General features: G+C 32.0%; 28 protein-coding genes, 7 long non-coding RNA genes and 2 other non-coding genes across 75 annotated transcripts in view; 12 read left to right on the top strand and 25 right to left on the bottom strand.

Annotated features, from left to right (window-relative positions):
• The first annotated feature begins 45195 nt into the window (after positions 1-45195).
• LOC126847492 (ets DNA-binding protein pokkuri-like) lies at positions 45196-59374 on the top strand. Its single transcript, XM_050587762.1, has 6 exons — positions 45196-45785; positions 57158-57513; positions 57600-58052; positions 58133-58363; positions 58435-58684; positions 58779-59374. The coding sequence occupies exons 2-6, from the start codon at positions 57177-57179 to the stop codon at positions 59113-59115; spliced, it is 1608 nt and encodes a 535-aa protein (XP_050443719.1). The 5' UTR covers positions 45196-45785; positions 57158-57176; the 3' UTR covers positions 59116-59374.
• A 2627-nt stretch (positions 59375-62001) lies between these two features.
• On the bottom strand, positions 62002-64045 carry LOC126847501 (phosphatidate cytidylyltransferase, mitochondrial). The gene has a single exon (XM_050587791.1). The coding sequence runs from the start codon at positions 63755-63757 to the stop codon at positions 62804-62806; it is 954 nt and encodes a 317-aa protein (XP_050443748.1). The 5' UTR covers positions 63758-64045; the 3' UTR covers positions 62002-62803.
• Positions 62510-310658, top strand: LOC126847497 (mitochondrial import inner membrane translocase subunit Tim17-B-like). Of its 4 annotated transcripts, none has more exons than XM_050587780.1 (3): positions 62510-62519; positions 309605-309766; positions 309941-310658. In XM_050587780.1, exons 2-3 carry the CDS (start codon positions 309620-309622, stop codon positions 310265-310267), a joined length of 474 nt encoding a protein of 157 aa, XP_050443737.1. In that variant the 5' UTR covers positions 62510-62519; positions 309605-309619; the 3' UTR covers positions 310268-310658. The 4 variants fall into 4 exon arrangements, with proteins under 4 accessions (XP_050443737.1, XP_050443734.1, XP_050443736.1 ...); XM_050587779.1 differs by lacking the exon at positions 62510-62519 and adding an exon at positions 307399-307565 and having other exon boundaries at positions 309593-309766; XM_050587778.1 differs by lacking the exon at positions 62510-62519 and adding an exon at positions 307401-307565.
• Positions 150098-152153, bottom strand: LOC126847513 (uncharacterized). The gene is made up of 6 exons (XR_007687079.1): positions 152109-152153; positions 151409-151438; positions 150932-150964; positions 150695-150718; positions 150463-150484; positions 150098-150246 (listed from the first exon to the last, which is right to left on the bottom strand). It is a non-coding gene; the product is annotated as an uncharacterized LOC126847513 (long non-coding RNA).
• On the bottom strand, positions 152830-154304 carry LOC126847515 (uncharacterized). Its single transcript, XR_007687081.1, has 3 exons — positions 154162-154304; positions 153847-153864; positions 152830-152873 (listed from the first exon to the last, which is right to left on the bottom strand). It is a non-coding gene; the product is annotated as an uncharacterized LOC126847515 (long non-coding RNA).
• On the bottom strand, positions 156239-159714 carry LOC126847493 (putative uncharacterized protein DDB_G0282133). 4 transcript variants are annotated; one of them, XM_050587763.1, is made up of 12 exons: positions 159620-159714; positions 159504-159532; positions 159176-159345; positions 159017-159107; positions 158891-158950; positions 158666-158746; positions 158359-158511; positions 157875-158090; positions 157309-157488; positions 157020-157163; positions 156692-156889; positions 156239-156475 (listed from the first exon to the last, which is right to left on the bottom strand). In XM_050587763.1, exons 1-12 carry the CDS (start codon positions 159670-159672, stop codon positions 156330-156332), a joined length of 1521 nt encoding a protein of 506 aa, XP_050443720.1. In that variant the 5' UTR covers positions 159673-159714; the 3' UTR covers positions 156239-156329. The 4 variants fall into 4 exon arrangements, with proteins under 4 accessions (XP_050443720.1, XP_050443721.1, XP_050443722.1 ...); XM_050587764.1 differs by having other exon boundaries at positions 156710-156889; XM_050587765.1 differs by having other exon boundaries at positions 156239-156472; positions 156710-156889.
• LOC126847505 (uncharacterized) lies at positions 160689-163694 on the bottom strand. Of its 2 annotated transcripts, none has more exons than XM_050587797.1 (9): positions 163528-163694; positions 163178-163201; positions 162581-162610; positions 162360-162443; positions 162189-162290; positions 161557-161616; positions 161294-161347; positions 161034-161117; positions 160689-160785 (listed from the first exon to the last, which is right to left on the bottom strand). In XM_050587797.1, exons 1-8 carry the CDS (start codon positions 163592-163594, stop codon positions 161035-161037), a joined length of 504 nt encoding a protein of 167 aa, XP_050443754.1. In that variant the 5' UTR covers positions 163595-163694; the 3' UTR covers positions 160689-160785; position 161034. The 2 variants fall into 2 exon arrangements, with proteins under 2 accessions (XP_050443754.1, XP_050443755.1); XM_050587798.1 differs by having other exon boundaries at positions 162189-162287.
• On the bottom strand, positions 164937-168191 carry LOC126847504 (uncharacterized). The gene is made up of 8 exons (XM_050587796.1): positions 167983-168191; positions 167664-167681; positions 166947-167051; positions 166659-166781; positions 165822-165878; positions 165559-165612; positions 165299-165382; positions 164937-165050 (listed from the first exon to the last, which is right to left on the bottom strand). The coding sequence occupies exons 1-7, from the start codon at positions 168047-168049 to the stop codon at positions 165300-165302; spliced, it is 507 nt and encodes a 168-aa protein (XP_050443753.1). The 5' UTR covers positions 168050-168191; the 3' UTR covers positions 164937-165050; position 165299.
• On the bottom strand, positions 173210-174578 carry LOC126847511 (uncharacterized). The gene is made up of 5 exons (XR_007687077.1): positions 174441-174578; positions 174178-174231; positions 174010-174066; positions 173611-173643; positions 173210-173457 (listed from the first exon to the last, which is right to left on the bottom strand). It is a non-coding gene; the product is annotated as an uncharacterized LOC126847511 (long non-coding RNA).
• Positions 176614-184874, bottom strand: LOC126847507 (prespore vesicle protein-like). Of its 9 annotated transcripts, XM_050587800.1 has the most exons (12): positions 184722-184874; positions 184593-184610; positions 183199-183234; positions 182372-182407; positions 181916-181951; positions 181555-181590; positions 179077-179112; positions 178250-178285; positions 177749-177784; positions 177273-177290; positions 177063-177086; positions 176720-176826 (listed from the first exon to the last, which is right to left on the bottom strand). In XM_050587800.1, the coding sequence occupies exons 1-11, from the start codon at positions 184786-184788 to the stop codon at positions 177070-177072; spliced, it is 372 nt and encodes a 123-aa protein (XP_050443757.1). In that variant the 5' UTR covers positions 184789-184874; the 3' UTR covers positions 176720-176826; positions 177063-177069. The 9 variants fall into 9 exon arrangements, with proteins under 9 accessions (XP_050443758.1, XP_050443766.1, XP_050443765.1 ...); XM_050587801.1 differs by lacking the exon at positions 182372-182407 and having other exon boundaries at positions 176614-176826; XM_050587802.1 differs by lacking the exon at positions 178250-178285.
• LOC126847514 (uncharacterized) lies at positions 200376-201681 on the bottom strand. The gene is made up of 5 exons (XR_007687080.1): positions 201635-201681; positions 201252-201296; positions 201084-201137; positions 200585-200629; positions 200376-200470 (listed from the first exon to the last, which is right to left on the bottom strand). It is a non-coding gene; the product is annotated as an uncharacterized LOC126847514 (long non-coding RNA).
• On the bottom strand, positions 202317-203958 carry LOC126847512 (uncharacterized). The gene is made up of 6 exons (XR_007687078.1): positions 203807-203958; positions 203668-203691; positions 203419-203436; positions 203121-203162; positions 202781-202813; positions 202317-202350 (listed from the first exon to the last, which is right to left on the bottom strand). It is a non-coding gene; the product is annotated as an uncharacterized LOC126847512 (long non-coding RNA).
• On the bottom strand, positions 212709-215600 carry LOC126847508 (uncharacterized). Of its 2 annotated transcripts, XM_050587810.1 has the most exons (11): positions 215405-215600; positions 215157-215189; positions 214992-215003; positions 214758-214775; positions 214653-214685; positions 214549-214566; positions 214350-214367; positions 213913-213945; positions 213801-213827; positions 213584-213610; positions 212709-212873 (listed from the first exon to the last, which is right to left on the bottom strand). In XM_050587810.1, the coding sequence occupies exons 1-10, from the start codon at positions 215532-215534 to the stop codon at positions 213597-213599; spliced, it is 336 nt and encodes a 111-aa protein (XP_050443767.1). In that variant the 5' UTR covers positions 215535-215600; the 3' UTR covers positions 212709-212873; positions 213584-213596. The 2 variants fall into 2 exon arrangements, with proteins under 2 accessions (XP_050443767.1, XP_050443768.1); XM_050587811.1 differs by lacking the exon at positions 214992-215003.
• Positions 224724-226632, bottom strand: LOC126847509 (uncharacterized). Its single transcript, XR_007687075.1, has 3 exons — positions 226583-226632; positions 225510-225597; positions 224724-224943 (listed from the first exon to the last, which is right to left on the bottom strand). It is a non-coding gene; the product is annotated as an uncharacterized LOC126847509 (long non-coding RNA).
• Positions 228809-230556, bottom strand: LOC126847510 (uncharacterized). The gene is made up of 4 exons (XR_007687076.1): positions 230485-230556; positions 230150-230243; positions 229450-229530; positions 228809-228952 (listed from the first exon to the last, which is right to left on the bottom strand). It is a non-coding gene; the product is annotated as an uncharacterized LOC126847510 (long non-coding RNA).
• LOC126847502 (transcription factor Atoh1-like) lies at positions 241686-253888 on the top strand. The gene is made up of 5 exons (XM_050587792.1): positions 241686-241875; positions 246430-246584; positions 249647-249941; positions 252681-252774; positions 253279-253888. The coding sequence occupies exons 2-5, from the start codon at positions 246470-246472 to the stop codon at positions 253423-253425; spliced, it is 651 nt and encodes a 216-aa protein (XP_050443749.1). The 5' UTR covers positions 241686-241875; positions 246430-246469; the 3' UTR covers positions 253426-253888.
• LOC126847496 (T-complex protein 11-like protein 1) lies at positions 258483-262244 on the top strand. 4 transcript variants are annotated; one of them, XM_050587772.1, is made up of 11 exons: positions 258483-258646; positions 259405-259531; positions 259657-259809; positions 259885-260005; positions 260091-260204; positions 260275-260394; positions 260488-260611; positions 260680-260813; positions 260919-261103; positions 261188-261354; positions 261442-262242. In XM_050587772.1, the coding sequence occupies exons 2-11, from the start codon at positions 259446-259448 to the stop codon at positions 261648-261650; spliced, it is 1413 nt and encodes a 470-aa protein (XP_050443729.1). In that variant the 5' UTR covers positions 258483-258646; positions 259405-259445; the 3' UTR covers positions 261651-262242. The 4 variants fall into 4 exon arrangements, with proteins under 4 accessions (XP_050443729.1, XP_050443730.1, XP_050443733.1 ...); XM_050587773.1 differs by lacking the exon at positions 258483-258646 and adding an exon at positions 258783-258906; XM_050587776.1 differs by lacking the exon at positions 258483-258646 and having other exon boundaries at positions 259437-259531; positions 261442-262244.
• LOC126847494 (probable dolichyl pyrophosphate Glc1Man9GlcNAc2 alpha-1,3-glucosyltransferase) lies at positions 263036-265665 on the top strand. Its single transcript, XM_050587768.1, has 8 exons — positions 263036-263315; positions 263394-263666; positions 263869-264058; positions 264131-264352; positions 264421-264526; positions 264766-264899; positions 265002-265141; positions 265196-265665. Exons 1-8 carry the CDS (start codon positions 263257-263259, stop codon positions 265566-265568), a joined length of 1497 nt encoding a protein of 498 aa, XP_050443725.1. The 5' UTR covers positions 263036-263256; the 3' UTR covers positions 265569-265665.
• On the top strand, positions 267355-275604 carry LOC126847499 (troponin T). 5 transcript variants are annotated; one of them, XM_050587784.1, is made up of 12 exons: positions 267355-267459; positions 269060-269116; positions 270643-270660; positions 271406-271432; positions 272175-272202; positions 272276-272620; positions 273195-273413; positions 273491-273583; positions 273657-273737; positions 274194-274272; positions 275147-275283; positions 275369-275604. In XM_050587784.1, the coding sequence occupies exons 2-12, from the start codon at positions 269091-269093 to the stop codon at positions 275468-275470; spliced, it is 1155 nt and encodes a 384-aa protein (XP_050443741.1). In that variant the 5' UTR covers positions 267355-267459; positions 269060-269090; the 3' UTR covers positions 275471-275604. The 5 variants fall into 5 exon arrangements, with proteins under 5 accessions (XP_050443741.1, XP_050443745.1, XP_050443740.1 ...); XM_050587783.1 differs by lacking the exon at positions 274194-274272 and adding an exon at positions 273840-273918 and having other exon boundaries at positions 267360-267459; XM_050587786.1 differs by lacking the exons at positions 271406-271432; positions 274194-274272 and adding an exon at positions 273840-273918 and having other exon boundaries at positions 267361-267459.
• On the bottom strand, positions 279558-293170 carry LOC126847485 (zinc finger protein 271-like). Of its 2 annotated transcripts, XM_050587744.1 has the most exons (4): positions 292952-293170; positions 292716-292845; positions 286154-286307; positions 279558-283393 (listed from the first exon to the last, which is right to left on the bottom strand). In XM_050587744.1, the coding sequence occupies exon 4, from the start codon at positions 283297-283299 to the stop codon at positions 279904-279906; it is 3396 nt and encodes a 1131-aa protein (XP_050443701.1). In that variant the 5' UTR covers positions 283300-283393; positions 286154-286307; positions 292716-292845; positions 292952-293170; the 3' UTR covers positions 279558-279903. The 2 variants fall into 2 exon arrangements, with proteins under 2 accessions (XP_050443701.1, XP_050443702.1); XM_050587745.1 differs by lacking the exons at positions 292716-292845; positions 292952-293170 and adding an exon at positions 286443-286541.
• On the bottom strand, positions 288950-290701 carry LOC126841119 (zinc finger protein 883-like). Its single transcript, XM_050577416.1, has one exon. The coding sequence runs from the start codon at positions 290699-290701 to the stop codon at positions 288950-288952; it is 1752 nt and encodes a 583-aa protein (XP_050433373.1).
• Positions 295662-299332, bottom strand: LOC126847488 (ATP-dependent RNA helicase DDX54). Its single transcript, XM_050587753.1, has 12 exons — positions 299209-299332; positions 298843-299024; positions 298554-298727; positions 298241-298449; positions 298030-298176; positions 297786-297954; positions 297505-297715; positions 297206-297435; positions 296892-297092; positions 296464-296777; positions 296087-296388; positions 295662-295943 (listed from the first exon to the last, which is right to left on the bottom strand). The coding sequence occupies exons 2-12, from the start codon at positions 299017-299019 to the stop codon at positions 295741-295743; spliced, it is 2337 nt and encodes a 778-aa protein (XP_050443710.1). The 5' UTR covers positions 299020-299024; positions 299209-299332; the 3' UTR covers positions 295662-295740.
• LOC126847495 (GPI mannosyltransferase 3) lies at positions 296595-306302 on the top strand. 3 transcript variants are annotated; one of them, XM_050587771.1, is made up of 2 exons: positions 296595-296794; positions 304720-306302. In XM_050587771.1, the coding sequence occupies exon 2, from the start codon at positions 304756-304758 to the stop codon at positions 306238-306240; it is 1485 nt and encodes a 494-aa protein (XP_050443728.1). In that variant the 5' UTR covers positions 296595-296794; positions 304720-304755; the 3' UTR covers positions 306241-306302. The 3 variants fall into 3 exon arrangements, with proteins under 3 accessions (XP_050443728.1, XP_050443726.1, XP_050443727.1); XM_050587769.1 differs by lacking the exon at positions 296595-296794 and adding an exon at positions 304344-304620; XM_050587770.1 differs by lacking the exon at positions 296595-296794 and adding an exon at positions 304344-304624.
• A 797-nt stretch (positions 310659-311455) lies between the features above and the next one.
• LOC126847503 (uncharacterized) lies at positions 311456-315163 on the top strand. Of its 2 annotated transcripts, none has more exons than XM_050587793.1 (4): positions 311456-311604; positions 313448-313621; positions 313725-313888; positions 314924-315163. In XM_050587793.1, exons 1-4 carry the CDS (start codon positions 311575-311577, stop codon positions 315075-315077), a joined length of 522 nt encoding a protein of 173 aa, XP_050443750.1. In that variant the 5' UTR covers positions 311456-311574; the 3' UTR covers positions 315078-315163. The 2 variants fall into 2 exon arrangements, with proteins under 2 accessions (XP_050443750.1, XP_050443752.1); XM_050587795.1 differs by having other exon boundaries at positions 311481-311604; positions 313367-313621.
• A 6389-nt stretch (positions 315164-321552) lies between these two features.
• LOC126847582 (5S ribosomal RNA) lies at positions 321553-321671 on the bottom strand. Its single transcript, XR_007687097.1, has one exon. It is a non-coding gene; the product is annotated as a 5S ribosomal RNA (ribosomal RNA).
• A 196-nt stretch (positions 321672-321867) lies between these two features.
• On the bottom strand, positions 321868-331957 carry LOC126847487 (unconventional myosin-Ia). Of its 3 annotated transcripts, none has more exons than XM_050587752.1 (22): positions 331814-331957; positions 329696-329848; positions 329432-329547; positions 329181-329371; positions 329066-329112; positions 328909-328972; positions 328799-328812; positions 328574-328658; positions 328393-328502; positions 328162-328309; positions 326189-326613; positions 325959-326119; positions 325732-325868; positions 325422-325611; positions 325005-325352; positions 324881-324938; positions 324670-324810; positions 324336-324578; positions 324123-324275; positions 323646-323896; positions 322552-322739; positions 321868-322487 (listed from the first exon to the last, which is right to left on the bottom strand). In XM_050587752.1, exons 2-21 carry the CDS (start codon positions 329804-329806, stop codon positions 322616-322618), a joined length of 3117 nt encoding a protein of 1038 aa, XP_050443709.1. In that variant the 5' UTR covers positions 329807-329848; positions 331814-331957; the 3' UTR covers positions 321868-322487; positions 322552-322615. The 3 variants fall into 3 exon arrangements, with proteins under 3 accessions (XP_050443709.1, XP_050443708.1, XP_050443707.1); XM_050587751.1 differs by lacking the exon at positions 331814-331957 and adding an exon at positions 330533-330784; XM_050587750.1 differs by lacking the exon at positions 331814-331957 and adding an exon at positions 329920-329938.
• Positions 331958-336226: 4269 nt separating this feature from the next.
• LOC126847491 (titin) lies at positions 336227-353402 on the top strand. 2 transcript variants are annotated; one of them, XM_050587761.1, is made up of 5 exons: positions 336227-336443; positions 350069-350134; positions 351538-351709; positions 351778-353078; positions 353167-353402. In XM_050587761.1, exons 3-5 carry the CDS (start codon positions 351550-351552, stop codon positions 353320-353322), a joined length of 1617 nt encoding a protein of 538 aa, XP_050443718.1. In that variant the 5' UTR covers positions 336227-336443; positions 350069-350134; positions 351538-351549; the 3' UTR covers positions 353323-353402. The 2 variants fall into 2 exon arrangements, with proteins under 2 accessions (XP_050443718.1, XP_050443717.1); XM_050587760.1 differs by lacking the exon at positions 336227-336443 and adding an exon at positions 343507-343802.
• A 5680-nt stretch (positions 353403-359082) lies between these two features.
• Positions 359083-359201, top strand: LOC126847571 (5S ribosomal RNA). Its single transcript, XR_007687087.1, has one exon. It is a non-coding gene; the product is annotated as a 5S ribosomal RNA (ribosomal RNA).
• A 6423-nt stretch (positions 359202-365624) lies between these two features.
• On the bottom strand, positions 365625-372462 carry LOC126847486 (uncharacterized). Of its 3 annotated transcripts, none has more exons than XM_050587746.1 (20): positions 372247-372462; positions 371176-371834; positions 370913-371106; positions 370748-370847; positions 370569-370673; positions 370341-370504; positions 370047-370269; positions 369882-369957; positions 369636-369810; positions 369302-369425; positions 368985-369158; positions 368031-368136; positions 367883-367968; positions 367498-367572; positions 367252-367406; positions 367062-367165; positions 366820-366986; positions 366570-366722; positions 366342-366490; positions 365625-366249 (listed from the first exon to the last, which is right to left on the bottom strand). In XM_050587746.1, exons 1-20 carry the CDS (start codon positions 372264-372266, stop codon positions 366064-366066), a joined length of 3195 nt encoding a protein of 1064 aa, XP_050443703.1. In that variant the 5' UTR covers positions 372267-372462; the 3' UTR covers positions 365625-366063. The 3 variants fall into 3 exon arrangements, with proteins under 3 accessions (XP_050443703.1, XP_050443704.1, XP_050443706.1); XM_050587747.1 differs by having other exon boundaries at positions 371176-371820; positions 372247-372461; XM_050587749.1 differs by lacking the exon at positions 367498-367572.
• Positions 372463-373692: 1230 nt separating this feature from the next.
• LOC126847500 (actin-5C) lies at positions 373693-377735 on the bottom strand. Of its 2 annotated transcripts, none has more exons than XM_050587789.1 (5): positions 377602-377735; positions 375492-375646; positions 375161-375400; positions 374537-374934; positions 373693-374454 (listed from the first exon to the last, which is right to left on the bottom strand). In XM_050587789.1, exons 2-5 carry the CDS (start codon positions 375615-375617, stop codon positions 374088-374090), a joined length of 1131 nt encoding a protein of 376 aa, XP_050443746.1. In that variant the 5' UTR covers positions 375618-375646; positions 377602-377735; the 3' UTR covers positions 373693-374087. The 2 variants fall into 2 exon arrangements, with proteins under 2 accessions (XP_050443746.1, XP_050443747.1); XM_050587790.1 differs by lacking the exon at positions 377602-377735 and adding an exon at positions 376678-376878.
• A 37923-nt stretch (positions 377736-415658) lies between these two features.
• LOC126847498 (uncharacterized) lies at positions 415659-426688 on the top strand. 2 transcript variants are annotated; one of them, XM_050587781.1, is made up of 9 exons: positions 415659-415916; positions 421134-421610; positions 423753-423836; positions 424126-424214; positions 424291-424476; positions 425132-425325; positions 425391-425527; positions 425618-425742; positions 426115-426688. In XM_050587781.1, exons 2-9 carry the CDS (start codon positions 421442-421444, stop codon positions 426289-426291), a joined length of 1161 nt encoding a protein of 386 aa, XP_050443738.1. In that variant the 5' UTR covers positions 415659-415916; positions 421134-421441; the 3' UTR covers positions 426292-426688. The 2 variants fall into 2 exon arrangements, with proteins under 2 accessions (XP_050443738.1, XP_050443739.1); XM_050587782.1 differs by lacking the exon at positions 415659-415916 and adding an exon at positions 419912-420043.
• A 1449-nt stretch (positions 426689-428137) lies between these two features.
• Positions 428138-444772, bottom strand: LOC126847490 (eukaryotic translation initiation factor 3 subunit D). The gene is made up of 12 exons (XM_050587759.1): positions 444762-444772; positions 431966-432125; positions 431857-431899; positions 431541-431778; positions 430893-431084; positions 430688-430820; positions 430458-430605; positions 430248-430378; positions 429961-430176; positions 429558-429893; positions 429010-429085; positions 428138-428406 (listed from the first exon to the last, which is right to left on the bottom strand). The coding sequence occupies exons 2-12, from the start codon at positions 432098-432100 to the stop codon at positions 428357-428359; spliced, it is 1698 nt and encodes a 565-aa protein (XP_050443716.1). The 5' UTR covers positions 432101-432125; positions 444762-444772; the 3' UTR covers positions 428138-428356.
• Positions 437685-439494, top strand: LOC126847506 (uncharacterized). The gene is made up of 4 exons (XM_050587799.1): positions 437685-438360; positions 438553-438633; positions 438917-439085; positions 439288-439494. Exons 1-4 carry the CDS (start codon positions 438271-438273, stop codon positions 439428-439430), a joined length of 483 nt encoding a protein of 160 aa, XP_050443756.1. The 5' UTR covers positions 437685-438270; the 3' UTR covers positions 439431-439494.
• Positions 444773-445754: 982 nt separating the features above from the next.
• Positions 445755-458510, bottom strand: LOC126847489 (glucose dehydrogenase [FAD, quinone]-like). 5 transcript variants are annotated; one of them, XR_007687073.1, is made up of 5 exons: positions 448246-448413; positions 447965-448174; positions 447665-447898; positions 446069-447584; positions 445755-445849 (listed from the first exon to the last, which is right to left on the bottom strand). XR_007687073.1 is itself a non-coding variant. In XM_050587758.1 (4 exons), exons 2-4 carry the CDS (start codon positions 448092-448094, stop codon positions 446197-446199), a joined length of 1752 nt encoding a protein of 583 aa, XP_050443715.1. In that variant the 5' UTR covers positions 448095-448174; positions 448333-448414; the 3' UTR covers positions 446054-446196. The 5 variants fall into 5 exon arrangements, 4 of the variants coding, with proteins under 4 accessions (XP_050443715.1, XP_050443711.1, XP_050443712.1 ...); XM_050587758.1 differs by lacking the exon at positions 445755-445849 and having other exon boundaries at positions 446054-447584; positions 448333-448414; XM_050587754.1 differs by lacking the exon at positions 445755-445849 and having other exon boundaries at positions 446054-447584.
• Positions 458511-480023: 21513 nt separating this feature from the next.
• LOC126841109 (suppressor of cytokine signaling 2-like) lies at positions 480024-502936 on the bottom strand. The gene is made up of 2 exons (XM_050577403.1): positions 502569-502936; positions 480024-482037 (listed from the first exon to the last, which is right to left on the bottom strand). Exon 2 carries the CDS (start codon positions 481971-481973, stop codon positions 481047-481049), a length of 927 nt encoding a protein of 308 aa, XP_050433360.1. The 5' UTR covers positions 481974-482037; positions 502569-502936; the 3' UTR covers positions 480024-481046.
• A 21530-nt stretch (positions 502937-524466) lies between these two features.
• On the bottom strand, positions 524467-526050 carry LOC126841376 (uncharacterized). The gene is made up of 4 exons (XM_050577823.1): positions 525860-526050; positions 525419-525454; positions 525144-525309; positions 524467-524656 (listed from the first exon to the last, which is right to left on the bottom strand). Exons 1-4 carry the CDS (start codon positions 525953-525955, stop codon positions 524535-524537), a joined length of 420 nt encoding a protein of 139 aa, XP_050433780.1. The 5' UTR covers positions 525956-526050; the 3' UTR covers positions 524467-524534.
• Positions 526051-527463: 1413 nt separating this feature from the next.
• LOC126841362 (uncharacterized) overlaps positions 527464-532122 on the bottom strand; it is a 7356-nt gene continuing 2697 nt past the window's right edge. The window contains exons 5-8 of the mRNA XM_050577800.1: positions 529489-529550; positions 528672-528758; positions 528325-528493; positions 527464-527647 (exon numbers count right to left, since the gene is read on the bottom strand). Of these exons, the coding sequence (XP_050433757.1) occupies positions 527544-527647; positions 528325-528493; positions 528672-528758; positions 529489-529550 (422 nt within the window). The 3' untranslated portion in view covers positions 527464-527543. The remainder of the gene's footprint in view (positions 527648-528324; positions 528494-528671; positions 528759-529488; positions 529551-532122) is intronic.

Below are 532122 nucleotides of genomic sequence, written 5' to 3'. Positions count from 1 at the left end.
TCCACACCTATAGAAACCATCAAATCTTCAGTAAGGATAAGCCTAGTAAGCGCTGAAGCGTTTGTTATTTACTCTACAGGTTACACGGCCAATATTGATTTCAAGTTATTGAAGTCGTTCGGCCAGCTTGGGACTTCTAAAAGTTATACACGCTTAAGAGAACTGGAAAATTCAGATCTTGAGAGTTATTCAAAAGTATTACGATGATATTTCTTAGTGTAAGACCTCCGGTTACATAATCTATGACGTTGTTGGCATTATATGAACATGTTCTAAAGGAATATATAATTGTAGATAAATGCAGAGGTCTACTGTTCCTGCTTTTCCTTATCCAAAAAAAAAAAAATACCTAAAATTGTTTTCCTCTAATGATTGGATATTTAATAGAGTGCTTTTTTACACTATTTAACTCTAGTTTTATCCTCAAAAATGATTGTCAATAATAATATGCGTTTGATACTTGTTATAAACGACAGTCATTCATATTTTTAATGAAAACAGTATTATAATTTTTTCTTAGGTTGACACTATTAATGTTGTTAAATATATATTTTTTTCTAAAAATGTATCTTAATGAATTTGTAAATATTGTGTGTTGTTAAAAAGTTCTTTAAATATGGCACGATAGGCTCTATATATTTTGTACGAATACAATTTGTTTCTAATCCGTAAAACATTGTGTCCACTTTAAAAAGTATAAGGCTCATATAATGATAAAAACTTGTTTTTTGTACATACAAAATGGCCTAAATATTTATCCGATTCTCATTCACTAGCCCTAACGTGGGATAAATGTGTGACTTGATTAAAAAGAAAAAATTAGGCCGTTTTAAATTAAAAACATTATTGTAATATCCTAATAATTTACAATTAAAATCACATTAAATCTGAAATTATAATCTAAAAAACAATGATAGTTTAATAATGTTAAAAACTTCGTTATTTATAATGTTTTAACTGTTTATGACCTAAACATGTTATTTTTAAAACATTTTTGATGATGTTTTTGGTATATTAATTATTATGTATACTCTGCCAATGGAGTTATAATATTATAAATTGTAAAACTAATAATAACTAGTTAAAATAATGAACGCCATAATAATTACCTAATGAACAGGAAATAATATTTGCGCATAAAACTATAAAAATTCTTTTTTAATAACATTAATTTGGCATGGCCAATTTTACTATTTTTTTTTCATTGCTACGTTACATGTACTCTAATGAACTTCCCAATAATATTAATACTTTTTTCCGCAAGTAACACAACACAATTATTATTGCACAATTACATCATCAACTCATTAAATAATAGTCTTGACTTGGTTTGCGGTTGAACGGTGAACGTAATACCTGATAAAAACTTATTCTTAACGCGTTTGAATACATATTTTTATAGAATTTATTTTTTGGTTATCAAGTGTAAGGGCTCTTGTCTATAATATTTTGTCGACAACATTTCTGATTGAAAATTGCCAAAAAATAGAAATTATACAATCAATGTGATCAAATCAAACAACAACGACAGTGAAGTCAAACACCAAAAAACATTCGACCTTGGGCTAAAATATTATGATTAAGTCTATACAAATGGGCGGAAATACAACTGCGCAAACTCCGTGAAATAAAACCGGCAAATCAAATCAAATGATTCGGCCGAATGCCGTTCAGTGTGAAAACGATTTCCCTCTTTCCTTGTGTACATCGACAGCCAAAAAAAAATGAACTGAAAATATTTCGGAGTTGAACGTTTGCCATTTCGATAACGACTTAAGTAGTCGAATTTAAATTTTACAGGAACAAAACTCAACCAGAAATTTAACTCGTTTTGTGTTTTCGCCTATTTAAGCATTTATTCAAACAGGATTTGCTGTGTCCATAATATTCTTGGCCGGTATAATTAGTCCACCTTTGACCATATTTCAGACAGCAGCAGCTTGTCTGAAACAATCGGAGGTCATCGCAAAAGATTTGTAGTTTTTCGACAATAAACAGGGTGACAAACTTAACTTAAGATACTTAGTTGTGACCTACCCCCCCCCGGATATGGTCTGTTAGGATTCTGGTAAGGATTCTGCCTTATTAATCGCCGCACACTTCTGGCTGTGAGTTGTGACTGCTGTCTTAGCCGTTTAAGCAGCGAACCGACCAAACGATCATATTATTTTAAGTATGACCGATTTCTCAGCTGTGCTGTTGTAACGTTGCGATCGTGGAAGTGATAAATTATGCACGTTGGTCACCGGTGAATGGTTTATTCTTCTGTTCCGCCGCCGATACATAATATCCATAAAAATCTTCCATCGTGACCGGTTTCGGAACCGACACAATAAGTTTAACCGATTATGTAAAAACTCGTTACATCGTGCAGCAGTAATAGCGCAAACTAGGGCGATTATGCAACGGATACACTCAGACATAATATATTTTTGCCTACTAACATAGTCGTAGTGCTATACAGCTGCTGCTGCTGCTGCTGCTGTTGCTTTGGTCCGGTAAAGTTTACCTTTTTTAGATAACATGTGGGATAACATTTTCCCTTGGAAAATAAACCCTCGAGGATTACCTGTCTTGTCTGCGGCGTGTTTTCTCGAAGCAATCCCTGTCTTGACGGACACTAATAATGTTGAGATGATGAACACCTGCTAGTTAATTTAATTTGTTATATTTTGTTTACGGTAAACCGAATTCCCTTTTTTGGACTACAGATCGACCTTTTTTTTTTTGGAATCCTAGGAATTTTTTTCATTTTTACTTCTGACCTTGTGAACTACCTTTGATAAACAATTTGTGATCTATTCATGCTGAATGTTAAATACAGCATAAATTCCAATCAATAAGTAAGTACACGATTTTAGCTCTTGAAGCTTAAAACCGACAGAATTTCATGAACTCAGCATATACATGAAACTGTCATTAGGCGTTTCCGGATGTTTTACTATTCCAAACGGGTTCACTTCACCTTGACTCCTATCCAACCGGGACAAACGGAAATAATGGTATAGTTTTCCTGGACGCCTGGACGAATCCAACAGCGTCGACGGGAAAACATCAGCTGACATTGATGTTTCTGGTAAATAACGAAGAAACACCACATCACGCCTTGTGTAATAATTTACTGTGATAGCGCCAGTTTGGAAACTGCAAAGGGGAAAGGCGAGCAATAAAATTGGGCCGTAGGTCGATAATAATTAGTATATAAATTAAAACACTATCGGTTTTAACAATAAATTACCAACGTCGCATTACTCATACCGTGTCCACTGAATGATTAACCTTTGGACAGGCGGCCCGGCAATATGACATTTATTATTTCCTCTAATGGCTGAACACCGAACGGGTCGTCGGTGTAAAAATATTATATTGATTTAAATCGAAAAATTATGCGTTTAAACTTAAGCTCGGGGCTTAAATCATTAAATTTGAATTTGTTTTAATCGTATTAATTATTATCTTCTCGACAAACTCAGAATCAACTTTCTATCTCTTGTGTAGTTTAAGAATAAATTGAAAATTAAGCGTTTACACACAGACTTTTTTCATATTCAAATCATAGTTATGAAATCCGACCTACCTGTAAGATAGCGATATTATATTAAAGCCAAGACAAATATCTATGTTTTCATTGTTAGAGTGTAGTATTTTATTTTATTTTTTCTATTCTCAAAATGCTTTTAAAATTATCAAATGTTATAATAATTTATGAAAATAAACATACACTCTAATGTAAACACAATAGGTATGTAATATTTACCCCACGATTAACCTTAAAACAGATAACAGTGTCCACAATCGTCAGGCAGATAGGTAAGCTAAAAAAAATGATTTAATAACACTGGGTGTTAATAAAGAAAAAAAAACGAGTTTGTTCTAACTTGAAAAGTATTACATTTTTTTATTATAATTACCTAACGTTATAGTTTCTAGATTACTTTATCTACTTAGCAAATTATTATTAACTCAAATATAGAGTATGCCTTTTTATCCCTTCAAATTATACCTCCAGATAAATCTTTGATTCGCCCAACCTTGTTAAGATCTACCGGTAAGGTATAAACACATTAGAACTGATAATAATGTAATTTGTTCAAGTTTATTTTTATGCGTTTATTGCCTGGACCGTCATATACGAGTTTTACGCTGAAACGCTATTTTAAATAATAAATGATAATGTTCCACGACGATAACATCATATTATCTAAAATGTGTACTTGTTATCAAATATCATCATCTTTCAAAACGGCCGACCGGCTTTACATTAGGAATAGTTGCTGTACATCAACTAGCAAATGCCTAACTTACAAAATAATGAATCACGATTACCGCATAATATAAAATACACTTCTGTCGGTATGTACATCTTTTTTGCTGGGAGATCATTGTACTTAGATAAATATAAGCGATACGACCAAGAAACATAGCCACGCCGTTTCTTAATAAATCCCAAGGACGGCTTTGCGGAAAGTGCCTACACATTTTTTAAAAATATATATTTTTATACCAAAAGGAAACTTTCTTGCGGTTATTTCAATAATATAAGCTTAAGTAAGAAAATATATAATACAGGATATTGTACTTTTATACTTATTACAGAGGTACGATCCGTTCCTGGTACGGTACAACAATCAAATGAACGAATATGATGTACAATTAATTATTTCACTAAGTTACATCTTAAGATTGTAGTGTCTGGTGTTGGCATTTCTGTTGTGTACTTACATACAAATGTCTGGTTTAGTAAGACTAGTAAAGACTGTGGTGTAGAATCAATGGGTTGCAGTGAAAATGATTGTATGTATTTTTTGTCTTATTTTAGGAACAAAGCTAACTGCGAGGAAAGTCAGATCTACAATAAAAATACTTAGGTTAGGATAAAATAAAAATAAGTATGCTATTTTCAACAGGGCTCTCATTGAACTTTTTTTAAGTACTGAGACAGCATTTATATTTGTTTAAAATAATGAAAAACTCTCATTTTTATAATTTTTTGTAAAAATTTAAGTTATCGACTTGGGAGTTATTTATAAACACTTGTCCTAAAAAGTAATATTATGATGTTACATCTTTATATATTATTTTTTACTCTATGGGTCGCACTTAGGTCGTGGTCCTTCTGTTTACTTCGCTATCGCACACGAGCATAATGTTAGTTGATCTCTTCATATTATTATTACTCTACAATATCAAGCATAATGCACGTTAGCCAATGTATAACCGTGTATACGCCTATAGTATATATTATTATTGTTATGTATTATGCATGTTGTATTCCGGTGCGGCTTCAAAGAAGAAAGCGAACGCGACTTTAAATAATACAATATTCAAATGTCGGTTGACCTGAATACGGACTGGCGAACATACTCGGTGTGTGCACGTATTATCAAATGATGAGAATACAATTATTATACTACGTAGCTATACCTATATATATATATTATATATGTACAAAATGTCTTGGCCGGAGATTGTGTGTGTCGGTCCGATTCCCTGACCACCGCTGTCGCAACGACCGCGGCGTTAAGTTCCTCGGCTTAAGTAGTGTTCCTACATAATATACACAGGACGTGTACAATGATAATACAATAATTTATAATAGGTACAAAACGTGAGAGGAACTGCCAGCAGCAAGTAGCAACACCGGCTCTCCGTGGGTTTCGCAATCTAGGCACAGATTAGAGCAATAATAATAATATGTATGTATGTATGTATGTATTTTTTTCCCACCGGGGTCACTGGAACACCATACACACAAGACGGAGGATCGAGAGAGAAAGTATATATTTTCTTACACTATTATGTACTGTATATTATTTTACTCGAATGAACGTTACTTCATCCGTTTGGCGTTATGGCACACTACTCTACAACACTACATCCTCACACCGTCCATCCGAGCCATAACGACCCAAACGACTACATAATAACAATAATAATAATACAGCTATGATACCTTCTCGGGGACGGACACAATGATAATATGTGTGTACGTCTAATCGGTTTGTAATCACAGTTATTATACAAAATAATATCAAACACTCGTCGGCTGTACATTGTGTAAAAACACTAAAAACGTGCAAAATCTATAGATACTCGTTTACGCGGTTAATGTTGGTCGATACACCTACACATAATACCTACTTCTTATACCGCTAATTATTATACCTAAGCTCGTGACGCATAGACCAACGAGATATTGCCAAATCTTAAGCACAAGAAAAACCGATTTGCAATAAGTACAGTATATTAAGTTGTATTTACTTGTAGCCAATCATAAACAACTTGAACGACTTTGTAAAACACTTCTTGCACGCGAACAAGTCCCTTCGATTGAAAAATTGTGCAAAAAATAAATAAATTTGAACTTGACTATTTTTTTATACTAAACAAAGACGGTTAAACGAGGTATTTATTATGAACAACAATGTAGCTCTGCAAAATTAGTTTTTATATCACAAATCGATGAACATTGAAAATTGAATTTCTTGTTTGAATTTTCTACAATAATATATTTTAATATTATTATCCCGTCTGATTTATTCTTTCTCAATAATAGCTATTCAATTTGTTAGTAAAGAAATTGAAATTGGTATGTAATTTTTATAAGAACCACGTTGAAGAATCGCCTTCAACTGTGATCTTAACATAAATTATTTTCAATTACACAAAACTATTCATTAACTACTTCTTTCTTGATTTTTCAAAACTCACGTAATTATGGTAATTTAAATGAAAAACCTATTTGATGTTGATAGCTTTAAAAGCTTGTTGTGGGTAGGAAAAATAGTGAGGTGAAGAGTTTCAAAATTTCATTTAATGATGTGTCTTTAGCTTTAAAGTTGTAAACCATTAAAACACATCTTTTTCACATTACATTTTCATACGTTTTGAATAAAAATTGCATTTTAAATAATTCTTCAAAATCAAACAAGTCTACAGGTACGTCGACCCTGACTGATTCGACAAACGTTTTTTTTTTTTTTTAATTTTTTAAATGACTGGTTTTAGAGGAGAAAAAAACTGAAGAAATGCCAAAACATGGTAGTGCGCGCCCATAACATAAAAATATTGTTACCACACGACAATCAATAATAATATTGTATTATGTCACAACGTTTAAAGGATACTTTCTTCAGGTCGGTTACGGGTCAATGTAAGGTGATCGTTGTAAAAATAGTATATTATTAATGTTATATATTGACTTGTTCATGAAAACGGTTTGCTAACGCGATAACGTGTCAGTACAACTCTGACAATAATAATAATAATAATATAGTTGGCCGGCTGTTGAAATTGTTGTTAAAAGGGCACTTGTCAAAAGTGACGGGATGAACGGTAAGCGGTTTTTAATTAAATGTTCCGGTTTTCTGATGCCCGTCGGAATGCGGTCTTGGCATTTTCCCCCCGTTGTAAATGCTTAATAAGACAACATACGGGTATTGTAAGGGTATTATTTGATTATAGGCTTTTTATTAATTCCCAATTGTCGTTTGCAGTGCCCAATTGCAGTGTGCAATTACCTACAAACGCATTGTCGTCGTTCAACCATATAATATAGTATAACAGCTAATCACAATCAAATCTTCTACCGTGTAATTTATTTTTTTCATAACGCTTTTTGTTTTTGCAAAACATATTTAGATGCTTACAATACAGCGCTAAAGACCCAAAACGAGTAATATAATATTATGTTGCCTTAAAAAATTTACACCTTAAACTTTGTTTTTGCGGTTTTATTAGTCCTTCTGTTCCAATGAGAAATCCCTAAAATTCCTTTAAATCCCTAGCTCGACCCTAAGTACATACTTCCCGGGAAATTGTTTTTTTTTCGCATGGACAATTTTAGTTTTTCATTAGACAAATTCTTACTTTTTTTTTTTTTTTTATTTATTTATTAAAGAGTATTTACAATCTATGCTGCAAGGCATAATAAGCAAATAGTTATATTGTTATATATATACAGAGAGAGGGAAAAAAAAATAAATTCTTACTTAGGGAAAATACTTGGAAAATGTTTACAATTTATAAAAAGATACTTTATAAAATACCTTGAAATGACCTTGTGTGGTTTCTGTGAAGTGTCACAATTCAGATTTTTCCACGTTAATCAAATGCAAAAATAAAATATTCCCGAGGAAGTACTTAGGGCTGATCTAGGGATGCGAAATTTTTGAAATTTCCTACTTTATTAGGCAATTAGTATGCAAAAATGTATTTTTAGACAGTGTCTAATACACCTACAGTGAAGACGAAAAGTGCAAAAAGATAGTATTAAGACATTTGGCATAACGATACACGTGTCGGACGTTGGCATGACGGTAAAATTAGTACAAGACTATACTTAACGTTTGAATTGAATCATTTATTTCTTCTTTGTGCGGCTATGGCGAGAAGAGAAAGGAGAGGTTTAATTATTGTGGAAGCGGAGCGGAAACTTAGATAATAACTGATTAATATTAGACGATTGGTCGTGAATAATATTATAAGATGTGTGTTAGGACTAGACGTTTGGAAATTATGAAAACGCAGGATCGATGAAAATCGCTATAATCTTAGCCAACAGGTATTTGCGACTGATTAACAGCTAATCAAATCAAATGGTATTAATCTTATCAAGTATATCAACACTCCAGTGGGCATTCGTTTGATTTAAGATTCTCGAGACACCTGTTGATTGTGGAAAATTGACCGTTAAACGATTAAAACAGGCTAATAGTGTATTAGGGTTAATAAATAAGAAAAATAACATAGAGCTTGTTAATTCTTTTGGAAAAATTCATACTGTACAATATAAAAAAACTTACTTCTTGTTGAGTTAACCCTCAAATTTAATGAATATTCGGTGTAGGGATAGGAAAAACGTCTTAAAATCTCAATAATTATTATTGCCAGTAACAATATGTTACTAGCTTGTAGGAAATTTTATAATAATTTGAATATTGTACGTTTGAAACGAGAACGTTTGTGGGGTACACGTTCGCATATTATTATTTCACAGATTTTAGCCTAATGTAATAAATACACATCAACGCCCTAACAGTTGCTTGAATGTTATTTTTACCCTCCGAAACGTTGTAACAAAAAATCATAGTCACTGTCAAGTGCGTCTCGAGGGATATAGCTTGCAGGGTAAAAATAATAATTATTCCATCTCGAAGCCAAAGATCCCCGGATATTTATTTTTTTTTCTTCTGGTCTGACCATCTCCAGCATGTAACTCGATATCGACTTTAACGCACCGTCATGGTCTACCGGCGCCGGTTGTTCTGTTCGAGGCTTTGACTACAACTGCAGACAAAACACAATGGGCGGCATACACCAATAATATTCACTGACCGCAGGCTATCTCGTTGTCGCCGGCAAACCCAAAAGGAAAAGGTTTCATGCCCATACAAAGTGAAAATAATACATAAAGCTGTAACATCATAATGTCCATTGCACTTCGGCAATGAAGTAATCAAGAAGGCGAGCGACAGTGTGACCACTTTAAATGAAAATGAATCTATATGTTGGTAAAGACAGTATCACTCCTTATCAACTACACAGATCAACAGATAAATTAGATTTGCATGTCATAATGCCTAAAATAATATTAGAAAGCCGATAAGTCATGACTGCAGTAATGAAACGAATTAAATATATGTATTAGAGAAATGTAAATCCGTCATTCTGGTCACACTGCTTCTCGCCTTTTTGCTTGCTTCGCAATACCTTACTTACTACGACCCCCTGTCTTAAGTCATTATTTTTGGACTTAAACCGACAAATTTCGCACCGACAAATTAAAAACAATAACAAAATCCCACATCATCATTATGAAATCAATACATAAACGCACAATGAACTTGAAATGGAGCGTCAAAATGTGGACTGTAACAAAAATCAATTAAGATAATGTTTACATAATGTATTACCATGTACGCTATTGTCAATGATAATAATTCTGTAACTTCAAGGGCGATGGCATGTTGTACGTTAATTCATCATAATAATATGCTCAGCTGGTGTTGTCCTAGGTCAGTATTATTCGCATGTGTATACCTTTGCCCTCCTCGCCAATATGTTGGTACTTGTGTAGAAATTTTTTACTCTAACTACTTTTTAACGTTGAGATAAAACACTATACTAGCAGATACTACCAAAAACGTTTACCGCACCTGCAGGCAACATAAATTATTTAATGTACCTATATTATTATAATTATTTTAACATTCCTAAGTCAACAGTAATAAAAAATATAATCAAAACTCGGTATGTGTCCAATTAGATGAATGATTTATAGGTATACAAGGCTAATTATACCATTTTTATGAAAACATGTATTAATAAACCGAACATATGGAAATCCACAATATTATTAGTACAAAACATTGTACTTCTTTAGCTTTACAGCGCTTTTTGGACTTTTTTTTTAATCGTAGATTGAAATTAGACAACAAGGTGTTTATTTATATTTTATAGTTTCACTCCATGTTGTTCAATGTATTGCTTTTGACCTTTCAACTAGGTATATATATTATAATAAAAATGAATGTGTTTATATTTATTTATATAACACTTATATTGGAGAGGGGAAATCGCCAACTCTTCGACGACAAAGACGTTTTTTGTCGGTAAATTGACGTTAAATTGAAGTAAATTGCCCAAAGACCCGACAGAGCTGCGCCGGGTCGACCTTATGATGTGCCTGGGGGAGAGGGCAATCCCACAGTCAACCGACAGCGGATATCGTTTGTGGCAATCCCCAGTGCCGGGCGTTGGCTTTTATATTGGACGTAACTAGCTTTGATTAGATATAAGACCGCCGGAGTTCCGGTAGGTGATTGCAAGCGATTGTGTGACACGAACTAAGCAGCCACACAGCCACACATTCCTCACCCCATAATAATTGTATACGGGCTTGGGGGATGATCACGACTTGGGGGATTGGTCGTCTGACCACAATGATTTACCACGGTTGTTGTCCATAATGGGTTTTCCTTAATAAAAGAAATTTGACTACATATTTTTGAGAAACTCGAATATGTTATAGCCCTTACTCTAGAACTACCTTCGGTCTAAATTGCAGACCTTAAACCCTACACCTAAAATAAACCGAAAAAGATTCCACCCCTTCTACGGAACAGAGTTTATGATGAAGTGAAATTTGTAATATAAACGCGTTTACGGGATTAAACACATAAATCTCGAGGTGTAGCTAGCAGCCGAGAGGTTCAATTATCTACTAACCAGAGATAATTGAAGATCCTCTTGGATTCGTGCCACTGCCGAGTTATATTTTGGCATTGGATCCAACACACACACACGTCTAACCGTATAGATTTTGGACGAGACTTATGCAGTGTTTATTGTTTTCGTCGACATCCGCGGCCAGATGTAACAACCGTCGAGATTCAGTTTATAAATCATAGGGATCCGACTCAACAGCTAGAAGGCTCAGAGTTTGTATGAGCAGCAATTGTGTGTAGCGAAAAAAACAAACATTATTCTCCACTGGCGTTTGTATTTTTTTTTCAGTAAAACAAAGCCAACCCAGTAGAGTATAGGCCGTATTGTCCTAATACAGTACCGTTCAGATAGAATTTCTGAATATAGTTAAGTGAAGCGCTATGTGACATGTAAACTAATTTAGATATTTTATTATGCTCGTGGTAAAATAATTAAGCACTGATTATAGAATCTTAATGAATGGACAATTTTACAATATTTAACACGGAAATTTGATTGCTTTACCATTTTTACCTAGAGTAGGACGATTTCACAATCGGAGTCACAAGTGCATTTGACAAGTTACACGTGTTTAAACTCATACTACTAGTCCAATTAGTGCAATGATTAGTTATTTTAAATTCTTATACCTGGGTTTAATATAAAATGAAATTTTTTTATTTTCATATTGCTTGTTAGACAACGTGATCTTAGTTTTTCGCAATTCCTTTTTTTTTTGTTTTTACTCTTTTCCCAACTTAGTATTTTTAATGATAGCGACTTTTGAAACTTAAACGGTAACGCATACATTTCATTAAGTTATATAAATTGACAACAATGTACTAAAAATACTGACTGGTCAATAACCAGTTTCGGGTAGCCATTGTTTCAAGTTTAGGGCAGTGGGAAAGGTGGAGTGTAGTATTATTTTTATCTGTAAACTCTTAAAACATTAATACTAGTTGTTCGCTACTGGTTATCAACCGGTCAAAATGTTCAGTGCATTATTCTCGATTTCAAAATAGAAAAACCAATGAATATCATGGACAAAACAATAACCGTTCACAAAATGGCAGCCTCCTACTAGTGGACATTTTCATAAGCAGCCGACCAGAGGCGTTTCACTCAATATGTATATTGAGTTCAGTGGCAGACATGGTCTAAACAATTATACAGGCATCATAATGTGAAAAAAAAACAAATGAATAATATTATTCACGGAACTATAAAGGTCACGTCGGTGATCCGTTGAAAAAAAAATAATAATAACGTTATCATATAATGATCGAATACAGTTTTTTTATTGCTATACGAATAATTTATTCCAATACAAACTTCATTTAGTTATAAAAGTGTTCGTGTAACAATTTTTGCCTTTTGGACGTTTGTCAACGAAATTCCCAATTAAACGCAGTAATTGAATAATACAAAATAAAATATATTCTTGCATTTGTTGTAACTGATATACCGTACGAGTTTCCGGTTTGGGTAGACTTCCAGGCAAAAAAAAAAAAAAGAAATAATATTGCTGGGAGTGTTTTGGTTTGAGAAAAATTGTTAAAAACGTCGGTCAGGTTCGAAAAAAGTTTAAAAAAATCCGTCACGTTTTCGTACAGCCGGTGAATTATTATGTTGTACAGTTGTACGTACAATTATTCTATCTATGTACTAGAGCTCAGAAATTTGATGGGAAAAATATAGATAAAGTTTCAAAACCAGCTAAAAGACATTTCCAAAACCTGTTTTGAGTGGCCATACTTTTCAGAATAGTGAATTTGCATTTTTTGCCATTTGCAATATACCATCGTTAATTACAATATTATGTTAGGTTTTTTTTTAAGGGTTTCCAAACAAAAAAAAACAGTAATAATTATTGTTCGGCGTACATGCCAACCCCGTTGATATTTTTCAAATTTAATGTCGAAACCAACCCCCGACCAACGTGGATGTTTTTACAATGCAGGTACCTGCCCAAGAGGAGGACATCCCATGGAGTATAATACAACACTGTGCAGGTGCATATTATTATTATTTTGCCATAAACGCACCTACCTTCGACGTTTGCGAGGGTCGTCTGATCGTGAGAAACGCGGTAACGCCTTCGGAAGACAATAATATTGTAGGAATTACAATATCTTATACAGTCACGCGATGGTGTTATTTTGGGGGTGAAAATCAGTCAAAATTTAACATTGGTTCGTTTTTTGATTTGGGCGTTTTTTGAAAAAATCAGAAATTCCGTTACGTTGGTTTCTTCGAAATATAATTGAAAATCTATTACTGATGCAAAAATGATCTAAAAATTTCTTTAATCCATAGCGTTTTTAAGTCGCCGTCGGTCAATGGTTACCAGATAACATAATATTACTACACCCTTTTTTTTTTATTTTTTACTTCTATACACTTGCAATATATTCTTACTTGAGGGGCATTTTCTTGAATTTGTTTTATTTTGTTAACGTGGATATGTTATTGGGCTGGATACAAGAAATTTCATGTCACCGTTTTCGCGTTACACTTTTACTTTTACCTGATAAGAGATAAGGGATCTAATAAATGATAAGAGACGAGTACAAGAAATAACATATTATTATTATCTATGATTCAATGTTTTACCGTGGAGCGGATAAAATAACTAAGAAAACATTAAATGCAGGCTGTTAGCAATTAGACGTGGTTAGATGTGTTGTGCTGTGTATAAACAACGAATATTATTATTATTATCACAAATCGTGATTTGGTTTCTCGCTCTGTCTGCGATAGTGTGATAGTATAGGTTGTTGTAATTCGTGAACCTGACCCATTGGGGATTCGACGCAATTAATCAACGAGTTGTGTGTATTGCCAATGAGGAGCCATAACAGCATATATTATAATACTGGCTATATTATTAAAACACTGCGAGTGCTGGCCTGTGCACGTGTGACACAACGCCCAGCGTTTGTCATAACACCATCGCGGTACCGGTTATCCGGTTTCGGCCGCACAGCTCCCAAGTATGAAAATATAATATTATATACTAGACCGGTTTGTGCGTTTGAAAACAATAAAAAAAAAAAATTTAATTTCGTTATTTATCGCCGTTTTCCCGGTAACCCGGGCCGGGGCCGGGAATCGTTAAAAAATGGCAAATAAAAAAAAATCACAAAGAATATTAATGACAAAACTACATATGTATTCGGTCTGTTTGAACGAAGCAGGAGCTATCCCACCCACTGGGCATACCGTAAACGGTTAAAATTCACAAATTCCCCGGTTAGGTTAGGTTCACCCCGCGGGTAGTGTATAATAGTGTTTGAACACAATGCGCAAAAAAATACTTCTAAAAAAATAAAACATATTATTCGTGATTTTTATTTTTATTATATGGTCATCCGAAAAATGGCGGTCCACCGGCAATAAACATATATAATATATTATACACTATATAGGTATATTATAGGTTACCCCGGTCGTTGTGGATCATATTATTATTATTGTTGTATCTTCGCGAGAAACGCGTTTGTTATGTTGCAAATATGTATTTTTATGAACTAACAAAAATTGTACACAATATAGCCGGCGATCGGTCGGGACCAACACTCGAGTCAGTTAATCTCAAAATATATTTTCCTGGGCTTTAAACTGTGTAGAATATCTTGGAAAATTCACATATAGTTGGTTCTCGTGGACAACCTACTTGTTGTGCTTTAACAAGTTATCCAAAGATTTGGTAGTGGTTTTTTTTTTTTATCAAGTTGAATTTACTTGAACCCCAATACTCTCAAACACTATTGTCGGAATGAGAATATATTTTGTAACATCAACAACTTATACAAATGATCTACTTCATTAACGCCGTGCACTTGTTGACTACCGAGACAGCCGAGTTGACAGCTGGGCGTTTAGGTTTTTGCGTTGTGCAATCGTTAAGTAGGTATACAGCTCATCGCATCTTCTGATTTCCTAACCTAAACAACAAGAACATTATGGTCATTTGTATTCATCGAGAACGTTCGTAAGATGTATTGAGAAAACAAAATCATCGACAGTAATTATGTGCTATTTAAAATTGTATTTTTAGCATTAGTGTGGCTGGTCGTCTGTCTGTAATAATTTCTTGACGCTGTTAACAAATACTCACATAAATAGTGTTTGTCTACAGATTTTTGAGGAAATTCTAATGTTGTAGACCCGCACTAGACTAGACCTACATATCTTCAATTTAATCACAGATTAGATCAAATAAAATAGTGCACTTTCAAATAACAATTTTCGCGATTGGTTTACACTTAATGCAGTAGGGACAAATTAGAATTATTGCTTACACTATCACAATGAGTAATTAGTACAGTGATAACACTGATAAGAAAAATTGATAACAAGTAATTGATCAACGATTGCTGATAACATTGCAGATGATTGAAAATAATATTTCTTTGACCTGAATCATAATATTAAAATTCGACTTTTATTTAAAAAACTAATATACCTAGCTGTGTTTTTTAATGGAAAAATATGTACACTTTCACATAATATACATAATACACTATTACAACGGTACAAACGACGGAGCCAACAGTTTTGATCTTTTAACTTGTGCCATTCGTCATGTCTTGTTGACAATATAAAAATCCACGAAGCACTAATTTCGAACACTGTGCCCATCGCACATAGTACCAATTAAATTCCATTAAAGCGAGCTATCTTTGTGTACTGTACCAATTAAGCTCGGACGTTTGATAATTGGAAAATTAAAATTTTTTTTTTTTTCTAAAGCGTCTCCGTTGTCAAAGTACATGGCGAATTCCGATCGAATTCAGTGCGTAGGTTAATTCTATAATGTGTAATAATAATGTGCAGTATCTATATCTTTGTGCACTCTCAACGAGCCCTGTCAAAAAAATTTAAACCTGGGTAAGAAGGACCTTTTGCTATTTTCACATTTAGTTTCCCAGTGAGATTAAAACTACCACTTATGTGTATTGATTTAGAATAATTTTCAGATAGAATTCGTCTAAGTATTCCCACTCCTCCTCCTTTATCCATCACAACTCTCTTATTTCAACTACTTCCTTGACCTAACTACAGCCAATCGTGCTCACATCAAATCATACAGGTTGTTAACTATGTTTGTCTTGAGTAAAAAAAAAAAAACTCTTGTTTTTCAATGTATGTACAACAACTTTATATTAAATGAAAACCAAAACTGGCTTCCTGATATCCATATAGGTTGCCAGGGACCACACAACATACTTCTCAATGATAGAGTACATAGTTATGCAAACCGATTAATAGTAACTATTTAAGTGGCTAAGTGTGGTCATACTATGCACTTTGTCATTAAACTTGCAATTCTTCTATTCTTCCAAGTGGTCAGGATTATTTAAGAAATTGTTTTTTCTTGGACGTCCCAGAAAATAATACAATGATGTTTGGTAACAATAAACGTTTGTTATCCGAACAAGAGAATAATAATATTATCCAGCGAAGCCTCATAAGATAAACTTTTATTTCTCATCGTTAATGATACGGTCGACTACGGGGAATCTAAACCAATAATGTCTCAGATTTCCTTATTTATTTCACGAGTGACTTGCCATTGTCAATCTCACGGGTATATCACACATACGACCATCCACCGACAAAGAATCAAATTTAACACCCATAAACGTTTATTTATTTTTTATTGTCACAAGAACGCAGCCGAGCCTCGGTACAGGTTAATCAATTTACAAAAAAAAAATATTATAATACTTCACAATACACGGTTTGGTTAATGTTATAACGATTGTAAGGCATAGCCAATGATAAATGTCCTGCCATTTGATAACCCCTACATCCAAATCGCAGGTGAGATGATTCATGTTAAACTGGATTTTTTTTTTTCAAGAAATGCTGGATCCCTTTTTCTAAAAAGAAATACTCCTTGGCGTATAAGGAAATAAATAAATCGTATTGGACGTGGGAATTATTTTAGTTTTCAAAAGATATTATTTATTTATTTTTGTAGCTTATTACAATAATAGGTAATTCGTTTAAAATGCTGTTTGTTATTTTTTATGCAATTAAAACCAGTAAACATGTACTTCTAATAATACTATACAAGTATACCATACGTATTAAAACAATTATCAGTATAATTAGTAGGGGCATAGTGGGGCGAGGGAAGTCACACAGATCTTTACGAATTTGTACAACTATAATAATAGAAATTAGTGATGGAAATCCGAAAATCCGCTATTTAAGCCACTTTTAAGTATAAGAACTAAATATTTTTACAGTATAAAGCTGTGTACCTGAGTAGAATATTCATATCACTTAATCATAGAGCTTGTTCAGACAAGTCACGCCTGAGCCCATCACGTCCAATCGTACATTTTATAATACTTACTCACATTAATTACTTCTGTCAATCTCTTGTAACAAATACTCTTGTTGACTGTCGATTCACTCACACTCATAACTTAATGAATATGACTGCCGTCCAAGACGTGTTTTTGATAAATTCTAAGCATTTTCGCAACCAGAGGGGAGGAAGGGGCTAAGAAAGTTCAGACCTTTCGAAAACTCAACCTTAAATGGTGGACTGCGCCCGATTGGTTGCCGGCCTTTTTTTTTTAGAGCCTGAACAAGTTTAAAAGGATTTGAACACAAAAATATGTACATTCTAATAGGGAAGGGGTGAACTTTCTTCATATTTGATACACCTTAGGTACCAATCGATGCGATTACGGTTTTGACACAGAGCTCTGCTGCTGTTGCCGTAACGAGGCCGGGGCCGGCTGGTAAGGTTCTTCCGTCATCCAGCGGTTAAATAATACTATTAAATGGGCTTTCGGCCGATTGACCCAAAGACAGAATATATATACATATATGTACAGGAAAACGCCTCGGTCGGTGTTGTTACGACAGAGGCCGGTGCGAAAAACCAACCGATCCGGTAAAAGGGGGTCATCGACGGCGGCGGCGGCTGTGGAGAAGGCAGTTTTGTGGATACAACAAACAACGCCCGGTGTCGTGGGTCTTATAATAGCTGCGCGAATGTCTGTAGAATACCTATAGAGTATTTTTTTTATAAGGAAACTTATCTAAGCAGGAAACGACGGCGGCTGCGGCGGTAATACGGTGGTATTATGTCACCGTCGTCAAGCTGTGTGGCTGTGTGCAGCAGAGTTTTGGGCAGAGGAGGCGGCGGCGGCGGCGGCGACCGGTTTGTGGGAGTCGGTATATAACATTATTATAGTTTTAATATCAAATATTATATTCATACTTACATATAATAAAATGTAGGTATTAGGTACAGAGGACCGGTTGCGTAACGGCCACGGTATTATATATGTACCTCTATAGCTGTGTTGGCGTCCTGTTCCAGTTCCCGGCCAATTCCGGCATACGGTAATTATCGTACAGCCGACGTTACAATATTATCGGGTATATCTTATTTCCTAATACATTCGCCAAGACTATGTGCTAAGTACTACCGGGCGACTGAGAAATGAATAGCTTGCCGCCTACCTTAAGTTGAAAATATCTTAATCATTTTTTCTAATCAAATTAAACTACAAGAAGAAATTCAATATCACTTCAATTATAAGTATTATTCATGCTATTCGATTCAAGACAGTTCCACAACTGATTTTAGTACAGCAAATATGTTATAACTAACATTCAACTAAAAACATCCCAATGATTTTCTTTAAAAACAACACAAATGTTGTTTAAAAAAAATATTTTATAGATAATAATTTATCTGTGCCTACTAGAGTGTGATTTTAAATCAGGATCTCCAACAAACTGGCACTAAAAGTCTTGAACATTTCTATAATAGTAAACAAACGACTAAATGTTGTTTAAAAAAATGACAATGTGTAAAACAACTGAAGACACTATAAAAATTCTAATTGTTTTTGTGTTTTATGCGTTTTGATACAAAACTAGTATTATTATCAATATGCCTGTCAGCTGTTATTTTCATACAGCAATGTGTCTAGTGTTGTGATGACTTTGATTACAATAATAATGATTAATCGTATATTATCAAAAATGCAAGTTAATTATTCTCATATTTCACACAAATATATATTTTTTATTTTAAACAATATTTGTTGTTTAAAAAGTCAATAAATCATGTAAAGTTAAGAACAAAATTAATTACATACGGTTATAGATTTTTGCAGAAAAAACAGTCTAAATCTTAAACACTAATCATCAAAACTGCGATTTTGAAGAAGGAAAAATTATTGTCTTTTAGAATTTAATTTTACAATCCAAAAGACGCTATTGACTTTAAAAAATATTATTATTTATTTAATTTATTTAATAAAACAAAATATTTAGCAACCACTCATTTTTTTAATAATCCTTATTAAATGATTTATACTTACCTGACTAAATGTATATCATGTAAAATATAAGTAACTGACTTACGGGATTAACGGGATAAAATATAATTTTCGATAACTTAAGAGTTTTAACGATTTCGAACTCTATTTTGTAATGGAAAAACGCATAAGGGCAACTACTAGGCTGGTAAAATTATACACACTTATCCATAACATAAAATTCTAAGCTAATGAATTATACATAGTCGCACTCATAACGGCAAACTAAAGGAAGCGAAAGTTTATTTCAGGTCAAAGTCTACAACGATAAAAAAATGATTGAAAGAATACCAATTTTCTTTTGTCTGTTTAAACCATAATATTAAAAACATGATAAAATATTGATTTTCAATGTTGTTTTTCTAATATTTAAAACTGAACAGAGCACTTGAGTCTGTAGTCAAACAAATTACCACAATAATTATTGTTTAGTAAGATTTTATAGATTTTTATAGTTATAATTAGACGTTGCAGTGAAATAATTACATTGAAATAAGATAATTAATTGAAACTTAACTTGAAAAAGTACATAGTAAAAAAGAAGGAACATCTCTATCAAAGTCAATAGCTATTGAACAGTAAAATTAAAGTCTACAGGACAATTTTTTTTTCCCCCAAAAACGCAGTCTTGTTTGTGTAAGATATTAAATATGACAACAATTTACTAGTATTTTTGTTAGCAATATATGACTAATCATTATTATTGTAAGTAGTTATCACAACACTAGACACATTGGTAGTAGCTGGAAAATAACAGCTGACATTCGTGTTGATAATAAATAGTAGTTTTGTGTTAAAAAAACCGATTCAGTCCGTGACTGAAGCTCTTTTTACACGAATTTTGCATTTTATATTTTGTATGTTTTCAATGTGGGTTCCGGTAATAGGACTAAAGTCGTTTTAACACGGGTCGATGCGCCTTGGAACGGCGATAAAGAACAATAATAGTATCACGGTTGGTCTTACTTTAACATTCGGTCGACCTAACTATTTATTTAGTTTTCCCGACTGTACAATTACCGTTCCCCTAGAAGGAATAGTCAATAGACATATTTTTTTCTAAACAAAATTTTGAGAATTTAGGTATGAAAATTAGACCTAGACAACGCGACGGCGGTTGTTGTGTAACCAGGTAAGTATTATTTTGTACATAGAAAAAAAAATGAATATAGTATTCGAAAAACCCGCCGGAAAACGCCAAAACTACACAGAGAGACGTTACATAAACGTTGTACGGATTCGGTAAAAAAATATAACAATCATTTATAATATTACCTACACAACAGCTACGGTTTTTTATTTTTGGAAAACTAGTTCATACACACTGGTCTTAGGTTCGTCGACTCGAAAACTTCTTTCTCCCGTGTGTAATGTGTATGTGTAATAACTAATAACGCACAATATGTATCTAACCAAACGGCTTGCTGACCTAGCCTAACCCGCGTCCAGGTACAGTGTAATATTCACTAGGTATGTGTTATGTTATAATATAATCCTGCCGGCGGTGTTGTTTAATAAATTAACCGCTTGTCTCGGACGACCCACATAGAATAAGTACACCGTCGTCTAAAGCTAAGGAATCGTTCAATTTCGAAACCTCCCACCCACATGTACAATTAATAAACGTCTTCTGTTTTGCCTGTAAAAAATACCTTTTAGAAATTTCTACTCCAGTCTCTCTTTCTCCCAAATTATATCCAATTCCCATTTGAATCGCTTCGTGCAATTAGGGCATGAGTGTATGACTTAAGTCCCATTGGAAACATATACATCTAAAATTCATGTAAAAATTACTTCAGTCACGGGCTAAAGGCGTTTTGGCACAAAACTCATATTATTAACAGTATGATTGGCAGCTGTTATTTCCATCTAGCAATGTGTGTAGTGTTGTAATAACTATTTACAAAATGTATACAAGGTGATCGTTTTATCGCGAACCACTCAATATCCCATTGGGTATAATTAATAACTTTATTTTTTTTTTTCATTGTGTATTTATATAATGTGGTCTCAATTTTTCACAAGTTGTTGTGGGAAACCACCAAGATTGGCAATGCTTGACAATTCCTTCCCAATTTTGTGTATTATATTAATTGTTTACGTTTAAAAGTACCAAGTCAGAGTTAAGTTTATAGAGACACTAGACGGTTAACGAGTAGGGTGTTTAAAAGTTTGTATTTAATGAAATACAAAGTAATTCCGGAGTTATTCAAAGATGGTTTTGGCTGCTGAGAAATCAGACTAGGTTGCACAGAATTATAATGTGAGTGGCCTATACACTATATTTTCAGTTTCTATATCTGACCAGTTTTCGACACTTCCGTCCTCGATGAACAGCTATTCATTACAATATGTTAACGACTACTTTAAATAGAAATTATTACCGAAAAAACCCATTGACAAAAACCCATTGTCTTTCTCTATCAGAATTCAGAACACTGCAAAAGTCGTTAAGACAGTATTGTTTGTCGTTTTAAGATTATGCAAAAATTTAGTTGACAATGCAAAATTGCATTTGCCAATTTATATTCTTTGTCAGAGGTTTCGTTGGCGGATATTGGTTTCCTTGTAAAATCATTGCTTATAGTCGGCTGCTCATCACAATGTCCACTAATGGGAGCCTGTCATATTGTCATAACAGTTATTGTCTTTTTCCATGATATTTATTTAATTTTCTATGATTTATCAAATATATGAAGGTGTTATCAACACTTAATAACCTAAATTCTGTAAAATTATAATATATATCATGGAAAAGTTAAATGACACTTTTACTTTCCATAAAATTGGTATACAAAATGGCTGCCTCGTACGTCGAGACATTTTTCAATCTCAGCACGACTTCCATATAGGTATTGAGTTCAGTTACTAAAACACTTTTTAATGATAATAATATTTTTTATAAAACCAAAGCCCTGCCGGATTAGTTTGCGGTTGTTGACGCGGACGATTGTCCATCGAAATAGATAGTTCTTAAATATTATTGTTTTCCCGTGTCCGTATCTTATCTGTAGTGCTCTTAGTGATACCTATAACGAGTATCGAAAACAAAGTAATAAATTCGCATGGAAAAAAAATGAATAACAATCATAACACCAACAGCGGCTAATACCTACTATGTTTTTCGATTGGTTTAGATTTGCCTATTACCTATTATACAACTCGAAAGATAATTGCCGTCCGGTTTTAATAAAATATTATTTGCAACGGCTAAAGAAAAACAAAAAAAAAACCTTAAGTCTGCCAGTATCAACTTGGGTCGAAAACAGTTTTAGCGTTCATAATTACTTATCTCGTGTACCTAACCGTGCATAAAATTGTATACTTAAGCGTGTCACTGTTAAGTCACTTGCGACATCTTCTTAAAAGTTATTTAGGGGCCGTTGAGATAAGAAGGCTGGTAAAATTTATCAACAAAAAAAAACACAAACGTTTTTAAACGGACGACCATTTATCCTAATATCATATTTTACTATATTATTATAATATATTATGTATAATCATGAAACCCGTAAATTCGTGTCGCTTATAAAATTATTCTATCGGTAGTAGACACGATAGTAGGTAGCTGTTACAAAATCCAAACCAGTTATTCAACTCGCTGAATTGCTTACAAGGAAATAGTCGTCAGCCACACCGGATCAATAAATATTTGAACTCACTTTAGACATATCATAGATGAAGTCTAAGTACAATAAAAAGAAAAACAAATATACTAGTTCCTAGCTCGAGCATTTTGAGAAAATCAGGCAGTCTTTTAGAAAATTTAACACAGAACCTTATAAAGGTATTAGGTATGAGAAAACCCCACCTTGGAAGCTCATTTGCCAAAATAACTAGTCATTTTCTCCACTCCCCTGAAAAACATTGAGTCCTGGATATGTTTTTTGTATTTTATAGTAGTACATATCTCTTATCACTTATCTTGTGCCTCTTATCAATAATACATAATCTATAATCTCTTATCTCTTACTTCTTATCATTTACATCTTATCACAAATATTTTAGCGTAACGGGAAATTGTGACATGAAACCTAACCTCGCCAACTATGTAATTGTAAATCAGAAATTTAGCGCCCTAGTCTGTATATAAAAAATATTTACCAATCTATTTGAAAACAACCCTTGAGCTGTTGACCTACATCAAATCAAACTGTAAACCGTGAGAAATAATCTCGGTACATAATAATATATGTATATAATAATTTGACTTGAAAAAAAAACAAATGTTATCGCTTGATTGTTAGCAATTCAATGCAAGTAAATGCATATGCACACGGTATATTATTTCTACCTCAGTTTCTTCGTAACGACGAAGAAATACATACTATATTGTTTTGAGAATCAAACAAAAAAAAAATGTATAATTCCATAAACAGATATTGAAACAATGACAGTTTTATCGTTTGTTCGATTCGTTTTGTTCTAACGTTGTCATAACGTTCGGCATAAGCAAATTAATAATATTGCCAATGTTAGCTAATCCACAGACATGATGATAATATCATGACCAAAATAATATTAATTGTAATGCGTTGTGTACATGTAATGCGTTGTGTACAGGTCGTAGTAAGATCTGAAATTTGCCAACAAACAAATATTTGAATGGGTGGGGGGGGGCATGGTCCCTAAACTTTAAGCTTCCATTATTAACACTATGACGGTAAAGAACTTAAAACAAGTTTTAATTGACTACTTGGCGATTAAACGTTAAATAAAGTTCCAGAAACCGCAACGAAAACTATACATTTTTAACAGTTTTACACTTACAAGTCTGTACATTTAAATGTTTCTCCGGTTTGAATAGACTGAAGACTTTTTTAACGATAAAACTCTATCCCGGAGGTTATTTTTTTTTTACTTTGTTTTGATACTTAAGTAATTATTATTGGGAACATAATTCGACATAGTTTAGTGACGACGAGAAACGTACAAAAGTGGGCAGAGGTTTGGTTTGTGCGCAGTGCCGTTCTCTCGTGAGACGGGCGCTGTTTTGCCACCGTTTATTATGAAAATTTAAATGCGTTTTTTTCAGTACCTAAATACAATTATTATTACATAGATTATGAGTAACTATGAGCACGCATGCACTAGCGGGCGATAATGTTAATTATTATTACCGTAGTTGGACACAATATGAAAAAAAATGATCAATTACTGTGGAATTTCGGAAATGAACTTATCGGCACATTATTTCAATCTAATCGCAACGGTAATGCAGCTATTACCCGTTGCAGAGCAATAACAAATGAAATACATACATAATAATTATTGTGTAAATAGTTTAGCCGTATGTCAGACTCACGATAGTACATATTTTCCACTGATAAATGCGGTTAATTAGTTTAATTGCCGAGAGGTCGGTAGAAATATTTTAATTTCGGTTTTTTTTTAAATTACTACTTCATTTCCGGTGTTATCGTCGCGTCCTCGTGAATCAGTCATTTTTTTTTTTTATCGATTAGCCGTTAACACGTCTTACTAGAGGCGACGATAATGTTAAATTCCAACAAAAACACTACTCGACAGCACAACAGTACGTGTATAGCAGGCCGGGTTGCTGATCGTTAACAATATGAACAATTATAAAACGACTCGAAAATGTCTAAGGAAACCAAAAAAATTTATTACACAAAATATCACATACTTTTTTAGCGAAAACACACAACAATAAACTATCATACTCGTTCAAAATTTTAAGTATACGCTATATTTTAGGAGCTAGGGAAGTTCAAATCCTTCTAAACTTGTCGAGGCTCAGCTGAAAAAAATGTCAGCAACCAATCAGGCACAGCCCAATGTAAGGTTATAATTTTTATTGAAACTCTAAGGGAGCTTAGAGCTTAGTTTAAAAATAACAGGCATGTTGAGATAGGGAAATAGTTGGTCATTTGGGTAAGCTAGATTAGATTTGGTATGTGGAAAGAAGATAAATGCAAAGATCAAGGATAGTCCTATTGCTTAGGGACAAGGTGAGAAAAATTTGGAAATGACACAAATATGGAACAGTTTGCATTTTTAACGATACAAAAGCAAACCAAGGCGATGCGAACTAAAACTTTTAGCTGCATCGGACGTGCAACGGTATGATAATAATAATTAAATCATTTAAATAAAAACTATTGGAATTGTACAAACTAAATGCATAATATGGGATCGGCGACGTCGACTGTCGATGGCGATTTCTTTGTTTAGTGTTTGAATCTATGCAGTTCTAAGAATAACCCGAGTATACGTGTCAATGACACTATATTAACAACATTATTTAAGCGACCGCCTTTTACGATGATGCAGATTTGGCAAGCTCTCTTTTTCTTTCCGATCAATTTTTTTTTTTTTTACATATCCTATAAATATTTACATTTCCCCAGTGACCGCTCCAATCTTCGATAATATTGTGGACACAAATGGAAACAAGAAACAGTGAATAGTTTTGCATGCCTGAGAAGCAAAATTACATAGGTATAAATTGTAGGATAGCTCAAGCTGTTAACAGTTGTCCAGTCATGGACAATACTCAAGGTTAAATTAGCTGAGGTGGTTAAGAATTATGCTGGACAGAAAAGGTGTCATGAAGAGGTGTATTGTAGGAAAGAATAAAGAAACAGACAGTACATGTCATAAGGAACCATACGTATACAGATAACGACCAACAATGGAAGGGCAAACCAGGGATGGTAACACCGAGACAGTCGTTACTGAAACAAATTGTGTTGAAAAGGAATCTTACAAGAAACTATAAAGGAAGTCCTGCTTCCCGGATATCTTGGACATGGTAGAAGTTCGACTAAGGTAATTGACAAATACGTTTGTCGTTAAATATGCGAAACTCGAATAAATGATTTGTGTTCTAGTAATTACCGTTAAGTACAATATTATTAGCTTAATTGCAATTCTCGGAATTCGATTTTCTATTTTACGACCACTGATTTATATAAACATTATTGTTGTTTCGACCAACTCATAAATATTTTGTTAAGCATATATTGTACATCATACTAAATCCTAACCGTTAACATTCTTCTTTGCCGCCTGTAAAAGTAATAAAATGCGGCCCACCGTGCTATCCAATCGGCCAAATCATACTGTTTTTACAAGCTCTTGCAACAGACAAAGAAAATTCCATAAGCGACCAAACTCTATTATAATATGCTTCTCTAATTCTTGATCACATCTCCACAGACCACAGCAAATTTGCTCTGTCCCAAAATTGTATTAATCAACAAGTCAGGCACAACAAGTACCATAAACACATAGTAAACGCACGTTCCTTTTTTATTTAGACACTCTCCTCGAGAAAATCAGTCTAAGTCTTTTCTAACCACGACTCTAACCTGACTTGTTTTTGCCATTTTGCCATTTTGCTCGTCATAGTAGTTAGGATCTGGTCTTTTTGATGGGGTAGAGGAAGAATCTATTAAGTCATTATTATTTATGTAATAATTATGAGTGTCTATACGGATGACTAATGTATTTTTTAGGCAAACTCGTGAAACAATTGACGCGTTGTAGTGAAAACAAATTGAATTATATCATAATATATACGAAAAACAATAAGAGTAACGTTACTACACCGATAAGCACCGATAGAGCATAATAGGTTCACATTAATCAATGGTAACCAAAGTGTGCACCCGGTCGTATTACATGAATAATGCGCAATCGACGGTTGTTTGAAGCTTAAAAATATTGTAAATAATTGGCCATTACCTAATTGTAAAAATAGTTACAATCTGGTTCTCGCAAATGAAAAAAAAAATTCAATAAAAAATATACTATTTTGTACTATTAATATATTACAGAAGGCTTTATAAAGTATCAGCTGGGCAATTTAATGAGCTATACCAATTAATTATATTACCACTTATTTAAAAATAAATCAACATATCATTTTATTTTAAATCATAACATAATTAATGTTGTTTTCACATTAACTAGTTAATTTTTTAATTACAAGTGGATAAAAAAAAACTCAAAACGAGTTATTTAATCAATTGTCGATCCCATTTGTACGGGAAGAATATAAAGTTTTATTTTTTTAATTATTGACCTAACCCAATATGAGTAATATTTTTTATCTGGTGTATTTTGAAAAACAGCGTATATACTTAACGACCGAAAGCAAGAGTGCAACATATATTATAGTAAATTATGAATGGTATCATAAAAAAAAAATGCATTAAACATTACTAAAGAAAACATATCAAGATGAAATTAATTAAATTGAACCTTTAAATAAAAACGGACCTAAATCGGTTATGGGTTAGACATCATTTTTAATTAAGGAGAGAAACAAAAGTGGACGGCCAAAAATATATGAAGAGTGAAAGTGTCAAACGTTCCAAGTGCTAAAGTATACAAATTGTACTTTATAATTTGATTTGTAATTTATTCATTACCGGAAACAATTTTGTAAATTTTTCAAGTAAAGAATAGTTATTTATAAAAAAAAACAATCATATTTATAACTCAAAAATATGTTAAAGTGGTTCCCGTAATGAATAAAATACATATCAAATTATAAAGTTCAATTTTTATACTTTGGCACTTGGAACGTTTGACAAATTCACTCTTCATATGTTTTACTCGGTGGTTTGACAATTTCTGTTGTTTTATTTTTAACCGCGTTAAAATAGTAATCAAATTTTATACATTTCTCCGAAACTCTTGTTGAATAATATTATGATGAACTGTGTCTTTTTTTATATTAACATAAGACTAAACAAGCCGAGGGTGTCGCATTTGTCTGTCAGTATTTAGAATGGACACAAAAAAAAACTAACTGTGCTGTGTCATACATCATAATTTATAATGCAAACGCTACATAGTAATTATATTATTGGCCATAAATATTAAACCTATGACGGAGGTGCTTGGAGTACTTGTACTTGATCAATTCATGGTCTTTGAACTTCGTGTTAAGAAGTTTCTGGCCCCGGTCCTCCCTCTTACAGCTGTTCTTTAAAATGTGATTAGCCTCTAGTAGTCCAGAGTCGACACATTTGCTTTAAGTACATTTTTTTCAAGTTAAATCCGTTACAACTAAGGCGGGCTAAAAGAGTAATTAAATACAGTTATGCTCATTGACGGATCGTCTATAGAACTAATGATGAAATTAAGACTTTGTACAATTGAAGGTAATTAAGTTTTATAATTAAAACACAGTCAACCCACGTTATTCAAACAACTTGCCTTACTGTTTCAAAGCTGTTATACTTTAAAGAAGGAACATTGCTAATAAAGTAGCAATACTTTCAATAGTTTTTAAGTCATCTCTATGAAATACTAGCAGAGCGATAAATTGGGGATATCTCTACAATTTTATCTTTCTACGCTTTCTTAGAAGACTATTCGTATCAATTCCATCAAAGGCGCCTGTCCAAATTTCACTGGATGTAAATTAAAAATCGACCAACCCCAAGACGTGTACAATATCATAACGAACGTCCACCTGTTGTAGACCGCATGTACTGCACACACTACACTTGCAGTTTTTGTATGTGATAATATGTGTCATCGTCGGCGGTTTTTGTCCTACTCCTCCCCCCCCCCCAAAATAAATGTTTCCGAGAAAACACATTGCCATATTATTTGTCACTGTGCGAAATCGGCAACCGTAAAATATAATATTGTGTGCATTGAGTAAGTATAATAGTACCTACACACAGAGAGTGGGTGCAAAATAAAAACGATAGGGATGGACGTGTGTGTAGAGGCGGAAAAAAGCGAGTCTTAGACACCTCCAACGCGTTATTATATATATATTTATACATATATTTATACTTAAAGATATGTACATACAGTTTATACGTCACGAACAAGGGACACACACAACAAACGGACGGGGGCGAGATTTTTTTCTTATTATTATTTTTTTAATCCACGCACAACAACAGCATCGTTCTCTTTTCATCCGATAAAAATCTTAAAAGCGATCCATTATTATTATTACTTTTTTTTTGTACCGGTCTCGTACGTTTTAATGTATAAAATATAATACAAATTTATATATATATACGGTACACGGTGCACGGGCATTCCATAACGGTTCCGAATACTGTACACTGTTGTGGGGCGAGGGCGATGGCGGATCCCGAGGATCGAAAATAGTGTCTACCGGGTAAAACACACACAATACATGCGGTACCTGGATCCCACCAATCTCACCCCACGACGGTGGTTTTGTTTTATTTTAAAATATTTATTTATTTTCAACTCCCCCACCCCCGCCCCCAGACGAACAACCGTGAAAATGATTATGGACAATCACATGATGATTACACAAAATTATCATCACTAGTTAATTTTTGGTCATCATAGATTAACATCTTAATCTTATCTCCAATAATAGCATTGACATACATTTATATTTAAATGTATATAAAAACATGTGTTTTATTTGACACATGTTTTCATGAAAATCTGAGAACTAATTTCATTTTTCATTCCTTCTGCAGCTAAAAAGTGTTTCGCAGCATTTTCCACGGATAGCAAGGTTAGCATTACATCTACGAACCTTATTTTTGTATTTTTTAAATTAATTTTATTCAAACACAAGAACATACCCTATTGTAAACGATCCAAGGGTGTTCTTACTTCATCAATTTAACCGTTGATCGAATAAGCGGTTTTAGAAAAAACAATAATCATATTTTATCAAAAACAACAACCGCAAAAAGGCTGTGTTGAAGGGCTCTTCGTACAATATGACAGAGAACGGTAGACCGACCTTAAGGCTGACAAAGAAAACCTGTAAATGGAATCCCTGAAAGAGGTAGGTTTTATATTATATATTAGGAGGTATATATGATACCCACAGCATTTATCAAAAATACAATAGGAGAGCCGTTCCATACGCCGCGTGAAATCGAATTCACTCTCATTAAAATATACAAGGGTGTATCGTGTGCAGTAGGTATATATAATATAACCTTCACATAATAAAATGACCAATTAAAAACAGCATGGCGCACACTATCCTACCTGTTGCATGGAGTCGGTGCAAGCCGCCTATATAATAGATAGAGGAAAGATAACGTTGCGGTAGCATCTCCAGGCCGGCGGCTACTGTGTTATTTTCACAAGAGTGAAACAACAATGTAAGACGAAACAAACACAAACGGAATTGTCGTGGAAAACACAGCTACGACGGTCTGAAAATTCAGTTCAATGTCATTCTGGCCAAGGAGAAATCTCAAAAGTCAAAAACGCAATCACGTGCTCTGCAAACCGACAACCGTATCGCCGTGCAATGTCAAGTGTCGAAAGCCACAACTTAACCCTCGTTCCAAAAAATCCGCAGTAAACCATGTCTCGTTAAACGTGGCAAGTACGTTTTCGGGTTTCCTCTATAACCGCTTTATCTGATTAGCGTGCGAGTTGCTAGTAACGAAATTCTAATCTTTTGACAAACACCAGATTGTTGCAGCAGCCATAAACCATGTTCCAACCGAGGCTCATCCTCGTGTATTTTTTAATTGGCGAAGTCAGCTGTAAATATCCTTCAAAAGGACTACAGTCTCCATAGTGCACTCCTTACACTCCCGAGTATAATATGTTACCCATTGCCTGGACCGGGAAACAATAGGGCCAAGGAATACTGTCATTGCTGCCATTCCTGGCTCCCCTGTGCTTAATTTCAACAATTTGATGGATACACCGCTGGGTGTATCCATCAAATTGTTGAAATTTATTATATTTTAAAAATAAAAAACTAACGACTCTGGCTCGCAACAGGTGTATCCATCTTAACTTATAATGTCGAAGCTCAACAAACTCTAAATTCGACAACTTACGTCATACTCACAAGTAGTAACAAATGGAGAGTAAAAACCAAAGTTCAATGCACGAGATCACTTGACAAGTTGTGGGTATCCAGCCAGCAATTAACAAACATACAGCTGCAAAGCTTATGTATTAATAATTTCTAATATTATCTTTTACGTTGAAATGTATACAGACTGTTAAATTATCTGGATAGTCAATGTGTGTTCAATGTGAATTTAAAGAACTAGGTTAAACGAGAAAAAAATATTAGACACATAAAAAATTATAATAAGTTGCTCTCCTCTTAAAAAGAATGTTCTAGAACCGACGCTTAAGTGTTGTGTTATTCATGTATTATGTTGAAAATATATTTACTCATAATCCTACTGACCTATTTTTTTATTGGTAAAGTATTTGAGTTACTGTAGCATTATGTAAATTTCAACTTGTCTCTCAATCAATCAAATTGATCTCTTATCAGTTATCCCTTATCACCAATCCGTTGTCACTTACCTGTTATCTTATCAGAATGATTGACCCTTTATCAGAGGTATACATATTAACCTAGATAGCAGGGAACCACCAGACTATAATTGAAAGAATATAGATAATTTCAGTTCTCTGATGTTTCTGGTCACACTGACCCAAAAAAAAATAATTGTACGTGATCGGCAAAATTAAAAATGTCTGACACTTATCAGTCCCGGCCTAAGTTTCCCATTTGGCTATTCTGTGTACATATTAACACAACTATGATTATTATATCGCAATGAAATATTGATGACATGATGTTATAAAATTTGTCTTAACTGCATAAAGCGGCCAGGCTTGATTTTCGAGTGTACTTTGATATGCTTAGTCGGCTATCTAACCTAGGTTAATATATTAACCTAATGACATGTTTTACCGTTTTCTTTTGCTCGACCAAATAGAGTCTAGGTTGCCAAAACGGGTATCACAGGATTTTTGATCGGCTCTTGTACTTTGGATGGGATTTTTCTTTTTTTTAAACTTGAAAAATAAATTCGAATGATCTGGGAACAGACGTTCGCCGGAATCCATCCGCGTTATGTGTGTATGCTAATATAACACATTATATTCTGATGTTAAAGCTAGGTTTATGTATGTATGCGTACGGCTATATATTACAAGGAAAGTGTGCGTGTAAGTCTCTGTGTAATGTGTGTGTACTATGTAAAAGTGTTTCAGTCTGTCTGCGATATTGTTGTTGTTTTTTTTTTTTTGCTGTACGGAAATGTGTCTCGGTTCATTTTTTTCTGCTGCACACACACATTCGACAAACAGACACCTGTATTATGATTGAAATTTTCCATTCGATTTCCGCACATTTAAACACACAAATAGGTATATGTATATTAATATCGTACGGCGCGTGTATTATATTAAATTATAATATTATACATCTGTGACCTACTCGTCGTCGTCGTCGTGTAAGGTATTGTTTTCTTCGGTATTGCGAACGTTACACGAGTGTTGACTAATTTTTCCAAAAAAAAACACAATAAAACCTCCAGAAACCATAGTGCGGTTCGTGTAAAAAAATCTCACGGACGTCCATGACTTTTTCCGAGCTATTCCGATTCCTACGGTAAATAAAAAAAAAAACTATACACACACATATATTATGTTATTAAACATATGTACGGACGATAATAGTAAATAAAAAGGTCACTAAACCCGTTTGTGGCGAAACCGTTGATGTACTAATTATTATTTGTTATTGTTGTTGTACACCAGAGTGTAAACCGACCGCATGTCATACTATAGTGTGTGTCAGGCGATGATGCCTTGGCGAATATCATTTGTACATGATCCGAGTATAGTTTTGTTTATCAATGTTTTTGAACCCGCCATGTGCCGATCGACATTGCCTCGACAAGTGAATTATGATAAATCTCTCAATTTGTCTGGCAGAATCACCCGACCGCCTAAGCAGTCTCGAAACTAGAATCTACTTTCTTGAGCCAACGAAACCGCCGTGACTACCACTATTAATTTTAATTGAAAACATATGAAAAGCTGGCACGATAAAAGGAATCAATAAGAGAAAATTAAAAAAAAAATACTTGTTGGGAATTCAACTGATAAGAGATAATATGATAGTGATAAGAATGTCGACGAAAAGAGATTATTACATAGAGTAAAATATAATATAAGGAGAGGCCATTGTTAATACTAGCATACACACTGATATGAATCAACTATAATTTAATGGCGGTAATCCTTGAAAACAATAAACTAGATGGCAGCATAGTCAAACATGATAAGAATAATTTAATATCTGATATTATCTACTGATTAGGTAAGACCATATTAAGCCGTAACAAATTAAACCATTAAAATCTGTATACAATAGTAAGTTATTAGTAATATGGTAACACTGTATCATATGGTCACCACCTGGATTATTAGCTAATAAAATACATTAATGTGATAAAACAACGATGACTGATAAGAAAACGATTACAATAAAGAATATAAATCGTTACCTTGTCGGCTCGTACAACAGTCTCGGAACGGCCATTATTCAAAAAATGCAAAATCCTTATTATCTATGTTTTTCAATGTACAATTAGACTTTTTGGATGGAAAGATGCAACAGGTATAAGTGACATGCACCCAAAAAGAATGTCGTTTAAGGTGTATAGAAAATGGTTAGGTTATGTTGACTGAAACGAACAAGTCCACGGTCTACTTGGTCAATCTTAATCACACTGATCGCTTCGATCCAATCGTGTTAGATCCTCTAGTTAAGTAGACTAATTTGATCTAATGGCATAACCCCAAGACTGCCGTTGCGTTTAACCGGTGTTTTTCTATAATATGAAAAGTATTCACTTGTTTGAAGTGAACTCGTTAAGGAAGACACTAGAGTCATGCATCACTTCACCGCAGACCTCGGATGTTTATCAATATTGTCTTTGAAGAAAATTGTATTGTTAATTTATCACTTGTACCACAGTGCTAAACTGTGCACTACTGGACGATGCTAATAATTGGTATGTTTAAATTACAAGGAAACCTTGTTGGGTTGGCGATGGTCGCTGTCCAATTTCATTGGCGAGCAAACATTTTGCCAAGTGTGACATTTATACAATGTTCGACGTCTCGAATTTGAAACACTTAATAACACCGACCTAAGGTGGCTTTGACTGATAGACAAGATTAAGACTTCACTTTCTTGCGTTAAATAACATTTTGAATGCTTATGAAAAGCATTTAGCTATACGCCATTAAACGAGCTGGATAGGTGTACCCGCTGTGGGTCGGTCACGATTTACCGGATTTACAAGAATGATTTCATACCCGAGGACTGCAGCTGTTACGGTTGATTTGACTAAAACTAATTATGTAACTCAGTGTTTTCCTCGTTTGGCATGTCGCGGATGTACTTCAACGTTATTACTGTATGTATACAAAGATTACTGTTTGGTTTCCTTAAATCGGCAAATTACACCTAATCATAATTGATTAGTATCGAACGGTATTAGGAGGTACCGGTGTTGGAAAAAACGCGCCTACCAAACAACACCAGTCTGTAATTACTATTTTCACTTGAAGGCAGACACGAGAACACGGTGTCTGATACGATAAATTAATTAAATCGATCATTTCGATCCATTCGAGTATTAAAAAAAAAAAAACTAACTTTCCTTATCTCGCTGTTTTCTAGCACTTGGGTTAAATTAACCTAACCTCGTCCTTTACACGCGGAGTGGGATCTCTCCTGTGTCCTTTCTATTCCACACACACACCTAAGCTACTCCTACTGTAGTCACACCTTCTTAAATTCTACCACTATCATTCAATTCTCTACTATAATATTCTCTAAGATGGGCACCACGATGTGTCTTAATATGTATTCAATGCTTAGTCTATCAGTGATAAGATTTCGCAACCGCTTGTCTAATATCGACCCAATCCTTTCATTTCAAAACTAAATTCCAATTGGAATCCTGTAAATCGGCCAATTTTACCAATGCCACCACCGGGTGACTTCTATTGTCACACCAGTCCACTCAGGTCTAGTTGATTTCGTCGGGGGTGTAATGGTAGTTACCACCCTGGAAACCACCCCCCGTTGATTTACCGGTCGTGTCAAAGTCAAAGTGTGCAAGTATTATCAGCATAACACCACTATAGGTGTATGATTTGCAGTCGTTAAACGGCCGATTCGAATGCGGCAATGCTCCTATAGAGAATATTTTATTATATTCTACTATACATGATATTCCATATGGTTTACCCACGGTATTACAGACATTGTATATTATATACACATTATCGTTTGCGAACATAGCGCCAGGAGGCCTTATCGTTTGGTCGTGATATCGAAACGGAAACCGACGTGACGCCAATATTATTATGTGCACTGTATTATTTTTTTCACATTGTTTGTACAATAGACTGCTGGTGTGAGTTGCACCGGTCGACTGCGGTGGCACAAGTATAATAAAAATATAATATGTACACTGAATAAAATAACACCGCAGTCGTAAATTATTCAAATTCCGAGTGGGTAAACGTAGTATAGTAAATAATAAAAATATACTTGAAAAAAAAACTACCTAAATAAATAACTACGTTGAAATTTCTCAAAAATCCCACATTTCCAAAAACGAGGGGGCGCTAAGGAATTTGTGCACCACATTTGCTCCTCCGGTGTGACCGCACGCGATTAACATTATAATGTGTAAAACGTACACGTGTATACAACAAGAAGTCGTTTTATTAAAATTCTTGTGAATTTTTTCCAAAAGAAATTAAATGGCGTTTTTATTTTCCGCATACTATCTACTCACAGGCATGGCCATGACGACGCTGTGTCGCTTCTTCCACCATCGTCTCAATCCGTTATTACAGGACAAAGAGGAAACCACCGCGCCAGGTGCGTCTGTAGCCGAGAAGAGGTTTAAGTCTGTCCGGACAACCGGTTCTGTGTGCCCGTATACAATATATATATATATATATATATATATATATATGTATAATATTCTATCCGGTTCGTCTTCACTGTCGTTTTCTGCAAAATCCGCCCCAAACAGAATCGTTCCACGCTGGCGGTGTTAACATAAAAAAAAAATGCATTAAAAAATACCTTAACCCGTGTAAACTATCCGTTTCGGCGTTTGCAACAAGCAATGTAACAGGCAAACCAATCGTTACGGTTAGATCAAGACATATCACACACCCTTAGTGCAATAGACTCCACAACTATCCTTGGTTTTTTTTTTAAGTTAAAAACACTATAACACTGCCACAATTCATTTAAAATATTTGCTTTTAAATGGGGTAAACTACCACAAAAAACAAAAATGTGGCTGTTTACCTCAATTTCTGATGTACGGTCGAGATTTAACAAGTAGCTTTAAATTAAAAACAACAAGCAACGGGTACATGTTTAATTAACTTTTACCATTAAGATTTGGATTATTATTTTTCAAGTGTAGTATGACTCTACAGCACACACTTAAGAACCTTCAAAGGTAGTTATCCAAAGCAGGCTATCGACCGGTGAACAATTTTCAGTGAATTTGTTTTAATTTAAGAAAGTTAATCAAATATATACGTTACCGTTTGAGATTTAAAAGTTATTCAGGGAAAAAAATGTATAAAAAATGTAAACATTGTCTAATATTGTAAAAGTAACATAATATCGAACTGTAAAGTGTTTAAACTATTTCTTAGCAATTATTTTAAAAAAAAATTAGCGTTTTACAGGATGATCTATTTAATCATCCTGTATTGTTATTATTATTATTACATGAACGCTCTACGTTCGTCCTACCTATGTGTGCATGTTACTTGTATACATTAAGCGGTATATTATTACATATTATTCGTTACCAAGTATAATAAATAATATTGTGTAAATTATTGTTGTGGCTGTCGTTGATGTGACGATTTAATATCGACAATACAATAGTAAGTACTGTAGATATTGAGCATGTATAATATTATTATACCAGACACGCCCGGAAGTAACGATAAACACAATAATAATAATAATAATATCACACATAATGTTGTCATGCATATGCTAATAATATGTACATACTATGGTAATAGCACAGAGACGAGCTAAAACGGTGTTGTCGAAAAATATTCTTATGTAAAACCCGGTCGGGTTAAGACACTGGCGGCTCGTCTCGGTCTAAATATGTAAGCAATTGATTCAAAAAGTATGAAAATTTAGGAGGGGAAATGTGTTTTTATGATAAACAACTTTAAAGCTCTGCAGTGGATGAAATATTGTGTCAGAGGAAAAGCTCTGAAAGTCTTCACTGCATTTCTACACGCCAAGACGATTCTAATCTACCTGTATATTATCTTATATTAAACCCAAGACAAATATATACATATCTTCTCACTATTAATGTGTAGCATTTTATATTTTTTTTCTCTATCCACAACAAGTTCTTAAAGTTATCAACATCAAATGTTTTTTTTTCAATTCAATTATCATACTCGATTTTTTAAAAATATTGAATGTAATATCAAAAATATTCCCATTTTTTCATTGCTAGCTCCGCCCCTGGAAATATTAATGTACTATAATAGTAATATAATATGTATTTTTCCGGTTATAAAGAATACACAACTACCGGTATACCTACACACAATCGGTGGAAACAAAATTCCTGGTTCATTACAAAATATTATCGCCGTGTAGGTGCTTTATACCTATTTCACTAGTATTATTCTTATTTATATTCTTATTGTTATATCTCATTATTATTTACAACAACGGTGCATTGTATATGTGTGTGTGTGTGCGTTATGTTATTCAAACCGATTTCGTGTGTCCAAGGCTAAGCGTTAATGACTTTCCACCTGTGCATAATGGTCGAAACCCAATACATTTTTAACGAGGTTCTAATAATGTATAGATAGATATATACCTATAATATTGTTATTATTATTGGATGATTTTTAATACGTTTGTTAATGTGTCAAACACGAGCAATGCGGTTTGTCAACAAAATGTAAGACGACTGCGTCGCTTCCGTATTGCATTATTATTATTATTATTATAGGTATGTATATTGTATACCTATTAAGTATTATCATTGTTACAAGCAACGATGGGCATAATTTATTATTATTATTATTACAGTGGAAACTTACTGGTTACCACGGGAAGAAGAGTGTTGCAGGAGACAAAGACGATAAAGATGAATAAAACATGTTTTGACAATTAAAGTGTCAAAATTTGTTCTCGAAATATTTGAACATAAGCTGTGACCTTATGTGAACTGTGAGCTATATATCTGTTTTCATAATATAGTCTGTGACCTTATGTTGACCAAAAAATAACTATATAAAAAATAACATAAATTTACTGGCGCCGCCTTGGTAGACCTTAGCTGTTGGGCAGTTAAAAATGCAATTAATCGTGTAACTTTCAAGTTCCTACTTGTTTTCCATTAGCAGCTTGTAACTTAGCCATATTATTTTTTTCCCTCTCGGTTATATACTAGCTACAAGCTTTGCTGTAAACATCAACCTAACCTTTTCAGATAGCGTCGGAGGAGTTCTACGACTATTGTCGACCTAAGCCTAGAAAAACATGTGTTAAACTGCCCAATATGAACACAGATTAGATAAAACCAGATGGCGGCGCACTTTGTCATTTACTGATAACTGAAACAAAAAGAATTTGTTCATCCAAATTTAGAATGGTTTTGTTTACATTTTCAGCAATGACATTGTTGCTTTAATAAAGGTGGTGCACCGTCTGGTCGTGACTAATTTATTTTGCACCCAAAAGATGTGGCAAACCGTAATCATGAACATCACAGAGCATAAAATTTCGATTAAAATTCCGGCTTACTCGTGGACACGAACTGGATTCAACGACCGAGGTCAACGTGTACAAAAAAAAAATATGACGTATTAAGTGCAGGTGCGCCATTTTGGTAATTATGGCGAGGGTTCGGACCGATTTGTCGAATGTCTCCACATAAATTATAACCATATTTACATACAGTATCGAACCGGATGTAAGTCTCCGTATTGCATCCCCAACGACTGCGGTTGTTAATTTTCTGCAAAGGGGGTCTTATCGTCGTTTGAATGTAAAAAATGTACACATTAAACAGATGCCCGAAGACGGTGCATACTATTGAGAGCCATTATATATGGTTACTAAATATTATTATAATCGCTTGTAATCGACTTGGCAGTCATGACAATATATACACCTAGTAGGAGATGGCGCTTCTCAGGAGGGAATCCTGCAAAGTGAACGGCGGCAAACGGATGACGTTAACGCGGCAAGACCGGCATGCAGATATTACCATGTTGAGTGTGAAGAGGTGAATGCGTTGGCGTATGGCAATCTGGGTAGGGCTTCCTATATATTTAATATTATTTTAATGTGTACAATGTGTGTACTACACCGATGGCTATATCCGGCAAACCCGATGTGACGTTATGTCGACTGCCCGTACACGTGTGTATTATATTCTACCGTGTATACCTGTAGTAATAGCCATCGCCAATAGCTGGTAGGTATAACCGCAGAGCCGGTTGGAGGGCAACACTTCACGGCGTAGCAATCCATCACGTACACCACCCGTAGTCTCCTAAAACGAGAGAATACAATATTATATATTATATTATCATTGTGACGATATAAGAAAAAAAAATTGTCAAGGACGACAGAGGGGTCAGTTTCCCTTAACCCCTCCCCCTACTCTTGAAGAAAACAATAATATTGATAAGGGTTAAAAACAATAAGCCTATTTTCCCCCTTTTGTGTGTGGTCATACTGGATCAAGTCCTAACTTCACTATCGTATACAAGCTAGTAAAATATGTTAGTTCATCTATTTATATCATTACTCTGTAGAATTATGTGAGTGCAAAATGTTTTTTTTATCGTTCGTGTCTTTATTAAATAAAAATTAAAAATTACAATTTCTTATCACACGAGTGCTGCCAACCTTGTTATCGTTATTGTGTTATCACAAACGTTTGTACAGGTCCGTGTAAGGACTTCATCATTGGCGGTCTAGATATATACTTATTTCCTAATTTTTAGACTAGAACGAAAGTATTAAGAGTTGTTTTAAATATTATATTCGTGTCTATTTTTAGAAAAAATTCCTTTTGCTCTTATCGAACCAGTGTAGCCAACCTTGTCGTATCAAGTACTGTGTTATCACATTTTAATAAAACAAACAATGATTATTATTATTAATAATTAGTAGGATTATTATGCCAGAGAGAATACCTAACCAAGAACTATAGACGGCAAGGAAAAAAGTCAAACCTAACCTAACAAGTGTATTTATAGAATTAATTGTACACATTACTGCCAACTGTTTAAGTCTTTTTTTTTTAATCAGGTTGTAATCAGTGGTTCCCCAAAGAATTTACACCGAGACGGACAATAGTAATAATAATAATATACCATAATAATTATTGGGTAAAGCCCCACCAAGTATAACGTACCGTACACCTACCGAAGCAGTTGTACGGTATTAGTAGTAGCAGCAATAGTAGTGGTAGTAGTAGTAGTAGTAGTAGTAGTACTTACCGCGTGGAAATATAGTAGCATAATAGTATGCAGTGTGGTAGGTATAATAATATATAGTGTGATATATATAAATATAAAATATTATAGATTGTGTTTTTAACGGGCAGACAACAACTGGCAGTGCCCAGGAAATCGTTTTGAAACCGAGAGAATCGTTAAACCGTGACAGAAAACCATGCTGGTCCAAGGACTCCGGCGCGTTTTGATGCGGATGAGGAAAGAAATTACTTCTTTCCTTACTTCCTTCATTCGATCGATGATCGATCGATCGAGCGGTTTCTTTTTTTGAGATTTTGTCTACCGACGATGCTACCGCATAGTTACATACATAGCGGATGTCCCTTCCCTAAAAAAAACAAACAAAAACACACACACTAGTACAATAAAAAAACGTACAAGTTTTTTTTTTAAATGTATTTGTAATTATTATATTTGTATGTAACGGCGATGACGAATAATAATAATAATATCTTAATCGATAGCCTATCACGTCCAGACGGACGTGTCTCGATAAACGATAATGGTGAAAGAAAAAAAAATAACCAATTAATTCATACTTAAGATAACGCCTAGAGTTGTTTTTCCGAAATGATTTCCAAACAACGCGCATAACAACAATATCAAAAACATTCATAAAGGATTCTGTTCTTGATTGGCTTAATTGGCTACAGTCAAGTTTATATCAGATAGTGAAATATCTAGGTGGTATCTCACTTAACCCTTATTATGGGCTAATTTTTTGAAGTGTAAAAAAATTAAAATAACAGTACTTTTCAGGTTAGCCATGAATAGTTGTACATCAAATTACAAATATAATATTTATTTTTTAAGATGCAATGCCGAGTTAAGGGTACAACAAGCAGAGACTGGGGTCGTCTTAGATCTGTGTAAACAATAGGGAAAAATGTATGTCGTTTGGTGAAATGTTTAATCCTTGAAGTCAGCCATACTTAGGCAACAACAACAATATTGTACAACTCAACAAAATACAATATTAACAATAATTATTCAAGTGAAGTAATCGACGCTTTCAGAAACAACAGCTGAGTGTTAATAGCTAACAGGTATTAAAGCAATATCCGTAATACTATTATAAACTATAAAGGTACAGCATGTATACAAGTACCGACCCTTCACTTGGACAGGTTACACGATTTTAATGTCGTTTGTTGAAAAGAAAAATAAGTTTTTTTATGGGGGGGGGGGGGCGCTAAATGTATAAAAAATTAAGTAATATTTTTGTGAGTCAAATTGGGCTAAACAAATGCCTAAAGAAAAGCTGAAAAAAAATGTATCGATTAGGCCAATTAAAAATGCCAAAATTAAATATGTTTTTCAAATGAATCAGATAATGGGATTTTTGACCTGGACCTTGAAAAATGTAAATAAAACTAAACGAGCGACAACTATGTTTAATTATTTATTTATTTATTTTTATTTTACAATTAATAGTTTCTAGCAACTTTTTTGTGTGCTACATAACAAGCTACCGACCGACCACATTTTTTCCCTGTTAACCTAACCTGACGGGCTAAAAAAATAAAGGGAAAACTTTCTTCGGATCGGAGGCATTTTTTTCTATTATAATTTCATTGGAATACCTATTCCACAGGAATTTTTTACACAAACTTCGCAGCGCTAATCTATGTAAGCTTTGCCATTTTATACGATAAACAAACGAGGAAATTAAAACACAGATAATATGAATAGTTATAAATATTATATGTATATTATACACACCGAGCAGTTTTAATTCCGGTCGCGCCAAAACCCATGTTTGTTTTATTTTTTAATCTGCATTTACACTGTTTCTATAAATATATATAGTATATATATGTATTTAATACAGATATTGTATATTATGCTATAACATATTTTAGGTATGGTGTAAAAAAACAACAGCTCTAGTACTATTACTAGTCGTGCGCCTACCGTTGGTGAAGCGATTAAAAAACATAAAAAAAAACCACACAGGTACAATGTTATGTTATGGAACACACAAATGTAAGTAAATAATAATCGAGGTGGAATAACAAAAAAATCTAGGCCATCGCGGTTAAGGCACACAATGGAGTTCCGTTTGTGCTTATGCACATATACTTACATACATACATATAATACATATAAGTACACCGACATATTATAATATTATTATACATAATATTATATATGATTATCTATTTAGAAAACCCAAAGAGCTTCACGAAAATGCACATGTGTTCGTAGGTTAAGCTGTAAGTAGTTTTATTATAATAGCGCTCTGTGTATTAGTACCTACTGTTAATATGGTTAACGACAATTGTACAATATTATTGCAACTATTCGTATAAATTTCGTTTTTTTTTAACAGCAAAAAAAAATATGGGCTTATAAACGCAAGTACTAAAAATATATTTAACACAGAAATTAACGACTTTCTATAACTCTGATTACCTACTTTCAAACACCTACTCACAAAGAATTGAGTACCTCTAACCAGCTGAGATACTAACTATTGAAATAATCTTATTGGTATAGTTGTAAACTGTATTTAAAAAAAAAAAATCAGAGATCAATTTGAGGCGTGCAAGGTAAAGTAGAGATAAATTAACTTGTTAACTTGGCCGGGCTCGACTGAGACTTGAATTTTATTATTAAGTTTTAATGGATTTATGAATAAGCATATAATAATAACTATATTCGCAGGTATTAGGTAAGAGTATAGGGACAAACGGGTAAAAAAATAATCAATCTTTTTTTTTCCTAATCAGTCAACAGCTGATAATTATCAGTCGACATGTTTCCACTGAAAGGTCACTAAAAAATATGTCAGACCGTTTCCGACCGATAGGAATCCGATCGATTATTTTTTAATTCTATTAAAAAAACAAATAATTGACATTATCACTGCGGTTCAATAATGTAGTCTCATTAGAGTCATTTGATTATTTATACAAAAAAAAAAATGTATAATCACTTTCAATTTTATTTTATTGCTGTGCCATAAACACGTTTGTGATGTGATCTTATACAATTACAAAATTAATAGTCTTATTGAAGTGATTTCGGTCACAACGTTGTTCTCAATAATTTCCAAACAAGTTATTGAGCAGTGTTCAACGAGACAACAGAACCGGGTCAAAATAAAAAAACCCAAATCAAATTTAGAACACTGTATATATAGCTGAAATAAAATTACAATTTTTTGTTGGTAAATAAGTATGACAAAGCGACAAAAAACCGCATGAATGAAAATATGTAATATAAGTTGACAAACGGAAAATTTATTGAAAATATTTTTACTATAGAAAGAAGGGTACGGGGGAAAACCCGGGAAAGCCACGAAAAACATGTTTATCTAATGCTAAAAAAAAATACTTGAAAACTTTGATGAAACGATCAATTTTTGTTTTCGGTTAAATTATAATAATTGGAAACAGATTCAACGAAAACGAATTGCATACAACAACCAAATGGCACTTTTTCAAATGTGACTTGTCAGTTTTGTTCCAAGTACCTGCTCTTTAAATATATTTTTTTTATTTTTAAGATTTTATGTTTTGAATATATTTCAACCCATAATATGGCGATATACCTTTTAAAGATTAAAATTGAAATAAATGTATAAAAAGTTTATGGACTGGTTTTATATTTTTTTGGAGATATCATTATAGTTATTGTTAAGAATTTACAGATTTTTGAGCCATATTACATATTTTGTTCTACCGATAACCATGTTATCAGCTAACATATCATCACTTATTTATAGTTGTTTATGTATACAAATTAAAATCTCGTGTATCCTAAGAGGTACACGTGAAAAAAATAATAAATAACTATATATATATATATATATTTTGTTTGTTTGTTCCAATAGGTGTTAATTATTTTATATGCCTATTTTTTAAACGTAGGCGCATATTTAACAGCTTATTCTCTATTCTCTCCATAGGTTTTCTATTGGTTCTTACATAATATTATTTTGTTATTAGCCGGTAATTCTTATCGCGTGGTCCGCGTGTAGCAGCCTCGTGTGTGTTGTTAAAATAATAATATTTCAACAGCGATTATCATTATTAGTATTATTGTTTTTTACCTACCGGTCGATTATAGTAGAAATTTAATTTAAAAAAACCGTACAGAGCCACATACGTCCTAGGCCACTGCTCCCACGGTTGTTCCGGCGGCGGCGGCCGCGGTACGGTAGTTACCGTGCGCACGGTACCGTGCCGCGGCCACACTGGGCGCACGACGGACGGGCGGGGTTGCGTATCACGCGACGCCCATACAATTTATCAGGCTCAGTACCATTTTGTTGCCGTCAGGTTGCCGGTAGAGCATGTAGTGCTGCTGTTCTTTCTCTCGTTTACCAACGTGTGATAATGACTGTAATATTATTATTATAGTAGCTGTTATTATAATAATATTATATTATATATACTTGAAATAATATTATAAATAATTTTTTTTTTCACATTTCACCACGACCGGATTTATTAATTACAATAATAACAAGTAACGACAAAAAAATATACTACCCATATACATGTTTGTTGTGCGATAAAACGAGGCTTATATTTTTTTTTTACTTGTTAATCGCCAATCGTCTTCTTCGTTATAATAATAATATAATATTATTATATTTCATCGGATCGTTCGCGAGTTGATAATATTAATTGTTTGTTTTTTTTGTTCGCCGCCGTCGATAGTATAGTTCGGTGTGTTTTTTTTTCTAATAAAAAAATATTACTCGGTGATTTTTTTTTTTTCTGTTAATAAATATAGTAATTGTATTTCCTTCGTCGTCGCCAAGTGCCGTTTCTCAAGTGTTCGAGACGTGTAAATGCATCTTCCGGACAACGGCACAGGGTCTTGACGAAAAGCCACCGCACGTTAAGTTTTAAGGTAAGACCATAATATATATTATACATACATCCATAATAGTAATAGGTATATAGGTACACGATATTATAACAACAGTTTCCGAACCGGCCCGGATAGTCCCGAAAAAAAAAAACGAAAAATGTTTTTTTATTTTTTTTTTTTACAATTTTTCCTTTAAAATTATTTACCACTACCGGTCGCCTCGGGTCTAGGTAGTCGACGATGGTAGCATTGCATAACCCAAACCGGGCATAACAGTTTTTGCCTTATATAACTGCTGCACAATGCATAACGGTGTGTGTGTGTGTGTGTGCACTGTGCACTACTGCACTACACAAGAAAAGAGGGTTTTTTTTTTGCTTTTTCGTTTGGACTAGGTTTTTGTTTTTCTTAAAAATGGTTTTTTTCTGGTGTACCTAACCTGACCGCTACTACCGTCGTTACGCCCCCGACAATAATAGTACCCTGTATATTGTATTGTATTTAAAATACTCGGAAGGGAGTCTGCGGCGGCGGCGACACCTTGCCCACTTGTGTGCCCGGAGCGCGACAGGTGTTCGTACACCCTCCCCCCGCGGCCACAGAGGGTGTCGCGTCCGGCGGCCGTTCGGTAGGGTCCACCTTACACAAATATGTGATAGACATATTTTAATTTTGTTCTACCGGCCAAAGAAATTGTGTAAAAATAAGACCGTTTTCCTTTTATTATTAGGTATATATTTTTACATAAATCGTAAGACGGTAGAAAAAAAAAGAAAAAAGGGTTGGCCGCACTGGTTATTGGTCACGCACGTCACACGAGTGTTGTTGAGGCGGCGGCGGCGGCGCTCGTATTTCCTGTTCCGCGATCATAACGATTGTGTCGTGAGTACATACATACTGTGGGCTGGCGGTGTGGCGGCCGGCGGGTAGCGGTGTCGGGCTCCCGAGACGGCGGCGGCGGCGAGATGCGTTCTTTTCCGCCACCGCCGCCGCCCTTTCCCGTCCGCTATTGTCCTACGGTTGACCTTGACTATACAACACACGGCGCGCCGTACACATGTACACGTACGACGGCGGCGGCCGACGACGCTCGACCGGATTCCGGACGGATTTCCACGTCGTCCGGCGGCGGCCCGTTGTTGTTTTACTTTAATACACACACAATATCGATATACCTAATATTATTTGGTTTTGGATTTTTTAGAAAATAAAAAAAAAAAATCGCTACTAGTTTGCCCTTTCGAATGGGTCAAGGTTTTTTTTTGCGTTCACTTCCCGCATTTTGATTTTCGACCGCGCGTACCGTCCGTGGGGCTTTATCGCACCCGCGTTTCCGCGCGTACAATATTAATATTGTTTATGCGTTTACCACGTTTATAAAAAGGCGGCGGCGGCAGTGTAAGGGAAGTGTAGTAGTCGCGGACAACAAAGAAGCCACAGTGTATGTGTGTGTTGGTTTTTTTTTTTTTTGGGAAGCTGCCGCCACCGCCGCTGCCACACCGCCGGTGGAATGTGGCGGGGGAGAAAAAGGAAACGGTCCCGTTCCCACGGTCGTCCGTCGTCGTCGTGCAGGCGTGTGTGTAATGTGCCCCTTGTCTGGCGGGCGCCCCGCACTGTCCGTGTTACGGGTGAGGGGCGGGACGCTGCGCACAGGGATTTTTTTTCTTTCTTTCCTTTTCTTCCATCTCGCCCCCCCCCCATCCTCCCGGCCACAACCCCCATTCGCGGTATAATATCTCTTCTTTGCCTCCGCCGCCGCCGCCACCGCACCCCTACGACATACGCGGAACACCTGCTCGCGTCTCGTACAAAAGGGACAACGACGACGAAGACGCCCCCACCGCGGCGGCGCTTCCCCACCCACCGCGCCGGGACGAATAAATCTTTGGGTCGCCACCGCATCCCACGATTATTATTGTATATGATGATAAAATACATTTTTTCTCTCCCCCATTCGCCGTATAGTGTTCGCCGGCCAACGTTCGTCGTACCACCGCGTCTTCGTCGTCCCGGGCCGCGTTGTTCGCCCCGAAGCGGTCGCATAATAATAATTATTTTATTAAGTTCCGAGTCTTACTACACGCAAAACACGTTAATAGGTAGGTACGTGCATTGTTATATTTTTCTTATTACAATAAACCGCTTCCGCCGTCGATATTTTAATGGTATACGCCGACCGCGCGATAACGATGCGCCAAAGGTCAAGTGTATGAATAACGCATGCGAATCGCCGACGGGCCCTTCCGGTTTTCCGACCCCCCCCCCACCCCGGGGGGAGGAGGGGGGCATTTACACGAAAACCGAAATGTACATAATATTATATTTATTATACTATATTATAATTCGTCGGTTCGGTTCGGCGTTAGACTAACCAGGAAGGCCCGAGACGGCCGGCCGCGGAAACCCGTTTAAGCCTTAAGGCGCGGTGGTGCCGAAGACCTGTTGCCGCGCCGGTGCTGGTGCGCGCGCGCTCTCCGTACAGCGGAAGTTCCTCATGGTTTACTCACACACACACACAACCGGACCACAGTGTGCTGTATAGTCTATATTATTATTATATTGTACACACACGACGAGGAGAAGGCCCGCAGGAGACAAAGAACCACCGCCGCAGCCGCCGCCGCCTCCTCTTTGTCCAAGGTTAACCGTTGCCGTCGCCGCCGTTTCTCTATTTAAGGGCACAATACACGATCAGTAAAATTTGAATAACAATAAATAATACAATTTTCGATTGGCAGCACTGACCGGGTTTGTGTGTTGTACAGTATAATATTTAAAATACCAATTTTTATCATTATCTATTATCAAGATTTTTTGATTTGTATCATTTTTGGCAGTAGCTTTTTGTGTCTCTTACTGTCATTATTTGGGTTATATTTTCATACTGGTTTTCCGAGTGTTCTACATTTTAATGTTGGTTAGGTTAGGGTTAGTCGAAGTTGTATTTTGTATACTTTTCGAGAATTATTAGCTCTGTTTGACTACTTAGGTCAGGTCATGTTCGATGTCCGAACCGACTTACAAAATGTTCTAAATTTGGTTTCTTAAACGTCTGTCGTACCTGTAAAAGAACCGTCCATAGAGTTTGATGTATTATTATTGCGGCAAAAGCGAGGTCGACCGTCTGTAGTAACTAGTAATGTAGCAGCAGAGCAGCAGTACAACATTAATAACAATAATAATAATATGTAATGCGTTATGCTTTAACTTCCTCGAACAAAATTTAACCGAGTAGTATATACGATAAAATGTACACATTATATATTATGCACAGGTCGCCTAAAGGAGGGCGAGCACACACACAAAAAAAAAAATTAACTTACCGTCGAGTCGAAAAAGGATAATGTATTAGCTTGGTGCCGGTTTCCTGTGTAACCGGAAGTAAGCGCGGTGTCTCTAGGATATTATTATTATCATTATCGTTTGCCAGTAGTATATCATGCATGTCTGTATAAATACTCTGGTAGTTGTTATTATTATACTTACTATACTTACTTTTGTCAGCCAACCACCGTCGTTTCTATTTTAGTATCGGCGGGCTCAAAAAAAAAAAAGAAAGAAAAAACCCGTCTCGGTAGTCCGTTTTTTTTTCAATCGACAAAAGCCAAAACCTGAGGTTATTAAACCCTATATAATTTTTTTATTTTGGAATAGAATATCCGTGTGTGTGTGTGTGTGTGTGTGTATTATCAGTAAAATGTTAAAAATAACTAAGTGCGACTTCTTCTAATTACTATATTATATTATACACCGGGGGTCCATAGTACGTGACCGGGAGACCGTCCCGAGGTAACCGGAGGTGTTGTTGTTTTCTTTTCTTTTTCTTCTTATAAACAAAAAATATGTATTTCTATGATACCAAAAAAAAAAAAACTAAACAATATTACCGGCCGCTTACGATTTTTTCATACAGACGTTGTGTATTGTATACATTTTTTTTTTGGGGGGATTTTTAGACTTCCCCCTCCAGTCGGTAACGTTGACTTTTGTCCATTGGCAAACGTTTTGTGTGTCTCTAAAAACATATAATATTTAGTGTATTTAAAATAATAGTTGAGTTTGCAAATGAGACGAGGACGATAACACAATTTTCAACTCTTCACTAATAATCGTACCGTTCTCTTAGAGAAGACTCGAGATATCATCTACGGTTTCTTGAAATGGTCTCTAAACAAATTATTCTTGTCCACCAGCTGTCGCACATGTTTGGGGAGAGCTTGGGATGTTTTGTTTACCTGAATTTGGTGGATCTTGTATGGTATTTTACATGTAATTACAATTAATTTTTTTACCTTTTTTCCGGCTCGCAAAGAACAGATTATTTACACTATTGTTACTGTCAATTATTGTCCACCTTTGATGGTGCAGCAGTTCGTGTGGACGTCAATCAAAAACACAATATATTCAACTGGTTTAGGCATAAATATTATGTCAATTTGTTGTTTGTTCTACTACGGTGTGTTTCCTTTTTTTTAGATTATAAATAAATTTGGCAGGAATTGTTGGAAATAAAAAAAATATACATTTACATAGGATTGCGCGTTATCAATTTGCATTTAGTCGCTTTTGATTTTTTTCATAAAAAAAATAAATCACTATATCACTATACCGTGTTTTTTTCCCAATGTAAACAAACGATTTTTTTTCTTGTTTTTTATTGTTATTGCACATGTTTTTTTTTGATGAGGAAAACGGTTTTTTTTTTGGAATACCACCGGATTGCATATATATATTATTATTAGGTATTATTATAAAATTAGATTTTTAATTTTCAATGTAACAATTAATAATAACGTGTGTCGAGTCGGCGTTTATTATTTTTTTTTTCATGCAAATCGTCGAAACCGTTTTTGTTTGTCTTTACACAAAAGTCATTATCGCCTCGTATTCGCTTTGTTCCAAGAAAACAACAACACAAGACTGTAGTTGGGTTTTTCTTCATTAATATTAATATAATATTAATATTACTATGCAATTCGCCATTGACTTGCAACTAACAAATAACCATAGCAATAATCAACATGCTGCGTTGGGAAAACCCTTTTCCGGAGAACTTACGGTTTTGGTCGATTGTTCGGTTCAAAGTATTTGAGAACTTTCCAGGTTTCCTAGCTATTTAATGTGTGTATACAATAAATAGAGGTAGTATTTGGAGAATTACAAGGCGGACACGAAGGTTGGTGTCGGGTTACAGCCCTTTCTTGAATGTATTTTTGAGTATGACACTTAAAAGGAGTGGTGGGTAAATAATGCTACAAACAAACTGTATTGTTTGTTTATTGTAGACTGTGTTGTGGTGGTAGGCGGAAAAAGGGACAGAGAGAAATGTGAGGGAATCTCGTGGTATTAATAATAATATGTATTATATTAGTTTTTTTTTTCCAACAAATAATAATAATAATGGTCCATTAATAAAGGAATGCGTCGAGAAAGAAGAAAAAAAACAACAATCTATCGATTGTGAGAAAATGTTATCGTTAAAATAATGTGTCGTTTTAATTGTGACCGTTTCGAGATAAATCATCATAATTTATTTTTTATCTGGTTTTTAGCCGTCATGACGTGTTGTACATGTTAATGGTGTGATTTTTGTCCCCGGACAAGATTATTAAATCATTTTCTGTCAAGTTTGCGGTATGTCGCAATCGTTTTATTACAGTTTAGACTAGGAGGAGGTTTGGTACATTTTTTAGTTTTGGCTCACACAATCGCATGTTTGTATTAATTGTATTAATTGTGTAATTTAGGCGAGGAGGTTAGGTTCAACTCTGTTAAGTCGAGTCGGGTTAGGTTAGGTTAGTTAAATCCCCAAGAGCTACTACATAACCAGACAGTGGTAGGTTCCACTGGCCTTCTTCATGGATAATAATAAAAAAATACCGGATAGGAGGTATGTTAAGGTGCTCCAGGGTTCAAGGTAATCGTCGTCGGCGGGAAGGCCCACTACCAAAAAAAAAAAAAAACCAAAAAGGTTAGGTTTTCCGCCGGATATCCTCTCGACCGCTTGTCGACGTTTTTTTTTTTTTGGCGGTAACCACTTGCAAGACCTACCTATCCCCTCGACAAGTGTTTTAATTTTCTTCCAATGTCCGCGATACGCCTTCTTAGGAGGAAATTACACACGCCGAAACCTTATCTCGTGCACCGGATGCGACCCACCGCCGCCGGTGTGTATTGAGGAGACCACATGACCTCGTCGTGGGTCGAAAACGCACAACGTGCAAATACCGGAAGTACCGGAACGGGCGACATCATTACAAGAAAACGTGCGTCATTAGCGCGGTTTTGTTTTTTTTTTTCATGGCAAAACCTACTTGCGGTCACGTTGATGGTATTGCGAAAAATTCATATATTTTCCGACTCCGTTTCAGGTTCCTGCGCAGTACCGTTCTCTCGTGAGACAATAGTTTAATAGCTGTATACACACACCGTCTTGAATTCCGGTAATAATTATATTTACCTTGTGCTGCTGCTGCTGCCAGGTGTTGCTAATATTTTTAGGCGTAGAACCGGTAAGACACGCCGGGAGGAGCCTCGGGGGCCACGACTTTCTATCCGCCGTTAACGGCCATTGTTTGCCCATTAATGACCGTGTTTTGTCACTATACCGATTGTTTCCAAATCCTCGGTTGTATACTTATGTATACTTGTATATTTTTACCTAACCCATAACACACGCGCATACCACTTAGGTGGTATTTTTCAACTGAAACACAGTAGTGTATTATATAATAATATTTATACTCCTGTGTGACAGCCAACAAATCCTGCAGAAAGCAAAATGCATCTACACCCTGTAGATGTACATTGACTTTAACCCTAATTTAACCCTATTAACCCTAATTTAACATCGTCAGACCTGACCTAACTCCAAGTGTAAACAAGTTGATAATGTTAGATAAGTTTAGATGGCGTTTGTATAAGAAATACTCGGATAGACGTCTGTTTTTATTTATAGTTTTGATGATTTTTTTTTGTAAGATATCTTAGGTTCTGTTGGATTTGCCGTGTACCTAGTTTATTTTTCTGAACATACCTATTCGCACGTACAGTTTAAATATGTATTTACAACTAAATGTGTTTTTGGTATGGTAATTTGTCGTAATGACTTCTTCTTTATTTCAAAATGGGTATATCGTGCATCCGGTGTACGACTTCCTTGTAGCATATTATGACTTCCTCGTTATACTTGTAACGTTGGCCACACAATAACCTAACACAGTCGTCATCGCCATAAAATTACCTACTACGTGTGCCTATAGTTTGGAGTTGAATATTTAAAAACATTATTTTTCGTTTAATCGGTATTGAATAAATATTGTATATTACATATTAGGAGGTTACGTTTGGGTAGGTTAGGTTTAGAACGGTAAAGTATTTTTAATTAGTAATTTTTATTGTTTAACGTTGATTATTTTGTTGTTCGACCGATTGACTTAATGTATGTAAAAATATGGATATGTTAAATTTTCTCAAGCCGTCGTCCACTTGAACGGAAACGAGAAAACACAATGGTAACCCGTGTAGTCTATTCTATCTGTACGATTTTGCATTAGTATTTGATTGGCTATGATTTTCTATTGGAATTCCTTCGATGTATTATTAATTTTAAGTTGATCTTTCAACAATAGCCGCCTGAAAAAATAACACTACAACACAGTATAATCCTTATCGACCAATACAGATCAATAAAACAATTTTACTTTCACAGAGATGTACACTTATAATAAACTAGATTGCTAACTAGTGATACGAATGCAAGTGGACGTCCGCCATTTTTGTGGCATTTAAGTGTGTGTTACAATGTATATATCTGTAATTCTGTGTTATCAATATTATAATAATGGCGAATAATGGCAACTTCAATTATCATCTCTAGGGCAATCTTGGCAATCTAGTTTATTCTCTGTGGTCTGATCATAGAGTAATAGAGATGACCTAAGTTATATAATACTAGCTTGTATGCGATAGCGTGAAGTAAACGGAAGGACTAAAACCAGTGTGGCCACCACACAAAAGAAAGAAACAAATCGTGTAACGAGGGAAATGTAATTTCGCCGTTCTGGTCGCACTGCAGCTCGTCCTTTCGCTTACTTCATAATATTGTTTTACTCATCGCCAACGCCCGCGTTTATTCGAATTGTGGACTAGTTTTTTAGATATTTATTTGGATATTTAGAGTAGTTGCTGCTGTTGTGATGACGACCGAAAGGGAAGTGTCCGAACAGCGTTGCCGGGTTAATAATAAATTCAAATCCAAACTAGGAGACATGTGCATCTTGTTTGTGTGTGTGTGTGTGTGTGTATCGTTTCCGTTTTGTTTTGTTTTGTGTGTATGTGTGTAGATCACCTTGTGACGAACACGACAACTAGTACTCGTTTGTTCCTGTATATAAATAATGTAATAATAATAATATGTTTTGTATATTATTGCGGCGAAGACTACTACTACTAGAACGGGCACGCCCGCCACGAGCGCGTTTACCTGTTTGCTTTTTTGCCGGTGTATATTATGTGTGTGTTTGTGCTTATAAGTCTTTTCCGCTTGTAGGAAAAAAAAAATAATAATAAAAAACTTCCTCGGAAAAATCTTTGTTCGTGTACACGTCACGAAGACGAGCCCCGAAGCAGCTTATGTCTACAAAAAAAAATTGTTTTTTTTTTTTTAAAACCGCATTTGCTCGGTTAGAATTTGTACAGGAAAAAAAAAACCTACCGCCGAACACTGTCCGGTTTTTTATGTTATTATTTATTTTTTGATACCGAATACATTATGACGCCTCTGTATAACTTATAATAATAATAATAATAATAATAATAATCTAAAACTGGAAGTGTTGTGTGGTGTAAACGAGAAGAAGAGCACGCGTTGACGGAGCGTTTCGTTTTTCATATATTATTATAACAATATAATTAATATTGTCGTCGTTTCACATAAACTAGTGGGATTTTTTTTTTAAACTAAAAAAAAAATCATAATTTCAATGTGTCAGCTTAAAGGGTCACCGACCTCTTGTCGTACGCTCAAACGAGCGCAGCTCTTATTATTATTATTATAATAATAATAATAATTACAAGGCGATATTTCCGTCTTAACTCGGCACCTAACCCATTCTGACTTATTCCTCGGCCGAAATAATTCAATACTATAATATAATAGTTTAGAAAAAACAAAACTTGCCATCAAAATTGACCAAATCTTGCTTGTACTTGCCACCACTTATTAAAGTCAGTTCAACACTACCACTTTCTTACAACTTTTTGACTACTCGTTCGGTGTTAGTACAAATTGTCATCCCTTTCCATCCTTCTTTGCAAATGGAATTCAGTTTTTGTTCATTTTGCCCTTGTAAGTTTATCTGGACTACCACAATACCATCTTCCACCAACGCCATATGTATATGAAACAGAAAAGCACTAACTCCGCTGACCGCGTCAACGGTTAACCGGTTACCAGGTTAGGTGTAACAACACTATGTTTACTAAATTTGACTAAATTATTCTTTATGCTTTGACATGTCGGGCCAAATTTGATGTATTATTTTCTCAATGTCGTCCTCGATGAACTTGAGAATTGTGTATTATAGTTACCTACTTTATTTTTAATTAATTAATAAATTACCGGACATTTTATTCGGTTTTTGACGGATTGCCCTCTGTAGTCTTGGTAAACATAATAATTATTGCGCTTCCGGTCTTAATTTCCATACAATCGACGCTTAGCTCGGATTTACTACGATAACATATAATTATCATTATTATATAATAGGTGTATGCATATCCAGCAGACTTGCGGATGCACAACACAGTACACACAATGGACCGATCAATGTAATTCGATATTATAATATTATAAAATATATGATCCGTTTTTTTATTTTTATTTGACCTTGCCACTGGATATGTTCGGTTACCTGTGTAATAAATATTGCTCGTTTGGCCGCGTTATCAGTTGTTGGTTAGCGTGCAATAACAGCTGATAACACCGATCTTTGAGCTGCTGGCCAAGATTTGAACTCGGGTCTCGTGTAATAATAAATAGTAATATAATAATGATACAATATGTTGACTACCGGGAACTTTGCGCGCGGAATCTCTGATTAAGCCGTTTACTTCCGCCGCCAAGCATACCTACAAGGTGAATCACAGGTGGCGCACGTCTTTGTGTGTTGACTCACAGCAGCAGCAGCTGTTCCCTGTTGGCGAATCACCCTGTGTTTTAAAATATAATATGTGTTTGTTGACAACATTAATTAATCATAGATATTCTTATTCTTATTACAAGAAATACACGACATTACTATAAAAAGACAACAACAACAACTATAGTAGTAAGTTTTGGCCGTACGACTTCCTGTTATCACTCCTCCTCTATCAGTGATAAGGAACTGTGATAACAGGAGGCCGGAGGTGTGATAACAGGAGCTCATGCGGCCTAAACGTGTAATGCTAACAATTATTATTTGAATACTGTGTCTCTGGTTCATTGTAAAAGTGAATTGTCTCATTGTAATTGAATTTTGAAATGGCGAGCTTTTTGTAAATTAACGTGTACAAAAACAAGTACAAGTACTCATTCAGTGTTTTCTATTTATTGGAGTTGTTTCTCGTGTTTTAAAACGAAAGATATGAATGACTAAATGTGACTCCATTGAGAAAAAATATGTATATATAATAAACAAATTTTGAATTACACCACTTTTACAATGATCGACGCAATTAATATATTGATGTCCCGTATAATATTATTGTTGTTTATTTGTCGACTGTTCAATCCGGAATATAATTCTGCTCAAACTAAATATATACTAGTATGCAATTTTTTTCTATTGTTTTTATTTGACGCTCCGTTTCAGAATTTTCTCGAATTTCCTGTTTTTTTGAAAATTAACGCGTCATAATATTTATTATATTCCCCGAAGGCGGACACACATTGATCGCTCATCGATGACCGTAGTATTTACCCCGCATTAACACTATGCCAATGACGACATTTAGTGTTACAATAATAATTATAATAGTATTAATAATCACTTTAGAAACATTTCTTAGAACGTGCGTTGCCCACGTGCTTGCCTACGCGAAATCCAACACTGCTCATTGTGTTTGTTTGAATGTGCTGCTAAAAAAAATACAAGTTGAAATTTAAAAAAAACAGAAAAATGGGCTTCTATTAGATAAGCATAACTATAGCGTTCAGGGTTTCCAAAACGACAAATAAAATGGATTGTTCTTGTAAAGGTACTTAATATATCCTAATATTAAAACCCCCTAGTTACAGCCCATAATTTAGGGTAAATACCAAAATCTAACTTAAGTATATTATCGTGAAGTCTTATGTCAGCTGTTGTCTATATATAATATACATAGTACTTGTTATTAACGTTTTGTTGTCGTTTTGTGTGTTGCAGCTGAAAACTTGAAGGCGTCATGAAACTGATGCCGTTTACTTCCGGTCAGAATTCAACGTTGGCCGCGCGGCCAACGGCCACCGGTGGTGTGACCAACGGCAGCGGTGGCGGCGGCGGCTATAGGGGCACCGCCGGCCCCGGCACCGTTCCCGGCACCGGAGCAGGACTCAACAACAACGTGGCGGCCGCCGCGTTCGTGTTCAACAGTGGCGCAGTGGCCGCAGCCGACCTGTTTTGGCGGTACCACCACCCGCACCACGGCGGTGCTTTCAACTTCCCACCTTCGCCTACCCTTTTACCACCTACGCCCTTCCCTTCGCCTATCGACTTCAAACACCATTTGCCGGCAAACCTGAGTGAGTATCAATCAATACTATTAGGTGGTCGGTCGTATAATAACATTGCATCAATATACTAAAACAAGTTTGTTTTCCGCGTACAGTTACCGACCCTAGAATCTGGAGCAAAGAGGACGTGGCCGCCTTCATACAATGGGCCGAGCTGGAGTTCGACTTGCCGCGCTTCGACACCGAACTGTTCCAGATGAACGGCAAAGCCCTCTGTTTGTTGACCAAACAAGACTTGGGCGAACGATGCCCCGGCGCCGGCGATCTACTGTACAACGTGTTGCAGTTGTTGCGGCGCGGTGGCGACCTGTGTGCCGTCGGCGGCGGCCCTGGCCACATGCCCAGCAGCCCCGTGGCCTCACACTTTCCGTTTAGCCCCACCTGGTGTCTACCGCCGCCGCCGTCGTCGCCGGCCGTCCTCAGCCCAGCGCCCTCCATCGACAGCCAGTCGGACAGTCCCAGGCACATGGACTTCCAGCAGCCACCCACCACCGTCGGCCATCACCTCACGCCCAGCGTATCGATATTCCCGACCAACGCTTCTGCCGGTGAGTGCAATCACCATTATTTACTATTTATCTCAGTTTATTAAACAATTTTTAAATTATAATATTATGTTCTCTTTTAGGATATTCAAACAATGGCGGCGGCACCAGCTCTGGCGGTAGCAATCAGTCGGACTCAGACCCGGAAGAGTCTTCGGCACTCAACGGTCAGCTCCACCCACCGCCACCGACTCCGACTACACCGTCTTCCTCTACTTCACCGCCACCGTATTCTCCGTCGACGCCCAAAATGTCCAACGGCGGCAACATATTCTTCCCGTCAGGCGATTCCAACTCTATCGAACCCAATACGAGTAAGTCTTTCTCACCTTGTTGTACCGTCTTGAGTTTCGTATACTAATTTCTGGTTTGCTCCCCCTATCAGATGGCCGTCTCCTATGGGATTTCCTACAACAGCTTTTGAACGATTCTCAACAACGTTTCACCAGCTTTATAGCTTGGAAGAACCAAGAGATGGGAGTGTTCAAAATCGTTGACCCGCCAGGTCTGGCCAAACTGTGGGGGATCCAGAAGAACCATTTGTCGATGAACTATGATAAAATGTCCAGAGCTCTGCGTTACTACTACAGAGTGAACATTCTGAGGAAAGTCCAAGGCGAAAGACATTGTTACCAGTAAGTTTTGTAACACCTAAACCCCCCAAAACCTATTTCTTGGGTTTTTTTAAATTAAATGAAATTATAATTGTGATTTTTTCCTAAACTACAGATTTCTTCGTAACCCGAGCGAACTGAAATGTATAAAAAACATATCATTACTGCGTCAGCAAATGGCGTCGTCACCTCAGACGCCTCCCACTCCAACCGCGGTCAAACCACAAGCGCCCGACGCGGCAGCAGAGGCGTCAGACGAAGAGTACAACTATCCGACCGACCTGAGCATGCCCTGCACCGGCCAGAGTCAGTGGCAAGAAGGACCCCAAGACTTGTCGACGGCCTCGACCAGTTCACCGATGCAGCTGCAGCTCAACATGTCTACCTCGGTATCGCCACAAGTATCAGCCGGCCTATCCCAAACCGCTATCAAACTCGAACAAGCCTCTTGAACGCTTTCCCAGCCCTGCCCGCCCACCGTACGCGTTGACATTGACGTCGGTGTCGAGTACAAGCTTCTTACTATAATATAATGAAGGAAATTTTTTTTAGAAAATGAAAAAGGTTTTAATTTTTTTTTATGTTACCAAGTTTTAAAATATAATATTATGAAATTCGTACACCAACCATGGACTGCCACAACGCCCGATTTGTATCAACGGGATTGTAATAATATTACGTTGTACACTCGGGATACAATCTATACAGGGTATTTTATATATATATATATATATATATATATATATATATATATATGTATATGTAAAAAAAAAAATACACGTAGTAACACCATTTTAAGTCGAAATGCGCCGACTGCAAATCCCCTAAGACTGTCGCACAACGAAAAAATACACAAAAAACGGAGCAACGATGTACGCATCTGAAAAATGTTATGTTACCAGTAGTATATTATATTATGTTTTTTTTTCCTAATTGACTGACATTGTTCGACAAATAAAAAAATAAGTTGACCGTTTTGTGCGAGAAACCCCGTCTGAGATGATGGATTTATTTTTTTTTTATATATTATAATATTAGTTGTAATATCGGGCCGATATTTTGAGATTTATATTTTTTACTATTTATAAGCAAATAGGTGATTGATTAAATATAAAAAAAAAAAAAATGTAAAAACGTCTTCCTCGATTTAGAAAATTAAAATAACGTTAAAAAAATTAAATTTGATAAAATAATAATAGTAATAATGCGTTGTTGTTGATTGTTGATTCGTGTACATAAATGCCTATTTAAATAAATTTATTATTATTATTATTATTATTATATATATATATTATATATTATAATTATTATATTATTAAAAATTTTTTTTTTAAATGTATAATTTAATCAAATACATACCTCGTACGTTTTATTTTACTTATAATTATATTGATTAAAAAAAAAAAGAAAGAAAGAAGAATAACTCGTTTATATCACGCTTTATTCGAAAATTTATCCGAATTTTATTCTACTGCTGTTTTGTCTTTCATATTTCCTTACGGACACTCGTTATGAATAAATTAAAAAAAATTGTTTAATGTGATACTCTTTTGTTTTGGTATTAAGAATAATATTATGTTTGTGATTGACAGCGTTTGCCGTCGAAGAGTTAATAATGTGTTTTACTTTCAATATATATATATATATATATATGTAATATTTATACATTACGTCTGTAACCGAAGCTTAAAATATTTCTGAAACTTTTTAGTCGACATTCCTATCGTAAAATTTTTATGTATATATAAAAAAAAAAGTGTTACAATATGTTTAAAACGCTTTTCATTTCTCTTAGTCTTACGATATTGTTTTTCGGTCATACGCGTCTCTATCATAACACGAAACGTTTGTCGGCAAAACGAAAGGCGAGCAATTCAATATTTTGTTTAATAATTTTTTTTTTCTTATTATTATTAATATTATTAGTTTCTTGTGTCTTGTATTTTATTTTTATTTTTTTGTGGTAGTACTATTAGATGTATATATATATATATATATATATATATGGTCTCAATACACGTTCAGGGTTTTAGAGAAAAAGATAACTTTTATATATTGTCATTATATATAATATATTTTATTTAGAGTTTATATCTACGCTTAGTTCACTTGTTGTAAACTCACGGGTAAAACTTTTAATACATTGTTTGTTTGATTGTTTATTATTATTATTATTTTTTTTTTTTATCAAAACTCGATAATTCGATGATTCGTTGTTTTGTAGAGGTTTAAAATAATGCTTATTGATCTCTAATTAATAAAAAAAATGTAAATGAAAGATGATGATAATAATAATAATAATATAAAAAAAGAATTTATAAAACCGGTAAAACGAATAGTATTTAAAAGTTAAGTTGTAATAAATAAATAAATATATATAATATTATTTTTATATTATATTGTATATTGTAAACAAATATAATATAGAGTTCATGACTTGATGTTTTTTTTTTTTTTTTTTGTTGAGTATATTTTAAGTAAATTAATAAATTAAGAGCTATTTTGTGTAAATAATTTATACATATTTTATATATTATACAGATATATTAATTAATTTTATAATATATATGATAATATGTATAAAATGTAATGAATTTTTATTTCTCGAGACGAAAATTACATTTAATATCCAGTTTTCAAGACGAAACATTATTTGAATGTATATTGTTTTTTTAAAATAAATTTGTGAAAAAGTAATTTAAACAACCGATTATTAGTCGTTGTCGTTTAACAACCACGACGTGATTTGCTCATACGTATGTAAAAAAACGGAACAAAAAAATCCCCCAATAATAGTAATTAGTCTATAATGTTTTTTTGATTGGTGTGTAGCTTCGATTGTTTTTAATTAACGGCCATTATTCGAGTCGGTTTATGATTATTGTCTCGTCTTCGGCTGGGTCAATTTAATTTAAATATCAAAAACGTCTAGTCCGACGTCTACCTGATACACGTGTACAACGATAGTGGCTGTTAATGTCGGCACAAACGTAGACCGACTCGACCTTTTGTCGTTGCTATCAAAAAGCATATTATAAACAGACAATTGTTGACAGATTCGAAACGACTTTTACGCTCGGATAATTAAATAATTATAGTTCCGTTCCAGCGACGTCGTTGAAGCTTATACCAGATAAATGATTGGTTAAGTGACGTAATATGATTACTTACAAATAACGTTTAGACTATCCACTTATATTTTGCCAATACGAAAACTTAATCCGTGTTTGAAGTATTCATAATGTTTATTGTTATTGATTTGTCTGTAATTGTTCAAATAACTGGAAAAAAAAACAGCTCTTTATAAACAATTATTATTTTTTATTACATTCAGTCGATGTTACACGTTGTCCTGTACGTTACAATCGTAGGAAGACCATCTTTGCTTAACTCAACTTATTTTAATTTTAGAGTACCAGGAAAAGCACTGGTTTAAAATTTTCATTAACAAAAAAAAAACCCCCCATTATAACAATGTACTAAAACCATTTTCACAAATTAAACAAATATTAATTTTTTCAATTTATTTTGAACAGTTTGTTTCGACACTCTGATCGATTGGTTAAAAAAAAAAACAACAAACAATTTGTGTTATTTAAATGGATAAATGACATAATATTATACTTTGACTAAAACTGTCACGAATCGATTAAAAAAAAAAAGTAAATTTAACAATACATAAATAAAAAATGTTTTCTAATAGATTGCTACATTCTAATATGACTAATGACTTTGACTAACAAATAATTAAAAGATACTAATTGTACAGTGAGCGTTATTGAGATACAATAACGCAAGTCTAGTGTTGTAAAGTATTTGAGTGACACTTAAAAAGTATTTGAATACAAGTATTTCGGTTCTTTTTTTTAGATATACTAAACACTTGTACTCAAATACTTAAATTCAAATACTTTACAACGCTACACTGTTTACACGACGACGACTATGTACATATTATTGTAATTGTCGGTAATGTTTTATATTTTTATAAGAATTGATTATAAATCATTAAAATAGTAACAGTAGATACATTAATAAAAATTATGCCACAATAATAATAATAATGAAAAAATTGTACTGTGAATGGGAAAAAACGTACCTAATATAAAATTTGTCGTAAATTGTGTAGGGGACGATAATTTACGGCACCATCGATATGAACATTTTTTTTAATTTTCTTAAGCTATAGATTATAGACTTCAACAGACCGGCCGTTAGTATTCCCTTTAGGCTCTGCGTGAGACTAGCATAAAATACAATTTTGTTGACGCTCTTACTTATAATTACATTGGTATCTTTTCTTACGGCTAAATCGTTTAACAAAAAGCACCTATTCTCTAACATATTTACATTGGTATTTAGTATAATATTTTTTACATTTTGCGGTAACCTTTCCAAGTGGTACATTTTGCTCTCCGTACTTTTGTCTTGGTGTCCGATCGCGTTCAACAATAGGACGTGACTCATCGATTGAATAATTGGCGAGTAGAGCGTCCTGAAGTTGTCCAACTGGGGCATGACGATATTTTGTACTTTGTTCTTATCCTCGCCGATGATCATGCGAAAGTCTCCGCTGTAGGACAGGCCAGCCACGGTCAGCCACAAGTCCATTTCGGGAAACTTCTCCGGCAACTGCAACAGCGCAACGTGAATGGCGCTCTCGAGGTTGTGATTGACCAGTTCGCTTAGACCTTCGTCGTACAATATCAACACGGGCTTATGCAGTCGGCCGGCAATGTAAATGGACTGCCAGAACAACATGTCTCGACGGAAGTCTTCTATGTCTATGACGCCGTACTTGAACTTCAGGTCTCCGACAGTGACTAGCGTGTTGAAATACACGTTGGAGCCGTATGACTTTTGGATGTGCGTGATCACGGACGGGCCGAGATGGCACAGCGACGAATAGTGGTCGGGATTGGCGGCAATGTTCTCTCGATGGAAGTTGTACGAGTCTTTGACAACGAATATCATGTCGACCATGGCCCGATCGTTGCGTCCGGCCTGTTGGAACACTCCAGACCCGTACGCGAAACAGTAGGCAAAATGTTTCGACGGGAACTTGGTGAGCACTTGTTTCAACTTGGCCAACATGACGCATGTAAAACACAAAAGGACGGTTCTAATTCGGTAAAAACAAATCGACACCACTTACCGGTACGGTTATTTTCGGCGCCGAGAGAACCATTACAACCGTGTAGTTGTACGGCATGAGATATGTTTATTAAAAACTACATCGGTATCATAATTGTGAACTGTGAAGTCGATTCACTAAAATGTTGTCCAGCGTGTCAAACACAATAATAATAATAATTTTGTTATTAAAATCCAGACGAGTTAACTGCAGTTGGTTCGAGGAAATTTTAAAATGTTCCTCGTAATCAGCTCTGTAACGTTGATAAGCGTTATCAACGTGTGTTATCAGTAAAGTACTTGTTGAACTTTTTTTTTTATTGATAATATGTTATCAAAATTATAATATTATTATCAACGTTCGTCACATATTTGTATTTATATCTATATATTATATACATATTATAATATATTATAACAAACCAATATATTTATGTATGTCTGTACATATTATTTTTTGTACAGACATACATAAAGAAGGTGGTAAAATAAAACAGTTAGGCAAGTAACAGAGAACAGAGTAGTCTGCCCAATTCCGTTTGTATGGAATAAGGTAAATCAGAAAAATAAGACACACCATTTTTATGATAAAAATAGCTCAATTTTTTATTTTTTTTAAGTCCCATAAAATGATTGTAAATAATTGTAAAACCTAAAACTTATTCTAAAATATTTTTTAAAAATCCAAACGCCCTATGTAATCAGAGCTTTAAAACAACAATATATTATTATTGATATAAAATAAACGTTAAATAAATCAAAGTTAGTGGAATACTTAGGCAACCGTCGGATCTTCTTCTTGATCGCCAATTTCCAGTTTTCTTAATCGATTATAACTGTCAGAATTTTCGAACGACTTCATTGCAACAATATCGACACCATTTAGCAAATCCTTAACATAATCTACTAACACTCGTGCACCTAATATGCTTTCTTTTATTGCATACCCGATGGATTTATCAAGTGTGGACAATTTATATGATTTAGCGATAATTGTAATATTCTCCATAGTCTCCATACAGTTTTCTCTATCTACGTTCATCGGAGTGTCGAAACGCATACCATCTAACGTCATCATTGCCAACAATGCCATTACAGTATTTAAGGACCCATCAATAACACTACTTTGAGAGAAGTCTTCAGGTGGAATATTTAAGAATCCCATTGCCTGACACAAGTGTTTGTCGTCGGTTATATTGAAATGTTCAGCAAACGAGTTCAAAGGTTCGATCATGTTGTCATTTTCACATGCTCAAGCACAAAGTCATCTAATGATGGGTTATTTTTATTTATGTGCTTGATTTTCAACAAGTATCTCATTATGAGTCGAATACCGATCACCTGCATCAAATGCACACATTTTTCCTGATAAGTAATTATCCATTTGATTCGTTCGCACAGAGGGTTGGTAAGGTCTTTCCCGAGTAGGTAATATTCTCTAAGTTTATCCGCTATTGGATTTAAGTCCAACTGAATACCAAATCGTTCCAAGTGTTTAATTTTCCTATAGCTGTACTCCGACAGACGGTCCAAGGGTAAATTATCCAAAGAATAATGTAAACAACAAACCTTACCAAGTCCTCTGGCAAATCTTTCGTCCAATTTGTAGTTATGCTGAATCTGTTTACTAATGCTTTGCTTGTTATTCTCTATACGTTTTATTACACATTCTTTTCCCGTTTCGACTAATTTTTCAACGTCGGATACTATTTTATTAGTACTTGGATAGCACACTTTGCAATTCTGTGTTTTTATAAAGTCTTTGAGCAATTGCACTGCGACGTAGTGAGTTTTTAACACGGTTTCCTTGGTTTCTTCTGAAAGGCCGGTTAGCTATAAGAAATCATATGGAAGTTCAGTGTAAAAACGAAATATCCACATTAATTCTGCAATGAGAGTGTGCTGGCTGTCTTCGAGCTTGTGATTCAATACAACGGTTAACATTTGACTGGCTTCGTTTATAAATGTAAGACTACATTGTTCTTTTCGGCAGCATTTAATGATTTTCGAGCTTTCTCGTTCGCCAAAAATGTGTCTGTTAACTGCATATGAACAACAGCACTTACCGCATAGCTACACCAAAGGTCTGTGTAAAATTGTTTCTTGCAGTCATCTAATTTATTTCCAAACCACTTAGTTTGAAAATGACCGCTATAAAGTCCTCGGTCCATATCATTAGCCCATTTGATAAATGTCTTTGTATTTTCGTCGGAATGCGAGAGTTCAATTAGAGCGTAAAAGACAAAAAGCATTACAAAGTTCTTCATCATGAAGAGCGCCACAGTAACTACACGGTTCGACATAGCGAAGAAAATGTTTTTGTTAAAAGTATATAAATTATGTTTTGTCTTGAACCAACAAAAAATAAACAACACAAAAAAAAAAAAAATATATAGAGTGATAGGTTTGTTGTGAATCATTCTTTTTTTCAGTAGACATTTCAATTAAAAAAGGTCGTTTGGGGATTGTCCATCAAGACTGTTACAACTAATTATTCCTTAATTTATTTTTCATATTTTAAAGATATTTATGTATGAATGTTTTTTAAATTATTATTACTATTATTTCTTGTAACTGCTAAAAGACGGCCTTTATTTCTTGTTTTTCTTTATTTTTATTTTTTATACGTAATATACATACATGAATAAAGTTTGAAAATAAATACTAAAAGAACATCTGCCGTGACCAAATTACAATAACAAGTTTTTCAGAAACCGTAAACAATTTTTTGAAAATGATATGTACCATAAAAAAATAAAATGTTGCTACACGAAGAAATCGGTTCTGCGGTTTAAAAGATATAACCATGAATAATTTTACTATTTAATTTTTATATTTTGTAAAAATATTTTGAATATTGTACGGTTTTATCATTGTACATTCATTTTTTGAAAAACTTTACATATGCTTGTTTACACAGAAACGTATTGAATAGTTGTGTTATTTATTTAAACAAGAGGTAAACATATGTTGATGTGATGTTTTGAACCAATGCACTAAATGAAAAATATACTCAAAAATAAAAACTACACCTTTAAATTCGACCTAGTTAAATTTTTTAAATATCTTAAGAATATATACACTTTTTATGCCTGCAATTAACAAATATAAAATAAACTCTCTAATAACAAAATAATTACTACACGAGCATTTATTAAGGCACATTTAACCAAAACTCGACATTAATCTAAAGTTTATAAACACATACGTATATTATATTCACAAAATTATGAAAGAATTAATTTGATATGAATTATTCGCTTCAACTTATAAAACACTACTTTTCAGGAGTATTTACATTAAATCATAATATTTTTTATACGGAGGTACTACATAAAAAAAGGTATGGAATAAGGTAGAGCTGAAAAATGAGACAAACCATTTTTAAAATAATAATGTTTTATTTATATATTTATTTAATTCCCATAAAATATTTGTAAATAATTGAAAAAAACTTATTTAATAATAAATTATAAAACCCAACGCCCTTTATAGCTTTAAAAACAAAAATACATTGTTTTTCACAAAAAAATGTTAACAAAATTAAAGTTAGTGTACATATCTTATTGGTCCTTAGTTTCCAAATCTCTTAAACGATTGTAACTCTTAGAAGATTCGACCAGATCGAACGACTTAATTACAGTAAAGTTAACATAACGTGTAATATATTTAACGAACTTAACATAAACTTCTGCACCGATCAGGCTTTCTTTTACCGAATCCCCCATGGTTTCATCACTGGTAGAAAAATAATATTTGTTTACGATAATATTCACATTCTCCAGAGTGGAAATACTGTCATTTTCATCTACGACCATCTTGGTGTCGAAACGAATACCATCTAAAGTCATCTTTGCCAACAATTTCATTAAAATACCCACGTTACCATCGATAACACTGCTTTCAGTGAATTCTTTAGCTGGATTTTTCAACAATTCCATTGCCGAACACAGGTGTTCGTCGTCAGTTATATCGAAATATTTAGCAAACGAGTTCAAATGTTCGATCATTTTGTCGTTGCTTAGTTTGAGATGATTAAGCACGAAGTCTTCTAATGTTTGTTTCTCCATTCGCTTGATGTTCAACAAATATCTCATTACAAGTCGAACAGCAATCACTTTCATTAAGTGCAAAAATTGTTTATGAAATTTAGTTATCGATTCGATTCGTACGTGTAAAGGGTTGATAAGGTCAGTCCCGAGTTCGTAATGTTTTCTGAGTTGTTCCTCTATTTGTTTCAAGTCCAACTGAATACCAAATTTTTCGAAGTTATTAATATTAACATTTTCGTATTCCAATAAACGGTTCAAGAGCAAACTATACATGGAATAATAATGTACCATATCCGGACAAAATCTTTTGTCTATTTGGCAGTTATATTCATTCTGATTATTAAAATTTTGCTTGTTTCGTTTCATTTGTATTAATAATCTTTCTACAATTACATATAAATCCCCAGATATTTGTCCTCCCGTTTTAACTAAGCTTACAACGTCTGTTACTTTTGTTTTAGCAGTTGGATGGAACAATTCGCATGAATTTAATTTGATAAACTCTTCGAGCAGTTGTACTACGACCTCGTGAGTTTTTAATATATTTTTAGTGTCTTTTCGAATCAATGGTTGAAAGAAACCACTTGCAAGTTCAGAATACACGAGGAAGATCCATATAATTTCTCTGACCCGCTGGCGGTCTTCGTGGTTGTCTTTGAATAAAACAGCTAATATGTGATCGGCTTCGCTAATAAATGTAATATTTACCATATCTCTGACTTTCAAAAAGTTTCGGCATACCGGGCTTTCCAAAAATGGTTTGGTTAAATGCATATGAACTGTAGCACTTACCACGGAGTTACACCATAGGTCTTTGTAAAATTTTTTCTTGTAATCGTCTAATTTGTTTTCAAACAACTTAGTTTTTAAAGGACCGCTATAAAGTCCTCGGTCGATATCTTCAGCCCACTCGATAAATTCTTTTGTCTCTTTGTCGGAATGAGAGAGTTCAATTAGAGTACAAAAGGCCAAAAACCATATAAAGTACTTCATCTTAAAGAGCGCCATAGTACCTACTCGGTTTGACATAGCGAAGGATATGTTTTTGTTAAGAGTATCTAAAACTCGTAAAACGATTTTTCGTGTTGAACCAACAAAAAATAAACAACACAAAAAAATATATCAATATTATTTGTTCAAAAAAAAAAAAAATAATGACATACAAATTGTCACGGAACATAATACAGGGTGGCCATATAATATAAGACATTCTTTTTTTTGGAAGACAAATATTTTTAGTTAATATATTCCAATTCATTGATGTTATTACTGTCGTCGAAATGATTAATATTTATGTTTCCTGTTACTATTAACTGATTCGAAATACTTTCAGACGCTAATACATTAATAACTTCTATTATTAATGATAATTGTACATATTTTCTTTGAGCTTACTTCTCAAAATGCTAATAACTTTATAAATGTCTGGTCTTAACTTGATATCGAGCAGTTGATGTTTCGTGATATTCATGATATACCTAATAAATGTCTTAAAAAACATAACTATAATGTTATATATTTGTATTTAGAACAATTGTAACGAATACAATGATCATTTTCTAACGTGTGTAGTTTCTTTAAACAGAGGCCTAAATTTGGGTTTCCAATTGATTGTTTATTAAGATTTATTTTATACTCTGAATTTTCGTTGTGTAAGCTAGTATATCATAAAAGCGGCGAGGTACACACATTTGGTTATATTTTGTTTTTAAGACTTATTTACCTTAAATTCTAACGGATAAAGATTTCTCGCGTTATAAACATATTGTGTGTAAAAACCCAAATATTTTAAAAACCTTTTAAATATTCTATGGTCTTATTATTGTATATTACATTTCTGAAAAATGTTATATTTGCTACAAAGATATGTATTGAAAACTCTTATTAAGTTGTATTATTTATTTACATAAGTAGAAACCATATTGTAATATGATGTTTTGTATCCTCGTCAAACAGTTATCTGTTAGTCGCATACCAATTGATTAAATAAAATATATACCCAAAAACAAATCAACACCTTTAAAATCGACTTACCAACTTATATTGTTTTAAATCTCTGTAACGCAATAATGTAGTAAAAAAAAAAAAAATTCAATTTGACATACTTTTTCATTTTGTATGTAAAAAAACAGTTATTTTTCATTGGTCCGTATCGAAGAACATATGAGTAATAGCTCACACAATAGCACTTCTTTAAATTGATACACAACCAAACAAATAATTTTACAAAATTTGAATATAACATGCAATAAAATAATGAAAATCAAATTGAAATCAATATACTTTGTCATTTAAAATATGTAGAGTTAACGTAGCTCTTATGTAAACTACACGGGTATTCATTAAGGCGCATCGTATAGGCAATTTGTCACCAAAACCAATTTGAACAAATTCAAAATTATTACTATCGAACTTCATCGTTGTTAACGATTCCATTAAAATATTCAAGTATCCATCAATAACACTGCTTTCAAAGAAGCCTTGAGATAAATTTTTCAACAAAAATCATGCAACTATCGGATTTCCTTATTCACTTGTTTCCAGTATTTTTAAGCGATTACAACTCTCAGAGTGAAAGCGTTAACAAGGGATTACAATTTAATTTAAAAAGGTCGTTTGGGGATTGTCCATCAAGACAACTAAATGTTGCATAAATCATTTTTCCAAATTTTAACATATTTATGTATAAATGGTTTTTAAAATTATTATCACTGCTATTTATTTAAACTACTAAAAGGCGGCCTTTATTTCTTGTTTATCTTTATTTTTATTTTTTATGCGTAATATACATGAATAAAGTTTGAAAATAAATACTAAAAGAACATCTGCCGTGACCATATTACAATAACACGTTCTTTGAAAATCATAAACAATTTTTTAACAGCTTATGCTGAGCCAAACAAATATTATGTTACTGCACGAAGAAATCTATTCGGCAGTTTAAAAGATATAACAAAAATTATTATTATATTATTGTTATTATTATTTTTATTATTATAATATATATATATATATATATGTACATATATTGTGTTTAGAACAATTTTAACGAGTACATAGATCATTTTCTAACCTGTACAGAACTCTTTAATTAGGGGCCCAAATTTAGGTTTCCAATTGATAGTGCATTTTTCACAAAAAATGTTAACAAAATTTAAGTTAGTGTAATACTTATACAACAACCATCGTATTTTTTCGGTCTTTAGTTTCCAAATCCCTTAAACATTTGTAACTCTCAGAAGATTCGACCAGAGCAAACGACTTGATTACAGCAAAGTTAACATAACGTGTAATTAATTTAACGTACTTAACCAACACTTCTGCATCGATTAGGCTTACTTTTACTAAATTCCCGATGGTTTCTTTACTTGTAGTAAAATAATATTTGATTGCTATAAGACTCACATTCTCCAAAGTACATATTATATTTATCTACGTCCATCTTGGAGTCGAAACGAATACCATCTAACGTCATCTTTGCCAACGATTTCATTAAAATATCCACGTTACCATCGATAACACTGCTTTCAGTGAATTCTTTAGCTGGATTTTTCAACAATTCTGTTGCCGAACACAGGTGTTCGTCGTCGGTTATATCAAAATATTTAGTTATTACTTGTCTGTAACTAGACTTAATAATAAATAAAAATTGTTCCAATTTTTTTTTTTTTTTTAATGTTAGCCATTAATTATTTGTTTTAAAAATCATGTAAGCTAAATTAATAATAACTTTTATAAAAAAGAAAACGAGTATTTATGTAATGTATTTTATTTTTGTTCATATTGCTGCGGTTAATCTCAAGGCACCTACAAATTTTTAAATCTGAATTTGAATAATTTTAATATATTTTTTTTTAAATATTCAAAATATTGTATGGTTTTATCATTGTAAATTATTTTCTAAAATCGGCCATTCCCTGAGAACACCACAAGAAAACAGGAGACTTCCATCACTCGCCTCAGGATTGGTCATACCCACATCACACACCAACACCTCGTGAAGAGAGAAGAACCCCCCGTATGCACTTGCTGCGGCATCCCCCTAACCGTCAAACACATCCTCACAGAATGTCGGAGCTACGACAAGCACAGAAGAAATGCAGACCTGCCAGACCAGCTCTCCGAGTCACTGAACCCAGACACACGCAATGTCAAAAGTATCTTAGAATTCATACATAATTCCAAACTAATTAACAAAATTTAAAAATGTATCTATTTCTATCATAAAATTACTTATTATATAATGTATAAGATTGTAAACTAATAATGTAAAATAATGTCAGTCCAATGGCCACAGCTACCGCGACTTTATTTAGTAAAAAAAAAAACAAAATAAGAAATCATATTTTTTATGTGTTGTTTTGTATCCTTGTTCAAATTGTTACCTGTTATTCATACACCAATGCACTAAATGAAAAATATACTCAAAAACAAAAACAACACCTATAAAATCGACCTAGTTTTATCTATTATAACTAACAACTTACATATGGATTTTTTATAAATCGTGATCTCAATTTTTCAATATTTGTTTTTTGTTTTTACCCCCCTCCCCAACTTACTTTTATGATAGCAACTTTGGAAACTTAAATGGTAACGAATATATTTTATTAAATTTTTAGAATAATTGAGAATAATGCACTAAAAATGTTGACTGGTCGACAACCAGTTCCGGACAACTGTTTTTAAAGTTATAAGAGTTTAAAATTTAAGATGGGAGGGGAATTGCGGTTGAGAAATGCGCACAGATAAAAATATAATTACAATCCACCTTTCCTCCTACCATAAACTTCAAATAACTTCAAAATTAGTTATCTGAAACTGGTTATCGACCAGTCAAAATTAGCCCTGTATACAAAAAAGGAACAAAAATAAAACGCTTAAACAAGTCTGAGAGAATGTAGTCAGAGTACTCTACCCAGTACTATTTATATGGAACAAGGTAAAGCTGAAAAATAAGACAAACCATTTTTTAATAATAATATTTTATTTTTTATAACGTTTTTATGAACTCACAATCTTGTTTATTTATTTGATTCCCATAAAATAATTGTAAATAATTTTGAAAAAAACCCAAACTTGTTATATAATAATTCAAAAATCCCAACGCCCAATGTAATATTAGCTTTAAAAACAAAAATACTTTGATGTTCCCAAAAAACGATAACAAAATTAAAGTTAGTGTATACTTATACAACCATCGCATCTTTTCGGTCTTTAGTTTCCAATTTTTTTAAACGATTAAAACTGTCAGAAGATTCGACCAGAGCAAACGACTTGAGTACAGTAAAGTTAACATTATATGTAAGATATTTAACGTACTTAACACACACTTCTGCACTAATCAAGCTTTCTTTTACCGAATCCCCGATTGTTTCTTCACTTATAGAAAAATAATATTTCTTTGCGATAATATTAACATTCTCCAAAGTGGAAATACTGTTATTTTCATCAACGACCATCGTCGAATCGAAACGAATGCCATCTAACATCATCTTTGCTAACGATTGCAATAAAGTATCCACGTTACCATCGATAACACTGCCTTCAAAGAAGTCTTTAGTTGGATTTTTCAACAATTCCGTTGCCGAACACAGGTGTTTGTCGTCAGTTATATCGAAATATTTAGCAAACGAGTTCAAATGTTCGATCATTTTGTCGTTGCTTAGTTTGAGATGATTAAGCACGAAGTCTTCTAATGTTCGTTTCTCCATTCGCTTGATGTTCAACAAGTATCTCATTACGAGTCGAACAGCGATCACCTTCATTAAGTGCAAAAATTGTTTATGAAATTTAGTTATCGATTCGATTCGTACGTGTAAAGGGTTGTTAAGGTCAGCCCCGAGTTCGTAATGTTTTCTAAGTTGTTCCTCTATTTGTTTCAAGTCCAACTGAATACCAAATTTTTCGAAGTTTTTAATATTATCATTTTTGTAGTCCAATAGACGGTTCAAGAGCAAATTTTGCATGGAATATAATGGAGTTCCATAATATACCATATCTGGTGCGTCGTAAAATCTTTTGTCTAACTTACAGTTATAATTATTCTGATCATTAACACTTTGCTTGTTTCGTATCATCTGTATTAATAATCTTTGTACAATTATATTAAAATCTCCAGATATTTGTCCTCCCGTTTTAACTAAGCTTCCAACGTCTGTTACTTTTGTTTTAGCAGTTGGATGGAACAATTGGCATGATTTTAATTTGATAAACTCTTCGAGCAGTTGTACTACTACTTTGTGAATTTCTAATATAGTTTTTTTGTTTTCTCTTTCAAACTTTGTTGGCTGTAAGTAATCATTTGCTAGTTCAGAAAACATGAGGAAAATCCACATAATTTCACCGATGCCATGCCGGCGGTCTTCGTGGTTGTCGTTGAATACGACGGCTAATATGTGATTGGCTTCCATAAAAAATGTAAGATTTTCCCTATCTTTGTCTTGCAAAAAGTTTTCATAGAAGAAGGAATCCCAGCTTTCCAAAAATAATTTTGTTAAATGCATATAAACGGTAGTACTTACCACGTAGTTACACCATATGTCTTTGTAAAATGTTTTCTTGTTTCCAAACAACTTAGTTTTAATAGGACCGCTATAAAGTCCTCGATCGATATCTTCAGCCCACTCGATAAATTCATGTGTCTCTTTTGCGAAATGAGAGTGTTCAATTAGAGTAAAAAAAGCCAAACACCATATAAAATACTTCATCGTTAAAAGTGCCACAGTACTTACTCGGTTTGACTAAGTGAAAAAAATGTTTTTTCTAAGAGTATCTAAAACTCGTGAAATGATTTTTTGTGTTGAACCAATAAAAAATAAACAACATCAAAAAAAATATTATTTGTACAAAAAAAAAAATGTTAACATAAAAATTTGAACGGAACACAATACAGGGTGCTCCATATGATGTAAATAATTTTTTTGGAAGATAAATATTTTGATAATAATGATTTACCTATACTTTATGTGCATATTTTACTATATTTTTAAATACTATGACAGTTTTTTTCAAAACTTTGTATATAAATCAAGTAAAAGGTATTAATTTGTTTAAAAAAATAATTAAAATTTGTAGTTTTTATGTTTTAAAACAATTTTGTTTGTGTTATTTTAAAAATAATAATATACTAAATCTTATTAAAAGTGCATTTTTAATTCCATTAAAATATCAGAAGTGACGTTATTCATTATATTTCTAGTTGAAGCTTGAATAAACCATAAACTATGGTTGAATTATTTTAATAATTATTTAACTAATTAATGTTAGCTACATAATATATATTATTCTACACATGGTAATTGATCAAGGATGACATTAATTTTTTTGTAGTTCTTATCATTGAAAGTCAGATTGGGTTATAAAAATTAATAAGTTTGTGGATTGCTTCAAAGATTATTTCTTTCGTTCTAAATGACCGAAATACAGACACCATTTTCGTTTTTGGATGCATCCGTATAGATTTTTTCTGATTCATCTAGGAGACATGTTTGTAGCAAAAGATGACTGTACATTTTTGGATCTGTACACTTTTTTTTTGTAAATTTTTAACTCTGTATTAATGTTTAAATCTTATTTCCACGAACGGATATCAGTAATCACAGGTTTTCATAATATGCTCAAAACGGATGCTTTCATTATGCGTACCTTTTACAAAGTGAAATTATTTGTTGATGACTGTCTAGCAAAGAGGGGGTTCTCGCTAGTCTGATTGCTAGTAATAATGATTATATTTTCCTAAGTATGGTTAATGGTGGAATCTTACCTAAGTTGTGGATGCTTGCTACTGGGCTGGAACGAAAAGCACCAACTGCCTGTCATTCGTATGCCGGTGTTTTAGATTGAGTCAATTTTTTTTTACAATTGACTGTGCTGCGTTGAGTCAAAATAATGATCCATAATCGAGTTTCGATAGCATCAGGGATTTGTATAAGGTATTAGAGTTTGCTTCCCATGAGGTGTGGTAATAAAGTATTTTGATGATATTAAGTCGTGAAAGCGAACTGCTTCTAAGGTAGTTTATTTGTGCTGTCCAAGATGATTTTTGGTCAAAAAACACTCCAAGGACCTAGACGACTTTATAGTTAACAATTTGCTGACCTTTGAGTTGGTCATTTAGTACGAACGGTTTCTCTATTTATTTAAAGGTACTTGCTTGTGGTTTAGATGGGGAAAAAGAAAAATCAGAGGTTTTTGTTTAGTTTGTGAGATGGAGCTTAATATGTAATTTAGTTTATGGATGATGTGTGGACGCCATGTGAATTTTTTTTCCCCTATCCACAAGGATAGCTAAAGGGGTCCTTGAATTTTTGTTTTTCTTTATTTTTATTTTTTATGCGTAATTTACATGAATAAAGTTTGAAAATAAATACTGAAAGAACATCTGCCGTGACCATATTAAAATAACAAGTTTTTCAGAACTCGTAAACAATTTTTTGAACAGCTTATGTACCATAAAGAAATAATAAAGGTAAATACCAAATAAGGTATAATGTTGCTACACAAATAAATCGGTTCGGTGGTTTAAAAGATATAACCAAGAATAATTTTACTATTTAATTTTTTATATTTTTAAAAAATATTTTGGATATTGTACGGTTTTATCATTGTACATTCATTTTCTGAAAAACTGTACATTTGCTTGTTAAGAGTAGAGTAGAGTAAATACAATATAAATTAGCTCCGTATCGAAGCTAAAAACAAATATTATTATTATTTTGTTTTTTTTTTAAATCTAAAGCAAGTGTAACGAGTACAACAATTATTTCCTAACGTGTACCGATCACTTAAGACAAATGTCCAAATTTGGATTTCCAATTGATAGTCCATAAAGTTTTATTTTGTACTTAAAATTTTCGTTGTATAAAATGCGATAGTATATTATAATAACAGCAAAGTATGTAAGCAACACACAGTTAGTAATATTTTGTTTTTGAGTTTTATTTACCTTAAATTCAGGTAGATATGAAGTATCGTATGAGTAATAGAAATACACCTATACAAATAATAAAGATTTTTCGTGCTTAAGTTAATATATAAAAGAACTTGAAGTATTTTGTGTAAAAATACACAAATATTTTTCATTGTTTTTGGCGTCTTTTTTTTTATTGTTTTCGTATCGATGTGAAAAACATATTACAAGTAATAATCCACACAAAACCACTTCTCTAAATCGATACACAGCTAAACGAACAATTTTACAGAATTGTAATATAATAATAATTTTATACAAAAAGGGTAGGGCTCATGGTTGTAACCGGAATTATTTTTTTGAAAATCGTTTAAATATAAGCCAATCCAATACCAATGGAGTTGACTAGTTCCATAAATAGAATATAATATATTTATAGCTACTTATACTTTATATTACTTAGTCACTTTACATAAGAACTCCATTTAGGTTATTTTACTTCTAACACTAAATCTCTGTATAATAATATGATAGTTATTAAGATTCGTTAAGGCTTATATTTATTAAATATAAACAATGAACCCGTCATCCACACTATCATAGACATTTAATGGCAGAAAAGGAATCAGAGGTCGAAACAAGTAGTTCGAAGAGTATTTTTTTTTAAATTTTAGACAATAATTATTTTATTGAAAAATCATGTTAACTAAGATAATAATAATGGCCATAAAAGAGGAAATAAAAATATGGAATAAAAAAAAGCTGAAAAATAAGACAAACCATTTTAATAATAATAATATTTTATTTTTTTATTTATCTAATTCCCATAAAATGTTTGCAAATAATTGAAAAAACCCAAGTTTATTATTTAATAATTATAAAATCCCAACGCCCAATGTAATAGTAGCTTTAAAAACAAAAATACCTTGTTTTTCACAAAAAATTTTAACAAATTCAAAGTTAGTATAATACTTATACAACTATCGTATCTTTTCTGTCTTAAGTTTCTAAATCTCTTAAACGATTGTAACTCTTAGAAGATTCGACCAGATCGAACGACTTGATTACAGTAAAGTTAACTCCAAATGTAATATGTTGTAGGTACTGAACCAACACTTCTGCACCGATTAGGCTTTCTTTTATCGAACCTCCGATGGTTACTTCACTTATAGAAAAATAGTTTTTCTTTGCCATAATATTCACATTCTCCAGAGTGGAAATACTGTCATTTTCATCTACGACCATCTTGGTGTCGAAACGAATACCATCTAAAGTCATCTTTGCCAACAATTTCATTAAAATACCCACGTTACCATCGATAACACTGCTTTCAGTGAATTCTTTAGCTGGATTTTTCAACAATTCCATTGCCGAACACAGGTGTTCGTCGTCAGTTATATCGAAATATTTAGCAAACGAGTTCAAATGTTCGATCATTTTGTCGTTGCTTAGTTTGAGATGATTAAGCACGAAGTCTTCTAATGTTTGTTTCTCCATTCGCTTGATGTTCAACAAATATCTCATTACAAGTCGAACAGCAATCACTTTCATTAAGTGCAAAAATTGTTTATGAAATTTAGTTATCGATTCGATTCGTACGTGTAAAGGGTTGTTAATGTCGTTCCCGATTCTGTAATGTTTTCTAAGTTGTTCCTCTATTAGTTTCAAGTCCGTCTGAATACCAAAATTTTCGAAGTTATTAATATTATCATTTTCGTATTCCAATACACGATTCAAAAGTAATTTCTGCATGTAATAAGGTCTTTGATTTATCATATCTGGTGCATAATGAAATTGTTTGTCTTTTTTGCAGTTATAATCATTCTGTTCATTAACACTTTGCTTGTTATCTTTCATCTGCGATAATAGACTTTTTACTTGTAAATCCTCAGATATTTGTCCTCCTGTTTTAACTAAACTTACAACGTCTGATACTTTTGTATTAGCAGTCGGATGGAACAATTTGCATGGCTTTAATTTTATAAATTCTTCGAGCAGCTGTACTACCGCTTTGTGAATTTCTAATATAGTTTTTTCGTTTTTTCTTACAAGCTTTGTTGGCTTTAAGTAATCATTTGCAAGTTCAGAATACATGAGGAAGATCCACATAATTTCTCCGATGCCATGCCGGTGGTCTTTGTGGTTGTCATTGAATACAACGGTTAATATGTGATTGGCTTCCATAAAAAAATGAACATTTTCCATATCTCTGTCCATCAATCGGTCTCGGTAAGCCTGGCTTTCCAAAAATGGTTTGGTTAAATGCATATGGACCGCAGCACTTGCCGCGTAGCTACACCAAATGTCTGTGTAAAATCGGTTCTTGCAATCATCTAATTTTTTTCTAAAACACTTAGTTTGAAAAGAGCGTTTGCTATAACGCCCTCGATTCATATTTTTAGCCCATTTGATATACTCGTCTGTCTCTTTGTCGGAATGAGAGAGTTCAATTAAAGTAAAAAAAGTCAAACACCATACAAAGAAATTCACCTTAAAGAGCGCCATAGTACCTACTCGGTTCGACAAAGTGAAATAAATGTTTTTGTTAAGAGTATCTAAAATTCGTAAAATTTGTTTTCGTGTTAAACCAACAAAAAATAATCAACACTAAAAAAAAATTATTGTGTACAAAAAAAAAAAAATGTTAACATACAAATTGTCACGAAACATAATACAGGGTGAGCCATATAATATAAGACATTCTTTTTTTTTGGAAGACAAATATTTTTAGTTAATATATTCCAATTCATTGATGTTATTACTGTCGTCGAAATTATTAATATTTATGTCTCCTATTACTATTCGAATTACTTTCAGACGCCAATACATTAATAACTTCAATTATTATTGATAATTTAGTATCTTTGCTTTGAGCTTACTTCTCAAAATGCTAATAACTAGTAATTAAACTACTAATCATAAAGATTTTTCGTACTTGAGTTAGTCAATAAAAGACCTTAAAGTATTTTGTGTAAAAATACACAGATATTTTTCATTGTTTTTGGCGTCTTTTTTTTTATTGTTTTCGTATCGATGTGAAAAACATATTATGAGTAATAATCCACACAAAACCACTTCTCTAAATCAAAGGAACGAGGTTCCGGTTGAACCATCTAACGTCATCGTTGTTAACGACTCCATTTAAATACTCAAGTACCCATCAATAAGATTGCTTTCAGAAAAGCCTTCAGGTAGATTTTCACAAAAAATCATGCAATTAACGGATATTCTTATTCAGCAATTTCCAGTATTTTTAAGCGATTACAACTCTCAGAATTTTCGACCAGAGTGAACGACTTCATTGCAATAATGTCGAACCCGTTTAACAATGTATACTTTACGTAATCTACCAACACTTCTGCACCTGATAGGCTTTCTTTTATTGATGGTTTCTTTAGGCGTTGGCAATCCATACTGTTTAGCGAAAATTATTACATTCTCTATAGTATGCATACGCCATACTGTTTACTTCATCTACGTCCACGAAAACGTGTGTCAATGAGGTTCTCAAAATATTCACATACCCATCAATAACACTACTTTCAGATAAGTCTTCAAGTGGACTTTTTAACAATTTCATTTCCGGACGCAAATGTTTGTCGTCGGTTATAATAAAAAGTTTAGTAAACGATTCCTAATCAATAAAGTAATCATAAATAGTATCCCGTTAAATACTTTTTGGAGTACAAAATTTTAATAAAAAATGTCTTGCTCTTACAAAAGAGTTAACAAATGGTTACGTTTTAACTAAAAAAAGTCGTTTGGAAATTGTCCATCAGACTGTAACAACTAAATATTACCTGATTTATTTTTTTTAATTTATAAATATTATTGTATGAATGTTTTTTTAATGATTATTACTATTATTTATTATAACAGCTAAAAGGGTCCTTTATTTCTTGTTTTTATTTATTTTATTTTTATGCGTAATTTACAAGCAAAAAGTTTTAAAAAAATAATAAAAAACTTCTGCCGTGATCGAAGCTAAAATCAAATATTAATATCATCTTGTTCTTATATATCTAGAGCAAGTTTAACGAGTACAACGATTATTTCCCAACGTGTACCGGTCTCCTAAAACAAAGTTTTATTTTGTACTTTGAATTTTCATTGTATGAAATGCGTTAGTATATTATAATAACGTCAAAGTATTTAAGCAACACACAGTTGGTAATATTGTGTTTTTTGAGTTTTATTTATCTTAAATTCAGGTGGTTTGTATTACTCATACGATACTTCATATGAGTATAAATATACACCTAAAAATTTTATAAAGATTTTTCGTACTTGAGTTAGTATATAAAAGACCTTAAATTATTTTGTGTAAAAATACACAAATATTTTTCATTGTTTTTGGCGTCTTTTTTTTATTGTTTTCGTATCGATGTGAAAAACATATTATGAGTAATGATCCACACAAAACCACTTCTCTAAATCAAAGGAACGAGGTTCCGGTTGAACGAATTCTGAACCCCTGATTAGATATTTTTTTAAAACCTTTTAAATATGTATTTGAAAAAATATATAAATAATTGTGTGCGATATTATTATTTGTGCATATAATTGATCTTATATAATTGACATTTTTGATTAGTGCAGATATTGAATTTAGTGCATATAATCTTATCATATATAGAGGTATTTTTAGTGCATATAATTTCATGTATTGTGTGTTATGTATTATGTATTATGATATTACATGTAAATGATTCAATGAATACAATATAATCATTACAATTTGTTATTAATAATAAACATTTTAGTTGCATTCATCTAATACCAACAATATATTATATGATGCAAATTAACAAAATATTATTTTGCATAAAAAAACCGAAGCTACAAACCTCAATCCGGCGTTCTTGTGAGATGGAACCCATTGCCATATTCCCAGCTTATAATTTTAAAAAAACCTTACGCCTTAAATTTAACCATAACAGCTACCTGGTTGACATATCAGTGAAGCATTTGCGGTATTTGGATTAGACCATATTATTTTTTATACGGAGTTATTTATATGGAATACGGTAAAGCAGAAAAATAAGATACACCATTTTTAAAATAATAATAATATTTATTTAATTATTTAATTCCCATAAAATAATTGTAAAACCTAAACTTATTCTATAATATTTCTTAAAATCGAATGCCCTATGTAATCGTAAAATAGAACAAAAAACACACTATTTTTATAATACTAATATTATATATATATAATTTTTCAAATTCCTGTAAAATGTTTGTAAATAATTTTAAAACCCAAACTTATTCTATAATATTCCTTAATCCCAATGTCCTATGTAGTTAAAGCTAAAAAATACATTGTTATTCACACAAACTACACGACAAAAATAAAAAATCAAAGTTAATGAAATAGTTATGCAACTATCGGATCTTCTTATTCACCAATTTCCAGTTTTTTTAACCGATTATAACTCTCAGAATTATCGAGCCGACTAATCGACTTTATTGCAATAATGTCGATTCCGTCTAACAAATTATATTTTACGTAATTTACCAAAACTTCAGCGCCTAATAGGCTTTCCTTTACTGAATCCACGATAGTTTCTTTAGGTGTTAACAATCCACACTGCTTCGTGAACATTTTTATATTCTCCATAGTCGAATTAGTATTTCCTTCATCTACTTCCATCAGCGTGTTGAAATGAATACCGTCTAACGCCATGTTTGTCAATGATGTTCTCAAACTACTCACATACTCATCGATAACACCGTGATCAGAGAACTTCTTAGGTGAATTTCTTAACAATTCGATTGCCGGACTCAAATAGTCGTCGTTGATTCCAAAGTTTAGCAAACGTGTTAAAATGTTCGATCATTTTGTCATTGCCTAGTTTGATATGCACAAAGTCTTCTAATGTTGGGTTCTTCATTCGCTTGATGTTCAACATGTATCTCATTGTTAGTCGAATACCGATCACCTTCATTAAATGTATAAATGTTTTCTGAAATTTAATTAGCGATTCAATTCGTATGTACAGAGGGTTAGTACGGTCCTCCACGACTTTGTAATATTCTTTAAGTTTAACCGCTATGGGATGCAAGTTCAACTGAATACCAAATGTTTCGAAGTTTTCAATTTTACTATAGTTATAATCCAAAAGACCGTTTAAGAGCAAATTATCTAAAGAATACAGTGAAAAACAAAGCTTACCTAGTCTGCTGCCAAATCTTGTGTCAGTAAAGTAGTTATGGTCAGTTTGATAAATAATTCTTTGCTTATTATCCTCTATTTGTGTTAGTAGCTGTCGTTTACTAACTCCTGTTTTGACTAAGTATATGACGTCAGGTACTTTATTTTTAGTACCTGGATGGAACACATTGCAATTTTGTGTTTTTATAAACTCTTCGAGCAATTTTACTACGACGTTGTTAGCTTTTAACACTGGTATTTGAGTTTTTTTCGGAAGGTCAAACAGTATGAAATCTTTTACAAGTTCAGTGTACATACGAAATATCCACATTAAGTCTGCAATGACAATATGCCGGCTGTCTTCGTGTTTGTCGTTCAACCCAACGGTCAACATTTCACTAGCTTCGATTATAAATGTAAGACTGCTCATTTTGGCCGCACTTAAAAATTTGCGATTATCCTCGCTCGCCAAAAATCTTTCTGTTAACTTCATATGGACGACAGCACTTATCGCATAGCTACACCAAAAGTCTGTGTAAAATTGATACTTGTAATAATCTAATTTGGCATGCCTCTTAGTTTGAAAAGGGCCGCTGTAACGTCCGCGATCCATCCACTTAGCCCAATTGATAAAATCTTTTGTCTCTTGGTCGGAATGTGCTAGTTCAATTAGAGTGCAAAAAGAAAAAAACCATATAACGTACTTTATCTTATAGAGCGCCATAGTACCTACTCCGTTTAACATAGCGAAGGAAATGTTTTTGTTAAAAGTGTATAAAACTCGTAAAATTTACATATAAAAAAATACTATGTGTACATTTAAAAAATGTCACTTGACGTTATATGTAAATGCTGTTCCTAAAGTTTTCAATATATACTTTCTTATGGTTTTAAATTCACAATTTTTTACCGCTAGGCTGCACTATACAGAGTGTCCTAAAAAGACGAGACAAATAAAATAACTTTTTAAAAAAAAATTACGATAGGCATTTTATTAAGAATAAAAAAAAAAATGTAATTAGCGGTTGGATTCTCTGATATTCATTTACAAATATCAAAGGTATCATATAGAGTTTTTTATTCTTACTTTAACTATTTCTTTTCTTTTAAGTCTGCGTCGATCTCGTATTATTATCATCCAACTTTTCTGCCGTTGTGCCATTTGATCAGCTAACCATGATAGTGTGCGTTAGGTTGCCTACCCAATATTGATTAGGCGTAAAGATTCAATATTGGCTTCGATAATTTTTTTGTTATTTACGTATACGATACTATTTGGTATACTCCAAATCTCCATTCTAAAAAATTACTGTAATAAATTTACAGTGTTAATTGAGTAGCTATACAGGCATGTGCTAAGGGGCACTAGATATATATACTTCATTATCAATGTCTGCATAATATAAATGTAACTCCCATACGTGAATCAATCTTAAACCCTTAAATGCATAGCTCATAATAAGACTTCTTAACCCATGTATTTTTGGCAATCATTTGAATTTAGTTGAATTGTATTCTCTACACTTACATTTAGTATAACACCGTTAAACAACAAATAATAATATGGTAGTGAATACCTATTTATAAGTTAAAATGTCTAAACTAAATATATAATAATTCAAAAATTATAATTCTCGTTTTCAAAAAAATGTATTTTATTTGTATCCAAATTATCGTTGCAATCTTAGGACACCTAAAAATTTCTCCAGCTAGTACTTACTAGTTACTTAGTCATTAATAATTTCTTTTTGCTATTTTTTTATATTCATTTAGAACGTTTTGAAAATATAATATATGGTTTTTTATCATTGTTATTACTTTCTTTCACAAAAACGTATTGGAAACACTTTTTAAGTTGTGTTATTTATTGAAAGAAGAAGAAAACATATTTTGATGTGATGTTTTGTATGCTTGTTCAAACAGTGACCTTTTTTCATACACGAATGCAGTAAATAAGAAATACATCCAAAACAAAAACTACATCTTTGCCGTTGACCTAGTTTTATTATTTTAAGCGTCTAAAATTTGAAGGAAAAAAACATTTATAATTTGTATTATTAACGATAGTTTTATAGCTTTTCCTCTAGCCTATTTCTTAAGATACCAATAACTCCCTCAAATGTTAAGCTTATAATAATAATATATCAAGCAATGAAACTTTTGCAAATTTTATTTTACTGAATTGTATTTTCTATATTTAGTACATAGCCATTAAACAACAAATAATAATATAGTAATCCCTACTTATTTTTATGTAAAGAAAATAAATGGCGCAAAAATTATAATTCTTTTTTGTGATTTTTTTTATTTTTATCCAAATTACTATAATTATTATTAGTCCTGGGGTCTTACAAATTACTACATCCGGTCATGAATAATCTTACTATTTATTTTTTTAAAACGTTTAGAAAATATTATATGGTATAATTATTATTGTTATTTTTCTAAATAGTAGTATGTTTACATTCCCTACACTCGGAATGTATTGAAAACACGTGTCGTTACATTTACAAGTCGTGTTGTTTATTGAGATAAGAAAATAAGAAGAAAACATATTATTTTGACGAATTGTTTTGTACGTTTTAACATCGACCTAGTTATAATATTTTTAAGACACCAAAGTTTATCGGTAGTACTATGTCTAAAGAATATTCCATTTATTTTTTTTGTTTCATCTGAAATGCTTTTTGCAATTTAGAAATAGTATTATAGTCAATTTGTTTTGTACAACACGGTTTTTATATGCTTAAGAGGACGTCATACAGCCATTTTTCCAACGTTAAAGCATATACCTACGTAGATGCGTTTGACTCGATAGATGATGCTTTTAGAGCAAAAATTACTGTAATTAAAAAAAAATATCCTTTTTTTTAAATGTAATAGTTGACCTAATATTTATCATTTCAAATCTCATTTTTTTACTTTTTTTAAATAGCTACACATTTTCGTCACTCTGTTGTTTTATATTTTATAAAATATAAAACAATATTTTTTTTCTGTGTATTAGGCGAAGGCGCCGAAAATTAATCTTTTTCATACTCTTTCCGATACATCAATAAAGTTAGCTTGCAACATGTTATAATTGGCGACATGTTATTTTGAATGCATTTGTTTGATATATGATGTAGAATGTGAATCTATACATAAAACCTACATCATTATGAAAACTGAGAATAAAATAGGTAAAATAAAATAATGTATTTAATTACTTAAATTATAATGCTATAAGCTCAATATTAATAAATATTTTGTTTTTTGAAGTGTCAGAGGCACTTAGTCAGTGCTATCCGAAAAAGTTGGAACGCAATCTTTTGTACTATTGTCAGAACCCTGAACAGATAACTGCAAACAATATACATTTTTTCCCCTTTTAAATAATGGTAATTTTAGAATTAGTAGACATACTTAAAATTTACTGTGCTAATTATTAGGTATACTTAAATATAATTACAATTAAATAATACTTATGATATAATTTTTTTAGTAGGTACATAAATAAATTCAGAACACTAGTTTAGTACATGTTACAAATGAAAAGAGAGGATAGGTCTCGGATAGCTCTACATCAATACATAAATGTTATAAAAAAAAATGTAATTTAGTAGAACATATCAAAGTCTCATAATTCTATGACTATAAAAATTGTTATTACATCTGTGCTGTACCTACTAATTTACTTATTAATTCGAATTCAAATATTTTTAATTTGGTGTGTTTTAGTAAGTTTAGGATTATAGTGAGGTAGGTTCTTTGTTTTTTTAACATTTGCTTTAATCTTAAACCATATAATATGTATATATGCACTATGGATATTTCGGTTAAACGGTGTTTAACTATTAAGATCTATACTCCTTCTGAATTCTAGATAACACCAAAACACATATCCTAATTCAGTATTTAATGGATATAAAACGAATGTTTTATTTAGAAATTTCTTTAAGAAAAAAATTGTGTGTACAAGCTTAACATGTATTTTCAAAATCATATTAAAAACAAATAAATTGTTAAAAAATATGATTTCATAAATAAAGTAGAATATGATTTTTTTTTTGTATAGGTACATTAAGACTTAAGTAATAGTATTTTTCTATGGTCGATATTTTTTTAATACAAATAAAGAATGTAAGATTTAATGTCAACAACACAATATTATTAAACGTTGTACCTAATATATTTGTAATATTTTTAAATATATATAATACTCATTAAACAATTTTTTCCACCAAGCTTAACGGGTCTTTAAGGCCCAACGCTGCCATCAAGATGGTTTCTTGACGAATTCCCTTCCGGGACGAGTCGTCAATCCGTCGCCGGAGAGGGGGATGGCGGTTCCTTTTTACCGGACGATTGCTCGCCCAGCAAACGGAGTGCCTGTGACCGAGTGTCGAACCGGCGACAGTGAGCGCTAACACACTGCCGCCTTATCCACTCGGCCACTCCTCCTCCTCTCATTAAACAATAAAAAAAATATTTATTTATTACAATAAAGAAATTAAGAAACTGATGCAAAATAGTAAACATGTACTATAATCTTAATAATTATTATTACTTTATAGACTAATATTATACTTCTTTCAAATATAAAACCAACGTAATATTCAAACTGGACAACAGAATTATTATGCTTCAATTGTTATATACATTAAGTAATATTATTTTTTAGTAGTTCGTTAATTAATTTACATTTATTATTATTTTATATCATAACGAGCGATTGGCGATGAATTTTTTAACGCCTAAAGACGGACTATAAGATATCCAATTAAAATTAAAAGAAATACAGTCACCCTGACTTTTTACAAAGTTAAAGAGAACGCTGGCACAAAAAATGCACAAATCATATTAAAACCAATAGCCTTTCAGCTCCACATTGAAGCAAAAAAGCCAGTACAGTGGGATAGAGGAATTATTAGTTTGAAATATAATTATCTTCAATATATAAAATCGCTGTCCAAAACGATTAATTAAATCTATTGTTATCAGTAAATAATAGGTGTAATCAACGAAAAACAAGACATTTCAAAATTGGCCAAATAGTAAAATTGTTTATTATGATTTAGTGAAATATATAATTTTGTATTTGAAGAAATGTATACACATTTTGATAATTGATTATGTTGGATTCGAAAGAAACTGGATATTATTATAAAACTTGCAGATTCTTCCTGAAATAAAAAAATATATATTTTTTTATTAATAGGTCAAACAGAAATTTTTTTCATGACACCATTGTTAAAAAACTTTTGTAAATTGTTTATGCATGTTAGAATTATACATTTCCTTAAAATAATGTTACTTATTATAAAGGTAAAAATTATTTTTGAAAAATTGAGTATAATACAGATTTGTATTCAACTCTTTTAGCTAAATCAAATGTTACCTATACAGAAATATACAAAGGGCTAATTGTATCTGAAGACATTAAATATGTGGTCGCTTTTGTGTTTATAATCATGTACGTTCTCAAATTGTCGTTTAGATTTCTTTATCAAAAAAAAGTTTCACTAAATTTATTTAAAAAAAAAACTTGTTTTTTATGGTTAGGTTAGCTTACTACTCCATCATTATTAGCGATGATGTAAACCTAAAATTTGATTATTTATTAAGTATACCAACTTACTTAATATTTAACTATTTAAGTGTTATTCTCATATTCTCCAGTCATAAGATTTCTACCTTTTGCACAGCGACAAATTAATGTGCAACAGCATACAACAGGAGAGCATAACACAGTTCCTAAGACTAATCTGCACCCCAAACATTTCTCCGGTTCACGAAAATTCTACCCTAAAAAAAAAACACCAAACATTTACTATATTATTACTATAATGTTTAAACTAAAATATTAAAAAAGATTACATATTGTACTGACCTGCGTTGACATTTGGCAGTTCAATTTCCATCGGAGTTGGTGCAACTTTCGGAATAAAAAAGAAATAGATCTATATTTTTATCTTGTATTTATTTTAGTTTTAGTGCCATGTAAATTTAGTAATATGCTATTTCCGGGAATTTAAATTCGAGAAATTCCCCCAGGAAATTTCCCAAGACCGGGAATTGACTGGGAATATTTTAACTGTTGTGTGTATTGCTCATATTATTATGTTTCAATATTTAGTTAAGTTTATAGTTATAAATTATTCGAATACACATATTATATGCGCAAACATTTTATAGGAAAAAAGGGAAGACTTTTTGATAATTCCAAAAATATATTCAGTTTATATGAGATAAAAAATGTAATTAAAAACCTCCAATCGTTATAAATGAATCTTGTATATATTATAAAAAGTCAAAACATATCAGTAGTGTAGCGACGTATAAATCCAAAAACCTTTTTTTTCCAATAATGTTATGGCGAAAGAAATAAGTAATTTTTTAAAAACGTTAACCAATAGATATCATAAAAATGTCTGTCCTTAATTGAGTACCGGCTTATATTTGGAGCAACTACTAATTATATTGCCCATACTAACCTTTACTCAAATTTCTTCCACCTAATTAAACAAATTATACAAATCAAATTACTGATTGCCACCTTTAAAGTCTTATAATGATATATAGACAATTAATTATTGAGTAGAATTAATTTTTTTTTAACGTATTCATATTATCGACATGTTATATAATATAAAGACTTTTGGGTTATTCCGAAAATATATTCAGTTTATATTAGATACAATTCGAATTCAAGTTATAAAAAAACTTATAATAAAAATCGTTTCTAACTCTGCCATTATTCTACTTCTAGCACTATGATATTTCAAGATAGTAGTGTACATTAAATCAAATATATAGACTAATATGTTATATAAAAAACTAAGTAAATACTACGGCCGTTAATTGTTAATTGCTACTTAATTGGATGTGGCTGACCTCGTGTGACTAAATATGAATAAAAAAATTCGATATCAATATAAATTCATTATCGCGTACAAAAGTTTGTGAGAAAATTATGTATTATGCTTTCAAGTAATTCATTTCTTTCAACATAATATCATTTTACTTTTTTACACCTTGGCCACGAATATAGTTAGTTTATTGTTAATTCCGGGTGTTCAAGCTGAGAAAAGAGCATTGGAAAACAAGTACAAACACTAATATAATTACCCAATGATATTTCCATGATGATGGCAGCTATAAACAAAATAGTAATGTTTTTCATCTTGTAATAATGAACGAATGAATGTTTCTAATTCTGAAAAATACAATTATGTTGTACAACGGACTTCTTGTAAACGTACAAAGAAAACTTTATCTAAGCACAATATTATGCATTATTTAGTGACTTCGCAGGGTTTAATAGCATCTGAATAAACACTGACAAGGTAAAAATTTCGTCGGCAATAGCAAATTTCGGTTAACGTTAAGACTGATACTTGCCTGAAATTCCCAATATTTTTCAAAATCGATAAGTCGAATCTAACCAAACGCACTTCCCCGCCCGTCCTAACTCTTATACAGTTATAACTTTAAAAATACTTGTTCGTACTGGTTATCAACCAGCCAAACATTTTAATAAAAAATCAGCTTCGGTTTTCTCGAGTGCCGAAATATCTCGGTTGGTTCTTCCAGCCAATTTTTTTTTTTTGTTCTTTTCCTATTTGATACTTTTTGGATTATTCCAATTCACAATTAAAAAAAAGTACTGTTATAGATAATTTTGTTTTGCTATTTTTTTTATATTTTTTTAGAACCTTTTGAAAATATTATGTGGTTTTTTATCATGGTTATTACTTTCTTTCACAGAAACGTATTGAAAACACTTTTTAGATTGTGTTATTTATTGCAATAAGAAGAAAACACATTATGATGTGATGTTTTGTATGTTTGTTCAAACCTGTTACCTGTTCTTATACACCAATGCAGTAAATAAGAAATATATATCCAAAACAAAAACAACATCTTTGCCATTGACCTAGTTGTAGTGTTTTAAGCGTTGTAGTAAATCAGACAGTGGCGCGGTCTAGCCGAGACATGATGCGCAGGGACACCTGCCGTGAGTGACTGACGCACCAGAAATGGCGCTCACGTGGTCCAATCATCGTATGGGCGGGGTAGTTTTTTAAAATTATTATAAATATTAAACTATCTGTATTAGTCAAATATAATTATGGATTATTAGTTTAAGGTCATTTGAAAAGGATAGGACGGTAAAAGTTTACTTAAAATACACATTGAAATCGCGAAACACCTTCTTCGACTTAAGCGAGTCAGGGATACGGGAGCACAATGACAGAAATAGCCATGGTCTCGGGACCAAACGATTAAGACTTCTCATAAAAAAGACTTTTAATACTTTTTATAGTAATCCAAGTTTGCTACTAGATAAATCGTGATTCGTGCATTTTTCTTGTAGATGAACTACGTCGACAATTCGAACAACGATTGGATGCAGTAATCATCTGGCAAATTAACTTAATAAATAATAAAACAAAGTCAACTCGTGAACACGGCACTAACTAACATAATATGCAGTGTTGGTTTAACCTCTGCACAATTGTACTCGGGGAATTTGGTTTTTAACAGCGTCTAAAAATTGAAAAAAAAACATTTATAATTTGTACTATTAACAGTAGTTTTATAGCTTTTCCTCTAGTTTATTTCTATAACTCCATAAAAATGGGTTTAACAAATTTGTTTGAATTCATGCTTTAATAGATTTATAAAATCTCCATCCCCATCCCCATCCCTAGATACTGTCATTTTTTCTGATTGTGTACCAAAGTAAAGACAAAAAATGTCAAAACATATATCACTATAATCAATTTAACTAAGAGTAACTTTTGGTTTTACTATATAATTATATAAAAAACCTTATTTTATTGTGGTTAGGGTTTTTATTATGATTATATAGGTACTATATAATATATTACTATAGTCTTTGTTTGTATCTAGAAAAGTAACAAAAACGTGTACTCTTTAACCAGAGGCCCGAATTTTGGCTTCTAATTGATAATGTGTATGTTTTATTTTATACTCTGAATTTTCGTTGTATGAAATGCGCTAGTATATTACGATAAACGACAAGTGTGTACCCAACACACGGTCGGTAATATTTTTTTTGCGTCATTTTTACTTTAAATTCGCATCGATACGAAATAACATATGTCATAATAATACGCAGAAAAATACTTAGAAATGGTCTGAGTACTCGGATTTTATAAAATCACACTACATTGTTTTTCGTGTCTTAATTTATTAGTTTCGTTCGATGTGAATAACAAATGAGTAATAGTCCACACAAAACACTTTTCTAAATCGATACAGAGCCCCTTGAACGATTTTACAAATTTGAAAATGAATACACTATAATATGCTGAAAAATAATCGGGGTACCTTACCATACCCGGCCGTGAATAATTTTAGTATTTTGTTTTTGTATATCTTTTAAAACGTATAGAAAATATTATATGGTTTTATCATTGTTGTTATTTTTTTAGTCGTGTTATTTATTGAAAAAAGAAAACATATTTTGACGAGTTGTTTTATACTACGTTTTAACATCGACCTAAATACAATATTTTTTATTCGCCAAAGTTAAAAAAATTATATATTAAGAAAAAATGTTCTTGCAGAGGCCTCGGTTACGCCGAGGCGTAACCCTATACCTCAGGGAGTCCATTCCCGACCAAATCAAGATTTTACTTTAAATTTACATGGACCTTGACTTTCTAGTTATTTCTAGTCACTTTTACCTAGTTGACTGATACAACGCGGTACAAAGTATTGGGAAATGCAAATTTAGCTAAAAAAATTGTTCTATCATCAGAATGTTGCCAAAAAAATTGTAAAAAAAAGTCGTACTTAATGTCCGTCCTTCAATTCAAAATTGATGTACATTTTAAATTCACCTGGTACTTAGGGGTCAGGGGGTATTTTTTAAAACCGTTTAAAGTTGAAGAGAACCCAATCAACTTAATATATTACGATTGAATTGGCTAAACAATTCAGTAGTAGCTACATAACTTATCTGTATAGTTTGTTTTTTTAATAATAAACATTTTAGTTGCATTTATTTAATACCAATATATATATTTTATGGTGCGAATTACAAAATATGCAAAAAAACAAAATAATGAAACAAATGCTTCAAATCTCAATCAGGCGTCCCTGTGAGATGGAACTCATTGCCATAATCCAAACTTAAAAATGTCCATAAAACCTTACGCCTTAATTCTAATCATAACGGAACACTGCCTATTTGACATATCAGTGAAGCATTTGTTGTATTTGGTTTAGACAATATTATTTTTTGTACGTAGGTACATAAAGGAAAAATGTTGTTCGTGATTGAATATTTAACTTTTGTGTATTTACTATTTAATTAATAGAAGTAATATTTTTAACTTGAACACCAAAAAAAAAATTTCGGACCATATAATTTAATCAACATTTTTCTTGAAACCCTTGGCTTGAATAATTATCACCCTTTATGTTCGAACAATACAATTTGAATACATTTTTGCTAGAAATGTAGAAGTATTTTTATCACGTTCGGTGCTTAGTGGCTTCAATTATTTCATTTTGAATAGTAATAAAGTAAAATCAAAAACCTAACTATGGATAACAGCTATTAAAACCTAACTGCTAAAGAAATCTTTTAAACATAAATTTTTAAATCGTGATTGATCAATTAATCTTGGACAAATAAAAGCTTAATTCTAAATGTTATATCATGATTCTTGGACAATAATCAATAATTATTGTAAAGTAATTTAACCTTATTAAAGCTACAAACCATTCTACATTCGACGACTGTTTTTTTACAAAAACAAATAAGTCAGGCATATTTACTGTTTTCAAAGATTTTCCAACATCTCACAGTACCGTCAGCAGGGGTGTTAACGCATAGAATTTGTAGCCAAAATGTATGAATTGTGCGCTGTATCGCATTTGCATGTTTCTTTTAATTTTTCTGTTTTTAACCCTTCAATGCGCAATTTTTTTTAAAACAATTTTTATAATGTTTTTAAACTAAAAAATGAGTCAGGAATTCGAGAAAAATATTAAAAAAATTCACAAATCATTTTTTAATATTCAAATAGAGCATTTTTTATTTGTTTCTTCTAAGCAACACCGCGCGTGAGCGCTAATTATAATGAAATGAAACAAACTTTTCTCTTAAATACTATCTTCTACTCTCTACTATCTATACTACTTATCTTTACTAAATAATTACATCTTAATTACTTTTCTCTTAATTAAAATATTACAAAAAAATTAATTTCATGAAATTTAAAAATCTTATTTTTATTTCATGTGGTAGTCTTCAAAGCACTGCTTGTCTTTGGTTTGACATAAATATTGCTTGCACTTTGAACACATTCAAAATGTAGTTCCAGTACAGTGAGGAATTTTACATCGTTATTTTTTATCTTGAAATCTAGGCCAATGGCCTAACATATCTTGCCTCACATCCTTCGGAGTAGAAGTGGTAGGTCTTCTTTTTTTTACATTTTTTAGTTCTCCTTCAAGTGATGAAGGGCGTCCACGACTCTTTTTTATAACACCTGTTTTGGTTAGACAAAATGCCAATTCTTTTCTCCAGTCTGCCAAAGTATATTTTATGGGTTCCATTTTTTCTTCTCTCACACGTTTATATAACAGCCACGAATTGATTGTAGTCAAATCAAGTAAATGGTACCATAACCGTATAAACCATTTTCGAGATCTCATTTGAATTTTGTTTCGACCAATTAAGCTGTCTAATGTGTCCACACCTCCCATAAATCGATTGTATTCTTTGATTATAAAAGGTCATTCAATCGTCATCAATAAATTCTACATTACTAATGTTTTCAAATATATTTTGTACCTCATTATTATCAAAATCATTTTCATCATCAGAATGTTCAAATTCATTCTCAATTTTGTCCCAATCAGTCAATAATGCAGTTATTTGAAAATCGTTTAAAGCCATTACAGAAACTAACACAACACTTATATAACAACGATATGTAGGTTCTTACAAAAAGAAAATAAATTATTGTCTAATGAACGCAAAACCAGTGTACTACTACTCACGCACAGTTGCTTTCAAGCAACAAATATATTTAACCTTTTAAAAATAATACAATCTATCATAAACCTATACAAAACACAAAATAATGTTAATTCCTCCAACCTATTTCTTATGATGCCAATAACTCCATAAAAATTTGTTCAAAACATTTTTGATCGGATATTCATGCTTTAATAAATATGTGAAAACATGTACTACTATTGTTAATTTAACTAGAATACAAAAAACCATATTTTATTGTTTTTAGGTTTTTTTTTATTAATGTATTTATATATAAAATATGTTACTATAATCTTTTTTTTGTATCGAGAAAAGTAAAACGATTTTTTTCCAACATATACAGACACGTATATTCTTTAACCAGAAGCCTAAATTTGGGTTTTCAATTGATAATGTGTAAGTTTTATTTTATATTCTAAATTTTCATTGTATGAAATGCGCTAGTAAAATACAGTTAACGAAATTGTGTAACCAACACACGGTCGGTAATATTTTTTTTTGTGTCTTATTTACCATAAATTCACATCGATGTGAAATAACATATCTTGACGAGTTGTTTTGTACGTTTTAACATCGACCTAGACACAATAATATTAAGTCGCTGAACTTAAAAAAAACCGAGACGCAAACCTATACCAGAGGGAGTCTATTCTCGACCAAATTTACCTGGCTTAACTAAGATTTTACTTTAAAATTATATGGACCTAGACTTTCTAGTTATTTATAAGTTACTTTTACCGATTACACACACCTTATAATATAAATTATCAGCTTTAAGAAGAAGAATGAATCAATTAGTTTAGGTTAGGCGGATTGTGCTTAATTGTTTTTAATTATTCGATTTGTAGTTAATTAATACAACGCGAAACACAGTAGTGGGAAATGCAAATTTAGTTAGAAAAAAACTTTCTATTCATCAGAAGGTTTGAATGTGTTAAAACTTTCGTGGATTGATATATCAACTGAGTAAGTTTCGGATATATCCACATCTGACCATGGTCACGGCAATTGAACAGTCGAGACCACTATTGCCCTGAAGATGGACTCTACAAAGAGTCCAAAACGTCGGCATAAAACATTCGACGTGGATATATCCGGAACTTACTCAGTGGACATCAGAAGGTTGCCAAAAAATTGTAAAAAAATATCGTACTTATAGTCCTTGAATTCAAAATCGTTATACATTTTTAATTTACCTGGTACTTAGAGTAAGGGGGTATTCTTTAAACTTTTAAATATTTAGGTATTTTTTAAAAACGTATTTAAGAGAGGCCACTCACCCTTATTATATTACGGTCGAATTGGCTAAACAATTTAGCAGTAGCTAAATAACTTATCTGTATAATATTTTTTATTAATAATCAACATTTTAGATGCATTCATCTAATACCAACAATATATTATAATATGGTACAAATTAACAAAATATTTTTTTGCAAAAAAACATAATTAATAAAACAAATGCTACAAACCTCAATCTGGCGTCCCTGAGAGATGGAAGTCACTTCTATAATCCCAACTTAAAAATTTCCATAAGACCTTACGCAATAATTCTAATCATAACCTGGTTGAAATACCAGAGAAGCATTTGTGGTATGTAGATTAGGCCATATTATTTTTTTGTACGGAGTTATTTATATGGAATACGGTAACGCAAAAAAATAAGATACACCATTTTTATAATAATAATTTTTATTTATTTATTTATTTAATTCCCAAAACATAATAGTAAATAATTTTAAAACCCCAAACTTATTCTATAATATTCATTTTCCCAGTTTCCTATGTAATAGCTTTAACAAAAAATATATTGTTATCCACATAAAATAAACTTTAAGAAAATCAAAGCTAATGAAATATTTAAGCAACTACCGGATTTTCTTAATCAACAATTTCCAGTTCTTTTAAGCGTTTATAACTCGCAGAATTTTCAAGCATAATGAACGACTTCATTGCAATAATGTCGATATCGTGTAACAAAAACTTTACGTATTCTACCAACACTGCTGCACCAAATAAGTTTTCTTTTACTGAATCCACGATGGTTTCTTTAGGTGTGGGCAATGAATAATTTTTGGCGGAATATTTTATATTCTCCATAGTCGAATTACTATTTCCTTCATCTACTTCCATCAGCGTGTTGAAATGAATACCGTCTAACGCCATGTTTGTCAATAATGTTCTCAAACTACTCACATACTCATCGATAACACCGCGATCAGAGAACTTCTCAGGTGGATTTCTTAACAATTCGATTGCCGGACTCAAATAGTCGTCGTTGATTGTATTCCAAAGTTTAGCAAACGAGTTGAAATGTTCGATCATTTTTTTATTGCATTGATTGACATGGTTAGGCACGAAGTCTTTTAATGTTGAATTATCCATTCCCTTGATTTTCAACAAGTATCTCATTATGAGTCGAATACCGATCACCTGCATCAAATGCACAGTTTTTTTCTGAAATGTAATTAGCGATTCGATTCGTATGTACAGAGGGGTAGTACGGTCTTTCCCGGCTTTGCAATATTCTTCAAGTTTAACCGCTATTGGACGCAAGCTCAACTGAATACCAAATGATTCGAAACTTTCAATTTTACGATAGTCGTAATACAATAGATAGTTGAAGAGCAAATCGTTTATAGAATACATTGAATTAGGCTTATCTAGTCCGCTGCCAAATCTTTGGTCTATTTTGTAGTTATAGGCAGCCTGACTAATAATTCTTTGCTTATTATCCTTTACCTGTAATAGTACCTGTCGTTTATTCATTCCAGTTTTGACTAAGTTTACAACATCAAGTACTGTGTTTTTAGTATCCGGATGGAACACATTGCAATTTTGTGTTTTGATAAACTCTTTGAACAATTGTACTACAGCTTTATGAGTTTTAACCACGGTTATTTTAGTTTGTATTTGAAGGTAGTCTAGCAGCATAAAATCTTTTGCAAGTTCAGTATACATACGAAATATCCACATTAATTCTGCAATGATAATATGCCGACTGTCTTTGTGTTTGTCGTTTAATCCAACGGTTAACATTTGACTAGCTTCGTATGTAAATGTAAGACAGTCCTTTTCGGCCTGGCTTACTAACAATTTTCGTTGATTATCATCCGCCAAAAATATTTCTGTTAACTGCATATGGACGACAGCACTTGTCGCATAGTTACACCAAATGTCTGTGTAAAATTGTCTCTTGTACACTAATTTGTTTCCAAACATCTTAGTTTTAAAAGGGCCGCTATAAAGTCCTCGGTCCATTTTTTTAGCCAATGTGATAAAGCAGGAATGAGAGATTTCAATTAGAATACAAAAGGCAAAAATCCATATAAAGTACTCCATCTTAAAGAGCGCCATAGTACCTACTCGGTTTGACATAGCGAAGAGAATGTTTTTGTTAAAAGTGTAGAAAACTCGTTAATTATGTATGTGCCTTGAACCAATAAAAATACTTGTGTTCACATCTAAAAAAATACTATGTGTACATTTAAAAAATGTCACTCGACGTTATATGTAAAAGCTGTTCCTTGCCATCACCTTCGTCAAGTGAAACGAAATTAATTAGCGATTAGATTCGCACGTACAGAGGGTTGTTAAGGTTTTTCCCGAGTCCAGAATTTTCTCCGAGTTAATCCGCTATTGGATTCAAGTCCAACTGAATACCAAATTTGTCGAAGTCTTTAATATTGTCAATTTCGTTCTCCAATAGACGGGCCCGAGAGCAACTTATTCAAGGAATAAAGCCTAGAATGGTTGGCCGTGGTAAAATCGTTTGTCTAATTTGTTCATACTGTCCAACACACAGTTGAAATAATCTTTTTCTACACTTGCATTTAGTACTTACAAATTAAACAACAAATAATAATATGGTAGTCAATACTTTTTTTTATGTAAAAATGTCTAAACTAAATAAATAATAATGCAAAAATTATAATTCTCGTTTTCATAAAAATGTATTTTATTTTAATCTTTATTATTATTTTAATAGGTCTTAGGGCACCTAAAAATGTCTACAGCTATTCATGAATAATTTTGTTTTTTTTTTAATTTTATTTATTTGTATTATTAACGATAGTTTCATAGCTATTCCTTCGGTCTATTTCTCAATATGTCAATAAATACATAAAAATTAGTTCAAAACATTCATGCTTTAATAATTAAATGAAAACACATATTACTATACATTTTACATCATACTAACATTTTTAATTGGATATTTATAATTTAATAAACTTATGAAAATATATAATACTGTAGTCTTTTTTGTATCCAGAAAATTAAAACTTTTTTTTTCAACGTGTACAGAAACGTGTGGGTATAAAATGTTTCAACATTTTATAGTAAACCTTGGAATAATTGAAATCCAATAAAATTTCACTTTTATATGAAAAAATATCCAAATAATAATTTTAAATACATTTTTATTTGAAATAATTTTATATGATAAATGTCTATTCCCTGCAAAAGCAATGCAAGTCAAATAGGTTTTATCTCAACCTGAATATCAAAAATCATAAAAATTAAATTAGTCAATAGGTGTAAGCTAAAAAATAAGCTGAATTTCTGAAGCGATGAAATTTTTTGTGGTTAGAGTCAAATTTCAATTTTATGACTTGTATCTTTTTTGAAATGACCTATTCAATTAATAACTTCCTACTTAGTTGGTTTTATCTAACTGTAACCGACCGACTACACATTTCAATAAGGCTCTGTCTTTTTTATTTTTCATATTCTTTTCAGTAGTATGGCCAGTAGTCAATACTTATTTGGTAAACTAATTGATTAATTATTATAAAAATAAAAAAATTGTTTTTGTGATATTATCTTTTATTTTTATCCATATTACTGTAATTATTAGTCTTGGTGGACCTACGATTTACCATATCCGGCCATGAATAATTTTACTATTTATTTTTTTATAAAGTTTAGAAAATATTATAAGGTTTTATCATTTTTGTTATTTTTCTAAATAGTAGTAAATAATAGTATGCTTACTTTTCTACACTGGAAACGTATTGAAAAAGCTTTTTAAGTCGTGTTACTTATTGAAATAAAAAAATATGAAGAAAACTTATTTTGACGAGTTATTTTGTACGTTTTAACATCGACCTAGATTTAATATTTTTAAGTCGCTAAAGTTAAAAAAAATAAAAATATTAAGAAAAAATGGTCTTGTCTCACCAAAACGCAAACCTATATACTACATGGAGCAGGCGCGGATTCAGGGGGGGGGGCGGCCGCCCCTACCGCCCCCCCCCCGTTGGCTATATCATAGTATTTGCTATTTAAATTTGGGGCCAAACTTTTGTTTTTTATTGTTCATAAATCAATTTTATGTAATATTACAAATAAAATCTCTATCAGAGTGAACGCAGACTAATATTCACACCGGCGGCCGAGGACTGCCATGTGTCTTCTTTTTTTTTTGTCAAAAATAGAATCTGATTTTATATTGTTTGGTCTACAAATATTATCTTGTACCTATCGCTAGCTGCACAACCCGTGCCGTTCATATTGACCGCAGGGTTCAATACTTCAATAGGTCCTAATGTCTTATTGGATACGTTGTATATATATATATATATACTTATAAATGCATTACTAAACCGCCCCTCCCGTTAACACAAGCTGGATCCGCGCCTGACATGGAGTCCATTCCCTCCCTGGCCTAACGAAAATTTTTCATTAAAATTATATGGCCCTAGACTTTCTAGTTATTTATAGTTACTCTTACAGTAGAATTTCTCAGCTTTAAGATAAAGAAGCTATTATAATACGATAAACGACAAGTGTGACACCAACACACGGTCGGTAATATTTTTTTGGCGTCTTTTCTACTTTAAATTCGCATCGATACAAAATAACATATATCATAATAATACGCAGAAAAATACTTAGAAATGGTCTATGTACTTGGAGTTTATAAAAACACACTACCTATGTTGTTTTTCATGTCTTATTTTTTTGGTTTCGTTCAATGTGAATAACAAATGCAATAATTACAAAAGTAATAGCCCACACAAAACACTTTTCTAAATCAATACAGAACCCCTTGAACCATTTTACAAATTTGGAAATTAATACACTATAATATGCTGAATCGGGGTACCTACAAATTACCACACCCGGCCATGAATTATTTTAGTTTTTTTTTTTTGTATTTTCTATTAAAACGTTTAGAAAATATTATATGGTTTTATCATTATTGTTATTTTTCTAAATAGTAGTTGGCAAGCAATTCAGCAGTACCTACATAACTTATCTGTATAATATTTTGTATTAATAATAAACATTTAATTACATTCTTCTAATACCAACAATATATTATATTGTAAAAAAATAAAATAATGAAACAAATGCTTAAAACCTCAATTAGGCGTCCCTGTGAGATAGAATTCATTGCCATAATCCCAATTTAAAATTGCATACTACCGGGTTGAAATATCAGAGAAGCATTTGTGATATTTAGATTAGACCATATTATTTTTTGTACGGAGTTAGTTGTATGGAAAAAGGTAAAGCAGAAAAATAAGAAACAACATTTTTTTAAAAATAATAAAAAAAATTGTATTTATTTAATTCCCCCAAAAAAAAAATTGTAAATAATTTTAAAACCCACACTTATTCTATAATATTTCTTAAATTCCAATGTCCTATGCAATATTAGCTTTAACAAAAAATACATTGTTGTTCACATAAAATAAACGTTAAAAAAATCTTGTATACTTATGCAACTACCGGATCTTCTTAATCAACAGTTTCCAGTTCTTTTAAGCGATTATAACTTGCAGAATTTTCGAGCAGAATGAACGACTTCATTGCAACAATGTCGATCTCGTAAAATAGAATATACTCTACGTATTCTACCAACACTTCAGCGCCCCAGAGACTGTCTATTATTGAATCCACGATGGTTTCTTTAGGTCTCGCCAATCTATATGCTCGAATGATACTTTTATGAATATTCTCTTTAGTTGAACTACTGTTTTCTTCATCTACGTTCATCCGCGTGTCGAAATCGAAATCGTCTAACGCCATGTCTTTCAATGATTCTCTCAAACTACTCACATACTTATTGACAACACTGCGATCAGACAACTTTTTAGGTGGTTTTCTTAACAATTCGATTGCCGAACTCAAATATTTATCGTCGGTTATTTTTAAAAAATTACCAAACGAGAGGAAATGTTCGATCATTTTGTCATTGCATAGTTTGACATGCTTATGCACGAAGTTTATTAATGTTGAATTATCCATTCCCTGGATTTTCAACAAGTATCTCATTATGAGTCGAATAGCGACCACCTTCATCAAATGCCCAATAATTTTTTGAAAGTTAATTAGCGATTCAATTCGTACGCACAGGGGGTTAGCACGGTCTTTCCCAAATAGGTAATATTTTTCAAGTTTAACCGCTATTGAACGCAAGCTTAACTGAATACCAAATTTTTCGAAGTTTTTAATTTTACGATTGTCGTGCTCCAATAGATCATTCAATAACAACTTATTCAAAGAATACTTACAAAGATTACCTGGATTACCTAGATCGCTGCCAAATCTATTGTCTAAACCGTAGTTATGGTAAGTCTGACTAATAATTCCTTGCTTATTATTCACTACCTGTATTAGTACCTGTACAATACTAACTCCTGTTTTGACTAATTTTACAACGTCAGATACTTTTTTGTTAGTAGCTGGATTGTGCACATTGCATTTCTGTGTTTTTAAAAACTCTTTGAACAATTGTACTACAGCTTTATGAGTTTTAATCACGGTTATTTGGTTTTTTTTTGGAAGGCGGGTTAGCAGTATGCAATCTTTTGCAAGTTCAGTATACATATGAAGTATCCACATTAATTCTACAAAGACATTTTGCCGACTGTCTTCGTGTTTGTCGTTTAATCCAACGGTTAACATTTGACTAGCTTCGTATGTAAATGTAAGACAGTCCTTTTCGGCCTCGCTTACTAACAATTTTCGTTGATTATCATCCGCCAAAAATATTTCCGTTAACTGCATATGGACGACAGCACTTGTCGCATAGTTACACCAAATGTCTGTGTAAAATTGTTTCTTGTAATTATCTAATTTGTTTCCAAACATCTTAGTTTTAAAAGGGCCGCTATAAAGTCCTCGATCCATCTTCTTAGTCCATTCGATAAAGTCGTTTGTCTTTTTGTCGGAATAAGAGATTTCAATTAGAGTACAAAAAGAAAAAAACCATATAAAATACTTCATCTTAAAGAGCGCCATAGTACCTACTCGATTCGACGTAGCGATAAAACTGTTTTTGTTGAAAGTGTATAAAACTCGTAAAATATGTATGGGCCTTGAACCAACAAAAATACTTCAACCACATCTAAAAAAATACTAGTTAATGTTGGGCCACAAAATACTGTTTTCTTCATCTACGTCCATCAACGTGTCGAAATATAATATCGTCTAGCGCCATGTTTGTCAATGATACTCTCAAAATATTCACATACTTATATTCGCCAAGATTAAGAACGAATTATTCTGCTGTTGGGTTATCTATTCGTACCTAGTTATGACTCAAATAGCGATCACCTTCATCAAGTGCAACGATTTTTACTGTTACAGTTGTATTTTTAAAAATCGTTTTTGGTATCAGCTGGCCACGAAAAAATATATACTTAGTTTTAAACCGTAAAAAACGAGCGAATAAGAGTAATTATTCGCCAAGGTTAAGCACGAAGTCTTCTAATGTTGGGTTATCCATTTGTACCTAACTATGACCTAAATAGCGATCACCTTCGTCAAGTGCAACGATTTTTCCATTCTTCATAGAAATGAAGATACATATTTAAGAATAAATATACGACTAATGTTCAGTATATTTCATACATGCTAAAACAAGTTCAGCGCATAAATTGTTCTAAGGATCGTTCGTGCTCTTATCCGCCATCTGTTGACAATAAGCTGCTAGTAGTTTTGGGCCTTACACAGCAGCTAGATGACAGCACCGATACAATATGTCATATCCACGAATGATATAGTAATCTCAACAATATAATACAAAATAATTAAACGAAAAAAAAACAGATTTTCAGGCTACTCCATTACAGTTTCATAAACATCAGAATTTACTATTAGTAGTTATTATCATACATTTTGTAACTACTCCAGAAATAATGTACAACGGATGTTATTGACACTTTTTTTTAAGATAAATGACAATAACTATAGTTTTATGGCTTATAGACTTAAATTAATGATTTTCCAATATTATGAAAGCCATTAACTCGATTAGGTTAAGTGGGTTAATTTTTTGTAGTATTTAATAACATTTTGGTAACCGGTTAGTGGTAACTGGTTAAGAGACCTGTGAAATGTATAAAATTCGTAAAATATTTATGTGTCTTCAACTAGTATAAACACTTTGTTCATATCTAAAAAAGTACTATGTTTACATATAAAAATTTTCACTCGACGGATTATGTACATGCAGTTCTTAAAGTTTTCAATGTATACTTTCTTATGGGTTTACATTCACATTATTGTTATTTTTTTTTTATTTGCACGCAATACTTTACCACACTCCGCCTCCCGTCTTACACTTTAATCTTAAATAACTGTAAAAAATAATTATCCAAATCTAGTTTTCGACCAGTCAACATTTTAAGCAAATTATTTTCAATATATATTTAAAAAATTTAAAGTAACAAAAAAACAAAATTATTAAAAAAGTGAAACAGGAGTTATAAAAAACTATAGTTAGCAAATGAGTATAAATTAGTTTTAAAAAAAAATTCTAAAAATGATTATAGAACAAAAGATATTTCATTTGTTAGGCTATGCGTCACACCCTGTATATAAGAAAATGAACAGTTGAAACAGCCATTTGAGTAACATAGCTACATTTAAGTTAATGTTGGGCCACAAAATACTGTTTTCTTCATCTACGACTATCGGTGTGTCGAAATGAATATCGTCTAGCGCCATGTTTGTCAATGATGTTCTCAAAATATTCACATACTTATATTCGCCAAGATTAAGAACGAATTATTCTGCTGTTGGGTTATCTATTCGTACCTAGTTATGACTCAAATAGCGATCACCTTCATCAAGTGCAACGATTTTTACTGTTACAGTTGTATTTTTAAAAATCGTTTTTGGTATCAGCTGAACACGAAAAAATATATACTTAGTTTTAAACCGTAAAAAACGATCCTTTAATTGAATAGGTCATTTCAAAAACGACAAAAGTCACGGATTTTTCTAAAAAGACTTTTAGTCAAATTTGATAATTACGTATTCTTAGTAAAAACTACATTTATTTTATTACATTTAATTTATTTTAAAAAATAATACCTGTTTGTGCAATAATATTAATAACATTTCTGTGTTCATTTATTTCTTTTATATTTTGAACTAATTTTTATATGATAAATGTCTATTCACTGAAAAAGTAACGCTAGTCAAATAATATGTTTTATTGTTATTTAATGAATTATGGTCAAAATTAGACTATTTAAAACTATGGATTATGAATATCAGTATTCCAAAAAATTAATTTGAACAAATTATAGGCGGTCCGACCGAAATCACATTTCAAAAATTCGCTGTCATTTTTATTTTTCAGATTCTTTACAGCGTGACCAGTAGGCAATACTTATTATGTAAACTAATTGAATAATAACTATTATAAAAAAAAATTATTGTTTTTGTGATATCTTTTTATTTTTATCCATAATACTGTAATTATTAGTTTTGGGGGACCTACAATTTACCATATCCGGCTATGAATAATTTTACTATTTATTTACTATATATTTTTTTTAAATGTTTAGAAAATATTATAAGGATTTATCATTATTGTTATTTTTCTAAATAGTAGTAAATAATAGTATGCTTACTTTCCTACACTGGAAACGTATTGAAAAGCGTTTTAAGTTGGGTTGTTTAGTGAAATAAGAAAAAAAGAAGAAAACATATTTTGACGAGTTGTTTTGTACGTTCTATCATCGACCTAGATATAGTATTTTTAAGTCGCCAAAGTTAAATAAATAATAATTTTAAGAAAAAATTGTCTTGTCTCACCGAGACGAAAACCTATATACCACATGGAGTCCATTCCCGACCAAATTGACCTGGCCTAAACAAGAATTAACTTTAAAATTATATGGACCTTGGCTATCTAGTTATTTATAGTTACTTTTACAATAGAACTTCTCAGCTTTAAGAAGAAGAAGCTAGTATAATACAATAAACGACAAGTGTGTGCCCAACACACGGCCGGTAAAATTATTTTTGCGTCTTATTTACTATAAATTTGCATCGTTACAAATGTCATAATAATACGCAGAAAAATACTTAGCAATGGTCTATGTACTTGGATTTTGTAAAAACACACTACCTATGTTGTTTTTCATGTCTTATTTTTTTGGTTTCGTTCGGTGTGAATAACAAATAAGTAATAGCCCACACAAAACACTTCTCTAAATCAATACAGAACCCTTGAACGATTTTACAAATTTAGAATTTAGTACACTATAGTATGCTAAAAAATAATCAGGGTACTTACGAATACCACACCCGACCATGAATTACTTTAGTTTTTTTTTTTTGTATATTCTTTTAAAACGTTTAGAAAATGTGGTTTTATCATAATTATTATTTTTCTAAATAGTAGTATGTTTTTTTCCTACACTAGAAACGTATTGAAAACACGTTTTTGACGAGTTGTTTTGTACGTTTTATCATCGACCTAGATATAATATTTTTAAGTCGCCAAAGTTAAATAAATAATATTATTATGAAAAAATTGTCTTGTCTCAACGAGACGCAAACCTGTACCACAAGGAGTCCATTATCGACCAAATTGCCTGGCCTAACTAAGAATTTACCTTAAAATTATATGGACCTTAAATTTCTAGTTATTTATAGTTACTTTTACCGATTACACACACACCTTATAATAGAATTTCTCAGCGTTAAGAAAAATAATGAATCAGTTAGTTTAGGTTAGGCTGGTTGCGCTTTTTTGTTTTTGATTATTATTTTTTTAGTCAATTGATACACAATAGTGGGAAATACTATGTTAGCTAGAAATAAACTTTCTATTCATCAGAATGTTGCCTAAAAAAATGTAAAAAATAGTCGTACTTTTCTTGAATTCGATTTTTTTTATACTTTTTAAATTCACCTCATATTTAGAGGTTAAGGGGTTTTTTAAGTTAAAGAGAGGGCAATCCACTTTATCACAGCTCCATAAGTTGCTTTTCCATTTATTTTTTTGTTTTAATCCGAAATGCTTTTTGCAAATTAGAAATAGTATCATAGTTACTTGTTGTTGTACAACATGGTTTCTATTTGCTTAAGAGAACGTCAAACAGCCATTTTTCCTTCGTTGAATCATATACCTAATGCGTTTGATTCATTGGATGATGATTTTAGTGCGAAAATGACTCATTTTTTCACTTTTTTTTAATAGCTACACATTTTTATCATGCTATTGGTTTCAAATCGGATATACCAGTCTATATAATGATGTTATCTTTTGATTTTTTAAGTTTTTTTGCTTTAATATAACCATCATTTTAGCAAAACGCATTCTACATAACAACGATTAAATTTTAAAAATACTTCTTAAAATCACTGGCTGTGATAATTCGTAAGCAAAAATTAAATACCAAAAAAAAATGTTAGTTATAAAACTAATATTTACATGAAACCGTTTAAGCTTTAAATTAAGATTTTGCGAAAATTTGCCTATATTTAGTTAAATCAACTTATATTCCGACTGAATTAGCTAAACAATTCAGTAGTAGCTACATAACTTTGCTGTATAATATTTTGTATTATTAATCAACATTTTAGATGCATTCATCTTATACCAACAATACATTATATGGTGCGAATTACAAAATATTATATATTTTTTTTTTATTTGCGCGTAATACTCTACCGACTCCGCCTCCCGTCCTAAGCTTTAAATTAAAAGTAACAAAAAAAATTATTATAAAATTAAAACAGGAATAATAAAAACCATAATTTTATAGCGCAAATGAGTATAAATTAATTAAAAAAAAAAAAATCCTAAAAATGGTTATAGAACAAAAGATATTTCAAGGTCTTTTTGTGAAACCCCGTTTATACGAAAATGAACAGTTGAAACAGCCATTTGAGTAACATAGCTACATTTATATTGGGGCAAACATTTTTTTTTGGATGGATCATTTTGAAAATCTGTTTTGATAAATTCTTCGAGCACGTGTACTATAGCGTCGTGAGTTCTTAGCATGAATTTTGGAGAGGAAAAATTATGTATATACTAGTTGAGAGTACATAATTTAATAATGCTAAATATATTTCAAACATGTTAAAACAAGTTCAGCGCATAAATTGTTCTAAGGATCTATATTATGTTATCAAGACAATATTATTATTATCGTTCGTGCTCCTTTCTGCCATCTGTTGACAATAAGCTACTAGTAGTTTTGGACCTTAGATAGCAGCTAGATGACAGCACCGTTACAATATGTCATATCCACGAATGATATAGTAATCTCAACAATATAATACAAAATAATTAAACGAAAAAAAAAACAGATTTTCAGGCTACTCCATTACAGTTTTGTAAACATCAGAATTTACTATTAGTAGTTATTATCATACATTTTGTAACTACTACAGAAATAATGTACAACGGATGTTGTTGACACTTATTTTTCAATATAAAAGAAAATAACTATAGTTTTATGGCTTGTTAACATAAATTATTGACTTTCCAATATTATGGAAGCTGTTAACCAGTGATGTTCCCATCAAATTTGTTGAGGGTATACTCAGCACAATTTTAACAAAAAAGTGTTAAGGTGCTAAAAAAAAAAAGGTCTTCCATATGCTATTTCCAAGTATATAAGTTCCAGAGTATGACCTTGGTGTAATAAAGGAATGAGTGTTTTAATGATAAAAAACAAATTTCTTATAACTTACAAAAACTATATAGATTTATATATATATATGTTTTTTTTTGTAACATTTGTATTAAACTATATTATTTATGTACGGGACGGGTTATGCATCTGGTGATGGATGATAATATTTGAAAACAAAATAATATAAAAATCACATTCTATTATTAGCAAAAATCATAAATGGTCGGCCGTCGGCTACCGCACCGGTGTAAATATTAGTCTGCATTCACTCTAATAGAGATTTTATTTGTAATATAAATTAAATTGATTTATATTTTCTATAAAGAAATGAATCTACAAAAATAATAACTATTTTTTTTCCGCAAATTAATTTAGACTTGAGAGTATACGCAGTATACCCATGTTTTTTTAAAAAAAATCTTGAGAGTATACGGCGTATATGGAGTATACCCAATGGGAACACCACTGCTATTAACTCGATTAGGTTGGGTGTGGTTAGTTTTTTGTAGTATTTAATAACATTCTCTTAACCGGTCAGTGGTTACTGCTTAAGGGAAGAAACGCTGTGAGGACCATCGCGTTTTTTTTATCACTATTTGGTAATGATTTTACTCCTGGTTCTCAAATACTAGAGTTCGACAAAGTGGTGAACTAAAAATACCTTTAGATTAAAGATGATTGTATTAATAATGATGTTTTTCCCCTTAAAATTGCTCTTTAAAGTGTGAAACGACTTAGATCCCAATTGAAAAGGGCCTATGTACCTAATGTGGCCTAATATGTACCTCGATGCAGCTTATTTTTAAAAAATTTAAAAATTCTTTCATCTGCTTATCGGATGGATAAGATTCAATTGTAGTGAAACCGGTAAAAAGTCACACTAAGGAACTTGCATGAAAGAACGCCGCCATTGTACCTACTCGTTTTGAAAAACTGAAGACGTTGTTTTACTTAAGAGTTCTGAGTTCATAAAACTCTAAACGTCATAATTTGACTTAAACCAATAAAAAATACACCTTTCAAAGTTTTCAATTCAATTATTTAAAATATATTACATGTACATTTAACATGTGCACGTGACGTGAAATACGTTAGCATTTCTATGTTTATTTTCTTATGATACCTTTACAGTTAGAAATGAGTTTTTAAGTCATAGGCGAAACTATATACCGTTCATCGTTGTATGGGCAAAATAATATATATATATATATATATATATATATATATTAGAATATTTTTGTATTTAACCAATGTCACAAATTATCCGTAATGCCCCGAGTTGGCCCGTTTGACAATATCTTTATTAGATCTGAGGGCTGAATACCGAATAAAATTAATTTTAATCGTATTCCCGAAATCTTGTTGCATTTGAAACATATTTACAAACTAAATATTTCACATTTCATTTTGTCGTTTATAACGCAGTTAGTTATTCTTAGGATAAATATAGGTTCAGTATGTTAATTGGGTGATCCAGTCATGAGTTCGTGGAAACTAAGAGTTAAATCATTTATAAAGATAATATGTATGCCACGAATAGCGCATATAGGGAGATTTTTTTTTTAGACATAAGCGACATATCTAGGGACTTATGTCGGATATGTCTGTGGTGTTCCATCGTTTAAGCAATATTTTAAAATTTGGATTCATAATTATAAGACATTCGAATGATAAACCAAAAAAAAAACGTCCTATAAAAAACAATATTAACTTTGAAAAGTTTACAACATTTAAAAGTATTCATCGCAATATTTTACTTTGTAAGACTGTTCTAATCACAGTTGTACTTTGTTTTATAATACAACACTGTTATTAGGCCTTTTTTCTTGTAAAATAAATGTTTTCTCATTACAGTATGTTCCGGTTTGCATACTGGGCCAATATTCTACCACAATATCAAATGAACAATTTTTATAAGAAATAAAGTATTTTTTCCCGTTTTTTCAGTGTCTCATCAAGTACTCAACAAGTAAAACCACCTAGAGTATAGTATAACCTTTGAGAAAAGTCGGATATTATTGTCGAGTGACTGTTTTTTTATGTTATAATAACGGACGGGCGTGTTGTTAAATATGTAGGTGGTTTTTAAAAGTGTTTTTTTATTTAAACAATATCGCTATTATTACTTGTTTTACGAGCTCCAATATAGTCGTGAGCACGTTTCGCCCGGATCTGTGTCCGGCGTCTCGGTGCACTATATAATATAATATTATGTATTTATATGTCTTGTAGTGCACAAGTATAGTGTATTATGCGACCGGTAGTTTTAATTTTGTACTTTAGCCGTACTCGACCGGCTCCACGCTCAAGTAGCCGCAGTGTTGTATTACCTAGTATATAATATTATTATTGTTATAGCTGCTGTTGCCCCGAGGTCTTCGATAATGACCGAACGTGCCTGACCACAGTATGGTACCCTATGCAAAATGGTCTCCCGTGCATTGTTATTGCTACCATTATTATTGTATAATATCGTCCTAACGTCGCGGTAGTAGTGTATTATGCACATAGAGTAATGCAACAATCGCGGTAAGAAAAAATAAAATATATAATATTATAGAAGGGTTATCGCTAAGTAATTCTCCGGTCGACCTTGCGCCCAAGACGTCGACACGGTGTCGGGTGGGTTTGTGCAGCAGACGGCCAAAGAAAATCGTTCCCAAGTGTAATAATTATTATTGTTTATTTCGCCGGCGCACGTGCGTCCGTCTTGGCACACAAGTGAGCCCGGTATATTGTATTTTATGAATGTTGCCAATGTTTGTACAGGGATGAACAGTGTAGAGCACATATTTTACAAAATCAACATAACTGCGTCCTCGTCGGGGTTGTAATTCACGGATAAATAGGTACTCGGTGTATTCGTATAGCAATGCCAACAAAGGTTGCATAATAATATAATATCGAGGAAAATCGTGTGGACCTGGACACGAGTACGAGCATCGCCCAAGCGGTACCCTAAGGCCAGTGCGTAGGTAATAAAAATATATCAAAATTAAAGGGAAGGGGGGAGTGTGCGTTTCAATAGTAGTCTGCAATTCTCGAATGAAATGTCACCGACATTTCACAATACTTATAAGTACACCTCACCCACGGGGGTAATTATCATGATATTTCACAAGAGCTGCTGGCATTGTCCTTTTTTTTTTTTTGGTCGGTCGCACATTTTGGTTTACGCCTAATTGGACCGACGGAAAATCGCTCTCTCTATATTTCCGCACTCACATAGACACACCCTCGACTCGACCCAGACGTTTGTCTTGTGTATTCATGCCGCCACTACAGCGACCACCGTAGGCCAGGGGAATTACATTTAAAACGAAACGGCTCGATAAAAACAAAATTCAGGATACGGAATAGTACAATTTTTACCAAACTAAATTATAATATCATAAATATACCGACCAAGATCTAGTGAATGGTGGGGTTTCAAACGGCTGTAGGTTATGAAGTATTGGACCTACAGCGCTCTGGTAGGGCTTGGATGAAAGAGAAAGTTGTCAAGTTTCCAATGACTGCCACTAGATGTCTCTCCGTTTTCCCATTTATGTCGCCAGCCTTCATTGTTCAGTTTGTTAAGATGGCGTCCTCACAAGAGAAGTGATCGAGTTCACGAAGGGTAATTCTGTTACGACTATGAAACATAGTGTCAGTCATTCGAAACTTGACAACTTCCTCTTTCGTTCAAACCCTACAAGAGCGCTGTAGGTCCAATACTTCACAATCTACAGCCGTTTGAAACCCCACCATTCTTTTTGGAACACCCTGTACTATTAACAGTCGATATCACGATTTAAGATAATAATAATTATTAATATTATTATCTTAAATTACGGTCGATGTACACGTTTGCATATATATCTTAATTTATCCACGCCAATAGGCGATAGCTCGATATAACAATTGTACAGTTATTGTACCTGTATGCACTTAAAAACTGCGCCTAGACCGACTGTTAACTAGTATGGGCTTGTATGGAAAAATCAGCGTTTATTGAAGTAACCACAACGGTTTACACGCGTCTTAGGCGTGTGTTTCTTCCGTTTCCCTACTCTTTCTCAGGGCTTATTCGATCACACGGTTTTGCACGTTCTACAAAATGTATAATTTTAGGAATTTCGCTAGGAACATTCGACAGGCGTACGTGCAAATTTGCAATATTGTTGTCGTTTTGTGTTTTGTTCCCATTCAACGGACGGGGAGAGCACAATTTGCACAAAAACTTCACTGGCACACGTCCGTCCGTGCTATTGTCCGTCGGCTTACAATAATATAAAAGGGTAAAGGGTAAAGGGAATCGAGCAAAAAAAAAAAAATTATTATATTTTCAAAAAATATGAGAGCCCCCGCGCACAGGGGCGCCCGCCACAAACCGCGGGGACCCGTGGGTAACACGACTCCAAAGGGTTTATTTTTCGTTCAAAAGACGACGGCATACCTATAATGTATAATAATAATAATAATAATAATGTATACTTATATTTTTCACGGAAAAAAAAAGAAAGGAGTAAGCTACCGAACGAAAGGGTTTCTGGTGCTCACGCGGCGGACAATGGGCCTTTCAGTATTTTTCCCGTCAACCGGTACAATATATACAATAATATCTGGGACTAGATACTATTATTATTATCGTTGTTACTGTTGTGAGGCCGGAGAAAAACATATTTTGTTATCAACCCCGGACCATCTGCCACAGACAGAATAATAAAGGTAGGTACCTACCACGCTTACCCGGTCTAGTGTTTAGACCGCGTGCCTCCGGAGTCGGTCCTCGTGTCGAGTCGACCTCGCAAGGTGGAAATGGTCGGTTCGTTTTTTTTTCTTTATAAAAAAAACCATATTATATTGTTTTTCCTAAGAACATAACGGTTCCAAGACAGTACATTAATGTCAGGCCAGACCGGAGGTCTCTCCGCCATAGTGGTTCATTCAGAGCTGATAAAACAATAATTGGGGACTGTAACCGTTTGTCAAAATCTGTATAAATATGTTTCTTACGTCAGATGGATCACCATGTATAGAATATATGAAAAACGTATAAACCTAAAGTTATTATAGTCCAAAATTAGCTAGTACAGTGCAATATAGCCAAATTGAATTATTATAAATTAATTTTAGAAATTAGGGAAATAAAATTATTACATAAACTCTTCAAATATGTATTTATTATTAAAACATTAAACTACAAATATTATTTTGCTCGTATACTGTATAGATAAATTAAATGTTTACACTAAATAAAAGTTTTACACAAAAATTGTTTAAAAATAATTTTTAAACATCAAAATAGGTTTTTACTGGCCTTGGTAAGGGCAAAAATTTTAATCAGCTAATTAAAATCTAATAAGTGTGTAACTCCTTGCTCAATCGGTAGAGTAGCTAAAGTACTCCTTAAGTAGTTTTTGATTATTTTCAATTTGGAAAAACTCCTTTCTGCTTCAGCAGATGTTATTGGAATTGAGAGTATTATTCGGAGTGCTGTAGAAATATTTGGAGAAATCATAGTACAGAAAAATAAGCAATTCTTCATACAATTCATAACCAAACAACATAAAGAAAATCTGAAGAGATATTGTCAGAAAACCGGTCGAATGTCAGAAGAAATATCTTGGGTGCAAGCACTGATTAAAAGTTGTTTTAAAAATTATATGTTAACGTTAAGACATTCTATCCGAGTTTTGTTTTTAAGCAGATTTTCAGTGGCATTATAGTAGCAATAGTGTTTGGCAAATGAGTAAAGGGCTGCTAAGTCTACTCTGCTCTGTTCGACTGCTGGTAGTCGGATTTTGGATAAGAAGATCGGTTGTCAAATAATTTTTTTTTTTTAAAGAAAATCACACGAGGTTGGTTGGGTTTAGGCGATAACAAATAGATATGTATCGGCAAACACAATAAACGATGCCGACCGTTCTCTCAGGCCGTTTAAACAAAAAACGCAGATACCAACGTCGATAATCGTGTATCGTCCCCAGCACAATCTCGACTTGAAAATCGATTTTTCTTTTTTAAACCCTTTTTAATGTTTTTTACCTTCGGTGTAAATACAGTCGATTGACAGCGAGGTGCTTCTGGTCCTCGACGTTTGTCATATACTTAACGGGTGGCGTTCTATTGTTTATATATCTCTGGCGAGATGACAAGATACGAGGATGCACACAAATAATGTTTACAAGTCGTAACCGCTGTTCAATTGTGCTCTTATACATGTTAGGTGACGTCGTGTGGAATAAATTAAAAAAGGTATCGTACAAAATTACATGTAATATTAAATATAACTAAGCGAAATACTTGGGTGGAATATTAATTGATGAAACAAAAAATGGAGACGGCGCTATATTTAATTTTAAAAATGACCTTAAATCAAATAGTTCTAAGACTTATGGGTAAGAACCAATTTAGGAACTTAAAAAGACAGTCATTAGAAGAGATCAAATCTCAAATCTAGATGCACAAAATTTAACTAATTATTCCAGTGAAAATATAAAAGATATTAATAGGGCCTATTTTTATTTTACATGTTCTTTGGTAATAACATTACGGTTATTGTTAACAGTTTACAGATTTTCGCGTCATATCGTGTTTATCAGCTATTATATCATGTTTTTTTTTTATACTGATTTTTAACACATTTTATTTACAGTTTAAAACCAAAATATATTTAATTCGGCTGTTGAAATATGATCACACGTGCGTTTAAATATTTTATTAGTATTAAAATAAAGCCAATCTCTTTTTTTTTTGTTGTTTAAGTATAAAATCTCAAGTATCCAAAAAAGATACAATGCCCTAATAGTAGAATACTTAAAAAATAATAAATAATTATAGATAGGTACCTTTTATTTATATTAGTTCTAATAGTTATTTATTCGTTTAATACGGTAAATAAAATGCCTATTTTTTTAATCCAGATGAATTTTTTTACTTATTTTCTATGAAACTTCCTAAAAACAATTTTTCTTAATTAATATAAATAAACAAATAGGAAATCATAAAATACTAATTAAAATAATTTTTTTTTTTTATAAGTCGACGAGGCAGTGTATCTTTAAAGGTACAAACAGCCAATAAGCTCCACGTGGCAGTGTATTTTTAAAAATACAATAATATAATAACTAAACATATAATATACGTAATTAAATCATCCTATCATTAAATCCATCCTAAAATTCATCTTTGATGCTGGGCTTATTATATAACTAAGAACTACCATTAACATTGTACATGGTATGTATTTTTCTATATTTATTTGCGTTTTATATTTTGTTCTAATTTTCGTTTGTATTTAATTATATTTAAACTATGCAATTGTTGAGCTGAAGTATTTACAATAAAGGCTGTAAAAAAATGAATTCCACTCTTAATAAGCAAAAAGAAATACCACGGTTTGCAAAAAGTAAAGTAAAACAATTGTTTTCATCGAAATTATAGAATAGAATTTCATAAGTTTTCTGGCTGTTGTCTCGTATGTGACCGTATAAAATAGTATTTTACAAGAAACACAGTCGCCTAGGTCGTGGGGGTTAATAACATCACTTAATAATATCATATAAGAGGTATTATATTATGATTATGCTCTTTAACAACCGGGCTGGGTTAAAAACCATCGGGTTTTTCGTTGTCGTCTACACCGAAAAAACATCCTAAAAAAAAAAAGGGTCGAATAGGTAGTGTATTATTTACTTTGAATTTCTATTGAAATGAAACACCATAGAGAGATGCGCCTCTAGTAAAATATAGTAATTCTATGGCAGCAAAAGGGTCGGGTTTTGCACTCTCTTGCCGAATTCTGGCGCGCGCCCCACGTCTATGCGCTATTATTCGGTTGTCGTTTCGCCCACCTATGATTATACAGCACCTATACAATGCCCATTGGGTTCCTCGTATTCTCTAATTAAATAGGCAATATCCTTTTGCTCGTACTGTAATTACTTCAAAAGAACACAAAATTAAACGACTGCGAACATGTTCATTTTTGTTTTGCTTTAGGATTGCCCAAAATTGCCATACGCTTACTACACCGCACAAATGTATGATTATAAGTATTATATTATTGTTATTACTGCCATCGATCCGACTGTCCCGCAAATTTTAACAACGTTTCTCCGAGAAATGCTATTTGAAAATATATATATGATCCCGTTGCTTTCGGACCGCATGATATAACATCATAAGACGAATAGCGCCAGAACGGTCTAAACCGCAAATCCGTTGTCTACAGAAAGACCAAAAGTCACAATAAAAAAATTGGATGTATAAATAAATAACAAAATATAACTAACCCTAACGGAGTCTAGTAGCCAGAGCTAGTAAAATATATTGTATAGCTGTTATTGTATTGTGTTGTACTAATATTGAAAATAGTGGCAAAAAAACGTGCAAAACAATGTTATATGAGATATAAGCAGTTGCAATGGAAATTAATTACAATCGAAAGTGACAAACAGAAAGCGGAAGAGAAAATCATGGAACTCATGGAAGATCTAAAGGAGCCGTGTAAAGAGCAGAAGAGACTTCAATCGATACAGAACGTGAGTTTTTAAACTCTGACAATTAATTTATTGTAGACACAAAAAACCGTTCATAGTTAAAAAAAAAATCATAATTGTCAAAAATTAAATTGGGTGTGTATTTTTTAGAATTATTTATAAAAATACATTAAAATTTGGAATTGGAAACTTATAGTTAAGCCCGTTTAGGTGACAACACTTACAAGGATCTTAACACTAGGTTTGCATAATTAAATCTTGCACGGATGAGATGGGGGTGGGATGGTGATAAGACGAAATCGATAGCACATAATGCCCAAAAAAGACAGTCAATGAGAACTAAATCAACCGATCATAAGAAATTTCCGTGGTTCGGTGTCTTTCTTTCGAGAGAAGAATTGATTAATTACTTTTACATCAGTTTTCAGGACATTGCCATTTCTTAGAACTTCTCACAATACTTCACTTGACATTGTGTCATAACGCATTATATTATGCTCTTTCAAAGTCTTTATAAAAGTCGTTGCTATTTTTTCCCCCTATACTGTTGGTAAGTTACTCACACCCTGATTTGTTAGTATTTCGTACAATTTTCATAGATTATCAATTTTTAAAATATATTAAAATAGCACAATTTAGTTATTTTTCAAGAGTTTTTTACAATGTTATTCAGGCTATTATTTGGCAGTTTAAGAACTTCAGGTTAGTCAGTGTCGCCTTAAACTGTTTTAAATTCTAAATGAATGTTACTTTTACCTCTATTTTTTAACTTTTGCGGGTTGAGCTCACCGCCTCAAATAACTAAATACATTTAAAATCAGAAATCAACCTCAATGCTTCTATGCGTTCTCTAACAAAAACTATTTGTGGTAAACTCGAACTAACTGATAGATAATAAAATAGGTATAATTCGAGCTGTTTATACTATTTGTGATATCCGAGGGGTACATATATTAAAGGTTAAAAAATAGTTTTGAATAATTCATGTCGATACAAAATATACAATTAATTTCAACCCCTTACCATGTTGTGTTATACTCAAAGTACATATGTTTACATTCAACTAGTTTTCCAACGAAACAATAGATATAGGGGACGAGGACAAATCAAAAGGTCCAAAAGGGTTTGAATATAAAATAATAATGTATTCGTCAAAAAAAAGGGCAAACTAAAATATTTAATTAATTATAAAGTTTATATTAAAAAAAAAATAAACGTCCTATATCAAAGTGCTAAAATTGTACAAAATATATACTTAGAGTATTTTTTTTTATAATTATTATTAGTATCCGAAATTTTATAGACTAATTTGAATTACAAGTATTGTCAAATTTTGCCTATATTTTGCCCCTTAAGAAATATACACATAATATGTTTATTTTTTACCTAGATTAGGTAACCCGACCTAGCGTTTTTTTTCAGGTCTGGTGGAAGACATTTTGATTTAAAAAAAAATCATATATATTTTTTAAAATTGTAATACTAGGAAATATTATAAACTATATAATAATATAATGTATGTTCTTATACATTATAGTTACATGTTTTTATTCCTTGATGGAAATTATTATAAGTACAATTTTTGTTACACGTTTGGAAAATAATTCGTGGACTAAATTATTCAGTTTGATTTTTTTTTTGGGAAATCTCATTCGAACATTTTTTTACGTTATTAATACTTGATTTGGCGCATAAAACATAAATCGGTTTATAGCAATATATAATATTTATTGTTGATGTAGAAATAAGTAAGATAATTTTAATTTAAACCTCAGTGTAGATATTTTCAGAACTTTTCTTCTAATTACTATGTTATGGTGATAATTTATGCGACGCGTCGCTACTTAACATAATATTATTATGGTATTAAAACACGTTAAACTATTTCGTTTTTATTATACTTAAGCACGAATACTGGTTACCTACTGGTTTGCGGGGTTTTTTAAAAACAATTTTTTTGTTTTTTTTTATTTTAGGTTTTTGCTGACTCGCGTGGCACTCGGTTGCGGCGACGACATCTCTTTCTCGGCGATATAGACTTGCCGTTAATTGGCGTGTGCCTGAATCCGTCTGGGGGGCACAGGGGGGGGGGTATTTTTTTTTTGGTTTTTTGACAGAGAGAAAGGGTAAACCTAACCGGAGTTAACGACCCGAACGGCGAAACAATACAAACACGCATAATAATAATAATAACAATAATAGTACCTATAACAACGCGGTCGTGGTCGGGTACGCCGAAAAGAGTTGTAAAAAAACCAGTCCGAAATGATAACATCGTTTTGGATTTTTTTTTAATCCTTCGGGTCGACGTCTGTACCGCTGTATACAGAAAAATAAATAGTACACACAGTATTGGGATGTACTTGGGGGGAAAAAACCAAATCCGAATTTTTCGGATCCCCCGGGTGCCGCCGCCAGGTGGGAAACGCCGATGATGAGTGTACTGTGTGTGTGTGTGTGTGTGCTTGTGCCGGGTCATTGTCTTTATCGGTCGCCCTTGCCGCGGTACGGTGTTTGTCTTAAGCGCCGCCGTCGGGATATTTTTTTTGGAATTTAATTGAATTTTTTTTCTCGGCTGACAAACTGTCCACCGAAAAGAAGGTACACCAGGCATACAGGGTGATCCACCTGACGCGTGACGCTGGTTTTTTCGGAAAATATAATTTCGTTATGTTTTTCAATATAAACGCCGTCCTTCCTCCTCACGACTACGACCCTATGTACTCCTTGCTTAAATCTCAAACCAATGACTGATAAGTGGTAAAATCGATTTCCCCCCCCCCTTTTCTTCGATGTATACGTTTTAAAGTTCCTGCGCGTCCTACCCGTAACATTGCTTTTTTATCTATTCCTTTGTGTACTACAGATTATTTAAATAATGAACCTATAACTCGCTGCATGAGACGGGCCAATTTAGACACACCGCCTTCACCTGTTGTATCCAATTGTTTTAACTGTATTATTTACCAGCTGTACATGTTTTCTTTATGTACACTACATTCTGTAATTTGGGATTTTCAAGCCATATATAAAATATAAGTTCTATAAATATGTAAAAAAAAAATTGTACATCATATAGTGTATATAGTCATAGTATACAATACACTTGGGTTATTTATCTATTATAGACGTTTATTTTCATTTTTCTCCCGTTGCCATACAAATAGTATGTGCTAATAAATTAATCATATAAATACCTAAATATGTTAATTATAGTTGTATCGTTAAACATAGTTATTTTCGTTGAGATCCATCCATAGGCGCAATTAGGTCTTAGGGGGATTTAGCACTCACAAAATTTAAAAGGTAAGTACCCTCTAATATTTTTCGTATTTATGTATTAAAACTTCTGCTTATAAAAATATTTTAATATAAAAAATACCACAAACTTTTTGCAGAATCCGATATCAATATTTATTATTCAGCATTATTTGTCAATTTCAGGTGGCTCTCACAATATTCCCATTAGTTCTGCATCTTTTGAATGTTCGTTTTCTGCTTTAAGAAAAATAAATATTCGGCTTCGGGTTTCATTGAGTCTGGACTCATTTTTTTCAAAACGGTTGTGTCCTTCCGAGCCCGACCAATAAAGGTTTTTAATATTTTAACTGTAACAGCATAAGCAGTATTATTTTTAAGTTATCTATACATAATGGGTCGTATAGTAGTGAAACCTCCGTTTGGGATGATTCGCACCATTAAAAAAACATTTATTATAATAATTATTTAACTTTGGTTATAATATTTTTGACAGCTTCTAAAAACAGGCCATAAGGAATGGGTTCGAAACGCGTTTAATTGGCCCCTTACTCGTTTAATGGTGTGTTTAAAATTATTTTGGTTTTTTTTTTGTCTGATACTCGACCTAAGCGGCTTCTTTTGAGGTCAGTAATATAGTTTTTTTCGGGTATTGACCATAAATAACTTTTATATCTCAAAACTATTAAAGGGGTAATAATAATGTAACAATGAATTTGAAAAATAATTGTAGGTGTTCTAATGAGACATTGTAAATTCCATCCAATTAAAACTAATTATATTATTATACAATATATATAATATATATGATATAAACATGTAAATTTCAAACTTAAAAACTGGCTGTAAAAATAATAATTTCTGATGTCTCTGTGTCTCTAACACATTTAACATTGCCAACCTAATCCACTTATGATAAACTGTACATTAATAAATTACAACTACAAGTCTAATTATGTACTATAATTGTTATCTGTTGATTCTATTCTTATTATAATTTATAACTGCTAGTCTTATAAGCGATTGTTACTCCACAGAATAGTCTAAATCTATTCTGTTCTATTATATTATATTTAGTTAAATTGTATTCTTCCTCTATTCTGTCGCTACTCTTGTATTTCTCATATGTTATGTAATAACTGTATAATATCAAAGTACGCTGTTTATTTATTTAATAACCTTAAAAAATACTGTAATTACGGAATCAATACTCGACCACACGACTAATAATTATTAATATTATTATTTAAATTTGAGTATGTCGACCGGCCCAGTGTAAATGGCCTAAACACGGTTAATACACACACGTGTTATCGTTTACCAATCGAATTTACCGGTTTACGTTGTTAATTATACAAAAAAAAGTATTGCATTATTGAATATTACTCATTTAATGTTATGATAAAATAGTGTACTAAAGTGCGGTGTGGCAGGTGCGACTCGGTGGTCCGATACTGCGAATTTCACCTTAATTAATAATTTGTCCATAAGTATACACGATAATATCAACCTTGTTTTTCCAAATATTATTACAGGTTTTTTTAGTTACCATGTACTCCACGAATTTTGGAGAGGCGGCGAAATGGAAAAAAAATATCAAGTAGCCGATTAAATATTTCAATAATGATATTATCCAAACAGTCAGTGTATTTTCTGTTTTGTCATATAAAAAAAAAGGTACCTAATGTAATGGTAAATAATAAATAATATGCGTAAAAAGAATAATTAGATTGTACAATATTATCTAACATGTTCAATGGCATTACCGGTGAGTATTGCAAACAGAACGTCTTGTCTATTTTAATTTGCATTTTTTAAAAAAAAATAATTTTTACTGTTATAAATATTAAGAGTCTAGTGGACAAATCGAAGGATAAACGATTGATTTAATGACATATTTTTGATATATTAATATACATTGGGCTGCTATTAAAAGTATTTTCCTCAGAACAGGACACGTGTACGCTAATGGTTATAATGTCTGTGATAATATTATTATTACAACACATACAGCAACAGGTGTTAAAATAATTTTAACAATAATATTATTATCGTTGAAACGAGACACGAAAAAAATAAATTAGACAATAAGAAAAATAATTTCTCGTGTGTTATTACAACGAGCGAGACTATTATTATTATAAGCCGACGAATACTTAAAAAGAAAAAACAGCTTTGCGTCGAATCAAATAATATGTATAACTATATCCTAACATATCTTATCCTACCTCACTTTACTCTATACTCTCTGCGTTTTTCTAACCCCTCAGAAATGTCTGGTCCCATGTCACATAAATTGTTCCACTTTATTTACAACTTGAAATGGTTAAAAAAACATTTTTTTTTCGCGTTATAAACAGTGAAAACTTCAAAAGGTATTTTGCCGAGATATAATATACTGTACTTGTGTGTTGAATATGGCCATAAAATTGTTTTTAAAGAAACAAATTTAAGCTAATGCTATGAACAGTGGGGTAATATATATATTTTTTTTATTTAATTTAAACGTGTCGCTGGTAGTACTTACGTCTACTGGCAATTGTCTGATCAAATGTACATCAGAAGATAAAAAAGTAGTGGAAAAAGCTTGCTCCCTGGAAAACCCTTTAAACTGTCACAGATTGTGGATGGGAAAACCCCTGTTCTTAGGGCCATCCTAGGCCACTCTTCAAGTAGGTTTTTTGACTATTCTGTTGTATATTGTTTGTACAAAGTTTGTATTTAAAATGTATAGTATGATTTATAATAATTATTGTGTGTTGGTATAATTGATATACTGAGTGATTCACTAACTATAATCAGTCAGTTTTTCATGAGATATAAACATTTTTACAAATTATTCTATTTTATACCTAGTTAATAATTCGCCCAATTTAATTAATTATTTTAAAAATACAACCCTATCCCTTACCTATATGTTAAAACCTCATTAACTTTTCAAACGATAACGTGTATACTCTATACATTTTTTAAATAAAAAAAAATAATTTATTGAAAATGTTGACTCACCAGTTACCAGTTTTGGATGTTTACTTTTAAGTGTAGTATTATTTTTTATACCTGTGCATATCACTCTACTTCACTTCACCTCCTGCGCTAAATCATAAACTTAAATAACTTTAAAAGTAATTACCTAAAACTGGTTTTCAGCAAATTATTTTAAATTTATAAATCATTGAGATAATATATTATAACCGTTCTTAGGGTTTTAACACAAAAGGGATGATGTTGTACGGTTGAAAAATATGTCGTATTCGGATCGACTAATAATCGACCGGGGAAATGTAATTTAGCCCCATTACGGTCACACTACAGGTCGCCTTTTGGCTTACTTAAAAAAGCCTAATACTATCTTTTGACAGGTTCCATAGCTTTTCAGTGAATCACCCTGTATATTGTCTGTAGACGGCGGTGCGTGAGAGACGGCAGTTAACGCTCGGTCGAGGTGTGTGTAATTTTTTTTTTGTATTTAACCGGCAGAAGACACGTGCGTGGAGACCAGGCCGATGATGCGATGGTTTACACACAAGCAGTATACAGAAGAGGATGAGACACTGTTCAAGTGGTTTTATGGTCGTCGCCACCGAATCTCTGGAGAGCCGGTAGACACACACACCGCACACGTCACGAACCACGCTCCGTTACCATAATAATATTATTATAATGGTATGATACCGTGTATAATATACATATACCCATAACAGCTCCGGTCCAAGATACACCGGTAGTCTTCACCGCGGCCCGTGTACATCGTTCCAGACCGTCACGTCTGTATAATAATAATATATTTTCATATATTATAATATTAAACTGTCTTGATTTTTTCGGTCATTAACTGCCGTGTGAAACGAACGCGTGTCGGCAAAATCCAGTTTGGGTTGTTTAAAAAAAAAAATATATATATATATATATATTACCATAAATTATTACATATAATTGTCATCTACCTTCGAGACCCGTGGTCGGGGCTGGAGAATATAGCAATAAATGTGATTTCTGCAATGTGTGATTAGTTTAATAAATAAGACATTCGTTTTCTGGGAGAATATATTATGCAATTTTGTAGTTTTTCCTTATAATAAACATATATAATATAATATATTTTTTAGTATTTTCTACAGCTTTTGAAACTCAGGACTGGCGGAAGGACTCCAGCTGCTGAATCGATCACCCTGTATACGATATGGTTTTTTATTCACACGGGATTCCGTTAAGCGTAAAATTCCTGAAGCATTATAAATCGGACGAGATTTATTTAATATATGTATATATATATATATATAGTATATATGTATATATATATTATATAAATCGAGAACTACTTGTTTCTTTTTTTTTTTTTATTATATATTATACACACTGAAACACACACGATGAGGTAACTGGTTTGGTCCGTGCGCCGTCACGGACCCTACGCGTGCCGCCATCACTTATTATTTTCAGTCGGTATAAATTAATTTTTCTCATTTCTTCGGGTGTTTTTTTTCCTTCTTAATTTACCGATATACTATTCGATTGTGTGGTGTTAATAATGCCGTTTTAAAATATTATGCCATTCGATCGGCCGTCGCTATTTTTTCCCATACACGCTCCGGCACAAAAGTAAAAGAAAACACAGGTACTAATATTAGGCGAGTAGTAATCGTTGGTAATACTTGGGTATAATCATAGAGATGAACAGTTAACGTACAATACTAGCTTTTATGCGATAGCGGAGTAAACAGAAGGATTACAATATTAGTATGAACACACTAAAGAGAAAAACAAATAGGTGTTCATTGTAGAGCTGTTGGTACTCTATATTATAACAACATAGGTTTTTACCCCTATTTCAAAATATTATCACATATTAAATATAACCAGATAGTGTGCACTCCATAGTAGAACAAATAACGATTTTTAATTGGTTTAAACTAAATGTAGTAGGGTCACATTATAGTGCTGAAAATATTGTACACACTATTTTCAATAATAACGTAAACCGATAAGAATTATTGATAACAGGTAGTTGATTAACGAAGGTATTTTTTTCCTTCATTTTTTGCTCACACTGACTTGAGATTATTAAAGTTTGTTTATAATTTTAGATTATTTTAGAGTGCACTTTCAGGTTTTATTTAATCCGTGGTATTATATTATTTTTTCAAGTTACCCTAATCACAGATTGGATAAAACCAGATGGTGATCATCTTTGTCATTTACTTATAGCTGAAACCACCCTCAACTTAGTGTGACCACATTGTAGAAATTAAATGATTGTACAAAAAGACCTGGTTGTAAGATGGTGGTGATAACAATCAATATATTCAGTGATGCTTAGTTCTGAAATTAATAATTATTCATAAAGAATTTTTTTTTCTACCAGTGGTTACTCTGAGTTGAGGAGGGGTCTGGTATGTTTACATATTTAGCAATTACAATGTGCCTTATCATTAATCAAACTCATCACCGGGATATATTGAATAGTATTTTTTTTCTTTAAACTAGGCAGTCTGAATTTAGTCTTTCTGATTGCGTCACATTAAAACTACTATACCCACCCACCGGGTATAATATTATAATATCGTGATGACCACCGTCGCAGACTACAGATTTATATTAATACTTGGGTATCATCAGTACATGTCTAATGTATAGGTATTATTTTGGTTTTCTTTTCACCCCGCGCAATCTAACATATTAAAGCTTGTACATTATTATGATTACTACCTATGTTGTGGTTGTATAATATATTGTATTTTTGTGGGAGGACCGACGGACAATAATATATTATATCATTCTTCAATAGCAGTATTATTATTAACCAAACGTGTACATACCTATTAAAATCATAAACGTTTTGAAGAACCGTCCAATGGGTTATTCAAGGAAGTGGAACCGTTGTTGGAGAGTATATGTATTACGCTTTTGGACGAATTGGCAAGAGGCAACAAAGGGCGGTTTATTATAAGACAAATCGGTATGAAGGGTTTTAGTGATAGAGGTAAATTGGTTGAATGTTGAAGAGTTGAGACAGTTCTAGCGTAAAGGATACGACGAAGGCGAAGTAGATACGATGATATAAAGACAAAATGTGGTGATGGATAAAGTACTGTGAAGATTAAGCATTTGTGTGGCCAATCATATTTGTATAGGACAAAGCGAGGAAGAGATCTATCCCTGTGCTTTGAATCTGGAGGGAATGAATAAGCGTCTGTTTATTATAAACATAACATAGTAAAGTAGCCAAAGAACTCGAATCTCTTTACAGAATTGAAATTGGACCATCCTAAGTAGTCGAAATTTTGTCTAGCTCTTTGGTCTAAAACCACTTTTTTCTTAAATATTGCCTATACAAAACACCTTAAAAAAACAAAAAGGTATTAGAGTACTATTTTGTTATATAATTCTACAAAAATAGTGTTTCAAGTTTAATTGACGTTTTTTTATTTAAATTTACGAAATACTCTTTTTTTTCGTTTGGGTAGAATTCTTTTACTAATTGGGTTGAGTAAGTATTAGACATTGCCCAAGTCATCAATATGTTGATCCTATCGTGCATTCCATCGGCCAATTTAAGCGTAAATCAACGTTTTCGACGTTAATTAATTTTCGAATGAATGTTTTTTATGTTTTTTTTTTAATAGTACGATGCTGAGAAGTGGTATTTAAAAACTTTACACCGTTAAACCGTTCGGCGTTACCCGTGACAAATTGAGTGATTTTAACTGCCAAAATGTGTTCGTTATAATTATTTAAAAAAAAATATATATTTTTTTTTTCTATGATTTATTTTTTACGCGTGTGACTAGTTTTTTTTTAAATAATAATATATTGACAGAAGTCGGAACGTGCTGGTTGTAGTAGGTTTTTTGTATTTTTGAGAATTATCACTGTCTTAGCGTCTGGTCGGCCATAATTTAAATCCGGCCGGATAGTGTCGACAAACAACATAATCGCCTTCGTATATAATAATAAAATATAATAGCCGTATCCGATAATTTACATAATAGTACGACTGTATACCGGGTACCTATTCCACTATGGGTGGTATTAAGAAACCAAAATCTGATCAGAATTAAAAAGAGAAAAAAAATACACAACCATGCACTTTTGTACTTGTTGACATTGAATTTTTGCATTTTAACAACATTGTTTAAATCGGTAGTATAGAAAATTACTAAGGTTGAGTAAGTGTGCTGAAAATCACTGCCAAAACAAAGCAAAAAGCAATGATAAAGATTAGTCATATTGTGGCAAAATATTATTATACTGAACTAAAGACAAATGTTAAAAGGTATCAAATAGTGTTTTTTTTAAGTACCTATAGAAAATATGTTTGGCCTCTGTAGAAATTCAAGGTGTTTTTTTGTCACAAAAAAATTACACTCCACACACCTGTCAGTCTTGGCTTGAGTACAATATTTCTATATATAAGTGCAGTAATACTGTAAATTTATTTATATAATATTAATACCTATTAACTTATATTATTAGGTATATTATACGCCAAGGGCAACAACTTGAAGTCAGCTCTGTCTTACTTCTTAATTAATGTACAGTACCTATCCTAGATCGGCAGTTCTGCATAATCAAATATAACGTTAGTGAAGGTGTTCATGGTAACAAATCGAGCAATTAAATACTTAACATAATGTTTAAAAATAATATTTTTTTTATATCAGATAGAAGATATTTTATGCTGTTGAGATAAATTGTTTATACTACTAAATTCATTGAAAAAAAAATAGTTATCTGATATAAAAAACACTGCATATAATTTTTATTAACATCAAGTTATGGAAACTAATAGAGCAGAAAAAAAGAAGCTGTCCTGATTGATCTAAGATTTTATTTTTTATTTTAACGGCGTTATATTAGGTATTAAATCGTCATAGAAATATACTAAAAAAAACTTGCAATTGATAAATATAGATTAATATCCACGACTAGAGTTGGGCATTATTTGAATACTTTTTTTTCATCTAAACAATATTTTATTTCGATTAAAAAAATGATTCAAATAAATGATTATATTAAAAATGTGAAAATCATTAAAAAAACAAACCTCTTTCAGCTTTCTATTTCATCGCAAATAATTCAGTTCCATAAATAATAAACAACGCAACTCATCTAATAATAAGTATACATTGAGGAAGTCTAAAAAAAAATTTCTTTTTTTGAAATAGTTTGCTCTTACCCCACTTAATTACCTTTTATAGTAAAAAAGTAAGTTTAAAAAAAACTCATTTTTGGCCTATCCCAAGCCAATATTTTATAATATTTGTTTTTTTTTTTTTTGAGATTTAATAAATTATTAAAATTGTTTTGGCTTTCTTAAACGCGTATAGGCTATTTTAAGGCCTAGTTCAGTCACCTTTGGGAATTTGTCTTACTCTTTCTAGACAGTTTCCTGCTTAATGAGAATGATAACAAGTGGCAAAAATCGCTTGTGGGCGATTAAATATTACTTATAAACGTTGCAGAAATATATTTCTTATGTTAGATTTCCTGAACGCCAAACGAATTCATCAATCTTTTCGTTGTATTTTTCATCAAACATAGTTAATATAATACCGATATATTGGTTTTAATTATTGCCGTACATATTGGTTTGTTTACTACACTCCCCTAAAGTATATTGTCTAATTATTATGATAATAATACACATAGGTTGATGTAATACAGTTGTTGCTGGTTATAGGTTAGGTTAATTGTATGCGTGCCAAAACCAGTGTGGGGTGGTTGTTCACATAAAGGTGCAACGGTATAATGTAATATTATTAAAAAATACAATTTTTCGTATAAAGGATTTGACCGAGTTTTGTTTTACGTTCAACGTGCATACTATGATAATGTTATTGGATATATACAAGTAAGGCCACCGAATGGAAATGGTGCAGCTGCTCCGAAAACGCAAAAAGTCAAAAAACATCTGTCCTGCACGTGGATCCGGCATAGGCTATCACGATTAATTAATATATATATATGTATATTATTTATTATAATATGCACATTGCATATCAATACATCAACCTCGGATATGAAAAAGCCATTAACAACTGGTTTTGCGTATCAGGATAATATTCTGTCCCAGAAATATTTAAAAAGTTGTGGATATTATGCCTATATTAAAGCCTATACACTCTATTTGGTAGTTAGCATTATATTCTGTTTATTAATATTATGCTTACCGAAAGTGCAGTGCAACAACAATATAAAAACAAAAATTAACAACTCACCATGGAATAATACAAATACTCATAACATATATTATAATTATTTAGGAAAGCTATTAAAAAAATATATATATATATATAATACAGGGTCCGGCAAAAAAACCTCCCTTATTTAGAAATGACACTATGTGAGTTGTGGTACAACGGTGGAGGGGGTATCGATCGATAGCTGTACACATGCCATTTTCTTCTGACCTAACCTAAACCAATTGCTAGGAATCATGATGAGGGAGAAGTCTGGTTCCAACAAGACGGTGCCACAGGTTTAGGTAAGGTCAGAAGAAAATGGCATGTATACAGCTATCGATCGATACCCCCTCCACTATTGTACCACCACCACAACTCATACAGTGCCATTTCTAAATGAGGGAGGTTTTTTTGCCGGACCCTGTATATATACATAATTATACAATTATTTTGTGATTTTTGGATAAAAGGGAACTAGTTAAATTTACAACAGTTTTCATGAAGTCTAATAATATTTGTACAAAAACCAAAAATGGATAAGTCAACTACTTTTATTAACTTGATAAAGCTAAACATACAACAAACATATGTTATAAATCTAGACACAAGTTAGATTTTATTCAATTATTGGCAGTTACTTGGTTAAAACTTTATAAATAAATATTTACTTATCGCATTAACTAATGTTAATAAAATCAAAAACTTATTTAATTCCGCCATTCGCGTTTCAATATTTTTATTTTATTTCAGAATAATTGTACATAATATTTTGTGATAGAAAACTAATTAAACATTAGTTGTCGAGACATTAAATAGTCAATTTTTTTTTCAATATTACTTAAATTAAAGTTATCAAGGCGTTAATGAACAACGTTATTTCTACAATGATAATTTGAAAATTTAAGTAGATTTTTACGGCAGTTAGGTTAGGTCAAGTCAAATTTGGTAAATTCAAATAATAAATCGGTAATCTAATATCACTGCAGCATTATTTATTGAGTAACCTCTATTTTAGGCGAACTGCATACCACTTATATGCGATGCCGTTAAAAACCTAGATATAATCGATATTCGTTTTTTTTATTATCAGAATGTGAAAAAGAAGTGTTGTACAGGGCGTATTGTGTGTATGAATGTTAAGATTGTATTGTTTGATATTTAAAGGTACCTCCGCAGTACCTTCGGTACACCTGCATATGAAATTCATATAACGCTCTCTTTTCTAAAAATATAAAATAAAAAATTATTAAAAAAATAAATTTTCATTGGCCGAATAAATTGAGTCTTTTTTTTTTTAGTCCACAAGTGCCCCATATAATATAATGGCAATTTTTTTTAAATTGTTGTACAGCAATGCTTCGAAATTGGCTTCTGCGACCAGATTTAATCAACTTAGGTTTGATAACCTTTTAAGTAAACTTATCTATACGATAAAGATTGATAAATTAATGAGTAGAGAATTATAACTACAAATCAATCGAATGAATAGTGATTTTGTTTTCGAATGCACACTAATTGAATTGGGTATTTTTTGGGGGAAAACAAATAAGTTAAAAAATAATTTCACTTATAACTAAATATAGAAACTTTGTAATGATGTGTTTTTAATTCTTTTTTTTTCTGTCTTAACATCTAAACATGTTCATGAAAAACCGAAAAAGGTACTACCCTTTAAAGAACCTACCCTTTAAAATTAATTTATGTATATTTAAAACACCTATAATAAAAAAGCTAAAGGATGAGCTAATTGCTGAGAGAACCTCGGTTGCGTTTTGCATCATCTACAATGCATAGATCAACACAATGAATGCAAAAACACAATTTTTTAACTGTTTATAATCTTTGTAAATTTTTTTCTGTTTGATATTTCGAACAACCTAAACAAAGTTCCCTTGGAAATTGTGTCTTCTATATTTTTTAGTTTAAGTGTTTTATATCTTAAATTATGGTGGAAGGTTCTTTTATCTGTTTTGTGTAAACATGTCAACAGCAATCAATAAGCACACAAAATATCATAGCAATGCTGTTTCGGTGTTTGTATTTCTATAGTTTAGAGATTCACGTCGAAGCGTTTATCTGAAAGTTATTTAATCACTTTCATTTTTAATAACTCTTGTAGATCTGCGACCTCCCCTGACCCCACTGTACTGGCTTGTTTTTTTTTTATTACCCAACTGTTCGACAACAACAATTAGTCCGGACGGCAGAATTAATCGAAACTCATACTGTATACAATATATCCAATAATATGCACGGCCGGCGCAGGTGTAAAAGTAGATTAACTATCGTTTTGGAAAAACCAGTTTTCGATGGACTCCTATTATACCGAAGGGGTTGTTTTGATTTCCGTTTGGTAACATAATACTATCATCATCCCTCCGCGCACGAGTCGATCACTCCTCTACATCGATCCTAACCCGGGCAATTATTATTAATACCACTATCGGTGTCGGTAAGTTTATTATACTGAGGTAACCCAATGTATATTATCCATATAGTGTCCGCCCCAGTTCACTGTATAAAACGCACCGCCGGTAGTGAAATTATTACATTCCATACTGTGCCAACGCGACCATTTTTTAATAGACTACCCTCGGTTGGTTTTTGGAAATTACAAATTTTTGGGGGCCAAATGTATACCCTCCCCACTCATCTTTTAAATATTCGTACGATTTGAACTAGGAAAATAATAGAACAATGAAAATTTAAAACAATTTTTATGCGCCTTAATTTTATAATTTTACACAGAGCGACAAAAGGTTTACCACCTTTGCCTTCATGTATGATGCCAAGGTGATAACCGGAACTTCCAATTTATTATCTTCTCAACTTAAAAAGTAACGACGACGATTTCTCTGCCACAAGGAAATGCATAGAATCGTGGATTTGTTTTCCCCTCTCCACTCCCTGACCAAAACCACATTCTTGATCTCTTATCAGGAACCTTTATCAAATGTCTCTTTTCATCGGCCTCTTATCAGTATTCATTATCATCTGATCTTATCAATATTTTCTCATAATGTTATATCGCTGTCCCTTTATCAGCTGATTCTTATCAGCAAACTGATAACCAAAAATTTCAGATAGCATTTTTAAATCATATTCATGATAGAATTGTGCTGTTCGTGATGGTTTTGCATTGTGAGTAGGTCTGCATCTTCCTTTTGTGGGTTTTTCTTTTTTCTAAAAAACCGTAGACACTGGTAGGCACTAGATACTGCGTAAAGGGACCATTTTTCCACCGTACATCTCGTTCGTTTACGACACAAGAAGCTACAGTGTCGTGTGTGCCGAAGTCTTAAGCGCTGCCACGTTGCGATAGGCGCGTTGTGTCCACCGCGGTCCGAGGGAAAGGTAACCGCAACGACGGTCGTGTGCCCGGTGCAGTTTTTGGGTGTGTGTGTATTATTATTAGAAAGAGAAATAGAATAAGAATGAGAGAGAGAGAGAGACGTGTCTGGACTCTGATGTTGTTGTACATATAGCTCGGGCCCCGTGTCTGCGTCTCCCCGAAAAATGTACTACACACGTCGCCGCCCCGGTATGATAATGCATAATAATATATACACACACACACGTGTATTAAAATGCATATATATATATATATATATATATGTATTTTATTCTACACACATTATACTTAGACCAACATCTGCACCTGCCTAACTGGCCGCCGACGTGTCCTCCGGGGAGAGCTCGCGCGACCGGCGCGCGCCACTGACAGCTATTGCCGGTGATCTCTCGGCCGCCGCCACCACCCACTATGCTCAGCAAGTACCTGAAGGCGGTTGCCGGCATATAATATACATTTATACGTAATGTGTAATTGTTACTCAAGACAAATCCCTGTTTTCACATTTATTTCAGCATAATTACAACGACATTACATACTATAAAAAAAAAAAAAGCTAGTACAGTAGAGTCAGGGCATAGTGAATCTGTGGACAGTAGGTACAAACCAGTATAGTCCAATCCAAGTACAGAATTTGTTGGTTTTTCCTTAATTGATAGATAGATTTTTGAGAAAACTGTATATTATTGTATAGGCCCATCTTAGATCTACATTCGATAAAATGTTCAGATATAAATCCCTAAAACTTTCCTGGAAAAAGTGAAATAGGGCTTATGATATATTTTTGATTTGTCAACGTTTATCGGCAATACTGTGTTTAATGAAACTTCCCTAAAAATTTGGAACTAATTCGACTGTTTTTTAAAAAAGTAATAGAGCATTGTAATTTTAATTTTAAAAAAATATGTACATTTTTTCCATTTTGAAGGGAAAAGGGGGAATTTTTTTTAATTGTTCGACCCTTTTTTGGTACTTTATAGGTACGATTCCTGATATAGATATCGTGAGTATTGCCTATCATTTGCCCCTTGCATTGCCCGTTGCCCTTGTTTTGAAAATATCTGTGTATAAAATACATAATATACCTACACCTAAACACTACACTCATACTCGGTTAATCTGCCTACCTAGGTCAACGTTGCAACTTGCAAAATTTAGCCTCTTACAAATTTGAATATATTATTGTACTGGGGAAAGGGAAAATAAATGAATTTTCAAGATCAAATAACGATAAAGTGTCAATTTTTTGTTTTTTTTTTTATATAACATATACAGTTATATTGACTGCATACGCAGCTCGCCCGTTTGCAATCCCCTTTGATTTTTCGGCGTGATATTTTTTTTTGTTATCGGCCAATAATCTGTGTGTAATAAAAAAAAATATATGTATATATGAATTCTACAAAAAGAGATTTGATTTTACACGCCGGCGATATGATCTAGAGAAATGAGTAGTAACAACATGTGTTGTGCAGTGCACGGTGTAGATATTATACAGTTATCTGATCGAAACACAAAACCAGCAAATCTTCTTATTGCCATCTAAGAATTATTTCTTGTTATGCTCAAATTTCAATAAACGGTGAAACCACCCGAGTTACAAAAAATTGAGACAAAAAATATTAAATGAAAAAATGTCATGGAAAAATATATATTTAAAATTTCTGTTTCTTAGCGTAAGCTGCACGTGTAAAAACAAAACTATTTGAGATGTGCCAAAAAATAAAAAATAAATATAACATATACATCTAAGTTTAAAAAAAGCCATTGACCTAAAGCCGACGGTTCCACTTATATATTTACAATTTTCGCGTTGGATCCCACACAAGAATATATTATAATATACAAAAATAACCCAAAGCTGTTATTTCGCTGTTCAAGTCAAACGAGAAAATGGCTTAAAAATAACGTTATAATAGTATTTTCAAAATATTATGTTCATACGGCGTTTTGACAAGAAATCAAACAACACAAATGTCTCAAAAATAATAATTCTAAAGGTCGTAAAATAATAATTAAAATATGTAAATTATTTTCACAACATTAAAACAAAAACTAAATTTCTAGTGTATATATATATATTTTTTTTTTCCTAAACCCAAAATCATCAGAACCGACAGAACGGTCCTGCAGGCAGCTCGTTATACATACTATATACACTTTGTTCCTTTTCATATAAAAGATCCGTGCTATTGTTGTAGGTATTATGAACAAAACGTAGTGTTTACAGTATGAGTGCTGTTACATAATAGTAAAATAAACGGCTATTAATACACGAGACCACCGGGATGGTTTTTTTTTTTGGCGAGTTCACCTGGTATGGATAAATTAACCTGTAATCGAAATTTGGAAGAAGAAAAAAAATCTGAACTGCTAAATCAATTTTCGTCGTTTTTCGGGCAAAAGTGAATCGGTCGGATGTATTATAATGAACTGTGTGAAGAAAAAAACAAATTATTTTCATGGCCTTTTGTGCAGTTACCCAAAAAAAAAAAAAAATACAATAAACAACATGATTATTTCTTGTAAACTGATAATAACAACAATTTGTCCGTAGTGGCCAATTTACACAATAGAATATAGCACAATAAATTCCCAGTCATTCAAAATTGTATTAATATTACAAGTTAAATTCCAATTTGTGAATGTGAATCAAACAAAAACGCTGCGCGATTGTTCATGACCTAATGTACATAGGTACTTGTATAATGTAATAATTACCTTTGATGTATACATTATAACTATATACAGGACTTGAGCCCTTTACCCTCAGGCTATGTCTGGACAAGAAAATATCTTATATAAATAAGGGTTGAGATGAAAAACTTAAAATATCAAATATCAACGTTGCTAGCCGCCGTTTAAACTTTAGAAAAATGTATCTTAATATGCTTTCAAGTACAGAAAAAAAATACAATATTACACTCGACACAAAAATATTGTCTCGCTCATTTAAACGCATTTTCGCGTTAAGTGAAATAACGAATTACCTTTTAAGTTAGATTGGACTGTTTATAATATAATAAAATTAATAACTGAAATTTTGTTTAAGATGTATTTAATGATATTGTTCATGGTGTGAGGTCGGTTTCCATAGGGCTTCTGGCATACTAGTATTGTTCTTTGTATTGTGAAAGGCTTATATTTTATAGGTCGACGGTAAAATTATCCGTTTTAAGATTTCTTGATTAAATAGGTATATCGAAATGAATGTGTAAAATTAGATTACGAAACTGAGCCAGGAAAATAAAAGATGATATTATTATGTTAATGGGGGCGTCGAAATGCTTGGTCGAATGCCAAAATATCAGTCTACAGTACGTTCACACTGTTTGTGCGGTAGTTGGAATTAGCTTAAACAGTTCCAAATCATATGTATATATATATATTATGACGGGGGTAGGGCAGACGAATAAGAAGGTATCAAGTTTCAAGTGTGACAATGTGTAATAATAATTAATACCTTCCCGTGGACAACAGACGTTTTTGACATTAATTTCATTGAAAACCGCTTATAGAAACCAAACACAAAACGACGTTGGATTAATATTTTAACGTTGGATTGAAGAATGGATAAGAACTGACAAATTTTAGTAGAGCAGATTGAGCAAATCATATCGTTTTTTAGGAAAACGTTTCCTTTGAATTATGCTTGTCTATTTGTCGGGGAAATTTGGGTAGTTACAGTTTGTACTCTGTTCTCTCCGACCGTGTTATAATATTTTGTTCTTATCTGAGGTCTGCTGATTTCTTAGCCCTTTCAAGTCCTTTTCTTGATGTGTAACAAATACCACCGAAATAACAGTTGTGTCTGTCGCCCTCGGCCTTGTTGTGTGTGTAACGGGTGTATGCGTATGTGCTAGGTCGTATGTCGTACAGTGTATATTATTATAAAAACCACAAATTAATCGAATACATGTTATTTTACGACGGGTAAAGGTGTCCGGCCGTAGAGGTGCCCGTATATAAAATGATTTCCACAAGAAAACAATAACGTTGTGCCGGATTACTAGATTTATCGGTTTTTTGTTATTTCATTGGGAAAAAAATTACCGTTGTTTGGGGATTGTTTTTTTTTATTGAAAACATAACACCGTGACGGCGAAACAATGAACGGGCGGCGCCTAAAGCCATGGAACAGTTTAAATTAATTTAAAATTATTACTCGGTCATATTTGTAACACCCACCCGTACGGCTGTACACAATATTATTACCGCGTAGATGGATGTAGGTGTCGGGGGGCCGTCTGATTCCATATATTTATATTATACAATATTCACACTCTCCCTTAGACGATCAAACGTAATTGCTACCCGTCGATATTTAAATGTATATATTAAAAAAAAATCTACTCTGGCAAACGCTCAAACGTTGGTGAAGAACCGTTAACGCTGAAGAACGCGCTACCCCCAAAAAAATCCGGTTAGATAATATATTAAATTTTCCAAAAAAAAAAAAAATATTGTAATTATTATTTTCACATACTTATATAATAGTATATTATGTAAAACAGTTTTGACACGCTATAAATCACCGGCAAACCGTTATTTCAACGCGGTGTAATACCTAGCTGCTTTTGGTTGTACAGGGTGATCGTTTCACCGTGAACCACTCAATATCTCATAGGGTTTGTGGTTCAGGTCAATTTATAAGCCCTCCAGTGACTACAATATAATATTTATAAAATAAATGCCACAACTAAAAAACAACCCTTCGATCGACAGAGTCTCCAATGAAGACTCAACCCCTTTTGCTCGATTCCACGTGGGACCTGCATATGGAACTGGGTCTGTGAGTTTTTTGGAATTAAATTCGGTCGAGTATTGATGTATTTGTATAATGATATGTTTATAGATTTTAGTAAAAATAAATATATATAATCAGAGACCGAGCCTAGCCCACAGGGTGTAACATCCAGGTAAACGTATTATGGTAGGATCCGTAGAGTCATTCAAAGACTGTACATTGACCGTGGACAACTATTGTGACTTTCTGATACGTTTGAACTATTAGTTTGAGGAAATCATAGACACATATTCATAGAATATACTAATGGGAAACTAAGTATATACTTTACTAAGTAAAATGTTATATTTTCAAATGACAGTTTATTCGTAGAGAACACTAATATTTTGTTTTTAATATTATAACAATTAAATAAATGTACAACTTACATAATACATTTTCTATGTTAAATCCCCTTTATGCCATTTTATATTAACCCATGAGTATGATTAACTGTTATTACTTGATATCATCCCATTGCATAAAATCTCAGTGCAGTGAGAAGTTTCCATATTTAACTTACAAGTAATCTTGTCATTTTAATTTGGGTTGAAGCTCTTATTCAGCGAATTACATGGGCATTAAAACAATTTTTTTTGGTAAATCTAAACCATTTAAAAAACTATTCCTTTTATATTCAATTTTTACAAAGTATTAAATAAATTTTTTAACGTTTGTACATAAATTTGCATTTGAAAATGTCAATAAAAATAAATATGTTTATGTGAACACCAGATTATGCTAAGATTTTACTGATTATACCCTAACAATTTTCCTACCTTAAAGATTTCACTAAGAATGTAGTTAGGTTAGGTAACTAAATAATTATTACTGATGTTAAAAAACAATATTTTAAAACTATATTTGTCTAACTTTTAACGGATTGTGTTCTATTTATGTTCTGTACGCTTTTTTTGATATAATTATGGTGTAGTAGTTATACATTAAATTGTTTAACAGCAACTATGTAAAACAATTTGATACGTAGTGCGTGGTTGGTTTTTCTGATTTATATATTTAAAGCGGCTATTAAAAATTATCTTATTAAAAACTAAACATCCACTTTGGCCCGAATACCGGAGTACAACAGCTATATATCGTACCTTAACACGGTTTTACGGAGTGTATTAAATTTTGGACCACTTACAAATTGGTTTTGCTGAACTGCATAAACGTTTATAATATTATACCTAAGCAATTAGTTTAATAACACATACTTTCATCGCGCCAATGTATTTTCGACATCCCGCCCGGTTTAGATATTTACAAAAGCAATCAATTTTATTTTCGAACGTTTATTAAAATTATTATACTATTATGACGATGATGGAAATTGTTTATTCCCCGTCTAAACCTATTAGGTATAATATTTTAGGCGTGTCTGGACTCCACACGGTTTTAATAGTAAACGTAATTCAGTATTGTGTCTTGGTCCCGTCAAAATAAGTTTGGAAGTTATTTTTTCACTAGCAGTCGGTTGGCCAACAGAAGTGGATTCACCTTATCTCATAAAAAAAGGGGGTCGACCAGCCAAATCTGTATCCATCGTTCATCTGTGTCTTTATTTATCACATTCGCCCACCTAGTTTCCTCGGTATTTCTCTAAAAATATACAATAAGGCAATTGCTGTAAAAATTTCAAGTAATTTAAAAACAATTCATGTTTATTTAAAAAAAGGTTCAATGTTATTTTGTACTGAAATACTTTTATGATTTTGATAATAAGCAAAGGGGAAAAAAATGCTGTGTTGATTTGGTAAAATGTATAATTTGAATGTTTAAATACAGAAACACAAATTATGACAAGCAAATAAGCCACAAATTAAATTTAAAAAAAAAATTGATTTGTTCAAAATTTTATTCTTGTAAATTTGGATATGATTCTTGGCAATGTATCTTTTTAACCTTTTTATCTTTATAATTTTTTGAACCTGAGTTATTAATAATGTATCTTTTTGGTTACAACTCATAACTCAAAAACCATAAAAGTTACATTATTTTTGTTTTATTTTTTGAATTCAGCGACCTCAAGTTGTTATTATGGCGTGATTAGGTATTTAGAACTTTATAAAATATCAGTTATGATATGTTAAGCGTGACACGAAAATCTTGAAAAAAAAAAAATTTAAGACTCTTCTCCTTGTGTGTCTCAGCTATAGTAGTTTTAATGTGATGAAAACAGTAGGACTAAAGTCAGTCTGCTCAGTTAGAAGAAAAAAAAATACGGTTAAATATAATATCTTGGTGATAAGATATCACGATAATAGTATATTGAACAAAACAAAAATATTATTTTTAGATAAGGGGTGAAACATTATTTTATCATAATATAGAGTACCAATCTCTTAAAAATGAGCAATATATTTTTTTTGTGTGGCCATACTGGTTTTAGTCCTTCTGTTTGCTTCACTATCGCTAGACATGCTAGTATATCTATTATGTTAGTTCGTCTCTTTATATTTTCACTCTGTGATGTGTCAAAGCCGCCAAAGGTAATTCTCAAGTGAATGATCCTACATGTAAAACACATGTTATTACGCTATCATCTCGGTGCCGCCAAAAATGTTTTTTTCTTCAAAAGGGTTGACTTTACCCATTGGCTGCGATGATTTTGACAATTTTTTTTCACACAATGTCTCTCTATCGATACGGATACGCCAGTGCCGTTTCGGTTTCTTTATATTATATTATTATTATTATAATCCATCAATGGACGATTATTTATCACTGTTGTTGTTGGCGGCGTACAATATTCCACCGAAAATATATGTTCCATTATAAAAATCCCAAACGTACCTGAGCCCTGAGATCTAATGTGTGTAGCATTTTTTTTTCCATAAAATAATATATTTTTCATTCCGGTCGACCGGCCTACCTGAGAGAGCGTAGAACCCGTGGCCGTGGATTATATTATCATGTTATACCTATATTATAAAATATCATACGTGGGCGGATTCGGGTCCGTCGTTTCCCAGGGTCGGCCCGAGAAGATTTTGGTCGTGTGTATCATCTTATTTTTTTTTCTCTTACCTATCCGTCTCTTTCGTTTATTCCGAAAATCGGTCGGAAGTGTCCCGCAGGAAACGCGGTTTCGTGTTCGGAAAAGTATTGGATTTCACAGACTGTGCCAACTGCGTCCAAACTGCTGTGTATTTGTTCTGCTAATGGATGGAAATCGATTTTTTTTTTTGCACTTAAAAATATAAATTTTACTCCGCTCCGGTGCGATATTTACCGGCGGCACGTCTGGGGACCTCGGGTTAGGTCTCTCTCCCTCCATCGCCCCCCTAAGAGAAAAAAAAGGTCCTTAATTAGATCTGACCGAAAAGATCATATAGGTAGGTAGGAAGGTATAGGTACCCGCGCGACGTTATTTATATTCGACCGGCTGCCGCGACCGAATCTCTGGTGGTACACACACTCCAAGGGGGAATAGATGGTATTAGATAGAAAACGCCAATAAATAAATAAGTACAAAAAATTAAAACAATCTGTAGTGTTTATCTATCGACGACGGCGACCCTGGGTCCCTGCGGCCCCGAAAGATGGACATTTTTTGATAACTTTTCTTTTTTTAGATAGTATTTCTTTTTTAAATATCGCGGGCTCGCTATATACCGCCGTACGTGATAATAACGTTCAATTACAATAGGCCGGTAATAACTACCTATGTGTGTGTACGGGCGCGAGTCCCATAAATAATACCCTTAACGAGACAGCTGTGCCGGCAGCAAAATACTGTACACGGGGGTTGGCCAGTTTGGAAGGTGTCGGCCGAGATTATATTTTCTTCCACGCAATATACGTGTGAAACGCTTCATATTGCAACGTTGTTACACATAATATAATAATATACAGTGTACTCGGGCCACCCCCGAGTAGCTTCTATAATATTATTAGAGTTTGTACAGGGTGACCGTTCTGATGTAAGACACTCTGAAATCGCGAATATTTCAAAAAACCGTTTTTCAATACTTCATCCCTTACACGTAAAACAAGTATGGGCTTTGTTTTTTTCAAATAGGATCACATAGGGTTTTAATTATGATATTGATATTATTCCATAATAAATATTGAATTTCATAAATCTGTTCGTTTGCTATGACTTTGGAAAGATATTACATTTCCCCGTAGTACAATAGAGGCACATGTGACAATTATCATAAGGGGAAATGTAATACCTATACAACGTCAAAGCAAACGAACAGATTGATGAAAAATTCAAATTCTAACGTTTTAATTTTTTTCATTTTTCGTTAACATATTTATGGAAATAAAAACGCATTTTTCCATTAAAAAAAACCCCAGGTCCATACTTGTAAAATATTCATATTTTCTGAGAAAATTGGTGTCTTACATCAAACCGTATACAATCACCCTGTATACCCCCCCCTCTAATGTAACTTCTATGATATTATAGTCTGTATATACAGATGATTCGGTCCGAAAGGCAACGCGGCACTTCACAGTGTTATTCTTGTCGGCCTGGCAATTTTGTTTATTCTGGTTTTTGCCCGAAACCTTATAGATGATTAACCGTATTATTATTTTTGCTAAGTGTCGGCCGGATGTATCCGATCGGCTTGAACGGTTTCCGTGTCAATCACAAACTCCTCTTCCGTACGAATAATATCATCTCACGTGTGTATGTGTGTGTGTCTGAGATTTTGTACGGGACACGAATATGGGAACGATCAACCCGGTCAGAACAACCGATGATCGCACACACTAATGATTTCCCTTCAGAAATTACACGTTAGCGGCACACGCGTTATAACAGTATCAATGGATCCCTCGTCGGTAATGCGTTTGTCGGACACGAGCATCGCCGTGATGATAATTATGTCTGGAGTCCCGCAGGGCCTCACCTGTCCATTTATTTTATCATTTGCCACTAATTTCCCCGTCGGATTCCATTCAATCCATTTCAGAAACCAGCGCCGACTCTTAGGCCATTGCCGAAGTGTCCCGTGGCCGGGGTTTCATTATACCGAGAGGCAGGGCTAATAGTATCGACTAGATTATGGTTCATTTTGATAAATAAGTAAGTCTCCCGGTCGATCCTCTTTCCTCGATAGAATGTGTCCAAGAGGGTTTTTGCACGTTCAATGTGAAACAATTGACTATTTATGTTGTTAAGAATTTCAAGATTTATCTGACTAATTTTATGATAAAAAAACGGCCAAGTACTAAACGGCATCCCACCGAAATGCTATTAAACGTCAACTCAACATCTACTTAACACTACTGACACTTAATCATAGAAATACTGGTACGTTAATATTTTTGGAAGTAAAAATTATAATCCAAGTGTAATAATTTCCGTTATTTTATTTTTTTTGTATTCCAAACATCAGCTGTCTAAAACAAGTGTAAGATATTATCGTACAGGTTTTTTTTTACAGAACAAAAAAGATCAGTGAAAAATCGCAAACGTTTTAGATAATAAAAAAGTCTGGGCGGAAGTCTAGTAGAAAAAAAGAGATTTTTTTCGCGTCTTGCGTTTTTTTTAACAAGTTTTAAATATAATAATATATATATATATATGACGCTCTGTTCATTATATTTCATATAATATTGTATAGTAGACTTAACGCACAATAGGTCCCAACGGTAAAATATGCATTCCGGAAAAACGTGTATTATTATACTATTATCAGTAGTGTACTAAGGGCGGTTAGGTTAGGTTAGGTGTACTGAAGCACAAAAGACTAAGGGGACAGTACCCCATCTGTACACTATAAGTATGGTATATTTTAGACGAGTTATTTGGCAGTAAGAATATCACATCTATCTCCAACCCAACCCGCTAAACTGTTGAGCATGAATCGATTTTGAGAAATATATTATTTTTAGCTAATAGATGACAAGTGTCATGGTTAAATTGAAAATCCACTACTTTAAAGAACGTTTACATATTTCTTTTGGCCAAGTATATTCTCTTTGTCGTTTCGAAGCGTTTCAATTAGCGTCCTAATTACTCATCTAAAAATTATTACAAAATATCACAGTTTTGCCATAAATTGCCTACACCTAACTCCTTAACGAATTAAGGGTTCTCTTACCGAATCACCCTGTACACCCTGTACTATGGCGTAACATTTTTTAACGGTTAATACTTTTTCGGCACTTGAAATAAATACCGTAAGAGACTCGTTCGTTCAAGTCTCTCGGCATACAGCCCTCTGGGCTCTGGCACCACCGTGCTTACCGAGGGTCGCCGAAGTACTTGCCGCCGTGCAAGTCGAAAAATCCAGGATGTCGGGGATTCGCCGTGGACAGAAGGGCAGGGGAGGGTGCCAAACCGGTTAAAATCTCTCAAACCCCGCCACCCCCGTCGCACATGCAATAGCTGTATGAACATTTCTCTCCCCCGGTGTGTGTAATGTGTGCGTGGACATTCTTCCGTCCAAAATCGCGGGGTGCAAAATGTCTACAACCCCTCCCCCACCCCCCGACGGGGTAGAATTTATACCTATTCAATGGTGGCGTGTATGCAACCGGTAGACGGATAGAGAGGCTAGCTATGTGTGGGGAGGGGGGGTATGCCAAATACTGCACTTGGTCCTGGGCTATTGTGCCCGGACCCCAACAACTTTTCGGCGCGAACGTCCATTGTTATATACCCGGCGTTGGTGTACAACAATAATAGAAATACTATGCGAGAGGGCGATTACAAATACACTCTGTATATATGTATATATACATATATACAGAGCGTATTGTTGAATTTTTATATTATTAAAATCGTAAACGTAAACCGTGCGCCTCCCCGCCAACACATTCGGTCCGTCTTGAAAAAAAACCGTTTCGGTCATCGGCAGTAAAAACGCGTATATTTTATATTATATAGTTTTATATTTATATAATAATAATAAAAAAAAAAAATCCACAATAAATAATAATTGAAAGGGGCCTAGGTGAATTTTTTACGCGCGTTAAATCCTTCGAAAATCATTAAAAAAAAGCAACAGCGCGGCCGGACCGGTTTCACGCCGAAAAAGTCATTGAAGGACGACGGTCGATGAAATAAAAACGAAAATGAAATAATACTCGGGTGGGTACCCAATAAACATTTTCACTTTTTGTAAAGGAGGTGACCGTCGGGCCTTCAAGAAATAAAATATAAATATTATAATAGGTATCCGTCGGCCGCGTGTAGTATGCGACAAGAGTTGGAATTCAAACGGTAACCGAACAATGTTCTCTTAGAGCGATCCATGTGTAAGGGCAAATGAGTTATAAAGTCTACAAGAGCTCATATCAGAAAGTGAGTTAAAAATAATATGTTTAGGGCCATTTTATAAACCGCCAGTTAAAAGAATTTAAACTAGTGGTTAATGTGATATTTTATTTCACTGAGACGTCTACTAGTGTTGCACACTATAAGTTTCCTATTAAATTTGGTTTCGATTTGCTTTTACCCACTTAAAACTTTTTATCGAATTCAATACAACGATGAGGTCTACTTTATGGTTGTCTGTAGGAAAAAATATAATTAACAGTTTCCTTGCAGTTGGTGTTATTTCAATGTAAGTATAGATACAACAATTAAATTCAAAACGCAAATAGCTAACTTATAACTATTGTAATACTTATACATTGTGATTATGTAATATATCATAATGATAAATGATAAATGCTTATGACTGTTCTACATGACTGTTATAATTAGTAGCAGTAGTAGTGAAAAATAAGTTTGGTTCAAAAACCTTATTTATTTCCAACAAGTCCTCTATAGCTTCTAGTTAAACTAATTAATCAAAATACTCAATAGTGGATGTTAAAAAACTTTTTTTCATTGTATATAATAAACAGTTAACATAATTGGTTCTTAAATTGAGTACAAATTCTATAATTTATAACCGTTTTTGTTTCAAAGACAATTTCCACGACAAACAGATAAAATAATGTGAACATCAGTTATGCTACATAATTATAATATTATTTAGCCTTTTTATTAATATTAAAAGTAATAATTTATAGTTTCTGTGTTTTATACTTGTACGTTTCACTTGAACACATTTCATTTATGTAATTTTAAACAAATAAATTACAATGATAGAATAGTTATTGAAAAACATTATGGTATCACGAGCGAAATAGATTAAAAATATACAGAAAGTTCAAAATGAATATATTACCTACAATTTAGGTTAAACCAATAAATGCGTTTGAAATAATTGCAGACAACAAATATTTTTTTTATACGTCTACTTCGACTTCAACAATAAAAAGGCTTACATCAATTTAACCTAATAATATAATGTATAGGTGTTTGCGTCAATGCTGACTTGGCCGTGTTGCTTATGGTTGCAACGTTGTACAAAGTAAACTATACACACAACGGTTTTATTGTATCAAAATATTATAATGGTAGGATATTCGGTTTAATAGTCGAGCAAACAGCAACACACTATTGCAACACGGTTTTAACCGTCTGTTTCGTGTACAGTTTGTAACGTGGCTTTGTGCATTGAGTATTTTTTTTCTACCCCATCTGGTTACATCATACTATTTATTGTGTTAACATTTCTATGTATTCGCTGAGTTCCGGTGCTTCTGATTTTGCAAATAGTATTCTGTATCTTGTCAATAATACCTAACTGGTTTACATTCCACGCAGCCCCGCCAAATTCTAAATACAGTCCCTGGATGGTTTACAATGTTTTTAAAATCAGGGTATAAACCACCCCTTAGGGCATAAACGGAGTTGACAAAAATAGGGCCAGATAACTCACTACGCAATTTCATTAGTTGAGTTTGGTTGGTTAAGTTCCCATTATTATGTAAATTAGGTTATTTATGCTTCTTGATATTAGATTGATATCTAGGTCGTTATTAACTATCTTACTAGTTGCACTCTTTAAATAAAGTTTGCTTATAGTTCCATCGTCGGTAAGAGGAGCAAAAGTGTCAGAATATATTTTTTTTATAACTTCAACACCTTATTCAAATTGTCCATTAACATTTTTGGGATGTGTCCTGGTCAAATTGTAAGCCCGTCGGAGTTCTTATGAATAATCCTGTTCAACTATCTAAAATTTGTTCTGCATTAATAATACTTCTTTGTATAGATTTCATTGAGCTGTGTCATACATAAAGTTTATAAGTTGACAGTATATTTGTAATATGAATAAATCTTTTGATGAATAGGTGGTAGAGGAGAATAAGCTAGTGTTTTATTACACGTTTCTGGGCTTTTTTAGTAGATTTGACATAACCGTTCTGCGAGTACTGTAAAACAGCACCTCCCGGATGTTCTTAATTTATTCTCTATATATTCTATGTGCTCTGTCCACTTCAAACAACAGTCAATTAAATTATACCCAAGATCCTCAAAGGACACAACCGCCTCCGTCAGGGTTACAGTTAAAATTTGTTCCGTTTAACCAACATTTGTGTACAATAAAGTTATAATAATATCCAATAAGGTATTGTCGACACCTTGGAGGGGGGTTAACGTCTTACGGGCGAATTTTTTGATTATGGGTGGTTTTTTTTTTGGAAATTCGCCACGATGGGCGGTGGTCGAGATAAATCATTTAGGTACATATATTATTTTTCGCAACGGTCGGTCGCAGGTGAGCTGACTTGGGCAACCCACCGAACAATATGCGGCGGTCATTCTGAAAAAAAAATAATAATAATGAAATTTGCTCGCTCTAGACCTGCGAATCTGTTCCCTTTGGCCGTCCACAATGAGGGTCCGCGATATGTGAATTAAGACGCGGCAAGACCTGCTAAAAGGAAGAAATATAATAATAAGTATATATTATACGGTTTCCGCGGGAGTCGAACGATTCGCCAATTCCCAGCACCCTTTTTTGGCCGCGTTCTTTTTACCTAAGACATACAATGATGTGCGCTGAATGAAAAAGGATTGAGACGTACCGCAGTACAATACAGGTTGAATTACACATATACCTACCGAGTACACGACCTATATAATATTATATGTGAATCGACGGCGAAAGAGTTAAGTCGGTTCCCACCGCCGTACAGCAGATTTGTATACTTTGAAAATAAGTTGAACCGTGTTAAAACTGAGCTACCTTCCCCGCCCCCCTAGCTAATACTGCCACATTACCACTCGTATCTTATACCTTATAGCGGACGACTTTAACGGAAGCGACAAAGGTATTTGGTGGGCAGAAATCTAGGTTGGTTCTTATAGTTTTTCCTTTCGACCCAAATGTTTGTGGCAAACGCTCGATGGAAATAGTCTAGCATTGGTAATGATATTGTAATAGTAATCGTCCAAGACCAATAACCACGGTTCCGTTTGGCAAGACATGGCTGGACGGTGATGGACCGTGAAGATTTTCCGAGTCAGGTCATGGATGTCGCCGCCGAAGATATGCGGTAATCTCGGTGTATAGCCGACAGGTGTGTATTGGACGTACCGGATAGATCATCAGAAACCTCAAAAAACCGAAGGTATTGGCTCCATCGGTTTTACATTACCTATTATAAATTGTATATTATTATAATAATATTATTAGGTCGGCGGTATTATTATCATTTATATGTATGTATATCGGTTTTATCCGTTTCGGGTGAACGGTCGTCGTCGAAGGAAATCATTTTCGTTTAGGAACGCTTTGGACAAAAACAAAAAAAAACTCATCCGGCAGATAAACGCTGTAACGGATTGTCAGTTGGAATATTGTTGCCATTGCATGCTCAGGTGCGCATCGTTCTATGCTAATTAACCCGTACATCATATGGTGGATTCCTATATTACAACAGCACCATATCGACCGACCCAGTTACACCGACTCGACATGGATACACGGTTGCAGAGAGTCGGGAAACCCTGAAGAAGTTTAGGTCACTTTTGCACCCCATTCAACTATCCTGTGTTTCTTGAATGAACAGAACCCTCTACAGGACAGCAACTGGTTTGTTTAACGTCAGGTAAAATAGAAGGGTAACAAAGCGGGGTAGTTCTCTCATATACCTATAGTTGCATTGTTCGGCTCTTTTAAATGTCCCTTGTGGGAATAAGGTTGTCTATAGTTGTAACAGACACGGGGTTGTTTTTTTTTTTATGAATTGTTCGAATAATTAAAAATCGGTCAACAGGTTTTGATATTTGCTGTTTGTCCCCTCGATGGTTAGATCAGAAGTTCCGAAACGATCACTTAAGTGTAATCTTTATTTCAACGAGTCACCCAACTGGGTTTTTAGTAAAAATCATCATGTTATGACATTCTTTTGCGCAACACATTGCCGTTGATAACTTTGTGTGTCGTTTGGAGACTCTTTGGAGTAATTTTTTCTTTTCTCATATAATACACAATAATAATTACTGTTGGTCGAATATGTCCGAATAAATCCGCGACATGTCCTTTTTGCGACAAATCCCTCAGTTGTCAGCGATTGTATGGGGTAGTTTTTTTTTTGCGGGGACGTTTCTGATATGTATCACATTTATATATTTTTTGTCACAAAGAAACGAAAACGGGGAACGTTATACAGTTGACCGGTTTGGCAGGACTGTTCCTTGTCTATTCAATGGCAAACGCAAAACAATATAACTAAGCTTATGATATGAGCAGGGTATGCAAGTAAATAATTGAAAATTCCTTCTTTTTGTCAATAATATTACACAGTTTGTCAGGGACACGCATGAAATCGAAAACGGCATGAGTATGATCCTAATCCTTGTATTGTTGTCAAACGATTTCTAGTGATAAGTCTGTTTATGAGGATACTATGCTACTGCGGTTATTTGAATTCATAATTTACTCTAAACTATTCTGTACCATATTTATTGCCACTGTATTTAAATTTCTTTAGATAAACCAAAAATCGCGTTGTATCGAATACATTTGTTTGTATATTCAACTATACAAATATTCAACTAAACTTTCTCAATAAAACTTTTATACCTGAATATTATTTAATATTACACTAGACTGAATTGCATACAGATAATGTATAATAAAAATAAGTACCGCATTTCCATAGACATTTAAAAATAACCAAAGAAACTAAGGTGTGGATCTAGAAGTAGAAACAAATAGTTAGAATAGAAAAGAAGTTAATCTAATACTTTGCTTAACCGGTAGGTAAATATTTATTTTGTTAGTAGACATTTAGTACAACAGCTATGGACATAACTAAAGTAAATTATTAAACAAATGTGTTGTGTTGAATAAGTGTTAGAATATCTGTAGGTACAAATAACGACGGAGAACGTTATACATTAAAAAAAAAATACATTTAGTTATAGAAATAATATTAGGAAAATAAATTATCTTCAGAATGTGATACATATTTCTGCATTGTAGTTTTGAGTTTTTCCAATCTTTATTGCAATTTCAATCCGAACCTGCGATTAAAACAATAAACACAGTCGTACTATTATTATTATTATTTTAATCAAACAATTGCAGTATTATAATAACTGCTTTATCAATTCAAAATTAAGTTTAATTAGCAAAATTTTTGGATTGTGGTTCCATTGGTTTTTAATCGAAAAACCCCCAGTTTGAAATTGTATTTAACTTTTCAATAAAAAGTCATAATCACTAAAAATGTTACTTACGTTTTCTACATTATTCCACATTCTAAAAAAAATATATTATTATTTAAACAAAATTGTCGTATAATAATTACAATCAGTTGATACATAAATTGTTGCTTAATTTAAGTTTAAAACGTGCAGGATCTTTATTATGGTTTAATAAAAACATACAAATATCTTAATATTAAAAAAAAAAAACAAACTGTAATTTTTCTTATCAATGATTTACTGTTAAATTTATGAAAAAACTTACTTGATAATAGTGAAGGTTGTGAGTCTGAAACGGTGAAAAAATAAACTTTAATACTTATGTCGTTAACAGATAGCATTTTTTTAAGTATAACTAACCAAATATTCCACTAAAAATTATTGTTATTTACATGTTTATCACGAAAGGAGTTTATATAAAAATTAAAACTGTATTTTTTTAAAATAAAAAACATATTTTCCCCCTTTTTATGTAAAGTTTATCATGGTAATATTTTATTACTTTCAACTTTCGTTTGTGGATTATGGATCAAACCTGAAACATAATATTTAATTGTATTTTATCATTTATGATCGACCAAAAAATAATGGTCATCAAACAATTGAGTCGAAATAAAAAAAAAATCTAGAATCATAGTTAAATAGTTATTGTTCAACGAGGTGAACTCTAAATAAAATGAACTGTTGTGTGGATATTGTTCTCATCACTTTTAATTTTAAAAAGTCCACACCATTTTTATTCGAATAAGAGCTGTTATAAGTTAGATTATACCATTTAGTAGGTATTAATTTGAATACATAACAATAGTTGTTGTATTCACATCAAATACGACAATAACTTCATTTGTTTGTTTTAATAAAAGTGTTTTTTTCACTGAATTTATAAAATTTTATTTATTGGGATCGTTTTATGCAATGAAGTACTTTTTGATGAAAGCATCATCAAAAAGTAAACAAAAATTATAAGAATAACATTTACCAGCAACTGTAATTGTAGTGTCCGTTGGATCTGCATAAAAAACAAATATTTTTACAATGTATGGCTAATATACATTTTAAATTGTGTTAAAATGAAAATTATTTGTTTTTCAACCGAAATTATCTGTCAGCATATTATTTTGAATTTCTTTTTTGAAATATACATTTTAACTTTTTTTACGCAAATTTTTGAAAATAAATCTTACTTTAGTTTTAGAAAATAAAAAAAAAGTTATTTCCTTAACAAATAATAATAATTGTTTTTAATATGAATAATATTAATTATATATTATTGAAAAAAGTATTAAAACATTTATTGATTTTAGAAAAATAAAAAGTACGATTTCATTTATTTTATTTTATTAATATTAAAAAAACATGTATGATTTAAGATATTAAAATATATCTTTAAGAAAAAAATGTTAAACGTTTATAGTTTCTTCAATAAATATATAAAAATAATTTTAAATTCTTAGAAAAATTATATTTTTTTTTTTACCAAGTTCTATTTTAGAATACTATCGAATACTATGACCCCCCTTTATTTCATCATTGACAATTTTAATAAAATGTTGTATATTTTATATGTATATGAGAACCTACAAATATAAGAAGTTATAAGGAGATATATAAAATGAAAACTAATGATATTCTTCATGAAATACATGAATTTTGTAAAGTTTATCATGAAAAGAACTTACTATTTTCTTCATTAGCTGTTGATGCTGTTGGCTTAGTTTCTTTTACTGCGTATAAAAACAAAATGTTACACTGTGTAAAGCATTTGTAACACTTTAACCTTAATTAAATATTATGTCTCTCCTTTGCCGTTAGGTACATTTATTTTCATCATTAACAATCTCAATACAATTGATAACAATTTATAGATATTATATTTATACAATATACAATTAAACGTATAACTTACTGTTGGCTTGATTGAAATATGAAACATGAAAAAAATAAATATTATAATATTTGTATACCTAAAACGTACTTAACCAACAATTGCTCGATTATTATTAACACCCTATCTAAGTCCTAATTGTTTCATCTACGTTTTTCTCTTATTTAATATTAATGGGATAAACATAGTTTTGTCGAGTACGGTTAAGCCTCCGTCGAAGTTTAGTAAAAATAAAATAATTTTTAAATAAAAATATAGAACCATACCAAATAGTTGAAACCTAAATACTTTGAGTAATAAAAGTCGCAATTTGATATAATTTATACTTGGCTTAGAATAAGTCACAGCCAATGAAAAAGGAACTAAAAAAATAAATGATACATTTACAAAACGAATTTACTTTATCGAGTAATCTAGAAAAAACTTATGAAAAAAGCACTTAACACTTGACGTGGTTATGTAAAATGAAGAAATATAATAATCAAGTTTATTAAAATAATTATTGATTTTAAAAATATATTACCACCAATTGCAATTACGTGTTGGTGTTTTTTTTCATCTGCGTAAGAAAACATATTATTACACATTTAAAATATTTGTACCATTTTAGGATTTCCTAAGTTCAAACAGTATGCCTCCCATTATTCCATTTAAAGTATATTTTTTATAAAGTATGCTCTAATATCCGTATATAGGTACTGTATTAGACTGACCCCATAAAATGTCAAAATTTGAACTTCATCGGACAAAATGTAAAAATGGCTCAAAGCAATTTTGTCTAATTGATAAAAATGTGTGAAGATATTTTTTCTTACCTACTATATATTTTTTCAATTTTTAATAGTTACTATTGTTGGAGTGAGTTGGTTAGAAAGATGGGAAAAAACAACTTCAAATAAGTATATTATGACATCGACAACTGACATATAGGTATAGGAAAAAAATAATTTTGTAAAAAATTTATATTTTCTAAGAAATTGAACATATTTGGAATTACTTTTTTATATATTGTATACACATATATATATATTTATATGTTTTTTTTTACACCTAACACAGTTTAAATCAGAAGAATCACACAAAAAAATAAACCATAAAAGGCAATGATTTAAGTCTCATTAACTTCATACTTAATTTGGCTTAAGACATTTCTCCTTAAATACTAAAGATCGTTTTTAAAAACTGCTAGTATACTAATTTCTGAACAATAAATCCAATACGTTTTACAATCCTTGTCATATTACATTTTATAGTTTATAATTAACCGAAAATCCACGAAAAATAAATATTTTAAATTTCAATAAGGATGAAAACTAATTTAGGAGAGTTAACGATCATTATACACTATATATATATAAATTAAAATATATATACCAATAAAATAATATTGATAAAATTATTATGTTAATAATTATTTGAATTGAGCTTATAGTTAGTTTTATAATTTATAGTCAAGTAAGTTATCGAACAAAAAATTGTTTAAATTAGCTAAAAAAGAAAAAAAAGAGTACAATTTAATATTTAAAACTTACTGTCGTTCCCAATAACACCTAAAACATGAACAAATTAAAGATTTATGATACAACTGTATAAAGAAGTAAAAGTATTTTGTAATATCGATTTGGGAAACTTGTATATTTATTTTTTATTTCTAACAATTATATAGTACAAAAGTTTTTATTTTGTTTGATAAATCATAATACATATAGTGAAAAAATAAAACTATTTTTTCCAAATTACAAATAAATTAAGGAATTAATATATTTTTTTTTATAATTTTATTTTATTTTAAACGCAGCAAAATTATATGGTTATATTTTATACTAATTATTATTTATGTTTATTACCTGAAGTTATTGTCTGAATAACGAATACCGTTATTGTTAAAAAGGAGACGATGCGTGTAAAATTCATATTTTAGATTTAGTATATTTATTACTCAAAAGAAATTATTAAATGATAATAAATTTTTTTGGAATAAAAGCTTATGTAAAACTGCAATCAAGTTTAATACTATACTAAAGGCAACTGTACATTTGCAGGTATCTGAATTTCTTTCAAATGAAGAATTTGATAAAATTGTTTGTTTAGATGTTTGAACAGTCGTTTGACTTGGTGCCATGGTGGTGTATTTTTTGAGATTGAACATTTTAGCTTGTTGTTTGTGACATGCATACTAAAAATATATAACATATATTTTATACAGAGACATTAGCGAAATAATTAATGTCGTTGACTTAAAAATTGTTTAGGCTGTGGCCTGTGGGACACTTGTACACGCGTAAAATAAGTTTAAACATTAATATTCACAGTAGGTTTTATATGTGAACAATTTTCAAGACCATAGCTGTTGATCAAAACCGAAAACAAAATAACTTGATCGAAAGCTATTTAGTTTTTCAGATCATGGAAAGTTAAGTTTTAGAGTTATTATTCATTTTTACACTCTAAAACAATAAAGTTAAAAATTTCATTTCAGAACAACCAAGAAGGGTCGAACGATAGGGTTAACGGTAGCAATAATGGTTGTGGAATTCAATGTTTATATATTCATTCCTTTACTATATATCCATAAGTTGCTTAAAGTTTATTCATTTAAATAATAAACCAACCATTTGGGGGAGAAGGTCTCAAGTCTTTAGGTTTGTATTATTATTGTTATAAATACAAAACAACCATATCACTATTATATGAATTCTAATGTTACTACGTTTGTGTAAGTCAACAACAGCAATCGTTTAGAATTCTAGCGAATAGTGGTTTTTTTTTTTTAATATTTGTATAGTACTCGATATGGGTTGTATTACAGCTTTTGCGCAAATTTTAATATAAGTCGTTGAATGTGAAAACGGCTCTAGGACAAATATTGTGCACACGAAAAATATTAAAAATTTTAATAATCGCAGTAGGTATATGTGAAAAATTGAGAAAACGTTGGTTTTATCAAGTTATTCAGTTTTTTTTTAGTTCTTACTTGTGAAAATAAAAATAATTTTTGTTTTTTTTTCTAACTCTAGAATTGGTATAATTATTGGTTGTCGAACTAAAATTTGCAAGCCTGGACATAAAAACTAAAATGTCTGGTTTTTAAAAAAAAAAAAATAAACGATACATTTTCTTACTTTAAGCGCAGACTTTTTGTAAACAAGCAATAACGAATATTATATAATTTTAGAGACAGACCATATTAGGTAAACTGTCAAAATAAAATGCTTCGACTAAAATCTACGTATGGTCTGAAATTGCAAAAATAAAAACATATGCGTGTACCTATGTGCCTATATAAATGATACTTAATGTAAGGCAACTCGATATGAATACCGTTTAAAAATCCGCAGTTGAATAACAAAAAAAAAAAAAAAGATATATATTTGTCATTTTGAAATATCTTTACATTTTTGCTATGAGATGAGCAAATTTTTTTTTTTTTGTGTATATTTGTTACTACTATAAAGTTTTTGTATACACTTCGTATGTAATGCCTTATTAGTCATTACAATATTTTCTTTGTAAATATTAAGTATTGTAATTATTTATACATCAGAACCCATTGCACATAACGTTTGATTTTCTAAAAATTGCCATTGCTACGATTCACTGTTAATTGCAATTTAGGAAAACAATTTTTATTGATTTAAAGAGTGTTTAAATCAGAAACCATAATTATATGCTTAAAATTAAATACTTTCTCAGATAATTGTCTAATCAGATGATAAATTACATGCATTGCATTTTATCGAGTTGTTTTTTTTTTAATAGAATCATTTTTTACCTACAAGTAAAACAGTTATGATTGCCCAAAGATGTTTTATTACTTTGGAATTTATTTGGAAGTACCATTTTGAATGATGGCAGTAAAACATTAAATGTAAAAAATAAAAAAGTAAAGTACAAATAATGCCACGAGTTTTTATTATAATTGAAAATAGAATATTATAAATGTATATTGTATATTCATTTAATATTTTATACTTTTATTTTGTATTTTATTGTTATTAAATTTGGAAAATATTTATTAAATTGCTGTTGCTTTTCTTCTACTTTTCTGCTGACCATCTTTTCTTGATTTAGAATTTTGTGTATTGTTAAATGCATTAAACGAATTTTCGTTGTTAGAATTCAAGTTTCCAATATTATTCTTATTTGCCACAAAATCACCTGCTGTGAAAAAAACATAAAAACTTTAATTAATGAAACGTTACGCCAATGTATTAGAAAGCCTAAACGATTATATTTAACACATTTTTGTACTATCTTTTACTTATTAAGTTCTATTAAGTAAGTCATTAACTCCTACTTAATTATAGATATTTTTTTATTATATAAAATAAAATATTAAGTTACCGGTAAAAACTAATTGTTTTTATTAATAATTACTTAGTGTTTTTCCACTACCGTCAACATCGGCTGGCTTCAAAGGATTTCCTTCTGCATCTGCTGGAACTTTCTTCCCGTTAATTGTGAAACCATCCTTTTCATTAAATTGTACAGACGGATTAACTGTATTTCCAACATCCATTGGAATTTTTTTGCCGTTGATCACCACTCCACCGTCGTATAAAGATATATTTGGACCTGTTGATAGATAAGCTGGATCTTAAAAAATTATAACCATCACTACTACATCTTTGATTAATAAATTAACTATTGGCATTAAAAACGAATAATTAATAGTGATTAAAAAAAAAAACAAAATTCGACTTACTGCCATCGAAATAACAATTATTGCGTACATTGTTCATTCCTTTATATAGAATGCATCTATATTGTGGTTCTGCTGGTGTATTGTCTTCGTTTACGTTACCGGAATTTACGTTTCCAAAATTACTCCCATGTATCACCCAATCGTCTGGAAAAATATTAAAATTTAAAGAAAACTATTATTAAGTTTTTAAGTTATTGTTTTTTTAGTTTTTTTATTATAACTCTCACTTTGATTTTCAAAACATACATCCACATCGAAGCTATGAAAATAGTTTTTAGTTTTAAATTACCTGGTGTTTTCCCGCTACTGAATGCTTCTGGTGGGATTTTTTGTCCGTTGATTATGAGTTCGTTCTTATCGTTAAAGTTTACAGATGCTCCCTGTGTTCCCGAATTTGTTGGAACTTTGTGGCCGTCTACCAGGGCTCCATCATCATTAAATTGTATATTTTGATGATTATTCAAATTAACTGTAAAAAATTATCATAACAAGATATTTATGATAGATGATCTTGTACAATTTATTTTAGTGTCCAACTGTTTTTTTTAATCGATCAGCAAGTCAAAAAAAATCTTAAATAGGTATTGTAATACAGGTAATGGTACAATAGAGGGATTGGAGACAAATATCATAGATGCCGTACACTTAAAGAAAAATAAAAACTATAGGAGTGATAAATAACAAAACTATTATAGAGTTTCTAAATTATTGTTTTTTAAATTTTTTTATTATAATTATTATTAAATTTCAAAACATACATTCACATCGAAGCTATGAAAATAGTGTTTAGTTTTAAATTACCCGGTGTGTTCCCGCAACTGGTGGTTATTATTAATAATTTTCCTTAATAATTACTTGGGAGTTTTCCACTACCGTCAACATCGGCTGGATAGCAATTATTGCGCCAATTGACCGTGTGTTCAGGACAAATGACAATGAGTTCGTTCTTATCGTTCATTGTTATAGTTGCTCCCTGAGTTCCCGAATTTGTTGGAACTTTGTAGTTGTTTCCCAGGACTCCGTCATCATTAAATTGGTTAAATTGTGTTTTTTGACGTTTAGACGAATTACCTGTAAAAAATTATCATAACACGGTATTTATGATAGACGATCTTGTACAATTTATTAACTTTTTTTTTTTTTTAATCAGTAAGTTTAAAGAATCTTCAATAGGTAGTACGGGTAATGGCACAATAGAGGGATGAGAGACGAATATCATAGAAGTCCTATACTTAAAGAAAAACGAAAACTGTAGAAATAATAAATAATTATAAACATAGGGGACAATTTGTTTTACAAATAAGAGGGCAGCGTCAAGAACAACAAGAATTGAACTCACGGCCATTGCCATTAATGTTTCCATTGTTATTGCCATAGTTATTAAATCTGTTGAATGGAAAATTATTGTTGTAATTCATTCTGTTCATTTGTGGTGGTGATGGTGGTGATGGCGGAGATGGCATTTGCTGCGTCATGACTGGTTGAAAGTTATCTAAAAAAAAACACATAATATGTAAACAATATTGTGTCAGGTTAGAATAAAGAAAACAACTATCATAGAGTTCTTAAATTTTTTCCTCATCTCAAATACCGTGTTATTCAAATCGGATGTACCTAGTGCCAATAATTATATTATATTATATTACCCCAATATGGTTGCCAATCGCTGCTAAAGGGCGATGGCGATGGTGATGCTGGCGGTGACGCCACTACAGGTTGAAAGTTATCTAGAAAATTATTTATGATTTTTCAACTATATTTTCATACTAATAAATGCAGTTTTAATTCAGAATAACAGTATCAAGTTTCATGATAATTATTTTATTGTTTCAAACGAATGCTACTCTATTAACGACGGTTGTAAAAATTACCCCAATAGTTTTTCCATTCGCTATTGTCATATGATGGTGACCCATACGATTGCGAATACCCTAGAAGAAAAAATAGAAAAAAATTATTTAAACAGACAAAGTAAATTATAACAAATCTCCACATACTCCTATTGTTGTTTCTACGTCTGTTCCGGCGATTTTGCATACGGTTGCTGTTGTTTGCTCTATTGTTTTGTTGTGGATAAGTTTGGAAATTCTGAAATTGTATATAATAATATACAAACATTCATAGTTTTCGTCGCTTTTTTCACTCTCATCACTTACATCTGTCGCCGAAGAATTTTCATACCAGTTTGTGGTCGTACCCAAACCTCTGGCTGTAGTCAGTTGAATGTTTCCAAGACTGTCATTTGTTTTGAAATCGCCAACTACTTTGTTCTTGCCAACCATGTTTTGGGTGTCTTGAAGCCCGCTCGGCATGAATGGTTTACCGCCTGAAATTCAAGAAAAAAAGAAAAAAAAGATTGATATTCCACTTTTCCATAATATTATAGTCTTGGGTGGTAGAAAATTGTTTTAACATGATAGTTTAGAGGTGGATAACAAATATTTAATTAGTCTAAGACCTAATTAATTAACCTAACTATATTACCATCGCCGAGTACATTATTATCTGCGTTTCTAAAAACAAAAACCAAAAATTATTTTAAATAATGACAATTGTAATTTTCTATTTAACTAATAATTTATGTTGTTTGATATACTCACACCGTGGTGTATGTCGCTAGACAAACGAAAAAAATTAAACAAAACCTCAACATCGTGTTGGCTTTTTTTCAGTGTTAAACGATTAACAGTAGTTGAGAAACTTAATGGATTACGGCTGTGATTAAGTTTCCGTTTATATATGCACAATGTTCAGAATAATTACTATGCGTAGAATAATTAAATTCACAACTTGTGGCGCAAGTGTTTTGGTTAATTGAATATGTTTTGTTTAAATAAATATTTTATTACTTTTACTTAAACACAAAAGGTTCAATTATTACGTTTAGTCATTAGTAATATTGTATAATTTATCAAGACCATATTTCTGGTAAAAGTCGTATTGTACATATATTTTTTTTCAATATCTAACAGACTTGCAAAAAAAAAAACGGTCATGTGTTTTAATTTGAGTCGTTTTTTAGAGTACAATATATTATGTTGTTAACGAAAAACCTTTTATGCTCTCTTTATAATTGTGTACTTATTATAACATACCTATAATATTATATTTTAATTTATGATGAAAATCGAGTAAAACTTGTGCCGTAACCAGAAGACGTTTAATTATTAAACGGAATTTTGCACTGGGCCATTTTATGGTTTTCAATTAAGGTTTTGTTATAAACTAAAAACAAAAAAATTCATAATAACATAGTTTGTTTTCAACAATAAGTTTTGAAGTTATACATTGTGCAGTATTAGTACTAAATGTACACACCGTTTCCTACAGCTTATTACTAAAAATATTTTTATTTGAATGTATTGTATAGAATAGAACTAAATATTACAGGTTTATATTTGTTAAAATGTATAAAGTATAAACAATTAAATATACGACTGCCGCACTTCTGTTGACAGTTAAAAGTATAGAGTAAAATTGAGGGATGGATTGAGAAGTAGATGCGAATAGATTAAATAAAAAATGACAACTTCACTTGTAAATATTTATTATATTGATAAACATGTAATGGCACGAAAATCGACATATTTTTATTATATATTAACAATTTTGTTAGAAAATCTAAACGTTAACAAAATTATTATAAAGATTTAAAAAAAATACATCAAATAAAATAGAATATATTTTATTGTCATAACTTGACAGTTTTATTTAATGTGTGAATTAACGAATTTTCCAACAATCCTATTACTCAGCATCTACTCACCTAGATGAAAAAAAAAGATATAATTAAAGCAACGTTACACCAATTTATTAATTTCCAAATTTATTTTTAAAAATTTTACTAATATACATGCTCTCAAGATATCAAGAGCAGTACTTGATTATTTTCATTTAATCCAATTCTCCACTGTAACTACGCTAGCATAAGAAATACATTATCTCGCTTATGATTTATTTGTATAAAACTCTCAAAATAAAACATAATTTATTTGATGACTTGCTGTGCATTACCTTAAAGATGAGCTGGATTCTCTTTTCCTCTAGCACCGCAATTTTTCAACCAACCAATAAATCTCTTTATAGCGCTAATCACTCCTAGATAAACATTTTCAAACTGTAATTAGTGAAATCTAGCTACTTACTAGAAATCATCAAGTTGGAAATATTTCTTAATAAAACTATAAAGTTATTTAAATTTGATTATTTGAAAAATTTCAATGCTTTAATTTTTTTAGACATTAAAATGAAAATATTATTAATTAATTACTTGCCTATATTTACAGGTTGATTCGGCACATTTTCGTTATTCAATCCAGTTTGTTGCACTAAGATATTAATAATACATGTAGAATATGTCATTCTATGTTATTAATGAGAAACAAAGAGGTGGCAGGGTAAAGAATAACAAAATTTAGCTCACGGCACTTGTACTGCTACTACACGTTTTTGTTACTTTTTAATAAATTTCTCTATGATTTTTAAAACACAAATCCCAACGGAGATAACACAAATAAATATATTTTATTTAAATTACCTGAGGTTTGCCTACTGCCGTCAGTATTAGCTGCACCTAATGGACGTTTTTTGACATCTTCTAAAAATTGTTTTCCAAAATATTTGACTATGTTTTAATTCAAATAAAATGGTGTGCTTAACCTTAATTTCTATTCAACTACCTACATTTTTTAAGTGGCTAACAATCTAGTAAATATTTTGTTGGTCTACTGGAAATTTAAATTATAGGTACTTAGAAGAATTTTTAATAACAAAAAAAATAATTTACACAAGAATTATTGTACTACATTTTGTAATATATTTTTTTTTAAGATATTCTTAATGAAAAAACAAAGGACAATTGAATATTTTCGATATTTTAAAAATCTTAGAATTAATGTCGTTAAAACCGTATCTTGAGAAGTAAAACAATGAAAATTGTTCATTCCTTTAAGATAAAAGAGTTTATAATACTTAATTGGTTTTATCTACTACGTACGTCAGTAGTTCTATAATTAAACAATATCCCACAAAAGTTTGGAAGTATCTCAAATATGTTTTAAAGAGGTTTAAAGTGTACACGTTTTTCTTATTTTTTAAAAATCGCACTATGATTCTCAAAACGCAATTCTTAACGAAGCTAAAGAAAATAAACACATTTAATTTAATTACCTGATATTTCCCCACTACTCTCAGTATCAGCTGCATTCAATGGATCGTCGATCACGGCTCCATCATTACCAATATTAATTTTTGGACCATAAGTAAAACCTTCTGTAAAAAATACCATGGCAACTGGTTGAAAGTATTTTTTTTTTAAATTATTTTGTGTTACACCACTACCTTTTGTATCTACTGCCTTTTTTTTCCCGTCTACGAAGGTTCCCGCATTATTATGAATTATCTTTGGATTATAGGTAGAACCAACTGTAAAAAAATTACTTGACATAATATTTGTCTTATGTTATTAATTATAAACAAAGAGGTGACAATTGTAATCTATGATTCTCAAAACACAAATACCAACAAAGATAAAAAATATAAATATATTTTATTATAATTACCTAATCTTTTTCCACTGCCGTCAGTATTAGCTGCAATTAATGAACTTTATTTTACATCTTCGAAAAATTGTTTTCGGTTCTTTGTGAGTTAAACATTAATGTAAAAATATAATTTTAAAAGTAAACCCTTTAATACAAAACTACGTAGACAATTAAAACTAATAAAATACATATAATAAATGTGTTTATAATCGAGTCATTTGATTTTTGGGGTACTAAGAAAAAAATATATTATGACTATGTTTTTATCCAAAAAAGTGGTAAGTTAAAGCACATAATATGTTAATGTGTAAAATATATTTTTTTTAAATTTAAAAAAACAAACCATCCTCCCCAACATTAAAAAAAATGGTTATATTTTTCAAATTAATTTAATTTTTGAATCTAATGACCCCAAAAACATTAGGTCAAGGATATGATAAATTCTTGAACTTTTATAAAAATTAATTACTCACCACTTACTTTTAATTTAACTACCGATACCTCAGTAATGTTTCATATTATTTGTCTAATTGTGGTACACCATTATACCTACACTGTACCCAACACCACACATACACCCTAATGTTTGTACATTTTATTAAATTGTAAGCTTACCTTGTACAGGTGCACACCTAACACCTAAAACATAAAAAATAAAACATGCAAGTACATTTGTAGTACTAAAGACATTATGATTCAAATCAACTTTTATCTAACTAATTATTATGCAAATAAAAAAAATTTGACGAAATGATTTATTCAGAGTTTTTTTTAAATATTTTACATTTCTTAGGATGGTTATTTTACAGTTGACATAATAACAAATTAATTTGTATAAAAAATGTTAGAATAAAATTGTTATTCAAATAGATCATTCGAATAAAAATTAGTTTACTTTCGAAAAAGAAATGCCCAAATCCGGACACTACCTCAAAATGTTATATTTATCTTCTAATGGTTATTACCTGTAGTCATTGTGAGAATAACAAATCCTGTAATATATGACAGGAAAAATGCGGTTTTGAAATCCATATTAGACGGAAGAAATATCTTGGAATTTATAAATTATGAACGACACTTAAATTTTTATGTTAAAAGTAAACTGCAAGGTTTACCACTTAAGAATATGAATACTCAACTAAAGCCAACGGTCGAAGACCTTTGTAGTGTAACAAAATTATTTTGTTCAAAGCAAGTATAATAGAAGGGAGATGTGTTTAAAACATATATATGAGGATTATTTATGATTTTAAATGTGATTACAATAGTTTTTAGCAGCGTAAAATCCGTATTACTCATTTTTAAGTATACATTGTGTAGCCAAACAAAATTACCATTTGTACATACAGTTTGTCCCTTCGCAAACTACACGTCATACTGTGACTCACTTGAGAGCAAACATTTTATGAGAATAACAAATGGTGGTGAATACAGGTTTCGGTGTATGAAATATAGTCATTAACAAAACAAATTTTAGCCTAGAAAATCCAGAAAAAAACAATAAAAATATGTTGCATGATCGTAAGACCCTGATAAATAACTATTTTGTACATAAATCGTACACAACATTATTCGATTAAATAGTCCTTTAAATATTCCTATTTGAAACATTTAAAATTATTATTTAAAATTTTATCTAATTTGATTGTACATTGAAACGTTTAATTCAAAGTAATTCTATCACTTTCGGGTATAGCAACTCTTAAGTAATTGTGACCACTTCGTTTCAATTATGCTAAAACACACCAATGGATAGTAAAACAAGAACAGAAAAATCTAATTTTATGTACAAATTCGTACATTATCTTTGTACTGATAACATGTCAACTTGATCATAATTTGTATGTCATCATTTTAGATGTATTTTATGGTATTATCCCGCTATATGGGTAAATCATATATTTATTATTTGCAATTTTTAAAAAAAATTATTTAACACAATTTAAAAAATCTGAAACTAATATAAATAATACCTAACAAGGTTATAGTTCGATTTACAGAAATACTATTTTAATTTCCTCTTAACTTCTCGTTAGGAATTTGACCATATTCAAATGAAGTCTGGTTGATCTGCATGGGTTTTCACATAAAATCAGCTTAACAGTTAATTAACGTTAAATATCTAAGAAAATAACCCATAACAGATCTTAAATCGTCTGGTAAGCTATTTTATAAATATTTACCACACGTTTATTCAATATTATGTCAACGATTTACTAATAAAAATAACTGGGATACAAGCGATAAAGAAATAGTTTGCTTGACTCCAACAATATAAAATACGGTTTTAATCATATATATATTTTTTCATTTTATTTTATTGTAATTTTATCAATTTAATCATAAATTTTTAATTTACACACTCTAATTTTTTTTTCTTGTGTGACTTTATATCATCATGTAAGTTTGCTTGAATTTTGATTGTTTTTGGTATTGTTGTGTGAATTATCACATTTTCCATCAATCCTATTACTCAGCATCTACTCACCTAGATGAAAAAAAAAGATATAATTAAAGCAACGTTACACCAATTTATTAATTTCCAAATTTATTTTTAAAAATTTTACTAATATACATGCTCTCAAGATATCAAGAGCAGTACTTGATTATTTTCATTTAATCCAATTCTCCACTGTAACTACGCTAGCATAAGAAATACATTATCTCGCTTATGATTTATTTGTATAAAACTCTCAAAATAAAACATAATTTATTTGATGACTTGCTGTGCATTACCTTAAAGGTGAGCTGGATTCTCTTTTCCTCTAGCACCGCAATTTTTCAACCAACCAATAAATCTCTTTATAGCGCTAATCACTCCTAGATAAACATTTTCAAACTGTAATTAGTGAAATCTAGCTACTTACTAGAAATCATCAAGTTGGAAATATTTCTTAATAAAACTATAAAGTTATTTAAATTTGATTATTTGAAAAATTTCAATGCTTTAATTTTTTTAGACATTAAAATGAAAATATTATTAATTAATTACTTGCCTATATTTACAGGTTGATTCGGCACATTTTCGTTATTCAATCCAGTTTGTTGCACTAAGATATTAATAATACATGTAGAATATGTCATTCTATGTTATTAATGAGAAACAAAGAGGTGGCAGGGTAAAGAATAACAAAATTTAGCTCACGGCACTTGTACTGCTACTACACGTTTTTGTTACTTTTTAATAAATTTCTCTATGATTTTTAAAACACAAATCCCAACGGAGATAACACAAATAAATATATTTTATTTAAATTACCTGAGGTTTGCCTACTGCCGTCAGTATTGGCTGCAACTAATGGACGTTTTTTTACACCTTTTAAAAATTCGGTTGATCGTGAGTCAAACATTATTGTAAAACATATAATTTTAAAAGTAATCCTTTAATACAGAACTACGTAGACAGTTAAAACTAATAAAATATAATTACAAATCATTCTTTTATAGACAATAAATGAGTTTATAATCGTTTCATTTGATTTTAAAAGTACAATTTATGACCATGTTTTTATCCAAAAGAAATGGTACTTAACCTTAATTTCTATTTAACTACATTTTTTTAGTGGCTAACAATCTTTTAAATATTTTGATAGGTCAATTAGAAAATCAAATTGTGGATAAGAAAATTGAAGATTTTTTTAATATCAACTAAAATTTATAAGTATAACATAATGTCAACAGACAACAATAATAATTTAAACAAGAATTGTACTACATTTTGTAATCTTTTTTTTCTTTTTTAAGATTTCCTTAATGAAGATAAAAGGACGACAAAATTGTTCGATATTTATAATTTCTGACTTTATGTCTTAAACCGTATCTGAGAAATAAAACAATGAAATATGTTCACTCTTGTAAGGTAAAAAGGTTTATGATCCTTTTTTTTTGGGTTTACCATATTACGTATATCAGTAGTTCTATATTTAAACAATATCCCACATTAGTTTGGAAGTATTTCAAATATTTTTAAAAAGGTATGAAGTGTACACGTTATAAACGAAAACTACACGTTTTCTTATTTTAAATATCTCACTGTGATTTTCAAAATACAAATCTCAACGAATCTAAAAAATATATATTTATTTTTTTTAATTACCTGATGTTTGCCCTCTACCGTCAGTATTATCTGCTTTTATTGGATTTCCTAGTGTATCTATTGGAAATTGCATTCCATTGACTGTGAGTCCACTATCATTATTAAAAGTCATTCTATCATTCCCTGTAAAAAAATGTCGTAACAGCTGATTGAAAATTTTCTAAAAAAAAGTATGTAGAAAATATTGTTATACAAACAAATATAATCAAATTGTACGATAAATCTCACTTTTATTTTCAAGTCTTAGATCTACATCGATGCTAAAATAATAGTTTTTTTTTTAATTACCGGGTGTAGTCCCACTATTGTATACTTGTGGTGGAATCGCGACATCGCCGATCCTGAGTCCATCTTTATTACTAATTGTTACTTTTGGATTATAAGACTTATTAACTGTAAAAAAATAGCATAACATAATCATATTTTTGATACGTAATCAAGTAAGATTAATTTTACTTTCCGACTATTTTTTTTTTATCCAACAGCTAATCTAAGAAATCTTAAATAGTACGGATAATGACAAATTAACAGGATTTGAAGATGATAATGTCCTTAAAGTGCATTACATAAAGAAAAAAAAGTAAATTATAGATAATTCTATATTAGATAACTCATTGTCGTGGCCAAAGTTTCCATTGTTATAATAATTATTAAAACCATTGAATGAAACGTGACTCTAAACACATATGACAGTGTGTAAAATCCTTTCTTTTTTTTTTAATTAAAAAAACAAACCATCCTTTCCAACCTTTTAAATAACGGGTTAATTTTTCAAATTGATATACATTTTGAATCTAACGAGCCCAAAAACATTAAGTCAAGGATATGCGACAAATTCTAGAACTTTTGTAAAAATTAATTACTCGCCTTTTAATCTTAACTTAAGTATCAAAACCCAACAGATGTTTTATATTACTTGTCTAATTGTGGTACACTATTATACACTGTAGCCAATACCACGCATACACCCTGATGTTTGTATATTTTATTAAATTGTAAGCTTACCTTGGACAGACCTGCCACCTAAAACATTAAAAGTAAGACACGCAAGTAAATTTGTATCCCTTTAGATATCATAATAGATTAATGCTAAAATGCACTACAACGCTAAGCACACTTTCATTCGGTATCAAGACTCAAGTAGAGTTTAGCATTATTCAAATACATTTTTATCTAAATAGTTATTTCAACAATATTTTTATTTGAATGCCCGATGAATAATTTTTGTTATTCGAATAATTATTATGGAAATAAAAAAAAATTTGATTAAATAATTTATTCCGACAAACAAATTATTTGTTATTTATCTTCTAGTGGTTATTACCTGTAGTCATAGTGAGAATAACAAATGTTGTTATATATGAAAGAAAAAGTACGGTTTTTAAATCCATAATAGACGTACGAAATATCTTGGAATTTATAAATTATGAACGACCCTTAAATTTTTATGTTAAAAGTTAACACCAAGGTTCAGCACTTAAGAATAAGAATATTCAACTAAAACCAACGGTACATATTTTTCTTGCAATTATATCTTTCGGACCTTTACAATGTATGCAAGTTATAACAAAAGTATTCTGTTCAGAGTAAATATAATGGAAAATAAGATTTGTTCAAAACAGATGTATGTGGATTATTTATGATTTTTAATGCGATTAAAATATTTTTTTGCGGCGTAAAATCCGTATTACTCATTTTTAGGTATACATCGTGTAGCCAAACAAAATTATCATTTATACAGTTTGCCCTTTTGCATAACTATACGTCATACTGTGGCTCGATTGAGAGCAAACATTTTATGAGAATAACAAATGGTGGTAAATATATGTTTCTGTGTATAAAATATAGTCTCAAACAAAACAAATTTTAGCTTAGAAAATCCAATACATACGTAGGGAAAACAAATTTGTTATTGGTTTATATACAAAATTTGTTATCGTATACCATTTGTAATAATATTGTATTATCATGCACGCGAATTCAAACACACAAAACATAACTTGTTGGCCAAAAGACCAATCTGTACGAACATCTTCAGTGGTTCAAGAGAGGACGATTCGATCGTCAACAGTGGCCGGCAGTGTACTACTTCAAAAACATTAGAAATTGAACTTGCGGTATTTGAATGACATGATCGAGAAAACTCCAATGGCAACTGCTTTGCTGACAAAATTCGGAGTAAAACTGGCCGAGTAAACTGTAAACAATAGACTGTCCTGGTGGACGGTTCAGAAAATGAGTGTTTATGCTACAGTTTCAGTTAAAACAATTGTTTTATTAAAATTTATACGTGCTTACAAATGTATTATTCTGTGTAGAAGATATATAAGACATATAATGTGATTATTGAAAAATTTAAAGTAATTATCAAACAATTTTATTAATAAAATAACAATATTGTAATGTCGAATAAAACGATAATACATTGGATTGCGTACTTTGCGGTTAAACAGTATTAGTACTGAATGGTTTAGGTGCCGCAAACTAGAATGGATCGTGTTTCATCTTGCCGCGAAAACACGTTCGATTGGTATTGCTGTTCGTATTGGGAAAGTCGCTTGAAAATTGTGGATGTTTCGAGATTGACAAAAGATTGGATCGCTTTGAAATGGACACCAGCAAACATATTTTTTATAACTCCTATTAACACTTTAGCGCACATAATGGGCAATCGTGCGGGATACGTATTCGTTCTTTGGATTGTGTTGCTGATCTTAATTTTGTAAACTTCCGCGATCGCCATGATATATTGCTCATCGAATCTGAACAACTGCATTGAATCAACCGTGTAATTGTTCAAGGAGACCTTTGACTTTTTGCCGATTTCCGTCAACGTTCCGATTATCCGTAGCTGTGATCCGAAGATGATCGTGTCAGTGTAATTGCTCGGTTCAGCATACAAACGACTATTTATAGACAAGTGCAAAAAACCACACCATTCTTCGTAGATTTTGAAAAATCGTTTACCGGCAGAATTCCGATAGCAATCTTTTACAAATCTCAAATCATCCATGAATGCAAAATAGATCCGCATCATGATCGTGGTTAACGCTCGCATAACATGTCCGTGGAAGTCCACCAGCGACAAGACGTACTGTTGGAAAGACGTACGGCTTTTGATCTCGGTGATTTTTATCTTCAGAAACTCGACCAGCACTGTTCCGTCTTCAAACACTCCGAATTTCGTCAGCAGAGCGGTCGCCATTGGATTGCATCACGAAACGTTGACGAAAATGGGCGAAAAGTCAAAGGTTTCCTTGAACAATTACTCGGCTCATTCGATATGGTTAGTCAGCTTTAATGAGAAATATTTAATGGCAACCGCGAATGATTACAATATGTGGATCAGAGAAAAACACGTAAATGCCACGTGGACTACGTCTATCGCTCGACTGCACAACATGTGCGCCAGAGTTTTATTCAAAGTTATAAAAAATATGTTTGCTGGTTTCCATTTCAAAGCGTTCCAATCGTTGGTCAAGCTCGAAACATCGACAAATTTCAAACGACTTTCCGAATACGAACAGCAATACCAACCGAACGTGTTTTGGCGGCAAGATGAAACGCGATCCATTTTGATTTGCGAGACCTAATCCATTCAGTACTAATGTTGTTGGACGCCGCATACGCAATCCAATGTACTGCCGTTTTATTCGAAATTACAATATTGTTATTTAATTAATAAAATATAAAATGGTTATTGACAACATTATATATCTTATGCACAGAATAATACATTTGTACGCACATATAAATTTTAATAAATTAATTGTTTGAAATGAAACTATCGCATAAACACTTATTATCCCATGCATATGTATCATCCACCAAGACAGCTTCTGCCTGTTTTTGGCAGTCATCAGGTCCTTAACCGTCCTACCAGATACTCGCATTCTGTCGTCGGGCATAACGTCGTCCCTCCATGTTTTTTTAGCCAGCGGGATTGCATCATAAGAACAACATAAGGAAGTATAGTTGAACAGCCTTTGCTATATCCGCAAGCAAGTCGTTTGTTGTGCCTCTGTGCTTTATTTCCAAGAAGTAAAAACTATTCTTTGAGATGCACAATCACTGCCAATCAGGTAAATGAGGTTTTTTATTCTTGTTATACAGTAGGGCAAACCATGTGGAATTATAAATAGGGGAAAAACGTTAGTTATCAAAACACTCGGTCTCGTCATTATTTCCATACATTATAGATTATAATAACGAACAAAATGGATTATTGGAACACGTCGCATGATTTGTACTTGTCCATATTTACTTTTAAGCTGTATGTAATAACTGAGAAAATTAAAAAAACTTAAAACTATAATGGTGTAAAAGTGATTATATCACTTCTTGCTATAATAATTTTTGGAGACCCGTGACCTACCCGTCCCCACAATGTTTCGTACCCACCATGTCCCGACCCCACTGTACTGGCCTTTTTATGTTCTAGGTATGATTCATAAAAAACACATTTTGGTTTTTTTTTTTCATATTAGCCTTATGGTTTAATTTAAAGGGGAAATTCGTTTTAAAGTAAAATATTTAATAGATTTGCTTGTTATTATATGTTTTATGATACATAAGCTATAGCCGTTCAATAAGGTGTTTACGATTTCTGAAAAACTTATTTTTGTAATAAGGTCCCAGCAGAAGTTTTTTCGCGGCTTTATTGTATTATTTATGATAAAAACATCAATGGCGTGTACAAGCAAAATATAAACACACTATCATACAAGCTTTTACGGTTTGTTGTTTATCAAAAACGAATGTATTTTAGCGTATTTCGTTTTATTGTTTGTATTTTGTGGCATGATTTTAAAACCCTAATATACCAATAATTAGAGCGAATAACTATTTTGTTCAGAAATATTACACAATATTATTCTATTAAATTATCTTATCTGAAACATTTATAATTTGCAGACCACCATAGTTTAGGTTGAAAAATAAGTAATTTTTTGGAGTGATTTTCTTGGTTTTAAAGGGGAAGGGGTATATTATTCAAATATTTGGCGCATTTCTGATCAATAGGCTTGCTACATGAAGTCAAATATAAAAATTATCGAAAATATTAAGTATAAATAAAAATTAAAGAAGTATCGATTATCAAATAACAAATAGGGAACATTTTTTTATTGTTCATTGAAGCGTTTATTTGAAAGTGATTTCACCACATTAGAGGGGATGCCTCTATGCCATGACCCCACTGTGTTAGCTTGTTTTTTTTTGAAAATGCAGGCTTATTATTTAAAAGGAACTATTATTGCTACGATGACAATTAGTTTCTTATACCTTTTCAATATGGTTACAATCTGTGTAAACATTAAAACATTTATTTTGAAACTTAAAGCCCGACTTGTAAAATCGTTGTGTATTGAAATTAATAAATAACAACGATACAAAACAAAAATATGAAGATAATTTAGTAGAAGATTTTTGAAATTGTAAGGTATCTTAAGTATTTATTGTTATTATGACGAACTAATTTTCTTTATAGAAGATATAAAAATTATTAAAAAATATACAATTTTGTTATTATAAAACTCTTGAGAATAAAATAATAACAAGTTTTAAGCAAGGCTTATAATCCTGATAAGTACTATGTGTGAATCAAAATTGTTGTTTATCAAAAACTTATGTATATTTTGTTTTATTGTTTGTGTAGAAACTAACTCAAATGTTTGAACTATTATGTGGCATGATTCTAAAACCCTGATATCCCAATAATTAGAGAGAATAACTATTATGTACATAAATTGTTCACAATATTATTCTATTAAATTTTCCCATACTCTTTTCTGAAAATTTTATAATTTGTAGTTCACCGTAGTTTTAAGTTGAAAAATAAGTTATATTTTGGGGTGATTTTCTTGGTTGTGAAGGGTAAGGGTTGAATGGAAGGGTCCAGAGCAAGAACCATGTATCTCCATATTTTGAAATTGTCCAGGGCAGCCAAAAGAAATTCCATTGTCCCATTTACCACTATTGGCGGGGAAAAATGCGTTTTGTAATATCTTTGTAGGTAGTTGTCCGATTTTATTGTTTGATGCACGAAAAGGTAAATAATTTTTCCATGAACATCTTCCCCACAAAAAAAACAACAATTTTTTATAAAATGTGGAATACCTGGTTCCTGCTCTGGACCCTTCAATTATTATAATGTTTGGCGCATTAAAGTACTATTTAAGTACGATTTCTGATCTATAACCTTGCTACATAAGAAATCGTAGTCAAATATAAAAATTATTACTCTATGTGGTGATCCATAGAAACTTACTCATAGTAGTATCAAAACAGATATTAGGTGCTCAGAAGCCAAACTGATTAACTCTATAAAATGAAATTTTTCAGGACAGACAGTTTAAGTTATTTGAAACAATGTATGTAAGTACAATTGCCAATGTACTTAGCGCACTCTAGTCGTGAAAATGTTACACGTTGTTACAATGTTACATGTTTTAAGTGTACACGTTAAAATAAATAAAAAGATAAGTAGGGATTTAGGTTAGAATTTAGAAATAAATAATTAGATCACTTAGAAATATATTTATTCACACGTTACTGACCATAATTAATTGTACATATAATAAATAAATAGTTAACACATATAGTATACGAAATAGGAGTATTGAAAATCCGAGCACAGTGATAAAGAAATTAATAATTTAAAATACAAGACATAATTTACAAAAAAAAATGCTTTGTCTATTTTAGAATGTGACATGGAGATGCGGTATGTTTAGCGTTGAAATGGTTGGTGTTGAATTTTCCTGAGCAATTTATTTAGTGAACCATTTTATGTCCATGGCTACAACATAAAAATATAAAATATACAAACAATGTGCACAACATTTTTTTAGATATTAGATATTTTAATTTTTAGAGTTTAAGATACATTTTTTTTTTCAAAACAATAATTTCATGCCCATTTGATGTATTGTTTATTATACAAAGTACTCACAGCTAGGTACATCTTCTTTTATTTGATCCTCTTCTAAAAAGATTTTAAAAAAAATAATGCTACTAGTAACGTAATGGATGCCTTGTGTTTGCTGTGTAATATAATAGATTTGTACACAAAATCATAATTTAAAAGTAAGACTTGATCAATATGTACATTTAAATCGATAGATTTAAAAAAAAACGTTTGTTTATGTTATTTTACAATATAGCAAAACATTAATTAAAAGATGTCTTCATTAAGAATAACTACAATTTAGTTCTAGAAAATAATGAATGTCTTATGTAAAATAGATCACCCTATGTATACATATAAAATAACAATAAATAGTTAATATTTGATATTTTAATAATTATCAATAGTTTAGAAAACATATGTACAGGTAAAAAGCGCTCTTACTTAGTTTAGGTGGATGATTAATCTTAGGCTGAGTACATTGAATGGTAGAAATCGAACCTAAGAAAAAACATGATATCGATAATGGTAGCTTTTAAGCATTTTAAGTTTTCTTTAATAAATACATAAATCATGTATAAAAATAATTATGAATTTTTACAAAAATATTACACTCTTTGATTGTATTGTTATACACACTGAGATTGCTGTATTTTTTCTGAAAATCTGCATAAAAGCACTAATTATTATACAGTGGTAATATTTATCAAAATGTGTTTTAATTTGTGTTATTAGTATTCTTTGTTAATTGATCATTAAAAAGGAAAGACAATATTAATAATAATTAAATATGTTTAACTAATAACTACATTTTCTATTAAAAATATTTTGAAATAATTATGTGTTCTTAAAAAAAACTCTAACAGGAAGTTTACCTTTTTCGACAGAACCGTCATCTCTAATAGCCTTGCCACGTTCTGCATTAAAAACATTAATTACAATACAAATGTCAGTACGATTTACTGGGTGTCTGGATTTTATACAAAATTAAAGTTTTTATTGATTGGTACATTCCCCAATATTTCATTATTGACAACTTCAGTAAAACATAATATTGTCCCTTATAGATACAGTATATTAATATTATTATACATGTTAATATATGTATTTTTTCATATTGTTTCCCGACTAAATTAAATATAAAAAATGTTTTTTTAAAATATAAGAAGTAAAAAAACCTCTTTAAAACTTCTAGTATACTTATTCTCACGTAGAGTCCAAAACTGATGTTCACTTACCTTTAGCTAAAAACAACAAAATTGTATTATTAATAATCAAACGTCAAAGGTTAAGTACTTGCAGAATCTTACAAAAAATGCTTTACATATTATTATTTATACCGTAGGCCAACAGAATTTTACAAATATGATATTTCTTTTTTTATAGTTTAAATGTTAACATTTTTTTTTTTTTTTGTATATTCTAATAGTTTATTAAAATGTATACCTCAAATATATTTTTATTTTTTAAAATAAATAACAAAAATTTTTAAAATCAAGTTTAATGTAAAGTTATTAAATTTTTTCAAGACAAAAAAAAGTTAGAAATATATAGAATTCTAAATTTTATTTTTAACTTTTGGAGGAAAAATTAACTAGACTTGTGTGAGGAAAACTGAGACTAAATGTCAGATTAGGGTTAATTTTCCAGTTCAGCGAAAAAATATTAGTTTTTATAAAAGTTATAAGATTTTTTTTAAATCCTGGTACAATATTTAAAATAAGAACATATTTTATTTTAAAACTTACGCTTCATTCCATAAACAGCTGAAACATGATAAATAGATTTTAATAATATTATACATTTATACATATATACATGAAACTTCATTTAATGGTTTTAAAATCTACAAGAAAATACCGAAAATTGTCTTTTTATCCAAATAATGTATTCTCAAGAGAATAACTAAAAATAAATAAATAAAGTTTTTTTGAATTGCCCTAATATATGTATATACATATTAGCAGTTCCGTATTATTATTGTACAGGGAGCGAGAAACGATACAATTATTTTAAAAAGGTATTTTTATTTGATATTATAGTGAATGAGTTTAGTTGTAACAAGTTTTCGACGTGGGAAATAGTCACTGACTCACCTAAGGTTATATCTGTCACTGACTCGTTTCTTAACGGTTAGCAAGGGCGCCCACAGATAGGGTCAGGAGGGAAACTTCTTTTCTAGCTTGTCTACAAGTTAAATCAATTATATCCAATATTCCAAATTGGAAAAATCTATTACAAAATTATAGGACGCTCTTGACGGTTAGGCGTGCTGGTTAGATATAAGCTTAACTAACTCTAGGTCAAGAGTTTTGGCTATAAGAAAGTTCCCTACTCAGATAATACTCAGGCTGTACCTACTTATCAAAACAGACTTCTAGTGTTGTGTGTGTGTTTATTGTGCACATTGCCTGATACCGTATACGACATTATAAAGAACATTTTGAACTTCTCTCGATATTTATGCATGTGCTTGTTACCTGTAGTAGTTGAAAGAATCACTGATACAGCTATAAGGAGACGAGAGCTTCTGAAATGCATTTTTTAAGACCTACACAAACTCTTCGAAAGAACACACTGAATGACACTAAATGTACATCAAGGTCTTGTGCACGATAATCTGACGATATGCATACCTTTTGCCATACATTTATCGTATGTGAATTGTATTTCAATGTAAACACAAAAAAAAAACATGTTTACACAGATTTCTTCCGTACATGAATCATCTGCGACTGTTAAAGTTGACTAAAATATCTCACACTAATACTGTACATTTGCAGCCTGATTTCTACATCTTCAATACGTCCATGCTCTTATTCGGCAGCCCAGAAATGGAAGATTATTGCACCAAGGGAGCGATATATAAGTAGTACTATGTATAATTTTCAAAACATCTCACATAAGTTAGAGATTGTTAATAAAAGGTTATAGCGTACACCTTACAATAAATAAAAATAAAACTATAATTTAGGTGTGAATCTAGAAACAAAGAATGAGATTTGTAAATAATATGTTTATTCACACATAACTGAGCATATTATATAATATGTAATAATAAATAAACGGTTAAAAACATATAATATTATGTGAAACAAGTTATTAGTAGAAAATGGAAAATTCGATAACAACAATAAAGAAATTAACGAATTACAGTACAAGACGTTATTGACATAAGAAAAGATTACATAAAGCATATAATTTAGAATGTGACCCGGAGCTTTGAAGTGTATGGTATCCAGTTTCACTTGGTACTCCACTCTGAAACAATGACTACAACATTAAATATAATTTCTAAATAATGACACAAAAAATAATAATAATACGTTTATAGAAAATAAGTATTGAAGCTTGACTAGTGTAGGGTATTGTATTTACACTATTCACACATCTTGCGGTTACTCCCACTTGGATAGTTTCTTGTTGTAATCAATATTCTGTTATCAATGTGGGAGTAACCGCAAGATGTGTAAATACTTTCATATAATCATACTTACATCGTTTCTACATCGTCGGGCAGCCTAAAAAATAAAATAAAAATATATTATTTGACAATAATAATATCAGAAACCTGGCAGTCTATAAGGTTTTTTATTTAATTAGTTTTATTAGATATTATTGTAATTATAATTTAAGATATTTTATTTTTCAAAATAATAATTTAGTGACCACGTCTTGGTTTAATGTGTATTATGTAAATAACTCACAGCTAGACTTGCTTTCACCTAAAAAAATAAAAAATAAAGTATTAGTTATTAATATAACGTTATATTTTATAATAATGACCAGCCAACAGAATAAACGAATATAAAAATAATTATAAACACAAATACACACACATATGTTTTAAATTCTTCTAAGTCCAAGTTTCTGAGACAGTACAATTAAAACTTTTTAGAAAGTTTCGCTTCCCAGCACCCTAGATCACTTTATGTGCTAGTAAGGACCGGTTGAAAGCCCTCAGAGTATGTTTAGAAAAGGAGTGGATAAGAACGGGACCATTTCCACAATGATCAAATTCAGTCAGATTAACTTGGACAGGATAGGATGGCCCATTCTCTAATAATGCATTTTGATGATTAAGCATTTAGCAGTAGTAGCAAGTATTAAATCCAGTCATTTATGTACAATTTTTAGATAATATGTTTTTAAAAAAAATTGTACTGGTCAAAAGTGCTCATACCTGGGTTTGGTGGCTGACGATAGGGTACATGTTGAGCTAAAATAATAAGTGTTATTAGTGATTTTTTAACTATACTGATTTATTATAATTTATAACAATTTAAAACACATAATTGACCAAATGTATTCTCTTAACTTGGTCAAGTTTTTGAACTGTATCCATGACCTAACTATGCGACACAGTTTTGTGCCACGAAACGAGGCGCGTAGATCCATTATAGAACTACAAAATTCAGAAGTCTTACAAAAAAAAGATTAATTGCAGTCTACTGAGTATAATTTTAAGATAATACGTTTCCAAATATACTTGTTAAAAATGTTAGGTAATATACCTATCTCCAAATATATTTGTTAAAAATGTTATTAAAAAAGATTCACTCAGCTCTGAAAAATTTTGATACATGCTTTATCTTCTAGGTTATGAGTTGTATTTGTAAATTATTAGTGTATAGTGTTCAATATTCTACAAAATAATAAATGTACTAGTCGAAAGTGCTCATACTTGGTTTGGCTGGATTATGAATCTCATTATGTACACCTAAAATAAAAGTATTATTAGGCGCCTTAAAATGTTTAGAACTTTATTAATTTATTACAATTGAAGATTTATAAATTAACAAATGTTTTGAGCTCCATTTTTAAACTAATAGTGTTATAATAACTAATATATCTAATTGTCAAAACCCAGGATCATTTTATGTACAAATTTGCTCTTTTTTATAACGTTTTTATTTATGTATTTTGTTTCCTTGATTTACTGGCCGTTAAGGCCTTTTGCAGCTTCTATCAAGTTCATTCACTTGTCACGGTTTATTGCAGTCTCGAAATTTGCTGTTCCATCTACCATTTTTATGTGTTCATTCACTCTATTTCGCCACCATTTCACGGGCCTGTGTCCGATTGGGCGTGAGTAAGCTAAGTACACTTTTTACTTTGACGCCCTTTGTAACATTATTGACCTCAACAATTTATTCAGTAAAAAATGTGCAAGATTTCGTCCTAAGTTATTCTATATAGTTTAATTAATTATGATATGTTTTTTTTTTATAAAAGCGTTACCCTTATACAAATATTCAACCGCTAAAGTACTTTGAAATTAATAATTCTTACAAAAGTATGATTACAGATTTATGTGTATGATTTTCTTAGGTAATATACCTATCTCCAAATATATTTGTTAAAAATGTTATTAAAAAAGATTCACTCAGCTCTGAAAAATTTTGATACATGCTTTATCTTCTAGGTTATGAGTTGTATTTGTAAATTTTTAGTGTAATAGTATTCAATATTCTACGAAATAATAATTGTACTAGTCGAAAGTGCTCATACTTGGTTTGGCTGGATGTTGAATCTCATTATGTACACCTAAAATAAAAGTATTATTAGGCGCCTTAAAATGTTTAGAACTTTATTAATTTATTACAATTGAAGATTTATAAATTAACAAATGTTTTGAGCTCCATTTTTAAACTAATAGTGTTATAATAACTAATATGTCTAATTGTCAAAACCCAGGATCATTTTATGTACAAATATTCTCTTTTTTATAACGTTTTTATTTATGTATTTTGTTTCCTTGATTTACTGGCCGTTAAGGTCTTTTGCAGCTTCTATCAAGTTCATTCGCTACACACGGTTTATTGCAGTCTCGTAATTTGCTGTTCCATCTACCATTTTTATGTGTTCATTCACTCTATTTCGCCACCATTTCACGGGCCTGTGTCCGATTGGGCGTGAGTAAGCTATGTACATTTTTTACTTTGACGCCCTATGTAACATTATTGACCTCAACAATTTATTCAGTAAAAAATATGCAAGATTTCATCCTAAGTTATTTTATATAGTTTAATTAATTATGATATGTTTTTTTTTATAAAAGCGTTACCCTTATACAAATATTCAACCGCTAAAGTACTTTGAAATTAATAATTCTTACAAAAGTATGATTACAGATTTATGTGTATGATTTTCTTAGGTAATATACCTATCTCCAAATATATTTGTTAAAAATGTTATTAAAAAAGATTCACTCAGCTCTGAAAAATTTTGATACATGCTTTATCTTCTAGGTTATGAGTTGTATTTGTAAATTTTTAGTGTAATAGTATTCAATATTCTACGAAATAATAATTGTACTAGTCGAAAGTGCTCATACTTGGTTTGGCTGGATGTTGAATCTCATTTTGTACACCTAAAATAAAAGTATTATTAGGCGCCTTAAAATGTTTAGAACTTTATTAATTTATTACAATTGAAGATTTATAAATTAACAAATGTTTTGAGCTCCATTTTTAAACTAATAGTGTTATAATAACTAATATGTCTAATTGTCAAAACCCAGGATCATTTTATGTACAAATATTCTCTTTTTTATTACGTTTTTATTTATGTATTTTGTTTCCTTGATTTACTGGCCGTTAAGGTCTTTTGCAGCTTCTATCAAGTTCATTCGCTACACACGGTTTATTGCAGTCTCGTAATTTGCTGTTCCATCTACCATTTTTATGTGTTCATTCACTCTATTTCGCCACCATTTCAAGGGCCTGTGTCCAATTGGGCGTGAGTAAGCTAAGTACATTTTTTACTTTGGCGCCCTTTGTAACATTATTGACCTCAACAATTTATTCAGTAAAAAATATGCAAGATTTCATCCTAAGTTATTTTATATAGTTTAATTAATTATGATATGTTTTTTTTTATAAAAGCGTTACCCTTATACAAATATTCAACCGCTAAAGTACTTTAAAATTAATAATTCTTACAAAAGTATGATTACAGTTTTATGTGTATGATTTTCTTAGGTAATATACCTATCTCCAAATATATTTGTTAAAAATGTTATTAAAAAAGATTCACTCAGCTCTGAAAAATTTTGATACATGCTTTATCTTCTAGGTTATGAGTTGTATTTGTAAATTTTTAGTGTAATAGTATTCAATATTCTACGAAATAATAATTGTACTAGTCGAAAGTGCTCATACTTGGTTTGGCTGGATGTTGAATCTCATTTTGTACACCTAAAATAAAAGTATTATTAGGCGCCTTAAAATGTTTAGAACTTTATTAATTTATTACAATTGAAGATTTATAAATTAACAAATGTTTTGAGCTCCATTTTTAAACTAATAGTGTTATAATAACTAATATGTCTAATTGTCAAAACCCAGGATCATTTTATGTACAAATATTCTCTTTTTTATTACGTTTTTATTTATGTATTTTGTTTCCTTGATTTACTGGCCGTTAAGGTCTTTTGCAGCTTCTATCAAGTTCATTCGCTACACACGGTTTATTGCAGTCTCGAAATTTGCTGTTCCATCTACCATTTTTATGTGTTCATTCACTCTATTTCGCCACCATTTCAAGGGCCTGTGTCCAATTGGGCGTGAGTAAGCTAAGTACATTTTTTACTTTGGCGCCCTTTGTAACATTATTGACCTCAACAATTTATTCAGTAAAAAATATGCAAGATTTCATCCTAAGTTATTTTATATAGTTTAATTAATTATGATATGTTTTTTTTTATAAAAGCGTTACCCTTATACAAATATTCAACCGCTAAAGTACTTTAAAATTAATAATTCTTACAAAAGTATGATTACAGTTTTATGTGTATGATTTTCTTAGGTAATATACCTATCTCCAAATATATTTGTTAAAAATGTTATTAAAAAAGATTCACTCAGCTCTGAAAAATTTTGATACATGCTTTATCTTCTAGGTTATGAGTTGTATTTGTAAATTTTTAGTGTAATAGTATTCAATATTCTACGAAATAATAATTGTACTAGTCGAAAGTGCTCATACTTGGTTTGGCTGGATGTTGAATCTCATTATGTACACCTAAAATAAAAGTATTATTAGGCGCCTTAAAATGTTTAAAACTTTATTAATTTATTACAATTGAAGATTTATAAATTAACAAATGTTTTGAGTTCCATTTTTAAACTAATAGTGTTATAATAACTAATATGTCTAATTGTCAAAACTTAGGATCATTTTATGTACAATTTTTAGATAATGTGTTTCCAAATATATTTGTTAAAAATATGCACAGATCTGATGAAACTTTGGATAAATTCTTTACTTTTTAGGCAATCAGATGTATTTAGAGTGTAATAATAATCAATGTTCTAAAAAAAATTGTACTGGTCAAAAGTGCTCATACCTGGGTTTGGTGGCTGACGAAAGGGTACATGTTGAGCTAAAATAAAAAGTGTTATTAGTGATTTTTTAACTATACTGATTTATTATAATTTATAACAATTTGAAACACATAATTGACCAAATGTATTTTTTTAACTTGGTCAAGTTTTTTAACTATATCCATGACCTAACTATGCGACACAGTTTTGTGCTACGAAACGAGGCGCGTAGATCCATTACAGAACTACAAAATTCAGAATTCTTACAAAAAAAGATTAATTGCAGTCTACTGAGTATAATTTTAAGATAATACGTTTCCAAATATACTTGTTAAAAATGTTATTAAAAAAGATTCACTCAGCTCTGAAAAATTTTGATACATGCTTTATCTTCTAGGTTATGAGTTGTATTTGTAAATTATTAGTGTATAGTGTTCAATATTCTACAAAATAATTGTACTAGTCGAAAGTGCTCATACTTGGTTTGCCTGAATAATGAATCTCATTATGTACACCTAAAATAAAAGTATTATTAGGCGCCTTAAAATGTTTAGAACTTTATTAATTTATTACAATTGAAGATTTATAAATTAACAAATGTTTTGAGCTCCATTTTTAAACTAATAGTGTTATAATAACTAATATATCTAATTGTCAAAACCCAGGATCATTTTATGTACAAATTTGCTCTTTTTTATAACGTTTTTATTTATGTATTTTGTTTCCTTGATTTACTGGCCGTTAAGGTCTTTTGCAGCTTCTATCAAGTTCATTCGCTACACACGGTTTATTGCAGTCTCGAAATTTGCTGTTCCATCTACCATTTTTATGTGTTCATTCACTCTATTTCGCCACCATTTCACGGGCCTGTGTCCGATTGGGCGTGAGTAAGCTAAGTACACTTTTTACTTTGACGCCCTTTGTAACATTATTGACCTCAACAATTTATTCAGTAAAAAATGTGCAAGATTTCGTCCTAAGTTATTCTATATAGTTTAATTAATTATGATATGTTTTTTTTTTATAAAAGCGTTACCCTTATACAAATATTCAACCGCTAAAGTACTTTGAAATTAATAATTCTTACAAAAGTATGATTACAGATTTATGTGTATGATTTTCTTAGGTAATATACCTATCTCCAAATATATTTGTTAAAAATGTTATTAAAAAAGATTCACTCAGCTCTGAAAAATTTTGATACATGCTTTATCTTCTAGGTTATGAGTTGTATTTGTAAATTTTTAGTGTAATAGTATTCAATATTCTACGAAATAATAATTGTACTAGTCGAAAGTGCTCATACTTGGTTTGGCTGGATGTTGAATCTCATTATGTACACCTAAAATAAAAGTATTATTAGGCGCCTTAAAATGTTTAAAACTTTATTAATTTATTACAATTGAAGATTTATAAATTAACAAATGTTTTGAGCTCCATTTTTAAACTAATAGTGTTATAATAACTAATATGTCTAATTGTCAAAACCCAGGATCATTTTATGTACAAATATTCTCTTTTTTATAACGTTTTTATTTATGTATTTTGTTTCCTTGATTTACTGGCCGTTAAGGTCTTTTGCAGCTTCTATCAAGTTCATTCGCTACACACGGTTTATTGCAGTCTCGTAATTTGCTGTTCCATCTACCATTTTTATGTGTTCATTCACTCTATTTCGCCACCATTTTACGGGCCTGTGTCCGATTGGGCGTGAGTAAGCTAAGTACATTTTTTACTTTGACGCCTTTTGTAACATTATTGACCTCAACAATTTATTCAGTAAAAAATGTGCAAGATTTCGTCCTAAGTTATTCTATATAGTTTAATTAATTATGATATGTTTTTTTTTTATAAAAGCGTTACCCTTATACAAATATTCAACCGCTAAAGTACTTTGAAATTAATAATTCTTACAAAAGTATGATTACAGATTTATGTGTATGATTTTCTTAGGTAATATACCTATCTCCAAATATATTTGTTAAAAATGTTATTAATAAAATTAATAAAATTGTTTACAAAAAAAAAATAAAATTCTAGGTCGTAATTTAATAGATTTTCTTATAAACTAATAATTACATAAAAGTATTTATGAATTCTTATAAAACAGGACCAGATCTTCCTATTTTCTTTCTACTGCTACTGTTACTACTACTACCATCTGTGTAAAAAAAAAATTTACAACACAAAGGTATGCCAAATCCATTTGCAAGGTGAAATTTATATCTCATGTGTTTAGCTGACACTTGATTTGTTTTTATTATTAAAGATACAAAAAGTACTATTCGTATGATTTTTCAATTTTTTTTATTTTGCTATTATGTTTACTAATTGTATGTTGTTAAATTCGCAACACCATAAAAAAAACCATCTTCATAAAACTAATACCTTCTCAGCTGTTGCATCGAAGCTAATACATTTTCCCAGACTGAATCAACAATAAAACTTAACAAATCAAGAACAAAATGTATATACTATAGTTGTGTTTTGTTTTTGTATGGATTCGGCTTTAGAACTTGTTATTTTAAAACTAATAATGATTACTCTGTACAACTAAATTTTCTTTTTTTTTCTTTTCTGAATTTAACCTTGTTTAATAAGTAATGGAGTGTTTCAATTTTTTTTTTAGTTATAAAGAAATTATAGCACCTGTTAAATAGTTCCACACTGTATACGTTAATGTGTTTATTTAAAACTTACCGTCCATTCCATCAACAGCTAAAACATAAAAAATACATTTTAATATAAAAATATGTATCAGTAATTTTATAGTATTATAATAATTATTATGATAGTTTTATTTATTTTTTTTTTTTTTGTGTTTATTACCTGAATTTATTACCAACATTGTAACAAACGTTATTTCCAGAAGGCAAAATATATTTTTGAAATTCATACTTCAATCGTCTATACTTTTGTTTTGAATGAGAACCTAAAAATGTATTTTAAAAGTGGAAATCAACATGAACGTTAAGCACTAAAGCTAAGGCCCCACTGAAAGCAATTTGCGTATGAGCGACTCCGCGATTTTATACGCCAGATGTCCACCAGCGATTTTGGTGGGGACACTTTAGCGTTTTTTTTATGTCGCGCGTGTTCATTTCTACATTCATTTTCAAATGTATTTTAGGTCATTAACATCCGAGCTCTATTTTTATTTATTTTATTACTAGTATTAAAACATATAATTTATAATAACTAATTTAAAAAACATAAATATATAACATTAAATATTTAAATTACCATCAATTTTATCAATTTTAAGGTTTTGTCCTATAACAGACCTACAACATCTCAGGACTTTGTTTCGATTTTTGTATGTCTCGGATTCCATATGGGTTCTTGTAGGTATACAGCAGCAGCAATTTGTTCTGACAGAACCGACGATGATACCATTTTAACAGCGATTAATCGCCGAAAATCAAACAATTTTGTTTTTCAGCGATTCTCGCGCGTGCAGCTAAAATCGTAAATCGCTACACGCGGTCAGTGGAGACACTACATATTTATTTCTTTACTGTTGATAAAATCGCTAAATCGCCAACACGCTACACGCTATCGCAAAAACGCAAATCGCTCTCAGTGGGGCCTTAGCTTAAGAGAGTAAAATATTGTTAGGACAGCGATATGCTTAGATACCTTGTACGAGTACAGTATACTTGAGAGTGACGAGAGCCTCTTTTTGTGTTTACAATCGAAAACACATACTTGCTATATTTTTTTGTTACTATTTCAAAATCAAATTTTTGATAGACGGACGGGTTTCAGGCGACACAACACCGACATTGACAAGTTATTATGTTTGCAATGTACAACCGAGTTTTTAAGAAATACTTACACAGCTCGTATCTATGTGTTATTATGACATACTACGACTCGTTTGAAAACTACAACTTTTAATGGAAAATATTGGAAATTTGGATAAACATTTTATATGGAACACATTATTTTACCTACTAAATTTCAACCAAAAAACCTGTACAGTTGGGTCGAGGCATTGTGAGTCTACCGGTTTATTTTTAGTTATATTTTTTATTACTAGCCCTAAACTAACCTAGAAAACGATAACGGTCAAAGTTTACACATTTCGCTAAACAGGAATTTTTCCGTTTAAGGGCATTTTTCTCCAACTGAAGTACATAATATTTGTTAAAATATACATTATTTTCCACTGTATTTTTCTTCATTCGCAAAATATATATTAAGTTTAAGAAAAACACGCCAATTCAACGGAAAATAAATGTACAAAATTGTTTTTTTTTTTAATGTGTGGAATCTTATTGATATAAATCGTATCATTTTAGGCTAAAGATAAATAACACCTATACATATTTTTTAGCTGCTAAAGAAGCGTTTGGTTTTTCAGGCAATTGTACAAACGTTGATCCAACGTCAAAAGAATATAGGAATATACATTTAAACGTGAATTCCTGTTACTTGTGTATTTGAAAAAAATATATTGGTAACATTTTCAATTTATAAAACCATTGCGTTCGCATTTTGTTTTTACACCTATATATCTTGTTATTGTAGACATTCAAAGGTTTAATAAATAAGTCATAGGTCGATAAATACTTTTGTGGACTCCGTTGATATTAAGTTAAAATCAGTACAGTCCAAACCGTGCACGTTTAAAAAAAAAAAAATAATTATATATGTAAATAATATATTAATTCACACATAACTGACCATATTGTATTGTATACTATTGTAAAATGAATAAACGGTTTAAAAAATATAACATGTAAAATATGTTATAGCGAAAAATGGAAAGTCTGATCACAATAGTGAAGAAATTAACCAATTACATTACAATATAATTTAGAATGTGACCCGGAGCTTTGAAATGTATGGTATCCAGTTTCACTTGGTACTCCACTCTGAAACAATGACTACAACATTATATATCATTTCCAAATAATTTCCACAAAAAAAAAATTAATACGTTTATAGAAAATAAGTATTGAAGCTTGACTAGTGTAGGGTATTGTATGTACAGTATTCACACATCTTGCGGTTACTCCCACTTGGATAGTTTCTTGTTGTAATCAATCTTGTGTTATCAATGTGGGAGTAACCGCAAGATGTGTAAATACTTTCATATAATCATACTTACATCGTTTCTACATCGTCGGGCAGCCTAAAAAATAAAATAAAAATATGTTATTTGACAATAACAATATAAGAAACCTGGCAGCCTATAAGGTTTTTATTTAATTAATTTTATTAGATATTATTGTAATTATAATTTAAGATATTTTATTTTTCAAAATAATAATTTAGTGACCACGTCTAGGTTGTACGTGTATAACTTACAGCCATTCTTGCTTTCATCTGAAAAATAAAAATAAAAGTATTAGCTATTATATAACGTTATATTTTATAATAATGATCAGCCAACAAAATAAACGAATATAAAAATAATTATAAAAACAAATACACACACACATCTTTTAAATTCTTCTAAGTCTAAGTTTCTGAGACAGTACATTCAAAACTTTTTAGAAAGTTTCGCTTCCCAGAATCCTAGATCACTTTATGTGCTAGTAAGGACCGTTTGAAAGCCTTCAGAGTATGTTTAAAAAAGGAGTCGATAAGAACGGGACAAATATATGGGTAAAAGAATATTATTAAGGGCCTTAAAATGTTTAGAACTATATTAATTTATTAAAAGAACAAATGTTTTGAGCTCCATTTTTAAACTTACTAATAGTGTTATAATAACTAATTGTCTAATTGTCAAAAATGCTCATACTTGGCTTAGGTCCATTTTGAGGGTTATGACGAGCTACAAAAAAAAAATACACTATTAGTAGTTTGTACACCTTTTTTTAAACTATCAAAATTTTTTTGTAATTTATAACAATTAATGTTATATAATTTAACAAATATTTTTTGAACATGGATATGTTTTTGAGCTGGATACACGACTAAAATTTGCGACACGGTTTTGTGCCACGAAAAAAGACTCATCGACCATTTAAGCTTTTAATATTCATGGCACAAATATTTTCGCCAACCAAAACCCAGGATCACTTAATGTACAAATTTTCTGTTATTTTATATTGCCTATATAATTATGTTCTATTATATTTTTACTGACAGCCTAAAAATAAAATAAAATGTTAATTGACAATAATAAATTGAGAAATCTAGCAAATTAATTTTATTAGATATTATTGTAAATAGAATTTAAAATATTTTTTTTTTCAAAATAATAATTTAATGACCCCGTAACATAAATACATTACATCATATTTATGCAAATAACTCACAGCTAGGTATCTTTTTATTTACAGTGCCTGAAAAATCGAAAAAAGTATTAGTTATATTATATAACGTTGTATTTTATAATTATGATCTGTCAGTCAAATTAACAAACCTAAAAAGAATTATAAACACACACATGTTTTAAATTCTAAGTCTAAGTTTCTGAGACAGTACATTAAAATTTTTTTAGAAAGTTTCTCTTCCCAGCATCCTAGATCACCTCATGTGCTAGTAAGGACCGTTTAGAAGCCTTCAGAGTATGTTTAGAAAAGGAGTGGATAAGAACGGGACCATTTCCACAATGATCAAGTTCCGTCGGAGTAACTTGGACAAGGACAAGACGGCCCAATCTCTAATGATGCAGACGGCATTAAACATTTAGCAGTAGTAGTAACAAGTACTAATGCAGTCTTTTATGTACAACTTTTAGACAATATATTTGTTAAAAATATGCTCAGCTTTGGAGAATTTGGATACATGCATTACCTTTTAGGCAATGAGTTGAATTTGTAAATTAATAATGTAATATTAATCAATATACTAAAAAAAATATTGTACTGGTTAAAAGTGCTCATACCTGGGCTGCTAGGTGGCCGACTGAAGACTACATGTTGAACTAAAATATAAACTATTATTAGTGGTTTTTAAACTTTTATTTTTAAACTATACTGATTTATTATAATGTATAACAATTTAATTAACGACATTTTTTTAACTGGGATATTTTTTCGAACTGTATTGTAATAGTGTAATAATAATCAATATTCTACAAAATATGTATACTAGTCAAACGTGCTCATACTTAGCGTAGATGGAGGATTATTTTTCGGACTTGCTACAAAAAAAAAGTACACTATTAATGGTTATGTTTAAAAGGTTACACGTATACATCTATTCAACCGTTAAAGTATTCAAAGTTCTAAATTCTTACAACATTCAATTAGAGCCTTAAATGCACTATATTTAGATAATACTTTTTCAATTGATTATTTGTTAAAAATGTTATTAACAAAGAATAAACTTTGTTTCACTCTAGAAAATTTGAATAAATGATTTATCTTTTAGGTTTTAAATTGTATTTTTTAATTAATAGTGTTTTATAACTAATATTCAAAATATGTCTAATTGTCAAATGTGGTCCTACTTGGCCTAGATGGAGAACGAGTGTTACAACGAGCTAAAAAATAAATATATATATTAGTAGTTATAAACTTTTTTTTGAAAACTATGTTAATTCATTAAAATGTATAACAAGTAAACATATAAAATTTAACAAAATATATTTTTTTTAAATATTATGTAACTTTCAAGAGTGGAGGGAATAGATCACAAATAGATTGTTTAATATGGAGGAGAGAGAGTATAAAGTAGTGTACGGATTGTAAAGTAATTCCAAGTGAAAGTGTGGTAACACAGCACAGGTGGTTGTAGATGTCTGATGTGAAAGAAAAAGAGTGAACAAGAGATATAGGCAGATCAATAAAGAGCCAAAAATTAGATGGTGGAAGTTTAAGAGTGAAAAAAAAGTGTTTCATAAAGAAAACGGAGGAAGAAGTTGTGTGGAGCAAGGAGGGAAAAGGCGAGGCAGAGGCAGTGAGAGTTGAAGAAAAGCTCGATAGACGGAAACAGGGTGATATAAGAATAGCAGGGACAATTGAACGAGATGTAGAAGATCCAGCTCTATGAAGGTGTAGGACTAGGGTGGCCAACCCCATGTAGTTGGGAGTGTAAGGCGAAAATGAAGAAGCAGAAAAAATGTTCTTGAGCTGGATACACAACCGAAATGTATGACACGGTTTTGTGTCACGAAACGAGACGTTCATTTTAACTTATAAAATATATGGTTCAAATTACTGTCACTACCCAGAATCATCCTGGATGATTTTATATACAAATATTCTGCTATTTTATATTTTTTAATTAACAATAATATATTAACTGTATTTGTAAGTTTTTAGTATGATAATAATCAATATTCTAAAAAATATGCGAATTGGTGAAATGTGCTCATACCTGGTTTAGGTGGATGATGCAATTCAACAGGTTGAGCTACAAAAAAAAAATCATTATTAAATATGCTATCTGAAATAAGTGGTGTATAAAAATAAATGATTACACACATTTCAATGCAAGAGACACGCAAAGCGTTTTTACTTCAATTCGTTTAGTTTTTAAATACATGTAACAATTATTACTAAATGACGCTTGAGCTTTTAGATCAGATTTTAATTTTTACATTGAAATTTTGTTACTTCTTAAAAATTGTATTAACAAAAAATAAACTTCATTCAATTTAATTAGAAAGAAAATTTGAATAATTTCTTAATGTTTTAGGTTATCAGTTGTAATCGTAAACTAATAGTGTAATAATAATCAATATTCTAAAAAAGTTGTCTACTGGTTAAAAATGTTTATACCTGGCTTAGTTTCAGTAACTACGAAGTGTTTCACTACAAAACAAAAAAAAAAATGTATAAAAGATTTTTAAACTTTTTTAAAAATTATATTAATTTATAACAATTAAATATACATGATTTAACAAATATTTTTGGGCTGGCTAAACAACCGCAATTGGCGACACAGTTTTGTGTCACGAAATGAGAGCCCAATTGTTATGTACATCAGATACATAATATTATCACAATGCGTTTAGATTTTAGTACATTTAAAGCATAAAATGAATAATATATTATATATCACTATAATAATAGAGTACAAATTATTTGTTTTCATTCAACTTACGACTCGGTGATTCTGAAAAGATAAAAATACTCGATATTAATAAATATTTTTCTAAACAGAAACGTAGTAAAAAAAAAAAAAGTTAAAACAATACTAAAGGAGAGTAACTTAGTTAGAGTTAAACAGTTTTTACAAGCTGAAAGAAGTAGTTTGAACAAATTCTAAGTTATTTTATAATTGTAATATTATTAAAAAGTTATTATACATGTTACTTTATTCTTAATTAAATCGCTTAATTAGAAAAAAAGAGATTGAAAAAAGATTAATTTTTATGAAATGATTTTGACATTTGTTAAAACCTAGTAACAGACACTGTATACATATCTATGTTAATTTAAAACTTACTGTCCAATACATAATCAGCTGAAACATGATAATAATTTTTTAATTTATAAACATGTATCAGTATTTTTTTTATTATTATAATATTTTTTTAAACATTTTGTTTTCCGTGTTCTTATACCTAGTATCTGTATTTATTACCATAATATTAAAAAACATTATAGTAAAAATAAAAAATATTCTTTTAGAAGTTAGGTATACTACAAATCTATAATTTATCAAAAAAATATATGCTAAATGACGCTTAAGCTTTTAGACCAAGACTTAAATATTTATGAATTCTTATAAAATAATACCAGGTATTTTTTTTTTGTTTTTATTGCTACTGCTACTACTGCCTTCTGTGTAAAAAAAATAGTTAGAACACAAAGCTATGCAAAATCCATTTACAGGGTTATTATAAAAACAGATTTTAACGTCCACACATATTTAACACGTGTATTTAAAATTAAATCCTTCTGTTAAGTTAGGATTAGACATTTTTTTTTCAATATTTGTATGAGTTTTTTATAAAGTCTTGTAGACTATATAAAAAACCTGGATACAAAACAAATTTATTTTTAATTATTTGTTGCATAAAGTATATATAATTACAAATAATCATATCACGTATTTCGCCATGACTTTTTTTTTGTTATTTAGGATATAAAAAGTACTATTTGTATGCATTTTTTTTTTTGTTTATTTTACTAATTTGATTAATAATTGTGTGTTGTTCAATTGGCAACAACATAAAAAAAAATATCTTCATAAAACCAATACTTTCTCAGCTGTCGAAGTTAAAACGTTTGGCCTGACTGAATTAATAGAAAATTACTGATGTGATTAAAAATCTCTAATAAAAGACTGGTGTTTAGCAAAAAAAATAATTTATTGTTTTGTGTTATATTTAATGTGTTGTACGGTATTGTATTTATTTTCTATAAACAAATCGATTAATTATATATAAGAAATTGGAAAAGTATAAATTTTTTATTTTAAAGTTATAGCACTTGATAAATCTTGGTGATCCGATCCACACTGTATACGTTAATATGTTTATGTAAAACTTACCGTCCATTCCATTAACAACTGAAACATAAAAAATAATACATTTTAATATATAAATATGTATAAGTAATTTTATAGGATTATAATAATTATTAAGACAATTTTTTTTTATGTTTATTATTACCTGAATTTATTACTAAAATGGTAACAAACGTTATTGCCAAAAGGGAAGAGATTTTTTTGAAATTCATACTTCAATCGGCTATGCTTGTGTCTTGTGGCTGATAACTTGAAAATTTATTTTAAAAGTGGAAATCAACACGAACGTTAAGCACTAAGGGAGTAAAATATTGTTAGGACTGCGATATGCTTAGATACCTTTTACAAGTACAGTATACTTGAGAGTGGTGGGAGCCTCTTTTTGTGTTTACAATCGCAAACAAATATATGCTTTTTTTTAAAGTTACGATTTCAAAATCAAATTTTCGATAAGACTGACGGGTTTTAGTGACGCAAAACCTCATGAACAATTTTTTGTGTTCGCAGTGTATAGCCGAGTTTTTAAAAAATACTTACATAGCTATGTAATACTTACATCCATGTGTACTTATCATGTTCTACAACTCGTTTGAAAACAACAACTTTTAATGGAGAATAGAAATGTTGATAAACATTTTATATGCAATACACTATTTTTTTGTCACTGACAAAAGTTTCAACTATGACTTTTTGTTACTTTTACAATAATACATTTTATCATTTCAACCAAAATGCCACATTGTCAGTCATTGGGAGGTATTTTAGGCTAAAAAAAAATAACACTTATATTTTTTTGTCAGCTGCTAAAGAAGTATTTTATTTTTTAGGTATTTGTACATACGTTAATCCAACGTCAAAAGAAAGTAGGGATATGCAAAATACGAATTTCTGTTACTTGTGTATTTGAAAAAAAGGTCTTGATATAGTTTTCAATTTATGAAATCATAGTTTTCGCATTTTGTCTTTACACCTATATACCTTGTTATTGAAGAAATTCGAAGTCATAAGTCGATAAATACTTTGAAATACGAATGCTATTATTGGATTTGTGCAAATAGATGTTTTAATATTTTTTCGCAACTACCGCCTACACATTAACTCATAAAAGGCCAGGTCAGTGGGTTCAGGGCATAGTGGGAACGGGGAGGTCAAAGATCTACAGAAATTATTACAACTTAAAGTGTTAAAATCACTTTTAAATAAACGTTTTGATTCCAATCTGTGGATAGCAGGTTTAAACCACCAGTCCAAACCATGCACAGTAAGAAAGCATTATAAAGATATCAAAGTTGACAATATAATGAAAATAGTTTCATTACCTGTCGACTGTTGATTCACTCACACACAAAGCAACCTGGAAATTGACAGATTTTTATGAAAACTGTATAATAATTGGTTGTATATGTTTATCTGTTTAATTTTCAGACCTAAATCCCTAAAACATTGCTTGGAAAAGTTAAATAAAGAAAAAATATCTATTCCTTGTAGAGGAAAGAGCTTATGGTTTATATATATTTTTTTGTTTGCCAATGTGTATTGGTAGTACTTTTTTTCAAGCCTACTAGTCTCAAGCCATTACTTATTTTTTTATTTTGTTTTGATTAATGATTAATGGTGTCGAATATTGTTACACGGCCATACGCTTATAGATACCTTATATAAGTACAGTATACTTGAGAATGGAGGGAGCCTCTTTTTCTGAGTTTACAATTGGAAATCAAATATTTTTCGAATCGCTACGATTTCAAAATCAAAATTTAAGGTGCCGTAAAACCGATATATCATTTTTTTGTGTTTGCAATTGTCAGCAGAGTCTTAAAAAATGCTTACATAGGCTGTATGTATATGTAATTATAATACACTATGACTTGTTTAAAAACAACGACTTAATGGTGAACAGAAATTTCGACAAACATTTTATTTGTAGTACAATAATTTCAACTGTAACTTATTTTAAAATTGGCTTTTGGGTATAAGGTTACAATGTAACAAGTATTAGTTCTGATAAATGGTTATAATTTAATCTATTTGATTTCTCCAGGTAATTCATGTGGATAAAAAATATAATAAAATAATTTCTTTATTCATTATTTTGCGTTTGTAGGTAGTTCGATCAAATGTCAATATATATTGTACGAATTTATTTAATTGTATTTTAGTTTTTGTTTATGCGCATATACTAGTGTACAAATCTATATTAAAATTGTATAAAATAATATTTCATAAGTTGAAAACTTTCACTAAACCGACATTTTTCGTTTCAAGGCATATTTTTTCTTCTTAAGAAGAAAAAATTACTTAAAATTAAATAAATTATATGATAAAATCGATGAAACAAATTGCTATGTAAAATAATATGATAACACAAACACAGTGACAAAGAAAGTTATACATTAAAAAAAAATAAAAAAATAGCTGTGGTATTTTATAATAGTATAGTTTTGAGTGTTTTTTAGCTGTGGTTGTAATTCGACTCTGAATCTACGATTAAAAAATCAATTAGAATAGTATTATAAAAGAAATATATATTTTAACTTATTAACATTGAATCATAATTACTAAAAATATTACTTACACTCTTTTTTACGAAAATGGGTTTTAACCTGTTAGTGATGAGAATCCGAAAATCCGGATTTTTCAAAAAAACGCTTTTTAAGTCATTTGAAAATCATATAATTGTTAAATACTATTACAATATAAAGATGTATACCTAAGTAAAATTTGTTGATAAAAATTTTTAAAAAAAACTCTTAACTTTGTCTATAAAATGCTTTCGGATTTCGGATTCCGGATTTTTGGATTTCAACAAATCCGAAATTCAAAAGCAGTTTATCTCTTTGGTGTTTTGTTTTATTTTCACATATTTATCAAAAAAATGTTACTTAGATATAGAGCTTTATATTGTAAAATTATTTAACACTTATATGATTTTTAAGTAGCTTAAATAGCGTTTTTTTTTTGAAAATCTGGATTTTCCGATTCCCATCACTACAACCTGTAACCCATGCAACCTGTAAATATAATACCTACTTTATGTAATGTTTATTAAACTAAAAACTCACATCCAGCAGACTGTTATTTTTTTTGGGCTGAAATATCATAAAAACATATATATTTTATTATATAATAATTGATAATAATAAATGTCGAGGAAGAAAAAATATATATTTTTGGCGGTTTATTAACGTTTTTTAAAAACTACAATAATTTACCATAAGTTATAACTATTAAGGACTGATAAACACACATTTTTTTTTTTTTTTAACTGGAAATATGTTAAAACATTTAAAAAAGTACTTTAGATTTTAAACAGACGGTATATAAATATTAATACTTGGATTGCCTCCAAGTGAAGGAGCTCCGACAGAGTTGATTATTAATAAGATGTTATTTACTTTTCTTTTTTCTTGTTTCTGAGGTGGTTTTACTTCATCACCACTCGAGTAATCGCTAGTGCTGCTATTATCACTGATAGTACCAGGGCCAGTTATTTCATCACCACTGTTGTAATCGCTACTACCGCTATCATCTGCTTAAAAAAAAATAATAACTACACAAAATCCATATAAAGAGTGATTATAAAAATAGGTTTTAATTTTTACACATATTAAATATGTGTAAATAGCATTTGTTGTGAATTAAAAACTAACCTTTTGATCCATAAACAGCTGAAACATGAAAAATACATTGGAAGATATAAATACTATGTATCAGAAACTTTTATACTATATTGATATAATAATTATTTTGATATTTTTTTTTTCTTGTTTTTATGCGTATTACCTAAATTTATTGCCAGAATGGCAAAAACGGTTATTGCCAAATGGAATAAGATTTTTTTGAAATTCATACTTCAATCGGTTTAGCTTTTAAATCAGAACTTAGAGAATTTCATTTAGAAGTGGAAATCAACCCGTACGTTAAGTACTAAGGGAGTGGAATACTATTAAGACACATAAGGTACAGTAACATACATCTAAGTAGTACAAAATAATGGAGAATACACAGGAATACAAAACAGAAGTTGTGTGTTTACAATCCTAAATCAATATTTTTCCAATCGCAAACTTTCTGTATTTTCTTTGTTAAAAGGTCTACAGTCTATGATCGATAGACGGGTTTTAAGTGACACAAAAACCGATAAAAAAAACAAAATTTTTGTGTTTACACCGTACAGCCGGGTTTTAAAAAAAATACTTACACAGATTGTGAATATAATATTATGTACTTTATGATGTAGTACGACTCGTTTCTAAGACAATACAGACCAAGAAACTGAATTTTCACCATAATCATCTAAAAATATATCAAATACATATATATCAACAAGCTATATATTTACTTGTGGCTAGCCTACAAAAAATTACTTTAATTTAATAATAAAAAATATATATTACAATAAAAGCTAAAAAAAAATTGACGTTGATAACCTACCTAACTTGACTATAAGAGCTCGTTGTGAATAGGAAAAATACCCAAATGCTACACACTAATTGTGATAAGATAGATACTTGTCTTATATTTTATATATAATAATATTATACAGGTAGATAGGATCTACACGCGTTCTGTAAAATTATTTTAATTTTAAAAATTCTACAGGTTAGGTACATATTATAAACTCTTAATTTTACATTTCTCAATAATTACATTAAGTAAAAACTTAGTTCTAAGCTCATTAGAAAGACATTGTTTAGAAAATACGTCATATAAATTAAAAACATTTAAAATAAATAAATTCAATTTTTATAATAATAAAAAATTACCTATTTTAGCTAAATTTTTTTTTAGACTTGAATTAATTGCTTCAAAATAAAATATAATATATTTTAAATAGTTCTCCAAAAATCAACAAAGACTACATGCCGACCTCGAATAGACAAGCATTTTTTTTAAATAGACTGTATAATAAAAACATTGTTATGTATTTTGTAAATATGTATTCTATTGTTAGATAATATAATATGACACAGTTATGGACAATATAAAAATAATTCAATAAAACAATACAATTGTTATATAGAATAAGTTATTAGGAAAATCTGGACTTACAAAAACAATAATAAAGAATTATGTAAATTTAAAGAAAAGTAATACACGGAGCTGTGGTTTTCCAGTATTTTAGTTTGAAGTGTTGTAGCTGTGGTTGTAACTCAACTCTGAATCTGCGTTAAAAAAATTCAACAAAACAGTATTATTATTTTTCGGTTTTAATCATATTATAATGTTAGTTACGTGATAACACCTTTATCGGGCCATTACTAAATATCATTTACATTCTCAGAATCGCTAATGAAAAAAACCGATATGCATAATTCTAAATTGTTTTATAACGCTGTCTTTTAATAATCTCTTGAAAACCTTCAATATCTCTTTTTTACCGTATAATTAAGTAGCTACTGAACTGCTATAGCCTCATAAAACAATGTGCTTCTCAGACTACTTCCAATACCAACTGTTCTCTCTTTCTTAACTAATTCAAAACCCGGTCTTCCAAATCAATTAATTTCTTCCTCTTCCTTCATGATTCCATGTTTATCACGTTGGTAGTTAATACAAAAAGAGTTAAAGCTCTATATATTGTTTTATCAAAAACCAAAAATATAATACCTACATTATGTAATGTTTATTAAACAAATAACTCATATCCAGCAGGCTGTTGTTTATTCGGGCCAAATATATCCTGAAATACCGTAAAAACATATATTGAAACCATTCAAGTCATTATAAGCCCTAGAAGTAAGATGGTGAGTGTTAAGCACATGGCCAAGTTAATAGTGTTGTGTTTTATGACAGTTAATTTTTTAAAAGCTACGACACAAACTGGATGAAGATAAACGTGTTCAAATAAAAAAATGTTTTGAGAATACGAGTGTCTTACATCGGATGGATCACTCTGTAGGTTACCAGTTTACAAATATTCAAAGTTCTTACGAAAAGTATGATTACAGTCTAATAAGATAACATGTTTACAAATATAACTGTTAAAAATAAACTTTGTTGAATTCTGAAAAATTTGGACAATTGCTTTACCTTTTAGGTATTGCGTTGTATTTCTAAACTATAATATTGTAATAATAATTAATATTCTACAATAAAAAAACGTCCATACCAGAGAGATCAAGTGTTTTATTTTGAGCTAAAAAAAATAATATATTGTAAGTGGTTTTTACATTTTTTTTAAAGCTAAAAATACTAAAACAAAAATCATTATTCTACAAAACATGTGTGCTGGTCAAAATTGCTCGTACCTGGGGGGTTTGGATTGAAGTTAGATTTAGGTGCAGGTTTGGCTAAAAAAAAAAACTTGACTAATTAAAAATATATTTTTGTTTTTACGTCTATAACTACTACAGATTCAAAAATATACATACCAAGAAATGAATCTATATCTTGAGAAAAAGGATCTAAATCTATCATATTGTCGTTCACATCTGCATTATAAAATTTAATTATTAAGCAAATTGCAGTACAACACACACAAAAGGTTATTAATACAAAACGATTACCATATAAAATAATAGGATTTTTTATTTTTAAATATAAAATAAAAGTATTAGAATTATTTTATACATCATTGACTTCCTGTTCAATTAGACTAGTCAATGTCGTTCTAAAACTGGCTAACACAAATTTAAACAACTTACATTTTAATACTGTACTAATCCTAATGCAATAGTTTGAAACTATATTTTATACTAAATAATGTTTACTCATTTACTTCAATATAAAATATGTTATATTTGAAAATTAACAGTGTAATAATAATCAATTTTCTACAAAATATTGTGCACCATAAGAAAGCGTCCATACCTGGCTTTTTAGGTGCATGTCTTTGAGCTAAAAAAACGATATATTGTTAGTTTTTTTTAAAACTTTATTCATATCTATAAGACAATTAAAGATAAAACTTTAATTATTATAAATATATGTATATTTATATATTTTTTAATAATGTTAAAGGATCTAAAACTGTACATACCATTCATTGATTGACCCGGATTTAATGGACCATTCGAATCTGATTTATAAAATTGAATCATTATACAAAGTTCAATATATTACACACGCACACGAGGTAATTAATACAACACGATTAAATAATATAGCAGTATTCTTTTTTTTTTTTAATAAAAAAAAATTATAAGAATTATTTTATAGATCATGTTAGACTTCCAATTCAATTAGATTAGTCAGTATCGTTCTAAAACTAGCTAACACAACCTTAAGCAACTTAAATTTTAATACTGTATTAGGATTTTAAAAAGGTATTAATAATTTTCTACAAAATATACAAAAAGGGTTCATACTTGTCATAGGTGCAGGAGGTGGAGGACGCCTAGCTTTCATAGGCGCTACAAAAAAAAAATTATTATTAGTGGTTTTTAACCTTTTCTTAAAACTATATTAATTTATTATGATTGATCATAATTAAACGTATATAATTACACAAATATTTTGTTTAACAATTTTTGGACAATATGTTTCCTAATATATTTTGTTAAAAATATTATAACGAGAATACACTTCGTTAAATTCTGGAAAATTTGTATAAATGCCAACCTTATTGGGTAATATGTTGTATTTGAATATTAATAGTGTAATAATAATAAATATTCTACAAAATATGTAGACAGTAAGAAAGCGTTTATACCTGGATTAGGATGCACCTAATCCAGGTATAAACGCTTTCTTCGCTAAAACATTTTTTAAAAAAATTTAAAACTTTTTTCGTATTTATAAGATATAACAATTAAAGGTATAACTTGAATTATTATAAATATATGTATTTATATTTTTTTAATAATGTAAAGGCATCTGAAACTATACAAACCATTCATTGATTGAGTTGGATTTAATGGACCATTCGAATCTGATTTATAAAGTTTAATTATTACACACATTTTAATATAATTAATACATCACAATTAAATAACATAATAACATTTTTTTTTTTTTTTTAATAATAATAAATAAGTTTAAAAAATATTTTATAGATCATTGACTTCCTAATCAATTAGACTAGGCGGTGTCGCTCTGAAACTAGCTAACACGAATTTAAGCAACTTATATTTTGATACAGTATTAAGATTTCCAAAAGGTATTAATAATATTCTACAAAATATGTGTACGGTAAAAATGGCTCATACTTGTCATAGGTGTAGAAAGCGGAGGACGCATAGCTTTCATAGGTGCTACAAAAAAAAATTCATTATATATATATATATATATATATTAGATTTATTTCAATTGATCAGATTTGATGATACATACACAAATAATATGTTTAACATAAAAAGTGCTTATACCTTGCGGAGGTGGAGGAGCTGGTCGATGCTTATTTTCCATATTTCCTACAAGAAAAAATATATTATTAATGTTTTTCAGTGATTCGTTACAGTGACGCGTCCATAATTTTAGTTTATATAATGATGAAATTGATATATTTACTCAAAACCCGGGATCATTTTATGTACAAATATTTAATTATTTTATATTTTTTGATTAATTTTGTTTTATTTTAGTTATAGGGTTATCCAATTACAAATGTTCAACTATTTTAAGAATTCCAAACTTTAGATTCGTTATAAAAAATATGATTGCAGCTTAATAGGTAAGATTTTTAGATAATATTTTTTCAAATACATATGTTAAAAATATTATTGAAATAAAATAAGTTTCGTTCGATCCTAGAAAATTTGGATAAATGCTTTACCTCTTAGGCTGTAAGTTATATTTGCTAATTAATAGTGTAATAATAATCAATATTCTATAAAATATGAGTGCTGGTGAAAAGTGTGCTTATACCTTGCTGAGGTGGAGGACGCTTAGTTCTTAGTTCGCCTAGTAGATCCGTAGTTCCTACAATAAAAAATATATTATTAGTGACTTTTTAATTTTTTCTAAACTATATTAATCTATTCTAAATTATCACAATGAAAGATACAGAACGCCAAAAATAAAAAGCACTTATACCTTGCCGCGTTTCAGTACGTTGAGGAGGCCTAGGTCTCATAGCTTCTAAAAAATATGTATATTGTAAGTGATTTTTAAACTTTTTTAATTTATTATAATTTATCACAAATGTTTATTTTTTCATGAACATGTTTCGTCAATTTAAGCTAACTTTCATGTGATAACTTGGATGTACAACTTTTTTTTTATCGGCAACCACGACAGGGTTTTCAGAGTAACCAGTTCTAACAGGGGAAAAACTTGTTTAACAGTGTTGCCAACCTGGCCCATCGGCCACTGTGACGCATATTGTAGGTGCCGTATCGTGGCGGTATAATAATATTTATATGTAATAATAATCAAGATGGAAAATATGAATGGGTATAAGTCAAAACTGCTCATACCTGGGTTTTTTATATATTGATCGTTATATTCCCCTACAAAAAAAAATACAATGTTAGTGTATATCTTACATATTTTTTAAAAACTATAACAATTTATTATAATTTATAACAATTAAAGATTTAACAAATAGTATTTCAACATGCATCTATTTTTGAACTAATAACCCATCGTTCATTTTAGTTTATACAATTTATGGTTAAATTTATTGTCGTTACCTAGAACCCATTTGTACAAATATTCTGTTATTTTATATTGTCAAATAGCTATGTTCTGTTAAACAAGGGTACCGGTATAAAATTTTTTAACCATTATAAAACTACAAAATTCATAATTCTTACAAAAAGTGTGATCACAAAACCTAACTGATAAGAGATAAAAGTTTTGTCTACCGCGACAGGGTTTTCCAATCCAGAGTAACTAATTCTAACAGGGAAAAAAATCGTTGAACAGTGTCGCCAACCTGACCCATCGTGACGCATATTGCATCGTAGCGGTACAAATAATAACATTTATATTATTATTAATTACTATTTATTATGTATATTGTTATTATTTTAATAAATACGGAGCTAAGCATAATCAGACGACGTTAGACTACTCACTCAGTATAATAATAATGTTATTAGTGTAATAATAATCAATATTCAAAATATGAATAGGTACAGGTCAAAACTACTCATACCTAGGTTTTTTCCATAATAGTTATTATATTCACCTAAAAAAAAAAAATACACTATTAGTGTATCTTAAATATTTTTTTAAAAACTATATTAATTTATAACAATTTAAGATGTATCATTTAACAAAATCCATATACATGAATATGTTTTTGGGCTAATAACCCTTCGATCATTTTAGTTTATACAATTTATGATTAAAGTTATTGCCGTTACCCAGAACCCAAAACCATTATACAAAAATATTCTGTTATTTTCTATTGTTAAATAACTATATTCTGATACATAGGGATACCCGTTTCAAGTACATTTGTTAAAAATATTTTTAAAATAAAATAAGCTTCGTTCAGTTCTAGAACATTTGTATAAATGCTTTACCTTTTAGGTTGTGAGTTGTATTTGCAAATAAATAGTGCAATAATAATCAATATTTTACAAAATATGTGTACTAGTAAAAAGTGCTCATACTTGACGTAAGTGGATGCTGAGAGTCATGATGAGCTACAAAAAAAAAATAATACACTATTATTGGTTCTTAAGCATATATATGTTAACTAAAATATGGGGTTTAAATTAAATATTAAGTCCTTTGACTTAGGTCTGGCTAAAAAAAAATGTATTAGTTGATTTTAAGGTTTTCTTAAAAACTATATTAATATATTATAAGGTACAACAAGTAAAGATATATATCAAACTTGACTGACTATACATGTATGTAAATACATGTTTATTAGGGTGGTCAAAAAGATATATATATATATATATATATATAATTTAATAATATAAAAGGATCTTAAACTATACATACAAAAAGGACCAAAGCAATCTGGACTCGCAGGATCATTAAAATCTGGTTCATAAAATTGAATTATTAAAAAAATTCAGTACAATACAAACATTACAATTAAATAGCATAGTAGCATTCTTTTCTTTTTTTAAATAAAAAAAAAAATAAGTGTAAAAATGATTTATAGATCATTGACTTCCTGTTCAATTAGACTAATCACGTTTCTTTTTAAATATTAGAGGTAAAATAAAACATTCTATAACTGCTAGTATGTTTAAATGTGTCGGTGCAAAATTGATATTATCATTAAACTTCTTACTGAGAGCATCCAGAAACGCTGAAAAATAAAATAAAATACTTACTATTAATAAATAATCAGCATAGAAATACAGTGAAAAGTAAAACATTTTCAAAACAATGCTAAAGGAGAGGAAACTATACACCTGAAGTTAATTAGAAATAATTAGTGCTTGGAAAATATCAATTTTTTTTAATTTTAGTTATAGCATCTGTTAAATTCTGGTGACGCACACAGTATACAAGATATATATTTTTATTTAAAACTTACGTATCGGTATCTTTGCATCACCATCTGTTACATGGAAAATACATTGGAATATTAATAAGCAAGTATCAGTAATTTTTATATTATTATGATAAATATTTAGACATTTTTTTTTTTAAATAATTATTCTCATGCTTATTACCTGAATTTCTTGGCAAACTGGTAAAAAACGTTATTGTCAGAAGGCAAAAGGTTCTATGGGAAATCATACTTGAAATTTACTATCATCCATAAGCTTTTAGACTAGAACTTAAATTTTTGGATTAAAAGTGGAAACAATCACGAACGTTATGAGTACTACTGAGTAACTGAGTGGAACACTGTCGAGCCAGCCATATGTGTAGGTGCTGTATACTTAAGAATTGAGGTAGCCTATTTCTGTGTTTACAATCTAAAACTAATAACTTGTTGAATTGAAAACTTACTGTATTTTGTTTGTTACCATTTTAAAATCGAGCTTTTTAAGCAAACTGATATAAACCATTTGTTTGTATTTACACTGTAAAAAAATACTTAAAAAAAATGTTTTAAACATACATTACTCGTTTGAAAACAACAATTTTATGGTCAATACTATAACATCACACTACAACTGTTTGGAAAAGGTTAACCTAGTTCAAATTATACATAAGGGGTATTGTTTGAATGTAGTAGCACTACCCGACTAACCTTATGGCTAAGGAAAACCAACCTCAAAAAAAAATCTAAAACACAATTACAAATACAAACATAATATGTACTTGTAATTTTTTATTTTTTTTAGGATTTTATTACCACACTTGAAACATTTTTTTAGTAGCACGTTCCCAAAAAGGTCTCTAAATTATAATTACAATTAAAGATTAAAAAGTCGGTCGTAAAAAATATCAAACAAGCAAAATATTATTATCAGCTAATTATAAAATAATATAGATCTTCTGCAGATCAAGAGTGTATACTCTTGATCAAACAAATATAAGTCTAAGATAATATTTCAAGTTGAAAAATAGTATGTCGATTTCAAATTATTTTTTCGGTAAACTCTTTAGCGTACTAAACACGGTGAATATGTATTGAATGAAAGTAAAGTGTTTTTATATGTGCTATTACTAACGGTTGTTTGCCTAACGCGAGTGGCTAATATAAAAACCTTATACTTTGATTTTAATTGACTTTAATAGTTTTCTTATGCATTTTAGTAGGTACTAGTAGAGATGTAAGGGACATATGCATATATTTTTCAATAATTTTATATAATTTTTCTTTCGGACGCAGCTTTAGACTTGAAATTTTGATTTTGTCTAATTCCTATATTTTAGCTTCGATGCAAAGCGAGAAGGTATTGGTTTTACTCTGATGTGGGCTTTTTTTTTCGCTGTATACACTGTAACTTTTTTAATACTAAACCAATTCCTTTGAATAGCAACTTAATAAATCACAAATTTTGTCTAGTTTGTACTATGGGGGGGGGGGGTAAAAGTTGAAAAAATTTAATTCTTCACAGACGAAAGTTGAAAAAACAAAAAAAAAACCGTACAAGTTTTTAAGTTAGAACTTTTACTGGCTATAGTTTCGAGAAAAAGAGTCGGATCGAGTTGAAATGTATAAGAAATATTCATTTGGTATGCCCGCGCACGTCAGTTGTGTCAAATTTAAACTATACCAATTTCCCACTCCCCTAGGGGGGGTACAAGTTTTTTTGTTTTTTGGGGTTTTTAGCCGTAATTTTAAAACTTTTAGGTTGAAAATTTGCCAGTAGTTGGAACTTATATGTATCCATAACATATTAAACGGGTAAAAAATTCGGCACTACAGTTTTTTTTTAATTGCCGGAAAACTGCGTTTTCGCAGATTGCGTATATTTTAACAAAAACACCTAAAATCTTTAAAAAAAATGTATCAAATCATTAAAACAATTTTATGTATATCTATGCAGAATGATACTATTAAGTTTTGTGCTCAAGTACCACTTTTGACTTAAAGTTTACACAAATTCAATTTTTTTTTTTTTTTAACTAAAAACCCGGTGTACCAGATGGGAGAAACGAACAGACACTAAAAACTATCAGTTGGTAACGTCTATCCGTGTTAGATTAGGTTAAGGCCCAATGATCGGTATCATAATATTGTGTTTATTACATGATATCACAGACGACTAAATCGTGTAACTGATTATAGTAGACACTCGATTTATTGGTAAAAAAACCTATCCGTGTACTTATTAAGACACTTAATGATTCTGATACGACAAAACCACTGTCGTTCTCTCGTTATTTTATAGCCTTCGTTATATAACCTTACCGAAGGTCAACTATGAGTATATAAGGTCCAACTACCAGCAAATTATGGAGAGGACTGTTGCTTTCTGGATTCAGATTAAGTGTTGGGTTTTATGCAGTATACCGCCTCAAAATGTATTTTTTATTACACAATTTTTTTAAAGGAAAACTAATGTTTTGTATATTGTTATACTGTTATTCATTTAAAGAAATTCACGCTTGATTGTTTAAATTGTCTAATATTAGATAATCTGCTTCGTGCTAATTTTAATTTTTTAGTTTATAACTTGTAGCTCTAATACTTTATTTTATGACTAGATCAAATCTTGTTAACATTTAACATCTTGATACTGCTCCTATGCTTTTATTAAAATAACACAATTTTTAAAATCTCCATAAAAGGTTATTGTTAAATAACAGGCAACAGCCGACCGCTAGTGGCTATACACGTTAGTAATATTTAACTAATAAGTAATATATGTAGCTAAAATTTATTGTTTTCTCCATCACAGTACCGGTATACGTATTATTTTAATTTAAATGTAAGAAAATCGATTTTTCTTTAGAAAATAACAAGAAATTAATATACAGGATGAGGCAATAAAACGGCAATTTTCTAATGTATTTAAATGGGAAAACCCGTTTCACTATCCCACCCTTTACATTTTAAGGATCTATGAAAAGATTTTTTTAGTTGCATTTTATTTTTTACATTGTCAATCTAGTAAAATAGAAGTATAATATAGCTTTGAAATAATATAATCTATGAAGTATAAATAGTTTGTGTGAGATTGCTCTAATGGAAGTATATAATATATATTATATATAGTATATAAGTATATAGTATAAATATTAATTTTATTGAGAATAAGCGATTATAATTTAAACTATGGAGTACAAACGATTGAAATATGAATCGTCAACCATTCCAACAAAATATAACAAGACATTGTATAAGTGTTATTTGGTCCACTACGTTTTTGCAAAAAAAAAAAAAACCAGTACAGTGGGGTCGGGGCATAGTGGGGACGGAGCATAGTTGGGTCGGGGCATAGTGGTGGCGGGGAGGTCACAGGTTTACAGGAATTTTTGAATCTGAAAGTGATAAAATCACTTTCGAAAAAACGCTTCGATGCAAATCGGTAGTTAGTATTTTCAAGCCAGTACAGTCCAAACCAAGCACAGTATAAACCAGCAAAGTTAGAAAGTTTTAAATGAAGGTTCTGTATTTACAAATGAGCATCAAAGCGTTAATTTGAAAGTGATTTTATCCGAGAGGACTAGCACAGTAGAGTATTGGCATAATGTAATCAAAGCAATGAGGAAACGGAGAGGTCACAGGTCTACAAGAATTATTATAAATAAAAGTGATAAAATTGAATAAAATCGCTTTCAAATAAACGCTTTGATGCTCATTTGTAAATACAGAACCTTCATTTTAAACTTTCTAACTTTGCTGGTTTATACTGTGCTTGGTTTGGACTGTACTGGCTTGAAAATACTAACTACCGATTTGCATCGAAGCGTTTTTTCGAAAATGATTTTATCACTTTCAGATTTAAAAATTCCTGTAAACCTGTGACCTCCCCGTCACCACTATGCCCCGACCCAACTATGCTCCGTCCCCACTATGCCCCGACCCCACTGTACTGGTTTTTTTTTTAAATCTCTGATGCTGTATAAATATGTGGTTAAATATGTGTTGTACCAATATAAGAAAAGCAAGTTCAACACATAATAACAACAACACAAGTTTACTATTACTCATATTATTTTAACTTATGTATGTTATACGAACGAAGTCACACTTAAGGCACATGATCGGTATATGTTGAACTTAGAACATTATAACTGTTTAATATTTATTAAGCTTTTTATACAGCTGTGCTCGTTTGGGCTTAGCTAGCTTATACTAATCTAGATTCTTACTAAAATTTGTCTAGTGTTTACTTAGCCGTCAATATATACATATATATAGTAGTAAACATAACTTTAAATTTGAATTTAAGTTTAAATTAGGTACTATACTCTTGAAACGCCAACTGTATATTTTCTTACATAAAATACACTATTTTTTTTGCAGTGGCTGTATCAAAAATCCAACATTTTCTAAATTAAAAAAGAAAAACAAGGGGGGACCTAGAAATGAAAAGAAATTGTTTAAATAGACTAGATAATAAGAAAACAGCTCTAAATAATCTATAAACATGCATTTTATTGTTAGATAATATGTAATGACTAAATTATGGACAATATACAAATAATTTATTAAACAATTCAATTGTTATATAGAATAAGTTATTTGGAAAACATACATGCACAACTATAAAGAAATATTTAAATATTTAAAACTCTTAATATTTTTATATAAAAAAAAACAAATATAAAATGTAATAATGTTTATAAAACATATAACTTACATCGAGCAGGCCGTTATTTTTTTGTGTCTAAAATATCGTAAAAAAATATATATTTGCTATAATAAAGAATTGTATTTTATTATTATAATAAATCAACAAAACTTAGGAACATTGAAACCATCGTAAGCTATAGAAGTAAGATATGTGTTAAGCATATTATCAAGTGTTGTATTTTATGACGATTAAGTTTTCACAAAGATAAGCTGAAAGTCAGTGTTCTTCTAAAACTAGCTGCTAACACAAATTTAAACAACTCAAATTTTAATACTATGTTAAGCTTAGTTTGAAACTATATTTATATTAAAATAATTTTTATACATTATTTTAATAATAATATTATAGTCCAAATTGTTGTCTTTACCCAGAACCCAGGATCATGTTATGTACAAATCTTTTGTTATTTTATATTTTTGTTTACTCAATTATATTATGTTATATTTTTATTATAGGGTCACTTTTTAACAAATATTCAATCATTTTAATATAGAATTACAAATTTCAGAATTCTTAAGTAAATATAAGATTACATATGTAGGATTTTTAGATAATATGTTTCTAAATATATTTGTTAAAAATATTATTAACAAAAAATAAACTTTATTTAGTTCTAAAAAAATTTGGGTAAATGCTTTACCTTTTAGTTGTATTAGTAAATAATTAACTGTGTAATAATAATTAATCTAATATATGTACATTAAATATGTGTACTGGAAAAAAGCTTATATACCTGGCTGAGATTCAGAAGGTTGTGAAGGCTTAGTTTCCACAGTTGCTACAAATAAAATGTTATGTTATTATATATATATATTTTTTTTAACTATATAAATTAATTATAATTTATCACAATTAAAGATAATATCTAATTTTTATATCTGTAAGATTTTTAGAAATATTTTTACAACTGAATAATATATAGCTGGAAACATATTTCTAACATATTATTATATATTATATTTATTTTCATATATTATGTAAAAAAAAATCTAAAAAATGTGGATAAATGCTTTTCTCATTTTAGGTAAAGCGTTGTATTTGTAAATTAACAGTGTAATAATATTCAGTCATAATAATTTTACAATTAATGTGTACTGGTAAAAATCACGCTCATACTAGGCTTAGGTGCTTCAGATTGGCGAGGCACATGTCCTACAAAACAAAAAAAAATTATTGGTGATTTTTAAACTTTATTTTAAATTACATTAACTAATTATAAGATAGGACAATTAGAAATATAACAAGACTTATTATGCATATATGGAATTATAATAATTTAATCATTATACCACGTAGTGTACATTCGAGTACTATGACTACATCAACAAGTAAAAAATAAAAAAATATTGAAATTTAATGATTTAAAAAAATAATACTATCACAAAGGTTTTTTTAAATAATATAATATATAGTTTCAATAGATGAAAACCTTGTAAATTATAAAATTAAAACTAAACATATTAAAAACATTCAAAATTAAAATCGATTTTAATAATCTAAAAGGATACATACCATAAGAAAATTGATCATATAAAGACATTGCATCTGGTTTAAAAAAATAATTATTACTCAAATTTCATTACAACACACACACACATATACACACAAGGTTTGCAACGCAATGCGTTTAGATTTTAAATAAATTCAAAGTTTATAAAGAATAATACATTTCTCTTATTTCATTATCAACAGTTCAAGAAAATATATGGCCACACAATCCGATATAAATCCGATAAACATAATTTTAGTCATTAACCTCCTGTTCAATTTGACTTATCACTTTTCTCTTTAAATATTAGAGGTAAAATAAAACATTTTATAACGGCCAGTATATTTTATTTGTGTCAAGTACCAAATGTATACTATCAATGAACTTATTACTTTCGGCTTCTTGAATCTCTGAAAAACATAAAAATATTCAGTGTTAATAAATAGTTGTCTAAATAAAAATACAGTAAAAAAAAAAATAGTTCTAAACTATACTAAAGGAGAATAAATCATTAAAATTCTAAATTGTCTAATTTTATACTTTAAAATTTAAAAATTTTAAATTAAAGTTAACACCACAGTTAAGTATTCGGAATATAACTTTTAAAAAAAACTCGTTTTTCATATTCATGTATACGATAGGTATTGTGGGATTAATAAAAATTAATAATTTTTTAAATATATAGATAGTTTTAAAATTAATAAAAATAAAAACTTTAGTATAAGTATTTATTTACCTTTTTTATATTCAACCATTATATTATAGAACACCAAATTTCAGAAATTCAGAAATGATTACAGCCGAATCTGTACGGGTTTTTAGATAATATGTTTCCGAAAATAATTTATGATAACAAGATTATTAAAAAAAAAAATGAATTCCTTCAAAAAATTAGGTAAATGCTATTCCTGTTGGGTCATGCGTTGTATTTGTAAATTAATGGTAAAAAAATTATCAATATTCTACAAAATATGTGTACTGATCAAAAATTCTCATACCTGTCTTGGAAGGTTTAGTTTTCACATTAGCTACAAAAAAAAGTCTGTTATTAATTGTTTTTAAACTTTTCTTAAAATTATATTTATTTATTATAATTTATCTCAATTAAATATGTAAAATAACACAAGTTTTTTTTTCCATTTATAATGTGTTTTTACATTTTAGTTTTTATAATTAATTTGATAAATTGTTGGATAAATGCTTTACCTTATAGGTAGTGCGTTGTATTTATAAGCTAATAGTGTAATAATATAATAATAATTCTACAAAATATGTGTACTGGTAAAAAACGATCATACCTGTCCTAAGTGCAGGAGGTAGACGTAGATTGAGCTTATTTTCCACAGTTCCTATAAAATAACAGATTAAGAGTATGCACATTTCATGCAGATAAATCAATTTCCGTGGTTCGCCAGTAAGTGCCTACCTAAAAAATGTATTTGACTATCCTTTGACTAGGAGTACCTAATCTCTAATTCGTTATAGTTTATCACTGTTAAAGATATATAAATTACACAGGTGTTTTTTTTAGTGGCATTATTTTATTTTAAAATAAAAATAAAATAAGTATAGGAATTATTTTATAGACCGTCAACTTCCAGTTGAATTGGACTGATCACTTTTCTCCTTAAATATTAGAGGTAAACTATAACATTTTATAACTGCCAGTGTATAATATTTTATTTGTGTCGAGTATAAAATTAATATTATCACTCAACCTCTTACCTAGCCTTATCTTCATCGCTGAAAAACATTATACTATATTAATAGTCGTATAAGGTTAAGGAATAATTAGTTTTAAAACAATACTAAAGGAGAGTATATATTTATTAATATTAATAACTTACGCAACAATCCGTCAACATCTGTTACATGGAAAATACATTATAATATATAAATATATGTATCAGTAATTTGATGTTATTATAATAACTATTTAGACATTTTTTTTTTTTAAATAATTATTCTCACGCTTATTACTTGAGTTTATTGCCAAATTGATAAAAAACATTATTGTCAAAAGGATAAAGGTTCTGTTGATATTCATAGTACAAATTTATATTATCATTCCAAAGTGGATACTAAACGACAACGCGAACGCTGAGTACTTGAAAGAGTCGAAACAGTATACTTGAGAATGGAGGAAACACATTTTGCTGTGTTTACAATGTAAAACAAATATTTTTGTTTATGTGCTATCGTTTTTATGTGAAGTACAAACATTTTGGTTCAAATTCAAATTGAACCTTAAATTCACCTTGATTAGGTTTTTTAGCATTTTAGTAGGTACTAGTAGAGTTGTAAGGTAAGAGAGTTCTTGTTTTAAAAATTGTTTTTCAATCATTTTTCTTTAGCAGGTTTGGACTTATAATTTAACTCTAATAAATGTAGAACATAAAAAATGATTTTGTCTAATTCTCATATTTTTTAAATCGTTGGTGCTGTACAACTATGCGGTTGAATATTGTTTGCACCAATATAAGAAACACAAGTTCAAGTTTCAACACACAATAACAACAACACAAGTATTGTTCATATTATTTTAACTTGTATGAAATATTAACAAAATCACACTGACATAACAAACTGTGTTTACTAATGCACATAGTAGCAATCAGCTGGTACCTAAATAATTATTACAGTCTGACAAATATTATTTTAGGGACAACGACCCTAAACTTTAAAACGCTTTAACTACTTAAGAAGTACTGATCGGCCATAAATGTTACATTTGAGACGAAATTTTTTACTTTTAATTGACAAACATAATTCATATTAAATAAAAAATATAGTCTCGAAGTAACAAAAAATACAAGGAATTAGATGTGGACCTGATGAGATAAATGAAAAAATTATGATTGAATAAATAACCAGTATTTGATAATTGGTTATATTTTATTCAAAAAACGGTGTTAATGTGTGTAAAATTATTACATGTTAAAAGCATAACATGTTAAGTGAAACAAACTTGAGGACAAGACATAATGTAAAAAAATAGTGTAGTTTCATCATAATATGAGAGATTGCTTCTTCTCTTTAGATTAGTATCTGCAGCAAAAAAAAAACAAGATGTGTAACAATTAGTGGTGGGACTATTCGAATAAAAAAAATTTGATTATTCGAATACTTTATTCGCACGAATATTCGTTATTCGAATAACGAATATTCTAATTTTTTAATCAAATATTCGATCTGATTTTTCGAATATTCGAATATTTTATCATTTTCTTTGCAGGATTAATTAGATTAAAATAAATAATAATTAAGAGACAAATAAGGTGTTCTTGATCTATTTTTAATAATTTTTTAACAAAATAAATATAATTATAACGAATTATTCTTTTGACAAAATAAATATTATTACTTATTACAACAAATAAGATTTTAACAATTTATATAGTTGTATAATTACAAAAAAAACATAAATTTGACAAAATATTCGAAAACTCGAATTATTTGATTACTATTCGAATTATTCGAATTATTCGATTACTATTCGAATATTCGAATTATTTTCATATGAATAGTATTATTCGATTATTCGAATAATTCGAATAATAGAAAAATTCGATTCGAGGTCTCAGCTCTAGTAACAATTAGAGTATAATATATTAGTTAGTGCTATTCAAAAATAATGTTCAATATAACATTCCATTTAAAAACATGTATTTTGTGCTTATTTGATTCAATGTGTAGTTTTATCCTTACAATAAACACTTGATAAATACTTAGTCATAACTACGAAGAATGATACTCACATTTTCTTCATTCTTATTGAATTACGCCTAAAAAAAATGAAATAAAATTGTTTTCTATACAATAACTACACTCAAACTTAACTCTAACACTTAATATATAATAGCAATGCAAAGTATTATTCTTGATGTTTTGTAATTTTCTTTTAGTAAAATACATTAGTTTATTGTTTTTATTAAAATAAAGTCATATTGTTCGTTTGGTACACAAGTAACTCACAACTGCACTTTTGGTCATGTGGATGTCCTAAAACGTCGGGAAAAAATGTATATTAGTTATTTTATACCATTGTATTTTATATTATTATTATTATAATCAAGTAATAACTCACTGGTCCTACCCTGTCGCGGATTTCTTCTGCTATCTGAAATATTTTTTTAAAAAATTGTATGGGTTATTAATAGCTCAGTAAGACGTCATTGAATCGTTTGAAACTTATATTGAAACGTCAAAAGGGAAACTATATAATTTTAACATGTTCTTATATGGAAGAGATAAAATCATGTCCGACATCTTGAGAAATGAACAGTGTAGCCATGAACAACAGAAAAAAAGAAATATTTGCGTTCTGGCATCACTGCCTACTCCTCAATATGTCTGATCGTTTTTTAAGGTTATCGAAAATGTATATTGCTTAGTTTTTCGCCTTGGTGCCGTTTGTTCTTTGTTATTAAAAATACCACTCAATTTCTATTGGTACTTTAATTACATGTTTTCCCCTTTAAACGGAAAAGATGCACTTTGACTTATAAAATTCAATGTACTTACCTGTATCTGTTTCGTAACCTTTAATAACCAAATAATAAAAAGGTATGATTGGTATATATATTAGACATAATAATATAACAGATTCACATAATATCATGGTCGATAAAATATAACATAACCACCGGTGATAATAGAGTTTCAATAGATGAAACCTATTGTAAATATTAAAAATAAATACATTTAAAAATACTATACGTACCGGGTGCTTCTGGGTCAACTACAAAATAAATAAGTAACGTTGTAATAACTATTATTATTTTACAAATTAAGTGTGCAGATAGCTGTTTATAAAAAGGTACGTACGTCTATTTTGATATTTTTGGCTGTCACCTTTACCTAAAAACAAAATAAGATATATTATATTAATTATAATGTACAATTATTATTCAAATAACATATAGTAGGTACCTTGATCTGTGCTTGGCGCTGAAACGGGAAAAATTGAAAACCAATATTAGTATTTCTATAAATAACTTAGACGTTAGAACTTATAGATATTAATATATTTATAATGGTCTTTCCTATCGTATTTGACTAAACACTTTTCTCTTTAAATACTATAGGTAACTAAAATTGCTTTAGTACTGCTACAGCTATACTTGTCATTGCCGAGTCCAAAATTGATACTGTCATTTAACTTACGTGTGCCTTCAGCTGAAAAGAGATATAATTACTATGCAGTACGAATCAATACAAGTATAAATATCTAAGCCCAAAAACAAACCCATGAATCCGTGTTTTTTAAATTAATTTTTTTCAAAAAAAATGTTTGACCCTTATTGTATAAATGTATAGTTTATAACTTACGAATAATTTGTTTGGGTTGTTTTGTTTCAACAACTGAAATAAAAAAAACAAACATGTTTAATATACTTAATGTATTGGTTTTGTATGGGCGAAAACGCCAAATATGAACTATAACTTTTGGAGCAACACCCCCTCTCAACTTTGTAGATTATTAACACAAATTTACCGCCTTTAATTTGAAATAATTGTATATTATTCTGCTAAACATTTTGAACTATTGTGATATTCATGCTTGTGATTATGTTTACCTGCATGTATTGCCAGCATTGCGAACAGCGTTACGGTTAAAAGGAAAAAAGTGCTTCTGAAACGCATGTTAGATAATATGTGAATTGAATTCTTCAAACGTAAAAATCGAATAACACTTAAACTTTTCATTCAAAGTCGAAGTTAAGTACTAAAGGAGTCGAAAATTGTAACAGTGGCCAACGTTACACGTACAGATGGTATATATAATATAAAAAATGTATACATTTGTTTTTAGTTATAAGGACGGGTGTTTCAAGCGTCTTAAAACTAATATAATTCATTTTTTATGTTTACACTGCGCGACCTAATTTTAAGAATATTTACATAGCTTGCGATTATTTTTAGATCAATAAATTATACACTACGAATCGTTTGAAAACGACAAATTTATTTTGAAAAGACATTTTATGTATTGTATAATATTTTTTCACCCCTGACAAAAATTGTAACTGTGACTTATAGTTCTCTATCGCATCGAAACGGTCTTTGAAAGACTAAACTATTAATCTATTTTTATATAAGTTGTGTATAGGGTATCCAAAGTTCATGTATAACAAGTAAATATAATAAAATACTACAACTAGTAACTGTTGTGGTTTCGTATAATATGATCAAGTAAAGTGTTCTTATGTGTGTTACTGCTGTATTCTATCCGTATGTGATTAACTTCGATACGAAACTAAAAAAAAGAAAAAAAAAGTGAACAGCAATTGAGTATTATTTACACACAATACTTAACTGTTTATTAAGTACAAACGCATTTAATACAACACAAATTCAGGCTACAAAATTAAAAATCTAATATATTTCAAGTCAAAAAATATGTCGATTTCCAAAGGTTTTTTTTTTTTTTTAATTTGTTTATATTTTTAATTAAGACTAACGATGTCTGTCTGTATACATTAAGGGGGAAAATTCAGTCTAGACGTTATAACTGTCCCAGATACAGAAACAATAATAACCGTAGTACAAAGTATACTAACGCCAATATGATTGGTTAAATAATATGTTTTGAGTAATATTTACTTTTATCAACTAGGCATACTTGCAAGGCATATACATACAATATATATTATACTTGAAATGACTTGCTATGATTTATTTATAATTAAAATTACTTTCAGGCTTAATAATAACTGCTTTGATCCAACTCTTAACTTAAAACGAATTTCTAGCACAATGTACTTTTCGAATAATATACAATATTATCTGTTGGAAACCTTGCAAACCGATCAGATTACATTTTTCCCAATACCCGCAGCTAGTTTATTATCATCGTATAATAGTGTTTTTTTAACAAATTATATGTAATATATATATATTTTTTTTTTAACCTAACCGTAGTGAGGTGATGGTTTTTAACATAATATTATTATTATCGGCGTTGTATCCGTCGGTCGTTTTATTCAAAAGGGAATAAATAACAGCAACGCTTAGATGACTCGTCACGTTTTGCACCTTCTTTTTTTTTTTAATTAAAAAACCTAACAAACCAACCTACCTTTTTGTCGATAAATCATCCGTCCGGTGTTCATTTTTTCAAACCTTCCCGGGCTGTCTAGTTATCCCGTCAATTTTAGCCTTTTAATAATTATTTTTTATTTTGTAAAACACCGTTTAGCTCGCTCAGGATAGTATTAATTTCCCGACCAACCGAAAAAGTCACCTAGTCATATTGTATTATTATATTTAAAAAAACATAGCGCCGTTCCGTCGAGTATATTTATTATTAATACGATTATTGTTTAACGTCAAAGACAGTGTAAATACGGTAATTTGTCAAAGACCATCGATGTGGGGTTTCCCATTTTTTCAACCAGTGTTGCCAAATCAATAAATGTCATCGTCCAATCAATAAATCAACAAATAAATGGTGATAAATGACTTTAATAAAATAAACTGTTTAGTTTGTTTTTTACCAAAAGAATAACAAGTGTTTTAAATTTAATCCGTAATTAGTACCTACAGTTGAAGCGTTTATTCATAGGTCTTTTTTTCAAAAATTAATTTTAAATGAACTGTCATAATAAAGTAAATCTATGGTAAAATAATTGCACTGTTTTTTGGTCAATTTTATGTTTTTGATCTATTTTTTTTTGTCAGCTTCCAATAGATATTGGATTGAAAACGCTATGGAAGAATTTTTCAAAAATTCAGATTGGACAAAACCATCTTTTATAAGAAAATACTAATTTTATACATTTATGTTTAATTCGTTTGTTTTGTTAAGAAAAAACGTATTGTTCTTTGGAAAAATTACACAATATGAATCCTCACATAAATACACCAAAAAATTATTTTTATTTGGGGAGGTTGAACTATTTTAATACATTAATTGTGTTAAGGATAATGTAAAGTCAAAATGTTGTATAACAAAAGTATTGAACAATTTTCTTAAAACCGTCATTTTGCATCTTAGGTTCTTTATCCGGAGAAAGGCACAGTTACTAAGTTACAATGCACATGATATACCTAATTAATTAAATAAAAATATGATTATAATTTTAGGTGAACACAAAATACTCGTTAATTTCGAAATAAAATGTAATAAATTGCGCAAACTCGCGGCTGAAGTGGTTTGGTTTAAAAACTACTTTGTTGTTAAAAAAAAAGAATAATATTAAAAAACATTTTCAAAACTGAAGATTGTGAAATTATAATTTTCTGAAATCGCCGTTAATTATTACTCTGTACTTGCACTGCTCCGAGCTGTTAAAATCGAAATTTATACCAATTTTGCAACAGCCTTTCGGCCTCCTTCCACAACAACTAAGTTACAACGTGATCAACTATACCGGATGCCGCATTATTAACATTTTGTAAATTATTGAACTGGTTATATTTTTATTGAGTGCATTTTTTATACCGCTTATCTACTCTAACAACGGGTATTATTATTGTTTGAAAATAAAAATTCCAAAATTATACCTTTAGGATTAAATTTGAACTACTTAAATTGAATTAACGCTTTTTATTTTATTCTCGCTTCCTTGATTTTCTTGACGATAATAGTACAATTTAAATATGTATACATTTTTATACAACCGAAATACATCTAAAGGTTTGCACAATTTATTATGAGTAATTTATATTTTTTTTATATGCCAAAATTATTGGCATATAATTTTAAGATTTTTTAACTTAAGTTAATTAAAATCAGAATTTTTGTTTTATTAAAATTATTAAGTATATATTTTATTTTAAATTTAACTTTTTAACTGGTTAGTAAGTTTAGATAATAACCTATCGATATTCTGTGTATTAGACAACGCTATCTTTCATAGGAAAGTATAATGCCCGTTTAGGAGTTAATCATCATCCAAACGTGCAGAATGGAAACATTCGGCAAGCCCAGTACACGAGGTAAGACAGGACGACAACTGGATTCTCATCCATAGTCAGTGATAATCATATAAATATAACATCTTCGGTGTATATTATTGAGACTAGTTACTCGGTTTTTTGATCAACAATATCAGCTGATTGACACAATGTTTTTTTCGATTTTAGTTTCCCAACATAACCTAATACGGATTCATCTTTTTGAGTCTTTTGCCATCTGCGTTTGGTTCGATTTGACACTTGGAAGTTTGACTTTTTCAAAAACCTTTCGGGGATGGGTTGTACCCTCAAATACACCTTTCCCCACCCCTCAGGTTGCGCCGCTGACATTACACTGGACTGAGGGGAAAAAACATGTTAACCACTGCGTACGGCTCGGTGGTCAACACGGTTGTACGTGAGGCGGAGTGGACCCGAACAATGTGCGCGGCAGCGGCCGGGGAGCACGCGCTAGACACGCGCCTTCACACGGCAGTGATCGGTGGGCACGAGGCTGCGAGAGAGAGAGAGAGAGGAGAATAGTAATAATAATAATAATAATAATAATAATATAATATATGATATCCAGGTGCTCGCCTCGCGCCATTGCCGCCACCCCGGGCGAGTAAACACAAAACACATCACTGTACACAACCGGCCAACCTTAAACCTCTCTCTGACGGTACGAACCGCGCATCAGCTGCGCAATTGATTTCTCGACATTGTTACAAAACCACTCACCTAAGCCGTATGTACCCATTATCTACTATCTATTATCTATTGGCAGAGATCGGGGGGCCTAGGGATTTTAAACACTTAAAATTACTGCTTTTCATAGTACCTACGTTGTTATTTGTCGAAATAAATGAGCTAAATGTACCGCTAATTTTAAGTTTTAAATTTCATCTCCGCCATTGCCCCCTCCCCCTTTCCACCATATATCGGTTAGGTTAGGTTTCATTGGACACACACTACTCGAAATCCATCAATTTTGGACCTTCACTACTTTGGAGTGGTAAAATATTAGCTGTATACGGCTTTTGTATATGTTGAAAAAATGTATAGCAAATTAAAAGTTGTAGCGGTGTTGGATTTTTAAATTTACTTGTGGATATTGCACCCAGTGTTGAATTCAATACTACAATAATAGTTCAGTATATGACGTTCTTAAAACTTAAAAGCAATCTTAAATAAACTTATTGAAGTGTCCAGTTCTGATTTTTCCCATGATAATGATTCAACACTTAAATCAATCACTTAAAAATGTCTATTTTAGTGAGATTTTATTATTGTTATTGTTGCAATCAAAAAGGCGAGTGACAGTGTGATAGCTTTAAATAAAATTTTAAAAAATTGTCTATAGGTTGTTTACCACTGCACAGTGCACATGTAATTTCTAGTGGTCACACTGCAGGTCGCCTTTTCGCTTACTTCATACTGCTTATTGCTACCCCAACCTAATATACTAACCATATATGTTTGAGAGTGTTTAAGTTTGTAGTTTCGGACGGGTAAATTTTTAGTGTGACGGTAAGCAATGCAATAGCGCTCACGGGTGGTGCTACCGGTCCGGATTTAATCACCCCCGGCAAAACCTGTTGTGGTCCACACACACACACACACACACACATACACGTACACAAATAGGGGATGCACGTACGCACCCCAGGGTGAACGTCTCTTGGTAGCTCTCCGAGTCCGACCGACATGGTAATAATAATTATTACTGTTGAATGGGACTCACAACCCCTATTTTCAAGGTCAACCGAACGTGCTTGTCCGCGTTCCTGCGCCACCCCAACCACCGTCGTATAACATTATATGCTATGATGCTTGTCTAAGGGCGCTTTGTGCATACCTATACAGGGTGAATTTTTTTCCCTCCACTAGGTTTCGATCACAATTTTTCGCAACTTTCTATTTATACCATCAAATTTTGAAACTCGAACGGCAAATATTTTCAAATTAACAATAACTCACTACAAATTGCGATCGGTCCATAACCATATTTTAGATATAGTTATTAGTTTAAGGCAGCAAGAAGGTCGGAGAGTAGGATTATTTCTAGCAACCGCACACAGTCCCTTATACAGTCCCAAATTTTAAACTGTAATAACTTCAAAAGCAACCACTCTTAAACTGGTTAAATAGATCAGTTCACGTTTTTACGCAGTAATTCTCATATTACAATTTTAATAAAACGTTACCGTTTAAATTGACATAAAAATAATTAACTCGGAAAGGGGTTGAAAACAAAAGAAATCGTGGTGAAAGGGACAACACTATATGTGGGGGGGGAATGCAATTACTAATTAAATTCTATGAGACATTCCTTAAAAACAAAAATACACCCTGTACCAAACGTTATTTATATTCTTCTGCGATATTCTTCTTGTCTGGTCCGCCACAGCCACCGCCGCCACTGCACTTAGCAGGCTCTCAGACTGGCAAAACAAACAAATCCAATCACCACTCGAGATGGCCATTAAAGAAAAATTATCTTGTTGACGTCTTCCCCTCAAGATTGTCGCCGATATTGCCGAAATCCAGTTAGCGGTGGTTGTTTGTTTTTTCCATTTACCATCCCAAACCGACGGATGAAAAAAAATGTAACGGTGTAATTTTTAATAAGCAATAACAAAAAAAAAACAAGCCAGAACACTTAAATCCTCGTTGGAGACATCACAAAGACATGTTATAATAATTCCTAAACATTTGGCAATTACTATTCACGGCTAAAAGTTATTTAAAAAAGGGGAAAACCTCAATGGACGGTATTTATAAGACGAATACATAAAGAAATATTGTACCTATATCAAATAATTTACACAATTACACTTATAATAAAAGACTAACGCATTTTTTTTCATATGTATTTAATTAAACAAAACTTGTGCAAAATCATTTAAAATTAATTTGTAACATGACAACGAGTAATCGTTTTTTATGTAAATTTATTTAGTTGTTTTGATTTTTAAACTGAATATTTAATTGAATAGATTTTAAAAAATGAGTAATAAACTACGAGTTTTTTTTCAAGATTGAAATACTTAATTATTAAAATAATGCACAAAAAATATTTTGATTATGAAAATAAAAAATAGTATATGTACGACAAAATATATGTACGACGCGACGGCGCTATCTGATTTTCAAGCGTTTTAAATAAATTTGATGTGATCAATAAAATGTGAACACAAATTGTTCAACTTTTTTTATAAAGATAGAAAGATAGAAGACGTAATAACGTTTGTATTTCACTAAATTTTTAATTTGAAGACATTTTAATGAAAAATATTTACAATGATTCAATAAAAAATATTACATTTTTTTAAACTACAGTGAATATCAACAGATTATGTGTTTATGTAATCGTGAATTGATTTTTTTTTTGTTTTCCTTGATAAAAAAATTGCCCAGGCACAAAAACAAAAAACACCTACCTAGTTATTTTCTCTGCTCCACTGAAAAAACATTGAATCATGGTTATGTTTTTGCGGTTTATTGTGGTACATATCATTATTATCAATTATCTCTTAACTCTTATCTCTCATCACTTAATTCGTGTCTCTTTTATCTCATATATTATTATCATTTATTTCTTAGCGTAACGCGAAAATGGCGACATGAAATTTCTTGTATCCAACCCAATAACATATCCATGTTACTATTAGAAACTATACCTTATGGGCTTCGCATCGAATGTAAAACCCAAAAAAGTAAAACCTATAAGGCCTTACTGCTAAACAGTTATTGTCGACTAAATAGAATATTATAGGTGTAAGCCTCCCACGTGTATGGAGTTCACCGATCCAGCTGGCCTTATGTGTTTACTTGTTCTATAAATTATGTACAGTGTACACTTTATCCCAACAACGTGCGTCCCGTGCAAGTATGTACGTACGACTACTACTTATTATTCGAATCATCAAGATTAGGTCCTTTGACTTTTTTTACAACGTCTCGTTAAAAATTATAAATATTATATTGGGTATATTATGTTGTATGTAAATGCAATGGGAAAAAAATATGACTCGGAGAACACTAAATTAGCTTATGGTATAATATTAAATGATTAGTTCGGCGACGAGTGCCCCATAAGACAGACGGTTAAGGACGGCATTAACGTGGGCTGATCTGCAAACGATATATAATAATAATATGTATGCTGTAAGACCGTGTGAATAAACTGGCTCCGATCGCTTTTAACCGGCATTAAAATAAATACACTAATATCCACAGGTTGAACAGGTTTAACGAACTACCCACTACTCATCACTTTATATTATAATCCGTGCAAAATTCGGAAATTTCGGCAATATAATTTTATATCGTTATTTTTATATACACAAATATTAGTATTTGAATAATAACAATATATTATGTTCTATCTAGTCGGTTGTCTAGCGTTCATAAATTTACCTAATCAAAGAGTCAATAAAATTTAATGCCTATGTATATATATAGCTGATGTAGAAACACATTAAAATTTTTCTCTTATACCTAAAAATTATAATAATATATATATACCGGTCGAAATAGTATGTTTTGTGCGTTTCTCCGGGTTTACACTTTGATCGTATCCCAATATCTTTAATTGACTTTAACTATGCTCGTATGTTAAAATCAATTTACAAACTTATTAAATATACATTTATATGAAATATTGTAAAGAATCTCGCGTTTGAGTATGAACTCGGTTGGCCGGCATGACTCTGACGAAGATAATATAATGTATGGCATCAATATAAATGTGTTTTATCATATTATGTACACTGTACAACGGCCTAAGTCAAATTATTTTCGAAATTGCTTAGACTTTGCCAGCGATTGTAATATTTAAGAAAAATAAACAATTTTTGTACCAAATATTTATGAGTGATTAAATGAAAATTGAAATTTATTCTGATACTTGAAAAGAAACTGTATACTTGAAAATCTTTATTATATAGTTAGCAAAGCAAATTAACGCGTTAATTAGTTTTATTTTAAATTAATTTTTCACATAACTTTAATAATCTAGATTAACTTGACTTGAAATTTCCACCTTAAAAACGATCCCACTAATGTTTCATCTTAAAAATAGGTATATGGTAGATTCTGTACATTTTATTTAAAAAAATATACAGATTGTTATATAAGGCTTTGTGGCAACACAGTATATTTTAAACGCAATACTATTATTACCATTGTTTCTTCATTGTGGCTCACATGATCTGTTTACCTTAAATAAGCTACAAAAAATAACTCGGTAGTTTTTTTTTATTAGTTATTATAATACGCCATAATAATCCGGTGGTAGTACGTGTAGGCTAGAATAATATTACCACAAATTTAAAAAAAAAAAAAAACATTTCTACTTGTATCTCGTCCAAAAAATTATAGGGGTAGGTTTAATATCTTTTCTATGGGTAGGTTTTTAATGTGATGTCTTCTCCAGCCATTACCGCACCGCACGCAACCACGTGTTGCATTGAAATGTTCATATTAGAAACAATAGAACAACAGTACATTTTATTGTAAATTGTATTATAAATGTGGATTTTGAGGACAATTATGGGCTTAACAACTAAAAATTCAGTATGGGACTTATTGGAAAAATCACAAAACAAGTATATCAAATAAATAAAAAAGTTTAACATTCAAAAAAAAAAAATTTTAATTTTTATAAAAATGATTTTGTCACTAAACGTATTATAAGGACTTAACAAAAAACATGTAATTTTAATAAACAAATTACTTTACTTGTGAAATAAAAGCTTATTTAAAAAGTGGTTTTGTTTTTACTCTATAACTACAGCCTCCACTTTATTCTTTATGACTAACGTTATCTTACTAAAAGACAATCTGCTCAAATTTTCAACTACTTTGACTAAAATGTGATCCGTAATAGTAATGGTGTTTTTTTTTAACAGATATCTTTCGATCTTACCGTTTACTAAATTTGAAATTATATATTTATATAATAATATTTGACATTTGTATAAACGCAAATAGTTTCATTTTAAATAATTTATTGTGTCATAGTTTTACAGAAATTAATATTACATTTGTACTATCAATTGTAATTGTTTTCTGTTAATAACTTGGAAACCGTAATGCACAGATCCATTTGTCCACACTCAATGATATCAATGATGATGGCTGGCTCCTATATCAACTAACACGCCTTTTTTAGCTGCCGGTTTTTCTCCCGTTCCTTGTCTACCCATTGAAACTAATACAAAAACATATAATTGTTATATATTAAATCTTTATGAAAAACAATGTATAATATATTATTTTGTAAAAAAAATTTTGATGTTACAATAATACCCACATATTGAATGTAAAATATTTATTTTTAATAATTACATTTTATTTCTTCTAAAAACATAATAACTGGTTTGACGAAACCGTAGATGGAATAATATTACTATAAAAACAATGTTTTTTATAGCACATTATTCGCATTTTAAAACCACTTTTTTCAATATGTTTTATTATAATGACACGACTACGACTAATTAAAACGGTACAATTTAAAAAAAAAAAAATTGCTATACCCTCTCAACAATAACTGAGTACATGTAGTGTAGATGTAAAGGTTATCGTATGATAAATATAATACAAAAATCAAAAAGTAAGGTTTTTAAAATTTTAAAAAATCCCCTTCTTATAATAATGTTTATGGTGAAAGTACTTCAACTAAGTCCGTCCTTACTTCGAAAAAGAAATATGCGCTTACTAAATGTAAGTGTATATTAAATATTTTATAATAGATTTAACTATTTCATAACTTACCTGTATGTTCATCAATATGAGCAGAGATGCATGCTGCACAAAGCATTAAAAATAATGTAATAATATAAAATTTCATTTTCCTGCTTTTCTAAAAAAAAAAAAAAAATCCAGTTCGATTAATTACGTAACATAATAAGTAAATAAGTAGAGGAGGAGTGGCCGAGTGGGTAAGGCGGCAGTGTGTTAGCGCTCACTGTCGCCGGTTCGACACTCGGTCACAGGCACTCCGTTTGCTGGGCGAGCAATCGTCCGGTAAAAAGGAACCGCCATCCCCCTCTCCGGTGACGGATTGACGACCCGTCCCGGAAGCGAATTCGTCAAGAAACCATCTTGATGGCGGCAGCGTTGGGCCTTAAAGGCCCGTTAAGCATGATGAAAGATGAAATAAGTAAATGCTGTTTTCCTGGAGTCAGGTTTTTCTATTTTAAGTATTATACTTTTTTTATATTGTTAAAATATATTTAGAAGTAAAAGTATTAAGTTTTGTAACAAATTTTTTTTTTATACTACTATAAAATATTAGAAACGTGAAACCACAGAAGAGATGATGTGAAATTCAAATTTTTTCCAGAATTGAAATTGAGAAAAATTGGGAACTTGGATTGATGGAAAACATGCCAAAGATCAATTTATGCCTAATTTTATCTGTGTCGCGAGGTCCCTTAGTTTTACCTTATACTTTGTTAGACTATAGACTGCCAGTATTATTATAAATAAAATTAAATAGATAGACTCAACTATTTATTTTGTTACATTTAAAAAAAAAATCAAAATAGCCATTTTAATGAGTATCATTGTTTTAAAATGATGACTGGTCAATAACGTTAGGGGCTATAAATTATAATCGTTTAAGTGTGTAAAAAGTGTATTATGTACTAAATTTATTTTGTACGACATTGAAAAGAATATTTGTTTTATTTTTTTTATAATAATGATTTATTTAGAAAAAACATCTTAGTTTTAGCCTAAATGATAAGTTACCAACCATAATAAAAGATAGCCGGAACACCGTTTATTAAAAAAACCCACATATAAATTAACGGTATATAAATTTGAATACAAAATTCACTTACCTTTTATTAGTGAATTGTTAAAGATGAGTGGTGTATTCAGTTTGAATTTTCGAAACTAATTATGAGTTGACCATACCGTGTGTTTGTATATTTATAGTCATTCAAAGTTTGTTAAGTTTTAGCTCCTGCCTTGTAATGACTGTCGATAAATCAAAACGATTTTTAAACAGCTGTAGATTTTTGTATTTTATTGATATATAAACAAATTAATTGATCCCATACGATTAATTAACGTGATACGAATTCTAATAAAATCAAATATTTTAATCGAAAATATTGTGTATATTGACATTGTTTAATGAGTTTGTGAATTTATAACTACTGTTTAAAGCCTTAATTAGAACATATTTAGTTCCAGTATTTATTGAGAGGCCGATAATTAAGCAACTAAATTAACATCATAACATGATTAATGTAACTGGGGAACGCTATTTATTCAAATAAAACAATTTTATTGGCAAATAATGTCCATATTTCTCTCCCTCAATTACGTTTTAATGATATATATTTTGTACTTTTCAGACGAAAACACATAAATAAAATTGTCAAGCAAATTGTTTACTCAAAGTTTCTAAAATGTTTTTGGAAATATATTTTTTAAACGATTATAAAAAAAAGTTGTTAACGCACTCAACATTTTATCATTTAAAAAAATAAAAGCTCAAAGTATAATCTTTCATCGCAAAAGGTAATTTTATTGTTATCAAATTTACTAATTAGTAAAAAATAATTTTGAGTATAAAAACACCGAGACAGAGACTCCTTAACTTAAAAAATAACATGATTATTCAAAATATCAAATTATTATTGATCACAACAAATGGAAGTGCGGTTTTTTCCTTTTTTCGTTGGGTTTAAAAAAAATTGATTGTTATTAGTCGTTTCTGTTTTTTTTTTTTTTTGCATATTTTCCACTTAATAACAACACAGGACAGTGAGAAAAATTCTGATTTTTTATGATTTCTGTCCAGTATGTGTTTGCAATAGAACAAAAAATTAAAATAATTTCAACTCATATTTGTTTGGAATTTGTTATCTACTTGTGGTTGTTCATCGTTATAGGTAATAAGAAACGCCCATTTTGGTAAATTAAAAAAAAAATCAGTATAGGTAAAATATCTAGATCTGTATAATACAAGGAGAAACTTATATATTTTCTGACGGTATAGTTATTCCATACTTGGAATTAGGAGAAGGGGTTACTATTTTTAAGATTGCTTTTGTTGATTAATTCATTGGTTTGAAAGTGCTTAACTCAGTGCTTATAATGAAGATTTATTTTGATGATTTCATGTGCTTTATTTCCGAGCCCTGGCTATAACATACAATTTTGATCACCTTCCATACTAAAACTACATTATAATTATAGTAGGTATTTTTGGCAATTTAAATACAATGTAATTGTATAAAAATAATACAAGTTAGAACAGCAGTTCGAAGTTCAAAATAGTAGTGTTTAAATTTTATATTTAATGTATCCATTGTATCCATTGATACTTTTGCACATTTTTTTCCCAACCGTTATAGTTTAAATTATTTTGTATAGGAACAAAAATAAATAACAAAAACCAAGTACAGTGCAAGTACAGTATAAATCAGTACCGCAGATGTAAGAAAAAAGTTGAGTCAAAGCAATTATTAAATATGAATGTGATTTTATCACAAAATGTTCATTTGAAATAAATATGAAAATAATATTCAAATAAAAAACATTATTTAAATACAAATTTAAATTATAAATTTAAGTATACATTTATTTTTAAAAAACAGAATATTTGAAATAGTAAAAAAAATGTATTTAAATAAAAAATAAATAAAAAAGTGTTTCAAATAACACTATATGCTGTTTAAATAGAACATGCCCAGGTTTGATTAAGCGCTGCTTTTCGCCAGAAACTGTTTTAAAATTGTCTGAGTTATCAATACCTTGAAATAGCAAGAAGCTATTGGTTTTAGAAAGATTATTTTTTTCCCCTGTAGACCGAATTTCTCGTGTAGCACCTCTATTAGATCCGTACTTTGGTAGGTCAAACCTCCTTGGAATTTTTTTAGGCAAAATTTGATGTTTTAAGAGATGAAAATTAGTCTGATAAAAGGTCTAACATATACCTATAATGTGAGTAAAAAAAAATTCTTAATATTAGATATTCATTTTATAATAATATTTGACATATGTATAAACGCAAGTTGGTTTCATTTTAAATCATTTATTGTGTTATAGTTTTACAGAAATTAATATTACATGTTTACTAACAATTGTAATTTTTTTCAGTTAATAATTATTTGGAAACCGTAATGCACGCACACACATGGTCATAGATCACGGATCAACGATCACATCTTTTTTAGCTGGCCTCGGTTTGTCTGAAACTAAAACAAAAAAAACAGGGTATTTGAAAGAGTAAAAAAAATATATTTAAATAAAATATATATACATTTTTTTTTCATATAACACTATTTGCTATTTTAATAGAACATGACCAGATTTGATTAGGCGCTGCTTTTCGCAAGAAACTGTTTTAAAAACTGTCTGAGGTATCAATACCTAGCAAAAAGGTATTGGTTTAGGAATGATAATTTTTTTTCTGTAGACCGAATTACTCGTGTAGCATCTCTATTAGATCCGAGATCGTATGCAGATGGTACTTTAGTGGGTCAAAACTCCTTGGAGTTTTTTTAGGCAAAATTTGTTTTAAGAGATGAAAATTAGTCTGATAATAGGTCTAACATATACCTATAATGTGAGTTAAAAAAAATTCTTAATATTAGATATTAATTATATAATAATATTTGACATATGTATAAACGCAAGTTGGTTTCATTTTAAATCATTTATTGTGTTATAGTTTTACAGAAATTAATATTACATTTTTATCATCAATTATCATTATCAACGATCACGTCTTTTTTAGGTGGCGCCGGTTTGTCTCCCAGTCTATACTCTGAAACTAAAACAAAAACATATTATTGTTATATATTAAATCTTTATCAAAAGCAATGTGTTGTATATATTTTTTTAAAGAAATTAATAAACCACTTATTGTAAAAGTGATGTTACAATAATACCCATACCTATATTGAAAATAAAATATTTATTTTTAATAAATACTTTTTTTTTCTTCTAAAAACAAAAAAATGGGTTTTACGAAACTATAGATTGAATAATGTTACTATGAAACAATTTTTTTTGTAACAAATTATTTGCACTTTAAAACTACATTTTTCAATATGTTTTAATATATAATAATGTATATAATGACACGACTAACTGAAACGTTACAATTTTACATTATTATTAACGAAATCAAAATGTTTTGGTTGATTCCAATGCCTTATAAAAAAAACAAAAAAAATAGCTTACTTAACAACAACTGAGTACATGTAGAGTAGATGTAAAGGTTATCGTATGATAAATGTAATAACAAAAATTTTAAAAATGAGGTTATGAAAATTAAAAAAAAATCCCCTTTTTATAATATTGTTTATGGTGCAAGTAAAATAAATATGCGATTATTATGTATGTACAAATTAAATATTTTATAATAGATAAACTATTTCATAACTTACTTTTAGGTTGTCCCTCAACATTCAATGCAAGGATGGATGCTGCACAAAGTATCAAAAATAATGTAATAATATAAAATTTCATTTTTCTACTTTTCTAAAAAAAACACCGAAAATTAACTACAATTTAAAATAGTATTAAACATCTTTAATTTTTTTATTAAAAAGAAATGTGTGGGCCCTATTCTACAAAGTCCGTAGAACATTTATCAAATAATATTTCAAATATTGTTTTATATTGTTTGTAGTTTTTTTTTTTTTTTTTAAATAAAATTTGGTTCAATTTTAATGTGTGAATTTTAATGAATAAAATAGATATTTATACTCAATTCACTTACCTTTTATTAGTGAATTGTTAAAGATGAGTGGTGTATTCAGTTTGAATTTTCGAAACTAATTATGAGTGGACCATACCGTGTGTTTGTATATTTATAGTCATTAAAAGCGTGTTAATAACCTTTTATGTAATTTGATAATTGTTTATAAAACACTTGTTTAAATCGCATAGTAAATCATTTTTGTTAACACAAGGGCGTCAGTGTACGTCAATGTGTGTCTACATAGTTCTTGTAATGAATATCGATAAATTAAAACGATTTTTAAATAGCTGTAGATTTTTGTATTTAAATAATATTTATAAATTAATTGAACCCCTACAATTAAATAACGAGATAGTTAAAGCCTTAACTCCATTGAACATATTTTGTCTCAGCATTTATTGTAAAATAATTTCAACTCATATTTGTTTGGTTTTTGTTATCTACTTGTGGTGTTGATCATTATAGACAACAAGAAACGCACATTTTGGTAGATTTCAAAAAAAATAATCAGCATGGGCAAAAATGACTAGATTTTTATAACACAAGGACAAAACTTGAATTACTGACAGATATTTGTTTCAGTCATAGGTTTTAGAGTTAGGAGAAGGGTTATTTTTAAGGTTGCTTTTTTTTTATTATTTTAATGTTTTTTTTTAGTGCTTTTTTCAGAGCTTATAATAAAGATTTTAAGCGCCTTTTTTTATGATTTGATGTACTTTTTTGCCTAGCTTTGGCTGTAACATACAATTTTGATCACATTCCATACTAAAACTACAGTTAAATTCTAGTATGTATGTTTTGCAATTTAAAAACAATCTAGTTGTATAAAAATAATACAACTTAGAATAGAAGTTAAAGTTCAAAATAGTAGTGTTAAAATTTTATATTTAACGGATACCCATTGTATCTATTGATACTTATGCACATTTTTTTCCAAACGTTTTAATTTCTAACACCCCCCCCCTGTCCTTTAATTTGTACTATGGCGCGTTTAAATTATAACTAATTTTATAAAAGCAAAGGTAAGTTCTTTGTAGTTTTTTGTGCTTCACTTTTATGTTTTTTTTTCCTTGGAAAAGAAAAAGTTGAATTACAGATTTTTCATAAATTTTACTAGATTTAGTTTAATTTTCTAAATAAGTCCAATAACTACACATAAAAAAGGTAAATAAAGAAAAAAAGTACTAATTTTAATTTTAAAATGTTACAACGTGACGCAATTTTAAGATAAAATAAAATAAAATATAAAATATAAAAAATGATTAAAAAAAATGTTCTGCATCGAAGTTCGCACTATTTTTTTTATTTATTAATTTAAACAAGTGTTTAAGAGAATTATTTGTTTCGATCAACATCCCGTTTTGTTCATTAGTCACTATAAAAACGTAAATTGCATTGACGTCACATTTAGTTTTTTTTCAAATTTTATCTATTAAATGAAAATCCCCCTCATAATTAGTTTTGTATACATGCTTTATAAATTTATTTTCATTATAATGTATAATTTTGTTATTGTCAACAGTAATATTTAAAGATTGTTTAACCTATAATTTTAGTAACTATTGCTAGACTGAACCTAATTTTTAGGCTAAACCAGAGAGAGCGGTCATTAGTATTTTAATTGAATTCTATAATAGGATTTAAAAACAATTTATTCTTAGAGTGTCCATACTTAATACTCTAAATAAAAAAAAAAAACGTTATGCACAAAAAATACGAAGGAAATTCTTGATTCGGTGAATGGAACTCGAGAGTCTTAAATGCTGATTGAAGAATAGGCTTGGCCAACGATTTCAGACAAAAAAAAAGCTTATGATAATAAGAAAAATTGTTTATTTTTTTAGACAATTTCATCAAAATTACCGGACTTGTAGAAACATATAATGATATAACTATGATTTATTTATTCGTATGGTAAACTGTGGATTGACTGTAGCATACTCAAACTCCTATTTTAGAATGGAAATTTCAGGTTACAGGGATGATAGCAAGTTATATGTAGATTGCAGATGCCAAGACTTGCGAACGTGACTGAGAACGCAATGTATTAAATGTAGATAAATATACAGGCATACTTTTATAATTTATCAAGAAGTCAACATTAGTACACGTGGGCTAAGATAATGGCGAAAGGGGAAATGCAAGTCTTGAAATAATTTAATGGTTTGTACAATTAGCAAGGAAACGCGACAGAAATAGTTGGAATAAATCTAAAAGGAAATTTTGCCAGATAAATTAATGAAATATAAAACATGGATGTTAAATCTTGACATTCTGAGATCAATGAAAGCAATTATTATTCAAAATAAAACATTGTTTTCAATAATCGGACCACCTTATGCAATTACCACTAAAAAGTATTGAGTCACGTAGTATACAATTAATAATAAAAAGTAAATACTATAAATTAATTATTATTGACAAAAATAGAAACAAAAATCATTAATTTTAATATAAGGCCAGTATTTCATTTTAATTTGTTCTGCAATAACAATTTGTTTGCTCATAATTAATTATTAAAATTTATGGAATATCTGGTTGCGCTACTAGAATTTTTTATTTATTTAGTTTATGGCTTACAGCAGATTCATAACATTATCACACATTAAATTATACATATAAAATTGATAATAAAATAAAATAGACAAAATAGAGTAGGTAACAATAATAACATTGATACTAACTAGTAAATATTAATAAAAAAATAAATACAGCGATTTTCCTTTTTTCTCTATATATTATAATAAGGAATTATAAGTAGTGTAAAACTTTGGTTTTCTTAAAAGGCTACCACAACCGTTTTTGCCCAAGAGCCTCTGTATAGCCTAAGATGGTCCTGCTAGTGGTAACTTAACCAACCATTCGTAGTTCCATCTGGTTAATCTACACGGTTCAAAAGATGTTTTTTTGTAACAAGTTTTTAAAACAGACTGAAGGTAGATCTAGTGTGAGGCTATAAAATAAAGTAAATTTCAAGGTATTTTTATTTTACTCTACTTTTCGGCTGTAAAATTGTATCCATCCTGTGTACAGTGTGCTACATGCAGCGTTGCACGCTTACTGTTACACTTGCAGTGATATTTTATTTCCTTTTTACCGGGGCACCGGAGGGAATCGAATCGCAACACACCCCCCCCCCCCCATCCCTATCAGATACACACCTTAACAATAGACATTACTGTAATATTGTGTTAATTATTGCTCATTTTTGTTTTGTGTTAATCTCTATGGAATAGCTGGGGCTGATCGATGTGTGCTCAGGACACGAGTCACGATGACAGAATGAGTTCCACGTGGGACGAAGCACTAGGGGAGGATTAGTTAGATACCCTCGAAAAGCGGTCAGTTCGCAGGGTGTTCCAAAAATGATGATTTTCGTGGGGAAACAACAATTGGCCGAACCCTTTAATTGTCCTTTTTACGACAATAGGTACAATATAAAAGGGGGGTGGGAGAAGGAGCGGACCAACGCAAATTCTATTATATACACAACACGTAGAGTTGCCGAGTTTAATCGCTTTTCGAAATTAGATCTGCCCTGTATGCCCACGAACGGCATGATCTTCGGTGACTTTAACGCCGGCCAACGATCACAACCCTCGGAGTGAAAAATTACTCTAAATATTTTTTTCAGTAGTTGGCATGTAGACTTTCGTGATTTTTAATTGAAAATGAGAAAATTGAAAATTAAGTGTTTGTGTAAGATATGAAGGGCACAGACTTTTTTCAAATTCAAATCGTTATACCGAGTATGAGTATGATGTTCAATCTACCAGTAGATTATCATATCTTAAAGCCTAGACAAATATCTATCTTTTCACTATTAGTGAGTAGAATTTTGGGTTTTTTTTTCTATTTACAGCAAGCTTATTTTCCATTTCAATTACCATACTTACTTGATTTTTTAAAAACCAATAAAGTAAAAGTTAATAAGAGCGCCGTAATTTTGAGAATGTTTTATTTCAAAGTATGTACGTTTTTTGTGTGTTTTTCTCGATTTCCAAGGGGAAGGGGTGTTTTTTCTTTAATTTTCCGCCCAATAAAGCACCTTTCAGGTACGATTTCTGATCTATAAAGTTGCTACACTAAGAAAACGGTTCAGCGTCTTAAAATAGGTCGTGGGTCCAGACACAAGAATACAAAACAAAAAACACATCATTGAAAAAACAACACCTTCTCAGTTCCGCATCGAAGCTAACAATTTTGATTTTATAAAAAACGTACAAATCCAAACCGTGTATTAATTTTATAAAACAGCTGCTGTGTGTGTGTTTTTTCATTCCGTTCAAATTAAGACCTGAACTAGTTTGCCCGGTTGCCCCAGCCGTCTTAACCCTGCACCCCTTGGACGGCCATATTATTACAGACCTGTCCACGATGGCACCGGACGTTCGGGTCGCTGCACGAGCTGCACGCGCCTGCCTCGGTTCGTTTAGGGGCAAGTCTTCTAATGAATAGTCAGTGTATAATAATATTGTATATTATTATTTTTTTAAATCTTCATAAACAACGTCCGACAATCATCCGCCGTAAACGGGCTCACGGCGGCATTAAGGGTGGTGAAACCAAAAAAAAAACCTCACCAACCAACCTATGAGATGACCATTTGTATATCTTCTAATTATATTCTAATTTTAAATCATCATTTATCTTGATAAAAAAAATATATATATATATATATACAACCACCACCCCGTCGGGCTTTACATGTTGTACCTACCTAACCGAGAGAGAGAGTGAAAGAGGTTGTTTTTTTTAAGTCTTCCGTGGGGCAGATGTATTTCGAACATAATAAAATACTCCAAACGGTAATGAGAAATAATTGTTAGGGTAAAATGTTTTGACAATGAATACACTCGATAGATGATTATTTCGTTTTGTTTCGGGGTAAATTCCCTATTTGGTTATTCCGAATCGTATAGGCTCACGCATCCCCCTTGGCTCTTCATCCCCACAATATTATAAACTGATTGTTTTTTCCTTTGCCCAGGCCGTTTGTTTTGGTAATACCAATATCGCCGGTACTGCGTTGTACGTTCGTAAATATTTTAATAGAATTATTAATAATTTAAAAAAAAAAATACCGCTATATCTATATTATATTGATTGTTTTTTTTTAAATCCAATTTTCACCTTACCTGGCCGAAAAACATAATCATTTATAATATTTTATACGACCCCTCTAAAGAGGTGGAAATATCAATATCGATTTTTTTTTCCAGATATAATATTCCCACCGTAATGTCGATTTCCTTTGTTGGACAAAAGATAATGCGAGGAGTACCTATTACGCCGGTCTTTTCTTGTTTTGCTTAATAATCTTCTACACAACACCCCCAGATAGGTGTTAATGGCAATCAGGATTGTTAGTTTTTCTAGAGAAACTCACCACGGACCGGGCTCAGTCGAGTTATTTATTTAAGATTTTTGTTTTTTTTTATAATCGTTTCTCCGAACAATGACTCAAGTACAATGTGTGTATTATTGCGTGGCGGGGTGTTTTCTGTACATGTACACCCCGTCGGTCATTGAGATCGCGTATCAGCGCACTCGCAGGTTATTGATACATTTATTTCAACCGTCATTGTTTAATTTAGGTACCTAACTACCCGAGAAACGTCTCGGCTCCGTGTCAGCTCATCGTTACCGCTGCTGAGAAGGAACATCTCACAAAAAACACACACACACACACTGTGCAAGCAAAAAAACAGGAGCAGCCGAATAAAATACAGACGATGTGCCTTAAACAGGAGTGTTGTGTTTGAATACTTTTGGAATACAATTAGAAATGAGTAATAAAATCGTATTCAAAACACTTTTTACTCAGTATATTTTTAGATAAATAGACAGTTTTAGGTACATTTGAGAGCTGTAACATCGAATGCCCTGTACTCAACGATGAAGAAATCAAGAAAGCGAGCGACAACTTGACCAATTGTGTGAAAATGTTGAACATTTCTTTTTGTCAGAAGCTAGATTTAGGAGAGAGGGGGGGTGTAACTTTTGAAACGTATACACTTAGTACAAGTAATTTGCTGAACCCTTTTGACTGATCGATAACCTGTTTTGAGTCATTGATAACTTTGAAAGTCATTAGAGTTTAAAACTCAGGAAGTGCGGTCGAGTAATGAGCTCAGATAAAGATAATACTACACTCCGTCCATCAAAAAATGTAAACCGTCGCTGTTTAAAACCAAACAAACAGCTTGTCCACTTCGCATTGAGGTTAAAAAAAAACTGGTAGCCTCTCGGCTTAGTAGAGATTATCTATGGTTTTTTTTTTTTTTACTGTATTATTTTTGCGATTAAAAAAACAAGGAGAGTTCCGAATTTAAGGTGTCATGTGATTATTCAAACGACAGCGACACATAGGCATGTGGTCACAGTTGGCGGTTTGTACAAGTGAACAACACTGTGGCAAACAAGTCGTTTGTAGAATAATATATTATTGTGTATACATTTACATTATTATAATAATATATGCGAGTGTATCAAATCGAAATCAACACAAGTCGATTCTAATTCGTTCTAACCCGACAAAAATATAAACGCCGTTTAAAATACTAATATTATGCCAATCCAAACACAAACGCTATACCTACTATAATTAACATATTAGGTGAGAACGAGTGAGATACGGCAAACCAAAATTTATAACAAGTTAGGCGTGTATAATATTAATAATACAGATATCTTTATTTTTTATCAGTCAATATTAAAACATATTTTAATTAAAACTAGCCAGCGAGCGTTTGAATATGCTTCTAGATTTTTTTTATATGCAAATTCGTCTTCCGGTTTATAGCGTTAAAAATGTCCATCGACCTATAGTCTCTACAGGGTGATCAATCTGATGTAAGGCACTAGTTTTCTCCTATAAATAATTTGAAAAAAAAAATTTTTCTATACTTGTAGGTACATATTTTACTACATTTTTGAATTTTTTTTTTTCGGTCTTCAATCTCTCGATTGGTTGGCCGCAGTTCTCCAAGCTTCTCTGTTGAAACTCAGCTCCTTTAGATCTCGATAACTACCTATTTCCATGTCCTTCATAATCTGTGAAATGTATTCTATTCTTGGTCTTCCTCTTCCAGTTTTACCGTCTGTATATCCTTTTACATTGAGGCAATTCATGCTGCGGATACTAGGGAATATATTATGTGGTGGTTTCCGTTTCCTTCCACATCGCAGTACCGTAGTCGTCAAAATGACTGTCATTCCCGCCTACGGCTTTCTGGTATGAAACTATTCCGACCATCTAGGTCTCTACTTGCATCCAGTACTGAGAAAGCTGCTGCCCTTCCTCAGTCCCTTTTTGTCGCCTTCTACGACTAGCAGGAAATACTCTGGGTCTATTCTATCCCCGGACCCAGACAGGGAACATTTTTGAATACCTACTTGAATTACAGGGATCAACTTCTTTTAAGACTAACAAAAATTTAGTAGGCAACTTTTGTCAAACACTACTCTGTAGATATAGAAACTTTGGAGTCTGAACTCAAGTTCATCAAACCAAAAAAAAGTAACATTTTACTTGATTTCATACAGTTACTAGAAAGTCTCAAATTGGCTTTTTCTGAACTATTTTTGTTCTTTACCATAACAATAGTTATCTTAATTCCTGTCAGTGCCGGAGTGAAGAGACTAGCCTCAGACAAATAAAACCATATTTGAGAAATAAAATGATCAACACAACACTAACAGGTATTGCAGTTCTTTCAATAGATAAAAACATTTCTAAAAACCAAGTAAATAGAAACCGTCATGGAAAATTGTTTTGCTGCTCATCATAACAGAAGAATAACGCTCGCTTAAAAACGTTGTCTTACTTAAATTTACTTAAAAGGGACGAAGGTCAAAAAGGTTTTGAGTATTAAAAAATTGAGTAAATTTTATATTGTATCTACAATTATAGGAAACAAATAGTTGAGACGACTAGTTTCAAAACCAGCTAAGAGCAATTTTTCTCAAACAACAAATAATTTCTTCAAATGAGCGGTTTTAAAGCAAACTAAGATTTTCCCAACACAGTTTGAGTTAGTCATAGGTAATCTTTATTTGATTTTCAATAATAGTTTGCAATACTATGTAATACAATGTGACCACTTGAAAAAAAAATAACACCATTTCAAAATGTTATTTAGATGGTTTCGAAACTGGGCGCCTCAATTTTGTAAATATTCATATTTTCCCAAAAAAAGCGAGTGTCATCTGTTTGATCACCCTGTATAGTGAACAAAAGTACCGGATCTGATAATATCATATTATTATAGCCTTCAATGCGTATTGGACGGCTTAATTCGCGCTTTGGTATTGGTTAGATATCATGTATATACTGAGATTTGTCGACGGTCCATGCCTCGGTTAACGCCGAAAAAATAAAAATTTATGACACGGTATACTGCCCATAATGGCGTTTCGGTAGATCAGCTGTCTGCGGCAACTGTATAGTTCATATTAAATTGCATTTCTTCGAAACCGGTCTTCTTCACGACCATCGACCAGACGGCACGATGATCTATTTAGTGATCGTAAACGATCCACATAATAATAATTGCGAATCCGACTACACTGTTTTATATATTTTGCATCGTACAATCTAATTTTTAATCTTCCCCGGTTGGCGACCAAGCAGTAAATCCATACACCTATTACATTTAAATTTTAGCCAGACAACACATTATAATAATACTATGTTGTACACTCATCCGGAAATATAACACGTCTTCCGTCCGTTAGGGAAATTACAAGAATAATTCAATTATATTTTTACTTTTAGCTCATGATTAACACTGGGGCTCATTACTAGATCCGCATCGAATTAACGCGCAAATCAATAAATTTATAAGACATGTCACGTGGATTTTCTAAAATGACAAAGTTCATTACCAATAACAAGCGGTTATCAAAAATAATCGTCCCAAATTATAGTCCACTAACCCTGATAACTAGTATTAATGATTCCGTTTGATCTTGTCAGAATTGTATTTGTATTAATATTATGTATTATGTATTATTTGTATTATAATATTATGCATAACATGTGGGCATTTAAAGGATATTAATTAATAGGTAAAAACTACCAGAACTAAGTATATCTTTGTATTACCGAGGAAGAGAAAACACGTTTAAAATATAACTGATATTCAAAGCGATAACCAATAAATGTAATATCTTATGTATGCACTATCATCATAATTGATGTATTATACATTTTTTTTATATATAACTATAAATTTAATTAAAACATCTCACTGTATAAAACAATTTAAAATATTTCAATTTTTACACTGTCCTATGCAAATGTAAAAAGATAATCAGCTCAATTAGGTAAAATATCTAAATTTCAACTAGTTTTGCTTTTTGTAATGGACGTTTATGTGTATCTTTTTTTGACTTATTAAAAATATATTCTGTTTTTATCGTTATGTTGTTTTTTTGTCTTGTTTACTTTTCGCCATTCCACGGTCCTTGTTATAGGTACACTCGAAACTGGTCCGTCCGATTGTGTTGATTTAAGAAATAAATTTTAGTGGATAATGCCAAAAATAATAACGTTCTGCGCCGATTAACCAAGCCAAACCTTTTTCTATAAAATATAAACATTACCAACAGTGCTAATATTTAATTTGGCGGCGACAAGCTGACGGCAGAACTCTTTGGCGGCGGCGGAGACTTTAACGAACACCGACGGACCACCGACCGTGTGCGCCCTTCAATCATTGGCGCCTTATTCGTTTTCCCGCTCAAAGTTAACCTAAGCTAGTAACAGATAAAACTAGATTATCAACTGCCCAGCGAAGCCACTGTAGCCGCAATCTTTGTGGATTTATGGGTCTTAACTCTATTTTATATACAGTTAAGTGTCAGCAAACACCGCTCTATATATTATGTAATTTGTTTATTTTAGCACATATTAGTATCTACAAGTAACTTAAGTATCTTAACTTACAGCTGACGGCGGCTTGGGGGGGGGGACTATTAGTTTTTCGGATATTTGAGGACTAATTGCAATTTTTTTTTATTTATAATTATTTTATGAAAGGAAATCATTAAAAATGGATATAAACTATATTATGTACAATAGTGGCGATAACAATACCAATCGATTCAGCCACGTCTTGCGTGAGCGATGCTTTTCTGAAACATGGCTGAGAACTTCAATGGTTCAAAATCGCTTTAATACTCTATCAATCTTAAATATTATTGAAAAACAGCTATCGAAAAAATATTGACAACACGGAAATGATTGACGAGTTTGCCGAAAGAAACAGAACAATAATTTTAAGAGGACGGCATACCCTTTATATTTATTAAGGAGTTAGGTATAGGCAATTTTTTGCACAACCTTAATTTAAAGGTTAAACTGTGATGTGTAATTATTAGTTCAGTAGCCAGGAGTTTTTTTAACTACGGTTTGCCATAAACACGTTTTATTTTTAAAGAGGATGGCGTTCTTTTTAGATATTTTTTTAAACTACCTATAATATCGTGTATCTAAATTCAGTTATTATATTTATACTATAAAAATAATTGTAAGAACGTGTTGTACGGCGAAGCTTCCCACGACTTACATTGGTAGTGCGAAATGTTTATTATACACTTATCACATAATATTGTGACGTTATTCATTAATTGCATATTTAAGTATAGCTTATAGTTATAAGCAAAAATACCTACGATAGTAAAATTTTCTAATTTCGGCCAGCTAAATGTCTCGTTTGTCGTTTGACTCTTTTTTTTTTTTAATTTGTTGAAAATTATATTATTATTATTACTATTATAATATATTTGACAGTGGCTGTGGCCTTCGACGGTAGTCTGGTTACCGGAGGCATGGCGCGGCTGTGACATGAAGTGTACCGAAAAAGAAAAAAATGTTTTGAAAACCGGTTGGCGTTTTAAGTTCCCACGTCTCTTAATGTGTATGTGTTTTTTTTTTTTTTTTGTTCGTTGCATTATTATATATTTTCTTCTTCGGTAAGACCGCGTGTGTGTGTGGAGGGGATGGCGCGTGCCTTCGTACCCGCGTCGCGCGTTCCAGGTGTTTGGTCGCGCGCGCGCTGGCCAGCCACGGCCGTAGCCTGCGGGGTGGGGATGACAAGAGCCGGTGGCCGCGCCGCCTCCTTGGTCGTTCCCCTATTGGCCAGGTTCACCCCCGTCTTCGTCATATACAACCGGCGCAGCTACCCCCGAGACCTTCAGTCGCGTTTCGAACCTCACCACCGCCGGACACGCACACACCGCCACCGTCTCTGCAACGACAAGAAATCTTATTTTATTTGAATAATTATTATTTTATTTTTCCATTTGCACAAACCTCGGCTTACTGATTTTTTTATTTTTATCGTCGCCGACCGACCGACCGTCACACAAGACACCGCGCCAGCCTTCTTCGACGACAACAAGGTAAGCATCATAATATATATTATTTTAATTTCTCATAACAGTCAGCTGTTGCTGTGATTGGAATTCAAACGATAGATAGAGTTTAGGTAGGTTCGCGAATCACGGTTTATTTTCAATCATTCAATCTGTCAAAATTGGTAAAAAGTTAGTGCCAAACGCGCAACCCCCGCCTTTGTTGAAAATCAATTTAATTTCAAACACTGCAATTCCAAGTATTGAACTTATTTTGTTTGTATACTAACTTCGAGTCATAAACATATAAAGTTACTAATTCCGACCGCGAACAAACGGGGTAGGTAGGTAATCGATCACAATTTAGAGAAGTGGTCAACATTTTTGAAATTTGTGATTTTAACATGTTACACATATTATAAAATATTACAAATTTCAAAAAATTCGGCATTTGCCAATTTGCTTTTGAAGGACTCATTGTACATTCTTACTATTGTGTTTCCCGCATTATTATTCATGACCTTATAGTCATATATATTTTAGTTTTATATAAATTGTTTTTCTTTCGACCAACTTAAATTTGAAAAAACTATTGTTCTGGCGCGTTTATTACAGTTCCGCCACGGAAAAATATTAAATTTTTTAATAGGTTTTTTTTTCTAAACTCTAAATACGTTTGCAAGCATGTGAAGATAAAATCAAACGAAAAATGTATTTCCTATATTTTCTGCTGTAATGTGTTTATCGTGTACCTATTACTATTTGTCCGGTTCGACACAAAGTATAGCGACCGTTACGTGTCGGGTTGTGGTAACCCTCTATATTATTATGTACACAAACTGTAGGCAAAGCGAACAGCCAACACGGAAATGTAATTTTCCCATAGGTACTCCGGTTTCCGGCCTGGCTCGACGGGTCTTGTACCTACTAATACGTTTATATTTTATAAAAATTTTACAACCCGCAGTACACAACGTACGTACATACATCCGGCGCGTACTCGACCACTTAGACCGTTTTCTTACGGTGTAAAACAAATACACACGAGGGGGAAAAAACCGCGGTGGCAGAAAAAGGGACGAAGAGACACAGAGGCGCAGAGTATTATTATGAATATTTTTTGTTATACATTAAGCTCCGGAGCTCCTTGTACACCTATGGAAACGGGTTAAGTGCCCCCGAGTACGCGCCCGAATAATAATTATTATACTTTATTTTATTATTACCGGCAACGGATTTTTGAAAAGTCCTTTAAAGCCTGCGCTGCCCTACCGGACACGTTCCGGACCGACTCCCAGTGTAAAAAACAAAAAATATCATGCGCGGTCACGAACGCCGGTGGCCGCCTTTTTCGTTTTTTTTAATGCGAAATATAATAATAATATATTACAATAATATACACGTTAAATATTATTATTATTATTTATATTGCCGCCGACTTTACGAGTTCACTCGGTCGCTACACGTTGAGCGAGATGGACGTTTTATCATTATTCTGGCACTACTATGTTTATACCGGGACACGTATCGCCCGGTCGTTAAAATCACCTACTAGCAAGTCACACACGCACACCTAAGTATATAATATTATGTATTTTTATTGGGCATTTCGAAAAAAAAACTATTGGCCAAATCCGGGAGACATATAACGTGGCCGACTGTCGTTCGGGTTAAGTATATTATATTCCTTTGTGACAACATGCGGGTGTACCGTAGGTTTTTTTTTGGCCGAACAGAAGACACGTCTAGGTGGTTAACTTAATATATATTATCACCGTGCGTGTGAGTGTGATGTACGGAGAGTTGTTTATCTCTTTATGTGTAAATTACCCGTGTACGCGCCGTAGGCATCCCGTATACCGTCGGACTCGGCTCGTGTCTGATGTAGGCCCAAAAGAAACACACATAATGTTATGTATAACTATATTATACAGTATTAATAGGTAGGTATTATATGCATAATACATTATAATAACGCGCGGTGGCCGCAGAGAGCAGTATCGTGTGTCGGTTTTACTATGTTGTCGTGTGTAGAAGGCGCCGGGAAGACTACTTAAAAAACGGCGGCGGGTTCAAACAAAAAAAAAAAACATATACACACAATATAATATAATACTTAATCGATGTCCTTGCTATGTGTTTCGACGACCATACGGGATCCAGATATATATTAATAATAAAATATTACATATATTATTATTAATATTATGATGTTATAATATTCAATCATGCTGGTACCGCGCGTACCAAGACGTTCGGGTTATGAATAACAATAATAATAATATTGGTAATTTTCGAGTCCATGCAGGTAGTCGCTATGCTAAAAAAAAAAATAAAAACATGATACCATTGTTGTTGGGCCGCCCGTCCGTTACAATAAACGTTTTTTGGCCAATAATAATAATAATTACAATACGAGTACTATATAAAACCGCGCCAAAACCGTCGAAAATCGCCTCCGCGCGCGCTCGTGTGTGTGTGTGTTGTCTTTAAATTACAAATTATTTGAGTTTTTTTTTTTTGTTTAAGAAACAAGGTCGTTTCGAGTACCCGTGAGGACGTGTGTTATCGCTATATTATTAGGTATAGCAAAAGCGTCGTTCGTTGGGAACGTTTCCTGTGGCCGGGCACAACGTCGGAATAATATTCAAATTATAAAAACCGTGTACCGGGCACCCGGTATATAACATACTATTATTATTATTATACCGTATGTGTTTTTGTACACGTATATTGTACATATTGGAGGAATTGCGACATTGCCAAATCGTATTTTATTAAGCCCTAGGAGACGTGTACAGTAACAACATATACATAGGTGGTGCACATACCGACGACGACGACAACACCCTTGCAGAAAAACGCGCGGCGTTGTGCATAATATGCGTCGAGGTGAATATAATAATATTCTTCCCCCAACTGGTTTCCGTGCGCGCATTATATATTATTATTATATGTATATAGTAGAACCGTAACTACACAACACCGGGGGAACTATAGATGAGAGAGAGAGAGAGATGAAGGGAAGCAACGGCGGCGAACGGTCGCACTCGAGCATGAAACTGAAAAAATACAGCCAACCCTCCATTTATAATAAGCCCTTTACACACACACGCACGCACGCACAACCCTCGGCTGTATATTATATAGGTGTATAACGCGTAGAACCGGTTTTCGTGTGGGGCGCGCACAAAAAATCGTATGTACGAAAAAAAAAACAATAATAAATGTTTATGCATTCGTTTGATGACGACCGAAAACGCGGTAAAAAAACACCTAACACTAAAAAACTAGATTAAACACCTATTTTCGGTTTTATTCGGCCACATCGAAACAACTGTCCAAAATACTGTCCCCCTTTAAAGAGAAACACCGGCCGAAAATTTTCAAAATTAAAGTTATTTCATAAACCGGGAAGTTGAATAAATCCGCGTTTTTTATTCCCACGGTGAAACGCAGCGAATCCACTAGTATCTCCTTAAAAAAGTAACAATAATACACTAACTTTTAGAAAAGAAAACTTATAAAAATATTAGGGACGCTGCGCGCTTATGACTAATGCGAGGAACATAATAATTTCAAGATGAAGAACAAAGAAAACGAAAAACTCTATTTCTTAACGATTTGATTTTCGGAGATACTGCATGTCTGTTTAGAAGAGCGGAATACCCGTTTGTCTAACCGTTTCAAAAATCAAACTCACTCGAGCTGCGCCGCACAGGGTCGATCGGTTTACTTATAATAATATTAATTATACGACCGTTGTAAAACGACCGGCCGGTGCTCGAATCCTTTGGTAAACTTGTAAACCAACAGGTCGTAAAAGCCATTTCAAAAAAAAAAAAGCAGATGCGACTTGCGCGAGATCCTCTACACACACACACACGAACGATACATATTGTATCTATATTGCTATATTATCTGGGCGGCTACTCATTATCAGTACAAATATTGGGACCGATGTACCGTGATTAATCTGTACCGGGGATCGTCGGCACCCCCCTGGGGTTGCGGTTGAAACAATATCATAATACCGTCTAAAGACGCGGTTCGACCCGAAAGACACGCGCCCCATACACACACACACACACACTTATTTATTATATCACTATCGGCAGCAGTGATGATATATTACAACGATTGTTTATTGCCTTAAAGTGTGTACACCACCACCACCCTGAGCACAGGCTGTTATTATAAAGTTACCTTTTGAACTCATTTCATTCCACTACTTGTCCCTTACCTCCTCCCCCCCGCTTGATGTACAGTCATTGGTGCAATTAGAATATAAAGTTTGGGCGGCTAACGTATTTGTCTAATTTAGCCTCTCCCAAAAACCTTATGCAAATTTATTTTTAAAAAATAGCCTCTGATTACAGCATACCGTCTGACCGTGTTTCTTCTCCATCTCGACCTATTCTCTCTCGTTTTCCCCACAATCTATGCAAATCTTAGACTCCCCCTGGTTAGGTTAGGTCTATGTTAAACTGGTCCATCTTGACATTCTCGTCTGTTCAGTTTTCTTTTCTATTACCCGATATTCCGACCCATATATTATATCATTGACCGTCTGACCGTGTTTGTATTTTTATATTTTTCCAGGATTTTCAAATAGAAAAGCGTTCATACAAAAGGCTATGCAATGATGAGCATCGGCGAAGAACTGAAATCCTCGATGCCTTCGTTCATCCAATTCTGTTCCCGAGTGCACGAGGGTAACGGGCAAGAAGACTGGTGGACAGCCGGAGCCGACGCCGGTAAGGGTTATATTATATATAAGACGAAAAATTCGTTACAGATTTTTTTTTTTTGCCCGGCAATATATAAATATATAAGCGTATATTAACAACAATGCCGGCGAAGGCTCAACCGCCGGAACACGAAGGTTTTTGTTTTTTTTAACAATTTTTTCATTTGGTTCTCACACACTAGGAAATGAGTTGTTACCGCTGCCGGCGGACCATGAACGTTTTTCTAGTACCCCCGGCGTCGGGGGTGAAAACGTTTTGGGCAATGCGCTCAGGTGCGGACCAATTACACACATCCCTTTTGTATATAATAATATTTTTATTATGTCCGGTATCCGGGGGCGAGGGTGGCCGTAAAATCGAGATTATCAACCGGGCAGGGCTCGGTCGCATAGTAGTCCGGAAGTAAATTCGGTTTCGGTGCGATTATTCGTTATAATAATAATATTTTGCCGGTCGGTCGGTCGCACCCGGGATACCGCGACCAAGGTTCAGGTATGTGCGGTATACTGGACTCGGTAGTCCGGTTCGCAGGACCACGTGATGACCAGACGACGATGGCGAGTTAATGGCTTTTTCAAGTCTGGTCCGCGAAATTGCCGTTAACAGACGGCCGGCCATTAGGTGTACGCACAAAATAAGGTGAACGCCTTTCATTAACTCTGTCGTCTTTGAGTGCCATATGGTGATCCCGTTGCCAGTGTATGGTGTCTGTGCGCGCTATAGCTAGTTTCTAGTCCAGAAGGACCATATGGGGTACGCGCTGTCTGGTGTTCCCAAGGAGGAGTTCAAAGTGCGTCATATGGTCCAACATAAGGTGTACGAATGCGCGCCGGCTCCGTACACGTAATCCTAACCGCTCCGTGTATTCCTTTTGAGTTTGAAAAAAAATAAAAACAAAGTCGTCTACTCCAAAAACGCCCTGTATTGTTTTTCACTTTTGTTCGGGTGTACCTTGGTCCTAGGTCTGAGCCATAGAGAAAGTCAGTGTATAGAGCTGTAACACATCACCATAATATTATAACGCCTTGTTCTCGACAACGAAGTATAATCAAGAAATCTAGCGGTAGTGTGACACTTTAAATATAAAAATACTTTCTTTTATAACTTTTTGAACGCCGCACAGTATTAATTACTTAGATGAATTAAAATTTCATACGGTAATATGAATATAACTGATGTCGTATGTCGTTTTGCATCGCACGGTTGCAGTAGAGAAACAATTTGAAATGTTATTTAATTATTCTGGTCACACTGCAGCTCGCCTTTTCCCTTATTTGCTAATATTTCAATTATTACGACTCCCCCCCGGTTGGGCCTGTGCTGCCGGTAAAATAATTATAATATGTGAATATTTGTACTAGATTGCTGCTGTTCGGGTCGAACGCATGCGGTTTTTCTAGTCCATGGAAAACATAGAGCATATACACTTATATAACGCATGTATTATTTGCTTAGAATAAAAAGCCGAACGTGTAACTCCGGTAGTGCAGGTACGGGTTCCTTGCGTAACCGGGGTGCTGCCACAAGGGTGATGTACAGTGTACTATGTCTATTGTGCTCGTCGTTTTATTTTTTTTCTACGGATCTCGAATTCCCTAAGGTCCGGGGGGAGATGGAGAAGAATCACGGCTGAAGGATACCGGAGAGAAATATCGTTTTCGTTACATTCGCGGCCCTCCGGTTGGCGCGTACCTTTACACGGCGAATACCGTGTACTTAACCGCTCTTTATGGGGTCGGAATCCCTGCGGCATACCGGCCGTCCGTCCGTACCCTCTATTGTGTGCGACGCCCAGACCTTTAGGCGGCTCGACCCGTCTCTCATCCGCCGCAGCGTGCAACGACTAAATGTATAGGTACAAAAAAAACTGGTTTAAAATACACACAGAAGAAATACACACAAAAGGTACCTGGACCGATGATGTTTGTATACGATAAAATGCCATCTATCGAAATTCTTCTGTGCGCCCCAATACGCGCATATTCGCCCGTAAATACCCGATCCAGTTTCGTGTGTATACCGACCATCTCTCATCAGCAGGTATACACCTTCAGTGTCGTTTCCACCTCAGTCGGTCCTGCGATTCCTGGTCGTGTGTGCGTGGTGAACGATTCAAAAATATATCCATCTATCGCCCGGTTATTCCTTAAGACCTCTATCGACGAAGAAATGTCTTACGCGTCCAGTCCGTCACCGTCGTTGTCCGCCGCCGATTCGTCCAGCTACCAGGGTGAGTGGTTGATCGCATTGGCACAACTTGTGTGTAAATCATTGAAAGTGTGCTCTTGTAGCCCGTTTGAAACTGCCGTCTCGTGACAGACTTGCGTTTAAACACCATGGATCAATAACTATATTTTAAACGTGCTTATTGAGCAACCGTCGACGGCCGCTGCTCGTTTAAGTAAATTCCACCCGATAATGTATCGAAATGTAGGTCGATGAGAGAAATGTCGTTAAATGCTATGCGAGTAGGTATGAATTTCGCACTCCCAAAGTGCCTGGGTCTTATACGTAAAGTCTGCTATACATTGCGGCTGGAGAATTATGTTTAATTAAACAGATTTTAAGTCGCCCGATTAACATTCTGGCCGTCGTTATGCCCACCGTTATTGTACCGGGTATTTTCGAACGGATGCAGTTTTCATTTCGCCCCGAGCATTAATTTCAATGAAACAAAAAAAACAAGACTACCGCTGCAGTGTATTGTTTGACAGAAGGGCCGTACGTTTCCTGTTTCTGAGCGCACTGGTAAATACACAACCGCATGCGTTCGCCCCGTCGTAAAACGAAAACAATATAAAATAATATTATAGGTATGTTTGGGGGGGAAGCGGTTGCCTAATGGGTCGACTATATTATTTGTTATTCGTGTGTAAGTAGTCGGCGGCCGGTTTGTATGCAAATGCGTTATTACTCTCTTAAGCCCCCGCTCTCCTCCGTACCGGTGAGATAGCGGTAGTGCGCAACAATAGCGCGTTATCGGGGCAAATCCTAAACCCTAAATGCAACTATCCTTTTTCGAAGAGCTGTGTTGATTAACGCTGGTTTTTTGTTTTTGTTTTTTACAGAAGCTTTTGCGCAAAACACCAAGGAAGAATGGTTGTCGGACTCGGACAGCCAACAGACGATCATATGCAGCACGACCAGCTCGTCGCCGGGCCCGTCCCTGGCGTCAACGTCGACCGGGGGAGGTCAGAAAGCCGGATCTTCCAAGAACAAAGGCAGCCGGTCAAAGGACACGCCGGCGGGGCAAAAGCCCGCTCAAGTGGTAGCCAGGCGGAACGCCCGGGAAAGGCGCAGGGTGCAAGCGGTCAACTGGGCTTTTGCCAGACTCCGAAAGGTCGTGCCTTTGGAAGAGAACAAGTAAGCACGAGTAGCAAATTAATAAAACCTATCTATCGACCGTCGTTTTATCAAGTACACAATTCTAGGCACGTTTTTTAACCGTGTTAAGCCACTCCCAACGAGTGTCGATTAAACATAGGAAATCACACGCACACGGTGATCGAGAGACAATGATTTTTAAACCACTTAGGGAAAAATAACAATGGAACATAACACACTAAGTGTTAAAAGTGGCGATAAAACACCGATGACTAATTCGAATTATTTTTCACTGTCCGCCAAACGGATATGCGCCGCGCTAAATTAAACAATTAAAATAACCCATCGCAGTTCTGTGCACAAACATTAAGTGCGCACTAGGGTCGTGTTTAACGGTCGCTGGTTAGTTTCATACCAGTGCCTCGTTTTTTTTTTTATTTGTCAAAGGTCTTACACAATCGTATCGTTAACCCGTGTAAACCCGTTAATGTTTGGTTAAAAAAAAAATTAAACCTTCCCTTCCTCCGCACTTAAATACTATTCATCCGACACGTTTCTGGTACCTGCATTATTCCAAGAGAGTCTCCCCATGCAGATTGCGGTCGTTAAATCATTTACATTTTTCCGAAGATGCGCGTTTTAACACCCGACAAAAAAATCATCCTGTGTGTTATTTTCTAATAAATGTCGCATAACCGTTGTACGTAGGTAATTGTATGTACCGAACACGTACAGGGGGGATAAAAAATATATATTTTTTAATAAATTACCCGTCATTATAAGGGTATGGATCCGGTTGTAAATATCTGACCTAAACCTACACAGAGTACATTATTCAACACGGTTTAGATCCGAGTTGGAGTCAACGGTACTCTGATCGGCTAAGTCCTCCTTATGGCTATGGCTACGATTCGAAGGGGCTAAAAACGGAAACTTTGTTCGTATTCGGACACGGACCACCGCGTTTTTGGTATATACGATGAACGCCGTCGTTGGCAATTTGCAATGCAAAACCCCCTTATCGGTCACGCTTAAGGCCGATTGATCGCGGTCGATTTTCTTGGTACCGCCAGAGTTCAATCAGGTTCATCTCGGCCAATAACTTTTGTCGCCGTTTCGATACTTGTATAAAAATATGGGTTTAACGATCGGCGGCGGCGGGTGAAAGGTATCGGCTTGCAGTGCCCTGTCAACGGTAAAAAAAAATGTGTTAAATGTAAAAGTACCAAGAGGGGCGGGGGTGGGGGGGGGAAGGAAAGCGCAGAAATAATTATTATAATAAAAAAAAACCCACTGGTCTCCAGGTTTAATTAGTATGCGCGGCAGCAACACTTGAGGTCAAACGGCGGCGGCGGTGGCGGAGACGGTATACAGGACAGCAGGTGATGCAGCCGCGTGTCCTGTGGCACGAGCCGCCCGAAAAAAAGATACAAAATTTATAAGTATATAATATGTATAAAAAATATTTAAAAAAAAAAAAAAGCACCTGCACTACCGCCGTCATCGCGGTAGCCGTCCGACTTGTTTCCTCGTCTCTGCTTGCCCTAGTCCTCTCCTCTCTCTCCCGAGACATATTACAACATTATCTGCGATGGACGTCCCCGTTGTTATTATATCTATATAATATACATATATGTGTGTGTGTGTATATACGGAGAAGGATACAAGTATAATTATTTATTATTATTCGACAGAACCGGTATATTATAATGTTTTGACCAGCTTTTAAAACCCCATCTCGTACGTGTACTCTCTCGGTGGCTACATAACATTATACTTATTTCTTAATTTTTTTTTTCTATATTTTCGGCGAACTGGTTTTCTCACTGCGGTCGTGTGCCACCGCCGTCAACGACAAAAAAAACAAAACAGGTGCTTCTCCAGCCAATTATTTATTCGCCCGTCGCACCTTGTATTGTGTGTACACACGGTGTATAATATTATACATATTTTTTACTTTACGACGCCGAGACCGGCGCGTGCCACGCTCACCTATGCTAATGATAATAATAAGTCTGTCCAAAAAAATAACAAGTCTGAATGAATAGCTGGTCAGGTACCGCAAACGGTGTGTAAACACACGCCGAATATACTGACGGCGATTGGGAATCATAGGCGCTACCCCCTTATAGAAATTTTCAACGTTCATAATACACAGGTGTGGGAATTACCCTTCCCTAAAATTCGGTATGTTCACAATTTGGGCAAGGGTGTGTTGTGAGGTGCTCACACCAGGGCATCAGACTTCAAGTATGGCACATTTTTGTTTAGCCACTTCATGTTTGTTGTACCCACCTTAAGAGGACGCCCCACCGCGCACTTACTGTCTCAGTCTCTGTCTAACTGACAACACGGCGAAATACGTTACTTAGAATAATTTAAATAGTGATGTGTTTGTCGCGAAACAGAGTGCATAGACTGTACGAAATGACTACAAACAGGACTCTGTTGGTTTCTGCTATGTACCCGTTGGTAAAACCGAAAAGCCAAGTCACGTGTCGCCAATATCGCGACCCATTTGCTTGTATATATAGGTAGGTCGGAGGTGTACCAGATGTGTGTCGTGTGCGCTACCCTCGTTAGGAGCTTCCTGCAAGCCGGGCCTGGGGGTCTCTCCGTATAATATATTACTATTATTATTATTATTAAAGTGACACGGAGTCTCATACATATATATTATATAGTACATAAATATTTGGCCAGAATGATCGGTTTTAGCCGTTACATAGTATACTTAAGTGCGCCAAAACTAACGACGTACTCGTTTATTGTGTTCAGGAGCAAAAGGATGAGCAAAGTGAAAACCCTACAGCTGGCTATCGAGTACATCAATCAGCTCCAAGGAGTGTTGTCGTTGAGCCCGCACAATCACGTGAGTGTAAAATAGTATTTAAAATATTTCAGAGTCAGATTATGATTAAAAGTGATACAAGGTTATTGTACATTATAATATTCGCCTTCTTCGTCGAATATTCGATGGTCATATCATCGAATATTCAACAACATGTCAGCTTAAAGGGAGCCATTTAAAATCAAGTATATACCAACTACACAGTAGGTAAAATTGATACCTCCTTACGCTGCCATTTTGTTTCTGAAGATAACGATTCGCTACGATGTGCAATAACCTGTGTATTCCATCCATGCTTAAGGTGCAACATCTCGTATCTCAGATTTAGATAATCGAATAATTGTTATATTGAAACTGATTTTATTACTCTTCCCGTAAAGTCGAGAAAAACGAGACAGGCGGTGTTGCATCTTATTGCGACATTATTACATTTCTTGCCCTGCGACCTGAGGTCTATGGGTTTATACTTGCAAAAATATAGAAAACTAACGGTGTTTTTTCTTTTTCTTTTTTTCCAACAAACAGAACGACAACGACCATCATCAGCTACTGACCACTGCCGAGATAGGTCTGTTCTCAGACATGCAGTACAAACTGGACCCGTCCGAATTGTCGCAGTTTCGCATGCCGCCAAACTTTTACACCCAACTGTTAGCTGAAAATCAAAATTGACAAAAATAAAAAATGCTCTCAGCTTCACGTCTTAGCTGAAAAAAAAAAAAAAAAAAAATTCTATACAAATCGCTATGTTTTTATTTATTATTATTATTATTATTATTGTCATTATAATGAATCATCATCGAACGATGGCAGCGTTGGACCTTAAAGGCTTGTTATAAGCTGATGATGATTGTCATTATGATAATTATTATTTTTTATTGAAAATTATACAATATATTATGAATATTATTCTTACCGCACACGAACACGGTCGAAACGTTTATTAATTAATTATTATTAAATATTATTAGACAATAATAGATTGTTTTTCTTTTTTTTTTACTCGGCGAATTTTCTTCTAAACAATGTTATTGCCACTTTGTAGCAGATTATTATTATTTTTATTTTTTCCAAAGTGGTAAATACCGTAATAATTATTATCAACTGTTTAATATTATTATGTAACTTTTTATATATTACTATATAATTATTATTTTTATATAACTTCACGATATAATACAACATCTATTATATTATGATATTATGTTTTTTGTTAATTTTTGTTTTGTATATTAAAAGTCTAGTCATTATGCTTTTAAGTTTAATTAGGTACACTTATTTTATATTTTTTTTTTACTCTATATTCGTTTCATATTATTTTATTATCTTATACCTACGTTTATATATGTATACAAAACAAATGCGTTTGAGAAAAATCATATTAATTTATCATTCAAAACGATTTTGTTTTTCGCGATTATAATTTTTTTTTACAAAACAAAAAAAAAGTTCTAATTAGTTTTATACGTATTTATAAGTTTTAGCGAATAACTTGAAAGTATAACTTTTTTTTATCGAATTTTTCACTTCAATGAAAACATATATTGTTACCTACCTAAGTATTTATAGGCTTATATGACTATCGACTCTTGATTTTGCTCATTTTAATGTAAATCACTTTACAGGGAATACAAAAAAAGTTAAAATGTTTTTAATGTTTGTTGAATTATTATGTGACTTACTGTATTACTATACGCTATTTTTGTCTTATGTATACAGGCATACGATCATATTTTTTAAAGTGCCTTATTTTTTATTTTAGTGTTAAGTTTTTAATGTACATTATTTTATAATAAAATGATATACTTATTTTGTAAATAATACATTTTTGTATGCGCTTTTTTACTGTCTGCCTAATCCTGTAAAACAATATCTTTTTTTTACATTCAAACCGAATTGTCTTATGTAAACAGAAGCCATATAGACACTTTATAATTGTTGCACCCATCTACACTAAAATATACCCTGTCTGTATATTTAATAATAAAAATGATAAAACAGAACATTTTTCATATACAAATAATTAATTAACAAATTTTAAAATTATGCTAAGATCGATACCATATAAATGTTATGAAGTATTCATAAGTATTGCTTTTCAAGATTTAATTATCTGAGTTCTCTTAGGAACGTACTGAAAGTAGAAGAAGAAGCATTTATGTTTAAATACAAAAATAGGGCCTGTATGCATTACATAAGTTGAAACAAATCAAGTGAAATAGTTATCAATGAAAATATAGACCTCTTTGCTGTATAATAATATAATTATACATAAGCTTACAAATTTTATCTTAATGATAAGTTTTATTGAAAAATTAGCTATACAATGCACTTAAATAAATGATATTTCAGAGATTAGTGACCTCTTAATTTGCATAGTAGCCAATAGGTTTACTCCAAAATTATCATAATAGTTTTCTATACGGGTTACATTAATATGCACTATTTATGTACACAAATTACAACTATTTCATAAATAGACTAAATCAAAAATAAACAGGTACTTACCATTTGTAAAAGAGACATTTCTACAATTTTAGATACATTAAATTTAATGCACGTTTGTCGAATGTGCTGAAATTAATTAACAATATACTTAATTTAAAATATATTTGTACACATTTTGTAAATGTAATTATTTGCATAACAATCATACCACAGGTTACCACGTTGTTCACGTATATTGACCTGGTAAGTGGTATTCTATAAGTCACAATAGGTTTCGCGCCAAAACAAACCGTTTTAAATATATTCGAATTTATTGATTTTCCTTGCATGATTTGTGACTGAAAAAAAGAGGCGAAATGTAAAATGAATAGCTCTTTAAAACTCGACGTAAACGATCTATTGAATTAATTTTTGAAAGGGCTTTTGTTAAATTGTTACATGCATAAGTGATAATGATAAGGGACTCGTGACAAAAACAATACCTCAAACGGGTTCTACAATGATAATCATCTTCCTTGAACACATGTACAGTGCAAAGTTTATATCTACTTAAAATGTACTAAATGCTCGTTTGTTAATAACTGCAAACGGAAACATCACACGGTAGTATTAATCTTCCACCCTCGGGGTTGCTCGATAATTTGATATGGAAGTAGCTGTAAATGATGTAGGTATAATAAGTTTTAATTTCTATTGTTCTCCGTGTACTAGGGCCATAGGACCGGGGTAAATGCAATTTTGTAAAAAAAAAACCTTACTATACAGAGCAGTGAAACTCATTCACCAGTTGCGTGGAATAACAAAACAGTCGTGCGTGTAGATGAAATAAATTTGAATTTGTCATGCACAGGAAAATAAATCGGTTTTTGTGATGAATCGACTACACACACATGAAGGGGACCCGTAACGGTATTGTGTGACCTGACCACCCTATTGGATAAAATTAATCTGCTGCAAAACCCGAAGGGGCCGCCGTCCCCTCCTTCCCAGCACGTGTGTTGCGCATTGGCATTACCATAGACGTTCTAACCGACTTATTTCGACACTTAAACGTTGCTTTGATTTTTTTCCAAACATGAAAATACCGTCCCTACCAGTCCGAATTTGGAAATCCCACAATGGAAGATAATATATTATGACAATAAGCTCTAGAAATCCGTTATAGTAACTGCATGTATTTTGCTAAACGAGTAAATAGTACCTACCAAACTAAAATGTCCTATCAATCCTTTCCACGTCGTATTCCTTTTATTCACTTAGAAACTTGGGCACATTTGAGCTGTCTTTGTACTTGTTTACCGCCTTACAGGTAAATCGATTACTTTTTTATTCAGTCCCTGCAAATTTCCCAACTTCCATCGCAGTTTATAAATATGATACCTTCTTCTTCCTTCATAAATCATCAAGCAGACTTTACTAAACATTGTCTCGGTATTTAGAGTACTCAACAATAGTCTTGTAATTGAGTTGGTCAATTTTTAAAATTTTATTTGTCATTATCCATACTATAGCACATGTCTGAAATATACATGACACGCACTTCTGAATACTAATGAGTACAAATAAATAATATACCTACGATATCTATTATTATTGCCACAAAACCGTGAAATCATATCGTGATTTAAATGTGATGGCCAATGACATAGTTTTGGCTCGTATTTTTCTCTGTCCGTTTGTGTAGTAAATCTTATTAGTGTACAAATAAATATGTATAGGTACATCAAACAATGTATTTGAATGTTGTAACGTTTTCAATTTGGGTTAGGAAAACAATGGAATATAATATTATATTGAAAATATATTTTAGTTGCTCGTGTCACGTAGGCATATATTTTACATATTATTATATTATACCCACTATATATCATAATGATATTTGACAATGCATAATATGTGTTTCTAAAATGAATAGCACGGTTATACTTAGCTATAGAGGAGGGTCTTCTGTATAGGTGTACATTGCCTTGCTTGTACCCGTTGAATAATATTAATGATTGTACATAAACGGAATATTGAAAAAAAATTACAAAGCCTAAATCCATAGCGTGACTTGACGAGGGTTGTGTAGTTAAAAAGTGTATTATTTTTTATAAAATTTAATTTTAGTATATTTATCAGGTAATGTAATCAGTATAATCAATATAAATATAAAATAAATAACCTATAAATTATAAAGCTATAAAACTAATACTAACCTAAACTATATTTTCTGTTAACTGTACAATATTAACGTGAAGCATAACCAAAGTGTTAGGCAGGTACTGTGGTGTTGTAAGTATTTACTTTACACCTCTGCTAGGCGTTTAAAGGGAAAAAAATTGAGGTATAATTTAGTAACCTCTATTATTACAAGTGACATATGTTTAAGTGAACCATATCAATGGTTACCAAACGTCCTGTGGGGTCCGGCCAAAAATGGTCAATTTTTTTCAATTAAATTTAACACAACAAAACGATTGAATTCAGTCATATACAAGGCACAATACCTATACACACTCGGGTCAAGGGAACACACGCATGCTTATGGTAAATGTATGTATGTAATAAAACACATATATATTATAAAATAGGTACCACGATGTCTGTTTCAGATTCCAGTCTATACATTTTTATTCCGAGGCGATTATTTGTAAAATAAAAATGTTTAGGCCTCACGAGAAGCATTTAATGATCGAAAAACAGCAGTTATAATAGTAAGACGCAGGGCCAAAACATTGGGGGGGGGGGTTAAGGGGCCCAATATATTTTTAAATGTCTCAGTTGGTCATCCAACGAACAATTTAATAAATGATAAATTGCTTAGGCAACTCAATGATTTTGTATTGAAAAAGCCAGCCGATGACTATTTCAAAGGGATTTCTAGCCAGGAAGAGGGTCAAATATTGATTATAGGTGCAAGATTTGTCTGTGAAATACAATGCAACTTATAGAAGCGTGTAAAAATTGCAACCACGCTTTGTCTATTTGTGTAATTGTAATTATTATTACTTACACCAACTTGATCTTTTTATTTGATAATATTGAGGAGTTTTTAAGAAGCCAATATACGGGTTTTCTAAATTCTAGCGTCTGTTCCTTTTTTATTTCTATCTCTCGGCAATTGGGTTTCACAATAATTCTCTTTGAAGACCGTTTGGGACTTGTATAATATCATTTTCGTTTAAACTGAAAATTATTATGTTTCTGCTATATGGCAACACTGTGTTGGAACTGTTGATAAGAACTGTACAACTACTATCACATTAAATCGATCAGCATCAGCTGATGCCAATAAAAACAAAATATTATTATTGTTAAAAATTTGTACGATGTTTAGTCAAAAACAATAACTTATAACCGTATTAGCGCGATTTAAAATTGATTAAATTGGTATTCACCTAAGTAGTTTTTTAACTAAATTCTCATTCCGATTCTGCAAAACACTATCAGATCTACCGATTGTGTAAGTTAATACTATCAAAATATTACAACGCTTAATGGAATATTATCCGAGTCTTAAATTATTGCCTTTAACGGATGTACATTGTTCAGTTTCGTTGTTTACATTTTTTAAAACGCATAAGGTAAAGTTGGGTAGGCCTTGGGTTTCCAAGTTGGATTTTCCTTCTGAGCACGAAATCTTTTCACTTCCTTAAAGATTATTCTTTGTTGTTGGTGATATACTTGTATTATACGCTTTAAGTAGTTTGTTATTTTCAATAGGTAAGTAGGTACAATTATTAATATTTGTGTTGTGTATCTTTAATATATACTTTATAAATAATTATTTACTTGTACCCATATTAATGTTTGTTATAAAGTTATTTATTATTTTGGTTAACAAAAATAAAAAAGTATTCACATTTATTGATTTTAATTTTAAAACGTATGTAATACGTTGCTTTTTTGACTTATTATTTTTTTTTTCATTTAAACCTCTTAAATTATTTATTTATACATAAAAAATGTTATTTGTGTATTCACAAACCATTAATATACCATAGAAACTGTCATCAGTGATTGATAACGTTTTTGAGAAATACAAAACATTTAACATTTGATTTATTATTGTAATCAGTAATCAAATTTATCATATAGTTATTTTGCACTTATAATTCACTTCGAGTGTAACGTTGTAATCATAAAAATTTTCCATTTAAGCATAAAACTTAAGTATTATACTTCTAACTGTAAATTTACACAAACTAATTTTTATTTCAGATAATTTTTAACTCAATATTGCCAGTTGAATTTATTGTAAAATGAATTCAGAAACTGGATCGAACGAACAAAGTCAAGATGATAAATCGTCTGCACCAAAGCCTATTCCCGGGCCTCGTCGAGAAATGTATGTTTGATTGTCTTATATGTCAAATAATAACTAGAATCATTTTGTTTAATTTGTTAAAAGTGATTTAGCTTTAAACGTTTTTTAAACTAATTCTATTATAACCGTATTGTATATTTTTTTAGGCTCAACAGCATGACTGATGCGTCGCCTCCTAAATTCCTGTCGTTGCCCGAAATTATGGTAGCGGCTAAGAAGTTGGAGGATATTGCGTTAGTTCATGAAATTGCCGTTAACGAAAATTTCAAGTTACAACCGCAGGAACATCCAGATGAGAGGTGTGGTCAGTAACAACGCCGACAGTAAATACAATGTACTAATTTGTGAAATTATTTTTGTCCTTACGACATTAGTCTTATGAAACAAGTTAAGGACACCATGCACAAAGCATTCTGGGATCTTCTACGTGCCCAGTTGAATAGTGATCCTCCTGTATATTCGCAAGCCATGATTCTCCTGGAAGAAATTCGAGAGGTATTGTTTTTTTTCCGATATTATTATTGTACTAAACAGGTAATCAAATTTTTTTTTTTTTAATTTTTAATTTAATATGTTTTAGAGCTTATTGAGTTTATTGTTGGACCAACACACTAAGGTTAAAGATGAAATAAATAACGTGTTGGACGTTCAATTTATACAAAATCAAATAGACAACGATTCGTTAGACTTTGAAGTAATTATACTGATAATTGTAATTTAATCAAATCGAAAATCTAATGAAATTATACCATTTCTTTTCACAGTATTACACCAAGTTTATATTGAACTTTATGAAGACAATGTGTGCTCCGGTGAGAGACGATTCAATTAATGTTCTTTCCATGTTAAAAGATCCGGTCGAAGTGTTCAGAGGAATAATCGAGGTAATTTTTTTTTTTTTTTGTCGGTTTGTTAATGTTTTGTTGTCGGCCAGGTTAGGCTCGAAAACGAGTAAATGTGAATATTGCTGTTTACAGACTTTGAGTTTGATGAAACTGGATATGGCTAATTTTACAATAAATGCGCAAAAACGTGCGTTCAATGCTTGTAGTGCCGATTATGAACGAGAGAAGTTTGCAGAGTACCTGAAAGTTAAACCTGGTAAAATCGCTTGTATAATGTATTTTGTTAATTATTACACCGTATTCGTTTATTACCATTCTGTACAGACGCTTTAACATTGACCGAAGAATGGCTGAAACGTCATATCAACCCAGAGACACCGTCCGAATCGTACAACAGTATTATGACGAGAGCTTATTTGGAAATATTTACTTGGGACGAAAATGTTATATTTCCTGAGGTAATGTGACCGTAGACATTGAAAACATTGTTGTACAGCCTTGCTGAATAACTTGTCAGATTACTCTATGCACATTATTATTTACATTTTAGTACAATTTTTCAGGCTCTAGGGCTAGACAAAGAGAGATACTTGAGTGTGAATAAAATTCTCGAGCTGTTAATAATCACTGCTTCGGCATTCATCGTCACGATATCATCGATAAGTAACACTATACCAAACGATCCGGAATTCAAGAAACTTTTAAAAAACCATATTTTAGTAGTACTAAAAGACAACAAAACGGACAAGTAAGTTAAAAACAAAATCATTTCAAATCGAAAATTTCTTGAAGGCTCAAATACGCTTTAAATTTTAAAATAATTAATTTCCAGAGATATCTATTCGTTGTTGCCGAATATTGTTGAACAAGCGATTAAAGATACAAACGAGTATTTAGCGTCAATCGACAGACCGCCTTTGTCTCAAGACGTGACGACTTCATTAGAATCTCAAGTTTTGTCCATCAAGGAACCCGAACATAAGATTAGAACGCTCGTCGGTAATGATTATGAATTTCATTTTTTATTTTTATTTCAACTCGAATGTACTTGAGAACGCCAACGAGTAATCCGTTCTGTCGTTTCAGAGCGACGTTTTAAAGAGTTTATTGTCGCGGTCATTAGCTGCAACAACGCGACTCCTCAACAATGTCCACTCGGCTTGTCGGCGTTCAAAGACGAATTGGCTACTATTGCTGGCAGTTTTCTACAACTGGTCACGTACAACAGAAAAGTTTTTTCCTCATTCTATGATGACATATTAAAAAAACACATTAACTCTTGTGAAACTAATTGACAATATGCTTGCGTTAAAAATACTATGCACGATTGTTTTATATCTTAACTTGATATATTTCTATTAGACAAAATAATTTTAATTTTAGTTTCTACTAATTTTTTAACTTAATCCTAAAAGAGTTTTACACGACCATTCACATTTAATATATATATATATATATATACATTATGTTAACTCGTCAAGAACGAATGGCTCCATATGATACTGTTAAGAGATATATTGAATTTGACGTATAAAAATCATTAAGTTTAATGAATTAAAAAAAAATTTATTTCATCCTTGATGGGTTGATTATATTCTAGAAACTATAATCGATATTTGTATAAAAGTTAACAAGCATATTATCATATTATTTAGCTGTTTCTTATTACAGATTAATAATTAATATCAAGGTGGGGTAGATTTTAAACATTTCCTAGATTTTCTTATTGTCAAAATGTTTTCAACTAAAAGTATGAAATATAATATTTCTCAAGTACAAAAAAAAAAACGGTTATAGGAGGAAAAAACAAATATCTTCACACAACAGTATTCTTAATTTATATACTAATACTCAATATTATATAGACTGAGTAATAACATTTTATGTGTTTGAATTAATTGATTATTGAGAATTACATTGAATGCTGTTATGCATATGTTATAAAACTTCATTATGGTTAAGACTAAAATGTTTTATTTTTATATAACCATATATTATAATCTATATTCTAGTTAAATATTTGTATGTTATTGACATAAGTAACAAATAAATATCCAATTTATTTTAACATAATATTATCTTTTGTTTTTGTTTTAACGCGCTTTATGATGCAGATCAAATTTGGGCGTTATTTAACCAAAATGATTAAAAATAAAAACTCATATAATAATTTTAAATTTGTGCATATATTAATACAAGTATCCAAAATATAATTTAAGTACATTTTCAATTTTATACTTAAAATAACAAGTTATTATTAAATTTTGTCATTTAAATAAAAAATTCTCAGGTTTGATCACATAATATTATAATTTTTACTCGAATTCTCAATTTAAGCACGGTTTTATGCTGTTAAACTAGATATAATCACTAATGTTTATTAACTGCTTAAAATATAAATTTGTACAACGTATTTATATTTTATTTTATGTAAAAGAAGGTGTTCATTTAAAATTTAATTTAAAAATAATATTTGTTAACTGTTATCAGGCTTAATGCCTGCAGGTCAAAACATAACAAATAGGTATGTCAGCAACTTGTAATGGCCGCCGGCCTTTTATATCTTACGGGAAAACACCGGAAGCCATATTTAAAACATTGATAACACAATTTTGCCAACACACCTATTACTTTTGTCATGCCACAGGTTATAATGTTGTTTGATAAGAAATATTGTGATAAAAAATATCATGATGTACCGGTTGTTGTTATAATTTTCAAACTTAGCCGATTTTGCATGAATTTTAGAAATAAAAAAAAATTTACTGCAAGCACTGATGCACTATTGGACTTGGTGACGACGTCTTAATATGCATATATTTTGTTTATATCGTTCAGTTTTGATTTGATAAAATTTTATCGCTACGAACTCCGTTATGTTTCATTGATAAAAATTCCAAAATGACACAAGTTATGTACGTTTTGCTGACTTGTGTGAAATTACTTCTTCTACCGTCTTAGTAAGTTTAAAGCTCGCTGTTAATATATTATGTTTTTATTTTTTTGAAATTATTATTACTATTGTCAATTTGTTGAAGTTTTTCGACCGATTTCGAAGTCCACCGCAATTGGCTAGCGACAACCTACAGTCTTCCATTGAAGGAGTGGTACTCGGCCAAACATTCAGAATGGACATTAGATTACCCTCCACTATTTGCCTGGTTCGAATATATTTTAGCCCAAATAGCAGCGTACGTCGATGTGGACATGTTGTCGATACACAACTTGAATTATTCGTCTAAAGCTACGATTGTTTTTCAACGACTCAGCATTATTATAACAGATGTTGTCTTATTTTATGGATCTCAAAGGTCAGTCCTAACCTTATTCATCTTATTGTTATATTTGTCACAATAACTTTATTGTAAAGTGTTGTTTAAAGCTCGATTTAATGTTGTGACTTTAAAGGAAATTTGGTCTATGTGTAATAACTGTTAAACATTTTAGTATTATGTCATGTATCACAAATATTCATCCAATAGTCAACTAATTAGAGCATTTCGATCTTTGCAGGTGTGCCCGATGTGTTACATCTATGGTACTGTCAAAAAATAGAAAGAAGAAAAATTGTGACGAGAACGAAACGTTTGTTGAAATTTTGCTTATAGCTAATGTTACATTGTTATTACTCGACCATATACACTTTCAGTATAATGGTTTCCTATTCGGAATACTCCTCATATCTATATCGCACATTTTAAAGGTAAAATTTAGTTTTAATGGAATAACTTTACAATTTTGTGGTAACTGTTGTTTTTTATTATTATTTTTTTAGGGTGAAAATTATCGCGGTGCGTTTTGGTTTTCCGTTCTGCTGAACTTCAAGCATATTTATTTATACTTAGCACCAGCATATTTTTTATTTCTCTTGAAACACTTTTGTCTCACACAAAGTAAGGGAATAGCGCTTCGACGTTTATCAACACTGGCCATTATTGTTTTGGCAGTATTTGGTCTGTCGTTCGGGCCGTTTGTTCTAAATGGCGAGTTGTTCCAGGTGATATTATCGTGTAAAAGTTTTGTATTGTTTGAATAATTAATGTGTGGTTTTTTTGTTCCTATTAGGTTTTACATCAATTATTTCCGTTTAAACGAGGTCTGTCTCATGCGTATTGGGCACCTAATTTCTGGGCTTTCTACAACACAGCTGACATCGGAGCCAAAATAACATGTAATAACTAGTTTATTATGAAATCACCGACCAGTAATAATAATTATTGCTTTTAATGTAAAAAAAAATGCCTTTATCATTTTACCAAAAAACTTGAACCTATAACAACTCGAAAGTTGTGTTGACTAATGTTAAATTTAAAGCCTCGTCCACCCTAGCGAGCCTAATGCCGTACAATTTTTAATATTATATACAATTTGATGTCTGTATTTAGTAATAACTAAAGGTATTTTTTTTAGTTAAATGGTTGGGCATCGTTAAAACTAATGATACCACATCTATGACTGGGGGATTAGTACAAGAATTCGAACACTTAATTCTGCCGTCAATTACACCGCCAACTACTTTCATCTTAACATTAATTTTTATGTTGGTAAGATTTCATTTAGAGCTTTAAATAATATATGTAATTGTACTTTTTTTTCATTATTAGATTGTTTGCTACTGTCTTTAATTACATGTTTTTGTTTTCCAGCCGTGTTTGTACAAATTATGGAAGTCAAAAAATTGTCGCACCGATTTCGTTCGATGTCTTGTATTGTGCGGACTAACGTCGTTCATGTTTGGTTGGCATGTTCATGAAAAAGCACTACTCCTGGCCGTCATACCGTTAACGTGAGTTTATTCAAAATGAACGTTTCGAAAATATTTAACGAATGTATTTTTCAGATTATTAATTAACATTTCGTCAACCGACTGCGCAGTTTTTGCCATTCTATCGACCGTCGCCACGTACTCTGTGTTCCCGTTACTGTTCGAACCATTTGAGTTCCTCACGAAAACCTTGCTGCTTTTACTTAATGTATACTTTTTGTTTAAGTCTGGTAAATTTAATTCGTCAAATATTATAGAGAGATATTATTTAATAAGTCTTGGACCGTTACTAATGTTTACCGATATCGGACTGCCGTTGTTCGGTGTAAAGAAAAAATATCCTTTTCTGCCATTGTTACTCACTTCATTCCATAACAGTATTGGAGTGTTGTATTGTTGGATCAAATATTATTACAATTACGTGTATTATAAATTCAAACAGGTCTAATGATATGTTGGTACGATATTGAAATTAAGTAAAATTAAAACTTATGTTACACAAATACTTTTTTATTTATTTCACAAATACAATTTTATTTTCATAATACAAATAGGGAGTAATTTTCTTTTGTTCATCTGTTGACATTAAATGATGCTGTATAATAATCAAAATATATTGCATACGTTAAAATGACCTTGAGTTCTACTGTGATAAACAAACTAAAAATTGCTTTTTAGCAAATGAAACTTTGCCAAAATAGAATCAATAACTATTTTAAAATTTAAAAAAAAAGTAATCAAAGGTTCTCTAATTAAATAACAATATTCATTGTAAACCGTTTTTGGAGTTTATTTTTGTTTTAATGCAAAACATTGTAACACACATTTTTTTGTGTTAGATATTTTACAAAAATAAAAACGGTTTAATCGGATTTTTGTATTTTAAATTCAATTAAACAATTTTCTTGATTTTAGTTTAAGCAAAAAAATTACCCTTCAATATTGTATACCAGTATTATGTATACAATGGAAATTAAGAAAGGTTACCTTGATAAGTGCTGATAAAATTGTAATGGCAGACATAATAAACAAATTGCATACACTTTTTAAGGTGATGAAATAAAATTTAAATTTAAACCACGTACTAAAGTTCAAACTTGTTCATTAAATAGTTTACTCATACAACAAATTCTGAAATTGAAATAAATTCCTCTCCCAAGTGTGTTGCCATTTTGTCTTGGTATAAATTATGAGAACAAAAAAAAACTTACTTTAACCAGGTACTGGTATTATTTATTAGACATCATATTATTGTATTTATTGTATACAAAGTTGAGGATTATTTTTAAAAAAAAATTTTCACATTGAACGATAAAAAATTATCTATAATTTAATTATTCGATTACTAACGACAAAATTATTTTATTGTTTGTTATTGTCAACACAATTTTTTCTTCTATTTATTAATTTTTTTTTACTGTCTAAATTATAAAAAATAAACTATTTAAGATTACTTTTAAATAAAAGGAATTATATACGAAATATATGTTGAGTAAATTTGAGATAATTTTTAATTAAAAATAATCAATAAACTAATTTTTTTAATATTTAAATTACCTACAAAATTAGTCATTGCTGCAACTTGTAAAGTATTCGAGTGCTGGTGTTTAAATACTATTATTTCCAAACATTTAATACATTGTACAATTTTTTGGTATTGAATGCAAACTGTACTGAATATTTAAATATATTTATATTTTAAAAGTATGTGAGAAGTAAAAAAAAAACACTACAAAATTGTAATTATTTTAAGAGTTAACTAGTTGGAGGTGGTTAAAAGAATCTCTCGGTATGTATAAAATATAATATGTTTGTTTAATATCTCTCAACTCAGACTACACTAAGGGACTCAATTATAAGCCCCCATCCCATTCTATACAGTTTTTTGTACACACAACCAATTTTTTAAAAAGGCCAAACCTCCCCTCTCCAAAATTGCGCCCACACGATTGTTGTCAATAATAAATTGTGAATTGTAGCCTACAACCGTGAAATACAGAATATCTACACGGTTAATTAGTCCGAGTTAATGTTTTGAGAGATGTAAAAATAGTAGAAATATATGTAAAATAATATGTTTAGTGGCGTTCTCACAGTTTGACACAGTTTCTTCGGTGTCGTCGAACGGATCATGGAATGGTCGTTTTTACATTTACCATCCAAAACAATAATGTGGTGCTTAAAAGAAATACTGGAATGCCAAAAATATCCCGGATAGATTTCCATCGTTGCGGTGCCAGTTGGTGGGGACAAATCAATTAGAGCAACCTCGAGCCCGCAACAGTCTTGCACAGACGTCAGTCGCATCTCGGTTGGTATACATATTGTATTTTTTAATTGTAAGTACAACGTTTATTTTTTTACACAGATAACATAATAGAACATTTTTTTAAAAATTGTTTAACGCAATCTCTGTACTATGTTTTGTGTGTGTGTATGTACTATAATAATTTTATTTTTACTTTAATCCTCACACGCCTTACCTGTTGTAATGGGCACGAGTTAGAGGCCTGTTTATACACTCAAATCACTTTCGACTCTTTGGGGGAAATTCAGGGGAAAGGGGACTTTGGATACTACAAAACCTTAAAACTTAAAATTAGCGCCGTTCGGCCTGGGTTTATATTTTTATTTCAAAGAATCTCTCCCAAAAAATAAACGTAGGTATTTTGTACTAAGCAATAATCCTAATGTGTTAAGGTTTTTAGTGTCACGAGCCTCCCCCTCCCCTCTAGAATTTCCACCAAGGTAATTCGAATACGATTTTTTAAAACAATTCGACCCACATAGCAAGTTATAGATACACATTAACATGTGCTTAAAAGAAAACTGTACATATTATAATCTCGGTCTGTTTCCATTTGGTTAAACAATTTGTGTTGTTATTTGTCTTTTCCCTTGTATTTTTTGTTTGTTGTCCTAACAGAAAGCAATTTTTGGGTGGGTGCATTGTCCAAAACATAGTTGGGTATAATAAGATCCGAGTAAGGTACAAGTTGAGAGCCATTTTTTTTTTGTATTTTTAAACTTTTATTCATTTGCTCGTTTGTTTACTTAAAATTAATGTAAATGCGGATTTCTTAAAACTTGACTAACAATGTTTTTTTGTATAGAAATAACCAAAAAAAAGAAATTTTTATTTGGAAGGTTCAGAGCACAAGTGAATCAAAGCTAGATTCCAGTAATTGACTCCTAAATCGTTTTTCGCATAATCTACTCGGTTTTTTTTTTAAATGTACTATTAAAGTTTTCCCGACAGGACAACCTGGTCATCAACCCGGGCGTTCTAAACTTCGTGCTAAATTACATTTTTTTTTTTTATTGGCGGTTTTAAACAATTTTTTTTAACTATGTACAAAACGTATAGTTTGTTAGGATAGCAATAATCTACTCTGTGATACAATTCATGTATCACATACAATTCAGTATATTCATGTTGCAATAGCGGGGCATTGAGATGTTACTAAGGAACACCAGGATTAGAAGGGGTTTTTTTTTCGTTCTTATGGAAACCAAAGTCAACCGGTGGCAGGAAATAGAGTTTTTTTATTGGTTTTTTTGTTAGCCTTTTACCGGAAAAACTATATCGATTCGACTTGGCCGCTCGGTGGAATTGTGTGTGTACACACGAATTTTTTTCTATACTCCTTTTGCGTACAAACCCGGTGCCGAGTTTCTATATAAATAGACTGGTGTCAGGAGTTTGTGGGTCGTAAAAAGGCAATGTTGGCAGACCGGTGCCTCGGCGGCTAAAAATATATCAACGGGATCCGATTCTCCTACCCTCCCACATATTTTCCAAATTAACGCATTCACACCGGCATCCGTCGAGTGTGTGCCCATTTTCAAATAAAAAAATACACAGGACAAACGCACGAGTCCTGTGCTATTTCATTTTGATTTTTTAAATAAATTATTTTGATTTTTTTTTTTTTACAGAGACTAGGCTCTCTAAAAAACAAACTTCACCATGTCCGACGACGAAGACCAGTACACGTAAGTGATTGTTTATTATTAATTTTTTGCTAAATCGTTGTTTCCTATTTAAGTAGTAGTCAAAAAATTAGAATTTTATATATTTTTTTTTTTTAATAAAAAAAAAATTAATTTTATAAATTCTAAAATCAGCAACATTCGCTTAAAAAAATACAATTTTAAATTTTTACCCGATAACAATATTAGCGTTTATATATCATAATTTTTTTTTTTTTTCAAATGTATCCAAAACTCATTCGAGTCACATGGGAACATTCTTAAAAATAAAAACTTGATATTAATAATTTTCGAATTCTAAAAATTTAAGAAAATTAAATTGCGTTTTAATATAAGCCGAACTGTTGAGAAAAAAAACGTAAGTGGAAACCAAATGTTTTTAGGTTTAAAATAAAATTGTATCTAGAAATATTTTTCAATTTCATAAGCATCCAAGACCTTAGATAATTAGACTTATTTTGTGTTCTATATTAAATTTAACTGACTAATCTACACTTTTGGATTGGTCGTTTATTTTCAATTTAAAAATAGCCTGTTATTGTAAGGTAATACGATACGATCCATATCGTTCACAATTTAAGTACTCATTAATTTCACACAAGTTTTGTTTTGAGTTCTGTGAAAATATTTTAACGTAAACGTTTCTAATTACATGTTATTTTAGTTTAATTAATAGTCTGCCGCTCTAGTAGTATATAAATATACCTACTACTCACTCTTGTCTTTAAGGCATGTTTTTTTAAATGCTGTGAGTTATTTTTGGTAATTCCGCGTTATCCGAATGTATCCAATATACATAATATTTTCATATTGTATGAATGTGATACCTTTGCACGAATAACATACAATTCCTTTTGTATTACATGTGTCATCGACTTGAGACTATTTTTTTTTACCTCAATTTTTACACGCCTCGTTCAAACAACAATACAACTATAATTGAACTTGAAAGATAGATTTTTAAAAAAAAAAATCTACATAATAGAATCTACTAATAGATTTTAAAAAAAAATCTATCTAAATTTAAAAATTGATGATATTCAGATAATGAGGTTGTCAATTTCAAAATCGCTGCAAGTGGCATTTTATCAATATATAACACAGTTTTATAAGAAATTAAAATTTAAAAGGGTGGACTATGGTCCTTAAGAAATCCAAGGCTGGGCGTTAAGATATGTCAATAGTTATTATTAACATTTATCTTACCTATTCAAGTCGAGTTTATTTTCTTCTTATTTATTTTAACAAGTTTTTTCGAATTAACCGAACTTAAACGTTATAGCTTATGAACTCTTAGTTAGTGTACCAGACTACTATTTCTCTCCTCGATAAGCTATTGCTATTGTTCTGTTCAAATGTAGCATTGGACTTTCGAACAACAATATTTTGCAAGCGAAAATCTTGTGCAAAGCGTAGGCGTCTCTGAAGCTCGTTAAATAAACTTTACATAATTAGGTACATTAATAAGGAGATAATAGATGTAATATGTCATGTTTTAATCACAACCATTGGTATATTATATGTTTCAGCGAATCCGAGGAGGAAACGTAAGTTTCTCGAACTCAGTGTTGTTTTTTTTTATTTATTTAAAAAGCTTATAAATTGCTTTTCACAAAAATATATCATACCATACTGTTATACCATACCGGAGAGAGTGTCTTGAGTGCATTGTGGACAGGCTAGATTGGTAGTGTGAACCGATGAGAACTGTTTAAGTATAATTGTGAGAGATTCAGGTGCGCATTGTACATATACATACAATATGAGCTGAATACGAACCCAGTGACCTTACACGGATACGGTTAATTTTTAATTTAAAAATAAATAAATAATAGTACATAGTGTCAAGTAAATGTTTTTTGACAAATCCTTTTTATAATATTGTCACTGGGTTTTTGTTTTCGGTTCCAAGTGTAATAATATCTATTTTGCTTACTCTCGCCCGCTTCGTGTGTGATGAAATGTAAATATTTTATAAGCCAAAAATCATTTACAAATTATACATAAAGTGTGCACATGCAATTGATCAATATATACATATCCGCCCATCAGTCGACAACCATAATAAGAATAACAAACTTTAAACCTTGTAGACGCCAATATAGATTCCTCATTAGATCAATAGACGCACATGTATTTATTTTTTATTGCGTTATTAACACAGCGCTTCAATTGCATGTACACACTGAGTATATTTATATATATATTCAATATATATAAATATATCTATGATCTTAAATTTAATTCTTTTTTTTTTTTTAATCATACTTAAACGATAAATTTTTGGCGCAGGCAACCGGAGCCTGAAAAAAGCAAAGAGTAAGTTTTACCGCTGTGGGACTTTAAAAAAAAAAGTAAAACAAACAAACAATTTTTTTTAACGTTTTCCAAAAAACTCTTTAAAGTAGAAAGTTGATAAGGCTTAGTGCAAAAAAAAATTATCGATACACGTAGAAGCATTTAGTTTAAGCGTTTTTTTTTTTTTGCTAAATTAGTATACTCAATAATTAATATATTTTATCTTAACTTAACGGTATGTGAGACACGACACGTTGATGTGTTTTTTTATTGGTGACTCGTTGAATAATATTATATAGAAGCACTTAGTATTGTGTGTTTTTTGTAAAATGGAAATCGAATTCCTAATTGTTTTTAAAGTTTTTGTTGTAACTAATTTTAGAAAACATTTTTTTTTGTAGATACATTTACACGTATTAAAAAAAAGCTGATTTTTGTTTGCAAATTTTTTATTTTTCATTTTAATATTATGTATATTGCATGTCTTGACCATTAGCTAAGCCTGGCGATAGGCCACATGGCATAGTTACTAAAATGTATTTTTATTCTCACAATATATCCTGTTACAGTTTACTTGTGCCAAATTTTCAAATGACCCATTTATTAATCATACAATATAAATAACACTCCTCTCTCCCCGGCAGCAAAAAAAAATTACATAACATAAGTTGTGGTGTCAACAACCTAATAAACAAAACTTTATTGGACTATTGTAAATAATTAATTTGATTGTTCTTTTATCTTTTCTCGATCCTACCAATAGTGGCGATGGAGATCCAGAATTCGTCAAGGTAACTTAACCGATAAACATTCGAAACGGATTGTCGTTAATTAGAGCTAATTAATTGAACTTTTTACGAACAGAGGCAAGAGGCAAAGTCCTCGGCTTTGGACGAACAACTCAAGGAGTACATCCTCGAGTGGCGTAAACAGAGGACAAAGGAAGAAGATGACTTGAAGAAGCTGAAAGAAAAACAGGCCAAGCGCAAGGTGATGCGGGCGGAAGAAGAGAAACGCATGGCCGAGAGGAAAAAGCAAGAAGAAGAACGCAGACAGCGGGAAGTCGAGGAAAAGAAACAGAGAGACATCGAGGAGAAACGCAAACGGTTGGAAGAGGCCGAAAAGAAACGCCAAGCCATGATGGCCGCCCTCAAGGAACAGACCAACAAGTCCAAGGGACCCAACTTCACCATTAGCAAGAAGGAGGGCGTAAGTCGATTTTGTAATTTTCTGCCACAGCTAAGTAGATCTAGGTGGTACCCGATACCTTCCAAAGTTGAAAACTTAAGATTCCTCTCATTTATATTAATTACATTGGAGAAAGTGTTCATTGATGAAAAATTTAGATGGATCTTTAAATCCATCTCATTTTCTCCTTTTATTTTAACATACCTAAACTATTTCAATCTATTCTCTGCTTTATTTGAGAAACTCCTAATCTATCACCAGTGTATAACTCAAACCTTATTTTATCCGACCAAGTCAGTTAAAGTGTGCAACCATTTCGACATCTAATTTCGGCTAAATCCATTTTCTCAACGTCATTTAAATGATAAGTCCACCTTTATGTGATAACTTTTTCACATGTGTTTTGTCTACCTTTTCCCATCACTATTGCTCTACTATTGGTACGACTTTTCCGATTCGTCCAGTCTTATAACCAATGCCCATTTGTTTTGCCTACCCCACCTAGCTCATCGCGATTGGCTCAATGCATTTTCATACAACTTGACCTGATTATGAGCGAAATGATTTAAGTATTTAAATTTTCCCCGTCCCACAGTTAAACATGTCGTCCGCCCAACTGGAACGCAACAAGACCAAAGAGCAAATCGAGGAAGAGAAGAAAATCTCGCTGAGCTTCAGAATCAAACCTTTGGTCATTGAAAACCTGTCGGTGCAAAAGCTCCAGTTCAAAGCCGCCGAACTCTGGGACCAGATCGTCAAGCTGGAAACCGAAAAGTACGATCTGGAAGAAAGACAAAAAAGACAGGACTACGACGTAAGGAGGTTCACCGGATAAGCCCGTGGTGTGCCAAACTAACCGGACGCTGCTAACGTGCCTTTTTGTCGTTTCAGTTGAAAGAGTTGAAAGAACGTCAGAAGCAACAGCTCCGCCACAAAGCCCTCAAGAAGGGTCTTGACCCAGAAGCCCTTACGGGCAAATACCCAGTGAGTGTCCCGCTGATCGGTTTATGCGCTTTATCTCAATCTAACCAGTTTGTTGTTTGTCTTTTGTCCACAGCCAAAAATCCAAGTCGCTTCCAAGTACGAGAGGCGAGTGGACACCCGGTCGTACGACGACAAAAAGAAATTGTTCGAAGGAGTGAGTAAACAAAACCGTTACTATGCCTATATAACGTCATGCTATACTAAAGTGGACACACTGTACTCTAAGCAATGTTCTTTTTTTGAAACGACACATTAGGGTCTGGAAGAGTTGATAGGCGAAAAGCACGAGTCCAACTGGAATCGTAGATACGAACTGTTCATGAAAAGAAGTAGAAGTATGTAAACTTAGCGACGACAATGCCCGTTGTCCGTCCACCCCGTTCTTTTCAACTTCTGGGCAAACCCTTTTATACCTTTTTTTTCAAACAAGTCCAACGTTTAACAGCGCGCAACTGCTTACCCGCTCTTGTACATTTTCGCACAACCTCAACCCTTTTTAGTCGACATACCTATTCGCCTACCAGCATTCTGTTGTCTCGTTAGTTGTTATACCTGTTTGCATGCACCCCGTGTCATCCCAACCCGTTGGTTTGCTTTGGTTTTTTTTTAGGGCTACATGGAAACTAACAAAGAGTCGATGGAGAAACAATGGACCGAAAGGAGCGATCAGTTCGGAGGCCGTGCCAAGGGTAAGTACACCGGCACTATATGTGATCCTTCATCAGCTTCTGTAAGGCTAGACATTCGGTGGAGAATTATTTACATATTTTAATGTATAATTAGCCCGAGCCAAAAGTAGCAGACAATATCAGTTGATGTGTACAAACAAAATACCATGTGTGTATTTTAACGCGGAATGCGTGGACGTTTTAAAAATAATTCAACGGCCACAACAAAATTCCTCGGCGCCAAGACTGCGCTGTGAATTCTTACTAATTATATCCATTTGGTATTTACTTTTTTGTCCATAGAAAACCCCCTAACGCTCTAACTATATCGTTAGCTTAATTATTTATAGTGGTGTATCCAAGGAGTTAATAAAGGATTACCCCTTTTCATCTTATCTTTGCTTTAAATCACTATGATACCGATTGCCTCTTCTCACCTCGTTCAACCACATCTCAGTTATTCTGTTCTTTCGCACGACTGATACTAAATTTCTGATTTTTATTCTTCAACTATTTCTCTTCTTTATAATGTTGTCAAATCTGAATCTTCCACTTGAACCACATCATCCCCAAACAACGGACTCCGCGATGGGGTGTCATCCTGTACCTATGCCTAAACACTTTATTGCTGATACGCTAAAAGTAACTAAATATGAGAATACAGTTACTATCTTAAGATCTTAAACCTTCAATAATATTGACAATGAATTATCGTTGCCGGCTCGCCGACGAATACTACAAGTCTTGGTATGTAAGTTTTTGATTTGGCCGGTTGATTTTGACACCATTCCCCGGTTTTGACTCGTTCCACCGCACTGCGTTTACACCGAATTTAACAGAACATAAGTTGGCCAAGCAATTGACTTACTGTACTTATGTCTTATGTCTAACGTAGGACGGCTACCGAAATGGTTCGGCGAACGTCCAGGCAAGAAGAAGGACGACCCAGAAACACCAGAAGAAGAAGAACTCAAAAAGAACGAGGAAGACGAAGAAGAACCCTTCGCTCTTACGGATGATGCCGAAGAAGAGGTGAGTAATAATACTTAGGATGCGATTGATTTTTAGACAACATTAGTTTGGTGTATACTTAAAAATTCTCATTTTTCCGTTACAGGTCGAAGAGGAGGAGGAAGAAGAGGAGGAGGAAGAAGAGGAAGAGGAAGAAGAAGAGGAGGAGGAAGAGGAGGAGGAGGAAGAAGAAGAGGAAGAAGAATAGATCCCTTTTTTCCGAACTTTCCTGAATACAAGACCAAAACAACAAAACACTTACGAATGTAACTTAAAATTTTGCTTCTGCCTCAATGTAAAAATAAAAAAAAACAATTATTAAACGAATATTATTTATTATTATTATTATTATTATATTGAATTACTGTTTGTTTATATTATAATGTTAAATAACGGGAAAATATATTTTAGCTGTACACCGATTATTATTATTGGTGTATGATCTAACAAGTCTTCCAAACGTTATTATATCTGCTTCGATACCTAACAAAATTGGTTAAAATTGGTAAGGAAATTATAAAAGTCTAATTATTGTACAATAAGACTGTTGCTGAAAAGTTTAGTCTTCGTGCCGTGTTCCCCAAGTAGAATATATTGACAAAACGATCACAAGTAATCGAAGCCACCACGGCCAAACTCGTTTGTAGATATATTAAATTAGGAAGATGACACTACTGGAGACTAGATACCTTGCTATTGATTATTATACAATAATTAAAATGTGTCTAACCGGGTTTTTCACCATCAACCTCGAGCAAATACCGTTATACTTGTACAGCATTATTTTACAACGTCGTTTTTCAAAACGGTTTATAAAAGTAGTTTTTTGCAAAATGTGTTGTTAAGGAGAACGAAAAGCGTTATGTTTGTTAATTATTATCCAATTATTTATCCACAATGAGACAGGGTACAAAAAATACATACTATGTGTATAATGTACATTGAAAGTGAATATACACATAATATGCGTCATAGTGACTAATTTTGAGACATTTGGAGTCTTTCAATTTGAGTTAAATCTTATGTTTACACAAAAGCTAACGATACATTTTATTACATTATTTAAAGTGTTTCTTCGTCATTTTTTATATAGGTTTTTATTATTGTTTTTTAAGACACCTTCATTGCTTTATCACATTATTTATGACTTAAGTTTCTATGGTGCGTAAACGCAAAATTTACAAACAGTGTCATAAAATTTTCTGGTTTGTCATTTATAGAAAACGAGTGTTTTTTTTTTTTAAGTACTTTGTTTTGTCTAGTATTTGGTTGTGTTTGAACTAATTTCTGATGTTCCAATTACTATAGCGAATAACTTTAATACATTTTGTACATTGAGATACAGTTAACCAGAAAATACATTTTACAATTAAACAATGTGGTTTAAGAAAAAAATGGCACTGTTCGACCAAGCTGTTACAACTAAGTATTACCTAATTTATTTTTTCTAATTTAAACATATTTATGTATACATTTATTGTTATTAGTATTACTATTATGAATTAGAACTCCCAGAAGGAGTTGTTTATCTCTTGTTTTTCTTTATTTAAATCATTTTTAACTCTAGTTAAATTGTATGTGTTGTACAAAAGCCGACGATACATTTTGGATCGTTTGATAACGTTTTAAAAAAAAAACCTGTTAGCATCACATATTTTTTTAAGTATTACACAAATACAATTTTTATAGAAAACAAGTAGTTTTTTAGCAATGCCTAGTTTTATAATTATTGTTTTTGAACTTTGCTTGCATGATAGCACCATAATATTGTTACATTTGTTATATCAAAACAAATTTTGTATGAAATCCAATAATAATACTTAAAAAAAATTTTTTTTTTACTTACGTACGTCTTGTTTTCTAGTTAACACATTTTTCATTATTGTATTCATATTTTCTGATCTCTTAATAAATTCATTTAATTCGTTTTCATTCTTTAATTTGTCGCAGTTAAGAAAACAGCATTGTTATACATTTTCCATACAGTCAAATTAAATGTAATATTAAGTAATAATTTAAAAATTTTTACATTAGGACAATTTAATAATTTAATATTGTATCTTAATGTACAAAATAGTTTAAATATACAGCTATCCACGTTTGTAGTGTTTAAAGCGCTATTTGTGTTTTTTGGGTTGTGAGGTTATCAAAATTTGGTTTGATGCAATGTGTGAATAGAGACACGCCTAATCGATATTCTATGACAGAAAAATACATGACAAACTGTAGTTAATACTATCTTACTTATGGTTTTAATGTAACTATTTCATTACTATGGCCCTTGACGTTAGTATAAAAAAAAATACAAAGTAAATTAATTGATTTTTTTTTAGTCTTTATTGTATAATAATTAGCTCAACAATTATGATAAGTACATGTAAATTAGTACAAATATAAACATTGACAAGATATAAGCGGAGAAAAGTAAAAGAAAAAAGAAAAATATAATGCTAAGAGTGATTGAAACAAAGTGGGACGACCGTTTTAGACCAATTCTGTGTTTAATGATGGCACTATTGTAATGGTAATTTATTTTTCCGTTGGTTTCGAAACACATATCTTGCGGCGTCCATGATTTGTTGTATTTCGTCGTCGATACCGTCGTTGTCGATTTCATTTTCGATACTAATAAATCTATCATTGGTATTCAAACGGTCTTGGTCGTCGACCTTATGTTCGGTATTCAAACTGTCTCGTTCCAGTGCGTCTTGGGCATTCAAACGGTCTGCGTCTTGGGGGATCAATCCCAGGCTTTTGTACTCGTCAAGCCTGACATAACCGACCGTGTTGCCGTATCGCTGCGAAAACTCTTTGCACGCCGTCTCAAAGTGTTCGTCTCCGTTCGCCAGTCGTTTCCTTCGGTCCAGCGCCGTCAGTATGTCTTGGACCGGACGGACCGATACGAAGGTGTACCGCAACATATCCTTGACGTGGTCGACCAGCAGACACAAGAACTCGTCGTAACGGTATTGTTTTACAGGCGAACCTTCAGCCTGCCCTCTTCTTACCAGCTGACAGAAACCGTGCACAAAAGTGTTGGCTGCGCTCTCCAGGGCGTTCATCAGCCGGACCGCGGCCCGCAAGTACTGCCCGTCGCAGTAGTAGTCCAACAGCGCGTCGCTCAACCTCAGCCCGGCCGGTGTGGCGCCGCCGCTCTGGTCCCGCAGCACGACCGCTATGAAATACCTTCCCCTCAGCTGTGGCTGCGCCTTGTTGTCGTAGGGAACGTGTCTGTCGTCGCAGGGCACGGTGTCTCTGTACGTCTCCAACGTGTCGCGGACCGAAGCCATGGTTCCGGTGGTTCCGGTGGCCCGGACTTCCGCTTTGACCACACACCGCACGCTCGCATCGGTGTAGCAAGTGCCGTCGTGCAAACGATACTCCAATATTTTCCAGTCTTCGTTGGCCGCTTGGTTCAGCAACGCTTTGGCGCGCCAACCGACGTATTCCAGCAACCGTTCCTGACAAGATCCTGGCAGCTGACAAGATTGTCGAATAACGCAAACAACCGCCAGACACAGTAACAACGATGAGCCACGCATTGCTCTCTTTAAACGCTCAGATACACACACTATTGTGTTATTCGTCGTGCGGCGATTATATTCTGTACACTGTAGTTTGTGAGCGTCACACGCAGTTTGTAAACCTGAACAAATAGACTTTGTTTATTTGCCAGCACAGTGGTCTAGATTCCGAAAATGGGTTTTTCAAAATGATCATAAAGACCTATAATTTTTTTTTTAGTACTTGTTAAACACCATAGTTTATTACTTTGCTACTATTATGTTTATCGAAGAGAAATTAGTTGGACTTTCACGTCTGTAGTCTGATTGAATTTTAGACTATTTCAATTAAAACCGGCAGTAGTAACAAAATAATTAACAAACACGAACACAGATAATTTACAGACACTTATTAAACATACTAAAATGTGTTTTGGAATTTCAGCTTGAAAAAGCAGAAATAGTTAAATTTAGTCCACCTTTTTCATTTTCCTCTATCCACAATTTATTCGATCAATTTTTACAATCTAATCAGCAACTCGGATAAGGACATACGTTTTTATTAATAAAATCTACGACTGTCATGGTTTATTGTATAACAATAACATAGGTACTTATTATTAGTACATTGTCCTAAACAATAATTTTCTTACCACTTACAATATAGTATTTATTTTATTACAAGAAGTTCATAAACATAGTTGTTAAAGATATAAGATTACAAGTCCGTTAAAATTAAATACACAACTAAAATAAATTATAAAACAAAATAAATGTTGGTTTACAACAAACACAAGCACAAAAATGCCAACTTGTAAAAAATATCTATAAATATATTTGTTAATATTGAAATAACAATAATACAATAACATAAAAAATTTTGAAAAAACCTAATTTTTATCATTTAGCTCTGTATAAAATAAAATAAATAAATTTACTTCTGTATAAACAAAAAATATAACATATATAATAGATGTATAAGATATTAAATTTAGGAGGAGGTTTAGACTTGAAAATACAGTCATCGGATAGGGAAAGCTGAAGGCAAGGTTGTAAGTCGGGATGGTCCTAGTGGCCGGTTAACCTAAGACGATACATGCCCAGCTTTGACCTATGTCTCTATGTCACATCTCTGTGCTCATTTTCGCAACCACGGAGGGGTAGTTCGGGGTATGAAGGTTCCACTCCCGTGATCCACGCTCTTGTGGTTTATGTACTCAACGCACGTGGCAAACGACTTTTGGCACAGATTACATGGGTACGGGTCGTCACAGACGTGGTCGAGCAAGTGTTCTCTCAACGAACGCTTAGTGCTAAACGTTTCCTGGCACTCGCCGCATTCGTACGATTTCTCAGCTGTATGCCGGCACTTGTGCAGTTTCAAGTAGCTCTTTTGGGTGTACGATTTCAAGCACAGTTTGCATTGATACGGGCCGTCACTGACGTGGTCGAGCAAGTGTTTTCTCAACGAACGCTTAGTGCTAAACGTTTCCTGGCACTCGGCGCATTCGTACGATTTCTCGGCTGTATGCCGGCACTTGTGCAGTTTCAAGTAGCTCTTTCGGGTGTACGATTTCAAGCACAGATTGCATTGATACGGTTTTTCGCCGGGGTGCTCGCGCTCGTGCTTTTTGAGGGCATTAGCAGAACGAAACGACATCTGGCACGGCTGGCATTCGTACGATTTCTCGGCTGTGGGCCGGCACTTGTGCCGTTTCAAATAGCTCTTTCGGGTGTACGATTTCAAGCACAGTTTGCATTGATACGGGTCGTCACTGATGTGGTTGAGCAAGTGTTCTCTCAGTGAACGCTTAGTGCTAAACGTTTCCTGGCACTCGGCGCATTCGTACGATTTCTCGGCTGTAGGCCGGCACTTGTGCTGTTTCAAGTAGCTCTTTCGGGTGTACGATTTCAAGCACAGATTGCATTGGTACGGTTTTTCGCCGGTGTGCTCGCGCTCGTGCACTTTGAGGGCATTAGCAGAACGAAACGACATCTGGCACGGCTGGCATTCGTACGATTTCTCGGCTGTGGGCCGGTACTTGTGCTGTTTCAAGTGGCCCTTTGCGGTGAACGATTTCATGTACAGATCGCATTGGTACGGTTTTTCGCCGGTGTGCTCGCGCTCGTGCACTCTGAGGGCGGTACTGTTGGAGAACGTCATCTGGCACGGTTCGCATCTGTAGTGCTTGCCAATGAAGTGAACGGTGCGGTCGTGGTGCCTGAAAGAGCTCAAGTTGGTGAACGCCATCTGACACGGACTGCATTCAAACGGGGTTTCCCCGGTGTGTTTGTACTTGTGCATCCGGAGGCTTTCGCAGTTGGTAAAGGATTTCTCACACGAGTCACATGCGTACGGTTTTTCGCCAAAGTGCGTGAAGCGCTTGTGGCTGCGCAAACTGGAGTTTTGGGAGAAAGATTTGTGGCACAAGTCGCATTTGTAAGGTTTCCGGCCGGTGTGCGTGAGCTTGTGCTTGTTGAGAGTGGTCCGCGCGGCGAACCTCATCGGGCACACGATGCACATGTAGGGTTTTTCGCCGGTGTGCAAGCGCTCGTGCGTTTTCAGGGTGGAGCTCAGCACGAACGATTTGTCGCACAGTTTGCATTTGTACGGTCTGGTGCCCGTGTGCCCGAGCATGTGCGTCCCCAGGCTGTAACGTGTGGTGTATGCTTTATGGCACACCGCGCATTCGTACGGCTTTTCGCCCGTGTGCGTGTACTCGTGCACTCTAAGGCTACTCGATTGTTTGAAAGATTTGTCGCACACGCCGCACTTATACGGTATCTGGACCGCGTGTCTCCTATCGGTGCGCGCATGCGTGGACTCGTGCCTGGCCAGATGGTGCCTTCGGTTGAACGGTTTGTCGCAAATCTTGCACATGTAAAGGGGTCGGTCCGTGTGAGTACGCTGGTGGCTTTTCAGAGTGTAGTTGTGTGCGAACGATTCGTCACATTGTAACGATTCGTGGCATTTGTACGGTTTTTGGCCTGCGTGCGAAAGCTCGTGCAATCTGAGGTCGGCGGATCTGCCATACGACCTGGGACACGTGGCGCATTTGAACGGCCGTTTTGCCGTGTGCGTGAGCTCATGCGTGAGCTCGTGCGATTTCAGGTGGTAGAGTGTGGTGTACGATTTGTCGCAAACGCCGCATTTGTGCGACTTCTTGTTGACCGCGTGCGTGTTCTCGTGCTTTCTCAGACTGCAGTTTTGGTTGAACGATTCGTCGCATATGCTGCATTTGTACGGCTTTTCGCGCGTGTGCGTGCGCTCGTGTGCGACGCAAGTTGCTTTGGTCATGAACGTCATCTGGCACACACTGCACGCGTGCGGTCTGACTCCCGTGTGCGTGCGCTCGTGCACTCTCATGCTACCGTTTTGGGTGAAAGATTTGTCGCAAACGCCGCATTTGTACGGCTTTTCGCCCGTGTGGGTAAGCTCGTGTTTTCTCAGATTGGCGTTGGTCGCAAACTTCATGTGGCACACGTCGCACGCGTGCGGTTTGACTCCCGTGTGCCCGAGCTCGTGCTTCATCAGAGTGCTTTTTTGGTTGAACGATTTGCCACACATGCTACATTTGTACGGTTTAATACCGCCCGCGTGCGTGCGCAAGTGCGATTTCAGCGAGGAACGTCTGGTGTACGATTTTTGGCACACGCCGCATTTAAACCGTTTTTGTTCAGGGTGTGTTGTCGTGCTCTTGTGCAGCTTGTAGTCCGCTCTGCTAGCAAACGACATGCGGCACGGTGCGCAACGGTGCGATTCGACGGTTTCGTGCCTGCGCTGATGACTGTACAAGCTGCTCGACAGGCTAAACGTCTTGTGGCATACCGGGCATTCGTAAGGTTTTTCGCCCGTGTGAACGCGCTGGTGCATTTTCAGGGTGCCGAGGAGGGCGAACGATTTGTGGCACAAGCTGCACTGATACGGTTTGTCGTCCGAATGCACGCACCGCTGGTGACACTTGAGACTCGCATTGGTGGCAAACATCTTATGGCACACGTCGCATTCGTAAGGCTTTTCAGCCGTATGCCCTCGCTCGTGTATTTTAAGACTATAGCTCTGGGCGAACACTTTCTGACAATAGCCGCATTGGTGAATTCTCTTGCCCTCGTGCGTACTGTAATGATTGATGAAGTCGTCCCTGTGCGCAAACGATTTATGGCACAAGTGGCATTCGTGCCATTTCACACCCTCGTGTACGCTCTTGTGTTTATCAAACTCGGTCAGGCTGGCGAAAGATTTGTGGCACAATGCGCACTGGTACTCGATGGAGTGTGTGCCCATGTGTGCTCTAAACAACCGTTTGTCGTTGTACGTTTCCTGACATACGGCGCAATCGTACCGTCTCACTCCCTTGTGCCAACCACTGTGCTTCTCGAAAAAATGGTCATTGGTAAACGATTTATGGCACAAGGGGCATTCGCGCGGTTCTTTCGTACGATGTTTGCGCACGTGTTTTTTCAGCTTCGGTTTCTCCAGAAACAATTGGTGGCACGCCATGCATTCGTGCCGTTTGTCAACACTTTTTGACATTTTAATATCGATTTTCTTTTATATTTGTCGCAAAAATACAACCGTTTTGTCCATTTTAATTGCCATGCTTGTGTCCTAGGTTATTTCATTTTCACTGTAAAATACAAAGTAAAAAATCGACATGAAAAACAATGAAGACAAATTATGAGAAATAAGTAATTTTTACTATACAGTATCATTTATTGGAGAATTATAAAGCCATATAATTTCGTGTAAGTATTTAAGAAACTTCCTTTAGAAGTCCTCTACCTGTAAAACTATGAATCTCTGACATCTAATATTTGTCAATATGTTATTTTGGCGGTAAGTGCAAAAGCAAAAACCTAGGTTCATATGAGTTACACCATGGTTAATGGTAACAACCACAATCGCCGAAATCTGTTCCAGCTGAATGCAGAATATGTTGCTATCAATGATAACTTGTTTACAACACTAATTCTAAAACAAAGCTAATGTAATACAGCATAGGCAAAAATGTTTTCAAAAAGAAAAAGTACAAAAAATCAATAGTTTTAAGGGGTTTGTTGCATGTGGTCTGTTTTTCACGTTTTAGACCATTAGTATTTGTCAAGAAGTATTAATATCCAAATTTTCACAATTATATTGACCCAATGAACCCGCATGCCTACAGGCTAAATGTCTGCGCCTACGAGCTTGTCTAATCATATGTGTATCGCATTTGTATAGGCAAATAGTAATGTGTACAACTTTGATGAACCTGTATTACACATCCAAAAAACACGATACTACCGATTGGGGTATTCAATGCTCACATTTTTGGATGTTGATATATATAAATAAAAACATTATACACTTACAGCATTACTACTAGATCATTAAATATAGTCTAGAAATATATTTCCGTCACTAAATAGTAAAATGAAGTAGATTCCACCCGGAACGACGGACAAGAAATCGACCCCATTTTAACCCCTTTAAGGGTGGAATTTTCAATCTCTTGTGGATTAATAATGCATTTTCATCGAATTGTGAGCTACCCTGAAAGTTTCAACCGGATAGCTAATCGGGAAGTGCTCGAAATTTGAGTTGCAAGATTCCACCCGGAACGACAAACAAGATTGTGAGTTCATAAAAACGTTATAATAATAATAATAATAAAAAAAATAGCGTACATTTTACAAAATTTTCAAAAATAGTCAACATTGGGCCGCTTTTCTGGCCTAAGTTTTGCACTTACATAAAAATACACGAAAAGCAAACTTTAGATAATTATGTGACGAACAACTTTTATTCAAAAAGTTTTGTTCTAAGTATAATATATTTTGAGATTTTTGAAAAAAAAACAATTTTGAAGGTGTTCAACCCCCTCTAATGCTTTGTTCCAGCATTAGTATTGTAAACAAGTTATCATTGATATCAATATATTCTGAACGCGCATGCGCCTAAAATAACCATTTTGCAACTGAAATTAACCATAATGAAACCCATATTAACCTAGGTTTTTGCTTTTGCACATACCGCCAAAATAACATCAATTTTTGTTTTATTAATTATTGAATAATTATCAATTATCACGATTAAACAAGAATAAACCATGATAAAATAAAATATACAAGATAATAACTAGATTTATATAACTGTTCGCGTTGTACGATGCGCGAAACTTGCGACAGAACGGTAAACTCGCAACAGAAAATTGTTTCCAGCAACTTGACAACATGTTGCAGCGATGATGGAAAAGAAAACATTTTATTTGACAAACGTTTGTCAAACCTTTTGAAAAACGTTCGACAAAATTTGACAAACGCTTGTCAAACAAAGTTTCCCTAAACGTTTGTTAGGTGTGGACGAAGCTTTAGATCTTTCCTATTTGCTCTGCTGGAACAAAGCTAATATTAGACAATATTTCATTTTTTTTTTTTTACATTTTTTTTGTATTTTCTAGAGCTTTATCAACTTTTCAAACTTAAATATTAACGTACATATTTTATTAAGTTTTTAAATTAAGAATAATTTGCTGAAAATGTTGACTATGATGATTTACCGGTTGATTGTTGATTATACAGCCGTATAACTACAATTAATTAATGTCGGATTAAAACATATTTTTTTTTGTTGACCGTGGTAGCACTGTTCGGTGGAATGGAATTTATTTCATACCGCAGTGACCGTACCGTACCGGGTTTTAAATATGGCCGTTAATTATTGTAGTTTACAGTAGCTCAAATTTAATATTATGATAGTAAACAATACCATATTTTTTTTTAATTTTAAAAGTAGAGCGATCTTAGATATTATACTATTTATTAAATTTTTTAGTTCATTTTTATGGGATAGTTTTGTTGTCCAGACTAACTTCAAATTGCAATAATCATAGTAGAAGGTAATATTAGTGTCCATTTTTGCTACAATAAATATTTGACTAAATCCTAAAAGCCAACCAGCCTCACATCATCCTTATCCGTTAAGAATTCATTATAAATATCATATTCGACTGAATTCCCAAACCAAACGGGAACATGTTCCGAAATAAAAAAATTACCGTACTTAAAAAATTGTATCAAATTGCAAATAGCATACACATTTTAAAAGTCAAGATTTAGTGCAAAATATTTGGTTACTTTACAAAAACCGGCATTGAACTACTTTTACAATTAATTCAAAGCCTTTCGAATTTATACTTAACTTTTTATTTTAAATATATTCTACTTTATTATACCACAATTTTAACTTATCACACTATCAATACATTATTATTATTGATTTTAAGTTTTAAAAGTAAACAGAGGTAAAAAAAATGGAATGGAAAAATGACTATTTAACGCGAAGAACTAAAAGCGTGCCGCTAGTATTTAAAATATTAATGGTTTATTTCTTATAGAAATCAATTTACCTTATTCTTTTCTTTGGGACAGCATCCGAGTGGTTGGTTCACCATAACATAAGGTAACAATATAAATCCGCTTTCCTGTGATGTTCAAAAATTAACCTCTGTCCGCTTCGTCTCTTTTGGTTTGTATTTTAAATTGGTCGCTTCTCATCTGAATCTGTTAAAATCAAAGACTTGGTCAAAATAACTTATGATATTTCATAATTATTAATTATTGTAATACATTGACGCCGCCGCGACAGTAAAAAATAATGTATATTTTTAATTAAAAAAACTGTTATCATATTTTTACCTAGTAAAAAACATCCACAACTGGTGTGTTGAAACTAACTAAGTTAGACTCTCAAAGGGAAGTGGCCGCCGTTAGAATTTGCACATGCGCATCCGCATAAATTTAGAACGGCAAGACCGGCCGTTGCCATGGTGAGCCGATGCAGCTGTACTTGGGGTGGCCTTTGTTAACTTTTTTTTTTAACAAATGCATACCTGTGCATTCCGGTCTGTCTGGGCGAGTACGGTATAAGTACTTACCCCTTGTCTGGGTTTACTATGAACCGTGCACAAATGTTAAGGCGCACCTACCAAACCTAACCTGACCTGGCCATTTTCTTTCAAGGTGAATACAAATTTTAGATGAATTAAAATATATATATCATATAGATAAGTTGATGTGGGCAATATTTACTAAAGCCAGTACAGCGATAGTTGAGGCGTAGCCGTTGCTCGTTGCCACCAAATTCAGGCAATAGTCTAGGTAAAAATGCCCAAGTACAAAAATGTGATCCATCTGATCAAATAAGTAAATCATGAGTAGTACGCTAAAAAGAAAAGCTACGTCGGAAATAGTGATTTAATTGGCTAAATTGTTTCTTAACGAGCTAAAAAAAAACATGAATACATTAATCACAACTGATGTATTGTATATAAATATATATATATATATATATATATATATATATATATATATGTTTTGAATACTTAAGAAATAAAAACTCAAGTAAAAGAAGATTTTTTTTTTATTGCCCAACTGTTCAAAGTGAAATAGTAATGTTAACGTGTCAACCAAATTTAAAAATGTTTGCCAATTTAAGTATAATATAATAAACAGATGGCACATTTCAATATTGTGCAAATCAAAGTTTTTCTATAAATTTTAATTTTGTAACAACAAATGAAAATACCTAACACAATTTAGTGAATTTACCAACGGTTTAACGCTAAAAGTAAATTAAAAAAAATAATAAAATATTGTTTAAACGTTTCTAAAGCAACTGCAGGTATAACATATAACTGTTTTTAATTGTTCTATACTTTATGTTATTTTACCAGCCACGTATAAAATTAAAGAACTTTAAGCCAAGTGGAAATAATTAAGTAAAAAAATCGTTATTAACTTGCTAAACATTAATAATTTAGTATTTTTCTTTATTGAAGTAAGATTGTTTCTATTTACAGCAAACTATATAATAAAGCACTAATTTTAAACATTTATTTACAATTAATCTCAGTACATTTGAACGTTTGTGTTGTTTGGGCATTGCTATTATATTATTATAGGACGCAGTGTTAATTTGAATTGTCTTTAAGAAGTCGTTTGAAGTTATTACTCAGAAATTATCATTATTATATTTGACATGGTTTTTGGTTTATTTTTTTAATATAAATTGCCACATTCTTATTTACAGTTTAAATAACAATTTTTTTCAGAATTAACCAACTTAAATCCAAAACTTTTTGTTTAAATGAAAAGTTTTGGATACACTAAATATTGTACTGGTTCAATATTTATATTTTTTGTAAAACTTAAGCATAAAGTATACAGTTATTGTAAAATAAACAAATAACGCCGATTTTTGTTTTCATTTTAGAAAATAACATCTTTATATTATTATTCTTATTATCTTAATTTATAACATTAAAAAAAAACAAAATAATACTTAAAAAGTATAAAAACAACTACTTATAGAAACATTTACTGTCAATTAAGTACATTTTAAGACTCTAGTGTCTAAAATTGTATGAAACATAAAAACTTGCACAATTATTAAATAAAACCCTTAAAAAATTACATTAAATATATGTACATTTACATCTCTAATAACTTTGGTCGACAAAAGTAAAAATGCAAATATTAAGACAGATAACAAACATGAACGTTTAAAAAACCTTCATGCTGTGTAGACAAATGGCACAAGTAATATAATATTATAGGGTAACTGATTGTTATAAATAACCTTACATATATTTACATTTAAAATGTACCAATACATTTTTAATACATGCTACATGTTCACTTTTTTCATGATAAATGGAAAATTATGAATTAGAAACACTCTTTTACAAACCGAGTGTACTGGAAACGATAAGGAACAAAAGATCACAGTGGGCTGGGCATACTTGACATAGTCAAAATTCACTCATACGTGTTTGAGATGGGAGGACGTAGTAAGACGTGCAAGCGTTAGGTGAAGGCTTAGACTGGAAGGCACAGACATCAGACAGGGGAAGCCGAAGGAAAGGTTGAATATCAGGATGGTCCTAGGACAGATCAGAAATGGACAGTGCTGGTAGGTGTGGAGAAATTCTCAAACTGAACAGTGTAGCCATAAATTACAGACAAATTTGAAGTAAAAAAACGCAACATCCTGCGTTTTGGCATCACTGTCTATATCTCAATATGTCTGATCGTTTTTTAATAAACTCTAAGATTCCCTTCTGTTTATTCTGTGGTCCTAGTTGCCGGTTTACTTAAGAAGAAGATTCACCTTTGCCTTGTGTCTCTTTATTTCACCTCTGTGCTCATTTTTGCAACCACGGAGGGGTAGTTCGGGGTTTGAAGCCTCCGCCCCCGTGATCCGTGCTCTTATGTTTCATGTACTCAACACACGTGGCAAACGACTTTTGGCACAAATTACATTGGTACGGGTCGTCAACAGCGTGTTCGAGTAAGTGTTCTCTCAACAAACGCTTAGTGCTAAACCTTTCCTGGCACTCGCCGCATTCGTACGAATTCTCGGTTGTGGCTATACACTTGTGCTTTTTCAAGTGGCCCTTTGCGGTGTACGATTTCAAGCACAGCTTGCATTTGTACGGTTTTTCGCCGGTGTGCTCGCGCTTGTGTGCTTTGAGGGCAGCGTTAGAGTGAAACGACATCTGGCACGGCTGGCATTTGTACTGCTTGCCGACGAAGTGCTCGATGCGTTCGTGGTGCCTGAAAGAGGTCAAGCTGGTGAACGACATCTGACACGTACTGCACTCGAACGGCGTTTCGCCGGTGTGCGTGTATTGGTGCAGCCTGAGGCCCGTGCTGTTGGTGAACGACTTTTCGCACAAGTCGCATTCGTACGGTTTCTCGCCATAGTGCGTAAAGCGCTCGTGATTTCTCAAGCTGCCCGCTTGGGAAAACGACCTGTGGCACACGTCGCATTTGTACGGTTTTTCGCCCGTGTGCGTGCGCATGTGCGATTTGAGAATGTTGCCCGTGCTGAACGTCATCCGGCACACGGTGCACGTGTGCGGTTTTTCTCCCCTGTGTATCAACCGCTCGTGCGTCTTAAGGTTGGTCCTTTGCGTGAACGCTTTGCCGCAGGCGCCGCATTTGTACGGTCTCGTGCCCGTGTGCGTCAGCTCGTGCGATTTCAGCGAGGATCGTCTGGTGTACGATTTTTGGCACACCGCGCATTCAAACCGTTCCCCTCCCATGTGCGTGCCCAGGTGTTGCTTGTAGTCCGCGCAGCAAGGGAACGACATCTTGCACGGGGCGCAATGGTACGTTTTGATGTTGGCGTGCGTGCGCTGATGATTGTGCAAGCTACCCAACAGACTGAACGCCTTGTGGCACAACGAGCATCGGTATGGTTTTTCGCCCGTGTGCACGCGCTGGTGTATCCTCAGGTCGGAATAGCAGATGTACGATTTGTCGCACAGACTGCATTTGTACGGTTTGTCGTTGGGACCCGTGTGCACGCCCCGCTGGTGAATATTGAGATTTGCTTTGTCGACGAACGACTTTTGGCACACGTCGCATTCGTAAGGTTTTTCGCCCGTGTGTCGTCGCTCGTGCACCTCGAGATAAGAATTACTCGGAAAAACCTTCTGACAATAGCCGCATTCGTGTAGTTTCTTGACCGTGTGCGCACGGATGTGCATTACGAACTTCGTCCTGTCCGTGAACGATTTATGGCACACACTGCATTCCATCCATTTCACGTGCGTGTGTACGCGCTTGTGTTTATCGAAATTGGCCCTGCTGACAAACGACTTGCGGCACAAAGCGCAACGGTACTCGACGGCGTGTGTCTTCACGTGCACTTTAAACAATCGTTTGTCGGTGTACGATTCCTGGCACAACGCGCAATCGTACCGTTTCACTTTCTTGTGCACACGTTTATGCTTCTTAAAAAAATGGCCATTGCTAAACGTTTTATGGCAAACGTGGCACTCGCGCGGTTTCGTACGATGTTTGCGCACGTGGACCCGCAGCGAAGAGTTCTCCAAAAACAATTCGTGGCACGCCAAGCACTCGTGCCATTTGTCAACGTCTTTTGACATTTTTCGGCCAGTCAATGTGACATTTCTTTTATACGTGTATCAAATTTATTTACAAGCGTTTATTTTAATTTCTATACTCGTGTCCCTAAGTCATCCCATTTTCACTGCAAAAAAACAAAGTAAATACTGTCAAGAAAAATATTTATGACAAATCACGAAAATAAGAAATATCCACTAGGTAGTATCAATAATTGATTATATAATAATATTTCGAATACTAGTAAATATTTTTGTTATCCGAATATTTGATTATTTAAACTAAAACCTCAACCCTATCTCTCTCTGTAAATATAACGAATCACCTAGGTGAAAATTAGCAATTAAGTAAACAACAGCTGTTTACCAACAACCCTTAACGTATAGACAATTACTTTCTAATACAATTTTGTTGGTTTTTAAATTTTTAACCCTCTGTATATGTGTTGCAAAGAAGTTTATTGAAAATCACGTGACAAGAGATTTCTAAATATTTCTAGGCAACACACTAACGAAGGATTAATTAAGTTGAGAAATAATTAGTTTAAAATTCTTTGTGATCAAATCTCGAAGAACCAAACACATTATTGTAAAATTGACACCTTCTCAATTTCGCTTTAAAGCTTAAATAATTAATCATCGATTCCAAATGCTAATGCTAAATTGTAATCTTATAAAAGACAATGACATCTACAATTACAAACGGTACAGGTCAAGTGCAGCAAACATACGACAAGCTAGAAATTCTGAAAAAACCCTACCGTGATCCGGAACACAAATATGTTAAATTAAGCCAACAAGATTAATAATACAAAATCCATTACTTATTAGTTATTTTCTTATTATCCTCTGGCACATCAACTTTAAACTGTTTTCTTAAGCACTTTTAAAAACGATGTCAATAATTATAATTTTCTTAAAAGTCATAACGTTTTTAAAATGTTGTAACAATATTTATTTACATATAATTAATATATGTAATAATAATTTGTAATATCGTAATGAGTATTCAAGATAAATTCTATGGATATAATTCTAAAAGTAGTAAAATTATTTTTTACTTTTTAGTTCACTTTTTTACTATATTTTAGAAAAGCATGTTTTTAAAAAGTTTTTTTTTTTTAATTACCTGAAAATTTGAGCTGTTTCAATTATTAACCCAAATTATTTACCCTATTTACATCAGGAAAAAATATGTGCGGTTTTAAATATCTAACGAATATTCGGTAACTCAAAAGGTCCACCAATAGTACATGGAATTATACTTGTGACAAAAAAAAATGAGAAAGTACTTTATGTTTAACACAAACTCTTGTTCAAATATAAACTCATTTTAAAATTAAAATAAATTGTTTTTTACTGTATTAGTGACATGCCTTATTATTGTTTTATTACATCTTTTATTTATATTTGTATCTTATATTATTTATTACTACTTATTATATCTTTTTACCAATATATCGATCATTCAAATACAAAATAAAATGCAGCACACTCAAGTCTGAACATAATTTACTCTTTAAACAGTATTGATGATTAATTATTCTCTATTTCAGTTTTACTTATTGTATAATATATAATTTACAAACTCAAATTTTGGCGCGCATACAATTGCCTGATAAGATATATAATTTACAGCCAATCACAGGCGGAGAAAATCTATCACCATTTCTGCGCATACGTACGATTTATAAACTGGTATTTTGACGTCATTCCTATTTGATTTGTCATGATATGAATTATATCTATTTATTTTTAATATTATTAATTTTGTATAATATATATAAATTATTATGAATATATCGATAAATGAGAAAATGGCGGCCTCCATCCGAAAATCATTGTTTACATTAAGTGTCCTTTCTGATTTAATCTATTCCGTTGTCTAATACCACGGTTAAGTTGGGTTACCAAGGATACCAGTGTCTAAACACTTCAGTTACCACCAGCCCGGTATTACCCGGTAGTTGTGTGTGTGCAACAGCTGATGTTATTATAAAACAATAATAATGGTTTATTTCAAATAAAAAAAATTTACCTTGAAAACGTCTGTTCTCTTGGTCGTCGTATCGCCGCATATTACGCAATAATGTATGTAAGTGTACACAATCATTAACCTCCGTCCACGCTTCGTCTGGATTGATATAATATATTCATTTCAAATTGGTCTGCACTCAAAAAAAAAAAAATAACATCAAACGAGTAACGACTATTATAACACATGTTAGGTATTATAAATATTTAAATATTATTTATGAACATAATAAATATTACCCAGTGCGGCAAAACTATGGAAAATACTTTAGGCGTGTTGGGCACAAAGATAATGTCATCGTGTCACGAGCGCAGTGTGACCGAAAAAAAACAATAACACGTTTAAACGTAGGTAAGTATTAAAAACAATTAAACATTCAAAAGCAACACGATATCAAAATGGTTTATTGATTATTTGCGCCACACTAGAGAGCTGTAGCCTGAAGCCAGACAGACTGTGGCTCGGTGCATTATATGAAACGGGGTGACGGCAGTGCAGTGGCTGTTGTCGGAATTTGCACATGCGCATCAGTCTATTAAAAAGGCCAAAGGGGCAGAGACCGGCCGCGGTTGCCATAGTGAGCCGTTGCAGCTGTAGGTATTCGGTGGCCTTTATTCATGTTTTTTTTTAATGCACGCCAATGCATTTAGGGTAGGCACGCAAAGGGTAGCCTTTGAGTTGGTTTTACACTGTAAATCATTTGCGCGCAAATGTTGCGGGTTTAGGGGGTTGCACGCGGTCTAATTTTTGACGTTTTAGACCAAAAAAACCTAGACAAATTCTAGTTCTTTAATCTTTGGCAACTTTACTAAGTTATGATGGTTATTTGATTTTTTTTTTTTTTGTAAAAAAATTGGGTTTTAATATTGAAAAAGATTGCAAATTTAATTTATTTGACTACAACAAACTGAACTCATTGCAGAATTGAAATCAAACCATCCTATGTGGTCGAAATTTTGTCTGGCTTTTTGGTCTAAAATAAACCAAAATAGCTTTTACTCGTAGAAGTATTATTTTAGTTTCTATGCTCGTGTCTTGTTTTTCGGAACTGAGTATAGGTACTAGGTATTTTCTCAAGATGTTGGCAGTTGGACTTGCACGATTATGGCTTGAAATTCGAATAATAACCAAAAGATAACTTTTAAGTTCAAATAGTATATTTGAATATCATGTATGTTAATTGTTACATATTTTATGTACATACTTTATACTTGTTTAAATAATGATGATTGGTCGACAACCAGTATAAATATTTTTAAACTTATTAGTACTTATTTAAGTTATAGGCGAAAACAGAGCCTGATTTATAAAATGTAGGACAAGTATAATAAACATCTCACTTTTATACTTTTTTTTTTGACGAGAAATACAACAATATACAAATTAATATAATAATAATAATTTATAACCATGACGTTTTCTTAACGAAGCACGCTGTGCTTTTATGTAACTAAATTGCCTACACTCGACCCCGTTTTTCAACAAGGCGGTTGGCCAGCTAACCCGCCGTACTCGCGTCGTGGCTCGTGGTACCAGGGTCCAAGGAAAAGCAAACCGTATGAGAGCTTTAAAGTATAATGTTTGTAATAATACAGTTGTGTTTAAATATTCTTGGCAAAGGGGCGGTTGCTAAGACCCTGGTACACAAATTTTGCAATCCGCTCGACAGAAACTACTAGCATACTACCAACTACTACTACTAGAGTCAAAATAAAGAATTTGGTCACGATTTGGTCAAAATAAAGAATTTGGTCACGATTTACCTTTACCGTTCGTTATTAATAAAATTTAATCGATAAATTCACTATATATCCAAGTGTTATCACACCATTCTAGTCTTGTTATTGAGTAGAAAATATAACTAACAATAATAATATGATGGTAAGCACGTTGAAATTGTAATAATAATAGTTTTTAGAGCAAAATAAATTGCATTAAAAGAACAACAAAAAAAATTAGGAACACTCGAAGGACATTTTGGTTTATTTTAAACCAAAAAGCTAGACAAAATTTCCACAGAAGATGGTCCAATTACAATTCTGTAAAAGGATTAAAATATGTTGGTCTATTTACTGAGTTTTGTTGACTAACAACTGTACTGTAACAGATACAAAGTTCAACACCATAATTAATATGGACAATATTTTCTTTAAATATTTTATTTTATTATAATCTAAAATAATAATTCACTAACTAACAATACTATTATTGCTTTCTTTTATATTCACCGATATCTTAAAAGATCACCTACTGCTTGCACGCTATTTATTTATGTCATAAAAACAATTTGTTATTTACAACTTACAATTGTTGATTTACAATTAAACTTTATAAACACTAAACCTTCGCTCTATTTTCAGCTCATTGGTCGTCCTACAATTTTATTTATTATTATTAGTCCAACTGTGAAAATTGCCAAATCAATTTTGGCTATTCGGACAAAAAATTGTCCTATACATAGTTAATTAAAATGTATGCAAAAATATCAAGAACCAGATTGCAGGCATTTATTATCTGACTGATAGACTAACTAATAACGTGATCTAGTCTCAACAAGGGCAATTTGGCGTTAGGGTAACAGTTTTGCCACTTAAAATACTAATGTTTCAAAATTGACATATTATTGTTATAGACTTTTTTTTAAAAATTAATTGTACACGTTTGTCAACGAAATCTATCTGATCTTAGTTCAGAATCAAAACATGTTTATCAATCAAAATGCATGCGGTCATGTTAAAGTAAAAATATTTTAAGGTCAATTATTATATGTTTACACAGATTTAGAATACAATGTGTAACTAAGTTAAACATTTCACAAGAGAGTGGATTACGTTATATTGTCCGTAACGACCATTTCTCATTTAAAAAATGTCAAATACAGTATTTTTAACTTCATAGTGCTGCAGTGAGGACTAAAATCATAATACTTAAAAGTTTAAAAAAACGTCATTTAAAAGTCTTAAAATATATATTTCATTTACCTAAACAAATTTTCGTAATAACACAACATGTAGTTTGGAAAATAAACTTAAACTTTATTAAATTTAGCGCTCTTTTTCTTAATTTTATCTTTTTTCGCCGGTTTTCTTCCATTCTTTTGTCTTCGGTGTTCCTTGATTATTCTCTGTTTTAGAATATGCTTGGTGTCCAATTTCAATCTATGTTCAGATTCTTTCTCTCGTAATTTCGCATTGTGACGTCCCCATCGAGTGTCTAACCTAAATCGGAATACTAAAACAAAACAAAAATATACATTAACAGAAATAACCAACCAAGCTCAAACATCAAGCAAAACAAATCTATTAAGGTTACCCGAGGTTAATCTTCTATTAAGATAATTGAAAATTGAATTAATAATTTTTTGAAATGCTTACGCGGTGCTATTTTTTTCGATTCGTCCTCATCGTTGTCGTCTCCTGTTATAGCAGAATTTTTCAACTTGGATTTTTCTTGCCACTTCTCGTATCTATCGCTCTTGTACGTAATCGGTATCCATTGGCCCGATTCCGATTTGATCTTTTTCACTTGTTTTTTCTCGAGGCTCTGAGCGCTCACATACTTATGGGCAACAGGATCCCATTTACGTTTGTTGGTTCGCTGTTTAGCCAACGATTGTTCGGAATCGCCCATCAAATCCAATATTCCTTCACTGGATTTCAGTTCGTGAACAGCCAAACTTAACAAGAACAAAAAAAAATATAATAGTTAAATCGCAATGTCTATAATGTGATTTTTAAAATGTATATCCTACCCTTCCTCTGTGTACGCATCGGCTGGCTTGTAAGGTATAAAGTGTTCGGACTTAATTGGAGGTTTTTTTTTAGTTTTCTTTTTTTGACCCGTAACGCGTGGTCGTTGTGTAATAATGTCGTTAAATGTTTCTATGATTTCAGATTGGTTGCTCGACGGTAAATTGACTTTAGTCAAGTGTACGCCTTCGGGGTCCTTGAGTTGTTCGCGCTTTTTCCTATGGTAGTTGACAACGCTCGGCAAATTACGTTCCCTCAGCAATTTCATTTGGAGCGCTTGAATCGAATTGGTCGACTGGCCCATTTCAAAAACAGTCTGAAAAATGTAAAAAGGTAAGTTTTCAGAAAAAAAGACAAATGACCTACAACAAGTATTTTTTTGAAAATATTATCAAAACATTTAAAAAGCAATACAAAAAAATTTACTAACAGTATCCGGTCTAAAGTTCTTAATGCAATTTACAATGTTTACACGACCCATGTCGGCCGCTATAACATCCTTAAACATTGGATGATCGGAGAGTGCTGTTAGATCTATTTTTTTAGCTCTACGAACACTATCGGCTGATGCTCCGGGTCTCGACTTGATATAATTTTTATAACCGTTCACGCATGTCTTCTGAGAGTTGATCTAATAAACAAAATAACGCAATCGAGTCATCAAAATATGCACTTGCTTGTTTGGGAGAAGAACATAGTTAGTAATTAGTAACATATTATAATCATAACACATTTTTTCTTTACCACATCAATCGACGATGTGTACCAGCTTGTCAATTGTCCCAATTCTTCTTCGAGCAACACTTGAGGAACAATACCGAAGAGACCGTCGCAATCGTCTTCATCCCTTGGTGTTTCTAAAACTGGTCTAAATGGGCGACCCAAGAACAGATGAAGATCCAGTAAGTAGCACAACTCGTCACGTGTCACCAAACTGTACGCCTTGCCGGACTTGCCAGCTCGAGCACATCTTCCTATAATATTACCAATATAGTTGGCGAACGTCGCAGATATAAATGTTTAATTAAACACCAAGCACTCACCGACTCGATGTACAAACAGTTTGGATTTGGCCGGGAAAGTATAGTTGATTACAACATCGAGCTGAGGTATGTCTATACCCCTAGCGGCTATATCGGTAACTATTAGTGTACGAACACTGCCCGTTTGAAATTTATCAGCATTGATTTTCCTAGCCGTCGGATCTAAGTCTGAATAAATAAATGTGTTGGATATATCGTGGTGATCCAGAAGCTGAAAAATCAATTACATTTAATAAATAGGTCTAAATCAATCAAATGAGTGCTCAGAAAACAATTTCTACCAAATGAATAAAATCGACGTGGTGTTTTGTCGGAGCAAAAATTATTGTCATGGCGTCCGGTTTAACGTCATACTTCAAAAGACATAACAGAGCACCGTCGCGTTCCTCAGGCCGCACGCTAATAAATCCTAGGTGAAGAGTATCCGGTATTTTAGACTCAACATCCAATCTAAAAAATAAAAATAAGAACACTTAAGCTAAAATATTTACAAAAATCATAATTGAAAACTAGAGTTTTACACACCTTATAAGAACTGGATCAGCGAGTCCTGCTCGAGCGAATTGTACTAATACTTTAGGCAGAGTAGCTGAAAACAATAATGTTTGTCTGTTCTCTGGTAAACGTGCAATAATTTCGGTCAACTGTTCTCCAAAACCCATTTCAAACAACCTTTGAGAGAGAAAATATGAAATATAATTGATTTTTAAGAGTGATTTAATAATCATTATTTTACCTATCTGCTTCATCAAAAACAACATATTGAATGTAAGGTAGTTTTAACGTCATTTCTACACACAAATGTAAAAATCGACCCGGTGTAGCCACTACAATGTCGGGCGCACTGTGCATAATGCTGAATTGGGCTTCCATCGGATCCCCTCCCAATATTACGGCAGATTTTAAATTTGTAAATTTACCAAGTTCTTTTACAAATTTTAAAGTCTAAACAAACATTTTTTTTTTTGTTAGTATACGTAATTTATAAATACAATTAAACATAAAAATTACTCGGCAAAAAAAAACTATTAACAGGTATAATTAATTACCTGAACGGCAAGTTCACGTGTAGGAGATAAAATCAATGCGCGAATACCTCTATGACCGTTCACGGTGTGTTGTGTCAGTTTTTCAAACATTGGTATTAAAAAACAAGCAGTTTTACCACTACCAGTTCGAGCCATAGCAACAACATCGCGGTTTTCCAAAGCAATGGGAATGGTCTAAAACAAAAATAATTGTTTGTACCCAAAATTACCTCAAATTTAACACTCGTGAACTGATAAATCTAGGAGATAATTATTCATTGACTTTTTAATGAACAAAATGTCTTCTTACTTTTCTTTGGATAGGCGTAGGCACTTTGTAGCCCCTTTTCAGTATACCTTTTAATACGGGAAAACTCAAGCCCATTGCTTGAAAGCCACCAGACCTTTTGCCATGCGGCTGTTTCAGATCGAACTTTGACACGTCTTCCGGTGTGTCGCTAAAGCCGATTATTTTTTCGTCGTCCATTATTTCTAAAATAAAAATAATTTTCATTCAAAATGAAAATAAAAGACAATTTACTATCAAACAAAGTTAAACGTATCACAGAAGCTAATAAAATCTACTTTTGTTAAAATAATAAATGATCTTTAAGTATAATGTACATGACACACAAGGTACACAGGGTAAGTAGCTAAATATATTACAATTACTTACTATGAAACGCCAAATTTTGTAATGAGAAATATAGTTGTTTTTATAAAAAAAAGTATAGTCTACAATAGTCTCTACTCCTTTAAGACAATCAGAAACCACGTGCCAAGTGATAACTGTGTTTACGCCGTGGTAGGTTACACTGCAAAACGTCGCCCGACAAAACGTCGCCGGACAAAAAATCGACAAAACGTCGCCGGATAAAAAATCGACAAAACGCCGCCGGACTAAACGCTGCCCGTAAAAAGACCGCCTCCCAGTAATGCCAACACTAACAATATGTGTATATAATATACGATTATTAATGGTGCTAGTTGTGCTGCCAGCATGACATATTATTAAGGAGTAAATAGTAATCATCCATCTCATTTGACCATATTAATTTTTAAATATTTATTATTATGGTTAAATGACATTTTATAATTGAATTTTGAAAGAAAGAGCTTTTTGAAAATTAATGTGTAGCAAAAAAAAACTTAAAAGTATACAAAAAACGGCAGGTCTTATGTGAATAATAACAACTATTAAAGTCTTATAAATAAAGTCTTCATCTGTTGTCTTCGCAGAACCACAAAGAATATGGACCGAAAGGTTAATAACAATTAAACGACGGCTATTATATTCCAATTCTCCATTGAAAAAAGAATATACGTTGAGATGCAGTGGCGCTGAAATCGTTTTAAGACGAAAACATCACATCTAAGTCACGTGTGTTGTCCGAAACGTTAAAGGATGATCGAATTAACCCCTTAGATAATTCCCTTTAGGGATACTATAGTCCCCTAAAAAACAAAATATTTATAAAATTGAAAATTTATAATAAGAGCTAAAACAAATTACGATTATATTCCAAATGTTTACTTATTAATACTTATTTTGACTTAATCTACCACAAACTAGGCAAATTTTACTACACTCGATAAAAAAATGCAATCATTTAAATAAAAATCGCGTTTGATTTAATACAATCATCATTTGGTATTGGCCCTATACATTTTTTCATTACTATCAACAAGTTTTAATAAACTGACACATTATTTATACACTTGATAAAACATTTAACATGTTAATTAATATTACATACCTACACTTTATAGTAATATACCTACTACTAATTTGTTTGCAAATCACTAATGCAATCATGTGAGATATTCCATATACCGATTACCGAGTACAATTAAATAGTACCTAACCAGTTGTACTGTAAGTATAAATGGCACTACTATACAACATATAAATAAGCATAATATAGTATATATTTCCACCGAAAATAAATGCTTTTTATATCTATATTTAAAACTAACAATAGTTAATCTAAGTAATTTAAGTATATTTAGATTTGATTACATAAATAATATGATGTGCATCTGTTAGATTTAAATCTCCTATTATTTTTGGAACGAAGTTCCTTATCGCGGGTTGGCGAGGGGACCTAGCCAAGAAAAAATGTAACGCATTATAAAAACTATATGTGGTGCGGTCGAGCGTGATCGGTTCCCAGGAGTGAGTGATACCGGGTTCATCAATTGGGCTCCCTCTCAACACTTTTTGCATTTATTTACAACTTTTATGGTAATTTATATCGCAAGAAGTCTAAAAACTTATAAAATATATATATTTTATACAACAGAATACATTTTTACCCCTAAAAGTACTAGGTCACCTACATTGCATTCGGTTTTCGTCATTTATTATACTTCTCGTACTGATGATTAAATACAATTTTTTTTTATATAATTGCAATATTTTAGAATTCAACCTGTAAAGTTGTAGGACTAAATAATACTAAAATATAATGTAAATTAATTTTTCATGATACATATTATAATTTGGTTTGAGAAAATTATGAAAATTAATAATTATCATTGATATACGTCTAAAATATGTTACCTCATTACAATTCATTAAGTTAATAACCGTTAGTACCAAAGTAACATGAGTAATATTGTACGATCTCCGGCGTTGACTCGACGGTCAACTGAATCAAAAATAGGTGATCAACTAATTTTGAGTCTTCCGTCTTGTTCGAATCAATGAATCGTTTTTAACCCTTAACTGGGCAATGTATATTTTTGGATACTTTTAAGGTAGCGCAACAACAAGATGATCAACTATATTTAAATATCGATATTTTTATTAAGAATCGATATCATCTCATGCAGGCTGCACTAGGAATGGGCGTACGTACAGTTCGAGTTTATTGATTATTTAATATCGATACAATCATCCAGTTGCAATATAATGTTAATAACATTATATTTTATACTTATCGATATTTAGATACATCGTTATAGTTTTATCAATATCAATAAAAATATATCAATCTATCTGGGCAGTGGCGTCAATTTTTATGGGCTGGTCAAATTTTCGATACATAAGGCCGTAAATTATCTGTTTTTTATGCAACTACCTACATTAACTTACCCTATAATAAACCGTCTGAACTGACTACCAAGTATAATAGGTGTGAAGATTTATAATACTTGTATTATTACTGTTTTGAATCTAAGTGTTTTGGAAAAAATATTTATATTTGTAAAAATGTTGCCCCACCCTAAGAAAAACTGAAATGTCGCCCCTGTATCTGGGTCATTATTATCATGTAGGTCATGCTTAATAAAAATGGAATAAATAAAAATATGAATTTCAATAATAATAGTGTTTATATAATGAAGCTATATCATATGTCCTAAACTGAGATATTATATCCCTACCTACAATTATTAGACAGCTTTAGTTGTAGATGAAATAACACATTGGATATAATGTATTCCAAATTTGTGAGTTGATATATCACAGTGACACACCGAAAACGGCCAATTTTGCTGTGTAAAATCCTCCATTAGAGCAGAGGTTCTAGAAGTGGGTCCAGAAGCAAGAGCGTCAACTTCCCAAAATAATCTTTGATAATCTTGTACACTATGTTTTTAAAAAAAATGTAATTCTTTGAATTACTTGTTTTTCTTTTGATATTATGGAATTTTAACAAATTAAAAATCATTTTTGAAATATATTTTGGCGGTAATACGAGTAATAAATTGTTTTTGTCTGTAAATTCTTATATACATAATATTTTACGTGTTGTGCTAACGTATACATATTGTACATTAACTTATAATAATAATTAAAAAAAACATAAAGGATTACTAAAAAATAGTAGCCACACATTTTCATAGGCCCTAGGCACAGTGCCTATGCGCCAATACGGCCTGTACATAAGGGCCCCAGACCTCTCTGATACCTTCGCTTGTGGGGGCACTGGTATTTGGTGTCATATTGTCATGATATGGATATATAGTAGTAAACCACAAATAAAATACGTAGGCATAGAATGGGATGTACTTTGGACAACCATTGGTTACGAACATTATTATGTCCAAATAACTGAAATTCGGATTTTTTCTTGGACAACCTATACCCGCCGGAGACATCCTCAGAATAATCAAAGAATGACAGACATATTGCTTACAAGATTTTATGTAAAAAGACGGAATTCCGTCGCTTTAAATGTTAATAATAGAGTTTTTTTTAAAGAAAATTATCGGTGTACATTGAAATACTTAAACGAAAATTATTTTCAATAATATTATAAATCGTCAATGTCCCATTATTTCTGTATGTATTAAATTCGCAACGGTTACAGACTATTTTTGGAGATTTATTAGGTTTCTAGTCAAAACAAACACCTTCCTTCGCCACCCCATAACCCTTCTGTTGTCCATTCGATTGGACGCCTCAGTCAGCGGTGGCTTTAAATTTTTGTTTTGTTTATAAGAAGATAAGTTATACAGAATGTACCTAACACCCAGTGACAACTGAATATTAAAAACTCATCACTACAAACAAATATTTTCGAGGGCTTAATTTCTAAACTCTACATATTATTATTTCAAAAATAATTTGTTGATTTATCTATTAAATAAAATAAAAATGCTGCGCTACCTAATAACAATATTAAACTTTTATTCAAACAAACACCAATCATTTTTGGGTACTTCTTTGCACGTTCTGTATACTATGTACAACATACATACCTACTTAAATTTTTGTGTATATAGTAGCTCAAAAGGGATGAATGGGGTTGCCTAGTAATACCAAAGAGTTACTGTAGTGTCAAATGTGTAATGTATGTATAATGTTGATAATTTGAAAACTTAAATAATTTAAAAAAGTTCCTTTTTCGGTTATCATTAGTACTAAAACTAGAATTGCCTCACCGGTGCAACAAACAGTTAACTAAACAAAATACAAAATAAAATTCACACACAACAAATTAACTTAATTTCTGGCCAAGGGTGTAGCGAAGTCATTGTTCCCAAGTCCATTCGGCCGACTGACTTAACAAAAACAAAATGTACACGCACAAGAACTAATTAGTCATTTTTTTTCCCCTTACTTTTTAATTTTCTCAATGTTCTTATGTTAAAATTTTAAAACTAATATATACGCAAAAATGGGAATACTTTTAAATGAATATATTTATAAAAAAAAATGCAATGGATACAAAAAGTGGTTAAATGTTATTTCATATTTTTTTTTAGAACCGCCATTGTTAAGACCATTTTTTAATAAATAATAATATAATTTTACTTAATACTAATAAAGAATAACAAATATACGAAGTAAAACAGGGCTGTGTATACTTTCGTACCTAAGAAGGTATATTTGGCAGGTAATTCATCCGGCGCGGCAACTTTAAAACATTAACTTCCATTTTGTACCTATACACTTAGCAATACGTACTAAAAAATATATAGATTATAGGTGATACCTACACACATTTATAAAATAAACAAAGATAACAGTTCAATAATAGGTAAACAGTTTTCTAGAGATAATAAAATATCGTTTTTTTGGTGGTGAAAAATATACGTTCGGACTTTTTGTCTCTTTCAAAATGCCATCTGGAAATATTTTTTAAAAACAGCCTCGTTTGAGTCGTTAGCTAATAATTACTCCTTAATAATATGTCATGCTGGCAGCACAACTAACACCATTAATAATCGTATATTGTATACAAGTATTGTTAGTGTTGGCACTACTGAGAGGCGGTTTTTTTAGGGGCGGCGTTTTGTCCGGCGGCGTTTTGTCGATTTTTTGTCCGGCGACGTTTTGTCGGGCGACCTTTTGTCGTGTTTCCGCCGTGGTATGTTTATTGATAAGAGATAATAAAAATGGTGATAACTGATAACAATTGTAAGCATCTGTTTTATCAGTTGGCCGTTACCTGATAACCTGATAAATAAATTGTTTACTATGAGAATTCAAAAAAAGTAAATTTTCTTATTTAGAATAAAATAAAATGATTTTTTTAAGAAATCATAGTACTTCTAAACATGTTTTGGTCATTGTAATTTTAAAAAATATCGTAACTGAAGTTTAAACCAAAATTCGTCTAAAAAAACTCACTGTTTAGTAGGTATTTTTATTTATTGTTGTAACTAAAAAAAATTTTTTTTTTCGAAATATACATTTCTTACAAGATATATGATGTGAGATCAACTATTTTTTCAGCTAAAGAAGATAAAACTAGAAAATGAACATGTGTAAATGATCGTATTTGAAATGAAGAAACGAGATATATTACTTATTTTATTGCTGTTGACTGTAAGATTGATTCACTTGTTAATCGTGCGTTCGTGGTTTGTTCCTGATGAATACTGGCAGGCTCTAGAAATTGCTCATCGTTTGACCTATGGGTACGGTTATCGAACTTGGGAATGGATACTCGGCATTAGGAGCTATGTATCTGTATTGTGGATCGTTCTTATCTACAAAACGCTTAATTTATTCCACCTGGATAGTGTGCAACTATTAATCTGGACTCCACGAGTATTTCAAATGTTTTTTTCTGTGTACTCAGACTATTGTTTCATTCGATGGCTACAAAAACATTCTTCTTGTAAAAATATACTGTGGCCAGCCATATACTATATAACTTGCCCATTCTTGGCTTACTGTTCTACACGCACAATAGTCAATACTACAGAATTAAATTTAACCACAATAGCTTTATATCATTATCCGTGGTCGTTGAAAAAAAATAGAGCAACAAAATTTTTATGGATAGTTGGACTCCTATGCATCGTAAGACCAACAGCGGTGATTATTTGGCTTCCTTTGGTTATAATTGATTTTTTTAATCATAAACGTTATACTCTCCGTGGCTTGTATAAATATGTAGGTATAGGTGTGTCGTTAATTGTTGTTTCCATAATATTAGATAGTTATTTACATGGTTCATTAGTTTTTACCCAATGGAACTTTTTGTATTACAATGTGTTTAAAAAAGTAAATGAACACTATTCGACTGAACATTGGGCGTGGTATTTTATCAATGGATTACCACCAATACTTGGTCCGATAACTATTTTATTCACTTATGCGTTATTCAAGACATTAAGAGAATGCAATTATACAGACACTAATTTCAAGTTAATTATAACAATTTTGTGGAGTTTAATAGTGTTCAGTATGATAGGTCACAAAGAACATAGATTCCTCTTACCGTTACTTCCCATGATATTCTTTGTAACGTCCCAATATATTTATTCTGTCTGTAAACGTTTTCAAAAACTAACTGTCATAATGACTATACTAAATACTTTTGTCTTGTGTTATTTGGGACAATATCACCAAGTAGGTTCTCTGAATGTTATGTCTTACTTAGCTACGTTGCCGAAAACTTCGAGTCTATTATTTTTAATGCCATGTCACTCTACTCCACTTTATAGTCATTTGCACATCAATGTGACAACAAGAATATTAACGTGTGAACCAAACATTAATAACACGCCGAATTACAAAGACGAGGCTGACATATTCTTTGAAAATCCCACCGAATGGTTCGAAAATACATATCTATTCAAGTATGAAAACAATTATCCTTCTCACATAATTATGTTTAACGTTTTATCAGAACAAATTGAAATGTTTCTTAAAGAGCGAAATTACAAAAAAGTGATAGAATTTTTTCATACGTATTTGCCGAACAATCGAGTTGGAAGTGATATACATGTGTTTGCTATTATTTAACTTATAAATTATTATTATATTTTTATAAATAATACTTTCTATGGGATCTTTTAAAAATAATTGTATACACTTTATATTTTTAATTTTAATGTTATTTTTAAACATTGTATGTTTATTTTGAATATATTATGATTTATTCATTCTTTAATTAGTGTTTTAATTACAATGAGGCAAAATTAATAATCATTGTACAGCTGTCAAAAAAGAAAATGTTCCTTATATTTTTTTTAACTGTTTCATTGGATAAAAAAAAAGTTAAAACTAATTTTTACAAAGTTTTCATGTTTTCCAGAGCTAAGCAATACTCTAAAGAATGAATGATTCACAAAGAAATTGTCAGCATAAAATAAATGAACAAACTTGAAAAATGAATATTGACGGAATTACAAGCAAAGAGAGATTAAGTATTAAAAAATACCGATAATGGGTTGTTTTATGAGTATTTTCTAAAAATTACATCATTTAATGCTGTTAATTTCCATGTGGATCACTTCTTCTTTAGTGTATCTTATACCTTAAAAACAATAAATACTTGAAAGAATTTAATTGTTGTATTAAAGCGTTACTAGCATTGGCGCAATTCGCAGGGGTACGAAAAATGGATAAAAACACTAACACGTTATTTCCATAATTCAATAAAAAAAAAAATATATATATATATATATATATGAATGTCTGAATATAGACAAACAGATTGCGGTAATTTCCTTTGATCAGTTATGGGCATATTTTTTTTACAATTTTAGTCATTTCTATTTTCAAATAAACTTTGAAACATTTTCCGCTACAGTTACTTCTGTCACACCAGTTATAATTAATATTGGACCTGACGAAAGCCATAATACCTACTAGCGTCCAGATTTGGGGACGTGTACATGTAGCTATTAATTTATATAGATATTTATTTTTAGAATCAAACAGAAAGAAGTAGTGAAAAATTCAAGTTGATATACTTTTGAAAAAATATTGTTCAAGAATGTATCAAGCTACTTTTAAAATTTGAACAATTTCGGCGCTCAATAATTTGGATTATAGTGAATTCCAAAGAGAATATACACTTGTTTTATTCTCCTTGACAAATTGATCATAAAATAACGTGTTAAGAACCAATCATGATAATCTACCGCTGTTATCAACCGCTAATTTTATACCAATTATTAATATTCATTGTGCATGTGATTAAGCTTTGGTCTTTCGTGAAAACCGTGCGTTATTCAAAGTGAAGTTTTATTCTAAAGCAATTGTTTTGTATTTAGTTGGAGATATTTATCTGTAATATTATTATATTTGTAATATTTAATTATACTGGCCACCAAAGTATTTCGGTAAGTTGACATTTATTTCCACTTGTTAACACAATAATAAAACAATTATTGACCTTCTAAAATGTCTATGCAATATTTTATCTCAGTGAAACTATCAAGTTAAGATTGTACTTTTAGCATTTTAGCGTTTAATACTATTGTGTATTTAATAAAAACCTACTATGTAAAAAAGCGTGATCCAAGCATTTACGAGCGGATGATTTTTGTGCAGTACGGATTTCACATATTGTTATCTAAACAACGATAGAATCTTTTCAGAAATTAAACTCATAGTACCTGACAACTGTAAAATTAATATGTTGTTGATATCGTTACAATATTTTTTTAAATTATCAAGTAGTGATCGATTTAAGTTCCCGAATATATTTTACCTTTTTCTTATGTATTATTGCTCATTTTATTTTGTAATTAAAATTCTAGGTTTTGTATTTGTGTATAATTTCAGGGAAAATGTCTACTTTTTGTGGTAAATTAAATGAAACCCAATTGGATTTTATCGGCATTGACCGTTTCACCTGCGAATTGTTTGATTGTTCAGTGTATTTTCTATCACACGCACACTCGGACCACATGATTGGCATACAGAGTCCAGAGTTCCAAGAAAACTTCAATAATAGCAAAAACAAGGTCCTGTATGCATCTCCGTTAACGATAACATTTTTAAAACGCGACACACTATTGAACCTGGACGATCACAAGTTAATACCGTTGACTGTCGGATTTTCGCATAATCTTCAAGTAAAATCTAAGCACTATGAAAATATTTGTGTTACCCTGTTGCCGGCGAGACATTGTCCAGGATCTGTTATGATTTTAATAGAAGTAGATACGCATCGTATTTTGTATACCGGAGATTTTCGTGTTCAATTGGAAGGTTTTAAAAATTTCAAACCTATTTTGGCCAATAACAATGAACGTTGTGTTGCAAAAAGAATAACATCATTATATTTAGATACTACATTTGCATCGGAGATGTATTTTGAATTTCCGACGAGAAATGACAGCTGTACTATATTAATTAATGCTATAAAAGAATGGTTGCAAAAAGATGAGGAAAATAAAATAGTTTTATTTATGCCTGCATACATTGGTGTAGAGTTTGCCGTTATAGAAGTAGCAAAGTATTTTAAAGAGCCAATTCATGTGCACAAAATAAAGTTTGAAAAATTATATGGTTTGATACCCGAGTTGAGTCAATATGTCACGCCAGAGGCGAAAAATTTCAAAATTCATGCGTGTACTCGCAATGAAAATAGTAAAGATGGAACCAATTGTTGCTTGTCAAAAAATCAAAATAATATCAAGTACATCCAACTGTCGGCGTTGGCTTTTACGAGCGATGTTATAAAAAAAAATGGCTACGTATTTGTCAATAAAGATTGTACCAGGGTGTGTTATTCGAGCCACGCAAGCTGCAAGGAGCTACGGGAAATAGTTAAATTTTTATCTCCCGAAAAATTATTCTTTAATGTCATTAAAAAACAAAGTAAACAAGAGATTTTCGATGTATTAACTACATACTGTAAAAAGTCAAATGATCCAATCGACGATGAAACATTACATACCACTTTGAAATTACCTGACAATTGGAAGTGGGCTTCAGATTCAAATTCTAGTGTTGAATCTAACAAACGGATGAGATTTGAGTCACCGGATAGAGACTAACCCAATGTGTATAATATTATACTTAATTTATATTAATAAATGTACTTGTATAATTATTATAAAGCCAATTTTTATAATAGTGTTACCCAAAGCAGCAGTAAATGTATTTCTATTATTAATAAAATATCCTTTTTTCTTGCACAATAACTATCTGCCCATACTATATTCCCAACTATATTCCAATATTTTCCACAAACATTGCTACAAATGAACCTACTGCAAGAATGTTGCGGATTGCCAATTTCAAATAATCTTTCTCTTTGTATCATTATATATACTGACTTGTAAATTTTCCCTTATTTGTGATAATCAATATTTCAAAACTATTTTTATGTGTATATTATACTATTTTTAAATATTAGGTATTTTTATAGTTTTTCTAATTAACCATGGATGAATTTGGAAGAGAGCCATGCCCAATGAGGATTTTAGAAGATCTTGGTGGTGCATTTGCCATGGGACTCATTGGCGGAGGTCTTTTCCAAGGAATCAAAGGTTTCCGTAATGCACCGACCGGTTTCAATAGGCGTTTCAATGTGAGTAAAAATACAATTTTCTAACATCATCAAAAATGTAACGTTAATGTTGTATGCTCCAATGGAAGACGACATTTAATTAGTGACGCGCTTAGCTATGCTATAACGTTATTACAGTGGTAAATTAAAATCAGTTCAAAGTACAATTTAAAGTAATTGTGATTTAATTTCCAGAGTGCTTTTCATTCGGTCACCACCCGAGCACCCAACATTGGCGGCAGTTTTGCAGTTTGGGGAGGTTTGTTCTCGACCATTGATTGTACGTTGGTGGCCATAAGAAAAAAAGAAGATCCTTGGAATTCCATCACTAGCGGTGCTCTGACCGGTGGCATCCTGGCCGCGCGAAACGGCGTCCCAGCAATGGCAGCTAGCGCTGTTTTTGGCGGTCTTTTGTTAGCCATGATTGAAGGACTCGGCTTGTTTTTCATGCACATGTCCGCCGAACAGTTTCGACCTCAACCGCCGATATTCGAAGATCCTACAAATAACAATGTCGGATAATGTGACAATATCGAGTTTGAAAACAATTTCTTGATTGTTAGCTTTTTATTTTCGTGTACTTTCCTACTTTCTTTTTTGTGTATGTAGTTTATATGTAAACAATATAATTGTTGTTGGAAAAAAAAAATGTTATTTTGAGAAAAAACCTTTCCAAATTTTATAATCTGTTCTATATAGAAATTATTATGTATAATTATCCAAACAGAAGTATTTACAGTATTTTGTTATATTATGTACATAAATAGAACAAACCAATTAAACAAATACGCTATTAGTATTTTGTCACTGAAATAACACACCAGTTTCTCATCGAGATTACTTTGACCTTCCTTAGTCGATTATCCATAAAGTTGTTATGTGTTTTGATCGTTATTAAACAAAATTAAATACATTTTTTTTTTTTTTAATCGTCTACCCGAATTTAAAACCTATGGTACATAACATGTTTGACTATATCGCTAAACCAAAACTAACTAAAAACTCACAAAATTAGTTAAAAGAAAAATATTATGTGCAATATAATTGTAAATTGAATTAGACAGTATTAGGGCTTAAAGTTTAACCGAAGATAGATCTAGAATGAAGTATAATATACATGCAATTTTCCCAAAAATCTGTAGTCAAAACTTAATTTTTATTGAGGAAAACAAAAGAAAAAATTAAAATTTGACCTTAGTCAATTTCCAGGTTGCTATGTGTGATGAAGCGATGCAAATAAAACTTTTTTTTTCAATTAAAATAAATAAGGAAACTTATGGCAATAAATTATTACAGACAGAAGATCATCTCGAATACTAAAAATACATTTTCATGCACATTTCATAGGCGCAATGCAGTTTACAGATTCGCATTGAAGCGTTTATTTGAAAGTGATTTTATCACTTTCAGTTGTTATAACTCATACATAGACCTGGCTATGGATGTACTGGTTCTTTTTAGTTGAATTTTTATTTTTTTTAAATGCAATAGGTCAACAATTCAAGGTTAGGTTACACTGGTGTGCTTGCGCAAACGAAATTCGATGGACGTTGTAAATCAATAACTCAAAAACAATAATTTTGTCATCTAAAAAACATAATCCCCTTTGGGGGCCCTTGAAGCAAAGTTATTTTTATACAAACCGTTGGATATGGCTAACGTCCAAACGCCAGAATTTAGACCACACCGTTGGTGTATAATATTATTAAGATCTGGGTCTTGTTACAGCACTCGATACATATTTGTAAGTGCGTTCGGTTGTGTAATTTAGTGTTTTCGTTTCAGAAAAATCACAACATATTAATATAACATATATTATTAGAATAATAATGGACGCTGTTAATAACGAATCGATTAAGGTAGGTAACATTTTTTGTGTGTATACCAATTACTAATAATTTAATAATTATATTATCTATAATAACATATTAGTAATAACAATCAAAACATCTATTAGACCAACAGTAATATTGTAATAATATAAACCATAATTTGTTAGCAGACCAACAAATGTTTTATCATATTGTTTGTGGTAAATATTAGTCAAGTTCTAAAGCTGATTTATGCAGGTTTCAGGTTTTTATTAATATAATTTAAATAGATATTCGTGACATGAATTGACTTAATTTTACTTTCTTGATTCTTAAAAAATCAACTGTATAAGTATAACTATACTTATGATAATTTAAATGTAAAAAAAAATTGTGATGTTGATATCTTTAAGGGCTTGTTGTCAATGAGGGAAAAAACAAAGCGCTACACACTAATAATGAGAAGAAATATATTTTCTCTTAAACCATATTACAAGAGATAAAAAGTTGATTCTAAGCTGATTAGAAAGACGTTGTTAAGAAGATACAAAATATGAATCAAATAATTTTTCAATAAATTAGTTTTGTACATATTACTAATGTTTTTGGTACAGGATATTGTGATGTGTAGGTATATTAAACATAAATTATTTACAATGGGCAGTTGGTTAATTAATTGTTATACAAATCATATTGCTTCAACAAATGTAATGACAAATATATGTTTAGCTACCTACGTTTATTTTTCTTCCATAATTCAAAAAATTTATACTTATTTGTAATTATGACTAATAGTAATATTGTGTTATTCTTTTTGGCTCAATTTCAAGTTCAATGTCAAACATTTTTTTAAAATTTAACACAGTAGGTACAATTTTTATTTTTATAAATACAAAAACAACCATTTTGAAGAGTTATTTATTTTGATTTTTTTTAACATTATCAGAATGATCTAATACAAAGATAATGTTAATTTACAACGACAAATTGTCGACTATTGTAAAATAAACACCTACTTAACATTCGATGAACTTAAAAAACACATTATTGACTTGTAATAATTTATATTGTGATATCCTCTTGCGCGGCTTTGAAATGGAAGGTAAAAACACAACCATGAAAATTACCTAATATTATAGTGTGAATCTAAAAGGTAATAAGTTTCAACTCAATAATTTGATTTAGTTAGAACTTTAACAATAAAGTTTGTGAAAAATTGCAAAAACCTAGGTTGGATTTTCTGTCTAGTTGTGACCTTATTTATTTTTTACAACAATTATTATTTCATGAAAGAAATAAACTTACATATTGAATATGAAGAAATGCAAAAATTAAGGATAATTATGAAGACTTGGGTAAAAGGATTTTTTTTTTCTTTTATTCGACATGAAAATTAAACTACTTTGGTCTTTGAGAGGGAGAAAATGTTTGAAGTTGATATTTTCTTAGCTGTTATAGAAAATGTACTTACAAACTTGACAAAAAACTAAATACTTATATCCTAATTGGTTTTTTATCGATTACAATTTTTTTTTTTTACTTTAAAACTGACATTGAACAGTGTTTCATTAAATAATTGTATCTGACAAATTGTGTAGCAGAACGCTGATTTTTTATAATTAGCACTAATTAAATATAGGTTTGATGCGTTAATAATTATGTCTATTGAAAATTACATATTATGTAAAAAAAACTTTCATTCGCTTTTGCATCATGCGAAACCACAAAAATATGTATTAAATAAACTATTACTTGTTTTTTAATTTTTTAATTTATTTAATACTTAACGGCATTAAATTGTATTGTTAAGTATATTATTTTTGACAAGTATTTACTCTCCGGCGTGAAAATATTATTTGAAAAACAATAATCATTATCTCATTCGGGACAGGACATGGGAGACGTCGGCGAAGTGTTGAAGGACGTGTCTCAAATGTCGCCGGAAGACCTGAAGAGGCAAAACAGGAACCTGCAAAAGTTTTTGGTCAAAGTCATTGACTTGTTAAAAGAAAAAACCGACAGGTGCACGACACAGGAGAAACACGTGGAAGCGCTCACGTTGCAAGTATATGATCACCTTTAACTACTATAATTGACTTACTTACTTACCAGGGCCAACGTTACCAAAGCGGTGAATTTGAAACATCTCGGTGGTTTTATACTTACAGGCAAAGTCGCTCAAGGAAGTCGTGCAGATCACCAAGCACATGTTGGAGATACGCAACACCGAAGTGAGCCGCATGTCGGAAGACCTGGAAAGTCTACAGTCGAAAATCAACGACGAGAGGACCCGGCACAGCGCCATTATCGACAAAATGAACCAAGCTGCCAAGTAAGCGCTAGTAAAGTTAAAAAACAATAGGTTTTAAAAATGCAAAAGTCGCAAACTATAGGAAACTCGTAAATGCGGTTTGCCGACATTTTGAAATTGATCGATTTCAAGTTGGGTTTGCGCGCCGAATAGATCCTTGTTCCTAGATACCTGGTTACCAGACGGTTACCATCGAGGAACCAAAGATTATTATCGTTGTCAACACGTCAGATATTATCTGTGTTACCGCCCGCGGTATAACCACAAAATATAGAACCAGGTATCTGGTAAAACCAATTATTCCGATAGCGCGCAAGAAAACTTTTTAAACCTAAATACGTTACCGAACGACAACTTTGAATTTGTTTTCTGAACATAATGTCTGATTAAAACTTGGTTACGCCTATGCAATTAACTCATCAGAACGTGTAAAAATCGTTCAATTTAAAAAAATAGTGTTGTGTTAATTTTTATAACTCTTAAGAAGTCTTGTAAATTTATTACTTATCGGTTTTCATCATTAATGTACATGTTACAACAATATATAATAAAACTTATACACAGCCATCGATTTGTTGCCTACTGGTTTAGTTAAAATCCAACTTACTACTACCCTTCAATGCCCATTTTTTTTTTAATTTTTTAAATTTTATCAATTTTTTTTTATACATAGATTAAACATACTAGTTATTTGAATTAACTGCATTACTATATTATAGGACAGTTTTAAATTAAGGTAACATAAAAAAATTATACTGAAAACTAATAACAATATGTTTTCCGGGTTGTCCACTTTCGCACATACTTTTCATTGACTTGCATAATCGATATGACAACATTTTAGTTGACAAAAAACCAGCCATTTCAAGTGAAATGTTTGTCCACAAAGAGACAATATTAAGTTATGCTAATTTGGGCTGACACCAGAAATCGTTTAATCCCATTTATCACACGTGGATTTTAAGGTTTAAACTGTTTTTTTTTTAAACATATCTTTAAAATTGAATTGAGGCATTATTAATAAAACCACAATTTTGGGGGGAAAAAACGTTTCAGATTAAACGACGAACTCAGAACTGAATACAAACTACAGTCGGAACGTTTTGAAAAAATGCGTGTCAAGTACGACGAAAGGTTCAACATACTCACCGAAGAAAATAAAAGGCTCCAAGAGTCTTCGGCAACAGTTACCGAAACAACGACAGACTGAAGAATTTGCTGTAAAATTGATTTTTTTTCTTCTGTAAAATCTAAGCACATTTTATTATATTGTACAATATATATATTATATATATATCCTATGTACTTTTTTTTTTTAATAGCCTTTATGATGGCTCAATAATTACACGATATTAATTAAACGGCGAACAATATTTTTTTTTTTTATAATAATTATTATTTAATTAGATTGCATAATAAGTATTGCCTCACTGAAAAGAATCTGAAAAATAAAAAAGACAGAGCCTTGTTGAAATGTGTTTTCGGTCGGACCGTCTACAATTAGTTCAGATAAAACAAACTAAGTAGGAAGTTATGAATTGAATAGGTCGTTTCAAAAAAGTAAAAAGTCATAAAATTGAAATTTTACACTAACCACATTACTTCAGAAATTCAACTTATTTTGTTCTCACACCTATTAAATAATTTAATTTTTAGGTTTTCTGATATTCATAATCCATAGCTTTAAATAGTCTAACTAACTTTGACCATAATTCATTAAATTGAGATAAAACCTACTTGACTTGCATTGCTTTTGCAGGGAATAGACATTTATCGTTCAAAAATTAGGTCAAGAAATAAAATAAATGAACACAGAAATGTTATTAATATTATTACACAAACTGGTATTATTTTTGAAAATAAAACAAAATTTAATAAAGTAAATGTAGTTTTTACATAGAATACGTAACTATGTATTTAATTATCAAATTTGACAAAAAGTAATTATTGAAATATCGGTGACTTATGTCGTTTTTGAAATAACCGATTCAATTAAAGAATCGTTTTTTACGGTTTACAAATAAATATACATTTTTTCGTGTTCAGCTGATGAAAAATAATAATAATGATAAAACCATATAATATTTTCTAAACGGTTTAAAAGAGTATACAAAAATAAAGTAAAATTATTCTTGGTTGAATGTGGTAATTCGTAGGTACGCCGAGACCAATAATTACAGTAATAAGTATAAAAATAAAATATATCACAATAACAATAACTTTTTATTTTATGTTAACCATTATTTGATTAGTTTACATGATAAGTATTGACTACTGGCCATACTGAAAAGAATCTGTAAAATAAAAGAAAAAGACTTTTTGAAATTTGTTTTCGGTCCGACCGTCTATAGTTAGTTCAGATAAAACAAACTAATTAGGAAGTTATCAATTAAAGGATCGTTTTTTACTGTTTCTAAATAAATTACTATTTTTTCGCAATAAAGATTTTTAAAAATACAACTGTACTAATGTTAAAGGATTCTGTATAACCTAACGGGAGACGTATCCTTCTGATTTTTCCCAATTATTTTTTAAATAATTTGAAATTGAAGTATTTATTATATTTTGAACAAATTTGTAATTTAACACGGCTTCTTAACAAAAAACTATACAGGGTGAAAATATGAATATTTTGAGAATATTTTTTTTTCTAAACTTTTAGGTGCATATTTTAACATTTTAACATTTTTTAATATTTTAAAAATTTGTATCACCAATCCTTATAAGCCCAAACTTTTTTTTTTTTATTAAGGAAAACTTCAAAAAAAAAGGGGGGAGATCCATATCCAATTTCTATATTGCTATGTGCGAATATTTTTGCTTTTTTTAGCATTTAGAAGCTTTTGAAAATATTATACGGTTTTTTATCATTGTTATTTATTTTTTTTACACAGAAACATATTGAAAACACGTTTTAAGTTGTGTTATTTATAAGAAGAAAACATATTTTGATATAATGTTTTGTACGCTTATTCAAACAGTAACCTGTTAGTCATGCACGAATACACTAAAAAGAAATAAATCCAAAACAACATCTTTGATATCGACCTAGTTATATTATTTTAAGTGTCTAAAACTAAAAAAACAACATAAATAATTTGTATAATTAACGATAATTGTATAGCCTTTTCTCCAGCCTACTTCTTAAGAGGGCGTCAACCCATTTTTTTTTTCGACGCGTAAAACATGTCCAAGTCAAGACACTTTTCTGAAGAACTGAGCGGGTTTAGCGTAAAAGTACATCTATACAAAATTAAAGATCAAGACTTGGTTTTGACATGGGCGATTTTTGATTAAATAAAATTTTTAGCTAAGTTATAAAGCCTATGAAATACCATAAAAGTTACAATAATATGCAGAAAAGGCAAATGTACCTAAATTTTGTAAAAACACACTATTATTTTTCATTGTTTTTCATGTCTTATTTGTTTAGTTCCGTTCGGTGTGAACAACAAATGAGTAATAGCCCACACAAAACACTTCTCTGAATCAATACACAAGCCCATGAACAATTTTAGAATTTAATACTCAATAATATGTTGAAAAATATATTTATATATAATACAATATGTTACTACAGTCTTTTTTTTTGTATCTAGAAAAGTAAAACATTTTTATTCCAACGTGTATTCTTTAACCAGAGGCCCAAATTTGGGTTTCCAATTGGTAATGTGTAGGTTTTATTTTGTACTCTGAATTTTGGTTGTATGAAATGCGCTAGTATACTACAATAAACGACAAGTGTGTAACCAACACACGGTCGGTAATATTTTTTTTGCGTCTTTTTTACATTAAGTTCTCATCGAAATAACATAGAAGTCAATAGTCATAATAACACACAGAAAAAAACTTAGCTTTATAATTATACTTATATAAATCGTATTTAATGTGTTCGGCCAGTCATGTTATTTTTCTCCAGTCCACTCTGGCTCTCTCACTACATAAATATATTCTACATTACTTTTTATTTAGTGATTCAACATATGAACATTAAATCTCTGTATAATAATTAAATGAGATAAATTAGGATTTAATCTATTGAAATTATTACAAACAATGATCCTGTCACCCGAATTTGCATAGACATATAATAAATGTAGAAAAATAATTGGGAAAAATCAGAAGGATACGTCTCCCGTTAGGTTATATAGTAATCATTTAACATTAGGACAGCTGTATTTTTAAAAATCTTTATTGCGAAAAAAATAGTAATTTATTTACAAACAGTAAAAAACGATCCTTTAATTGATAACTTCCTAATTAGTTTGTTTTATCTGAACTAACTATAGACGGTCGGACCGAAAACAAACGGTCTCTGTTTTATATTTTTCAGATTCTTTTCAGTATGGCCAGTAGTCAATACTTATCATGTAAACTAATCAAATAATGGTTAACATAAAATAAAAAGTTATTGTTATTGTGATGTATTTTATTTTTATTCATATTACTGTAATTATTGGCCTCGTCGTACCTACGAATTACCACATTCGACCAAGAATAATTTTACTTTACTTTTTTAAATTCTTTTATAAACCGTTTAGAAAATATTATATGGTTTTATCATTATTATTATTTATCTAAATAGTAGTCTTGCCTTACAGAGACGTAAAACTATACCACAGGGAGTCTATTGCCGACCAAATTGACCTGGCCTAACCAATATTTTACTTTAAAATTATATGGACCTTAAATATCTAATTATTTATAGTTATATTTACCGATTGCACACACCTTTTAGTAGAATTTCTCAGCTTTAAGAAGAAGAATGAATCCGATATTTTAGGTTAGGCGGATTGCGCATTTTGTTTTTAATTATAATTAGTAATACATTAATCTAATACCAACAATAAATAAATAAATATTATATTGCAAAAAACAAAATAATAAAACAAATGCTTCAAACCTCAATCGGGCGTCCCTGTAAGATGAACTCATTGCCATAATTTTAACTTAAAATTTCCATTAAATCTTACGTCTGAATACTAACCATATCGGATCACTACTTAATTGACATATCCATGAAGCATTTTTGAAATTTAGATTAGACCATATTATTTTTTGTACAGAGGTATTTGTATGGAATAAGGTAAAGCAGAAAAATAAGATACACCATTTTTTTTTAATAATAATACTTATTCTTTTATTTATTTAATTCCCAATAAATAAATGCAAAAACCCAAACTTATTCTATAATATTTTTTAAATACCAATGCCCTATGTAATTGTAAAACAGGAAATAAAGACACGCCATTTTTATAATAATAATATTTTTTTTATCGAATTCCCGTAAAATGTTTGTAAATAATTTTAAAAGCCCAAACTTATTCTATAATATTCCTTAATCCCAATGTCTTATGTAATTATAGCTTTATCAAAAAATACATTGTTATTCACATAAAATAAACGTTAAAAAAATCAAACATAGTAGTGAAACACTTATGCAACTATCGGATCTTCTTATAACCAATTTCCAGTTTTTTTAAGCGATTATAACTCTCAGAATTTTCGAGCATTGTTAATGACTTCACTGCAGTAATGTCGATCCCGTGTAAGATATACTGTACGTAATCTACTAAAACTTTAGCACCGACTAGGTTTTCTTTTAGTGAATCCATAATGGTTTCTTGAGGTATAGAAAATCCACGTAAATTAGCGAACTTTTTTACATTTTCCATAGTTGAACTACTGTTTTCTTCATCTACGTCCATCGGGGTGTCGAAATGAATATCGTCTAAAGCCATGTTTGTCAATGATGTTCTCAATTTTTTCACATACTCATCGATAACACTGCGATCAGAGAAATTTTCAGGTGGATTTCCCATCAAACCGATTGCCGAATGGAAGTATTCGTCGTCAGTCATATTGAAAAGTTCAGCAAACGAGTTAAAATGTTCGATCATTTTGTCATTGCATAGTTTGACATGCACATGGTCTTTTAATGTTTGGTCATCCATTCGCTTGATTTTCAACAAGTATCTCATTATCAGTCGAATAGCGATCACCTTCAACAAATGCTCAATATTTTTCTGAAATTTAATTAGTGAATCGATACGTAAGCACAGAGGGTTGTTAAGGTCGTATCCGAGGAAGTACCATTTTCTAAGTTGATCCGCTATAGGATTCAAGTCCAACTGAATACCAAATGTTTCGAATTTTATAATATTACTGTAGTCGTTTTCCAATAGATGGTTCAAGAGCAAATTATTCAAAGAATACTGTTTGAAACAATCCTTACCTAGTCCGCTGCCAAATCTGTTGTCTAATCCGTAGTTATGTTCAATCTGTTTATTGATTCGTTGCTTGTTAATATAAAATTTTATTACCTGACTTGCCACCGTTTTATGAACGTCATCAAAGGATTTTTTTCGACTAATTTTCCAACGGATACTTCTCTATGAGTAAGTGGATGGAACACTTTGCATTTCTGTGTTTTTATAAACTCCTTGAACAATTGTACTACGACCTTATGAGCTTGAACCACGGTTTTATGGGTTTCTTTTTGAAGATCGAGCAGTATGAAATCGCTTACAAGTTGAGTGTATATACGAAAGATCCACATTAATTCCACAATGACAATATGCCGGCTGTCTTCGTGATTCTCGTTTAATCCAACAGTTAACATTAGACTAGCTTCGTTTGTAAATACAAGAAAATTCTCTATTTCGGTCGCACTTAATAATTCTCGATCGTACACCAAAAATGTTTCTGTTAACTCCATTTGGACGACAGCAGTAACCGCGTAGCCACACCAAATGTCTTTGTAAAATAATTTCTTGTAATCATCTAATTTGTTTCTACACGTCCTTATTTTAAAAGGGCCGCTATAACATCCTCGTTCCATCTTCTTAGCCCATGCGATATAAGCTTTTGTCTCTTCGTCGGCGGAATGAGAGAGTTCAATTAGAGTATAAAAGGCAAAAAGCCATATAAAGTACTTCATCTTAAAGAGCGCCATAGTACCTACTCGGATGGACATAGCGAACAATGTGTTTTTGTTAAACTTATGTAAAACTCGTAAAATATTTGTGTCTTGAACCAACAAAAACACTTGTGTGTTTACATCTAAAAAATATTATGTGTACATATAAAAATTGACACTCTACACAATATGTATATGCAGCTCCGAAAGTTTTCATAGTATACTTTCTCATGGGTTTACATTCACGTGTATTTACTGCTAGTCTGCACTATACACTTTTGATGCCATTGATAATCTCATGCACAATAAATGTCAATCTAAATTTTTAACATTAGGTGACTATAATCTCCCAAATATTAAATAAATTTCTGTAAATAATAATGTCATTCCTAATTTATCTAATGTAATCAATTTCGATTCGAATGTGTTAAGCAGTCTTTTTCGTATTTGAACTTAACACAGCATAATATTTAGTTTATAACCGCTTTGGTTCAATGCTGGATCTAGTTTTTTCTAATTAAAATAATGTAAGTGTGTCCTGTCCCCTGTGTAATGTCCCCTTTTAAAACTAGACGGTACGTATCACCCAGCATTGTTAATTAAAACATTAGTCTTATTATCTCAACCTCTAAACTACAAAAGAAAATGTATGACTTTATGCATTGTAATTGATTTATTAGTTATTATTATAGTTATAATTGTTATAAATGTAATTTTATACAACAAAAAGGCACAAAAATATTTGGGGGAAAAATGCAAAAAAGTATGCCAACGGCACGTAGTGTTCCCAAGCGGTCACCCATCCAAGTACTAACTACGCCCGACGTTGCTTAACTTCAGTGATCGGACGAGAACTGGTGTATTCAACGTGGTATGGTCGTTGGCGGACAGGGCATTGTTATTTTACTTATTTAAACACAAAACTATATTAATTATTATTTGATATTTTAAACAATATTATATAACATATTGCATACAATTTAGTTCACACATCAGTATACAAACTAAATCACAATACACTGGGCACGTTTAAAATATGATGTTAGAACATTACATTGTTAGTCGATAAATGGTCATTAGGCGTACTGTATGATGGAACGGTTTTAGAATTTTGGTTATTAAATCATAGCACGGTTTGTAAGGTATAATTGACCAAATTACAAATACAAATTGATATTATAAAAAATAAATGTATGAAATATAATGTTGGCGTTAGACTGCAATTGCTGTGGAACGAAGGAAATAAATTTATATATATTATACATTTATAACAAAAAATAATGAACACAGGTATATTAGCATAATAATATTATAATGGTACATCATTTTTAAAACACATCTGCAAAGTCTGTAGCACTATTACCGTTGACGACAGACATGATGCGGCTCGGTTAGGTTAAACGATTGTCCGATTGTGGTGAAATACAAATTTAATTTTATAAACAGTTTTTTTTTTTTTGATTGATAACTGTAAAATTATTAACTAGATAGGTAGTATAATATATTATATATTTCGGTATAACAGTTAGTTTCTTTTCATAAAAATAACAAAAGACAACAATAATAATTAATAAATATAATATCCAACAAGTGCAATGATCGCTAATAAAATAAACAAAAAAATGATGTGATAATTTTCATAATATTGATCAATGTTTCTCAGAACAATTGTATACTGAACAGGATTTATATGAACGGGACCTAAAAAATAAAACATACAATTATAAACACAAAAAAAAAAATTCCTACAAAAATTTTTACGTACAACAAAATGGCAGTGACAGCCCTCGGGTTTAAGGCACGTAGATACGTTTGACATTTTGGTTTTCTCAAACAAAAATCTCCATCTTATTGGTTTTACGAACAATTTTTATTTGGCCCGGAGCCACTTCGGGCATGCCTAAATACTTGAACGATATTACGACTGTTTGATCGCCAAAATTTGCCTCTAACCTGCAACCCGAACAACAAATTATGTAATTTTATGTTTTTAGGCATTAATAAAGCTTTGGATAAAAAAAAATATATATATATATAATTAAAAATAAAATAATAATATATTATTTGAAATTATAATTTATTTTCAAAATCAAACTATAAAAAAATATCTTTTAAAAAAACTTTTTTTAAGAAGATCGAAAGCGAACAGTTTTTAGGAGGTTATACATGTATATTAAGAAAAAATGTGGTTTTAAAGTGGAACATAAAAGGCTATTTATTTATGAGAGAGCAAAGGATAGGCAATTTTTGACAAAAATTTATCTAGTAGCTATTTTTAACTAATTTTAAGGTAAAAAATATATTAAGTTTTTCTATTAATTGAAGTTATTTTTTTCCAATTTGTCGAATAAGTTTGATAATAAATTACTTTTGTAGAAGTCATTTTCTGTAACTTACTATTTCTTTCTGTGGGGTCTTAAATGCTGATTTTAGATTTAGCTATTAGAAAATAATTTAGATTTTTTAGAAAAAACTATAAAAAAATTTAAAATATAATTTGTATAAGCTTTAGGGTATAAATTTTGTCTTATACACAATTTTTTCTATGAGTAGAAGCCATTTTGTTCTTAAAACCTGACAAAATAACGCTCACTTAAAATTATAGATTTTAGTTCTGTAAAAAATATTTAAGCTCATCGACCTTTTTCCCAGGTTATTGAAACACTAAAAATGTGAGAAATTTGAAAAATTCAAATATGATTTTAAGTTTGAACACAATTTATCAACAATCGATTCCCACAAAACCCTAAAAAAGAGGACGATAAAATAGGGGTCATTTTGTCAGGCTTTAGGTGTAAAACGTCAAAAATAAAACCAACCGCTTTCAATGCTCTTAATAAATATTAATATGAACTATACCTAGTGGATATGTTAACGTCGGGCGAAGTCCCAGAGACGTTTTGGATTACTAAAAACAACTTGGTCACCACTTCTATGACGTGACTCGTTTGAAGAACAAAATCTCCTTTTTTCTTGTATGTACTGTTGGACGGACCGGCGGCAATAGATCCCTGATGGAACAAACATCCGCTGGGTGTGGGAGACCATTCTCCAGTAACGTCGTCCTCTTCTTCGTTTTCGTCCTCTTCTTCAGAACACCTCACGTACGCCTATTAGTTATTACATAAAATTATACATATTTTTTTTTTTAACATTAATTTATTTTTGACGAAACTATTATTTGTTTTGTAAGATAAACTTGGCTAATGAAAAACCACTCAAAAAGGTGCTTCATGAGATCACTTTAAAAATTATTCTAAAACCCATGTCTCATATTTACTCTATGTTTTTTGTGTAAAATCGCACCTTGAACACAGCTACAGAAAAAAAACTTACGGATTTGATATGAAAAACAGCGACATTGTCCAAAAAAGGTGACAATGATAGCTGATAAATATCGGCCGCCGGCACTCGATATTTCACTTGTAACGTTCTCTGATCCAATATCAACATGGACTTTGTTGAGATCACGAGAAGAGTCGGCACAAACTGAAATATAAATCTGGTCAGAATTTTGTTTTTCTTTCTCAAGAGTCGACAAGCCATTACCTTGCCGCTACTTCTTGTAATTTTATTGACAATGTCTGCAAACACGACGTGCTGGTCGCCGTACTGCAAGGCGGTTTTCTTCCACTGTACGTGTTGCCGCAGACGTACGTAGTCGCCGGTGAACGGATGAGCGACACTGTGAGAATAACTTGCTTTTCGGTTTTTAAACAATATGCTGGCGGTGACTTTTTCTCGCATGCGATTCCTCGAAGTTTGATCCAATTTGTCTCGGTATTTACGACACTGTAAAATTGACAATAATTGTGTTATATTTTAACGCCGACCTATAATTTTAAAGACAAAAATTATTTGGAAATAAAAGTGTTCAAATCACCCTCCATTTGTGGTGAAGAGTTTCTAACAAATAGTGAGTGTGCGCAAACCGAGAATTGGTCAACGGCACCCAAGATCTGCTAGTAGGCGACTCCATTGAATGATTCAAGCATTTTGACAACTTAAATAAATATTGTCGCTTCTGTTTTATGAGAAAAAAAAAGTTTAAATATTTTCTTTTTTTAAAACGTTAGAACATTAAGTTGACTCACCTGCCAAGTCAAAAAAGTTCTGCAAATACATTTGGCGGCCAAAACGGTGTCAGTCATCCTATTAAAAATAAAGCTTAAGCTCAACATGAACACAACCTACTAGACGTATGATGTTGGCAATTACTTATAATTTCGGTAGATTTTCGTCGGATTGCAAGGCGTTTTGTGTCGTTTGAATTTATGCCACGCTTCCTGGACTAAAGCGGCCAACTGATTCAAACGCTCTGCTCTTAACTGCTCTAACTCCCATACAGACCTCGGAGATCTCACGAAAACTTTGGTCACTCCGTAAACAAACTCTCCACAAGGTATTGGTAGGCACACGACCAACGACCGTATAGATTTGGCCGTGTTTCCAAATCTAGGCCTTGGCCACGTCGACGGACTGAGCATTTTGTAACGATTCAAAAACTCTTCAAACGTAAGGCGATAACAGAAACCAGCCCTACGCAACCGTACGATTTCCACCAAACTGAAAATTTAAAAAAAAATGATTGAAACTTTAATTACAATTTTTTTTCAAATAGAATCGGTGAATTACCTGAACCATCTTATTTGTTGTTTCACAAAAGAAGCATCGAATGAATTGGTCTGGCAATGACGATTAGGAGACAAACACGTGACGTAATGCAAGTGACGACTAGACAATGTCGCCGTAAAGGCTTCGGCCCACACCCGTAGTTGGCTGGCTGGATTTGAAACTGTAAACGCAGTCACTCGTTCTGGATTTCCTGGAAGCATATTATTTTCATGTGTGTTGTAGACAAGTCGGATACTATGTTTTCCGTGTTAAGTTAATGACAAACGACAATAGTTGCACGCAGTCAGAGTTGAGCATTTTCAATTATTACCTTCCGGGAACAACTCCTTTAATAATGGATGCGTGCCGTTAAACATGGCACAACACAACGTCGGGCTTAAAACGTTTTTATTTTTTTCCACAAAAGTGTTGACGTTATACTTGACCGGTCCGATAAAATGATTCAACCTTAAATTATTTTACAATTAATACACAATGTATTTGATTGTCTTTAATTTGTTAGGCATATCAAACATGAAGAATAATGTTTCATCTTACGTAAAACAATCGTATAACGATATTTGCTCCATCCTGGTGTGAATTCCGTCATCAGACGACGACTCGGATAGTTGTTGTAGAGCGTATATTCTTTTCAAAATTGTTAGGCTATTGTTGTCAGTGATGAATTCGTCCAAAGTACTTAACAATCCGCCTTCGGTCTACATTTTACAAATTATGAATTTAAGTCAGCAGTTGAAACACACACACGAAAAGCCCAAATGACTTACCTTGTATATCAATTCGCAAACCAAAGTGTTGTCGTAAAATGGAATTAGACACCAGTGTAATCGCTCTATCGCATATTCTTGTTGTTCTTCTTTCAGCGTTGTCGACAATACTATATTGTGGATTTTATCCGTACAAGAATTCACTACAAAACTATCCCAATCCATTTTACTGTCGGAATAGTCACAGCCAAACGCGTCCAATATTCCTAAATGCCTCCGTTTATATTTCGCTTCGGCTTTGATACACTGGTTTATTCTCCATACAAGCCACGAAAACAATCTAGAATACAAAGACTGTGCCAAATGGTCTTTGGCGTTGCGAGCCTCCTTAGCCGACATTTCAGACAGCAAACTCGACGATGACGTCAGTGCCTTGTTCAAAGTCTCTCCGTCCATGCCTAACAGTTCACCTAACTCGTAAAGCTCTGAAAACAAACGATAATGTATGCTAAACTGGCCTAGATAATTTTTTTTTTTAATCAAAATAAACAAATGAATTATTAAGTACCTATTTTTAGTGCATCAATTCATATTATAACTCAAATAAAGTTCTATTTACTCTTTCAAATAATTTATTAGTGTCAACTTCAAAGACTATTTTATTAATACATATTTTTTTGTTAAATATATTAAATAATAACTTTAAAAATGTATTTTATTTAATAACACCGGCACACAAAAAAAATAAAGTAGAATGTGCATTTCACCGGACCTACCTACGGGTACGTATTTTGGTGCGCTGAATCCGAATTCAAGGTCAGTTTGACCCCTACACCCTCGAAATTTCGAGAAAACTTCGAAAAACCGCAAAAATGATGAAAATCGGCAGTTTTAATGATAAAAAAATTTTTTGGAACTAAACTAAGCGTGATTTTCATGTATTTCGATCCGCTGAATATGAATCGAAACTTTATTGAGACCACGAGCCGTTTTATATGTGAAAAAATCACACAAAACTCTCGAAAATTCCGAAAAAGAGGCAAAATCGTAAACGAAAGAGGAATCCACTACGAAGATCATTTGAGGATAAAAGAGTGCGATACAAACGAAGGAAAGTTTAGGATTCGTAAAAATCATTTCTTTCTATCTTTTTATGTCTTGTGTTTTTCACAGATTTCAAGTTATTTGATTTATCTACGTTATAGAGTTTTTATTTTAGGCATTAAATCATGTTCAATCTATTTTTTTTCTGTTATGAATGGTCTTTTTTACAATTTTTTTGAACTTTCCAGCTCTAGAGGGTGAATAGACTAAAAAAATTAAGATGCGAATTGAAGACATCAAAAGATATAAAATTTTATTTGAATTGGACCAGAAGAAGTTTTTTTTATCATGAAAACTATATTTTTTCGGAATTTTCGAGAGTTTTGTGTGATTTTTTCACATTTAAAACGGCTCGTGGTCTCAATAAAGTTTCGATTCATATTCAGCGGATCGAAATACATGAAAATCACGCTTAGTTTAGTTCCAAAAAATTTTTTTATCATTAAAACTGCCGATTTTCATCATTTTTGCGGTTTTTCGAAGTTTTCTCGAAATTTCGAGGGTGTAGGGGTCAAACCGACCTTGAATTCGGATTCAGCGCACCAAAATACGTACCGGTAGGTAGGTCCGGTGAAATGCACATTCTACTTTATTTTTTTATAATTATAATTATACACCTCGTTTTTTTTTTATAATTATTTCAATTTTTATAAAAAATTGATTTGAATTGATAGCTACAGTAATATTTTTAAAAATAAAATTTTTTTTGTTAATTCAGTTATACTTAAATCATTTTTTTAATTTTTTTTTTTTTTTTTAATAAAAATGTTATTCAATATCTAATGTTTATGTCTGACATGATTATTGTTAATCGTTTTTTACCCAAAACAATAATTATTTTTAAATGGAAGAAAATTTTTAAATAAATTGGAATTGAAACGCATTTGATATTCAAAATAAACAACACGTCAATTAATTAAAAAACATACCGTAATCGTTGGTGATGATGCAGCCTTCGGTTCCGTCGATATTATTGGTCGGCACTATTGTCAAATTGCCCAGCTTTAATATGCTGCTAACTATTTTGAAAACGCTGATTACATCTAATTCAGAAATTCCCAACAACTCAAATGCACACTGCGCCATCAATAAAAATTGTTTTAAACAAAATTGGCCAATACATTTAAGCACCTAATCAATGATTAACGTTCAGCCCTTACCTTTGTCGAATGATATGCCGATTGAAAATTAACAATATCCAATTGCCTCAGACGATTACTACATTTCAAATAAACATAGTTTTCCGAGTTTCTAGTAAGTTTCAACGACTCTGAAAACAAAAAATTATTATCAGACTATATTATAGTAACACGCTTAAGTATTTTACTTTTATTCACTTACTTAACAAATGAATATCAGCGCCGTAAATCAGTTGATAAAATAAATGAAAATTCCTATTCAATGCATTTTGTGATGTTACTCTAGACTAAAAACATGATTATTAAAAGCAGTTATGTTTATTTCTTTACCACTTGTAAAATATTTAAAATAATGTTTGCCGTCATGGAAAATTAGAGTATTAACTAAATTTATTTGTATAGTATACCAATATGAGTGTTAGCTTACTTTATCCAACAAGTCTGATTGCAACACAATATAATATAATAGGTTATAATATTTTTTTTTTTTTTAAACAGACAGTCCTACGTAATAAATTATTATGTTTTTCTACTTACATCCAGAAAAGGTCGCTCCCAAGATATTTCCTTTAAAGTTCATTTCCAAGTCTATGTGTTTTATCTAAGCAACAAACATTTTTATATTATAGTACACTTTTTAAACAACAATTAGCTGTTTGCAATTTTCATCATTATCACCGTTGACATTACTTACAAAACGAGATGCATCTCTATGAATATGTGTTTTGGCGTTTCCAAAAGCTAAAAGAAAAATTTTAATATTACAAGTTTTATTGAAAATTTTTTATGTCTAAACTAAGTTTTCTTACATTGCAGTAAAATGTTGGAGTTCAATAACCGTTGATTGAGCACTTTGTTATTATCGTTGTACTTGCATAAACACTGCAGCAACATTGACGTACAATAGCTTTTGCCAGAACCGGATACGCCTTGTAATACAATCCACTGATCTTGGGCCGCGTCCACCAACCATCGTACGCACCAACCAGCTATGGCAAATCTGAAATATGCAATTGCAATATGAAATAATATTCAAGGCGTGCGTTCAATTTAAAATTACAAGTGTGGCGGCAAATGGCCCGATCTCGGCGACATGTACGTTTGACATAACAACGTGGACATTTGTTGTACTTCCTTGTGAGGATTGACGGCAATGAGCATATTTCCCATATAAGTCTGCAATATATTAAAAGTTACAATTTTAAGCGTAAATCATTTAAATCGGTTCACAGATTAAACCAAGTGACAATAAAAATGTTCTCAATCAGAATAATGGATAGAACATTGTTAAATAATAAATGTTTTAAAATGTTTACACACTCACATAAATAGTATTTGAATTATATCTGCAAGACAAATTCGAGATAAACGTTTCTTCAGTCAGTGGATCGAGTAGCACGCTATCCCAGATTCCATCTTCGTCATTGAGATCCATTAGAAAACGTGAGTTTGGTTGCCGACAATAGTCAATCGAACCCTGTAACATTGTACATAATAGCAATGACATAGTATTATTGAATTGTGTTTGCGGCAGGCACTATCTGGTACCATATTGATTGTGTAGGCATTTAATCCACTTATTATTATAAGCACCTGTCAACTTTAACAATATAGATTTATGGTTTACAGTATAAACTTTAAGCTTAAAAAATAGTATAAAAATGAAATTGTTTTCTGTTACTTAGACTAGCAAATTGCTTTATCAAATAGTCTTACATCATAATTCACTAATGTCAATATACTTTTACACGTGTCATTAAAACTAAAGGTTAAGCCCTTCAATTAATCAGAATATGAAAAAATTACTGACGCACGGAGGACTTGCGTAATCTTAATATTACTAGACAATATTTAATCATTTGTCATTTAATTAATTCTGTAAAATAATTTTTTTTATTAATTATTTTTAATTTATCTTTCAATTTAGCCTGAGTATTCAGCATACTCAGGTGATGAAAAAAAAATGTTTTAAACATATATAGGTAACAATTATTTTTTTCTAATAAGTGAAACTGTTTTCGATTGGAGTATTTCTTATGAATTTTTAATGAACTTTGTTAGAGTATTTCAATAACACAAGAAAAAATACATTGTGTATGAAATCAAGCACGTGTTGTACAAGTAAGAGTAGTATCTTACAATAAAAAGCAATGTTACTTACTTTTGTATCAGTTTCGATAATGTAATATTTATTTCAGATAGAACGAATTTCTAACAAGTAACACGCATTACTAGTTTTAAATAAATAAGTACACTATGTTGATTTTTTTAATAGAAAATGTAATAGAACTATAAAACGAACGTGTAAGTACTAAAATCGGAAACTTTTGGTTTTAAAAAGAAGAAAAAAAATAAAAATTACGTAAAGGTAGCTTTGGTAGATTAACAGCTTTAGTCTTTACTAGGCTAATTGTAATTTGTAGCATTGATAAAACAAATATCAGGTTTCGTTAAGTGGGCACGGTTTATGTGATAACAGACTGATAACAAGAATGATATCAGCTGTTCCATGACTACAACGGCCAACCGCGGTCCTGAGCAAGGTCAAAGACCCATCAATAAATTACTGTCCTAAACGGCTCCAAGTTCTAACAGGATCAGCCATAATTTGGTAATTGGTTGGCTGCTTATTACTATTGAAATTTCCAACTTCATAGGTACTAAATAATCGTTTTTGAACTTACGGTTTTAATATATTTTGCTTATTCGAGCTCAAACAGCACGTTTTGACATTAGTGAAAAAGGGGAAGTGGAACGTTTTCGAATTAATCTTGTTTAGCCTAAAGAAAATTAATACAATTTAGACTTGCCGACACATTTCAAGATGTATTGTAAAATATAAAAGAATGAAATGCGTTTGTGACAACCACTGCAGTGGCTTATTGTTTAGGTATAATATAATGTCCACTAATCACTGTTTATTCGTCTACCATTAAATCCCAAGAACTTGCCAGGGTCAAATCTCAACAATATTGATTTATTTTTCTAGGCTTCTTATTGCTTGCTCACACTAAAAATATATACACTCCTGTGTTTTATATGTATGTACGTGTACAGGTTAATTCCACGACAACAACTTTGTAGGTATAGATAAATTACTAAATATTTACCTTATAGAGTACTATCCAGCAATGAAAATACCAGTTAGTTACTTGATATGGTAACGTTTGTAATTAATTATCTTTTTAGATTACGAATAATTCGCTAAAAATGTGAAAGTTTGAATATTGTCTAATAATGTAACATAGCATAAACTAAAGACTGTCTATAAAGAGTATAAAAAAGTTGCAATTATTTTTGGAGAAAATGAGCAACTCGACCACAATCACCCTGTATGATAAGTTCACCGTATCAGGCCAACACATTAAGTATAATAATAATAACGACTTTGTTCATGTATTATTATTATAATTTATACAATTTTATATTTTGTAAAACTCACTTTTTCCCGTTGGTCAAGCTGCGTTGTAGACAACGTCCAATTCAAATATTTTGTCTTCTACAGCGACATCGGCCTCTGGTCTCATTAGGTATCATAGTATTGTCATTTGTTCTAAATTGGTTTTTAAGTATAGAAAACTCGAAATTGTATTGTCAAAGAACAATATCACATAATATAATATGTATTTAATTTAATTTAGCTCTAATCTGCCGATCTGTGTAGAAATTATGTATAGGTAAAAATAATTTAAAATATTGTACAGCCACAGCATAGAATGATTTTTTGTCTATTATTCATATTTGCATGGTAAAAACAAACGAATATCCACAGTACAACAACAGAAAAACATTAGAATTTTAGAAAATGTCAATATTTTGGTCTTAAGCAATTTTGTATGTCTCGAATCGTACATTTTGTACAATTCAGTTAGTTACCCGTTTTTCAGTGTGAATGTTATTTATTAAAAATAAACACTAAAAAGCAAATCAATCAAAAAACCATCTTATAAACACTCTATTGTGTTATTTATTCATTGGTAATGATAAACGAATTGTTACAGAATATTTTGCAGCATTGTAAAGCATACAGCTACTCGTTGCAACATTCATAACGGTTAACATTATACAAAATAATATGTAACTTTTGAGTTTATTTAGACATATTTAAATAAATTTATTATTATGTAAAAATCGCTATACTAACCTATTGATAGAATTTACATAGATAATATTTGACGTTCTTTGGCACGAGCTTTATTGCGTTTTTGTTATAGCACACTGCTGTTCTATTAGTAATTTCTTTTTTTTGTAATAATTTTGTATTTTATTTATTATATTGTTATTACTTATTCGTGTAGGTAGATAGGTATACCGTGATATGACCATAATTTAGTAGGTATGATGTGCCAATATTATTTACTAAATCAATTTCAGTTGGGTAATTAATTTTCCAACAAAGTAATAAAACAAATATGATTAACGCATACCAAAGGTACACATCGGTCTTGTGTCTATACAAATTGGCCAAAGTCCAATAAGTTTCATTTTTAACAGTTAAGATAAGCGAACTTCTAGAACTTACAATAGAACAGAACAAATATGTGAACAGTGAAAGCATTGATTGATACAATAATAAGTAGTACATGTATAATCAATGGTAATAGATATACAACGACTTCTAAACGGTTTTGAATTTGATTTCCCAACACAGCTCTACTGTGTTCATTTAGATACACTTTTATCAGTAATGATTTAAACGGTTTTTTTTTATCGAATATGAGAAATGTAAATAATTAAATAAATTATTACATATTTGAATTTGTTAAATATTATATAAATAAATCATGTTGTACGCGTATCGATTTTGTTTGATGCATTTAAAAACCAACAATAAAATATTATGCGCATTAAGTAAGAAAGCCAAACAAAACACAACAAAGTTCTTTTTATTCTAATCATAGGCAAATAGTATAAATACAATAGTATAAAACATATACAGTGTATATTTAGTATAATATATTTTTATCGTACTTCTTACCAGAGGCATCGAGACTGGCGGCTGCATACTGACAATGAGAATAATAGATTCTACTGACCTTTACCGATTATATTATCTACCGTTTGTACAACATTAATCAGTCTTAAATGTAAGACGAATTAGAATTGTCGGTATAACCAAAAGTAAACCAACAAATACATTTAACTTGTAAAACTAGTACATAATCCACTGTGCTCTGTAGAACAAAAAGGAAGTTTTAAATAAGTAATTTTGATCATTGGTCATTACGTCGCAGCATCTAAGTACCGGGAAATAAAAGAAATTTCCCAATAATTATTTGCCTAATCTCTGATCTATAACCCGTTTAATCTAATGTAGATTACACTCGTTTCGCATAGGTATATACTAGTATGTACATATAATTTAAAAAAACACTAATAGGTACTATTATTTATCAAATATAGTTCAACTTAATCGTGTACTGTTAGTACTACTACTAATTATAACATTTTACAAGCATTTTTTCTCATTATTGTTACTATCATTATTTATGTACACAACATAATATTTTATTACAGCTTCACAGACCACAGAGTAAAATATGTTCTATAATGTCAAGTGATTACAGCTATATAAAGTGTCAGAAGATAATAATAAAATAGGGTCATTTGAAATAATTATAGATGTATTTTGTGTATTACAATACACTATAATCGTTTGTCTTAGTGACATATAATGGTATATATAATATATTTTTGATAAATATGTGTGTACAATCAGTACATTATAACCGTTCTAATTTGTAATAAACGAGGGCAATATTAAACATCAAAAGAAATGTTGTGAATTATGTTAGTTTTTTCGCTTTGACATTTGGTCATCGATTCAGCTAGTTATCAACACCTTAAGTAATCCAAAGAAATGGCACAATTGCTTCACAAAACTGAGTACTTAAAACTTAGAAGTTGGAACTTACTGACCCTAGTAGAACACAGTTGGTAATTTAAAGCTAATCATTTATTTTTTTATTTTGATTGTTCATACAATCAGTCTATGACACGAACATGCCATTGGCCGGGGATCTTTCAAAAACGAGCATCAGATTGTCTTGCTCAGTAGTAACAATACACACAATAAGAGATTTATTTTTTTACTCAATTAATACCGTCGAATATCGAAGAAAATATTTAAGGAACTCAAGAAATCAGAGAGAGAAATTCGTACCAGAAAAATAAATACATCTAGTCAAATTACACTTAAAAATGTACTATTATAATCTTAAAAAAATTAACAGTAGTGTCTTAGTGTACAGTTTTTAGGATTTTACACAAAAAGGTGTATGCAATCTGCATACATCTATTTACATAAAAGCACTAAATAAGTTTAACTCCGACACACTAAATTTCATTTTTAAATAATAAGAATAAAAAATAAAACTGCAATAACAAGTATGTCAGGTCTGACAATTTATGAAAATGGTTAAGTAGACCGTACCTATACAGTGTGTAGATACTTTACGGTGTAGGGTGAAGGAAGGTATTTTCGCGACATAAGCAATTTCGTGATATAGTTTGTTGATCGTATCGCGTAATTCCCTATTAGAAAATTGTCTTGAAAATCACACTGAATCTTAAAACACAGTTATTTTAACAATCGGTGTGATTTTCAAGACAATTTTCTAATAGGGAATTACGCGATACAATCAACAAACTATATCACGAAAATACCTTTCTTCACCCTACATAGGTAACATACTAAATTTGTTTTAAAAAATCTGTAGTAAAAAATTAAGTTTTGAATGAGAAAAACCCCACAAAATAATCCAATAGGATGATTAATAAATATAATATTATGACCTATTACGGCGATTTTTACCTTTTTTTTTACCGATTACATTTACATATTTTTTATTGCGTTCAACTTGCACCTTGTACTTTGACCGTATAGAATATTAATTAGCCAATTAAACGTTTTATGATTTGTATTCTGTGCTGTAATTTAAGTTAATTAAAAAAAAAAGGAATTAAATGTAACATTACCATTTAAGGTTCAAAAGTTACCCCATCCCCTCCCCCTTTAAATGTAGTTTCTGACTGAAAAAAAAATTCAAAATATATAAATTATTATTGTTTGATAAAAATTTAAAATTTAAAAAAGTTCACTTCTTCACCTTTAAAATCCGAAAAATCCAAAAAAAAACTATACGAGTTGAAAAAGTTGTCAACTTTTGCTAGCTAAACTTGTTATACCAACCCCCCCCTACGGGGGAAGGGCGTTTTTTTTGTTTTTTGTGTTATTTAGGACCATTTAGTTTAAAACATATTGAATAAAGAAAAAATTCAGTACTAAAGTTTTAAGTTTTGTTGCCCTTTCCTGAATTTTGCTCTGAAACCCTCAGGCACAGGTTTATGTGTTGTATATTATATTATTTTTAGTGAATTCCTGTGTATACTTCAAAGCTATTAGAGTGCATGGTCGATAAAAACGGTTGTAGTTTTGAAACGCAAAAACCGAACTAAATATAAATGTTGCTTAAAATACATTGGTTTATATATATTAAATTATTTAATAAGAGAGTCCCAAAATAGCCGGCCAAGCCGATAACGGCGACGATAAACGGATAAAATATATGTTTGCAACGATGGTATTTGGGTACTTCAAATACTTAAAACCGTTTTAGTATCCACTTGAAAACATCACTTATTGCTGTATTTCTAAATAACACGCAAAATGTTTCATATTATTACTGAACTCCATTAAATCACTTTATTTATTTATAACATTTATGTATACCACTTCTCGGAATAACAGCTCTTATGACGAAATAGTATGTTTAAAGTTGATAAAAAAGTAAAAGCCTACCAATAATTGTCAATTGACAGTACCCATCTCAGTGTCGTTGACCAAACCTCCGTTGTCTGTTGTACTTTTCACAATTTTCTGTCGATTCTATCTTTCTTTAAAAAGGATACATTAATATTATTTTCAAAAACTACACAACGTTATTCCTTTTAGTGTTTTTTTTTTTCTTAAATAATCATTATACCGCCGCCGAGAGGTGTACCTTATTAGTTATTTAAAAGATTCAATACATAATATTGCGCAATAGCCGATGATTTTGTTGTTTTAGAAGGTAAGTGATTATTATCTATTTGTATATTAAACTTATATAATTAAGATTGTATTTAATATAATATAATAAAGCTTCATTTATTGGAACAATTAATGTTAAGCGGTTACATGAAGTAATTATCGTTATAGTACACAGCTGCTGCTGCTAGTTATCAGTGTAAACGTTGAATAGCAATTGTGTATACATAACAATAATTATTATGAGCTTTGTTATTACTTATTAGTGCTTTTAAATAAAATCGCGATTTACTATTACGTCAGTTTTGAACGTTTAGTACACACTTAAGGTTATATAACGTATTAAATCATTTGACCTTAAGGAATGCATCAGCTGTGTCCATCTCAATATTAATTGTTGTTACCATGTACATCATTTGTAATTTGCGCTTAAACTAAATCAAAAGTCTTTAAGACGACCAGTTTTATGAGTTAAGCCGCGTTGATCACAGCTTGTATCCGGATGGGTGACCACCGTGTGTGCTTCGTGACCTCTAAATCGAGCAAATAAAATAATCGACCAGATATGATAATACTGTTGATACACACACATAAATTAACCGTGACGAATTTCAGTACATCAAATTTAATTAAAAGACTAGTATGTTGTGGGACGGACTTCAAAAATCCGGATTATTAAAAAAAAAAAACAACTAGTTTTAAAACATGAGGTAATTTTATAAACTCCATCGAAGAGACCTTCCAAGACTGTTTAACATTTTTTTTTACATATATTCTATTTAAAATTATTGTAGAATAATTCGTTAGAATTCCAGCAAACCGGATTGTTCGATTCAGCATAATAATATATGCAACTAATATTTGGTCGTGTAAAAAGTAATTTTGTTATTTCAATAAAAGGATATATTCTAGAATGAATATAGTAATTAAATAAATTAATTTATTAATGGTCGGTTATTATAATTAGTAATTTGTCCATCAATTGTAAATAATTTAATGTTACTTTTAATCTCTTATGAAACTCATTAGTCAATTGTTGTTTGGTAAACAAAATATAATAGTAATGTATTTAAATTAAAAGGGGTCAGTGGTTAATGGTAATTATTAACATAATACAAATTCTATAAATTACATTTTCTGAAAACAACAACTACATTGACTAAAAGAAAATCGAAAACCTCTACGGGTGTCAGATATATTATATTTTCTTAAATTTATATATCTTGATGATAAATTTGTAATGATACGTATATTTTAATAACGACAGCCTCCTGCAATTTTGTCAAATCTGACAGGGACAGATTTCAGAGATGCCATAAGGAGATAATATTATGTTTTTAAAATATAATAAAAGCCCGGTTTATCTGAACATTAACAATTAAAATTCACTATATTCTTTTTTTTTTTTAAATCAAATGTTATTTTACTATAAATAATAACGTACGGTTAATCCGCGGTATTTGCTTATGTAAAAATATGACATGATAATTATACGGTTATTTATTTTTTTAACGTGTAGGTACTGCACTGATCTTATGATAGATCAAAGAAATACAACAAAAATAAATTGACGCAATAATGAATCGTTTAACGGCTATAAAAATGTATGTGTGTAACGTTTTATTTAATATACAACGCCGTTTGCGTTATGTCGTTTCATAACAAGTCTTATTGAAAGACAAAAAAAAATACAAAAACAATAGTTTCCTTAGCGTTTGACTCTATATTTAGAACTTTCGTATAGTGATTACGATTTAAGTTTTTTTTTTTTTATTGTCCGTTTGCTATACATTAGGTTTACACGTTCAAGGTCCGATGTGATAAAGCAATATAGAAATCAAATAATTACAAATATTATTACTATTGTTGTTGTCGTTGTTGTTATCCCAAAACAATTTGTGTGTGTGTGTATATAATTTTGTTTTATTGCGTACTTAAGATTTTACGGTTACCAATTACCAATTATTTTATCAGAACCCGTCGTCGGTTTTTTCCCATTTAAAAACCAAACAAGTGTATTTTTTTATTTCAAAAAATTGTCCAGTTCTCAAGCGGGTGAAGCAAATCATTTCTTTTCTAGATTGAAGGTATTAAAACCACGGGCGTTTGTTAGGTAATGGATTTGTAATGTTGAGCATAGTTAGGAGAAGAGTTTTTCCAAAGATGGTCCAGGAGAAATGCAGGGTCTTGTGGGTGGAATGAAGTCGGTCCGTTGAAAATTAATGGAGGCGGTGGTGATAAGTTGACTTAAATCTTATTATTTGAATTCACAATTTAATAGTGCAACAAGAGTTTTGTTGTTTTTTCTACTGACTTACACGGTTATTTTAGAATTTAGTGATAAAAATGTTTTGTCTATTAAGTACTTGTTTATTTTGTTACATAACCAAATTGTTTATAATATTGTTATTAATGTTACATTATTATAAATATTAAAAATGATTAAATGTATTTAAGTAATAATATTTTTGTTATAGTATAAACATGAAAAGTAAATTCAACGGATTACATTTTTTTTAAACAACACCTTTTATTTTATTTATTTTTATGAGTTGAAATTTATACAGGAAAGTATAAGGTACAAAATAAGTTTTTTTATTATCTTATTCGAATAATGTTTAACCTATCCAACACATGTTGTTCTAAAAACCTTATTTTCCATTTTTTGAAAAGTTTATTGTTATTGACTAACCTCTTTTCCACGCGCACATACTGATCTTTTTTTTCGCAACTGTAGTAATATTATACACATTTTCTTTTTTCACCGTGGTCGGGAGGTCATGTTTGTTATGTAACAAACATTTGTTGTATCACAAATCTTCGACTATATACCTAATATTATGTACCTACAGAGCCGTCCAGAGGTTATGCATGGGCGCATATGGCCACACAGTTCGGGGGTCTTTTAAGTAAACCAAAAAAAAAAAACGTAAAGATATAAATTAAGACACTCATTAGCCAAGGACCCAATTCGGCTTCTTTTGCAAAATGCGTTTTTTGAGTCGATAACGTTGGAAAGTCGCACTTGTAAGGCTTCGGAGGAGTTATTAAACTTGAAAAATAACAATAACAATTTGCGTCGTAAAAAAAAAAGAAAAAAATAATGATTTCCTTATCAGATGTTCGGTTTGTAATACGGTCGCCGAGATGTGCTCTATATTTATTTGTTCAATGCCAAACAATCTTCTCTGCGGTTCGTAGCTGTTGTGTTGTTACACAGGACGTTGCCCTCTCGATCGTGCACTGTACATAATAATAATAATACATACCCTTCTGTATATCTATGTGTGTACCTACAGTCCGTTGCGGGATAATGATACAGTAGGTACTGGTTTTGTATTTCGAATAAACTGTTGAATTCCCGTGTATTTTACTCGGGAACAAAGTCGATATCGAACTATACTAGAATTCGGAAAAACCTGCAACTGTGAACGAACAATATGAATCTGAAAGACAGAATAGCTGACGAAAGCATATTAAGCACAAACACATAAATACATAGGGGTCACTTTCAATGTAAACACAAAAAAAGTGACCGCCATTTTGTAAAAGTCTATTTAGTATTATAATTTGTTATATCTATACACGACTAATAAGTAACCTTAAGAAGATGGCCGCCGTGTTTTTGTGTGATAAGAATCTTCCCCGTGATCATTTTTATCGGTGACCGAGGCCTGGATAAACCAAATACTATAAACGATAATACCGAAATGATAGATCTTTTTAGGGGCTCACTTTTTTCCCCCCAACATCAGTGTATCCATATTGTGGATACAATATAATACCGTATGCATAATTAACCCAAAACAATTTTGAAAAAAAACCAATTTCTATAGTAGTCCACTTAATTTAATGTAATTTTGTAATCAAAAAGGATAAAATTATGTAAAATATGCATTTTTGTATGGAACGAACCAACGATAACTATTTGTATTTTATTTGATTATGTTATTCAAAATTTAAATTGCCACACACCACGTCCGCCAACAGTTTACTGACGCTACACATGGAAAGTGTGAAGTGAAAGAATAGATTAGATGCTTTCAACCTAAACTACGATTTAATAAATTAAATTAAAAGTCGAAAGTGTGTTTGTGGTCTGACAGAAGTATTGATTTTTAACCGCGATTTATATTTTCAAACGCACTGAATCGTGAAATGGGCCTTCACCCCTTCACGTTACTTTTTTGTTATTACACTTTGCCAAACTAATCAATACTTTAAAAAAAACAGTAATTATGTAGTTTTTTTTATAGTTCATGTTTTCACTTTTTTTTCAAAAATATTTTCTTTGTAGTTGGTTTGTTAAAAAATATTATGAAAAAAGTTAACTAAATAATTACTTTTTAAGTAAAAAATAAAAATGTATAATAACATTATACAAAATATGTCTGATCAAGGTATCTACAATAGTCAATACGTTGCTATTAAAATAATAATTTTTAATGAATATTCAATATGCCTTTTGAAGACAAATATTTAAATTAATCATTTGCTTTTTGAAAATCGAAATATAACAAAACAATTGTGTAGCTAATCAGAAATAGTTTTATAGAGGATATGACTACAGTTTGTCAGGCTTACATGCATATTAGATACATTTATCTGTTTTCAGAGGCCACATTTTAAATTGTATTTAAAAAAATTTCGACTACATAAAGGCTTTTGTTTTATTATTGATTAAAACTACCAGTACCGTAGTCAGAAATTATGTAAGAACTTCAAGAGTGTAAATTCCCTAACTATCTCAATTAGCGCCTATATGCGTTTAAAATTACAAAATTGTATTTAAATAGTAGCATGAAATGAAACAACTAATAAAATTGTTGAGGGAAAAAATGCATATATATATATATATATATATATATATATATATATATATATCATACATTTCTCCCCACACCCTCGGCGACCCCAAAAAAAAAATAATTTGGAAGGGGCGCGTTTGCCGGATTTTTGACATGCTATACCATTATACTTACTATATGGGCTCCCCTTCTCAAAATTGTCCCTAACCTATCTTCGCGTTTACGCTATTTTCGTGTACAAACCCACCGGAGAATAATAATATAATATTTAGAGAATATATTGTACACTATAGCTGGTTTGGCCGTAAGCCAAAGAAAACAAAGACCTTTAACTCCGGCAACGGTGTTGTGTGTTGACCCTATAGGAACAGCAAGACGTCGAAACGATTTGTAAAATTGTCTGAACAGATGGTCGTTGTAAAATAACGTCATCGTCATAACATAGATAATGTGCGATTTCGATTAAAAAAAAAAAACACCTGGTACGGTTATAATATATTAATAATAATGTTTGCCCGTTGATATTGTGTTGGACGTTTTTCAAGAGAAAAAAATAATAAATTAGAAAAATTGCTATTGCGGATCTTAGATAATCCTAGAAATTCATACGAGTAGTTTTAGAATTGGAGATGAGTGCGAAAATTGCACTTATATCTCTTGGCAGCTAAAAAGGTATATACAACTTTAAAAGTAATTATTCAAAACTGTATACCGCAATTATAGTTTTCAGTAGAATTTTCTTCATTTAAAATTCTTTAAAATGTAAACTTATACGGAAAATAACTTAATCCAACAATGGTAAATGTAAAGTATTATAAAATAATATATTTTACAAAAAAGTCGCCGAAAAGTAAAAATTGTGATTATTTCTTTAACTAAATTGCTGTCGTAATAAATAAATTTCTAGTTTTTTTTTTTGTGTCGGCTTAAACACTTGTGAATAAATTAACGCAATTATATTATAAACCTGTACCATACTCGAATAACGTGTTGAGTAAATAGATACATAATTTTGTCGAGTTCTAAGATAGAAATACCAAGTATTACAAGTCTTACTACCTACACTAGACTTTTTACAATAAGTCTTGTAGTGAATAATACATTACAATATTACATTGATTTGTTAAACAATTTAAAATAAAATAAAAATCTTATAGAGGTATTAAATATTATTATATTATAAAGCTGTGTACCCAAATATAATTGTTATGATGAAAATTAAAAAATAAAACGATACCAAAATCAATTTATAGTCAAAGTTTTTTTTTTTAATTCCACCAGAACATTTTATTTAGCCACATGGCTTTATATTTTAATAATAGGTATTTATATATACATATATATATATTTATAAGATTTTTAAGTGGCTCAAATACATCCTACATCATCTAAAGGTGGTACTCGTTCGATTCGGCGCTTATAGGCGTTACCTAAAGGCGCGAAACAAAGGAAGACCGACGCGACGTAACGGTCTTTGGCCGTAACCCGGTTTTGCCATACATAATATTTTAAGCTGGTGATTTTTTTTTTTGTTTTAAAAAATACCCAATACAAATATTATGTCGTCGTGGTAACACGACACGCACGATAATTGGTATCGATAAAAAACTAAAACCACCCTGGGATAAAAAAAAAAAACACCGTCGCCTATTGTCGCCCCGACGACGCGTTTTTGCGGTGGTGGTCAATACATATAGGTACTAGTAATAGTATAATAATATATTATAATATATATGTGTTGGAACCTAACCGTGCACCGAGAGTGCATTGTACATTATTTTGCTGCCATGAGTTACATAGTGCATAATATTGTTAAAATATTATTATTAGAGTCGAGATAGACTAGGGAGAGAGAAGAGTGCAGAGTGCCTAGTGCATGTCATTGTTTTTACCAGATCCTTTTATAAAAAAAAAAAATAAATAAAACTGTAACGACGATTGCACATGGCGATAATGTTAACGCACACATACACAATATAATATGAATATACATATATAGTCTTTACAATAAGTGTAGACATTTTTAAAATGGACATTTTTCGTCGTTTCGTATCGTACCTATCTTTTTCATATAATATACGAGACGGCGGCGGCGGCCGTTGCTTGTACATACATATATATGTGTGTGTGTGTGTGTACACTGTAGCGTGTGTTGTATAGGGCATAATATAGTATAGTGTTGTGATCAATACGACGCAGTTTGTGTGACGTCAGCCCCCCGACCAGCCGGGGCGACCAATGGGACGGACCGCTGGCTTGCCCGTAAAAACAAGAGGAGAGCCCGATCAGCTGGCTTTCGTCTGTCTGTCGCTCTGGTTGTCGGTCGGTTTTACAATTTTTTTTTTGTTTTGTTCGTTTTACGTTTTTTGTAATTTTTATTTCAAATATTATACATAATATACAAATTATATTATATATAAAAGACAACATTTTAAATTTAATATTTAATAATAACAATAATAGATATATTATATATATATAAAAAAAAAATTTGTTAAATATTATATATTTATCATCGTCTACATATATATCCGATATATAAACAATAATTCGACGAAGATCTCTTGTAAATAAAAATCATTTGCCATAGCAAGGTAAGTTTTTTAACCGTTTATTACTGTTTTTTTTTTACAAAGATTTCAACAAATAAAATATAATAAATGCCCCGACCATCCCGGTTAGAGTACACAGGTCCTTTGTTCTCGTTATGCGTTTCCGTTACTCGGATTTGTTATTGCGCGTTACTTTTTACCAATTTTTTTTTTTTGAAAATTATTTTACATAATTTTCAAATACCGAGCCGTGCTAGAAGAGTTTTGTTAAGACTTTTTTTTAACGGTTAGTCGTCAAAAAAAAAGTTCGGGGTTATATTTTTCAATTGGTTTAAAACTTAAATCCCTCGCGTTTTCATACGCCCTTTTTGAGTGTAATTAATGTTTTTTAATTTTTTTTTATTTGTGCGGATAATTTTTTAATTGTAAATATTATCATCGTCGCGGTGCAACAACAGACAATTTGATGCACCGAGATTGCTCATTTATATTATTATATGATATTATGATCCCATAATGAATAGTAGAGTTGCATCGGTTCAGGGTCAAGTCGAATCGGTTTCCTTGCGTCCAGTGCGCGGAGGCGTCGTCTCTCGTTTATTATTTATTTATATTATAATTATACAGCGTTGTCATCTCTTCTCTATATTTCCCCCGTCAAAATGCGTTTTGCAAGTTACCAGTTAGTTTCTTCGGGTCGGTAATAATAATAATAATAACAATTAATAATAGATTAATAGTACACAGTGTGCCAGAAAATACTATTGTAGTAGTGGTCGAAAACCGTAGTATAGGATCGTCGTTTCGCATCTCCTCGGGCATTAAAAAAAAAAAAAAGCAACTACAACGGTTTAAAAAGAAGGGGTTATCAACAGCTACGTTTTATATATACATTATATTATTATAGTACACAGAATGTCTTTGTTCGTCACTGCTACAACTCTCTCTCTCTCTCTATCCCCCTTTCTCCCCCTCGGCCCTCCCTATCCATCCGACCGCTTCACCTCCGTTCTCCGCCCACTGTCGACGCCGCCGCCGCCGAATCAGCTGTTTCCGTTTTGCTTTTGTTCTGTAACGATTTTTTGGTTTTTCGATTTCGACGCGGAAAACCGACCATAGGTTTATATTAGGATTTTTTTTTACATCAAATAATAATTATTTTCCCTAGTGAAAAACTCTAAAGGTAATTTTTTTTTTGTTTTGTTTTAATTTTCAACGCTACTGTTTTTCTACTCGAAAAAAAGAACCACTTAATCGTTCGTGTCGCTTCGGGTATTTTTTAGAGGGGTTTTTTTTTTTTTTTTTGTTACATGTAGAACGAACCAAGAAGAGCACAGAGCGGCTGTTGGCGGTGAGGTCAGCGCGGGCGCGCGCGCGCAATAGCCCGGTAAAACCACCGCCTCGGCCCAAACGCCGCAGAATTTATTGTGGGTGTGAAATAATATAGTGGGGGTGTGTGTACTTAAACGGGACTTTCGAAAACTCAACAATGGCATATTATCGTTGTCGTCCGATGACGATTAACAATAATTAACGATGTCCCTCTGGCAAAAAAAAAGTATATAGTGTACACAATACAAAACGCCACCGAAATTATATTATTATAAAAACAATAACGGCGTGCCCCCGTAATGTGTTGGTGTTCGTTTTTCTCGCCTCGCACGTAGCGGATTATTTAAAATTTTATTAGATACTATTTTGGGCGGGAAAAAAAAGACGGTTGCACCAAAGATATCAATATTTTGTATTGCGCGTTTGTTTATAACGTTTTCTTCGGCAGCGTAGCAGCTCTCTGTAGGTCACACTCCTCTCTCTCTCTCTCTTTCTCGTGTGTCGCTTATCCCAAACGCACTCGGCCAACAGTATATAGTAATATAATAATATTGTTTGATGCGTTATTACGACGGCCCCCCGGAGGACGCAGATGACCTTGACGCGCTAATAGCCGCACCGGATCACCTTGTTTGCCAAAAGCGTACCGATCATTTTTTTTATTTGAATCGTAGTACTACCTCTGTATTGTTTTGTATTATATAATAGTAACTTGGTAACGCTATTAATAAAATAGTATATTGCAAAGTAGGTATATTACAATTAATATACCTACTTATACCGCGGATCGATAACGGCAAAAAAAATAAAATTAAAAGATGAACGCCCCGATTAACAGGCGAAAGTCGTCCGATAAAAATAATAATAATAATAATACAGACAGATGTATGCCGCAGTCCCGTTATTCGGATCTGGATTTTCACACAAAAATAGGCACCTACCTAGTTGTAGTAGTTTTTCAAGTCTTCGTGCCTATATTTTAGTCTTTTAACATAATTCTTTGGCTTATAGTTTTATCATCTTACAAATAAAATGTTGTAAGTCTGAATATTGGAAATAGAACGCTATTTTCAAAAAATAAGTCGGTTAAATTTTTAATTGAGAAATTAGTTGAAATGCCATATTTCTAATAAGTCTACATCGAGTCTAATTATAAGTCTGATAACAAAAACGTATTACAACTGTGTCCTAATAAATACCTATGTTAAATAAAAATTATATTAAATGATAAACATTGTATAATGAAATATGTAAATAAATATGCATCTCAAATACCCCACACCAATAAAAATACAAAATTATAGTATTAACTAGCAAACCTAGCAACTAGCAACCTTCAAAGGTAAAATACAGGGATACCAAGACCAAGGGCTAACTGTGTTTGGTACAACAAACTGGCAATTGTAAACAAAGATGGTGAAATTGTAAAAGAGCAATTCTTTGCTTTTCTTCGTAGTTGATAATTTCCGATTAATAATAAAATCGCTTTTATCGATTCACCGATTCGATAATTGCTTACAGTTAAAATGTTTTATCCGCCCTTGACCCTACACACTATGCAGGTATACAGTAGGCACTTGAGTAGTCTGTTCTAATCCGCCTTTTCAAAGTCGCGCCTTTATCATCTCTCTCAAAGACATCCGAACGAACGCGTGCAAGTGTTTTTTTGTTTGTTTGTGTATGATTTTTTAACGCGCAATACCGTCGTCGGAAACCGATAACGCAGCTGTTCGTTCGACCTATGGTCTCAATCACGGTGTAAAAGGAAAAAATTAAAAAGTACACACTCTTAATTATTATTATTATTTACACTCGGCCGTATAATAATAAACAATTAATACTGATCAATATCGATAACCCCGTCGCGATTTTACATTTAATATAATCTTACATATTATTATTATTATTATTATATATAAAGAGAGTCGCTGTGGAGTTTAAACTGTCTCTACTGGTCCTTAAAGGCAGGCTTTGTTCTGTGCTAGTATGGGCCCCCTTACTAAGGGGGCCCATCCCCCATTAAGTGTGGTTCTGTTGTCTGAAACCCTCACTTAGTGATAGACCGCCAGGAAATAGCACAGGTCCAACAGCATAGGTTTCTTAGCTTTGCTGGGTTCAAGTTAAATATCGCACACCTCACAACTCATAATGTCGTCAGTGGTAAAATTAATTCCCCTTCTCCCCTTCGACGTCCTATACATTTTAATCGATTCTGCTCGTCCTACCCGTAACATTGTTCCTTTCTCCATTTCTCAGTGTGCCACATATTTACTTAATTAATAAATCTATAACCGCAGATTAAATAAACCCAGATAGTCCACTCTATTAAAATTGAAAAATGTAAATAAATTTTTATAATCTCGGGTCAGTGACCGAAAAATGAAAATAATAATCCTTCTGGTCCACAGTGTGTGGTCAAAGAAAATGTTGTTATCAATATTACCTTTGTTATCAGTTTACGTTATTATTGTAAATAGCCGATGGCGTGTACAATATTTTTCGCACTAAATTTGGCCCTACTACACATTAAGTTTAAACCAATGAAAAATCGTTATTGGAAAATCTATTGTTTTACTATGGGTACACTATTTTTGGTTTCCTTTAATCTGTGCTAAAACTCGCTGCATGAAGCAGGCATATGTTTAGACAACACCTCCTTCTCCTGTTATATCAGCTAATTATTGTAATTTTATTATTTATCAACTGTAATTTTTTCTTTTTACATACACTACAGTCTGTAATTTGGGCAATTTTCGCCCGTTTAATTATTTTAAATGAATTAATAAATTATTATACGGTACACAGTAGGTTGGGTGTTCATATACGCGAAATAATAATAACTCAAATATCGGCTTCGTCCGTTATGCAATAAAAATGCTGACGGCTATTAGTAATATATTAAAACAACATACATTATGTATGTTACAGACAACTCTACCCGTGTGTGTATGTGTGTAATACTCGTATTGTATACACCTATTTACTATTATTTACTACTACTATTGTGTGTGTGTGTACATACTATTCGGGTCAATGTGCCAGAGCCTTCGAAAATCGCGGCTGATAAAAATGTACATATATAATATATATATTTGCTCGGTTTCTTATTTTTTGTACTAGCCGGGTATAGGACCCGGGTACTTATTGCGTCGTTATTCGTTAAGATATTATATATAAATAAATTTAGAAAACGGACGACGATACCTACGGAGATAACGCGTAGTAAGTATACCGTGTGTTTAGTATTTTTATCGTCTGTAGGTGAAGAAAGGAGAGAGAGAAAGACAGAGGGGGGAAGAAGGACGGGAGTGACAGCAAAGAGAGCTGCTGTGCCGAGGAGTCGGATGCGTAACCGGTTTGGCTTTGTGTTATTGCACCGACCCATAGTTATTATATTACAGTGTACGCGTTTTTTGTATAATTATTATTATTATTATTTCTTTCATGTATTTCAATAGGCGGTAGCTAGTCGAAGGGACGGACAAGCATATACATTGTATGGGTTGTCGTGGCCCGCAGACCGAGAAAAAGTGTTTTGGGTAATTTTTGTCAACAAAACCTAGGAGAGGATGTAAAGTAAACAAAAAAAAGACATTATTTTTGTCTTAGACTCGCAAGTCGGTTGGTTGTCATACACTTAAAAAATAATCGTAAAAACGTCATCGGAAAAACATTTTGGCACCGTGATAAGTAAAAGAAGCGAGAAGAAAAAGTGAAGAACTTTAATTTTATAACCGAAAAATATCTTGTTTAAAATATTACCAACTGGGCTAACATTGATTATTTTTGGTCGAATAATTAGTACATCTGTCCAATTCGAATTAGTTGTGTTCAATGAAATGCACATATTAGTTGTTGAGCGCCCTAATTAGAATTCAAAATACGTTTCAAAAAAGTATTTTTATAAATATATATTCATTATCATGACGTAAAAGTGTTGTTTTCGCCGTAAGTGCTAATTTAATTAAATCTAGTGGACTTATCCGGTTTTTGCGATAAGCCCTTCACAAATTTCTCAACCGGGAAACTATGTACACATTGCTAATCGGATATGAGTGTGACTTCCGCCTTGCCGACCTAACCGGGAATCCTTGAAAATATCAATAACACGAAATGGCACAAGACCTAAATATAGGCATGCGGACGTGCATTGGAAAAAATCACTATTTTGTATACTTAAACCGTAAATCATGTTAAGTCGTCGTACACGGTCAAATTGAAAGTTATAAGATACAACACAGCTTGTAAAGCGGGCAACTACGGTGTCCATTCTGATTTATCTGTTCTGTGGTACTACTACTATAAATTGTTATGATTGTACAATAAATCACATCCGAGTGAGCTAATGGGTTTTTTTTTTTAAAAAAAGGCCGGTGTAGGTCTGTTAAAGACTGCTAATAATATCGAGCATTTAAAAAGCTCATCAAAATTTAAAATATAAAAAAAAAAAACATCAAACGGTTGTTATGATTTTTTAAGAAAAAAACGTCATCAAGGTAGAAATAATTTTTATGACGAATCCGCCGGGCGTTAGTGTTTTCCTCGTTCGGTGTATTTTGGCAAACCTTAAGAGATTATTATTGGCAAAAAAAAAAGAAGAAATATTGGCAATGTTAGCCGTCGTCGAGGTTTGGCCTTGGCTCCGAAAAAATGTCATCATCCCACGTCGTTTACATTTATCGCTTCCTATACACATTGTGTGTGTGTGTGTACTTAAGTCCCCGAATGTTTTTTAATAAGTTTATTCGGTGTTTTTAATTTGTTGTTATTTTTCGTTCGCTTTCACTTGCCAAACTTTTTTCATCCGCTGCGATTTAATTTTAGAAAGTCAAAACCATTTTTTCGACTTGCGCAATTCACAGTAAAACACTATATGATGATGTTTTCGCCTTACGCCGATTACTATAATATTATTGTTAACACTTGAGACAGTTTTAATAATATTTTCTATATTGTGATTTTTTGTTTGGTTTCAGTTCCTGACTGACCGCAACTGCTGTTCGTGCCACGTTCTCTTGTGCGAGGGACGAGAAAGATAAAAGGTATGTATTCACTCACTCTTATGACCGAGCTTGATTATAATATTGAAATCGCCTAAGCATAACGGCATATACTTGGTGTAATGTTATGTACAAGCTAGTATTTTTTGTGTGTTGTGCTGTGCTGTTGTGTATTATTATATTATGATTTGCATTGTTTCACATTTCCATTGTTGTTATATTTTATTATCACCCGACTACAACTAGATGCGGTACATTTGTTTTATGTTCGTTATCTTAATAAGATGACATAATTGCATATAATTTTTTTTTCCACTAAGACTTGAGTTGACGTCCATCGTTCTTCGAAACGCTTAAACTTTTTTTTTTTTTTTAATTTTTTATTGCCTTCGCGTTTATTTAAAAACTGTTTATCTATTCGGAAACGCTCGAAAAAACAAATCTCTACAGAATTTATAGTGCTCGATTTATAAAAATATATAACCTTCAAAAAAAAAATAGATGCTTCGGTTGTGTTTTTTTTGCGTTTGCGAGGCCGTTGAACCTTTTCAATTTTCGTTATCGTTTTCGTTGGTCTTTATAATATAATATTTTAATCTTCTCCTCTGTGTGTGCATAATAAATTATACAGCAAAATTTTATCGAAATTACTGGCAGTTAAACCAGTTTGAAAAAAAAAATTATAATAAAGAAAACCGGTCGACTTATTGTTGCACCGAAGAAATCGCTGTTTTTTTAATAATTTTTTTTTTGTCGGTCGACAAAAAAATATAATAAATTTCTTTTTTTTTCTTGGTGCATCACAATGCGTTTTATGACAATAGTATTAGTGATTGTGACACATAGTCAAGGTCGTATATAATGACTATTTTAAGCAAGTAATAGCAAGTCGTATACAAGACACGTGCAACTCGAGAGCGATCTGTGTGTTGTGTGTGATAATAAAACATATTATATCGGTCGTTATTATAGTAATTTTTAAACGGCGGTAATGATATAATTGAAACAAAAAAAAAACTTAAGTTTTATTTATTTATTTTTTTTGTTCTCGAACTTGACATTGAACGCGCATTATTGTTGACACAAGCGAGCACGTTGTGTATGGTGTTTGACTATCAACCGCTGATGATACAATATTTCCATTTTTCCCAAAACGCACTTGCGATAATAAACCGTATAAAGTGTGTGTGTGTGTGTGTGTGTTTTGTTGTCTGTTTTACGGTTTACAATAATTTGTCGTTAATGAATCGACGCACAATGGGACCTTTTGTTGTGTTATTATCGATTACCCGCCTAATAATCATAATATAATCGCTACTCGCGCTCATGCGTCGTTTATAAACAAAATATATCATACATATTAAAAATCTTATTGGTTCATCAGAAATCTGCATTTGTGTGCGTTATTCGATTGCATTTATTTATGGTTTTTTTGTTTTTTCTAGCGAGCTAAAAAAATGTTTTCGAACTTGTCGAGTTGGTTCTACGGAAGCAGCCCAGCTGAGAAGACCGACGAAGTAGTGGCCGAGCCTAGCCCTGACGCTTTGATCGAAGTCGATGAAAACTTCGAACCGATCGAGATCGACGAATCCGACGACTGGGTCATCCTTGGCAAAGGTATGTATCATCATGTAAACGTAACCGTATGTGTATTCTAAGTAATCGTTGGATTTTTGGCCGTTTAGGTGATACGGAAGCGGATCCCAAGAAGACCGACGATGAAGGGATGGTCGCCGAACGGCACAGTCGTTCGTCTTCGGCTTGCCAAAACGAAGAGGGCTGGTTCGTCACCCCTCCTCCGTGTTTTACATCGGTCGGCCCGGCAGACATGGAAACTACTCCTTTGGAAAATCTCCTCATCGAGCACCCTAGCATGTCAGTCTACCACAGCCCCACTGTAAGCTCGGTCTTGCCGGAGAAGAGAACTCTGGCATCGATCGCCAGCAACAACGAGTCGTTCGACGACGAAACACCTATTGTCTTTGAAGCCATCAAGCTTAAAAACAGGTTACCAAAACAACAAAAGAAAAAGGCTTTCAAGAAATCCGTTCCACTCGATGAGTTCAAAATGGCACCTGAAAAGATTTTGGGCACGGTACCAGCATCGGTGTCTGCGCCAATTGCAGTTGATGTCGCCAAGAAACTCGAACGTTCAAACGTGGAAATGTTCCCCGTGTTAAGTCCATCGTCCAACAGCAAAGTGTCTTCCCAGCGAGCAGTCCGAAGCTACAACGAAGTGGCGGCTTCATTAAAACGCAGGCAACCCAAAACCGAAGTGCTAGAAACTGTTAAACATGTGAAAATTGCACCTGAAATCAAAGTTGACAACAAACCAAAACCAGTATCGCCCGTTGAAGAAGTTCAAGCGCCTGTCAAAGTTTCGACTACCCCCAAGAACGTATTGAAGAAGGGCCGTAAACCACCAAACCCTCTGCCTCATCTTGTAAAAGATGAATTAAAAAAAATTCCAAAAGAAATTGTTCCTAAAATGCGAGCCCAAGAGCAGCGATTGGTCAGATTGAGTTCCTTTAGTGTTATCCAGTCATCAGATCTGCCAAAAAGTTCTAAAATGTTGAAGAAAGAAATTTCCAAACCAGTCGAAGTTCAACAAGAGACAATCAACAACGTAGTAACAAGTGCTGTAGAAGTACGCAAACCTGTTGTTGTTGACTGCGAAGAAAAGAAAAAGAGGAAAGCGCAACGCAAAAGTGTTGTTAAGCAAGCAAAGATCGAAAAGGTAGAAGATAATGACTCTACTAGCAGCCAAGTTACCATGGCCACTCAGACGACAGTGGTTCGACCCAAATGTGAAGTTGTAGAAAAAAGGGACCAAAAATCTCCTGTAAAGAAGGAGAACATTCTAATACCTTTGACAACATCGATTGCATTGAATTCTCTCGTGTCTCGACCCGAAGAGAATGCTTACAAACACGAGCTGCTTAAAAGAGAGCTGGCAATGATTGCCGGCACCACCAAAGCTCAAAAAGTAAGTCTTAAATTTGCCATCGAGAAAGCTTAAACTTCAATTAAAAAATTACACATATATAATCGGTTGAATAATTTTTCATTTTCAGTTGCAAGCACATAGAGAGACGCGTATTTTGTGTCGCAACCAGCTGGCACACATCAATCGTGTGAGTATCATGTTGAGCGCCAGCAACAAAAGACTGAGGAGGGCTGACAAGAACATGCGACCGTCGGGTGCTAACAACAACCGTAAATGCTGTTAACTTTATTTAAATATATGAAAACAAAACAAAACAAAAAAAAACCATACTGGCTAGTAATATATTGGGTTAGTCTCAGTTATCATAAAGTTGAAATAATTCAATTATAATTACAATAATGGGTCATGGGAAAAAATTTTTAAAAAGTGACAAAAAAATGTTTAAAATGTTGAAAAAAAAAACAAAAAAATTATGTGTGCCTACTTAAATATTTATTACTAATAATCCATTCATATTTAAATAGTACTCGACGATATTAAGTGACTAAAGTAATTTTTTGTTTTTCTTTTAATTTAATTAAACATAGTATATTGTATTAATAAATTACACAATATACAAAAAAATTTAAAAAAAATAATAAAAAAAACTTGGAGCACTTTTCTAATGACAACTTTCTGATAAACTATATGGGGAAAAAAAATCTTTTGTTTTGTTGATATTTATTTTCAATACCTAATTTATTAATATATATATATATAAAGTTACCAGCATTGAAAAAACTGTAATAGTTGGCCAGTATAAGACGTTTAATATATCTTATGTATTTCCTCCGTACATAACCTATTTAAATTATTATTATAAGTGTACCTGAGTAAAAAAAAAAAAACACCCTTTAGCAGTTATTATGTATAATAATAATATATATATTAAGCTTGTGTATGTGTGTACATTTTTCGTAGAAGTTAATTACTTGTTGCTTGAATATTATTTAACTACGAATAAGTAGATATATTCTAAACTGTAAGGTGTAACACCATTACTTTTAACTCGGAACTTGGTGGTAAAGCCTTACTTATATAAATATATATATTAATGTCATTGTGTAAATAATCATTTTTAATTTATTCTCTTTTTGATTTACCATGAAAATATAATAACTCAATTGATTTGGTAACAGTATTTCAAAGTGACTCTCTTTCCCCCCAAAAATTATTTAAGGCTATTTACTAATTTTGCTTAGAAAAGTGTACATAACGTATTATAAATATTATTTAATTTAATTTTTTTTTTTTTTTTATGCCAAGATTTTTATTTTTTGTTAAATATTTTAATTTTATTTATTATTAAAAAAAATTAATTTACTAAATTATTTTAATGCACGGTTTATGTAATGTTTTAAAACTTTTAAAAATATAAACTTTGTTTAAAAAAAAAAAAAAATTTTACTCGTGTTTTAAACGATTTTGTTTTTGTTTTCGAATGTAGTATGTCATAAATATTATAATGATTATTACTTTACGTCCAAATATTATATAGTTAAGTCGAGTACTCCCATCGTTTTGATTTTTCCACGTTTATTCTTTTTAAATAATTTTACATTTTATTATTCTATTGTGCGATATTAATTACATATTTTTTTTATGTATACTTTCAAACAGTTAAAAAAATGTAATTTTTTTTTTTAGTATCAACTGCCTCTTTCACATTACGTTAAGAATGTTGTTGTTGTTAATTATTGGTTAATAATAATCACTATGATGATCGATTAATAAAAGGTATAAATAACAAAAAAATATCTGCAAAAATCAAATAAATAATTTTTAAAGCTTATTACTTATTAATGAGCTGTAAATAATTAGTTTTTTGCTTTTGCTTTAGTCATAAATATTACAACTTAAATAGCGTTTACTATTATATTTACAATATTATATGTAAAAAAAAAAAAAAAAAGTCTTCTAAACTAAACACACAATTTTCATTATTATGATTACAATCGTTAATAATATGTAATTCTATTAGTAATTTAAAAAAAAAATGTAATGTCAAAATCTGTGATCGTAATAAAACTTCTATGAAGCAATATTAATTAAAAAGTTAAAAACAAGTTTAATAATAAATTCAGTTGTTAGATATAGTATATACATATGTATAATATTTCCCACTGTAATTATTATTGTTTGTTAAAATATTATGTCCACCAATGTGTTTATGTTTGATTCATATCTACAATCTCTTTTAGATTTTATTTAATTTTGATAACCCTAATATGAATTGTAAGAATGTACCATAAATTGTATAGCGTGTAATGAAGTATATTATTGTGCATTTCAAGAAGTAATACGAATATTATGTATAATATTATACAATACTAGAAGGGCTACTGTTTGTGTTCAAATGAAAAGAAAAAAACGATAAAACATTATTTAAAAATTAAAAAAAAGTATTAATTTATCAGAACATAATTAAAAGTGTTTTTTATTTTTTTTATGTTAAACTTCTTCAAACTGATCCTTGAGTTATCTTCAATACATGGTATACCTATACCCTTATTATTTATTATATGTATCTCTCTTGAAATGTCATCATCACTGCATCGACTGGCTTTGTGCCGGTAATATTGGCTTAACAAATTGTTAAGCAGATTAATGAATAAACATAACTAAGAGTCGCAAGGATTTTTCGAGCAAATCCATAACGGTTGTACTTGGCATATATAGTTGAGTTTTATAAACTTTAATTTAAGTTAATTGGCTTAGTAATTATTGTCTTTGTCGTTCAAACTGATATTTGACTTTATCACTCCTTGTAAATTTTTTTTTCTTTAAAGCTGATATAATAAAGATTCGAATATTTTTACAAGTGTTGTGGTGATTAATTATAGTTCAATAAATGGCAAAAATGTTCTTTTATTATTTGTAAAACAAAAAATTATACAAAGGTAGTAAATTAAATGTAAGTATACATTATATTCTACATTTTATATCTTGCCGTTCGGAACTGGTATTTACATACAATGTACAATAATTGTAACGGCCAACGGGTACACAATAAAGATCCGAATATTTTACAGTTTTTTTTTTTTAAATAAAATAATTATTTAAAACGCATTTCCTGGCCTAGAGTCATGGCTATATTTTCCTACAGAGTTATTTTTGCTGCTGCGATGATGATGATCACATTAGTGAAAACGCACTACCCACACGGTGTGACCCAGAAATTGAGAAATAGTTGGATATTTCTGTCACGACAATAATATTTATACAAAATGTACTTGACCTTTGGCATACATATTATATTTTAAATGAGGGTTCAACGACGTTGTATCGATTCTTGGCCGAGTATCAATATTTATAATAATAACAAATTATATTTTACTTACGGTTCTTATGGCGCATCCGAGTTGTCACAGTAAAATAATTGTATTTTTTAAATGAGTCTAAAAACATAATCATTATTTTGTGCAAAAAGGGACCAAGGACCCCAGATCAGGGTTGGAAACATCAGAAAAAAATAATAATAATCATGTTATCCGCTAAGAGCACATTAGTTTAAATTTTAGTCGTTTCATTCCAATTAAGTGTGTAAAATAATATATAAAACGTCGGCAATATTATTATTATTACTATAACTTAAGTCTGAAAGCGATGAAATCAATTTTAAACAAACGCTTCGGTGCGAATTCAAACCAGTACAGTCTAAACCAAGCACAGTCATTTTTGTGCTTCAAAATTAATTTTTAGTATTAAGGTGGATACGATTATGGTTGATCGTCTGTCTATAAAAATGTATTGTCATAATTACCAATATATCATTGGTAGTTAACAATATAATACAAATATGATTTAGTACCTGTTAACTGTTGATTCATTCACACGTAGCAACCTGAAAATTGACTTAAGTCAAAGTGTAATTTTCCCTTTTTGGGGTGTTTTCCTTAATAAAAATAGTTTGACTACAGATTTTTAAGAAAATTATATATGGTATTATTCTTTTCAAGATCTACCTTAGGTCTAATTTTCAGACCTTTATGCCTAAAACTTTTTTTTAAAAAATTGAAATAAAGAAAAAATGTCTATCTATTCTAGGGGAAAAGGGCTTATAATATTTTATTGATTTGTCAAATAATATCAAGTAATATATTTAAAGAATGTTCCATACAAATTAGAAATAAAATAAAATTGTACATCATCGTAATTTTAAGTTAAAATATTTTGGGTGTTTTTCTCGATTTTGAAGGGGAAGGGGTCATTTATTTTTTGGCCAGTACACAGGGTAAAATATAAAAGATCAAAGTCAAGACACTAATTTTCTCTTATAATAATTACAAATTTATAGTTTTTCTTTTAAAAACATAATTTTACAATATACTTTTTTCCCACAGCTCTATACTTTTGAAACTTAAATAGTGACGTATGCATTTAATTAACTTTTAAACTGAAAATAATTTTGGGTACATTTATATATATATATATATTACCTAAGCGGTTTCAAGTATCGGTAACTGAAGATGTGGAATATTTTTATTTAAAAAAACATAATATGAAAATTTATAAGAATAAAAAATATATCGCCGTCAAGTCTTGAGACAATTTTAAATATAAATAAATCAGTTAGTATTTGATTTTATGAAATATACAATTTTATTATTTACCGTCTAAGGGGATGGTCTGTTTTTCTGCGAATGCCGGTAGACACCGCTGACGTTGGACTTTTTTTTGAGTTTGTGAATTTTTGGCAAATGAAATTATAATTTAGAAAACATGATTAGAATTTGTGGAGATTTTAGGGCTTGCTTCACTGCGGGCTGACCCGGTATTGCAATACCACCGGGATCGGCCCCAAATGAACGTCTTAAAATCATTGTAAAAGGTTCGATATGTATACATCCAAATAGTTTGAAAACCAAAATTTTTTTAGAAAATCCAAATTTTCTTAGGACCAGTTGTTTTGAACAATGTCAACAATTTTATGCCATTGCCACCAATGTATATAAAATAAACAAGACGTGACTAGCAAGTGTGTTAATCATACAGCATACTTATTCATAGAAAGACCCTTGTCGGCCAGTGTTTTTAATTAACTCAAATTTTTTACAATGTTCGAATAGCAACCAAAATTATTAGCTATGAAAATTGTCAAATTCCAAAAATTCTTAGCTGCCGACATTTATTTTTGCAACATTGAATTCAATTTTTTATAAATTGTAATTTATTGATATGTAGTGCACGTGGTCAAAATATAGTTATAATTGATATTTACAAGAAATAAGAGGAACTTTTAGCACGTTTTTCGTGCAAATTTAAAGCGTTTTCGGATTTTTAATTTTGCAAAATAATTTTGAATTTTCCTAAATAATTGTCCTCCTTAAAGTACAAATTGTTTGTTAACACTATTGTGTAACGAATACTTAAAATAACACCTATAATTTTCATAATTATCGTAAAATTTGCAAGAAATATACATAGCGGACTTTGCAAATGTGTTTATCATATAATAGTTGGGTATTCTTAAAAAAAACATTAGACGACCACAGTTTTTTTAAATAAGCTCAAATTTCAAAATGATTACGCATGATGTACTTATTTAAAAATGTATCAACAATTATTTTTTTTTTTAAAAACGGAATCAATATTTTGAATATTTTGTTTTCACTTGCTAGGTTTACTGAATAATAATTATTATATAATGTTGAATTTATTTCCTTCGTTCCACAGCAATCGCAGTCTAACGCCAACATTATATTTCATACATTTATTTTTTATAATATCAATTTGTATTTGTAACTTGGTCTATTATACCTTACAAACCGTGCTATGATTTAATAACCAAAATTCTAAATCGATTCATCAATACAGTACGCCCAATGCCCATTTATCGACTAACAATGTAATGTTCTATCATAATATTTTAAACGTGTCCAATGTAATGTGATTTACTGATGTGTGATGTCTGATGTATGTTATATAATATTATTTAAAACATCATCAAATAATAATAAATATAGTTTTGTGTTTAAATAAGTGAAATAATCGAGATATGTCCGCCAACGACCATACCACGTTGAATACACCAGTTCTCGTCCGATCACTGAAGTTAAGCAACGTCGGGCGTAGTTAGTACTTGGATGGGTGACCGCTTGGGAACACTACGTGCCGTTGGCAAACCTGTTGGCATTTTTTTCCAAATATTTTTGTGTTTTTTAACTGTATAAAATGTTATTTTTTTTTTTGACAAAGAAGAACAACTCTATTTGCAAGGAGATAAAAGGTTTTAATGTGGTTTCAGAAGAACCACCCCAAATAATAATACCATACTGTAAAATAGATCGATAAAGTGACATATTAGAAAATATAATAATTGACCCTATTAGGAAATATGGAAATCCTTGTTAAGACTGTTTGGCAAAGTCGATTTTTAATTAAAAATTGATGTCTGTCAATTACATACATAGAAATGCCAATAGGTTACTTAGATTTTGTTGCAACCGATTTGTACCTAAATATTTATTGAATAAGTTATGTTTATTTATCATATACTGTGTATACATTTTTTTTTATACTCAATAAAATTGTGTTATACATATATTTAGTTCTACCATTTGTAACTGTCATGTAATCATTCCTTTAAATTAGATATGACACTTACCGGCCGATTTCACTCGATTAATGGCATTTAGTAATTAACATTATTCTAAAATTAATGTTAGCCACATAGGTAAGTATCATCATAGTAATATATATATATTTCTACAACAATATTTGAAACAAGGGTAAATATTGTAGCATTATAAATAGTTTGTACTCGAGAGGCATATATTCTCTTAGACAGAGTATGCTACTACTAGGGCTGTAAATTTGTAGCGTTTTTTTTTAAACTATATTTAATTGATATACAAATAAGAGAAAATGCATTATTTAATAATTATGAAAAATAGCCATAAAGAATAAACTATAAATAATAAACCTATATTTATTTTAATTTTTAAATATTATTATGAAAAAAAAGTTGCACTTTTACAATAAATTTAACTATCACTTACTACCAACGCTAAATCTATCTTTCTTGTCTAATTTTCAGGGCTTGAGTCCTACAAGTTTGCTGGAAAAAATTGTTTAAAAATATTTTTTTGGTTTTTCAAAGTATGTCGACAGTACATCTTTTAAAGAATATTCCATACAAATTTGGAATTAATTTGACTATTTTTAAAAATTAATCCTACATATTTTAAATTGAAAAGAATGTTAATTTCAAATTATTTTTTAACACATTACCTCAGAATAAATGAAATTCGTATATTGACATTAGTATAACAAGTACCACTGTTATACTAGTAAACACATGTGAAAGTAAAACCACGAGAAAGTATACTATGAAAACTTTCGGAGCTGCATATACATAATACGTAGAGTGTCAATTTTTATATGTACACATAATATTTTTTAGATGTAAACACACAAGTGTTTTTGTTGGTTCAAGACACAAATATTTTACGAGTTTTACATAAGTTTAACAAAAACAAATTGTTCGCTATGTCCATCCGAGTAGGTACTATGGCGCTCTTTAAGATGAAGTACTTTATATGGCTTTTTGCCTTTTTTACTCTAATTGAAATCTCTGATTCCGACAAAAAGACAAACGACTTTATCGAATGGGCTAAGAAGATGGATCGAGGATGTTATAGCGGCCCTTTTAATACTAAGATGTTTGGAAACAAATTAGATGATTGCAAGAAACAATTTTACAGAGACATATGGTGTGGCTACGCGGTTACTGCTGTCGTCCATATGGAGTTGACAGAAACAATTTTGGTGAACGAGAATGAACGAGAATTATTAAGTGCGACTGAAAAGAACCTTCTTACATTTACAAACGAAGCTAGTCTAATGTTAACCGTTGGATTAAACGAGGACCACAAAGACAGCCGGCATATTGTCATTGCGGAATTAATGTGGATCTTTTGTATGTACACTCAACTTGTAAGTGATTTCTTACTGCTCGACCCTGTAAAAGGAACCGACAAAGCCGTGGTTAAAGCTCATTACGCCGTAGTACAATTGTTCAAGGAGTTTATAAAAACACAGAAATGCCAAGTGTTCCATCCAACTACTCATAGAAAAGTATCCGACGTTGGACAATTATTAGTCGAAAACAAATCCTTACATGACGTTAGTAAAACAGTGGTACTAACGCGGGTATTTAATAACAAGCAAAGAATTAATAAACAGATTAAACAGAACTACGAATTAGACCAAAGATTTGGCAGAGGACTAGGTGAGATTTGTTTTTTACATTATTCTTTGAGAAATTTGCTGTTGAACCATCTGTTGGAATACTCCAACTATAGTAAAATTGAAAACTTAGAAATATTTGGTATTCAGTTGAGCTTAAATCCAATAGCGGATAAATTTAATAAACATTACCTACTCAGTATCGACTATACTAACCCACTGTCCGTGCGAATCGAATCGCTAATTAATTTTCAGAACAACATTATGCATTTGATGAAGGTGATCGTTATTCGACTCATCATGAGATACATGTTGACCATCAATCGAATGGATGACTCAACATTAGATGATTTTGTGCGTAACCATGTCAAACTGTGCAATGACAAAATGGTCAAACATTTTAACTCGATTGCTAAACTTCTTAATATAACTGAAGACGAATACTTGTATTCGGCAATCGGTTTGATGGGAAATCCACCTGAAAATTTCTCTGATCGCAGTGTTATCGATGAGTATGTGAAAAAATTGAGAACATCATTGACAAATATGGCGTTAGACGATATTGATTTCAACACGTCGATGGACGTAGATGAAGGAAACAGTAGTTCGACTATGGAGAATGTAAAAAAATTCACGAAACTGTTAAGATTGGCCACACCTAAAGAAACCACCGTGTGTTCAGTAAAAGAAAACCTATTATGCGCAAAAGTGTTGGTAAATTACATAAAGAGTAAGTGGTTAAACGGGGTCGATATGATTGCAGTGAAGTCATTCACAATCCTCGAAAATTCTGAGAGTTATAATCGCTTAAAAAAACTGGAAATTGGTGATTTAGAAGATCCGATAGTTGCATAAGTGTTTCACTACTAAGTTTGATTTCTTTAACGTTTGTTTTATGTGAATAACAATGTATTTTTTGATAAAGCTATAATTACATAGGACATTGGGATTAAGGAATATTATAGAATAAGTTTGGGCTTTTAAAACTATTTACAAACATTTTACGGGAATTTGATAAATAAAATATTATTATTATAAAAATGGTGTGTCTTTATTTCCTGTTTTACAATTACATAGGGCATTGGTATTTAAAAAATATTATAGAATAAGTTTGGGTTTTTGCATTTATTTTTTGGGAATTAAATAAATAAAAAAATAAGTATTATAATTAAAAAAATGGTGTATCTTATTTTTCTGCATTACCTTATTCCATACTAATACCTTTGTACAAAAAATAATATGGTCTAATCTACATACCACAAATGCTTCCAGCTTCTCTGATATTTTAACCAGGTATTGACCCGTTATGATTAGAATTAAGGCGTAAGGTTCCATCTCACAGGGACGCCATATTGAGGTTTGTAGCATATGTTTTTTTTTTACAGTAAAATATTTTGTTAATTTGCACCATATTATAATATATTGTTGGTATTAGATGAATGCATCTAAAATGTTGATTGTTAATAAAAAATACTATACAGATAAGTTATTTAGCTACTGCTAAATTGTTTATGTAAATGCTTCGTGGATATGTCAATTAGACATTGACTCGATATGGTTAGTATAAATACGTAAGATTTAATGGAAATTTTAAGTTGGGATTATGGCAATGAGTTCCATCTTACAGGGACGCCTGCTGATTGAGGTTTGAAGCATTTGTTTCATTATTTTGTTTTTTGGCAATATAATATTTTGTAATTCGTACCATATAATACATTGTTGGTATTAGATTAATGTGTTAATAATTATAATTAAAAACAAAAAGCGCAATCCGCCTAACCTAAAATATCGGATTCATTCTTCTACTTAAAGCTGAGAAATTCTACTAAAAGGTGTGTGCAGGTATAGGTTTACGTCTCAGTAAGGCAAGACAATTTTTTTTTTAACTTCGGCGACTTAAAAATATTATAGCTAGGTCGATGTTAAAACTACAAAACAACACATCAAAATATGTTTTCTTATTATTTTCTTATTTTAATAAAAAACACTGCTTAAAAAGTGTTTTCAATACGTTCATAGTATATTTACTACTATTTAGAAAAATAATAATAATGATAAAACCATATAATATTTTCTAAACGGTTAGTTTAGTTTAATAGTTAGTTCAGATAAAACAAACTTATTAGGAAGTTATCAATAAAAGGAACGTTTTTTTACTGTTTGTAAATAAATTACTATTTTTTCGCAATAATGATTTTTAAAAATACAACTGTACTAATGTTAAAGGATTACTATATAACCTAACGGGAGACGTATCCTTCTGATTTTTCCCAATTATTTTTCTACATTTATTATATGTCTATGCAAATTCGGGTGACAGGATCATTGTTTGTAATAATTTCAATAGATTAAATCCTAATTTATCTCATTTAATTATTATACAGAGATTTAATGTTCATATGTTGAGTCACTAAATAAAAAATAATGTAGAATATATTTAGTGAGAGAGCCTGAGTTGAGTGGAGAAAAATAACATGGCTGGCCAAACACATTAAATACGATTTATATAAGTATAATTATTCAGGGTACAAAAATTAACCGTACATATTTTAAATTGAAAAGTACGTTGATTTCAAATTATTTTTCAACATATTTTTGTGTATTAAATTTTCTAAAATTGTTAATGGGCTTGTGTATTGATTTAGCGAAGTGTTTTTGTGGCCTATAACTCATTTGTTATTCACATCGAACGAAACTAAAAAATTGTACATAGACCATTGCTAAGTACTTTTCTGCGTATGACTTCCATGTTACTTCATATAGATGCGAATTCATGGTAAATAAGACACAAAGTAAAAACTACCGACCGTGTGTGGATTACACACTTGTCGTTTATTGCAGTATACTAGCGCATTTCATACGACGAAAGTTTAGAAAATAATAATGTTGTTTATGTTTTGGATATATTTCTTACTTGCTGCAATCGTGCATGCAAACAGCTTACTGTTTGAACAAGCATACAAAACATCATATCAAAATATGTTTTCTTCTTATTTCAATAAACAACACAACTTAAAACGTGTTTTCAATACTTTTCTGTGTAAAAAAAGAAAAAACAATGATAAAAAACCATATAATATTTTCAAAAGCTTCTAAATGCTAAAAATAGCAAAATTATTAGCAATATAGAAATTGACTACGGATTTCCCCCCTTTTTTTTTGAAGTTTTCCTTAATAAAAAAGTTTGACTACAGAATTTTTATAAAATTGTGTATGTTATAGTTCCAAACTTTAGACTAATTTCCAGACCTTAAGCCCTAAATTATTTTTATGCGATCTAATAAAACTACTCGTCTTTGTAGTAACGATTGAAAATATTAAGAAATACAGTAAAAAAATCAAATCTTTGTAAAGTCATAAAAAATGAAAATAAAAAATTTTAACGCCGGGCTTAGTTAGTACTTGGATGGGGGTGACCTCTTGGTATATCTTTCACAATGAAGGTGGTTTCCTTTGTCATATCTTTCACAAGAAATGTCCTTAATTGAACACTAAGTCGTAAAAGTGGGGGGGGGGGGGGGCTGGCATACCTTTTTGCATTTTTTTTCCAAATATTTTTGTTCTTTACCGTATAAATTTTTTTTTTGTTCTTAGCCGAATGGCTGAGAACTGGGAAGCAACGGATATCGATTTTTAAGCTGATAAGAATATCTGAAAAAAAATTGCTCGTTACCAAACATATTGTAGCTATACTAGGCGTCGATTACTCGAGGTATTATTTAAAAGATTATACATCAACATTTTTGAAAATTTTAAATTACAAAATTATACCTAATACATACCATAGATAAAAATTGTTGTTAAACAATTTTGTTAGTAATTTTTGTTTAAAAATGTATTTTTTTTTTTTTTAATTTAAGATTTTTTATATAAACTGTTTTATAAATAACGTTTAAAACGCGTTTTTTCTTTTACTAAGTATTTTAAATGTTATTTAATATCCAGAACATGGCGGTTAGATTCAAGTTAAAAAAAAAATCGATTTTTTATAAATGATCCTAGCCTTGCATGGCTGATGGCATCTCTAACCCTAACTCTGCTCTCATTCTTAATTCTTGCGTTGTTCTTGAAATTAATGCGACAATATCTTTCATCTCGAGCTCTGGTTACATTTTATAGTAATTTTTTTTTCATTATCTATTCTATCTATTTGTTTTTTTTCTTCACTTATCTAACTGTATATTTTGTTGCTTATACTAAATCAAGCACTAGAAAAATGTCTAGAATTAACAAACCAGTCATATAAAAAAAATGTTTTTTCAATAAAGACACAATAAAAAAAAAAAAAGATTACTCATCAGAGATCTAGCATAGCCATAACGTGCTAAAGTGAGCAATAATAACAACAAAACAAAATAAATTTGAATAAATATATTATAAAATGTATAAATCTTTGTTTGTGTTTCAATAAACGTATCTGTATCAGGTATAATTTCTTTAGACTATTATTTGTTACGATTAAAGATATCGGTAAAAAACATATTTAGTGACGATAATATTACAATATTTTAAACTATACAGTACTTCCTAATATTAAATAACAATAAATATATATTTTTTTTTTGCTTTATACAATATAATTAATTTAACGAGGAAGCTCATACAAGAAATGGAGGTCGTTGGATAAAAACAGAAGACGTATCATTTTTTGTAAAAATCTTGAATGGTAATTTTACATAAAAACGTCACTTACGTTTCTTTTCATAACTTTTAGTCTTTGATATTAATTAGCTTAAATTGGATTACACGCAACAAGTAACAACAATTGCATCGCTTTTCACGTTGTACAGTGAACCTAAGTGGAGCGATTCAATGTAGTATCCACGTCGGTTTGCGTGGTGCTGAGATTTAATTTTTGTTTCGCACTCGATAACACTTTAATAACTTCTTCCGTTACTTTGTCCACGTCTACGCGGTTAAACGTCAACAGCCATGATACGTCGTCGTCAAAGTTGAAAGAAAGTTTATCTTCGTTTTTCTCCTGTTGGAATACGACGACACACAATTATTTAAGATTATTTAATATTATGATGTTGCTCAAGTGATTACGAAAAAACAAAAATAATCTCTCACAATATGACTCAGTTTGTTCATTAGCTGTACGTGGCTAATCGTAGGAAAACTCTCTTCGTACGGAAACAACCACGAACACTCGCCGGCCAATATTACCAATTCGTATTCGGTGACGACTACACCGGGCAGATCAATTATTTCCACGAGACCTTTTCAAGGAAAACAATTGACAATAAAAAAAAAATCTTATGTTTAGAGTACATGTAGCTCTCGCAGCGGATTGTTTACCATTGTCAGACACAATTGTAGCACTCTCGCAGATCGCAACGTGGATTATTGGCAAGTGTAATTCGCTTTTATAAAGTAGATTGTTAACGTACAGATAGCAATTAGTGTTGGGCGATAATACTAACACTTCACGTTGCTCGAACGGCTTTATCCCTAGAAAACGAGCATTATTTTAATTACAAATTAATTTAACTGATTAAAATACAAAATATGTATTTCAAGTTTGATATAAACACCACGCTGTACTCACGTTCTAGAAATGCGATTAATCGTATTGTGATGTGCGGTACGTACAGCACAAAGGTATATTTTATATCGGCGTCCGGCTGTCCGACACATATGATCAGACCCACGTTCCACGGCAACGTCGCTATTGTTTTCACCAAGCTCAGACGATGACTTGATATTTTCTGTAAGCTGTTTTTACAATAACACAACGTTGTTACGACACCTTAAAAAAAAATAAAACATACTGACAAGTGTTTTGCTTACAGTTCTTCAGGTCGACCGATGAATTTGAATATGTACAAAGACCGATTCGATATGACAATACATCCGTCGAACTTCTGATCTGGGTTCATCATTACGCAATTACACTGTTAGGTACGATAAAAAATATATTAAAATTTAAGTTAAATTGTTTATCAAATTTTATTCAATTATTGTTATTGCTCAAACTCACGTGAAATACGAGTACGACTTCTTCTCTGTTTCGAAAAAATTTCTGTTGAACGTACGATTTAAGCCGTTGATCGATGCAAGCAAAATCGTCAAAGGAAAATTGAATAGGTTTTTCCAACAAAGATGGTACCTTCAGATCGGAGTTGCTTAACGTGTCTATACAAGAAGGTTGACAAATATATATATATATATAACTCTCAAAATACAAGTGTTATCACTATAGAAATATTCTTAAGAGTTTCCTTACCTTTTGACGCGGACGAACTAGTTGTTTGGAGTTTACGACTTTCATAAGCAGTACACACACTGTCCGTCATCGATCCTAATATTAATATTAATTATTATTATTAATTAGTACACATTTCGTAAATGCCACACTCATCAGGTATAAACAATGTTATCAATGTAGATTTTTGGCAAAAATTTAAAAAAAATTTATAAGAGATTAGCAAAGAAAATATTATTACAACAAGACGTGGTATGGCTTAATCATATTTTGTTAAGTGATTAATAACAGTAATTAGTATAAATTACTTTCAGCATGTACGGCTATTAATACTTACATGAAACTTAACTAGACACAACACAAAAAAATAGTATATTATAAATTACGCTTTCAAAAAAATATTTACCCGAAGAACTGCTTTCGGTCAACGCTGTCCGAACATCGGGAGGTAATTGGATTTTGTCCGTTTTACAGTCGGTGCTTATGTTTGTGCTATGTACAGAAAAAAAACAGGTAAAAAGAGGTAAAAAAAAAGAAAAATTATTATACAAAACCTCGATATAACTTCTAACACTTCAACAGATTTCTCACTGGGGTTGCTTATTATTTCCACGTCACTATCGTTTCTACTGAGTTTTCTTTGTTCCGGTTCTTCGGAACCTAAAACGTAAACAAAAAATATACTTACAATTAAATTAAATACTTTAAATTCTACGCAGGAGTTGTATGTTGCGCTATAAATCAAATGACGACAGTTAAAAATACATAAAAAATATTATGTTACTCAAATTCAATGTCTAAAATGTTTGTTTCTTGGGTAGGCTTTGTTTTGGTTTCATTCGTATTTGTGACCTACTGAATATCGTGAGCGTGCGTGAAAAAGGGGTTAAGTCAACAACTATAAACTTTTCAAGAAATGGAAAACTAAAAACAAGTTTCAGAAGAACATGTTAGGTCGTGAATTAGGAAAGGCTGTATATATTTTTTGAATATAGTAATAAAAAACCACCTTATTTTTCTACTTAGCTGTATAAATTTCAATTCATAAATATCAAAATAGCTGTTATAAATTAAAAAAAAAAAAAAGACAAAATATGTTATTCAGTTGAATTTACTCTTTCTGTTTTTAAATAAAATGGCTGTCATTTTAATATTTTAGTATTTTAATACATTTAATGCTTTTTAATATTTATAATAATGTCACACTAATATCAATATTAAAAACAATTTTATCACTAAAAAAACGGTTCAAAACGATTAAGCCAGTATAAAAAAAAAATGACGGAACTTTTATCGCACTATTAAATTCTAAATTCAAAAACATTTAAGTTAACTTTATCACAAAATACACAGCCCAAATAAGAGTTTTTTTTTTAGAATTTTTCGATGTACATAACTCATTTTGCACAAAATGTTGACTTAACCGCTTAACCCTAAGAAAAAAATGGGGAAGGGGGACGATTTGTCCATCGTAACTCACTTCATCCATCCTCGATAGGTTTACATACCAGATCTCGAATTCATTGGCGTTCCGTCCAAATAATTTTCATCGTCGGTCAAATTAGTTTCAGCTTCTTGCGTTGTCTCTTCCGGTGCGTAAGATGTAGACGGCAGTGGTTCGTCTTCCACTTGTACAACAATAGAGCTGTTACAACTCGGGCAACGGTTTTTTCTTTTATCTCCTAGACAAAAAATATCAACGAGTTGATCATTTTAAAATGTTTTTCGCATAACAATAAAGCGACAAAATTGAATAATCGACAAAACAAGAACACGTCTCCTTTAATTATTAAGATTGTTCTATAAATATTGATAAATTACTCACTAAATACACTTCGATTGCTCTCTTGACAAAACATTGTAGTACATTTCATACACTTGAATACACTTTGATTCATTTCACTAAGAGTTCTCGATTCTAATTCGACGCAAATAAGATTTACAAATGCCTAAAAAAAAAAAATTTTACAATAATAATAATTTATTATTATATTTACAAAACATCTGACGGTTGCATGAAAAATTATTTCTATGCAATTGCAATTTAAATAAAATAAAAACATAGTATTTGCATTTCATACCAAACCAACCTTATCTTTTCACTATTAAATATGCAAAATTTAGATTTTATAGCAGTCGTCTTTTTTCGTTTTACTCACATTAGCGTCTTCGTTGTTCATAATGTAAATCCTTTGGTTTTTATCCCTTCGTACGGTCATAAAATTTATTTGAATTTTAATGGGATCGAAACAAATTTTCACGCAACTTTCGATCGAATCTCGACTCCACGACGTAAACAGACGACCGTCGATACAACTCCTCTCTTTTAACTCCCTGTAATTAATCGTTCGACAACAATTATTACAATATATTTTAAAAACAGAATTGCAATAGGTAAAACTTACTTTTCTGTTAGACATAACAATATATTCAGCGGTTCTTCTTTATTACGATTGACAATTTGTGCACGCCATATCGTTTCTAAAGTATATAGAAATAATAATGTTTTCTTTTAGAGCCGTTTGCACTGTTTACTTGTCTTTGAATTGTAAATAACGACGACAACTTACCCGATTGCTTTAACCTGTCGTCGTTGTCGTCTGTCAATAACGACACCTTGTCTATAGAACTCGTTTTTGAAGTGTCTACGTCTTCGAATGGGTTTAACCCTGAGAAATCATTATTGGCGATTGAATCGGACGTCACGTTGAGCATTGAATCATCAACAATCGTTTCTGTCATGTCATCTGCATCGGTAAGTGGTTTACAATTGTCTTGTGTATTTTCTACTTCCTAATTAGTTTGGTTGAAAAATAAAGTTATTGCATCAAAAGTATATAAATATAAAAAAAATTTATCCATACGGCGTTCGGAAGTATTAGCGGCTCTCTTTCCGACTGTTGTTTAATGCCCAAAATACCTTGAACGTAACTTCCAGCGTGACTGTGTAACCAGTTGTTTTCTCCATACATTTCTCGAACGTTCTCTATTTGCTTTTTGGTATTTAAGTGTTCCGATTTTGACGTATCTATAATCGTAGATAAAAATAAGTACCAGATAAATATTAAAAAAATATCAAACATTTGCCAAACCTCTGTTGAGATTTATTTTCTGTACTGGTGACGGAACATAAGACTTTTCTCTCCAAACGCAGTCTTCGATGATGGGCGATCTGATTTTGGTTGCTTTTGCGCTGGCTAAAAACATTTTAATTTTTAATACACAGTCGAACGTCATTCACAAATAAGAATTCATAAAAAATGGTTTTTACTTGGCGGCATGTAGTGTAAAAACGATAAATCTAGTGTTCTGGACGATTGTCCGACACATTTTTTCTCAGATTTCGAAAGTAGTTTATTGTCTAGCTCAAACTGAAATGACACACAGAAATGTCCGGATAAGCTATTGGCAAACATAAAAGCGTAGCGTGACTTACAATTTCAACAGCGGCGTTTTCGTGTAAATAGCCACACGTCACGTCCCTGTGGTTTTCCACATACGCCAAAGGGTTGTTTTCTACATTTAAATATCTCAAAAACGCCATGTCTCCGACGGGCGACAACGACTCGTGATGCACAATCATGTTATTCGACAAATCCAATACCTTTAAATTGGTTAATTTCGATAGGCCTGCAAGAAAAAAAAACACAAAAAGTGTACAGGCAACGATACGACAGACTAGTGCGATTACAAACAAACCTGTTATGTTACTGATGCAATTGTAACTCAACACTAACACAGTCAAATTTCTGGCCGCGAAATCGCTCAAGACCGGCACTGCTGTCAGTCGATTAATGCTCAAGTTAAGACATTCCAAGCATTGGAGTTTTTCGATATTGTCGATTTCAGTCAACAGATTTCTTGACACTTCCAAATAGGCGAGACGAGGAGTGAGCATTAGGCATTCGTCCAACGAATCGAGACGGCCTCCTCTCAACACCAAGTTTTGGAGGTGCGGCCATTTCCTTTTCAGTAAAGTAGCCAAAGTGGTAACGGGACCGTTTATAATCAAACATTCTAGTTTGTCGTAGTTCAGCCCCAACAACCATTCTATGTTGATGTTGATTAGTTCTAAATAGATGAGATTGTGAAAAGACGAAATATCGATCGACTGTCTGAGATCCGAAACGTTAGCCGAGTGTAATAACTTGAGTTTAAGAGTCTTTTTCAATATTTCTGACAAATAATGGTGATTTAAAATATGATCCGTGTGCAGCGATGACAATACTTGCGTATTGATAGTGTTGAGCGTTTCAGTCTTGAGTATTAGTTTTTCTTGTCCGGTAACTAAATATTCTCCGTTACGCTTTACTTGTTGTATGATTTTATTTACTTCTTCCATTACTGAAAACGTAGAACTAACGTAACTTGTATAGAACAATAATATCACGATTACAGACAATCTCAAAGTAAATTGTTCCAATAATAAATATTGTTTTGTAACATGTTTCAATAACACAAAGAAATTATACAGAAAAAACATAATTTCTAAATGACTTATGAAAGTTGCTCTTAAACAATAATAAAAATTATAGATATTTTTCAAAATGTGTTCTTATCATGGACAATAGCTGTTATGCGAGCGTTTTTATGACATTTTTGTGATGTTCATAAGACAAAAATCTATTATTTAAACAAAATAAATCGCCACGCATACTTTATCAACGTTTTCTATAATAAGACATATTGATTTAGGACGATAAATAATGGCAAACCCACAATAAGAAATAGGTGTAGGGAAAAAAACAAAGAACTTTTAGGTGTACTCACATTCCAATCACAATTGTCATTTACAGAACGACGAAAGAGATTTCTGATTCTGAGATTTTTCTTGACGCAATGTAATAACATAACAAATTTCGTATTGACGACAATCGCTTTTTAATAAAAAAAAATATTATATTTACATTCAAGTAAATTAAAATTACACTAAAACTAAAACACATAAAAATATTTGAACAATTCCAATGATTCGACAACAATCGACCTTAATACTGACAATGATTGTAGCTGATAGTGATAACAGCTAATTGATTACAATAATATCATTATTGTTGTGAAAATGAAAGTGCAAAATTACAAATATTGATAAGATAACGGCACGGAATAAACTTTTGTGATAACAGCTTAAACTGATAAGAAACGTCGCCACTCGCCTTACCTATGCGAACAAAATTATTATTTACCCGCTCGTTTGATGTTGCCTGCAGTTGTAAAACAATAGAATATTATGCTTGCTGATCGATTATTGATATTTTTCTCTTTGGCCGTGTCTACCTAATCGTTTGTTCCACTAGATCAATATTTATATAGTTTGAAAATACAAAGCAATACCCAGTGTTGACGGGGAGGTCACAGGTTAAATGTAAACGTATACAGGTTTAAGTTTAAAGGCTATGGATTTCCATCACTATGATTTCAACCGTACAAGCTTATTTGACTGACGAGGTAGATATGAGACAATTATATATTGGTGGAATAATTTTAAAATTTGGAGGGACCACACACAAACCTCTTCAAATTCCACTTATGAATAATAAAGGATGAGTTTCTGAAGTATACACTACAGAAAGTGCTCTATAGGGCACTAGACTTGTCAAGCTGGTAAATTCTAAATCTGTAATTTATACCAATCAAAGTAATCCACATTTTTGCACAACCTAGGTTTCACAAATTACTTTCATTTCCTATTGAATAATTAACACTCAACTACTTATGTAATTCATGTTAATTTCCTATCCCTTTAAGACATTGACTTTTTATCCATGTATATCATTGATATTTAACATAAATATTGATACCATAAAACAAACATACTATTTCAAGACGAAACTGTCATTTAACTTTTTTTTTGGTCCCAGAAGACACCGATTTTAGTTTTATTTAATTATATTTACTTAGTGTATACCATACAAGAAAAATCAATAGAGTTCCTTTTTTGAATTAATTACCAACCTATAAATCTTGATTTAGGTTAACAGTAGTGTACAACTTTGTACAAACTACGGACCACTTATTCCTTTACACTAGTAACGTGTCACGGTGGTTAAATTTGTAATTAAATTTAAATATACAGTACCGCTTTTTCCACAATACACGTCATGAATATTCCAAGAATATTAAAATACTAATAAATAGATGCAAAGTACTGTATTTCTTACAATAAAAATTGTAATTATAAAGGAAATAATAATATAGTGAACTAATAGACAAAAGTTACAAGTATAATAAATAATTACATTTATTTTTCACAATATTTTTTTGTTTTTGTTGTAGAGAGAATTAAATAAAATTATAATTCTAATATCTTGTCTCCAAGACAACTTTGGATATCTGAGAATGTTTAAATAAATAAAACTTCCCATTATGTGTAAATAATTATCAAATAAATACATTTAATTTATATTCTCTTTCATTCAGTCAGTATAAAAATTATAAATCAAAAGCAGACATGCCATGATCGAGGAATGCTTTGAGCTGTATACAACTTACTGGAATGTGTACGCCTAATGCAACGGAGTTTTTTTTTATAATTTTGATTCTTATTAAAAAAAAAGGAATTAAAATAAAAAATACAAAGTTTATATAGGAAAATAAATATAAAAAAGTATTTAGAAGCACTTTCTGTGCACAATGGATGGGCCTGATTCGTCATACTCCTGTTTGGAGATCCACATCTGTTGGAAGGTAGACAGAGAAGCCAAGATAGATCCTCCAATCCATACGGAGTATTTACGTTCCGGCGGTGCAATGATCTTAATTTTCATCGTGGACGGAGCCAAAGCTGTGATTTCCTTTTGCATACGGTCGGCAATTCCTGGGTACATGGTGGTACCTCCAGACAAGACGGTGTTGGCGTACAAGTCCTTACGGATGTCAACATCGCACTTCATGATGGAATTGTAAGTGGTCTCATGGATACCACATGCTTCCATACCCAAGAATGAAGGTTGGAACAAAGCTTCTGGGCAACGGAATCTATTTGGAGAAAAAGCAAAACAAATTAGCAACAACGAAATAACAATAAAAAAAAAAACACAGACGAAAAATATTCGTTTACCTTTCGTTTCCGATGGTGATGACTTGTCCGTCAGGAAGTTCGTAAGATTTCTCCAACGAGCTGGATGAAGCCGCGGTGGCCATTTCTTGTTCAAAGTCCAAAGCGACATAGCACAATTTTTCCTTGATGTCACGCACAATTTCACGTTCGGCCGTGGTGGTGAAACTGTAACCACGTTCGGTCAAGATTTTCATCAGGTAGTCTGTGAGATCACGGCCGGCAAGATCCAAACGGAGGATGGCATGGGGTAAAGCGTATCCCTCGTAGATGGGCACGGTGTGGGAAACACCATCTCCTGAATCCAATACAATACCGGTGGTACGACCAGAAGCGTACAGTGACAGTACAGCTTGGATGGCGACATACATAGCCGGGGTGTTGAAAGTTTCAAACATGATCTATAAAAAAGAAAACCGTAAGTATATTCAAATGTTATTTGTAGAAAACAGAATTTTACAATTTATTAAGTATGTTTTCGGAGAAATATAGTGAGGCCGGTTTCACACCAGTATGTGCGATAAATGTAAAACTAGCATAAGGGTAGTTAGAAATGTGGTAGAAGATGTAACGTAACTTTATAATTATTATAAAAGAAATTAATTGAATATTGATCATAAATATTACTTGTGTCATCTTTTCACGGTTAGCCTTGGGGTTCAATGGGGCTTCGGTGAGGAGAACCGGGTGTTCTTCGGGGGCGACACGCAATTCATTGTAAAAAGTGTGATGCCAGATTTTCTCCATATCGTCCCAGTTTGTGACAATACCGTGTTCAATGGGGTATTTCAATGTGAGGATACCTCTTTTGGATTGGGCTTCGTCTCCGACGTAGCTGTCCTTTTGTCCCATACCGACCATGACACCCTGAGAAACAAGAAATTGTTTATTTTATTTGCTTAGAAACATAAACGACTAAATCAAAACTAATTTTTTACAATGGTAAAATTGTAATTACCTGATGACGAGGACGTCCAACAATGGAAGGGAACACAGCACGGGGTGCGTCATCTCCGGCGAAACCGGCTTTGCACATACCAGATCCATTGTCTACTACCAACGCGGCAACTTCTTCGTCACACATTTTGAGTTAGTTTATTGGAATGTAAAAATCTGCAAACAAAACATCATGCGTCATAAGTATCACACAAAAAATAAAAGGTAGTTTTTAATTATTAAAGGGTAGTAATAAACAGTTTTAATAGTGACAATTAATTAGAATAAAGACCTATATATTATATATATATACAGATTATAACCTATATATTTTAAGAGTAAATTGTTCATAATAATTAACTTATTTTTAAACAAAATGTTGTTTAATTCAAGAAAAAAAAATGACTCATTAAATAATTATTTAGTTTCTTAGATACGAAATGAAATAACGGCTTTAAATTATAACTATAATAATAATAATTGCTAGTAGTTAACAATATAAAGACAAGATGAAATGTTCAATTACTATATTTTAAGTAGTAAATATGTTCACGATATAATATTATAATAAGATAGTTTTATTAATTAGAAAAAAATTAATATCGTTGATAATTAATTTGATTACAGAGTTTTACTACGAATTCAATTTTAATCATTATGTTCTGATTAATGCCTAATCACACAAATTATTTGGTTTCCCTTATTCGAAAAATCATTAATAAAACTCAAAAGATATTTGACAGATACAATGCGACTGCCTACAGCTCGCTCGACAACACAATATTCCACATTAGTACAGTGACTTACGTTTAACTAAATAAATACTAAATTAGAGAAATAGAGTATAAAAAATTGACACTAAAAAGTGTAAGTATAAGTTTATAATGTAAAAGTACAAGATTGACGCAACTATATACTATGAACCGGAGACGCCGTTCAAATAAATCCGTTTGAATTCTTTTTGAAAAAAAAAAAAAAACTTGATTTGCATAAACTTTTGTTTTAAAAGAATAGCACCAAAATTATTTTGTTTCAGTATAAACCGTTTGGAAATTGCTGCATCTATTTATAATCCGAGATATTCCGTCAAAAGTGAAAAAAAAAACCGTCGATAACGAAACAACGGCCAGCAGCAGCTGATGTACACTATAATAATCCGCCGATTATGGGCCAATAACAAGTGACAACACAAATAAAATTCCACATACCGGAAATATCAATAGGAATATTCCACGAAAAAAATTCGTATGGCGTTTCTGCGGTAACTGCGGCGTGAAATCACCGGACGATTAGAATATAACGAACGATAAATTAAAAAAAAAAACTTAATTAATAAATAAATAAATATAAGGTTATATTTATAGTAAAAAAAAACCACACTCGTCGGTTGCGAACGACACGGTCGAGGAACAAACTGGTCGTGGCAATGCACGGGCACCGGTATAAGTAGCGGCTATTCCGCCGGTTCATGATGATGGTGCACTCCTTCCTTCCCCTACCCCGGGGTCCCCGCACTCCCCTACCCCGCGCCACGCCCGTCGTCGTCATCAACGTCTTCGTCATCGCACACCCCACCCCACCTCGCCACGCCATACCGGCGAAAACCGATAAACCCGCGGGGCTGCATCCATCATGGGAGCACAAAAAAAAAAACCGTATAAAAAACCCTAGCCGTCCGTGCGCGGTAATCACATTGCCACAAGGATTGGTGATCGGCGCAAGAGTCGTTGCCGAGATTTTAGATATTATAATATTGCAACACGAGTATGAAAAAAAAAAAACTGATAACGCTCGCAACCCTTTCGGGGAGCCGGTGCTGCCGCACTCGCGACGACGGCGTGGCTTGGGCGGGATGGGCTGGCCGAAATTTCGGCCGTTATAAAAACCTGAAACGCGCGTTACGATTATCGAAAGAAATTCGAAGGTGCCGCTAACCGTTTTTGGAGAAAAAAGACACGACGAGGGTGTCGGCCGCGGAAAAAGGGGCGTCGACCGGCGAAACGACAAGTGCCGGTCGAGCGGGGTTTTATTTTTGAGAATACGGCGACTCGGGGCCGCAATACTGTAGTTTCAAAGTAGATTACCAAAAAAAAAAAACGAGCGACAATAATAATATTAATAACAATATTTACCTGAAAAACGGCGGAGGTCCGTTTGAAGTGTGATGAGCGGCGGTTAGATGGGTGAGTAATGCGCGTACGCGGTGGCAGAGCGGTTACGGACGTTTTCGTAAAATGGCCGTGCGGTCCGGGGCCGGTGTGCATCCTGCCGGGCAAATCCATTCGGGTCATCGCCGGCCGGGGTGAGGGATGAACCGGGCACTTTGGGCGGGGGGCGCGGCGGCGCGCGTTGCGTCCGCGGTAGATGCGCAACACCGCTGCGACCGGATGGATTCGCCCGGCGCACCGCCACTTTCCGCCGGTCGCGCGGCATTGCCTTATATGGGCATAAAACGAACGGCACCACGCGATTGGCCGAGACCCGGCACCCGGCGACCGCGGCCGAGCGCTGCATTCCACACGGTATCAGCGGTGCACAACCGGAGAGACGTTAAAGGTTCCCCGCGCCCAACGGCCGGTCCACCGATGGACCCGCCGGTGGACCGGGGCGAGCGGGGCGGACCGCGCCGTGACGTGTCGTCTAGACGGTGGCCGGGGCGAAACGTGGTGTGTAACGTCCGAAATACAATATATGTATTGCTATACTTGCATCCAAATTTGCCGTTTCCTCCCCGGAGAAACCCCTGAACTTGCAAAAAAAAAAGAGAAAAATACCATCGAATTTCGCGTCAGTCCCCCTTCTTCTAATACCGTGTAAGGTTAGGATCACTTTTGAATTATGATAATAATAACGACGATTGAAAATGACTCGGAAAACGTGTTGCGAGTTGTCTAGTTTTGGCAACCGCAGCAGCGATAAGAACCTCGTCCCACATCTATGGCTAAACCGTCATTTTTGCCCACAGAATAAACTGCACATTTTGACTATCCACGTCATCACGTCTACGATTATATATATATTATTATATGTAGGTGACGTTCACAATGGAATGCTATTCGATGCATTTCGCAGAACGACACGTTTATTTCTTTTTCGTGTAATACTTTTTACAATATTATTCGAGTAGTACGCGTTTAGTTCGTTTAATACATATTATATCCTGTTATCATTTAACACATGACGAGAAAACCTCCAGAACGTTGTGTAGAGCACACATTTTGATTAATTTTTCAACAGAGCTCGATATTTACTCAGAAATCAAATGCATAAATCAATTATAATGGTTAATATACATATCTAACGATTGTTCAATTGTTGAAAACTTTCCGTACAAAAAATTTGATCTTTTAAAAACTCCTTATACAACAATATTGTTTGTAATGTACAGACGTACAGTGTACTAGCCAGGGGCACGACATACTTTTACTAAGTGACCATACAAGTATTAATATTTAACTCAATACTTTAAGGAAAATAATCATAAATTATCATGGTCAAGGTACCGATAAGTTAGTGGAATCTAAAATTAAAACTATCTTATGATTCATCAGCTATAATATTCAGTGGCTTGTGGCTCGTTTGAATTAGATATAATATTATGTCTAACTACTGTTTTGTTATTATGTGTACATATTATAATGTATATAGTATTTATCCGAAGTTTTGCGATAACTCGAGGAAAAAGTTTACTAGCTAAAATTCTGACCAATGGACAGGGGCTGTTCCTAAGCCTTGAAAATTGCAATTTATTAACAGAATATAGTAGTGAAAAAAAATCGTTAACCCTTCAGTGCCTAAAATGAGCATTAAGACTCATGTACGACTAAAACCGTTAGGTTTTGGTGAAAATTCGAATATTTTTGTCACATAATTCTTAATTTATACTTAAGAGGACGTCGTAGTACCGTCTATTTATTTAAATAAATTAGGTATAGGCATTTTTTTGCAAAATCTATTAAGATGTAAAGGTTAAACTGTGATGAATTACCTATTAGTTTAGTTTAGTACCATTGAAACTAATTTGAATTTCAAAGTGATTTTAGCGAAAATACTGAATGCAAAAATACATATTTTTTTAACTTTTTTAAATCTTGGTGACTTTTTTTCTCTGATATCTAATTATTGTGATTTATATTATGTTTTTTTTGGGGGGGAGGGGGTCATTGGCGTAGATCAGGGGGGCTTGGGATACTAAATAACTTAAAATTAGTGCTTTTCCAAATGTCTTACTTAATTTTTTTGTGAGAGATTTGTCGAAATAAAAATAAACGTAGCATTAATTTTGAGTTTGAAGGTTCTTATAGAATCCCAAGCCCTCTGATATTTGCCGACGGGGTGGTTGGGAGGCGGGATCCTTGAGGGTGAGGGGGGGAGGTGGAAAATCCCATGTTTAACACAATACAACAATAGTAATGTAAGATTTTATTATTATTTTTCCAACGCTATGGGTTGTTATCGGTGGTTCCTATTGTAATATGGTGTTGACTTTTGTGTGTGCGATTTTGGAAGTATTTTAATGCGGTGTACCGTCCGATTACACGACCAACAACTAATAACGATTTGGCAAGGGCAAAAGTCAACAAACCTTAACGATACAATAATATTATTATCACGGGGAAACGTATTTATTCATAGAAGTTCTGACTGGACTTTTTTTGTCGGATCTCGTTTTACCTGTTCCGCCGCAATAGCTTAATATTGACATTTTTCAAATGAAATCGACCGCGGTTACTAGGTATAGGTACAATTTTTACCTATATTTAATATTGTATACCTTGTTGTTAATTTTATGAACGTATTCAGCAAATGCTTACAACCTGCATTGCGACGTTTATTGCACGTCCGTCGATTGGGAATCGACCCGGTTTCGTTATAGTTTATGTGACACGATTTTACTTAAAAGAATAATAAATAATAATAATTGGACCTCTTTCGCTCACCAGGATAACATTAAATTACAATTAGTTTGGTGATGTTTTCAAATTTAAAAGAACAATGACGATTATTTTAGACAATATTTTATAACCAGAATTTTCGTTTTATACATTTATTCTCATAGTGTGTATAATTTTCTTTGGCTCATACTCATAAACACGATTAAATCGCAGATATATAAGCTTAAAAGTGTTAAATATGCGATTATAATATGCAATGTACGTTTGCTGGTCGTATTTGGGTATAATTTTGAATTCCCTAAAAAAATATGCAAAGTCATAGCTTACTGATAAGCAATAAGTTTTGTTGTATCACATGGTTGCTGCAGTAGTGAAAAAAATAAAAAAACATGTACTAGAAAAATATAATTTCGTCGTTCTGGTCTCACTGCAGATCGCCTATTCCCATACTTCTAACTTCATCAAGAACTTTTAACGCGGTTTATTGCCTAAAAAAGAGAAATTCTGTTAAGAGATCTATAAAATATATCTGTGGCCACTAGTCGAACAGTGTCGACTTTAAAATATGATATTTTTCATATAAAAAAAAGTCTCTTTTCCATTTACAAAATACTAATAAAACGTATTGTTATTAAAGTCGGTAAAGCGATTTTAAAACATCTTTTTGTTACTCGTTCCAAAAAAACCTTAAACTTTTTAGTTTTTCTAGCTGCTCCTTGGCTTTTTCAATAGTTTTTTGGAAAATGTCTTAAAAACTTTTACTGCACAACTATATCAATTCCTATCATCGATCATGCTATAATTTGGGTACCAATTATTTTTGCTAATGGATAAAAGTCCAAAGAAAAAGGTCACCTTTTTGGATTTGTTTCCAAGTAGACGCTTTGTGTGTAAACTGCATTTTGAATTTATCAGGTTTTTAAATACAATAGCAAGCATTAGTCCCTCACACACTCTTAAGTAGTATATTCTAATTTACAAGTTCAATTTGGCAATATATACTAGTCTAGTAGTTACTAGTTTACTGACCAGTTTTAAAATACCCAGTACATATTTTCTGTATACATAATTGGTTAGCCTATGCTTTCTCAAACATTAACCGAATTTTTAATGGTTTTTGTTAATGAATTACTAACACTCATTCACACTAACAAGCTTAGTGAAATCTAATTAGTCAAAAATGAAAATCACAAGACACGCATTCTGTGTGTTGTTATTATTTTTTAAGCAAACTAATCCGTTTTTTTTTTTTTTTTTGTATAACCAAGTTAATTTATTTACATACACGAGTAATGCGCATAAAGTCATTGAATCGAAAATAATTACACTGCAGATAAAATATATTATACAATGTCCTTAATTTCATTTCACGTGTTCATTCAATAACGTGTACATACATGTGTATTAGCTATAAATAATAAATATATTATTGTATTAATTAAACTTTATTTAGTACTCGAAAATCTCCTCTCGGCCAATTGCAAGCGTATTGTGACTGTATTTATCAAAAACTAAGAATCGAGTCAATGAAAACGTTACTATGGCAAAAACTGGCTGTGGTGTTCTTATTCATTTTTTTTTTTATAATATTTTCCCGGTTTGATATTTGCCAAGTATGTATGCGGATAAAACAGTCATTTGCTTTTAAGGTTTTTTATTATTAACGTTTAAAAAAGAGGTCGCAGGTATTATGATTAATTTTTAACTTGTGAAAAAATCCCTTTTGAACAGCTATTCGTCACGGTGGCGTTGTTATTACTACAAACTTACTACAACAATTATTAGTCGTTAGTCATGCACGACATAATAACGATAACTAGCTAAGAGGCCAAAAATTATAAATTATAATATGTATATTGTGATATCGAATTTTGCAGGAAAGTCATTGAAAATGCATATTTTTTAATGACTGTCAATTCAGTATGACCAAGTTTGGATCTCTTGACTTGATGAAATTCAATGTTCTTTGACAAATGTATCAAAATATGGTAATCGATAGTGTGCAAGGTCTTGAAACAAAAATATATTATGGGAATGTAATCAATGTAGTATATATTTCATGAATTTAATTTTAAATATTGTATTTAACGTACGTGTAATCCTAAGCTATCAATAAAGGTCAAAGTTTCATCAAATTCGGAAATGATATTAGAACAGCTATAGTAAGTAGTGTCTAATAACAAATGAAGAAAAAAGTATCATATCACAGAAGGTTGTTTCCCACAGTTTATGGCAGAGAGACAATAAGTTACTAAAAAAACAATATTAGCAAGTTTTTGTGATTTTTAAATCCAAGTACAAATGATGGTCTGTGCAAAATGTGTTCATTTAGAAATAACTGAAGAGCTAAAGGCTCAATTTAGATCATATTATATTAATAGTATTGAATTTGTTGTACAAATTTGGACACAAAATCATTGAACCTCTCTTGAACGAGCTGTACAGAATATTAACTAAGGTTCGCAAAGTAATAGTTTATATATTGAAAACGAGCATAATAGAAAGCTAACCCAATAGAAACCAGTGTAGTAAATTCAGTGATATGGGGTCAATGCAGCTGTAATTAGTTACAATTCCTGAAATTGATTTAATTACTGCCAAACATTTCAATGCGAATTTCTGGATAGAAAATACATGCTAGATGTGCTCAAGAATCGAGCACAGTAATAAGGTTCACAAGACTCACAGATACACATTTTCCACTTGACTACCTTTATGAATAAATTATAATGTATAAATGTTTTCAACTACAAATTAATTAACGATCGGCTCATATAAAAGAAGGTGCAACACACTTAGATATAATTATTATAATTTATTTGCATTGTACAGTTACCAAGTTTTCTGTATAGGTAATATATTATTATATACAAATAAAAAAAATTCAATGAGCGGATAAGTCACTAGAAAACGACAATTCTTGTATTATTCATAAATCATATTTGAACTCTAATATTAAGTCATCGTCAAACGACGACGTGTTCTTATAAAAATAATATGATGAAAAAAAATAAGTACCGAATAAAAATTGTTTTTTTTTTTTTGAAGATTTAACACTACACGGCTAAGTGCAATTAGACACTTTTTTTGTTTAACAATACATTTTTGAATTGTCTACAAACAAAACACAATGACGTAAAACATTTTACTAAAACCAATTTTGTATGCCGAAAAATTTCAAAACGCTTATTTAGTACACCGTTGACTTTTATTTGCAAAATCCTCACTCCCAATAACTGTTATGTAGACTTGTTTTCTTAATTAAAAATTTTCTTGCGGCATTACCGACTCTTTTCCTGATTACACTAAATCTGAAGTCTACATTTGTATTCAATTATTTTGTTCATGTATGTTTTAGACGGAATTATTGAACTCTAAGAATAAATCGTTAGTATTCGAAGTAGCTAAAAGAAAAAAGTGAGAGGATGATTCAGAGCTATTAACTTTGCAACTTGGGGGGGCCTAGCCTAGCTCGTGAGTGTATGGAAGAATACATAATTATTACCTTTAGACCACAAACTAACGCTATTATTATAAATTTATTTTTACACGTTAAGTATAAAAAACAGTACCTATATATTAGTTAAAAAATGGTAAATGTTTATTTTTTATTTTGGGTTCATTGTCTTTAGATACCGAGCTGGCCATCGCCAGACGTAAAATGATAATAATATCTCTCGAGTGAACTTGAACTGTGTGTTATCTTTCATAAGTACACAAAACAGTAACTCTTGTATTAAGTCTTGAGGGCATGCCTGTTAGTATTTTTTTTTTTGGTTAATAATTTGTTCAGTTTAGTACACCAACAACAGCTAACTACTCATAGATAATAAATGAATGGATAGGACATGCCATAGATAATCTCATGTGAGGCGAGGTTCCCGGAATGGCGGCCAACTGAGGTGAATTATCAATATTTATGTTATCAACTTTTTTTAAAAATTTTGTTAAAATTAATTTTAAATTTATAATGTTATAAATAAATTGTAAATAAAATGTTATCCAAATGGTTTATTCATTCATGTTCATTAATTTCAAATCACCTCGGTTTAATTAAAATTTTTAAAGAATGGAAAAAAATATTTGTGTGATGGAAAGGAAAAAAAAATCGCCTCAGCTTCTTATCATTTGAGAACCAACTATTTGGGTTTATGCCCTATCCATTCATTTATTATCTATGTAACTACTTGTGTGTCTTATTAGGTATTATCCATAGAGTAATAATTATATAGAGATAAACTAACATTAGCTAACACTAGCTTGTACGCCATAGTGAAGTAAATAGGAGGACTAAGACCAGTATGGCCATACAAGAGAAAAAACAGTTCTCCGTTGTTGAGCAGTTGGTACTATATTATATGATAAAATAGGTTTTTACCGTAGATATAAAATATAGGCTATCAAACGTCTTATCACCTGAGTTTAAAGTGATAACAAGGGGTTACAACGTCATACAGCTACAGATAACTCTTTGCTAGAAAAATATTTATACATCATTTTATAGAAAAAAAATTGTCTTTCTCTATTCCCCATTCCGGGATAAACCTTTTTTCCCTGATATAGGCATAGCCTATCCATTCTTTTATATCTATGGATATATATATTGTTTATCATCTATGGGTTTTTTTTCAAGATACTGTTATCATTAATATGTTATCACCACGATATGTTAAACGGTATTTTTATTTTTTCTTCTAACTTGGGCAGACTTACTTTAGTTATTCCTTCTGTTTGCGTCACATACTATACAGACAAAAAAACTACTATACAGCCACCTATAACTGGTATTATCACTTCACTAGCTTACAACGTGTACAACCTACCTACCTAATCCGTGTGCCCGTGTGCCCGTGAACGTATCGTGTTAAATTAATATGTTCGGTTTCAGTTTTCTTGAAAATAATAATAATTATCGGAGGATAAGATTAACAGTTTAAAAGGCGTAAAATATGAAGTTTACCAACGATACACAAATTAATTGACTTACTACGGGAGGCGGGCACCACTCGAAGCGGAACGGAATCGCTTAGGTACATCTGGCAGCCAATGTGCATTTCCAAAACATGTCTTAGTAAAAAAGAATGGAGAAAATAGGCAAAAGGAAAGTTGTAAACTGCACACAGCAGTGTAGAAAGACGTAAACACGTTAAAATATTATGTTATTTTACTCATATTCCCATACTAATTAGTATATTATCTATGGAATAAAATTTCGAAAAGGGTAATTTTTTTGTTATATAATAAAATAATATTAATTATTTACATTGAGAGAAAACGGGTACAGTTACACATATAACATATAAATCTATTGTAGAACATTTTATAATAATTAAGGGGGGGGGAACAAGGGGGCAATTGGCCATTAGACATTTTGTACGAGGGATGAGTCATCGTTATACCGTCAAATCAGCTATAGAGAGCAGGCAATGAATTCATGTTATCTATATTGATAATATTTTTTTATTATTATTATGCCTATTACTTTATTTCATTCGACTGATATTTTATCTGGTAAAACGTCAACCGTCGGTGATTAGAGCTCAGCTGTTGTGTTAAATTCAGATAAGACAATGCGACGAAATGGGATTTTATGTCTGATTAAAAAAATTATTTCTATGAGTAATTTGCCCGATGACGTTAATGATGAACTTATCGGTTTTTTATTTTAAGGATTCATTAAAATTCCGATAAATACTCTTGATATATTTTTTTATAGCACATCCTATACAGTGGCATCACTACGATAATATAATAAACATTGTCACTCTATGATAATGTATACAGGATAATTGTTTGGCATCTGAATCACATTATGACACTGTACTAATATCTGTTCGTTTCCCAAAACCATTATCAATGCTATAATATCAATTATTTTTATGGTATACTGACCCATGTCTGTCCGCCTAAATCCAAGAGCATACTCGTCAATAGCAAATAGCAATTAATTGTATTTGGTTAGGTCATAAAATAATATTCTATTGGTTAACATTTTTGGTAGTTATCCAAATCCCCAAATGAAACTGTGCTCTGAAATGAGTAAATTGGTTGTTCCAAATTGCTTTTAACTAAAATTTCAAATGACAATTTACACATTGTATACTTATGGGATATTAATCCAACTAATTTAGTATATAGCACTTAAGAGATTAAAATAATTCGCCACATATTTCAATATTTGTCATACTCATCTTACTGGAGATAGACTTTAGTACTTTAGACATAGTACTACCGTGAAACGTTGATAAACCAAAAAAATACCATCAGCCCTTTCCCCTAGAAGAGGCTGGTAACTTTTCCTTCATATCAAAAAAAAAAACAAGCACCACGAAAGGCGGGGTAATGCGGGACGTCGGTATAAACATAGTGGTAACTGGTAAACTTGTTATCATTTGGGAACCTATAACCATGGGCGGCATGGTAACCACGATCTCATAACCAGGTCTAACCAGGTATAAAACTGCATATACGGAAAAGCGTAGCCGTTTGGTTGTATCAGAGAAAATTCATTTTTTCTTAGATTAACCTTTCTTGTGTGTGTGAGACAAACCAACGACTTTGTTCGGATCTTTTATGTAACAAATTAATAGAAACCCGTAGCCGCCCGGAAAATGGAAAATGCCAAAAAGGATACGGGGACAATCGTTGAGCACAATCGACGCATATCATTTTTTCCGTGTACGCGGTCACAATATAATGGTAGTCCATAGGTAGGTAAGTACACGGTTGTTGGACACGACGATGATAATAATAATATTACATACATAGGTATAAACGCGCACAATCGGTCGGTACCAATAAACTTTTAAATACACACAGCAGAGTGCAGACTCCGTTGTATTGTGTGTGTGTGGAAAAAAAAATGTAAAAATATAATAAAAAAAATATTGTATCACCAACGACGGCCGCCGCCAATTTACCCCGGAGCCCATTCCATCGCGCGTATCTATGTATACTATATTATCTCTATCCCAAGTGTCGTTCCCAAGAAACAAAAATCCAATCAAAGAATAATATTATATCATCACCCGAAGAAGGGTTCATTGTGCTATACATTATAATATATATTTTTTTTTATTATATTATTATTATTGTGGCCGGTGGTACCATACACATAAACCGGCAATGATACCATGAAGGTTTTTTTTTGGAACGCCACACACACAAAACGACATGTGTGGAAGGAACAGCCGCGGCGGCGTCCTCGTCCGTGTTTAATAAATTCACCGTCCATCTATTATTATTGATATTATTAATATTATTCGTACCTCTACTACATGTTACACACACACAATGTGTAATACGTTTTTTACCATGTGTGTGTGTGTGCTTGTACACGGCTGTGAGCTGCTGTACACATCCGACGACATTTCCTTATTCGGTACTAAATGTACACTGCGGATTTAACGCGTCCGGCCGTAGCTATATTACTCTGTCAAGGTTTCATCGAAGGAGAATATTATATCCGTCGCCGGTATTGTACCTATGGACTATGAAAAATATATTGTTGTGTCGCCATAAGCAGAGTACAACAGATATTTAAATAACGATTTTTTGATTGGTTGAAAAAACTTAATGCAAAAGGGCCAATTTATAATGCCGAAAATATTGTATACGCGTCTCTTTACGATGATAACGTAAACTGATAACGATAGTTGATGTTGAATGGTGATAACATTACAGATAATTGATACATTTTCTTTGACCCCACTGTATAACAGAAGGATTATTTTTTTTCATTTTCTGATCATGCTGACCTGTGATTATTAAAGTTTGTTTACATTTTTAAGTACACTATTTGGCTTTATTTAATTTGTGCCATTAGCACAGATCAGGATATTTTCAACAATAAAATGAAAATACTTTCAAACACCTGTTGAATGTTGATTCATTCACGCCAACAACCTAGAAATTGACCATGGTCAAATGAATATTAATTGTGTGCTTATTCTGTAAGGATAACATATATATTCAGGCGCAGTCTAAAGCGTGAAATACTAACACTTGATAATTATTTTTTAGATAGTACAAGTGAATATCAGACTTTTTTTTTCAATAATTGTACTGCAGCTGTTAAGTGTAAAATGTGCATTATATTGCACAGTGCTTACGAATAAGAGACAAAATGGATCAATATATAGTGATCAAAATACAATAAAACTTTGATAACTTAAATTGAAAACATTTAATCGCACGATGATGCGCACAATAACTAATTAGCTAAAATTATTGATTATTTGTACGGAAATAAAATCTGTAATCAATTTATTAGTCACGGGATGAGATAAGAGATTTATGTTAAAATTGGACAACAAACTATTAATAACAACTGACCAACCAAATGAATCACTTGCTTATTATTTTTTTTTTTTTATTTAAGTTTTTATTCAATCAAGTAATATTAATAATAATAAACAATATAAATAATTGTAAAATTATTCATAATAGTTTATTTTACATATTTTATGCATCCTGTGGCGAAAGTTGATGTGAAATTTTCAGTTTTCTGAAGTTTCAGCAAATTTTGCCAACACTGTAAGTATGATTTCAAACATGGTAATTTGATAGTAAAACAATCTCTAACCACGACTCCACACAATTATTACTCATATTAACGAACCTAGGCTTATCTTATAACAAAATAAATATCTAGATTGAAATATCGAGTGCTAAAATTGGTGTAGTAAAACGAGGAATGAACTTGCAATTTTCGGGGTTGTCCATGACCCACCCCCTCTCATCCATTTGCACCAGTAATGAAGTTTAAGAACCCTAACCTGACTTAATTGCATAGGAGAAGCAATAGCGATCAGTATAAGTCACGTTTTCGACGTACGAGGCCTTGATATGAAAAAAATCAGATTATCAAACACGATTTCCTGTTTGTTTACTTTTAGTGATTTTTAGCGTTCTCTTATATTATTATGCTTAACATATAATTTTGTATATTTTCAGCATCCATTTTGTTGGACTGACCGATCATATAATCGGGGATGTACATATTATAATATTATCTGTGTTCTTCTTGGACTAACAGAATAATTGCATTTTTCTTGTTTTTTTTCATATGAACAAAATATACTGGGTATAACAACATTGACATTATTAACTGTGTGTGTGTCCATAATATATTTATTATGTCCTGTGTGTACTTACAATATTATAGTGTATAGGTATATTATGTGTATAGACAGCAGTTGGTAGACAAATTGTATACATTGTGTAAACCGTTCGCTATGTAGGTATATCCAAATAACATTGTTTCCTGTCATTATTCCAATAAAACACACATAATAACAATATAATCCGCGTACTCGCAGTTTCCCATTTTTTATTATTTATTTATTTTAATAGGGAAACGGATATACACTCCTACGGCAAAACGGCGCGATAACGTTCGGTTAGACCAGCAGTAATAAAAAATAATATCAATTGCCTTCATATTATTATCGGTTTGTGTGTGCCGGTGAATTTCCTCGTTATTGACGGATTAATCAACCCAGGTTTTATTGAAATCGTTGCATACCTAATAAGGTATGTCTGTGCACAGTGAGCGCGCATGCACATGGGAAACGGTAGCCAACGTTAACGGCATAACCGCTCTAGGAAAAAACAATTTCACGTCCATTGTAATGATAAAAGTAGGTACCAAACAGATTGATCGTGTAGAAGCTTTCATGCCGATGATTTATAGATAATATGAACACTGGAGGTCAGGTCAGAGCCGGGATTGGTCCCATTTTTGGTGGCAAACTCAAGGGGCCCCTGGGCATAATCAAATATCGAGCTTACATTATCGAACATTTTTACCCTCATTTAGTACACTTATCAAAAAAGGCTTTACTAACTTTAAAAAAAATTGTTTAATTCAAGCCGTTGACGATGTAAGAATTTTTTTAAATTTAGATAGTACTTTTGTACTTTTTTTTTAACGTTTGTAACTTGCTGAGAAATTAAGTAACAATAAAATACATGATTTTTTGACATTTAAAGCTTAAAATACAAACTTAACACATCCTAAATCTTAATGTTAAAAAAATTACAATTTTGTTTTCCAAGAAAAAATATTTTTCAACTAAGAAATATTAAAAATAAAACAGAAACTAGTTTTAAATCGTTACACACGTTTCAAAAAAACACGTTTTAAATATTATTTAGTGCAAAAAAACTAGGCACTTTTTTATTACATTTTATCGTATTGGAGCTTAAGAAGAGTTCCTCATTTAAGGCCTAAGCACCTTAGTTGTGTGTGTGATAATCGTAAACGAATAATGAGATGAGTAGATTTTTCAGTTTAAACCAATGCGTTATTATTTAAAAGTTAAACAAAAGTTAGCTCAATAGATAAGTGATTTTTTGTGAGCGTTTACATGTTTTGAAATTAAAAGGAAACAATAAAAAAAAATCCATCATGTTTAAAACAAGCTGTAATAAACTACACTATAGACTGGCTTTATACGAGCACTGCAGGTTCTGAGGAGGTCACCGCGGTCAGGAGTGTAATTACATTAAATAGTCATAAACATGCTAGTAACGCCCTCCGAATGTCTATATGGATGTAATGATGTAACTATACTGTTTGGTAAATTTTATCTATTTTTCACAGCAATTTGTAGTCGTGTGGACACGCTTAAGAATACAGCACACACACAATAATTAGTAAACACACAAGTCGATTGACGACAAAAGATAAGATTCTCTGTGGTAATTATGTGTTACCCAATTGTCGACCCAAAACTTAACATATTATAATATATTGTAACTTCCTTAAATGGACACGAGGAAGACAATGACACACTAGAAAATTCAAACAGCTCTAAGGAAATATTGAGCGAATATCAATGTTGAAACTTGAACAGGTTTCCAAAAAGTGCAAGAACTTTTTAAATAAAAGTTTTACATTAACAGTTTTCATTCCAAAGATCTCTTTGGAGCTGTAATTGAAAAGCTCTAAGAGACCAGCTATTAAATGTGTTCTTAATCACATAAGTCGTAAAAGATCTTGGAAGAGTTCTCGACGAAATTTCCAAAAGAACAAAATATGTTTTACCGGAATATATTTGTAGTTTTTAAATAAAGCATGATTTTCAAATTAGCTTCAAGTGACCAATTTTCATCATCTTGGCCGGTACGAATAAAACAAAAAAAACAATGACGCATTAACGCACTTTCTTCCGGGATTCCGATGACGAGTAAGGGGCGGGGGGAGGAGGGGAAGTAGGGGGGAATTGTCAAACAGTTTCAGTCCATTTTCGGGCACAATAAGCCGAAATTGACAAGCGCTTCGACTTTTGCCATATATACCGTACCGGTTTTTTCAGGTGTCGCCTCCCCCCACCTTTCTCCCCTCCCCAGGCGACTATTAGAGATTGTATTCGATATCGGTGTTGGAAATCTTAAGGACACTACCGGTCGAAGGCGTTGCCTATTCGTCATATAAATATCGTACCATTGTCAATTTACCTAAAATTACTATCAATATTTACCTCTATTAGTATTTCCCAGAGCTCTATCAATTTTCAACGTTTAAGTGGCAACGCTCAAATTTAATTAACACACTCCACCCTCACTCCCGTCATAAGTGATAAACTTTAATAACTTTGAAAGTAATTATTCAAAACGGGCCAGTCAACATTTTCAGCAAATTATTTTCAATTTAAAAAGTTAATTAAATATATGCGTTCCCAGGGAAGTTGATAGAGTTGTGGTAAATAATATTAAGAAATATATAATTTTGAAAATTGTCTATTATTGTAAAATAACGTAGACTACAGTGTGACAAAAAAAAAACCTATATAATTACAATATTTTAAGTGAAAACGAGTGTCTTTTCCTTAATGAATTACCCTGTATATATATATATATATATATATATATATATATATGTATAAATATATTTTATGCGGTAGTCAGATTGAGTATAGCTTAAAAAAATCTGCGGTGAGTCATATTGCATATCGTTCAAATAACCCAGTGCGAAGAATCGTTCGATTTGATTTGTACACAGTAAGTATATAATATTATACCTATCTATACTTAGGCACTTGTATGAGTAACCGCTATGCACTGACGTAATGACTGGGCGACGTCATACTATTATATTGGTGTATATGTACATGGAATAGTGGATATATATAATATAATAAATGTGTGTCATGTACTACCTATAATGTTATGTGGAGGTGAATGAAAAAAAAAATACTATTTTACGAGCGCGTTGCACGGAAGTTTATTGTTTTTTAATACTCATTTTTTATGTCATTCTGTGCAATATGATGTGTAGGTATACCTATATAATATTGTTTTTTTTTTACTTCGGCAATATTGGTATGGTGTTTTACGCGATTTATTTAAATTATCGTTACTCGTTAGTCATTTGGCCGAGAAACGCACAGCTATACATCATAGTATAGGTATACTACAATAATACAATATGTAAAAAAAAAACATACCACGACGTCCTCTACACGGTGTGCCAGCAAAAGCAATGCTAAGAGGAAAACATTAATTGATGGATCGATACTGCTGGCTCGTTTCTGGATAAAATCTTATGTACTTGTTTTTTTTTTTAACCTGAGAAATAATAACATTTTCCTCTTTGTAAGGTCTGGCCGAACACGAGTTCGGGGAAGATCAACATGGACTAGATCCTACACGTTATTTGAATAGGCCTATCTAGGAATATCTGTCCAAGATATTTATGGAAAACATAAGTACGGGAAAAATAATGAGCCATCCAGCCAATTAAAAAAAAAAATGGTCATCTAAAAACCTTTTGTTATAAAACATAATGTTCAAATTTATAGCACACATCTACTAAACCAATAAAATAAATAGTGTACGTTGGAAATTATCGCGTATATAGTTTGAGGAAAATAAGAAAATACATTTAAGTTTGATAGGATACTAAAAAATAATATTTTTAATTAAAAATTTAAAAATTGTTAGTTTTTTCGTTAAATTCTCTTATAAATAATCTAATATTAGCTGATTTTCTTATCAAAAATCTCTCTACTCCACCCCTCACTTATTAGTCGATTATCTTATCAATAACCTAATATCAAATGATTTTCTTATCAATTATCTCCTCTCTTATTTTCCCCTTCCCATTTCTAGCGTCACATATTCAGTGACGTAACGCATATTTTGGTATGACCTCTAGTGGTAAGACGTCATATTTATGTCAATAAACGGTTAAAATATTTAAGTGATTTCGGTGAAAGAACTTATCTAGTTAAATTATTTCGTAATGGTAAAAAATTAACATGCCAGTTTTTCTTAACTTAACAGACATTTACAATAAAAAAATTTCACTAGAAATAAATCATATATTCTTGTTATGAATATCGGTTGGAAACTACATGTTGGAACACAGTTTATTCAATAGCTAGTTAATGATTCATATTATTTCGTTAAATTAACTTGAGAATATTTAATATAATCAGTGGTGTTCCCATTGGGTATACTCCATATACGCCGTATACTCTCAAGAGTTTTTTTAAAAAACATGGGTATACGCAGTATACTCTCAAGTCTAAATTAATTTGCGGAAAAAAATAGTTATTATTTTTGTAGGTTCATTTCTTTATAGAAATATAAATCAATTTAATTTTTATTACAAATAAAATCTCTATTAGAGTGAATGCAGACTAATATTTACACCGATGCGGTAACCGACGGCCGACCATTTATGATTTTATTGATTTTTGCTAAAAATAGAATCTGATTTTTATATTAGTTTGTTTTCAAATATTATCTTCCATCACAAGATACATAACCCGTCCCGTACATAAAATATTATAGCTTAACACAAATGTTACAAAAAAAAAAACATTTATATATATATATATATATATATAGTTTTTGTAAGTTATAAAATATTTGTTTTTTATTATTAAAACACTCATTCCTTTATTACACCAAGGTTATACTCTGGAACTTATATACTTGGAAATAGCATATGGAAGACCTTTTGTTTTTAGCACCTTAACACTTTTTTGTTAAAATTGTGCTGAGTATACCCTCAACAAATTTGATGGGAACATCACTGAATATAATATAACATAACTTAACATGGTATACATGTAACAGAACTGAAGTAAACTTAGCTAATCTAATGAGTAACTTAAAATTATCAATTCACATTAAAAGTTAATAAATTATTTACAAAGCTGAGCATGTCAATTTGGGTTACAAAGTCAGCACACAGTTTCTGTGAAGTTAGTAACTCCTAATTTATAATTTAAAGCTTAACTCGATTGAAGATAAATTTGTTTAAATAACCTGTAGTAGCCAAATTAGATACTTGTTTTTCTGTTTTATTATTATTCTTGTGTACTCGAAGTGTAGTCGATACTAAGTAAGTGTCCTACTTTTGATTGTTTTTTTAGATACCTCTTATCTGCGTTATAACAATAATAATATGATACACAACACAACAAGGTTCACGGCCTATATATTGTGTATGTATCTAAAATGACAAAAAAGTCACAACCGTAGGTCGACTTTGGAATCGAATTGTTTAGTTTGGTCCAACCGACGGATGAAAGGGTGGGGGTAGAGGGTCCAAACACGGAAAGCTCGAGGGGGGGGGCATATAAAAATATGTATTTGGGCGTAATATAAAAAAAACAAAACCGGTGAAAATCGAACATCATTGTTTTCTCATAATCGGTTAATTATAGCACACATTAAGCCTTCACGCAGTTATAATATGGGTTAGCTGTTCACACCGTCTGATGTTCAAGTACGATTTATCTATTGTGTATACGTTTGGTAGAAAAAAAAAATCACATAACCTTCTTTGCACTATCCGCGTATTGCTATTCCACACGGTGTTCGGTTAATGGTTCCGTCATGAAACCTTGTGGGCTAAAGGACAAACACAAACACACACATAGTAACTATACAAACCTAGTTATCAGCTATTATTCGTTTTCCGGGAGTTATTTTTTGTAATGTTTGACAAACGAGTGTAAAAAATGTCTAAACGATTTTTTGCGCCTAATAGCGCTGATTAAATAAAATTAGACAGTGCACTTTGTAGTGAAAACAATAGATTTTCAAATAACGAATTTGATTGGTTGAAACTTAACGCAGTAGGGCCAATTTATAGTGCCGAAATCAGCGTGCACACTGTTTACGATGACAACGTAAACTGATAACAAGTAGTACTGATAACGATGGTCGATAACTGATAACATTACATATGTTCAATACATTTTCTTTTTCTTCTATTTTTTGGTCACGCTGACCTGAGAAGTGAGATTATTAAAGTTTGTTTACATTTAAGTACACTATCTGGTTTTATTTAATATTGTAAAATATTCCCACCCCACTCCTAGGGTGTGTTACCGACACAGTCTTTTCCAAGATCCCAAGTCATACCTAATATGTGTACCAAGTTCAGGTTGGAATTGCTCTTGCCGTTCCAGTGTTGTCCAGAGTGTATTTTTTTATGTAGCTATAGATTATATTTTGTTTGAACAAAAAATATAGAGCTTATGGTTTTAAGGCCGTTTGTACCAACCATACATACAATATAACCGTAGTTTGGCCATACTCAGGTCTATAAGGTTAAATCGTGCTTAAACTTTAATAATCTGTATTTTTGTATAATAATTATTACTCTAATACGCTTTATGATTCGTATACAAGAAGAAAATCATCAAGAGGAATTTCGAAATCCGAAGTCAAGCGTTTTGTAAAAATTGGTTTTCAAAATCCAAAATTGGGGTTGTTCAAAGTCAAAATATATACTTGGCTTTAACCGTTGATGTATCCACATCGATATGAGCTCTGTTAAATTTTAACAATACAGCTTTTGTGTTTGACAAAATTAATAAAAAAGAAAATATTATGTTATAGCTGCTGGAGTGCTTACTTTTTTGACCATTTTTTTTTTTTAACCCTGCACTGTATGTAACTAATGTATTCGTGCGGTGTAAGGGTAAATGTTGGTTTCTTTGTTCCAATTAGTTGTCACGATGTATGGCCATGTAAAAATGTCTTTTGTATCCACGGCCAATGAACTGTGTATCGCCTTTGTCATCACATCGATTCACGCATTCAAAGCCTTCTACTCTGGCAATTTTAATTACAATTCTTTTGTTGAACACCGGATTTTTATGTTCCCTTCCAACATGTTTTCCAGTATTACCATTCTAGTTTGCACCAAGTCGTACATATAAAATATATATTTATAAAAGATTGGAGCAAACTGAATATTGAAATGATTTACCGCTAGCCATTAGTACGGTTGTATCAGAGAAAAAGACTTGAGCGATAATTGTCCAATAAGAAAACACAGTGTAACGTTTTAAAGATTATTTTAAAATTGTTTTTTTTCTTTGTCTAGTAAATAAATAATAGGTACAACAATTTTTTTTTCAATTAAAACAATACAGGTGTTTTGGTCTATGCCATTTAATGAAGTAGGTATAATATCATAATCGAGTCGATCATTAGGTCCGGTTTGTTTCGCGGTATTTAACATTTCAAATAATTTCAGATGAAAATTAAGAGAATACAACAATTTGGAGCCAAGCTGGTTGGTCTGTACTTTTTACTTGTATTATTACTGATTCGCCCCGAACTTGGCGTTTAAATAGCTACTAGGCTTACTTTACTTCATACAAGTTATAATTCTTTGAGTTTGTGAGAGAAAAAAATTAACTAATGAAGTCACTATATAAAAAACAAGTTACAAGGAAGCTATAAGTCGAGTTACTAGTATATTTCATACAATACAAATAAAAAATACAACTAAATATTCAAACCATTATACTAGTATCACGGTCACAACTGGAATGGAAAATATTACATAATTTTTTAAGTGTAAAATGATTGTTTTATTGTTCTAATCACAAAAAATAAATAAAGGTATAACCTCAAGATGCCGAGTGATAATTCATTTCATTCGGTTGACGAATTGGTAACTTGTCAAATTACTAACATTAATATATTAGGATAGACGCAACTTGTAAGTTACCGACTTTTGTAACTTTCACATTTGGAAAAAATTATTCAGGGGTTCACAATTGACAGTTTTTCCCAATTGTCAATTATTCCTCTGATCTTCAATAACGTCTAACGGGAAAACCCAGTAGGTATTTTTGGTTTACAACGGACCATTTAAAACACAACGGCACGTTACCAACATAAGTATTTTGTGCTTTTGAAAACGTAGGTCATTTTCATCAATCAACGATTATAGATATACTATTTTTAACTGTCTTGAAAACACCAAGATCGTGTGTGCAATGCATTTAATAAAACCGACATTAATTTGCCCTTGAAGGAAAACATTGCAACTTGGCCGAACGCAAATAACGTATCTTACTCGTTTTGCACATTTCAAGCTGCTTCGGTAAGTTAAATATTTTTAAACTAATTGATCTTGTACATGCATGTATGTATTATAATACAGCTCCGGTAATCCTATTTTACGACCCCCTAGTAAAGCCATAAATATTGACTGGTAAATACTTTATTGATACCACATTGTGCACATGCATTTATACTAGCACCTGAACTCACACTGTAGATAGCGAATAAGTACCTACTTAATACTTGTATACACGAGTGGAACGTTACGACATCCTTGTTTTCAGTTAAAAAAAACAATAACAGCTTAACATTGAAAATGTAATTTGGCTATTCAAATTTAACAGGTTTAACAACCATACCTAACGTGCGGTGAAGTGTATTGAGGCCAGAATATTTAACATATTTTCTTCATCTAATACACTTGATTAAACATTTTGAATACTCACAATTAAAATCTGCAACAAATATAGCAATTGTCTTGTAATTGTTTTTTTTTAATGTATGTTTTTCATTCTATATTTAAAGGCCAAACAAAAAGGGCAAGAGAGATTTAAATGTAGAGGTATTCAGAGATACTTAGATGTTTTGGACTTCTTCGGTTAAACCGAAGTAGAGGTGGATGGTGTGAATAAAGACTGGCTGATAGAGATTTGTTGTTTGGATGAAGATGAAGGAGAAGAAGAGGAGTACACTGTACAGTATTATACCACGGTGGCAAATGTATAGAGAAATGGTATTATCGCTTTATTCGTGAAATGGAACTGCGTTTTACGGCCAGAACAGACCATATACAGGTAGCTGGTTAGGCAATTAATCAACTAAGTCAGGTTACACGCAATTATATATCGTAATTTTTATCGTACCGCGTAGAAAATTATAATACTGTAATATTCTTTTGTAGGTTTAACGTTATTATGCTGAAAATTAAGAGAAAACGAACAATTAAAACCGTTTCCCGCCGTGTTTGAATAAGTAATGGCCGCCCGAGACAGCAACCAATTACAGAGTTGCCAACTTAATTCAACTCGTGCGCCATACATTGCTATTATTATTATTTATTATCAATGTGCTGTAAACGTTTTTCCCTCGCATTCTTGTACTTTCTCTTGGACGTTTTATGGGAACGAAATAAATAAACTACAATAATACAAACAAATCACACTTTAACGCCGACCAAACATTAACACTAACTGGGCATAAAAATACACATGTCGGTATGCAAACCCGTCGAACGGCTGAGAAAATCTCTATAAACGTTGACATGCCCGTGTGGTATGTGCGGTGGTTAAGAATAGGGAAATGTTATCGAGTTTAGATAAAGCGAACGTGTTGATGAATGTTTGTAGTAACACAATAACAATATTATTTTACCTACTCGACGCTGTATAAACACAACGCACTGAAAAAAACAATGATTGTGTTATGGTTTTCCATCGACCGCACACACAATATGGTGTAGTATTTTATTACAAATACACAATTTAAAAATAATATAAATATGAGTCATTCAAAGATCCCTGCTAAGTTGTTCTCCGACAAAGGGGTTAAAAATAAGTATTATTTACACTACATTAAACTTTTATGAAACATATTGGTTAAAATTTCAGTATCAAAACTCCTCTCGACCGAGCTGCGGATTTAATTTGTTGACAGCGGTCTTATTAACTTTTATACTGTTATTAATTTATTTAATTAGTTGAAATCAAAATAATCAAAAAAGGGTGAAAAATAAAAAACTTTCTCCTTTTCGTTTGGAAACTTATTATTTGGGTCAATACTAAATGTTTAAGACCATTTCCGGTCCTCTAGTAACAGTCCTTCATTGTCAAATTTCAGTTTAAAATTGTGCAGTCACCCAAAAGTTAAGGTAATAAATGCCCCCTCCCCAAAAAAAGTAATCTTGTTTTTTGATTTTGCAAACTGCTCGCTTGTTAAATAAAACTAAAATTTTTATTTTTGCAAAAAAATGTTTTAAGTGAGGTCGTCGGATTTGTTTGTGTTTTCTTACGCCCTCCAAGATTGACTTTAATTTAAAATAATTATTATATTATATTTGCTAATAAAAAAAATGGCTTATTAATTATGTGGTTCATTCAGAAACTAAATAATAGCAATTATAGTTGATGGTTTTTATAATGTTCAATGAACACATTTAAGTCTATTGTTGTCTGTGTTATGTATTAATAAAACCTATTCTTCCCCTAAGTTTTGCACCATAAATAAACGCATTAGTAAGGGTGATCAATCAATGGTGTGGGGGGGGGGGAAGCATAATAAACGATCTTTAAATTTCAATAAAATATATTGAGGGATTTTATAACAGGCGGGTGAACTGTAATGACAATTTATATAGGTCTACTAATCCCATACGCGTGTCTAACCCATAATAGAATTACAGAATACACCCAAATAAAGAAGTTATTAGTATATTAGTCACTATTTGGATTTGGGTTTTGTTAAAAAAGTTGTTGAACTGCAAAAAGGTCCTTTTTGAGTAGAATGCTTATTCGTATAAATCAAATTGTCAAATTACAAAAACGTTGGGCAGTTTTGTAAATAATTTCACAACAAATGTATGCAAATTTAAAATAATTTATTATTACTTAGCTTAGGGTTTCAATGGGGCAGGTCAGACTTGCAGATTTGTCAATATTATGAATACAGAAAAAGATACGCCAAATTTAATTAACATAAACAAAGTTATAGACACATTTGCAGATCATGATAAGCGTTTAACTTTTATAATAAAATACCTGTAAATTGTATTCATTTTTACTGTAAAATTAAAGCGTTAATAAACTAAACTGTTAAATATGAAACTATTGTTACACAATATACTTGCTCAAAAAAACCATTAACCTCATTAATTAGAATTCAAATTTTAAACACTTGGAAAATACAGAGCATAACCACGTACTTATCGTGTCGCTCAACCTCGTCCTCCGTTTCCACTTTTATTTTGGAAAATATTTTTGAAAAAAAAAACTTAGTTATTTTCTATGCTCCACGGAAAAACATTTAATCGTGGATATATTATTATCTCTTATCACTTATCTTTAAAATCTTATCATTTATATCTTATCACTTAATCTATTATCGTTAATCTATTATCTATTTATATTTTAAAACTATTTTTAAATATTATTACGCGAAAATGGCGGAATAAAATTTCTTGTTTTCTGTCCAATCATTTTTTGGCAATAACAAATCCATTTTAAAATTATAACATAACATCGAACGCGGTCGAAGTATGCGATTCCGGCGTTATTTGTTTTTTGGTATTATTCGTAGTATAATAAGTAATACGGATTATTTACTATTTATCTGTGTGCACGCCCATGTTTTCACCTTCTCGGTGCTATGTGAAATGTGTATCGTACGTTTGTATATCGGCCCATGTATGGCGTTGCCGGTTATTCTCCACCTCCTCCCGTTGGGTTTGCCACTACTCGATTATTATCATTGTTATTATATGGTAGGTAATACGTGTTGTATTAAAAGCGTACGCGGACCTGGACAATCCCATAAAAAGAGCCGAGACGTTCAAATGCCCAAAATTAGTCATATACAGTTTAAGTTGACGGCTAGATAGAACCCTTTCGCATAAGGACCGTTGAACGAGTTGCTGTGAAGAAAGTCGACTATAACAAAAAAAAAACATTTCTCGTTTTGCAATACACAATATAATATAATAATAAACGGGTAATGATAACTTAGTCTACAAGTGAACGGTAATAATTGTTATTGTAAGTATCGTTTGAAATTCATAGATTATTAAAACCTCTTTCCGAGACCTCTGAAAGAGATTAAAAATGCTGAATCACTCTGTATATAGTAGTCTTAATAATAACGAAAGAATTTTGACAACAGTTTTGAGAAAAATGAAAATCTCTACTAAGACATGTCAAACACGACCAGATTGATGAAAATTTAAAATTTTAACGCTAACATTTTTCGAAACGAGTGTCTTACATCGGATGGATCACCCTGTATGGGGGTTTTACAAATAGCGTGAGTCACGAGGAGATAACATATTATATTATTTATCCTAACAATATTACAGCAGTGCGGTGAGTCATGTCCATGCCGTCATCACTAGCAGCACCGACATCAACCCCTCTAAGGACAACACTTATTGTCTGTGGGGTCTAACGCGCTAATGGTTGGGTATCGAGCAAGTCAATGGACATTCGGTGTTTGTTATTAGTAAATAACGATAAAGTGATGGACCCTACGGTATGTACAACACACGACAGGGCATAGCAGTGTTATTCGGTTCCAGGCCTAAAATGATTTCACCTCGGTTGCTATAAATTGTTACACAAAGTTAACGTTGTTACACCACCAAGTCGCATAGTAATCGGTGCTTTCGTTTGTAAAAAACCAAAAAATAGTGAAAAAAGCCAAGACGATGAGGTCGAGGCAAAGTGGGGGCGGAAGAGGTCACGTGTCTTACACTTACAGACCTAGGATTTTTTTTAGCAAACCTATTGTCTTCGAGAGCTATATTATACAAATGGATTTATGGTTTCAACTAAAATATTAGCGAAAGTGTGCATTTATATGTTATTGGACAGAATATTGATCTGTTAATCAAACCGTTGAGAATATTTTATTTCTAAAGTGGTCCAAAAGCAGTTTATCTGTGAGATAACGATTAAATACTTAGATGTTTTCCTTTGTACATCAAAAGTATCTAGAGAGCTGGAAAAGTGAACCAAAAAATGAACTAAGACAATAGCTCAGCCGTTATATTATTTAAGCAGCAACTGTCCAATATGAATTTCACTATTTGTGTAAACCGTGTTGTTATGCAACAAAATAATTTCGATTAACGATACATATATATAAAATGAAAACATTTAAACGGATTTCTCGAATAAATTTCAAAACCGTCTTGAGAAAAACACATGTGCAAGTCCAAACGGCTATTATTTTTAGAAGCGCAATTAAAATGTACACTTCCACCGTGTTTATTTTAATTACATAGTTTCAGCAGAGTGCACCGCATTGCAGTAAGAAACAATAAAAGTACATTATATTGTTGTTACACCGTGTGAAAAGTAAAACAATTTTTTTCTACAGGAAATCTTATATTAAATCGCTGTACGGCCAGCAGCTTCCCGACTTAATTATTTTCTAATTACCACATGGCGTGCAGGAGATTAATTGAGATTTTCGTTTTTATCAGTGGTTTGCATATTTTTAAAAATATAATTGAATCAATGTGTGTGTGTGTGTGTGACAAGATGTGGATTGTGTGCGTTTTGGTTAGGTAGACAATACAATTTTACCTTCTTTTTTTACACTTATTTAGTAATACAGTGAGACGTTCGTTACGGTATCATGCAATGAAAATCTATTATCAAGAAAAACAAACTAACCGATAAACGTTAAATTTGCATATAACAAAAAAAAAAATATATACAACAATAACATTGTACCTGCTTTTTTAGCTTCGATGCGGAGCTGGCAAGGTCTTGTTTTTAATTTTGTATCTGGACCCACGATATCTCCTAAGACGCTGATTTTTGGTTTAGCAACATAGTACCTTAAAGGTACTTAGTAGGGCCAAAAATTAAAGAAATTCATCCTTCCCTTTCAAAAACGAGAAAAACTCCCAAATTTATAGCCTAACATGGCGATCGACCCTAATCGTAATGCAGCCCACTAACAAAAATAATGTTTTTAAACAATGTCGTTAAGTATAACTATTTTGTCAACATTTGTACTTGGACCATTACAGGTTCGCACGGAAGCGTTTATTTGAAAGTGATTTTATCACTTTAACCTGTGACATTCCCCTTTACTGTTTTTTAAGTAAAAGAAAAAGCATAATAAAACAATGCCGACTGCCCACACTATATAAATGACTGGTGGTATATATCTGTTAAGGTACTATGTTCATTAATCAAAATGTTTATCAAGTTGGTAGCCACAGGCCGCTGTTATTTGTGTGTGTTATATTATATTATTAAGTCAACTGAAAAATGTTTTCAATTGTTGTGTAGAGAAAACAGTCTACATAGAAACACTATACGGCCATGGCCGTCCGTTATAGTAGCACCGTAAACGTCCTGCAGTATATTCTAATCTAGATTTAAGAAAAAATATATTTTCAGGGACATGTTTTAGGAACAACCAAATAAAATAAGAATATTTCTTAGGTCAGCCAAAGGTTGCAAACCAACATAGTATGGTAATTAAACATTTTTGTTTTTTAAATATGTATTTAATAATAAAAACAAATAATATACCTGTAGCAATACACTATATATAGGTTATTACTTATACTTTCCACCTAACCTCAAAAAAACCGAATTTAATTCAATTAACAAATATTAACAAAACCTTTTGACAACATTTTGAAAATATTAAAACTTTCTTAATGGTTTGTGAAAAATATAACATTTTAGGTATTTGTTTGAAGTTTTAGAAATAATTATTGTACCTACACAGAATAAATATACTTAAAAAATGTAATGTTTTATTATAATAAGTTACATAATTCTTAATACAGTGTTTTGGTTGGTAATCCAATACTAATATCGCAAATGTTTTTATAATAACATCTAAATATTTGTATAATGTGTTTTGGTGATATTTACATTAGTTTTATTATGTTGAGAAACTAATTTTAAAACATTTTTGTTACGAATGTTTAATTTTTCTGCTAAAATACGATTTGAAACTATTTTTAAAAATATATTCAAGATCATTTTCACAAAATTGTTCACACATTCCAATTAAAAAATATATATTCATATATTTATAATACTAATGTAGAAACAGTTGTATTTTTTGTGGCATTTGTTTATTTAGATGGATTTAGATGTTTGCTTAGAATAATTAAAAGGAATGGGAAAAGTCATACCTTTTTGATAACTTTTTTTATTTACTTTTCGAATAGGTACCACTTGTACATACATACTAATGGTTTTTTTTTAATTTACTCTTGAGATAGGTATGTCACTGCTTGCATATTGGGATTGTAAAAAAATTGTTTAAATGTTAGTTTTGATGTTCGAAACGGAGGTTTTGCAAAAAAAAAATATATATGTACACATCGGAAGGCGTGTGCCGTCATAAATTGTCTAAAAAAAATGAAATTATTTCCAAATGAATAATAATTAGAAAATAGACCCTAAGTTTTGATAATAATATAATAAATGCATACAATTATAGTGTGTGGAACGTTTATGCAGAATCGGTTTATTTTAATTTGCTCATCGAAAATTTGACACAAATTATTATGTACTGCGGTGACTCATCGACGGTTTATTTTAATTTAAAAATAGTAATAATAATATGAACGTTTATCGGAAAAAAAAAATAATATATTTATGTGAAGTGTTATTAATGCTTTTGTATAATGTTATGCCACAAAATACTTGTGTACACTATCAACACACTTAACAGTATCAGCTGTTGTGGCAATAGGTATTTTGTACATTCTCAGCAATGACATCATCACCATGGCATACCATCGTTAACACGATTAACTCATTGCCGGCAGTTGCTCATGGTATTTTACCTAGTTGAATAAGCAAAAATATTTATCATCATAATATTATAATATTTTATGACGTCGAAAATGTGTTTGTTGATCCAAAAGTAGAAACACAAATACCAACAGTTGATTTAAATATACATAGTCATTGCCGATTGTAATTTTAATTAGTATATTTTTATGAAATTTTGGATAAATTAAAAAAAAAAAAAATCAGTAATTACTTTGCGGGGGAGGGGATAAATTAATTCATATGACAGTTAGTGTGTTAATTTTGTGCGATTGTCAAATAATTCATTTATCGTGTAGTTTTACCCACCTAAGTATAGTGTTTCTATAAACTAAGAACCGAGTTTAGATGAGAAACCAAAGTCAAAAATAATTAGGTTACAAAATTATAAATTTTAAAAATTCGAATGATTATCAAGTATGGAGAATGCAAAACTGTTCTGTTGTTGTTACTTAAAAACTGGAAATTGTTCATGGTATCCAATATTTATACATAACTTAAGTATAATGATGAACTACTTCAAATAACGTTAATCTAGGTACTCTAGAACTATCTAGTAAACACATTTACACATTCCTAGGGGCTAAAGTACATTTAAACATACATACTATAGTAATAATTGATATCTCAACTCATAATAATTTTAATAAATTGATTTACTTCAACAAAAAATATTGAGTAGCTGAATATTCTAAACTTTTTTGAACTATGAAACAGATATTATATAATAACTGTTATATAATGTATTCGGTTAAAACCACGGTATCAACTTGCACCTTATCAGTTGATAATTAACACAATGATATCTCAAGTTCGACTCTTATCAGCTGTGGAGTAGGTAACTCGGTAACCTAACCTAACCTGGTTGATAAACTTAGGTAAACCCAATCCAACCGAAGTTAGCTTTACAAGCACTAGATTTTTTCAAAAAAAGATAGTTGTTTATTATAATTACAGTCAAACCATTTGAGTCATAATAGTTGTCATAAAGGGTGTCCCAAAAATATCGCAACCGTTTAAGTGGCGCAACCATGTTAAAGTAGCGCTATTTTTGGGACACCCTATATAATTAAACCACCTTTTTAATATACTTTTTTTTGCGGTAATTTATAATTGTCGTATTTTATTGAGCCGTCAAAACAATTTGCAAAACAATAATAATAATGTGTCACAAATGGCTCATTTTTTTTTTAATAGTTAATAAAAAAAATGTGTTTTAATAATTAACAGCTTAAATAATTTGTACTATATTTTTATACATATTTTGCTTATACAGTATTGGGTTCTTATAAATGAGGGGCAAGCCATATATGTGTGTTACATATATGTGTAATGTACATAGGAAAATTGTTGAAAACAAATCATCATTTGGCTTGTGAGTACCCGACACAATATTCTATATTAATTATGTGTTGAAACGAAGTGATAGTAGAAAAAAAGAAAATAAATAATAGTCTGTGAACTGAAAGCGTAATGGACCGTAATGTTGTTCTCACGTTATTTAGCCCGCTGCCGAGTAAATACTAAATATAATTTGTATTTTACAGACATTTCATATGTATGATCTAAAAATATAATAGTAGCAATTAACTGCAATAGATAGACCCGTTTAAGGATTAACATTATGAAAAAAAATCATAGGGCGATAACGCAGTTAACGCTTAACATAACCTGTTAATCAATTAAAACGGTCAACCCGACTAGATGAAATTAATTAGTCATAATATTACATTTATCATAATATTTATAATAAGCGCGATAGAGCCAAAGATGCAACAGTGTGTTCAGTGAAGAACGGACAACAAGGTTCACGGTGAAGAGACTGGTAAAAAAAACATAAAAAAAAATACACACCTACTAATTTTTCTCATTGTTGTATTCTCTTAATTGAGAACTGCAAAGAATGTAAAAGTGAAATGAAGCTTTTAACGCCGCAATAAAAAAACAAAAATAAACACAAAATTTCCACATGAAAAATTCAATTATTTTTTTTAAATGTAACATAGAGATAAATAGTTACCAATATTTATCATATTTTTACAGTGGGATACTAGAAGCGCTACACAACACTATACAAAAGTATTATTCCACCAAGTGAATCACCGGTTGTGCACGTGTGGTTAATCAAACAGGATGGACAATTCGGAATGATTAAAAAAATATGTGAATAATTGATAAAATTGCAACTAACGGAATGCACGGGTGACGACAAAAACCGTTCACCTTAATTACTACACCAATAGAGCTAAAATAAAACTCTTCGATGAAATAAAAAATAAGTAGGTATAACCAAACCGAATTCCCGTAAGTACAATTATTTTGTTTTGTGCTTTTAATGAAACAATCGACACGATTATATTATATCTATAAGCAACGCGTCATGGTAGATACCTTCTCTTGGAATCTAATTTTCGATTAAAAAGATGTTATTGAGGCTTTGAGTAGTATTGTCTCTATCGATTTCCATTTTTTATAGCAGAGAATATGCTTTTGCGATGAAAAATTTGACGAAAAGCGTCGGGAAATATAAAAATTAGGTCATTGATAGTATTTTTTAGGTTAGATTTAATTGATATAGACAAGGTTAGGTTTCGATTTGGATTAGATAGGTAAGGTTAGGTTAGATTTGACTTAGATAGTTAAGGGTAGGTTTTGGTTAGATTGTGATTAGATAGGCAAGGGATAGTAGGTATTCTTAGTATTAGGTCTGTCTATTGACTATACTAATAGGGTGTATTCAGTAGAACTAGTAAAATATCACAATGAAATATTGATAACATTATAATGTAAACATTGTCATGCCCTCCAGACTTTAATTGACAAATTGATCCATAAGACGTGTTGTCCTTATGCTAACATTCAATGTACAGAGTTTGAGAAAAAATTTGATCACAAGACTACTTGCCGCCATAAAATAAATGTGTGGCTTTGACAGGAGGGGGATACCGCGTACTTGATCAAAAGCATATTCTATGTTTTACACACTCTGTTCGATAAAGAAGCCGGGGGGGGGATTGCAACCCCCCTCTTGAGGCCTAAGGGTCCGAGTTTTTCCTAAAAAAAAAAACCGTTACTCGATTCGAAGAAAGGTTTTGTCGACTACACGATAAAAGCAACAGTTTTCCTATCATCGAGGACTACTATTTAGAATAATTTAGTATGTCTTCACGAATTTCATTAGGTCAAACCGGTCCAGTGTGTATTCTAATGTGCGGATGTATAGCGGAACTTCTTCCAAAACCGACGACCATTGCAACGGTATACCTACCTATCATAACAACATTGAGTGTTCACATTCCTTATAACATATGTGTGATAAGTAATACCGTTTAGTGTTATGTATGCCGTTTGTGTGTATTATAGTCCGTACAAAACAGCTGTTACATAATACAGTATAATATACCCATTGATGAGATTTGTCCCGGTTAATATTTTTTTTAAGGTCATATTTATGTGATACAAATTGTAACAACGTTTATCACACACATTAGTACCAGTTTTTTCCCCTTAAAAAATTCCACAGGAATTAGAAATGGATATAACCCCATTTTTTCCATTTCCATTTCAACTATTCCCCCACCCCACTGTCTACCTAACAAGGGAGTTCACTGGTCTGGTTCATACATATAAACATACTTAAGTATAATATGAACGTGACTCGAAGCTGGACAAGTCAAGTCGATGGCTGTAGAAATTTTTGCTGGGGGTGTCCGAGGTTATGTCTCTATAAATGATGTTTTATTTTTTAACTCTTCCTCTCTCACCTCTCTTTAAATACGGCACCGTTTACTAGTCAATTAAAACACAACCGTAGTTAAGTACTAATAAATACAACAGCTATTGGTCTGACCATCCAATAAAAAAAAAAACTACCTTCTCGGCCTCGAATCAAAGCAAAAACAGGTAAAATTTAATCAAATTATGTGTAATTTTGTCCAACCCAGATATTTATTTCCCTAAGGAAGACACTGGTGCGCATTTAAGTTTAATAAACCTGTAACATAAACGATTTAACGATGATGTATTTACTTTTAATATGTACATGGGATTTTTTTTTTAATTTTTGACGTTTAAGTATGCACATGTTACAACGCAATGACATGGTTTTAATATACTAACAGAAAACATTTGATAGCCAAATGAATATCACAATATCAAAATAATATTGTCTTGTATATTATAGTTGCAGTGTATGCACAGGGTGCATATATTAAGGATAAGACACTCATTTTGTAGTTTTTCTTTTTGGAAACACTTTTTATCTTTTTTTTATGTAGGTTAAAAACTATAAAATTTTAATAATTATTTGCTCAAATAAAACGATATTGTCTTATCTTTAATGAATCACCCTGTATAGAAGATATAGAGTTATTAAATTGAACAATAAAGAACAATTAATGCAATTATACACAAACTACTTAACGGTGTTTGTTTCTAAAAATAGTATAACCCGTTTAATTGTTTTTTTATTTACAAAATTAATTACATGTAATATAATTATTTTAATTGTGCTAATAATAATAAAATATTTACATCATTTACTGAAATAATACTGTTTTTTTTACAGATATTTTTCCAATTGGAATTAAAATAATAGGTACACATTGTTATATTTTTATAAAAAAAGAAGAAGAAGAGATCTTATTCTGGAGAGTAGAACGCTTCTGCGTAAAATATTTCTAACGTGATTTTAAAATATTTACATATAAACGACTTAATTTGAACAACTATATAATGATATATGTATATACATATATACTTTAGCAATAAAATTATTAACCGTTACTTTAGACTGCACGTCAAAGCCCGGTTGTACTAAATAGTTATCCCATTTCGACCGGTGAACTTATTTAAATCTGTACAAGGAATATAAATTTAATTAAACGTGCTTTCTCGTTCTTTAAAATGTGTGTTATTACTTATTTTTTCCATAAAAAAATAATAACAATAATAAAGCGTAGGCACGGTCATAACTCATAAAGTAGTTTAAACATTTTGTTTTTTTTTTTTTATACAGTAATTATCATCAGAAAAATTAATTAACGAAAACAATTTACTAATTTACCAAACTGAAAACGAGATTTTTTTTTCAAATTAATCATTTTTTTTTTTTTGCACGTTTATGATGTACACATAAGTCATACCGGAAGTGTATAGATATGAGCTAAATGAGAAAACCTGACGATTGCCCCCCTTGAAAGGTTTTTTTTTACATAAATTCGAGATTGGAAATATACTTGTACCACTTTGAGTTTGTAAAATTTGTTTCACTTTTTTGTATACTATATTATGTCGAATATAGGTTCCCATAGATAAACAGAGATCTGTAATAATTTCTATGGATGTAGAATATATTATAAGGGTTTCCTGTTTATTTTCAACACTATGATAAAAATGACCTTTTTTTTTTAATAGTGTAGTACCATATTATTGCAGTGTGTGGGTACATTGTATTCTTCGACAGTACTGATAAAGTAATAATAATTAATATGGTAAACTATATTTTATATTATTGTTACGATACAATACAACTATTGGTATAATTATAAGTATTAACAATAAGTACAATTTGTATCTATTGACTATTGTACAAAAGCGCGTATATATGATGAAAGATAACTAAATTGATTTAGCAATAATTTAAAAAAAAACAAAATTAATCGATCAGTCGTTTGTCTCTCAATTTTCGCTATGAAATCAAATGTCGTTTGAGATACAAATATTTTAATTCTAAGAGATTCGCTCTACGTTAGCGGGCCAAGGTCTTAAAAACAAATGCGTTTGCAACCTATTTAGTTGCACAAACAGCAAAATTAAAATATGCAAATGCTTGGGTGTGTTCTGTAATAATACAAGGTGCCATATTAGCTCATCGTTTAAAAAAAAAAATTTTTACATATTCTTTTTTAAAAAAGGCCATAATTGTTATTGTTTTAATTTTAAGACTGTAATAAATTAATAAAATTAAGTAAAATCTTGTTTTTAAAACATGTTTTATATTGAAAATGGTAATTTGTCACATTTTTTTTTAATTCCACATTAAGTAGTGCAATTTAAATGAACCAGATAAAAAATACATAAGTGCATTCTGATAAAAATTCAATAAAACTAAATAAATATCAATTTGTTTGCGAGTTGAAAAAAAATTTTTGGTCAAAATTAATATGTAAGTAACCATTGCAGATATATTTCCCAGAATGTTAAAACATAATGTGATCAATATTATAACGTTTTATTTATACTGATAACATTATAGTAATTATAAACTTCTTTCGGAAAATTTTAATGTTACTATAACTAAGGCATTTTTTGCACATAATATCATGGTAATAATTATTTCAGAAATTAACTGAATTGATACAAATAGTTTAGGCAACATAAAATATTCTACATTATATTTTTTTAAATTCTAAACCCAAAAATCAAAACATATTATCGTGCGTTTAGTATTCTAATTTATACTATTAATATTATGTGTGTAAATTATAATTAGTTTACAAGTTAGCTCTTTATTTTTCTAATAAAAACAAATGCATTTTTTTTCGCTAAGCGGAATAAATAATTTTTTTTAAAAGTAAAATTCGCACTACTTTCTTATAAGAAAATGCATAACGCAATGTTTTGTGTTGTTATAATGTTCGAAATTCATGTTAAGTTGCAGATTAGTATGTTATGCTTTAAACGTGTAGTCACGGTATGATAGCTTACCGTTTCGTTAGATCGGTCATCCAATGCCGTTCACCTCTTCTTAAGGTTTTTTTTATTTCTCAAAAAACAATTTAGAAATTCGTGCAGCATTCGAGTGGGTAATTAAAATCACCAGCGTCAGATTTGTATTTAGAATATTGTATATTAGAATATATGACATTTTACAGTCTTGATTTTTAAAAAATCAAGTAAATATGGTAATTGAAATGAAAAAAATTTGCCGTTGATAACTTTAACACAGCTTGTTGTGAACAGGAAAACAAAAAACAAATTCTACACTATAATAGTAAGAAGATAGACATGTTGTCTTGGCTTTGACATACAGGTTGATTGGATTTCATATTTATGCACAATGATTTAAATTTTATAATGTACGTTGTTTGTATCTCATAAACGCTTAATCTTCGTAAACTATAAGGGATAGAGGATAGATTCTCTATTCATTCAAAATAGCTTGTCAAAGAGATACAAAATATAAATTAAAACATAAAAAAAACGAATTGTTTAAGTTGTTTATAAATACAAAAAATTGTTAGTTTTAAACACTAGTTTAACTAGTTTTGCTTAACTTTCATTAGCCACACAGATCTCAGAAACGGATTTTGTTATTTAGGGTCTTATTAACCTAACCTTGGAGTGCAGTAGAAGTGCAATGAAGAGTTTTAGAATTTTAACTGGTTTAGTTTATTGACTATAGAGCTTTTTAAGTTGTACATCATAAAAACACAATTTTTTCCCCTACATTTTCATACTAGCTCTGCTGTTGGATGATGTAAATAATTTTGTGTTATGAAAATGCTGGTTTGGTTTTGAGTTTTTAATTAATTTGACTGATGAGGAATTTTTAGTGAACACATCAAACCAATTCGGTTGTTATTGACTTAGGCCGTTACGTTGTTGTGCTTAAGCATTTGGATTGTATAAAACCGAGCACAATACTTTACTTGGAATTCGCATAAAGCTATAACAAAGCAATAACAAGGACGAACGTCTTGTTCCATTAAAGACACGAGTCGTTCAGAATTTAATTTTTTTGTTTACTCACGGTTTATTGTAGACAATTTTGATTTATTACAAACTTAAAAACCATACATAAATTACAGAAGGCGTGACATATTAGGCAACTATAAGAGAAACTTAATATTTAACTATTTTTTGTTGAAATGTTAAAGATAATTTTAATTAAAAAAAAAAACTCGCATTATAAGAGTAAATTAATAGTTTTATTAATAACGACAAACAGGATGTATTTTTGTTAAATTCAAGTATAATATTCTACAAAGAATTAATTTGTTAAAAAAAACAAATTACATATATGTACTATATGCGTCAGTGACTGCAATAACAACTATATTAATGTTAGTATATATACATACATTTTTTACTTATGGCTATTATTGTTGATTCAATTTGTATAATCATCCATAGATAATAATATCATCGTTAGTTACCTACCTACGTAATATATATTTTTTAATTACTTCTCAATAATATTATGTATAATAAATATCATATTGATACGATTATAGTAAAATAATTAACAATTAAACGTGGGGAAGTATTCAGTAAACATTTATTTTTCCAAAAAAAAGTCCAAAGAAAATTGTATTAAATTATAAATTTATATAAAAGTTGTCACAATAATAACTACTGCAAAATCGTATGGTATGTTTTGTGGATATTATTGAAATTAAACGCATTAAGTTTTTAAATTGAAACTACAATATTACTTTGACAAACGTGATAAAACGTTTTAATCGGTTAATGGTAATAAGTAATAACATAATAAATAACATTGTACAATAGAATTTAACATTTTTTCTTCGACAACAAAAATAATGATTAAATTCAAAAATGGAAAATAATATTGAAAGTGATAAATTATCTTGGTTTTAATTGCTCAAGTCTAAATAATTAGTGAAAAAGCGTTTTAGTTTGTGAAGCAATTTATCATATGGATAAAACAAATTATAAACAATTTTATTTTATTTATAATTTTTTTTTTTTTTTGTAGTATTTATAATAAAATTTAACATTTTTTTTCAATCTGTTTACCCGAATCACCTGTATAAACGTGCTTCGACGGTCCGATTTTTTATTATCAAATCCTTTTGAGTCAAACAATTTAAAGAGGGGAGTCTTTTTGAATAAGATGTCTTATTCACACCCTTTGTGGACTTCGTATAAAGACATTCGGATGTTAACGATACATGATAATAGTATTATTATTGTGACAATATTTGTTTTGAGCCCGATTTTTTATTTTATTTTGTGATAAAACTTAATATTATTTACATAAAACAATAATATGAAATGGTAAATGACCTTCGCTTTTAGTTACTCCTTCGGTAGCCGAACGCAGTATAGATGCTAATGTGTGTGCTTGTTTATCGTCCCGGAAATAGTGTCCGTTTTAATGGCGTTTATTCGGTACTTGGGAGTGTATACAATGTGTTTTTATTTTTATTTTTTGAAGATCCGGTAGGGCGTTGTTGGGCATTATGAAATCAAATCACGCGCAAGGCGATGCTAAAACCAACGTCCAAACAGCAGCATGATATTATAACAGCTGTTAATGTATACATTCAGTGTATAACAACATAATAATAATATAATGTACACACACAAATCCGTAGAAAAATATTTTATACTCCAAACTTACCCCTTTCGGTCCAAATTAAATTTAGAGAATATTTACTTACTGATAATATATTTTTTTGTCACTTTGTAATGTGCCTGGGAACTAAAAGAGTTAAAACGGTCAACGTTTGACAATAATTGTCCAATGGTTTATTTTTTCGAATCGAATACCAAAAACATGTAAATCGGTCTCAGTCAGGAGAAAAAATCTTCACTGATTCAGTCGATTATTTTAGGAGTTGACGGGTATTTTTTCTTAAGTATTCGAAGGGTCCTTAGGAAAAATTACTTTACAGCACAAGACTTGTAAGTTGATGTTTTCCAACATTTGAATTGTGTATGTAAAGGTTTATAATATTGGGAGGAATTGTATGTATAAGTGTTTGTTTATAGAAAAGTATGTTAGATAACAAGTTTTACAAAATAAAAATTCATTAACAAATTTTAGACAAATTGTGTAAAGTGGTTTTACCTCTGGATCTTTCAGGTTTTGTTCACATTAAATTAGCTTAGTCAAAACGAATTTTTCCACAACTCGCAAACTATTCCCTAACCACGGCTTGGACAATTTTTTAATGTTTTCCATATGGTATTTTTTACAATTTTTGCAAGAGGTCGTCGAAATTGAATGTATTTGTTTTTAAAATTGTTATGATTGCTGTACTTGTACTTACTACGGCTTGTTATACTAATTTTGCCTAGGCATCACACTGACCTACTATTTTTTTTCAATAAATTAATGTTTGTTTCGATTTGAAAGCACCTTACAGAAACTATAGGTATCAAAATGATTCAATATCGACAGAATGTATGTGCTTAAATCTAAATTTAAACAAACGATGCCGAAGTGATGCTGAAGAGATCACTGAACGACAAACGAATCACAGTAGGGGAGATTAACTGAATGTGTCTGTGAACGGGTCGTCACTTGCTCTTCACACTTAAGCATTTAAATACAATATTGGCAGGGGGGGAAGCAATACCTCCTCGGTCGTATAGAGTATCACGTGTGCGCATAGGTCACTGTGGTAATCAAACTATACTGATTACATCTTAAGAATTTTTTTTTTTGTTCACTTTACACGCAATGATTATTTTGTACAATACTTATTATTGATAAGTATGTCACGTTGTATAGTTAATTATATTATTCGAGTGTTAAAAGTCTTAACCTAACGACCAAATCGATTCATTGATCTGTTTCAATAATCTTATACAGTTATGTATATTGTATACCGCAAAAACTATGAAATTATCTTATTTAACATCTTGACCACCGTCCATTTCGTGAACTAGTGTTTTGTTGCTTAGTGATTTCCAATCGGATTGTTGTTACAAGATAAAAATGGTTAAATGGTAGGTACCTAACATTATGTGTAAATCATATTAAACCTTTGATGTTCACTGTAAAGTGTATATTATAATTATTAACAGCTGTCGCATGGTTTGATTAGGAGTTTGTTTGGCAATATTGAATAGCATTCATACAAATTGATTTATAGAACTTTAAAATAACCAACTATTTTTTACACAAACAAAACAATAAAGAAACTACAAATTTTGTTTTGTTTTGTGTATTGAAGCAATAATTTGATACTTCTTAAGGATATTATTGGAATTAAAATCTACCTAATTATATTTTTGTGTTATCACTTATCACGCAAGCCGCTATAAAAAGTCGAGAAGTTACACCTTTATCTGCTCAAAAGAGAATGTGACTTGAGGAGTTTCTATGAAGAAATTATTTGCCTGGATTTTTATCTCCACGAAAGCGATGCTAAATATATAATGTGTTTTTTCAATAAGCGAACAGTCAAATGTCAGTGCACTACTTTTTTTTAGAACTTTAAATTTGTTAATGGTTGGATGTTCGTGTTCTTAAATTAAGGTCAATGGCGTATTAATTAGTTTTTATTTTTCGTTTAACTTCAAGCGGTGTTTTTAATTTGAAACTGTGTATTTATTAGTTTAAGAAATTTATGGAATGTAGGCTAAACATTTTACACATATGGATTGCAGAGCTTTTTATCTATAAAATAGTGTCGATTAATATAAATCATTTTTTTTTATCTTCCCAAATATATACCTATGTATGATTAAACAAAAAAAGAATGTGCAAAGTAGTGGAATAACTGAAATCAAACACGGATGGGGGTGGACAAGTAGGAACATATTATAAAGTCAACCGATTACAGTATTTGTTTTTTCTATAGTATAACATGAGGGTAAAAACACATCAACATTTTAAAGGAATTTGATCACCGTAAAATTGTTGGTTTATCGTCTGTGCAAAATTGTAAGCAGACACAATTTATTTTTAACATATAATATTGAAAACAATTATACTTAAAAAAAATTACTTCTTACCCAGGACCTTCAGTTTTATTATTTTTTGTTTCGAACCGTGTTTGTGTACTAAGTTTCATAAACAATGTTATTTTCTATTTACATAATGCACAACCATAGTAAACACTAATTGTTTTTGCTTATTTGATTTCATAGAATAAATGTGTACAATTTGTTTTGTTAAATTGTGTCCGGCGGGCATGATAAAGTAAAATACTATATAATATTGAAATTGCCAACAGTTATTTCTTGTAAACTGTACTTTCTTCGTTTGTGATTTGTTTTTATAGTTGTTTTCGACAGTTTAGTTGTACTCAACTTGTATGCGGGCAATCGCGTTTTCTGTGACAGGTAAAGTGGCGACAGCTATGTTTTTTATTTTATTTTATCATGTGAAAACATAATATGATTGAGTATTAACGCATCGTCTAGATCAATGATTTCTAATTTTCGAATATTTCCCAGTAGCAATGACAAATGGTAAAATAACCTAACGAGACAGCCTATTAATAATATTATATACTCACTTGTTGTTGTACCGCCGAGAGGATTATTTTCACATAACATGAGTCATTTTTAAAACAGAAAAAAAAGTCAAGTAATAGTAAAAGGGAAAAAAAATTGTTGGCGAGGTCTTTTATTTTTGTAATTTATGGAAGAGGGCCCTCGAAGATGTTTTGCCTTAGGGTTCAAAATTCCCATATCGGACTCTGGGTGTGACAAACAGTGTATTTAAATTGTAAGCTAATTATTTGTGTTTCTTAAAAACAATAAGACCCGCAAAAGGAACGACAAACTTCGTGTTTTAGACTTGTTTTTGTAAACATTTCGCGTTGCAGATTGAAATTATTACATACTTGAAGTGATGTTAAATGTTTGTTTGTTTAATTTTTACCTGATGTTTACAAATTTTCTATATGGGCGCTACATAAGCGGTAAATACACACACACAACTTTGTTAAATAATATTGTTAATTAGAATTGCTGACACCTAATTATTAATTGGTTTCCCTTTACAACCGACCTATTTTATTATCATTATAAACGTTATCGTTTAATAACAATATAGTGGACCCGCCATTCTCTAAATCAACTGTTGTATTTGTACTTGTCGGTATTTAAATGCAATTTTCACGGTAGCCACTCCAGGAACAGCAAAGGAATAATTGGGAATTTATCGAAGGCCAAAATATTATTAGGTAATGACTAATATTTTATGTATAAAAAAGGAAAAAAAAATTGTTTAACCTACTATTTCTTCAATATTATATACAATTTAGATATTATAGTAGTTATAGCTGTTTAGTGATAATTTTTTATAGATATATCAAATAACATTTAAATTCAACCTATTTGTGTTTTTTTTTTTAAATTATAGTTTAGATATTGAATTACACATATTTTGTTAAAAGCCACACCAAATTATATGATTTATATGTGTATAAATATAAATACATAATATATATATATACCTAAAAATGCTTCTAAATAGAGCATTAACATGAACTTTAAATGGCAATAACTTTTGAACGGTAGGTGTGGTATTAAAGTGTTTTTTAGCATTAGCGGTGCGAAAATTAGTCTTGTAAATCACACGCTATGCACAATTAATAAGCAGGAAAGATAGCAAAAAAAAAAGATTAAATTTATTTTTTATACAATGGTTGGGTTGGATTAATTACTGTATTATATTTGATTGAACTTTCACTATTTACTGAAAATTTTGATTAAACCTCTAATTGCCATTATAATTAGTGTGTTTACAAGTAACATATTTATATCCGTAACCTTTAACGTATAATTTTCTTCGAAGAAAGTATAAAGTATTTGACTATTGCAATAATATGGCTTTTAAGTTTTAAACACATAAAAACAAGAATTACAATTCAGTTTCTTTGACGAGCGATTACTAAAATTCGACTTACATACGAGTATATATATATATTTTTTTTTAAACAATGAACACTTACTTACTTTATCGAAAAATAAACCGAAATAAATGAACAAATAATCGTTTAGTTAAGCCTAATTTGTCGAGAAAGTAAAAAGAGAAAAGTCATAGCATATTAAGGTCTTCCCTTTGGTGTCAAAATAGTAAATATTACTTAGGTATACATAGCGCTATCTATTGGTATAATGTCAAAATATTGTTTGAACATGAAACTATATATTTCGCAGCAATCCTTTTTAATGGAAGTTTATTTTTTTACACAGCTGCAGAATTCTAGGATGTTTTTCTTTTAATTTAAGCAATTTTTTTGCAACAATAAAACTATCGTGGCAAGAGTGTATATATGTTAAGAATTATGGCAAATTGTTCAAATTAATTGTTTAAGCGGTCGTTTTTTAGAGGTAATACTTAAGAAAATATTTGTTTTAATAAATTTCCACCGAGTCGTGTGATCTCAATTCTGTCAGAAAATTCGAAGTTCTTTGACTACTTTACTAGGTTATGTAGGGAACCTATTTTCATTAAAAAATTTCAGTATATTGTAATTAAATAAATGAAAATTTGAAAACAATTTTTTTTCAAAACCTATTAAAGAACTTCTTTAAAGGATTAAAACCGGGCCACCCTAAGTAGTACAAAATTTGTCTTAGGCTTTTTGGTCTAAAACGTCAAAAACCAGACCGCTTTCAATGCATTTAATATTTAAATTTATTAATAATACTTTGTCGTTTTACTTTTATTTACAACCAAATATATTGACCGAGCTTCTTTGTAGCATTCATATATTTTATTAGGTAAATATATAAAAAAAATGTTGACCAAATTTTTTATTAAACGACAAAAATATTTATGAATTATGATACTATGACGGTTTAGGCTCTCTAAAAATATCGTCGAGGAAGAAATATTATCATTAGGTTTTGCCTACCGTGAAAGTATAATATACTGGTGTATTAAACTTGGGTCTAGTATATTTTAATTTGACAGGTATTCGTCGGTGGACGGTGAAAGTACAGCAAAACATGAATTTCATAATATAGCATATTAACTTGTCCGTCCCGTTTCAATCGGTTGTTATTAGATTATATAGCTTTAGTACTTTCAGTTAACCTATCCGGAGCGATTCTGTCTTTCCAATAATTTTCAAATGCGCCAATTAAGTACTCCGGGCCAATAACACTACAAGGTTAGTGATTAGATAATTAGATTAAGATAATAAAAGTTATATTTTTTTTTGTGCAGCTGACCTTACCTGGTCGGCAATTTTTGTTTTTTAATAGATAACCATTAGCGCACTGTTATTGGAAAAACGTGTTTGATATTGTATCAGCGTTTCTAGAAAAATGATTTTTTTCTCTTTTTTTTTGTATTTTGTATTAAAGAACTACGTCATTTGGATCGGACGTGATTAATTTGGTAAAAAAAAAAAATAATAATAATTATAATAAACAGTCAATAATATTATGTCCAACCGACAAAGTTTGGTAATGGCCAAAAATTTACCTACACCTTTTGCCCTGCAAAATCTATCTTTTATGAAAGTTGTCGACTAAGTAACGACACGTTTTGTTTTTTATACATTTTCTCATGTTAACCAAATAGTGCAATTCAAACCTGAAACATTAAATAGTGAAATATGATACTTGGAATTCCTTCTATCCGTGATATGATTTTCTCATCAGTTTTTATCAGGCTGTAACTTGATAAAAACAATTTTTATCGCTGAATAACAAAATAATGATTTTGTTTAATAAAAAAAGGGTTTCAATAAAAAAATATCGACCATGTCAATTTATTTACAGATTAATTTCCATTAGCTTCAAGGTATTATTTTGGCGTTTATTTCATAGTTAAAAGCTTGACAAAATTACACCTTCTTAAGATCATTGTCCGATCACAATTATTCTGTAAAAAAATTCTAGTTCTTTGGCTATGTAGAAACCGATACTCATTAAAAAAAATTAGTTTATTGTAATTAAATTAAATAATTTTTTTTTTACATAAAAAAAGCAAAATTCCGTACATCCCACAAAACCTAATAGCCAAAAAGTCTCTTATCTCTTTAGAGGTCAATCGGACCATCCTTAGTAGACACACTGACCATTGTGTAGTCTAATATTCCCAAAATTATATTATATAGAATCACGCGTATTTGGCCGTCGATAACAAACGTTGATAGTAAAATTAACAACGATTAGTATTATTATTGCAATAATAATAATAATCATACTGATAGTAATAATATTATACTATGACGTATATTGTTACTTTCTTAGGTGATAGTCGTGGGTATAGGTGTTCACGTGAATGAGAGCGGTACGGCGTGTGAAGATAAGACGATCCAGAAATCAAATAGCGCAGTATAATATAGTATATTATTATATTACATTGTGTTATGATATAAAATTCAATATTACCATCGTGTGGCTGCTCTGACAACGGTGTGCGTTGCACGGCGGCCGGCTGAGGACCATCATCTTGGGGTTTATCTTAATTCAAATCCAAACAAACAGCGCTCGTGTACCTGTGCGTACACCAGCACCGAAGAATAGACTGGAAAATATAATATTCCTTTGAGAACACTATGTACACCAGCGTGGCTAGACAGACGGTCAACGGTTTGCCGGAGACCGGCAGCAAAGTGATAGACCTGAGAAGCGACACGGTGACCAGACCGGACTCGAAAATGCGGCAAGCCATGTTCGATGCCGAAGTGGGCGACGACGGTTACGGCGAAGACCCCACGATCAACCGTAAGTACGACATTCCACAAAAAAACACAGCTTTGTTTTCTAAAATTTTACCCCTCCAACGTGGTAGGTCCGGATCCTTCGGGAAACGACCCTCTCAAACCCCCAGGAGAGCTACGCCTGGTTGCCTGATTTAAACTCCACTAATCCACTGCCCCTCCAACCCCCTTCTAGTCGAGACTTCTTAATCTTGTGTGAACTTAGGATCCAATGTCGGGTAATCATTCCACATGGACAGGACGGACAAAGTTTTGTGCCGTTAGAGTATCATATTATTTCATTGCAATGTGGATTGCATCACTCATTGCAGACTATGTAGAATCATTCGAATAAAACGTTATCCAAATAATCATTGTCTAGAAGTTATTCCAATTAAATTCAAAAATATTCTCATAAAAAGGAGGTATTCGAATAATAATTATAAAACATTTAATTAAAATAGTTTATAAGTGTTTTTAAAACATTATTTCTTATAAATATATATTTTATGTCAAATTACAAGTGTGCGAGTTACAACCTGTAGTTTCAATCTCATCAATCAAGTAATTTATCAAATCTATCAATTTTGTTTAATAAATCTTCATTTTTATTCATATCTACCCCGACTATGGGGTACATATAGTGATGGGAATCCGAAAATCCGGATTTTTCAAAAAAACGCTTTTTAAGTCATTTGAAAATCATATAATTGTTAAATACTATTACAACATAAAGATGTGTACCTAAGTAAAATTTGTTGATAAAATTTTTTTAAAAAAACTCTTAACTTTGTCTATAAAATGCTTTCGGATTTTCGGATTTCAACAAATCCGAAATTCAAAAGCAGTTTATCTCTTTGGTGTTTTGTTTTATTTTCACATATTTATCAAAAAATGGTAACTTAGTTATAGATTTTTATATTGTAAAATTATTTAACACTTATATGATTTTTAAGTAGCTTAAATAGCGTTTTTTTGTGAAAATCCGGATTTTCCAATTCCCATCACTAGGTACATATTTGAATCTAAAGGGGGCACATTTAAGTGTATCTTATTAATATATTAAAGTACAATACATTCAATTTTACATACAATTATTTTTTTTTCTGTACAGCAAATATAGATCTTAAAAATATATATCATATACAATACTTTATAAGGTGTATTTAGTTTGTTAAATCATTTTTTTTTTTTAATTTAAACAATTTCAAACGCTCGACTTGGTACAATTAAATTCTTAACATGTAGTAAATACCATTTTAATTTTTAACATGCATTGAGGAATTTAGTGCAGGAAAGGGGCCTTGTCCTGGACTCGTCCCGTTTTAACACATCATCTTAATCTTAATCATAATCTTAAAACATTTGGATTTGTCCCCTTTCTGAAATTAGTGACATCATAATAATATATTATTGACGGTATCCGGAGTGAAACCCTAACACGGTTGAAGTTAATATTGTAGTCTGTCAACTACCATTCAGATTTTGTGGGCTTGGAAATTTAAAATATATATCAATATCCAAGTACACGTGTCAGATCACAAATCACTCGAACAATAAAAATATGTTGGCAATAATAATGATAATTATTAAATCATTTTGTGATTAATTGGGTAGAGGTAAAGCATATATTTTATTATCATTGCAAAAAAAAAACAGATTAGTGCAGTATAAACAAATTAAAATCCCGGTCACTGGGTTATGTCACGACTGGTAAACAAATTGAATGATAATAAATAATAGAATTAATTAAAATCATATACTATTTTATCTTTGTGTGCAAAATATAATCACTATACAGAGAAACAAAAAATTCAACGGTTTATTTTTGTCATTGTTACATGTTTTTTACATTGTTTTATTGGTTTGGAAATGTTTGGTCAGGTGATTTTTTTTTTTTTACAGTAATGTCTAATTACAATTCAGATCAGAAATTATTGCACTATAGGCAATGGTGTGTACCTAAAGAAATAAAGTTTAATATAACAAAATGCATTTTTTTTTTTTTTTTGTAAAGTATTAATAATATAAGACCTGATTTGGCGTTGGAATTCTGGTCTTAAGGTGTTATCCTTCAATCGTCCGCTGGAAGTTGTTACCCAATTTCTATTCTCTAAAAGTAATCACTTTGCAATAACAATAAGTAATCACTTTGTTTTGCTTTCAGGTTTGGAGAAAATGTCAGCGGAATTGCTCGGCAAAGAAGCCGGTCTGTTCTTACCGAGTGGCTTGATGGGAAATCTGATTTCAAGTAATTCAGTTTTGATTTTTTAACCATAGTTACAAATGTATTTTACTTCGTTCGCATTACTTATGCTAGTACGATTTACTGAATAACATTTTAATGTGTATTTTTCAACGTGATACTAAAACAACAATTTGTACATAATAACTGAACTGTTAATTTTGAGTGCCAAATCGTGATCTTAAGTACCACAAGCGTTGATCGCAGACACGGGTACTTAGGTACACACTTTAAGGCACAAAACCACTTCTTGTGAATAAACTGACATAGTCTGCAAACTGACTTATTTATTTAGTGATTGTCCATTCGAAAAATCGCGGATCCGAAGTGATCGTGGGCAGCAGGAGTCACATCCTGTTGTACGAACAGGGCGGAGCGTCGCAGGTTAATAATTTTCAAAACGCCCCCAAACGATTGTGGCATGCTTACACGTTGAACTTTACTACTGTTGGCTTTCTAGATCGGCAGCCTGCAACTTCGCGAAGTCCAGAACTTACCGGACGGCACGTTCGACCTGTCCTATCTCCAGGAGAAACTCAGGCCACAGGGTCCGGATCCACACGAACCGTACACTTCTTTGGTGTGCGTAGAGAACACTCATAACTTTTGCGGCGGCACCGTTTTGCCTCTGGAATGGCTGGACCAAGTCAGTACAAAAACATATTATTCTCCTTTGTTTTGAAGTTTTCTCTAATTTTTCCTCACAAAAAGGAGTCCCTTTTTGATGTTTCAGGACAACGCAATTAGATAAATGGAACAAACCATTATAATGATAATATGATTGAATCGAGATTACCTACATACTCTTACATCAGACACTGTGTAAACCATAGGCCACCACGTAGGCTACATTGTACATAACCGCTTTGTCTACATTTTTAGATTATACTTTTTAACGTCATAAATAGTCTGTGACCTTTAAACTGTGCAAACTATGTAATACCTAGTATGTGTAGGTATAGAGCAATAACCGACACGCCGTCTACATATAGGTTTTGCAGACTATCAAAGAACAGATCTTCATGAGCTATTAAACTACCAGGCATACGCATTAGTTACTATGTCTATTCCTATCATACACGATTGAACCGTTGAAACCTAATCATTATAGTACTTAATCTTGGCTTTATCGTCGTCGTCTAACAATGTAAAATTCATAATCTACTCTCAGCTCTTCAGTCCCGACTCTGGCGCCCAATTCTTTCAGTTCTCAGTTCCAATATTCCTTGGGGGGGATCTGATGTCTTCTTCAGTTCTCGGACTGCACTCAGCTATATGCCTTTTTTTTAAATTAAATTTAGTTGGCCGATTTGCTGAAGAAAAATGATATTCCACTGCACATGGACGGCGCCAGAGTATTCAACGCCTCCGTCAACCTTGGAGTGCCGGTCAGCCGGGTTGTGCGCCATTGCGATTCGGTTACTTTTTGCCTAAGTAAAGGGTTGGGAGCGCCCATAGGGGCAGTGTTGGTCGGCAGTCAGTCTTTCATCGTCCAGTGAGTGTACACGGCATACCCGTTAATGCACTGCAGAAGCTAACCTAACGATGGTATTTCAACAGGGCGAGGAGGACTAGGAAAGTTCTTGGCGGTTCCATGAGACAGGCGGGGATCGTGGCAGCTGCCGGGGTGTATGCTTTGGAAAACTGCGTGGAAAGACTGGCCGAGGACCATATGAACGCCAAGAAAGTGGCAGAGGGTTTGTATAAAAAACTTGTGCTGTTTTTCTGTCTCAAGACACGACGTCTGGTGGTAAATTTGTGTGCTTATTTCATTTTTTTTTTTTTAGCAATCCAACAAGTCGGCAACCTTAATTTTACTTGCGATTTGGACAGTCTGCACACCAATATACTCTTGGTGAACATAAACACTTCCAACGTTAGCATACCGGACTTTGTCGAGCGACTCCTGAAAGTAAGTCAAAGCACAAGCGAAAACTCTATTCCTCAATCACACCACGGCCTTCATTCAACCACCTTTACCTGTAAAACCCACGATCTTGGTTTATTCTTCTCGTCTCGGTGGCTTGCACACACTCTCTACACCGTCTATCCATCATTTTTCTTGTGTCTTCCTCTTCATTTCTTTTCCTTCTTCTTCGTAACAACTCTCATTGCCTTTGCCTTTGTCTCGACTGTTATTGACTCCCCCTTGTGTATTGGTTTCTAATTCTATCCACCTTAGTAAACTCCACTCGTCCATCACTTTATCATCACACACACTTACTAATTATTGAATCGTCAGAAAACATTTTCTTTTACTTAGTCGTCGTATTACTCCTCTTAGGTGGACCACGAAGAGACTGTTGACAACAATCTGAACAGGACCGAAACGACCATCGTGAAACTGTCGGCTCTGAACAAGAGCAGCGTTCGGATAGTGTTGCACAAAGACGTGACCGGGCCAAATGTCGACTTGGCCATTGAAAAGATCAAACGCGTTATCGGATCGTTCACCAGCTAAGCGTGCAACACGTGGTCGGATACTGTAATAGGTATTATAGAAAATAGGTACCGTGATAGCATAACAAACTAAATTACAGGTCCACGTGTTTAATGAATTTTGTTAACAATTTTTTTTTTTCTTTTTTTATATGTTTGTTAAATATATTATATTATAATTAATCGATAAATTCAATCAACTGTGTGCCCGTCGACACCACCGCGACCTTTGGAGCACACTTAAACCTTTTAAAATAATAAAAAAAAAATTTACTCTGAAATACCGTTTATGCGTTAACACGTCAAGTCCTGTGGTTCAGCTATTGTTTACTCTTTGTTGAAACTATGTAAAAAAAAAAAACAATCATTCGGCTGATACGATATTAAATCCGGAATGTTATCATCTTTTTATTATCGATTCGGCGAAAGAATTCGACAGGTATGGTCGATAATTTAATCTCACCTACAAAAACAAAAGATAACTATAAAACATCATTAGTTTTATCTCCAAGCAATTGAAATAAAACGTAATACGCAAATAGTCGTTTATTTAAAATGACCTGTGTATACTTTTTCCAAAGCTGATAAAAATTAATTTTTTACACTTAAAACATGATTATTAAATCTTGAACTAAAACGGTTAATTCTTAAGACGTTTTTTTTGTGTTTAAACTACATTTTAATATTCCATGCGTAGGCGTGGATTAAAATGTCCTAAAAAATACATAAATCATGACCATAAAAAAAAAAGAAAGTAAAATAACGCTATGTTAAAAAATAAACTAATCCAATGTAAAGCTTAAAAAAAACATCTAATGTAAACTTCTCCATATTATATAAGTGCCTGTGCATTTTTTCATATACACCATAATAATTGAGGCGTATAGTTTCAAACCCAGCCATAATCACATTTTGAAATTGTTCAGGAACAACAAAAAACGAAAAAGACCTTAACATTTTACTCTATGATTTTGTAATAAATATGAAATCATAGGTTTAGAATGTATACATATCATTATCAGTTGTTTTTTGCCGCGAAAAAAAACGTGTTTGTTTATGGCTGGTTTTGATAAAAACTTCGTTTGATGGGTGATTTTGAAACCAACCACAATTTTCCATGATCAGTTTAAACCAGTTAATGCTCTATTTGACGTTCAATATTTTTACAGGACTTGTAATACAGTGTGACCATTTACAAAAAAAAAAAAACCCAATTTTCAAAAAATGTGCTTTTGGCTGGTTTTGAAACTATACGCCTCAATTATAACTTAAGTAACAATGTAAAAAATTATGTAGTTTCATATTTTATAAAGTATGTGATATTTATATAAATTTAAAAAGTATTTTAAACATAATGTGACTTACCCAATGTTTTACATACATTTAAAAATAACCAAACAATTTAAATATATATTTACGGAATTCACGGAATTAATGTCATTAAATATCACTAAATAACATCAGAAATGTACATAAATCATGCGAGAAAAAGTCTGAAAATATAGTAAACGGCAGCCTAAACCGAACTTCTAAAACACAATGTAACATTTTATATATCAGAATATTAAGTGTAGGTGAGGTGGATGGAAAAAATGTTTTCATATGTGCACATTTTTTTTGTAAGTACAGTAAAAATACAACATACTTGACTGCTTTGGTAAAATCTATTTTTAAAACGCTTGCCAAGTCGGGGGCATTGTTGGTTTTTAATTTTTGAAGACTTATTTAAAATATGTCTTTCACTCTAGTAAGATAAAGCCAAATCGTTTCCAATTGGTTATATTAATTTATGAAGTAGACAAATTCAATTGATTTGGTTGATTCGTTTTTTTTTATCTTTGCAATGAACTACACAAATTATAATAATATATGTTCAACTATTGTTTTTTTTATAATTATTTGTAGTATAATATAAATCATAACGTAGCGGTTTAAAAAAAAAATAATATATAAAATAGAGCTTGGATTATAAAGAAATATAATATAATATTAGAGCTGAAGAACATATTATATTATATAAACGTTACAACTAATTATATTAATTTAATTTTTTTTTTATATAAATAAAAAAAAACTGTATCACCGTTCTACGGTTTTGGCGGAAGAAGTTCAGCTGGTATTGTCGATTTAATCTCGCCTGAAACAAAATAAAAAATATACATAAAATAACCAAACATTAGTTTTATCCTAAAACAAATCTAACAAACTTAGGCAAAGTCAAGTCATCAATTAAAATAAAACACTTGATTAAATGTCTTTATAAATCTTTATAAGTTATAATATTATTTTTTGTAAAACATATATTTAGGGCACAGATTAAAATTAAATTTGAAAACCGCATTTATGACTTGAAAAGAAGTTTAACAATGCTTTTAAAAAATAAACTAAAGCACTACATATATAAACTTCTGCAAACAAGTATGCATTTTTTATATGAAAATTTACAACTTAGAATAAAAATAGATGTAGCAACATTTCACAATTAAAATTTAAAAAAATTGATAGAAATTTCATTTGATATCAACAAGAATCTAAATGTGCAGAACAATCTGTAAAGATAGTGAATAGCAAAAATAAGTCGATAATACAAAGAGAAAATTTCAGATGATTAATCGATTCGAAACAAATTTTGGTCACACTAGGCGTTTGCTGTCGTTTGCATGGGAAAATTTGCATTATTCTATCTAATCCGTACCCTGTTAAAGACTTTATTTTTTTTTAATTAAAAATTCATAACTACCTCCGTCGTCGTCGTCGTTTTCTTCGTTGTCCGAATCGAACGTATTATCAGGAATGTCGTACAAACGAATGAGTGGCTGTTGGACAAAATTAACAAACACAAGATTAGATATATTTTACTCTATTGATCGATCACGATGGTAAATAGTATACATTTATGGCCAGTAAAAATGATAAAATTAACTATGTTACTAATTTTAGTAAATAAATTATTGAACTGTTTTAAAGCTAAAAAAGATATCCTCTGAACTTTTCTTTTGGCGAAGGTATTGTTTCAGGCTTTTAAACGTTGAACATTTTATTTAATATCTCTTTGAATCTTAAGTTGAACAAAAATATTTAAAAATTGTTTATTTTAATAAAAGTTCAATAAGCTATAAAATGTATTATAAATCTATTTAAATTAAAACTCAAATAACATTTTATTTTCTGTTTAAACGAATAAATGTCCAGCTTTGAGTGGACGGTATTGAATAAGTTAATAATTTAGACAAAACAATAACATACTGCCGTAAACTTGTACAGCCTAAGAACCTACTAATTACTCACCTTGTTGGGGTCCTTCATAATGAGATATTTGCCGTCCTTTTGCTTCATACACAAATCGATAATACACCTGAGTATTCCCCAGGCGTTGTCCATATTGAGATTGATCTGGGTTGCGAATTCTGTTGGTTTATACTGTTGCGTACCCAAAATGACGTGTTTCGACGAATCTCGAACTTGAACACGACTGACGTAGCCAAACTTGATGTAATCCGATCCGGCCAACAAGGCTTGAACCGTCCATTTGGCCAGTTTACAGGCGTTATTACGTAGTTCAGTGGCCAAGACGCCCCCACGTTGCACGTCCAACTTATGGCGCCAATCAACTCCGCCCGACAACTAAGAGATGAGAAATATAAACGCATTTGTGTTACATTTTGTTTTATTTGTAATTATTATCATTTACCTTTGAATCCCATTCGTTCAGAGCTTTGATCGTTAAAAATTGTAGCTCCCCGTTGGGCGTCTGTAACACAGCGTCGTGTTCACATCTGGCCACCAACACGATTCCGTTATCCAAGTCCCATTTACGGTATCTATAAGCAACCGAAGCCACTTCTCCTTCGGTCTCATCGTCCGACACAAAAGGATTGGTCTCGTCAAACTTATAGCGAGCTTCACCCTAAACGTTTTAGCGATGAGACACACTCATTGTGGAAATTGTGTGTACGTGACCAAAAACATTCTACTTACGGTTTTCAGTACTTGTTGTGAAAAGTTTTGGTTGATAAACGTAGCTTCCAGCGCTAAATTCCTCGGCGAGTTAAGGCTATTTACATCTTCGGTTGGAGGTTCAACGGCGGTTTCATTGACGGTAAGTAAATCTAAGTGGGAGATAAAAAAAAAAACACAAATCAAGAGTAAATAAACTTCACAAAAAATTGACTAATAAGAAAATCATACCGAATTCGGTGTTATCTCTCTTGTCGAAGAACAATTTGTCGCCAACCTTCTCGATGACAATATCCCAACTGTAGTTTGACCGAGTACAGCACATCAAGCACGCTAATATAGCGTCCGTAGCATAGACGTTACCTACGGTTTTCACCAACTGTTGTTGGGTAGAGTAAAATATAAAAATTACATTACATTAATGTGATCGGTTCGTAATAAATTAAACACGATTATTTTACTTTTCTTATGACGGGGTCGTCAGTGGTGGTAACGGTGTGGAAGAGTCTGTCGATGCGCTGCAACGGTTTTTCGTTCTTGACATTGACTCTGTCATTGGTCTTGTCGTAATACTCCAGAGAGCCACAGCATACACTAGGATAAAATAAAAGTAAATTAAAAATTACATTCAAACTGTTTATTTAACGAGTGTTGTCCAGGACTTACATATCTTCAGGATCCTTAATGGAAGGCAACGACAATTTAGAGAACCTAACAAAGTCCATTTCTTCGATTGTGTTCCAATCGGCTCGCACTGTGACTGAAGCTTCACGACTTTTCATTTGCATATTGTTTTTATTAGATCGGCCACCTTGGTTTTTGTTCCAACCTCTACGTGCATTGGGGTTCTTACGATCTCTGTAAAATAAGATTTCAGTAAATGTAAATTAAAAACAAATAAAATCAATAAGGCCGTTTGTTTAAAGATTAATGGTTCATTAATAAACATAATTTAGCGACTAGTTCATTCCGTTTTAGTAATATAATAAAATATATAATATATCAATATTTTTTAATAAACGGATTCTAAATTAATTTTTCTTACATTTTTAGAACTCTACTGTTTGGGAAAAAATGATTTTTTTACTAACTTGTTTGATTTTAATTTACATTTTGAACTAGATTAGTGATAACAGGTAGAATTTTAAATCTTAATTAATGAATGCAAAATCTACACTAGGTCTCTAAAAGTAAACATTTTAAGAAACTTGAGTAGGTTAATTTTTTGTTTTAATTTTGCTGTTATATTTTAATTCTCGACGAAAAAATGGGCATCTTTTTAAATAAAAAGATTGTTTGATGAAATGTGTTTACCTTTGGAGTTTATTCAATTTTCCTAACGATTGGAATTGGTTAGACCCTCCGGGTAAACGAGACATTCCGCCACGACCGCCTTGTCCGCGCATCATACGGCCACCTTGTCGGAAATGACGTCCACGTTGGTACGGTGGTTTTTGTACTCTAGCCGTGTCCACCAAGTGGAACGTGTTTTCATCTTCTTCGTGGTAGTAGGCATATTGAGTACCGCCACCAAAACTCGACTGGTATTTGTCTGAAGGAAAAACAAAATATTGATGTTAGAAATGTTCGGTTTAACAGGCGATAAAATGGGGCCGTTCAATAAACTCACTTTGGTATTTCTTATCTTGCGATAATCCAGTCCAGTCGGATATCTAAGGAAAATATTGAGTTAGCATGAGTTTTTTTAACAAGGATTTTAAAGATTTCCATTTTTATACCTTTCCAATGCGGTCGCCTTTCGAGAATGGCTGATAAGGCATGTCTTTGAACTGGTCGGGCATCTCGCAAGGTCCCCATCCTGTCGGATTATTTTGTATTTCCGGCGGTATAAAATGTGGCACTTCCTCCGGCATAGTTTCGATTTAACTTGGACGTACTTAACGATTAATTTATTTGACTTTTCAAAATTGAAATTTGTAAAAGTTTTCACCACGAAAGCAAAATACCGAAGCGTATAAACAACACGGTTTCAATTAATGATAAATGTTCTAACCTATAAATTTGAACGATCACGCGTTATCAAGGAGATTGCAACAATCAGTGTTACCACGGTAGCGGTCAGGGAGAGATACTGCTCGTCTGAGCGGTATACGGTACTTGGTCTTATCTAAACTCGCTTTAAACTGTTTATTTTCCCTTTTTTCAGAATAATTACTACAACGATTTACATATTTATATATTTATTTACACGGTAAAGCCGTTTTCGTTTACAATCCGCGTTTACATTACTTATTTACAACCAGATGTAGTAAACCAAACTTTTCAGAATAAAAATCAACCAAATATAGTTTTGAAAAATAATTACTATTGGCAATTTGAATTGTGTTCCGATAGCAGTAAAATAATATTACAATATTATCTCAACTACAATTTAACTAAAAGGGAACTTAGGCAATTGGGCATAATCAATAACCGGATAAGTGTAGATACAATAATTATTATTGTTTCTGACCGATGAGGTGTCGTTCGGAGAAATTCTGACTCGTTTTCCGTTTATAATACAGTCTAGTTATGTCCAGTCAGTCAGTAAAGCAAAATATAAAAAAATCCATTTATGATTTCACGTTGTTTTTATTAAACTAGTGACTCATATCTAATATCGTACCGATTCAAATGCATTATTTGTTTTATCAGTATTTTTGTGGGTATTCGTCAATACACAAGCATCTACATTAAAGTTGTATAATTGTACCTTTAAAATATACTATTCAAATTTGTGTAAAAAAATAAAAAGTTTTTAAACGCTTAAATTCGTTATGGGGATTGCACGCGAATTTGATTTAAGAAAAAAGATGGTTTAGTTTTAGACATGACAAAATTACACCTGTTTATACTAGGCTAGTCCAGTTCTGTTTCTGCAAATAGATTCGAGTTCTTCGTGTCATGTAGGAAGCCAAATTTTCATTTAACAATTTCAGTTTTTTTGTAATTATACAAATTAAAGTTGCAATTTTTTCAATAAAAGACTCAATTACTTTACACGGAATAAAGCAAAAAAAAAATCCGTTTCCTACACAACCTAGTAAAGTTGCCAAAGAATCCCCCTAAGTGAACCGAACAATTTTTTTTTAAATGCACACAATATTGTCGTCTGGTCGTTGCCCCAAATTAGTCGTCGTTCGCTTACACTAATTATTATTGTATTATCAATGTCATTAATGTCACAAATTATTACTATTGTTCGAGAAACGAAATAATTGGGCTTAACAGCTTTGACGTGGAAGGAAAAAACCCGGTGCGCGATCGAGGCCGGAAACGGATAAGAGTAATCCATTCAAGTGCAAAAAAAAAAAAAAATAATAATACATGTTTGTTGTTGCTTTTCAAAGACACCGACAGTTACCGAGAAGTGAAATACTGTGTTCATTGTTAAGATATTTTCATCTGCTTGATTATAAATATAGGCGTGTACATTCTGAGAACCAGTTCGTGCAAACAGCTGTTGGAGGAGCTGTCAAGTGTCATCTAGCCGAGTGGGCACCTCGTATACAACACATCCTTTGAACGGCAAGCTTGGTGTTAATTATTAAATGACGTTAATGACTTTGTACACGCTGGCTGGCGACGGTAATCTGGAAAAAAAAAAGCAAGGCTGGGCTTTAAGGAATTGATATAATATATTATTATTAGAAGACGTTATGTGGTGTTTGGCATAGCCGAAAGCCACATCGCCGTTCACTTTTACAAGCGATTAATAACACCATGTTTATCCGACGTGTAAAAATTGCAATTATTTGTGTCTAAGAAAATCCAGTCATTACCCCTAAAATGTACACTAAAAAAAAAATGACGCAACAGCATATTAATAAAAAACAAAACTCAAAAATCATAAATACTCGTCTTTATTGGTACATTCGAAAGGGTTTTTTTATGTACTTTATCTAAAGACTATTCCGTACAAGTTTAAAAGTAATTATTAGGCTATTACAAAAAAAAAAATTATAAAGTTTGTTGTAATTTTAAGTTGAGAAGAAAGAAAATTCTTACATTTTTGGGGTGAAATTTGTAAAACGTTGGCCGAGTACCTTCCTGGTGGCATTTTTTCATTTGTAGACCTGTTACACGAACAAATAGGTTTAGCGGTTTAGAAGGTAAATTACAAAAAACTTTTCATTGACCTTTGACAAATAAAAAATTTGTATTTTTATTATTTATGTAAAATCTCCTCTATCTTCTCAGGTCCGCATCAAAGCTAAAATATCGAGAAGATGAAAATAGAAGTATAAGTATGTTTGAAATAATAAATATATATTTATCATTTATCTATAAAAAATAAATTGCACAATCACTCGTAAAACATTACTCGTCTAATTTACCTCGGCCAATATTGATTTCTTAGGAAAATATGTTAAATCATTTATTGAAAAATAAATACTTTGTTAAAATCGGTTAGCTAAATAAATTGGTATGTGTGTTTTTTTTAAATTTTAATTTTATACTCATATTTGGCTAACTGGTTTTCAAGGTCTCCGAATCCTTGTCAAACTTATGAACTAAAAATGGTTAACAATATAATTTGTTTGAACAAATTCTGATCGCCACAAGTGGTTTAAATACGCCGACTAATTTAAAGAAGAAAAATATTAAGTTTTATTAGTTGATTTTACACTCATCAGATAGACCTTGGCTATCTAGAGCTATAAAACTTTCTGCTTTATCGTTTTGTTGTAATCACAAATCTTGACTCGATACATTTTTATAAATTTCTTCTTTTAAAAACTTTTTTTTTTTTTTAGACTAATGAGTGGCTAGGAAATTACTATTTTTTATTAGGTACATCATTTGTATGGATATTAGGTTATAGTTCAATATTGTAATATTGAATCGTTTATGTTTATTAATGGAGACTTGAAATCACACGATACCTATACCACGTTTAAGCATTTCATAACTATATTAGCCTTTACTTATTTAATTATGATATAATACAATAGATACACTCAATCATACACTCATAGGTTTTCTGTTAGCTTGTCATTACTAATGGTACGGACATTTTACTGTGCCTACCGTATAGGTCATGGCTTGCTTACACACTAATGGGTTTATAGTTCTATAGTTATTTATGCTTTCTGGGCGTCACCATTTTTATTATATATATATTATCAACCGGTTATTGAAATTTAATGTATTAAGTAAAAACAGCCATGGCTAGGCTAGTTACATCAATACATACACAATACAAATATTTTCCATAAATCATAAGAAGATTTTGTGTCTTATACATTTGTATTTTGGTAAAAAATAACAGGTAGGTATTATAAAACAATATAAATGATTAGGAATTATTATTGAACAATTATTGTGTTATTAATAAGTGATTTTTCGTTAAAGTGTGATTTAAAAATATCTTACTATATACTGAAAAATATTTCTAAAATTATTATATTTTTGCCGTTTGGTGTCATTTTTTAGGAATGTCTTTTTAATGAAAAATCAAGTTTTATAAATTTTACCCGGAACTTTATCCGCACTACAATTTAGTAGCCTTTGGTGTTTTTTTTTTGTTAGGCGTTGCATTATACACACACACAGTCTGTAAAATATACGGTACTTAATAATATTGTTATACATAAACGTTTTGTAAGGCCGGGCAGCAAAAAAAAATTGTTTTTATTTAATGTTCTTTTTCACGGAAGACTAGGTACCTCTCCTTGTAAAATAACCCTAGGGTTAGGTCGGACGGACAGTCATACAATTCTCTATAAAAGAAGAAAACCGACAGTAATTAATGATAATATTTTAGAAATTCCTGGTAATCTCGCTGTTGCATGCGAGTTTGTGTGTTCGTTATTGTGTCGTGTATATTTGATTAATATTTTATTGTAATGACACGACAGCTGTTTAGACTTCCGGCTCAACCCCTCGAGAAGCAGCTTACGGCTGGTACATTACGAAATAGTAGAAAAGGAAACGGAAATAAGGCGATTTTCCAACTTGGAAGTTTGCTTAGGTTTCCTAAGACTGTATTGTGGTTTAATGTCTTATCATTTAGAGAGTAACACCTCTTATTACCGTCTCAAAATGATTAGGTCTCTATTTTATAAAAAAGACGTTTACATAATTATATTATGTTATAGTTAAGTATAATGCAAATTGCAAAGTGTAAAGTGAACAATTTTCAGCTTTGATGCGGAGCTGATGGAAGGAATTGGTTTTAAATGATTTTTTTTTTTTTTGTGTGTAAACAAGATAACTTTTTTTCTCAAGCAATCGAAAAGAGTACCTTATTTTATTGTAAGTATTTAAATTAGTAAACTATCAAAGGAGACTTTGAATCAGTAAACAGGCGAGTATTCGGCGGCAATGTTTGTAACTTAAAATATATTTTTGTTCGAATTACAAACATTTGTAGTTTTATTTATTTAATCGTTGACATATGCTGTTTTTTTTTGCTACAATGCGGAACACTGTTTGTCTTCTGAATCACTGAACCGATTTCTTTGCATAGCAAGACATATATCTATTGTATGACCTATATCAATTTCGACTAGATTCGACCGTTTCACTCGAATTTAAAGCAAGTCTAAGTTGAATAATCGGCCATTTTCTTTGGTCTTTCCCCATTTGAAAGGGCCAAAAGTATAAACAAATATACCAATTGCTTAAATGTTATGTTCTATAGTTAAGGTCTAAAGTTGTAGCGCAAACAGATAAGGCGAAAAATCAAAAACATTATTATAAAATCATTATCTTCGCATCGAGGATAATATTTTTTCGTTTTTCTGTGTATCAAAAATTAATAACAGAACAAGAAAACAACTTTAAAAGTCATTGCCGAACTTCTTTACCGTCTAAACTATGTATATAAGCGTTAAATATATTAAATTGTGTTTTTATGATTCATAATAGGGTGTATGTACAAAACAAATGCCATTATATACTTATCCCTTTCTTCTCTCGACGGGGTCTTGAAGGCTTGACTAAATCTGTAACTAGGATTTTAGAGTACATATGTATATGAGTACCGAATAAACTTAATATATTATGTTAAGTATGCAATATATAGTAGATTAAAGGTTAAATAAGTGAAAGAGTAAACTTTTTTTTAAATTTTTTCTCTCTCCAAGTAACGAAAGTACCTATTTATAGAAGATCACATTTTGTCCGCCTAAATTTTCTATGCTAACTATGTTAAATACCCTTCCTTTAATCGTTAATTTATTAATGTTTTATTTTTGGTTAAGACAAAGAGTAGACTATGCCCTCAATCCACCCTCTCCAAAAAATACACTAGTGTTTTTTTTTGTAACTTTAAGACAATAACAAGAATAATATTTCACTAAAACCCCTTTATAAATAATATATGAACACAAAGTATGTTTTAACTATTTACAAAAAAAAAAAACAATATAAAATATTTGTATAGTTTTTGCGTCATTGGAAGGTGTTGTTGTTCAAATTATTACTCTGGCGCCTAAAATCCAACATTAAACAAATGACGGTATAAAGTTTTTAGCTACGTGTTTTTTCTCCTATTTCAAATGGCGAAGGAGTGAACTTTTTTTATTAAATTGTTACCCTTTAGTATACCTACTAATTGCATAAATGTTATGATCCAAAGTTAGGGTCTATAGCTGTTGTAGTGCCAACAGATAAGGCGAAAAATCAAAAACATCATTATAAAATCGTTATTTTCGCATCAAGCCATTGTAAAACGTATTTACCGTCTAAACCACGCATATAAGCATTATATATATGTATTAAAATGTGTTTTTATGATTCATACTGTAGTGTTTATCCATAAAAAAAAAAATGCTCTAAACAGTTATCAAAATATGTAAGAACACATTTTTCGTTCCTCGATGGGGACTTGACGAAATCATATTGAACCACAAATCTTACAACCAACGCCATAGTATTAACATTTAAAGCAAACATATTTTTGAAAATATATTTATTATTTATAAAATTTGGTTTTTTTACTGTAAAAACTGGTCATTGCAGAGGGACAATAATATATTATTCGTTTTGTTTCCGAGTTGTACTTAAATTTATTGGAGATAAAATAATAACAGGCAAAATGCATTACGAACTCATAATTTTCTTAGTATCTTCTGTTTTGATTACCAATGTAGTGGGACCACAAACACTCGAGGACTATGAGAACTTGGTAATTTTTTTATATTTTTTAAGACAATAAACATTTAATTGTGTAATTCTAATATATGTTTATACATAGGTTAAAGTTTTATTTTTGTAATGACTATTATTAAAATTATTATTTGAATTTTTCAAACATATTCAATTTTGGATTGTGTAATCAATTTTGAAATTAAATGATATTAGTGTTATCAAATTTCAGCTTAGGGCTATGTTGCCACCTGGTAAAGCTGTCATTCCTGTAACGGCAACAAGAAGTGTAGAAGAGCAACTCGAGGACAAGGTAATTCTTTTATATTTTGTCAGATAATAATTACTAAATTCCAATTAAAATGGTCAAAATATGTCCTCTGTGATGACCTTTATGTGTATTATTTTCATAGCTTAACGGGTACACCAGAGTGATCATATTATCATGAACCACTCAATATCTCATAGGGTTTAATAAAAAATCAAATGTTTTTTTTCATATTACTGTTATGCAATGTATAAGAAATATGATATAAATTGTGTAATTATTTTTTTTTTTAATAACGTAATATGATATTAGTATATTTAAATTTCAGCAACTAGATTTGGCGTTTTCAATAGTTTTAGTTAGTAATCATTTAACTGATGCTGCTGATGGTACCATTACACCAGAAATGTTTAAAGAGTTTGTGGACAATGACAGTTTAAGTGAAGATATTTTACAGCACTATTTTTATCACATATCACTTTCTAATCAAAATCAGAGTAAGCATTAATTATTTATCAACATAGAAAACAAGTAATTTAAAGAAAGTATCAATCGATAAGAAGTTAAATCAAAATAGAAATAGTAGTGCTTTTGTATAAATTTGTCACATTTAAAATTTGAAACTGCTGTTTGTAATCTAATAGTTTATACAAATTAATAAATAATTTTTAATTAAAGAAAAACGTTTTTTTTTTTTAGTACAATTGATAGATCGTGATCAATTTTATAAACTGATAAGGAAAATACCTAAAAGCCGTAAAGTAAGTGAATACATCAAAGAGTATCTTGAAAAGGCAGATGCAAATGATGACCAAGTGTCAGACCGAGAGTCAAGAACCTAACAAGGATAGGGTCAGTAAGATTATGGTCCTGGGGCCCTTATAAGATGTATAGAAAAAAAAAAATTTACATATTATATATTTATTATGTATAATTTAATTTCCTAATATTATAATATGTATATTATATTATAATAAATACTATTATTTTTAATAAACTGTTTTGTGTAAAACGATTGGTAATTATTGGAGAGAAGCGAATTATATTTGTATACCTAAATAATAAATATACATAATATATGTATTTTAGAGCAGGTACAGAGTGTTGTTTGTCAACGGTGCTGTAAAATTTTCTTAATTGCATACCTATGTGTATTTAATATTTATTAGAATAGTAGACTAGTGGAACAAAAAAAAATGCAGCACAGTAACTATACATACATTTTGTTGCGAAACCGTCTTACCGACGTCCTTATGATTAAAACACTTTTTACCAAAAACCTTTATCTCTATTCTAATTGTGTGTGGGCTGGAAATGTTTAAAGACAGGAAAGGGTTTATAGGACAAGAGCATTCTATTGAATTCCTCTTCTTTTTAAGTCATTGATAGATTTAACGTATAAATGAATACATTTATATTTTATATAATATTATAATGTATTATTATTAATATTATAACAAATATATATAGTGTTATATAGTATTGCTAATTAAACAATTATATAAAGTTTAAAAAAAAAAAACAAGCACAACTCGTTTATAATAAGCAGTTTATTATAAATATCAGTTTGTACATCTACATCCAAATAATGATACAATTTGCTTATTTGAAGTTAATGTAATTCATACACTGTCACTTGGCTTAACACAATTTTTATTTTTTCGTGCCGTCAATACAAATAAATGAATAAAAATTATAGTAAATTCGTATAAGCAAATTATTGTATGCAATTTTATTTTATAGGATCGCGGGGAGGTGGGGGGAAGGGGGGTTGTGCTAAATCTATTACATTTCACGAGTTGATTGAGTTAAACATTTTACCTCGAAGAGTTCAAAACCATATGTGGGTTTTACGCACAGGTAAGAAAACATAGAAACGGCTTTGCCAGGATAGTTAGGCACGGTATTCAGACGTTGTTCCAATCCGGTGGTACTTGACAAATTTAATTTCCCCGTCGAAGGGTACTCCATTAATTTGGAAACCAAAAATGATTGCAATAATCGCATTGAATTGTTGACAACGAACACCAAAAGTGATGAAACGTATATATTGGCAGATTGAAAGACTATCGAGACACGATGCGGTGTTGTTTTAATTGAAAAACGAATTCCTTACCCACGAAAACATGTTCTTGGCCGTCAACGGTTACCACATTGCAGTTAACCCAACTGGGTAAGCAATCGTTTATATATTATTTTATAACGAACGGTTTATTGCACTGAACTCGTTTAGGGAACGTTCGTGGTTAACAGTCATTGTTTTTTCCATGATTTATCAAATATATCACCGTTGAAATCGTTGGCCATTTTCTAATATTTATCATGGAAAAGTAACGTAGCATTTTTATTTTCCACGAAACTGTAAACAACATGGCTGCTTCCCAGGTCGGGACATATATATCAACCCGTACGCGCTTTTCATATAATAATATTGAGTTCAGTATTTTTTGTTTAAATACCGCAGAAACTCTTTTATAGAATAAATGATTGAAAATGCTCAAAAGCACCTGCATTTTTTCCAGCTTCAGAATCTGACTACGCAGAATACGTTTCACATCTCTACATTTTAATTGGCCAACGATTTTAACGGCGATAACACGGTAAAATATTTGATAAATCGTTGGAAAAACAATAACTTACTGTTCTCAATATGGTGGCCTATAGCTAGAGGATGTTTTCATCCAACAGCCGACTCTAGTTCCTAAACGAGTTCAATGCAATAAACCGATCGTTATAAAAATATATGTAAATGGTTACTTGCCAAGTTTAACTACAGTGTCGCAATAGTTTATGTCCAAGAGCATGTTTTCGTGGGAAAGGCATTCAAAGGTAAAACAACGCCGTGTTTGTCTCGATGGCCTTTCAATCTGCTAATATACATTTCAAGACTCTTGGTGTTCTTCGTTAACGTTTCAATGAGATAACTACAATGGTTTTCGGTTTCCAAGTTTATGGAGAAATGGTCGTCGGTGAAATTCACATTCTGGATCCGTTTCTATGTTGTTCTTTGCCTGTGTAATCGATCAGGTCTTTCAATTCAACGCGAGTGAACCCCAAATGGTTTTGAACTCTTTTAACACTGGTAACATTTTTAATTCGATAAACTCGTGTGAAGTACCGGATGGATAAAACTGTCAAATTCGCTAATTTTTTGGTTCAAACAACTCTGGCTTTGGTTTGCAAAACTTTAAGATTTTCTTAAGACTTGTTGAACCATCTTGAATTGGCTATGTTGGCATGGTTTTTGAATCCAGTTTTGCTTTCAGTGTAATGTTCAAAAGTAGTCCTTTGTAATCCGGTTGGGAAACAACATGTTTTTCGGATGCAAATTGGATAATGTCTCTTTTACACCTTCTTCATTATGTATTTCATTTCCAGAGTACTGTCTACTAAACGTGCTATTGTTTCAAATGGTTTTTGTACTTGCCACTATAATTATCGTCCAAGGAATAATAAAAGCGCCGGCCACAAGAGTTATAAGGTCATCGAGGCTGAAATGTTCCGTTGAATCCGGATCAACTCCTGAATCTTAATAAGGCATTTTCAAAAGCTCACCATTTTTACTCGCAGAAGTTTGAAGGAGACAAACTAGTTCAACACTTTCCTTGGTGACTTAGCGTTGTTCAAGTGTAAATTTATCATTATCAAAGCTTCGGGAAATTTGTTGGATTCCGTTTTACGCCAGAATGAAGTTCGTCGAGCATCGCCAAGACGGTTTCGCCTAAGCTTTGCAAGTTATCGCCACGAATTTTCAATTTCTGTAGAGAAAATTAATTTTCATTTGTACACCGAAAATTTGTATCAAAAGAAATTTTATTACTGTAAAAAAATTAATCATGAACTTGGAAAAAAATATTGTTTTATATTTTGTTTTGTATCGACAAACGAATTAAGAATTATGTTATCAAAATAAAACCAACTGTGTACAACCGCATGTTTTAAAACTAACAGTGAACCAAATTGGCGATCAATAGTTGTACGTGGAGCGTCGTCGAATATCCTGAAGACACTGTTCAATGTTGTTTTTTAATACCTATTGAGTGTAAAAAACATAACACGTATTATATTACTCATAAATAATAATGTTTTTATCATAAATATTATTCTCCGTGTCGGTGCGCTTAGCCGGGAATAACATTTTCGTGTATCTCCAATATCTGTGATTATACAAATATTGTTTTATCGAGGCACACCTTTGCAGGCGTTGCATGACGTATGTGCTGCTAAACGAAGGTCCGATGACCAATCAAATGATAGCATAAACCCTTTCAACTGGAAAGGAGCGAAAACTTTTTCTTTATTTCGTTTTTTTAGGTGAAGTTTTAGGGTTTAAGGAGTGAAAATTAGACATAAGATAGATCTATAATGGACCCATAACATATAGGATTTTCTCAGTAACATGTAGCCGACCTTTTTTTTTTATTAAGAAAAACAAAAAAAATGGATGAAATTTTTCACTTTACACCGTAGTAAATTTCCAGGTTGCTATGTGTGAGTGAACCAACAGTCATCGGGTATATTTGAAAATATTTTCTTTAATTGTTAATTACAATATAATATTGCAATAAATTATTATAGACAGGCGATCAACCTTAATCGTATCCGACCAATAGCAAAAATGCATTTATTTGAATCACTTTTAGCTGTCACATTGACCTCATTATGCTGTATACTTGCATTATTTTTTGTAAATAGTTCTATTGAGCTACACAAACCATTGGTAAATTTATAGTAGGATTTTAAATTACATTACAACTCAATTGATAATTTATTTTTAATTTTTATAAATCATGTACAGACCTTTGCGAATATTGAAATGTTATTATTATTATAATTCCTAATCTCATCCGATCGATGATTGGATACAAATGAGCACGATAATTGCAAACGCATTATTTATTTTTGTTGCAATTATACTATTATATTGTAGTACTTAGGTACAAATTATCTGTGTACATTACATGCATGTGTACGTACATTTAAACAACCGTTGTTCGAGGTCCATTTTACAACGGCCGTTAATGCAATAGTTATTACTTATTATTATTATTAAAAAATAATTGTTTCACTTTCGCAACAAAATCAATCGAACCGAGCCTTTTATGCACAAATTACATAGTATGCACCATAACAGTTGTTGTTCTACTTTGTTTGTGTCAAAAACAGAACCGAGATGTCACCGAGGAAATAATATTACATAAACGTGTGGTTGGTGGGGACAAATTCGTTTTTGAAGATAAACCTAAGCGGCTGAAAACGATTGCCGTTCGCGACAGCTAAAGGATTGGAACAGAATTAAAAAGCTGTCAATTTGCTTCTTATCCGAAAATCCGCGTTGAAAACTACACAGAAATCCACTCTTTTTTTACTCTCTCTGCGTTGTGCTCGAATTGGTCTTGAGTGATGCTATTGATGCTATCGACAGTTGTCGGAATTAGTTGTCTATATTCTAAGAATATAGTCTTATTATAACACCGGGTCCTTGTCTTGCGAGTTATCGACCTCTTAGAAGTACTTTGAATAAAAATATATTATCGAATCGCGTGCGTTTGCAAACAAGTCTGTATCGACCAATTGCAAGTCCATGTAAATACTAACAATTGTGTTTATACATACAACTAAGTGTATTACTATGTGTATTAGAAAAAGAAAAAAAAATAGAACTTGTCATTTATAATATGTGTTTCATCGTTTTTTTAATTTTATTTTTTTTAATTAACGCTTTAATCACACATGAAATAAGCTACCAGCTAGTAAAAACCTAGAACGAATTCCACTTAAGTAAATATTACCTAGAAATGTACGCAGTTAAGTATGTTCGTTCAAACTGCTATGGTAAACAAATTATTATTTTCAAAAATTGCTTGCAGCACGCAACCACGTGATGCGTTACTACTACTATACATTATTATGAAATTTTCTTCCGGAAAATAATTTGTCTAGTTTATAAATTAAAACCGTTTCGATATCATAGAGGGTTTCCGGTTTAGGAATGAGATAAAAAATAAATAAATGTAAAATTGTGTAAAAAACCAAAATAATTAGAGAGATGCATCAGCTATTAATATATCTGCTAAGTGTTTACTAAGTGAACAGCAAACGATTCAGTTAAATGCAAATTAAATCATTAGTTTATTCCGTTTGCTAATTATTTCACCAAGTAGGTAAATAATAACGTTTAATAATAATAATTATAATCGCTATGTTTTAATCTCACGTTTAAGCGAATGAATCACTCGTTAAAACATCAATCGTTGGTTTTTTGTATATTTATATATATATATGTACATATATACATAATATGTAAATTATAATAGTAGTTTTAACCATTAAATACTGTTTCGTTATCGACAATCGCTATTAGCTAGCATTGACCTTCATGACGATTACAAATTTAAGTCCGGCAATAACGCAATGTAAAAAAGTTACAATTAACGGTCACGGGCTAGTTCAAGTCGAGGGTCAACGTTTATTAACTATTTTGTAGGCACCTCTATAATTTGATTTATGTAAAAAAATTGTTTTTATCCGCATAGTTTATCTTAAACATTATAAAATCATAGTCTGTGTTGTTAACACAGTCGAGCTAATATGAGATCATAATATTTATAGCTGTTGAGCTATAAACTATTAATTAACGAAATCTCATAGAAAAAAAAAATAGAAACCATTATAACAGAAATTATCAACATAGTATTTCCGTGAACGATTTCAAAAAGGAATTATTTCCATAAATGGAAACGGTATGGAGCCAACAAAATGCAATGTCGGTTATCATAAAATTTAAATTAGGTTACCGGTGGTCAATTACTTTGAAAGGATATTGCCTTGGCCGGTGAAGTTGAAAATGATACCGCAATATTCATTAGTCTGGTCGGTCGAAATATCAAAACTCGATTTAGCATACAAAAGCGGAACGGGTAAACTTAATTATTCAAAATATTACCTGCGCCTGTATCCGTCATATATTATAATTAAATAAACAAGCATACCTACATAGCTATGAAAGGAATCGTAAAGGTTAAAGCGATATACAGTGTACTTGTGTCGTTAATTTTAATAAAACACCATTTATGTCAATCTCATTGATCAATCCGTCGACGGCACCCATTCGGGTTAATGTGATAACCGTGTTCGCATTGTGCTTGGTTCCAATGTAGTCAAGCGTTTCCGTTGATGCACATAAACGATTCGATGTTACTTAATCGAACTACAGCCTAATATCCAGACAAATTATGTACCTATTCAGCCAATCATGAGTCTGAAAAAAAAAATAGTTTTTAAAAGAAAGGATTGAAATAACGTATCGAGTGCGATTGTGAGATTACAACATAACGATAAATCAGAAAGTCTTAAAGCTCAAAGCCTTCTTCAAAAGAATTACCAATAAGCTGGATAGCTATTATTGTTGCGGTATTTATAGGTGATTTAGGACACATATTTATTGAACAATATGTATCGGATTTATTATAATTATTACCAAGTTTAACGATTTACAAAATATACAGTCATTGCAATATTGTGTTTGTTGATAACATGAGGTCCGTTTGCGAGATATCTTATATCATACATCCAATATAAGGTATCTGAAGAGTATGCGCGTTCATTTTAGCTCTTCCAAAAGTTCTTAATGTATATAGCAGCTTTTTCGGCAATCATCACTATCGGAGCTATCGGATTGCAGTTGGGTTGCAGTGGCATGATCGACGCGTCTACCACTCGAATTCCTTTGACGTTGTGGACTCTTAGCTGGTCGTCTACAACAGCTTCGGGGTCGGAGGCCGGTCCCATTTTACTGGTGCCAGCCTGATGGTTTTCGCCACTTGTATAATATTTGATGTAACATCTCCAATACGGTTCGGTGTCGAACACGCAGTGACGACATTCCTTGACTGGAGTACGGTCCAACAGCTTGGCGCCATAGCGTTGCAGGGCTTTTGTGTTGGCTAGTTCTTTAATCCGATTTATGCCCCACAACAACACCCTTATGTCCGTGTCTTCCGACAGATAATTCGGGTCGATTATCGGTCGGTCGAACGGGTCGGGGCTATTGAGTTTTATGGTACCTCTACTCCGGGGTAATGTGTTCACTGCTCTTATGCCTAATGTCGTCGGCTGTTCGTTGGGTCTCGTGCAACCGATATGCGTTTGCGCATTACTACAACCTGTGGAAAATCCGTCGAAGAACAACTGAATGTCGGCCGGTTCACTGGCGTTTCTCTGGTCGGATTTCAAAAACGCCGAAGCCTGGAGAGCGCCAGTGGTAGACAAAGGGCCGGTGTTGTTCGATGAGTATTGAAATACCGATTGGTAGGAGAGCACTCGGTGGTTGGTCACGTTCAGTTGAAATTTGACTTTAATGGACACGTGGTGCTGGAGGTTACGGCCGACGCTTAGGTTCTGTACCAGAGGTATGCCCAGACGTTTGAGGTCTTCTTCCGGTCCGATTCCCGACAACAGTAGCAATTGAGTAGAACCGATTATCCCGCCGCTGAGGATCACTTCCTTTTTGGCTATCAGTTTGTAAGTCCTGTTGTTGTTGTTGGTGTCGACATACTCGACGCCGTAGACGGTCTTTTTGTCCGGATTTACTAACAGCTTGGTCACGTACCTGTTTATTTTCACCTTGAGGTTACTGCGGTTCAAATGAGGTCTTATGTATGCCGTCGGTACCGTTTCTCGAATTTCCATGTCGTTTTTCATGATTTGAGCTAGAGAAAACCCTAAAGGTTCCGGTTCGCTCATGTCGATCTGTCGGTACCCCAGTTCTTTGCCCGCGTCTAAGATGATGCGGGTTATGGGCAAAACTTCTACGGGGCGCGACACGGGAATCGGTCCCTTGGTACCGTGTAGGTATAGACTCTTGCCGCTGTTGTAGTCTCTATTGTTTTCGGACATCTTGAACACCGGCAACACGTCGTCGTATCCCCAATTGTTGTTGCCGTCTTTCAACCAGCTGTCGTATATGTGGCGATTCCCCCTGGAGTACATGGAACCTATTCAGTCAGAGAAACACAGGATCGTCAATTGCCATTTGATGTCGATGGTGATATTTGGATTTGCTTTTTCTGTTTACCTGATAAGGCTGCCGTTCCTCCCAGCAGCTTTCCTCTGGGCCACCTGCACGCTCCAGCCGTGACCAAACAAGCGTTCTTCTGAGGAGCCGTGATATACTTCCAATCGTACTTGGTGCCTATGGCGCTAAACAGGAAAGCCGGGACGTCCGTGGCCGCAGGTTGCTCTGGACCGGCTTCCAACAGGACCACCGTCCACGCAGGGTTCTCTGAAAGCCTGGCCGCTACTACAGGACCTAAGTGAGATTGTGTAAATGTATTTGTTAATACTTAGATTCTAAAGATGGCCGCATGTAAATTACCTGCAGCTCCACCGCCCACGACTATGAAATCTACCTCTTCTACTGCTTCGTCATTGGCATGATCCACTATTCTTCTACGGGCATCTACTAAACGACAATCGGATCTTATCAGAGTGTCCACGGTGGACATGAAATCGTTTAATTTCGTGTTTCCTCCACAGTAATAATTTAGAAATGGTGGCTCTTCGTAACCGTCGACGGGGCTCACATCTGGTAATGCAAAAAACAATTGTAATTATTAACTCACACCTTTGGGTGGTATGTTTGAAAAAGTTGCATACCATCTTTTGTGGGTGCTATATTTGACGGCGCGGCCATTAAAGGTAAAAACATCATAGGTAAATACATCATATATTTTATCATATTACCTACAACTATTCGGGTTGAAAAGTGTTGAGTTTTTGGTCAATATGATTCTACTGTTGGAGTACAAGCACCTGACAGAATTAAAGTTGTAAACGTACTGAAACGATGAGACAATAGGCATGCGTTGTATTGTTTACCTGTTTTATTTTGGTATTCTAATTTGTTTATATTTACATTAGAATCACTGTACTCTATCGGATTAATGGACAGTAATTGAGACCCTAGTTATTTACCCTATTTAAGTATTAAGCAAACGATAAAACGCAAAGCAAACATACATTGATAAAACATTAAACAGGCCAGTTTAATAGCGACATAATTTAATCTCCTACTAGAAGGATTAAAATAGCTTTTTATAGCACTTTATCAGGAACCGTATAACTACATTATCATGGACGTTCAATTGTCATGCGATACTTTAAGTGCCTTAATACAATGTATATTCGTGCAAGATCTAATTATTTACAATGCCTTTATCACTTACATTTTAATGTTTTACATTTTCCAGTAAAGGAAAATTAGTTTCTATATAAATCATTACTTTATACTGCTCGAGCAAACGGTAAGCGACAAACAGGTGCGTTATCAGTCTAAGGTAAATTTTTAAATTTTGCAGACTGCACGTAGTTGTACCGAAATATTATAATATATGCTGTAAAAATGCATTTTCGAATGATTCAAGTACAATAAAAGATACACAATTTGATTTGTGTTGAACTACTTGAGAAAGAAAATTTGTAAAAAAAATGAACATACATTTTGTAAATATTTGAATACTTTTATAGTTTTATCAAGACGTATAAATTATACTTTAAAGTTTAAGTATTTTGTCGTTTGCATATGATTTTTTTTATTTTTATTTTATAAACTATTTTAGTTATATATTTAATATACACATAAAATACAATTTTTTTTTTTTAAAGAACGTGTTTCTGTTATTTGTGCAAATATTTTCAGGTTTTTTTAACATTAAAACATTAACTAATAAAAAAAAATATATTATTTTATAACTTTTGGTTATTTATGGACTATTTAACTTGTTACTCTACTAAAATGAATTCATATTTAATGACACCTTAGGATTTTAAGATAAATTATAAAATTGTTCTCTGTGGTAAGAAAAACGTTGGTCGGCGAGGTCAATGAATTTGAATATGGTAAAATAATTTTCGTTACATATTTCTGAAATGTAAATCTAACCTCGCATTTACATACAATATGTACTGCTGATCGATAGTCTACTTAGAATTAAAATGGAAATAGGCCAACATTTCTTATCAAATATAAGATTAATTTTACTTATTCTGTTTTGCATTTTTATTTATTTTTGGGCAAATACCACAATATTGTGACCGGGCTTAGCTCAGTATAAATGAGATTATTTGTACTATGTAGTAAAACAATGTGCAAAGCATTAAACGCATACTTATCTTAAAAAAAAAACATCAAAGCAGAAAAAAAAGTTTGTTTTAAAAGTTATTTACACGGTTGACTTTCTATTGTCGAATATTTTCAAGAAATATGTCTTCCTCTAACGCCCATTACTTTTTTAATTTTCTATTAGACTTCACAACGTCAAAAGTATAAAAGTATTTCAATTTAAATAACAATACATATTTCAATGTTAGTCACCCATCCGAAAAAAGGTTACGGTCGGCATAACTACACCTTGTCATGGTCGCCACAGATTCTTTTTGTTTAAACAAGTTAAAAAAATTAAACTTGGAAAAGCGTTCATTTGTTAAAAGGTTTTTTCATTTGAAGAAAAAAAAATATTTCTCTCTTTAATTGTTGACTTACAAAAGTGTAAACAGCAAAAGTTTTGTGATCTATATAGATTTGGATGGATACAATGTGTTGTTTAAAAATTAACGTACAAAACAAAAAAACCCTCACCGTTTGCAAACTTTTGCAATAAAGTTAAAGTTTACACAGAGAAATAATATTTTGTCGTACCTACTTTAATTAAGCACAACGTTTGCATGATAAAATATCCAATTGTAGATTCAGTAAAGTTTTTAGTACTTTTTATTTTATAAAAAATCTTTTGCTGGACGAGCGGAGCTTACAAAGCAGAAAACTCAAATAGAAAATAATTTTTTTTTTGAAAAGAAGCTTATTTGTCTGGTAAATTTATAAGTGAGATTTTTTCTTGTTTTTTGATTGTTATAAACGAATTTTGTGTTCAAAAGAATCTCACCGAGGAGACATGTAGCCTTATTTTCGGTGAAATCATATTTTAAGATAAGGGTACTCTCAAAGTGATTTTAGAGTTAAAACACCTATGATGAAGAAAAAGATAGCGTTTAATTTTTTTTTTTTTATCAGCATGTTCGTTTGAAATAACTTTGTAAAGATTTGAGATCAATATTCGTTCGGGTTTTACAACAGTAGCATACCGTTAAATAATAATATTGACATTTGTCGATAACACCGTCACCGTCACTGTGCTTGAATAGGTAGATAAGATCCGCAAGTCTATCTTTATCTCAAAACATTTCATTGTGTTTGGTTATCAGTGTTCTCACCTATCTGACAATAAAGTTGATAGGCTACTGAAATTTGGAAACCGAAGACATATGATAATTATAAGGGAAATGTTATACCTTTACAAAATCATAGCAAACGAACAGATTGATGAAAATTAAAAATTCAAACGCTAACGTTTTTCATTAAATTGTTTGTCTACATTTTTATGGAATTAAAAAACATACTACGTTCCCATTTGGAAAAAAACGAGGTCCATATTAGTTTTACGAATAAGGGATAAAAGAATATAAGAAAAAAATAATTTTCGAAATGGTATTCATCTTTTCCCAGAAAATGAGTGTCTTACATCTGATGGATCATCTCTGTGTATAAGTGTCTAATTGACTTTCCATGGTGAAAATATTGTACTGAAAAAAAGTCAGTGTATGTATGACTAAATGACAATGTGAAGTGTCCTATGGGGATTTCCCCGCTAATAGTTATATTTATCGCTCCGGACCGAGGTCATTCCACCTAACCTAACCAGTTACCGAGGTAACCGCGGTAACCTATCATTAGATTAGAACCGGGTTTGGCGTGAATGTCACCCGTAGGAATGAATGAATGGCGGCCGGCGGTGTATTTATTATTATATATAAATTCACTTATCATATTTTCTAAAATAGCTAGGTATGAAATTCGATTGATGAACTAGCCGGCGGGCGGCGCGGCACAACGCTAGTTCGTAGGAAACACTCGAGTGTGTGTGTATAGATAAGGTCTTTTTTTAAATGTTTAATAATATTGATTGCGTGCACTATGATGAAATTCAAAAAAGCGAGGCGAACAATATCCGAGAAAAAGATGACTATTTCACGGAAACGCTTTACCGTTTTGTAATCTTGTCTATGTGAACGCCAAATTCTTGATAACGCCGTACTTGAATCGTTATTGCCGTTACTCGGTATTCACACTTATAATCATCGGTTTAGGTGTTAACATACCTGTAATTAGCCGTACCGTGGTTAGGTTAGGTCTACGGGTCAACGGTTGGCACGTATTGCGACTCAGTTAGCATGCGAGCATAGTTTAAAATACACAGTATACTATAGATGAACAATACACATGGAACAGCTGGAAGCTCTTTTTGTAGTTCACTTTTCTGTCAATAAGGCTTAGACTGGATTTCAAACATAATAGGCCATTTGTTTTATTCTGTCTTCAGCAGCTATGCTACACGTTTCCACCATTGAGCTCTCCCAGTGACCCAAATCTACACTAAAATATATTTTCTGTTGTACGCGTTGCCAATCATAACATGGGCAATGTTTATCTAAAGTATATATTTTAACCTATGATATGAGAAACAGTTGACCACGACCCGAGTTGTCTGAACCAATAGTTACATTCTAGCTTACAGCAAACGAATGACTGAAACAGTAGCTCGAATAAAGGGGGAACACTTAGAGGGGCTTAGATTCACAAATAAAATGTCTTCAATCCACACCCTCCCCTCTAAAAAGATTTAAGAATATAGAGTTATATTATTTTATTTACAGAGCTTAATTTGACCTTTTATTTGGAACAAAAACTAAAATACATCCACTTTTTTCCAAATTTTATATTCGTTAAATCCAAATTTGATATTTTGTTTTACGTTCAAAGTTTATACACATAATTATAAGCTCGAATTTTTGTTTATGAAGATTTAGATTTTCGCTTAAAATTAGACATCATAACTAAACAAAATCGTGAAAGCTAGACTTGACTAAGAGGTAGGATGTTTTTTTAATATTGCCATGCCAGGTTGACACGCCCATTGCTTTTAAACTGGTCAACTATAAAAATAATAAAAATAAAAAATTGTTTTTTTATTCCGAACATCGTTAACTAATTTATTCAAATGATAAAAGACAATTGAAAACAAATTCACCTCGTTAACTATAAATGGAATGACTCTGTTAATCCATACGACAGTTTTATTTTTGAACATAAATGTGGCCTAAGTAGATGTGGAAAGACACACTAATTGAATTTAACAGTTGCACAATCGTGAAGGCGAATTGAGCAGGTGACATGAAAATATATACTTGGATTCGTTACTTCTAATTTTCTAGTATGTAAACCTCTAAGGGATCGTATTGAAATGAGTATGTAGGTAAAGGTTTACAAAAAAGGATAATAGTTGTGTACAATAAAGGGAGCGAAATCTCTGTATTGTGGTACACCAGATGATGTGGAAAACTGGTCAGAGTGCTTTAAGGCGTTTCAAAAGTATGTTTTTGAAAATTTTTCCTGATCGCCTGGCTGTACAAACCATTGAAATATCAAAAATATATATATATATTATTGATATAAATAAAATCAAGTTGAAAAATATCCCAAAAATTTGCATAAAATGTAATACAGAATATAGAACATATTGGCAAACCTTTAAGTTGCTAAAGTGCTGGTAAAAAACGTTATACCCAACCTAACTGTTATCAACGACAAAAAACCTACAGCCTCTCTGGTTGATGACGTTAAAGGTAATATGATGGTGATGGAGATATTATGGTGTTAGGGATAAGGTAAAACAAGGTTAATAGAAAATGTAATTGCCTGTGTTATATTTCCAATAATTATGAATTGTGAATATTTATGTGTTTAAACGCCAAAGTTATAAAATGGTTGTTGGATACTTATATTACTAATAATAAATTGTACTTTAATATTGCTTCAAGTTCACCAGTCCTGTCAGCATTACCACCCTGCGAACTCGTCGCTATTAATCTCTACTTATTTTTTTTTTCACCGTCTAATAGTCGTTTTTTTTTATTCTCTTTAATTAAAAATTCTTCCTTTAATAAATAATTAATACTCGTTTAGTCTACGTTGATTTGATAATTATTTATTTAAATGGTCATTAGCATTTACCGCCTCGGCGTAATCGCTTAAAGATTAACGATAAATACTTAATATAATAAGATAATAACGTGCTAACTGGTTAAGTATAACGGTTAGATTATTCAAGTAATTGTGTTTTTTGTAATCCAACAGATCAAAATTCGGTACATAATCTAAAAACACACACATACCGGATTAATCTTGTTAATACATTTTTAACAAAATATTTTTTTTCCTCTAAATTATTACCATCTCTCAAGAAATCAATAAAGGTCGAGATTAACTTTTTGAATAAATAGTCGAATTACTTTTAATTTTGTACGAGCTATTCTTTATGCCTTTTCCCAAAAAGGAGTAATTGTTACTTTTTATTTATTTCGCTTTATTCGTTTTAGCACTTAGGATCAGACAATCAGACTGAAGACGGATCTAGTGTGACCCTATACAAATAACAAAGTAACTTTTTATTTTAAACGTTTCGATCGTTAAGGAAAACCAGAAAACAAATTACAAACCCGATAATAATGATATAAAAGTTATATGAACAGTTTAAGGTAAGCCTATTTACTTTAATTATAGTTTTTTGTTGAAAATGTCTGTTAGTTTTTGTACAATAGAATATTTTCAACTCAGAAAGTTAATTACACACATATATATAAATATATATTTTTGTGATTTTTTAAGTTTGTTTATCGATTCCAAAAATCATATAATAATATTTTAAAATATACCATTTTTAATGTATAATATTATAATTTATTTATACTTAATAGTTTTTATCAGGTACAGTTTCGCATCGTTCATTTGAATGTGATTTTATCGCTTGATAATTTCTGAAGACCTATGACCTCCCGGCCTTCAATTAGCTGCGTGCGTTGCTTTAGGTCTTGAATTTATTATTTTTTTTTACAAGTAAAAAACAACCTTTCAGCGCTTTAATAGATACAATTAGTATTTTAAGTTTTAACTGTGTTTGGAGGCCATTTGAATCCGAAACGAGCAGGCGGAAGTTATAATTACGGATTACTGTGTGTAATCCTGGAAGCTCCACCAGGATAAATTTATGTATTATGTACAGCAATAATGTAATAACGGCAATGTAGGTATTATTATTGTAATAATAATATAATAGCATTACCGTGACCGGATAATAGTAATAATAATATTATTATCGTACCTTTTCACAGTCCAACGCTCTCGGTTAACACACAAACAACAGAATCTGACTGTTTTGTTTCATATTTTTTAAATAAAACAAAGTCCCTGTCTTAGTTGACCAACAATCCGGTCAACTGAAAGTGATAAATTACGGTCAAAGTGCAATTTTCCCCTACTTTTTGGTTTTTTCCTTAATAAAAAAAAAAAGTGTCCCTACTGACCCTTTCTAAAACTACCTCCGGTAAAATGTACAGATCATATATTCTTAAAACTTTACTTTTAAGGTCAAGGGGTGAATTTTTCAATCTAATAAAGTACATCGAAGCTAAAATATAACCAACGTGAATATTTTGTTTGTTTATTTTCTCACCGTTTTTGTGTTTAACGCAGTTTTTTTTGTTATTCTGTTGTAATATATATTTTTTTTAATATTGCTCGTGCCGTTCTGAACGGTTGCTTTACCAAGAGATTATATATATATATATATATTTAATACCTGCGCGCAATTTATGTATGTATTCCTATCGTTATCGGGATAGCAGCTCGTTCCCAGTATAATACCGTCATTATAACATTGAAGACCTAAGAGAGATGCATTTTGCGGAAAACGGATTTACGCGCTTTTGTATATAACAATCCCGTAATGGCTTTTATACAGGACATAGGATTTACAACTAAAATATAAAATACATTTTCACCGGCTCTTCAGTGAACGTGGACGTGTGCACACAAATATAACATTATACTCTTCTATCTCTGCACTTGGTAAGGCCAATTTTAACTGTCTGTGAATCATTAATGGCTCAGATTAAACGACATTACGCTATGAACGTTGGTAAATGTTTAAAAACAATAACAATTGGTTTTTATAGTGGTAAAAAACTATATGTACTTAAATACCCGCAATATCGTAAAAAAAATTATAATGTTCTAATTTATATTACCGGCTAATTGTGGGGCGATTAAATTGCATTTTACATAATATTGAGTAGGTACTGAATATATCGTTTACCTACTTACCAAAAATTGTGTTTATTTAGATTGAATTTGAAGAAAAAAAACAGTAAATTCTATTTGATCTTTTGGTCATTATTAATTGTTATAGTACACTAGTGAAATCATACAGCTTTAATCTAAATAACTAATTAAAAAAAAAGTCTTTATTTACCGACTACCTTGGCCGTGTTGACAATATACAAGTATGCTGTATATCGTACTTAGTTACACAAATTTACAACTACATCTATAAATTACATTGTATTATTAAACGAAACAGTACTGGAAATCGAACGGTATGCGCGTTCATTTTAGCTCTTCCAGAAGTTCTTAATGTATATAGCAGCTTTTTCGGCAATCATCACTGTCGGAGCTATCGGATTGCAGTTGGGTTGCAGTGGCATGATCGACGCGTCTACCACTCGAATTCCTTTGACGTTGTGGACTCTTAGCTGGTCGTCTACAACAGCATCGGGGTCGGAGGCCGGTCCCATCTTAGACGTGCCCGCATGATGGTTTTCGCCCGTTGAATAGAATTTGATGTAACATCTCCAATAAGGGTCGGTGTCGAACGTTAAGTGTCTACATTCCCTGACTGGAGTACTGTTCAGCTTGGCGCCATAGCGTTGCAGGGCTTTTGTGTTGGCCAGTTCTTTAATCCGTTTTATGCCCCACAACAACACCTCCGAGTCCGTGTTCACCGTCAAGTAGTTCGGGTCGATTATCGGTCGGTCGAACGGGTCGGGGCTATTGAGTTTTATGGTTCCTCTACTGTGAGGTCTCAAGTTCACCGCCCTTATGGCTAGCTTTGCCAGGTGATGCGGTTTCTGACAACCGAAACGGGGCTGGGCGTTTTCGCATTTCGGCACAAACCCGTCGAAGAACAACTGAACGTCGGCCGGTTGATTGGCGTTTATCTGGTCGGATTTCAAAAACGCCGAAGCCTGGAGAGCGCCAGTGGTGGACAGAGAACCGCTCTTGTTCTTCAAGTATCGGAATACCGATTCATAAGAAAGCACTTTGGAGTGTGTGACGTTCAGTTGAAAATCCAACTTAATGGCCACGTGGTGCTGGAGGTTATGACCCACTCTTAGGTTCTGTACCAGAGGTATTCCCAGACGTTTGAGGTCTTCTTCCGGTCCGATTCCCGACATCAGCAGTAATTGAGTAGAGCCGATTATCCCGCCGCTGAGGATCACTTCCTTTTTGGCTATCAGTTTGTAAGTCTTGTTGTAGTTGGTGTCGACATACTCGACGCCGTAAACGGTCTTTTTGTCCGGATTTACCAACAGCTTTGTCACGTACCGGTTAATTTTCACCTTGAGGTTATTGCGGTTCAAATGCGGTCTGATGTACGACGATGGCACCGTTTCTCGAATTTCTATGTCGTTGGTCATCGCCTGAGCCAGAGAAAATCCAAATGGTTCCGGCTCGCTCATGTCGATCTGCCGGTATCCCAATTGTTTGCCCGCCTCAATGATGGACTTGGTTATGGGCAAAACTTCTCTGGGGAGCATCACGGGGATCGGTCCCTCGGTGCCGTGTAACTTCAAGTGTTCGCCGCTGTTGTAGTTCCTATTGTCTTCGGACATCTTGAACACCGGCAACACGTCGTCGTATCCCCAATTAGGGTTGCCGCTCTGCAACCAGCTGTCGTATATGTGGCGATTGCCCCTGGAGTACATGGAACCTATTCGGCCAGACAAACACACATCAGTCAATTGCGGTTTCGATGGCGATATTACTAGGTTCACTTACCTGACAGGGCGACCGTTCCTCCCAACAGCTTTCCTCGGGGCCATTCGCACACTCCACCCGTGAGCAAACAAGCGTTCTGCTGCGGAGCCGTGACATATTTCCAATCGTATTTAGTGCCCACGGCGCTGGACAAGAATGCAGGGATGTCGGTAGCAGCGGGTTGCTCGGGACCGGCTTCCAACAGGACCACCGTCCACGCTGGATTTTCCGAAAGCCTGTCAGCTACTACGGGACCTAAGCGGGATCATGCGAACTTGCGTTAGAGATTTAGCTGAGATTAAGACACTGGTATGTGTGTATTACCTGCCGCTCCGCCTCCCACGACGATGAAATCGACTTGTTCTTGGTCAACGTCATCCGAACGATCGACGACTCTTCTGCACGCATCGACCAAGTTGCAATCCGACGATATCAGCGTTTCGATCGTGCTCATGAAACGGTTCAGCTGTCTGTTTCCATTACAATAGTCTTTCAGGAACGGTTGTTCTTCGTAACCTTTGCCGGGACACGAACCTATAGTAACACACAAAAAAATACATACATAATAATTAATCGTGGGCATTTTTTTTTTGACGACGACGACGATGACGTCGTTAAGCGGTTTACCGTCTGAACTGTAAGTGTGTTTGGACAACGCCTGTAGCGTGCACAGACATAATAATTGAAAATAAACGATCAAATTCATTTTTCCTAAAGAAATCTCAATCGCCGAGTCCGGAACGTGTGCACTGTTTGTTCAACGAAGCGCTATAATTTAATAAATGCAATACAAACAAGCCGAAAGCGCAGTTATAGTGCGGTTTGCTGCAATAACCATACGCGTTTCGATTATTATTGTTGACACGTGTAGTTAATATCTCGATTACAATCAATGTTTGTGTAACACTATACAGCGTGTGGTTTTAATGAGCACTGGCCTTTTGTATGACCCGTGTTTATTAGATGTATGCATGTACGGTCTGGCTGCATCCGGGATGTTGTTAGCAAGTGTTGAGTGTGGTACGAGTAGTACGGAAACTTTTTTAAATTTTTAATACTTAACAACAACAGTCGTGCGCTTTGTCGGCCTTGTATACCATCATCTAGTATTGTTGCTGTACGGTTATTTTATAAACAGTAGCCGGGTTATTTTTGTTTGTTTTCGGGTCATATGCATTCCACTGAATGATACATAATATCTCGGTGGACTCGGATCAGTTATTGAAAAAGTATAGAACAAATAAACACATATTTTCCATAATATTGTGATGAAAGTTTTAGTGCATTCGTAAAGCGGTTTCCAACAAACAGTATGTGTATAAAGTATCGAATGTCGACAAGATTATTACTATATTCTGAGTGCTATGTATGGAAATTTCAGTTGTTATTGCGAAAGAACAACTACTACCATAATACAATGTGTATAATGATTAGGAAGAAGAAATAAAAGCAAGGAAAATGCGATGAATTTAATATAGTAAGATTTAATATAGTATTAAGATAATGTACATTTTTTTAAATACCTAATAACACGGTAAATTAAACATAATATTATGGTAATTAATATAACGTAGCACATAAAAAAAATCTGATTTTTTGGTTGTGTCTACTCTTTGTATAATCATTGTGATTGGACTTGGCGAAGAGAGGTAACAGGTGTGTTGTGTGATAATATATGCAACTAAGAGTGAAATGATTTTGTTTGTGAAACGGTTGTGATAAGTAAGGTAAAATGAAAGGAAATATCATATCTGATATGATAATTACATATTGTGTCATGTCCACCTGGCATCTCAGATTAAGTAAGGTAGAAATCAATAATAAGTACTTATATATAATATAATAGTTTAGGTCTTGTCTCAGTAGTAGGAAAAAAAAGAGGATATATAAAAGACCATTGTCGAGGGTCCTGTAGGTAGAGGTTGGCTGAAGAAAACGCTGAAAGATGTAATGAGAAAGGATTCTTGCAAGAGATACGATAAAAAAAACATCAACTAAATTTTTTTTCTGTCTGGTACGGCCTTCTCTATTACCATGATTAATATGCCTACCTTATGTTTTAATCAGGTTATAGAATGTTCTTTTTTTAAGGTTATTCAACTGTACACATTACAATATTATTTTAGCTTTGACGCGGAGCTGAGAAGGTATTTTTTTTTACATTGATGTGTTTTTACTTTTTTTTTCAAAACCGAGAAAAACTACTTAAAATTACGGCGCAACTTTTTAAAAGAAATGGTCGAATTGGTTCCAAATTTGTAGGGAATATGCTTTAGACACAGAACCACCGATATATGTTGACCAATCAAAATATATCATAAGCTCTTTCCCCTGCAAGGGCAGGAAACTTTCTTTATTTCGCTTTTTCAGGTGAAACTTTATGGTTTAAACTAAAAAAAAAAATTACACTTTGACCGTAGTCAATTTTTAAGTTGCTATGTGTGAGTTAAACAACAGTCATCAGGTATTTTTAATATATATATATATCAATTATTAATTATAATATATAGGTAAATATGTCAATAAATTATTTTAGACAGACATTCAACTCTAATCGTATTCACCCAATACCAAAAATGCATTTCTAAGCATATTATTGATTATTATCTACAATGCTTATATTGGTATTAGTATTGCTACCATTAAAAAATTCACATGGAAGCGTTTGTTTGAAAGTGGTTATATCATTTTCAGTTGTAATAAGTCATATGACCACACTCGACCCAATATATGCTTAGTCTCCACTATGCCCCACTGTTCTGGTTTTTTTTTAAGTACCTTTGCCTTGATTGAGTGGAAGAGGCAGACTTCTCTGTTTCGAATTTTAATTGAAAATAATATAGAAACAACAGTTGGAACAAGAAGTGAAGTAAAAAAAAACAAAACTGCAAAAAAAGTTGTACACTGTTAATTGTTTTTACATTAAATGTTTTGAATCGCGTGGTGTCGATGTGCCACACTGTTTAATAACATATCAAGTTTTATGTTATTATAATAAATGTTAATCCGTTTGCTTATGATTGCCCCCGCCGGACGTGTTTATGACAGCACAAAAACTGACTAATGAATAGTCAATTATATTATTAATATTATTTAATTATTTATTTAAATGTTTTTTGTGTAAAATGATGGCGCTTATCGTTAGCATACTTAACAGATCGTTAATGTCAATTTATTGTAACCGAGTATTTAGCATAAATACACAATGTTACACGCATGTATAATATCAATAAACGATTCACTCTTTTTGGGTGGTTTGTGTATCACAAAGGGATGGTCGTTTTATCGTTTAGCTCGGATAAACATAAGACTGTTGGGACAACAGCATAGCCCTATAAAGAAATGGGCAGTGGATAGATAGTGGAGAGAGAGAGAGATCCGAGGGTCAATCACAAAGGAGATAAATCAGAGAGGACACTAATCATTGGTTTTCGGATGGAGGCCGCCATCTTGTCATTTATACTAAAATTAAATCTATTGTAGAACTAATGTATTGAAAAAGCGTTATACTGATTGATAAGTGAGAAGATGGCCGCCTGGTTTTTGTAGTGATAAGTATGTCATGGAACAAACAGTTAAATATCATGGAATAACACTAATATAACTATCACAGACTATCTTTGACTGATCTGTGACTATCTGTGATAAGGTACGATAATAAAATTATAAATTTGATCGTAACCTATCAAATAACTAAGGTATAAGCACTAAACTAATATTTTTTTCTTAGTTTCAATTTAATACATTCCTTAGGGGATCTCATACTTTGTCCATGTCTTTCATACCCTGCGGCGGTAAAGGCGGGGTGTGTGAGAGGCGCAGCCTATTTCTTTATTAGTCTATATACGGTAAAAAGAGTGTCTCGTGTAGAACCGCTCGGTTGTATTTTCTTTTCTTATTTCGAACAGGAAGGAGTGACTTTTTTCGATAAATTTTGATCTTCTCGAGATGAAGATACAGGCAGATAAAAAAAAAAAAAAAATCCAATGCTATTTTGAATAAAAAGGTATTTTGTAACCGAAAAAAAAATGTCACGTCATCAGCTTAGTCGGTGATGCGATTTCGGCACGATCGTTTTCACTGACATTTATTGCACCCTTGCGATTTACTTATAAGTATAATACATTGTGTTTATTTGTATATTATACTTATTTTTATACGCGTGTATTTATACCCATGGGTTTGGGTTCCCGGTTGGAAAAAAGAACCCCCGATACAATAGAGCCGCCAAGATCTAAGAGGGATTTACTTTCCGGAGAACGCGCTTTTGAAAATACCATTTTCCGTAATGACTTTTATCCGGGAAAAAATATTATACGTCTACAACCACTCTTTGGCGGTTCCGTATTCAACTGGGGCACCGACTGTAATATATTATGATGCTTGTGTACGTTTTGTAAAGTATTGGGTGTACAGGGTGTACCACTAAGGCACGTAACGTCTTATGTGTTATGTAATAGGTATTGGCGCAGACCAGCGCGTTACACACAATGGTTTGTTTAATGAGTGTGTATGTCAATAGTTATGCGACAGCTGCAAAACAAATATTGACTTACAAAACAAATAAAATATATGTATTTTTTTTACCAATTTCGTTCACATATTTGTACAGCGAGAAAATGATTGACCGTATATTTTTTTGTCAAACGGATAAAGACAACTTCCAAGGGATCGGTGGTCTTGTGGACATTTAGAGGGTACAAAAACCATTGACACTCGAATGCTAGCTGATCGGTTTCTCAAGATATGTCAAATTTACATTTTAAAGTTTTCAAGAATTTTAATAGGACAATCTTATCCAAATGTTTTGTACAAAAAAAAATTTATGAAATTGGCTTTTACTTTCTCAAAAGAAAACGGGTGGACCGCTTCAAACTGATCGCCCTGTATAGCGGAGCTTTAAGAATAAGAACCTTAGGATTCGCGAAAAGACGTTGGGATCTTAATAATCCTGTTCGCCTTAAAGTTCTTCATTGTTCTCGTAGAAAGATCAATGTAGTTGAAAACGCATCAGGAAAAATATTTAATATGTACATTTTAGATAAAAATTAACCCCGTTCAGAGTATTTTAAATAAATAGTATAAACGAAAGAAACTGATTTATAGTCCTTTAAAGAGTTGTGTTTTTATAAATAAAAGTATCCATTTTTTTTAAAGTTGCATATTTTGAAATAAACAACTACAACACAGATATCTTACCCGATTCGCCTTCTTTATTTGTATCTAAAAGATAGAAAAACAACTTAATTAGGTAGACATTATAAGCAGCACAACGGATTACCAATTAACAAAAATTCGCCAATAAAATGTAAGTACTAGCTGTCTTGATCTAATGTGATTAAAAATTTAGTGTAACCGAAACGTAAAATACTTTTGAGCTGGCTATAGGTACTCTAAATTTCTTTAAAACGGTAAAGGATGTCAGTGTGAATGTTACAGCTGTACTTTACTCAGTCGGATGCCTTATTTATTCACAAGTTTGTGTGATATTTCTCACATGCTTACTTTACAAAACCTACTGAAACATTCATGCTGATGTTTTATAAATTACCTGCAGATAATTTCCACAAAATGTAGTTACTATCGTAAGAGAAAACATTTTTTTTTTTTTTCATTTGCATATTTAATAGGTGCAGAATTTTGTTTAACATCAAACAATAATTGTATTATCCTCTAGAACATTTACATTTTTGATTAATGACATTAACATTGTGAAAACAACTCATCGCAGTTAAAACAAACGTCAAAGCTAAAATGTTTAGCAAGTTAAAAAACGTGTGTTGTGACATAAATTGATCGATGATAATCGTTATTACACTGATTATTATTTACACTGTTGTCACACAGATAATTGTGAAATAATTTTTCTAATAAGAATTTGCACAACACTGCCTGTATACTATAGAGTATAAATATTGTGAATAGGTTATTACAGATATCAGATTTCCAATTAAACATCTCGGATTGATCCACCCTAGCATGGCATAAAGGACTCGATAATTTAATTTTTCTTCCCCTAAGTATGGTTCACTTTTCCTTTACCAATAATTATATTTCTCATCCAGCCGGAAATTGCATTTTTTTTTATCTCTCGTCCATGGCGCTGGTTTTATATTATTTAATATGTCAATATAATTTCATTATTAAAAGTCAAGTATAATATTTTGTTTTATATTAAAAAAATGTGGATTTCCTTTTCTATTTTTTTCTCTTTTTCTTTTCACTGTAATAGTTTTTTTTAGTTCATTCAAACGCATTGAAACTAAATATTACAAAAATTAAAAAAAATATTATATACTTTTTCAATACTTCTGCTGTATGGATTGAATTTATAGGCAACGTAATATCGCTTTATTATTTTAGCTGTACTTTAAGAGGTATTGGAGTTATTGGAAATAAATAAAAGACAACCACCAATAATTACACCCTAGGCTGATGAATAACACAAATCTTACAGGTTGGCAATATCTGATTGAGTTGAGCGTTCAATTGAAAAACTATTTATTTCACTTGCTTGAAGTCCTGAATCGAAACCTTGTACTGCGGTTTTTGCGAATCCCACATGAAATATGTTATTAAAAAAAAAAAAAATAATAAACACAACAAAGTATACAAACCGAGTATTACGTTGTTCGGTGAAGTGTGTACCTACTTCCAAATAAATCCTATTAAGGTCGTCCGTTTTATGTTATACGACTCGGCTGACTTTACTTTACCGATTACCAAGCTCGGTATAAAACAAGAAATATTTACAAATATGTCGTGGAACAGAAGGTTAAATTCGTGATGGCGATTTTTGTTGTTATTAATATAAAAGCGATGTTAGATTAAGTTAGATTGACTGTATTAGATACTGTAGACAAAGGCATGCCCTTTGTACATTTTTAAATTTAATTTTTAATAACATCATCTATGGTTGGGCTTAGGTAATTATTAAGCTAATATGTTAACATATTATCGCCTTTTTAGCCTTACACTTTCACTTTCAGTAAGAGAAATGAAGTTGGAGATAAAATATTCGACATAAGAGAAAATAGATTAGATAAAAGTGATAAGAGATAAATGATAAGCATATATATATATATATATATAATAAACTAGATTGCTAATTTGTGATATGAACGGAAGTCGAAGTCCGCCATATTTGTGAGATTAATGTGTGTATAAAATAATATATATCCATATATCTGTGCTATCAACTTAACTTATAATAATTGTTATAAACATATATACATGTGATAAGGTTCTAATTCCCACAAAGATGGCAGAAAATGGTAACTTCAATTATCTCAAAGGCGGCATGTACATTTAGCAATCTAATGTATTATATATATATATGTGATAAGTGATAAGAGATAACATGTCCATGATTTAATTTTTTTTAATAGGAGAAAATAACTAGGTTTATTTTTTATTTTTGGTTTCTTCAATTGAATTATACTGTTAAATTAATGCAAAATCCGAATGCGGACACAACGTTGTGGGTTGACTTCACTTTGTCTAGCGCTTTTGACTTCCAAGTCAAACGATAAATTTGCGTCCGGTGACCGCGAATTTAAGAACTCGTCTCGAATTTCAAGAAACCGACCGTTCATTTGGCGTACAATGGGGTTTCTTAAACTAAGTAGCGCGCATTATACCTAAGTATAAAACGGCGACAGGCAATACGGTCGTGTTAATTACATCAGCCATAATCATGTACGACAAAGTTAACCGGAATTTCGTCGGGTGAGGGAGAATTTTCAAAAGACCCGAGGTGCTTATTCATCGAAGAAAATCACTGTCTGGCAAAATTCGGATGTAACCCTCGCGTTCATTACGATGTTACAATAGTTATATACAAGCGGCGAGGTTTGCCGGAGTTTCGTTGAGTGCGTCTCGCACTTTCCAAAGACCTACAGGCCTGCAGACGTGAAAGTTTCTTTGCCATTTTCAAGCTTTGCGCCAAATGAACATGCACATAAAGTTCTAACCAAAATAAACTTTATACGGTCGTGGATTATTAAAAGTTTAAGCCGAGCGGACTAGGGGATTTACGGCCAACACCACGATGATTAACATATTATAACTGACTGTTCTGCGAATAAACGTGGAAAACTTAATCTATTAAACATATTTTTCCGTCTTAGCCGAGCACGGTTTACAAGTCGAGGATAATCAGAAACTTTTTGCCCGGTAGATAAACCGTCCACATCTCGCCGTTTTACTCGGCAATATTTATTTGCACAGCATTATAATATTTTAACCGTGAAACAATATTATGCAGTAGGCAATGGCGCAACCATTGGGGAGGAGATTATGAAACCCCCAAAATGTTTTTTAAAAGTCAAATTTCAAGTGTTTAACAGCAAAGATTCAATGGAATTGAACATATACAATTAAATATATACATGTACATATACATGTACATACTGCTTTTGCGGTTCGAATCAAACGCAGTTCTCGACCTGACGGCAGAAGACTCAAAAAGGAGAATTTATTTAAGATTATAACTATTTTATTATACATCACGTTTTGATTTCTAAACTGTCGTCGCGGTAGATCCATACCAAAGGGGAAAGTATTTAAAGCTCCAGGACAACACAATATTATAGTGTCCAAAATAGTGTTTTTGAATATTACTACTAACGTCACAGATTTCCTCTAAATATAGCCTGTAATCATTGTTCTATATTATGTAGATACACCTACTTGTTATTAGGAGCCAATTCAATGGTCGCCAATATTGTATGGAAGAGCGGCAACTCGGAGCTAATCAAATGTATTCACCATCAGGAATCCTAAAAGCGGGGTATACGATTATATTATGTCATATCTACAAAATATAATGTGAGTGTGTAACACGATTTTCGTTTGGATATAATATCACAAAGTCTGTTAAAAAAGTTTGCTGGCAGTGGCAGCAACCGCATGGATTATATATTGACTCAAGTAAAACCGTCGTTCTGCGTTATTCGAGTGGTGTTTACAAAAATCAATCAGTCGCCCAATGACACAGAGATATGTGTGTGGTGTGTGGAGTGAATAAGAATAAAGGGTCTACTGAAAAAGGGAGAGGATTTGGCCGACCAACCCTAATTTTAAGGGATACGATGAAGAATAAGAACCACAAATAAATTAAAACTAAATAGGGAGAAACATTGGATCACGTGGTGCCTATACTTAAATGGGAAGGAATTTCAATACAACAGATAAACCGCGCCCAGCTATTTCAAATATGTGTTCATGTTCATGGGTATTTTCTCCTCTACCCTATCTTCTTTTTTCCTACCCAATCCACTCCTCAACTACCCCTTCGCCGCTCTTCTCTTGATGTCGCAAGTTCAGCTTATGCCTAACCCCTTAGTTTAACCTAACCTTACCTATCTAAACCAAATCTAACCTAAACCCAGACTACAGCTACAAGAAATATTGATGTCAAAAATGTATCCCTTCTCCTTTCTCCTCTTCCCTTCCGTTTTATTTATTAAAAGAAAATGGGATATGCAAGATAACACAATATAAAGAAGGGTGTGTTATACATCATCGGGCTTGAATACTTGAAGCCCACAGAATACTACAATATTTAAAATATGCGTTATTCCGAAATTGATTTGAGATAGTTAATTAGCATTGCGATAGATAAGTTAACGTGTGTATGTTATTGGGCTGGAAAAAAGAAATTTCATGTCACCATTTTCGCGTAACAATATTCAAAAATATTTTATAGATATTAAGAGATAAGTGATAAGTGATGTAATAAGAGACAAACGATAATTGATAACATCCACGATTCAATCTAAGTAATCGTTTTATATTATTTAACATATGTACTTAAAATGTATGAGCGCTTAGTTGTACCGAGAATGGAGATCTATAAAGAAATAAGAATTGTCGATTAAAATGATGATTAAAAGAGATATTAAAATTTAACATTATTGTGCGAAGGTAACAATTCATTTTTTTTGTTTGCAATTATCGTTTTGATTCGAACATTTTGTACACAAAGCTATCGAAATAATTATATAATGTTTATATTATTACCAATAGTGGTTCGCACGCATTAAATATTTACATTATAATCCTAGTGCTGAGAACATTCAAATAGTACGTTATGAATAGGTATAATGCGCTAATAACTATGCGTTGTACAGCCGTTATGTTTTCCACGATAGACATCGAATATTTATTTACTCTTGTTTAGTGCTTTGTCGAGCAATTATCATAATTTCCCTGACCACATTATCGTCATACCCATTGTTGTGGGATTGTTAACCGATTATTAGCTGCACGCGATGCACAGCTGCTAGTAGACGACACGACCAAACGGATAAATAACAATTTTATTGTGTCAACGAGTTTGAGTCCATTTCCAAAAACCGCAGTCGGGTATTTAGAATAGCATATATTTTTTGAAAGTAGTTTATTTTTATTGTTTTACATTGCACTCGAAACGTTCAAAACTGGTTTAAGATGACCGCGTTTGGAGAGAATAATATTGCAACCGCCGTTGGTGTCAACGACATTGACTTTGCATTCAAACCAAGTCAAAACAGGATGTTCGATTCGGCGGGTTTCGAATCCGAACAAGAGTGTTTTTTTTTTTAAATATAAAAATGTTTAATTCATACAACAGTTCAACAAAACGACAAATGTACATACATTTGACACACACATGCATAATTATAAATGTTGTGCAAAAAGGTCATTCAATTGTGTCAGGAGTCTTAGATCATTTCCAAAAAACCCCAGTGTCACATGCCAGGAATCCTTTGCCAAAGGTACTTTGTACTATTCTCACTGTCTACGCTACTTCACTCGGCTCCTTTTCCACAATAAGCGAGCTACTTATATTTTAATTTCCCCCCCCCCTTCCCCCCGTGTCTTAGCCGACAATGGACTCCTTTTCCTTCCCAGAACATCAGCTGTGTGCTACTTCGTCGAATGTGTTTCAACTCTCTTCCTGTCTTTCAATTAGAAGCCGCTCTAGTTTTGTTTATTAATATTGAAACATTTGTCTTGTTCTTTTCGTGTTGCTTTAATCGTTATGCTACAACTTTGTTTACAAAAAGAGCCACTAAAATGTTTTCTTCTTTGTAAAATTTACATTATCAGCATTTCCAACGCAAAAATCGTCTATCAGATTAAAATTAATTCTTTTGGAAACCTCTTTTGAAAATGATAATTTAAGACAAATCATAATATAAACAAGTACCGATAGAAAAAATGTTTATTGACAGACATCACATTAGTACCATTTTGGTTATCATCAAACCGAATATAATAAGTTCTAGTACTTTTTGAAAATGTTCAGTACATGTCGTCAGAGATGTCAGAAAAATGTCCTGGTCGCAGTTTGTATAAGACTTTAAATTAGACGGTAAATATAGTTTGGTTGACAGTAAACACGTCTACCTAACTACTACTATAATTCTATTATTACTCTAAAAAACGCATCAATACTGAAAATTTAGGTTGTTTTGTGTAAAAATCTAAGTGTACCATACTTGTTTAGAGTTATTAATTTTGTTTATTTACGTTTATTTGGTTGATTTCATTTTGTAAGTTTTTAATTAAATTGCGTATAATTTACTTTTAGCCATTACTCATTGAACTAAAACTTGTGTCATTTGACATGGCAATTTGTCGTCAGGTCCCTTTTGGATCAACGCCGGTTCATACTGTGCTGGTTTTTCACAGGCCCCCCGTTATCATTGGCTTTGGTTTTCACTGTGTCACAGATTTTTCCTGTCCTACTAATTATTTTAGACTAAGCAGAACGTTAAGTTTATGCTTTGCAAGGTTTTTATCTTGCTAACTATTTCGCATAACTGTGCTTGACTTGTACCAGTGGTTAGCGCGGGTAATTAGAAAAGAAATGTGTTATTATTATGCATTTTTTTTTATTACCTACTATCTCAGGTGTAACCAAATCGACTGAAACAATGTCATCGCTATTTTCGTGCGGACTAGAAGCAAATTCTATTCTATTTTTGCGCGCTTTTTCTTCGGTCTACCTTTTTCATATATATAATATATATATAAATATGTATTGTTCCCGGGTTGTCGTTGTGTGTACAGCACAATATGACTACCGTACACAATAGCGGTGTTGTTGTTATTAATTTTTTAGAATTTCGCAACCGCAAATTATTTCTTTTGACTCTTCGGATCCGCGACAAAACCGGCCTTTGAACTTAACCATTTTTTTTCTCATATTTTTTGTCTTGGGCGGAAAACAATTATTTTTCAAGACCGACGACCGTCTCACGTACACGCTTTTGACATAATATTTTTGTCTCCTTTCTCTCGGCTCTCTCCCTCGGTCTATGCGTACTACCTGTCTTTTATTATTATCATTCCAGGGGCTTCTCTTCGCCGGAACGAATTTCACCGGCAGCCGGGGAATACTCGGTATTTTCTATGTATAAGTATAAAGCCACGCCGGAATCCCACAAAGGTTATACGGCAAAGGACCCACAAAAAGGATAATTGCAAAGTGTGTATACCGTGGGCTGACCCCGGGGAGCTTCGTGTAATTGAAAAATCTCACGACCGAACGGGCATTTAATTTCAAATCCGTTTTCGCCGTGTACTACACTATTATCATCATCCGGACCTCGGGCCGTCGGCATTTTCATCATCAGAAACCATTTTACACAGCCTACGGTCCGGAGAAAATATAATATAATTTTCTTCTCGTTTGTTTTCTCGGAATAATATCCGTATCGACCAAGACGGTCGCATTAATTTCTTCAATTCTCCGGTGTGTCGATAGACCGCTTTCCTTTTCCTGCTTTCGTCCAAACGCCTTGATTGGTCGCTTCTCCGGGGTCGTTAATCCGAAAACAATACTGTCAGTATTAATAGTGGAGGGGTAGCAATAAGAAAAAAATTACTTTACAAGTAAGCGAAAAAGCCACAGCTACGGTGCGACCGAAATGACATGTTTCTAAATTGTCCGGGAAAAAACAATAAACTGTATGACAATATGTGATATTACAGTATTGTTAACTATGCACTGTATTGTTATCATTATGTTTTTTTTTTAATTTAATATTTTTTATAATTTTTAAAGACCTTCGTGAAATTAGTACCTAATTAAGATGAAATAACTTATTTAGTTATTAAAATAACTAACAGGTCAGTTTGGTTAAACTGATTTTTCCTTCAATAAGATGGCGACTTGATTTAGGCGCCTGTCTTAGCCGGACATGTTGTTTCTTATCAGTGTCCATTATTCTGATTTACCTATTCCGTGGCATTATAATGTGATGTTAATTTTTATTATGATAATACAGCTTTTTATATTTTTACTTTATTTATTTAGAAGATGTTTTTGTTTAGTTATAAACATTATAAAATGACTAAATATTTAACTTTTTTTTTTCTTTACATTTTCCAGAGCTCTGTTTACTTTAGCAACTTAAATATGGTAACACGTGTTTTTCATTTACTTTTAAAATCGAGAATAATCTGCTAAACATATTCTGGTCGATAACCGATTTTGGATAATCCATTTAACTTTAGTAACTCTTATAAGTAATCATAAAAACACCGGCTGTCGACCAGCCAAAATGTCCAGTAAATTATTCTAAAAAGTTAATTAAATAGTTTATTAAGCTCTAAAAGAAGAAAAAAATGTATCCAAAAATAAAAAATACAAATTTGCAATTATTTTAAGAGAAAATCTTAACTTAAATGCGAAACTGTGGAATTATTAGTTAGTTCAGTAATTATTAAGACTCTTTTTTGGTACTTGATTTATTTTTCAGACTATAACAGCATCATCGAACGGTGATTTAAAATGTTTCTTTCATCTAAAAACACAGCTAGGAATATTCCCTGTTATCGACAATAAGTAATAATTGTAGAAAAATGATTTTTTTACCAATTTAAAATAATGAGAACTTTATCTACGTTTTATCATGGACTTTTTTTATACTATTAATTTGACATTCACGATTAATGTTTTAATTCTGACATTTGTTTACATTTTTTGAGCGCCTGTTTTTAAGGTGAAATTTAAGTTTTCTAAAAAAAAAACCGGCGTGATAACCTCTAGTTGACGTTCTTGTCTTTTTAATGGTATCAAAATAATTGTTTTCTACGACCATTTCTTCGCTTTGACCTATACAACCTACAAGCTTTTCCATAAACACGTTTTTTACGATTATTTTTTAAGAGTATGACGTCCTCCTTATACCTCAAATTAATCAATATGTTTTATTTTATCACTTTTAGTTATAATAACGACCTGTGAACCCCACGACCTCGCCCAGCTGCATTACAATAGCAAAAAAAGGTTCTTCAACTTTTCTGAACGGATATTTTTGTGGCACGTTTATTGGGCAGATAACAGTCTGAAAAACAATTAATATGTTATTTTTTAAAAACATTATGTTTACTTTAACCCCCAAAGGCTTAGGGTTGGTTGTCACTAAAGCAGCATTGGCAAAAGGTTTTTACAAATTATGCAATTTTTGAGATATGCAATTTATTGAAATATAATAAAAATTTCCTATACTTACTTATAATTGATTACACAGGGAAACCTAACTGAGTCCACCAGTCTTGACCGGTATTAATTTTAATAAATACATAGTTCTTAAAAAAAAAAATAGTAGAATAGAACATTTTCTGTTTAAACACGATGAACCCCGTCTCGGTAATACTTTGTTTCAAGAGAAATATACAATTATTATTTTTAATTTAAATAATCGATAAAGTCGGTCCTTATTATTGATAGTGTTCTAATAAAATTCTTTGCGTGCAAGATAAAAGTAAAAACCACTTAAAATTTAAGTACTATTGACAGTTGTTGTGGTGTTGTATGTAATTAAGTACAACGTTAACGATAATTTCTAGTGGCATTAATTTAAATTGTTCAATAAACAAACTAGAAGATTAGTTATAAATTCAAAATAATAAAAGAAGATAAAGTTAAGGCCATTAACTGAAAAATTCACCTCTTCCCCCGACAAATCGAGAAAAACTATCTAAAAAATTGAAAATTTATCAACTGATAAAAACAAAAATCATTAGTTTCAAATATTCAAAATAAACAGCAAAGTTGTTGGTTTTGTAAGTTGCATAAATTTGTGCTACGGGGCCATTTGATCATTCCTTGTGCAATAGATTAAAAAATAAATTAACACTCGTGTAAGCTAATTGTAGAGACTTAACTTTGTAAACAATTTTTTTTTATCTTCCGGTAGTTAACGTGTCTAGTACCTATAGAAGACTTCTTTCAAGGAAATTATCTAAATTGTGTTTGCATGCTATGCAAACAAGCGATAACGACTCTAAACGAATAAAATAAAGTAATAAATTTCAAAAAACAGATAATGCTGGGTTTAAGGTTTTTTTTATAGTTATTGGTTTATTTGGTAAGCTGTGACAATTATTCAACTTCAATCCGTTAGAAATCCCATTGTCAAAACAACTGTTTCTCGGTTTTTTTTCTCTTACCTATACTTAAATTTAACAAACATTTTACCTTCTTTTTCTTTTATTTAGGTTAAATTTAGTGCGCTGGGGTTTCTGATTAGATTTGTTTTTTGTTGTAAAAAAATAACCGAGTTGCTCTGAGAGATTACAAACGAATTCGAATTCCGAGGAAATAGTGTATTGATGAACAACAATACGAATAGTCGACCTGCAAGGAATAAGACTTTTGGATAAATCCTATTTCCCAACTTATCGTGGATTTAATCTTTTAACGACTTCATAGCTGCCCGAGTACTCGCGAAATAGTACAAACCTAACCTAACCGGAGCAAACCAAAGTTTAGTACCATCGGTAAAAAATATGTCTGTCGACGGTAATACGACACATAAATAGTCATATTTGCAATTCGTGGGAAATCCTAAGGTTTTTAACATGATCCGGACGAGAGCACCATAGGAAATAGTACACCCTTTTTGTACACATGACTGCTATTAAATTACAGTGTCATATTAACTCCAGGACACTTTCTCTCCATCACACCGTCGTCCCAGTTACTATACAAACCGAATGGGTTCATCGTTCAATCATATTGTTCAAATGTGTGACATTCTGCTGTGTGCCAGACGAGCAGTGTTGGTAAAATTTCGAATAATAGGTAATAAATAATAGATGAAAAAATTATCTAATATAGACAAAAGTCGAATTAAATCTAAAAACAAAATATCTATTTTACATTTATTGTGTCACAATTGTGAAATATTTCACTTGTTCGTCCATAGCAATCAATAAGAAATTTCACGATAATCGACTTTGACTCGGAGCAATAAAATCTAGCCTGGTTAACGGTTTGGTATGTAGTACAAGATGTTCAAAGTGTTTAAATCCCAATCAAACTCTTTCGACGCTGTTCTGGTACGTTTGAGAGATGAGCCGTGGATTCGCATTGAAGCTTTTCCAAAGAACGATATACCTTTAAATCCGGCACACAATGCGATCAATACAGCGATTTAATTAATACCTCCAAAGCATTGACAGCCTTGATTGGACTTTGCTCGGATGTGTTGCGCGCCGGAAGACAGCCGGATTAGGTCGTTTGCAAATCGAATACTTCCTAATCCTCCTTTTGGCTCTGTCAGAGTGTGTATCGACGGTTTTAAGAAGCTTAGACGGTCGTTTTCAAGACGCCCACGTATAGTGCAGTGCATTATGCACGACGATGTTCGACGAAGCGAGCCACACTTGCACACCGTGTATGGTGTAACTTGTATCCTTATCTCAGACGTCAGGTGCTCAGTGCACAAAAGCAAACCGATCTCATATATTCTCCGTGTCCGGTCAGGCAGAAAGCGAGCAACTTTCTCAATAACTACATGGGTTCTCCGAAGCTCTATATCGTTTTACCCACTTGGTCGCTTTCGTTGCAACTACAATAATAGGTTCCCCGTTTTCCCTTCCTTTCATTAAATTGCTATTATTGCACCATGCACTGCACAAAAGCTGTCACAGGGCTAACCGTTCCTGGACTTTAAACGTCTACGCAGAAATTCTGATTGCTGAATCTTCTGATTGCTTCAACTGTGTCAAAGTCTGCCATACGGTCGGTGAGTCCGGATAGTTAAAGATGATAGCCGTTATAAGCTATATATTACTCTGTCATGTGAATAAATCACAGGGAAAACAGTTCAAGAAACGACAAACGCTTGCCAAAATTTAGAAGAATGACAAAAATATTAGTATGCATGATTTCTTGATTTATTTTATGCACAGAAATACAACGAAGAATGCTGATTGTAGAAAGAATTTTATTAGGACGAACCGTCAAAAGCCTAACCGTGACACTTGACATGCTATAAAGAATTGCATAAACATAGGTTTTCCTTGGGTACGTTACACGCTATCATTGTTTAACCATCAAAGACAGTGATAGTAATTACTGAATAATGTTTCAACTTCACCGGTATGACGTCGCGACAGTACTTACACAAAACGTTTCCACGAAACCCTTAATTATTGTCATCAGCTGTCACAAGTCTTCCACCGACCAAAACAATGTTGGGGCTAGTATAATAATAACGAGCACGCAAAACGTTTAGCAAATAATTAATGCAAACAAAAACAAGTAAGAAAATTATTGCATCAAGTATAAAATAATTAGTAATTAGTGTTTTGTTTATCTTAATAGCAATCGAGTTTTAAGGTGTTTTTTTTTTGAAACAATTTTGATAACGCCACCCTATTCTAGTATGAGGCCAGTACTAAATATTTAGTCAAGTCCCTAATATCTGCCTGTCACTATTGTCTTATCCCAAACTACAACCGTAAGGTTGATGTCGTACAGAAGATAAAACATTATGATTACTTCACCAAAACCGAGTGTTCATTTTTTGATAGTCGGGTTTTGTTACCGTTGGGATTACATTATTATTATCATTACATTAGCATGGCCCTCGCCACAACCGGAAGCCGAGCAGACTTCTAAATCAATTATTATCATCGTCGTTGTAAAGATAGGGTAACAAACAGGCTAAGATTATATACGCTATATTTGAAATATTCAAATTACATAGTTGTGTGGGATGTTCTTTAGATGCGTTAGTTCAAATTCAAAATGATCAATTGGCCACGTCAGTCCAACTCAAAATACTTTCACAAAATAAGCATGTACCATTGAAAGTCTCGATTTTGATGTTACCCTGTTACGCCTTTAAGGAATGGCCAAAACTATTTTCACAATCAGAGGGCTGGCCTAGGGCGTTCAGACACTTTAAAACCCTACAATAGTCCATAGAATTTTGTGTTTGCTGCTGGCGTTTTGGCAAGCCTACAAGAGTTTTAAAAGATCTGTACTTTCCCAACAACCCGTGTTGAATTCCTAATGTAATTATTGATCAAGAATCTCTAGACACGAAACTACCGACTCCTAAGTGTTTTGCTTTTTATCTGAATTTTTATCTTTTTTTTTTTTGCTTTCTTAACCCAAGTGGCCAATTGAGTTAATTTCAAGAGCCTGCGAAACTCGTTCTATCTAACACATTCAACTAGATTTCAATGGCAATGTTTATCATTGGCTAAGCCTCAGTCAATCTCTGAACAGCGCTGAATGATGTGCTGTGTAAGACAATTGTTAGAGTAGGTACGGATTTAAGTACGGCTTAACAAGAAGTCAACATGTATATATATTGGCGGTAACACCAATAATACACGTGCGATTGTCCAAACAATAAATCACAAAAAATGAGTTCATGGAATATCAATTTTTTCATTATAAAACGGCCAACGTTCTAGACCCAGTTTCTGGGAATTATAAAAAACCTGGCTTATTGTTTCGTCGCTGCAGCTAGCAGCCTACAAATCGTAAATACTACTTTATTTATAGACACAAGCTTCTTGACCGCTGTTGTTGATATGGTTTATTATAGCTATGTCCGTCCTTTTTTATTTTACAACGAAAATTACCACAGTTTTGGAATACTCCTCGCTATTCACTTGTCGAACGTATTATGTACATTCGAACAAATTAGAAATGTAAATATCTTCAATAAACAAAAAAAATAAAAAACTGCAATGTTCAATAATCAAAAACAATAATAGGACATAATCGTTGACAGCATTTATTCATGAGAAATAATATTTCGTTTTAAATTTTCTTATAAGACTCGTGGACAATTTAAAATTTAAAACCTAGTTAATATTTTCTCAGCTCCAAGGAAAAACATTGAGTCATGGACATGTCATCTCTTATTTATTATCACTTGTCCTTTGAAACTTAAATAGTTAATATCATAGCTCTTATCACTTATCACGTATCTCCTATCTCTTATCTCTAATTGAATGTGAAAGTGTAACGCGAAAATGGCGGAATGAAAATTCTTTTTATGCAGCTCAGTAACATATCCATGTTAACATGTTTAAAATGATTATTAAAAACCAATTTCTTTGAAAACTTGAAAAGTTTTATGGTTTGTAGCTTAATAATTAGCAATATGTTCTCATAGATAGCAAGTCAAGAACATATTTTACAAAAATCTACATTTTGTTTTTAATTCCACGGATTTAATCACAAGTAACGTGTGTAAATTCATTAGTTAATTAAATCACTGGCCAGTGTAACATTGACATGTAATATTTTTTTCAGAGAAACCGTATTGATGATCTATCCGGTAAACCGGTAAAATCTGTTGATCGACATCGCGGTTGTCGGAAATTATCTCTAGTCCAGACATACAAATTAAAAGCAAACAAATATTACAAAAACGGTGAACTGCTTGTAAATCATCTTGCAAAAACTCTCATGATGGCTGGGAGGAAACGGGCAACGCAGTTTAATTTGCTCGCTGTCTCGCCGGTTGTTCTAGTTGTTTTTGTACGCTTTTGTATACTATATTTATTCATGGATAATGAGTGTTGCTTGAGTGTACTCGAGACTCGCCGTCATTGTCTTGGAACTTATTGCGGATCAATCGCCGTTGGCTGTAAACACCTCTTACACTAACGTTATACAAACGATAAAGTTATAAATTTTGCGGATGTTATAATAATGCAAACATGAATATTGTACTGCGATGATTTATAGACGATGCACTGTGTCAGCGTCGGGTAGTGTTGTAAATCACCATGCATATAATATGTATTTCAATCAGGGACGGCTTACCGAGCCTAAGACGTATAACTGTTCATAATTTACCGAGGCCATTTCAAAGACACGGTATGACGGTGAAATGGAAAAAAATCTAATAACTGTTGACAATAACCATAAATGATAGCTCCAAACATAAGTAAAAACAGTATATCTTTTATATTTTCACTGGTGTTTCAATTTTGTGGATCTTTACAGATACCTACCTCCATCGGCAAGTTAAGGGATAAAAGATGAAAATAAATAAATAATTCCTGTTTTTGTCGAGTGCGCTCAGTCGATTGCACAATAATTATCGTTGTCTAGACGCTGCTGTCTTTTTACAAACTCCAAACAGCAAACCGACACACTTGGATTTAAACGGTCTTGGCGGTTTTTTTCCGCACAAATACAACCTACACTCGCCGATTATCACCGTGATAACATTATATACTGTGCTGGGTTTCCAACAAGAGTTATGTGACATAGTGTATGATATAATATTATGTAATTTTGCAGGTACGTGCAAACCGTGGTGCCGGTGCCAACCGCGATGGTAATGGATTGTTCTCGACCGTGATTATAAAATGTAATATACTATACACACCTTGTCCCTGTTTGGAAAAGCCATAAATTAAGTCGATTTTTTGCCATCCCGGGTCTCCCGGAAATCGTCAGAATTCCCCCAAAGTGTGTGTGTGTGTGCACAAGATTTATGACCGCCCGCTAAAAGTTTTATGGTGTTTATAATCCCGTCGACTCGGCCACTCGCTGCGAGAAACGATTGTTGTGAACGGCACCTGTTTATTTTGCCAAACGATTCGAAAAGTTTCAAGTCAGCAAAGTTTAAATATTTCACGTCTTAACGTCGACGGTACATTGTGTCTGCACGGTCAACCCCTCAACGTCAGGTGTAACATCATATTGGAGAAAGAATAAATCTTAAAATGACATCATCAGATTAAAAACGTGTACCTAGTTTTTAACTTGCACTCGCCTCCGTTTCAATGAACTTGCCTTATCAGCTGTTGTCATTAACTTGATACGTGTTATCTCATTGTCGAATGATTACAATAATCGTCGTGGCTTGTATATCACTTACTTGTATTGATCATTTTGTTGGATATTATTTCAACAATTCCACACATTGCCATGAAGTAAAAGAAAAAAAAAATGACATTTCGGATAAGTTTGCAGATTTGTTATTCGAAACGGATTAGTGTTAGTGTCACTTTGGATTTTGCAGATGTCAGAGGGCAAAACGCACAAGTACAATTTCACCGTTCTATCTCGTCCATCGAGGACACTGATATTTTTTTTGTTTATTATATAGAACAACAATGAATTCCAAGCATTTATTCAACATGTAGTATGACGCATATTACTATGTATGGGAAGTATAAAAACCAGTCAAAAGTAATTGATTTTATTAAATGGTTGTAAAAGTAGCTAACGGTTTACAAATTTAATTTTTATTTAGGCTTGAAGCAGTTTTTGTAATATTCATATTAATTTTATAACCCTCCTAAATATTTAGCTTTGATCATTGATCACTATGGTCAATTGTTTAATTTTCATTAAACTATTTATTTGGCTACAACAATTACAAGTATAACCTTTTTCAAATGTTGGCGACTGGTGTGTTATACAATTCGAACTAACTGATTGACAGCTATAAAAATAGCAGTAATTTATTATTCTACTCTATCTCCAATCAAGACCCGGTAATTGGTTTGAAAATATTTATAGACCAGTCAATGTATATTTAGCAGAAAACCATTCGGTTGGATGTATTTTTCCTCTCGCTCTATTTTGTAAAGCAGATGCCAGTTCAATACACTTCTTTATTATTAGTTTCCAAGTAACAGAATGTTTTTTTTGCCATACTTATACTCATGTGGTCAGTGTAAAATATATGAAACCACATTGAACAACTTTAAATAATATGGCAGTCGGTTTAGAAGCTTATTGAACTGACGTTTATTTAAATATTTCATTTAAGATTCGCAAATGTTTTTTTTATTTCCTGGCACAAAACACTTATAAACTATAAGAATTTTTTATTACTTTAACGACTAGCCATCGGCTATAATATAAATTACATATGAATTTTTTTTTACTTTACTTTATCATATTGTGTTTTTTTCCCATTTTCATACCCTTCGGTCCGTTTACCTTTTTCCTAAAGTATTTAAATTACTTTATTTCACCGCCGTGTGCCCGGTTAGGTTCTTTCCAAGAGTTCATCTTTAACACTGTCAAATAACACTAGTTTTAGCACAGTTCAATTGTATTATTTTTTTAACTCTAAGACTTGGAATTAAAAAAAAAAAGAAACGCATTTTTTTTTTTGAGGCAGGTAAGTATTTAATTATCGCCTAATCAATAATAATAATAACTATAATTTGAAAGAAAAAAAAAACATCAATACAAGTAAAAGATAAGAACAATAAAAAAAAATCGTGTATAATAAGTAATAATAAATAGGAATAATAAATTGTGCACGCTTAAAATGATTTCTAACGTAATACAATAATAATAATAATAATAATATTAATTATATAATAATATTGTAATATTTTATATTTTGAGAAAAAAAAAACTAACAATCGTCGAAAATTATGAGTGCGCAATAGGTACTTAAATATTAAAAATCCACACGTTAAATTGTCTAAATTGTTGTTATTGGTATTGCCTAAAGATATAAAGTTAAGTAAAATTTTTTTTTTTGTATTTTTAGCTTTTGGTTTTGCGTAGATAATACAAAATATCTATTATCATAAAAATTTAAGTCCTCAAAGGAGAAAAAAACAATATGTTATTTAATAAAGTATACGCTATATCGTGGGACGTTACCGCGGTATAGATAACAGGTATCTACTATCTAGAGGTAATCTACGGTCCACAGATGTTATCCGGATGTGGTCGAATCACTGATTAAATAAAACCTGATAGGGCACTCTAAAAAAAAAAAATCGAAATATGTGAAAAAAAACTCCAATAATCTCAGGTCAGTGTGACCAAAAAATAACTCTTCTGTTGTCCCCAAAAGCCATCGTTAATCAACCGAAGTTAATACCGGGAAACTTGTTAATCAACTACTTGTTATCGGTGATTCTTACCAGTTTACGTTATTATTGTAAATAGTGTGTACGATAATTTCTGCACTAAAATTTGGCCCTACTGCATTGAGTTTAAACCAATGAAAAATCGTTATTCGAAAATCTACTGTTTTATTACGGAGTAATGCACTATCTGGTTTTATTTAATATGTGGCCGAATGTAAAACATTATCTATAATGTCTACCGTTAATAACTTTGCAATATTACACAATTATTAGTATACCATATTTATTATTAATAAAAAGTGATGAGGAGTGAAAGAAGATTGTAATAGATGTGTATTATAATATAACCGTTAGAGAATCACAGGCTATGCGGATATTGTATCACGTATTCGACCAGTTCGTTTGGTAGTGATGTAGGCGTGATGGTGATCTTGCACTTGTTCCGGTTGATCACTAAACGGGCCAAATGCATCAGGGACGGGAACCCGTCGGCGTCAGTCTTAATCATGGGCCGCTGCAGATTCATCCACGAGACGCCGCGGTGTCCGCGACGCCGGTTGGTCCACGCGGGATACGGCAGCAGCCGGCGGGACTCGTCGACCCGGGACAACCGCACGTAGTAGTCGATCAGTTCGAGCGGACAACGGAACTTGGGCACGCGCAGGCCGCCGGATGGCCTGGGCGTTGATTCCAAGCCGAACACGCCGTCCGTGTACGTGAACCGCACGCTCAGCCGGCCCACGTCGGCCGTCTGCACGTCCAACGTGAACAGGTGACCGGAGTGCCTGGAGTCGCGCACGTAGAACGAGCCGGCCGGCATGGCCGACAGCCTGGCGCTAGCCTGGGCCTGCGACTCGGTGCCCTCGTAGTACCAGCCGGACGTGCGCAACCTGTCCACCGCGGACGCCACGCTGCGAAAGTCGCGGACGCCCACGTCCACGGCGACGGCCGCCGGCAGTTCGCAGACACCGACCACGTCGCCTCCTCCGCCGCCGCGATGATGTCGGCCGGACGCCGAAGCCGCGCGGCCGCCGGCCTTGCGCGTCCTGCTGGACACGATTCGGCCGCCGGCCAACGTCAGCTTAGACCGTTCCCGAGACAGCGCGTGGTTCATGTACACCTGGTACAGCACCTGGTTGCGCTGTTCGCACGCCCAACGGTCCCACAGCCTGATCCAGCATGCCTGCAGCCACAGAGACCTGTCTACGTCGACAGCAGCCGCCGCGGACGGCGACCCGTTGTCGTCCCGCAAAGGGTCTTTGCCGCGACATGCCGTATTTAACATCTCGCCATGGCCCCCCACTCTGATGACGGTCAGTGAACGCGGCACACAGTAGTGCCTTTGATTGCTGAAAAAAAAAACAAACAAAGATTAGTAAACCGACAAATAACAAATAAAAGGAGCAAAAGCCGTCAGAGTTCACTTTTTATCAACTTTTTTGATCTGTTAAAAAAATGCAATATATTGTTGTTTTACAAAATTATAAACCTAACCAAACTTTTTTTTAACACGGATATGTTATTATGTTGGTTACAAGAAATTTCGCGTCGCCAATTTCGTGTCGCAAAACCACAATTCGACATAAGAGATAAGAGATGAGACTAATCGTCTGATTCGGACCTTGGGACGTGGTCAGACAAATGCCCAACTTATACGGACCGACCTGTACTCACATTACATCCTCCAACATGTGTGTATAGGCGGGGTGTGGTCACAAAGTAAATAATATCTTGGTTCTGCACAAAAGAGCGGTAACGATGGTCGTTAGCAGATGATTCGAAAATGGCGAAACGGCCAAACGAAGTCACCGTGATGCTGAGATTTTTAAGAGATAAAGGCTGGGAAAAAAACAAAATATAAATGAAAAGCATCTCTGCGGAGTGGAGACAGACGGATCGAAAAAGAATCGAGTGGATGATTTTAATGGACACGAGGTGGTGGGTGAAGAGTGCATCATTAGTGTGCGTTTGGAGAACCCGGTGGTCATTATCGTCTGGCAATGATTCCTGTGGGGAAAAAACTTATAGCCCGAAGCAAATCACAACGTTAAAAACTTTATTTCCTATTGTAAATCGTTAAAAATTCTAATTAATATCGCACTCGGTCACGTTGGAAAAGCTTCGACGACAACCGATCGCGCCTTTGAAGTGTGTCTCGTTCGACGGCGGAAAAAAAAATAATTGGATTCGGATAAAAATTATGAGTGCAAGCCCAAGTCCTGTCTGGCCATAGCTATTATATTTTTTACCAGCGTTTTTTATATAGTCTCTCCTCAGTCGAGACGGCGGGTGTTCCAAAGGGACTTGTCCGGGAATTGTCAGATCTCTTTATCCGAGATATCTAAATACATTATAATATTAGTATTATACTTGTGTACCGGTACAGTATCGCTATTGTATTATCATAAACGACGGTCGGGAAGATGGTAAAGGCGGATACGACGGACCCGGATCCGTATTTCGTCGAAACCAGTAATTGCACCACCGGATCAAACGGCTCGACAATGAAGACGAAGAAAAGTTATACCTTCTATTTGATGTGTACTAGAGATGTACGTCATATCAGATTATTATACCGGTGGTTTTTCAAAAAGCTGCATGAAAATGATTTGCTTAAGATCACATTTCGAACCACAGCTGAATAGGTCATTTGGAAAACGACCGGAGTGTACTAGTCATAAAATACAATTATTTTTCACCGCCCAATAAAAATTTTACAACTCCATTGATGCGTTTTCGTTTGTAATGAACGTTATTTAATTAAACCTGTTAGGATTTTCCGTTAATGCTTGCACCATGTGCATAAATTCTATAGAACCCCCCATTTGTGACGTAACCACCAATGAACAACCCAAATGACATAGAAACGATAATATCCTTAGTATCTGTGTGTTCGTAGAACAAATTGTAGTCTCTTTTTCCAGACAATCAATGAAACCCAACGAAGAGATATTATTTTTTTTTTTTTTTTAGGTTTTATTTAATAAAAATACATAACAAGTCGACATTAGATATTTCATCAGTTTGATTTGCAGGACTAAAAAAAAGACGTTTCAGAGAAATGTCTTGTTAGTTGTTACATAATAGATAAAACGCATGTTTGATCGAAAAAGCCACGTTAAACAAGTAACATTAACTTGAAGAATTTTTTTTTCATAAAAACAAAAAAAACCTAGTTATTTTCGCCGCTCCACGAAAAAAAAACATTGAATCATGGACATGTTATCTCTTATCACTTATCTATAATCTCTTATCACTTCTGTTATCTCATAAAATTAAAAAAATATTTTAGAATATTTTCACGTGAAAAAAGCAAGAAAATTCTTGTATCCAGCCCAACAACATGTCCATGTTAAAAAGGTGTTGAAAACCGGCCGGAAAAACGAAGTTGAGGGAATACTCATAATACTGGCTCGACACGATTCCGGCTCGGTGGATATCATCATCGTTTTTCACCCCTCCCTGGGGAGAGAAGGGATTACCTCGATGGAAAAATGATTAAACCGTAGAATCTACAGAGCACAAAGCCTATCATTATTATATATAGAAAGGGCCGGCCGCACCGGAGCGGAAACAAACTTGGAACAGACACACGAGAGGACGAGACCCGGTGGGTAGGTATATATAATTTTCCATTGTTCATGTTTTTCATTTTATTTCAACACAAGAGGTCGAGATAACTGGGAACCGAGAGATTGTGTAGAGCGTTATGCGTATTATTTATCATGCGACTGAGCACACGCGCTTGTGAAAATCCGTTTGAAGTTTGAAAGTCGCATTTCCCGGTATTGGCGAGCTAGTAGAATAATACAAATAGCGGGGGGTTTTTTTTTTTTGGTCGACGACAGACGTGCGCAGTGTACCGTAATGAATATAAAACGATTATCTCGGCCGGAATTCCTTTAGCCTCCGCAGTAACCCTATTATTCTTTTATACTTTCAAATGCACCTCTGACAAAAAAAAAAAAAAAAACGCACTACTCTGTAATTGCATCCTACCTTTGAGCGTAGTATTTTAATATAGCATAAAAAAAAAAAAAAAATTAATTAAATAAAATTTATCATCATTGTAATGCCATCTACAATATTCTTTATCATCACTGAACTTAATTATATAACATGGAACGCGTATTCGGACTGAAAAAATGTCCCACCCGGGTGGCGGCCACATATCAAAATTTTAGAGAAGGTTATATCGTGATAACACCTCGGTAAACACCCGAACGAATGTTGATGAACGAAGAGATTGGTGAAAATTCAAATACTAACAATTTTTAAAAATATCGTATGTTGTCAACATATTTATGAAATTTAAAACATACGCTGCCTTTTGATAAAAAACAAAGTCAAATGTCTAATGCCCGGTTGCGCCAAACTTGTCGTTATCTATTGATAAATTATTTACCACCGTAATAAACTAACTTTTGTTAAACTTTATCTATTGTTAAATTAACATATTGTGTTAAATTTACGAGTGTTCCTCAAACGTTGTTTTTGTATTCAGGTTATTACCAGTGCACTGGTTATTAAATAAAATGGTATCAGCAGTAGGAGTTTATAATATTAGCATACAGGGCGTAATCAATGATAAACTGATAAGCCTCATTTCCATTATCACCACTTTAACGCAAAACACAGATAACAAAATTTAATTATACATACATTTTTACACAGCGATAATTGACCGTCAAACTTAACTCGTGATAAAGTACATTTTTAACAACAGATCAAATATTTTAAAACATGGTTTATACAACAGAATTGTCATTTAACTCCAGTTAAACGCGAGTTTATACAGTAAATTATAACGAGTGTCTTAACATCGGACGGATCGGGTAAAAGTACACACACGAACGTGCCCAAGTCCGAAACAAGACCTTTGTTGTTAGTTAATTGTTATTATTGTTACCGTTGTGGAAATTCGGCCGAAAGGACTCCGGGGTGAAAGCGACACATACCCGCCGCGCCTTAGGTTGTAGTGGTAACAGTGGAGGGTAGATAGAGGAGGGGGGCAAACGAGTAAAAGTAGGCAAAGAGCGGTGTAGAAAGTGCGCGGGCGAATTCGGCGAACGGCTAATGGAAATTAACTGCCGGATTTCGGTGGCCGCGCGCACTTACTAATAATTATTATTATTTCTGGCCTAAGACGCCCACTAAAAAATATAATATCACTACTACGGTGCGCCGCCAAGTACATAGAGTAAGTATTTCATTATATAATATTGTGTTACCGAAAACCCGGTGTTATAGTCCGGTCGCGTCCAAAGTACGCACGAACCGTCGCCCGCGTTTACCGAGAACAAACGAACGAAATTAATGAATAAAAAAAAATATATATATATAAAATATAATAAACCCGGTGTGTATACAATTTTGCTTCAGAAAAAAAAAATAAAAATGTTAAAAAACTAACCATTATTATGCGTGTCACGGACAAAACATCCCAAATGTTCGTGCGACATACCCGTCGGCCGGGATTTTCAGTTAGGCTCGGTTCGACTACCACCACACCCTGTGAGGATTAATGGATCATTCCAATCACACACACACACACACACATGATAAAATACATAATATTATTATTAAAAATACAAAAAAACTCCGTTCGGAATCGCGTCCAAGCAACAACGACATTACCATAATAAATTAAAAATAATTACACCTGAAATGTGGAATTAATTTCACTTAACCCTATTAAACGAATGGGTAACTCGGGCTGATTTCATGAACGAGTATTATAAAATAATGTTAATATTTTTGCGAAAAATAAATTATTGTTTATACAATATTTATGATAAGAAATCTTTAGATTTCAATAGATCAGCTACAAGTTGGTGTAATTTACACATATTTTTCGAATGTCTTTGGCTCTATTAATCATGACATCTTGTTTAGTCTGTCTTGAATCAAATCATGTCTGAGTGAACGATTTTATTTAACATTCAGCAGCACACATTTAGCTAAATTAGAATGATGTGTGAATGCAATAATATTATTTCAATATTGTACCGAGACTTATGATTTATATTCATTGTTTTTTATTATACTTTTTATTGATGTATTTTTTATTATTCTTATATTACTGTTACACATCCTTGTATTTAATTTTTGAAAAAAAAAACCAAATGTCGGTCATGCTTGTTTTACTATTATAATTAGTTGTGTTTAAATTACATCTAGGTTAGTGAAGGGGTCCAGTGAATTGGATATGAACGCGTGGATATGCTATTGTTGTACAGTCGACATGCTAAATCACATTATTATGTTTTCTGCGCACAGTTGGAAGACGAGATAATATAAGTAATTAAAAACAATTACAAAAACAATTAAACACAACAGTAATTTACGAGTGGACGGTCGACTATTTAAGGCTTAAGTAGTCTTTTCCGGTAGTTTGTCGCATCTGATAAATTGACTAGCAAAACTTAAAAATGGGTATATAATATTGTGAAGACAAAAATTAAAAAAAAAATCCATTCGTCTAAACGTTAAATTCTTAGTTGACAACTTTTTCTGAGTGTTTCGGCGAGTTCGTGTGTGGGTTCAGATTGAGTATAGTGCGAGCGGTTTCCTGGGAATTTAATTTAGAATTGATTATTATTATTTTTTTTTTTTTAACCGTAAAGCCTAAGTGCGAACGGTTGTAGAGAAGTTCCGAGAGGCCGGATGCCGGTATACTCGGTAGGTCTCTTAATATATATGTAAATGGCGTTTTCGGGACAGGATGATTTATTCACCAGATAATGGCTGTTTGATTAAAGCGACTTCCACCGCGTCGGGTTCCGGGCAGAAAGTCAACCGAGCAAGTCTGTTTACGGAGAAACCAAAGTACCCGAAATTAAAAAAGAAAAAACTTCATATCCGGCAAAACACTGTATTAGAGCTTTGTTGTATTCATCATTATCATATTTTAACCAACGACCAACTTTGGAGACAAAGCGCTTTTTGCCATTGAACGTTTAGACGGGATGTCTTCCGTGATCTGAAATTAATATCTCGTATCGCATTATTGTATTGTGCACAATACGGTACACAACAAAGGAATGCCGTTTTTGAAAGGGTGATAATTTTTGCTTTTATGTTTTTAATGGGTACTTTTAAACGCGGTAAAATCCCGAATTTGGGTTTTTGGAAACCACCGTTAATTAAATATTAAATTAGATATTTTTAAATTGTATGACTACTGCAGCCACGTGATACAAAATATACATCATGCTATCACATTATCATAATATTGTCATAAGAGTGATAAGAGTGATGCTGGGTAGTGTTTAACAACTGATAAAAGAAAGTATTTATTTTTATTTAAAGTGGTCACACTGTCGGTCGCCTTCTTGATCACTTCACTGCCGAGTACAAGACATCATTGTATGTATGATTATTGTTCAAGAGTCTCGAATATTACATAATATTTTAATGTTAAACACGGAAGCACTTTTAAAAGACTAAAACGCTAAGAAGAAGTACTCACTCGACCGCTGCCGGTTTAATTTAAAAAAAAAACACTTGACGGGTTTACCGTGTGCACGCCCTTAATGGTTGCCTAAGAAGTCTTCTCCTACACGACGGTAAGTGCTTGTCGAAAGCTTTTTAATACTCGACGGTATTCTTCTACGCACCTACCTTGTATACTGCGGACCACTATAGAGATTTATTTTTCCTTTTATTCAGATTGTTCTTTACTCCAGAGATTACCGTTACCCGGAAAATCGAAAAAGAATAACGACGGCCCTCAAAAAAAAAAAAAAAAGTACCTACACAGAAAAAGACGTATAAGTTTTGCGACATCAAACTAAAATAGTATTCACGGAACTTGACGATTTCGCACAATACCTAATTGAAAAACTTTTATTTTTCGGTAAAAAGAACATTTGTTGGTAAAAGAGAAAAAATGGTGTTAAAGGGGGGGGAGGGGGAATTTAAGCTGCTATAGCTTCTCACTATTTCCTGTAGTCTCAGACAACGAGTGCATGAAAGTATCCATGTTTTTTAAAGAATATAATATTACATGGTGTGCAAATAACTTTGTGATAAACACATTTATTACTTGTTGTTTCCGAAGCGACAGGGGCGGGCTTGTGTCGTGTGTGCAATACTTCTTCAAGGTAAGGGGTGACGGGAAGTTCTTAAAAAAGCGTGGAGACGACAACAACCAAAAATAACCAAAAAATTGTATTTCAGTATTTAACGATGATATTGCGATAGTATATATTATGTAATGCATAGAGTAGAAATAGGTGTATAGAACAAAAAAGGCAGCGACAGTGTGACCACTTTAAGTAAAAATACATTTTTTTTTATAGGTTGTTAAACACTTAATCACCATACAATCCTTATCAACTATACAGCTCATTGATTGGAATTTTAAATGAAAATATGATGGTGTGGTAATATTATAACTGATAAGTCATATTATATTGTATTGTAACACATCATGGTTATCACGGTAGGGAAACATAATATAAAAAACGTAGATAAAGACAATATAAATGATATAATATTAATGTTATTTTTATACATACTAATTGTGACGTGACGTGAGCTCATGTGGTGTATAGAAATCAACGGGAAAATGACTTAAATTAATGTCGTCGTCGTTCGTTTTCTTGAGAAAATAACAAAAAAAAAAAACTAACGGCGCAAATTTACTCGGTATTTCGTTAATTTGACCGCCGACAAAACGCGTGTCACCACCGTCGGGAAAAATAATAAATAAGAATGTAGAATGTATGATGTGTGTCATTAAAGTTTATATACAGACATGACGGTGTACTATACAATATATATATTGTAAACGCGCTCATTACAGACGCATAATTAACGGAGCCCTCCCCACTTGTAAAGCAAAACTTTGACCATGACCTCATTCGCCATAATTATTCCGGGGGGGGGGGGTAAGGGGTAAGGCTAATTGATGGTTTTGATTTTTCACGACCAAAAGTTGTAGTCTTTAAATGTAGACAGTAAAATCCCTAGTACCTTACATAAATCTCATCCAAAGCCCTTTTCACACACGATTACAGTCGTTGTGCTATCCCTAGTATGGTAGCCTTAGCTTGTATACAAGCCTCTAGGTTGGTGTGAATTACAAAAATTACACTAGTCCGAGGTATACGAGCATTCGTTAATAGAACATATTAGCTTCCTATTTTTCGCACAATTTAACAGCGTAGATCTATTGACACCCAATCAGATTATCGACAACGATGCCTAGTATATTTTCTAGTGTATGGGGTACATTATGGTGTGAATCAATTTTAGTTATAACTCTAGTACTAATATACTAGATTTTTTTTTTAATAGCCTTAATTAATAAAAAGTATTTAGCTAACAAATAAATTGATAAGACTTCAAATTTAAGCTAATGAGCTATTATTATATTATATAATTAAACATCCGTCTCCCGCCTTCATTGACTATGGTCTATGGCTTTTTTATAAAGACTAGCTGATCTTGTTGTTTTAGGAAAAATAATAAGAGTTTCAGGGTCAAGTAATAAACGAAACAATTGTAAGTGAAAAGCTTTTAGACAATACATCAAAATCGTATAAGAAACTTTTCTCTTTGTTAAAAACATAGACTCGTGATAACCTTTTATAGCCTTAAACGAATTCGATTAGTTCGCGCTCATTGTCTAATCGAATGTTGGGGTCAATTGATTTATCGATTAAGATGATCGATAATTATCAATCAATCTATTAAAAGTTTACTCCCTTGTCAGTGATACCTTACAGCTCATCCCTTATCACTAATTCGTTATCGATAATAATATGAGCGTATCACCGAACCTACCTAGCGAACAAAAAAATACCTCACACGTCACGGTAATATTGATGAAATCAGCTGATAAGAGATATCAGAGTGATAAGGATACATTAGTTGATAAGAGCATATGGCAAGGTCCAAAACCATTTCATACGTGAACGTACGTAGCTTAAGCTCTAAATAACGAGATTTTCTTATTGGAGTAATTAACCAAATGTGTTATATTTATATTCGAAAGGTTAGATTGGTTGTTTTAATGACAAATCACAAGATAATATCATATTAGATTGCGTGGGTGGAGTTACAGTTTAAGTCAAGTGCGTCCGGTGCTTAAAATCGAATTGCCTTAAACAAAATCATACAAGGCCGTTCAAGCGAAACGTTCAAACGTTTAGTTTGAATTGTTGTTTGCGTATCTAGACGAGAATTTAGAGAAAAAATGTATGTTGGGGGAAAAAATAATAATACTCCTAAATTCCATTTGGAATCTATTCAAGAGGCAATTGTGTGTGAAATGTTAAAATCTATACCTACATTTGTACTGCATCTGCGTGTAACAGCGAACACTGATGTACAAAATCATAACAGTAAAATGAAATTAAAACAACCGAGAAAGTACGGTGTAATTTGATACACACAATCACATTTGGTCCGGTGTAGGCAGTCGAGGATATAAACAAGATTTAAAAAAAAAAAAAAAAACAGCAACATTAAAACCATTTCAAATTGTAGGCTTTTTTAGTGTTTATAAAAAATATACAACACAAATTTTTCGAGCCCTCGCCAAGTTTTTTTTAACAAAATATATTTTCGTTGTAAATTGTTTTTTTTTTTATGTCGCTGGCATGGAGTTGGTATTTCAACAGATTATTAAACGCCGTTTATGTCAAACGACCAGTGTACAATTATTTTTCGTTTAGTTTTCACGGAAATATTTGGTAGCCTTGCCAGATACTTAAGTACATACTTTTTGGCCCCCGTGACCTTTTAAATATTTTTATTTTTACTGTCCTTCGCTCAACAAATTATACACACACACACACACACACAAAACCGTATACTATAATAATATTGTCGGAGGTCAACAATAATAAATGGATTCTATATATTCTATGGATACCTATGATGATATTTTTAAATAGCTGGACGCTGTTTTTTCTCAGACGATCAACGAAAGGGGTTCGCCGTTTGATATTGTATGAAACAATACAATAAATAGTCCATAGTTAGATTTATTAGTGGTATATTCTTGTGCGGGTCGTCGTAATGTCCCAGCCATAAACAACCAGGTGTATTCTATAATATTGTATGGTTATCTAAGCATTGTGAATAGTGAATAATATTCACAGAGTACAGCATTTAATGTACAGCTCCAGAGATCGGTTGTAGCAGAATGCCAGTGTTTCAACTCTCCATTGTTCGCTGGCAGACAATCTCGGGTGACCTATTTTCTTTATATTACACGTTTTCAGACTAAAGAAATATTCAATTAAACAATAGGTCATAATGTTCTGTCCAAATGCCAACAAGTCGATAATTTTTTTTTTTTGTATGGTTTCAATGGTTTTTAATGTCAACTGTTGAAACCAAGAAGCCATCTTTAATAACATTTCAAGTGAAATACAAAAACGTACCTAGTTGAAAAATGAGTATAATATATAGAACCGCGGATTAGACAAACCCAGATGGGGCACTCACAATGTAAAAAACCAAAATTCACCTCAACTCAGAGTAACCACTGATGGAAAAAAAATGCTAATGAGAAATTATCGTTTCATAACTGAGCATCACTTAATTGGCTGTTTTTTATCACTGATATGTTATTACAAAAATCACTTGATAACATACTATCATAGTAAATTAATGTTTTGTAAAATAATTTCATTTTACAGTTATCAGTAAATGGCCAAGTGCACCATCTGGTTTAATATATTCCGTGATATTAAATAACGGTCGAAAAAAATCCAAAACAAGATTTAAAAAACTCTCAGCAATAACAATTATTTTAAAGTACAGCTTGGCACCACGGTGTATTACTTTCACGCGGATACCGTTGGAGGCGTTTTCTGGAAATTTAAAGTATTTTTTTTTTATTACTTTACTAACTAACAGCCGACATCAGCCGCGGTCAGCTATTTTTTTTTTTGGGACTCTCTAGTTAGTCTGAGTGTAATATAAAAAGAGAGCGGCGTTTCCATTTTTTAATAGTACACTCGTGTAACATAAATATATCAAGCGAAAGGTATGTATGTATTATAATTGGTATTCGTTACCATGAATATATCTACCATACGGAAAAGATAATGATCGTCCAATGATAAATATTCAACGATTCACAGAACCGGCCGGTGTCTCGTGGTTCTCGAGAAAATTGAAAAAAAAAATAATAATAACAACAACACTTCTCAATCCAAGGCCGGTTCGGAGAAAATGGAAAAAAAAATCTCCTCCTTCGATTATGTTATTAAATCTTATGTCGTGGTTTTATTTTAATTGCTTACAGGCGTACCTAGGTATAACAAAAATATAATATAATATATTATAATAATATGATTATTATTCAGTACACACATCTACCATAACTCATTCACATCAGCTGACGGCAATAATAATGTTGTTGTTATTATTATTATGCAATGAAAGCGAAACAAACGTTGTTAAAATATTATCATACATCTACATGTTATTATTTTATTATCTGTGTACATATAAATAAATTTTTATTATTATCAGCATAAACGTCTTGTGTGATTACACACACACACATCTGGAGTTCCATTCATTAGGATAGTCACGCTATTGTCACAACATAATAATATATATGTAATAATGTAAATAAATATGATTGTAATTGTAAACACAAACGATTGCAATCTATTTAGCTGTAACGGCAAACAGCGGATGAACATGCAATTTTTGACAACGATAATGTGATGATAATTTATATTTTGACATTACTTAAGCCAAAAATGTGTGAACAAGTCTCTGGGCTTACTTTAATAAGAATAAGAACCATCAAAGTGTATAATCGCGACCAGAGGCCAATTCCTAAAATATTGTCTTTGACGAAATAAGTAGAAACAATCAGAAAGCAAATCCGCCTCGAATACAAATATTACCCAGAAGCCATTCGAGTATTAACGCAATACCGCGAGATGGGCAAGTTAATTTTTAACGGCAAAGAGCTCCTGTCAAAAGTTAGTTTATTAATTAATTGTTTTGAATAATCTTTGCCAATACAAATCTTGTAATTAGTTTAATGGATACTTATACTTTTTTGAAGAGTTGCTTTCTTTTATCACAAAAGTGTGGTCCTGCTCACAGAATAACCAGAAGGGAAACTCAGACCGCGCCTGAAAAGTGTCCGACATTTTGTTTTTGCGGATTCCGTACAATTATCATGATTTTACCCGGCAGAGGCGGCTCATAAGAACCTGTGTAATTTTTTTTTTAAAGTTTCCCTTCCGGTTATTGAGATACATCAGCCGATTAGAAGAGATAACGATATTGATAATACTGTTGTCACGTTTCGACGTTTCAGCTTACGCTAGTAATATTGCGATTGATCCGTTGTGTTTTTATGATCGATGGTAAGTACATATAATTTTGGGTGGGTTTGTTGTGATTTCAAGTGCGGTCTTAACTGCGTATGTGTAACGTGTAAAATCTCGACATACATTACAATGGTCGCCGCGTTTTAGCGGGTGTTAAAATGCAAATCATTTGTGTACATAGGTGCATACCTCCTAGACAAGGATGCATTAACGGCACAGACTGGTAAATGAATTCATATTCAAATTTCAAACGCGTAGGGGTTTCGACGGGAAAGCAAATATTACTTATACCAAACCACCAACAGCAGTTGGTTATTGCACGGACAATAATATAATTTATTGTATTTCCAGTATTACCGAGGGAATACCAAACGGGAGCGGTTGTGAATCGAATTTCGAATGCAAGTGCAAACTGTGTGTGTGTGTATGTGTGATGAAGCCATCAAACTAAGTGAAGTCTGTATAGTGAATTGTGCATGGGCATAAATTATGTATGTATGTAGCTACGGAAATGATTTAGCATGCACGCGGTGAACGGGTACGGGCCGTAATTGAATAATGGAGAGTTCGACAAAAAACGAATACTGTTATGTGCATATTATAATGAATAATAATTATAATAATTGAACGGTATTTTTCGTGCGGATTTCGTTTGTCAAGGTGGTACACGTCGTTGACAGTGTGTATATTGTTATTAACGTACGCGAAGGTCGCCGTTTGTAGTTTTAGTAATTATTATTTTGCGAGAAACAAACGACAATCGTTATTGCCATTATAAATATTTTAATAATAGAGTTTCTAGTAAATGTGCACACAAACACACACACACGGGCGGGCGGACGGACGTGCACGTTGATAAGTGGAAATCAACGAATAACGCCGCCAACCATTGGACCATATTATTATTATTGTTATGTTGTATTATTATCTACTGAGAAGTGTGAAGCACTTAAAAGTCAAAAGGGTTTTTCCGGGGAAAGAGAAAACCTCTTCACGTGTAACTGCAATAATTTGTCGTTTTGCGAAAACAACGCTAACACATGTATGGAAATTACGGTAATTTTCGGTTAATAGAGAGTGCAAAATATTATGCCAAAACTCGATTGTAATTGTTGCGTAAGCAAACCGAAATAATAACTTAGGTAATAAACCTTTTCAGGTTCTCAGAATCTCAAATCACATTAATTGGCTAATCGGCCATTCGATAATTACTCAATCGGTAATGAACACAAACGACAATTCTCTACGCCGATTTCGGGTAAACCAAAATTACCTAACTTATTTCTACTTTGTTCGGTCCATTTTAAGGGACAGTCGCTTCTTTAAGGGTAGAAGCAGAGAACCTATCTCCGATTGTTGTGTCTACCCGATCAGTCCTTTCGAAAATACAAGCACAGATTAGATAAAACCAGATTGTACCAACCGAATAAAAGAAATGTAATTGCTGAAAATTTAAACAAACCGAAACCCTCAACAAAAAATCTTTATAAGAAATTATAGTTTCCGACCTGAGCAGCAATGATTTTTTATTTTTTATCAATAGATATTGTTATCAGTAGATATATTATAAAAATGATTTGTCAACGTCGTACTACAGTAAGATGTTTTGTACGGTAATTTCATTTCTAGAATGTGGTCACACTTAATTGAGGAGGGTTTCAGTTATCAGTAAATGGCGAAGCGCACTTGTTTTTCTACTATTTTCTAGTGACTCGTTTTGTTTACCCTGTAGTATTATACGATTTAACAGCAAACCACAAGCCTAGTAGATGAATTTATATTTTGTATTTAATTGTATATATGTAAAAAAAAAAATTATTACTGCATATATTTACATAGAATGATAAAATAATCAAAAATAGTACTGTTCCAATATTTATTTTACAAACAAATTTTGATTATTTTGTAAATTATGTTGTTAGTGGTCGCATATTTTATTTATAGAGCGGTTCATTTTTTGACTAACTAATGATAGGTTAGTTATGATATATTTTTTTATTGCTTTATACACGTTGTTTAACAATGTAAAAAGATCTATTTTGTTCAAGTCGTTAGCGACTATTGTGATACAAACTCTACAAGGGTCACGAGTAAACATAAAACCTAGACAGAGAATTACTTTATAGTTTGTTGTTTGAATTATTTACGTGCACGATACAATATCACGAAAAGATAAATATTTAACCAAACTAGGAAGTTTTTTTGTTGCGTCACTTTTGGAGTTTCGAAAATGTAGTTATCCTACAAAGAGAACTTTGTTAGGTAATTGCAATAATACACATTCGTGCATTAAAAATGAATTGACTATTCAAAAAGACTGTATATAATTTACATGAAAAAAATAAATCAATAATCTGTCTCGTATACACGATTGTCGAATAAAATGGGAAAAATGCAGCATGGGATGACGGTTAAAGTTCATTTGTCTTTTACATTTCTGTTTTAAATTACACTTGTATTGCTTAGGTATATTATTATTACTATATGGCTGCCTAAAGAGAATTATTCCAAACATTAGGCCGGTATAACAGTTCATAATAAATTCAAACAACCGCAATACAATCATTATTAAGGAAGTTCAACATTTAACGGTTTTCTCGATAATTTCAACAATAATTTGTTTTATGGCTTTTTTCTCATGGCGCTCTTCAAATACCGTGTGAATCTTCAAGGTCGCACTCGTTTTCTCTGAAAATATTGTAGTTTTTCTTTTTTTTAAGATACTTTAGGTTATATTTTTAAAATATTAGAAAACATTCAATTTGTTATCATTTTTTCCAGAGCACTATCAACTTTTTTAATTTGAGAATAATTTTCTGAAAATTTAAAAGGATGTTGGAGATGCTCCCCTATTTATTAAGGACTTATGTATAGGCATTTTTTTTGCAAAATCTTTATTTAAAGGTTCGACTGTGATGTGTAATTATTAGTTCAGTGATTAGGACTGTGATTTAGTATTGTCCTATAACTTTTTTTTAATATTTTTATCTCTATTGTGTAACATGTTTTTGCCATTGAAAATCATCCAAAACTAGACTTATCGACCTGTCGAAATTTGCAAAGTTAACTAAGTATAATTCGGTACTGTTTAAGTTTTAAAAGTTGACAGAGTTCTGGAATATACTAAAAAAGGTAAATAGTAATTTTGTTAATATTGTAAGATAACAAGTGTCTTATCATTAGTGAATCACTCTGAATTTTTTTTCGTTTCATACCATTAATTATAATTCTGCGGTTTAATGTTTGGTATTAATTTTTTTTATTTCCTTTTAACGTTCGTTAAAATAATACTTGTTTATGAGTTATAATATTTAAAGAAAAAATGTAGATTGAGGTATGAGCCAAAGCCGCATCTATGAATACAGTATTTTGTATTTCTCTTATCTCACAAGGTACACCCACGTCCGGATTGTGTGCCCGCTGCCATGATAAAACCTTTGGATACAGTTATATAATTTAATAAATTAGAATGCCAAGTGACATTCCGCCAATAGAGATAACAGCTGAAGTTACCATTTTCCGCCACCTTTGCGGGAATTAAAACCTTATCACATGAACATATGTTCATAACAATTACATACAAGTTGATAATACAGAATAACAGGTATTATTTTATACACACACATAAATCCTACAAAAATGGCCGACGTCGACATCCATTCTTATCACTAGTCAGCAATGGGTTATCAGTGTGATAACTTATCACAAATGTTTTGTATAATACATTTGGCAACAAGATAAACAATTTGCCGTACACAACATATTGTAGTGATAACATTATTACAGTAAAATAATTATTTACCGTTTTGCATACATATTATTATCGTTATTATACGCCGGGATTATCGATAGTCGATACACGTATAAATTATATTATATTATCATTACAAATATAATCGTATGTGGAAAAAATAACGACGAAAAAAATGAAATATCATAATTTTTAATAGTGTGACGCGTTTGTTTTTTTTTTGTACAAGAAAAAGTATGCCGTAAATCAAACCGTGAATAAAATAATGATACCGAGAATTATTTACGTGAACGACTATTAGCGTTTTGAGATGTATATATATATAGATGTATACGAAGACGTGACAACTCTTCGGAAATGTATAAAATAATTATTATATATATATATATATATATATAATTTTTTATTTAAAAAAAAAAAGAAATGACATTCGAATAAATTAAGGTTTTTTTTTAGCGGAGAAAAAAAATTTGGAATTTCACAAACCGCCGTTAAAATACATACCACAGAAAAACGTATTAAGGATACCCGGTACACGGCGCACAATACAAATACCTATTACTAGAATTATTATTATTATTATATTGTGTCAGTTGGATTTCCGTTTAAAAAAAAAAGTAGGTACAGTTTTTTATTTGTCTATAGTTTCCACACACGCGAGCATCGTTTAAGTACCCGAAATTTGTATAGGCGAGAGAGAGAGAGAGAGAGCCTCTGGTCACACTGAATAATTCAGACGGCATTGAGTTTAATTATTTTTTGGAAAACCTGAAATTAATAAAAGTATATTTAATAAATCGAGCGCGATAAATAGCGGTTGGTTTTTTTTTTTGGCTAATTAGTATAATAATATTATATTATATTTTTTTAATATGATATGGAAGTTTAACGTTAAAAAAACTGAATCGATTATTTATTTAATTAACCATTTTCTCGGAATACCAAGAAACGGTGAATCATATTATTGGCTTGCTTGAAACCGGGTTTTTATAGATAAAATAACACACACACAAATCGTACCAACTATACTTAGTAAGCAAGTCTTGTAAGCACTTTAACGGTGTAGAACCGGGGGTTTTTTTTTAGACGGAATTGGTTTTTGGTGGTTTTAGGTGTTTTAAAATGTTGACAAAATAACTTGTTCAAGGTTGAACAAGTGGTAACTGTAAACGAATTCGGTGAATGTCAGTTATACTTATTTTTAGAATAAAGTAATTGCCAATTTATCGTTTCTAACCGAATCCTATTAATTATTAAACGTTAATTTGTTATTATGATGTCAATAAAATGCATAACATATCGGTTCTTTTTGGTAAGAAACAATTGCCTCAATCTCAAAAGTCCTAAACTTGAAATTGGAAAAAAAAATCAATGTTTGTAATTTAAGTAATTTTTGTAAAAATATAATAATATTTTTGTTTGTACCAATATGGTAAGACTATTCAAAATGTTGCAATTGACATTTTTTAAATTTTATTTAAACTGCATACAAAAAAAAAAATCTTAAAATCTTAACTTAAAGGTTAAACTGTGATGTGTAATTTTAAGTTCAGTAATCAAGAATTCTTTGACGGTGGTTTAAAAAATGTTTTTTATCTAAACATGTTCCGCACAAACTAGAAAATATGTACCCTTCAAATAGATTTTAGAGATAAAACGCCTATGACAAAAAAGATAGGGGACAAGATCTCCTAGGAAACCTCTTTTATGCGTTTTCTATAGAGACCGGAATTATATATGCATTTGCATGTTCATACTGATCGTATGTGCACAGTAATGAGTGTTTGAAATGTGGGCGTTTCAAGTGAAACTGATTTCTTAGACCCAATTTTAGGTTCCCTAGGAAATCTCGTCCTTCATTTTTTTTTCATTATGGGCTTTATATCTTCAAAATCACTTTAAAAGGTACTATTATCTGTTTTTACCATTGAAAATCCATCGACATCATCCTTTTCATCTGAGAAAGTTTTCTTTGGGCATTTTTTTACGGTCGACGTTTATCGTGTACCACCGGAGGTCAGTTTAAATTACACCACTATTATTATTATGATTATTGTACATCCTCTACGACTGCCATTGTGATAAAATATAATAACAACAATTTAACAAAATGAGTTTGGGTCGTTACACGTCGACGGCGGCGGTAATTAAACCACTTTGTGGTACCGGTTAATTATTGTGATTTATCAGCCTTCAAGCACAATATAGTATAAAAAATACCGAAATAAAATAAAATTTAATAATATAATTGACACACACATCATCGACGTGGACATACAACAAAAATTTAAAAAATTGGATAAAAGCATTTAAGATGTGGTCCTTTAGACACGCATGCAAAAGATTCACTGGATGGATAGAGTAAAATGATATAGTTTAATAATATAGTTAAATGATAGAGTTAAACGATATAGTTAAATGATATAGTTAAACGATATAGTTAAATGATATAGTGAAATGATAGAGTTAAACGATATAGTTAAATGATAGAGTTAAACGATATTGTTAAATGAATCAAGTATTACATCAAGTAAATAAACAAAGGACAATGATAGATACATCATAAAAGGGAGAAAATTACAACGGCTAGATCACACTGTAAGACATTACTAGTCCTACACAGGTAGTCCTTTTGGAGGAGGAATTATACCAGGAAACATAGAAAGAGGACGAGACCCGGAACAAACTCTAGACCACAGACATGTGGGAAACTGGACCAAAATAAAATATAGATATTAAAAGGAAAACAGAAGACAGAGAGCAGCGGTGGAGAATAGTCGTGCGAAGACAATACCAGTCTCGGAAGACACGTAAACAGTTTGTGTATTTACATATAATTATAAATGAAACATATTCATTAAAGCTGACGCATGAGTAAAAAAAAACAAAAAATTAACAATAGTAATATATTTATATATATATATATATTATTATTCAGAGTATAGTAGCTTCGGTTCGGTTAGCGGAAAAACAGTTGATAACGTTTCGTGTTAATTCGTTACACATAATATACGGTTATTATTATTATTAACTATTATATATATATATATATTTTTGTCGAGATTAACTAATTCGAACGTATTAACGAGTAACCTATTTGAGACCTTAAGATTCACGGCAAATAATAATAATAAATAACGCCTTGTGTTTTTACCAGGAATACATCATTTGATCGTTAGCGCAGCTCTGCTGGCGCAACCACTTATTGGTATATTATATTGTAATATCTCTTTATAATAATAATAATACTTAATAATATTGCCGGCAGTGCTCGAAAGCCAACATTAATGCCTAATATCGTAATATGTTTTCACATTCAATATTAATAAAATCGCTCAAGGCCCAAGGAGTTTGGTTTATCAAATGGCTAAAACATAGGCAATATTTCACTTTAATTTTTCTATGTTTGTTGGCGCACAATCCTTTGGCACCGATTTGATGGGTGGGTGGGGGGGGGGGTTTAATCATCCTTGAAAATTTCAAAATACATAATACAACCTCTCAAATTCACTGTCACATTTTTGGGGATTTTGGGTGTATTATCAAACCAATCGGTTTATACATTATATTTGTACGGTCAAACGGATTTGGCAGAAGGTGAACGTTACACATTGTAAACGACCTGAACCAAGGACTGCTCTCAATTATTAGCCATCTCTAGCCGAGTTTCTTCTTGTGGCAAATCGACAACAATCGAATAAGGTCGAAGGTCAGAGCAGCAATTGAAGGGTCCCAGATTCGAATCCAAGCACAGTCTATGGTGGTCCATTCAAATTCTACAACACCTATATAACAGTTTATGGCAATTAGCCCCTTTTGGGCCTTGTGTATAAACTTGTAAAACAGTTTGGCAAGTAACTTCGCGTTTAAGTCTTTATCGCCATGAAACTGCACTCACTGGACCTAACTCCTTAACGAATAAGGATACCCCCTACCTATTTATTAAGGCGAGAATGGCGTCTTATTAACGGCTCTGAATCCGTTGAACCCTTTCCAGTCTCCGTACCGTTTGAATATTCATAATGAACAGATTATAATATTATATAGGTACATACATAAACCGCCGCCTGTGTGAATACATAATTGGTCGCTATCAAAATATTATAGCAGTAATATTGTAACGGGGAAGGATAAACAAAAACCGACACAATTGTGTCAATTGTATTTGCGAGGCGATTAAAATGAAAAAAGAAAAGAAATTGATTACAATAGAACGTCACTGTCGTTTTATTTAATTTTCTTCGATTAACCGCCTTTTTTTTTTTTTTTTGTCCCCTTCCGTTTATTAATAATAATAATTGTCAAGACGCCCAATACCGACTTGCTCGCAGCGGTTTTTTGTTAAAAACATTTTTAGCTTTTATAATGATTTCTATTAAACGAGCCCGTCAAAATAGCAAACCGGAGTATTTTGAATAATATAATAATTACACCCCACGTTCTGTAAATAATACATATTTTACAGCTATGCGACTTACGCACTGTCATATTTTGTCCATTTTAACAGAAACAATTGTTTCGATTATCGATTTCAGTATGACAAATATCACAATATTTCACTCGCACCACATTTGGCTTTTGAACGACTCAAAATACAATATCCGATTTTTCCGCCAAAACGCGTACCTAAGTTTGTATTTTTATTATTTGAAACTTACAAAATATTATGTAAATCTTTTTTTATACTAAATGAGCAATTTTTTAAACAATTGTACAATTATTTACACCGCACGAGGATGTGGTTAAAACATTTTTTTAAAAAGAATGGGGGGGGGGGGGTGAAATTGTTTTTCAAAAAATCGTTACTCACCGTGTGGTCGGCGGAACGTGGACGCACACGAGTAAATCCACACGTCCTCTGTTGCTGTCGCAGGACGGTTTTGCTCTCTTCAAACGTCGTCCGTGGTCGGGGATTGGACGAGAATAAAAAATCACACACACAGACACGTCTCGTTAACCGCCGGTTATTTTTTATTATTATTTAATATTGTAGCGTACGCACGGACCGCAAACGTCCAAGAGACGTCGTCCAGTACGAAACGGAGACGACCAAACGCGTCGCGTACGTGTTTGCCGGGCGCTCGTGTGTGTGTCGTGAACACGTTGCGCACCGCCGGTCGGTTCGGTACGGAGTGTGGCGGCAACGTGACGGCGACCGGCACCGGACGACACGAGCAGCGCTGAACAGACACTGGTGTCGGCCGTTCGTGAAATTCCATAGGGACCCGTTACGGAATTCGTTGGAAGGGCGCATTCGGTTGGCGAGCCTACGCCGATTTGTGTGATTTATGTGTTCGTGTTTGTAACGCCCGTCGTGAAAACAAACAATTTTTTTTTTGTAAATATAATACATATTTTATTGTGTGCGATTAATTTGAAAATTGTAAAAAAAAAAAATACTTAATTGTAAAAATGTTTACAGATTTCAAGTTTCAAAAAAAAAAAAAAATACCTATTATAAAAAAAAAAATAAGTAATAAGTATATAATTCATTATGGTAGTATAAAAAGTTATTATTTTTTTGTTCTTCTCTTAAGAATATATTGTTTGGATAAAAAGATATTTTTCCTTTAGATTTTTAAACCCGTTTCTAGACGTGGTTTTCGGTATAGATTTTTACATCGAAAGTTGCCCCCTGGAAATGGAAATCCAACAAGTTTAAATGGACGGCGTACCGTTTTAAAATAATCGTATAAACGTGTTTATGGAAAAGAGTGTGTGAAGCGAAAAGGTCATATTAAAAATAAAAAAAATACTGATACCGTTAAAAAGAGAACAACTTTAAGTGGGTTCGGTCCGACGGGTTTTTAGACAACTCGAATTATACGGTAAAAACGAGCATTTAAAAAAGTAAAAAAAAATGTAAGAATTAAAAAAAAGAGGTCCTAATTAATGAACTAATGATTACAAAACACAGTTTAACGTTTGAATTAAGATTTTGCAAAAATTTGCCTGCATCTAACTCTATTAATAAATAGGGCGACGTCCTCTTAATGCCAAATGCCATTCGATATGGTCGTGACAGGGAAATAGAAAATACTTATATAAGTAACAACCGACGGCCAAACTTTAATTTACAATAATATAATAGGAAAAATGTCAAATATTTACAAATGGGGATATGACGTTCTTGTAAATGTGTACCTATATTTTTTTAAGTTTTGTTTTTTTTTTCGTTAAAAAAATGCACGAGTTTTAAAAATATTAATTTTTTTATAGGTAAACGCTCAATCAGATGACTACCCACAAAAAGGGGAAAAACAAATAAGTATCCTAACTCTTTCCCTAAAGTAACAGGCTAATTGGGTAGATAATCTGAGCACTTCCTATTAAAAAGTGAATATATATTTAATTTAAGGTATAATGTGAATATAATACTATAGTGTTACTTTTTAAATACAATTTTTAGAATATTCTTAAAAAAAATTTATTTAAAATAAGGATGCTGTGATCGACGAAAAATAAATAAACTACCAAAAAAAATAAGAGATCCACGCACATTGCGGGTTAAGGTTTAAATTAAGATTTTGCAAAAAAAATGTCCTACACCTAACTCCTTAATAAATAGCGCCTAACCTAACCTAAGCTGTGTCGTCCTCTCAAAAATTCAAAAATCGACTTGTCCGTTTTTTTTTTTAATCGACCACTGCGATGCGCCTTCGTGGTGGACGTCCACGGGTGGACGTGGTACGTGGACAGTCCGGCCCGTCGTTCTCGGCGTATAATATTATGTATTATTATTATTATTATTTTATCCATATGCCGATGCGTGTGCCCGTGTGCCCGTGTGCGTGTATTTGTGTGTGTGTGTGTATTTATACAACTATTCCCGGAACTCCTACGCACGCTCAGGAGACCTTCAGCATCTATTCTCAGAACCGCCGACCGCCTGCTGCCGTCGTTTGGCCCACACCGCTGTCTCCGCGTTCCCCTCCCCCCCCGTCCCTCCACTCCGTCGCTGTCTTCGGGCCCGATGTTCCCATTATTAATGCCCCACTAGACTATAATGACATTAAAAGGTTGTATGTACACACACACACACACTCACGTGTACACGTAATGGTATAGGCCGGGTGTCGCGTACAGTATAACGCCAGAAGAAGAAAAAAACCGGGTCCCAGGTGTTATCGTCGGCCGTCGTGTGCCCGCAGACGACGCAGTCAAAGGAAACTGTGATCACATTATAATGACGTGTACGTACACGACCAGACGGGGGACGGGCCGTTGTTGCGCGCTGCCGTGGTCGGCGGGAGAAGAAAAATGTGTGGATGCGTGTGTGTGTGTTATATTGTGAAAAGGTCGTCGCGGTTATGCGACGCCATTGTTCGAGTGAATCCCCGTAACGAACGGCGTACAAGAAAAAAAAATAATCATAAGACAGGATGATCCATCCGATGTAATACGCTGGTTTTCTGGGAAGATATGAATATTTAAACAAAAATTATCAACATAAGTATAACGAAATCGATTTCAATAATTTTCAACTTCAATGACCATCTTATACTAAGACTATGTTGTTAGTGTGATAGTATTAATAGTGTAATAAGACTATGGTCGACAACCGGGTAGTGAAAAAATTCGATTTTGAATTTTTAATTTTCCATTAAGCGGTTCGTCACTTACGAGTTATTACTTTGGAAAGATTCGAATTATTTAAGATCAACGTTCGGTCGGTTTTTTTTTCAAAGACAGTAGCTCAGCGAGTTGCCGTTAAACAATTAAATCGACCCCCGTCGATAACACTCGTCACTTGATAATCATAGACATAAATAAACAACACATTTTTATTTGTATTTGTTATCGATAAGCGATTGTTTACCTATCTGTTTTGAGATAATAATAGACGAGCGGCTAATATAGTCATAACGAAAAACCATTTGATAACAACATCATGGCGAACGAACAGATTAATGAAAATTAAAAGTTCAAACGGTAACATTTTTGTCTACATATTTATAGAATTCAAAACATAAAATGTTCCCATTTGAAAAAATCAAGTCCATACTTTTTTGTAGATAAAAATGTTCAAAGTATTGTACAATGTAGTAAAAAAATGTACCTAAGAGTATGCGAAAACTACTTATTTACAAAATATTCATATTTTCCGAAACAATTAGCGTCTTACATCAGATGGATCACCTTGTATACACACACACACAACGATATCGAAAGGGTCGAGTGGTTTTTGGAAAAACCCATGGGGGTCGCAGTCATCCCTTCAAGAGTGTCGTGGGTGCGAAAAACTTGTATAGAAACTGAAACCGTTCCTCTTAATCCACTCTCTAACTTTATCAACGTTGACAAAACACGCATGGCTTTTCTTTATACTATTTTTATTCCAAACCCAAAAAGCATTTTACGTTGTTCGGTTTCTTAACTTTTTTTTTTTACCTCCGATGCGTAATGTAGTGAACTAAAGATTTTGAAAGATATTGAAGGTATTGATTTTAATACGGCGAGCGTTTATTTGTCAATTTTTTGCGTCTGATCAAAGAAAAAAATTCTATTACAGATAATAATTAAAATAGTCAATTTACCATTAAAAATCATCGATGAGACGTCCTCTTAAGTGTTCAAAAAACTTTACTTGAGCTATAAGTATTTTTTTGAAAATTGCCTCTTCCCAACCCACCTCTTAAGTGTCACATCACACCTTTGGAGATTGTAATCATTGGTAAATTCACGGTTAGTAGCAAGTGTTGATTTTTCAATGGCCAAACCTATTTATTCGTTGGCAATTCACACGACGAAAAGTTGGAATGATTTAACTAGATCCGAACTTTTCTGTGAAAGCTAAACAAATATTATAAACGAATATGCCTCAGGGGCGAACGAGTGAACAAAAATGGTCTGTTTAACATGTAAAGTACCCTTATAATTCGTAACAAGGGGTAGAGAGAGACTTGGCATACTTGAAATCATCAAAATAAACGCTTAAAGCCCCATTTTAAATTAAATACCATTAGAGTACGCATTATCAGTGTAAATACTTTTAGCGAACTCTAAAACGGTAACCCGTGAAAAACTTTTTACTTTTCATATTATAAAATACTAGTGCTTGCGCTTTGTGCTTTGCTTTGCTTGTGCTTGCGTGAGTATATTTTCTTTTTTACACAGTTTACCGGGAATGATCTTTTTAAAGAAAACATCGTATCGCCGCCGTTTGTTTTACATAGTAGAAAATATGCATACAAAGCAGAAAAAAAATTATTTTATAGAAAAACCGTTAAAGTAAGCACTTTTTAAATTAATTTTTGAACAGTTCTTGGTATGGTACAAATTTTCTACTTTCGTAGCACCTCCGCTAGATTTTATTTTGTCAAATATGCTGCAATTCCGGACTCTGGTCACAAAATGTCTGGTAATTTTATAATTTATTATTAATACCATACTGAGAAACTATCATTCATTATTAAAACATTGTCCTGATGCACAATTTTCCATAATAATGATGTTTACAACATTTTTATTTTAGCTACAATGTTTTATGTATTACATTGCAAGTATCGTTTTTCCCCGTATCACTCATTATATATTTTTATAAGCATTTCACGGCCAATTTGAAAATTGTTATTTTCATTGTCTACCGCAATGAATGTATAACAATGTTGGTATTAGTAATTCGCTAAATATTTATTTTTGGTATACAGAAAATGTACATTGTACATCAATACATTTAACTTGTCGCTGTCAAGGATGTTGTGATAAATTATTCCTAATTACTGAACTAATAATTACACATCACATTTTAACGTTTAAATTAAGATTTTGCTAACATTTTCCTACACCTAACTCTATTAATGAATAGGGGGGGGGACGTCCTCATATAATGCCAAATGCCATTCGATATGGTCGTTAAGCAACCGACGGTCAAGCTTTGATTTACCATAATAATTTACTAGAAAATCACCTTGGCTATTCCGGAACCGTGCGATGGAAATATTTTCAGCCGACCACCAAAATATATTGAAAAAATAGTAAGCACCTACCTACCTTCGGTCGTATTATTAAATGTTTGGTTCCGTTTTTTTTTTGTTATTTCCGGTGTTGGCAAGTTTGGTATTCCAGATGTAGTACCGCGTATAAGGGTTCATTTTTCAGTGATCACGAAAACCCTTCCAAACGCCCCCGCATGGCAGACGTATCCATTGTGTACACCGGACGTCATACGTGAGCAGCATACTTCCGATTCGGGTAAAAACAGTATTGTAACAAAAAAAAACAAAAAAAATCTCGGAAAGCCCAACTTTCCCCCGAACAGCTCACCCGTATTCGGGATAATTCAATTTAATATCCCTAAAACCTACCCGCCCATAAATTTCCCGTTGTACTTCTCCTGGTTTCCAGAAACCAGGTAGGTCAACAAAATTTCGTGGTGATGACCAGAGTCGTTTATCCGTAATAATTAACAAACGCAACGTGTTTCCCGTTTTCGTCGATTAATGGTTATAAATAGAGTGGTTCTCGGAATGTGTTGACGGTTGTCCGTTATCGCAGAAATTATTATTATTAAACAATGAAACTAATAACCAGTGAATTGTACGCTGTTGGGAAGTTCCATTTCAAAACGAGGCGGTTCATCAATTCCCAAAATAAAAAAAAATCGTGGTTCTTAGACTACATTATGTAGTATTTTTTATAATTTTTTACTTGTCGATATTTATTTTTGTTCGCCTTCTCCAATTATCAATTAGGTACGTGCCGACAACTAAACTTTGTTAACACATAATAATCAAGCTTATAATAATATATGACTCAGTTCGTTTACAGAGGATGAAGCGAATGCGTGGAAACGGAATTTATTTCGCAACGAGTAGGTGTTATTGATCGGAATTACACTTGCGTCGTCATTTCGGAGAGATGTTTTTGAACGACAATTATTGTAAGGATAGGAGAAATTACGGCGAGTTGACGGCGAGGTGGATAGGATTTTATATTTTAAGAAAATGAAATTGGAGAAGAAATAATAGATAAAGCCACGGGCAATGGAAGCGTAAGACGGCTTAATAGGAATTTAATACGGTGTATTATTTCTAGGGAGTGGAAAAGAGGATTACTGTCGTTCGTTGGTAATTTTCTCGACGAAAAGTAACAGCTGGTGTCTTTTAATAACTGACATCATATTATTGTACATGATTGCTTTACAACGAAAACGCTGAGACTTTATTTCAAACGCCGTCATCGCAGAGATTTGTGTTTAATTAGTAGGCATCTACCAGCATTTCTGGTTTAATCCTCTACCTTGACTTAACTTGTCGGGAATTAGAGGTTCTATACATCATGTGACATGCATATGACAGATTGCTAAAATTGTGTAAATAGTTTACAGCGTCTCGAATTAAACTAACACTACAGGAGGCAATTAGTGAGTTCAGCACAACTTTACAGCTCAACAACCAAAGTTTACTAATTACTGGAAAGTTTCGGCCGACCTCGAATACATGCAATATTCATAATATTATTATATACAGTTCTTGGGAAATTGTTTGGGTTTAAGGTTATTCACAAGAGGAATATGTCTGGAGTCTAGACGCGTTCATTTTTTTAACAAACGACCGATTTTTTTCACATAACTACTATACGGAATCGTAAATCGTTTACCTAAACTACTCTACAAGGCAACAAGTTGACGAAACTCATCTTTTCCTGGTCGAAAATACGAAGAACACCCTCAAAATTAACATAAAAAAAAAAGATTCACACTACACATATAAACTTTATCTAATGTATGAAGTTGATGGTACATATTTACGTGCATAAGTACAACTGCACAGCTCATCTCCAGTCATATACTCTATTCTCAAGACAAAACTGGCATGGGAAATCGACTCAGTGTTTATTCACGTATTAAGATCACAACAAACACCAGACAACCGTTGAAACTATAATGGTGATCCATAAGAGCATTGCGTGTAAAGTAAAAATACTCGAGAGGTGTACAAGAGAGGCACAAAGTGCAACGCGGTCGCATCAGCTATATTGAAACCCTTAACCCAACAAAGCGTAGTCAAACAGAGGACCGTAGTTGGAATAGAATATCTTTCACGAGCACATACACTTCTAGTAGGTATGTACACACAGCGGGTATGCTTTTAGATTTAATGATTGGGTAGACCCTACTTTTACCCTATACATTACAAAATGCAAATTATCACCAGACAGGACCGAGCGAGTCAATGGTAATGTAAACAAATGAGGCAAACGCAAATGCATTTTTTAAGTAACAATATTCAAGTTTTTTTTTGTTAAATGTCAATTGTATACATTTGTCTCGTTTGTTTGAATAATTCACCCCGTCGTCTGACCTACTTAAACAGTGGATTCCAATACATACATTGCATGTCGTCGTAAAGTTTTAATCAAGACTACCCGGTATTATATACCGTGCGTACGTCATGTAGTATCGACGCTTTTATTTTTCTAAAGTAGTTCCTAATAATTGACAACGTTAGTAATGCCATTGCGTTTGGTTCATGAATAATTTATGTGGGTATACCTGAAAAAAAAAAGAAAAAGGTCTCGGAGGTACTTTTACGGAAGTATACATAATACAACGCCCGTTTTTCTTAGTATTGAAGATTTAAAATTCAAATTCTCTGCTTCTGCAGGGTCGCAGAACACGGTACCGACGGTCTCTGTACAGCTATATAACAGCAGCTGCCTTTCGGGTTTATTCGAAATTATTCAGATCGGTGACTAACAATCGGAACTTTCAAACGGCGCTTGTTGTTTTTTAATATCATAAAAGATTGGTTTACAAGGAAAAAAAAGAACAAGTAACACAAAAAAAGCCAGCGTCAACCAGTGTCGTACGTCCCGGGGGTGATTGTGCCAAGATCCCGAGGCCGAGACCGTAGCTTTTTTTTTTTTTAAAGCGTAGTGTTTTACTTTATTTATTTAGTTTAAGACAATTTACAATCTTTGCTCCGGGGCACTACGGGCACATTGTAGTAATAGTTACTATTAATGATAATTTGATATTTTGCCATAGGATTCATTTTGACTTCTATTATAGTATGTGTAACTTATGCATGTACAACTGCCGTGCATGATAATGGTATTTTTAAAAATTTATAAAAAATGTAAATGTCTTTATGAGATGTTATTGAAGCCGCAGTATGAATAAATAAATGTAGTATGAATAAATAAAAACAACACAGCAGAATTCGTTCAAACTGAATTTGATAAAATAAAGTAACATAATAAAAAATATCATATTTGCATTGATAAGTCTCGTAAACCGTTTTTTTTAAATTTGTACTTCTTTTGCAAATTACCATTTTCTTTGTAAATCTTGTAAAAAGAGTATTAAGAATAAAATCCTTCTTTCAATGAAACACGTGTATTTCTGTACTGTATAAAATATTACCAACATAAAATATGTCTCAATGATATTTCCTAAATATCAATTAAGTTAATAATGAAACATGAATTGTATTCGAAATCTGAATCTGTTTGTCAGATATTGGTGTTAGATATTGGAATGTTTTTCCTGCAAACTACAAAATTAGATTTTTTTTATTTTTCATAAAAGTATATTTAATAGTATCAGTAGTAGTAGTAATATATATATATATATATATATATATATATATATATATGTTCAGTAAATGAAAGGATAAGGTGAATTAATTTATGGTTTAAACAATAAACTCTCCCTACCGCAATCCTACCTTGGTTTAATCGATGTTGACAGGCGAGTACCGGTTGTCAGACAGGTAAAGTCGTTCAACATATTAAATTCGGCGAATAGGACAAACACGGTTGCTATGTTGATTGATTGTGAAGTTGAGTTTAAATAAACTTAATCTCAACCTTAATGATTCGTGCGAACATTGACAACGCCGACGAGTCAGTATTTTACTAAGACAAAAGCCAAAACGGTCACGAAATGTAGTTAAAACTTAAAAAGTCATTCGGTTTGGAGGTGGACGTGGTTAGGGGTAGTTAAATGGATAAACTATTTGAAACAGCAATAACTTTTTTAAACATGCTATTTTCATATATTTCAAATTTTTACAAGCATGTTATATTTTGTGCCTAAGAAGAACAAATATAATTACATCATTAAAAAACGATAGAAATGTGTAAAACCTGGACGAGTAATAATAAATGTTTTCATATTATTCGGTTGTTATTAAATTTAGTACTTGAAAAGTTTCAAAATCTCTTATTGATCAGTGTTTTATTATTTTCGAATGAGCTTTATGCACTACTAAACTAAATACATTTTGTGCAATGCTTTTTCACTGAAGTAATAAAATAATTGGATATTAATACGGTCGTCTGCAGTTGGTTGGTTTTTTTAAAATAAAGGACATCAGTTTTTTAATTTTGATCAGATGCTTAAAACAAGAAAATCTTGTTTCACGCTTTGACGAAAATGTTGTATTTTCTATTATGGCTTCTGATTACAACTATCTAACAAGACTCGCTATCTACTTATTTTTTGACATTTTAAGTGCTTGTCAAATATTATGTTGTTAAACAACTACAGTGGTTTCGGCTGTACGTTTTCTTCTAAATTATCAAAGATAATTAACTGGCTAAGAAACCCTAAATCTACTGTGAATATTTATGAAGGGACGCAGTACGATTGCGCGCGGTCCTTATCGGTGGTACCTTTTTAGGCGTACGATTGCGCGCGCTACATTATTTGTACTTCTATGCAACGTTGCCAAATACATATATAGGTAAATATCCATACGAATTGTGGCGATCTGTACGCATATAAGCATACCATAAATTATTAGAGGACCTGTAGAAAATCGCGAGTTCTGATTGGCTCTCTGACACATGTGACAACAAATTGGCCACAACAGCTGATATATTCTACGGCAGGTCACCAAGTGTTTTGGCACTCGCTCGCTTCGCTCCACTAACTAAAAATATCCTAGGTTTGCAGGCTACAGTCTAGGAGGAGGTCACAGGTTAAGTCAAATTTAAATTAAACTTAACTTTTTTAACGATATTTTTTTAATGAATATTTAATTATTTATTAAATATTATTATATTTTTTTAATTATTTATCTATGTAACCATTAGCGGCAACGTCGCATCCAATTTCACGCGCAATCGTACTCCGCCGTTATGAAGTATATTTTAGAAAAACATATAATAATAAAAAAACGAGAACATATTTTACAATATTTATTTTTTAAACAGGCAAATGTAAACAGTATAAAGATAGTAGTGCTTACCTGAACATCTGAGCAAAGACATCCTGAATGAAATTCATAATAACATTGGTATTGTACCTGTACTATTTTGGTAATTATTTTAGTTTCAAACGAAACCAATTACTGTAAATGCAATACAGCATCTGAACAAAACTACTCTCTGTTGTTCTTTTTGTTCGGAAAACTTAACGAAATATAGAATAACAAGAATTCTAAATGACAATAACGAGAATTCTAAAAGAGAATTACAAACCCCCGAAAGAAAAACATTGTAAAGTGTAAACCAATTATCCAAATCAAAAGCTTTTGCGGAGTCGTACTTTCTATTCTTCGAAACTTAAAAAGTAAATAAAAAAACGGTTTTCATTTTTTTTAATTAACACTATATTTTGTGAAATGTAATTTGAATAAAATCTTGTTCGGGCTTAACAAAGCTTTGTCTTTTGTGTTTTATTGGAAATATAAAAAAAAATACATATATATATATATATTTCTCGAGTATTAAGGTTTTATTAACATTGTAATAATATAATAATTAACTCTAAACAAGCACCGCATTCAATACCGTAACATAAATAACATTATTGTAATTAATATCAAATAATTTATATAAAATATAATTAAAACGGAATGTCCAAGTTAAGTCTAACGGCGAGGTTAGGTTAGGCCAGGCCAATAATTTTTGGTAGGTTTACCGAAAATTTGGTAATAAACAACAGGGTAACCGCGAACAAGGTAACACTTTCCGGCTAATCGGTTACCATTTAGCTAATGATAAGTCCACGGTAACTGTGGTACTAACCGCACACGCGAAAATTTATAATTAGATAATGTAAGTTAGGATAATACTAGAAATATTACAAATTAAACACTCGATACTATGGTTGATTAATTGTTAACTGACTTGATTCGATAACACAAGTCATCTTATGTACGCGGTTAATTAAGATAATAAATTGGGATACTAGTATTACTATAATCAGCCTGACTCACTTCAGTGGCTATTAGTTAACTCATTGTGTTTGCCTTGGGCAATTCTAGCGGTATTATATTCTTAAATTAAACGTCATATTAATTATAGTGCGGTTATGTGTAATAAGTAATAACCGAGTGCATGGTTACTCGGTATACCGAAAATACCGCCGGTCCTAGACTCTAGTGAAGACTTAAAAGGGAAACCCCGTAAAAATAATGAGAACAATTTAGCCAGCCTAATGACCACGTTGTAGTTTTCTCAGTACCTACTGTGGTTATTTCTAGTAGCACAATAATTATTATATAACATATTGTGTATTGTACTCGTAGTATAATAAGAGTAGGTACATGGAAAAATTGAGTTCCGTTATTAATTATTAAGAAACATGATAAATAAATTACCATCGTTTATATTATTTTGTACCATGTTTTTATTTTAATGTTATTTATTATTGTAATCTGACAGGTCCAATCGCAGTACGTATACTTTGGATACCATTCATTCATCTCCGCTGCTGTTTAGTAAATAGTGAACTGTTGGACTGTTCTGGCGATTGTGAAATCAACAAAAACCTACACCAATAAAAATGATTATTCTATACACTTGTTAAAACAATTTTTTTTATGATATTTTAAAAGAATTAAATTATTTTTTGTTCAATGAACATTTTACGGAAATCATGCTTAAACGGTTATGCCTTGTTAATTAAAACATATATAATTAGGTTGTGCACAGCACGAAGAGAGTAAAAAATTGTATACAGTTGGTTCGACGTTCAGTTAAATTAGGTTTTAAATTTTTGATGGTCCGAACATTCATATTGTATTCTATAATATTATTGTGAATCAAAGTTTGGCTGTCGGTCACTAGTATCGAACGATATTTTCTTGTCACGACCATATCGAATGGCATTTGGCATAAAGAGGACATCACCGCCTCCCATTTATTAATAGAGTTAGGTACAAAGGCAATTATTTGCAAAATGTTAATTTAAAGGTTAAACTGTGATGTGTCATTATTAGTTTAGTAATTAAGACTAATTTATTTTTCAGACTAACACAGCATCCTTGACTGATTAAACATTTTTTTTTTTTAGAGAACCAAGGTGTTATTCTTGTCTTTTTGTATTTTAATTTGTTTTTCTATGACCATTTTGCTTTGACGTCCTCTCAAGGTATACAGTTAAACTGAAAACGATTATACAGCCGAAAATATGCTCGTATAAATGGTAATAATTGTTAACTGGGCGATATTAATATGATTGGTGACATGCATGGCGCTCGTAAAGATAGAGAGAGATCACTAGTTTCTATGTAAACGAACCGTGTTAAATGGAAGAGAACCCTAAAAATGTGATAAGAGTGTAATTCTCGAAGAACCACGGTTGATCTTCTGAGTAATATTAATGTACATTGTACGACATGTTACTGATTACTATAAGATAAAATACAACAAGACCAATAAAAATAGGTAAGATAAAAATAATAATTTTGGTTTCCTAGTAAAAGTCGACAAATTGACGAAATCAATTAATGTTGTTGTAAATGTCATCGTTGGTCATATTATACGAATCAATATTCGTTTATTATTTCATGTATTGCCATTGCGCGTTACGAAACCGACGATTAAATTTAAATAATAATAATATTTTTTGTACTTGTAACAGTTAATTAATTAAATACGAAATATTCGGATGATTTTAATTGCAATCAAGTTAAATACAACGCGTAAACGGGTTTGGAAACCGTTTGTATATTTATATTAATTTATACTTTTTTTTACATACGTCGAAAAATATGTTGAAAGTATTTAATACAAGCGTAAATGTTTCATAGTTAAAATTTGAGAACACTTAGAAACATTAGATTCGATCAAGGTTGAGAAAAACACTTAGAACTGTTGGATATTTACGTTTTCAACTGTGTCACTTGATATTTTTGCGACAAATATAGAATCAAGTTTAAAAAACAGGTTTCGCATATTTTGTAACTGAAATATTTATAAATATGTATATATTAAAATGTTAAATAGAAATATTGTAAGCATACCATAACCACTATACAGGTAGCTCATAACATCTAAAAAGCTAGTTGTATATGTACACAAAGTTCTTGAAATTAAACCCCTACTACTAAAATGCCATAGTTGTATGTGTTATATTCAGGGTTAAGGATAAGACACTCATTTTCTGTAACAATATTATAAAATTACTAAATATTTACTTTTTTTTGTATTTTCCAGACCTCTATCCAGAACTTTTGAAACTCAAATTGTAGCATTTGTATATATTTAACTAACTTTTCATAATAAAAGTAATTTTCTCAGTATAAAAGAATAAAAAAATAAAATTAGAGTATAGCACTTTGAATATTTTCTACTAGGTATTATAGCACAATAACATAAACTAAAATGTACCCAAAAAAGTACAAAATCGCTTGAATTAATCAACACATATAACGGTATTGTATTGGAAAAATAGTAATAACCGGTCACTGGGTAAGTTAAAAAAAAAAAATAATAAAAAGCAGCCAAAAACGCTTGCGACAGTAGATTAAATTCGAAAACGGATTACCACAGGATTCTTGGAAAACGCTAAACAAAGACCGAGAAAATGTTATACATTTCTCGTGTAAACCCTATTATCTCTTATATATAAGAGGTTCAACTCGTCTATAAATAAATAGGGCTCGTCGTATTAAATTTGTAATTTATTTTTTTCCATCATCATATAATCCGCTTACAATATGATGCGCTCAGACTTTTGTTTGTGTCAGTTGTCAGCCGTTCCAGAATCTCCAATGACGACTTACCCAATACCCGTAGTCTATACAGGGTGATTCACCTACTGTCAACAGTCGTGATTTACGTACTACACAAATCTTGCCATGCAAACCACCGGTGACTCATTCACAGTATCTTGAATCACACCCACAGTATTAGGGCTTTACGACCTTTGGCCTCTTTTGGTGTTGGACATAATTATTTTTACTTGGCCCGTGTCATAAAATGCGTTATCGGTTTGTCTGTAAGAACTATAGCACGAGCGTTCGAGGAATATAACAGACCTAAAATGCTAATCTTCATATTTTACTTTAGCACATGTTGATACCATGCGGCCCCACTCATCTATAACTGGCAAATTGCATGTATACGGTCGGTCATGACTCTGGTGCGTGTCAACCACCTTAATTTATTGATAGACGAAAAATAAAAAAAGTTTAAACAGGTTTGAAATTCATCAGCCACAAATATAATATTGTCGATCATGAATAACTATCATTTTTTATAGTCACATTTTATCTAATGCAGCTACACGGTCAGTCCTGGATGCCAATTCGAAAGGTTATCGTTCAGCACAGATCGCTTGCTATGGCTCCCTTAACGTCCATTAAACATTAATATTTTCTACGAAAATTGCTAGTACGTGGGGTAAATAGAACGAAACGCTACATGAGGTCTTTTACACGCTGACCTGTATAAATGGGAGTTATGAACAAATATTCCTCGATTCCATATCAGGAAAGGATGTCTTGTTGCATTCTAGTTGTGTTTTCGAGAAAACTACCAATGGTTAGTATTATTTTCAATTTCGTTTGATTCTGTAGAGAGGGATCATTGCAGCTCCTGACATTTTTGTAAGCAATTAGTATAACATGAGTGTACTATGAGTTCATCTTGAGTGTTCGTGAGAATCTGGATTTCAATTTTTGTTTCATATGCCTTAATGTTACGCTAGCTAATTATCCAGGAAAATTGGAGGCGAGCTTCGTTTACTTGCAGTTGATACATTATATTCTAGATGTGAACGTTGATGTCTAAGGGCTATTTTAATTGATTAATTAATGTGTTGCATACTTATATGACAATGAGGTTGTTTTCAGTTGTCTGGTAAAGAACTAGACAGTTCCAGTTGGAGTTTAGAGTACATTATATAATATAATCTTATTTAAAATATGACGTTTAACAATTGATGATAGTTTTGGATTGTAATCGGACTGGGAAAATGAGCTTGCAATTAAGTTCAGCCAATGTGTAAATTCAAAATTGTTGTGCCTTTTTTTCTGAACGAGGTGGAACCAGCTACAATAAAAGTCGCCAATAACCACACTAAGTCCTAAGACCAATATGGTCGTATAGTGTTCATTGTATAGTTTTTTTGAGGGTTGATTCATTATTTACATTGTAGACCAGAGAAAAGCACCGTAGCCATCTTTGAAATCGGTTTTAAGTTTTGTATACATTAATGATTTTTTAAAACCCACTCTGTTCTTATGCGGGAGAGCGTCTTTATTGTGTTAATTCGTGGCATTTAAAAGATTTTAAGATAAACAATAATTTGATGTGACCCAAGTTCGCTTTTCTTCGAATACGTATTCCAAGTATTTCGACTTTAGACGGTTTTTAATTTTGTGGCCGACGGCGTTGTGTGACAGATGCATTTTGTTTGGTTTGGCAGCTGTTATTAAAATACTTTAAGGCTTTTCGGGGAAAAATTCTGAGTTATCCTGAAACCATTTGGTACATTTTTTTAATTTTTATATTATTTATAATTGTAAAGAGGCCCTCCAGTCATTTGTAATGTGAAAACAAGGTTTTTTTTGCGAATGAATGCTGTAGAGCATATGCTTAATTATATATGCTCAAGCGTAGCAATTTTTCAATTGATGAAATAATTTTTTTTTCTATAAATTCCCAAAGTTTAGGTGTTTTGTATTTGTTAAGAGCACATCTCATCGATGATTACGCAAAAAGGGATAAAGTACATTTAAAAGTGATTTTAGAGATAAAACATCCATAATAATGAAAAAGATAAGGGACAAGCTTTCGTTCAAGGGAATTTTGTATGAATTTTTTAATACATCAATCAGAAAAAAAAGTTACAATGATATTTTATTTAAAAAAAAAAAAGTACTTTCGCGTTCATCATATTGACCTATGCATTTTAGATAATGCAAAATGCATAAATGTTATTTCCTTAGAAATCTTATACTCAATCTTTCTTGTTGTATGCTTTTTATCTCTAAAATCACTTTGAAGGGTACCTTTATGTTTTGCGTGAACGTGTTTATATGACAAACACTTCAAGGATTCTTGAAGAGTCTTGATTACTTAACAAAAAATTACACATCACAGTTTAACATTTAAATTAAGATTTTGCAAAAATTTGCCTATACCTAACTCTATTAATAAATAAAGGGGCGGTGACGTCCTCTTAATGTCAAATGCCCGAATGTCTTTTCAAAGAGATTGAATCACGATTTGGTATCGGCTTCGTGTTATAAATTCCAAATTAAGACTTTGCACGATAATTGCTTGCACATGGCTCCTTAACAAACGGCCGGGTGACGGTTTTTTTTTTAAGCTGAAGATTATAGCGTTTTGCCTCGGGTTCTGTACCCAGAATCGAATTATTCGATTGACAAGCAATTCGTGCAAGCCCCTGAACCGTTTCGGCTACGATTTTCCATTATAAATCCATCCGCCAGACGTCTTCGTAAATAATTTATACGAGTATAAAATCATTCCGGGAAATGGAAATGGAACGGGTGCGGAACGACAAAACGATTTACGTTAATGGACGTCGGAAATGCTATACACACAGACAACGGGTGACCTAACGAATAAACGCAGTTAATTTAGAGTGTTTGCTGGTCCGCCATCGTCCCATCATATGCATATTATCATAATAACATTATCGTCATTACGTGCACGGTGTGTACCTACGTCATGTGGGGTAAATGCACGGGTCCCATTTACTAACACGGTTTTCCCGGTCCCAGGCTCATGGCCTGCGCAGATACCGGGTAAAATGTAATTTTAAAAAACTTTCAACCAAACCTGACCTCACCGGGGTTAATTGTTTACGGGCAACGCTATCAATATAGGAAGATAATCGTTAATTTGTTTTCATAATACACCGAAAACAGAGATTTTGTACACGTCTTGTATTTCATAATACATCACGATGTACAACGGATGTTGTTGATTATTTCTTTAGAACATTTTCCAAACTAAATCCTGACTAACTTTTATTCATTTCAATATGGTAGCCACCAATTACACGCCTCTAATGGTTTTATAAATCACCACCAAAGCTGCGAACAACGTGCAAGATAAAAATGACATTTGGAGACTCAAACACCAAAGGCTGATTGTGAGACCAAATTCGGACGGCGAAAAAATCCAAAAAACTATATGCATTTTAGATTTTGTTCCGAAAAAAAACCCCGTTCTAAAACATAATGCCAAGAAAAATAAGAATTAACTCTTATTATAAAAAAAAATTATTTAAGTGCTATGAAAAAAAACTCAAGTATTTATTATCTAGATTTTTTTTATAAGGATATTTTCTCCTAATTACTAAATTCCTAAATAAACTCATAATTACTAAATTTAGGACTATTTCCTAATTTAGTCCTAATTACTGAACTAATATTTACACATCTCAGTTTTAACCTTTAAATTGACATTTTGGAGTACAACGTCCACTTAAGGGTCTTCTTTTTTTGGGACTTTTTCTTGTCCACCAAAGAGTCAAAACAAACTGGGGTGGTGCGCAGATTTAGGCGTATATTTACCCTTTTTCGCACTAATAATAATATTTTGGAGGATAGTGTTTTTGACGCCCTAGTCGTTTTTCACCTCCCCTCGCGACTGGACATGCTCCCGCATCGTACACTTGTGTAGATAATAATAACAACAACAATAGTAGTGTTATTAGCAAGGATAATAAACATAAGCCCAGCTTGCTGGTCGACGGCTCGGACGGGCGGTTAGGTTAGGTTTATTCAATTATGACGGATTTTCGTAGAATAATAATTTCCCTCGACACTAACCGCCCCCGCCACAACTACCACCACTGCCACCACCATCATCATCATCATCTCCGTCCCCACCGTCTCCGTCTTGCGGCAAAGTGCGCGGCCTATTCCCCAACCGGACGACGACCGTTTTCCCAACTGCTGTGTTGTTCCTTCGTCGTCGACTCGTTTCTCGGAACCGCTCCCACCGAGTTCTTGGATTTCGTTCAATTCAATTCTCTCGGTCGCACCAAGCAACGTGTATACCGTGTGTAAAATGTCCATCTATATAAGTTTGTATAAATAAATATATATATATATATATATGTATATATATGCATGTGCGATCCTATTTCCATCCAGGCGTATTCCCGGGCGAATAAAACGCGGCCAAAGATAATACACCAAGTATTATTATTATTATTATAAATATGTATACCGTATCTACTCCGAGATAAATCTTATTAAGAGGACTTGATATCCCCTTGATATAGCCTATTTATAAAAAGGACATAGGTGTAGGGCATTTTTGCAAAATCTTAATTTAAAGGTTAAAATGTTTTTTCATCTAAGCAACTTCAGGAAAAACACCCATGATAAAAAAAATCATCGAAGCTAAAATAATCAACGAGAACCTAATTGACGTTTTCATTATACCTATTTTCATTTTAGTACAACCAATTGAAAAAATTACAGATTCAGTGTTCCCACCGTTTTCTAACATTTAAATGATACCAGCTAATGTTTCTGTTATTTAAAAGTTCAACTAGAATTATTAAAAATCGATAAAGAAAAAAAATCGATTTTATGTAATTGGTTACATTAATAATTTATAATGACAAATTTAAGGGATGAAGTGGTAAAACGGTTAAAACTATTCACTCGCCAAAGGGTAAATTAGTTATTAATCAAGCTATAATTTAAATTGAATTGAAACCATCAAATTTATGAACTATGATTGTTTTAGAATAATTTTATTATTAGAAATTTGAAAAACTCAATTTCAGTCAAATAACCTTTAACCTTTAACACCAAACCATACTACACACAATAATAATTATTACAATCACATTGAGCAGATACCGCACTGTGACATCTTGAGTCTAACTAATTGTGAATGTTTCAAAATCTATTCTCAATTTTCGGAATTTGTGTGCCTATAAGTTCACTTTCACCTTATCAAGCAATAGCTTGCCTCCAATGATACAACTTTAGGATTTACCGCATTTTGCCTAACATAGATCGTATGAAAAACGTTTATATACTAAAACCTGGTTCAACATTTTTACATTATAAAATGTAAGAGCTATTAAAATATTGGCAAAAAAACCGAATGTCTCAGACTTATAGCCTTAAAATTACAATAGCTTAAAAATGTTTACGTTGCGTTATCTTTTGTCTTTGTATTCTTAACTATGAACAAAATTATTGTTCTGACATCGACGCAAAGAAAAAAAATGGATTTACAAACAAATGAACGGCTGCGGAGAAAAAAGATCAATGTCAATTTTTTAACATCCTGAGAAAATCATGTTATTAATTTCAAAATGTAATACATTTTGCCTGTATGCCTAAACTTCCGGCGGTCGTTACTCTCGAGTAATTTGTTTTTTTTCCTGGTTCGAGCGCATAAAAGATACAATACATCAATACAAATAATTTGATACCAAAATCTAATTTAAAAAAAAAAATGACATTGATCTTTTTTCCTGCAGCCCTTCAAATGTTTTTATAGGTATTTTTTTCAGGTAGTGAAACCACAATAATTTTTTACGATTTTTTTAATTTATTCATGTGACCATATTATTTTATAGATCACCAACTTTAAAATTCAGAAAGCCTGATTGAATTTGGCATTGTTTTTGACTTAAAAATAAGGAATTTTCCTATTTTTTTTTTCATAAGTTATAATCTACTTCGATTTAAGAATTTAAAAAAAATATATTTAAATAATTTTCCAAACATGACTGCTAGAAACTTCATACTGACATTTGTTTTTGTAAATTATAACATGAATCATCGAAACACATTTTGTAAACTGAATTGCTTATATTTGTACAGTTTTAAAGAACATATTCTACGTTCTTTGCGGTACGTTTTACCATGATAATGATATATTTACTTGTTCTTTTTTGTTTCGTTGTTTTTTTGGATACGAAGTAAAATGAAAAAAATAATATCCTTGACGCGAAGATCCTTGATGCGATTTTACAATGATATCTGTTTGTACTATACATGGAGACTTACAGGAAGTGGACATTTTTTTGTTTTTTTTTTTTAAATTTAACCACAAGTTTAGGGCTTACCGAAATGTTGCCTAACATGGATGGTATGAAGAATGTTTATATACTATTTATATAATATTACACAGTATATTTGCCGTTTTATTTTGTGAGTTTTTCGTATGACGACTATTTGATCGTCTTGGTTTAACCAACACTGAAAAAATTCTAGTAAAATCCAAAGAAAATGATAATGTATAATTTACAGTGTTGGTAATTTTTTTAAACAGAAATCTGTTGCTTAATTTTTCATATATTAAGATTTTACTGCCAAATAAAAAAAAATTAAATTATTGTTCCAATAATTATTTTTTTAAAAATAATTTAATTAATTTACTCTTAAAAGGAATACATATATTTAATTATTATTTAGAAAAAATATACAATCGATACACGCATTAGGATTTTTGGTCTGAAAAGTAGACCCATGGTAGATCTAAGTTTCTTAAAACTTTTTTAAAGAAAATATCATAAAACATCGAAATGGGAAGAATAAATTATTGTTCATATTAGAATTACAAAATAAAATAAAGTCTATGCATAACGTATGAAAATCAAATAGGTAATGAGATAAACTAACAAATCGATGAGTTAGTGTAAAATGTACCTATGTATATACGACGTATATAATATACAAACTTTATCAACATAAGCTGTGCAAGTAAACAACAAAAAACCCTACAATATAACATGTTTGTATCGGTCGTGCGTCATTAGGAGACGTTCTTCTGAATTATTATAGTGGGGCTAAAATCTAAACTATTGGGATCTGGTCCAGGTGTTAGTATACAAATAGTACGACAAATAATCATACATTAATTCAAGTGTTCACAAACAATAGTTACAGATATTTAGTTTTTTTAAACACCGATATTTTTTTGGTTACATATTGTTATCGAAGAATACCTAAAACACTTAGTCATCCGTTTATAGGTATTTGTGACACTTACAGAGGGATTCAAATTTCCATGGTTCACCTTATTTATGGTCTTCCTTGTTTCTTATCACTTACATCTTATCAGCTCAAAACGCTTCTCACTTGTAGCCAATTAGGTTCACCTTTCTGACACCAGAGCATGTCACTAATGAGAGGAGAGGGTACAGGGACCCACTTGATACTACAAGAACATACTGATTTCTTAGATTCAATTCGATGTTATTTATTAAGATTTTTTCCTACAGAATAGGAAATTTATTATTAATTTGTCTATAGTCAATAATAGTGGTATTTTAATTTGTTTTATAATTGCTAAGACAATGATGTCTGTATTTTTTTATACAAGCTACTAATTAAAGGATAGTCTTGAACACCTATCCTTGATAATATCCTTTCGCATGATTTCTTATAATTCCAGACGTTACACATTTTTGGAATCCCCGAAAGCCAAGAACTACAGCTATTATTCTTGTTAGGCGTAATACTCAAATAAATAAATACATTTCATTAGTCTAATATATTAAATACATTTTATTATATTCCGTTGAAGGTTTGAATGTAACATTTATAAACGTTGCAAGCAGCAGACTAATTTATAATTATTACTCCTTCGGTGTTCCAACATTTAGCTTCAATGGTTTGGTAAATTCATTTATTGTATTAAATCGAGAAAGTTCTGTTGCACTTCTTATTAAATGCATAAATTCTTCAAGTGTTATTTGGCCTAAATAAAAAAATTTTTTTTCAGTTGAAAAAATAAATTATTATTTATATATATATTTTTAGATTGAAAAGAACAGATGCAAACTGGCTTCTGCACAACAGCCCAAAAATATTTTGTATGCGACGAAGTTTTACAAAAACTTTGCCTTTTTTATTTTATTGAAGTATTATTTTTATCTGTTAGAAATACTCTACCACACTCTACCTTCGGTCTTAAATTATGAACTTTAATAACATCATACATTTATCCAAAACTGGTTATCGAACAGTATTTATTTTCAGCAAATTATTCTTAATTAAAAATATTAGTAAAACTGTCAAAATGTTTAGTACATTATTCTAAACTTAATGTAATCCAATTTACTGATTAAACTATAACTGCATTTTACATAGTTATGTTTTACTCAAAAAAATGTTGCACATGACGTGCGCTTCGAAGCTAAGAACAAATATTATTTAATGATAAATTAACTATAGTTAATGCTTACCAGTTACATTATTAAGGGATCCGCTCGCACGGAAAATGTTTAATACACGATCGCTCATTTCAGAATCTTTCAAGTATTCACGAAACATGTTCACACTAATAGTACTGTACTTATTATATGGTAGTTTATTTTCGCTTAAAATGCTTACAAAAATTCTACGCATAAGCTAAAATTGAATTATATTAATTACTTTATTATTTAATTAATAACTATTAACTATACTACTTGACCAATATATTAGTATTAAGTATTTATTGTTGTTATAAAAAAACTACCTCGTTCTCAAGCTTCTCGGTTGGAATTGTCAAATCCTAAAATGTAATTATACTAATATTATTACAGTTCCTTACATAAGAAACTGCCTACACATTTTAAATGCAATTACAACCAGAGAACATTATACAATAAACAGTCATCAAAAACGCATCGTCGAATACAAGCTAGACATTGGCATTGTTTCAATAAATGTTTACTTGAATAAGCTCACAAACATAAAAAAAATAATTCCATTATTTATTCATTCAATTAACCAAGATAAATTTACATTTTTTCCCTTTACAGATTTTTAGATCATTAAAATTAATCATTTTATTTGCGTCAAAAGTTAATTTGTTAATTTTGAATAATTTATAAAGCACCATACCCGTTAATCTATGAAAATAATAAATATTGTAAGCGACATTACAAAATTAATATTTTGACCAATATAAGTTTACCGTTACGTCGAAGTCCTCCATTTTGACTGTTTCCGGTCCCACTACTTTGGCAATCAAAACAGAAGCTACTAAGAAAAAAGTAAGTTTGAAATACATTATGTTTGTAGTTTATCTACTATACGTTTAACTATAACTCAGAAACAAAACGAATAATCCGTCCTCTCTACAATTCTCAGTTTTATAGTGAATTAAAACCCCTAATATAAATAATACAATATATATTTGCAAAAATATTTTTGCCTAAAATTTTGAGACTATGGATTTTTGTGCATATTAATATGAATAATAAAACCAAATATTGGCGTAACACGATCGGATAATGGGTTTATTTATTCAGAGGCCTGTCTTGGCTCACATATTTTCTACTAAAAATACAGCATAAACCTTAAACAAAAACATAGTGTTGGTTTTTTAGGCGCCAGTATAATAATTTGAACAACACCTTCCAATGACGCACGTCCGATACAAATATTTTATATTGTAGTGTTATTTTTTTGTAAATTATAATATAAATCATTTAAACACACTTTGCTGTTTTGTCGCTTACCTGCAAAGCATGTGTTTATGAAGTCTGTATATTATACTGGGTAATTCTTTAAGCGCCCTAAAAACATATTTTACTGGTTTTAATGGAAATTATTAAGAGACTATTTTATACGCTGTCTAGTAATAACAATAATTTCAGTAGAGCGTTTGAAGTATTAGTAGGTACACGAAACCAATAATTCCCGAGCAAAATAACATTGTAAGCTAAAATTAAAATAATAAATGAAATACGGTTCTGAAAAGGTTATTGACTAAAAAATATTTTCCCAGAACTAAGATTCGTCAATATATTAAGAAGAACTCGGATCTTTAGTCGTAAGCCGTCTCACTCATCCCGCACAAGGTCAAAATAAATACATGACACAGCGAACACGGACATAGAATAGCTGATTCAAGACGGTTAAACAAAATATAACACTAAAAATCACAATCCTTAAACGAGAAGCTAATTGACGTTTGATTATACCTATTTTCATTTTAGTACAACCAATTGAAAAATTACAGATTCAGTATTGCCACTGTTTTCTAACATTTAAATGATACCAGATAACTTTTCTGATATTTAAATATTCAACTAGAATTACTAAAAATCGATAAAGAAAAAAAAATTGAGCTTATATAATTTGGTTCACCTTTCTGACACCAGAGCATGTCACTAATGGGAGGAGAGGGTACAGGGACCCACTTGATACTACAAGAACATACTGATTTCTTAGATTCAATTCGATGTTATTTATTAAGATTTTTTCCTACAGAATAGGAAATTTATTATTAATTTGTCTATAGTCAATAATAGTGGTATTTTAATTTGTTTTATAATTGCTAAGACAATGATGTCTGTATTTTTTTATACAAGCTACTAATTAAAGGATAGTCTTGAACACCTATCCTTGATAATATCTTTTGCACGACTTCTTATAATTCCAGACGTTACACATTTTTGGAATGATCCCCGAAAATCAAGAACTACAGTACTCATTACTTTTGTAATACTCAAATACAAAAAAAAAATTTCAAAAGTTTCATATTTTAAATACATTTTATTAAATTCCGTTGAAGGTTTGAATGTAACATTTGTAAATTTTGCAAACAGCAGACTAAAATTTAAAATTATTATTACAACAGCGTCTTCGGTGTTCTATATATTTCGATTGAATTTTTTAGTGAAATTATTTACTGTCTCTTTGTAATGTTTACTTCCACTTCTTATTATACGCTTAAATTGTTCAAGCGTTATCCTGTCTAAAATAAATTATTAATTTATAATATATTTTTTTTAGAATACAAAGAGCCTGTACTGCTACTGCGCAACAGCTCAGAAAAATTGTAAATGCGACAAATTTTTACAAAAATACTATTCCATTTTAATTTAACTTTAAATTATATTAAGCAAATACAATACAATGAAGGTAAATTGTATCACCAACAATACTTTTCCACAAAGTATGCTTTATGATATTGTACAATACTGGAAAATATTCAAACTTTTACTTTTTTTTTCCAAAGCTCTACCAACTAACTTTGTATATTAAGAATAAACCATCCCAAACATTTAAGTCTAATAACTTGAAAAGTATTTGTCCAAAACTAGTCATCGGCCAGTCAAATTTATACGCAAATTATTCTCAATTTAAAAATGTAGTATAATATATAAGTTACTATTTAGGATCAAAAAATTATTAGAGCTGTGGAAAATACTAAAAATATTTTTAAAAATAAAAACATTAAAATAGTTATTATTTACTGAGAAAATTAATCACTGTGTACAACTAAATTGTCTTGGAGGGAATGTAATATCTATTATTTAAAATAACATTCAAAATTTGGCTTGATATATTATCATTAAGAAAAAGTGTGAGCTCATATCCCATTCATACTCACACTATCGAAGGTAAGAACAAATATTATTAAATGATTACCTTTATTCAAAGCCAAAAATCCACCGGTCAAGTGGAATTCGTTTAATAAAGTGTTACTCATATCAGTATTATTCACATAGCCACGAAACATATCCAGATTAATAGTACTATGAGCTTCATAATTTAAACCAGTTGTACGTATAAGTGTTTCAAAAATGGTGCACATAAGCTAAAATTTAAATATCCTTATATCATTAAAATTCATTACATAAGAAACAGATTACACAATTAAAATTAATTTAAACCAGAGAACTGTATAAATCGAATAGTCATTGAAGACCGACTAACTTTTTACTTATAATACATTTTTTAAAATTATACTTAGTATTATTTTCAAAAAAATCTACCTCGTTCTCAAGATCCTCAGTTTTAAATGGGCCATTTACAGGTTTGGCATCTAAAGCATCATTTAATAACGAAATGAAATCCTTGTCCTAAAATGAAAATATACTAATATCATTATATTTTGTTACATTAGAAATTGATTGCACAATTTAAATGCAGAGAACAATCATCAACGGCGCGTCGTGTGACTTGAGATCGACATTGTTTCAATAAATGTTTATTTAAATAAAATTCTATAATTTGTTCATTCATTTAATCATGGCAAACATTTATTCAGGAATGACTTTTTAATGATATATAATACCAAAGATCCGGGATAAAATCACAATTTATTCGCTAACACAAAAATATTGTTTTAATTAAAATTAAATATTTTTAACACAATCAAATAATCATTTAACACGTTAAAAAAAAATGTAGTGGGTAAAAGGTTATTTTTGCCCAATAAATTATTCGGACCCTTGTTTGAAATCATTAAATTAGTCATTAAACATTTATATAATTTAATAATTTTCTAAAAAAAATTGTTCTATGATGTAAATATTAAATGCCGATATGGTTAATATGAAATACATACTCGTATATAATAAGGTAATAATTGTGTTAAATTATCAATATTAGGTTTTAATGAATAGTATAGAATATCACTTGCTAACTAATAGAAAATATAAAAAAAAATATATATTTCACTATTCATAGTTTATAAACTAAAGTGAAATTTATTATCTTAAAATTTATCATAAATCATCTTATTTGCTAGAAAAGAAAATTAAAAAAAAAACCAATACAAAAGTAATAAATTTAGCAATTTAACTTTACCCCTTTTATTCTGGTCTTTATTCGGTCGCGTGTTTCTGGTCCCACCTCTTTGGCTGCTGAAGCTACAAAAAAAAAGTTTTAAATATATTATAATTTTATTTTATCTCCTATAAATTTAACTATAACTCAAAAACACACGAATAGTCCGTTCAATTCTCAGTTTTGTGGGGAATTAAAACCCCTAATGTAAATAATACATATATTTGCAAAAATATGGTTGCTTAAAATGTTGATACTGTGGATTTTTTGCGCATATCAATATGAATAATAATACTACATTTGGTACGTGTATTAACATGAAGTAGTCGGTTAATAGGTTTATTTAATTCGACTTATGTTTTTGCTTACATATTTTCAACAAAAATACAACATTTTCCCTGATCAAAAAATCATAGTGTTGGTTTTTTAGGCGCCAGTTGTAACGGAGCAACACAACATCTAAAACGGCCTTTCTCAAGGCCACCAACGATCCGTACCGAATAGTAAACCAGACGACCAAAAAACCACTAACAAAAAATCGGCCAATGGGATTGCGGGGTTTTTATTAAACAAACATAAATGCCGACCGCAACCCCATAATCGACACAGTCTTCTTCCAACCATCCGGGTATCATCATACACTAGATCAATTGGAAGCCGACACCTCTACAATCAACCGCCAACGTCTCAACACTCCACTACCAGCAATAGCAAGCGGCACCAGCAGTAGCCACACTAACCACAGCGGCCCCAGCAGCAGCGGAATCGACAGTAGCGGTACCCGCAGCAGACGTGCCCACGGCTCCACCGACGATTCCACATCGAAAACCGTCCTTCTTAGGACGAATACAGAGTCACTTATTTGAGTTGCACTCTTCTCCCGGTGACTAGAGTCCGTAGACGCTTATTCAAGCTGCCCTACTTTCCGCCTAGTCACCCCATCATATCCCCCACACCTGTGTATAACGGGTAGGATAATATAGCTCTCTATCTGTGAGGTATCTAGTGCCCGTTTCCCCAGCGTGAGTGGCGAACTTCTGTGAGTCCCGTCTTCACCAATACCTATTGTATTACATAACCTCTATAAAAACAAAAGAACAACCGTGATAACGAACATCAGCTTTGTTATTCAAATCACGATACGGCGAGGCACCCGCCACCCGTATCACAGTACAATAATCTAAACAACGCCTTCCAATGACGTTGCTCATTTGCAAAGCTTATGTTTATAAAGTCTGTATATTAAATAGGTTATAAAATATGCATAGGTACGATTTAAACTAAGAGATCAATTTGTTGTTTGTTATATTTATATTTAGTTCTTTATTTCTAATTCTAAAATGAAAAATAGGATTAATTGTGAAATAAAATCTATTCCACCTGCCACATCAGGAATAAAATTCTAGACACCAACTTGTCAATTAATGAAAATACATTTTATAAAATCCGATTACGTCTGACCTACAGAAAAATAATAATCGTAATATTACAAAACTTTGTTGAGAGCTTAACTGAGTTTTCAGCTAACAATAAGTAAAAAAAAAAAATAAGAATAAGTTGTAGTTAAATTAGGTCTTTTGGGACGATATAAATACATAGGTCGTTCCAGGAACTATATTATTTTATATTGGCGTAACTTAACATTGGCATGTTTAAAATTAAATTTTTTATTTTTCGCCCTACCTGGTTGAACTACAACTATAGAGATAGACACCTTAACTATTGATAATATACTTTATTCATTTGGTATACTAAAAGGTCAAAAGTTAATAAAAGTTCAGTCCTTCACCCTTTGAAATAGAAAAAACCCAAAGAATATGGATGATTATTTAACTTAGACTTGCTAACACTTCGAGAAAACGATTGAATCGAGTTGAAATTGATATTGGACATTAAAAAAATATTGCCTACCTTTTCTAATAAACATCTTTACATTATAAAATGTAAAAGCTATTAAAAAATTGGCAAAAAAAATGAATGTCTCAGACTTATAGCTTTAAAAATACATTAGCTTAAAATGGTTTATCTTTTGTCTTTGTCTTCTTAACTATGAGCAAAATTATTGTTCTGACATCGACGCGAAGAAAAAAAATGGATTTACAAACCAATGTTTTTATAGGTATTTTTTTCAGTGAGTCCACAAAAACTTTTTACGATTTTTTAAATTTATTCATGTGACCATATTTTATAGATCACCAACTTAAATATAAAAAAAGCCTGATCGAAATTGGCATTGTTTTTGACTTAAAAATAAGGAATGTTCCTATTTTTTTTTTCATAAGTTATAATCTGCTTCGATTCATGAATTAAAAAAAAATATATTTAAATAATTTTCTAAACATGACTGCTAGAACCATCATACCGTCATTTGTTTTTGTAAATTATAATATGAATCATCGAAACACATTTTGTTAACTTATTTGCTCATTTTTGTACACTTTTAAAGAACATATTTTTCGTTCTTCGCTGTACGTTCTACCGTGATAATGATATATTTACTTGTTTTTTTTGTTTCGTTGTTTATTTTGGATACGAAGTAAAATGAAAAAGTATTATCCTTGACGCGAAAATATTGATTTTACATCGATATTTTTGATTATTCGCCCTATCTATTTGTAATATACACGGAGACCTTAACTTATGATCAAATAATTT

Source organism: Adelges cooleyi, unplaced genomic scaffold (genome assembly GCF_023614345.1).
Source record: "Adelges cooleyi isolate 19-005CV unplaced genomic scaffold, UGA_ACOO_1.1 ACOO_flye_CR_arks_rails_tigmint_CR_PRNA_108, whole genome shotgun sequence".
Taxonomy (NCBI): domain Eukaryota; kingdom Metazoa; phylum Arthropoda; class Insecta; order Hemiptera; family Adelgidae; genus Adelges; species Adelges cooleyi.
Note: the sequence above shows the minus strand (reverse complement) of the source record. Positions and strands in the feature narration are given on the sequence as shown.

What these genes read in the sequence shown, in the direction of transcription:
- LOC126847492 (XM_050587762.1), top strand. Translation starts at nt 57,177, where the DNA reads ATGAAACTGATGCCGTTTACTTCCGGTCAGAATTCAACGTTGGCCGCG. An exon ending in CCATTTGCCGGCAAACCTGA is followed by an intron (nt 57,514 to 57,599) that starts GTGAGTATCAAT and finishes TTCCGCGTACAG; the next exon opens with TTACCGACCCTAGAATCTGG. An exon ending in CTCTATCGAACCCAATACGA is followed by an intron (nt 58,364 to 58,434) that starts GTAAGTCTTTCT and finishes TCCCCCTATCAG; the next exon opens with ATGGCCGTCTCCTATGGGAT.
- LOC126847501 (XM_050587791.1), bottom strand. Translation starts at nt 63,757, where the DNA reads ATGTTGGCCAAGTTGAAACAAGTGCTCACCAAGTTCCCGTCGAAACAT.
- LOC126847493 (XM_050587763.1), bottom strand. Translation starts at nt 159,672, where the DNA reads ATGTTGAGGTTTTGTTTAATTTTTTTCGTTTGTCTAGCGACATACACC. An exon ending in CGAATGGAAAAACTATTGGG is followed by an intron (nt 158,747 to 158,890) that starts GTAATTTTTACA and finishes ATAATTTTCTAG; the next exon opens with ATAACTTTCAACCTGTAGTG. An exon ending in CGATTGGCAACCATATTGGG is followed by an intron (nt 158,512 to 158,665) that starts GTAATATAATAT and finishes GTTTTTTTTTAG; the next exon opens with ATAACTTTCAACCAGTCATG.
- LOC126847505 (XM_050587797.1), bottom strand. Translation starts at nt 163,594, where the DNA reads ATGGATTTCAAAACCGCATTTTTCCTGTCATATATTACAGGATTTGTT. An exon ending in TATTCTCACAATGACTACAG is followed by an intron (nt 163,202 to 163,527) that starts GTAATAACCATT and finishes TTTATGTTTTAG; the next exon opens with GTGTTAGGTGTGCACCTGTA. An exon ending in AAAGGCAGTAGATACAAAAG is followed by an intron (nt 162,291 to 162,359) that starts GTAGTGGTGTAA and finishes TATTTTTTACAG; the next exon opens with AAGGTTTTACTTATGGTCCA.
- LOC126847504 (XM_050587796.1), bottom strand. Translation starts at nt 168,049, where the DNA reads ATGGATTTAAAAACCGTACTTTTTCTTTCATATATAACAACATTTGTT. An exon ending in CGGCAGTAGGCAAACCTCAG is followed by an intron (nt 165,613 to 165,821) that starts GTAATTTAAATA and finishes TTAATATCTTAG; the next exon opens with TGCAACAAACTGGATTGAAT. An exon ending in GAATCAACCTGTAAATATAG is followed by an intron (nt 165,383 to 165,558) that starts GCAAGTAATTAA and finishes ATGTTTATCTAG; the next exon opens with GAGTGATTAGCGCTATAAAG.
- LOC126847507 (XM_050587800.1), bottom strand. Translation starts at nt 184,788, where the DNA reads ATGAATTTCAAAAATATATTTTGCCTTCTGGAAATAACGTTTGTTACA. An exon ending in TCGTCAGCCACCAAACCCAG is followed by an intron (nt 181,591 to 181,915) that starts GTATGAGCACTT and finishes CTTTTATTTTAG; the next exon opens with GTGTACATAATGAGATTCAA. An exon ending in TCAACATCCAGCCAAACCAA is followed by an intron (nt 178,286 to 179,076) that starts GTATGAGCACTT and finishes CTTTTATTTTAG; the next exon opens with GTGTACATAATGAGATTCAT.
- LOC126847508 (XM_050587810.1), bottom strand. Translation starts at nt 215,534, where the DNA reads ATGAAAAGTTTAAGTGTTATTCGATTTTTACGTTTGAAGAATTCAATT. An exon ending in AATGCTGGCAATACATGCAG is followed by an intron (nt 215,190 to 215,404) that starts GTAAACATAATC and finishes TTTTTATTTCAG; the next exon opens with TTGTTGAAACAAAACAACCC. An exon ending in TCCGCGACAGGGTAGGACCA is followed by an intron (nt 213,828 to 213,912) that starts GTGAGTTATTAC and finishes CCGACGTTTTAG; the next exon opens with GACATCCACATGACCAAAAG.
- LOC126847502 (XM_050587792.1), top strand. Translation starts at nt 246,470, where the DNA reads ATGATGAGCATCGGCGAAGAACTGAAATCCTCGATGCCTTCGTTCATC. An exon ending in GACAGCCGGAGCCGACGCCG is followed by an intron (nt 246,585 to 249,646) that starts GTAAGGGTTATA and finishes TGTTTTTTACAG; the next exon opens with AAGCTTTTGCGCAAAACACC. An exon ending in CGTTGAGCCCGCACAATCAC is followed by an intron (nt 252,775 to 253,278) that starts GTGAGTGTAAAA and finishes TCCAACAAACAG; the next exon opens with AACGACAACGACCATCATCA.
- LOC126847496 (XM_050587776.1), top strand. Translation starts at nt 259,446, where the DNA reads ATGAATTCAGAAACTGGATCGAACGAACAAAGTCAAGATGATAAATCG. An exon ending in CAGGAACATCCAGATGAGAG is followed by an intron (nt 259,810 to 259,884) that starts GTGTGGTCAGTA and finishes TTACGACATTAG; the next exon opens with TCTTATGAAACAAGTTAAGG. An exon ending in TCCTGGAAGAAATTCGAGAG is followed by an intron (nt 260,006 to 260,090) that starts GTATTGTTTTTT and finishes AATATGTTTTAG; the next exon opens with AGCTTATTGAGTTTATTGTT.
- LOC126847494 (XM_050587768.1), top strand. Translation starts at nt 263,257, where the DNA reads ATGACACAAGTTATGTACGTTTTGCTGACTTGTGTGAAATTACTTCTT. An exon ending in TAAATGGCGAGTTGTTCCAG is followed by an intron (nt 264,353 to 264,420) that starts GTGATATTATCG and finishes TGTTCCTATTAG; the next exon opens with GTTTTACATCAATTATTTCC. An exon ending in CATCGGAGCCAAAATAACAT is followed by an intron (nt 264,527 to 264,765) that starts GTAATAACTAGT and finishes TATTTTTTTTAG; the next exon opens with TTAAATGGTTGGGCATCGTT.
- LOC126847499 (XM_050587784.1), top strand. Translation starts at nt 269,091, where the DNA reads ATGTCCGACGACGAAGACCAGTACAC. An exon ending in AAAAAAGACAGGACTACGAC is followed by an intron (nt 273,414 to 273,490) that starts GTAAGGAGGTTC and finishes TTGTCGTTTCAG; the next exon opens with TTGAAAGAGTTGAAAGAACG. An exon ending in CGGATGATGCCGAAGAAGAG is followed by an intron (nt 275,284 to 275,368) that starts GTGAGTAATAAT and finishes TTTCCGTTACAG; the next exon opens with GTCGAAGAGGAGGAGGAAGA.
- LOC126847485 (XM_050587744.1), bottom strand. Translation starts at nt 283,299, where the DNA reads ATGTCAAAAAGTGTTGACAAACGGCACGAATGCATGGCGTGCCACCAA.
- LOC126841119 (XM_050577416.1), bottom strand. Translation starts at nt 290,701, where the DNA reads ATGTCAAAAGACGTTGACAAATGGCACGAGTGCTTGGCGTGCCACGAA.
- LOC126847488 (XM_050587753.1), bottom strand. Translation starts at nt 299,019, where the DNA reads ATGGACGACGAAAAAATAATCGGCTTTAGCGACACACCGGAAGACGTG. An exon ending in GCTGATCCAGTTCTTATAAG is followed by an intron (nt 297,955 to 298,029) that starts GTGTGTAAAACT and finishes TTTATTTTTTAG; the next exon opens with ATTGGATGTTGAGTCTAAAA. An exon ending in ACTGTTTGTACATCGAGTCG is followed by an intron (nt 297,436 to 297,504) that starts GTGAGTGCTTGG and finishes GTAATATTATAG; the next exon opens with GAAGATGTGCTCGAGCTGGC.
- LOC126847495 (XM_050587771.1), top strand. Translation starts at nt 304,756, where the DNA reads ATGATCGTATTTGAAATGAAGAAACGAGATATATTACTTATTTTATTG.
- LOC126847497 (XM_050587777.1), top strand. Translation starts at nt 308,016, where the DNA reads ATGTCTACTTTTTGTGGTAAATTAAATGAAACCCAATTGGATTTTATC.
- LOC126847503 (XM_050587793.1), top strand. Translation starts at nt 311,575, where the DNA reads ATGGACGCTGTTAATAACGAATCGATTAAG. An exon ending in TGGAAGCGCTCACGTTGCAA is followed by an intron (nt 313,622 to 313,724) that starts GTATATGATCAC and finishes TTATACTTACAG; the next exon opens with GCAAAGTCGCTCAAGGAAGT. An exon ending in AAAATGAACCAAGCTGCCAA is followed by an intron (nt 313,889 to 314,923) that starts GTAAGCGCTAGT and finishes AAAACGTTTCAG; the next exon opens with ATTAAACGACGAACTCAGAA.
- LOC126847487 (XM_050587750.1), bottom strand. An exon ending in ATAATTCAAATACTATTTAT is followed by an intron (nt 329,548 to 329,695) that starts GTGAGTGTGTAA and finishes AATATATTGCAG; the next exon opens with ACTTATATGGGAAATATGCT. An exon ending in TCGTTATACGATTGTTTTAC is followed by an intron (nt 325,869 to 325,958) that starts GTAAGATGAAAC and finishes AAATAATTTAAG; the next exon opens with GTTGAATCATTTTATCGGAC.
- LOC126847491 (XM_050587761.1), top strand. Translation starts at nt 351,550, where the DNA reads ATGTTTTCGAACTTGTCGAGTTGGTTCTACGGAAGCAGCCCAGCTGAG. An exon ending in CTGGGTCATCCTTGGCAAAG is followed by an intron (nt 351,710 to 351,777) that starts GTATGTATCATC and finishes TTGGCCGTTTAG; the next exon opens with GTGATACGGAAGCGGATCCC. An exon ending in GCACCACCAAAGCTCAAAAA is followed by an intron (nt 353,079 to 353,166) that starts GTAAGTCTTAAA and finishes TTTCATTTTCAG; the next exon opens with TTGCAAGCACATAGAGAGAC.
- LOC126847486 (XM_050587746.1), bottom strand. Translation starts at nt 372,266, where the DNA reads ATGACAATTGTGATTGGAAT. An exon ending in TGAACAACGAAGACGCTAAT is followed by an intron (nt 369,426 to 369,635) that starts GTGAGTAAAACG and finishes TTTTTTTTTTAG; the next exon opens with GCATTTGTAAATCTTATTTG. An exon ending in GTGTTAGAAGTTATATCGAG is followed by an intron (nt 367,969 to 368,030) that starts GTTTTGTATAAT and finishes TTCTGTACATAG; the next exon opens with CACAAACATAAGCACCGACT.
- LOC126847500 (XM_050587789.1), bottom strand. Translation starts at nt 375,617, where the DNA reads ATGTGTGACGAAGAAGTTGCCGCGTTGGTAGTAGACAATGGATCTGGT. An exon ending in ACCGTGAAAAGATGACACAA is followed by an intron (nt 374,935 to 375,160) that starts GTAATATTTATG and finishes TCTTTTTTATAG; the next exon opens with ATCATGTTTGAAACTTTCAA. An exon ending in ATCACCATCGGAAACGAAAG is followed by an intron (nt 374,455 to 374,536) that starts GTAAACGAATAT and finishes TTCTCCAAATAG; the next exon opens with ATTCCGTTGCCCAGAAGCTT.
- LOC126847498 (XM_050587781.1), top strand. Translation starts at nt 421,442, where the DNA reads ATGTACACCAGCGTGGCTAGACAGACGGTCAACGGTTTGCCGGAGACC. An exon ending in CGAAGACCCCACGATCAACC is followed by an intron (nt 421,611 to 423,752) that starts GTAAGTACGACA and finishes TTTTGCTTTCAG; the next exon opens with GTTTGGAGAAAATGTCAGCG. An exon ending in AGTCAGTCTTTCATCGTCCA is followed by an intron (nt 425,326 to 425,390) that starts GTGAGTGTACAC and finishes GTATTTCAACAG; the next exon opens with GGCGAGGAGGACTAGGAAAG.
- LOC126847490 (XM_050587759.1), bottom strand. Translation starts at nt 432,100, where the DNA reads ATGCCGGAGGAAGTGCCACATTTTATACCGCCGGAAATACAAAATAAT. An exon ending in CACAACAAGTACTGAAAACC is followed by an intron (nt 430,177 to 430,247) that starts GTAAGTAGAATG and finishes TAAAACGTTTAG; the next exon opens with GGTGAAGCTCGCTATAAGTT. An exon ending in AAACGACGACGACGACGGAG is followed by an intron (nt 428,407 to 429,009) that starts GTAGTTATGAAT and finishes ATTTTGTTTCAG; the next exon opens with GCGAGATTAAATCGACAATA.
- LOC126847506 (XM_050587799.1), top strand. Translation starts at nt 438,271, where the DNA reads ATGCATTACGAACTCATAATTTTCTTAGTATCTTCTGTTTTGATTACC. An exon ending in TCGAGGACTATGAGAACTTG is followed by an intron (nt 438,361 to 438,552) that starts GTAATTTTTTTA and finishes ATCAAATTTCAG; the next exon opens with CTTAGGGCTATGTTGCCACC. An exon ending in AAGAGCAACTCGAGGACAAG is followed by an intron (nt 438,634 to 438,916) that starts GTAATTCTTTTA and finishes TTTAAATTTCAG; the next exon opens with CAACTAGATTTGGCGTTTTC.
- LOC126847489 (XM_050587754.1), bottom strand. Translation starts at nt 448,327, where the DNA reads ATGATAAAATATATGATGTATTTACCTATGATGTTTTTACCTTTAATG. An exon ending in CGTGGGCGGTGGAGCTGCAG is followed by an intron (nt 447,899 to 447,964) that starts GTAATTTACATG and finishes AATCTCACTTAG; the next exon opens with GTCCTGTAGTAGCGGCCAGG. An exon ending in AGGAACGGCAGCCTTATCAG is followed by an intron (nt 447,585 to 447,664) that starts GTAAACAGAAAA and finishes CTGACTGAATAG; the next exon opens with GTTCCATGTACTCCAGGGGG.
- LOC126841109 (XM_050577403.1), bottom strand. Translation starts at nt 481,973, where the DNA reads ATGTTAAATACGGCATGTCGCGGCAAAGACCCTTTGCGGGACGACAAC.
- LOC126841376 (XM_050577823.1), bottom strand. Translation starts at nt 525,955, where the DNA reads ATGTATTTCAAACTTACTTTTTTCTTAGTAGCTTCTGTTTTGATTGCC. An exon ending in CCGAGAAGCTTGAGAACGAG is followed by an intron (nt 525,310 to 525,418) that starts GTAGTTTTTTTA and finishes ATTCAATTTTAG; the next exon opens with CTTATGCGTAGAATTTTTGT. An exon ending in ATCCCTTAATAATGTAACTG is followed by an intron (nt 524,657 to 525,143) that starts GTAAGCATTAAC and finishes TTTTTTATTTAG; the next exon opens with GCCAAATAACACTTGAAGAA.